This window comes from Marmota flaviventris, chromosome 2, assembly GCF_047511675.1.
Source record: "Marmota flaviventris isolate mMarFla1 chromosome 2, mMarFla1.hap1, whole genome shotgun sequence".
Taxonomy (NCBI): domain Eukaryota; kingdom Metazoa; phylum Chordata; class Mammalia; order Rodentia; family Sciuridae; genus Marmota; species Marmota flaviventris.
In genome coordinates, this window is record NC_092499.1 from 15901103 (window position 1) to 16472788 (window position 571686).

At 37.7% G+C, this 571686-nt stretch overlaps 6 protein-coding genes and 3 pseudogenes across 19 annotated transcripts; 3 read left to right on the forward strand and 6 right to left on the reverse strand.

Annotated features, from left to right (window-relative positions):
• Positions 1-6819: 6819 nt before the first annotated feature.
• Positions 6820-8220, reverse strand: LOC114089611 (sperm motility kinase 2B-like). The gene has a single exon (XM_027931482.2). The coding sequence runs from the start codon at positions 8218-8220 to the stop codon at positions 6820-6822; it is 1401 nt and encodes a 466-aa protein (XP_027787283.2).
• A 48877-nt stretch (positions 8221-57097) lies between these two features.
• Ttc8 (tetratricopeptide repeat domain 8) lies at positions 57098-106112 on the reverse strand. Of its 2 annotated transcripts, XM_071606599.1 has the most exons (15): positions 105922-106112; positions 90813-90933; positions 89585-89648; positions 89317-89476; positions 89017-89106; positions 86796-86840; positions 79611-79696; positions 75923-76010; positions 72830-72940; positions 69329-69412; positions 64313-64452; positions 62653-62827; positions 62232-62354; positions 59699-59782; positions 57098-57729 (listed from the first exon to the last, which is right to left on the reverse strand). In XM_071606599.1, exons 1-15 carry the CDS (start codon positions 106033-106035, stop codon positions 57613-57615), a joined length of 1602 nt encoding a protein of 533 aa, XP_071462700.1. In that variant the 5' UTR covers positions 106036-106112; the 3' UTR covers positions 57098-57612. The 2 variants fall into 2 exon arrangements, with proteins under 2 accessions (XP_071462700.1, XP_027787455.1); XM_027931654.2 differs by lacking the exon at positions 69329-69412 and having other exon boundaries at positions 57100-57729.
• Positions 106113-123424: 17312 nt separating this feature from the next.
• Eml5 (EMAP like 5) lies at positions 123425-306114 on the forward strand. Its single transcript, XM_071607616.1, has 42 exons — positions 123425-123634; positions 149725-149884; positions 158859-158957; positions 161368-161436; positions 164267-164452; positions 167133-167268; positions 169279-169480; positions 178939-179076; positions 193731-193987; positions 195402-195614; positions 198865-199032; positions 199697-199803; positions 200258-200376; positions 201931-202117; positions 208554-208659; positions 210412-210505; positions 211770-211870; positions 219174-219376; positions 219991-220102; positions 221366-221493; positions 226372-226513; positions 251920-252072; positions 253174-253305; positions 254175-254263; positions 264520-264696; positions 269128-269329; positions 270663-270789; positions 278323-278401; positions 279574-279703; positions 282219-282317; positions 286133-286153; positions 293105-293278; positions 294087-294295; positions 296436-296593; positions 298071-298185; positions 298876-299064; positions 299222-299394; positions 300574-300736; positions 301330-301433; positions 302365-302518; positions 303136-303236; positions 303453-306114. Exons 1-42 carry the CDS (start codon positions 123438-123440, stop codon positions 303487-303489), a joined length of 5910 nt encoding a protein of 1969 aa, XP_071463717.1. The 5' UTR covers positions 123425-123437; the 3' UTR covers positions 303490-306114.
• Positions 244382-251394, reverse strand: LOC114089592 (protein C1orf43 homolog pseudogene; annotated as a pseudogene).
• Positions 306115-306186: 72 nt separating the features above from the next.
• Positions 306187-358105, reverse strand: Zc3h14 (zinc finger CCCH-type containing 14). Of its 5 annotated transcripts, none has more exons than XM_027931565.3 (17): positions 357897-358105; positions 357501-357543; positions 349621-349735; positions 346272-346312; positions 345471-345666; positions 344715-345144; positions 344066-344226; positions 343376-343476; positions 339681-339836; positions 319837-319911; positions 315153-315312; positions 314168-314400; positions 310648-310768; positions 309659-309795; positions 309179-309267; positions 308283-308389; positions 306187-307763 (listed from the first exon to the last, which is right to left on the reverse strand). In XM_027931565.3, exons 1-17 carry the CDS (start codon positions 357930-357932, stop codon positions 307757-307759), a joined length of 2208 nt encoding a protein of 735 aa, XP_027787366.1. In that variant the 5' UTR covers positions 357933-358105; the 3' UTR covers positions 306187-307756. The 5 variants fall into 5 exon arrangements, with proteins under 5 accessions (XP_027787366.1, XP_027787365.1, XP_071463716.1 ...); XM_027931564.3 differs by having other exon boundaries at positions 309179-309270; positions 357897-358104; XM_071607615.1 differs by lacking the exon at positions 339681-339836 and having other exon boundaries at positions 309179-309270.
• LOC114089591 (large ribosomal subunit protein eL8 pseudogene) lies at positions 350250-353020 on the forward strand (annotated as a pseudogene).
• Positions 358106-366870: 8765 nt separating the features above from the next.
• On the forward strand, positions 366871-442835 carry Ptpn21 (protein tyrosine phosphatase non-receptor type 21). Of its 3 annotated transcripts, none has more exons than XM_027931703.2 (19): positions 366871-366969; positions 370934-371298; positions 394367-394536; positions 401460-401557; positions 403682-403749; positions 404463-404533; positions 406511-406598; positions 409390-409478; positions 412832-412919; positions 413640-413719; positions 423667-423727; positions 424551-424635; positions 429075-430513; positions 435303-435440; positions 436563-436784; positions 439478-439606; positions 439798-440032; positions 440409-440569; positions 441429-442835. In XM_027931703.2, exons 2-19 carry the CDS (start codon positions 371119-371121, stop codon positions 441555-441557), a joined length of 3531 nt encoding a protein of 1176 aa, XP_027787504.2. In that variant the 5' UTR covers positions 366871-366969; positions 370934-371118; the 3' UTR covers positions 441558-442835. The 3 variants fall into 3 exon arrangements, with proteins under 3 accessions (XP_027787504.2, XP_071463718.1, XP_071463719.1); XM_071607617.1 differs by lacking the exon at positions 366871-366969 and adding an exon at positions 367037-367098; XM_071607618.1 differs by lacking the exon at positions 366871-366969 and adding an exon at positions 369800-369876.
• An 11426-nt stretch (positions 442836-454261) lies between these two features.
• Positions 454262-487848, reverse strand: Spata7 (spermatogenesis associated 7). Of its 7 annotated transcripts, none has more exons than XM_027931625.2 (12): positions 487668-487848; positions 482285-482362; positions 479749-479844; positions 476950-476997; positions 472682-472815; positions 465601-466070; positions 464170-464236; positions 463627-463742; positions 461633-461686; positions 457411-457488; positions 455150-455207; positions 454262-454896 (listed from the first exon to the last, which is right to left on the reverse strand). In XM_027931625.2, exons 1-12 carry the CDS (start codon positions 487684-487686, stop codon positions 454300-454302), a joined length of 1815 nt encoding a protein of 604 aa, XP_027787426.2. In that variant the 5' UTR covers positions 487687-487848; the 3' UTR covers positions 454262-454299. The 7 variants fall into 7 exon arrangements, with proteins under 7 accessions (XP_027787426.2, XP_071463720.1, XP_071463723.1 ...); XM_071607619.1 differs by having other exon boundaries at positions 472682-472833; XM_071607622.1 differs by lacking the exon at positions 479749-479844.
• Positions 487849-545879: 58031 nt separating this feature from the next.
• LOC114089711 (small ribosomal subunit protein uS17-like) lies at positions 545880-546333 on the reverse strand (annotated as a pseudogene).
• Positions 546334-571686: the final 25353 nt, after the last annotated feature.

The window sequence follows — 571686 nt, forward strand, 5'->3', positions numbered from 1 at the left end:
TTCTGATATGCAGATGCTGACTCACAATGGGCATGGGAGGGAGGAGTGGAGGTTCACCAGATTGCACTGGAGGAAGTAGGGGAAAGTGGGGGGAAGGGAGGGGAGATGAGAATAGAAAGGACAGTAGAATGAACATAACTTTCCTATGTTCATGTATGACTACACAACCAGTGTAACTCTGCATCATGTACAACCACAAGAATGGAAAGTTATACTCCATGTATGTACGATATGTCAAAATATATTATACTGTCATGTATGACTTTTAAAAAGTACAAATTTAAAGAGTGAGGGGAGAGAGAGAGAGAAAAGAGTTACCAGAAGGACATTCAGTAATAGGCTGAGGGAGTTGGGGGGGGGGGGACAGGAGGAAGTAGTGATGTGTGATTTGAAGGAGCCCCATTGACAAATCTGGTCCTATTTCCTGGCACCCATAAGGTCCATTGCTATAATAAAATGATGGTTGTATTAATTCATGGTGTGGGAGGGAGGCCGTTACATAAAATAGACATTGAGAACAGAACATCACCAGTCAGTGGAGGCTGAGCTGGATGGGGGTGGCAGAGAGGGAACCTTCCCTTGAGAGGAGGGACCTCAGCATCATTTTACTCTTCCTTGAAATAGTCACAAAACCAAGCGACTGTAAGAAAGGTGTAATTAGAGACTTCTCCACCTCCCACCCTCACATCCTGCAATGCAGAGGAATTTGGAAAGGAGGAAGCCCAACTGCAGGTGTCCTTGCCATGAGCAGTGTCAGCATGGGGGTTGCTTGAACTTCCCTCGTCATTTTGAAAAGGCCTTCTTCTTAGTGCCAAGAAAGCAACTGGATGGAGCACTGGCCCGGAGCTTCTGCTGTGCTGTGAGTTGGGCAGGAGTAGGAGCCTGATTGTCCCATCTGTTGCTTTGGAGGTATACCCCGCCCCCCAGGCCTCTGCAATCTGTAGCAGGGATGCTGAGGTTTGGCGAAAGAAGGTTCAGGTTGGGCCAGAATAAGCTTGGCAGACACAGGAAGAGAAATCCTCTGCCCTGAGAAGGTGTGGGTTTAACATAGAAACTTCTTTGGAATTCTGAGCAAAAAAAAAAAAAAAAAAGGAAAAGGTATATTCTTTATTCTTTCTGTAAGGCTAAGGGTATGCACTGATAGCTTCCACAAATATACACCAAGCCACAGAGGTGACTTCATAGCCCTTATGATAGTATGCATTTTTAAAGGAGTTTTTAATACCTATACAAACACATTCTGAAAGAAAGTTGGGTAAAATGATAGGATACCTGGAATTTGCTTCAAAATAATACTGGACTGAAGGACTATAGATACTGGAAGATTGGCCGTGACTTAACCAGCTATTGTAGCTAGGAGATGGGTAGGTTCACGGCCCTTCAGTAACCATTCTCTCTGCCTTTGTAGATACTTAGAATTTCCCATATTAAAATTAACTTCAAAGCTTAGAGTAAGATGTACATGATTGATATGTACTTGGAAGGACCAGTACGGTTAAATGGTGATGATTTAAGATTTTAAGTGGTGGCCCAAGTGGCTTCCAGAGGGCACATCTGATTGTATCCCTACTCTTCTCCTGGCAGGGCCGAGGCCATGGAACCCTAACTTCTCATGTTCCTCCTTCCACACACACGCTCTGCCCTCTGGGCTCCCACACACCAACCTTCTTAGTTTTCACCCCATCATCCTCCCTCCTACCTCAGAGCCCTGGTTTGTGCTGTGTCCTCTTCTGGAATGTTCTTCCACCCACCTCCACTCACACTCCAGCAATTCCCTCTTCCTCCATTTGTACTTTGTAATGACTTCTCCAACATGCTAGGCAGAAGAATGGCCCCCAAAGATGTCTGCATCCTAATCCCCTAAACCTATGAATACGTTGTCTAGCATATCAAAAGGAGGCTTTGCAGGTGGGATAATATCTTGAGACAAGGAGACATCCTGGGTCACCTGGATGGGCCCAGTGTTCTCACAGAGTCCTTAACAAGAACCAGGTGGGAGAGTCAGGGTCAGGGATGTAACAATGGAAGCAGAAGTCCCATCAGCAGGATTTCCAGCTTTGGAGATGGAAGGAGACCACAAGCTCATTGGGTTATTGTGCAAATCAAGTGAAAGAATCAAGGTGATGAACTTCCAGACAGAGGAGCCGCTTGGACTACACATTTCTTCCACCATCCACTCTCTGCTGGGGATACTTGTTTCTGGAAGAAGAGGGAAAGACTGAAAGAGTTTGTGGCCGCCACGCTAAGCTGCAGCCCAGGAGGGGTCTCCAGGCTCATTAATGTCCCTTCTCTGAATTAAAACCTGTCTCTCCAAGGCCTCTGTTATCTGAGTGTATTGTCTAGTTTTATAATAATTAATTTATTAAAGTGTTTAAAGAATATGCCCAAAACCCATTCCCAGAATATGTGATACAGAAAGAGAAAACCTTCCCTTTGTGAATTTTTGTATTTTAGACTCTGAGAACATTTTAAAATGCTTTCTTACTTTAGTCAGTGACTCTGTGGTAGCAATTTATCTTATGGAAATTCTGTTTAAACTGATAAATAGTTGAGTTTATTTTTATAGGGTTCCCCCTACTTACATACATACTAATGTTTGTATTTTGCATCTAATTAAATTATGGTTGTTTTTAAAACTACCACTACAATTTTGCAACTTTGTTTTCTACTTAAACGGTACATTATGGACACACTCACAGACAGTGGTACATACAGATATTAACTTATCTATTTTGAGAATTGTACCCATTTATATTTGTGCCATAAATTAGCTAACTTATTCCCCTATTGATGGACATTTACATTGTTCTTCAGTCTTTAGAGTTATGAATTAATTATGCTCCAATAACCTTGATCTGAAAATATATTTATATTTTCATATTTATGTGTTTGTACCCATAGAATAAATTTCTAGACACAGAGTTGCTGAGTAGAGAGAATAAACATTAAAAGTGTTAGTGAAGTCTAAAAGTTTCCTTTTAAATACAAAAAATTGTAGTGCTTCTTGGAGCATAAGAAAATCAAACACAAAAACATGGTATAATTCTAGTGAGTTGCTCTGGTCTTTTGGAGAAAACCTGGAACCTCTCAGGTTTGTTTTTAAAAAAGCTCATAAACAAGTGAGAGAAAAGAGGTAAAGAGAGATGTGCAGCCAGGCATGGTGATGCACATTTATAATCCCAGGAATTCAGGAGGCGGAGGTAAGAGGATCGCAAGTTTGAGTTGCCCTAAGCAACTCAAGGAGACCCTGTCTCAAAATCTTAAAAAAAAAAAAAAATGGGGGTGGAGAGTGGAAGGGTGGGGTGTAGGTCAGTGGTACAGTTTCCCTGGTTCAAGTCCCAGTACCATTAAGAGAGAGAGAAAAAGAAAGAAGTACAGCAAGCTGAGACTTCCTTAGCATGACCACAGCCCCAGATGCTTGATCAGGCAGAATTTCCCCACGGTGCAATTCAGTGCTCTCCAGGCCAGGACCAGAGGGAACATCCCAGCCCACAGAGTGGAGACACATCCCTGCTCGTGGTCCCCTCTCAGCCTTACCATAAACCTGGGAGAGGTGCCAAGGGGAGATTGGCCTGGGTGAGGAAGCTGAGGCTCAGAGCCATGCGGAGGCTCGCTCAGGGTCAACACAGGCCTTGCCACTGTCTCCCTCAGGCAGTGTCTCCATCCAGTTCCTGCATATGTGTTTGGGGGGGGGGTCTCAGGGTCTGGAGTGACCTAGGTGGAGGCAGCAGGCTGAGCCAGGGATCAGGGTCCTGCCACCTGCTCTAGGTTTGGCTCCTCCTCAGATGGGGCTGCGTGTGCAGGGCCTGGCCTGGGCTGTGGAGAGTGCCTATGGCTCAGAACAACATTGGCCTCAGCTACCTCAGGGCCAGGTGAGGGAACCCTGGGAGGGGACAGGGCCTCAGGGACATCACAGAAGCTGGATTGTCTCCCTGTGACTCCCCACACGCCCTGCATCATGGTGTCCCTGCTGCACACCACCCCCTGCAGCTCCCTACACCCTACCTCAGGGCTCTTCCTGCCCTTGGCAGACCTCTGAGCATTCTGCCCCTTGCTAGCTCCCCTGACTTGACTTTGCCATTCAACAATCTCTTCCTGGCTTTAGGTCTTGTGGGTAATCTCTGCAAGGAACTAGAAATGTAGTGGCCCGCCTTCTCCATAGAAAATTTCTTCAGAACTCTTTACCATGGCTGATTTTAGGACTGTCAGCAAAACAAGTCTCTACAAAAGAGTTCAATGTAGTTAAACTTCCTATTTTCCTGTTGCCCTGTTTTACTTGGCCACTGGCCTGGAAGAAATCAGCACTCCAAGTGCTAGACACCCCTTTACTAGTTTTTCCACAAACATTTACCCAGTATAGTAGTTTGTAGAAGTATGTTTGCAAATGCAAAGTGTGATTAAAAAAAAAAAACAAGACAAATCCTTTAACAAGGCCTCTGGCCTGGAGCAGGGCTTCACAGAGATGTCTACATTTCTAAGATAAGAGAAGTTGGCAGGGGGAGGAAAGAAAGGAGAGAAGAAGTTCTCCCCTTCTCAGGTGTTGTCCTTGAAGGGTTAACTTGCCAAGAACAGTGAAAGAAAAAGTTGCCTTTATGTGAACTTCTGCAGACTGGGAACTTGTGAGCCCCTCCCCTTACATGCTGGGTATAAAGTTCTGAAACTACCTGAACTCGGGGTTCAGGGGATTAATGGGTTACAGCGAAAGCCGTGCCTTCTGAGCCAAATAAAACTGTTTCCTGCTATCTTCGGTGCCCTGCCTCGTCTGTCCTCTACAATAGATACATCACAAATGTGGGCAAGTAGCAAAATTTCTGGAAAGTCACAGAATTCTCTGAGTCTGGTTTCCTCTCTAAAGGGACAAGGTGAAGTTTCCACGTCTGAGCTTCTCTTCTTGATTAGTGATCTGCCTGAAGCATGATGATGATCTTGGCTCTCCCTTGCTCAGTCACCTTCAATGGCTCCCCATGGTCCAACAAAGTCCTCCTGTGGTCTTCAAGGCCCTTCCTGACCTGGGTCTAGCCTCTCCTGCAGCCTCACCCCATCTGCCCTCCAAGACCCACAAACTCTCTGACCTCTGCCCCTCTGGTTCTGTCCTCTACCCTAGAATGACAACCCGCTGCAACCTAAGGTCAGAGGACTGCTCAAGCTTTTAGTCCTTTGTGCTCTTGTGGTCTTCATGTTGTTCAGCACCCTGAGCCTCTGATGCACTGTGGACTCTCTTCTTACCAGATCTCTACCATGCTGTTTCTCCTTCTGGAACATTCCCTACTCCTGGTGCCCCAACTCCTCAGCTCATATAGAACCTTCCTTGACTCCCCTTTCAGTGCTCCCAGGACCTACTGCAATACCCCAGATGGTTCCTTTTCTGGTTCCACCAATAGTTTGAGCATCAGAAGGGAAGGCTATGTCTGTACTATTCACCCCCCTGTGTCCCCAGGGTTGGCACAGAGTAACTGCTTTGAATATGCTGAATGTTCTTAACCTGCATTATTGTCTCCCTGGATCCAAGTAAACAATTCCTCTCCCACTCAGATGAGGAAATGAGGCCCAAAGAGGCTAGAGATTGTCTGTGCTCACACAGCTAGGAGCAAGGAATGCAGACCCTTATCTGCCTCCTAATGCCAGGTTGTTCCCCTCTACCCTCTTGTCCCTGAGAGCCCAGCAACTGATGGTCAGTGGTTGAACCTGCTGGTCCTGAAAGCAGATCCCTGGATTCAAAACTCAACTCTGCCATTTGTCAGCTGTATGATTCTTTTTTCATCTTTAAGTGGGACAATTATACCCCTAGGGTAGCTATGAGCATCAATGAGATGACTTGTGCTAAGAGCTCAGTCTAGAGACTAGCACAAAGAGCATGTCCATTGGGCAGGGTCACTCAGGCTGTAACCCAACATAATTTCAAGAAGTTCAATTCAAGAAAAATCAATGAGACACAAGGGTTAGGAGAAAAAGACTATTGTGTGGCCAAAGAATGGAGAAGAGGGAGCTTTGCTAACAAATCACCCTCTAAAGTTTAGGAGATTGTAGGATGATTATTCTATGATAGAAATGAGACAGAGAGATAGCTAAAGGAGAAAGAATCTTTGTTATCTTTCTGGGGAATAGGTGGAGATCTTCCAGAAACTAAGACATCACCTCTGATGATGGTATTAGAAATTTTAAATTTTATTTTTAAATTTTATTTTGATTGTTCCACATTCTTTACTTGTTCTAATTAGTTACACATGACTGGTGCATTTTGACACATCATACATACATACAGAAGTGGTATAACTTCTCATTCTTCTGGTTGTATGTGATGGAGAGTTACACTGGTGGTGTAATATATATGCACATAGTTGGACTTCATTACCCTATCATTCCAACTCCCAGACCCCTCTCCCCTCCCCCTTCACTCCCTTCTGTCTGGTAATCCAAAGTACCTCTATTCTTCCCTAGCCACACCCCACCATTGTGAGTTAACATAAGGATTTCTTACATAATCATTTAATTAAACAATTTGAAACAAATTTTAACATCTCAAAAAAATGGGAGAAAGGACAAAGGAGCAGGGTAGGCGAAGCATCCCAGGGAGACAGTCTGATGTCTTCTGCAGATGGGGACAGAGAAGGGTCCTGATGTCCTGGTGGAGGCAGAAGTGCTCTCAGCTGAAACCCAGGCACAGGAACCTGAGGCAGTCGGCACATCTTGCTCCTGCAGGTCTTCAGAGTCCACATAGCCAAGGGCCACACGAGGAGTGAGGCTCCACAGGGCCCAGGTCCTCGGGCTGTGCCCTCCCCTTCATTGGAGGCCCTCGGTGTATCTGGCAGGTCTCTGGACTTACATTGGAGCCACCTTATTGCTGACACGTGGAATGCAACAGCACAGTTGTAGCCCAGAGGAAGCAATCCTCCCCACCACCCGCTTCCAGAACTTTCTGCTGGCACAGCATTGCCCAGAGTCGGTCTGGGAGGCTGAATCAGATGCGGGGGTCCTTGCAGGCGGAAAGTGGAAATGGATGGCAGGCTGGCTGGCAATTCTGATGTGCCTCTGCCCTGACACTTGGGCCTCCTCCTGCAACGGAGGCTCACAGGGCAAGGGGCGAAGGGGAGGCTCACTGGGACACCTCTTGGGGAGGAGCAGGGAGCTGGAAGGATCCACGGGGCGGGGGCGGGGGCGAGGGCGAGGCTTCACCCTGGGGGGCGCAGCGGTCCCCTGGAACACGCCCGCCCCCTGGCTTTTCTGGTGCTCCAGGATGAGGTAGGTGGCCATGGCTGCGTTGAACTTCCTCTTGGCCAGAGACACGCAGGTCTTGTGCAGATCGTATCCCATATCGAACATGACGGTCAGTATTTCGGGGTCCGGGTGTCTGGGGAGGGCTTCCCCATAAACCCGGGGTACAGGCTGCTCCCCCTGCGCCAGCCAGGGGTGCTGAAGGATCTGCCTGGCCGTGGGCCGCTTGCGGGGGTCCCGGGTCAGGATCTGGCGGATGAGGATTTGCGCTGCCACAGAAACGCGGTGGGGGAGGCAGTAGGCGCCCCGCACCATCTGCCTCAGCATCTTCTTAGCCGTGGGCCCCGTGAAGGGGCACCGCCCTGTCAACATGAAGTACAGAATGACCCCCAGGCTCCAGACGTCCACTGGGGAGCCCTCGTACGCTTGCCTCAGGATAATCGCGGGGGCAAAGGGGGAGAGGGTGCCCCAGAACTCGTGCAGTTTCTTCCCAGGCTGGACAGTGGTGCTGAAGCCGAAGTCGATCAGCTTGACCTGGCCTCTGGCGTCCAGCACGATGTTCTCTGGCTTCAGGTCCCGGTGCACGATGCCCCTGTCGTGGCAGTAGCCCACGGCGCTCACTATCTGCCGGAAGAGCCTGCGCGCCTCCTTCTCCTGCAGGCCTCCCTCGGGGACGTGGTCCAGGAGCTGGCCCCCACCTCCGTGCTCCATCACCATGTAGATATTTTGGGGCGTCTCCACCACCTCAAACAACTGAATCACGTGGGGGTGCTTCAGGCTCCTCATCGTATCGGGCTCGGACAGGAACGGGAGGTTCTGCACTGTCTTGGGCAGGACCTTCACTGCCACCTCTGCTCCTGTGGGGCAATGGCGGGCTAGTTGGACCTGGCCGAACCCGCCACACCCGATGTCCCTCAGGACCTCGTACTGGTGGTCCCTCAGGACTGCCTCGTGGCAGGAGCTGGGCTTCTGCGACACTACACTAGTCTCACTACTCTGGCTATCCATCCTAAGCAGGAACACCACCAAGGATGCTAGCTTAAAAAAAATAACAGACTAAAACAACAAATCCAAATCAAAAACACAAACAAGACAAAACAACAAAACCAAACCAAAGAACCAATATCCAAAGACCACCACCAACAACCGCCAACCACCAACCACCAACCACCAAACACACTAACTAGCTGGGAGTCCGACAGGTCACCACCAAGAGCTTCCTGTACTTGTGGACAAAAACCCAGCCGTGGCCACTCTCTTACATACCTGCCCTTTGAAACTTGTTCACAATGGCTCCTTGTGACATCAGAGCAAGTCATCACCCAGTCATGCCTGGCCATAACTCCCAGGGGTCATCTCCCTTTGGGGCCTCCAGAACTGCTTCCATTTGCAGACTGGGAACAAGGAAGGACTCCAGGCCTTTCTTGCTCTAGTGGGTTCTGGAGACTGATAGTTACTTGTTTAGCAATTAATATTTGGGTGGAACTTCAATGTAGTTTTCATTTCAGCCTACAAATCTATAACTTTTTGCTTTGAAACATTACAACACATTTACCCTGAAGGTATTCGATTCCTTTTTCTTTGAACTTGGAATAACTGGTGTGAAAAGGATGGTAGCACCTCACTCACATGGTGATACTATAACAGAGTGTTCTGTTCCCTAAGACACCTTAGAGCACAGTAGGAACACATGTGGTGCTGAGAGAGGGAGGCTTAAATGTTCATCATGATTTCTCCATACAGTCCTATACACGATGCATATGTGTTACTGCTGTAACTGAGGGGGACGCGTAGAGATATGCAAGAAGAGCATTTTCTGGTCCTGAAGCTATGGTGCTAGAGCTTCACACCAGAGTTGTCTCTCTGGCTCATGTTAAAGGCAATGCCAGGGGGAACTGCACAGAAATACCTGTAGGACACCAAAAATGACAGGGATGGAAATTAAATATTTCATGTGAGAGGTCAAACAGATATGAGAGGAGATAATAATTAATGGATACAAGGCCCTGTGAATCAACAAGCTCTCCTTATAAGGGCACAAGGCCCACCAAATGAGCAGCCCCTCTCCTGTCCTTATAAGGGCAAAGGTGCTACTGAACCAGCAGCCGGCCCTCCTCTCCTTATAAGGTCACAAGTCCCACTGGGCCAGTAGCCCACGCTCCTCTCCTTATAAGGACGCCACTCACACTGGAACAACAGCTTGCCCTATTCCATTATGTCCCCATCTTAGATAATTACATCAAAATATTGCCATTTCTGAAAAAAGGGCTTATTCTAGGTGTGTGGCTAGAACCTATACAAATGCTCTACAAGACATAATTTAACATATAACATGCTTATTCCTATTTTTCTAAGAGTTTTTATTCATAGGTGTTGAACTTTGTCATTTGATGTTTCTCCATCAATCCATACGTTCACGCAACTTCTTGGGTTTATCAGTGAAGTGCATATTCTTAGTGGGCATGCTCTTGCAAATTCTTGATGCCAAATGGGGATCCAATAACCTTTCACTTAGTTCACCTCTTAAAGATTCTACTGGCCTGCATCACCAAACTGAGACCAAGCTGTCAATACTGAGCCATTGGGGGCAGAACAGGTACCCAACAACAGCAACACTATTTCTTTATTATGCTGTTTATGTCTTCAGGGTCTGTCATAACTAATATTCCATTTAATACTTGATATTGAAAATTAACCTATTCTTTCCTTCATCAATATTATTACTAATTTGTGAATGTTATTTATCATTTCAAGCAAGAAGCTCATTGTCTCTGTTTTCAATATAGTTAATCTCTGCTCTGATATTCATTCATTCTGTCTTCTGCTTGATTTTGGTTTATTTGCTTCTAAAACTCCAACCCTCCCAACACCCAAGACCCAGTTGGTAGAAATTATTTTTGATTTGTGCCTTTTCCTAATTTCTAATGTGTTTTTAATGCCATCAATTTCCTTAATGCTATCAATTTCCAAGTACTAATTTAGATGTATTCTACAAACTTTTTTTTTTTTTTGGTACTGGGGATTAAACTCAGGGGACAGGGGCACTGAACCACAGAGCCACATCCCCAGCCCTACTTTGTGTTTTATTTAGAGACAAGGTCTCACTGAGTTGCTTAGCACCTTGCTTTTGCTGAGGTTGACTTTGAACTCTCCATCCTCCTGCCTCAGCCTCTGAAGCTACTGGGATTACACGTATGTGCCACCATGCCTGGTATCTCTTCAAACTTTTAAATGTTATTTTTCACTAAGTTCAGTATCTATTTTCCTTCCCTTTAAATACTTGACCCTTAGATTATTTAGAAATGTGTTATTTTCCTAGGTTTCGGAGATTTTCTTTTATCTTTCTATTTTCTAGTTTGAGTCCTTTGTGGTATACACTGAGTTTAATTTCAATTTTTTTTTTTAAATTTGGTAATTTAGCTTCATGGCATGGGATATGGTCTATATTGCCATATTTTTTTGCTTCAGGTGGTTATGAAGACTGATATTTACTTTTAAAAATGAAAATTTGTACAGTAATTCAGTAGACTTGCCATTTAAATTCTAAATTATTTTTTAATAATGTTGGGTTTTGGAAGACCTCATCATAGCTACACTCAAGCCATTCAATTCCTTTTTTTTTCCAAATAATTGATGTCAAAGGATGGGAGCCCCTTTCTCACACAGTGATACTATTGTGGGAATGAGACATGTATCAGCAAATGGCACCCAAAGAGCAGCAGAACTCAAACTTTATTTTATGCTGGCATAACTGTACAGAACTTCTATGTACTTTCATTTTCAGCCTACAAATGTAATAACTCTTTGCTTTGAAAGGCAAATTGCCATCCTTGCAGACCATGAATGAAGGGCTGGGGAAGGAGCTCCCCTAAATTTTGCCATACATGGAGGCTCACTATACAAAGCAATGGATATGTGTGCTTTTCATACATAATCTCATTCCAGGCTTACAACAATCTATTTTACCTATGACAGAGCTGAGGCTGAGAGAAATTAAGGACACAATAGGTCATGTGCTTGGCCTAAAAGGGATCAGATCTAATCCCAAATTCTAACCTTTTAACAAACACACTGTGTAAATGCCTCTCTGGACATTGGGACTCCTGTGGAAGGAACTTAAGACACTAATGCATATGTAACTGCTTAGATTCTCTCTGTTTAATGTCCTGAGGAATATCTGATTTAAACACCTGGCTCTTTCCTTCCTGCCTTCTGCACTCATAATAAGCTTTCCCTTTTATTCTCTAAGTGACTGGTTTACAGATGATCCCTGTATACAGCCAGGCTGCACCATATACTGGACATTTTATACCAATCTTTCAAAGAATGACATTTTTAGAACAGATTACTTCTAAAATTACACTGAAGGGAACTGGACCTTTTTTAGTCATTCAAAAGCTCTAAATCTTATTCCTTCAATAAACTTTTACTGATCATCTGCATTAGGCACAGTGTTTGACACTGGCTTTGAAGATGAAAATGGTGACTCTTGTGGTGAAGGCAAACACACAAGCCAAGCAATCATGGCTTGCAAGATCAGTACATGTAAGACACAGTGCTCATCAAGGCCTTAGACCAAGAGCAGTGTGAGTGGCATGCTGAAGGCCAGGAATCTTGAAAGATGAGACCTACTCCAAAAGTAGGAAGGGGCATAGGCAGGGCCTATGCAGACATCTGAGTTACATGAAAAGCCCTAAGGCAATTCAGTAGAGAAGGGGTGGTCTTTTCCATGATGGTTGCTAGGTCATGGGACATCCATATGAGGGGCAGGGATTGACCCTTGATCTCTACCTCTCACCATGCACAAAAATTAATTCATTGTAGATCATAGAACGATGAAAATATAAACAACTAAGTACATGGAAAAAAAGATAAGAATCTGTCTTTGGTGACCTTGGAGTAAGCAAAGACACCTTAAATAAGACAGAAATGTTAACTTTTATAAAACAATGATAAAATTAATATTAAATACAGACAAAAACAAATAAACAAAAAAAATTGAGAGAGTGAGGAAGACAAGACACTGACTGGAAAAGATACATACAGCCAACAAAGGGTTTGTGTCCAGACTATAAATCAATAAGAAATAGGGAAAAGGGGGGGGGGCAAAAGAATTGAATAGGCACTTTGCAAAAAAGAATATCAAAATGACCAGTAAATATGGGAAAGTTACTTAACATCATTTGTCATTGTAGAAATGTAAAATAAAATCTCAGGGAAATACCACCAACACAAAGAGACACCTTCATAGTTTTAGATGCATAACATTCAAGACTGGCAACATCAAAGTGGATGATAATACAGAACAATGGGAATTTTTTGTCACTGGTGGAATTATAAATTGGAGAAAACAATTCAGAAAAATTGGGGCAATACCTACTGGATCTGAATGTTTATGTTGTGACCTAGCAGTTCTACACTGAACAGAAATGAGTGCTGTGTCCACGTAAAGATTTGTACATTAGTATTCACAGCAGCCTTATTCACAATAAACAATAACTACAAGCAACTCAAATGTCAATCAATGGGAAAACAAATAAACAAATGTGATGCAGTCACATTTGTTTGGAATACTACTCATCAGTAAAAAAGAGTAAGCTTTTAGTGCTTACATACAATGTTGAAAGAAAGAAGACACAAAAGGATACATGTTATATGGCTGCATTTATGTATAAGTCAAGTAGCAAAATTCACCTGTGGTGATAGAAATCAACAGAGTGGTTATCCTTAGGGAGTACTTCAGCAATGGAGAGTCTTCAGCAATGCTAGAACAGTGCTATATCTTGATGTAAGTACTTGTGCAAGTTATTTCTCACATTTTTTAGCACCATTTGTTGAAGAGGCTATCCTTTCTCCAATATGTTTTTGGTGACTTTGTCTAATATGAGATAACTGTATTTATGTGGGTTTGTCTCTGTGTCCTCAATTCTGTACCATTGGTCTACATGTCTATTTTGGTGCCAATACCATGCTGTTTTTATTACTATTGCTCTGTTTAAGGTCTGGTACAATGATGCCACCTGCTTCACTCTTCTTGCTAAGGATTGCTTTAGCTATTCTGGGTCTCTTATTTTTCCAGATGAATCTCTCTTTTGCAAAGTGCTTGCTCAATGACTGTTTTTTATATTTTCTGTGAGGAATGTCATTGGGATTTTGATGAGAATTACATTAAAATGGTATAGTGCTTTTGGTAGTACGGACATTTTGACAATATCAATTCTGCCTATCCAAGAACAAGGGAGATCTTTCCATCTTCTAAGGTCTTCTTTAATTTCTTCCTTTAGTGTTCTGTTATTTTCATTGTAGAAATCTTTCACCTCTTTTGTTAACTTGATTCCCAAGTTTTTTGTTTGGTTAGTTGGTTTTTTTGAGGCTATTGTAAATGGGGTAGTTTTCCTAGTTTCTCTTTCAAAGAATTTGTCACGGATGTATAGAAATGCCTTTGATTCATGGGTGTTGATTTTATATCCTGCTGCTTTGCCAAATTCATTTATTACTTCTAGAAGTTTTCTGGTGGAATTTTTTGGATCTGTTAGGGATAGAATCATATCCTTGGCAAACAGTGCTAATTTGAGTTCTTTTCCTATCCATATCCCTTTAATTTCTTTTATCTGTCTAATTGCTCTGGCTAGAGTGTCAAGAACTATGTTAAATATTAGTGGTGAAAGAGGGCATCCCTATCTTGTTCTAGTTTAAGAACTCAGAAATCTTAACACCAAAAAAAAAAACCCAAATAACCCAATCAATAAATGGTCCAAGGACCTGAACAGACACTTCTCAGAAGATGATATACAACCAATCGACAAATATATGAAAAATGTTCAACATCTCTATTAGAGATGTTGAAATGCAAATCAAAACTACTCTAATATTTCATCTCATTCCAGTCAGAATGGCAGCTATTATGCATACAAACAACAATAAGTGTCAGCGAGGATATGGGGAAAAAGGTTCACTCATTCACTGCTGGTGAGATTGCAAATTGGTGCAGGCAATATGGAAAGCAGTATAGAGATTTCTTGGAAAACTGGGAATGGAACCACCATTTGACCCAGCTATCCCTCTCCTCGGTCTATACCCAAAGGACTCAAAAACAGCATACTACAGGACACAGCCACATCAATGTATATAGCAGCACAATTCACATTAACTAAATTGTGGAACCAACCTAGATGCCCTTCAGTAGATGAATGAATAAGAAACTTTGGTATATATACACAATGGGATATTACTCAGTATTAAAAGAGAATAAAATAGCATTTGCAAGTAAATGGAGGGAGTTGGAGAATATTATGTAAGTGAAGTAAGCCAATCCCCAAAAAACAAATGCCAAATGTTTTTTTCTGATATGAGGATGCTGATCCATAATGGGGATGGTGGGGGAGCATGGGAGGAACTTTAGATAGGGAAAAGGGGAGGGGAGGGGCAGGGAGGGGGCAGGGGGGAAGGAAAGACAGTGAGATGAGATGGCCATCATCACCTCAAGTACAAGTATGAAGACACGAATGGTGTGACTCTACTCTATCAGAGACATAAAAAATTGTGCTCTATATATGTACTATGAACCAAAATTCATTCTGCTGTCATATATAGCAAACTAGAATAAATAAATAATTTCTTTTAGAAAATCATTTTTTTATGTTTAGTGGTGTGAAACTGCCTGACAAGCTTGGAGATTATAAGTACTCCGGACTTCCTAGAGTGCTTATCGCAAGTTGAGGGTGGAATGGGAGGACATTGGTATGTTTTAAAAGCACCAGGTGTGCACCTGCTATGGGATACACAGAAGGCTCCAGTTAAGGCACACTGCCCTCGTAGTGAGTGTGTTTTCATGCAGGAGAAAGCAATAAAGAAAATAAGCAATAAATATCTAATTTCAGATGTGATAGGGAAAAAATAACACTAAAACAAGACACAAGGAAAATAATGACAAGAATTGTTATTCTCATATGAAAGGATCCAGAAAGTCCACTTGGACATTTGGTCCATAATCTGAAGGGGCTGAAGGAGTGGACCATGTGAGTACAGAAGGGAAGGGAGCTCAAGGTTGAGAGACCAGGAAGCACAAAGCTCCTGAGACAGGGCAGAAGCCAGGCTGGCTGGAGTTGGGAGAGGGGCTGGGGGTGCTGTGGGGAATGGGACTAGAGAGAGAGCCAGGGGCCCATTGCAAGGGACCAGTATAGGCACCCAGGGCTTCATTTTCTACACAGCGGCACAGCATGACAGGTGGAGAGGAAGACTGATATCAAGTGACATGCTCTGGCTCAGCTTCTCCACCGCACAAGGAAGCAGGAACAGTGTTGGGATGAGCCTGAAAACGTCAGATGGGCTGTCATGTAAAGCTGTAGAGCCGAATCATTGAAGCCAGGTATGTCTTGTTTAGATTCAGATTCTAGAAAGATCATTTTAGCAGCATACGCAGTGACCTTGAGGTCTAGAGTGGGTATAGAGGGACACTGTTGGCCAGAGAGCTAGGTAAGCGACCACTGGATTCCTTCATAATTTTCCCCAGAACCAACATACTAAGCATCCGCTAATAGTTCATTCTAGATCGGCAGGAACGCCAGCTAGTTGGGAATTGTGGTTCACAGAATGCCCAATGCTGGAGAGCTTTCTCCATAGAAACCTCACAACAAAATGACAACAGTCTTCCCCCAAAACTGGCAGAACAGGCTGGTTTGGCTGCTACTTGGAGTTTAGCTCAGTTTCCCAGTTTCTCATCCTCCTATGCTGGGAAGGGGAGGGAATTTATGGGCACATAAATGAAACCCAGCTGTGAGAAAGGCTAACACAAGAGAGGGACAAGGAAAATTGGCCATGATCATTGCATCTCATTTGAATCTCATTCCAGCACATCAGAACAACGAAGTAAAATTGAGAGATTAAATTCATTGGGAGCCAACTGGAACTTGCTTATTTGCAAAGCCCATCTATGTGCTGCTAGAACTGCTGGCTGAAAAATCACAAAAGGACTGGGGACATGCAACCATTTTCAAATAGTATCATTACAGAGTAGACTCCTTTAGGGCCTCTTTTAGCTTATGAATGCAACGCTATCATTCAAAAGAATTAGTTCAAAGTCTTTTTTTTAATGCTTTTCTTGGGGCTTAAGGGATAGGTAAGTGAATGAGTATGTTGATTATCATACTCAAACGCTGTAGAAATGAAATAAAGGCAATCCTTTTCATTTGAGAAATAATGAGCAGTGGGGTGGTCAGAAAAAGCACAGAGAATTTGGAGTCAGTCCAATTTGGGTTCAAATCCCAGTCCACCACTTAACAATGGAATGAAAAGTTAGTATGCTTCTCTGAGCAAATTTTTCTTCCTGTAAAATGGAGATAAAATTCTTACTTTTCAGGGTGGTTGGTGACTATTAAAAACTATACATAAAAGTTGAACATACAGTAGGTACTCAATAAAGGAGAGAGCAATGAATAATGTTACCCTCTCTCTATATTTTTCTATGTGGAATTATGTAGACTCAATAATACATGTTGGAAATAAAACAAAATGTCCATTTTGAATGTTTCTGGAGAAGAACTGAAACATGGCCCCTCTAAGGACCCACCCATATCACTGAGCCTTCCTCTCACCCCTCTGTGTTAGACCAGACACCAGCCCAAGAGGTATTCCCAGCATCTTTAGATCACCAGAGGCCTTGAGATGAAATAATGGATGTCAGAGAACCATCATCCGTATCTCAAAAAAAGACCAACAAAGAGTTCTCCTGTAAACCTGCGCAGATTATCTCAATGATCAAGTGCTGCTGCTTTTGGCTAGAACTCCACAGTCCAGGGGTTACCTCATATTGGAGAGAGATTTAGAAACTCTTTGCCATCCACCGCTTTGAGGCTAAAGTAGGCAAAGTGAATTATACATTTTATACAGACAGAACACCTCTCATGGAACCCAGGTGTCAGCTGAGACACCCCTGCTCCGCGGAGATCTGAGGAAAGCTGATGTGTGTCTCTTACTTTCATAGTTTCAGAAAGTCTGAGGCCTTTGCAAAAGCATCTTGGATCCTGGTGCCCTCACCCCTGACTTGTGTGCTGTACAAACAGTACCTCTGTTCCCTTCTCTGGAAGACAGTTTGCACCATCTTTATCTTCTTCAGTCTGGGGCTTCGTCACCATTTACATGCATACACATAATCCACTCACACCATATGTATTTGGGAGCCACAGGACAAGGATACCACCTCCTCCCACTAACTTTACTCTGTAAATCCCTCTTCCTTCCTTTCCCTTCTCATTTCTTGTCTGTCTCTCTGCAAGGCAGCCTCGCTGACATCATTTTAGCTAGAGCATAGTGATTCTTTTTCCTCCAAAATATGGCCATCTTCCTCCAAAGGAAACAAATAAAGGAAATAATATACAAATAAATAAAAATGTTTCCCACTATGTTAAACTTAATATATAATCTCTCTGAGGCACATCATCCAAAAAGAAGTATTTGCTAACTAAAGTCCAGGCACCACGAACCTAGGACAGTTTGTCTCAAAGTGTGGCTCCCCAGACCAGGACCATGGGCATTTCCTGGGAATTTTTAGAAATGCAAATTCTAAGCAGAAACTCTGGAGATGGTCCAGCAATCTGGGTTTTAACAAGCCTTCCAGGTAATTCTGGTGTGTCCTAAAGTTTGAGAAGCACTGATCTAGAAGACAGATTTCAGCTGTAACTAGTTGCAGATGCCAGACCCAAATTGCCCATAGAGAACAGGCAATCGTCTACAACGTATTAGGCGAATGGGAAATTGTTGGGATGCAACTAGCTGACTTTTGCCACATGAAAAGGAAGGTGCGGGATGGTCGGATTTTCTAAATTTCCAAAAGAACACAGAAATTTGAATATTCGTGGACACTCTCCAGATGTTAGCAACCAGTTTATTGGATCCTTCTAGGTAAATTCAAATGCTTTCGGAGGTTGCTTCCAGCAATCTCCCCACCTTTTTGACTGAGAATTGTGGGCTTCCAAGCCACGCTCCTGGGTCTGCTGTTCTTGGTTCAATTTGGAAAGCACAATTAGGATTGGTGAAGAAAAACGGAATGAAACTCTCATTTAGTAGGGATTTTGTGCCAAACATTAAAATGGGTTTTTTAAGTGAATACAGGGCTAGGGAGTAAATAGCCTATAAAATGGCAGTGAAATGGCAGTTGGACTAATGTGAGATATTATTCCTGGGCAGCCTTTTTATTTCCCTCTGTATTTTCTCAGAAAGTCACCAGGGAATCCACTTCATTCCCTGCGTCACTGTTAAAGCAGGGCCTATAGAATATATGCAGCGCTCCGTTGCCACAGCAACCATTATCTTCTCCTAATTCCTTTTCCCTTCTAAAAATAAAGTGCCCTTTCTCAAAGTATCCTTTTTTTCCCCCACTTTTAATTTAAATCTCACTTTTTGTAGAAGCCTCCTCTTTCCCTGGCCTGAACGGTTACTTTTGTTTTGCTTGAGCAGAGCCGTTGGTGACACACATTCTGAAACTGCCCGTCAGCCATCTCTGTTAAATTAGAAGACTAATGAGAGCCACAGTCACCAGGCCGTGAAACAACCCCAGTGATTTCATGGAAGGGGGTTATGGTCCTGTTGCTGCTGCACAGATGACACTTGGAACCGGGTACCTTCAGCACGGTATTTCATCTTCTGCTTCCAAAGAACTGTATTTCCATGACAAAAAAAGAACAGTAGGAGAGACGAAGAGATGGGGCGGAGGGCCCAACTCCCAGCTCCTCTGATGAGGGAGGAAGCATCGGACCCTGGCTCCTTTGATCCAGAACTAGACAATGCCCCTGGCCTTGGTTCCTTGGCATTGTCGTAGGCTTTCCTTTGCCTGCAGAGGAGTCCTGATGATCCACTTCTGAGACATGAAAAAAGCTGGAGGGAAAGGAGATGTGGAGCCCCAGCCTAAATTTGGCAGTCTTTGTACATCAAAGACCAGGCCTTGATCAATACATCCACTCAAGTGGTTGCTTTGGACTTCTGAACCAAAAGCGACATGCTCTCTAGACGGTGTCCTTTCCAAGGCCACCTGCATGCTGAGATCATATAAAGATGGATCTTGTCATGAGACAAAATAATTGATTTGCCCAGGATGAAATAAAGTGTGATCCCTGTCCCCTAGGAGTCTACATTCAAACTAGGCCACACTCACGTGTCCATGCAGACAGGCAGAGGACCCTGGTGAGTCACAGAGGCATTCCTGGCTCTCAGCAGGATGTGCACATAAGTTTTCTCCACCTAGGGACCCAGCCATCCATGCTCCTCCCTCTCCATCCCGACTGTGCCAGCCTGCGCCTTGACAGCCAGGCTTCTCTGTTAAGTCTCTGATGTTGAAAAGACATGTTGTTCCCTGCCAAGCTACGACGCCAAGGCGAGATCAAGAAGTGTGACTTTGTCTCCTAAACAGCTGTGTTGGGGCACAGTGTGTCTAATGGGAGTCTTCAGAGTTTGCCCATGATAAATAATATGAGTCAGGCAAAATCAATGCATTCTTTCTCTTCCTCTTACAATTTCAAGTTTGGTCCAACATTCTTTCCTGTGATGATATTGCTCACTTGGATGGTGGCCCTTTGGCACTGCTAATATGTACCCTGAGCTCTTTGGATCTTTACTGAGGGAATGTCACTTGCTGTGACCCCAACTGTGTTCTGTGGCCAGAGGTATGACTGGGCTGAAAACAGACTGTTAAGAATTGGTCCTCTAGACAAGGCTGCAGCCAAGAAGTCCTGGGCAGCACTTGGAATCTTGGACCATCTCTTCAGATAGACAGGTTAAAGAAAAAAAAAAAGGACATTGAACTAGGTTTTATAGGCACTGCTCAGTTCTACTATGAAGAGCAGAAAGTCCAAGGGTGAGAACTGCACTTTAGGGGGGGTGGGCGGATAGCCAGTGCAGAAGGGGAAGGTGAATCTCATGGTCTCATCTCTAGAGGCTCAATTTCATCACAATCACACGGATCTTACTTTCACAATGCTTTCTCTAAGGTTTTTCTCATTGTGGGCTTGCCAAGTGTCATATTAAAACTTTGTTTTAAAGGAACTTTTTGACCCAAAAGAATTGAAAGCACGATCTCAAAAAGACATTGGTTCGCCTACGTTCCTAGCAGCAATATTCACAACTGCCAAAAGAAGAAGCAGCCCAAGTGTCTATTGACAAATGAATAGATAAACAAAATGTGGGGTGCACCAACAGTGGTATATCATTCAACCTGAAAAGGGAAGGAAGTCCTGACCCATGCTGTCACGTGGCTCTACCTTGAGGATACTACGCTAAATGAAATAAGCCAGTCACAAAAAAGACATATTACATAACAAGAGTGGTCAAATTCATAAAGATGGGAAGTAGGTTGGTGTTTGCCAGGGACTCAAGGGAGAGGAGATGCGAAGCTGTTTAATGAGGGTAGGGTTCAGTTTTGCCAGACATCGAGTTCTGGAGTTTGGTTGTACATAATGTGAATGTACTTAACACAACGGAGCCATACACTTAAAAAGTGGTTAAGATGGGGAATTTCACGTTGTGTGTATTATATGACAATTTTTGCTGTTCTTGTTTGGGTTTTGGAGGGGCAGAGGTTTGTTGTTGCTGTTTGCTTTTGTCTTTGGAAATGGGTTCTGGCTATAGTGTGCAGTCTGGCCTGAGACTCGAGCAGTGGGCTCAAGCAATCGTCCTGCCTCAGCCTCCCTCGTAGCTGGGACTACAGGTGCTCCTCACCATGCCCAGCCTATGATAGTTTAAAAAAGATCACTTGCTTGTTCAATAATTCCCTTTTCTTCTGCTACTCCACTGAGATTGATTGAAGGCTCACAGGCTGTGTGACCCTGGACAATCCACGAGGCTTCTGAGTCTCTCCCTTTCTTCTTGGGTCACTGGGAGTAATGATAATGACCCTGGAGGATCATATGAGAAAAGATTCTGAGTTAAAATGAGTAAGATACAAGGGCTAATGAAGATTATAATACCTCGTCCCCTAGAACAATCTCTTACATGATCAACAACTCCAACATCGGGAATGAATGGAGGGAGGATGTTTCCCTGGCTGGCAACTGACCCACGTTTTGATACACAACAGAGAAGTCAGTGAACTTGACCTTCAGGTACCACCTATGAGTAGGATCTCTTCCTCCCCTCAAGGCCCTCTGTGCTCTCAGTCTTTCCTTCCCAGAAAACTAGGTGAAGTTTTACCCTCAGATGTTGATCCCCAGACCTGCTATAGGGGTATCTGCACTTTTTAAAGGAACTCTGGTGTTTAAAGGAGAGTGCTCAAAACCCCCTTCCAAAAGATCCCCCCCAAAGCAAAAACGAAACATTAATGGTAGAAGCTCAGGCATTAACAACAGTGCAATATGGACAATGTTTGGGGGGCAGGGACAGAGGGAGAAGGAAGAGTCCTCTTAGCACTCTTTCCATCACAGAAGGCAGTGAGTAAAGCCAAGGTCCCCATCTTTAGAGTCTGGCTGTCATTTGGTGATAAGCAACAAGCTTAGTGTTAACAAGGATCCAGGAATCAATCTGGATTTAGATTCTGGTTCTGCCACTTGGCAGCTGTGTGGCCTTTCATGTGTCATTTAACCTCTCTGTGCTTCATTTCCTCCACTTCAGAATGAGGATGACAATAATAGCGCCTGCCATCAATCATTATTCATAGAGTGAGTCGTTAGAAAGCTTAGCACATAAAAATCACCTTATAAATATTTGTTCAATGAAACCCAGAAGACTTTTCAATGTCCAGATTTATTCTCTGACTTCTCCATTTAAGAATAAATCTTCTCCATCCAGATTCCCTGCATGGAAAAATGTACTCCCCACACATGCCCTGGCCACAGACAGATAAGTCTTTCAGGTCAGAATCCTGGCTGCTACTAAATCTGGCTTTCAGACCTCATTTTCTAGTTAGTTGCCTAATTTAGAGACCTTGTCAATTTGCATTACATAGAAATAATGCAATAAGACTTCAAAGCTGCTTAGAACCGTGCCCCGCAGCCCATCGCTCTGAACCTTCCGAAGTGGATTGGAGCAATTGTAAATTATTTGACAGCATGAAACTTTTCCTGTGATCACTGGGGCTAGAATGCTTTTTGGAGTAACTTCATGGAAACTAAATGGTCCCCAAAATGTGCTGTTTTCCTATCCACGAGTGGAAGAAGAATGAAATTAAATTTCTTCATTATGGTGGCTTGGATTATTTTGTTATCATTCCTGCTCTTTTTATATTTGTAACCCAATAAATTCCTATACAAGTTTAGGTAAAATGGAATGCACAAATGTAGCCACCTGCACAAATTATACAGTCCCTTTTGGTTGCTGCTCTTCCCATCCTAAGCCTATTCTTATTTTAAGGGTGTAGGAGAGTTCTGACTATCTTGATACTTCACATAGATAAAATCTTACAGAACACTTGGCCTTGTGTCTGCTTTCACTCAATATCATGTTCTTGAGGTTTCACCGTGGGATTATACCATGATTGATCTATCCACCCTAATTAGATGAACATTCGTATAGTTTCCAGTTTGGGAGTACATTGGATAGTGCTGCTAGGAACTTTGTGGTACATGTCTTTTGGTGAACCTTGAAATCGACTTTGTTTTGTACAACTGTTTTACCTCCTTTCTTTCTAACAAGCCTCCCTCCCCATGTCACAGTGGGGCTGGGTAACCCTTCCCAAGTGGGTGACTGTCCCCTTCCTTCTTGCCCTTACCAGCTTCCTTTACCTCCTTTCTCAGGGACAGGGGTGCTGCCTACCCTAGCCAGGGCTGTCTTCCTGCTGCCTATTAATGTGTCCCTGTGATGCCGGCTACCCCCTAAGGGGTTCCAGCTCCCATGCCTGGGTGTGGACACATCCTCTTTCACTCACCTGCAGGTCAGAGTGGTTGACCTCAAGTGAGTCCTCTGAATGAAGATGCCAACCTTCCCTGACAGCTCTGGCCTGGCCTGTCTTTGTTGGATGCTCTGCAGACTCCTATGGCCCTACAGCTCCTAGGGTTTCTAATGACAGGTGCATATTACCCACTCACTGGAGGGTGAGCATCCTGCCCTTTGTGGGCCACACAGCATTTTCCCTGTGGCCCCTCAGTCGGGGAACCCAGAGGGAAGCCACACATGGCCATAGGGGCTTTGGGTCCACTGTCTGTTCAAAAAACCCTTCTTCCTCCAGGCCCAGCAAACTTGTCAAAGCCCCTCTTATAGGGATAGTGAGGGTGGGATTTTAGGTCAGGAAATCTACATTTGAACTTCAGTTCTCAGATCTGAATCTCAGTTGATGGTAACAGTAATAATAACCAGACTTGTAATATGTTGTAGAGTTACATGAGTCACTTACTCTTAATTAGTCATTATTATTTTCTTAATCCCGCATCCTATATGCTTCTTTCTGCGTTCTAAAGATAAATCATTGTTGACTTCAAAGTCAACACTTTTTAACCATAAAATTACTTTCAGGATGCATTCGAGAAATAACCACAATCAGCCTAATTTCTTTGTCCTTCTTTGAATACACTGAAGAGATAGAGGGGCTGGGAAATAGTCACAATATAAATTTTCAAAAAAAAAAGACACAAGATACTAATTTTTTAAATGTCTATATGGAGTTTTTAATTTTAAAGTAATCAAAGAAATATGTAGGGAAAGAAACTACAAAGAATTGTGAAAAGATTAAAAGGGCTGGTGTAGAGCATTTGTCTAGCAAGCACGAAACCTTTCGTTCCATCCCAAGCACTGAAAAAAAAAAAAAAAAAGATTAACAACATTTCTCTCTGGATGGGATTCTGGGTGCTTTTTATGGTCTTCCTGTTTTCCTAGAGCTTCAGATATATTATATATTTTTTTCACATGTTTCTATACACATACGCTCATAAGCCAGAATTTTAAAACAAGCTTAGTTTAAACAATGGAAAGGAAATAAAAGTAATGGGCTGGCTATCTGAGGGTAGAGTCACAAAACTGATTCAATACTCGCCTCCCTGTTTTCACTTGCATCTTTCTGTGCAGAACTGACTGGGGTTGCTGCCATGAGATGGAATGAAGGAGGAATATATCTGTCACTCAGATGATTCATGTCTGCCTCTAGGTACTTGCCCCATTTTGACAGTAAGTGTACAAATATAGCAAGTTCAGTCTCAGAAGGGATGGTAACCAGGCACAGAGCCGTTGGGGATGAAGCTCTGGGTGGCTCCATCAGGCAGGCTATCCAGATCAGCAGGGGCACTGGCAAAGGGTGAAAAGAATCTTCAGTGGGTAGTAGAGAAGAGAGATGGTGAATACCAGTTGTGACTCTTGACCAGCTGCAGCATCAGAGGCTCTAGTTTGTCTCAAATTTCTCTTGTAGTTCCCCTCAGAGGTGGGAGGAGCTGCTTGCAGAATGAATATGAAGCATGAATCCAAGTGCACAAAGGTAGTCTGGTGTCCACTGTGACATCCCAACCAGATCCCCTTTCAGAAAGGTTTGTGACCCCCAGTTTCCGGGAGTGCTGATCATGGCTGCCTTCAGCTGTCAGCCCTTCAGGTCAAAGAAGTGACATGACAAAATTAATGACTTAGAAAGATTTCTCTAACCATACTTAAATGAAATGAACTAGATCTGCTACATCCACGTGGTGATTTATCCAAAATAAATCTTGAGTGCAAAAATTAGGATGTTGGAAAATATATACACAATGCAACCATTTTGTATATAACATGGAACACACATTGAATAGAACTGCAAATTACTTATGATCATACACACACACACACACACACCACAGATGTATATATATAATATGCAAAATAAATACAATAGGTACATTTCTATTCACTTTTTAAAACTTCACAGGCATAAATATTTCTAAGTAGCCAGCTTTTGCTGTGTAACAAATAATCCCAGTATTTTAGTGGGTTACAGTAACGAACATTTGTTTTTCATACATTACTTGAGGGCTGCAGTTTAGCTAAGTCTCCGTGCAACTCTGTCAGGATCGCTATGGTGGATTTAGCTGGGCTCAAAGTCACCTGACTTCTCATTCTGCTATTGGGGCTGGAAGAGCAGCCTCAATCTGGAATTAAACCATGACAGCACATTTAAAACCTGGTCATACCCAGTATGCTTTCCATTTGCTCAGATTCCTTCAACCCGAGAACAGTCACACAACCCATCCCAAAGTCAGTGTGTCCTGCTTCCAGGGAAACACAACAGGGTAAGAAGGCGACATATGCATTCGATTCATGATGGTGATGGCCTCTGCAGGAGCAGGAAAGGCAATAGGAGTCAGTAAATAAACAGGACCTAGAACTGAAATTAACTTTATAAATGATGATGCCAACATGACGATTCTGGATGATGAAAGTATAAATATTTGCTTAGTTATCTTTAGTACTTCTGGTAGCTTTCTCTTTTGCAGAAATAATAGACTGATGGGAAGCAAGATTAAAGATGGTGTTGGAAGGGGGATAGTTAGGAGGCAATCATAGAATTCCAACTAAAATTATAAAAGCCTGAACTATGACCCTAAGAATAGAAATAAGGCAAAGGAGTTATTGAAAAGCTGGAATTGACCAGACTTTATGATCAATTAAATACGAAGAAAGGAATGAACCAAAAATACCTACACCACCCCTCTCTCGGCCCCCTTCTTATTTACTGGCCACTCCTCAGTACCCTTTGCTGCATCCTCTTGTTTTCGCCAATGTCCTAAATTTGGAAGACACCACCATTGGACAATTTAGCAGTTATTTCCTAGGTAGCCTCATGCAACCTAATGGCTTTACATACCATCTGTTCACTGACGATTCCCGACTGTTCCTCTCCTACACCCAGTGGTGTAGCTCCCTCATCCTTCCCTGCTCCTGGCCCAGACCTCAGGCCTTTGTCCTTGGACTGGGAGTCATGCCACTGGGTCTCCTGGTTCCCAGGCCTTTGGATATAAAATTCAGCCTAAGAATTATACTACCAGCTCTCTCCAGTTCTCTAGTTTGTAGATGTCCGATTACAAGACTTCCCAGTCTCCTCAATTGTGTGAGCCAATTCCCATAATAATTCTCTTCTCATGTGTCTATACCTAGATATAGATGTCTCTGTATATGTATGTGCATATACTTATACGTGTTCAGAAACGATCGCATTCCTGTCTAGATGTATTCCTTTTCTCTGAAGAGCACCGATTAACACGGGGCTTCAACCCAAGGCTTTAAGGGGGACATAGTTCAGCACATAACACCTCCCCACTGCTTTCTACTCACACTGGCCTCCCTCTTGACCTCCAGTGTCAAGCTTTTTCCTCCCAGGGTCTTTGCACTTGCCTTTCTCTTTATCTGGAACTTCTTTACCTGAACATTCCCATGGTTTTCTCTCCCTTTACCTTCCTGCCATATGCCTTAAAGTCTTAGGCTTTGGAGCCAGATCGCCTGATATATTCCAGCAGTATATGACCTTGAGCAATGAGCCCTCTCTCTCTCTTCCTTTTCTTATCATGAAATGGAAATAGTAACACTTCCCTCATAGACTCCGTGTAAGAATTAAATCATATCACATGTGCAAAGCACAGGGCCTGGTATATAAGAGACGCTCAAGGGTGTGGGGTCATGATGTTGTGGTGTTGGAATGAATATTCTATTTAGCCAGTGGGATATTGTGCCCAGCAGCACCCCCTGAAGATTGGCTGCTGAAGGGTCACTGAGAAGATTGGATGTGGACAGTTACAACAACCAATGGATAGAAAGCACAGCTTGAATGGCACCTTATCAGGGAGGTCTTCCCTCCCCACATCCCACCCCACACACCCCTCTATCTTCCTATTCTGAAATGTAACATTAATTGCCCTACAATGTATTATTGCTCATGATACAAGATTATCTGTTATTTTTTTATGATTTGCCTTTAATGTTGATATTCTACCTGACAATAACCTCCACAAGGGCCAGAGTTTTGCATGTTTTGTTTGCTACTTTCCAGAGCTTTGAATAGGGGCTGGCAATTCTAGGCCTCCATAAATATTCATTGATCAAAGATTGAATTAAGGAGTGTACTGTTCTGAGTCCAGCTTCCCAAGATCCTATCCCTGCAGACAAGCAGTGAACTTAAAAAGAAAAGAAAAGTCATGCATAAGGGTAAGTTTGGGGGAAAGTAAACACAGACTTCTCCAGAACAGTTCCGTGGAGGGTGATATGGGGACTACAGGTCTGGTAATGGAACCCAGGAGGGTGGCTGGGTGGTGACTTGGTGCTGTAGAGAAGGCACTGCCTCATGGGGGAACTTGGTGGCTCAGACAGCTTTGGTAGCTGCCGCTGCCATCTCTGCTGCACATAATGTGGACCCCAGCTGTTACGGATGAGGACAGCAGTAGCCTGGTGGCCGGATAATCATGTTATGGCAGCATCCAGAGCTTTTAGTGGGTGCCAGACCCTTTAGCAGCAGGGCTGATAGAAAAGCCGACTCTTGGCACTCCAGGCAGGCACCAGCCCCAAACTCCACAAGCAGCAGATACCACCAGACAGGGACTGAGAGAAGAGGCCAACAGCAGACACACAGTGTCTTTACCAACTGCTATAGACAGGCTATAGGAACAATGGCAGGGTATCTTAGATCTCGTAACTGTGGAGGAGGCAAGAGCCAGAGAAATATTATTTGCTTTTGATAATAGGGCACCAGTGTGGACTGAGAAAACTTACACTGAATGTTGTGCTGGATTTCATCTGTGGTCCTGAGCCATACTGCCATCTTGGTATGCTCTTTCCAGAAGACCCGAGGCAGAGCCTGAAAACTCCATTGGTTCTGCTGATGAGAAACACTCCCTAAGGCATCAGGTAGGAGAAAGTGGAAGGTCTTCTTCCACCTCCATCGGTGGCTAGCCATCAGAGAATACAGGGGCTCTTCTGCATTTTCTGGGCTCTTAATAGCATCCTTCCTTCCTGAGTGTTGTTCCCCCTCCCTTTCCAGTAATTTTGTTACCTAGTTCCTATGAGGAATTCTCCGCTGCCTAGATACCTACAAGTATCTGTCTCCTCACTGATAACTTTGGCCTATACAAAATGTATCTTCCGTTTTTATGGTAGTTTATGGTTTTATAAAAGCCTTTGAATTATCTTATTTAAATTCCATAACATTTATATATGGCAGGAAAGGCAGGGACCATTTTTATGTTGGAACAGAAAAATAGACTAGTGGGAACCTCATTGCTGATCTTATCTTAACTTCTAAATAGCTGAGTAATTTAGGCCAATTAATCTTTGTGTCCCTCAGTTTCCTTACCTGTAACATGAAGGGATTGAACCAATATCATCAGCTTCCAAACAGCTTTCCACACAACTCACAATAAAAAAAAATATTTTAAAATGAGCATAATGGTATATGCCTGTAATCCCAGCTATTCAGAAGGCTGAGGCAAGAGGATAGCAAATTTGAGACCAGACTGGGAAACCTAGTGAGACTCTGTCTCAAAACAAAATTTCTTAAAGAGCTGGGGTGTGGATCAGTGGTAGAGCCCTTGCCTAGCATGTGTGAGTTCCTGGGTTCAATCCCCAGTACCACACACAACCACAAAAACCATCACTACCAAATTCTTACATCTGCATGTATGAAAAAAAAAAAAAAAAACACTAAAACTACAGTTTCATGAAACACTCCTAAGAAAGACAACATGCTCTGACTTTAAAAAAAAGAAAGTCTATGTTTTTAATTGCTTTTGGTGATCCACTACATTGATTTCTCAGCTCAAGTACTTGGGCAAATGACATCACTTTCCCACTAAGTTTCTTCATGTATAAAACAGAACCAATAAGATCTCATTTATAGTACTCCCCCTTTCACCCTGAGGAATACATCCCAAGACACCAGTGATGTGTGAAACCACAGATGGTCCTGAATCCTTTAAGCACTTACCACTCATGTGGCTGCAATCTTTGCAGTCTGAGGAGAAACAGCAATACTAGCATAAATGTCATTTTCTTTTCTCTCAGTTTCATGGATCAAAGATTTATTGTTACTGTAGATCTTGGCAACCTCAGCACATTATTTTTTTTTTCTTTTCTTATTGAGAACTTTCACCTTTTAACTTAAAGAAAGCACTTTGTGACTTCTTCTTAGTGTATCTGAATCACCATTATCACTACTCTTGCTCTTTGGGGTCATTATTAAGTAAAATAAGGATGACTTGAACACAACCACTGTGATATCCTAGCAGTTGACCTGATAATCTAGATGGCTACTAAGTATCTTACAGGAGGGTAGTGTATACAGTGTGGTCATATCAAACAAAGTGTATCCTAGTTGGAATGAGCTGGAAAGTGCAAGCTTTTATCATACTACTCAAAACAACATGCAATTTTAAATGGATACACTTTTTATTCTGGAATTTTTTATTTACTGTTTTCAGATAGCAGTTGTCAGCTGGTAACTGCAACTGTAGAAAGTGAAACCAAAAAGGGGAGATCACTATTAAAAGTTATTGATAAAACTAAGGGAGGATTAATTCTAGTTCCAGATTTAACCCAGAGTTGATGTTAACTGGAATCCATCCACTGGTAGAACTAGATCATGCCTAGTACTATCATCACATTAAAAATGAAGAACAGAGTATAAAAGTATAAAATGGTCCCGAGAGAAAAACTGAATTGTTCACAGAGGACTACCATCTTGACAGTGTAGTTCAAAACCTCTCTTCAGGTCCCAGGGATTCAATTTTGAGAAATTCACTCATGTTTTGGAGATCAGAGGTTGATAGAAAATAGCTCATATTGGAAAAGGATTTAATATCACCAAGCAGTGTGCCAGTATAAGTGTAAGAGAGTAGCCTTGTTTTAAATGCTATATAACATCCCACTGGGTACTTTACAGTCAAAGTGTCTTGACAGGTTTCTAATTGCCAAATGTCCACCTTCCATTTTAAAGCAACACTATTTCAATAGTTTTGCTTTCCATGAGATGGTAAGTAAATTGGATTTTTATAAACAAGCTGACATGGCCCCCCCTGGCTTAGATTATAACTTGTAGAGGTTTTGGGTTTTGTTACTGATTTGTTTTCAACCCTAATACTAAGTAGCCCTGCTTCCTCTACGCAGCTTGCATTAGTTAGAGTTCTTAGTTGAGAAAAACAGAAGGCATTCTAGCAGCTGTTAAAGGATTTGAGGTCATGTACAGAACTTCAGGAGAGCTCAAGTTAGTTTGAGAGTCCACGCCACAGGGCAGCACCAGGAAAGACCTCCTCACTAAAGGCAGACACTGTGGGTCCCACTGCTGACTCCAGATCTGCCTTGGAATGCACCCTCTTCTGTTCTTCTTCTTTTTTTAATTATTATTTATTTTTTAAAAATACTTAAATTTTTTGTAGTTGTACACAATAACTTTACTTTATTTATTTATTTTTATGTGGTGCTGAGGATCGAACCCAGGGCCTTGCACATGCGAGGCGAGTTCACTACCACTGAGCCACAACCTCAGCCCCCCCACTTCTGTTCTTGAAAGCTGATGCCACATTGCCTCTGTCATATAAAACATGGATTCTAGGAGCCAACTGTTTACTTCTATCACTTTCTCCAAATTAAAATGTCCCATGGGTGTGTCTGATAGGAGAAGTCAAGATGAGCTAAGATGTCAACAACCTAGCTGCAAGGGAGGCTGAAAAGGGAAGACTAATCTCTGTCTTGGCCGGGTGGGTATTATATGTTAGGAAATTTCCCCCAAAATACTGGGTGGTCATAAAACCCCATGGTGATCATGTTTACACAATTCTTCTGCCAGTGTAAGCAAAGGTCTTCAAAATTGAATTAATTAATTAAAGACTTAAGAAGCCCACATCGGGGCTGGGGTTATAGCTCAGCGGCAGAGCACTTGCCTCACACATATGAGGCACTAGATTCAATCCTCAGCACCACACACAAATCAAGAAAATAAATATACATTGTGTCCATAAAAAAAAAAGAAGCCCACATTACTAAACTAAGAATGCATTTGCTATTTTGTGGCATTTTTCAGGCATAGACAAAGTTTATACACAAAACGATAAGCTTCAAGAAATTTATAATTTACTTGAAAAAACTAGGCAACCAAATGTTAACTAGGTGCTATGGTTTGAATATGCCCCCCACAATTCAAGCTGAAACTTAACCCCCATTGTGATGGTTGGAAAGAGATTTTGAGAGCTCTACTCTTGTGAATGAATTAGTGCCTTATTACAGGGCAATAGGGAACTTTCTTAGGCCAATGTTGCTCTTCTGCCATGGGAGGACACAAAAGCCATCCTCTCTGAAGAGTGCAGCAACAAGCTGCCATCATGGGAGCAGAGAGTAACCCTCACCAGACATCAGACCCACTGACACCTTGCTCTTGGGCTTCAAGACTTCAGAAATGTGGAAACAAATTTCTGTTCTTTATAAATTACCCCGCCTCAGGGATTTTGTTATAGCAGCAGGAATAGACTAAGCCACTGGGATGGCAATTCACAGTAGAACAGACTTTGGACTCTTCAGAGGGAAACATCTGGAGGCCTTTTGGGTCCCCAAAATTTCAAATATGAACAACATGTTATAGTCTGGATTATGAGGTATTCCCCCCAAAGCTTAGGAGACTATGCAGGAATGTTCAGAGGTAAAATAATTAGGTTATGAGAGCTGCAACCTAACCAGTGGATTAATCCACCTGGTGGATTCATAATTTCCAAGGACCGCTGTACTGGGTGGTAACTATAGGCAGTTGGGGCATGGTGGGAGGAAGTGGGTTACTAGGGATGTGCTCGGGGATTATGTATTTTGACTCTGGCTCTTCCTCTCTCTCTCTGCTTCTTTCCCCAAGGAGCTGAGCAGCTTCTCTTCACCACACCCTTCTGCCATGATGTTCTGCCTAACTCAGGCCCAGAGCAACGGAGCGAGCTGACCATGGACTAAAACTGTGCACTCATAAACTTTTCCTCCTCCAAGTTGCTCTTGTCGGGTGTTACAGTCACAATGACGGGAAGCTGAGTGACATAACAGAGAATCCTGTGATTTTTGTGCATATCCTTGTTGTCTTTTCAATTTTCACTTATGCCTTCTCTTTAATTAACAAAGAAATAGAATTTCTAATACATGAAACAATGACCAGAGACTCACAAGGGCAAGTTGATGTGAGGGTGATGGGAGGCCAGCTGGGCTTATTCTATGGCGGATTTACTCAGGATCAAACAATTCTGCTTCCCTGTACCCCACAAATGTGTGTCATTACCATATGTCAACTAAAAAATAAGAATATACTTTAAGTTATAAAATAATAAAAATAATAATTTCACTTCAAAGATTAACAAAAGGTGTTCAGGGAAGGTTCGGTAGAGGATCTGACCTCATGTATATTATTTTCCCTTTTATTTGCTGTATTTCAGCCACCATGGCTTTTCTTCTGTGGTAAACCAAATTCTTCTGCCTCAGGACCTTAGCCCTTGCTGTTCTCTCTACCTGCAATGATCTTCTCCCCTTTTGCATGGCCAGTTCCTTCTCTTATTCAGCTCTCAGATCAAATAGCACCTATTCCAAGACTCCTGGGTGAAAAACAACCCTCCCCATCCCTCTGCTCTCTAGCACAACATCTTGTTCTACTTCTTTACTGATATTATTATCTGTAGTTACCTACCTCTTGTATTTGTTTCCCACCAATTGTTACTTTTCACCTTTGGGAATGGAAGATCCATGAGCAAGAACCCTGTCTGGCCTGTTCTCTGCATCCAGGAGTGTGTGGCATAATTAGCCCCTCAATGGTTACAGAATAAATGAATGAATAAACTCAATCTTAAAGAATATGGTAGAATTCAATGAAGAAGGAAGATGGGCACTTGAGGCTGAGAAAATGGAATGGCATGTGTGATTGGCACTGAGGAAGAAAAGAGTTTGACACTCTGGGAAAGAGGCCACCTCTACTCAGGCATAGGTCAGGAAAGTCTTGCATGCCGTGCCATGCTAAAAATCAGAACTTATTCCAGCACAGAATGAGCAGCTCTTGAAAGGTTTTAATCAAAGGAAAAAGAAAGCAGACTGAGATGGGAGCATGATGTTCATAGATGGACCTGCAGAGGTAAAGCGAGAGAGCTGATGGAAGGAAGGAGGGGGTCCTTGACATCTGGGGTCCTTGTTTCGGATCTGCCTGAGCCAGGTCATTACATGGATTTGGTAAACACTGTAAGGTAAATTGGGGAAGGAAGAAAATAGGATTAGGGAGACCAATTAGGCGTTTTACATATTCCAGACAGTATGTGACTAGGGTCTAAACGAAGAAGATGCCATAATTAAGAAAGACAAACGAGGAGTCAAGAGACATCATTAAGAATCAGCAGGATTTCATAACAGATTGGTCACTGAGGTTAAAGAAAGATGAAGGTCCCAAGATGACTTCCAATTTCAAGGCTTCGGAAACCAGGGGAAGGACTAGGATTGCTGAGACGTCAGGAGCTCCTTGTGGGGAAGATGGCCATTTGGGTTTCACTTGTCACCTGCTCAAGGTGAGAAACCCGAGTGGTTGAGTCTCAAAGTGGTGTGGTATTCAGGAAGCACAGCTGGACAACACAGGCCAGCCCCAGGAGACCTGTTCCACACTCGGTCTCTCCAAGGGCATCAAAAGGGATCCAAAGCTCAGGGGACCTCAGTGATCCACTTACATCCCAATCCTCTGGCTCTCCCTTCCCTCAGTGCCCACAACTCCCCCAAACCCTCTCCTCTCTCCTTCCTCAGATCAACTTAGCCTCTCTCTCCCCACAGGAAAGGATCCTCCCTCTCCAGAAGGAAGGATTGTATTCTAATTGTCAGGAGAGGAATGAGAGGAACTGTGAACCTTCTTTTTTCTTTCTTTCTTTTTCTTTTTCTTTCTTTCTTTTCTTTTTCTTTTTTCTTTTTTTTTTTTTTTTTTTTTTTTTTTGTGTGTGTGTGTATGTGTGGTACTGGGAATTAAAACCAGGGGCTGTTAACCACTGAGCCACATCTTCAGCCCCGTTTATTTATTTATTTTAATTTTGAGACAGGATCTGGCTAAGGGCCTGGCTAAGTTGCTGAGGCTGGCTTTAAACTTGCAATCCTCCTGCCTCAGCCTCCGGACCTACTGGGATTACAGGTATAAGGTGTACGCCACCACACCTGGCTGAAACTCCTTTTTCATTCATTCATTCATTCATTTGTTTATTTAACACCTATTATGTGTGAGGCATACAGAAGTATGCTTGGGATATAGAGGTGACCCAAAGGTAGAAACACTGATACTTTTTCATGCTGTCACAAATCTGAGGCAGCAGATAGACATCCCATAGAACTATAATGCAGACCATTGATAATTTTTAAAAGAAGTTTGAGAATTCAGTGATTTGTGGTAAAAGGTAGCTATGGACCCAAGACAGCTTGACTCTTGCTTCAGTCACTCACCCATTCATTCATTTAAATCAATTCTCACCATACATTCACATCTACTGTATGCCCAACACTGTACTAGGCACTGGGAATACAGCATGGTACCTGCCCTGTGGAGCCCCCCTGTGGCTGGGGAGAAGACAACACTACATATGTATTTGATTATACTTGTGACAGGTCTGCAGAAACTACAGGCCATTATGAGACCTGGATAGTAAGAGTCGGCCTTACAGGAGGTACAACCCAGGGCTTTTTTTTTTTTTTTGCTTTTTTTTAAGTACTGAGGATCAAACCCAGAGCCTTTGCACATGTAGGCAAACACTCTACCTCTGAGTTAAGTCCCCAGCCAACTCAGGCTTTTCTGAGACAGTCTTAGAGCAAATGGGATGGTGGAGAAGAAGTAGAGCATATGGAAAAGCCCAAGGAAAGAATCAATGGGATTTAATGACACATGTTAGGGCCCAAGTTGTTCTAGACTTGAACTAAAGACAGTTCAAGTTTGCCTTGGACTTTTAGAGTCATATATTCGACATACGGGCAGTGGTGCCTACCTTACTGAAGGCAAATGAGCCATTTATAAGGTGTGACTATCTATACCATAGCTGCCCATCATCCAAACACCTCTTCTACCTGGGGGATCCCAAACCAGGTGGACAATAGCAGCCCACCTATCACAGCAGAAGCCAGAGGAAGATGAAGGATCCCTCCCAGCTCCCTGGCAGCTACCACCCAGGCATGTGACCCAGGTTGGGCCCACCAGGTACAATTGTCCAATCTTTGAATCTGGAGGTAAAGAAGTGAAAGTGAAGTAATATAGAGATTATTTGTGGTGGTGTCAGAGTTGGCTTGAGTGCAGCTGCACAACAAGGCCCAAGGGGGCAAAAAAAAAAAACAACCACAGTAGGAAGCAGGACAGTGGTGCAGAGTGGAACATCGTCCCTCCACCCTTCCCCTGGCTTCTGCCTGTCCCTTGAGCCTGGTTCTCCAGTCACTTCTGCATTCTATCTCGCATCTGTTCCTACAATCACTTTCGACTCCAATTAGCCAGACTGGGTTTCAATTATTTGCAACCCTGATCTAAACACCTAGTAAACAAAAGACATATGAAAAAACAAAGTCCAAAACAAAAAAATCCAAGATATTTCATTATTACTGGAAGAATCTGAAATCCTAGAAATAAAGAGGTAATATTCTTCCAAGCACATAGCAGTTGTAACTATATTTTAGACAGCTCCCAGGCAGAGATGTCAGTGTTCAGGATGAATGTTAATAAGAAGTAGCTGGAAAAGTGATAAGACAGCAACCCAGCCCCACCCCCACCTCAATACCCCCTTTATTCCCATAGTTGAGACTCGAGCACAAGAGCCACATGGTTGTGTAGGGTGGATTCTGATACATGCTCAGGACATAACCAAGTTTTAATTCAAGTCCCAGGAGGTCCCCAGAGAGAAAGGCTGAGCTGACATGGAGCAGCTATGAGACAGATGGTTGTGGAAGGCAGAAGGAACATTCTTTAGGAAGGAGGTGAGCAGCATGTGATGGGCCATGTCCTCCAGGATTTCATAATGTTCAGATTATCCGAATCTAATTGTAAGGCCATTTGCAAAATTGAGTTACTAGATAGCATTTTAAAAAATGACTCATGTTACCAGGAAGCGCCGTAGCGCAAATGATTATCCGCATTATCCCTGAAGGGTATTCTGCTTGTCATATAACAAAGCTCCTGCAGAACCTATTGCATGTTATAAAACCCGGGTTCATGACAACTGCCTCTAGCAGCAGAGAAAAGAAGAAACTTAGCAAATAGAATAACAGAGCAGGTGAGGCAGGGCTGTCACCCTTCATCCCAGAGTCTGACCTCTTCTCATAATGTCCAGGCGCATCTCATGCCTGGTTGCTGCAATGATTTTCTGGTAAGGAAAGATGAAAATAGGCCATAGTTTAGATATACCCCACGGCCAGCCAGCCACAGCCATGTAACCCAAATGCAAGTCATCCTGATGTCCCTGAAACATTCTCTCTAATCATAACGCAAAATGTCAGCCTTACATCCTTGTCAGCATGATTCAGTGAAATTAAACCAATCAGCTATTGACATATCAGTGCAAACCGCTGCTCATCCTAAAAACGATGATGACGTTTAACAGCCAATGATGAAAAAGGTCAAAATACCTCCTCTCATATGCTTTATAGACTGCACTGTCACTGCTGTTAAGACAAGCTTTACCACCTCGTTTGAAACCTCCTGGGTTGCAATCTGTACGTTCTTTCATTGTGTAACAATGAACTTTTAAAAAACTTTTAATTTGATCTGATTTTATTTTTGACGTCTCTTTATTTCCATTTTACTTCTTCGTGGTCTATTTGCATTACTGCAGCCAGAGTGGTCCTTTGAAAACCTGAGTCAGTTTATGTTACTAATGGAAACTCCCCAGTGGTCCTAGCTCAACTCAGAAATGGCGTGTAAGAGACCCTAACGACCTGTCAACCCCTTATACACACACACACACACACACACACACACACACACAGCTCTCCACATTACTTTTCTTTCCCTCATTCAATTCCAGCTGTCCTGATCTGCTGGTCCATTGGACAAATATCAAGCAGCCTCCTATCTTAGGACCCGGAACACTCTTCCTCCTCCTCATATACTCACTTAACTCACTCCCAACCTGCTTGAAGTCTGGGCTCAATGTCACCCTCACCATGAGGTTTGTCTGATCCTTTCTATTTAAAATTGCAACTCACTTCCCCCCTTGAGCTATTTTTCCCCTAGTGTGTACGCTAGCCTGTACCCACTTCTAATACACATGTGCATATGATCACGTGTAATGCTACAGTCTGGCTGGGCACAAAATCACGAGCCACTCAAGCGGGAACAAACTTTATTTCTAAAACTCCCGCGAATATGCCACGCACGGGGCCTTCTCCCGGGACACACTACACCAACAGGAAATCCCTCCTCTGGAAATCCCTCCTACCGCACTTCCCCAACCAATGGGAACTCTCCGGGAGTCCCATGAGAGCTCCAAAGTAGCAGGCCTAGGCAGACAGCAGGGGTCTAATCTCCAATTGAATGCACATCTTAACATAATCATTATCATCTCAATGGCTTGCTGGTGTCACCTTTCAACCAAAAATGCCATGTGTCATTCCTACTTGGCTATGGCTCTCAGCATCTCCCCCCTTCTGTTTAATTAAACAACAAGCAGTGTGGCTTAGGGACCGTGCCTGTTAGGTTGTCCAATACAACATATGGTCCTTACCCGTCAGGGGATGAGCTGTATCAGTGGTTTTTTTTCTGCCTCTTCTGCTAGAACATAAGCCACACCATCACAAGGATTTTGCATAGTTTGTCCACTACTACATCCTCCTAGCCTAGATGAGCACTTTGCATTTAATAGATGCTCAAGAAATCTTTGTTGGATAAATGAATGAACATCTCAGAGGAGAAATAAAGCAGGGCAGGAGGTAGAGAAAGATCTCCCTGAGTTTCTGCAACTCTAGGCCTCTAGGCAACTGAAAGGATGGGGCATAGACAAAACATTTGGGAAAAGCTTGAAAGGGAAATGATGTCCCATCTCCCCACCTACTAGAGAAGAGTTTGAGGGGACTAAAGGAAATGATGAAGGTGAAAAGTTCGGTGGATTCTGGAGTGAAATTCATCCTCCATGGACAGAGCCTCAACACTCCTGAGGAGGGATGCCTGGGCACCGCCCCTGTGCACAGAGGCCCAGAGCCAGCATTTAGACAGGGACATACCCCAAGAGGGGGCGAAACAGCAGAGAGGTACAGGACCAAAGGTGGCTCCCTGGACAGAAAGGAGGGAGGCCTCAGGGGCAATCTGGGGGTCCAGGTTGTCTCCTCCGGAAAGCTTGTCACATAACCTAGCCTCTGTGCCCACTGTTCACACATTCCTGAGATGGTGGGGCGATCTCTAAGGACTGAGTCCACATCCCTAATCCTGTCAGAATAAAGATAGAAATCATAACTGGGTTACGTAAACATAAAATCATGTCTCCTGCCCGCCAGAGTTCATTTTATGTTAAAATAATCACTAATATTTTCAGGAATGGAATGAATGTTAAAGAAACACCAGTCACACGCCAGGCAGAGTCCAACTCTGTCCCCAGGAGTCTAGAATAAGCATTTCGTGTCCTCTGCTGACCCTGTGCATGCTTCTGTGGGGAAATCAGAGCCGCATTAGGCAGCTGAGCACAGCTGAGTAATCGCCATGGCAACCGAAGGCCCATCACCTGAGCTTTCTTCCAAACTGGTTTACCAAGAGCTAATCTAAGAAAATGGAAGATGGAAAATTCATATTCTCTCTTTTTTCTTCCTTTCTCACATTTTGATACTGGGTTCTAAAAGTGACCCATCTCTCCTCTTCCTAAAATTATTCTGAACACGTTTCTCCCTGCCTCCCCCAACCCTTGGATTTGCTGTCTGACTTGTGGATCCTTTTGCTTGATGAGGTGAGGGACTGGGATTCATTTAGCACACAGCAGTTCCCTTGAGCGGTCACCCCACATAGCTCACATTGGCAAGGCTGGCAGGATGACGGCATGACCTTGACAAGGCCACTCAAGGAGGAACACGTCTCTTGTCTGTTGAAGGGGATCCATGACCTCATCACTCTCCTGTCTGTAAAGGACCATAAGCAAGACAGAAAAGTTGTCATGTCAGGCTGCTTCTGGACTTGGAGTTGTGCTAATGAATAAATGATGGCTTCCTGACCAGATCTTTCTGGGGTTTCTCTTTGTCATTTATCATTTGAAGTAGAAGAGAATAAACATGAAAAGATTTGGAATATAGGTTCAGGTAATGGGTTCTTTGTGTTCATCAGCTTTTCATCTCAGTGACCAAAATAACTGACAGGAACAACTTAGAGGGAGAAAAGTTGGCTCACAGTTTCACGTTCAGTCCATGGCCAGCCAGTTGATTCTGGGTCCAGGGAAGCATCATGGCTGAAGGGTGTGGTGGAGAAAAGCTATAAGCTGACTCCAGCAGAGAAATAGAGAGTGAGGGAAAGAGTCCTCAGGGAAGACACACCCTTCCAGGGCACTCCCCCAGTGACCCACCCATGCCAGCCATGCCCTATCCACCTATAGTTACCACCCAGTCAGTCCATTCAAACTAGGATGGACCGATTAGGTCATGGCTCCTACAATCCAATCATTTACCTCCGAATATTTCTGTAGAAACATAGAAGCTTTGGTGTGTGGGGGGGCAGATATTCCATATGCAATTCATAACATTACCATGATGGCGACTCAGATATGAGCCAATGTCCCCTCTTTAGCCAGTTCCAACACCTGAATAAGCACAAAAAAGTCAACTACAGGGCTGGGGTTGTAGCCACCACATATAAATAAATAAAATAAAAGTCCATTGACAACTAAAAATATATATATATTTAAAATTTTAAAAAGTCAACTACAGAGTGTGTCAAAAATAGGTATTCCAAGGTCTGATTATATAGAGTTGGGTTTAGGGTCCAGAGTTTGAATTTTTAATAAACTCCCCCTCTTCAAGAAGGTGCTCATTCTGGTACTTTCACATCACACCATGAGAAACACAGTACACACAAAAGCTTTCCTCTTGAGTAAGGTTTGCGAAATGTCACTAGTTTGTGACTAGCAAAGTTATGGGTTTGATGAAATGTCAATAATTCACAGCTAACTGTGGGATAGGAGGACTTAATGCCATTAGGGTGTTCTGCTTAAGCTGCACGCCCTAGGCCTAATTATGGAACTTTCTCATCTGGGTCTCTTTTATCATACAGAACACCTGGAATGCTTGTGAATGAATAGCTGATACAAAATTACCAACCCCTGAATATTAAGAAAATATACAGGCACGAAAGAGTACATTCCCAACTGCTTCGTATGAAAATAATCAGTAATTTTCAAGAAAACTTGAAATCGTGATTTTTAGGGAGATGACTTCCATTCTTCTATAAAAAGAAAATGCAATCTCCTAGCTAGGTTTTAAAATTGTATAAGAAATGGATTTTGTATCTCCTACTCTTCTATAGCTGTCATGATATGAAGCAATATAGGTGTTATGAAAAGTTTTGCTACTTTGCCTGAAGGGTATATGCATGCACATTTTGGTGTGGAAGGTTTTAAGTTATTACATCTGTAGTTATATTGAGCTGCACAGAAGTGGGTGGAATTGAATCAACTGTTGGAATTAAATTAAATCTATTTCCAATTATTCCTTGAAAAAGAGCAACCCTATATGTCAGTTATATCTTTTAGAAAAAATTATAGTTTTTAAAAGGTAAGAATATTGAATCGTGGAATTTCAGGTTGGAAAGACCTAAGAGATCCTCTTTTCCTATTACTTACAGATTCTGATGGTCTCACCAGGCAGAATTCTCAGAACGACCCAAATTGTTTTGCTGTCCTAGAGTTTTAACTTGAAATAAGGTCACTGAAATTCAAATGTTGTTGTCCAACAGCTTTGTTTTATTGGGTTTTTGTTTGATTTTTAGTATTTGGATTTGGCTTCTTAGATCTTAAACTCCATTTTGGTATTTTGGGTTTTTGTTTATGTTTTAAGTGGTAGATTAGAGGAAGAGAGCTTTTTGAAATAATAACAAAGCAAGTTGATACCAAACTTTAACAAAAAGACTTTTAAAAAAAACTAGGTGTAGTTGGACACAATGCCTTTATTTTATTTATTTATTATTATGTGGTTCTGAGGATCAAACCCAGGGCCTCGCACATGCTAGGCGAGCGCTCTACCACTGAGCTAAAACCCCAGCCCCCAAAAAGACATTTTTTAAAGGACTTATCACACATGATTATTGTAGTATACATTAAACACATTTCTATATTGACTGCTCGTTATGATTATTCCTGTTGGTACAATGACCATCCCGAGGCCCTAAGAGATGCACTACTCAGTAATGCAAAAAAGTGAACGAACTCATAAATGTGTATTAGAAATGTCAGTTTGGAAGGTTAATAGACAACAATTTTCTTATTTATCTTTACTTAACTAGAAAATCCAATTCTCCATTATCATGAATTCTGTTAAGAAGGTTTAACAAGAATTCTGTTACTTGAGGTTTAATTTACTGTGTTTTTAGAAGTAAACAGCTAGAACTCTCATTTTGGTTGTTAACACCACCTGTAAGAGGCTGGTCTAATGAAGCACACTCAGTCACCGCCTTCAAATTCTGTGAAATGCCCTGCCTGTTTTATGGTGAATTCTTGCTTCCTCTCATTGTCCCACTTGCTTCTTGATTCTTGCTCATATTCCAGCACAATGCCAAACTAAAAGGCAAAGGCTTTGCAAAAGTTATGAGCGGTCCAGGTTGTTCCATCCCAGAACGTACCCAGCGCGTAAGGCAGGATGGCCATTCACGAAGGGCATCTGATGTGGCCCAGAGACCTGGTTCCCCGGGCCAGGGGTGGTCTTAAAATTTAGGACAAATTTTTTCATCTGAAATTTACAGGATGAAATGCTCTGCAAACTCTTCTTCCTCCAAACCATGATGACTGGTCAGCTGCTGCTTGGAGCCTGTGTTCCCCGCCCCCCCCCAAATAGAGTCAAAAGAATGGATTCTACCAAGTGCTTAGGGAAAGAAAGAAACCCTTTGCCTCTGTGAGCATCCCTGAACTTTTACCAAAGAATATACTTTTGAGATAAAGGAATCATCCATGCTGGCAAGTGACTAGTTGAGAAGCACAATTATTAAGGTTTATGTGTAGAGTTGTTTAAGTGGAAGATATTTCAACTTTTGTCCTTTGATCAATAGTTTCTTACATAAATCCCCAAAGCAATGCCTTTTCCTGGATATCTAACAAAGCCTACTGTTTCTTTTCTCCTGCTCTTTCCACAACACCTGATGTGACCCTGGCTAAGGAATCACCCCAGATGAGTAGATTTAAGTAACATCTTTCATGCTGATTTTGTCTGATTCTCTGAGCCTCATACAAAGTTTGACGTGGCCTCTTTAACTTGAGGTATAATGCCTAATTATTTTACATCAGTACCTCATGCTTTAGCTAGCCCACTGCTTGAAGCCACGCTGTCATCTTCATATGAGCTTACGCACATCTTTTTGAGTAAACAACCAAAGATCTGATGTCTATATTTAAGCTTTACTTTAGGAGAGCTACACAAGCTAATCCAGTGCCTGGCACATATACTGAATAATAAATGACACTTAGGATATTTTCCCCAGACGATGCCTTCCAACTACCAGCCAATATCCCTTTTCTTTTCAATCATTCCTGCCCCCAGAACTTTGAGCTTATGCAGTCACCACAGACAAAGATTCAGGCCCCAATTCTATGATACTCTGCTGTATAGGTAATGGCCCTGATTTCTCCCCACAGGTTTTTGTTACCACTACATGGACTGACATAAACATGGTCCCTGAGGTGGTGTAGTCTTCCTTTGAGCCAGAGCTGTTTATCAAGGACATTAAGAAAAGTCGAGGAGATTAATTTCTTCTGGGTCTTTCGTGATGTGCAGCCAGTGCCTCTTCAATTTTCAAAAATAATCTTCAATTTCCTTTATTGAAAGACACTTCTTACTAAGGCCCACTAGGCCCAGAGTAGCATTCTACCTTACACCATCTGCAAAGACTTTATGCTCCCATTACCTTTTAACATCCTCTTCCAGAGATTGCTGATCCCAGTAAAGAAGATGAGAGTGACTGACTTCATTCAGACAATTAGACCACCACACCCCAGTAGTGAATGAAGAGTGTCCTCCAAATATTCACATCCACCTGGGACCTAAGCATATGGCTTATTTGGTTATGGGAACTTTGCAGGTAAAATTAGTTCAGATGTAGTGATACTAGAGTAGGGTGGACCCTGTATTAGTTCATTTTCTGTTACTGTCATTAAATACCTGAAATCAGATATTTAAATTAAAAAAAAAAGTTTCATTCAGCTCACAATTTTGGAGGCTGCAAGTCCATGATTGGGTAGTCCCATCTGTTGAGCCTCTGGTGAGAGACATGTAGCTGCATCATATCATGGCAACTGGCATCATGGGATTGTGTGTAAGAAGGGAAAATCATGTGATAATACAGGAAGCCCAGCGGGATTCAGGGGCCAGCCTTGCTCTTTTTATATCAACAAAAGAGAACTTGTTACAGGAGAACAGCATGAACCCCTGTTGAGGGTGATGGCCCCAATGATGTAATTACTTTGCAAACAGCCTCACTCTTAGAGACTCTCCCACCTCAACACTGCCACATGGAGGCCAAGCCTGTATTCAGCACATGAACTTTTAGGGAAGACACTCAAACCACGGCAGGCCTTGACACCAATGATTGGCATTCTCATGAGAAAAGGAGAGGCAAAGGCAGGGGGGAGTGGGGAATGTCCAGGATTGTCTACCATTCAGGGAGAGTGAGGAAATCTCTTCCTCAGAGCCTGGGGAGCGGGGCAGAGGGCTGCTGATACCTGGGCTTCAGGCTTCTAGCTTCAAGCACTGTGAAAGGCCCAAATAAAATTATACTAAGAAAAGAAACTATTATCCTGGATTCTGTCCCATGACATTATAGAATGGAAGGTCACTGAAGGCTTCGACCATCGTGAGGGGAAGGAAAAGGGAAGGGAAGAGAAGCCTAGCACACTCGGCCCTAATGGGAAGCACAGAGCTAAATGTTTTATGTGTACATATAGGGACTTTTATTTAATACTCAGATCAAAACCCTGTGAGCAATTTCAGAGGAGGGAAATTTGTCAGAACCTGACAAATTTACTAGGCAAAAGGCAGTAACTATACAGATGTATCGAACCACAAACAAAATTAAGTGATTTTTTTCACATTAGAGAAAGAAAAGCATCTGATATCCCTCATACAGAGAATATCCACTTTTATTTGTCCATGGATCATACTCCAAATGAAAGTTAAATCTCCTTGAGAATTCATGACCAGATGTCATTCATCTCGAGAAGAAAGATGAACAAGGAAATTGCTAATCATATAGGTAAATCTAAACAAGTATTAGCAACAATAGTATCTAATTAATGTTTTTTTTTGAGTTGTTGATGGACATTTATTCATTTATTTGTTTGTTTGTTTATATGTGATGCTATGAATTGAACCAGTGTCTCATACATGCCAGTGAAGTGCTCTACCACTGAGCCACATCCCCAGCTCTAAATACTGTTTTGAAAGGAAAAAACAAAGTGAAATTAAAGTACTGGGCATAGAATATGTTAACATGTGACACTGGAGGATTTTGAATAATTTAGGAAATGGGCGAAAACATTAAGTTAAATATAGACTTAAATTAGGTATACTTCCTAAATATTAAGAAAGCTATAGAAAAGACACCGAAAGGGATTGTAAAATTTCAGTGTTCGTAAGCTTTCCGTTGCTGTGACAAAATACCTGAGGAAGTCAACTCAAAGAAGGAAAGATTGATTTTGGCTCATGGTTTCAGAAGTTTTTATTCATGTTACTTGGCTCTGTTTTTTATGGGCCTGTGGTGAGACAGAATGTCATGGCAGGGAGCCTAGAGTAGAGTAAAACCACTGACCTCATGGTAGACAGGAAGCAGAGAGAGGGAAGGGGCTGGATCCCAATTTACTCTTCAGGGAAGCACTTCCAGTGACCCATTTCCTTCAACTCCTAGTTTCCACCACCTCCCAGCACCAATGTATGAGCCTTTGGGGGTCAATTAAGCCCCAAACCACAACTTCCAAAACAGTAGAGAAACTAAACAAAGTATTCCCCAACTCTTCTCCAGAGCTCGTTGGACTCATCTATACCTTTTGGTTGTGCAACTACTATTTGACAAAACCAAATTAGTGCCGCCCAGCCAAAGAATTTGCTATCCCTGGTCCCATTAGCTGTGGCGGAAGGGAGGGGTAGGGACAGGTCAAAACAGTGTCTTTGGATAGAGAGCTGATCCCTCCAAAAGCATGTCTGTTCCACGTGGCACATCGATGCAGCTAATATGAAACCCCAAGACTGTGAAGTTCGCCTCTACATTGAAGGCAAAGAGAAGGCTGATTTCTCAAGCGGTATTGAAAGAGCAACTTTGAGGATCTGCATATTCACTTGCAATTTAGAACTCAAAAAGAATGATTCCCTCCACCATACGTTCACCTACACGTGGGTGCAGGCATGTACACACGGTTACACAAAGAAAATTCCCCACGTGGCCCCGAAGGTGTAATCTACGCGGTACCATGTGGGCAGCAGAGGATGTGTGACAAAAACCGGTGCAGAAAGTGTCTCCAAACACTTATTCATGCTCCCACTGCCTTCCAAAAACATTGGGTGGAGTTTACAGCTTTGAAAATGTAATTAACACTTTTACTCCTGGGAGACTGGATCCTGAGAGCTTCAACAGGACGTACCAGGAACAGATTTAAACTCAATGAGCAATGGCTTACTCAAAGGGTAAACCAAGTATAGCCACAATTTTCTGGTCTCCTAGGAACCTGGAGACTAATATAGGCTTAGGTCAATCTTTCTTTGACTCACACTTTCATTGTTGTTAGATTCCCCTGTTTTAGTCAGCTTTTGCATTGGCTGAGACTCAAAGACCCGACCTGAGCAATTTCAGAGGAGGGACATTTTATGTGGAGGCTCCCAGTTTCAGAGGTCTCAGCCCATAGACAGCTGGCTCCATTCCTCAGGGCTGGAGGTCAGGCTTAACATCATGTGGAAGAGTGTGACGGAGAGAAGCAGCTCACATGGTGGTCTGGAAGCAGAGAGAGATTCCACTCGCCAGACACAAAACATTTCCCCAAAGATACACCCCCAAACCCACCTCCTCACACCTTCCATTACCACTCAGTTAATCCCCATCAGGGAGGTCATTCACTGATTGGGTTAAGGTTCTCATAATCCAATCCTTTTTCCTCTAAACCTTCTTGCATTGTCTCACACATGAGCTTTTGGGGGACATCTCACATTCAAACCATAAATTAAAATTGAAAATTAAACTCCACCAAGTACAACCTCCAAGCAACCTTAAATAGTGAGAGTCTGGAAAAGTTATTTGAAAAAAATGGTATCTAAAACCTTGTATTTCTGCTGTGGTAACTTTGCCAGCTGCTCTCTTTTCTGTGGGATTTGCAAGGAGAGTATCTCTGGGAGGCAGTTGTTTTCACAGTTTGAGTCAAGGGATGACATGAGGCAAAATATCTAGCCCCAAATACCTCTCCCAGAAGTCTGCCATGATGCATGATATCCCCTGTGAAAATGTAAAATCTTTCACCTAGAGAGAGGAACGTAAAACCATCCTGAAAAGATGGTAATTTGTCATGGTCACCCAGGACAGAGACACTGAAAGGGAAAATCTTGATGAGCGGAAACAAGGATTCAGCATAGGAGATACTTCTGGGCAGGGAGTGGGGATCCTGAGCCCCCTTGTTCCAGAACAACCTGGTTCCAGTGTGTGAGAGTCGGCTGTCAGGCGACCGGAGGAAGAGGCAGGCAGACCCAGAACAGCCGAGTGCAATTTATCACATAATGAAACATAATTTGGGTGGCAGCAAGAGAGGCGATTTGGTTTATGTAATGACCAGGACAAAAATGACTTCCTCTGAGCCAGGATATACCTAGTTGATGGCAAGTAAGAATCAACGAGTCAGGTACATTCCTGATGCAGTTGGCACCAGGGTCCAGGTGGTAAGGCTTTGTCTATTTATGGTGAGCTGGGAAACTGTGTGGGGAAACCAGGTCAGGGTTATTCAGGGGCATTCATGGCCGTTATGACTCGGATTGGCTTCAGTCAAGTCAAGCTGAGTTCCTGCGCCTGCACAGGAGGAAAGAAAGCTAGAGAAGCCAAAGGGGTAGGCATGAGAGGAAGATGCAAAACTTAACCAATTTCACCTACTCCATTCCTCTACGTAGAACTGAGAAGCATGGCATGCAGGACTGCTAGGAAAACCTAAGAGCTAAAATATTGACCCTTGTCCTAAAGTAGCTGCTACATACGAACATGTGAGCAATATGTTGTTTTTATTAAAACAAATACAGATTTGCTTGGGGATCATGGCAAGATTTACATGACCATTTTAAGTAGACAAAAACAAGAGACTCTACACGTGTGAGGCCCTGGGTTCGGATCCTCAGCACCACATAAAAATAAATAAATAAAATAAAGGTATTGTGTCCAACTACAACTAAAAAATATTTTTTAAAAAAGAAAAAAACCAGGAGACTCTAAATTCAAATTTCATGCTTACAGTGATCTCTTGGATGGTGATTGGGATACCTCCGATTTCCTTCCCCAGTTCTGTTTCCTTACCTGCTCCTGCTAATAAGTGTCACTGTATAGCTAGAAGGACTGGTAATTAATGAGATTGGGGGATATAAAACTCAAGAAGCCTCACTGTGAGAAATCAGTATCAAGAACATAGTGTGGTACTGACAACATGTATTTCTTTTGATCAGATTCTTTGAGAAACTTTTTTCTAGTGGAAAAAAAAAAGAACAAAAAACAAAATAATCCCACTGTAAGAATGCAGAATACAACTATGCCACTTATTGTCTGTGCAACCATGAACAAGTTATACAACCTTTCTGAAGTTAGCGCCAGCAGAATGGGAAGAAAAATAAATAACTTGTAGAGTTGTGAAGATCATATACAATAGACATTTGAGACCCAGTAATTACCTACTATTATGATATTCCCTTTCTATACTTTTGTTGCAAATATTTTATGAAGGTCCCATAGGGGAGGCCTACATCCTTCCCTCTCTCCCATTACAATGCCTCCATTGGAAATGTATTGACAGATATTCTCTTTAGGCATTAGAGACCATTTAGTAAAGTGGTTCTCAACTTGAGCGTGGACCAGGGCGACCACATCCCCAAACGCTAATTTGAATGTCATAACAAGTTTTGCAATGGAGAAAACTATAGCATAGGGTAAATATTAACATTTTTTTCTTTCTTGACAATTTCTGTTTGATGAAATATAAAAACATCACATAACTACTAGTCCTGCATTTGTTAAAAAAAGATAACAATCTTATTGTGAAAACTATTTGTTGCAAACTGTAATTAGTGAGGCACCATCTGTGAGAGTCTGTTCTTTGCATGAGCTGTGACTACCTAGGCAAATTTTCATGCTTTTCAGCACAGATGGGAAAGAGAAAAGGGTGTAACCAAGCAGAAGTGTGGCATGAATTATCTGATCAGTTACATATGCTCTGTGGTTTAGGAATTTTGTTTATCATCTACTGCAAATATATTCATTGTCACATTCTTCCTAGAAAGCTTGATCGAGAATCTCCATCCAACTTTTATTCTCAACCTGATTTTAAGTATCATCTCCAGATCAATGCTGAAAAAAATACCTTTCCCCTCAAACTTTAGGTAAATCTTAAACTTCTTAGCTTGGGTTCCAAACTTTCCATCCCAGTCCCTCCCTACTCCACCACAGCTGGTTCTCATAACAAACCTCCTCCTACTGCTATTGCTCAGCTAAATTCACATTCTAATAATGTCTCCTGAACCTATTCAGCTTTGTCTCAAATGCCTCTGCATAGCCTCTCTCTTCTTTCTTGTCAAAACCCTACTGATTCTTCAAGGCAAGGCACTTCATCCAAAAATTTTCCTCATATATTCTCAGTGCTTGTTCATGTAAAAAAAAATTATAGAGCTCTTAAATTTTTATAGCACCTAAAATATCTGTAAAAATAGCATGGTACTTTCGGTTAACTGGAATATCTGAATTTTTTAATAATCAGGTGTACTAAGAAATAAACTACACATAGTAAAATGGAACATCATGTCCGTGAATGCCCCTTTCTTTTCCCAAAAACCTCACCAACTTAAGGAAACAGTGAGAGCTAGCCTGGCTGGAAAGTCCAGACACAATTCCTTGAAGGGCACTGACTCTCTCCCATACACGCTGTGAACTAGCACAGTTAGTGTCATCTGTAGAAAGCTCTTTTGCATGCATGACGGGACAGTTACTCCTTGGGACGCTGGGCATTCAAGCGAAATAAGCAAGCTAATGTAGATGGTGTTACTGCTTCTTCAGCTGAACATAGGAAACCCTTCTCTCAGTGGGGGTGGGGGCAGAACAGAGGGCACTGTGGAGAGGATATGTGTCACTTGTGTCACGGGACACAACACTGTGAGGGAGAGAAGGCACTGCTTAGCAAAGTTCCATGAGGGACAGAGGTGTTACCTGGCCACCTGTCACTGCCAAACTCTTTTTGGAGCAGTTACTGGTCCCTTGTAAACTTTTCCCAATAAACCATATGTCTCCCAAGTTGTCTCCAGGCACTTTATTTGGCCTCTCCACAACCTACCCCACTGACCTGGCAAAACTGGTCTGTGGACAAGATACTGACTTTTGGTAAGGGTGTAGAGTTCTGTGAGTTTTTTGTTTTTCTAAGAACCAATGTTATTAAGGTATAATCAACATGCAGTACACTGCATATATTTACATGCAGTAAAATGTGATAAGATTGACATGTCTACAGTGGTAAAACCATCATCATAATTAAGATAATAAACATATCCATAACCCTCAAAAGTTTCCTCCTACCGCATTCTGATTTTTCCCTCCTGGTATTTCCTACAGTCAGGAGACCAATGATCCTTCTTGTCAATATGGATCAGTTTGTGTTTTCTAGAATTTTAGGTAAATGGGGCGATGGAATATGTACTGCTTTTTGTTTCACTTCTTTTACTCAGCCTGATTTTTCAATATTCTATTGATCCATCTTGTGTATTATTAATTCCTTTTTATTGCTCAGTTAATTCCTTTTTATAGCATTCCAGTGTGTGGATTTACCACGATTTATTTGTCCACTCACCTATTGATGGACATTTGGATTTGGGCTATTACAAATAAAGTTGCTATGAACATTCAAGTCCAAGTCTTTTCTTGAATGCATGCTCTCTAGTTGTTCCACATGCTAACCAGCACCTGCCATGGTCCATTTTTTAAATTTCAGCAATTCTAGTTTGGTTTTTATTTGCACTTTCTTGATGATTAATTACATTGAGCATCTTTTCATGTGCTTATTTGCCATCCATATAGCCTCTTTGCTGATGTATCCATTTATTTTGACCATATTTATTGGCATTGGTTTTTAAATTGAGTTTAAAGCTACTTACATATTCTCCATGCAAATCACTTATCAGATATAACGTTGTATTTGCAAATATTTTCTCCCAGGTAGCGGCTTGTCTTTCCATTCTCTTAACAATGTCTTTTTTAAAAATATATTTTTAGTTGTTAATGGACCTTTATTTTTTTCATTTATATGTGGTGCTGAGAATTGAACCCAGTGCCTCACACATGCTAGGCAAGCACTCTACCACTGAGCTTCAACCTCAGCCCTTAACAATGTCTTTTGATGCACAGAAGTTTTTAATTTTCATGAAGTCAAATTTATGATTTTTTTTTCTTTTTTGGATTGTGCTTTGGTGTTGTAGTTAAGAAAACACATGCCGCCTGTTTTAGTCAGTTTTTCAGTGCTGCAACCAAAAGACCTGACAAGAACAATTAGAAGAGGGATAGTTTATTTGGGGGCTCATGTTTTCAGAGGTCTCAATCCACAGATGGCCAACTCCATTCCTCAGGGCCCAAGATGAAGCAGAGTATCATGGCAGAAGTGTGGTAGAGGAAAGCAACTCAGGACATGTCCACCAAGAAGCAGAGAAAGCACCACTCAACAAGGACAAAATATATACCTCAAGGAATACCCTCCAGTGACCCACCTCCTCTAGCCATCCCCTATCTACATAGTTACCACCCAGTTAATCCTCATCAGTGGATTAATGCACTGATTAGGTTAAGGCTTTCATAACCCAATCATTTCATCTCTAAACTTTCTTGCATTGTCTCACACACCAGCTTCTGGGGGCCACCTCACCTACAAACCATAACATAACCCCAACTTAACAAATATTTATTTTATGCTTTCTTCTAAAAAGTTTTCTACTTACAGGTTATACATTTATTATCCATTTGGAGTTAGTTTTTTTTAATATGGTGCAAGATATGAACTAAAGTTCTTTTTTTTTTTTTTTTGCAGGTGATAGCTAATTTTCAGGACATTGAAAAGATTATCCTTTCTCAAATGAACTATCTTGGCACCTTTGTCAAAAATCAGTTTCCCACATATATTTGGTTCTATTTCTAACTCTTTATTCTGTTCCATTGACTTATTTATTTATATTGACACCAACACCACACTGTACTGATTTTATGGTAGCATTAAAATCCACTTTGCAATCAGATGATGTTAGTATAAATTATGTTCTTTTTTTTCAACTCCGTTTTGATTTGTTGATTCTTTGCATTTCTATGTGAATTTTAGAAACAGCCTATCAATTTGCTATGCAAAAAAGTTTCACACTCTGACTGAAACATTGATGAATCTATGGATTAATTTGAGTAATAACATTTTAACAGCCTTGACTCTCCCAACCCATGAACATGGTATATCTCTCCATTTATTTAGATCTTTAATTTTTCTCAGCAATAATTTGCAGATGTCTTGCATATATTTTGTTAAATTTATCCTTAAATGTCTATATTCTTGATGTCATTGTTAATAGTATTATTTCTATAATTTCAATATCCACTGTCCATTGTGAATATATGAAAATATGATTGATTTATTTTGATAATTGTATCCTACAAATTTGTTAAACTCATGTTTTATCTTTGTAGCTTTTTGTAGATTCCACAGGATTTTCCTACATAAATCATCATGTCTTCTGTGAAAAAAAAAAAAGTCATTTTATTTTTTCTTGTCCAAACTGAACAGTGTATATTTATTTACTTTCTGCCTTATTTCAATGGTAGTGCGCCAGTATATTGTGAATAGAAGAAGGAAGAGCCAGCAACCTAACCTTGCTCTTGATCATAGAGAAAAGCACCTACAAACCATAACCCAAACTTAACATATTTTCATTTTTATTCTTTGCAAAATAGTTTCTAATTCCCCTCTTTATTTATTTATTAATTCATGCATTCTTTAGAAGTGTTGTTTGATTTCCAAGCACTTGGGGATTTTAAAGATATTTTTCTATTAATGATTTCTAATTTGATTCTACTGTAGTCATGGAGCATATTTTGTATGACTTAAGTAGCTTCAAATTTGTTGAGGCAGGCCTTATCACCCAAAATGTGGTCTAATTTGGTAAATGCTCCATACACACTTGAAAATTGTTGTTGGATATAGTATTCTTTATAGTTCTTGATAGAATGTTCTAAATATATTTGTATGTCAATCAAATCAACTTTGTTGCTAGTGTTAGTTAAGCCTCTGTACCCTTACTGGTTTTCTGCCTACTCTATCACTTACTGAAAGAGGCCAATTTAAATTTCCTGCCATGTTGGTGGATTCATCTATTTCTCTTTGTTTTTTGTTTTGATTTGTTTTGCTTCAAGTATTTTGTAGCTCGTTATTAGGTGCACTAACATTTACACTTTTCATGTCCTTTGGATAAATTGAACCCTTTTATCATCAAATGTTCTTTCATCCCTGATAACATTCTTTGTTCTGACATCTGTTTGGCCTGATATTAATACATCATTCCAGATTTCCTTTCATTCAATATATCTTTTCTAATACTTTTAACATATTCATGTTTTTATATTTAACATGCATTTTTTTCCAGTATTTAGGTCTGGCTTTTCTATCCAATGTGAAAATCTCTACCTTTTGTATGTGTGGGTTCAGCATAATTAATTCTTATTCTTCTTTTTTCTTTTTTTGGGTATATTATACATAACAGCAGTTGATCTTTACATATTCATACACCCACAATAAAACAGTATACCGGTCAACTTCAACTTTGTTCCCCATCAGAGATGATTGCACTTAATTTACATTATTTACATTTAATATAATTATTGATATAGTGAGGTTTAAATTCACCATTATTCTGTTTTCAATTTGTATTATTGCTTCTTTGACTTTTCTCCTCTTTTCTACCAACATTTAATCAAATATTATATAATTTTATGTTGTTTCCCTTATTAGTACAGCTCTTTCTTTCGTTATTTTAATAATTTCTTTGAGGTTTATTATACATCTTTGTATCCGTCAGTTTTGTTGTACTACAATAAAATAGCTGAGGCATGTGAACTTTATAAAGAAAAAGAGGAAAGCATGTGAGGGAATAGTTACTGACATGAGGAACAGTGCTGTTTTGGACTAGAGCAGGGGTGGTGAGTGAAGTCCACTGAAAGCACTGAAACAGAAACCTGGAGAAGAGAAGATGGGAGCCCTGCAGCTATGTGTAGTAAGAGCATTTCCATCAGGGAGAACTTTCCTGCAAAGGTCCTGGGAGGAGCTTGCTTGGATTGCTTAAGGCAGAGCAAGAAGGCAGTGTGCCTGGAGCGAGGCCTGAAAGGAAAAAGTGCTGCAGATGATGAGTGCTGAAACTGTAGGTCATAGGCCATGGTGATGGTGTGGTCATTAGTAAAGCCATCCTGAGATGTCTCCAAAAGAACCAAAACATACTAAAACAAGAATGTAAGATTTATTCCTTGTACTACTGCAACACAGCCTTCAGGAGATTGCATGAATATTGCTGGCAGCTCTTAGCCAAGATCACTGTGATATCAGCAGAAAGCAGAGCAGAAGAATATGAAAATCTTCTAGTTTGGTCAGAAAAGTGCAACTAAAACTGGGGCAAAGGAAGGTGTGGCTGTTAAGGAGAGTACATCCACTAAAGATATGCTAAGTACTTTACCTAGACACAATAGGAAAGATGGCTTGAGGGCACCTCAGGAATTAGCAAGCTCACACCCATCTCAGTCTCAAGGGTATAAAAGCAAAAATTCCTTTGATAAGAGACAAGGGGGCACCCTGGTTGCACAGGGGTGCCTAGGATGTTGTTTCATTGTACTCAGCCACCCAGTCACTCAGGCTATTACAGCCATGGTCCCAGGAGGCTTGACTACTGCTCAAGATGGTGGCAGATCTAGGTGTCGACCACATGGTACTGGTTCATCAGGAATGAAGATGTTGGAGTCAGGGGGTCATGGAAGCTTCCACCAAGATTTCAAAGGAATACCTGTGAGGCCAGACAAAGTGTAGCAACATCAGAGTCACTACAAGCTGTCCTTGAAAGAGTGATGAGTGAAGCTCTAAAGGTGAAGCCAAAGCTGGAACCAAGACCCCAGAGTTAAGATTCCAGTAATGTAGACTGCAGAAGAAAGGTGCAGGAATCAGAGACAAACCAAGAGAGAGGCCATGTAGGCTGCAACCAGTAAGACTAGAGGGGGCAGAGCTACTCAAGTCCTTTGGAAAGACTTCAAAATGCCATATACCCCAGATGCTGGCTATTGAGCTATAGGACTTGCTTGCCCAGCTGGATTTTGATCTTGCTTTGATCTCATCCCTTCATTCTATGCCTCTCTCTTTTGAAATGAAAATATTTATTCTGTGTCATTATACATTGGATGTATGTAGCTTGCTTTTGATCTTTACTCTCACAGCTAGTCTGTGCTTTGAGTCTCAGATGAGATTTTAGACTTGGACTTTTGGGCAATACTAAATTGTTTAAACTAGGGGATTCTTGGAAATGGATTAAATGAACTTTGCGTTGTGAGATAGACACAAGATTTGGGGGGCCAGGGGCAGAATGTTATAGTTTAGACATGAAGTGTCTCCAAAAGTTCATGTGTGAGACAACAAAAGAATGTTCAAAGGTGAAATGATTAGATTGTGAGTACTATAACCGAACAATATGTTAATGTGATATGGATTAATTGGGTGGCAACTTGTGACTAGAGGAGGTAGGTCACTGGGGTTGTGCCTTTCAGGTATAGATTTTGTCCCTGGTTAACAGAGCACTCTCTCTGCTTCCTGACTGCCATGTGCTGAACTGCTTTTCTCCACTACACCATTTTGCTATAATGTTCTGCCTCACTTCAGACCCATAGTTATGCAGTCCATGGATTGAACTGAAACTGTGAGTCAAAATAAACTAAGTTTTCTTTTTAGGGTTTTTGGTCATAGCAATGCAAAGACAGGTAGTAAATTGAGGCAAAACAGGGAGTAAACTCAATGATGTGAATTCTGGTTGAACAATTCATATCTATAAATTGAACACCTAAATCTTTAGCCATGGTGGAATGCAATTGCTAATAGTCCTTCTACAGAAATATTAAAAAAGAAGCCAAGAATTAAACAAAAAGTAATTTTGTTTTATAGCACCCACAGCTCCTGGTGCAGTGAAATTATGTCATTCTGCCATCATTCTGCCCTTAGCCATCCTGACTCATTCGTTGCATCAGTGATCGCACTGAATTAACATAAATTCAAGACAAAAATCTCTCCATATCATCTAAGGAATATGGAATCATTTATTTTTGTTATGTAACTATTCCCTTATTATTCACTTTTACTAAAGTACACAATGCTCATTTAAAATGATAGTGGTTCTACTTATAGGAGAAACACCGAGACTCGATTCAACACAATGCTTCACAGCTCATACTAAGGAGGCCGTGCTGCCTACATTTGATCATCAGCTCTTACATTTATTAGTTTTATAATTTTTTGTTTGTGCCTCAGTTTCCTATTAGTAAAATGGGATAATAACAGCACTGCATAGGACCACAGAAGGAATTTAATTAATTAATTCACATAGGGCTGGAGATGTGGCTCAAGCAGTAGCACGCTCGCCTGGCGTGCATGCGGCCCGGGTTCGATCCTCAGCACCACATACAAACAAAGATGCTGTGTCTGCCGAAAACTGAAAAATAAATATTAAAAAAAAAAAAAATTCTCTCTCTCTCTCTTTAAAAAAAAAAATTAATTCACATAAAGTGTCCAGGGTATTCAACATCCTCAATAAATGTTAGCCATTGTTATTAGCTCTTATTTTAAATTAAATAAGAATTGACTTGCATGTAATTTGAATTTAAATATTGAATATCATATCAGATGACTTGATAGTGGTTGAGGAAATTTTTAGAGAGCTAAATAAGCATGTTACATATCATTGAGATCCAAGAAAATTTCAAGTCTGAAGTAGAGAAACAAGTTGTTGGTTCTGGTTGTAACTGTGCCACCAACCAGCTGTGTGACTCGCTCAGGTCCCCCCTGCCTTTATGTGTTCTACTAGGGACTTTGCTCACATTCCCTGAAGCCCTTTCTGGTCTTTTATCCATCTGCAGGTCCTTGTATTCAATTTATTTGTTATTGCTTCTGTCAGCTAAGGAGTACTATTTACACAAATCTGAACATACTGCAAATATAAGTGATTTAACACATTTCCTCATGTGAACACTTTAATGAGATTTCCACTAAATAAGGCTGAGAAAAGTTCCAGCACTTTCCTAGGACTTCATAATACTGTGGTAGTGGGATATAGCCTTTCCTGGGATTGAATACAGGTGGGACTCCTAGTATTATGACTCTTATTTCTAATCCTGATAGTCTTATCTTAATATGGTATCCCATATATATATAGCCTTTTAGGAAAAAACAAAATTAGTGGCACATCATTTAAATACGACTTTAAATACTGACTTTCTATATAAGATTATCTGAACTTTTGAAAAATTTGTTTCATCTGAGATGAATAAAATGAAAACTCATGGAAAATGACAAAATTTTGGTGTTTTATATACTGATTTATTTTAAAGCATAATATATATGTACAATATATATCACAAAGTACCTGATAAAAAATAGTTTGAAATACAATTTTAAGCTCCAAATAAAGTCTCTACTTAGGATAAATACACATCTTATTAACCATAAAAGTATAGTTTTAAAGGCAGATTTCAGACCACTTAAGCCATACAATGGCTAATCCTTAAGGACTTTAAAAATGTATATTTATAAAAATTTGAGGAAATGCATCAAATTGTTTGGAAATATATAATCATTTACCATATAATGCATTATAACTAGAAATGCTTAAATCTGATAATTTATAATATTACCTTACAAAATTATTATTATAAAGTATTCATTATACATTCTGGAATAAACTCTGGTCAAAGTCTGCGACTCTTATTTCAAATACAGCCTTCACTAGGCCTGTATAATTTATATTATATTACAGATACATACATACATAGTACTTTTTCCCCGTGTGTAATGTCTCTTCATAAAAATATATTTGGGCTAAGAACAATCAGAGCATAGCAAAATGCTGCTTTAATTGTTTAATTAAATGTTGTGTATCCACATGATCAGGAAATGCTGCTTCAGACTTCTGAGCAGCAATATAACTTCTCTGTAGATCTCCAATCTGTAAAAAAATGCCATAAGAAGAGCAGTATGAGACCAGAAAAATAAAATAAATAAATATAGAAGGGAAAAAAAAAAAGACATCCTGTCTGCATGCTGTAGAAACTCAAAGGGTCCTTAATAGCAAATTACTCACATATGCCACTTAAATTTTAGAACTCTCTCACCTGGATTATAATTCCATTTTGAGGAATTTGAGAAAGATAAAATAACCAATTATATAAATAATTTATGCTCCATTACAGCTATCTAGTTATGAATTCAGAAACCCTTGTTCCTTTCCCTGTCATTGATAGTACTATAAACATAAAATGACATTCGTATGCCCAAACAAACAGTTTTATACAGCTAAGGAAAACTATAATGTACCACAAATACATATTTTCATTAGGGTATTATCTTTTAAATAGGAAATTCAAGTAAAAATTATTATATTTAAGACTTAATAATATGCCTCTGAGAGGTTTTAAATAGTGCTAACAATAATATTGGCAAGATGTATGGTTTTAAAAGTTTACAAAAAAGAAAAAAGTTCATTTTCAATAAACTCTGTTAAAGTCCAGCCCAAAGAAAAACACAAAAATATGCTACTGGAATTTGTCTCAATGTATCGTGATTCATGTATTCACCTCTAAAAGGACAACTTTTGGATATATGCACATGAAAAATCTAGATAGTTCAACTCTGGAAGTTTTGGGGGTAACATATATATGTATTAAAAAGGAATTGTTTCCTTTTAAAAATCATAACATTTCTTTCTAATATACCATTTTCTCTTACAGAAATATGGTCTTCTGTTTAAAGAAACACCTTGAGATGTGAATTATTATAATGCGCTGATATTCCCGAAAGCGAATAATCAAGTGTTCTCTGTGGCTTAATTAAGCAGCAGCACAGTGCAGTGAAATACCTGGGCACCACTGGAGCTGGGTGTGAATCTGAAACCTGCCACCTCATGTGACTGGGGGTAGGAGGCTCTTAACCTCCATGAGGCTTGGGCTGCATTAGAACATAAGCTTCATAGGATAAATTTACTTGCTACATCCTCTACTTCAATGACAGGGCCTGATACATAGCAGAGGCTTTAATAAGTGAAACATCGGTTGCATGAGAAAATGAGTAAGTAAGGATACTGCACATAGGGGATGGGAGAATTTGAGAATTGTATGTAAAGCACCTTGAACAGTGGCTGGTAAACTTATCAATCACTCAAAACATTTCAACACATCAACAATAGCTTATTCTATTTTCAAAACAGAAATGAGTGTGCATGGCTTCATATTTATATTATTAAAAAAACAACATATTTTTACATCTTTGGTCAATAAAGACTTTTATTTACATCACAAACATTTTTATCCATTTCCTCATTCTCAAGACTGATTTACCTTCCATGTTAAAGGAGAGTTTTCAAGTAATAGGTAAGATATGCCTTTTGTTGGTTTTCATTTTATTAAAAATGGTGCATAATTTCTTTTAGCTTTTGGAATTCACTGCAACACAGCTGCATTCCCCATATTGTCTATAATTAATATCTCTAATTTCACTAATATTCCTAATTTTATAGCAATCATATCAGGACTTGGTGGCAATATGATTTACAAATAATAAAAAGGAATTCCTTGCTGTAAAAGCCTTCTACAAATACCTCCCAAACTAAGAATTATTATGGTATTTCTTCAATGATTAAATATTAAATTTTAAAGCATAAAAGATTTTATGCTTTAAAAAGCAATGCTTTAAAAAGCAATTTATAATGGTGTTTAGTCAATATCCAAAGAAAAATTAAAGCTTATTAAGTGAAGATGTTTGTGTATATAAATAAGAACTTAAAAAATTCATTTCTTCCAAACTGAAAAATCAACCTTCTGTTCAGGAACATAAGGTTATAATTTTCTTGTTTATTGTAATTTTTTTAAACCTAAAGACAAGAAATATTGTATAATATAATAAATTAATAAAGAGACTACCTTATCAGATATTGTTGCAAAATTAAAATGGGGTTCATACATATGAGGTGCTAAAGTTGACGCAGTTTGCAAAAGTGCCCTTGCCTGTGAAAAAAAAGAAAGAAAAAAAGGCATATAAGCATACAGCAGTTCTGTATCTGTGATTTCTATTGGTAAAAGAAGCCTTTACTGGGATAGGACCTTAATAAACATGGTGCTGGAGAAACACAGATGTCATTCCTCATGAAATACAGAGACTTATATTGAAATATAATTAACTACTGATGTCATACCAAAATTATGTTAACAGTAAACATTTTAAGAGAGAAAATAAGAGAACTGAAAATTTAGAGCAGATTTAAACCTATTTGAGAACCACTGTCTCATACCATTTCCATTTCAGTTTGACATACAACTTAAAATGTAATCTCAAGGCTTTAAAAAGTCTTCTCAATCCAGGTTTTGTTGGTGGTAACTGATTTAACAGGCTCCAAGTATCTGTACCCTAAGGCAATAACAACAACAAAAAGACCAAGAATCATAATGAATTTCAAAGCCCACAGCCTTGTGCTGGATGACAGTGAGTGAGCCTTTATGGTGCTGCTAACAAGTTTTCTAGCAATGAAAAATGATAAGCTTTCTGTTCTCTAAAGTATGCAAAACACAAGATTCACATTTTTTGTCCCTTACAGAATCACATATTGCAGAGAGCACGGAGTGGCACATGATGCTCATACATGCATCGTTAAGACTATAACCCACTCAGTGACACTCCAACTTGTAGCTAAATCCAAAACCCATATCCATGACCTGCCAACAAATTCATGTATTTTTTTAAATGGAAAATAAGAGGATATCAGTTCACATAGGGTGCTGGATAGTAATTTTCTAAATAATGAAGTGGGGTTAGTATAAAATCTTTTACCAGAACATTTCAAATTAATTGTATCCTTGAGAAACTACAGTAAGTAGGAGGGAAAGACAATGACCAAGATGGGGGCAGAGACAATCACAGGAAGTACTTGCCTAACATGAACATGGGCCAAGTTCCAATAGAAAGCGTACCACTTGAGAATAATGCTTATAAAATACAAATCCAACTTGTTTATTTTGGGAGCATTTATGAAATAATGCTTCAGTCCTTGGTATTTTTGTCATTGTGCTCCGAAGAGTAGGTTTGTGTCCCATGTTTACAGCTCATCATGTCTGTGACCTGAGTAAAGTTACTTACACTCAAATCTCTATGTCCTCCTCTCTAAAGTGGCAGAGTAAGATTTACCCTTAATAACCATGAATATTGTAGGAGTATATTTTGCATTGTAAACTTTTTTATATATGTAAATAATAGTTCAACTGATTAAGCACAGATCACGTGCTCAAATCCACCCACCACTGTGCCAAGTGCTTTACATGCATGATCTAATCATCACAGAAACACCTTTGGGTAGGCATTGTTATTACTCTACTTTTAAAGATCATCCATTTGTTTCACAAATACTGACTAAGCACACGACAGGTGCTGGGCATTTCCTAATGCTGAGAACACACCAGTGACTCGTCAGATAGGGTTCCTCTTTCATGCAGCTGACCGTCTACATTCTACATGTAAAGTAGGACAGTATCTGGTGCAATGAGAAGCACTGTGAAGTAAAAAATGAAAAGTAGGAAATATTCTAGCCCCCGAGGGTTCCTTTCGATGGTGTTTGAGATGGTCTTTCTAAGGAGGTGGCATTTAAGACCTGAGTGACAAAAAGAAATGTCACTGTAAGACCTAAGGGAAGAACATTCCAGAGGCCCTAAAAGAAGACAGAGCATTGCAAATCTGCAGAACATCGAGGCAGCCAACATGCCTGGAAGTTAGTGGAAAAGGAGAGGCCAAGGACATGGTCTGAGAGAAGGCAGAGGCCAGTTTATGTGGAGTCTCACAGGTTCAGATTAGCAAGCCAGATTTTTTCTTTCCAAATTCAGGAGAAATAACTGGAGAATCTTATGCAAAAAAAGTAGTAATAAAATAATATTGTTTAATAAAAAATCATGTGGGCTGTTCTGACGAGGATGAATCATAGGGTACATTTACTTGCTGATGTAAGTGGGGGAAAAGACCAGCCGGGAGGCTCTTGTAGTTGTCCTGGCAAGAGATGGTAGTAGGGTGGGGAACAGAAGCCAGGTTCAGGATGGGACTTTTAGGCAGGACTGACAGGACCTGCTGAATATGATGTGGGTGTGAGGGGGCACAAGGAAGAAAAGAGGTGTCAAGGTTGGCTCCCAGGATTCGGGCAGGAACAGCTAGATGGTGGGTCAGGGTGGTGAATTGTGGAACAGTTCACTAACACAGGGAAGACCATGAAGGAACATGTTGTCCTAATAAAATGAAATGTTCTATTTTGGACTCAGAAAGGAAGTAACTTGCCCAGGGTCACACAGCTAATACATGAGAGAGCTGAAATTCAAATCCAGGCCTACCAGACTCTAGAGTTCATTTTAAAATTACATAACAATAGCTACAAATGATGGCTGTTCTGTGAAGAAAGCAGACTGACTGCCTCTCCCTGACCTGTTCAACATGGCCCTTCCGCATCTCCAGCACAGCCAGGTTGTTGTAGGCCTCAGCATGGTTGTTGTTGTTGACCAGAGCCAGCCTGAAGCACTGATGGGCCAAATTCGTATCACCTATTCCCTGGAAAGAGAAGCACACGTTCACAAGTCTGAGTACACATGCTTCCTCTTGCCACCTTCTCCCTTCCTTCCTCTATAAATCTTCCCCAAGACACAGAAAAAGCAACACACACTGATCATAGGGGTCATATGTGAATTCTGTGTAAGTGGAAAATGAGCTACAGTGACTCCCAGAAATCTCTCAGATTCTACATGAGACCATCATCACACTTAGATTTATAATAAACACCTGAAAATTTCTTCAAACTAATTCATGCCTACACTTTTTATTACAGAAATTGTATCAAAAGACAACCTACCACAGCTATATGTCCCAAGTTGTACCAGACGTCAGCTGTCTCTTCTTCATTTTCAGCCAAAGAAAGGGCACGTTCAAATGAGGTCAGAGTCATATCATACTGCTGGGCATAGAAGCAGCACAGCCCCAGATTGTTAAAAAGCTGGCAATTGTAAACGCCCATCTGCAGGAGTCGCCTTTTCAAACAGTACAAAGAAAAGTTGTGTCACACCAAATTTATCAATGCTAAGACTTCTTTTACAAAGTTAGAAATGAATTAACCTTATAACTAGTAATACCCCCGCAAAGATTAGAAATGAAAGGTATTATTGTAAGTGAAAAATAATGTTTAAAACAAATATAAAAGCATAGCTTTCATAATAGTTAAAACGACTTCTCTCTCTATATTTTTCCCCAAAAGCTTTGTTAGAGAACAAAAATAAGAAATAAATAGCCACATAAAGTAAAACCCACACAGCTTTATAGAGCCTTGTTGCCCACCAGCATTCACAAGACCTTCTAATCTAATTTGGAGACTATATTTTACCTCTAAGTTTTCAGTGTTGCATCCTATTTTTGGCCATCTGTATTTCATGGTTAAACTGGGCTCACTGACTTCCACTGAGGAAGCCATGACCATCAACAGACCACTACATTATCCACTTAGCTTTTCCACCGCAATTCAAGAACCCCATTTTGACTCTAGGCATTAAAAATCCTAAGTGAGAAAGGACAAGAAAATTCAAAGAAGCAAATGAACATCCAGTCCAGCTGCCCTGAGAAACCCATGACCCATTTTGAGGGTAGGGAGTAGGGTGAGCTGCACATGCACCGTGCAGCATGCGTATATTTTATGTTCTCAACATGTATTTGGAAAGAATCTTTGGCAGCTGCCAGTCATCTCTCCTTCATATTACCCAAGGGCTGAAGTCATAATTTAAAAATGAATTGTAGGCTGTGCACAGTGGCACATGCCCATAATCCCAGTGGCTCGGGAGACTGAGGCAGGAGGAAATCATGAATTCAAAGCCAGCCTCAGCAACTTAGTGAGGCCCTAAGCAACTCATCAAGACTCTGTCTCTAAATAAAAAATATAAAAATGGACTGGGGGTGTGGCTCAGTGGTTAAGTGCCCCTGAGTTCAATCCCTGGCACACATACACAAAAAAATTTTAGATGTCACATGTAGGATAAAATAAGTATTAACTCAAAAGAGAACCAGTAGCATATTTTACTTAGACTTTGAAAAAAAAAATACTTGAAAAACAAATTGATAACATTTCACAAGCAGATGATTCTGTTTCAGGTCCTCATCAAGGTTCAGAACACAGAATCCACTGTTCCTTGCAAATTTCTTCACTGTTTAACTCTCCGTATCTTTGTGATTCAGTGGTATTCACGGATGCAGTGATGATGAGAAGCATTTTAAGTAACTTAAATGCTATTGTTTGTTGATGAAATGGCTAACTTATACAGAGAGTCAAAAACACAATCATCTGGGTACGTTTCTTCAAAGTGCCAACATCTGAGCATTTTCAAATTATCGATTGTCCCTTTAATGCTCATAAAGCATCTGAGTAATGGAATTTTTAGATTCATATACACATTATAGTTCATTTATCTTCATTACTGTTTTGCCAATATTTCATGAAAGTAGTTCTACAGATTGAATGTAAAGCATACCTGTAAAACCGAAGAGCTATTTCTGGTTGATCAGAATAAAAGTGGTTGCTTCCAATGCATGCAATGGCTTCCATGTGAGTATTATCTTGTTTTAAAACCTCTTTGTAGTATTCAGCTGCTGATGAACCATTGTTCATTTCCTGCTCAAGACAGAAGAGCAATAATGTATTAATATTGGACAAGAAATTTTTTGTCTCACCAATTTAAGTTTATTCATTCGGCAAACGTTTACTGAGAGTGTGTCATGTGCTAGACTCTATTCTAGGCCCTAGGGACATGACAGGAATAAAAAGATCAAGTCGGGCTGAGGTTGTGGCTCAGTAGTAGAGTGCTCGCCTAGCATGTGAGAGGCCCTGGATTCAATCCTCAGCACCACATAAACATAAATAAATAAAATAAAGGTATTGTTTCAAGCTACAACTAAAAAATAAAATATAAAAAAAACAGATGAAGTCACTGTCCTTAAGGAGTTTACAGCTGGTGGAGAAGACAAACAAATGGATATATAATGTCAGGTGAGGATGAATGATTTGAGGAAAAACAAAACAGGGCAGGACTGAGGGAGGAAGGAGGGAGGGTCGCGCTTCAGAAGGGTGATCATCTTGAAGGAGGGGCTATTTGAACAGAGACCTAATGAAGTGAGGGTTCGGACCTGAGCACACCTGGGCGAAGCTCACTCAGGCAGAGAAACTAGCAAATATATGCTGCAGAGAGGGAAGCACTTAGAAAAACCACACAAATGTAGTGAGGCTGGAAAGAGGGAGAGTAGCACAGGAGACTGAAGAGGCTGTCAGGGCCTTTGTCAGGCATGGGAGGAGCTTCAGATGTTTTTCCTTCTAAATTGAGAGAAAGTTATTAGAGAATTAAAAGCAGAGGAGTGACATAATCATACTGTATTCACATTTTAAAGAATAATTTGCTTGGTAAGCACAGGACAAACCCAAATAGGGAAGAGCAGCAGTAAAGAGACCAAGAATTCAGGAAAGAAACAATGGCAACCCAAAGTTCAGAAATACATACACAATTAAAGCTGAAGCCACCTTCTACAGTTTTTATATATGCTTTCTAAATACTGATAATCATAAATGCATTTATTATTATTATTATTAGAATCATCATCATCATCATCATCATTTGTGAGATGGGGCCCAGGCTGGGCTGAGCTAATCTAGCATTATCAATGAATGCTACATATCTCAAATCCACTCTCAAGGTCTAGTTCAGGTTCCACACCCTTCATTAAGATTCATTACGCTGTGCCCTCACTGCACAGGGCTCTCTTCTGCCTCTCAACTTACACGACATTTATCATGACTTATGCACTTAAATTCTTATTAGGATTCAATTTTTTTGTGAGAATTTAATCATATTTTATTAAATCTAAGTGACTCCACCAATTCTAAGCAGCACTATACAATGCTTCTTTAAACATAAGAATTTTTATTTGATACCCATTTTGACATTTTATTTGATACTCAGATCTAAACTGTATCCCCATATCATTCTTTTGCCTTCTTTATATGAAGTAGATATGCAAAGTAAGTTGGACATAGTATTTCCTCATGTTCAGAGTCAGTCTTCTGACTCCCTTTCTGATCTGGTCATCCAGGCCCAGGATTTTCCACACAGTGTCTCACATTGGCAATACAGCTTTTCTTTCTTTTTTAAATTTTATTTTTACTGATGATTAATAATTGTGTGTTTATATGGGGTACAATGTGATCCTTTGATACGTGTATACATTATGGAATGTACAAATCAGGCTAATTAACATATATGCATCATCTCATATACTCCTCATTTCTTTGGGCAGAGAACATTTAAAAGCTACTCGCAACATTTCTTAAAAGTGTGCTCCACTATGTTCCCAAGATTTTCTTCCAGGCTATGGACCCTCATTTTGCTGTGCTGATGCCTGTGCTTTCTTGATCTTACCAGCAGGTGTCAACAAGAGCTTTCAGGCAACAAGTAGAAACAATTACCACGTTCACCAATTACCACGTTCACTATCTAAAGCACGATGCTGCCAAGAATAACTACCAAGTTTCCATATAAGACTGTGACAACTACATGACAACTGCCACTTGGCCACAAACCATTAGAAGATGCTACCTACTCTAAGAGGCACCCCAATCTCAGAGATGTCAAAATGTGGAAAACATACGTTTTTTAGAATCTATAAAATTTGATAATTTCTTTGCAACCAAGACCACGTGGTGTACCTTTCCTTAGTGCTAAATTTAGTGCTTCTAGATACTGGAAAATTAATAAATCATAATTAAACAACTTCTAAAATTGTCTGAATTTCTCACGTTTCCACAATAACAGAGGTTCTCAAACTTTTTGATCTTAAGATCCCTTCAAAGTCTTAAAAGTTGCTAAGAATCCCAAAGTTTTGTTTATGAAGGTTATATTTGAAAATATTTATTAATTCATTCCATATAATATGTAATAAAACTATTAATATTCTTACAAAAATAATGGACTCTCCTGAATGGAGAAGGTTTGTAGGTTGTCCAATCACGTCTCCATACATGATAGATTTGTCCAACTGAGAGAGACTATTAAGTCCTTTGGTCAGAGATCTAATGCCACTCTGCCAATTCTGTTTTTATCAATAATAAAGTCAATGAATAAAGTTAACACCAAGAGTGAAAAAACAAGCTGCATATTAGAATGTATCAAATGATTCTGTTTATGGCTAAAACCTGTATAAACTGTATGTGTGCCTTTATATAAAGAAATAATTTTTCACTCTCAATGAAGTTAATGGTTTGTCTTCTATTTGTTTAAATCTCGTGGCTATCCCTCAGTTGGTTCTCAATTTGGAGGACTGATGGGCACAGAAATTAATTTATGTAATTTCAAGGAATTTTAGATTTGAAATTAGCAACTTCACATGTAGTTTTTCAATTAAGTTTTATAAACATAAAATAATTTGCCTATGCTAAATAAATTTAAACACTACAAAAGGGTACAAAATTAAAAGAAGTCCAAATACTAGTTGACAGAAGCTGTTAATCGTTTCTTGAGTATCCTTCAAGAAATTTTGTTCATATAAAGACACATACAAAATCATTCTGTAGATTCCAATACACAGTTTAAATTAGTGTCATGGCACTCTTTCTATATCAAAACATAGAAATTCACTTTATTACATTTTATATGAAGTAGATATTCTGTACAGTACTCCATCAATACATACACCATAATTTATTTAACCAGTCCCCTTTTGATGAACCTTAGTTTATTTCCATTTCCCTTTAGAATACTTACATACTTGACTGATGGACAAAAATTAGTTTATGCAATTAATATTCTATAAAATCATTTGTATATATCTTTGTGTGCCTGTATGAAAAGACTCTTAAACAAAATTCCTGGAAGTAAAATTGCCCATGCACATTTTAAAGTGTCATGGCAATTGCAAACAGCCTCCTAATGGGCTGTATCAAAGTACACTCCCACCAGCAATGCTCATGTGTAGAGCCTTTTCTCCACACCCTTGATACCACAGAAGTTCCTCATCTCTGCCAACCCAATTAAGCGAAATACAGCATATCACTGTTGTTTTAGTCTTTATTTCTTTAATTACGACAGAGGTTAGAAATTGAACACATCAGATATTTCTTTTTCTATGAGTTTCCAATTTACTTCCTTTGCCCATTTTCTATGCTATCCTATCTTTTATCTTTTTATCAGTGGCATTTTATGCAGATATAACAGAATACCACTGACTGGTAATTTTAATGAACAGAAATTTATTTGGCTCTTGATTCTGCAAGCTGAGAAGTCCCAAATCAAGGCTCCACATCTGGTGAGGGCTTTCTTGCTGCATTATAACATGGCAGAAGGCATCACATGGGGCAGCATGGAGTGGTGGGGACCAGGCAGTCAGACAAAGGCCAAACTCATTCTTTTATCAGGAACCCACTTACAATAATAGCAATTAATCCATTCTTGAGGACATCCCTCTTTGCCTAGTCACCTCTTAAAAGCCCCACCTCTCCACTGTTGCATGGGATTGTTTCTAACAAATAAACTTTGGGGGGACACATTCAAACCTACAGTAGTACATGAGGGGGTTGGGTAAGAAACTGCCTGGATCTGGAGGCAGACATATGGCTCAAGGATCCCTGGGCACCAACTTTGCTTTCTCATTCCAGGTGACACGAACCCGTGCTGATATTGTCTTTAGTTCAAAAACCAGAAAAGCCCTGTCTTCATAAACACACATGGATCATACATGGATCAATTAAGTTCCTCCAGATGGATATCATCAAGCTCTAAGTATAAAAAGCTATCGGTGTAGTCAAAATGCAGCTAGAAGGGCTGGGGGCATAGTTTAGTGGTACTGTACTTGCCTAGCATGTGTGAAGTCCTGAGTTTGATCCCCAGCACCACAGGGGTGGGGGTGTGCAGGGTACATTGGGGGAGCTGGAGCTTGGCTGTTGTCTCATCTCTGGGAGGTGATTTCTTATCTCTAGGAAGGCTGACAAGAAAACAAAAGCCTATGGAAAAGCCACAAGATACATTGATCCAAAACTTCTCTGAGGAAGCATCTACTTTCCATAGTGTTTACATTCTTGATTAAATAAGCATATATGAGGGCATGTGTATGGACATTTGTTTATATGCGTGTGAGATTTGTAAAAAGGTAAAATAAAACCAAAGTTTGGCTTTATTTAAATTTTTGTTTTTGCTATTTAGTAAACTTAACTTTTATTTTCTCAAACTTATCAGTCTCTCCTATTAAGTCTTTCTGATTGTCATGTTTAAAAAAACTCCCTCATTCCAACTTATACAAATAATGCATCTGTTTTTTCTTTTGGAACTTTCACAGTTTCACTTTTTGAAATTTTAACTTTTTCTTTCTGTTGTTTGTTTTGTTTCGTTTTGTTGTTGTTGTTGTTTGTTGGTTGGTTGGTTGGTACTGGGGATTGAATCCAGGAGTACCCTATCACTGAATTACATTCCTAATCCTTTTTCAAATTTATTTAAAATTTTTTAACTCACTAAGTTGCCCAGGATGGGCAGGAGCTTAAGATTTCTTGCATCAGCCTCCCAAATTGCTGGGATTACACCCACACACCACAGCACCTAGAAGTAGTAATGGATTTTTTTAGTAAAAGAAATCATTACTCATCCACAGTAATTTTAAACTATTTAATAATCCAATAATCCACCTGGCTTCATAGGCAATATTTATCACATCTTTAATTTTCACATGTATGAATAAATACAGACTATTTTGGTCCATTAACTTATTCCTGTATCAGAATTGTTTAAATTACACTAGATTTCATTAATGTAGATTTAAAAATAACATTTTTAAGTATGTAAATGTTACTTCAAGTAAATGAGAAACTTAATACAATCTCAGTGGTTTTCTAGCAGTTATTTTTGAACCAATTCACAAAACACTATCTATCTATACTTAGGTCTTAATTATTTAAAGTGAAACTGCAAATAAGGAAATAAGTGTTGCTCTGCTTCTCAAACTCTGTTATGCCTCAGAATCCCCCTAATGAGCCTGTTAAAAATACAAATAAACACCTGAGTCTCACTTTCCAGGACTTCTGATTAGTAGGAAGAGGATGGGTTGTACTTCTTACACATTCCCAGGGTAATTTTCACCACAGTGAAGTTCAGAAAGCCACCAGAATAACCTTTTAAGAATTAGGTTTCTAATCTCAAACCCCTTTCAATAAAGAACAACTAAAATAAGGGCTAGTCTCTCAAACAAAATGCCTCAAGAAAAATTAAAACCACCAAAAAACAATTTAGCAAAGAGAAATCAATTTTTAACAGTATCTGTACAAAACAAGCAGTGAACCGAAGGCAGTACAACATGTTCATTTTAAAACAGGCAACATTTAAAAGATATAATACCAACATGAAAGTGGTAAATAAAAAAGAAGTGAACATAACGGAAGAGAATTCCCTCCAGAGAATAGCAAGATGCACATAATAAAAGTCCCTAAAGGCACATGCAGTGTAGGTCACAAGACTACGGAACAAACTCCACTAATTAACTCTAAATCCATCCTCATGTAAGAGAAAAGAATCTGCTGGAAATCTGCCTTTGGTGTAGTCAGCTTCAGCAGAAAGGAAATGAACTGTGCACATCCAAGGGAAAATACTGCACCCAACTATTTCACATCTGTGCTTAGCCCTTGATCACCCTACCTACAGGACAACATATTGTCCCTGCAGTTAGGATGCTTCCCTTTCTAATTCCTTTTTCCTGAAGTTTAAACTCAACTCAGAACAGCAAAAGAAAGAGGCAGCTGATAAAGACTGCCCCAGAGCCACTCCCTATCCCAGCCATAGCAACAGTCACTATGTCAGGCTTGGGAGAAATTCTTCTGAACAGCAACCACATGTTAAAGATGCAATTGTCCTGAAGCCCTTTCTGCTAGCACTCACTTTCTAAAAAGCAAGGTGTGAAAAAGGACTGAGAAGTACAAAAGGCAAAGCCAAAAGGTCCAAGGGTGCCAATGGCATTGGGAAATCACCAATGAAAGCAGCATGAATTTCACTGATTTCGAAAACTGATTCCATTTTATATCTTTTCTAAGCTTCTTGGCCAAAGCTTTGTTCATATTCAATTTAGGGTCACAATAAGTAAACAAAAATATTGATACAAGTATTTATATTGACTGATCCAAATCTTCTATGTATCTATCAAAATTATATCTATCAAAATTATACTTCAAAAGGAAAATACATTTTATAGGTAATTAAAAACAATATTTTTCATTTAAAAAGTAAAATACACAATCATGGAAAATTTGGAAAGTATAAAAAAGAAATAAATGTCAATCCTACACTATGACCCAGATATACCAACTATTACAACCTACAACTCTTTTTCAGCAAAATTTTAAAATCTCATACCTAGCATTTTCAAGAAATGTAAAGAGAACTGAGGTGCATCTGTTCAGTATTGTACTGGAAGTTCTAAGCATAATGATATATTTTTAAAAGCAATAAGAATAACTGAAGAAACAAAACTATATTTGCACACAATGATTAGTTTATTTACTTAGAATATCAAAGAGAATCTATGGACAAGGTCATAAAATTTAAATAGTAGAATCAAATCAACTTTTACATTCCTACTCACCAGAAATAATCAAATAGAAACTATAAGAGAAAAAAATAGGGACTCCATTCACAGTTATACCTGGGAATACACCTGTACAGAAAAGCCCTGAATCTGCTCTGCTATCCTTGGAAAGGATCATGCCTGGGAACTCACTTGGTTCCCTACATCAGTATAAACTTTCTCCAAATAACATGAGCAGTTTGCTACACCTAAACTCTTGTATAAGCAGTGTGGTTTTCGCTGAATACCTGTTTACTTGTGGGAGTCTGGAACTCTGGTACTTGGTAGGCAGAAGTGTCTAAAAGATCAGCACCCAACAGTGACATCGTATACTGAGTCTCTTGTGTGCTTCCCTGCCATACAACACTTATCGAGTTATCACAGCTTACTAGAAGAGGTGTGACCTGTGTGACTCCACTAGGAGACTCTTAGAAGCTGGTAACCAGTCATCCTCTGAACTTTGCCCCATCAATCTTCCCTTTTACTGATTTTGCTTTTGTATTCTTTTGTTCTAGTAAATCATAGCTGTGAATATAATTGTTTGCTGAGTCCTGGGAACCCTAGTAAATCATTGAATCTCAGTGTGGTTTGGGGGACCCTCGCAACAGCCTCTTTCAAGGGATAATTACAAAAACTTCCTGAAAAAAAAAAATACCAATGCTTGAGAAAGGAAGAAAGGCAATGCATCTGCTCGGCCTCCACATATTCAAAGTAATTCTAGTCAACATGCCTATAAGGTATTTTTATTGTTCTTGTAAGTCAACCTTAAAACCAGTATTGTCTAGCAAAGAGTCAAAAATAACCAACTGTGAAGAAGAAAAACAAGGTGGTAGAATTTACCAATCTGATTTCAAGAATTAGGATAAAGCTGTAATAATTAGGTAGCAGGGAAGATAACTAAGTGAAACTTACCATAGAATAAGACAAATGACTCTAAAATTTATAACAATAAGGAAAAGTACAAAGACACTTCTGATAAAGATGAACCCTACCAGATGGTCAGTATCATACAGATATAAAAATTAAGCTGATATCATATTGGTACAAAGATGGACAAACAGGCTAAAGGAAAAGAGTAGAAAGACCCAATGTACCCCATCATAAATGGGAAAACATTATATTTGAGGTTACAGATTTTGGGGAAAGATTGATAAATGAGGTGTGGCAACAGGTCCACAAGGAAAATAATTTAAATCAGTATCATGTACCATTCTCTATACTCTTCTGTGAATCTGAAATGCCTCATAATAAAAACAGCTTGACTAAATGCATACACTAAAATCTCTTATTCTACCAGTGAATCACAGGCCAACAATCAAAATTTTATAAACTGTTCTTCTTAACCCCTATTTAGTTAGTACATAACCTCAATTTTATATCAACTTTTAAAATACTACGAACCTTACCTCATAGATCCTGGCAATTCCACAAAGCAGGCTTACTTCTCCTGGAAACTTATCTAAGCCTTGTTTGAAAAGATTTAAAGCAGTCACAGGTTGATCCAATGAGATGTAAACCTAAAATCCAGATACATTTCAATAAAAGAATCAGCTCTTAAAATAAGAGTATTTGTATAGCAAGTTTATAATTATTCATTAGTGACAACTTATTTTCTAGATATTAAGTAAAAAAATTTTCATAAATATGTAGAATTTCCAATAATGACAGCTTTATCTCCACATGTTGTACATAAAACATTCATTCATTCATTTCTCCACCAAATACTAATTATAGGCTTACTGTTGTCACAGGGACTGAGCAGTAACTAGACAGGAAAGGATCCAGGGGAGATCCTTCTAATAGAACAGACACGGGCATGGTCATAAGCTGGCATTAGGAACTAATTAGGAGGCTGAAGTTAAAGATGCGAGAGAAGGAGCGGATGACCCATGAAGCAAGGCCTGAGGAGTCAACAGTAGAGAGGGTGGTTTTTGAGAAGACCCTTCCAAAGTAGAAGGAGACAGGTTTGTGAGGCATGGGGTGAGGGGGTTGAGTAAGTTAGCACTTGAGGGTGTCCACTTATTAGCAATTAGACTTAATAGGAATTTCTAAAATAGAAAATTATGTTTTTTATGTATAGAAACATAATATTTTAATACTTGTCTTCATGATTTTAAATCCAGTTTTTCTGAATGGTTAGGCTGTGCTTTGAACAAGGCCTAAAACTATTCATAATGTTTATTACTAAAGTATGAGTAGAGGGATGGATATGAATGAAAACTGTAAAATTTTTATCTTATAAACTTCTGAATGGATTTTTAAAATATGATAAACAATACAATTAATATACTAATATAAAATATTTGATAAGCTCTATTTTGAGGCAGGGTTTTGCTAAATTGCCCAGGCTAGCCTCAAATTTGTAATCCTCCCACCTTAATCTCCCAAATAACTGGGATTACAGGCAAATGCCACCATACCCAGCTTTAACTGACAAAAACTTTTAAAAACAATGTTGTTCCTAAAATCTGGTTGACTTCTATTGTATAGCAAGCATTTTTTCATATAGTGAAAAAAACAGGTTTACTCCTTGATAGTCATACAGACAATAATGAACTTAAATAAACATGTAAAAAAAATAAATAAAACCATGTACTTAACTATAATTTTAAAAAGTTTTTTTCAATTATGTGGCCAACAATTGTCAGTTAAGAAGTTAAGAAGATGACAGTCAAATAGTATAATCTGAGCCTTAATTTCAAGCTCTCCTCCAGAAAAGTTTACTATGATGCTTAGAAAGTTAAGAATTTAATATATAAGATATAGAAGATAAATTTAGATACCAAAGAGCTCCAAACATTTTTGAAAACCATTGTAAACATACTAAAATCAGAACAGCAAATTCATATAGTGGAACTTTCATTTTCTCTTTAGTGTGCTTTTATTATCATATTTAGGAACCAGTAGCACTCCCTTTTACTTCTTGGTTTAATAAATTTTATTTTTCAAATACACAGTTGGCAGTTGGTTGCCCTTTTTCAAGCGTCTTCACCAGCTGGAGAACTCCACCTTGGTATTTCTGGCATAAATTAACTCGGGCTCTGCGCTTTGAGACCAGTTGGATGAGTCCTTTTACTGAGGCACTCCTGGCCAGGGAACCATGAATATTCAGTCTCTCAGAGACCACAGCTGGGCTTATAAGCTTATAACTGGGAACTTTCTTACAGAATCTGAAGTTGTGTCAAACAAGACTAGGTTATTGAGCTTGTCCCAAACTTTGCCTTTGGACCACTTCTTTTTGGCCTCACCCTCAGATTAGTTCACTGGGTCTTTTTCTTGGCCAACTTTCTTCTTGTAGTCCTTGGGTGGCATCCGAACCACTGTAGGCTAACTAAGATGTCATACAAAAAGCTAGTGCTTCCTTTTGTAGCTTTTGAATCCTCTTTACTATACTTTTAATTTGAAAAATTCTTAAAGATAAAGCAAGATGTCATGACCACTACTAAATCAAATGTTTTTCTTTCAAAGTAACCTTGATGAAGGTCAAGAAACAATATCCTAGTATAATGTGAGTATACCTTAATTTGAAATGCTTGGGACCAGAAGTGTTTCAGATTTCAGATTTTTTTTTAAATTTTAGAATATATGCATAACGTGATGAGCTGTCTTCGAGACAGAACCCAAGTCTAAATGTGAAATTAATTATATTTCATCTATACCCTGTACACATAGCCTGAGGATAATTTTACACAGTATTTTTAGTGTACTTGGATTTTGACTACAATACATCACAGGATGATAGGTATGCAGTTTTCTGCTTGTGGCATTCAAAAAGTGTCAGATTTTGAAGCACTTCAGATTTCAGATTTTCAGATTAGGAATGCTCAATCTGTATTGAAAATTCTAGGTGGTCCTTCACTTCTGCTGTGACTATGAGGGGCACAGTGTAGTAGTGGGTAGCCTCTGGAGTTCAAAAGACCTGTGTTTGAATACTGGCTGTTAATAGTCCAGCAACTCTGAAAAACTTACCCTCTTGAAGTCTCTTTTTCCTTAGGAGTACAAAGGAAATTATGAAACCTATTTTGCAAGATTATTGTAAGAATTAAATTAAATTGCATGTACAATGAATCTAATCCATTGACTTGCACTGAGTAGGTAGGTGCTCAATAAAGGGGAAGTAAGATTTTTATTTTTACAGTAGAGCTGAGTAATTAAGCACCTACATAAAAGCAGTCCCTATGCTCTACAATCTGCTCAAGCATGAGACAAATGTGTTATAGAAAAGAGCCCTCTCTGGGGCCTGTTACACACGGGTGGTGAGCTTATGATATTTTCTTCCATTCTAATGAGCAATATTCCAAGGGGGTTATCTTATTTTTCATGGCAATCAGTTTCTCTTGAGGTAGTTACCCTCCATATGTTATTTTTCCCTTGCTATAAAGAAAAACAAGTTAAATCTGAACATATTAACTTGCCAACTACTCCTGAAGGAACTGGCAACTCTTTCCATGCAATGGCCAGAATTTTGAAAAGAAAGATTTCACTCAATATTTACTTACTTTTGCCAAATAGAGAAATGTATCTACCATTTCCTGCTGCTTCAGAGAGGATTTAAACTGTTTTTCTGCTTCACGATACATTCCTAACCTAAAAACAGTCATTAAAAAAAAAAAATCAGACATTCAACTTAAAAATAAATACTATATCATTTTTCAAACACTGAGGATATAAATAGAGACAAATTCCATCTATAAGAGTAAACATATGCCAAAGAAAATAGTGTTGCACAAACACACATATGTTAATATGAATGTTAACAGAGTTTAGCAAAAAGTTGCCTGTTTCCCATACTCACTGGCTATCTAATTGCCAAATGGTGTGTAAAGAGTCTGTCTGCAGCCTAGTCGCAGCAGGACTAAGAGATGCCAGTAAGCCAGGTCATATCAGTTCACTGCCCAAAGAGCTTATGATCAGATGAACATATGGCAAGTGACCTGAATAAATGCTTAGAGTCTCCATTTTCCTGGAAGAACTGAAAGATGATATTCCTTTGAAAACATCTTCTACTCTAAGATCAGAGCCCATTTTTCAGTTATCCTGAAACTATTTTAATGCAAGCAATAATTTCTACTTGAGAAATACAACTATACAATTTTATTATTCTAGTAATCTTTTTTCCCCTTTATTAAGTATTTGACACTGATTGTCCCAGTCTATGAATCTGATATTTGCACCTTGTCTAAATGAGACTGTCCTGACACCAGTGGCCACTCCTTTGCCTGGGAAACATGTTATTACCACTAAATCAGCCACTAACACTCACTTAGCTTTCACTCAACCTGTTATTAACAGAACTATTAAACTTTCTCATAACTACTCATTCTTAGCCACCTAAGAACTTAGAGATGATAATGTTTTATTTTGTGAAATAAAATCAAAATGATGCACAATATATTCCAATGTGCTACTTTCATTCAAAGGCTTGAAAGAAGAGCTTTGATCATTTTTCATAACCTAAACCGCAGGCATTGGTATGGCTGATACCCAAATAGCTGTTGGAAGATGGGATTAAAGAGATTAAAGGTGACCCCAAAAGGCTAGCCTAAAGTCAGAAGACACGCAATGTGGCAAAAAGCCTCTACCTCTTAAAGGTTCCACAAATTTCACAAAGAATATGTATAAAATGCTATCAAAATGCTCTGAATTCTGAAAAACAATGTAATTTAGAATATAACATCAACTGAGCATGCAAGTTCTAATCATGTGACTCAGTACAGTCATTAAATTCTGTAAGCACCAGTTATCCATGAGAGTCCACATATTTTTATGAAGATTTTATGATTTTTAAAGGATTACAATAAATGATTTTAAAGGATTACAATAAAAAGATACCTGTAAAACAATAGGAAAACATAGATTATTTTTAATCAATAGAGATAGAAGGATAATCAAATTGAAAAACAAATAAATAGGGAACTAGAAATACTGAACTACATGGAAGCCAAAGAAAGAAAAAATATGGATCATTTTTTTCATTACTGCATCCTTAAGAGATAATTTCTACTAGAACTATCAGGAAGGAGTTTATTACATGGATTCTTGTGCAAAAAAAAAAGTGGAGTAGGCCATGCTCAAAGAAAGTCTAGGACTAACGAAAATACCAAATTCATAAATCAGGCCAATATAAGAAAGTTACAGTCCAAAGAGATAGTTCCTTCCAGGGACCAACCTCTTCTCTGATTTCATTCAACAAAATTGTCAAGCAACATCTGCATGCACATTTCATGATGGTGAAGAGATGGAAAAATGAAGGAAATAAAATCAGGTTCTTAAAAGTAATGATAATCAAAGAGTAGTGGTGGGGAAGTGTTTTTCTAGAAGTTAGTAAACTATGATGTAAGCACACAGGTGGGGAAGCATACAGCATGCTAAGGGAATATTGAGCAGTTTGGTTTAATTGAGAAGGACACAATAATGGGAATAATGAAAAACAGGGGCACACATGTAGACTGGGACAAGATCGTGATGCCACACTTCAAATTCAGAATTCACTCTAGAAGTAACGGGCAGTCATTCAACGAATCCAACAAGAGCTGTTTTTTCACAAGAGTTACTCTCACTGGATTTAGGAAGGACAGATGGGGCAAGAGACTGGAGGTAGACAACCCAGGTAAGAAGCTACAATCAAGCAAATGACACTAAAGGCCAGAATTCAAGCACTGGCATGGGAATGAGTAGTAAGGGGGACTTTGAGAGCTACTGCAAAGGTAGAATCAGTATAGAGCTTGATCAGGACAAGGGAGAGAAATCAATTTCAGGCTACATACTCATAATCTATCCTTGGCCTCTCGGGCTGAAGTCAGAGGTCTGACTGGGCTCTCAGTGCATTCTGCATTTGCTTCTCTCGTAATAAGAACTATACTTATAACTATTAACTGTCTAAATCATTTGAAAGAAGAAACAATCTAATAAATCTTTGTGACCCCACTTAATGAGAGCAGTTTCTTATTAAATATTTTACCAAGTGAATGAATACCAAATACATAATAAAGATGAGCAAGTACAATAATTTAATATGACAAGGTATGCTCATTTAAATGCCAAACATGAATGGGTGGCAGAAGAAATCAGAGTTGTGCTTTCCTTTAATTATTAAAGATTTCTGAAGGTTCTGCTTAGAAGCTCAAGATTTCAAGATTGTCTTTAAGAATTGTATTCATAAGAGTTAAGTGTTTGGAAAGTCTAAATCACCTTTTGGCAGAAAGCACTTCCTCAACTAATAGTAGGAAAAAACACTTTAGAGTTCTGTGTGAGTTGCCTAAATGGAAAGTAGTCTTAATTTCAACAGCAGAACAATAAATCCTTTTTATTCCCTTTATATTCTTCTTTTCCCCATAGTGTTTTAATGACAACTAAAGATTATAAATATTGCAGGGTATTCACAGTAACTGAACTCCACCTTGTTTTTGAACAATAAAAGACATACTTACCTTTATGAAATACAATTGTTCATCTGTCTCTATTTTCCCAAATGCTAACTGAATTTCAAAATCAGCAACAAGTGATTTTATTTATGAATCGCTATGCAAATATTTCATAAAATTAACTGTGGCTTTTCTGATCTCTCAGTTTGCTTTGAAACATTTGCACATTAAGAGAACGTAAAAATATCCAGGTTATACAGAAACAATATGGAATTGTGGAAATAGAAAATAGTCATCAAAAAATAGACCAGAAATTTTTGCTCTACCACTTATTAGCTATATGAATTTAAACAAATTTCTCTCTTTGTGAGGCTCAATTTTTCTCATCTGAGAAAATTACTAATTACATCAACTACTCAGAGTGCTTGAAATTTAAGTGAGATGATAACATACAAACAAACTCTTAACCACAAAGTGCCTTACAGATGGGAAGCATTAGTATAAATGAAAAGACTTAAGAGCCAAGAGATTAGGAGCTGATTCAACAGACTCAGTTCTAGCCCCAAACTAGTCCCTGATGAAAATCACAGCCACTCTCTGGCCTCAGCTTCCTCATTCAGAAAGGGAAGTTGGACCTGATGATCTCAAAGTCTGCCTCTCTCTGCTGTAGTTCTTATTGCTACCATGTGATTGTTAAGTAACTGCTTTCTCAAGTCAAGTTCTTATTTCTTCATGAGGAAATCTATCCAGAAAGGGGGTGTCAGATTTGACATTCTAAAACATATTGCCACTTCTAACCCTTCACAGATAATCGAAGTTTTACCTGCAGTAACATTTCCCAATCTGCACCTTCCACCACCAGTCCTTGTACTGAGAATGCTCTGTGGAAAGGGCAGCCAGATCCAAAGCCTTTGAAAACAATTCATTTTACATTAGAATTTTCTTCTCTGACAATAAACAGAAAGATAAATAATGAAATAAACCATATAATTATAAGCAATCTAAACACGCATTAGAAGTCAGACAGTTGCTCATGTTTCCAGATGGCTCCACCAATTTTCCCTAAATAATCAGTTCCAGATCAGAAGGCTAACAGCAGATGAGTTAGAAACACTGATCAAAGAGAAGCAGATGTACAATATATTGGAATACAGTTTGAACATACAAGCCACAAAATTGATACTAAAAACTCCATAAGTTTTTACCCTTTCCCCACTATTTTCTGTCTAATAATTCAAAATGCCTCCAAACATAGTGGCAGTCAACACTTTGGTATATCAGACTTGTGTAATCACTGTCTGCAATTTAAAGACAGATGTAGAGAAATAGAGAAAGACCAAGTAAGCAGCTAGAAAGTTTGGAGAATGGAATTATGAAGAAGAGTAAAAGGAGTTAATGGGGGTAATCACTACCTTCAATAACCATTATTCCATTATTCTGATATCACCTTAGCTTCTAGCAATTCTAAAGATCAAACTTCTCTTTGCTGCAAACTGAGGAAGATCTCCTCCTTAACTACCTTCACCGGTCAGACAAGAGATGACCAAATAAGAATTAGGTTTTTATTCAGATAAAGTGGAAACCATTTTGACCAAGAGGAAACAAATTAGTCTTTATACATATTTATAACTCAGAAGTTTGAAGCCAATGGGCTGGACATGTAGCTCAGTGGTAGAGCACTTGTCTTGCACATGTAAGCACAGGGTTCAATCCTCAGCACCACATAAAAATAAATAAATAAAATAAAGACACTGTGTCCATGTACAACTAACAAAAAAAATTAAAGAGAAAAATTTGAAGACCATACAAAGATTTTGTGACTAGAAGATGGAGTTATGAAATGAAAATTCTGATTTTTTTAATCTTATTCTCTCAAGGTTGAATTTTTTTTTATTCTGTAGCTAGTGTTAATATAACAATAATATCCAACAACTCAGTTAAACTTACTCTTAGATTTTCAGTTGTTATCTCAAAATGCCTGCCTTATTACCAAACACTTCTTAATATTAACTCTTTTCTAAAATGAATGCCAGAAGAGTGCCCTCAATCTCCTACTGCAAAATTAATTACTTTTCCATGTGTTCTTTATCTTCTCTTGCTCCAGGGGAGATCTCTAAATATACAAACCACTTACAAAGAAATGTTGTTGACATGCTGAGCCCCTAATGGACTTGAAAAAAATCAACACATTCACTTGAAAGCTATGGAAATTAAAAATAAACTACATACTACTTTCATATGCTTATTTTTCTGCCCCTCCCCTAAATAAAAATGAAGGGATAAGTACAACTTCAATTAGCATTATCCTTGGAACTACTAGGAAAATATATTTTAAATCAGTTCAATTCAGTCATGCATTGAATTTTAACTCAATCTTTATAAAGACCTTTTCCATCAAATAGTCATGTTCACTATCATATTTAATATAAACAGAACTTCTATTTTTAGCAAAAGATGTTATTCAAAAAATGTTAACATATCCCAAGGCTGGATTTAGTGTTTGTAACAACAATTTGCATTCAAATATGGTCCTGAAACAAGTCATCTCATGGAAAACCAATGTGTTTGTGCTGATTCAATTAAGCAAAAACATAAATTATTGATTCAGAATAAAAATGAGTTTAAAATTAATTTTAATCATCATACTTCACATGAAAAATCAGGCTGCATTAGAGAAAACATTTGTGGCAATTTCAGATGGACCCTAAGCTCCCTATGGAGAGATACCTTTCTTTTACATCTCTGCTATGTTTTGGAATGTCACTGTGTTCACAATAGGCACTTAAGAATTATTTGTTGAAAACAGCTTAAGAACCAAACAAAATTGTCATAGTAAAAGATTCATAATTAAAAGCTACTAGCATTAAACTTTTAAAGTGGCAACAGAAGACCTATATTTTTAGAGCCTTTCCCAATTTCTACAAATGATTAACTACATTTACATTTTAAAATATTTGAATAATTTAATAAAACTAATATCTATATGTTAACAAAGGACTAGCCTGTTATTTTTAAGTCATAGGTTTACAAATCTCTAACTATACAAGGAACCTTGGTAGAGCTAGATGAAGTTTGTGAGTATGTCCAACCTGGAAAGTTTTAAAAGTCATCCTTTTACTATCGTTATGCTTCTGACAACTTCAGGATGATGAAATTAAAGAGCATATGGAAATAAAGAGTTCAGAATCATCAACCCATATGCCATTTTAGATTTGTCAATACGGCCAATATTGGCCAAAAAGAGAGTAGGGGAAAGAGAGTAATTAAAAACTCAAAGGCAGAAATACATTTTTTGTATTTTACTTTTTATTAATATTTAAATACCACTTTGAAGATTCTCTATAGGTATATATAGCATTCTCCCCGTATGTGTTTAGATAAATATAGAATCACCAAAACACATGTCACTTTAGTTTTGTCCATAGTGCCCCTGCCAAATAAGAAAGTACCAAGAACTCAAGACAAATTTAGGTTTGATTAAAGATCAAAGATTTTATTAATAAAGGTTATTATTTATTATATTTCAATATCACTTCACAGTATTATTTATATTTATCTATAATGATGAATGTGAAATACTTTATTTAAAAAAATTGGAGGCTATCCAAAGTAACAAACATAAAAGCACTCCTGATTTCTTAAGCACATTAAGAAAAAAAATTTCTTTTTTCTTTTTCCAGTTCATGTTGCAAAATACATGGGGGGGGGGGGGGGAAGCATGCTTTGTGCTCATTATCTAAATCCTTCTTCCATTCAGAAAATAACATTTGTGGTAAAATCTAAAAATGACATTTTAATGGAACAAGCTGATCCACAAGAGCACTATAATGTAGCAAGCCAGTGAGAGAGTAAGAGAACAGCCACGGGCATCGGTCCTGCTCAGAACTCCCAGCACCAGTAAAAGGATCAACTGGTAGGCACTCAGTAATTATTTGTTTAAAGAATAAGTCAATTAGTTAATAACTCAGTAAATGAATTGTGAATAAAAACGAAAACAGAGGAATCAACAGTTTGCGCTTTTCACTAAGAAAAAGCAAAACAAATTGTTTCATTAGATGTGCCATGATATAGTTACTAGAGGAAAGAAGATGAAAACAATTATTTTAATTTATTCTTGTCCATAATTTATAGTTTAATTTATGTATAAAAAGTTATAACATTGTTAAATTTGGGAGGGGGAAAAAAGGTAAAATTAGATTCACTCTCCCTTAGTGTCATAAGGAGCAGCTATTTCCTTCACTATTGTCATCAAGGTGCTGATGCAATGCGGGAATGTGACAAATATTTGAGGCATGAATACATCTTAATCTAACAGTACCACTATTTTCATTTTAAACTATATATATATATATATATATATATATATATATATATATATATATATGTGTGTGTGTGTGTGTACACATATATGTATATATACACACACATATTGGTAAGTTTATATAATTCATATCAGTATGTATTTATATATACACGTGTGTGTGTGTGTGTGTGTGTGTGTGTGTGTATATATATATATATATATATATATATATATCAGTTTTTACTTTGCAATTGTTTCACAAATCCAGCTTAGTCGATGAAATATTCTATTGTTTGGTAGTTTAAAATTTTTCACTTCCTTAGTAATATCAAATGTCTAAAAGGAAGTCTCTATACAAATTTTCTTAATATTATCATTTAATGAATTATAGAAAGCTATCACAAAAAAAAAGTCAAAAATTGTGTTTGGCACTGCTTGTTTCTAATATACTGAGTCCTTTATTATTTCTAAAAATAAAAATAAAAAATTATAAATGGGAATTTCCAGTTCACAGTAGTATTTTGTACCATTTCTTTGTTACTTAGATATACTTGAGGGCATTATTGTTGCTTCTTTTCTATTAATTCGCTGATTTCTTTCATTGGGCTGGACACGCCTCCTTTTGTTATGTGGAACTTTGTTTGGCCTTCAAGGTCTGCTAAGCCTCCTTGTTGTAGGACCCCCACTACATCCTCAGCTCCATTTTCCTACATTAGAAGAAATACTTTCTAATGTTTCTATAGTTTTTAAATTGTACTCTATAGCAAGTAGTTCCTAATCTTGGCTGAAAGTTATTACTGCCAATGGAGTTCTTAATAACAACAGATTCACCAGATGTCCCCATGGGGATTCTGATTCAGGAAGTCTAACATAGAGACAGAAACCCATTTTTTTAAAATTCTCCAGTTACTTCAGACAATGAGCCTTATTTAGTATAACAGGCCTAAGGTTTGAAGGGCTCTTGGGATAGATGGAGCAAGAGGAATCCAGTAAGTAAGTTCTAGTTGCCACACTTGAAGCACCACTTGTGTCTGCTTTAAATATTGGGATGTGGTTAAAACTTCATTTGAATAAAAACAATTTGCTGCTTACATAAAAAGTTTGAAAGTCACTGCTCTCTTTGTTTAAGGTCAAATTTTTAAAAATTAATATTTATGAAGTTCTATAAATACATTCTATGATACTATCACATAACACATAAAGGTTAAAATTTTCTAGTCCTTAGATTGTTTAGAATATAAATTCAGATGGAGCTCAATGATAGAGCACTTAGCTAACAAGCACAAGGCTCTGGGTTAGATCCCCAGCACTGCAAAAATAGTATACACACACACACATATATATGTATGTGCATATATATGCATACATACACACACACACACACACACACACACACACACACAAATTCGGTCCTGCAGGGCATAAATGCTATTTTTGTTTTGATTGAGGTTTTTTTGTTTTTCTGGTGCCAGGGATTGAGCCCAGGGCCTCATACATGTTAAGCACATGCTCAACCACTGAACTATACTCCAGTCCTGTTTTTCTGAATGTGACTCCTATTCCTCCACAAGAGGTAGGAAACATCCTCAGGATGACTTTACTAATGTCCACACCATCACCATGGCCTATGACCTACAGTTTCAGCACTCATCACCTACAGCAATTTCTCCTTTCAGGCCTCGCTTCAGGCACACTGCCTCCTTGCTCTGCCTTAAGCAATCTAAACAAGCTCCTCCCAAGACCTTTGCAGGGAAAGTTCTCCCTGACTGAAATGCTCTTACTACACATAGATGCATGGCTCCCATCTTCCCTTCTCCAGGTTTGGTTTCAGTGCTTTCAGTGGACTTCACTGACCACCTCTGCTCCATCCAAAACAGCACCATTCCTCACGTCAGTAACTATTCCCTCCCATGCTTTCCTGCTTTTTTGTTGTTGTTATTGTATTTATTACCACAAGTCACATTACATATTTTTGAATTTGCTTTTTCTATTCCTTGCCCAACCAGCATATAATATCCAAAAGAATCAATATTTTGCCTTCCTGCCCCTCTGTGTGATCTTAGATCTGGAATAGAGGCTAGCACACTCTTGTTGCTCCATTACAATAAATAATGAATTAATTTTCAAAAAAAATAGTGTATATAGCTTTATAAAAATCTAGTAATTAGAGATTTACTCATTTATGAAATGCAATCATATTAGAACGTTTTTTGAAGACAGTACCTCTTATATGATGCATGATTTCATACATCATCACACTGAAATCCTCTAACAGCTGACTTTTATTAAGAGCAATGTGCATGGTTTCTCAGTTGCCCCTACCTTACTTTTCCCTTTTCCCTGTGACTACATCTATGAACATTTCATCCTAGTAACTCCCATACTAAACCTGGCCCAGGTTCTCACCTACATTTTAGTACCACATCTCTCGACCCACGCAATGGTGTCACCACTGGTATCAAAATATCTTTAAGTGAATTACTAAATTTCTTCACAAACTGACCATGTCCCCTAATTATCCCACTTCAATTAGTAAAACCATCATTCTTATAACATCTTTAGGTAGCAGACTTGAACTGTATCTCTACTTTGTCCCCAATATTAAACCTATCATCAAGTGCTCTCTCTTCTTTCTTTGAAATGTCTGTTTGGTGCTCTCATTTTTTAGGATAAGGCCTATTTATTTCTCATTCCAGTTTCTTCTCGTTTTTGCCATTTCTTTACATTTCTTTTCCCCTCTTTCCATAAAATTCCACTTAGTTTGTGGATCTTCCCTAATATCACCCCTTCTGAATTTTTCCCTTTGATACTTGGTAAAAATTTCAGTTTGGAAATTGCTTCTTTAATTGTTTCATTTTTGTCAATTTTACTTCCTCAGCTAGATTGCCTGTCTTACAGAGGAAAGATAAAGTATCATATTTTAATTAGTTCTCCTATTGTAGTATGGCATCATGGTTGACACACAGAAAATGCAATTAAGGAAAACATTTTTATTTTCCTTAATATTTAACATATGGATATAAAAACTTTTTTCCCTGAACTAAAAGGAAAATGCAGAAAAATACTACCAGATAGTGAAGAATTAACTTCATCTAACTTCACGAAATTCATAAGGTTTCTATCATTTACATAATTTCATATAAAAATTTAAATAAATTTGAAAAGTTGCATGCATATAACCTCAAAATTCTTTGTTGAGAAGCTACCAGGATGATTAACTATTGCTGAAGTTGGATGATGGGTGATAAGGGACTTTTATACTATTCTTTCTACTTTGGAATGTTTAAAATCTTCAATCATAAAACGTTAAAGGTGAGAGAGAGGGGCACACTATAAAGAAATCAAAAATATACATATTAGTAAACCAATAATACACTATACAGAATAACAAGAAATGGATCAACAGTGCTGACTATTTGTGTAAAGAATAAACTTTAACACAAGCATGCTATGCTGTATTCGCAATTATCTATATCTGCCCCTTTAGAGAAGAGCTACATTATCTATGAACCAGGCACAGTTCTTACCACTTTTATATTTATACAAATGTTCCCACTGAAACTTAGAGTGGATTTGAAAGTATTAGTTACTCTCCAATATTTAATAATCCCATTTTTTTCAAGAAAAGAAATGAACATTTCAGAATCTAAACCCCCAAAGTCAGAAAACTACAATAAAAGAAAATAGCATGAATTCACGACTTACAGTCTTAACATCATTTTCATGATGAAAGATATATTCAAACAAATCCTATAGAGAAAAAAATGACAAAAACACATTAGATTGTATTTAAATAAAAGCACTCTTTGGTTATAACAAAACTCAAATATAGATTGAACCAAAAATCCAGAACACTCTAAAGTGCCTGGGATTTATAAGTAAAGGATCTAGCCATCATTTGTTAGAATCTCCCATTTTACAAGTTTTCTATTTGCAAGTGATTCCTGTTCCTACAGACTACAAACTAGAAAAAGCTCAAAGAATTGATCTTTTTTTCTTGCATATTTCATAACTATTTTATTAGAAAGATACAAATGAAAAGTTCATTTTATTTCTTAGACTAAAGTTAGGATTGCAATAAAACAGTTTTTAATACTCTCTATATATCTTATGTAGTGATTGTGACTAGATAATGGCAATTTACAGAAGGAAAATCTGGAAGTTCCTTCTGAAACAAAGTAGAAATGAGTGCAAAGTAAGGGCTTTTTCAAATTAATTTTTAAAACTACACTTACATGGCATTTATAGTAATTGTGTGACTCAAAACACACAGTTTCTTTAACAGAGGGCTACTCAGCCTAACTGCACACTGGAATTACATGGGGGTCCCAGAGCAGACCAATTCACTCAAACTCTGGGAGGTCCATATAGCCACTATTTTATACTTGCAAGGAGACTAGTGCCCCTGAGAAATATCAAGGTTATTAACAGAGAAGACCTAGAGGCCAATAAAAAGAAAGAAAGAAATCAGGACAAGATCCTCTTAAAAAAAAAAAAAAATCATAACAATCCTTTCATTTGTTCTGTTACAAATACAAACAAAAATTAAGAGTGTAGTTGATACTACCACTGTCATGAAAAGAAGGTTACAACTCTCAAGACTGTCAAAGCATCTCTGTAGATATCCCAAGAAATACACTAATATTAGAAAGGAGTCCTGATGAGCCAAGGCAAGTTGGGGACCAAAAACAGAAAAATGTGGCATTATTTCTGTGACATACCAAAAAAAAAGCACAAACTCTAGTTCAGGTTGAATTTAGCACTTAGGCCAGGTCTATCCCGCATGCATCTTAATTTAATGTGGGAAATGCCTCCACTGACTGCACTAGCCAGCCAGTCACCTCAAACAAATGGATGAACAAGATAGGGAAACAGATATTCTATATGATATGTTTTTAACACTCCACCCTCATTAAGGAGAGGAAAATAAGTAAAGCTTTACCATTCTGCCAAATGCAGTTGACTAGACTGCCATCCAACAAAGAATTGAAGAAAAAAAATCATGAGACTTTATATTATAGGTTGATTACCTGTCTACCAAAGGCATTTCTTTTTAGAATGGAAACCTCAAATCTATACAATTAGTGTCCATTTTTATTTACCCCAGGACATTTGATACTTGGGAAATATGTTCAACACCCTCAGAACTGGGATCAGGAATGAGTGCATCACTGCACACAGAGTTCACAGAGACTTCAAGCTAAAAACTGGGCCAGGCATCAAGCACTCCTGTCTCCAAATTATTCCAAGCCCAACCCCAAATGTTTTACACTGGAAAGTCACACACATTTTCCCTTTCTTTCTCTTTTTCATTTTTTTTCTTTTTTCTCTTTCTCTCTCCTTTACACTCCTCTCCCTCCCACTCTTACTTTCTATCCCTCTTCTTCTAATTTTCTTTTTAAAGGAATATTTTATCTCTGAGTAATTAGAATTACCAACACAGTTGACTTGCCCACTGTCTGGATTGAGTAATCTTTATTGATATGCCTGATTCATTGCTAATTAAAAGTACATATTTGTATTATCCTTTTGAAAGCTTTATAATCCTACAAAGAGAGAAAATTATTTTTCTGAGAATGGTCCAAGATGTAACACACACACACACACACACACACACACACATACCAAAAAAAAAAAAAAAATTCTAAGCTTCATCCTATGATGAAATACTGCATATCTGCTTTCTTTGTTAAAAATTACTGTTCTTTATTATTTGGAAAAAAGAATTTTCTATAATAATGGTATATTTTTTTCTGGTTGACTTTCCTTAAGACTGAGAGAATTTTTACATATTATAGTAATTGAACGTTTCTATTTCAATTAAATTGTGGCCTCTCCTTCACAAATTTTTATCTATTTCCTACATTGTCATTATCATCATACTTCTAACATTATCTTATAATTTACAATCATTTTAAGTACATACCTTTGCCAATTTAGGTTTCTGGGAATATTTTGTTAAATTCAGTCTAGATAAATTTATAAAAGGTCCATCAGGACTTGTAAGCATGGAAGCCTATGAGGGAGAAAAAAAAATGATAGAAGAAGAAATCTGAAATCTTTTCTTGAAATACAAATTGACTTTAATGTGCATAAAAATTATAAAGGCAACATAAGCACAAAGAATCCCTTCAAAATTTCCATACAATTTTTCTTTGTAAGAATAGTAGAAAATAATATAATAAAGTTACTTGGGTAATACTATGGGAAAGCTGACAGAACTTACTGTCCCCAGCCTGATGTATCTTCCAGATGAGCTGGTGATGGGACGTGCTGTATAGGCAGTTCTGGGTGTTCTGATGGCCTGTTCCATGGTACCAGGCCTTCCACTCTGTGTGTTGGGCCTAAGGAAACCTGTAATGGGTCTTCCAGCTTGAGTGATTGGCCTGTAAAAATTGTAAATTATTAAAATACAAAGATGATTGATTAAGGAAAGACTCTCAAACAGTATAGTCAATCATTAGTGGCAGAGGGTATGACACAGAAGTACATACCTGACAGCTTGACTAGGCCCTCCTGTCTGATTAGTTCTAGGGAGTTTCAAAGATGTTCCAGGGCCTAGGGGATGAGATGGCAAATTCAATTTATATATTATCTATTAATCTATAAAAACTGTCAGCTAATCTAATTTTCAGAATTGTGCTGTCCTGGTGAAAAAACACATTATTGGCAGAAAACGTATTTTAGAGAAATGAGTTTGAGATTAATATCCAAGGAGTATCTTTCATATTACTTATGCTATCACATTAACTCTTCTCATTAAGTCTGTAAGGTAGGTAGTACGAATCCATCCATTCAATAAAGGTTGACAGAATTAAGTAAACAGGTCAACCCATTAGTAGAGCCTGGATTCAAATTCAAGACTAGCAGGCTCCAAAGTTCAAAATGATGGTCCTATACTCACAGGTTAATTATCTTTCATACAAACATCTCTCAGTAAAAGATCGTTTACCAACCACATCTAGAATTTAGGTATTTTAAGTCTAAAATATTAAAGTAATGGGGAAGAAAGACATTTTAACATGAAACGTGTTTTTTTTTCCCCAGCTTCCTTTTGGAGCTTTAAAATAGTTCTTATCTTCTAAATTATAACTGTGAACTGTAACTACTAGTAAATTACCAGCAAGACCACCATAGTCATGGTAATTATCTAATACCATTTGCACTACTTACATCTGCAAGCTGGGGACTGGGCCCTGTGACAATTCCAACAGACATTCACTGCCCAACAAACATATCATCTCATCAACTCACATCATGTATCAGAGCAAATCATCTTTCATTATAACAAAGAAGTGATGCTTTTAAGTGATTGTTTTCAAAAAAATTATTTTAGAACACTTCTGTTATTTGGAAGCTTAGGTTCCCAGATAAACAATCTTCTAATATGTTGATAAACATTTTAAGGAGGACATATTTTATAACATCTTAAATGCATAAAATAGCTTTTACTGGAAAATTATTATACATCAATCTTACACCTTAAGATATAATATAACTGAATACTGGAAGGAAAACCTTTGCTTTTTAAGATAGAACAGAAACCCTGTACTTAATTTTTTCATACACACACACACACACACATATATGCTTCATGTATACAATGTTTATATACAGACAGGTTGACATAAAGCATAGAAATATGTATGCATGTCATCCTGTATATATGTAATATTCCTCCTAATAGCGTTCCATTAATTTGACCAGAGAACCAATACTTACGGGGAACTCGGGCAATAGCATTTTCATCCAGAAGCATTTCTGCAATTCCTTCCCGATCTATATCAATTTCATCTATGTATACCATTTCAGTTAAGGCTCGTGCTTTTAAAATCCAAGCTGCCTAAAAACCACGGAAAAATAAAATATGGATTAAAATAGCATTAGAAATACTAGATAGCTTACAGAAGCTAGCCATGATTTGTACTGTTTTACTTTTTATTGAACATGTTTACCATTTAACACATTATGCTAATTTAAAAGGCTATATCAAAAAACTAATGAAAGAAGGCAAGGTCATTATTAACCAAGAAACCACTAGTATGTCAATTACCTCACAAATATTCTCCTAACATTTCTTTTTATAAGTAAAGAAAGATCCTTAAAAAAAGTTTTATAGAATAATAACTTGAGTGCAAATTAATAAAGCTACAACCACTGTGCTCTTTCTGCCTTCCTCTTTCAGGGCCAAGACTTTCCTGAAGCCTTCCCTAATTCTACAACTTAAACCCATAGTCCTCTTGTCTTTCTCAAAATCTTCTCTGAACACCTCTAGTCTGGTGATACTATATTTGACTACAATTATCTGGGCATATGCTTATCCTTTTTTATATTTTCAGAATGCAAGTTTTTTTTTAAATGAATTTTAATATTTATTAATTTTTAAGTTTTCGGCGGACACAATCTTTGTATGTGGTGCTGAGGATCGAACCCGGGCCGCACACATGCCAGGCTAGCGCGCTACCGCTTGAGCCACATCCCCAGCCCCAGAATGCAAGTTTTTTTACCTTTTCACTTCTGAGTTTTCAATAGTACCTATCCCATGGTTTCTGTATACAATAGACATTCGAGAAATATTGGTTTGAATTAAGCCAAGATCAATTTCTCTTGATTCCTAATAACTAATCAACACTGGTAATTTTGTAATCTAGTCAGCAGAAAACCTGCTAGTATGGGGGTGAATACATGGAAAAGGTAATTAAGGAATCTGACCTAGAAAATATCTTATCTGCTCTGCGTTAGTTTGAGAAATTCAGTTCCCATTAAACATACAAAACTGCTTTACCAGAAACCATACCTTCTTGCTTCACTAGAGAAGTAGTGAAAGATAAGGTAGGTGTCCCATGGAGAACTCTCAAAGGAAGAAGGCAACTCTTGAAGCCGCAGCACAGACCTGACTCTAAAATCTAGCGAGAGCAGCAGCAAGGGACATTTGGGAAGGGATGAGGACTAAATATTCTTTAGGGATCTGGCTGTGAAGGAGGGTGAATGAAGGCAAAGGAGCCAAGATAGGAACCGTTGAGAGCTACAGAAGGTCCAAAAATTCCTTGCATAAAAAACCCAACATGGATCCTAATTTTCCTGAACGTATCATCTAGTGGATTGAACGGCAGAGCAAAGCAGTGCTTGACAGTGACAAATGTGTGTTAGAGGAAACAGATTTTACAGAAATTGGAGAGTGGAGACCCTTGTGAACTAAAGTTATGTGAATACACATATGAACATTTTTTAAAAGAAAATTAAAATGTTATGCTTTCATTTTAATGGGAATAAAAAAGGCTGTCTTCACAATATATTTCAGTTCCTAAAATTTGGGGGTTGTGCTTTTCTGGATGTGATTTGCTAATTATCAAATAACTTTTAACAAAATGTGGCAAATGTTTTGTGTGAATTTTATACAATTGAATAAATAGAACATGGACTCAAAGAACCAATTTGTTCTTTTAAAAAATCAATTCCAATTGAACTGCCTCTAGCTGTGTGAGCCACCAAAGATAAAAATGATCTGAGGTTTTCACTCATAAAAGATCAGGAAAGATGCCAGATCTTATATAGTTATTCCCAGGGGCCAGGGAAGTCATCACTGGCTTGAACTAATGGTTTAATTTTACTTCAAAGATGGAAATAAGCCATTCTGATTTATCTTAAAACTCCACAGCAGCTGCCCTGAAAGTATCTGATAGCTTTAAATTTTCAAAAGGATGTCCTTTGCTCGGGACTCTGGTGGACAGGAAGAAGGACTGCAATACTTTCTGTTGAAACAATAAAGCAGGACATGGGTTCTGCTGGTTTTCATGAATACCTACTTTAGGGCCACGTCTGGGAATACAAAGAAGAAGTCATAGTTCTAGTTTTAGCTCCAAAGAATTCCAGTGTAATGGGAAGATGCAATAATAAAAATAAAAACTAAAAAGAAATATACCATGGAAGGAGAGAGGAAAGACCCCTAGCGGCCTGGAGGCAGACAGAAGTGTATAAGAGGAAGAGTGTGGAGCTATGGCCAGGAAAAGGGGCCACGAGGTCAAAGGCAGGCTAGTTCGGGAGCTCACGTGTGTTTGCAAACTCTTCAAGAATAGAGTATGGTTGAAGAATCAGGCTGCACAAAAGGAGCAGTCAGGGAACAAGGATGGAGCAAAAAGCAGAGGCCAGATGATGACTTATGGCACATCAAGTTATAGGGTTTTCTATCCTGATGAGGAGCTAAAGAAGCTCTCAAACTATGATTTAGAGTCCTAGTTAATTCAGCTCTTTAAAAGCCAAGTTTTTATAATTAGGTATCATTTATACAGTCAGTTATTAGTCACCCAAGCACATACTTTATTTTGAACTATTTTAATGTTTGCACTGTTATCTCATAGTCTATTCTACCATACTTCTTACATCCACGCCCCTGCTAATCTCTTAATATTCAAGAGATGCACATTTTTATATTAAGCAAAAAGTGAATAATAGAAAAGCAAATCCACTATTCCCTCCCCATCAAATGAATAAATACTTTAGAATTCAAACAGAAACATCTTGTTCTATTCTCAGAGTTCTATTCACTTTTTCAAAAACATAATAGATCTATATTTGTTTCAATTTTTAAAATCTAATTCTTAAGAAATGGATCTAGATAGTAGAGGATAGGAAAGGTAGCAGAATACAACAGTTACTAATATGGCATTATGTAAAAATGTGGATGTGTAACCGATGTGATTCTGCAATCTGTATTTGGGGTAAAAATGGGAGTTCATAACCCACTTGAATCTAATGTATGAAATATGATATGTCAAGAGCTTTGTAATGTTTTGAACAACCAATAAAAAATAAATAAAAATAAATTTAAAAATTTAAAAAAAGAAATGGATCTAATAATGTGAATATTTTAAATTTAAAGATCTGTAATAAATCTTTAAAAATTTTATCAGTTTGAGAAAAACTAATCTTCCTGATTATTCTTCTGTCCTACCAAAAAAATGACCTCGAAAATCACATATCACTGCTTGATTAAATATCAAGACTGCATTCAAAGAACTACTCCTGGCAATATGAACTATTCTTGAGGTTTTAATAAAAACAGCAGATGGGGCTTTAGCTTTAAAAAATAATAATTTTTTTTTATGTTGGAAATAAGCCAAGTATGTTTTACAGCCCCAAATCCTCTGCCTGTTTTTTTTAAGAATAATAAAGCACACACAGTAATCTCAAATTGCCCCTTGAATCTGAATAAAACTATAAATTTCTTTTATTAGCTATGCTTAAAACACTAATAAATGGTAGCATCGTGCAACTAAAAATAGTCATTTATGTAAATATAGTTGCATATTTATGTACTAGAAATATTAACAAATCAAAACTTTCTCCCAAACTACATGAATAATCATCATATCAATTATTTCCCTTATGTCTGTAAAAAACAATCCCATTTCCTTCACCTACTGAGTTAAGTCTCTAGGACATTACTTTTTTTTTTTAGAGAGAGAGAGAGAGAGGATTTTTTAATATTTATTTTTTAGTTTTTGGTGGACACAACATCTTTATTTTATTTTTATGTGGTGCTGAGGATCAAACCCAGCACCCCGCACATGCCAGGCAAGCGCGTTACCGCTTGAGCCACGTCCCCAGCCCCAAGGACATTACTCTTGAGACATATACCTGCCAGCTAACATCAGGAAATATATTAACTTACTGGTTCTATGTATTGTGAGGGTAATCATATTTTTAAAAAAATATTTTTTAGTTGTTGGTGGACCTTTATTTTATTTATTTATATGTGGTGCTGAGAACCAAACCCAGTGCCTCACACATGCTAGGCAAGCACTCTTCCATGGAGCTATAACTCCAGCCCCCAGTAATCAGATTTTAGTTATGAAAATAAACATGAAGAGGTCAAAACTACTGGCTGAGCAAAATGCTTTATTCTGTTTCTTTTTATACAGCATACAAGACAGGGAGTTTTAAGGTATGTAAGAGATAATTTTGATAGATTATTATTAAATAAGTATATGAAACGAATATTATCTCTGATCTATTCAGATATCATATAAATCAGTAGTAATATTTTACACTCTGCTTACTCTATGCAAACAAAAAATTAGGCACAAGATTTTGAAGTGATATTGTAAAGCCTCATTTCTTTTCAAGTTGTAAACATGTGCAAAAAAGAAAAAACATTTTAAGTGTGAATAGTAAGGTCAAAAGAATCCAGCCAGCCTTGTTCCCTTTTAGATCATTATCCAGTGGATAATTAAGTCTACAGGAACAGACCAGGAAGAGAAATTTAGGTGCTACATGAAGCCTATGTGCCACTTAGAAACTTTTAAATGCCATTTACAGTGTTCCAGTCATACCTACAATGCATATTGTTGGTGTTTCAATTTAATTTTAATCAAAATCTTACAAAATTACTGAAGACAAAAACTTTGTCTTTTCATAATTTAGATCCTTCTTGAATAACTTGTATCATGGAAAAAAAAAAACAAAACAAGTTTCCCCAAGCATCAGTTTGTAAACCAAGATTATGAACATACAAAAGACAAATGTCATCCTTTCAAAGAACAGAGTGCTATATTTTAACCTACTTAACCTACTTACAGTGTTTAGTACTATACAAACCTCCATGAGAATACTTTGTATATTTGCTGTTCTAAAAGGCTTGGTCATTACACATGTGAACTTCAGATGAGGCTCAAATCCCTTATTTACCTCTAACACACTGGGAGCATTCTCTCTCACTTGGCAGGGCAAACACCTGGCCACATTTAAGCTCTCTGATTCGAAGCTCTTCTTTTTCCCAGACTCACTGGGAACCCACGTGGATAAAAGCATGGACTGGCAGGAGGCCCCACACCAGACTTCTTCTCCCAGAGTTTCCTCCTGATTCCCTGTCTTGTCCAGTTAGCAGGTCTCTCTGGCTAAATCTAACCACATTGGTTTGGTCAACATGGCTGTCTGGCCATTGTCCCTTCCTTCCTTTCTCACTGTGGCAGCTTCCTCCCTCCTAGAGCCATCAGGTCAGTTAAGACTCAGACCTTCCAGGCAGAGCTGGCCCACTCTCTTTAAGACCTACTGTCCTAACCATAATGTCTTTCCTGACACTTGTGGTCGTGCTGACTCCAGGTCCCTTCCTACGCCCATGCCTCCCTTTGCCTCAGTCTTTATTGTTTTCATCCTCTGTTCAATCTTGACACTTCTATTAAAGCCCTAAGTCTTAATGAATAGAGCACATTGGTTCTACAAGGCTATTCACATATACAAAAGTTGGAAATGTAAACATTTATTTACATAAGAAAGTACAGAATGCCTGCTTAGGCTTATTTTCTAATCTACAAGCCAAGTAGCTATACAGCAAATTTTCTACTCTACAGCAACAACTAAGCAATCATTAACTAAAATATTCTCTAAACTAAAAGCTATAGCTAAACCTTTACCTGAGACACCGGAAATTCAGGAGCGGGTTCCTGGAAAGCATTAAGAAGGCAGTAAACATTTTTAAGAAATGTAACTCCTAAAATAAAAAGTCGGAATGACTACCCAGGCATCTGTAGAGGAACTCTATTTCATTCAATAAAAATCCAAATATTAACTTTAATCTTTCTTCCCAAGTGGTCTCAAGAGTTCTATAAAACCAATGCAGATCAGAGAGTTCTAATGAATGTAACCTCATTCAGAGCACAAAGAGAAGGTATCTCAACATCTTATTTAATGAAGACAATAGCTCAGAAAGTAATGATAATTTTATAAATATATTAAGAAAACATTTCCTTATATTCAAAAATATTAAAATATTCAGGCTCTAGTCAGGGAGGAAAAGGAAAACTAAAGAATATAAACCTTTCTATGACTATTAATAAGAAACTAATTCAAAATGTAAAATTCTTTGTGAAATTTTTATAAATAGACTGTGAATACACATTAGTACTAGAAGCTAACGAACTCACCATCTTAAGTTACTATCCAAATTAAATAGAAAATCATTGGTTAAAAAGAGCAAACAGAAACTAAGAACAGAGTAGGGTCGAAGAGCATGAGAAGAAGATTAACATTAAACAGGGATGAGTGGTGGGAGGGAAAGGGAGAGAGAAGGGAAAATGCATGGAAACGGAAGGAGACCCTCAGAGTTATACAAAAGTACATACAAGAGGAAGTGAGGGGAAGGGGAAAAATAATACAAGGGGGACAAACGAATGTCAGTAGAGGGGGCAGAGAGAGAAGAGGGGAGGGGAGGGGAGGGGAGGGGTGATAGTAGAGGATAGGAAAGGCAGCAGAATACAACAGACACTAGTATGGCAATATGTAAATCAATGGATGTGTAACTGATGTGATTCTGCAATCTGTATATGGGGTAAAAATGGGAGCTCATAACCCACTTGAATCAAATTGTGAAATATGATATATCAAGAACTATGTAATGTTTTGAACAGCCAACAATAAAAAATTTAAAAAAAAAAAAAAAAAGAGCAAACAGAACAAATTCACTTATAATATATCTACATTTGCATGTCTAGGAAGCAGCATCTGTTAAGCACTTCATCTGTATCATGTTTTCTTTGGAAAACTACTAAGAAATAGAAAGAGGGCGGGCTGGGCTTGTGGCTCAGTAGTAGAGCACTGCCCTAGCACATTTGAGGCACTGGGTTCGAGCTTCAGAACCACATAAAAATAAATAAACAAAATCAAGGTATTGTGTCCATCTACAACTAAAAATAAAAAATTTAAAAAAAGAAATAGAAAGGGAGAACCATGCTTTCCTATGGTTCTAAACCCCCAAAAGAACACCCCAGATACATTTTAAGAATATTCTCTGAGGAGCTAGGACTGTGGCTCAGTGGTAGAGTGCTTGCCTCACATATGTGACGTACTAGATTCGATCCTCAGCACCACATGGAAATAAATGAATAAAATAAAGGTATTGTGTACAACTGCAACTAAAAAAACTAATTAAAAAAAAGAACATATTATCTGAGGGCTGGGGTTGTGGCTCAATGGTAGAGCACTTACCTGGCATGTGTGAGGCACTGGTTTAGATCCTCAGCACCACATAAAAATAAATAAATAAATAAAAATAAAGGTATTGTGTTCATTTGCAATTAAAAATTAAATATAATATATAATATTTATATATTATCTGAGTAAGCAATGTGTGAGCTATATAAATCATTTATATAGCAAGGAATATGGCAGGAACATCAGAGGAAAAGGTTAAATAAGGAAGGTTGGAAACAGTGAAGGCAGTGAAGAATGGGAGTTAGAGAATATTTGGCAATTGACCGAAACAAACACAAGATGGCAACTAGTGAACTCACAGCAACTGGAGGTTTGCAACTCCAGTGCGCCTAAGGATATGGAAAAAGTGCAGATTTCCTAAATACAGTCCATCCTTAAGGAAATAGGCATATGAGAGTGACACTTTGTATTTTCTTTCTTCTGTTCATCTCCAAGTTTGTATAGCCCATTATCTTATTTGAGCATAAAAACCTCTCTGAAGGAAACAAGTAGGTATTTTTATCCATTTTACGGGGTAAGGATCAAACTCACAGGTATTAAGTAATTTGCACAAGGGCATGCAAACGGTTGAAAGAAGCAAGAGCTCTTTCTTGTCAGTGCCTCTTGGAGATTAAAAAATATATATTTGTTAAAGAGCTGCAAGTAACAAGGCAGGACTAGAGGGTAAAGTTTAGGTGGGGGCTGAAGGTGTAGCTCAGTGGTAGATGTGTGCTTAGCACGAGTGAGGCCCTGGATTCCAGCTCCAACACCACAAAAAAGTAAAACACTAAAAAGTAAATAACTTTTAAAAAGTACCTTTAGGAGAGATACAAAACAAGCCCAATATGGATAGAGGGGCATTTATCAGAAGTGATTGTAGATAATGCTCAGAAAGGAAAAGAATATAACTAAAGGAGACAAAAGCCACTAGTAGTAAGTAAAATCTGAAGGATGCTTGTTATTCTGCTCAGGACTGGTAGATTCTTCCAGTGGCCTAAACTGAAACCACCAGTTCAGCCTCACAGGAATCTGTGCACTGATGAAGGGCTTGGCCAACACTCCCATGTTCTTCTGCCCCTTGGGAATATTTCTGTGTGCAGGTGAATAACAGGCAGGGGAATGATGTGAAATAAGAAGGTCAGAAAAGAAAATGAGGGACCTAGAGTAGGGAGGTGTAGAGACAGCTGAGGGGCTCTGTGGATGGAAAATGGAGTCGGGCCTGAACAGGTGTGAGGCAGAAGGCATGCAATTCCCACAGCATGATCCCAGCGTCCCTCGCACCCATGAGGCACTGGAAACCTTCTCTGGGGAAGACACATAAAGTATAAGACAGTGTGTTACATGTAAAACTTATAGTTCCAAACAAATTATACATGAATTAAGAAGAGGGAGAAAAGCAGAAGGCATGGCAAATAAGAAGGGAATCAGAGACAAAGGAGATTATCCTAGAAATTATCAAATGCCTGTGATTTATGATCTATATCAACATTATTTCACCATCAATTTCACTGAATATTTTCCTTATAGATGCTTTCTAAATCACCAGCAATCCTTTCAGAAAAATGTAAACATGACAAATCCTACATGCAAATATCTACAGGGTAGGGGCTGGGGTTGTGGCTCAGTGGTAGAGAGCTCACCTAGCGTGTGTAAGGCACTGGGTTCAATCCTCAGCACCACATAAAAATAAAAGGTATTGTGTCCAACTACAACTAAAAAATTAATATTTAAAAAAAAAAAAACTCCAGGATAAAAGCAATCAGAATCAAGATGGGTCAACTTATACCAAGGCCTAACAAAAATAAATAAATAATAAATAAAGCTGGAAGGTTATAACAACTGGGATCTCATGCACACATGCCTGATAACAAGAACTATGACAAAAGAGTCTGCCAGAACCACAGCCTTGAACAATGACCACTGATACCTGAGACAGGAAATATTTCTACAAAGGACCTCTGTCCAGTAACTGTCCATTCAACCTTGAATCGACACCACTTTTGTTATGGATCCCTGAACACCCTTATTATTAATCCTGTGGCCAAAGATTATTGTTTCAAAATAACTTACATAATCCTCCTCATTTTGCCTTTACCCCATCCCCTTTGAATCTGCCCAGGGTCTCCAACACATGCGTGTTCTATACTGTAATGCTCCCTACTTATTACCAAATAAACATCAATTTGACATTAGCCACATAGAGACAATAGCAGCTAACAATTATGGTTATTTACCATGTATTAAAGAAAACCCTCACACAACCCTTTCTGGTAGAGGTACATGACCATCTCCATTACAGCTGAGAAAATGCTAAAGCCAAGGTGCAGAATTAGTATCTGAACCTCCATATCCTGGGTCAAGAGCATGCGCTTTGCTGATTATGTGAGACGATAGGAAGGTCATCCACTGGTCTTCATTCCTATTTCTATGGCTATCAATACAGTTAAATAGAAAGCACCAGAGCTGGGGTTGTAGCTCAGTGGTAGAGCACTTGCCTAGTATGTATGAGGCACTGGGTTCAATTCTCAGCACCATATATAAATAAATAAAATAAAGGTCCATCAACAACTAAAAAAATATTTAAAAAAAATATGAAGCACCAGGCCTTGTCCTTGACAACATGTTGCTGTAGGATGTGGGGAGACCAAAGATAGGTCATGGCTTGGCTGGAGAATTAATCTGGAGCAGGACTATGAAGAAGAAAAGTCAGGATGTTTCAGTTTGGAGATAGGGGGAAATTTTTTTAAAAAAAACTACCAGACCTTCATCTTTGAGTCTCAATTATAGTTTTGTGATTTAATACAGTCCACCCATATAGGAAACCATAGCTTAAGTTCACTTAGCCTAGTGAATATTTCTATGGGTATCAATACAGTTAAATAGAAAGCACCAGGCCTTATCCTGGACTCAAAGGATTTGGGCTTGATCCTCAGGAAGCCACTTAGTCATATAACCTTGAACAAGTCATATAACCTTCATTACCCTCTCAAATTGGAGCAATAATATCTTCTTTCTGGGATAGTTTTAAGGCCGAATAAAATCTTACATTTTAAAAAATATTTCATTATTTTTAGAGTTCTTTCACATATACTAGCATACTTAAGTATAAGGTTAAAAGACAAGCACTTAACCATTTTTTTCATCTTTCTCAGAACTCAGAACTCATTCCCCGTAATGGCAGATCAAATTAAAACTTTGAATCTCCTTCAAAGTGGCTAAGGACAGGGGAAGCAGAGGCCACTGCCTAGAACCAGCAAGTCCCCATTACCATCCACTTCTGCTCACAGCAGTTTGCGTCCTTCCTTCCTCCCCAGAGTACAGCTTTCTCTTAGTTTGTTGTTATTACTTTGGAGAATTAACCCTCCAGATATTTCTGAATGAAACTTCCTAATTGCCAACAACACTTACTCTGGTTAATGAGTCTGCAGAGTTGTTCAGAATCCAGTAGATGTTGAGGTAAGACACAACAATATGTTGAGATAATGACACAAAGTAAAACTACCTCATGGAGTCCTTTAAACCAGAATAACTGCCTCCTGGAGTCTTTTAAACCATGAGTGAGCCAAGCTTTACTCAGGTCTGGCCTCTCATCCTTTTTTTATACCAACAAGTGGGAACTCAAGCAGATCTGTTTTCATCAGCACAATGTTATTATTCTGTAGCTAACAAAACTTCTTTCCGGGACAGTGTTCTAACTTTCTGGGATATTCTATTTACTGTGTGTAGCAGCTTCCTTAATTGGGGAGATAAATACTTGCTGTTTGCAGCATAGTTGCATGTGCTGCTTATTACAGAATGTTCCCATAAGATGGAGTCACTCATGGCAAGTGACTTGCCTCATTGTGACTCCAAGTAGTAACAGAAAGGAGATACCTGTAAGAGAACAGAGAAATTGATGGATTTCAGAAGGCTAGAGAGATCAAGTGACCAAGTAGCCAAATGGAAATGTAATCTGTACAATTCAGCAGTAACAAAAATCCTTAAAATGAACTGCCTGAAAGTGTATGGAATCAAAGTATTAAGTCTGGCTAAGTCTCCATGGCCCCAAAGAGGAAACAAATTAAGAAACTGTACAGAAAGATATGTTTGGTGTAGAACATCTAATTGCTGTCTCAGCTAACTAACATGGAGCTCACTGGGGAGAACTGGTTTCTTTTTCATCTAAGCCAGTGGCTCTCAGCCTTTTCTCCACCTTCAAATCATTTATATAAGAACCTCCTCCCCTCCATAATGTCTCTCATTTTAAGTAGAGATGGACAGCAGGAGACGAAGAGGTGCACTAGAAAAAGCTTTTATCCCTATTCCGATACCTAATTAATGCTCCCACCCTCAGAATCACCGATTTTAACAATCTGAAAATCTACCAGAAATCTATCTCATTAATGAAATGAGTGTCTTTTAAAAACACCACTGTCTGAAAACCCTCCATGTTTTCATGAACTGTCTGATTGCAATGGAGCTAAAAAAAAAAAAAAAAATCAGGACTGGTTTTACAGTCATGAATCTGACATATGGAACACAGAGAACAGTAATCAGATTAAGCAACTAATCAGGGTGAGCGACATGAGCTGAGAAAGCGAGCATTCCCTCTAGGTCATATCACTGTACAGAGGGCTGTCTGCATTTTCCCCTTTTATATCTAATAAATTTTTGCCATTTTTTAGTCATGATTTAAATAATACTTGGGGGGGGGCAGGCAATGCTGCTCTCTGAATTGGTTATTCTTATCATTTTTATCAAAAAGAGAAAAGTATGATGAATTAACCTGGTAACCTCGTCTTTATTCTTAGCAGATTTGAGCTTTAACATTCTTCATGCTTAGGGATACAGCCTTCCCTCTGCCCTCACAATTTTGTGACCGGGAAAAAAGTCCAGGACCTATGTTCTTCAAGAACCCATCCCCATGATCAAACACAATATTATTATGTTCAACCTACCCATCAGTCCTTTTACAGCCAAATAAAAATGGATTACTCTAAGAAAACATAGTATTCATCAAGTATCACATCTTTCTAACTAGCTAGGCTGATGTAAAGCAGGTCTACACACTCTCTCTTTGAAGCTCACTGGCTCAGCATACAAGAAGATTCAAACATAACAGATCAATTTAGAGAGGTTCTCCTCATCTGGGAGAAAAATAAGCAAAACCAAAGTGAAAAAAATAACACTATTGAAAATAAAAGCTAGCATATGTTTTGGGAAGAGAAAAAACAAAAGCAAAAATGAATCCATGTGACAATCAAAAGAAATATTTTCATTTCCTTGCTCCTCTATGTGCACGGGCACAGCTTCAAAATAACTTATTCATACTAAAATCAGTTTGGTGGCACAGGAATGGTAATTCAAATCATTATAAAGGAAAAGTACTCTGAAATGTGGAAATTCAATAAATGCCCATGAGGCTAAAAGAGCATAGAAGGTAAAGAGCCAACTGGGGGGTCTGAGGATTAGCTACTCCTGCTCTGGTCACATTTCTGTTAAAACTCTTCATAGATGGGAATATCCCCACCATTTGACACCCTCTACTGAAACAACAAAAGCACCATAAGAAACACCAGTGATAACAATTACTACTAGAAAAACCTGAAAGAATCCAGGCAGAATTTTCTACATTAATTTTTTTTAAAACTGACACTCAAAACAAGAAATTCCAATGACATTCTTCATAGGAAAAGAAAAAGCAGTTATGAAATTCATTTGGAAAACTAAGAGGCCCAGAATAGCCAAAGCAATCCTTAGCAAGAAAAGTGAAGCAGAAGATATCACAATACCAGACCTTAAATTACACTGAAGAGTTATAGTAACAAAAACAGCATGGTATTGACACCAAAACAGGAATGAAGACCAGTGGAAAAGAACAGAGACAAAACCACATGCAAATGCAGTAGGCTTACTAGCTTTGTAATTTTGGACAATTTACTTCACTTTGTGCTTTAGTGTTCACTAAAGTGGAGAAAACAGCACCAACTCCCAAAAACAGTTGAGGATTAAATGAGATGATATAATAAAACTCTCTGCACCACATCGTTAAGCTACTACTCTTATTTTATCTACTTTGCAAGATTAATCTAAGCATTAGAAATACATGTAATTTACAGAATCTATGTCTGAAAATACTAAACATTTGATATAATTGAAATGAACACATAAAAAATCCTGATCACAATGCCTGTTTCAAGTGAAATCTCAATTCCTGGGTGCAGTGCTGAATGTCTCTACGGACTCAAGATTATAGGGTCTTAGACATCAATAAACATTGCTGTTTTACTCATAACAATATTTCCCAATGTGACAGCATCTCCTCAGGATAATAAGAAAGACATTTGACCCTTGCCCTGGTCAAAAAAAGGAATCACTCATCAAATAAATTTTAAAACTTAGGCAAAATTAGGTTTATTTTCTTCAGAACAACTCAGAGCCTTTAGTATGCATCTTGAATCCCTAAGAAGGGAATATACATTTCCCAAATGCATGTAATGAAGAAACTTTTTTCACTGAACAGCTCTTGGGACTAGTGTTCAGTGGAACACTGAATGGAAACTACCCTAATTTAATGGAACAATGGAAAGAGCAAGTAAAGTTCTTGCAAACCATTGTGCTTAAAACAATGCATGGAACATCAAAAGTTTTTGACAACCCTCTGTCTTAACAAAAGTAAGTGTCAACGTTTTCTCACAACTCCCAAACACATTTGATTATGGAATCTTTTTTCCCCCCAGGATTTGTGGAAATACTGTGCCAAGAAACACCCTTGGAAAAATGCTTGTCTGCAGAAACTTGTTCCTATTTACCAAAGTCAATTACCAGGAACAGAACCTAGCTTAGCATTGCCACTAATATGGGTTGTTCGGGAGGAGATATACTCTTGGAGGAGATATACTCTCAACAGTGTTCATCCTTAGCTGGAAGCTAAGGCACACTTACACCTCCCCTCCACTTTCCTTTTTTTTAAAAAACACCAAGACAACACAACTAGAGGAAAAGCTGGGGAACCAGAACTGTCTAGGTACATTCCACATTTACTAGAAGCACTCACTAACAAGCTGCCATAAATCTACTTTTTCTTTCATTCTTTCTTTTTTCTTTTCCAGGAGTGACCTGCCCATCAGTTGTACCTCACACACTTGGTTTATTACCGTTTTCATTCATTATTTATTCAAGTTCCCTTTTAACCAATACCATCATTCCGTCTTCTAGGGAGACTTTCTGTCCTATCCCTCCCTCCTACAATTACAGTTTTCTTTGCCCAGGTAATTTCTTTAATAATAAATGTATCTTTCCCCTTCATACATTCTCCTTTATCTTGCGTATTTGCCTCAAGTTGAACTCATGGTCCAGAATCAAAAGTTCCTCCACTTTTGGACAACTGTCTAAAGATGAGGTGATAAGGTCACTTTTGATTCAAACGAAAAGGCAACTGGGTTAAAAGGGGGTGGAGAGTCACAGATATTTGTTTGCACGGGGTTTGCTGTTTGTTGTTTTTTTTTGTTGTTGTTGTTGTTGTTGTTGTTGAGACCATACTGGAAGAGAGCTTAAGAGTTTGTCCAGAAGCAACTAAATGGAAAATCTAAGTTACTTAACAAGAGAAAATTCAGGGCACTCATTCTGGGTAACTTAAAGAAAAGGGATGCTGAAGTTTGCAGAGGGAGCAGTCAAGGCACAAAACTAGGGATCCCGGGGGACGCCGAGAGCAGGAACTTGTCAGCCATGGATCCAAGGGGTCTGGCTCCAAGTGCCTCTGCGGCCCGCATGGTCGGCCTAACCTGGGGCCTTCCTCCCCGGCCTCCCTTCCCCGGGGCCGTGGAATGCCCAGAGCCCTCAGCCTCTGCGCGAGGCTGCTCTGGCTGACGGGGCCGGTCGGTACCTGGTCATAAGGGGACTTCTCCAGCATCTGCGTGCACAGATCCGCGCAGAGCTGGAACTTCCTGCGCCTAAAATAGCTCCAGGCCAGGAGCAGCGGCTCCATCTCCGAGCCCATGGCGGCCCAGACCTGCCCGCAGAGCACCCAAGGGCCAGCCCAAGGAAAGGCCCGGAGCGCAGAGCGCCTAGCGTCGGGCTCTACCCGGCAACGCGCAGCGGCTGGGCCTTCCTGGAGAGGTGCCCGCCGCGCGCCTGAAAACGGGAAATAGAAAACGGCGAGCAGAACTCAGCATCAGAATTTGCCCCAACGTGGCTGCAAGAAAATGTGTACTATTAAAAGCTGTAGATTTCATTAATTTCGAAAAGTAAGACCCATAGCGGTTGTGACTTAGACACCTCGCCTGGGGTCCTCCACCCTCCTAGGAGGCGCAGTTGCCTAGCAACCCACGCTCAGTTTTCCCGGCTGTCCCCAAAAGTTCCGGGAGACGACCCTGGGTGGCATTTCCATCCTCCTCCTCCCTAAATCCTAAAACTCTGCCGTTTCTCCAGGTCCTTGTCGCGGAATCTTAATGTTGAGCTACCCGGGGCTTTAAAGATTGCTTGATCCGATCCACTCCTTTTACAGATGAGAAACTGAGATAGGCTTGGAGAAGAGAAATTATTTACCTAAAGTCTCGTGGAGTCAGGGAGCTCTGACTGTAATATGGGTGCTACAGGCTGTTAATATTTGTTAATTCGAAGATGCATAAAGATTATCAATTATGGGCTGGGGTTGTAGCTCAGCGGTAGAGCGCTCGCTTCGCACGTGCGAGACCCTGGGTTCGATCCTCAGCACCACATACAAAAATTAACAAGTGAAATAAAGGTGTTGTGTCCAACTACAACTAAAAAATGAATATTTTAAAAAAAGATTATCAATTATAAATTTGTGATCCCCCCCAAGTAGATAATGAATGCCAAAAATAATTAAAAGGAGCTATTGAAACATCATTTCCAGGAACAAGCAATTTGTCAATTGTTTGTTTGTACATAGTGATTTATTTTCTGGTGCTAATATTCCAGCTCAGGGCCTTGTGCATGCTAGGCAGGCACTTCGTCACTGATTTCTTCCGAAAGATAGATATATAATGGCAGTGCTTAGAAAGACAAAAGTGCAGCCAGGCTAAATCAAGTTAGGCCTCATGGAAGAATAGGGGATCTTTTTCCTTTGCTTCCATCCTACCACAGTGGAAGGGGGAAAGAAAAAATTAATACTGCAGAACTTTCTGAGCTATCTAAATCTCCTTTATCACTGTAGATAACAGATTGGCAAGGCTCCTAGCAAAGATAAATCACTTGCAATTGTCTAAAATCTCTAGGAAACCATAATGCAGCTATTATATTTAATCAAGATAATTTTTTGTAGATATCAAAATGAAACTTGAATTTATAAACTAAGAAGTGGATTTTCTCCTAGTTACTAAACAATCCTTGTAAAAATTTTTGTATCTTGGAAGTAACTATCAGGATAATGATTATTACAGCTGTATTTATTATAGCTAGCCCATTTGTGTTTTCCTGGAAGTGATTCTCGAACTGTAATCTGTCTTAAGGGTCTTAATGCAGCATTCCATTGTGAAGATCAGGTTTTGAGAAGGCTTACTGGTAACTGAGGGGGCCTTCTGTTATCTGAAACCATGTAAGCAGATTCCTATGTGATTCTCCATCCTGGATCCATATCAGACCGATTTTTAAAACAAACTATTTTATAATAATTGATACATACAGAAAAGTTACAGAGATAATATCAAGTTTCCATGTACTCTCACACAGTTCTTCCTATTGTTAGTATTTTACATTGCTATAGAATGATTTCACAACTAAGGAAATAACACTGGCACTTCACTATTAAGCAAATGCTATAGCTTAGGGGACTTTCAGTAGTTTTCCCCTGACATCATTTTTTTCTATTCCAGGATCCCGTTTAGGTTATCACATTATATTTAGTCATCACATCTCCTACACCTCCTTTAGTCCAAGACAATTTTTCACACTTTCCTTGTTAATAATGATCTTGACTGTTTGTTTGTTTGTTTGCTTTTTTGGTACCAGGGATTGAACCCAGGGGTGTTAACCACTGAGCCATATCCCCAGTCCTTTTTATTTTTTATTTTGAAATAGGATCTCACTAAGATGCTTAGGGCCCCACTAAATTGCAGAGCCTGAATTTGAACCTGCAGTCCTCCTGCCTCAGCCTCCCAAGCCACTGACATTACAGGCACTGGGATTACAGGTGTGTGCCACTGTGCCAGCAACCTTGACAGTTTTGAAAAATGCTGGTCAGGTATTTTGTAGAATGCTTGGGGAGTTCTCAAAAGTACAGATGCTTAAATTCCATCTCTAGAGATGGGTGACCTAGGGATTTGGGGGAAGGGTTTGTTTGGGTTTTTTGTTTTCAGTTCAAATGGGCAGCTATGAATGAACCATCATGATGACTTGTAATTGATTTGTATATACTGAGATTATTGTCAGTTTCCAAGAGAGAAAAAAAGACTTTCATAAATAAGAAAATAAATATATCAACATGAAAAAAAGAGGCATTGAAATATTTTAGTAGTAATTCATGTTAACTTCTTTCAGAATGCTGATAATCTTTTTTCCTTTTACAAAAAATATTTTTTTTCACAAAATCAAACAGATGAAGAAAATCGTGGAATATTTAGCAAACTACAGGATGTTAAGCATGTCCAAATGGAGCATAAGAGGTGCCTTTACAAGGTTATAAACATTTGTTATTTTTGTATCATGTAAATGTGTTTACAGTTAATTTTATTAATTTATAGATAGACTGTTGCATTTTTATCATTTCTAACTAATAAAACAGAAACCAGTTTTTAAAAAGATATGCTAGTAGGAAAAACATTAGATGTAACAATTCCTAGTGAAGGAATGACAATTACCAGGACCATTTTACTACTAGAGAAAAGGAAGCAGAGAAACAACTTAATCCCTTTGAAAGGGTCAGTTTCTCAATCAATGCTATATCTCTGCTCACAGATCCTTATCTTTTGCTCTCAAGCAACCAGATATCTCTTTAGGTTAATTCGGTTTAAAATCAAATACCTAAGATAATGTACCTTTAAATGCAAAGATTAAATTTTCCTAAATGTTAAATTTGAATTATTCTAGCCATTTAATTTAACCCAAAAGAAAAACAAAAAGTATAGAAAGAGATGTTCTTTTGCTCAACAAGTTTTTGTCCAGACCCCATGCTTGGTAGTAAAAAATGCAGAAATGAACAAGACAGATCTCCTGCCCCCAAGGTGTTTATACATAAAGAGTTGTTAGTGAAAGAGCACTGGAAGTGAGGTCACACTGTTTCCACTCTATGGTCAGTAGAGGATATTGATTATAATTCCCATGTTCCTAGAAAGTTTTTTTCTTTATTTCTTGTCAAATAAACTGTTTTTACATAATTTCTTTGACAACTTACATGTCCTATTGGTAACAGCCTTCTAGATGATTCATTATTCATTCAAACAACATTTATTGAGTGCCTATGTATGTCATGCATTTTACAGGATCTATAGGGGATACATTAATGAGTATAACAAAGTCTCTCTCTTCTCATGAGTGGGAGGGGAAATTACATCTCTTGGTAAAGTAGGACAAGAATATCTCTTCCTATCTTAAACCATACCAACAATATACTGAACAGTGCATTCTTAGTAAAATCCAGAACACCCAGTAAAATCTAGAACAAGATTATGGTAACACTATTCTTATTTAATATTGTTCAGTACATTCTGGAATAAGAGGTTTGGTACTGAAAAGGCAGAGCCAAAATTAATGTTCCACAATTTCAGATAACTGTGGTTTCTAGAAAACTTCATGACATGGGAAATTTGGGATTTTGAAATATTTATTTTGCATTCTGTAATTAAGTGGACACTTTGATTCAATAACTCAGAAAACTATCAAAGTTTCATGTTCATTCTAATATATGTAACAAATATTGTCTCTGCCTCATCCCTTTTGTGCCATTGATGTGAAGGTCAGTATTTATGACTTGTAGGGTACAGATTAAATTTTCTATAGCTCTATTCACAAATTTTCACCTTTTTTCTCAAACCTTCAAATTTATGTGAAAATCTATTCATAGAAAAAATGTTTTATGCCATACAATGGTCACAATTTAGTATTACTGGCATTTCAAATCCTTGAACAATCACTTTTATTTATCTGATGAAAGATATTCTCTTAATACTCTGCTACCAGCATAGCAAATTCCAAATCAAAAACTTACAAAACTAGTGACTTTCTTGAAAATAAAAAGGCCTCTCAATTTCTGTGTATGAGCTGCATTGCATTAACCTCAAATTACTGACCATCTGCCAAGATCCATTTTCCTCTTGAAGCTCCCCAATGAAGTTACCACCTGTTATTTTGGCAAAGATCTAAAGAAAGTGAAGGTACAATTATTAAACATCCCCTTTGATTCTGAATTTGCTTGTTTAAGACTGTGTTTCGTAGGCAATTACACATTCACTAAGGTGATCCATCTAGGTGTTCATAAGAATATTTATCAAGTCCTTCTCATTCATATCACATACAACAGCCTAAACAGTTTTAAACTAAGCACATAAAGAGAGCTGATTATGCTCAATTGCTTTTTCTGTCAAGCTTCTTGTACTCTGAAAATCAGATTCTGAAGTCTGAAAACGAATTAATTTTCAACAATTGAAGTAAGCTTAGAATTTTGTTGGTACAAATTCTATTTATGCAACCACTACCTCTGGATCCATCCTGATGTAACTGAATGTGATATGAAAGAGTTCCTGTTATCTATTTAGTGGCAAGGAATCATAGCAGATTTTTTTTAAAAATTATTTTCAAAAAAGAAAAAGAATAGGCCTAGTCTTTTTAGCTAAAACAATGATATCTCCCTATCATACAGCATTTGTATAGAGGGAATCCTGGTATAAATATTTAAAATGCAAAATAGAAGTTCTGATTTTTAAAATGCAGTGTACAATACATTCTTAATCCCTGCCTTTTACACTGATCTATAACAAAGACACTTTCATGTATGAGAGGAGGGCAATGAATAAGAAGGTGTCTTTAATCTGACTAGAGTACTATTCTTTAAAAAAATAAATAATAGGTTCCAGGGGCTGGGGATGTGGCTCAAGCAGTAACACACTCGCCTGGCATGCGCAGGGCGCTGGGTTGGAGCCTCAGCACCACATAAAATAAAATAAAGATGTTGTGTCCACCAAAAACTGAAAAATAAATATTAAAAAATTCTCTCTCTCTCTCTCTCTCTCTCTCTCTCTCTCTCTCTCTCTCTTCTCCCTCTCTCTTTAAAATAAATAAATAAATAATAGGTTCTGGAATGCTGTACCATCACAATACAAATCTCCTACATAAACCTACAAGTGCTCCAGGTTGCTGACTACTTTTCTGACTATATTCCACTCCCTCCCACTTATTCACCCCATCCTTGAGCAAAACTGGGCTTTTTGCTGGTCCTTGACTTGGCATGGCATTATATACATTTGCTGTTGGCTGACAGCCACACTCTTCCCCAAATATCCATCTGCTTCAATCTGTCACTTCATAAAGGTCCCCACTGGATGTGACTTCATTGATGAGGTCTTCCCTCTGAACCATTCCTGTCTCATTTCTCTGCCACATTTTTCTTCAGAGCACCTACGATTCCTAACAAAGAGTCTTCTTGATCAGACTTTAATCAGGTTCCTTTGAGCCCTTTTCTCAAAGTTAGCCTTGATCTTGGGCTTCCATTCCATCCTTGCAGAGTCCAGTTATAGCAAGAATTCTGCTAAGTGAGCTTTGAAAGAATCCCTTACCTTCCATATTTGATCAATTCCTTATTTCCCACCATCCCCTAGGTAATATCTGATTATTCTGGCCTGCCTTCATCAAGAATCCTGTTAAGTCAGTTTAGTAAGAATTTCTCTACCTCTTTATGTCCCATCCTTGTGATTTTTCTACCCACTATCCTCAACCCCAACCCTAGCAACCTACTCCTTGGCTATAAATCCCCTGTTTATTCTTACTGTTTTTGGAGTTGAGACAACATCTCTTTTCCCCTATTGCAAATGGTTCCTGAATAAAAATCTGTCGTGTTCCCTTACTGTGAGGTTCTGATATCCTTTAACACTGTCTGTGTGTGTTTGTGTGAGTGTGGGTGTGTGTGTGTGTGCTGGAGATTGAACCCAGGGCGTCACAACACGTTCTAGGCAAACACTGTACCACTGAGTTACCTTTCCAGCCCCCACCTAGTATATTTAATAAGTATACTTGTACATATTATCAGATGTTTCTCCCATCTCCTCTCCCCCCTGATGTAGGCTCCAAGAGTAGAGACTTTGCTATATCTCCAGTGCCTAGAATATGTTCTACACATATTATGTGCTCAAAAAATATTCATTTAATAAATGACTTTCTTCTCAGTAATATTCTAAATACAAGTTATGGATCACTTTAAGTTTAAAGATCCAAGTATCCATTAGCACTTGATAAAAATTAACACTACATAGTATAGATTATTTAATTGAATACTATACCTAAAGTTGCTCATAAAACCAAACAAAAAACTTCCATCCCAAGAAATTTTACATAAATTTAAATACATCTCTCTTTTTCCTATAATTCCTAGTCTTGATCCTCTCTTTGCTGTTGGAGTCAATAGCATGTGCTAGCTTTATGGTCATCATTGCTAGATGAGTTTATCTGTAGTGAATTATCAATGTGCAAAATGTTTCATTGTGACCTTTCAAAAAATAATTTCAACATATAACCAAAAAGTTGATTGTCTGTTGAATGGTCATTTACTCTAGGAGTGAGAGTTTTTGTTCTCAGCATTCATAGAAATTCTCTTTGGAGTTTAATGACCATGGTGAGTAGGCTAAAAATATTTTCACATATATTTTCATCACTCAATCAGAGATCAAAAGAACAATATTCTAAATTGGTAATTTATAGTCTTTTTACTATACCCCCCAAACTCCTTATGAACATCTTTCCAAGTATTAATTATCAATTTCTTTCCCTATGCTAATGAATAAAAATTATATATTAAAAATTCTGATGAATTCCTCACAAGATACTAATTAACTGTAACTTTATAGTGAAGAAACCTGGCAAGCACCCTTTAACCAAATTATCAGATTTAATATGGCCAATAATAGAGCAAATAAATCTCATTAGCCTCTTGCTATGATGTGCTGCTTCATGTCCAAAATGAACAACCTGAATCTAGTAATGAGGCAACATCAAACAGGACCCAAAGGTGGAATAATCTGCAAAGTAAATTATCTACATTCTTTTAAACATAATGATATTCATCCTTTAAAAGTCATGACAATAGAAGATAAAGATTTGGAAAATTTTCCAGATTAAAAGAGACATGGAAACTAAATGCAATATGAGACTAAGATACTTGATTAAATTAAATTTTAATTTAATTTTTTCCTGTAAAGAATATTAGTTTATAGATCAAATAATGGTATGATATCAATGTTAATTTCATTATTTTGGACTTGGAAGTTTTTTCTACTGTAATGTCAAAGGGAATATATTTTTAAACAAAAATGCACACTAATGGGGCTGGGATTGTGGCTCAGCGGTAGGCCTAGTACTTGGGAGGCCCTGGGTTCGATCTTCAGCACCACATAAAAATAAATAAATAAAATAAAGATATTGTGTCCTATAATCCCAGGGACTCATGAAGCTTAAGCAGGAGGATCACAAGTTGGAGGACAGCCTGGGCAACTTAGGGAGACCCTGTCTCAAAATAATAAATAGAATCAGCTGGGGGTGTGGCTCAGTGATAGAGTGGTCCTAGCTTCAATCCCAATACAGCAAAAGAAAAAAAGAAAAGAAAGACTGAAGGAAGAATGCAAAAAAAACCTTATCAAAATCCATTCCAAAACAAGTTGATATTTTTAGCTTGTGCTGAGAAACATAAAAATTGCTTTTTTAATATTCAAAAATTAATATCACAGATTTCTCATGATCTGAAAGACTCAGAATGAGAAATACTTCCCCAACTCATATGTGATTTTCATCCAAATTAGACTGACTAAAGCTTTTAGATCTTCAGAGGAATTTTACTTAGGCAGAGTTGATTATTTGTTTGTAAATTATTTTTAATGCTATTGCTAATCAAAGACTTTTAACAAACTGATTTGAATTAAAATAACCATTAGGAAATTTCATTTGTTTCTTATATGTTGACCTTGTATGTGACCTTCTTAAATTCACTTATTAGTTCTGGTTTTTTGTTTTGTTTTGGTACTGGGGATGGAACTCAGGAGCATTTGGCCACTGAGCCATATCCCCAGTCCTATTTTTTGTATTTTATTTGGAGACAAGGTCTCATTGAGTTGCTTAGCACCTTGCCATTGCTGAGGCTGGCTTTGAATTGTCAATCCTCCTGCCTCAGCTTCCTGTGACTGGGATTACAGGCATGCACCACCATCCCTGGCTTCTGGTTGCTTTTTTTTTTAAGGGGGGGGGGGAGAGAGAGAGAGAGAGAGAGAGAGAGAGAGAGAGAGAGAGAGAGAGAGAGAGAGAGAGAATTTTTTTAATATTTATTTTTCAGTTTTCGGTGGATACAACATCTTTTATTTTATTTTATGTGGTGCTGAGGATCAAACCCAGTGCCCTGCGCATGACAGGCCAGCGCATTACCACTTGAGCTACATCCCCAGCCTGCAGGTTGCTTTTTAATAGAATCTTTCAGATCTTTCTTCCTCTGTCTATGTTGTTTTTTCCCCAAAATATTCAGTGGTTTGACCATGATGTCTATGATTGTGCATTTGTTATGCTTTATGGATATGCTATTCAAGATTTTCTGAGCTTCTTGAATCTATGTTTGTTACCTTTGATTAATTTTAGAAAATTTTTAGCTCTTATCTCCTCAATCATGTCTTTGTTTCTCTTCACTATCTTTTCTCCTTCTGTAGAAAATTATGTGTGTGACTATATGATATTTCACAACTCTTGAATACTGTTATACATATAGAGCACAATTTTCATATCTCTGGTTGTATATAAAGTATGTCCACGCCAATTTGTGTCTTCATACATATACTTTGGATAATGATGGCCATCTTGAGTAGTGTCTCTTTTATGTAATTAGATGCACCCATATTTAGGCCATAAATATTTATTATTGTTATATCATCTTGTTGGAGTGTTCCCTTTATCAGTATGAAGTGATCTTCTTTGTCTTTTCTGATTAATTTTGTTTTGAAGACTGCTTTGGCAGATATGAGAGTTGCTACTCCTGCTTGTTTGGGGGCTCCATTCTCATGGTATATCTATTTCCATCCTTTCACTTTCAGCTTGTGGCTGTCTTTGCCTGTAAAGTGTGTCTCTTGCAAACAACATGTAGTTGGGTTTTGTTTTCTACTCCATTCTGACAGCCAATATCTTAATTGGAGAGTTGAGACAAATTACATTTAATATTATTAGAGACAGATGTTTATTAATTCCTGCCATTTTGATTTATTGATAATGTTTAATTTGGTCCTGTTTCTCATCTGCTTAGAAACTTTTCCAATGAGATTTGTTCATTTGTGAGCTCTTGGGTTTGTTTTTTGTTTCTTCTGTGTGGAGTATTTCTTTAAGTAAGTTCTATAGTGCCAGTTCTGTAGTTATGAATTCTTTTATGACTTATCTTTCTGTTTATCTTGGAATTTTTTTTATTCCTCTTCAATTTGGAAGGGTACCTTTGCTGGATATACCAATCCTGTTTGACAGTTATTTTCTTTCAGGACTTGAACACATCGTTCCCAGCCCTCCTGCCTCTTAGAGTTTGGATCAGAAATTGGAAGTTATTCTGATTGGTTTGCCCCTAAATGTGACCTATATTTTTGTGAGGCCTTTAAAATTCTGTTAGGCACTTTAATTATATGTGTTATGGAGAGGTTCTTTTTCGATCTTGTCTGTTTCTCAATACATCCTATATCTGGATGTCTGGATGTTCATCTCATTCTCAAGTTTTAGAAAATTTTCTATTATTATTTCCCAAAATCAGCCTAAGACTGATGCTGGTTGTAATAAATCTCAGCCTCTCTTCTCACCTGTATAAGGTAGGATGGGATAGGAAGTACTGTCCTTTAGAATTCTGTCTACACAGACCAGATTAATGCACTCTCAGGGTGGGGCTGCTGCAAGATTCTATGGTGGGAGTTCTGTTGCTGGGGCTTAGGTCTAATCAAGCCTTAGGAACTTGGTTGGGTGGTGTTTTTTTCCAGAGAGATTAGGTCAACATTGCCCCAGGGCCTGGCATTTGCTTATCTCTGATGGAAGTCTGAATCTCAGGAGCCTCCAAGAACTCTATTCATGGGAGAGGGGAGCTAATCCTCCACACACTTTGCTGGCCATGAGCACAGCTTCCCAGGCTTAGTCTCTGAGAGTATTCACAGCCACCTGTTCAGATTCCCAGCCCACTTCAGCTGGTCATGTGTGCTGCCAGACTCAAAGGAAGTGAGTTGGGCTCTCCTTCACTTTTCTAGCTTGAATTCTCCTGGGTACAATCTTCTCTGTGTCTGTTTTACTCATGTTCTGCTAAGAACATCCTAGGCTGCACAGTAGGTGTTTGCTGGGACAGTATGGCAGTATTTGCTATGATCTTCTAGCTCCACAGCAAAGCTGCTTCCAAATGGGTCCACCTCAGCTCTCCACCACCAGTTGAGAAACATGGGGCCCTTTTCAAACACCGGTTCACAGTGCAGCCTCTGGACCAACTAAATTCAGGCTGCTTTTCTGATCTAGGTTTTTCCATTCCAAATCTGTCCATTGTGTTATCCCTCCCCTCTGTGGCAAACCAGCACTGCTGATGCTGGTACTGCAACTGGCTTGGTACAGATGTACTCTTTCTTCTTTGTTTAATGTACCCAAATTTCTGAGTCTCTGTGACTCTATGACTGTCCAATATTGAATTTTAGTGAAATCCCTCTTTTACTGAGAAGCAGTACTCCCACTGCTTGAATCCTGACCCACAAAACAACTAGGAATGCAGCCTTTCTCTAATCCACCATCTTGAATCTGTACTATTGCTATACTATGCTCCATTACTTGACTAACTCAATATTCTCAGTGTGGTGCTGAGGGTGTAGCTCAGTGGAAGATTGCATGTGTGCTTAGCATGTGTGAAGTCCTGAGTTCAAAACCCAGTGCAAAAACAAAAATCTCAGTTGCTGCAAAAAATAAATTTTACATTTGATCAGGTGCATTTCTAGTCAGGAAATTAACACTGCTGCAGTGTGTTGGGTCTGTGTTAGGAGACAATATTTCATGGGTCTCTCATGTTTCTGCCTGTCTTGTGAGCAGAGGCACCAGCTGCTTTTATTCCAGACTGTCTTGCAAGTATGTTTTTGTAGTGAATAATCACGGATGATAAAGACAGTGTCCTTCTGGAGCAGGGGACAGTTTTACTTGTTGTACATATGATAAAGATGACATCTCCCTTCAGGACAAAGTTTAGATAGGTTCATTGCTCATTCTAAAATATTTAGGTTCCCTAGGCTTAGTTGGAATTCATCTGTAATGCATCTCACTGAGTCTGTAGGTATCACCTGGTCCTCCTGGTATATTATCCTGTGGGAATTGAAGTTTAGGCACTGATGATTGAGAGACCATAGAAGAAACTGGTTGATGTAATGCAAAAGTATGGGCACTAACTTAACCTATCCATCAGGTGAAGTTCAGCCAGTTGGGAAAATAGTACTGGGAGCAGGACAAATAAATCCCCCCCTCTTTCTCTTTTTTTAGGACTGGGGATGGAACCCAGGGGGCACTCTACCACTGAGCCACACCCCCAATCCTTTGTATTTTTTATTTTGAGACAGGGTCTCACTAAATTGCTGAGGCTAGCCTCAAACTTGTGATCCTCCTGCCTCAGCCTTCTGAGTCACTGCGATTACAGGCGTGCCCCACTATGCTGGGCTCCTCCTTTCTCTTTCCTATGGATTACTCTAAGACACAGATTGTCCTATCATCCCATGAAGGAAATCCTACATGCCACATGGCTACACCTGTTCTGTTTCTTCTCAGTAGTGGCCAGGCAGTAATGTCACTTCAATTGCTTCGGATCTTTCCTCTCTTCATTTCCTTTTCTTCAACTTTACTGTTCTGGGTTTACTCTTTCCCATTATAACATCAGTGCCTTAATCATTGTTGCATGCTGTTTTCTTGAGAAACCAGGTTAAGATTTTTTTTAATATTTATTTTTTAGTTGGACACAATATCTTTGTTTATTTGTTTTTATGTGGCACTGCGGATCGAACCCAGGACCTCGCACATGCCAGGTGAGCGCTCTACTGCTGAGCCACAACCCCAGCCCCCCAGGTTAAGATTTTGATTAAGTAAAGAAAGAGGATTAGAGACTCTAAAAGCATAAACAGCATACATATTCTAGAAGTGTAAATACATAGTTTCCTAAATCCAATATGATCATTGCTGCTGTAAGGTATGTATGATTTTATAAAATGTACTAGAACCCAAATGAAACCTAACTAGTTCTGGAGAGTGCGGATGAGGATGTCACAGCAAGCTACAGAGAAGAGGTGTGGAGTAGTTTGCCAGGGCTGCCACTGAGTGGTTCAAACAACAAAATTTTATTGTTGCTGCTCTGGAAGGTGAGAAACCTGAGATCAAGGTATCAGCATGACAAATTCCTTCTGAGAGCTATGTCCCAGCTTCCCTCAGTCATCTCAGACTGGCAACAGAAACTGAATGGAAACTGCCCTCCAAACCCTGGCCCTAGAAGGATACAAGCAGGACCCTGCAGAACCACACTTGCTGCCAAACCACAGCTTGTGTGTGTGTGTGTGTGTGTGTGTGTGTGTGTGTCTGTCTTAGCTTCCACTGTTGTCCTTCCCATATGTATGGGAGAGAATTTTTCTAGACAAGCATCTCTTGGTCTGGTTGAACCAAGATAAACTCCTTTCCTGTTTCACTACCAACTCTGTCTCTGTTAACTGGACTCTTCAGACAGCAGTAGCTGGACCTGGTCCAGCCCCAGCCTCTGACCCAGGACACGAGTAACAGTTGGACGTTTTTTTGTGTCACTATGGGTAGCTGATCCTTTATTCTGTGGTCAACTAGAAGTTGCCTAATGTTTGTTTAAAGCTACTTTCATTATTTTTTTCCTAATTACGGAAGCACTGGGTGTGTGTGATTGAAATATCAGTTGGACTACTCTACCACTTGAAAATCTAGTATGGCTTGAACTCCAAGTTCACCTCCTGTCAGAATCCAGGGCTTCCCCTCTTCCTCCTCCATAATGTTACGATTCTTTTCCTGTGGCTTTGCTTCCTACTACATCAGCTCAGATGAGAAGCCCCATTTCTCCAGTTTCCATTTTTAAAAATCCACCTACCAATTCATGAATTGAAAAAAAAAAAAAAACTTCAAGATTTGAGAGGCTTTGGAGAGACTCGTAATTTTGTCATCTCTCTGACTTTATTCCTCCCTCATCTTCCTGGAGCTAGGAATTCATCCTCATTCCTTATGCAGAACAGCTCTGCCCACCTTCAGCTCATTTAGGCTCTCATTTTTTGTGCCAAGCACTCGTTCAGGTATTTTTCCTAACAGAATTCTCTTCTCGTGACAAATTCTGAGAAAAAAAAGATTCTTTCCTCTTATGTATTTTTAAAAGAACCTAGAAAATACACCCAGAAAAGTTTTTAAATTACCCATAATATTACAAAACTTTTAATGTGTGTCTTTTGCTACAGTCTTCATTGTATTATACAACTGAGCTCATTCTGTATTTTTTTTTGTATTCTGCTTTTATACATTTTTTAAAATTCTACTATGAGAAATTTTCAGTGTTCCCCAAATTTGTCTGAAACCTAATTGTCAATGATTTTATAATATTTTGTCATATTGGCAAATCAATTTGCTTAGACCTTTTTTTGTGATCTGGGGAGTTAAACCCAAAACCTTCTGTATGGTAGGCAAGAATTATAAAAAATATTTTGATACATGAATCTTGATCTGCATTGGGATAGGTATCCAGATGAGAAATTAGTGAGTCAAAGGATAAGAACATCTTGAGGTTTAAGATGCTTATTACTAAATTGCTTCTAGAAAAGGTTCTTAAAAAAGAGTGAGTACCATGATCAGATATGTGATTTTTTTAACAGATAATTCAAATTTAGGGAAAAGAGAATTTGAACTGAACAGTAGCAGTAGGTTTTGGGAGGATATAAACAGGAGTAAGGGTTAGTGATATTTCTAAGTAGAGTCAGAAGAATCTCATAAGGAAGACATGGGGAGTTAGAAGTAGTGATAAACCAAAGATAATGTCTTCCCTTCTAATTTGCCTAACGAGGTAATACTGATGTTTTTAATACAAAAGAGAGGATGGTAAGATGTGCAGATTTGTAGGAGAAGATGCTTGGATACTTGGACTTGGATTACATACCAGTTGTTGAAGGTTTTAGGTGGAATCTAATAGGCATGTGGAAATATGGTTAATGGTAGAGAACATCTGCTGTTTTTTCTGCCTGACATCTGGTGCGAGCTTCAGGATTTTTTTCAGAGGAGGCTCTTTGGATGGCAATCTGGCTAGGAGTCTTGTCTTAAAGGTGCATTTATTTACCAACACCTGTTTTTTATTTTTAATTAAACTGCAGGTATTTTTGATTTGGTAAATGAAGATGGGATAATGAAGCATTCAAATAAGTGCTGACATCTATTCCTCCGTATTCTGATGATACCACTTTAATTTTCCTTGTTTGGATCACTCCCCCTCTCTCCCCTCCCATGACTTTGGTGCACCTGTCACTACTCTGTGGCTCTGGATCCAAGGATGGTACATAACTCAAGTCACCCAATCAGAGCCAAGGGGGCTGAAGTCTGAAGTCTCCAGGGGAACTGTTGGGAGTTGCCCAACAGTTCTTTCAGGAACCACGGAGAAAAAGCTCTTTTCATGGGGATTGCTGAGGGGTAGAATGTATAACTGGAGTTGGTGGCAGCTATTTTGCTTGTCTGGCAATGGAGTTAATCCAAAGCAGACATGAATGAATTCTGGTTATTTGGTTCTGATGGCATCACTTGAGTTCTAGGGCCTAGGCTCACTGATGCCAATTCTAGGGCTTTTCAATCTTATGAGATATTAAGATTTATTTTTATCTTAATTCATCTTTAGTGGTTTTGTCATGTACAAACAGAGTCCTGACCAGTACAGTACTGGATATCAGAAAAGGCTCATGTTATGAAAGGTCCAAGTATTCATGAATAAAATAAGAGGAATCATATTATGACAACATGACATTTTGTTTTATATATATATAACTAGTATATATATATATATATATATATATATATATATATAATTTAAATATTTAGTTTTTGGTTGTAACTGGACACAATATCTTTATTTTATTTATTTTTATGTGGTGCTGAGGATTGAACCCAGGGCCTTCCTCGTGCTAGGCGAGTACTCTACAGCTGAGCCACAATCCCAGCCCCTTGTTTTATATTTAATGGCTGGTGAATATGTATGGAACATCCACTATAGTGTCAGGCACAGTGCTTGGCTTTGTACATAAAACAGACTGATCAAAGGTATGGTTATAGAGTTATTTTATTGACATTATTAAAATATTATAATTCATAAATTTTCTGTATTACCTAACTAGAATTAATAGCATTAATTTTGGCTTTTACATCTTACATAGTTTGTTCTGTTTCTTCTTATAGACCTAAGAATGCCTAGCACAGTGCCAGTACATAATAGTAGCCAGCAAATAATTTGTTATTTGCTTGAATTTTAGAAACTATTTAAAATATATAGAATATAGAACTCCATATTAGGAATTCACAGTTCAAGAAATAGATGACCAGAAGGGATATTGTATCTTTTATTTTAAATGTCTAACAGATGTCCACTTGTAGATCTGAGGAACATTTTGGTTCTTTACCCCACATCTTTATTTTATTTTCTAAGGTTCTGGATGTTGGTATCTCATCTAGCCTGATAGAACTTTCTGATATGACCTTAGTAATAATAGATTATATAAAGCTGTGAGGGTAAGAACTGTTTTTTTTTTTCCTTGAATATTCATTACTGGCTCATTTTCTAGCTACCTTTGTGCCTCAGCCATCTCTTTTGGTCTTCAGTTGTCATCTGAGGATGGTTTAATTAAGAATGTTTTTACTTCACACTCTACCCTTGGGTCATTAAAAATTGTAATGGAAAATATGATAATAGGAAATAAATTATTTAAATCTGTTATTAATCTGAGTCTTAAATATGTATCATGGGATCTACACACATTGTGCTGAAAAATCTGAAAATATTTTAAACCCCATCTCATAAAAATTACATGTAACCAGTAATTAATGTATCATGAACTTATAGCAACAAAATATTTAATCTTTTCTAATTATACTGCTTAAATTTAAATAGCCAACATCTTTTCTCCGACATTCTACTTGATCACAAGATTTAAACCATCTGACTTGCGATTATTAGGACATATGATATGCCCCACAAGATATCATTTAATCAAGAGGCTATGGGCGATATCCAAAACAGCAATTTTTTTTAAAAGTCCAGGCATCTTTGCTATTTATTAGGAAATTGGACCTGACGTGTCAAATGTACGCTTAGGAAGTCCGATTTTATTCCCATTTAATCAAATATCACTACCTGGCAGCAAGAAAAACACAAGGTGCCAGAGAAAAGCAAAAAGAATGAAGTTAGCATCTTGGTGTTAACTCCCAGGCACAGACCGCCCAGGTCGGGTGCAGGCGCCAGGAGGGACCCGCAGGCGTTTCCTGGGCAAGGGCGCCGGGCAACAGGAACCCGGGGTTCCCGAGGGTTCGCCCAGGGCCTGAGAGGCGGGTGGGAACCGGCCACTGGGGCTCGGGATGCTGGCTAGCTAGGAAAGCGACCGCGCGGGACCTCCACCCTGGCTGCGGCCCTGGCAACTCCCGGCCTCTCCCGGCTCCGGGCGGGGCGGGGCGAGCGCGACAGGGGCGGGGCGAGCGCGGGGCCGCGCGCCCGCCGCTCAGCTCCTCGCAGCTCGGCTCGGGAGCGCGCGGCACGGGCCCGCCGGGCTGTGGCGACGAGGCCGCGGCTGAGCGCGAGCGCCGCAGGTGACCCGGGCCGCAAGCTGGTGCGCGGGCGGCGGCTGAGAGAGACGCGGCGCTGCGGGCTGGAGGCGGGCCCCTCGCTCTGCTCCTCTCACGGCCTCGGCGCTGCGGGCTGAGCAGACGCGGCGAGCCGAGGCGGGCGGAGGGCTCGAGGCACCCACTTGACGGCCGGCGGCGCCCGCGGCCCTCAGCATGTTCCGCGAGGCGAGGGTTGTCCTCCCGCCCGTGGGCTGAGGCGGCGGCGGCCACACCGGCGAGATGCACCTGCGGGGCGCAGCTTAGAGGACGCGGCGGGCGGGAAGTGCCGGCCGCCCGCGGGAGGGCGTTCTTCGCGGGGCCGCTGCCTCCCGCGGCCGCCGCGGGCCCGAACCGGAGCGGCGGGGTGGGCGCCGCGACATGGCGGCCCGGAGCGCCCCGAGTTGCCACCTGCGGCTCGAGTGGGTGTACGGCTACCGGGGCCACCAGTGCCGCAACAACCTCTACTACACGGCGGCCAAGGAGATCGTGTACTTCGTGGCGGGGGTCGGCGTGGTGTACAGCCCGCGGGAGCACCGGCAGAAGTTCTACCGGGGCCACAGCGACGACATCATCAGGTACGGGCGGGGGGCTCTGCAGCGCGCGCTCGAGTTTGCACCTGTCGGTGCTGCTGCGGGCGACGTCCCTGCGAGTGGGACCTGCAGCTGTCGGGTCCCGAGCCCACCCAATAGGTGCTCTGCTTTCCCCCTCTTCCTATCTAGGGACCTTCTCGACCCTGTAAGGTCAGGTCCGCAGGTTCTCCCGGGAGTTCGGTTTGATGGCTTTGCAACATACACCCATCAAAATTATGAAAACTGCGAAAAGGTTATTTTGTTAGCACTTTTCTGTTTTTTAAAAAGTCCCCGAGAGATTTTTTATTAAACGAATTCTTCAAGAGCCGGGGGAAACATCCTTAATAGAGAACTCAGCAGAGCACCGCTAGCTGTCCGCTGGTCCTGGGGTGTGCCCGGGGGTGTGCCCCGGGGTGGCACGCTGGAAGGCATTCACCTCTTGGCCATAATTATTAGTTCAGGTTTCACTGCCTGCAATTATGAGCAGATAGGAAAGAAACCCAGCCAACCTCAGGCAATTCATTGGAGGTTAAAATTTGCGTACCCAAAGGCGGCTTTGGGTAGGTCTCATAAGCAAATAATTCCACTGGTTTCCAGTTCTCTTGGTTCATCTTTATTAAGGTACTTCTCAATAAACTTACTTTCCTTTTTAGTTTATTTAAGTCACAGGTGTTGGATGTGTATATATAGTTTTATTCTTTCTTAAACAGTATCTTAAAGTTGGCCCCAGTGCTTGTTTACATTTCTTTAGTAAGCAGTATATTTTAAACGGAATTTTCAGTTAATATCTCAGTAGAACTTTTGTGGTAAAGTTAGGAGTTTCAGCAATTACTCTGGGCTATTGATTATTGCCTCAAGCACAATTCTTGTCCTTTATGGAGAATTATATATTAAAAAAGATTTTGAGAATGTGTATGTGTTGGTTCTCGGTTTTTTCTTTATTGTTTTTTGTTTGTTTGTTTGTTTTGGGGGTATAGTGGGGATTGAACTCAGGGCCACTGGACCACTGAGCCACATCCCCATCCCTATTTTGTATTTTATTTAGAGACAGGATCTCACTGAGTTGCTTAGTGCCTTGCTTTTGCTGAGGCTTGCTTTGAACTCATGATCCTCCTGCCTCAGCCTCCCCAGCCATGCTTCTGGGTTTTTAACAGAGATTTTGTGTTTGAGTTTGGTAGCTTAATTTTATTCCTTTATGTATGTTTCACAGGATTTACATCCACTATCTTGGTTTGATGTCTTGTAGGCAATAAGTTGTGGTATTTAAATTGCTTAAGTTGTTCTGTTTTGTATCTCTGTATATCTGTAATGTCTAGGAGGGAAAAGGAGTACTAGAACAAACCAAAGGTAGGACAAGATGGAGTAAAACTAAAAACAAAAATTGAAATTGTAGAATAGGGACTAAAGAGTGTTTTTTAAAAATATTTTTTAAAAAGACATCAAAGTGAAAATTTTCCAGATTGTACCTAATGTATTGCTATGGAAAGGATCTTGACAAGACATTTCATTTTCCTCAAGTTAGTATTTTTTTCTTTTCTTTTTTTTTTTTTTTGTAGTAGTAGTGATTAGGGTTACAAAACTAGTATAACAATCCAAATTACTAATAAAACAGAACTCATAGTAATTATTTATGTAGTTATTCACCCCCAGAGGAGAGTTTACTCCAGCCCCCCCCGCCATCTTTTCAAGTCTCTCCTCCCCTTTTCCATGTATTCTGCCACCTAGAGCACCAGGCATCCTAGCTTTACCTAGATCAAGCAGTCTAGACTAAATTCCTCCTCCAGATATCGTCAGTTAGGTTGAATTCAGTAAGTGGTGCTGGTGTGAAGGATATTGAGGTCTTTGTAGTGCACATGAATTTTTACTCCTTGTTGATTATGAGAGAAGTATGATACTAAAGCCTTCCAAAACTAGATATGATTTATTTGTTGGGGTAAATTATGTCTCATTTATTCTTCCAGCAGTAATTAGAGGCTTTACTATATATCACACTACTTGAATTTTTAGAACTGGTCAATAAACTGTAAGGAAGGTAATGCCTTTGCCATCTTCTGGAATAGTTGCACAGTATTTATATCTCAAAATATTTCAAAATGACAAACATACTATAATTTTGCATAATTAAATACATGCCTGATTTATGCAAATGATACATAACTAAATAATTTATAGCAATTAAGTTTTCTGAAAAGTTACAATGAAGTAGGAAAATCTGAGTCATATAGCATATTGAAATTGGTGGCACAAATTTAATATAGTACTGGGAATATAATTTAGAAATCAGTCAAAGGGCTCAGAAAATTTCATAGTAATTATGGAGATCGTTTTTGTTTGTGAAATAGAATAAACCTATTAAAGGTGTCTTGTGAAATAGATCAGGCAAATCTTAAAACTTGAATTTTTTTCAATTCAGTGTTTGACTTATAAGAAACTATTCCAGTAATTTTCAATTATATAACAGCAGAAGATGTAGCATTCACAAATGTGATGCTTTGTGGAAAAACAATGTTACTGTAATATAAGGATTAGTGAAATACTATTTTCATTATTAGCTTTGTTTCCATGTTTGCTTAAAACTTACTTAAAACTTATTAGTCCAATATGACTTAATTTGAGTCTAAGTTTATTCCAAAATGAGCAGGTCATTGTCCTTAGGGTTTGAAAATGTTAAGTGCTGTATTGGTTGTAAAGATTGAATCATGACACTATTTCATTTGTTTAGTGATTCTCCTATAATCTTCCTGTCATCTAGGATTGCCAGTGATGGTGCCATCTGACTTCTCATCATTTTTTCTGCATTACTTGTAATTGTCTTCTGTTTGCCATATCTCTGTATATACTATACTTCTGCAGTCACTTATCCTTTACTAGTATTTATTCCAGTAACTGGTTTATATATGGAAATGGACATCAGCATATCAGAAATAATACAGGACTTTCTGAGTTATTTTTCTATATATTCAAATTATATTGGTATAATTCTCTAGTTATGGTGTGTTCACAACGTGTTTAAGACTGTTATAAAATATACTAGACTAGTACTAGTTTTATCATAAAGATACACATCAGTAGCCTGGACTGTATACTTTTGTCAGTTGTCTTCCCAGAGGATGTGATAGCTTTTAAAATTTATTTTCCTAGTTACTGCCTAATCACCATTTTTTGTAAGTTTGTTCTTATTGTAGCAGGTATTATCAAAAGCTTTTAGATAATTTATATCAGTGAAGACCATTGATGTTAACTTGCCTCTGGTTTCCTTATAGGGATGACCAGGACTCATTATTTACATATTTTGTAGAAATAGATTTTGGAGTGCATTTTTTGTTATTGTTAAAACATGGTGAACGTATTTCACAGAATGATCGGGAGTATAAATGACAGTGCATCTGAAATACTTTGAAAAGTATATCATACTATATGGTTGCAGGTTAGAATAATAATTATAATTCACTGTTTTTAGGTATAGCTCTTTTTAGACAAAATGGTTGGTGTTGTAACTCTTTAATTGTGGTACATGGTATTCTTAAGAATTAAAACTGATCAAACCTCTCTGTAATCTATTAAAAATATTTTGTGACAGCTCAGTATTTATGACATAGGGAACTTCATTCATTCAACAAAAGTCTACTTGAAAACGTAATTCAGAATAGATATTAATGTGATCAATATTTTTTGTGTTTATGTGGGTCCATTAGCAATTTTTTAAGATCTGGCAGGAATCACTGCAAACTTTCTTGTAGTCTATGTTTGTTATTTCTCAAACCTGGCTGATCATTAGAATAATTGGAAGAGAGCCGGGCTTGGTGGAACACACCTGTAATCCCAGTGGCTCGGGAGTCAGACAGGAAGATCTTGAGTTCAAAGCCAGCCTCAGCAAAACTAAGGCTGAGCAACTCAGTGAGACCCTGTCTCTAAATAAAATACAAAATAGGACTGGGGATGTGGCTCAGTGGTCGAGTGCCCCTGGGTTCAATCCTCAGTACCCACCCCTGAAAAAAAAAAAAAAAAAAGGATAATTGGAAGAGCTTTTCACAAATTTCCAGCTTTTCTTTCAGATGCACTCTCAGAACTCTCTAGGGTGGAAGCTGGGAATCTGCTCTTTAAAAAGTGCCTCAGATGCTTTTGGTAAGGAAACACACTGCCATCCTGTATTCTTAACATAAGCAGTTTGAGAAATGAGCATAAATTCTCCCCTCAAATCTGATACCAACATTTTATTAAGCATTGAATAATCTATAGTAGTAATTCAGAAAGTATTAAACTGTATACAGATTTAATAAAATGCCCCATGTTTAAGTAAATAGAATTAGGTGAATTAGCTTTACAGCTTTGTAATGATTCTGTTTAGTAAGACTTCCTTTTATGTGTCTGGATATCAAAATATTTATGCTTATTTACTTTTAAAATGCTGCATAATTTAAGGCATAAAATTGAGGCAAAAAGTAGAAAATATCTAGCTGAGTGCAGTGGCACACACCTATAATCCTGGTGGCTTGGGAGGCTGAGGGAGGAGGATTCCAATTTCAAAGTCAGTCTCAGCAATTTAGTGAATCTTTAAGCAACTTAGTGAGAGCTTGTCTTACAATAAAAAATAAAAGGGCTGGTGATGTAGTTCAATGGTTGAGTGCCCCTGGGTTCAATCCCTGGTACCAAAAAAAAAAAAAAAAAAAAAAAAGAATAATCTAGAATAAGAATCAAGATTGTCATAAATATGTATTGACTATATTTTTATTGTTTAATTAGGAAGAAGGCCAATTTTTTAGATTTGCATTTTAACTATTTTATTGCTTAGTAATTCTTACATGAAATATGCCAATAATTAATAAGATGGAAGATCTTGGATATGTATTATGGAAAACATATGGAATGAGCTTTTAGAAGCTATTAAAAACTTACTGTTATTTCAAGGTTTCTCACTCATCAAAGAAATATTTTTGCACATCTTCTTTGTGCAAAGTTCCCTGACATAATCTCAGAGTTTAAAAATTCAATGAAGTACATTATCAATTAGAATAATATATGTGCTAGGGATATCACTGGCATACTTATGTTATGGTATGTACATGGGGACATAACAGTTCTCATTTTTTTTTTTTAGAGAATGAAGAATTTATATAAGGAAATGGATAGAAATAGTCATCAGAAGAAATGTATGAAGGTATAGAATTCTGGGAAAAAGTAACATTGTATGTAGTGGTCTTTGAATCCAGAATCTTTGAAAGAGTTGTTTGTACTGTCTTTTAGTTACTTTTATCCTTGGCTGTATTCTGTTTCACTGTCATAGTTCTTGTCAAGATCACAAATGACCTCTATATTGCCATATCCAGTGCCCAGTTATCAGTTCTCATCTTTGATTTTTTTATTAATTTGACACAGTTGGTCACTCGCTTCTTAAAATGCTTTCTTTTTAATTTAAAGTTTTAACTGATACATAAAAACACAAAAATTGTACATATTTAAGTGGTACCATGCAATGTTTTCATACATATATACATTATTTAATATTTAAATAAGGTTAAACATGTAAACATTCATCATTTCTTTATGGTAAAAACATTCAAAATCCTTTCTTCTAGATTTATGAAACATACAGTACATTGTCATTATGTATAATCACCCCACTGTGCAATCTATACAAGAACTTCTTGCTCTCGTCTAGCTATCACTTAATACCCACTGATAAACCTTTTTCCGTCCTCCCTCCCCTCTATTTTCTCTATCCTCTGGTAACCACTATTCTACTCTCAAATTCTATGAATTCAACTTTTTTTTATATTCCATAGATGAGATCACATGATATTTGCATTTTCTGTGCCCAGCTTATTTTGCTTAATAATAAAATAGTTAAAATGCAATTATCATCTCCAGTTCTATTCATGCTGTACTTTTGTGTTTTAAATGTTGTCGGATTTTGTGGGGTTTTTTTTTTTTGGCTAAATAGTATTCCATTTTGTATATGTACCACATTTTTAAAATTCATCTTTAAGTTTTTCATGAAAGACATTTATATCATTTCCATGTCTTGGCTATTATGAATAGTACTGCAATAAACCCAAGAGTCTCTTGGACACGTTGATTTCATTTCCTTCGGATATGAAATCAATCAGTAGTAGGGTTACTGAATATATGGCACTAAAACACTCATAAGTGGCATCTGTAACATTTCTATTTTTTTTTTTACTTTCTTATTCTTACAGCAAGTAGTTATTGAGTATTACTCTCTAGGGTTTGTACTTAGCACTAGAGCAAACTTCTACACCTTCAGAGAGTTTATATCTACTTGGAGGACATATATGGAATTAACCAGGTAAATTTTATACATGTGTGTATGTATATATTTATTTACCTATGTAAAGTTTTTCCTAAGAGCCAAGGAGAGAAAAAGCAGGAAAGTGAGATAAAAGGCTATTGAGAAGAGTTCAAACAGTCTTGCAAGAGAGGTCTCCCTGTACAGCTGAGACTTCGAGGTGAGGAAGTACCTAGTTACTGTGTGTAACTAGGAGGGAATGACACATTAGGCAAAAGGACTATCAAGTGCAAAAGCTCTGACGTAAAAGGCCTAGTATATTTGAGGATCAGTAAGTATGCCTGGAGTAGAGTGAACTTGGGGGTCAATAGTAAAGAATGAGGTTTGATGAGGTTATGGTGGTGGGGGCCGATTGTGTAGACTGTTTAGAGGATTTTGGCCTTCCCACCTGAGACTGGAAATTATTTGAAAAATTAATTGAAATTGATGATACAATTTGACTTATAATTTATAACAAAGTTATTCTGGTTCCTATATCGAAACCAGACTGATGGGTGGAGAGGCAGGATGGAAGCAGGGAAACATCTAAATCCAGCCAAGAGATTTGGTGGTAACAGTGAAAGTAATGAGAAAGGACAAATTCTGGATATATTTTGAAGACAGAGGCAGTATGGTTTACTAATGGATCAGATGCAAATTGTGAGAGAAAAGAAAGGTCAATGGTGATCCCAGAATTTTTGGTAAGAATGACTAGAAGAATGGAGTTACCAGTTACTGAAGTAGGAATAATTGGCAAGAGTAAATTTTCTGTTTTGGGAGGAGGGGAAATCAGAAGCTCTATTTAAGAAGTGTTCAGTTTGTGGTACCTAATAGACAATGAAGTAGGGCTGAAAATTAGGCAGATGAACATACATGTCTATAATTGAAGAAAGCAATCTGGGCTGGCTTAGTGTCAGTTTTGGTGTTATCAGCATGTATATATCATTTAAAGGTCACTAAAGGAGCAAGTATTATGAGAAAGGATCTAAAAAAAAATTGATTCCTTTGTTACTCCAACATTTAAATGTAGAGTTGAAGAACTTAAAAAAAAATGTGTCCTGAGAAAAAACAGAGGGTGGCGGGGATCGGGACATGGAAGGCAAGTGAAATGTATTTCAAAGGAGTGATCAACTGCATAAGGTAAGATGTGGACCACTTCATCTTAGTGGAAGTATAGCTGTTTTGCGATTATAATCACAAGACTCCCCAGGAGTCTGTTATTTCCTGACAGGAAAATGGGGGAGAAAAAAGAACTCAAAATGAGTCATTATTAATACATAGAACTAGCATTTTTAAGATTTATTTCTGCAACTCCAACTTCAGTTGGTTATTAAGAAAAAAAATGGCATATGACTGGCAGCCCTAGATTCTTGCTACTCAAAAGTGTCATCTTCAGACTAACAGTATTAGCATCACCTGGAAACTCATCAGACGTACAGATTCTCAGGTTTTACCCATACATACCAAATCAGAAACTCTAGGTGTGGATCAAGCAATTGGTTTTAATCACCTCCAGGTGATGTTGCTATAGTCTGAAGTTTGAGAACCTTTGCTCTAAATTCTTGATCCCCAAACCGGGCTACATACTAGAATCACTTGGACAGTTAAAAACAAACAAAATAAAACCACCTTTCATTCCTAGAAATTCTGATTTAATTTGTTTATGATGGGGCCCAGTTGTAGTTTCTTTGTTGTTGTTTCCTTCAGTTTTTAAATTTTAAGCTTCCCAGATGATTCAAATATGTAGCTAAGGCTGCAAACTACATAGTAGTAATCCATGTTTAAGAAATTAATCTGAAAAACGGGGCCTACCCAATTCATTTACTTTGTCTTATGCAATGTGGCTAATTTACCAATTACCGGGACTCTCTTCAGTACCTTAGACTTCTTGTCTAAGCCCCTCTATCCCATGCTGACATCTGTTTAGAGATTTATTACTAAAAAAGAAATTCTTAGTACAGTTTTCTGTTGATGGTTCTACTCAGTATCATCAGGGCTGAAAACATCAAAAGACATCTAGATACACTACCTCACGAGTCCAGACAAAAGCTCATTTGCTGGGGACCTGGAAGATCAAAATATGTATATGATTGTTTGTATCTGGAATGGTATCAGATGAGGTCTTTTGTAACCCAGTGCCTCAGGTGTGATGGTTTCAACAGCCTCATGAAGTAGATGCAGTTGGTTTGGCTAAATGGTTTGGGTTATAAAAATCCTGAGGTTTTACATTAATAAATTTTTCTCTTGGAGCCAGAATCTCTAATCATAAATAGACCAAACATCTGATATATTAACATTTGATGGGACACATAAATACCCATGAGAAGGACAGATCATCCCCACTCTATGAAATTCTCAAGTGGAGTTTATGCCTGGAGAGTTGAAATAGCACCTTGGGGTTGGGGGCTGAAGAATATGTACTTAGCATATGTTTTGAGGCCCTGATTTCAATCCCTGGCATAAAAAATGAGAGAAAAAGATAAAATAACAATCTAGGGTTATGTGCATTCAGGGAAAGATGCTGGAATATTTTATTTTGTAGGGCTGTGACTACATGTTGCCATTAACCAAGCATGAAGCAACTGACTGCTCGCCTTTAAGTCTAGCAAGTATTCTCCACTGTGTCTTCAATAGGAATTAATATTCTGACAAAGGGTTATTCCTAGCCAGTGTAAACAAGTTGCCTTGGCTACGCTGGACTCTATTCTGATTATAGGATGGCATATGGCATTGTCATATTGGCTAAAGACAGCAAGAGCTGGAATAAATGTCTTAATTATGGATCCTATCTACAGTATCATACTCTATTGGCCAATATAAATTAAAGGTGGATTATGTTATTAAAAGACCGAGTAAAATATAGTGCCCACTCTACAACAGTTGACATGCACATACACCTGAAGTAGTAAGCATTGGTAGAAAACGCTAAATATTTGTTTTGTGTTGGTTGACTGCTACAATGAGAGGATAGGTATAGGACTGAAAGTGGACATTGTACACTAATATATAGATATTTGGAGAGTTATCAGCAGGTGTTTCATGATAAAATGAAATTCTTAATTTTTTTCCCTTGGGGCAGGCAACACATATTATGTTGGATTACTAAGTAAGAGATGGTGATTATAGAAGATGTTAACTGAGATTTCACTCCAAAGGTTACCTTGTTCTTTGCAACCATGGGGAGAATACCTGATTTTAGTTTAATCCAATGTGTGCGTAATCTAGGGATAAAACAGAGATAGTTTGGATGTGAGGAGAGAATTCTGGGTTGTTTCATGCCAAAGTATGGATGATGTGAACCTCTGGATGAGGCCTGAGAAGGATGCTGTCATAGCCATGTGTATTGCAAATATGGAATGTATGGAAGAACAGTGAATGTCTGACATGAAAGACCCAGAAATAAACTGGTGGTAAGAGAAGTGTACAACTTAGTCTTGTTTCTCACACCAGTTAGAAAAACCATTTCACAATTGCTATCAGTTTCCATGTCAAGGAAATCCTTCTGCTTTCCCTGTTCCTGGGAATCATATATCTACTTAACTTCTCACCCAAAGAAGACATCATTCCCTACCCCAAATCCATTAGAATCTCTATCACTTGAAGAGGATATACTTTCTTGGTCAGAATATATAATACTATAAGAAGCAACTAACAGCCTCTATTGTGGAAGGTTGTATTACATAATTCATTTCAATATGTGGGTGACTGGTGAGGCCGTTTGCCATAGGCAGTTCATTTTTTGCTGTTTTTACTCAGTATAAATAATGATGTAACCAGGTTTGACTGTTTTAGTGCCCATGTCTTTATAAGAAGTAGGGTTCATTAGGGAGCAGGCATATTCCCAACCAAAAGTGGAAAGTGAAAAGCCATTCTAAGTCTTGCAGCATAGTTGATAACTAACTACAAAGGTGAAAGATTGGTTATCATTACTTGGTTGCAGTATGATTTTACTAATTGTTAGTTAACTATGGATAGTGTACTTAACATATAGAAACCACATATGGTGGCAGAAATTTTTTGTGGAACCTGGCATGCATTGAAAAAAGCAGTTTTTAGAGCCATATAAAGAGACTAGAAATTTGAGATCTACATAATAGGGATTATGAGAGGCTTGCTAGGTTCTTTACTAGAGGGTTGTTATTATTTAAATTATTAATATGTAATTTATTATAGAAAATTGAAAGTCATTAAAAATAAGAAAGAAGTTTACCAAAAATCATGAAATCTAGGGAGATTTCTGTTGTGTTTTAGATTATTCCCTTTTAAGCATTTTTTTTGTTACGTGTATTCATAAATAGTTGAGGTCACAATATGTATAAAATTTTGAATTCTGTGTTTTTTACTTAACATTATAACAGAAGCTTTCCTCAGTATTGTGAAAATCCCCATACATGTTTTGTTTTTTAAATTCTCTCAGCAGTACTGAGAGTTGAACTGAAGGCCCTCCATGTGTGAGGCAACCCATACTTATTTTTAATGACTATATGAGAGTCTGTCCTGTGGGTGTACCATACTTATGGAACCATTTCTTAGATGTTTGGCATTAAGGTAGTTTTCAAATTTTTGATGCTATAAAAGATGATACCATGAAAATAGTTGCACATAAGGATAATTTTGATTAAATACATACCATATGCCAGTAATTGTTGTAGGTCCTCAGGTTTTAATATCAACAAAAAATAGCAACGTCTCTTTCCTTTTGGAGTATAAATTCTAGTGGCAAAGTAAGACAGTAAATTTATAATAATAGTATTAGGTAGCTGATAAATAGGGTAATGAATAGAATATGTTTAGATGACTAGGGGGAGTTAGGGAAGGCTTCTCTGAGCTAGATATATTTGACCTACAGCATTAATGAGGCAGAGATTTGGGAGATCATTCTAGGCAAAGAGTGTAATAAGCTTGGCCTTTTTAAGGGACAGAAAGGCCAGTGTGACTAGAGTGTAGTGAACCAAGAGAAAAATGATAGAAGTCTTTTATAGAGCCTTGTAAATGTCTTCCTCGACACTTTGGATCATATCCTAGATCAATAGAAAGCTATAGGAGAGTTTTTAACCAGGTAAATTAGAAGGTCAAATTTATATTGCTCTCAAATATTACTCTGGCTATGTTGAGAAAACTCTAAAGGAGAGCAATAATGGAAGAAAGATGGGTGATCAAAGGTTACCAAAGGAGTCCTGATGTAAAACGAATGCTGGTTCAGATTAGGATTGTGGCAGAGATGAGGGTGTTGGACTGCATGTAATGAGCGGGTGGGGGGGGGCGGGGAAGAAGTGGCAAGGACTTCTAGATTCTTTATCTGAGCAATTGAGTAGATGGTGATACCATTTACTAAGGTGAGTAGGAGCAAATTGGGAGTGTAAAGAGAAATTTGAGTGCTACATTCATTGCTCTGGGTTAGAGATTAGATTTGGAGGTTATCACTGTGTGTATGCATTGAAAACCATGGTATTTGATGAACTCACTTGGGAAAGAAAGGGAAGATAGCCAAAACACTGATAGTCAAAGGTTGGGTATAAGATGCAAGACCTATGAAAGGAGACAGGAGGGGCTGATAGATTAGAATCAGGAAAGCCTAGACAGGAAAGTATTCCAAAAAAGAAAGAGTAGTGGTCAGTTGTGTGAATACTTCTGAAAAAGTGGAGGAAAATAAAGATATACAACTTAACCATTAGATTTGGCAAGATTGTATGTGACCTTGAAAGAACCCAGTGAAAGAGAAGGAACAAGTCTATTTGGAATATGTTGAGGCAATAAAGGGAGTGAAAAAAAAAATGGACAACTTTTTTTTCAGATGTTTTGCTACAAATGCAAAGCAGAGAAATGGGGTGTTATAGGTGAATTGTGAAGGGAGTTATTTTTAAAAGTAGGTATATCTGAATGCTACTAGGAATGACTCAGTAATGAAGAAGCAATAATTCCAGAAGAGTTAATTATAAGACTAAAGTACTTGAAAGTAAGAATAATGGGACAAGTTCAAGGAATTTCTTTTCATTTTACAAGAGGGAAGCCAGAATTAGCCAGTACAGTTGTAGTTAGGTTAGTGGTAAGTATGAAGTATCTCCTTTGATAAGTACAAGGCAGGCTTATCAGCTGCAAGGCAGAGGTCCATTTTAGAGCTGTAGTCAAGAAGGGACTTGAAGGTTGACAGAAGAATGCTAAGTGTTTAATAGAATTGTCTAATGCGGTAAAATGCTCATTTGAGATGTATGAGATAAATTTAGAGAGACATTGATTAACATAATTGTATATAAGAAGGAAAATCTATGAAGATGACTACAGCCCCTTTTGTGTTTCATATATTATTTATAGTTATGATAGATTTAGAAATTAAATGCTTGAAATAACAATATATATTGCAGCATTTGATGACATTGCTGACACCTAATCAAGTTTCCATAACTCAGCCATATTAATAGAAAAAAAGCTTTAAAAAGAATCTAAGCTGGGTGTAGTGGCCCATGCCTATAATCTAAGCAACTCAGGAGGCTGATATAAGAGGATCACAAACTCAAGGCCAGCCTTGGCAATTTAGTTAGGCTCTAAGCAATGTAGTGAGATCCTATCTCAAAATAAAAAGGACTGGGGATGTAGCTCAGTGGTAAAGTACCCTCATTTCAATCCCCAGCATCCCTTCCCACATACAAAAAAAATCTGTTTATTTTTCTGTATATTTCATATGATGGTTATATTTCACAATATGGATGGCTAATCTTAAATGTTTTAAAATAGGAATATGCTTTCAAATAGTTATTTCTATCATCCCTTTCCCAAATTAATTCATATGTGTTGTTGCATTACTCTATATGTTCAGCAGTATACCAATATAACGTAACTATAAGTTGACTTTAAAGATATGTGAAAATATGAGAATATAACGTAACTATAAGTTGACTTTAAAGATATGTGAAAAGCACTCATGCTTTCATTCTCTTAAAGAAAATTGGAGCTATTAGAAGAGAACTTTCAGGTTCCACCTATTCATCAATCATACATCTTCTATTTCAGTCCCTTTACTTGTGCATTAGATCCCACATGTTTTTGCCTATTTCAGAAATTCTTGCCCTCACCTACCTCAATATTTTTGCTTAGTGCTGGATGAGTCTTGTGAATATATAAAGTATGCTCAAAAGATGGTCTTTTCAAAAAATACAGTTAGCTGGGCATGATAGACCATGCCTTGAGAGGCTGAGGTAGAGGATCCAAACTTTGAGGCCAGCATCAGCAATTTAGTGAGATCTGCAGCAATTTAGCAAGACCTGGGGATGCAGCTCAGTGGTAAAGCCCCTTAAATTCAATCCCCAGAACAAAAAAAAAAAAAAAAGAAAGAAAAGAAAAGCCAAAAACCACTAAGTATTCATTATGGAGAAAAAATAAGCCCCAACTTATGTTTCACCAATATAAAATATAATTGAGGCAGCTGGGGTATGGTTCAGTAGTATAGCACTTTCCTCCCCCATGTGAGGTACTGGGTTGGATCCTCAGCACCACATAAAAGTAAATAAACAAAATAAAGATACTGTGGCCATGTGGACTCCCCAAAAAATATTTTTTTAAAAAATGTAATTGATATTGAGTCATATATCTTAAATGTGAGAGCTAAAATTAAAATTTCTAGGAAAAAAATGTATGGGAAATAGGACACACAAAATCATGAATTATAAAATTTAAATTATACATTGAACTTAATTAAAGTAATTTTCAGACTTCAGTAACTGAAGATAGTATCAGATATGTATAGTTAGTCTCTTAAATCTTCCCCTTAAACTACAAAACTGCTTCATGATTATGAACTTTCTATACAAACCAAAGCCTAAGCAATACTTAGAGAACACCAAACTAAAAAAAAGAAAAACTGAAAGAGGAAAAGAAACAAATTCCATCTGAAGTTTTATAAGCTCTCTTCTGTCTCCTCTGCTCAGTTCATAAAGAGTAACCTAAATAATTGAAAAGTTGACTGGATACTATAAGAATAAAGATGAAAAATAACTGTACAGAATGCTATAATCTAGTTAGTAAAATTATTTCTTGTTAGAGTTAGCCATTCTGAAATATCTGGACATACTAAAATAAGTACATAGGTTATATACTATGAGAACTTAGTTTCTTACTATTAGAGGCAAAAGTTATAAATAAGATAGAAGTTTTAGATGAACTCTGTAGTTTTGGATTAGAATCTAAAGGCATTTATATGAATTATTTTTAAATGTACAGAGAAAATAAGTACTTTGATTAGTATGCATATATGTGTTTCCTTGCTTTGGTTGCTAAGGCAGCCTAGAAGTACTAACATTCCAATAACAATGATCATATCTCATTGCCAGATCTTGTTCAATAAACCCAGTTCTCTAACAAAAGGAATCAGGTCTTCCTTGAGAATTAGTTTATTATGGGCTATCTAAAAAATACTGGAATGTTTTATGTGCAAGAAAGTGAGTGCTCAAAAAAAATAAGGTGGTGGCTAATTGAAAGAATATGAAAATCAATCTCAGGGATTTCCTGAGAGCCAAAAATGGAATACTTTGAGCTACAAAGTAAATAATGGATAGTATAAAATTTTAGCCCATAGAATAAAACCAGAGTCCACAAACAAAAGACTGGGGTAAACCTGGCTTTCTACATGTATTTGTAAATGAAGTTTTATTGGGAATCATGAGTTTTTGTTTCATTAGTACTTTGCAACCTCATTTTCTTTATTGCTTCCCTAAGGAGAAATAAAGTACTTAGGTATTTTTTCCTATATGCCTTCACTCACGATGAAATTTTAATACCACACATATACAGTCTATTAATTAACATACTGCATGAATATCTGTGCTTTATAAAATAAAAGAGTAAGACCACCATGCATATAAGAACCAGTTTTCACCCCTTTGGAGAAGATGTTGTTCCTAATGAAAATGTATGGTTTACATATTTTTTATAGCCAATTTGACTATAACAACCCAGTTGAATAGTTGTAACAGAAATTATGTAGTCCTCAAAGCATAAAATATTTACTATCCACTCTACCCAGAAAAAGTTGGTGATTTTAAAAATCAATAAGTTGAAGCTGATAGATCTATAAACACACATTGGATTTAATAAATATATAAATAAATAAATGGGAGAGAAAAATCAGTTCTTCCATATAGTAGAATTCCAACTAATTACTCTAGAAGAAATGACGGAAATAAGAGGATCACGTTATATGAATGCTGTAGTAGTAAGTGTTTAGGCCAAGATTTATCAATAGATGCTAAAGTTAGTTTGTAAAAATTTGAGGGAAAGCAGAATTTGCCATCTCAATGTACCTTCTCTAAGATACTACGAAGAGAACTTTGTAGAAATTTTACAGTAGCAGCCACAAGTTTAACTAAGGGATCAGGTATTAAACAACATCAGTAATATTACAGATTAACATATGGAACCACATATTAAGCACTAGGAAGGACAAACATAATTTTTGTGGGATCTTTCCAAAATTGTATAACCTTGTTCTAATCAGAGAAAATAGATAATGAGTCCATAGTTAGAGATTTTATAAAATAACTCTTCAGAAATGTCAAGGTCATGGAAGACAAGAATAGTCTAAGGAACTGTTACAGACTGGAAGATGTTAAGAAGAAATATCAGCTAAATGTAGCATGGGATCCTGGATAGGATCTTGGAACAGAAAAAAGACATTAGTAGAAAAATTAGTTAATTTTGGATAATAGTTTAGTGAATATTATTATACTAATGTTAATTTTTCTCTTCCTGATAATTGCATTGTGATTATGTGAAATGTTGATATTAGGAAAGTGAGATGGAGACATAAGAAAACAGTAACTGGATTTGGTGGCCTGTGCTTGTAGTTCCAGTTGCTTGGAAGGCTGAGGCGGGAGGATCCTTGAGCCTGCAAGTTGGAAGTCAGCATAGGCAAGAGAGAGACCCTCCCTCAAAATTAACAAACAAACAAACACACAACTAAATAATGAAAGAAAGGAGAACTTTGTACAATTTGTAACCTTTTTATAAAATTAGTTCAAAATAAAACACCTCTTTGAGAAATTAAATTATTTTATTCCATCAAAGTTACCATTAAGAAAATGAAAAGATAATCCACAAACTGGGAGACACAGATGTGAAACATATATTTGAGAAAATAATTATATTAAGGACAGTTCAAGAATTCTTTTTTTAAAACTTTTTTTGTAGTTGTAGATGGATAGAATGCGTTTATTTTATTTATTTGTTTTCATGCGGTGCTAAAGATCAAACCCAGTGCCTCACAATGCTAGGCAAGCAGTCTGCCTCTGAGCTACAGTCCCAGTCCTCAAGAATTCTTGTGGTGACAAAAAACCAATTTAAAAATAGGCAAAATGCTTTTTGCCTAGTCGTAGACCCAGTTATGGGAAATGCCCAATAGTGTTTAGAGGCTAACATATTGCATGTTTAGCCACAGTACAATGAAAAGGGGCTCTTAGGAGCTGGGGAGGATGAGTAAAAATGAGAGAGGTCATAGAATTCAAGAAGAGGATCTCACAGGCAATATTTGATGTCCCTGACTCACTCTTAATGCTGCATGGGCATGGAAATAATTGATCAAAGGCTTTGAGAATGGAACTAAAACATCCAGGTTTCAGATTTGCCCCTGTGGTATACATGTAGTAGTACATGTAGTAGTACAGCAAAGTATTTAAACACCGAACTAAACATGGGAGCTATGGAAGGAATGTTGGAACATATGCCCTGAACAGGATTACTTTCCTGCCAAAATAAATAAAAATATCAACATTCTCTAGAAGATTTTAATAGGACCCAAGTTCATAAAATATTATTCAGAATTCCCAGGATGTAATTCAAAGAATTAGGAAAATATTAACTTAGGAAAGATGATAGTCATCCTTCCCAAGATGACCTAAATGTTGAGTTATCAAAAGAATTTAAAGCAGTAGTTACTGTATGCCACAAATAAAGGGGAATGCTTTTAAAACAAATGGAACACCAGAAGTCTTCATTCAGCAAGGAAATAGAAGCTTTATAAAAATGAATTTTTTAGTACTGAAAAATACAATATTGAAAATAAACATTCTCTAGTGGACTCAGTGTGGGAGACAAGTGTGGGAGACAGTGGTAGTAGCCACATTGGGCCCAAAGATACCCACTAATCCCTGGAACTAATCCCTTTCCCTGTTGCATTAAGCAGGGCAAGAGTGGCTTTGCAATATAATTAATTATGGACCTTAAGATAGCAAGAATATCTTGAATTATCCACATGGGCCCAGCATTTGTTTAGCTGGAGAAGACATGCTGCAGGGGTCAGATTTGGAGCTTGACACTCACTCAATGTGCCATTGCTGGTTTAAAGATGGAAGTGGAAATGTGAGGAGGAATACACATGCCCTCAAGGAAGTAAGAGGTTCTCAATTGTTAGCCAGTAGAGGAAGGAAGTCTTTTGTCCTTCAACCACAAGGAACTAAATTCAGTTAACATTCTGAATTAACTTGGAAGCTGATTCATCTGCAGACACTTCAGAAAGGAATGCAGCTATGTTGACTACTTGATTTCGGCCTTGTGAGGCTATAAGCAGAGGAGCCCACTGAGCCACACTATAACCAGACTTCTGCTTTACAGAACTGTGAGATAATATATTTGTGTTGTTTTAAGATACAAAATTTGAGGTAATTTTTCACATCAAGCATAGCAAACCAATACAGTTGGGAGAATGTTTTTATCCTCCCTACATATTAATAAATTAGATTTATTGTTTCTTGGATACTGGCAAACATGAAACTTCAGGATCAGAGATAAGGACTTTATTATTCATGACACAGCAAACAGCATGAGCCAATAACTCTAGAATGCACATTGTTTTTAAGTGCCATTGGAACATTTACAACGTGTCATATACTGTAAAACAAACTTCAACAAATTTAAAAGAATGAAAATCATAGAGTGTGTACTCTGTCCATAATGGAATTGCAGTGAAAATCTTTTTGTCAGGGAAAAGTGCTAGAGATTGAACCCAGGGCTTTATGCATGCGAGGCAGTCATTGCTGTACCACTGAACTACATCCCCAGCCCCCAAAAGAAAGTCAATAACACAAGACAGAAGGGAAGTCAGAAAATGTTTTTAAATGGAAGAAAAATGAAAGCACAACATTTCAAAATTCGTGAAATTCAGCTAAAGAAGTGTTTCAAAGGATTTTTATATTGTTAAATGTATATATTTGAAGAAAAGAAAGATCTCAGGTCAATAATTTAAGATTTTACTCTAAGAAATCAGAAAATTAAGAGCAAATAACCTGAGAGGAAACAAAAAAGGAGGTAATAAAAGTGAATGGAAATTAAGGCAAACAGCAAAGCAATAGAGAAAAATCAAACCAAAAGCTAATTCTTTGAAAAGATTGATTAAATTAATCAATTTGTAGTTACACTGACCAAAGAAGACAAAAATTACAAATATTTAAAATATCACTGTTGATCCAAAGATATTTAAAGAGTATTAAATACCATAAACAACTCTATACACATACATTTCATAACATAGATGAAATAGAATATTCCCTTGAAAGATATAAACTATCAAACTCAACAAAAAGATAACACAAGGGAGTTCTGTATCTGTTAGTTCCTGGTATAAATTGTTTCACTAGTGATTCTTTCAAACATTAAAATAATAATAATACCAATTTCAGTCCTGAATTACTCTAATATAAAATCTGAGCAAAGACATTAAAAGAAAAGGAAACTTATATAACATTGTTCCTTATTAATATAGATATGAAAATTCTCAATAAGTTAATAAGCTCTAGAAGTCTTCTGGAATGATATTTACCAAATTATATATGTATTTTTGTCTAGTTTTGGTAACAGGATAATACTGGTTTCATAAAAATAATTTGTCAGTGTTCCCTCCCTTTTTATTTCATGGAATAATTTGAGGAAGATTGGCATTTGTTGTTGTTGTTGTTCTTCTTCTTCTTTTTTTTTTTTTTTTGGTATTGAGAATTGGTGAGGTACATCCCCATTTTATTTAGAAACAAGGTCTTGCTGAATTGTTAAGTGCCTTGCTAATCTGCTGAGGCTGGCTTTGTACTCAGGATCCTCCTGCCTCAGCCTCCCAAGTTGGCATTAGTTCTTTAAAGGTCTGGTAGAATTCAGCAGAGGATATGTCTGGTCTTGAGCTTTTTTTTTTTTTTGGAAACTTTTTAAAAAATATTTATTTTTTAGCTTTAGGTGGACACAATATCTTTATTTTATTTTTATGTGGTGCTGAGGATCAAACTCAGTGCCTCATGCATGCCAGGCGAGTGCACTACTACTTGAGCCATATCCCCAGCCCTGTTGGAAACTTTTAATAGCTGCTTTAATCTCATTGCTTGATATTAGTTTGTTTAGGTTTTCTGTATCCTCATGGTTCAATTTGGGTAGGTTACATTTATACAGGAATTTGTTCGATATCTTCCAGATATTCCAGTTTACTGGAGTATAAATTTTAAAAATAGTTTATAATGATTCTCTAGATTTCATAAGTGTCTGTGGTAGTATCCCCTTTTTATCTTAATTTTGTTGATTTGGGTCTTCTCTCTCTTTTGGTTACTTTCTCTAAGGTTTTATCAATCTTGCTTATTTCTTCAAAGAACCAATTCTTTGTTATGTTGATTCTTTGTATTGTTTTTTCTCAATTTCATTAATTTTTGGCTCCTATCTTAATTATTTCCTGTCTTCTATTGATTATGGAATTAGTTTGTTGTTCTTTTTTGGACTGTTGATGTGTAACATTAGATTATTCATTGGTAACTTTCTATTTTTTAATGTAGGAACTCAATGCTATAAACTCTTAGAACTACCTCAACACTGTCCCAGAGATTTTGCTATGTTGTATTTCTATTCTCATTTATTTCTAAGAATTTTTTTAAAATTTACCTCCTGATTTCTTCTACAATCCATTTTTCATTTAAGAGTGTATTAATCTCCAGGTGTTAGAATGATCTATTTATCTTGTTGATTTCTAATTTCTTTCTATTATGATCTGATAGAATGCAAGGAATTATTTCTCTTTTTTGTGTGTAATTGCTAAGGCTAGCTTTGTGTCCTAAAACATGATCTATTTTAGAGTAGAGTCCACTGAAAAAAGAAAGTGAATTTGTTTGTTGATTGCCAGAATATTCTGTAGATATCTGTTAGGTCCATTTGATTGCTAGCATTTTTTAGATCTGGTGAGTCTTTACTTAGCTTATGTCTGAATGACCTATCTAATGATGAGAATGGTGTGTTGAAATCATCCAGTATTATTGTCTTTGGTCTTTTTGATTCTTTTTACTGGAAAGTGCTGGTTTTATGTATGTAGATGCACCATTGTTTGGGGCATAAATATTTACAATCCTTATTACTTCTTGTTGGGTGATCCTCTTAACCAATATGAAGTGACCTTTGTGTCTTCTGATTAATTTTGGCTTGAAGTCTACTTTGTCTGATATGAGAGTAGCTACCCCTCCTTGCTTTTGGTCTTCATTTGCATGTTATATCTTTTTCCATCCTTTCACCTTTAGCCTGTGCATGTCTTTGCCAATAAAGTGAGCTTCTCATAAACAACATATGATTGGGTCTTGTTTTTTAATCCATTCTGTCAATCTGTGTCTTTCGATTGGATTATTTAGACCATTTTTATTCAGTGTTATTATAGAGAGATGTTATTTCCTGACATTTTGATTTATTTCTAATGCTAATTCAGACTCAAATCTCCTTTAGTTGACTATGCTTCCAGTGAGATTCATCCCTATGGTGATTCTGTTTTTTATTTTTTATTTCTTCTGCATGCAATATTTCATTGACTATGTTTTATTAATACTTATAGTTTCTGCCTATCATGGAAGACAGAATCTTCAATTCTGAAGGACAGTTTTTCTGGATATAGAAATCTTGGTTGTCACCCATTTTCTTTCAGAGCTTGGTATATATCATTCTACAAGCTCTCTTGGCTTTGAGGGTCTGGGTTGAGAAATCAGTTGAAATCCTAATTGGCTTACCTCTAAATGTGACCTGCCATTTTTTCTTTACAGCTTTTAAAATTCTTTCCTTATTTTGTAAATTAGGCATTTTCATTACAATGTGTTTTGGACAGGATCTTATTTAATCTTGCCTATTTGGGGTTCTAAATGCCTTTGTATTTGCATTTTTATCTTTTCCTAAGGTTTGGAATTTTTGTGTTATTATTTCATTGAAAAGGTTGTGCATTATTTTAGTTTGCATTCTAATCATGGTCTTTTAATATTTTTTCTTTATTTTTGATTTTATTTTCAAGATTGTGTATTTTGTTTTCAAGGCCTTCTGTATGGTCTAATTTATTGGTGATGCTTTCAACTGAATTTCAGTTTGATATATTGAGTCTTTCATTTCCAGGGTTTTCATTTGGTTCTTATCAGAGTCTTTATCGCTTGTTGAAACAATCTTTTACTTCCTGTATTTTGAAAGTTCATTTCTTTTTTTTTTTTTTGAGAGAGAGAGAGAGAGAATTTTTTTTTTTTGTAGATGGACACAACACAATATCTTTACTATGTGGTCCCACCCTTGCTAGGCATGCGCTCTACTGCTGAGCCACAATCCCAGCCCCAAAAGTTCATTTCTTACATCTTCTTTTAGCTCATAGATTGTTTTAACTATGAAATTTCTAAATTCTTCCTTTAACATTTTCTCCATTGTTGTTTCAATAGGATCAGTTGTTGAAGTGCTGTGGGTTGCTTGGGGTAATTTGTTATCTTGCTTTTCATTCTGTTTGTATGTCTTCCTGTCTATTGGGATTATTATCACCCTTCTTTTATACAAGGGACTATTTAGTTTGCTTCTTTCTTTTAAGAGCCCCAGGTGGGTGAATATCTGATTATTGATAGTTGCACTCAATGTGAGTCTTATGCTGTTCCCAGTATCAGCATCACTTTGAGAGAAGAAACACTAAACCATATTTACTACTATCACTTCAGAGTAAAGTCATGTATTAACCATAGGAAAAACAAAAACTTTTTATAGTGTTCTCCACAGCTCCTGTAATTTAGGTATAAACTTGTAGTAATGTTCTTTGAGGTTCTCTAGAGATAGCCCTTCTCATGCAAATTCAGGGTTGTGCTTTCTAAGTGAGTCTGTGTTCTACCATCTTAAGAACTTTCCATTATTTTGGATGAGGATGTGGCTCAGTAATAGAGCCACATACTTGCCCAGTATTCTCCAGGCTTAGGGTTGGATGCCTAGCACACAAGAAAAATAAAGAAAAAAAAGGAAAAGAATATTACATTCTTTCAAGCCTGGGAGGAGGGGATAAACATTACATTCTTTCAATCCTAGTGGGAGATGTCTTCCCATTTAAGTATTTTTAAATGTCTTTTGATGGGGTTTTGTAGATTTAAAAGTAGAAATGTTATGCTTCATTAAATTTATTCCTAGGTATTTCATTTGGTTCTTCTTGATATTGTTGTTGTTGTTATTATTATTATTAGTGAGGGGAAACTAGGGATTGAACTCAGGGGTGCTTTACAACTGAGCTACGTTCTGAGCCCTTTTAATTTTTTGTTCTGAGAAAGGATCTTGCTAAGGTGCTTAGGACCCTGCTACATTGTTTTCATTTTCAGTTGTTCTTTATTAGTGTGTAAAGGTAATTGATTTTTATACTGATCTTATATCCTACAACCTTGTTTAACTTGTTTATTAGCTCTCTCTTTTTTGTTTGTGGATTTCTTAGGATTTTATATACAAAGTCATGTTATCTGCAAGTAAAGATGGTTCTACTTTTCCTTTTTGTTTCTTTCGGGACTAATTGTTCTAGTTAGAATATCCAGTACCATGTAGCAGAAGCTGACATCTTTGTCTTGTTCCTATACTCAATAAAGTAGCTTCCAGGCTTTCATTATTAAATATGTTTCTAGCTGTAGAGTTTTATACTCTTTATCAAGTTGAAGAAGTCCCCTTCAATTCTTAGTTTGTTGTGTTTTTATCATGAAGGAAGCAGGATTTTGTCAAGCCATTTTTCTGTGTCTGTTGAACATATATGAATATTTTTTTTGACATTTATTTTGTCAATATATTTCGTTGAATTTTCATGTTGAACCAACCCTGAATTCTCATCATCTTTTACACTGATGACTCATTTAGTATTCTCTGACTTGATAAATTCTACTCCAAACCATACAGATGTGCAAACCAGATACCCAAGAGTCTTTTTCCACTTCTTTATTTCCCTAATAATGATTTCATTTTAATACCCACCTCACTTTTCTCCTGCAGTTCCTCTACACTGATATTGGGAGTAATTTTTTTCATCTAAAGGTGAATCTGATATTCTGTTTTCTACTTATAGAAAAGTATATCAAGTAGGAATTTATTTTGTTTCCTGCCTTCTGCTATTGTCATAAATCCTACCGATTGTTAGATCTTTGTCTTTTCTTTTCCTTTTTTCTTTTTTTTTTTTTTGTAGTACTGGGAATTGAACCCAGGGGCACTCTACCACTAAGCTATATCTCCAGCCTATTTTATTTTATTATTTTTCTATTTTTGTGGTTTTGTTATTGCATTATGTTTTTGTTATACATGATAGTGGAGTTCATTTTGACATAATCATAAATATATTTAATAGTTTGCTCATTCTCAGTCTTCAGTACTTCCCCTTTCCCTCCTCTCTTCCCCCTTCCTGATCCTTTTCCCCTATTCTACTGCTCTTCCATTTATTTTAAAATTGGTACATTATCATTATACATAAATGTGGAATTTATTGTGATGCATTCATACATGCATAATTTGGCCAAATTCATTATGATATCTCTTCACCTACTTCTCCCTTCCCCTTGATCCCTTTTCTCTATTCCACTGGTCTCCTTTTTATTTTCATGATTTCTACCCCCAACCCCCACTTTATTACTCATTTCTCTCTAGTTCCTCAAATGAGAAAAAACACTTGGTACTTTACTTCCTGAGTCTGGTGTATTTCACTTAGGTTGGTGTTCTCAAATTCCATCCATTTATCAGTAAATGATATAATCTCCTTCTTGTGGCTGAGTAAAACTCCATTGCATACACATGTATTCATCTGTTGATGGTCAATAGAACTAGTTCCATAATTTGGCTATTGTGAATTTTGCATATGTAAAGATTGGTATGCATACATCACTATGCTATGCTAATTTTAGTTATTTTGAGTAAATACCAAGGAGTGGTCTATCAGGGTCATTTGGTGGTTCCATTCCTAGCCTTTTAAAGTATCTCCACACTGCTTTCCAAAGTGGTTGTGCTAATTTGCAGTCCCACCAAAAATACATAAGTGTACCCTCCCACCCCCACATCCTTGCCAGCAGTTATTGTTATTTGTATTTTTAAAAAATATTTTTTTAGTTGTAGTTGGACACAATATCTTTATTTTATTTATTTACTTTTTTATGTGGTACTGAGGATTGAACTCAGGGGGCACATGCGGGGCGAGCGCTTTTGTTAAACCACAATGCAAAGAAAAGTCCACCGACTCCAATTTTAAATCACATTCTTAAAGCAAGCTTGTAATTCTGGCCAGGACTGTCTCTCTCGAAAACCCTGGGCTAGAGAATAGTACCCCAACTCTCTAGGATCATAGTTTTCTGGCACAAAAAGTTGCAAAGGGTGGTGTCTTGAGAACTCACAGATAACAGGATTTTGACAAGCATAATACAAAGGCAGATAGTAGGTTAATGACCTCCATGGCTTAACGTTTTAAGGTAGGGAATAAATTTAAATCCCAACATCATAATGTATGAGGCGCCACTGAGGTTTCAGAGAGGGCTGTTTTCTGGTCAGGGGGAGTCAGGATTTATGAGGCGCCACTGAGGTTTCAGAGAGGGTTGTTATCTGGTCAGGGAAAGTCAGGCATGGGTGAGTTCAAGGCATGGGCAGGAATTCCAAACAAGTTTAGAAATTGCAGTAATTTATAGTAAAACAGAAATTCACTTTTCATGACTTTGTGATGAGATGGCTCCCAATCTTAAGGTGGAATTAGGCTGGGTTCATCATTCTAAGCTGAGCCATAACCCCAGCCCCTGTTCTTTGGATTTTTGATCATTGCCATTCTTACTAGAATGAGATGAAATCTCAGTGTAGTTTTTGATTTGCATTTCCCTGATTGCCAAGGATGGTGAACATTTTTTCATATTGGCCATTTGTATTTCTTCTTTTGAGAAGTGTCTGTTCAGTTCATTTGTTCATTTATTGATTGGGTTATAGGGTCTTGCTGAAGCTGGCCTTGAATTTATTCTCCTGTATCAGCCTCCAAAGTAGCTGGGATCACAGGCATGTGCCACTATGCCTGGCAGATCTTCTTATTATTTTTAAAGACTCATAGATTACTTTCTGTGAATTATGGGTGAATTATCTATTTCTTACAGTGGGATTTGTAATTTATGAAGAGTGCTACTGAATGCAGTTTTTGGACCTTAAGATTTGCTCCAATATTATCCAACAAAAGGAATGGCAAAATGAAGTGAGGTTTAAGAACAGATGAATACCAAGTAGCTAAATGGCAAATGGTAGTGTTGCTACTAATTTGTTGCCATTGTTTAGTTCCTCCCTTGGGAGAGTGCTTTTCTTGAAGTTTATACATGCCATATTATATTACAAGAATGAAAAATATAGTTTATCATTAACTGTCAAATATGTATTTTTGAAGTAATAATGGCATAATTTTTACAGAAGTTATTTATTTTAAATCCAAATTATTTAAAATGAATACTATCTAATGTTCACATTGATATATATGAATATTATATATACCAAATACTACAAAAGCTCTTTTAAGCTTTTTTATTGACTTATATATTAATTCTTTATTTTGCAGTCTTGCATTGCATCCTGAACGAGTATTGGTAGCAACAGGACAAGTTGGGAAAGAGCCTTATATCTGTGTTTGGGATTCATACACTGTGCAGACCATATCAGTTCTAAAGGATGTTCATACACATGGTATAGCTTGCTTAGCATTTGACTTAGATGGACAGGTATGTGATAATTTTTTCCCTTTTTCTAAATTACGTTTAAAAATGTATACTACAAATGTGATATATACTGTTTATGAATTGTGAATATTACAATAAATATTAAATGGAAAAGCAATTGATGAGAAGTATTTGTTTATCTTGGTGGAGATGTAAATGGAGTGGATAGACTTATGTAAGAAAAATAAAGACAAAAACAAACATCATATGAAGAGCTTTCTCAGTCAAATTAATTATTACCTTGAAAGCCAAAGAGATTCTAATTCAGTGGAATAACAATTGTTATAGAAAATTTTAAACATAACTCTTTTTCGAGCTGGGTATTTTGATAGGGTAAATGGAAGATGTTTTGGGAAAATTAAGTTTCTCTAAGTAGTGATATACGTATTTTAATTTTCAGTTACTTTAAGGTTATCTTTATAATTGCATTTTGATTGAAAATAATGAGACAATTGTTTTTATATAAAATCGGAGTTCAAAAGAAAGGATGCAGTTACCACTATACTGCCTAGTTTTTTTTTTTTTTCCAAATTGTTCTCTACTTCCAGTCAGTGATTTTTTAAAGTTAAACAAGTCAAGGGCTTTTTTGTGTGTGTGATGCTGTGTAGAAGTTATTACACCTAAAACATTTGAAACATGGTAGGAAGCAGATTTTTCAGATGTGGTTAATTTATAATCTTTGAAAGTTTTAGGTTAAAATTGGACTTTAAAATCATTTTAACTTTTAGAAAAATTTTAGTTACACATTTTTTTATTCATAAAATTAGTTTTTATGAATCATTTAGGATTACTTTAAGTCTAGATTTTACAAAAACAGATTGTAGTGTGTTCTTTCCCCTTAGAAACAATATCCAGTAGATATTTCATATATTACTCAGAGGAATAGCTTGATTTGCATAGATTAATATGACTTTCTGATAACAGGTAAGTTTCTGGTAAGGGATCTATAAAGACTTACCTGAAACCTGTATTGGGGAAGAGTATATTTCTAGGTTTAATGTTGCTGTATAGTAGTGTTTAGCAATTCCAGAAACTTAATTATGTCCCATTTTGCTGTTGTCTTTCAAGTCCCTTAATCTCCTCATCAGAGTTTCATTTTTTAAAAGAAAAGAGAATAATACTTATTTCTTTCCTACTTCACTGGAGTATAAAATATTATGAAGCAAATCTACAAAGTGATTTTTAAAAATTATTTATCATTTAAGGTATTATGAAATTCAAGATATTTTAACTATAAGCATCTGTGTACTTTAAGTGTAAAGGTTTTCTTCTTAATTTAAAATTGCCCTTTTAAAATGTAATATATTGCATTGCTGAGGAAATCCAACGAGAAATCACTTCCACAACTTTTACTAGTTGAAGGCCTTTAATTTTGCTTATTTGAGCAACTTACAAGAAAATCTTGGATGTATGTATTTTATCATCGTAGATATTCATAAGAACATGTTACTAAAATTTTAAGCTTATAAAAACAAAAAGATGTGGAGCACATATTAAGTGCCAGGCATTTTGCTAGGCCTGCATTATCTCATTTAATCTTCATAACAACCCCATGAAATAGATACTGTTATTATCTCTATTTTACAGATAAAGAAACTGAGACTTAGAGAGGTTAAATAACTTGTCCCAGGTTACACAGCTAGTAAATGGAGCCAGAGCGGGAACCCAGGTCAGTCATATTCCAAAGCTCATGTTTTTAACAGGAATGCTCTACTGCCTCCCAAACATGGAACGTAGGAGGTGGTTACTTATATTTCAAATGGAATTCATCCATTTTAAGTATAGTCAAAGCTAAAATGTAAGGAAATGCTGCCAAATAAAGATTAAGAAATTATGTTAATACTTTAACTTGAAAAATATATTTGAGCAAACATATCTGTTTATATCTATAAACTGTTTATGGGATACCAAGTAGGGAATGTTGTCTAATTTTTGCATTTTCTGCTAGATTGAAACCGTAAGTGATCATTTAGGATTTATCCAATCAGTAAGTTTCCTAGTTGGTGGTAATGCTGAGTGTTCTTTTCCTAGGGGCTTTCTTCTAAATAAATTGAATATCCACATTAATACTGGCTGTCTGCCTCATTGAGGATAATTAGGGCCTGAAAAGGCTTTTTATATGTATCTCATTCAGAGACTAAAGTTTCATAATACATGGGAGAAGAAGTAGGAGGATGAGAAATTGAACTGATTTTTTTATCTTGAATGTATCACCATAATTCATAAGAACACATTTCTCATATTTAGCCACATATACGTTATAGTTACAACTCTGCTAATTTATAGAATTAACTGAGAATAAAGTTAACCAAAATTGTGTTAATTATAGTCTGGTACAAAATAAAATGCTTCAGCTTATCTTTGACTTTTAGTACATAATTTTTGCAAAATTAATGTATACATGGGAAAGGGATCATGACTTTTTCCCCAAGGGCCTTTTGTTAATCTCTTGTTATGTAGACATATCTCAAGTGCATAGTCTATTATTCTTGAATTTTTTCTTCTATTGTCCTGCCAGGTCCTAACTTCTAATGGCCTTAAATATGATTTGGCCAGTATTTGCTACAATAAACTTTGTATTATCTGTAAAATTTATAATTTCATTCTGTAACACTATAATGTTTAATTCTTATAAACACAGATAGGAAGGCCTTCCATAGAACTTCCATAGAAGTTCAGTTGTCTATTATTTGAATTTATTTCAAGGTTGTATTGTAGGATGCTTCTTCTTACTTGAGTGTTTGGCATACTGCTTCAAATTCAATTAAAGGGCACAAATAAGATTTTGTTTGGGATAGGATCATGAAGGAATTTGGGAAATGGGGTAGATTACTTCTTAGTTATTTTTTAAAGAGCCTTTCCTTCTGTCTCAGAAGAACATGAAAATACATGTCAGTGTTCTTCAGAAATCTGTAGCCTGCCCATACTATCATTTATTTTCCCTTAATGATTATATGAACCCATGACTTTAATTTTCATACCAGTTAACAGTGGCTCTTGCTTCTCTCAACTCTGAATAGTCCCCTTGAATATATTCCCCTATAGAATTTATAGTATTCTATAGAATTTATAGCCCCGTGAAAATATTTCATATTATACATTTAAACTTGTCTCTTCATTTTAACTCTAAAAAAATTGACAATAAAGCCTAGCTACCAATATACCTCTCTAGACTTGTCTCTTGCCACTTCCCTATTGATATTCCTTTCCTCAGTTACATTGAATTACTGGCCTTTTTTAAAAAATTGGTTCTCTTTAGTTATACATGACAGTAAAATTCATTTTTACATAATTATACCAGAACAGAACATATCTTATTCTAATTAGGACCCTTCTGTGGATGTACATGATGGTGGGGTTCACTGTAGTGTTTTCATATATGTACACAGGAAAATTATGTCAGATTCATTTCACTGTCTTTCCTTTTCCTATTCCCCTTCCCTTCTCTCTTTTGAAAGCACTAGGATCTTGAGGTCTCGGTTCCTTGGTCTTTTCTACCTGTCTTTTACTTTATATTTGAAGATGTGGGTTGTGTTACTTTTTCTGGAAAACTTTCTTCAACCTCTTTGTTACCTACCTAAACTAGATTAAATGTGAGAAAAGATGATAAGGTAAAAATGTATAGAAAGCTAGAAGAGGAGGTGGTGTTTGCTTTGTTGTTTCTACCCCTTCTTGTTTGTTGTTGCTTGACTTATGCTTAGGGAGTTTGATTTTGGCTGTGATGTTTGTCAAAGCCACAGAAGAAGAGCTCCCAGGCTTAGTTTGTTATTGCCTGTACAGAGTTAGATGTTTGGATGTGGGTGTGCAAATGCACCTGCTGAGGATCATACCCATGCTAGGCAAATGCTTTATCACTGAGCCACATCCTTATCCCTAAAGCTCTATTTGGATACATGAAGTTTTCAGAGTTTTTGGTTTCCATGTGTGTATGATGAGCTGAGCCAGAGAGAAGAGGCATGAATAAAAAGGACTATTTCTCACTTTATGTTTGTCTGGTGAAAGTTTATTCTTTACACACTGTGCTATAGCAATAAGTAGATACCTTTGTTTTAGCTAGATATTTTCTGATACTCTTTGGTTCTAAATATTAGAGTCCTCTGATGAGCAACATATTCTCTCATTCTCTGTAATTTCTCCTAGCTTGATATGATGGAGAGTCATGATAAACTGTATTCTATATTCCTTTTGTGTGATTTATTTTTTCTGCCCATTTGATTTAAACAGTAATTCTACTTTGCAGAAGCTGTTTCTAACTGGATACTAGATGGCATTTCTCATTTGGACAGGTAGAGTTGATGGGTTCTTAAACTTATTATGATTATGGTAAATTACTGGTGATAATGATTGTGAACACTTACTTAACATTAACCATAAGTCAGGCATTTTTCTAAGTTCTTTATGTATAATATGTTAATTTTTCATATTTTCCCTATGAGGTACTTTTATTATCCACATTTAATGGGTAAGAAAAGTAAAGTAGAGAAAGGCTAGATAACTGCCCAAAGTCACCCAAGTAGTAAGGCATGATGCTCAAACCTAGATAGTCTGCTACTAGAATCTACATTTTAAACCACAGTTTGGTAAATTTTTTATAACAATCCAGATAGGAAATATTTTAAGCTTTGTGAGCCATATGGTCTTTGTTGTAGCTATTCAACTCTGTATTGTAGTGTGAAAGCAATCATAGACAATCTGTGCAAGAATGAATGTGGCTGTATTTCAGTAAAATATGACTTACAAAAATAGGGTATAGGCAGGATTTGGCCTGAGGATATATTGTTAACCCCTGCTCTAAACCTCTAATTTTCAAAATATATGTTTTGTGTTATTCTTTAGATTTTTTCTGTGATTTATTCTTTGGTCCTTCAGTAACTTAGAAGTATATCGTGTAGTTTTCAAATATTTGGGGAATTTTCTAAATAACTTTCTGTTGTTGTTACTTAATTCTGTTATTGTCAGGAAATATACTCTATATTTTAATTTTATCTAATTTGTGAATACTTTGTTATCCAAAATTTTGTAATCTTCATGAAATTTTATGGGTACTTAAAAGGACATAGAAAAGCATATTCTGCTTTTTCTTTATTTACTCCTGTTAATTGTGCTGTTGTTGTCTTTAATTTTACTTTTTGCATATTTTGCAAAACACATAGTAACTATTGTCATTTTTGCCTTAACCCATTTCAAAAGAAATTTTGAAATGAGAAAAGTATTATTTGCATATTTACCTTTGGAGGACTCTTATATGTGTAAATCAAATTTCTATTTGGTATCATTTTTCTTCTGCCTGAAAAAAACTTCCTTTATCATTTTCTCAAGTTCTGATTTGCTAATGATGAATTTCCTCAGGTTTTTCTTTTTTTTTTCTTTTTAGAGACTGAGTCTTGCTATACTGATCAGACTTGCATAAAACTTCTTAAGAGATCCTCCTTAGCTCCTGAGTAGATGGGATTGTAGGCCCACATGCCAGCTTCTCAGCTTTGTTTACTTAAAGAATATTTTGACTCAGTTTCCAAAAGATAATTTTGCTAATTTTCTGTTGATTTGTTTTTAACCCTCAGAATTTTATCTATTTATTTATTTGTTTGTTTGTGGTGCTGGAGATTGAACCCAGGGCCTGTGCATGTGAGGCAAGCACTCTACCAACTGAGCTATATCCCCAGCCCTACCCCTCAGCATTTTAAAGAATTTGTCTATTGTCTTCTGACTTGCATCATTTCAGATGAGAAGACTAGGATATTTTTTTAATCTTTGTTCTTCAAATCAAACTCTCTTATTTTCTAACTGCTTTTAAGATTTTTTCTTTAGTTCTGATCTCAGAATATGCTTACCATGTGTTAATACATATATTTTCCCTGTGTTAATAATTAAGCTGGTTGGGATTTGTTCAGCATCTTTTATTTGTAGATTTAGGGTTCTCATCAAATTCAGAGCTTTTGGCTATTATTTTTTCAGTTTTTTTTTTCTTTTTTCCACTCTCTTCCCTCTCCTTTTGGAACCATAGTTACGTGTATGTGAGACATTTGATATTTTCCTAAAGGTAATTGAGGCTCTATAAATTATTTTTTCCTTTTTCTTTCTTGGCTTTATTTTAGATGATTTCTGTTACTATGTATTTTAAGTTCATTTTTCTTTTCACCATTGTCTAAGCTGCTATTAATTCTTCAGAGTGAATTTTCATTTCAGATAATGCAGCACTTAGTTTTTATAATTCCTGGTTCTGGTTCTGTTGGCTGATTTCTTTCCTCCTGGTGATTGGTCATATTTCCTTATTTCTTCACATGCCAGTAATTTTTTTTATTATATTCTGGTCATTGTGTATGTTACATCTTAAATGCTGTGCTTTATTTATTTTTTTTAAAGCTGTTGAAATGGACCTTTATTTTATTCATTTTTCTTTTTTTTACATGGAGTGCTGAGAATTAAATCCACTGCCTCACACATGCTAGGCAAGCACTGTACCAATGAACCACAACCCCAGCCCCCAAAATTGTGTTTTATTGTATCCCTTTAAGACATATGAGCATGGTTCTGGTAGGAAATTAAATTTCTTCTGGATCAGTTTAATTCTTGTGAAAAGCTTGCTTTTGGAGGAAGCAGGCAGAGCGAGAATAGCTTTTCTTCTAGGACTAAACTTCACTTGAAGTGTCACCCTCCTGGAGTCTCTGATGAATACTCATGAATTCAGAGATATATCTTCATTCTAGCTGTTGGGAATTTGAGTGATTTCTGATCCTTTGGGATTTCAGAATTGTTTTGGTTTTAATTCCCCATTGATCTTTTTCTAGAATTTCTTCTGTATGTGGTCTTGTGGAATGTATCCTATGCATGCAGAGAATGGTGTTTTCAGATCTCACTTACAGAGTTTCTGGAGCTCTTTCTCTGCACTGCAAATTTTAGTTATCTTGGCTTCTCTGAACTCCAGGCTGTGCCTTTAAATCAGCAAATATACTGAGTTCTGTTGGATTCTACCTTTATGTGCTCTGAAAATTGCCTCCCAAGTGAAAGCTGAGGCAACTGTAGGACTCTCCTTGTTTTCCCCCTTTCCAACCATGCACAGTGCTTTACTTCCAATTACAAATGTCTGAAAAGATCTCATTTTATATACTTTGAACGGTTTCTAGATGTTTATGGAGGGGAGCAAGTTCAGACCCTGATACTCCTGCTTGGCTAGATGTCTTTCATATTTCACATTCTCTCTCATTTTTTTATATTCTCATATGCCTTTTTTAGCTTTTTAAAATTATTTTTTAGATATACATGACAGTAGAATGTATTTTGACATATTATACATACATGAAGTATAGCTTAGTATAATTAGGATCCCACTCCTGTGGTTGAACATGATGTGAAGTTTCACTGGTTGTGTATCATATGAACATAGGAAAGATATCTGATTCATTCTACTGTCTTTTCTATTTCCATGCCCTCCTCTCTTCCCTTCGTTCTCCTTTGTCTAATCCAGTGAACTTCTATTCTTCCCTCCTTGTCTTATTGTGTGTTAGCAACCACATATCAGAGAGACCATTAGGCCTTTGGTGTTTCGGGACTGGCTTATTTCACTTAGCATGATAGTCTTCAGTTCTATCTATTTACCGGTAAATGCCATAATTTCATTCTTCTTTATGGATGAGTAATATTTCATTGTGTATACATATCACATTTTCTTTATTCATTCATCTGTTGAAGGGCACCTAGGTTGGTTCCACAGCTTAGCTATTGTGAATTAGATTGCTATAAGTATTGATATGGCTGTGTCACTGTGGTATGCTGATTTTAAGTCCTTTGGGCATATACTGAGGAGTGAGATAACGGTCAAATATGGTTCTCTCTTTTTCTTTCCATCTTACTTCTACTCTTATCAACTATATTTTCATGTCCTTCTAATCTGCTATTCCATTGAGTTTTTAATTTTATTTTTTCATTCCTTGAAGTTCACTTGTTTGATCACATCTCCTTGGATGCTTTTCATAGTTTCCTAATCTTTGCTCATATGCAGACATTTTGAAGCCTTAATTTAATTTCTCTATTTACATTAAGCTTATTTGATATTGTTTGTTTGATAATTCCAATATCTGAAGTATATTGAAAGGTTGATCTTGCTGATTGTTTCAGCTCATGATCTCTTATTTCCTTGTGTTTGTGGGGTTGTTTAGTTTATTTTAATTGAATTTCTATTCAATTTAATTGAATTTCCAGTAGGAATTTTTTGAGGGATAGATTGAAAGTTACATTTCCTAATACAGAATTTATATTTGCCTATTTCATGTATTGAAGTTGCTCAAAGACACAACCAACCCTTAGGACCACTCTGCATGAAATTTCTCACTTAAGTGATCCATGATTAATGTGAATATAAGTCATACAACAATGTGAAGGCAGCTTTTGGTTACGAATGTTCAGGGAGATTTTTCTTCCCCTTCTTTCATCACTACCCCTTCTTTAAAAAGGGATAATTTCTCATTGTATGTTCACTGCTTTAGTCAGAGGTCAGTTCAAATTCCCATATTAGGTAGGCTCTAGACTTTATCTCCTGTTCTTCCTTGATATGCAGCACAAAAATCGGGTACAAGGGTTCATCTGATACCTGTAGAATGGAATAATATAGGTGCTGTATTACCTTTCAGGATTCCCGGGGATCCCTTTGTTTTGTTTCCAGTTTTCCTAATTCTTTAACTTCTCAGCAGTATATCTAAAATGATTTTATTACATTTTTTTACTATTTTTAGTTTTTGGCATGAGTTATCTTTAGGATACTTTGTCAAACTGTCTCTTTGTTTCTTGGTATAAAAAAGTATATGTATGTGCAAATATTGAAATGTATTTCCTTTTCTCTATGGGCTCTATGAAATATAGATGTGTAAGGTTTGATGTTTATTAAACCCCTGAGTAGAATTTATTTACCATTTATAATTTGGTGGTTCTTTGATTTGTTTGCCTTTTTTATTCCTTCCTTGACTTCTTGGACATAATCCAGCGCCTGGTTTCAGTTGGACTGGATTCAAAGAATGCAGTTTGTGTTTGGGACTGGAAAAGGGGAAAAATGTTGTCTATGGCTCCTGGTCACACAGATAGAGTAAGTATTCTCCTTTGGAATTTCTAATGAGTACTAGACAGGAAAAAGCCAAGAGAGAGTTTAGGGAATTTTATTCTTCTGTTTTGTTATTGCCAGATAGGTCATAGTTCATCGAAAATTTCCAACTCTTAAAAATTATACAGTTGTGGGGGAGGGGAGAAGATGGAAAGAAAAATGGGAATCATCGTATAATTATGGAGGTTCTTTGTTAGGTGATGAAATGTTCTAAAACTGATTGTAGTAAAATTCTGCAAGCATACTGAGAAACATTGGATTATACACTTTTAATGAGTAAATTTTATAATATGTGAATTAGATCCCAGTAAAGCTGTTTAAAAATAAAAAATTTAAATTTAAAAATTTAAAGATTGTACAATTATAAATACCCATAAAATCTTAGAATGCAAATGTATTATAGGACTCGAGTCAATATGTGTGGCATTAAGCACAAAACTTTTAACCCAGTGTTTGCTTCAGTAAAAGCTGTGCATTTTTCTGTTAAAAACCCAGCTTTATTGAGTATAATTGATTTATAAAGGACTTCATATATTTAATGTGCACAGTCTGATGAGTCTATACATATGCAAACAACCATTATTGAAGTATCAATTTTAAAATTAAATGAGTTTGTGTCTAGGGTCTCTTTAGTTTCATTTACTAGTAATATATTTCATATGGATTATAGTTAAGGTGAAAAATATGTTGTTTGTGTAATTATGTGTTAAAATTATGTATGTGTATGGGCTAGGGATGTAGCTCTGTGGTAAAGAGCTTGCCTAGAATATGCAAGACTCTGGGTTCAATCCTCAGCACTGCAAAAATGATAAAGTGATAAAGTAAGAAAAATTAAAATATTATTATAAATTTTTAAAACCCTAACCATTTTTTACTTTGGAAACTAGTTAAAATGTAGATTCCCTATCCCAAGTTATGTAAGGTTAATATAAGGAATATTTTGTCAGCTTCATAATTAAATATTACACTGATTCTATAGACATGTCAAAAATTCTATAAATTTTAAAAAATCTCTAATTTTATGAGTGTATGTGTGGTTAAATCCTTGCCTGAAGCAGCAACAAGGCATAATCAGTGATTCTGTTTTGTAGAAATCTGAATCTGTAAAAGTTGTGCAGAAAAATTTAAGTACATTTGCATTTTGAATAATATACTTGGTTTTCAGCAAATCTCAAAGGAGCATGTTATATGGTGTCTCTCATTCATACACACACAATTTAGATAATTATTAACATGTTAGATATATTTTATTAGACAACTATGTTTTCTGAGTGACTTAGATCAAAGAATTTCACATAATAGCAGTTTGGATTTAGTAAATAGACCAATTTTTAAAGATTATATTGTCAATGGGATTTTAAAAAGCATTTTGTAGTCCTTTGCATTAATATATTTTTCATGTAATCTATATCATGATGAGTTGTTAAACATTAACTTATGGTCTCTTTCTAAATTATCATTGAAAAGTATTTCTAAAATGTTTTGAGATAGCAAACATTTTAAGTTAGATGATAACAGGAGTCAAAAAAACATGGTGAAAACCCTCAGATTGCAGGATAACTGAATTATTTTTCAAATGATTTTCTTTCATCTATTTCTTAATTATGTGTTTCTAGTATATGTTTTATTTCATCTGAGTTTTTGCTTTGTATGTATTTAAACTTTGTGGGATCTTAGATATGAACAAGCCTGGAGACCTGCAAAATTTAAGTATATGTAAATTAATTGTATTTGACCCATAAACAGTAAGAAAACTAAAAAATAAAAGTAAACTGCTGTGAAATAAATTTTTAGATCCTTTATGAAAGTAATTCTATGTGATAAAAAGCTATAAAAATATTCCTTATTTCTTATTGTGTAAGTATTAAGTGTATGTTCCATTCAGAATCTCACCCCTTTAAAAAAATTATGCAGGCACCTACATAATTTAAGCCATTCTTGTTATTTGTGGAAAAATTCTTTTTTTTCCCCTCGTACTGTGAATTGAACCTAGGGCTTCACACATGACAGGCAAGCATTCTACCACTGAGCTATATCCCCAGCTCTTTTGTATTTTGTGTTTTGAGATGGTCTCACTAAGTTGCCCAGCTGGCCTCAAACTTTTGATCCTTCTACCTCAGCCTACCCCCAAATTCTTTAAAAATTTTTTTTAAAAAGTAGTTTTGAATTTTGCTCCAATAGTTGCTTTATAAAATTCATTGAAGCTAATAGTTTTATTTCTTATCATTTTCATATTTAATTTAGTTCTTACAAGATTTTGAAATGTGGGATTTTGATCATGATTTATTGAGGCTGCTGTGGTTTCTGATAGGTTTGGGTAGTGTGATCTTTTGGACAGTATTCTTAAATGATTCTGGAAATAAATATTTTAACCATGAATCTGGTTTATTTACAGATATTTGATATTTCTTGGGATTTGTACCAGCCAAATAAACTTGTCAGCTGTGGTGTAAAACATATCAAGGTACTAGAAGGGTCTTATTTTATAATAGTCATGTTTAGTTTTCTACTATTAAGTATGAATCACATTATTAACAATTTAGGATTAGTTTTAGAATTTTGACAGTACTTTTTTTGAAAATGTCAACTTTTTAATGTTCTTATATTCAATTAATTATTTATTTTTTAATTACTTCTAGTATTCTGAGGGATGTAGGCATGAATAGGTAATTAATGAACCACTCTCCATAAGGAGTTTATAATCTTATGAGGTAAATTTACAGTATTCTTGTTTCTTCAGATTTCCCTCACAAAGTAAAATGTGAGACTAGGAAACCAAGTGAGCTAAGTTTTTCATTTGTAGGACTAGAGTGGTATGGTAGAAACAACATGGATAGAATTGACTGTCATGTATTAGATGTTTAACCTGGGTGAGTCATTTAACCTCTTTGAGCTCTTTTCCCATCTTGAAACTGTAACTGTTTTTACCATCCTCAAAGATTTGATGATTTAAAAGGAAGCATATGTTCAAGTGCTTATAATAGTGCCCAATGAGGGTCTGCTTTCTGAAAGTGTTCTTTTTCATTTTCTATGTTTGCTTTCTGATTTGACTTTAGCCTTGATAGCCACTATTTATTTTGCTTATGCAAGCTCTGGGTTTGTTTTGTAATTATAGTTCAGGTTTTGAAGTCCATAGTCAGTGATGATATTCATTCCTATGTCTATAGCAACTTTTAAATCACCAGTGCAAACTGCAAGTACTTGCTTTTTTTCCACTGTCTTATGTAACAGTTCTTAAAATCAGATAATTTGAAATAAGTAAGAATCTGTGTTCCAACCTTCTTTATGATATGTTCACCTCCATCCACATTTTCTCCAATAAGTCTTTTTTTTAATATTTTATTTTTTAGTTGTAAATGGACACAATATCTTTATTTTATTTTTATGTGGTGCTGAGGATCGAACCCAGGGCCTTGCACGTGCTAGGCGAGTGCTCTACAGCCCTCCAATGAGTCTTTATTGCTCCTATAATTCTGGTTTTGATAATCTGGTAATAACTTGATAGATGGGTAGTATTAAATCTTTATATATTATCAACAAATATTTAACAGCAAAGGCTCTATTAGGCTTTAAGGCACATGATGTAAGCACTGTGAGACAAACACATTTATTTTTGATGAACAAAATAATGTTTAACAAAGTACTTGATATATTTTAACTGCTTAGTAAATGGAAAATTAATTATGAAGAAAAATCTTGCTGCTGTTTTATATTATAAATAAAACTAAAAGATCCATTTTTCAGTTTTTTTTTTTTTTTCTTTTGCAATTCTGGGGATGGAATCCAGGGCTTCATGCATGCTAACAAATGCTCTACAACTGAGCTACATCCCCAGCCCCGCTTTTAGATTTCTTTTTAAAAAGCTCATCTTCTCAAACTAAAACAAACAAACAAACAAAAACTATATTATGAGGTACATTTCCTTTTCTTTCTTAGGGGCAATGAATAGTTTGTTCTTTTTGTAGATAATATGTATGAGGAAACTACCTGAGATGATCTAAAACTGAACTGTCTAATAGCCACTAGCCACTTGCAGCTATTTAAATAAAATTAAGGCTAAATAAAATTTCAAATTCATCAGTCACACTAGTGGCCACTTTCCAAATGTTCAAGAGTCATGTGTATCTAGTGGTTATTATAATGGAAAGCATGTGTACGTTACAGAGAGTACTTCCACCATCACTGCAAGTTGTGTTGGATAGTACTGGTCTAGATTCAAGAACAATGGTTCCTAACTCCTGCTGAGCATCAAAAGCATTTGAAAACCTGGATTTTATTCCTCAAAAATTCTGTCTCAATTTGTTGGGGGCCAGGGAAATTATGGGAAAATGTATAATTTCCTCAGTGGATTATAATGTGAAACCGTGGTTAGCAATAACTGATCTTGAAGAAAATAATACATTCAAAGTGGGACTTGCTAAAAGGAAGAGACCAGCTTTTCTTATGAACAGAAATTATGGCGCTTTTAAATTTAAAAGTCATTAAATTTCAACTCATTAAGGCATCTGTTAGTTGTTTGAATGGAAAAGTATCATAATTTTTAGTTCTTTGAAGTGTCAGGTTTAAAGTAGATGTATATAAAATACTAGAAATTATATTATTTGAAATAGTAATTTACTTTTTTTAAAACTTAATTTATTCTCTGGGCCTCGTTTCTCTATATAGAACTATTTAATATATACATCCCTGCCTGAACTCATTAAAATTTTTTCTCTTTGCATACTGTGAAAATTTATTAAAATCTACATAATAGAGAAAAAAAATCTTTTTATGAAGATTCATGTTTGACTTCTCTGTCTTCTCCCAAGGATGACTAAATCTTTCCAAATGAGTATCTATCTTATTTTTAAGCTTTTTGAGGAAGAAATTTGCTCAGCTTTGAAAATACCAATGAGAGCAATGTACAATCCCCCCATCTTTGCTGTTTCTATCAGAAATTGAACATTAGATTTGGTCCTTTTTACCATTTGTGTATGTTGTTTTATCTTCATTGCTAACTCATTCCCAAAACTTTTAATTCTAAATTTCATGTTTTTTTTTCAATATCAAAGGAAAGCAATAGTATATTTTTAAAATAATCTAGTTCAACCCTCTTTCTCTTACAAAGATTGAAACCAGTGACTTACTATTATAACATAGCTTTTGACTCACTAGGATGAGGATGTGAACATTGAATACTATTGAATCATAAGGCAATTTCTTAAGTAATTTCTAATCTGCCATTCTAATATAACATTGAAGTATTGGAAGTGTTTTACTTTATATGTAATTTGATTTTATTGTGTGCCTTTTAGTTCTGGAGTTTATGTGGAAATGCTCTGACCCCAAAACGAGGTGTGTTTGGTAAAACGGGTGACCTTCAGACAATATTGTGCCTAGCCTGTGCTCGGGATGAATTAACATATTCTGGTGCACTCAATGGGGATATATATGTGTGGAAAGGAATCAATCTTATACGAACAATACAAGGAGCCCATACTGTAAGTATAAATATTTTAAACACTTTGAGATGTTAACTACTTTATTGTTTTAAAACCACAGACTGCATAATGTAGCACATTGTTTCTTATCAGTTTCTTGAAAATGCTATTTTAACTGAATTAATTTGTCCCCAAGATTTCAAGGAAGAAATATTATGCAGTTTGATTCATGGATATTTATTAAATTAGTATAATTAGTATCCTGTTCAAAGTTATTGCTTTAGCAGTGTCTTTCTCAGAGTAGTGTTAAAGAAAAGCTTGTTGACTTTAACCTTAGGGTATTCTAGATTAACTATAAGCACTTATAGTAAAATAAGGCTAGTGCTCTTAAAGATAACTTACCAGGAGCAGTCCAGGTGTAGAAAAAAAATAACATTGAGGCCTGGGGTTGTGACTCAGAGGTAGAATGCTCTCGCCAAGCATGCGTGAGGCACTGGGTTCGATCCTCAGCACCACATAAAAATTAAAAATAAAGTTATTGTGTCCACCTATAAGTAAAAAATAAATATTTAAAAAATAATGTTGATTCCTTAAATAAATGTCAAAGGGATTTCATTTTTGTAGCTCTTGAGCTTTTAACTTAAATAAAGTACCAAATAAGAAAAATCCATTCTTAAAACTGAGTGGTTTTTAAAAAAATGTTTTTAGTTGTTGATGGACTTTTATTCATTTATTTATATATGGTACTGAGAATAGAACCCAGTGCCTCATACATGCTATGCAAGCACTCTACCACTGAGCTACAACCCCAGCCCAAAACTTGAGTGTTTTTTGATTTGAGCTTTTCAGCAGTTGGGTTCCTCCTCACAAAGTGAAGGGAGCTAGATATAGATAGCACAGAGCTGCCACATTGTTATCAGTCAGATCTTCAAATAGAAAAGCCCCAAATAAGCTGGATGTGGTAGGACACACTACTCAGAAGAATATGGCAGGAGAACCATGGGTCCTAGTCCAGGCTGAGGTACTTAGTGAGACCCTGTCTCCAAATAAAATGTTTAAAAGGCTGGAGATGTAGCTGAGTGTGTGAGGCCCTAGGTTCAATCCTTAGTACTGAAAAATAAATAAAAAAGCATCCTGAACATAATAAAGGACTACTTGAAAAGATGTGTGTATTAGCCTGTTTCTGTTTGTGATAAAATACCTTAGAAATTCAACTTAAAGAAGGCAAGGTTTATTTTGGAACATGGTTTCAGAGGTTTTTATCCATGATCACTTGGCTCCATTGATTATGGACCTATGGGGAAGTAGAACATCATGATGTGGAGCACATGGTAGAAAAAAGCTGCTCACCTCATGGAGACTGGGAAAGAGAGAAAGAGAGAGAGAGACACACACACACACACACACACATACACACCGTTTGGTGACCTATTTTCTCCAACTACACTCCACCTTTCACTGTTTCCTCTACCTCCTGCAGCACCATCAGCTGAGAACCAAGCCTTTAGCACATGGCCTTTGGGGGAACATTTAAGTTAGGTCCAAAGCATGATAATTTGCTCTAAGTAAAATTCTCAAAACCCAAAAATAGTAGTCTTTTTTCCACAAAAGGCATGGCAACTCACATTCTTACCATCTTACTACCAAATACTAGTTTCCTTCTTGTATTCAACGGCACAGAATGTGACTAGTATTGTAAAATATTATTTATTTTCTAGGTAAAAAATGGTAGATTCTTGTTTGAATTTTGTTGCTGTTTCTGAAATTTCAAATATTTACTGACCACTTTTTTTCCTTTTTTGTTAATTGACTTTTCTCTTTTCATTGTTTGGTTGGTTGTGTTTTTGAATTGCTTTTATTCCTTTATCCATCTGTACATTAGGATTATTTACCTTTTCAGTCAAACACGTTGCAGATATTTTCTTAATCTATCTTTATGATATCTTTCTTCATATGAAAAATTCAAATTTTTTTAAATAAATGCTTTTTTAAATATTTTTCAGTTGTTGATAGACTTTATTTTATTTATTTATATGTAGTGCTGAGAATCAAACCCAGTGCCTCACACATGCCAGGCAAGTGTGCTACCGCTGAGCCATAACCCCAGCCCCGCAAAATTTAAATTTTTTTATTAATGGCTTGTGGGTGAACTGCCATGCCTAAAAACTATAAATAAAAATGTCTCATAACCCAAAATCATACAAGTGTTGTTGTGACTTTGTGTTTGTGTGTGTGTATGTGTGTGTGTGCGCGCGCACATATACCGGGAATTGAACCCAGGGACACTTAAACACTGAGCCATATCCCCAGTTCTTTTTTATTTTTATTTTGAGATAGGGCCTTGCTAAGTTGCTTACAGCATCAATAAGTTGCTAACGCTGGTTTTAAACTTCAGATCCTCCTGCCTCAGCCTACCAAGTTGCTGAGATTACAGGCGAGTGTACTGCGCCTGCTATTCTAACTTTTTCTAAACGTATTTTTTTTGTTTTTTACATTTAGAATTTTCTCCTCTATAATTCATTGTAAATACAGTATGAGGTTTAAGTATTTTTTTCATTATGTCTGCAAATACCATCTTAATTATATATTCGGTTTCTAAGGATATATTTCTAGACTTTCTTTTCTATTTTCTGATATTGTTTATTCCTATATGATACTAAAATATGGCTAGATGGGTTTCTATCTTTATATGATAGATGTTCTTAGGAAGCTTAATTTGTTAAATTATTTTTTCTTCCAGGCAGGAATTTTTAGCATGAATGCTTGTGAAGAAGGGTTTGCTACTGGTGGTAGAGATGGCTGTATTCGTCTTTGGGATTTAACTTTTAAACCAATTACTGTGATTGATCTCAGGGAAACAGACCAGGGATACAAAGGTAATAAAACAAATAAATGTCTCATTATTAGACAAATTTTAAATGTGCCAAGGATTGTCTCTTTCTTTCAATTATCATAAATGTATGTTTTATAAATATGAATAAGACTTTAATTTCCTCTTCACACTGTATACATTTAATTGAAATCCATTGAGGAGGACTTTTGGATTCAATGTTACAACAAAGATTCTTTTGTATATCTCGTATCTATTTTAATAGAACCTGTTAGCACAAAAAGACTGGGACTAACATACACTTCACAAATCAGCTCAGTGCTTTATTCAGGAATGAAGTTTCACACAGGAGCAGGGGATGCAGGAACAAAATGATGCCATGGTGGGACCCACTTTTCTGGTGGATGAGCCCCTGAAAAAAGAAAGGGCCTGGGCTTCTATAGGTTATTCTGAGAGATGGTCTAATGAGCATATCAATTTTCTTTGGGCACCCAGGAATTTGGAGTTTGTTCAATCAATCAGTGAAGGGGTCAGTTTTAGTGCTTAGGAATTTGGGATCTGTTTTATGAGGCAAATGGGAGGAAGTCTAGGGTCAGTGGTCAGTTTCTGGGATTTATTGTATTGGACCTGATGAAGGGCCTGGGGTCAGTGGTTGGTATCTGGAAAGGATTTGTTTACAGAAGGATTAATGCTTTGGCCTCTTCCAAGAGACTGCCTTTCCAGGTATGATGGACACCTCTTCCTCAGGGTTTGTTTTATCACCAGGAAAGATATTGGGAAAGGATCAATGTTCTCAATGTATGGCTTTCCTTCTCACTCCCCTTTTCCCAGGTCTCCCTACTTTGGGGGTTTGTCATTTTCTATATCTAATAAAACCTACAGAGAGATGTGACAGTCATTTACTTTGATAACATTGGATTTTGAAAATATTTTATTATTAAAATGCTATAATAACTATTTAGCAAATAAACTATTGTAAATAAAATATATTCGGGATTAGGGGAACTTTTATTAAGGATGATTTAAATGTACATAAATGTGTTTTTTCTTTATCCAGATTTACTTGTCAGCAACTGGGAAACTTTTTTATTGCGGGACTTTAAAAAGTTGATGTAATAAGATAGGATTTTTCATTATAAAATTTAACATATTATTTGCTAATGTGGCATTCTACTATAAGACTAAGATTGGAAGTTACACTGATTGGTGTTTAAAAAATACTCCAGTCATTTGGGAGATATGTAACCCTGGGCTAATTATTTAGCATTATCTATAAATTGATGATAATAAGAATAGCTATCTCATAGTATAAATGAGTTAATATATGAAAATGAAGAATATCTGGTACATGGTAAACGTGTGAATGTTGACTATTACTCTATTTTCATTAGTTTTACTGAACATTATTGTATTTTGAAGCTTAAAAAAATTTGATGCTTTTAAAAATTCTATTCTTGAGTATTGTTAAGTACAGAGTGTCTTTATGTTGGCCATATTAAACAGATGAGAAAACTAAGAAAAACTGTTTTCCTAAGGTTAAAAAAGGAATTGTGGAAGATGCAAAAAAACAAAAAACAAAAAAAACCAAAGGTAAAATTCTATCTTCTTAATGAATCCGTTTCTGAGCAGATTGAAGAAATGCAATATAAACAAGAAGTGTTAGATTATTTTTTTTGAGATGCAATACAATTCTATTAAAATAGTTCCTGAGTAATTACTTATCGAATGGTGCAGATTGTTAGTGCTATAAAACTTTGGCTGAGGAAATAGTCAGACTACCTGGAATTGTCTGACAAGGAAAAAGGAAGCCAAGTGTGTGTCTTGAAGGATGGGTAGAAATTAGGTATATAAAAAAGAGAAATGTCATTTCATATAGAAAACAATATGGACAAGTGAAGAAAGTAAGAGTGTGGATCAAGGGACTCCCATATTTATTTTATCTTACATCCATGGCATAACAGATACAAAAATTAATTTTCAATTAGGAATACTGGCATTATATTGTTATAGCTTTGGTATAACATACAATATTGATATTAAATATACGTTTCATTAGGTTTGTCTGTGAGGAGTGTTTGTTGGCGAGGTGACCACATTTTAGTTGGAACACAAGACAGTGAAATTTTTGAAATTGTGGTGCATGAAAGAAACAAACCTTTCCTAATTATGCAAGGGCATTGTGAAGGTGAACTTTGGGCACTTGCTGTTCATCCTACTAAACCTTTGGCTGTGACTGGAAGTGATGATCGTTCAGTCAGGTAAGCAAATTATAAAGTAATTGTATAGACTGGAATCTGTCCTTAAATAAACTTAAAAAAACACTCAAAGCTTAGAATTAAGTTTTATGGCTTACAGTATATCAAATGAACATAATTAATAAGTATTTCAAATTATAGAATTTATAACCATTAGAAAGATTTTGATTTTTTTTTCTCTTGAAAATATCTAGCATTTGCAGCTGGAGGTGTGGCTCAGTGATAGAGAACTTGTCTAGCGTATGTGAGGCACTTGGTTCAATTTTCAGCACCACATATAAATAAAAATAATGGTCCATCAGCAACTAAAAAAAATATATCTAGCATTTTTTCCATATTAGGATATATAGAGCTACATGTATCATTTTAACAGCCATATGATATTCTACTGTATGAATATACTGTAATTTATTCAACGAATCCATTATTGTTAGCAGTTTACTTTCTTCTAGTTTTGTGTACTTAATAAATGCAGTGTTTGCAACAAATATCATACATTTGTCATTTTGTACATATATAAATGTCTCTATGATAAATTCTTAATGTTCAAAGGATATGTGCAATTTAAATTTGATAAATGCCTTACATAGAGGCAGCAAAAATTTACACACTTACCAATATATAACAGTGCCTGTTTTCCCACACCCTTGCCAGCACTAATTATTACTGAAAAGGTGGAAAATTAGATTTGAAAATACATATTTCTTTCATATTGAGAAATGTTAAGTATGTTTATGTTTAAAGGCCATTTGTATTCCCTTTTCTGTGACCTGTTTAAGCTCTTTGCCTATTTTAATTAGTTCACTAGTTTTTTTCTTTAATTGACTTAAGATAGAATCTAAAAATTTCTGTCTATATATTGAAGAAATAGCCCTTTGTCTATGACAGTAGTTTTCAAAGTATGATTTAAAAAAAAAAAATTAGTTGTCAATGGACCTTTATTTATTTATATGTGGTGCTGAGAATTGAACTCAGTGCCTCACACATGCTAGGCAAGCAGTCTACCACTGAGTCCTGACCCCAGCTCAAAAAGTATGATTCTTATACTAGCAACATCAGCATTATCTAGGAACTTGTAAGAAATGCAAATTATCAGGCCTTTTCCAAGACCTGATATCAGAAATTCAGCAGTTTAGTAAGCCTTTTGTTTTAGTCAGCTTTGTTGTTGCTACAACCAAAAGGCCTGACAAAACAATTAGAGGAAGAAAAAAGTATATTTTGGAGATCATGGTTTCAGAAGTCTCAGTCCATAGATGGCCACTCCATTCCTTGGGGGCTCAGGTAAGACAGAACATCATAGCAGGAGTGTGGCAGGGGAAAGCAGCTGGGATCATGGCAACAGGAAGCAGAGAGAGAGAGACTAAGCTCTCAGCTCACAAAATATAAACATCAAAAGCACAGCTTCTTATGCTTCCTACACCACCTCTGACAGCATACCCTTCCTGCCTTTAGTTACCACTCTGTTAATCCCTGTCAGGATTAATTCACTGATTGGGTTAACCCAATCATTTCACTTCTAAATCTTTTTGCTTTGTCTCACACATGAGCTTTGGAGGATATCTTACATCTAAACCATAACACTTTCCAAAATGTAAACAGAAAGGAAAGACTTTACTGCTCATAAAATTTCACTGAAACTTAGGAAATGGACTGGCAAGGGAAAATAGGTTTTATTCAAAGCTGGCTTTTCTTTCTTAGATTTCCATCTCCTGAGACTTGGGCACAGAAAGCTTTTATAAGAGGAAAGAGGGTACAGTAGGATAAAAGGGAGGAAATACACGTGTGGTTTAGCTAGGTATATTGATCAGAAGCAGTCACAATCTTGGGTTCTCAAGAGCCCAGTTAGGCCACAAGACTGCATTCCCAGGATGAAGAAGTTCTGAAATTAAAACAGTTTAGAGCTTTTAATTTAAAAGGGGGTCTTTTTCAAAATGACTACATTGTACACTAATGTTTGAGAACTAGGTCATTGGTATAAGTTGAGATATCTTTTCTCATTTGTCATTTGTCTTTCTTCCCCCCATTTCATCTGTAAATATTTCAATTTGTATCTTAAGAACATAACTCTAGGGGCTGGGGCTGGGGCTGGGGCTCAGCGATAGAGCACTTGCCTGGCATGTGTGAGGCACTGGGTTTGATTCTCAGCACCGCATATAAATAAATAAAATAAAGGTCTATCAACAACTAAAAAAAAGAACATAACTCTAAACATCATTATAATTTTTTCACACAGCATTCCTTGAACATAATAAAATATTTAATGTAGGAATTCTGATTGTCTCATGTAAATTTTATTTTTTCTTAGAATTAGGATCCAAATAAAGTCTATATCTTGCAATTATTGATATGTCTGTTAAGTCTCTTATTCAATAGCTTTTTTTTCTTTCATTTCCCCCCTTTCTTACAGTTCATTTGTTGAGGAAAGACTTTACTCTGTAGAGTTTTCCATGTTCTAGGTTTGGCTAATTGCAGACCCAGAGAATACTTTAACACATTCTCTGTTCCCTGTGTCCTATAAACTGATAGGTAGATCTAGAGGTCTAATGAAATGCAGTTATGAATTTTTACCAAGAATATTTCCTAGGTAGCGAAAACTAGCTCTCCTCTGATGGTATGTAATATATAGTCTTTTTTTCTTTTTCTCCTCCTCCTCCTCCTCCTCCTCTTCTTCCTCATCCTCCTCCATTTTTGGTATTAGCAAGGATTGATGGGCATTGTTGAGATCAATATTTCTCAACCTTTTTTTTCCACTGTTACTTTCCCAGTGAAACTTTAGACTTTTTTTAAAAAAAATTTCAACCTTTCTTTGTGAAATTTCAATACCAAAACTAACTATGTATCTGTTTTTATATTGTGGCCGTTTATAGGAGTATAAAACATTGTAATTAGATTTTTCACATCTAATAACTCATTTTTACTTTTTGGAGGTAATAGTTCCTCTATTGAGAATTTTTGGAATATTTGCATATACATAATGAGATACCTTGAGAATGGAACCCATGTCTAAATATTACCAAAAGCTTCATCCTTATCCCTGATGCCAATACAAATAACAAGGACAAGGTTTTGAGAAAAAGGAAAGAGTTTTATTAATTTGCTTGAAAATAAGGAGAGTTGCAACCTAAAAAGCTACTGTCCCCCTTGTAAAAGGGAACAAAGAGCTTTTTAAATGGAAATTCTGGATGTACCTATAAAAGGGTACACACAATTCATTTTTACATGGTAGCCTGGAGTTAGCCATTGCTCAGACCTACTGGCACCAGTTTCCAAGTCTGCAAATCTTGCTGGCACACATTCCTTCATTCTTGTGTTCAGTAAGCTGGAGGACACTGTAACAGCCTAAGATGGGAAGAATATTCATCTTGCTTCCTCGTGTTTAGGGCAGGTGAGAAGAAGAGGAAGAAAAAGAAGTGGGAAAATAACAAAAACACAGTTTTTATTAAAATAAGTCTCCAATGAAGGAGCAGCAAGGTTCACACACAAAGTGTGAAGTAGACCCTGTTACATCAAAATTAATTGTTTCGTGTACACCTATACATATAGGCTGATGGTAATTTTTTTTTTTTTTTTTTGGTGGTTCTGGGGCTTGAACCCAGGGCCTTGTGCATGTGAGGCAAGCACTCTACCAGCTGAGCTGTATCCCCAACTCCTGATGGTAATTTAAAAATATATATATTTTTTTAGTTGTAGATGGACACATTATTTTTATTTTTATGTAGTGCTGAGGATCGAACACAGTGCCTCACATGTGTGAGGCAAGCACTCTACCACTGAGCTACAACCCCAGCCCTAGTAATTTTATATAGTATTTTTTACTACACTTGCATTGTGAGCATCACTTGAGGTCATATATGGAAGTTTTCAGTGTCATTTCAGATTTTGGAATTGTGGATTAGGGTTGTTCATCCTATGTATTCTTCCTGCACATTAGTGGTGTTTTTGTTGTTGTTTCTTTGTTTTTTGAGATGAGATCTTGCTATATTACTCAGGTTGGTCTCAAACTCCTGAGCTCAAGTGATCCTCTAGCCTCAGCTTCTGGAGTAGTTGGGGCTACAGGCATGTGCTACCATATCTAGTTTACATTAATGCCTTTGTTTTTTAGGTCTAACCATTCATGTGTGTAAAGTTTTCTTTGGTTTAAATGGTGGAGTGGGCATCCAGACTAATTATTGATAACTACTAATTTGTCTTTACAATATACTACTCAGCCATGCCATTTACTCTCATTATGCTAGTCTATTTTATGGGGATGGAAGGTGCCATAGCTCTCTTGAAACTTGCTATATGGGCTGCCCTTTATCCATGTGCTTTGCTAGGAACTATTTCTTTTTAAATATTTATTTTTTAAGTATAGTTGGACACAATACCTTTATTTCACTTATTTATTTTTATGTGGTACTGAGGATCGAACCCAGGGTCTCGCATGTACGAGGCGAGCCCTCTCCCACTGAGCCACAACCCCAGTCCCTAGGAACTGTTTTAATAGTTTCTTTCCTTATGGAATTGCTATTACCAGCTGCTGTATAGTTGCTGAAAAAAGGGCAATTGGTCCTTTAGAAAGTAATTGTTCATATTTCTGTTTCTATTATTGGTGACAATTTGTTTGGAAAGGATTCTTCTAATGAAAACCACCAGAGATGCTCATTAAAGTGTAAATTGCCTTGGAAGGCTTTAAAAAACTGACAAGATAGTAAGGAACTGTTCAAACATTTTATAAAACAAAATGAAAATTTAGGAGCATCAAAGAGCCAAAGTCACTTTTGCCCTGAGGGCATTTTTTTCGCTTGCATAAACTTGAACTTTGTTTATGGCTTTCTCTTGTGGTACTTTCTCTTGAGATCTTGAGTACAGTAAAATTTTATGGTAATTTTTTTTTTCTTTTTACCCAGGGACCCCAGCCAGAGGCTTGACTCTGGGAGTCCCAACAGACCGGTTTCAGCCACTGGCCACATCTAATTAACAAAGAGAAAAATGATGATGAAACAAGAAATGAAATGTATATAGGAGGGTAGTCCTATATACATTGCCAGAACTATAGATTAAGCATATTTAACCTGTCTGTCTGTCTGTCTGTCTGTTTATAGCAGATGCAGATTTGTGTGGGAATGGAGATATCACTTCTTAACTTTTGATGCTAATTATTATTTACATAGCATTATTTGTTATCCAAATTACTTTAGCACAGAGGTTTCACATATAAGTACTGCTCTTGTGTTATAATTGTGTTGAATTTATTAAAAAACAATATCAAGTCTACATCAAAAGCTAATTTTTAAAGCTGTTCAGTGTTTTATAATTGTGCTTGAGAACAGTTCTTTTGAGAGCAGTTCTTTGGTTCAGAAAAATTTTAGTTTTGGGTCTGAGACATAACAATAAAATTTTATTGTAATTTTTTTTTTTTTTTTTTACCCAGGGACCCCAGCCAGAGGCTTGACTCTGGGAGTCCCAACAGACCAGTTTCAACCACTGGCCACATCTAATTAACAAACACAAAAATGATGATGAAACAAGAAATGAATTTATTTTTGGTTTGTCTAAAAACCAGCAAGACAACTGCTCTAGAAATCTGTATTCCCTGTACTGACAACAGTTTTAGGATCATATAGAGAGAGAGAATGAAAGGGGAGAGGCAAAAGGTATGCATATGCATAGGAAGTCTGGTTCTGCCCATCCCTTGGCTCTGGATTTTGGGGGCTTGATATGAACTGGGAAGGAAAAAATAACATATTAGGACAAAATGTCAGGACAGTGTCTGGGTACTTCTTCAGATTCCCAATTTTAAAGGTGCCCATTACAGATGTCACAAGAAGGCAGCCAGGTTGTAGGCCCTCACCTGACAATGAACCTGCTAGCACCTTGACTGTGCACTTCCCAGGCCACAGAACTTCTGGGTGGTTGTTTAAGCCACCCAGACTATAGTATAGTCTGTTACAGAGGCCCAAACTAAGACACAGGTAAAGGAGGAAAAACACTCCTCTTGTTCTCGATACAGAACATTATCAAAGTTTACAATTAAATCCCTGGTTCTCTACACAGATGTAATTGATTTTGTTTTACTGCTGTGTTACTTAAGCTATCAAAAAGTAAAAAGGATAAATAAAAATAAAAATAAAGAGACTCACCTGTGGAGCTGAAGCAGCCATGGGGGTTCATGGCACCAGTTCTTGGGATCCTCAGAAATAATCTCATGAGAATCACACAGGAACAAGCAGGAGTTTATTAGAAAGGGTGAGAGTACAGATGTTCCCAGGCACTAAAGGGACCACCTCCAGGGAGGACAAGAGTTGAGATTTTTAAGTACTTTGTGTCCCTTTGTTCTGATTTTATTCTCTTATACCCTCTTAAGTGGTATATTACCCCTTTGTTTAGCCCTCAGAAAGTTTATTTTGTGAGGGTTATGATGACCTAGTCACAGGGGTGGGTGTGACATGATTTTAGTGATAACCTTTGACAAGGAGTGGGGGGGGTCATGAAGATCTGGTCACGATGAATAGGCATGCATGATATATATTGAAACAGTTTGCTTAATGGTTATAATAAACTATGGCTGGAGGAGGTTTGGCATACCACCTCCCATTTTCCAGATGCTTGTCTGCTTTGAGAAGGTTCCCTGTGATACCCAGTCCTATAATTCATGGACTCTCTGGTGCACATGTCTGATTTCCTCCCTGTAAGTTACAACCCTTCATTGTCCTTCCTCCTATTACCTGCTCATGGCTAAACTATCTATCTAGCATTATCACGCTAAGCCATCAAACAGCTATGAGGTAGTGTAAGTGAGGATTTTTCAGCTTCTATTTTTGAGAAAAATTCATAGCACTAAAAATATATCTACAAGAGCAAGTGAAGTTTACCATTAACACTTTTGGTACAAAAACACATGGAAGAGTTTTTTAAAACTTTTTTTTTTTTTCTTGCAATGTATCTGCTGAAGAATAATATAGTAAATAACCACAAACTTTAAATACTTTATATTTTCAGAATCTTCATGAATTTATTTAAGCCATTTTTTTCCATATTTTTACCACCATCAACTACAATTCCTTTTAGTAGAGTCCAGTTTAGGTTGTATTGAATTAATGTTTTCTCAGTGTTTTTGAAAATATTCTTGCCTATAGTTCTATGCAGACTATTCATAGTAGCTAATTCTTTAGTCATATTAAACTTGGCATTGACTTCTCAAATAAACAAGTGGGCAAAATTGGTTAACATCTGTTAACTTATCCAGATTCAAGGAAAAACTATTCAGTTTTTAAATTAATTACTGACACATTCCTTGTATTCTTAACCCTTTGAGCTACAGTTCTTGTGAAAAAAGGCTAAATTTTCACTTACTGTATTTTCTCTGGACACAATTCTTCTGCTGCTGCATCCTAAAATTATTTACTTCACTCATCACTAATGAACAGCTTTCCTTGCTTGACTAACAAATAAGCCATTATTTGAAACTTAACTTTTGTGGGGACCTCATTTCAAATTTTAGATTTGCAAAGAAATTCTTCTCTGATGAGAGATTTTGTTCTAAATTTTATACTATTTTGACTATTGTTTTCCCATTAGTTGAAAGTATTATGATGAGTGTTCAATCTGGTAATATTAATTTGTGTGCTTCTAACAGCTATAGTATTACATAATAAACACTATTACTTGTAAAATTACATAATAAACACAGTGCTTTGCTATCTAATCAACAGTATCATTTGTAATCCATTGTTCCTTAAAAATGCAACATTCAGGGGCTGGAGATGTAGCTCAGTGGTGGGGCACTTGCCTGGCACGTGTGGGGGACTGGGTTCCATTCTAAGCACCACATAAAAATCAATCATTGTCAATCAATCAAATAAAGGTGTCCATCTACAACTAAATTTTTTTTAAAAAAATGCAACATTCAAAATTACTTTCTTTACACTTGTCTCAACATGATAGATGTGCACTATGGTAATAAAAATAATAAAATGTTGCCATGTAGTAGACATTGCACTTGAAATTCTTTCAAGTTATGATTGTACCTGCAATTTGTAGTGCACCAAGTAGTACAAAGTGAATGTCTTTCTTTTTTTGCAACATCTACATTCTACCTCTGTAGTGATATGTAAGTCATAGACAATATCTAAATAACTGATCATGACTGTTTCCATAAGACTTTATTTATAGGCACGTTTTATATATTTTCTTGTGTTTCAAAATTTTATCTTTTTAAATTTTTTTTTTAACCATTAAAAATGTAAAATCCATTCTTAGCTCTCAGACTATACAAAAATTGGTAAAGGCGGCCTGGTTTGTTCCACAGGCTGTGGTTTGCTGACATCTGTGGTAAGAGAGTAGGAATTGTGCAGCAAATACAGTACTTAATGATAAAACATTGAAACTTTAACTTTGAAGTCAGAAAAAAGACAATGGTGCCCACTTTCACTACTCCATTCAGCTGTGGACTAGATGTCTGCATCAGCACAGTAAGTTCAAATAGAGAGGGAAGATGGCAGGTCCAGGGAAATGGAGAGATAGGAGGGAGGAAGGCAGAGGAATTAGAAAGGAAGAAACAAACGTCATTATGAGCAATATGATTATATATGTGCAGACCAATTATTGGAATTGGTTATTAAAATAATGTAGAAAAATAATTTTTTCTTTAAACAACACATTTTTAAAAAGAATACTGCTATAAAAACATTTTTAAAACTATTTAGTTTTAGTGATATTTTTCAGACCTTTTGGGGTAGATGCCTATTCATTAAGTTGTAGCCTTTGTTTCATAATATATGCAGTTAAAACTCCTAAACATTCTCCTCATTACTATTCTAGCTGTATTCCACAAATTGTGATGTGAAAAATTTTATTATGACTTATTTAAAAAATTAACTAATTTTCATTAGTATTTTGGATTAGTATTTTGTCTTTTGAAAGTATAGTCCTCATTTTTCAAACAATACCTTTTTCATTGTTGATTTCTACCATGTAGTCTGAAACAGATTTTGAATTGAATATTTTTAAGTGTTGCACTTAAATTTAAAAGGCTATATATGCAATTTAAGGTTATGTATAAATATCTTTATATACAGAGAGAGAGAGATGGTTATTTTTGGTCATTTACAATTCATCTACCTAAAATGAATGATTAGGACAAATTAATATCATTTTTAAGAACAAAAAATTCTATCAACCTCTGTCATTTTAAGCATGAACAATATTCCTGTTTTCACAGTAAGAATTCCTTGCACAAAGCAAAGATAATTGAAATATCTAGAGAGCTGGGGGATGTGACTCAATGGTTGAGTGCTTGCTTAGCATGCACAAGGCTTGGGTTAGCCATCACCAGCCCCCCACACACACACAAAGAAAAGTCTAGATTCATATTACTTAAAGTGAGATGATTATTTTAACCAATTTTTTTCATAGTCTATCATTATTTTAAAGTACACATTAATTAACTACTATTTTTAATTTTAAATCAAATGTTACAGGATTTGGAGCCTAGTAGATCATGCATTAATAGCAAGATGTAATATGGAGGAACCAATTCGTTGTGCAGCTGTAAACGTAGATGGAATCCATCTTGCCCTTGGAATGAAGGATGGTTCATTTACTGTTCTTAGAGTAAGGTATGGTATTAGAGCAGAAATGGAAACAGTAATTTTGTGTTCGTTGAGAGAGAATATTTTACATTGATTTTATTTATCCTTTCTTTCACACTTCTTGTTAACATATGTTTCAGATATTAGTTTCATTAAATATAAAATATATTTATAAAAAAGAAATTTGTCAGAAAACTAAATAAATTGAAAATCTTTGGGAAGTTAAGAATGCTTAACAGATTTTTGGCTGAAATTTTGAGCAATAAAGTTTGGGTCTTGACTTCTTTCTTTCTTTGGTAGTATTGATTTTCAATAATAATTCCCTACCATTAAACAACCCCAAGGCTCTGAAAATGGGTGAATGGTTTTTGTTGTTGTTGTTACTTACAGCTTTATGGTCCCCCCCCCAAAAAAAAAATGCTCTTCGTTGGATAATTAGAAATTTTAAATAATTTGTTAAAGCATTTTACATGTTGTATTGAATTATAGGTAGATACATACAATTTGAATTCTATGTAGACATAAGAAAAATTCCCCTAGATACACATATGTTGGCAAGGGTAAGTATTTATGAAATCTTTCTTTGCTGGCTCAATGATTTTCTACCCAGCTATACAATTCAGAAACCATTAGTTCACTTTTCTCTGCCTTTCTTATTCTAGAGAGTCTGTTTCTGAATAGTCCTCATATTAATCTTCTTTCCATTCTCACCATTGTGCCCTTTTGTCATCTCTGAACTGAGCTGGTAGAATAGCCTCTTGGCTGGTCTCTTCACCTCTTGTTTTTCTTCCCTCTAGACCTTTATTCCCTCTACAGTGATAGTGATTCCTTTTAAAACACATTTGTTTACATTCTTCCTCTTTCCAAAGTATGTGAAAGATTTTGTGCTGTCCTTAGAATGAAGTTTCTAGTCCTTAACATGATTTTGCCTCTGTCTTCAGCCTGTTTCTCTACATCTCGGGCTCTTTCCTTCATCTGTACAAAACTTCTTTCATTTCTTCAGATATATCGTGTTCTTTTATACATCTGAGCTTCTATGCATGCTGATTCCTCTTTCTGCAATAGATTTTACAATGAGACATGCTACAGTTTTTCTTTTAAATTATTTTTTATTGTGGTAAAATATACTAATTTAAATTTAACTTTCAGACGTTTTTAAAATGTGTGATTCAGTGGCATTAAGAACATCACATTATGCTACTATTGCCATCATCCATCTCTAAAATGTTTCTTCTTTCTGTCGGATTCATCGTGACATAACTGCAGTCACCCCCAGTTATACTTGTCATGATTGCCTCCAGGGTAACCCCAGCTGATTTTTCCTGCATAATTTATCAGCATACTATAAATAGACAAAACCTATAGAATGTTATGTGTGGAGCTTTAAATCATACCCTGGCACCAGAAGTGTGCCTTGCTCTTTGGTATTAGCTTAGGATAACCAGGTACATTCTGGCTTGGATGAAGTAATTTTTGTTCTAAACAATGTATGTGCCTCTCTTTCTGGCCCAAATTGCAGGATCTATTTTGTTTTGCTGCTGCCTAGGACCATGCTTCTGTGACTAAGTCCCCCAATAAATCACACTCTGTGCAATCCTAGATCTGTCTGCCTCTCTTTCTTCAGCTTCACTGCACCTTGGTGCCTGTTCTCATACACATACTGGGTTGTCCTGGAACATTTCCAAACAGAAACTCATAAATAACAACTCTTCATCTCCTCCTCCCCCGAGTCTCTTAACAACCACCACTCAGTTTTCTTTCTCTAAGAAAGATAGAACATGACTATTCTAGGTACCTTTGATAAGTGGAATTTTTAAACTAGGTTTTTAAACTGCAATTTAAGTATATAAAATTTAAATGTTAATTAGTACTTTTCCCCATATCCCTATAAATATCTCATGTTGCCTTTTTTTTTTTTTTTTTGGTACCAGGGATTGAACCCAGGGGCTCTTAACCACCGAGCCACACCCCCAGACCTTTTTTATGTTTTATTAGAGACAGGGTCTCATTGAGTTGCTTAAGGCCTCGCTAAGTTGCCAACACTGTCTTTGAACTCATAGTCCTCCTGCCTCAGCATCCTGAGTCACTGGGATTACAGGAATGCACGACGCAACTGGTGTGTTGCCTTATTTTATCATGTCAAAATAGCTTCTTAAACTGAGATAAAAGACTATGAGGCCAGGCACGTAGCACAGGCCTGTAATCCATGCAGCATAGGAGACTAAGGCAGGAGGATCTCAAGTTCAGAGCCAGTCTCAGCAAAAGTGAAGCTCTAAGCAACTCATTGAGACCTTGTCTCTAAATAAAATACAAAATAGGGTTGGGAATGTGGCTCAGTGGTTGAGTGCCCCTGAGTTTAATCTCCTGTACCCCTCTCCCCCCCAAAAAAGACTATGAAACTTTCCTGTTAGGTTCTCAGTTCTAAGTTTGAAATTTATTTGATCATTAATTCTAGAATCTTTCTGACTATAATCATCTAAGATTGGACACTTATTCTTCTTCTCATTGGTTAATTTATTTGGAGGCTGGTATTTAGTCTTTCAAGTTAGAAATCATAAATAGAAATACTGGACACTATGAGTAATATCTGTGATCAACTTTATTTTTCTTTATTTTGAAATAATTTAAAGTATTAGAAGTATTGGAATTGGAGTTGAATGCTAAATTATAGAAGCTTTACAAGAATTTAAAATGTATATAAAAAATTAGAATTCCTATCATATAGCTGATATGCTATGGTATGCATTAAAAAGTAGTGATTTTTAATAATTTATACATTAATTGCCCTTTCAGTTACACATTTACTTGTCCTTTCAGTTATTGTATGCAGCAAACTGGGTGAATAAGTTCTTATCTCTAATTAAGGTTGTAGTTTCACAACTGAATCCAATATTGCTATCAAGATCCTTGGGATGCTTATTTTAACTGTTAAATGCCTTAACCACAGAATTGTAACTCACAAAATCCTAAATTTACCAAGTCATTATGCTTGGTTTGCTTTTTATTCTCCATTTGATAAAGCAGGATTCATGAATACAGCTGTACTCACAGGAATATTTACGTTATGGTTGGAGAAATATAGAATAGATTAGAATCTGACATACTGATTTTACCCCTTTGTAGTGCTGGAAAGAGAATGCATGCTAGTTAAGAGCTCTGTCAGGGCTGTGGTTGTGGCTCAGTGGTAGAGCGCTTACTTAGAATGTGTGAGGCACTGGGTTCAATCGCTGGTACCACATAAAAATAAAAACAAATAAAATAAATGTATCATGTCCATCTACAACTAAAAAAATATATATGTGTTTTTAAAAGAGCTCTATCATTGAGTTGAGTTTTGTGCAAGGTTAGACCAGAGACCCTACACCTAATGGAAGAAGAAGTAGGCCCAAATCTTCATCATGTCAGCTTAGGACCTGACTTCTTTAACAGGACTCTTAAATTGCAAGAAATAAAATCAAGAATCAATAAGTAGGTGGGAACCATTCACTGTGCAGCAGCTCTTTGTCCCAGACTGGGCGGGTCTCCAATCCTGAGTGCCTAGGATTCTTCCCTTCCCTTCTAATGTATTTCCTCCCAAGCATCAAATAAATTTATAAGAGTAAACAGTAACTCAGCAGTCAAACAGAACAAGAAGTAACATGAGCAGCATAAAAAAGCAAGGAAGAAAAGGAGTACAAACAATGAAGGACAGCCTAAATATTCAGGAGGATCTAGAGTCATTAGAAAAATGGTCATATAAAGAACTCAAGGAATGCCTTAGACAGATGGAATGGAACCTTAAAGAGGATTTGAGACAGCAAATCCAAACAGTGAAAGAACACATTGAAAGTGAATTACATAAATAGATAAAAGAAGAAGTTAAGCATCTTTATCAGGAGATAGAGATTATAAAAAAAATCAAACAATAATTCTAGAAATGAAGGAAATGATAAACCAAATTAAAAACTCAATTGAGAGTATCACTAACAGAGTGGAGCAAGTAGAAGCCAGAACGTCAGATAATGAAGACAAAATATATCATCTTGAAAAGAGTCTAGCCAACTCAGAAAGGCTGGTAAAAAATCACGAGAAAAACATCCAAGAGATATGGGATAATATAAAAAAACCAAACTTACGAGTCATCGGGATAGAGGAAGGTACAGAGATTCAAACCAAGGAAATGAGTAACCTGCTGAATGAAATAATTACAGAAAACTTTCCAGAAATAAAAAAGGAAACGGATATACCAATTGTAGATGCATACAGGACACCGAGCACACAAAATCACAGTAGACCAACGCCAAGACACATTGTTATGAAGATATCCAATATACAGAACAAAGAGAAAATATTAAAAGCTACAAGAGAAAGGAGGCAGATTACATTCAGGGGTAAACCAATAAGGTTAACAACGGATTTTTCATCACAGACGCTGAAAGCGAGAAGATCCTGGAACAACGTATTTCAAACACTGAAAGACAATGGATGCCAACCAAGAATTCTGTATCCAGCAAAATTAAGCTTCAGGTACGACAACGAAATAAAAATCTTTCATGATAAACAAAAGCTAAAAGAATTTGCAGCCAGAAAACCAGCATTGCAAAGCATCTTGAGCAAAACACTACACGAGGAAGAAATGAAAAACAATAACCAAAACCATCAGTGGGAAGTGCCTCTGTAAAGACAGAGGGCGGGGGGAAAGCTAATCATGGAGAAACAAACTAATTAAAAAAAAAAGAAGAAGATAAATAATCAAACATGGCTGGAAGTACAAACCATATATCAATAGTAACTTTAAACGTTAATGGCTTAAACTCTCCAATAAAGCGACATAGGCTGGTAACATGGATTAAAAAAACAAATCCAACAATATGCTGCCTCCAGGAGACACATCTGATTGGAAAAGACATACACAGGCTGAAGGTGAAAGGTTGGGAAAAAATATACCACACACACGGTCCTCGTAAGCAAGCAGGGGTGGCCATCCTCATATCGAATAAAATTGACTTCAAGACTAAGTTAATCAAAAGGGATAAGGAAGGACATTATATACTGTTAAAAGGAACCATTCACCAACAAGACATAACAATTATCAATATTTATGCACCAAATAATGGTGCTGCGACGTTCATAAAACAAATTCTCCTCAAGTTCAAGAATCAAATAGACCACAACACAATAATTATGGGTGACTTCAACACACCTCTCTCACCATTGGACAGGTCCTCCAAACAAAAGTTGAATAAAGAAACTATAGAACTCAATATCACAATCAACAACCTAGACTTAACTGACATATGTAGAATATATCAACCATCATCAAGTGGATATACTTTTTTCTCAGCAGCACATGGATCCTTCTCAAAAATAGACCATATATTATGCCATAGGGCAACCCTCAGTAAATATACAGGGGTGGAGATAATCCCATGCATTTTATCTGATCATAATGGAATGAAACTGGAAATCAATGATAAAAGAAGGAAGGAAAAATCCTACATCACATGGAAAATGAGCAATATGTTACTGAATGATCAATGGGTTACAGAAGACATAAAGGAGGAAATCAAAAAATTCTTAGAGATAAATGAAAATACAGACACAACATATCGGAATCTATGGGACACAATGAAAGCAGTTTTAAGAGGGAAATTCATCGCCTGGAGGTCATTCCTCAAAAAAAGGAAAAACCAACAAATAAATGAGCTCACACTTCATCTCAAAGCCCTAGAAAAGGAAGAGCAAAACAACAGCAAATGTAGCAGAAGGCAAGAAATAATTAAAATCAGAGCGGAAATCAACGAAATTGAAACAAAAGAAACTATTGAAAAAATTAACAAAACTAAAAGTTGGTTCTTTGAAAAAATAAATAAGATCGACAGACCCTTAGCCATGCTAACGAAGAGAAGAAGAGAGAGAACTCAAATTACTAACATACGGGATGAAAAAGGCAATATCACAACAGACGCTACAGAAATACAGAAGACAATTAGAAATTATTTTGAAAACGTATATTCCAATAAAATAGAAGATAGTGAAGACATCGATAAATTCCTTAAGTCATATGATTTGCCCAGACTGAGTCAGGAGTATACTCACAACTTAAACAGACCAATATCAATAGATGAAATAGAAGAAGCAATCAAAAGACTTTCAACCAAGAAAAGCCCAGGACTGGATTATACAGCGGAGTTTTACAAAACCTTTAAGGAAGAATTAATACCAATACTTTTCAAGTTATTTCAGGAAATAGAAAAAGAGGGAGCTCTGCCAAATTCATTCTATGAGGCCAACATCACCCTGATTCCTAAACCAGACAAAGACACCTCAAAGAAAGAAAACTACAGACCAATATCTCTGATGAACCTAGATGCAAAAATCCTCAATAAAATTCTGGCGAATCGGATACAAAGGCACATCAAAAAAATTGTGCACCATGATCAAGTAGGATTCATCCCTGGGATGCAAGGATGGTTCAATATACGGAAATCAATAAATGTTATTCACCACATCAATAGATAAGAACCATATGATCATCTCAATAGACGCAGAAAAAGCATTCGACAAAGTACAGTATCCCTTTATGTTCAAAACATTAGAAAAATTAGGGATATAACAGGAACTTACCTCGATATTGTAAAAGCTATCTATGCTAAGCCTCAGGCTAGCATCATTCTCAATGGTGAAAAATTGAAGGCATTCCCCCTAAAATCTGGAACAAGACAGGAATGCCCTCTATCACCACTTCTATTCAATATAGTTCTCGAAACACTGGCCAGAGCAATTAGACAGACGAAAGAAATTAAAGGCATAAAAATAGGAAAGGAAGAACTTAAATTATCACTATTTGCAGAAGACATGATTCTATACCTAGAAGACCCAAAAGGGTCTACAAAAAAACTACTAGAACTAATAAATGAATTCAGCAAAGTGTCAGGATATAAAATCAACACGCATGAATCAAAGGCATTTCTGTATATCAGCGACAAAACTTCTGAAACGGAAATGAGGAAAAACACTCCATTCACAATATCCTCAAAAAAAATAAAATACTTGGGAATCAACCTAACAAAAGAGGTGAAAGATTTATACAATGAAAACTACAAAACCCTAAAAAGAGAAGTAGAAGAAGATCTTAGAAGATGGAAAACTTTACCCTGTTCATGGATAGGCAGAACTAACATCATCAAAATGGCGATATTACCAAAAGTTCTCTATAGGTTTAATGCAATGCCAATCAAAATCCCAACAGCATTTCTTGTAGAAATAGATAAAGCAATCATGAAATTCATATGGAAAAATAAAAGACGCAGAATAGCAAAAGCAATTCTAAGCAGGAAGTCTGAATCAGGTGGTATAGCGATACTGGATTTAAAACTATATTACAGAGCAATAGTAACAAAAACAGCATGGTACTGGTACCAAAACAGGCGGGTAGACCAGTGGTACAGAATAGAGGACACAGAGACTAATCCACTAAGCTACAACTATCTTATATTTGATAAAGGAGCTAAAAGCATGCAATGGAGGGAGGATAGTATCTTCAACAAATGGTGTTGGGAAAACTGGAAATCCTTATGCAACAAAATGAAACTGAGTCCCCTCCTTTCGCCATGCACAAAAGTTAACTCAAAGTGGATCAAGGAGCTAGATATCAAATCAGAGACTCTGCGTCTGATAGAAGAAAAAGTTGGCTCCGATCTACATATTGTGGGGTCGGGCTCCAAATTCCTTAATAGGACACCCATAGCACAAAAGTTAATAACAAGAATCAACAAATGGGACTTACTTAAACTGAAAAGTTTTCTCTCAGCAAGAGAAACAATAAGAGAGGTAAATAGGGAGCCTACATCCTGGGAACAAATTTTTACTCCTCACACTTCAGATAGAGCCCTAATATCCAGAGTATACAAAGAACTCAAAAAATTAAACAATAAGAAAACAAATAACCCAATCAACTAATGGGCCAAAGACCTGAACAGACACTTCTCAGAGGAGGACATACAATCAATCAACAAGTACATGAAAAAATGCTCACCATCTCTAGCAGTCAGAGAAATGCAAATCAAAACCAACCTAAGATACCATCTCACTCCAGTAAGATTGGCAGCCATTATGAAGTCAAACAACAACAAGTGCTAGAGAGGATGTGGGGAAAAGGGTACTCTTGTACATTGCTGGTGGGACTGCAAACTGGTGCAGCCAATTTGGAAAGCAGTATGGAGATTCCTGGGAAAGCTGGGAATGGAACCACCATTTGACCCAGCTATTGCCCTTCTCGGACTATTCCCTGAAGACCTTAAAAGAGATACAGGGATACTGCTACATCGATGTTCATAGCAGCACAATTCACAATTGCTAGTCTGTGGAACCAACTCAGATGCCCTTCAATATATGAATGGATAAAAAAAAAATGTGGCATTTATACACAATGGAGTATTATACAGCACTAAAAAATGACAAAATCATGGAATTTGCAGGGAAATGGATGGCACTAGAGCAGATTATGCTTAGTGAAGCCAGCCAATCCCTAAAAAACAAATACCAAATGTCTTCTTTGATATAATGAGAGCAACTAAGAACAGAGCAGGGAGGAAGAGCAGGAAGAAAAGATTAACATTAAACAGATACATGAGGTGGGAGGGAAAGGGAGAGAAAAGGGAAATTGCATGGTAATGGAGGGAGACCCTCATTGTTATACAAAATTACATGTAAGAGGGGAATGGGAAAATAAACAAGGAGAGAAATGAATTACAGTAGATGGGGTAGAGAGAGAAGATGGGAGGGGAGGGGAGGGGGGATAGTAGAGGATAGGAAAGGTAGCAGAATACAACAGATACTAGTATGGCAATATGTAAATCAGTGGATGTATAACCGATGTGATTCTGCAATCTGTATTTGGGGTAAAATTGGGAGTTCATAACCAACTTGAATCTAATGTATGAAATATGATATGTCAAGAGCTTTGTAATGTTTTGAACAACCAATAAAAATAAATAAATAAATAAATAAATAAGTAGGATGGGTTCAAACTAAAAAGCTTCTTCTCAGCAAAGGAAACAATAATGTGAAGAGAGAGCCTACAGAATAAGAGAAAATCTTTACCACATAGACATCAGATAAAGCATTAATCTCCAGGATATATAAAGAACTCAAAAAATTTAACATCAGAAAACAAATAATGCAGTCACTAAAGGGGCTGAGAAACTGAACAGACACTTCTCACAAGACATATAATCGATTAACAAATATATGAAAAAAATGTTCAACTTCTCTAACAGAGAGATGCAAATCAAAACTACAGTAAGATTTTCATCTCACTCCAGTCAGAATGGCAATTATCAAGAAGACAAGCAACAATAAATATCGGCGAGGATTGGGGAGAAAAGGTACACTCATACATTGCAAATTGGTACAACCACTCTGGAAAGCAGTTTGGAGATTCCTCAGAAAACTTGGAATGATACCACCATTTGACCCAACTATCCCACTCCTCAGTTTATACCCAAAGGACTTAAAATAAGCATACTGCAGTTATGCAGCCACATGAATGTTTATAGCAGCTCAACTCACAATAGCCAAACTATGGAACCAACCTAGGTGCCCTTCAACAGATAAATGGATAAAGAAACTGTAGTATCAATAAATGGGCCACGGACATGAGCAGACACTTCTCAGAAGAGGATGTTCAATCAGTAAACAAATATATGAAAAAATGTTCATCATCTCTAGCAATTAGAGAAATGCAAATCAAAACTACTCTAAGATACCATCTCACTCCAGTCAGAATGGCAACTATTATGAAGACAAACAACAATAAGTGTTGGCGAGGATGTAGGGGAAAAGGCACACTCATATATTACTGGTGGGACTGCAAATTGGTGCAGCCAATATGGAACGCAGTATGGAGAGTCCTTGGAAAACTTGGAATAGAACCACCATTTGACCCAGCTATCCCTCTCCTCGGTCAATACCCAAAGGACTTAAAAACAGCATACTACAGGGACACATTCACATCAATGTTTATAGCAGCACAATTCACAATAACTAAACTGTGGAACCAACCTAGATGCCCTTCAGTAGATGAATGGATTTAAAAAATGTGGCATATATACACAATGGAATATTGCTTAGCAATAAAAGAGAATAAAATCATAGCATTTGCAGGTAAATGGATGGCATTGGAGAAGATAATGCTAAGTGAAGTTAGCCAATCCCCCCCCCAAAAAAAAAAAAAAAACAAATGCTGAATGTTTTCTCTGATATAAGGTGACTGACTCATAGTGGGGTAGGGAGAGGGAGCATTGAAGGAATAGACGAATTCTAGATAGGGCAGTGGGGGGAAGGGAAGGGGCAGGGGATTAGCAATGATGGAATGTGGAATGTGATGGACTTCATTATCCAAAGTACATGTAGGAAGACATGAGTTGGTGTGAACATACTTTATATACAAACACATATATGAAACATTTGTTCTATATGTGTAATAAGAATTGTGATGCATTCTGCTGTCATGTATTTAAAAAAATAAAAGCAATTAAAATTTTTAAAAACTCAAGAATCTATAAATCTATAGCCTAAAATGATTGGCCACCAATGACTTACACATACCAGTCACTGTTCACAGTTGATGCTGTATTTATTTTCATCTTAGACCTAGCTATATGTTTTTTGGAAGTTCTGTGTTACATATGTATTTTAACAAGGAAAAATAATTAAATTATGCTTTAATTTGAATAATTTCTTGACATGAACTGTTGTTTTGTCTCACTGAGAATTTTCAACTGGAAATATTACACAAACTGCATATATTACATAAACTTGTGAATAACTAGGAAATAATCCTTCTGTGCTATGACATTCTTAAATGTATAGGCAAATATTAAAATTCTTTTGATGCCTAACAAAAGGAGTTAAAAGGGAAAAAAAAGAAACTGTGGTGTGTATATATATATATATATATATATATATATATACATATATATATATATATACACACATACACACACACACACACACAATGGAATATTACTCAGTCTTAAAGAAGAATGAAATTATGGCATTTGCAGGTAAATGGACTGAGCTGGAGAATATCATGCTAAGTGAAATAAGCCAATCCCCAAAAACCAAAGGCCAAATGTTTCCTCTGATTTGAGGATGTTGATACATATTGGGGGTGTGTGGCTAGGTAGGGAAGAATGGAGGAACTTGGAATTGAACAGAGGAGAGTGAGGAGAGGGGAGGGGAGGGGGTATGAGGGTGGAAAGAATGGTGGAATGAGATGAAGATGATTACCCTGTGTACATGTACAAGTGCATGAATGGTGTATCTCTGCATCATGTACAGTCATAAATGAGAACTTGTGCTCCATTTGTGTACAGTGAGTTGAAATGCTTTCTACTAACATGTATAACTAATTAGAACAATAAAAAAATTTAAAAAGAGCTCTATCATTAAGCTATATACCTATTCATAACATACTGTTCTTAAATTAGGGTATAAGGTGATATACCAAGGCAAAGCCATATCTCCGTAAAGCATCTAACCTAGTTTAAACTCACAAATTAAGGCCACAAATCTTAACAGGACCCACAAGGCCTTTCATGATTTTTCCTCTACTTTCCTCACCAGACTCAGCTCATGCTACAGCTCCCTTGTGTTAGTACAATTACAATGGCTTTCTCAAACTGAACTTGAATACTTTATTTTGTTAATCAGCTCTTTCATACAGTGTTACCTCTGCTGGACCATGGATCCATTACCTCCCAGTTTCTATCTTTTGCTGAGCTAAGTCCCAGAATAAAGTTTAGACATCATGGATCTCTACCCCACTTCATTTGGTAATGTCACTGTAGACTCCCTCTTCTAGGAATGATTATTTTGTTATATTCCCTTATCAACACTGTGTATCTTGATGATGTATTATGTTAATTCATAAGTATTCCCAGACTTTTACCTCCATCTTTTTTTAAAAACAAACCACAGCATTCACCTATTATTTCCCCAAAAGTCTTCATCCAAATTACAGTTTTTGTTTTGTTTTGTTTTGCAGTGCTAAGAATCAAACCCAGCTTTGTGCACACTGGACAAGTGCTCTATCCCTGACATATGCCCCCGGCTCCCAGAATTCTTTTAATTAACAAGCTTTTATCTAATAACATTTTGTTCTTTAAATTAGAGAAACTTCTTTATAAGGGACAGTAGTCATATAATTCACAATTACATAAACTCTGTATTCATAGCAACATAATACATACTGTAAAATCAATCCGTCAACCAGAATCTCTCTCTCCATCACTGCTGTTTTATATTGTGTGTGTACGTTCATGCTTTAGTAGATAAGGGAAAGGATATAGTAACAAAAGTCTCTAGAACAAAAATATGGTTGAAAAGTACTGAAATCATTATGAAGAATTTTCAGAAACATTTTAATTAAGGTTTGTGAAAATTATGACATTTTTAATAAGGGAAGCATAAAAAGTAAAAACTATCAAATAGTACCTTGGACATTCTTCTTAAAAGAAATCATGCTCTACCATAAATTGTTCTCTATATAGCTACAGAGTGGATGGATAGATGTAAGCAAAGAGAAATAAGGTGCATGGATTTAATTATAACTTGAAGGAGTGTCTAGGAAAGATAGAGACAGTTATGTGAGTCTATGCTTAGGAAGAGGACCTGGCAAGTTATAAGGTCTAGGCAAAAGTGATTTTTAACCAGGAAATTTTTTTTAAAGTATAGAATCTTTAAACATTACAATATCTGGTCTATCTTAGGGCTCTTTTTCTGTTTCTCTTTTTAATATTTATTGGTTAGGGCAATCACTAACTGCTATAATTTACATGTCCCAGCTGTATAATGGCAGAGGTTTAACTGAAGATTAATTCTTGCACTTTTAACAGCCTGAAGTCAATGAGTGACTTTCTTTTCCTAGGCAACTCAAAGACCTAGGCTCCTTTCATTGTGTTATGCTTTATCAGTCCCTAGGATTCATTGTCATATCTATATTTTGCCAGCAGGACAGGCAAAAGTGTTTAAAGAGGGTATGTCTGCTTTCTAAAAAAGCATGGCTTTAAAATGGTTCACCTGATTTCCTTTCACATCTCATGGTGGCTAGACTAACTGCAAAGGAACCTGAGAAATTCAGTCTAGGAAGATGGAGAAATGAATTTTTGGTAAATTGCTGGCATTCTGTGTCACATACACTGGTTTTTCTTTGTTTTGTTTTGGTTCCCTTTTTGCACTTAAGGGGCTGATTTTTATCTCTTTCTTTATATGGTTAACACCATGTTAAAATCCAAACTCCTTTGCAACATATCAGATCTGTAACAGGTTTCCCTCAATTTATCTCTTTAATCCCATCATTTTCTACTTTGCCAGTTTATATTTATATCCACATTACATTACCCACTATTCTTCAAATGTGCCACACACTTGAATACTTTCAAACTTCAGCTCATGCTGTATCTTCTTCCTAGAAAACTTCTCTCAGACTTTGCCAGTTCCTCAGGTTTTATGCTCATATTAGGTTTCACCCTTCCTTGGCTCCTTCCTGCCTTATTCTTTATTCTTTATAACCCTTCTTTCAATTTCTTCACAAATTCCCTTTGAACAGTTATCACCTTTTATCATAATAACTTCATATCTATCTTTCATAGAAGCTAAGTTTGAATCCTTAATGCTAAAACAAAGTAAGTACTCAGCATTAGTAAAGAAATTTGAGTTTGATTGTTTTAAATTGTCCATTTAGAAACTTTAAAAACTGAGAAACAGTTCTATTTCTAAAATTGTCTAGATGGAGCATATCAGATATGTGATGCAAAATTTATAAGAAGAAAAGTTCCTGGCACCAATTAGAACTATCATTTACCCTTTTTCTCTCTCTGCCTCCCATCCTCTTCACCAGTTCTAAAAACTTTGGAAATTAGAAGGGATAAACTATTTGTTTTTAAGGCTGTTACCAATACCTGGGTTATTTTTGAAACTTGTTTATAAGGCATCATTGAAGAAAAAGTTAAACTTCACTGGTTGATATGATCCCTAAGGGAGGAATTTGTGTTCTATTAAAAAAGTGAGAGCTTGAAGTAAAAATAACTAATTATGGCCATATAAAGATATATATTCAAAAATATTGCTGAAGTAACATATTCTTTTCATATTTTTTATTTATTTCCTGAATGTAATTTTACATATTTGGCTCATTATAAAAATGTATTTGAAAATTATAGTGTTTATAGCTAAGTTTTTTTATGAACTCAGTATTTACAAAGAACTTTTATCATAAAAATCCTGTTTCCTTTATTGTATGGCTCCAGATTTAGTAGGAATCTCTAAACAATGTACAGATAATTTATGAACTGAAATTCAGTCCCTCTTCCTTTCTCTCTCTCTCTCTCTCTTTTCCTCTCTCCCTGTCTTCTTCTCCCTCCCTCTTCCTCTTCCCCACCCTCCCTTCTAAAGATTAAACCCAGGGCTTCATGTTTGCTATGCAAGTGCTCTATCACTGAACCACAACCCAGCCCCATTTTTCTCTACTTCTGACATATAGTTATTGTCCCCAAAATAATTATTCCTGAACTAATAGTATTTATTTACATTTATTTTATAGTTTATAAACATTTGGTACAGCCTTATGGTCATTTTTGAAAACAGAATTTTGCTGTGACATTGTTCACATGGTCTCATTTTTTTCTTTTTAACAGAGATATGACGGAAGTTGTACATATTAAAGATAGGAAGGAAGCAATTCATGAGTTAAAATATTCACCAGATGGAACTTACCTTGCTGTTGGCTGCAATGACAGCTCAGTTGATATTTATGGAGTTGCTCAGCGTTATAAAAAAGTTGGTGAATGTGTTGGATCACTTAGTTTCATCACTCATCTGGACTGGTCCTCAGATAGTAGATATTTACAGACAAATGATGGAAATGGGAAAAGACTTTTTTATAGGATGCCAGGTAAATTTTTCTAGTAAAACATATATAGTTTGTAGATTTTTAGTGTCTATAAAATATTTTAGAATTTCACAAGAAGTAGCAAATAAGTTTCATTTGAGCATAGGAAATCAAGGATGAACTGAGCTAACATTTCAAGCATTTCTTTTCTATGGGGCTACCACATTATGTTGAAATTCTCTAGGATTCCCCCCTGAGGATTATTGAGATACAATTGACATATAAAAGTTGTATATATTTACAATGTACAGTGTGATGTCCTTATGTACATATGCTGTACATTGTGAAATGTTTTCCACAATAAAGATAATTAATATATTCATCACTTCACAGAGTTACCATTTTTTGTTTGTGGTAAGAGCATTTAATACCATATCTGTTGGCAGATTTAAAGTATACTATACAATAATATATTATTAATTGTAATCAACATGCTATACATTAAATCTGCAGAATTTATTCATCCTGTATAACTGAAACTTTGTACTCTTTGCCAAGATCTCCCCATCCCCACCACTTCTCCCAGTCCCTAGAAACCACCATTCTGTATTCTTTTGTTTCTTAATTAAACCTCCTTTACTTGAAGAATTGAAGACAGACTTATATTAAATTTCACACCATGTGACCAGTATATGGTAAAATTCCACTGTGTATTAGAGTCAAATGTCATCTTTTGGGTGAAACTAAGTAAATATAATTGCTACAAATGTGTAACCATAAATTATTTATCTGTTTGTGGTTGCCTCAAATAAATTTTGCAAATACTAATAATCTAGCTAACAAACTAAATCAAAGATTTAAAAATAGAAGAATAAAAACAATCATTAAAATATTAACCTTGTAGTACTTTAGTTAATATGATGTTTAATTAGTCCCTATCTTCCAAGAACTTATTAAATAAGATGAGCCACATAAATTACTGTTTTTCTGCAAAAGTTTTTCATTAGTGATCTATATGTAATGAAAATTTACTGAGTCCTAAAATTCTTTTACCAGATGTAAATGTATTACTCTCCACCAATCCTACCTTTTTTGGTATTTTTTAGTTCTCTTTGTAAGTTATGTGTCTTAGGTTTCTCATAGCCACTTTCTCATAGCTTTTACTTCTCTTATAACTCACCCTGTTGTGGTTAATCTGTGTCATTATTTTAATAGGATTCACATAGTGAACCTGCTAAGCCATAAATCATGTTAAATCTATGTATGTCTCTGAATTAGTATAATTCCATTGGTGGCTTCTTTAAAAAGCTTCTTGCATTTTGTTTTCTCCTTAACCACACTTACTTTTTCCCGTAGTCTCCTCTAATTGGGGTGGGAAATATTTAAAATTTGAGATCACCATGTTATCAGTAAAATTTAAGCTTGAGTAAAAAAATAAGTGAAATAACTTCTTAAATTCAGACTGATTTATTTTTAGGGGGAAAAGAAGTGACAAGTAAAGAAGAACTCAAAGGTGTTCATTGGGCTTCATGGACATGTGTTTCAGGCCTTGAAGTAAATGGAATTTGGCCCAAATATTCAGATATCAATGATATAAATTCAGTAGATGGAAATTATATTGGCCAAGTTTTAGTTACAGCTGATGACTATGGAATTATAAAATTATTCCGATATCCATGTTTAAGAAAAGGTATCTCTTCTTTTAAATATTTTAAGTAAGCTCTTATAAAAGACTTATGTTCTTGCAGAAAATCAATCTTGAAATAGGTAACAGGATTTCATATTTTTAAAAATGTATACTGCTTGGTAAAGGCCTTTATTTTGCAAGTTCTGTATTATTGTCATATGTTACATTTATTTTTGGTCATGAAGTTTTTATTATGAAATTATTTTGAATTTATACATTATAACAAATGGACTAGACCTGTTTCTTCTTTTTTTTTAGTAACTTTATTTATTTATTTACTTTTTAATGTGGTGCTAAGGATCAAACCCAGTGCCTCACATATGCTAGGCAAGTACTCTACCACTGAGCCACAACCTCATCCCCAAGACCTGTTTTTTTTTTTTTTTTTAATTTTTTTCTCCCACTTCCTGAATTGTTTCATGTAGTTAAATTGCAATGATGGTTATACTTTTCTTATCACTTATTATCTTTAATAATTTAGCTTATCGTATACATATATTTTGGGAGAAATTTTATTTTATTTTCTCAAGAATCTAAGGAAGTAGTCCAGTGTATAAACTCAGAACTTACTAACTTGTTGGTTTTGATGAATGAGCATGTTTTGCTTCAGTCTTTAGCATTTTTTGTTTTGACATTGATTTTCAATAATGTAAAAAATGATTTTTTATTTGTTGTTTCCTCTATACTTTATGTATCCTTTTTTATTGGATGTCTTCTAAAATGATGATATCAATCATTCTATTCACAGATCTGGGGATCATTGAATGAAATGCTATATTAGTAATCTTTCATCTGTTCCATGCATTGTTTCATAAAGTTTTTCAATCAATTTATAACAAGTCTATTAATACTGAAATAATTAAAGAATCAGTACCAGAGGAAATATAAATAGAAGTACACATTAAAACAAGATAAAGAAAATGAATTTGATTTGATTTGAATCAAATCAAATTTGATTCTGAGCTTCCTGTAAACAAAAATAAAATGAATCAGGGCACAAAATAGTTTTCATTGTGGATTTTTTAAAAATTCATTCTTATTCCTTAGGAAAATCCAAGTTTCTTCTGAGCTTTAATTGTCAAAGAATTCTTTTCTATGCATGGATCTTTATATTAGGTGCAGTTAATGTTCTAGAACATCCATACTTATAGTAGATGCTATAATGAGATTTACTTGGCTTGTTGATAAAAGCTATTGGACAAACATTAGAATGCAGATTATTGGAACAGCTAATATAGTTTGATCAGATATGTAGTCCACTGATATCAAACTTAAAGGCTCAAATTTCTCAGAAGCCGAGGCTGGTATTTCTACTGGGGGCCTCTGTAGTGAAGTAATGAGTTCAAGATCCTGTCTCCTTTGCCATGTTATTGATTCTGCCTGTGTGATGTCAGCTTCTCAGATGCATACAAATTCTTCCATATGTAACTCTAAGTATATTAATAAAGACTAGCTAAATATCTAGCAATTAAAGTACCCTGTTTCAGGCTGGGGTTGTAGCACAGTGGTAAATTGCTTGCTTGCCTAGTAAGAGTGAGGCACTGGGTTCGATCCTCAGCACCACATAAAAATAAATAAAATAAAGGTCCAACAATAGCTAAAATAAATAAATAAATAAATAAAGTACCCTGTTTCTAGATCTCACCACATAGCCAGGACATGAAAGTCACCATGCCTGACAACTCTTAAGATGATACTTGTCTGCTTGTCGAGCTTCAGTAATAATTATGATTTTAACATTAGACATTGCTCCCATTAATTGCTTCACATACACTGACCTCCATGTAAAAACAAAATACTATAATTTTCTGAGTTTTTTAAGTCAATTGAATGGGCTTCATTGACAATTTATCTTTTGCAAATGTGAAGACAGTATTATTTTTGCTTAATAATTTTACTTCATTTATATAATGAAATTAAATATGTAGTAGTCTTCTGAATTACTATGTGAATATTTAACCAAAGTCTAATAAAATTAGTTTTGTGTAAGAGATTTCTCCTTGCTTCAAGAACATATATTGTTTTTCTTTGTTTCCTTTTTTAAAAAAATGTTTTATCTATATGGGGTTCTGAGAATCAAACCCAGTGCCTCTCACATGTAGGCAAGCACTCTGCCACTGAGCCACAACCCCAGCTCTCTTGTTTCCTTTTTGTTAGTAATTTATTTTATGGTAAGGATGATTTTTATTTCTAGGCACTTGTGAGTCAGCTTGAGACTATAGCTAGGTAAGTGAAAGAAAAGATAGGATATTACTATTGCATATTTAAATAATTAGTAGAGGTATTTTAAGATTCTATGTTTATTGAATTCACATACTTGAATACTTTAGCATTATTACTAGAAAAAAATCTCTTTTATATTGTTATATTGTCCAATTTAAGATTAGGAAAAGGTTGTATCTGATTTGATAATACATTTTATTTCAATTCAGTAATGAGGAGTGAACCCAGGGGTGCTTTACCACTGAGCCACGTCTCCAGTACTTTTTAGTTTTTGTTTTGAAACAAGATTTTTTATTTAAATATTTATTTTTTAGTTGTAGTCGGACTCAATATCTTTATTTTTATGTGGTGCTGAGATTTTGCTAAGTTGCTGATGGTCTTGCTGTATTACTGAGACTGTCCTCAAACTTGCAATCTTCCTGCCTCAGCTTCCTAAATCACTGGGATTGCAAGCATGTGCCACTGTGCCCAATTTAGTAGTAATATCTTTTGGACTGAGAAAGAAAAAGGGTAGATATGAATCAGATTGGTCCTTCACTTAAGACCGAAGGCCTCAGGACAAAATAGTCAGCTGTCCTAATATTAAAACAATTGATCCTGGGCTGAGGTTATAGCTCAGCTTTTGTAGAGCGTTTGCCTTGCACTTGGGAGGTACTGAGTACGATTCTCAGCACCACATAAAAAATAAATAAATAGATAGATAGATGAAGAAATAAATATATTGTGTCCATTTAAAGCAAAAACAATTGATCCCCAGCTTTTCTAAAAGCAGTAAGATAATGCCTCACAGCTTTTGTAGTTTCTACCAAATTATACTGTGAAGTAGTAGAGGAAATAATGTTTACATCTCTCGATATCAATACATTTATTTGTTCATTCTACCCATTTTTGAATTAGCATTTTTTCCATTTAATCATAATTAAGACAATGGAAGGATGATGCAATGATTTATGTATAGAAATTTGCTATTTGCAGTAGTGTTTTGTATGTTGAAATTTGTGCATAATTTAAAGATATATTTTCATTATAGGGGCCAAGTTTAAAAAATACATTGGCCATTCAGCTCATGTAACTAATGTCAGATGGTCACATGATTATCAGTGGGTTATTTCTATTGGTGGAGCAGATCACTCTGTCTTTCAGTGGAAATTTATTCCTGAAAGAAAACTAAAAGATGCTCTTCACATAGCACCCCAAGGTGAGTAGTATGAATCACCTAAACAATTTCCCCATGAAATAACTCTTCAAAAACTTGAAGATGACAATTTTACCATTGAAGTATAATCTAGTTTCATAAATTCATAGTATAGTTTGTTATTAGCAGAAATTTTGAATTAAACCTTAGATCTATATTAAGTCAGATATCAAAGAATGGGATATAAAGTACTTTTGTTTGCAGTTTGTCAAATGATGAGTAAAGAAATGGTTATGTTAATAAAATCAGAGATGGGTGTTTAGATTTTATGTATGCTTTTTAACAAAGAGTATATATATATATATATATATATATATATATATATATATATAATGTCAATTCTTTTGCTATGTGCAGTATTTTTTAGCTATTTTCATGGAAACTATAGGTTATATGCACTTATATAAGTATATTATATATACTTATAGTCATTGGGGGAGCCAGTGAAGGGATTTAAAGGAGCTATTGAGTTTGCAATGAGTGGAGAGGAAGATAATCTGTAGTACAGTTTACTCACATCTGTGTCACTTGAATAGGTAATTTCATTTGATTGCTCTATGGCTTGTCTCCATGTCAATTGACCTAGCTCTCAATCATTAATCTTACATTGCTATTTTGAAAATAAATCTTCTTTGAACAAATGACATTTCATTTTCAAAAATTACAGAAAGTCTGGCTGACTCTAACAGTGATGAATCAGATTCAGACCTGTCTGATGTTCCAGAACTGGATTCCGAAATTGAACAAGAGACACAGCTCACCTATCGTCGGCAGGTAATTTTCTATTCAAGCAATTTTTTTCCCCTGGAAACTTCAGTTCCGTCTTTATCATGCTCCATGCTGTGTATCTGTTATCTTTTGTGGCTTAAATTCTCTAGTAGTGTATGACTCTTTCAGTTTTCTCACTTTAAACATTAAAGCACACTTGTATAAACTGTTCTTTTATGTTAAATGCTTGATATACTAAGTATGCCTGTATTCTCTTAGCCTAAGATTTTTGAAACAGTACACCCCCAGTTATTCCTTTTGAAATATTCTCTTAAGTATAAAAATTTCCTGGAACACTAAATATGTGAGTTTGTTCTTTCTAAAGAAGTACATTTTGTAAAAGTACCTTCCTATTGAAGACAATTGCTAAAGTTGATTAAGAGTAACCATATGTCTAAAAGTTATGTTAGGGGTATGAGCACCTTTATGAATGTCTTCCTACTTATATACATTTTTAAAGGTTTACAAAGAAGAGCTACCTCAGCTTAAAGAACAATGCAAAGAAAAACAAAAAAGTGCTACTTCTAAAAGAAGAGAACAGGCTCCAGGAAATAGTATCCGATTACACTTTGTTCATGGGTATGAAACAATTGTTTTTCATTTCTGTGTTTGAATTTTAGTTCACACTTATTGTGTAACTTGCTCCAAGTCACACAATTGACTAGCTCTACTAACTGTGTGCCTTTAAACAAGTTACTTAACCTCTCTGTAAAATGGAGATAACAATACCTCCTAAAGTTCTGATTAGGAGCAAATAAAGCTGTGATATTGTTGACTTAGAATAGTGCCTGAAACATAATAAGCACTGAATAAGTGTTAAAAATAAATATTTAAAAGTTATTAAAAATAAATTTGTCTTATGGAAGTTCAGTATTATTAAATTGGACATCTTGTCTTTAAAAATATGAGATAATCATCTTCCTTAAATGTGACTAATTTAAAATAATATTGTCTTTCTTTTTGACTGAGCATTTTGGCTTTTGTGTATTAATTTCAATAAAATATTAGAATTTCTGGATTCTAAGAGAATCCAGAACTTGGCAATACAAGTTTCATATGTCAGCTTGTCAGCAACAGGTTTTCCAATCTGATTCTATTTACCCCTATCCCAGCCCTCATTTTCTTATCAGACTGATAATACTTTCCAAGAATTTGAGAAAGGATTTATTTATTAAGATTATTTTCTCTCCACTGGTAAAACAGGCAATATTTCTATTCAGTTGTGCTTTATAAATTGGGTTTCTTTGAAGCACAAAGCAAGGTTGCTACAGACAGAATTATATTGACATTTTAAGATTTGGTTATTGGTTGGGGACATGGCTTAAGTGGTAGCACGGTCGCCTGGCATGCGTGAGGCACTGGGTTCGGTCCTCAGCACCACATAAAAGTAAAGACAGTATCTTTTTATATATTTACTTATTGGTGGACACAGTTGTCCACCTAAAAAATAAATAAATAAATAAATAATATTTTTAAAAAGATTTGGTTACTTTTTCCTGAGCATAATATTTTAAAATTGCTTTTTTTAAAAAAAATTTTTTAGTTGTTGATAGTTCCTTATTTATTTACATGTGCTGCTGAGAATCAAACCCAGTGCCTCACTCACCAGGTAAGTGTGCTACTGCTGAGCCACAGCCACTTAAAATTGTTTTTTAAATTTCTTTTTGAAATATATGTTTTCACAGTTCAACATTATGCATAAAAGGGGTTTAAAACCTTCCTCTCACTTCTGCCTTCCCAACCATCATTTCCCTTCAGGCAATCACTGTTACTTAGTTTGATAAATAAAAATGCATTTATAAACAGATATGTATTATTTTCTATACCCTTTTATTTATTAAAAAAGTAATTGTTTTTGTCTTTATAAATTTAATATTATACACATGCAATTAATAGTATACTAGATATATTTTTCAGCACCTTGCTGTTTTTTGCTCAGTATTATGGTTTGGATTAGCTATTTGTAATCAGAGCAGTTCATAAATGCTTATAGCTCTAAGAAGGTGGTGTTTTCTTTTAATTGTTCAGCATTCTTTAAAACTGGAAATTAAATGACCCTAAAATTACCTATTTCCAAAATTACCTATTAGATCAAAGACCAAAACTAATTGTATGATTTGTTTTCTATATTAGTTACAGAGGTTACGACTGTCGAAGTAATCTGTTTTATACTCAAATTGGTGAAATTGTGTACCATGTGGCAGCAGTGGGTGTCATTTACAATAGACAACAGAACACACAGCGTTTTTACTTGGGTCATGATGATGATATTCTTTGTCTGGCTATTCATCCTTTGAAAGACTATGTGGCTACAGGCCAGGTAAGGTCCTTTGAAAGATTATGTGACCAAAAGCCTGATAGGTTAGACCTTTTCTGAGTTAGGTTAGTCTACTTCATTCATGTGTGTATATACACACACACACACACACACACACACGAGAGAGAGAGAGAGAGAGAGAGAGAGTTTTTTTTCTAGGAAATGGAGAGTAAAGAATTGTTTTGAATGGGATTTTATTTTCATATTATGAAGTTTACCTCAACTTTTTCCCTACAGTTGTCCTTATAGTATAGTTGTTTTAATTATTATTATCTTAAGGGATGAGGAAGTAGGTAGAGTGATGATCTAGCACTTGTGATGCCCTGAGTTCAATCGCCAGTCCTGAAAAAAAATTTTTTTGATTATTATTTCTTGAATTTTAATTTGGAACTAAGAATACTGCCTGATTTTCTTTCTGTCAGGATATGTATATTTTTAAATTTGTGAGTAATTATAGAAAAGATGGAAGACTAGAAATTGGTTTCTTTAGATTGAGTTACTTAAAATAATAAAATACTTAACAAACATTCTGTTACAACACAGAATGACAGTGCTTTATATTTTGCAATCATGATAGCAAGCTATTCAAGTTTACCAAGACAGAAAGCACATAATCAATCCTGTTGTACATAGAAATAGTGATCTTTGTGGACTTCTTAACGAAAGGAAGGCGAGAATGGAATATTTCAATTTGCCAGTATGAAAAAGAACTGACACTTGGGGAACAGTAAACTTTTTAGAAATGTTATAAATGAAATAAATGACTGGCAATTTCACTGACAGTAAAAGGGGAAATATAAAAAGCGTTCATATTAACCAGCAGAAAAGAAACATGAGCTATTTAAAGAACTAAGAGAACTAGAAAGGCAAAGAAAACTATAGTGTTGTTTTTCTTTAGGTTTTGGTAGATAATTTTGGAAATGTAAATGATTAATTCAGAAGTTCCATGTAAATTTCCTGGACTAATTCAATCTCTCTTCCAGATCTGTCAATCACAAGTTCCTGGAAAATCTGTAAATCTTCCTGTGTACTGTTAGTTAACCTCCCAGTAAATTCATTGAGAGATACTATTTCTTTGAATCCATCCCATTATTTGATTCTTGGTTTTAATTCTTGCACCACAGGAGTCTTATTAAGGAAGTTGGGGCCTAATCCCATATGATGAAGATTAGGGCCTACTTTTTCTTCTGTTAGACACAGGGTCTCTGGTTTAATTCCTAGGTCCTTGATCCACTTTGAGTTGAGTTTTGTGCATGGTGAGAGATAAGGATTTAATTTCATTTTGTTGCATATGTATTTCCAGTTTTCCCAGAACCATTTGTTAAAGAGGCTCTCTTTTCTCCAATGCATGTTTTTGGCACCTTTGTCTAATATAATTGTAATTTTGTAGGTAAGTCTCTGTGTCCTCTATTCTGTACCATTGGTCTACCAGTCTGTTTTGGTGCCAATACCATGCTGTTTTTGTTACTGTTGCTCTGTAATATAGTTTAAGGTCTGGTATAGTGATGCTACCTGCTTCACTTTTCCTGCTAAGAATTACTTTAGCTATTCTGGATCTCTTATTTTTCCAGATGAATTTCATGATTGCTTTTTCTATTTCTATGAGGAATGACATTGAGATTTTGATCAGAATTGCATTAAATCTGAATAGTGCTTTTAGAAGTATGGTCATTTTGATAATACTAATTCTGCCTATTTCTTGAAGAACCTATAATTTAGGGGATTTTCCAGCACTGTCACCTGATAAGATGAGGACCATGGCAGTCTGGGGATCTTGAGACTGACCAGATCACCAGAAACCATCTTGAGATCACCTGATTGACACCATTCCTATATTTCTTCCTATACCTTCCCCTCACCAAGTTTCCTTTAAAAGAAGAGCTGGAAACCCCTAGAATGTATCTCTTACTCTTTGAGATGGTCCATATTCTCCCTTAAATGTATATCTGCTGTCTTAAATAAAGGTGTCTATGCCTTGTGGGGGAGGGATAGAAAGCACAAATATTGAAGTAGAAATCAGTGAGAAAAGTCTTAGTTGATACATGTCTACACAGATATCTTAGAGAAGCAAGGGAAAGAATAATGTCTGTAGATTTTTAAAAATTTTTTAGATGTTGATGGACCTTCATTTTATTAATTTATTTATATGTGGTGCTGAGAATTGAACCCAGTGCCTCGAACATGCTAGGCAAGCGCTCTACCACCAAGCCACAACCTCAGCCCTGTAGATTCTTACTCTGTAAATACTTTACTAGTTTCTGACTGTAAGTTCATTGTATTCCCTCCTCAACTCCATGAGAGTAAAATCATTTTCTTCCTTTTACAAATGAGAAAGTTCTGTTTTAGAGAAATTAAATAATTTTCTTAAGATCACTCAGCTGTTAAGTAGTAAAGTCTAAAGCCTTTAGTCTATCAGACTTTATACACTGTATAAATATACCTTTAAAAAAACCTTTTTGTTATTTTTGTTGTTCCTGGGGATATAACTCAAGGGGACTTAACCACCAGTCTCAGTAAGTTTCTTGGGACCTCGCTAAATTGCTGAGGCTGGCTTTGAGCTTGTGATCCTCCTGCCTCTTGAGTCACTGGGATTACAAGCATGTGCCAACATGCCTGGCTCCCCTTTTACATTCTCAGTTTTGTAGGGGTCAGGGAGGCAACATGCATCATCCTATATAGCTTCCCTGAGAGGAAAGAAAACTCAACCCTTTTTTCTTTCTTTTCCTTCCTCCTGCCCTTTGTGCCTTGATGAGCTCTTTTGCTTCTCCATTACTTTCCTCCCCTACCATTTTTCCTTTTGTTTTCTCCTTTGTTTCTTCCATTATTCAAAAACATTTATCAAGCACATTCTATATTGCCAGGAAATGTGCTGGAAATATATAGATAAATAAGAAGACATACATGCAAGAAAAATTGTAATACCATGTCAGAATTACAGACCAGAATTTTTCAACCTCAGCACTATTGATGACTTATGCCAGATAAAAAATTTTTTTGTTGTGGGAAGCTAACCTCTGCATTGCAGAATGTTGAGCAGCATCCCTGACATCTACTCACTAAATGCCAGTAACCCATCTGCCTGAGTTATGCTAACCAAAAATGTCTCTAGACAATGCTAGCTGTCCCCTAGGAGGCAAAATCACCTCATTTTTAAATGTAGAATCTGGTGAGAGTGTAGTGAAGAAGGACTAATGAATTGTGCCCAGTAGAATCAGGGAAAACCTGGAAGTATAACATTTATGCTGCATAGTTTACTAGCAGAGGGAAAGCATTCTAAGTCTGTCATATGATCTGTAAAATTAGGGGGTGAGGTAAAGCGCAGCTTATTTAAAGAACTGTGAATAGCCCACAGTATTCAAATCTTAGAGTGCATGATGGACATTAGTAAAAGAACTAATCAAAAAGATAGGTGGGGGCATGAGGGGCATCACCTGCCTTTAGGCTATATAAAGGGTTCCTCTTGAAGCATAGTTATATACCCAGGTGCTTTGGCAAAGAAGTTGAACCATTATTCTGATATTGCTGGAATGAAGACAGTGTAGAGAGTGGCCACTTACTACCATGATTCTGGGATTTAATGGAATTCAGGTCAGATTAAATAAAATGTCAGTATGACACTGGACATCCCTTCATACCCATCAAGCCATAGCTCCTTTGCTTACACAACAGCATTTCTGCCTTAGGCACTACAGACTCAAGGTCTATCTCCTAGAACACAGGTTTACACAGCCTTTTCAACTTCTCCCACCATTTTCCATTTCTTACCTCTGTTATATTACAGTCAACCAGTCACATCTCTATAAATTTATAAAAAGTGTTAAAACTGATTGAAATTGAACCCTTTATTAAAAAGAAAAGTGATTCTGGAGGATTCCATGTGGATGTTTTGGAATTTAACAAATCTAAAGAGTGTTTTGATTTGTTTTGTTTTGTTTGGAGACTAGAATATAAAGAATGACCTCTTGGCAGGTGAGACCTCATGGAAGAAGTTAGTTCATGGGGGTGTGCCCTTGAAAGGGATATTGGCTTTTCCTGTCTTTCTTGTTCACCTTGTGGCCACTATCAAGTATGCAGCCTCCTCTGTTTTGCACTCCCTCACATGTTCTGCCTTGCCATGGGCCCAGAGGCAAGGGGGCCAAGCAACCATGGATTGGGAAACATGAAACAAAAGAAACCTTTCCTCCTTTTAAGTTTGTTATCTCAGGTATTTTGCCATAGTGGTGAAAACCTGACTGATAAATCTCCCTGTATCCCTAAATAAAATATCACAGGTATACTCCAAAAATATTGTCTGTTCTTCAGCCAAACTGATTTTGATGTTCAAGACCATGCTTCTCCATTTATTATCTGTTGGAAAATTAACTAACATCTCTGTGCCTGTTTTCTAATTTTTTTTAAAATTTCACTTTTAATTAATTTTATTTTGGGGATGTGTGTGTATGTATGAGAGAGAGAGAGAGAGAGAGAGAGAGAGAGAGATACTGGAGATTGAACCAGGGGCACTCTACCTCTGAGGTACATCCTCAGCTCTTTTTACTTATTTTGAGACAAAGTCTTACTAAGTTACAAACTTTTGATCCTCCTGCCTCAACCTCCCAAGTAGCTCCTCGTCTTTTAAAATAAGGATACTACCAATACCTATCTTATAGGGTTCTTGTGATTGTGAAATGAGTTAACCTTTGTAAGGTATATAGAACAGTTTCTGGCACATAAGTCAGTTCTCAGTGAATGCAAGTATATTACTATTAATCATTATCATTATCATCATCATCATCATCATCATCATCATCTGTAGATGATATGTCCAGTAGGTAGTTGAAAATGTAAGTCTTAAATTCAGGAAAAAATAATGATTAGAGAGTAAGACTTAGGAGACACTTGTTGATTTAACCACTGAAACTGTGAAAGAGATACCTCAGGCAAAATTTAGAATAAGAAGCCTGTAGAATTAAAGATGAACTCTTGAGGGAGATTTGCATTTAAGAAACAGGTGATGAAAAAACATAGCAAGAGTCGAGAAGACCAGAGAACCAGGTAAGAGTAGTACTGTAAAATCACCAGAAGTATCAAAACCTGCAAAATTTAAAAGCCACTAGTAATGTTTAACTGAATAATTTAGTGAAATATTGTCTGCTTTTAGTGTTGTTTTATGTTATGTCTTCATATAAAACAAAATGTACTATAATTAAATTAACAGTCCTGTTATTTCAGGAGTTGTCATGATATACAAATATATCATGATTCTTAAAGCTAGAGGAACAATTACTTGAATTTGAGGAATAATTAAAAAATGATAGATTACCTGTATATAAGTGAATACCATAAACTAAGTATGTTAATTTGATTTTTATCAATGTGACAGAATACCTGAGATTTAAAAAAAAAAAACTTAAGGGAGGAAAGATTTATTTTGGTTCACAGATTCAGAATGTTCAGTATACAGTTGCTTAACCTCATTACCTTGGGTCTGTGGTAAGGCAGAGCATCATGGTGGAGCAAAGCTGCTTACCTCAAAGTTGCCAAGAAACAAAACAAAATCAAACACAAAAAAGAGGAAGGGTCTGGGACCCCAGTAACTCTTTTAAGGGCATCTCCCAGTGACCTAACTTCCTTCCACTAGACCCCATCTTCTAAAGGTTCTACAATAGTACCACCAATTGACAACCAAAATTTTAACACATGGACCTTGGGAGAGACACTCCAGATCCAAGCTATAGCACCAAGTTAAAAGATAAATGACAGGGCTGGGGTTGTGGCTCAGCGGTAGAGCGCTCACCTAGCACGTGCGAGGCACTGGGTTCAATCCTCAGCACCACATAAAAATAAATAAAGTAAATATATTGTGCCCAACTATAACTAAAAAAAAAATTTTTTTTAAAGATAAATGACAGAGTGATATTATCTATTTAGAGTCCCATTTATATGCTTATTGCTTTAATCCCATCTGAATCTTTGCTTACACCTAGTTTAAAATGTGCTTGCTTGCTTCTCTTTGTGTCCAAGTCCTGCTTTTTCTGAAGGCCCAATTTCTAGTACCATCTTATTCATGAAGTTTTCTTTTTCAGGACCTTTTAAATCTCATTAATTGAAAGTTTTCTGTTTTCCCAATGAAAAGATATCTGAATGTCTTAGTACTTGTTGTATCTGGCATAGAAATCCTGCCAATAATAGTGCTTAACAAGCATTTATTATCATTTTTTAAGAAGTATAGGAGTCATATAGTTCTAGAATATTCCTAGAAACACAGAGCCTAGCCTCATTGGCTTTTGAATGAATATTAAGAAAAAATCCAGTCATGTATCCAGTCTGCTTTATATTTTTGATAAATTTCTATAGTAAATAAAACAAAGGCTGTGAAATATCTTGTTTTATTTACTTTTAGCAGATGTAAAAATGATTAACTTTATTGCATATATTGATTTTTATAATTCTATTTTAGGTGGGTAGGGATCCCTCAATTCACATATGGGATACAGAGACTATTAAACCATTGTCAATATTAAAGGGCTACCACCAATATGGTGTCTGTGCTGTTGATTTCTCAGGTAAGCCTATTTTCTATTTCAATAAGAATGATCCAAATGCAGAGGCAATATGTAGAATTTTAATCTGAATCAGTGTTACCTAAGCTTGTGATTTAGCTATGTCCTTCACAATTTTTTTTCAAATGTGCATACTGTTGTTCTAATTAAACACAGCAGTGAAAGTATAGATTCATTGACTAGTGTCTAATTATAGTTCAATTAGTATGATTTTAATACCCTTTAAACTTTGTTAAAAACTTACCCTTTAAACTCTATTAAAATCAACACTTAAAATCAACTCAGTTACACTAAATGGTATGTATCTCTCCTTTTGGGCAAACTTCTGATTTCATCTTAATGTTTTATAGTTACAGAATAAACTTTGAAAATGCTAATGGTGAAAGGTTAAGAATGAAAGAAATTAGAACTGAAATATTTGTTTAAGACATTTCTATTAAGTGACAATTTCAGGCCACCTTATAATTTCAGAACATGCTTACACTTTTCAGTATGTTTAAACATTAGCAACTAAAGATAGGTCTATACTGAAAGCCAGGGTGTGGAGTAGGAAGAGGGAAGAAAATATCCTTAACAGAGAATTCTATATTAAATTAGTGCTTTTTTGCTATTCTGACTGAAGTGACAAGTTAACCATAAGTGAGATTTAGGAGAAAATATATATATACTTTCAAGGAGACTAATAGTCAAGAAACAAGAAAATGAATAACAGATTAAGTGGATCAACAATAAAAATGCCACTGGAAGTATTGAGGAACTAATTGAGGTTTACAAACGTGTGGCAAAATAGAAAACATTTTCTTATAGTCTAAGCCTTATAACCTGTGTATAAACACAGCCTGTCAGCCTGTCTCATTATTCATTTGTCTCAATGATTCATCTAATATACTCATTACTTGTTGCTTAATAACAAATAATTGACTTTCATTAAAAGCAGTAATACTAATGTTGACAGTATATTGTAACCTGTGTATTTTTCATTTAGCTTTTCATGATTACTGAGTTCTTATTATCACAACAGAATTCTTATGGTGAATTTAATGGAATCAAATCTTTTATTCCCCTCCTTTCTTAATTTATCTTTCCTTTTCATTTTTTCCCTGCAGATTTTGTTTTGTTTTTAATTGACCTGTAACAATTGTACATGATCATGGGTATAGTGTGATGTTTTGATATGTGTAAACACTGTAACAATTATCTCAGAGTCTTTAGCCTATTCATCAATTCATACATTTATCACTTTCTCTTTCCCTTTCCCATCCCAATTAGTTGGACAGATAAAGCATAAGGTCAGGTGAGATAAAAAAGAAATTAATTTAGGTCACAGGTAGACCCATTGGTTCTGCCTCTGGTGAGAGCCCCCTTGGCTGTGTCACAACATGATAGATGGCATCATGGTGGGAATGAAAGCAAGAAGGAGAGATCACGTGGTGAGATGGGAAGCCAGAGAGATTCAGGGGTCAAGTTTGCTGTTTTATAACAACCCATTATCATGGAACTCACTCACTCTGAAAGACCAGCATTATTCCTTACTGAGGGCAGAGCCCCCTATAACGTTTTTACCTCAAGGTAGGCCCCAACTGTGAAAGGTTCTATCAACTCAGTACCACCACACTGAGGACCAAGCCTCTAGCACCTGAAACTTGTAGGGAAACTACATTCAAATGACAACATTTAGCTTTAGAATACGTACAAAATGTTTGTCTTCTGAATGTAAATGGTCCGTAAGTATATCACTCTGATTAATTGTCACAGCGGATGGGAAACGTTTGGCTTCAGTTGGAATAGATGATAGCCACACCATTGTACTGTGGGACTGGAAGAAAGGAGAGAAACTTTCAATGGCAAGGTAAGGAAGTAACTTGATATGACAAAATACTAGAATTATTTTGGAATTAAAAACTTTAAAATAATTTTGAAATCAAGCAAATATGCTACCATCTTTTTTATCTTTGAATAAATAATATTAGGTAAAAGATAATTGATTTTATAATTTCTTTGTAAGCTGAGTCTTTATGAGAATTTTTAAAATATATTTTTAGTTATCAATGTATCTTTATTTTATTTATTTATATGTGGTGCTGAGGATCAAACCCAGTGCCTCACACACGCTGAGCAAGTGCTCTGCCACTGAGCCACAACCCCAGCCCTGGACCCCTTTCCTTACTGTAACTATAATAAGGCTCTGAAAATAATAGTTACTTTAATTATCCATTTACAGGTAGAGTGAATTCTATATAATAGCCTATTAGACAGCAGTGTTATAACATAAACAGTGAACATCCAAAATGTTTATATTATATATTTAAGTGAAAAAAGATATACCTATCATAAAGAAGTTATTGCAGTTTTTAATCTATTTTTCTTCACTCTAAATTTTCTATAGTGAATATCTTGGTTTTTATTTTTAATTTTTTTATTATGATGAATCAGAAATATTCCTATGAAGAAACCTAAATTCCTAAGATGAAAATTAGAATTGTTTTACTAAAATTATATAATTTACAATTGAAAAGTTAATTATCTAAAATGATTAAAGATTGTTGGAAAAACTATGTTAAATTTTAATGAAATATTACTTAAATTCTTTAATTCATTTATGTCATAAGCTGTGTTCCTCATGCACAGTTGTAGGTATCATAGGTGCTACTCAAAAGAAGTTTTCACTGTTTCTATCTTTTGACAACCTGTTGAACAGAGTTGACATATTAAAATAATGACAAAGCCAGGTGCAGTGGCACATGCCTGTAATTCCAGCCACTCAGGAGGCTAAGGCAGGAGGATGCAAGTTGGAGACCAGCCAGATCAACTTAGTGAGCTCCTGTTTCAAAAAATAAAAAGGGCTGGGGATGTAGCTCTGTGGTATAACAGCCCCAGGTTAAGTTCATAGTACTGCCGAGAGAGAGAGAAAGAGAAACACACACACACAGACACACACACGCACACACACATAAAGTGAATATACAAATGCATGTCTTCACAGCCCAAACCCAAAGGACAAGTGGGAAATAGACATTCAGTAAAGTGAGAAGTAAAGATAGAGTATGGATCAGGGAAAAGGTTGTTACAGGATAGCTTTGTCTTCAGAGCTAAAATTTTTTTATTTATTTCAGAGGAAGTAAAGATAAGATTTTTGTTGTTAAGATGAACCCCTACATGCCTGATAAACTGATTACAGCTGGAATTAAACACATGAAATTTTGGCGTAGAGCAGGTAAGGAAGTGTTTCATTTTACTTCTTTGAAAATTAAGAAATTGTTATTTTTTTAATATTTATTTTTTAGTTGTAGTTGGACATAACACCTTTATTTCACTTGTTTATTTTTATATGTGGTGCTGAGGATCGAACCCAGGGTCTCGCACTTGCGAGGTGAGCGCTCTACCGCTGAGCCACAACCTCAGCCCAAGAAATTGTTATTTTAAAAAGTAATTTAGCTAAGTGCAGTGTGGTATCCCAGACTGGATTCTGGAACAGAAAAGGGACATTGGTGGAAAAACTGGTGAAATCTGAATGAAACCTAGGGTTCAGTTAATAGTAATATATCAAAAATGATGGTTTCTTAGTTTTGACAATGGAATTGGAATAATAGAAGATGTTAACATTAGAGGAAACTGGATGGAGGCATATATGGGAACACTATGTTATCTCTGCATCTTTTTTGGAAATCTAAAATTTTCCAAGATAGATTTATTTTTAAGTGACTTACTGTTGTGTTGGTGCATTTTAAACAAAGATGCATTTATGTAATATTCATATTTGCAAAAGGAATTAACATATGAGATTAATCAGTTGGTTGTCTAGACTCCTTTCTTCTATTAAAAGACATGATTTATAGTTTAAACTAAAAATGAAAAATTATGTAAAAATTCTTTATATGATATAGAAACAAAATGTTCCTTTAATTTAGTCATTTGTAACTGTAAATTACAAATATAGAAGTTCACATCTTAAAATAAAAAATATTTTTTCTTTTCCAGATAGAATGAGTACATTTATAAAGTCCCAACAATGTCACATTGATGTCTCAATGAATTTAAATCTTTCACAGAAAATATGTAAATGTAGGAGGAAGAATAGGCTTAGTGAAGACATTTCCCAAGTTCAAGTACCTTTCAAGTTGTATTCTACATAGGAAATAAATTGATTCTTCTGATTTGGAGTTAATATTTTATCACAGATTTATCATAGTGTATGCATTTACAAAGGAAAAAGTATTTTCATGTTTATAATTTCATTTCCATATGATTGAACAAAATTTTCATTTGGACCTCTTAGTCACTTGAAATTGCAAATAGCCAGCAAATATTATTTAGCATTTCTCTTAAAAACAAAAACTATGAATTTGTTATTTTAAAGAAAGTAAATAGCCTTAAAATGAAAAGATATATAACTGAGTTACTTTCTTCCTTAAATTTGATTACACATATATTTGACCTGAACTTGAACCTGAACCGTATAAGGATAAATGTTAGGGTTTTAGTGCACATTTCAACCTTCATCACTTTTAGAGTTCTGATCCATGGAGTTCACTAGCCAAGTGGGAAATTAGTACCTATTTTCTTATTCTAAGTATTGTCTAACACTCTAAATGCATACTTTTAGGTAAATTAAGTTGAAGAAGGTGAATCAGACCTGAGGTTAAAATGGAGTCTCTCTTGCCACTTATCCCAAATCTAGACTGGGCATTCCAAGTTATGAATTATTGGTTTCTCCCTAAAGTATTTTAACTCTATTCCAAAGACAGGGAACCACTGAAAGTTTTTAAGTGTTAATGACATGGTCTTGTGCAATAGGAACATGTTATATTATATGTATCAGAAAACCTAACTATCAGTTATCTAAACCAGGAGTGAAAACTTTCTGCAAATGATCAGATAGGAAATATTTTAGGTTCTCCAGGTGAAAAGGACAAAAATGAAGAATATTCGTAGGTACTTAGAGAACAAGGGAAAAAATTGTCCTGTTTTGATTACCCTGTTTGTTCCCAATTGCTATGAATTGGAAATATACTCTTCAAAACTATACTATTGTAGGGAATGGGCCTAGTAGGTTGGGGTATGGTGTTAGTCAGCTTTTTTTTTTTTTTTTTTTTTTTGACAGTGACCAAAATAACTGAAAAACAGCAACAACAACAACAACAAAAAAAAAACTTAGAGGAGGAAAAGTTTAGTTTAGCTCACAGTTTCAGAGGCCTTACTTAGTCCATGGTGGCCGACTTTATTAATCTGGAATATCATAGTGGAAGGTAAGGCAGGGAAATCTGCTCAAGCCATGACAGCCAGGGAGCAGAGAGAAGGGGCTGAGGAGGAGATGAACCCTTGCAGGGTATGCTCCTGGTGACCTACTTCCTCCAACTATCTCCTAGTAGTTTATTCAGCTATCAATGGGTTTATCCATTTAATGAGGTCAGAGTCCTTATAATCTAATCATTGCTTGAAAGCCTCACTTATGAACCCTGCATCCCTAAAGACTATGCTTCTAACATATGAACTTTTAAGGACATTCCAGATCCAAATCATAACAGGTGGAGAAGTAGCCATGGGCAGCTTCACTCTGAAGCTATGTGTCCCAATGAAGCATAGATACCAATGTGTCTTCTTTCTGAGAGCCTGACCCTCTGAACTTAGGCAACTGGCCAAAGATGGGGGAAACTACTGGACTTATTCCACTGCTAGGTGCTTAGCAGTTGCCATTAGCAGAGTCTTCAGCGTATAGTTGGTGACCAGATCAGGCTCTAGACAGCTGTTAGCTGCAGCTGCAAATCAAACAGGCTTTCTGTGGCTCTAGTGCTAACCTCCTCCAGTGGAATTTAAATAAAATAGATGGCCACAGAATTTGGCCCATAACCAGTTGTTTGCTGACCCCATTCTAGACAGATAGTCTGTGCTGTAATGAAGCGCAGTTGCCCTACCTGTGCACTAGATTCCTTCTCTCGTCTACTCAAGGACACCACTCCAGTTCTTTCCTTTCTGACTTTCCCTTCAGCATGTAAGTCTGGTATTATTTCCTTATCTTTTTTTTTTTTTTTTTTTTGGTACTTGTGATTGAACCCAGGGATGCTTAACCACTGAACAACATCCCCAGCCCTTTTATTTTTTATTTTAAGACACAGTTTTGTAAGTTGCTGAGGCAGGCCTCAAACTTGTAATCCTCCTGCTTCAGCCTCCTGAGTCACTAGGATTACAGGTGTGTGCTACTATGCCCGGCCATTTCTTCATCTTGAATAAATGAAACAAACCTTTCAATTCTGTTCTCTAGTTGCTAATCAGTCTCTCTTGTTTCCTATATACTGAAGCACCTCCAAACAGTTATGTGCTTTCACTTTATAGTTACTCCTCTTTCTCTTAAGAGAAATCTAACCTTCACCACGTCATCTGACTGCTCTTGAAGTGTTATTAATGACTCTGCTTGTTGGTTTTCTGAATACTTTCAGAATCTGACCACTTTTCATCTTCTAGGCTACCACCCTGGTCCTTGCCTCCTTAATCATTTAGTCAGATGATTGAAATAGACATATAACTTTTTATCCCCCTCATCCTTCAATCTGTTCTCAACCCAGAAGTCAAAATTAATTTTAATAAGTCATATGCCAGATCTTATCATTCTACTACTCAAATATTTTCCATCTCATGCAAAGTAAAAGCTATATCCTTATAGTGGCCTGCAAAACACCCTCTGACCCATCTCCTAGTATTGTTTCTCTTTCTTTTTTAAAAAAATTAATTAATTAATTAATTTTACAGTAGAATGCATTTTGACACATAATACACAAGTGGAACACAATATCTCATTCCTCTGGCTGTACATGGTTCACAGTCACTCCACTAATGTAATCATACATATATATATAGGGTAATAATGTCTGTCTCTTTCTACCATCCTTCCCACCCCCACAAGCCCACCCCTCCCCTGACTCCCCTCTATACAAACCAAAGTTCCTTCATTCTTTCCTATCCCCCTGCCCCACTGTGGATCAGCATTCGCTTATCAGCTTTTGGTTTTTTGGGATTGGCTTATTTCACTTAATGATATTCTCTAGTTCCATCTATTTACCTGCAAATGCCATAATTTCATTCTTCTTTAAAGGCTGAGTAATATTCCATTGTGTATACGTACTATATTTTCTTTATCCATCCATTCTTTATCCAGGTTGAAGGGCACCTAGGTTGGTTCCCTAGTTCAGCTATTGTCAATTGAGCTGCTATAAACATTGATGTGGCTGTGTCACTGTAGAATGCTGATTTTTAAGTTTTCTGGGTATAAGACTGGGATATCTGCGTCAAATGGTGGATCCATTCCAAGTTTTCTGAGGTATCTCCATACTGCTTTCCATAGTGGTTGCACCAGTTGCAGTCCCACCAACAATATATGAGTGTACCTTTTCCCCCACATCCTTGCCAATACTTTTTATTGCTTGTAAACTTGATGATTGCTGTTCTGACTAGAGTGAGATGAAATCTTAAGAGTAGTTTTTACTTGCATTTCTCTAATTACTAGAGATAATGAACATTTTTTCATATGTTTGTTGATTGGTTGTATTTCTTCTTCTATAAAATGTCTATTCAGTTCCTTAGCCCATTTATTGACTGAGTTATTTATCTTTTTTTGGTGTTACGCTTTTTGAGTTCTTTATATATCCTGGAGATTAGTGCTGTGTCTGAGGTACCTGTAGTAAAGACTTTTTCCCATTCTGTGGGCTCTCTCACCACATTATAGATTGTTTCCTTTGCTGATAAGCAGCTTTTTAGTTAGAATCTAGCCCACATACTGATTCTTGATTTTACTTCTTGTGCTTTAGGAGTCTTGTTCAGGAAGTCAGATCTTAAGCCAACATGATGAAGATTTGGGCCTACTTTTTCTTCTGTTAGGTGCAGGGTCTCTGTTCTAGTGTCTAAGACTTTGGTCCACTTTGAGTTGATTTTTGTGCAAGGTGAGAGATAGATGTTCAATTTCATTCTGCTACATTTGGATTTCCAGTTTTCCCAGCACCATCTGTTGAATGGGCTCTCTGTTCTCTAATGTATGTTTTTGATGCCTTTGTCTAGTATGAGATAGTCATATTTATGTGGGTTGGTCTCTGTGTCTTTTATTTTGTACCACTGGTCTACATGTCTGTTTTGGTACCAAAACCATGCCATTTTTGTTACTGTTGCTCTGTGATATAGTTTAAGGTCTGTGATGCCTCCTGCTTCACTCTTCTTGCTAAAGATTGCCTTGGCTATTCTCGTTCTCTTATTTTTCCAAATGAATTTCATGATTGATTTTTCTAGTTCTATAAAGAATGTCATTGGGATTTTTATAGTAACTGCATTAAATCTATATAACAGTTTTGATAGTATGGCCATTTTGACTATATTAATTCTGCCTATCCAAGAGCATGGGAGATCTTTCCATCTTCTGAGGTCTTCAATTTCTTTCTTTAGTGTTCTGTAGTTTTCATTGTAGGGGTATTTCACCTCTTTTGTTTGGTTGATTCTGAAGGTGGTTTTTTTTTAGGCTATTGTGAATGGGGTGGTTTTTCTAATTTCTCTTGCAGTGGATTCATGTATAGAAATGATTTATGGGTATTGATTTTATATCCTGCTACTTTGCTGAATTCATTTATGAGTTCTAGAAGTTTTCTGGTGGAATTTTTTGGATCTTCTAAATATAGAATCATTTCATCAGCAAATAGTGGTAGACTGAGTTCTTCTTTTCCTATGCATATTCCTTTAATTTCTTTCTTATTGCTCTAGCTAGCAATAAGGACTATGTTGAATAAAAGTGGTGAAAGAGGACGTCCCTGTCTTGTTCCAGTTTTTAGGGGGAATACTTTCAGTTTTTAGGGGGAATACTTTCAGTTTTTCTCCATTTAGAATGATGTTGGCCTGGGGCTTAGCATAGATAGCTTTTACAATGTTGAAGTATGTCTCTAGTTTTTCTAGTGTTTTGAACATGAAGAGGTGTTGTATTTTGTCAACTGCTTTCTCAGTATCTATTGAATGATCATATAATTCTTGTCTTTAATCTCTTACTTTCTTTGCTACTCTTCATTTCTCTCCTGATTGATCCTTAAAGATTCTAGTCACATTCTTGCTTTGGGGCCTTTGCACTTGCTGTTCCTTCTGCCTGAAACACTATTCTAACTCAGCTTGCTCTTGCTACCTCCTTCAATTCTACATTCAGATACCACCATCATGATAAGGCTTTCCCTTCACACCCTTACAATGGACTCCTCAAACTTCTTATATCCTTTTTAGGCTTACATTTTTTCCAAAGCACCCATCATTACCTAATTTATTGTACATTTTACTTAATTGTCATATTCATTAACTGTCCATATAAAGTTCACAAAACCAGAGAATTTTGTTGTCTGTTTTGTTCTTAGCTCTACTTCCAGTGCCTTGAACAGTGTATGGCATGTGTATGTCTTAAATAAATGAATGAATGAGTTCAATTGGAAAAAATGGACAAAAGATATCAATAGGTGATGAATAACAAATAAAAATATGAAAATATGATCAAATTCATTTATGCTAACAGAAATGTAAATTAAGACCACAATAAAATTCACTTGATATTTCACATTCCATTTTTTGACAATACCTAGTGTTCCTAAATGTGGGAAACAACAGGAACTCTTTTCACAGTTACTAGAAGTGGAAGTTGGTATATTGAACTGGGAGAAAAATTTACAAAGAAGAGCTGGGGCTACTCTTATTTAAATTGCTCCTTTTGCACATTATTCTATGACTACTCCTACTCATTCCTCGAGCTACTCTTACAATTGTGTAGAAGAGATCCTTATAAGAATGTTTAAGGCAGATTTGTTTTCAATAGCAAAAATGAGAAGCAACTTAAATACTTGTTAATAAAAAATGAATAAACGAATGTTTGTGTAATGAAATAAATCCATAGTTATGAAAATGTTTTCTAGAAGTAAAAATCAACTTGTATAAAACTGACAAATCCTTGGTGAATAAAGCATGTTGCAAAAGAAAACATACAAGATGATATTTATAGAAAATTTTGAAATGTGAAAAATCATATGACACATGACTCAAGAATTAATAAATACATAATAAGATGTATAAAGGAATACAGGAGAATGATCAACTTTACATTCAGAATAGTAGTATGTGAAGAAGGGATATAGGATTGGCATGACATGTCACTTGGTTTGGTATATTTTTGTATTTTGATAGAGGATATACAGGTGTTTGTTGTGTTGGTACAAAAAATATCTTTTGTATTCTTAAATATGTCATACTAAAAATTTTGTAAAATATTATCAAAAATGCTGAAGACTTATTAATACTGACTTAGGCCATGTCTTATTTATCAAAAAAACTATGGCCTAAAATACACCATGCAAGGTGGTATCTGAATTGCTGATTAAGAGATCCATATTTCTCTTTTTAATTCTTCTTACTGTTACATGTCTTTCTACTCAAACAACAATAGTAGAAAAGAAACTGTACTTTATAATTGTGTATATTTTGAAAGTGGTACTTTTGTAATATTTTTTATGAACCAGGGGGAGGATTGATTGGAAGAAAAGGCTACATAGGCACATTGGGGAAAAATGACACAATGATGTGTGCAGTGTATGGATGGACTGAAGAGATGGCTTTTTCTGGAACATCCACAGGAGATGTGTGTATCTGGAGAGATGTCTTCCTTGTAAAAACAGTTAAAGCACATGATGGGCCTGTGTTCAGTATGCATGCACTAGAAAAAGTAAGTAATTTAAAGAGATTTCAAATTAAACACAATCTGATCATGGCATATAGAGCATTTTCAGAAGTATAGGAACCCTGCTGTTCTTCTTGGCTGGACTACCCAATTATAGTCTGTGGGACAGGGTCTTTTGACCTTGGTTTGTTCCTTTCTTCAACTTCATAAACACAGATTGAAATAGGTCAACATTTTGAAAAAATGTTTAACTTAATATTTATTAATCCCTTACTAGTTGTCAAAAATTGTTTTACATATAATCATTATATCCTATCAGGTGGATACCAGTATTATTCCTTCTTTGTAAAGACTGAAGTTAAAAAGACTCCAGGAGAATATATGTGACTTTCTGAAATTGGTGATCTAACTCATAATTCCAAATTAGTATTAGTATTATTAGTATCCTATACTAATAGTAGAATGTTTATTATTTTAAGTATTTTTACAGATTTAATGTCAATTCTTTAAAAGCTGTTATGGATTCTTATCTAATTCCTGTTATTTGCAAGCTGTAACTTTTGTCTGTAGTCTTTCCTCTAGAGTTTTCCAATATGAAGGAGGTTATTATTTTTTAAAATATTTAAATCTTTAATAATTTGAATATTTTATTTTCATAGGGATTTGTAACTGGAGGAAAAGATGGTATAGTAGCTCTTTGGGATGACTCTTTTGAAAGATGTCTCAAGACCTATGCTATAAAAAGAGCTGCTTTGGCCCCAGGATCCAAAGGTGATTTGAGATTTAATTTATTTGTAAAAAAAGAGATCAATTGTTCATTAGTTAACTTGATTATTGAGGTGGACCACATGGAATATATTTTTCCTTCTTTATTCAATGGGCATCAGATTTAATTGGGACTTACTTGATACCAGAATCATTGCTATTCTTTCAAAAATATGTTTTCTGAGATACATGTAATAAAATATTAGCCAAGTACAATTTTATCAATATTAACTTTTAATATTTTTAATTTTTCAAAGGAAATTTCCATGTGAGCATCATATTTATCATCAGCCAGGAACTTGTTTTCTGACTTGGCTTTTTTTTTCATCATGGCTTTTTGTTGACCCTGCTACTTTACCTCACAGGCCCTTCTTCCCTTTGCCTTTACTTTCAATGCACTTCTTCCGTTAAGGCACTATGCCACGCTCTGTCTGGCCTCCAGACTTTTGGCATATTAGTTTTGCCTAGAATTTATTCTTCCCTCTTCCTCCATTTCCTAATTACATTCTCATTTTTCAAATCTCAAACACTAGTTCTTCTAGGATGACTTCCCTATCCTCACCTCCCCACAAAAAGGTGAAAATTCCTTGCTATATGCTCCTTTTTGAATATGTTCCTAACACAGGGTCTGTTTTCCTCACTGTATGCTATAAAGGGGAGGAGTTAGGTTTGTCATATTTACTAATATATCACTGAAGCCTGTGTAGGACACAGTAGACATGAAAGAATATATTTTACATTGAATTAAAATTGCTAATCAGAATAGTGTAAGTGTTCTAAGAGGGGCAGGAGATTGATGAGGAAGGGCTAACACAGAAGTAAAGAAAGAGTTGTCAGGGGTTAGGGTATAATTCAGTGATAGAACACTGACATAGCATATGTGGAATACTGAGTTCAATCTCCAGTACCTTAAAACAACAACAACAAAAACAATAAAATTCTACTATATTTGTGTACTTCTTTTGAAATTAATAAATCGATTGAAGGAACTACAGTGCATTATTAGAATTCTTGAAATACAGGAGAAATCAACCTTGTATGGGTTCATTGTCAAAATAACTGTCACGAGCTGGGGTTGTGGCTCAGTGGTAGAGTGCTTACCTGCCATGCCTAAGGCACTGGATTCCATCCTCAGCACTACATAAAAATAAAAGATATTGTGTCCACCTATAACTAAAAAAATAAATATTTTAAAAAATAGTAGTGTCACAATACGTCCTTTTATTAATAACTTCATACATATAATAACATCTCATTTTAACATTTCAGGTCTTCTCTTGGAAGATAACCCATCTATACGTGCCATATCATTAGGCCATGGTCATATTTTAGTTGGCACAAAGAATGGTGAAATATTAGAAGTGGATAAAAGTGGCCCAGTAACACTTCTGGTCCAGGTACTTTGAAATACTAATATGCTTTTTTTCTCTTTACATAGAATTTATTCTTTCATTACATAAGAAAAGTTGACAGTGGTGAAAAATAATGTTAATTAGGGAAATATTTGTTAATATGTAAAGAAAAATTTTAATTTGGTTATCACTAATATCAGTAAATAAATATTCATATTCTCATATGGAATAATTGCCAATATTTTGAGTTAATTCTTATCACAAAATAAACCAATAGAAAAACTGGCTGTTAAGAATTTAGCCCAGCACATTTATTTCAGATTTAATTTTATCTATTTGAGATATGTTTGTTTAACATAAGGCAGTTATTTTTCTGTGAAGCTCTGTAGATGAGTCATTGTTAGTTTCTAACTTAAAAAAAATGAGGGCTGGGGTTGCGGCTCAGTGGTAGAGCACTCGCCTCGAACATGGGAGGCTCTGGGTTCTATCCTCAGCACCACATACACATATCAACTATAGCTAAAAATAAATAAATAAAAATATTTTTAAAAATGAGTGTATAACTGTATGATAAAATTTTATTGCTGAAAACATTTATTAGTCAAAGTATGTCAATAATAAAACAGAAAATCAGAAATATAAAAATCTGTGTAGTAGAAATATAAACATACCAGCAATAGCTGTTGGTCATATGGCCCTTAACATTTCCATAGAGTGGCATGTAAGGTTTTTACATGTACATTTCTTTAGTGTATTATATTTTTCTGAAAAGTAAGGAGGGAAATAGATCAACACTGTAAAACATAGTGAGGTTGGCTCTATCCTGATGAAAAACTGTCCTTATGCAATTCTATATAGTAATCAAACTTTGGTTTGCCTTTTACTCTGAAAAAGAATTATTTTCTTTCTTAATACTCACTTATCTCTCTTCTAACCTCCACTTCACTCTTGTTAAGACAGCAAAAAGTACACATAGATGAGAACACTGCACATTCTTTAATGCTTTATTATATTATTAATATGACATTAAAGAATAAATATGCAAATGATAAAACATTAAATTAATGCTATCTTACTCAATTTCAGTTTATAAATGCCTTTGAAATTAAAAATGGAGTTATAATAAATGTTTTTAGCAATAAAATTTTATCATATGGTTATACACTCATTTTTCTGTGTTTAATATGTTTATGATATCTTAGGAAATATTAGCACAAGTACCCTCTGATGGATGAATTCAGAGATGGAATTTTAAAAAACCACAGTTTCATAATTATAAAAAAAATTAAGTACTAAATGATATTTATTAAGAGAAATACTTTAGGCAAAATAAAATTAGCAGAGTGTATTTGAACATTAAAATATTCGTGAATTGGACAGCATCTGAAACCAGAAGAGGTTCAGCAGAATCTGCTGCAGGAGCACAGGCAGCGAGCTTTTACAGACAATGTGGACAACAAAGATCTAGTTGATTGGTTAGAGTGGGAAAACCTTAATTAGAGATTAGTTGGCTGTTTCTGATTGGTAAAGTATCTAGTTTCACTTTATTTTGTACATGGGGCTTTGGTTATCTTACATAGGCACCTAAAGCACTGAAGCTATCCCAGCCTAAATGACCTCCCAATTAAAATTTTTTTGTTTTTGTTTTTGTTTGGTACTGGGGATTGATCTCAGCGGCACTCAACCACTGAACCACATCCCCAGCCCTATTTCGTATTTTATTTAGAGACAGGGTGTTGCTGAATTGCTTAGTGCCTCGCCATTGCTGAGGCAAGCTTTGAACTCAAGATCCTCCTGTCTTGACCTCTCAAGCCACTGGGATTTAAAATTGTTTTTAATACATTGTGGGGGGGCGGGGGAGGCTGGGAATTAAACTCAGGGCCTGACACATGCTGAGCATGTGCTCTAACCACTAAGCTATACACCCACCCAATTTCATTATTTGGGGTATTTATTATAAATTTAAGATTTCATTGTCTTTTTATTTTGAAATCAGGAACAAGGGAAGATGCCACATTACCATTTTTGTCCAATATGGGTAAAACCTTAGCCAATTCAGTAAAACAAATCAATAAAAGTGTAAGTGCTAGAAATAAATGGACAACGGTGGTATTTTTAGATACAACAAATTTGTATATCAAGAATAAACTGAAAAATTGTTGGAAATAATGTTTAGATACAAAATCAGCATATAAAAATCAATAGTATTTATGTAGCAGCAATAACAAGTTTGAAAATATGACATAAAACATGCTGTTCAGGGCTGGGGTTGTGGCTTAATAGTAGAGTGTTTGCCTAGCATGCATAGGGCACTGGATTCAATCCTTAGCACCACATAAAAATAGAATAAAGATATTGTGTCCACCTAAAAACTAAAAAATAAATATTTAAAAAAAACATGCTGTTCATATAAAACAACTACATAGTAACCCAGAATTTTGTAGTTAAACTATCCAAGAAAAAATAAATGATAGATTCAATATGATTCAATATGATTACAATTCAAACTTTAATGAGATTTTTCACAAATTCTAGAAAGATTTTTTAAGATCATCTAGAGGAGAAAAGAAGATCAAGAAATCTTTGAGAAATTCTCCAGGAAAAATAAAAAAGATAATATAAAACTATAGTAATTAAAAATGTGGGAATGTTTATACCTAATGTAAATGTTAAATAGTTAAAAAAAAATATGACGATTGTAGCAGCACTGTCTGTAGATCAGTTTAGGGATTCATCCTAACAGGATTAAGTCTTCCTACCTATGAATATGGGATAGCTCTCTATTAATTTAGACCTTTTCTTTTTTCAGAAGGGTTTTGTGATTTGCAGTATACAAGTCTTATACCTATTTTGTTCAATTTATTTCTAAGTATTTTATTATTTGTAATACCATTATACAGTTCTTTTTAATTTTGTTTTCAGATTGTTCATTACTAGTGTAGAGAAATACAGTTGATTTCGTACATAGCCTATAATATAGCCTATAATAGGACCTTATATCCAATAAATTTGTTGACTTCATTTATTATAATAGTTTAATAAGTAGATTATTTAGGATTTTCTATATATAAGATCATGTCATCTGTAAGTAGAGATAGTTTTATTTCCTTGTATTCAATCTGATTGGCTTTTATTTCTTTTTCTTGCCCTATTGTCCTGGCTAAAGCTTTCAGTATAATGTTTAAGTGGTTAGAAAAGACACCTTTGTCTCGTTCCTAATCTTAGAGAAAAAGAATTCAGCTTTCCACCATTAAGTATAAGGTAACCACGGCTTTTTCATAGATTCTCTTTACTCGGTTGAGAAACCTTCTTATTCCTAGTTTTTTCTAAACATTGGTAGGGAGGGATTTATCTTACACTTTTTCCATGTATACTCAGATGATCATATGGTTTTTGTCCTTGGTTCTATTAATGTGACATATTATCTTAACTGATTTTTGAATTTGGCAATCTTGCATTCTTAGTTGTATAAAAATCTTTCCATATGTTTAATTCAGTTTGCTAGGATTTTGTAGAGGGTTTTAGAATCCACCTTTTTAAGGGATATTAGTCTGTAGATTTCTTGTGATGTCTTGGTAGATTTCTTGTGATGTTTGGTTTTGGTATCAGAGTGAAATGGCTTTATAAAATCATGTAGGAAGTATTACCTGTACTTTGTCTCTTGCCTTGACCACACTTAACTGTTAAACTCCTTTAATTACTGACTGACTGCTCTATTCTTTTCAATACTTTCTTGAAGTATAAATTGTTCCACAGACTAAACCAATCAAATTTGACTCCTTTAAAGGAGCATTTCCCTAGGTTTGTAGTGACTTCAACAAAGATCCTCCTAGCTACTTCTGAGAGTTCTCTGGTTCCTTTGGACAAACTAGGTGGTCTCTAGTTTAGATTCATATGTCATATGATTCTATAAATCTCCTTCTGTTTACTTTTCATCACAACCTCCACAGTTTTTTTGTGGGTTTTTTTGTTGGTGGTGGTTTGTTGTTGTTTTACTAGAAATTGAACCCAGGGCCTAACATGCTAGTCAATTGCTCTACTATTTTGCTACATCCCCATTCCTTTTTATTTTGAGACAGGTTTACAGTAAGTTACCCAAGCTTGAACTTGCAATTCCTCCTGACTTAGCTTCCTGCGTAGCTGGGATCACAGGCATACACTGACACTTCCATCCCTCCACTGTTTTTGAGAGAATTCCTAGTCATTAACTTTTCTCTGCTTTGCTATAAATAAAGTCAATTCTTTTGAGATTAGGAGGTTTTTTTTTTTTTAATTCGTTTGTTTTACTTTGTTTTGTTTTGTTTTTGTTTGTTTGTTTGTTTTGACTTGCTTCTCCCTTCAGGGAAAATATCTGAGTCAGGGCTCTTGAATTGAGAATAAGACAGGCTTTAAGGCTGAGTGTTTGGTAAAGAGAGAAAGGGCAATAGTCTAAGGTCTTCTTAGGTTTTCTTGGGTTTCCACTAGGACACCAGTGGTGGAGTTTCCATATGGAGTAGGGGCTGGGGAGAAGGGAACTTCTGCCTGTCAGTCTGCTCACCAGGAATTCAGCCTCCACAACTGACAGCTTAGACAAGATAAGGAATGCCTGACTTGGTACCCTCACTGGGTAGACAGCTCTTCTGCTGGGAACGGTGGAGACAGCCAGGTGTTCTTGTTTGTATCAGTCCAGCATGAAGTTTTGGGAGGAGGGACAAAGCACTGGATCTCAGTTTAAATACCATAGATTCTCACTGTTCTTACCAAATTTTAGCAGATTTTTTATGAATAAATGTTTCTTCATTTGTTGTATCTCCTCAAAACCATTTCCAAACTTTAAATGGTTGGGTTTTTAATTTTTTAATATCAGTTTTACTGGTAACCAGGTGTGTAGAGCTCCTGTCATGCATATATTTTTAGGTTAAATTGATACTGTTTTCTTTATAGGGACACATGGAAGGAGAGGTATGGGGTTTGGCTACACATCCTTATCTGCCGATCTGTGCTACTGTAAGTGATGATAAAACCTTAAGAATATGGGATCTCTCTCCTAGTCATTGTATGTTGGCTGTCCGGAAACTGAAAAAGGGTAAGAGGCTCTCAGACTTGAACATAGATTAAGTTATAGCCATTTTCTAACCTTTATAAATATAAAAAAGCGATAGTTAGGTACATGAAAATTTTTAAAATATTTATTCAGTGTCTACTTACTCATGGTGCGCATAAAGAAAATTAATTATGCCCATTCTTTGCATTATGGAACCTTCTATGATCATACCTAAACCCAGCTAATTTTTCAATGACATGTTAGAAGACAGAATATAGGAAGTAAATGGAAATTAAGTTTTTCTCCCCCTTGCAATTATGGATTATATGTAATTTAGAACTGGAAACTAAGAAAGAAGGCCTTCACTTTAAAAGAGGTAGCAGAGGTAAGGGAAGGCTGTTTGAGGATAAAACAAAACTGAGTATATTTGTAAGAGGCAGATGAAACTGGTAGTATATAGAGAGAAATGGTTCAGTTGTTGGTAAAAAAGTTGTTATTAACCTAGGGCAGATGGAGATTTACAGAGAGCTCTGAAATTCTTTTGAGTGGTAGAGAATGTTATCTTCTAGAATGGAGATAACCATAGGAGGACTTTCCCTGGAAATGTTGGGAACAAGTTACTGTAAGAAATGTGATAGAGCCAATAGATGAAGGAAAGGATTGTCTAGCCATAGTAAAGGCCAGATTGGAGTTAGGTAGCATGAATTTATAATTCATTCTGTTAATTTCTTTTTACTTCCTTCTATTGACTTGAAACTTAGTGTTTATTCTCTTCTTTTAGAGTTATTATTAAATATTTAACAAGTACACTCAGTTCAAAAACTGAATATCACAATCTATAGAATAGTCTAGTTCTGGTCACTTTACTCCCCCATTTTTTAATTACTGATGTCCAGCAGTTTCATTCTCTGTTGGTTTTTTTCCTCCTACAACTACCTTCAGTTGGCATTATTATTCTTTTATGCAGTCGTTATTTATTTAGATTTATTTATACCTATACTTTCTTTGTTCATCTTTTCTTCTTGCATCTCAGACTTGTTACTTTATAGTTTTCTTCCTCCTAAAATATATCCTTAGAGTTTCTCTAATGAAGGTTTGTTAAAAATTCCCTCAGTTTCCTTGATCTGAACCAGAGACATACTAAGGGCAGGCTGCTGGGAATGGTCCAAAACACAGTGATGGTTATTCACATTTATTATTGTTGTGTTTAACTTCTCAATTGGCTATGTATTGCACATGGAGTGAATTTTTATCCTCATCCTGCCCATGGTATACCACTAGTCTGAACATATCTTGATATTTTACTCTCATTCTTAAATACTAATAGAACTTCTTCTGACTTTTTTGGTTGAAAGCATTCTGCTTTCTGCCACTTTCTTTAATTGTTATATAGGTATAGTTAAATAGCATTGTGCATGTATATGGGTTTACTTTTATTTATTCAGCTTAAGATTTGTTGTGTTTTCTGAATCTGGATTTATGTATTATATCAATGCTAAAATAAAATTGTCTGCTAGTATTAGTGGCTTCTTCTATGACTAGATCTCTGAATTAAGTTGAAGGCAAAATTCATGATTCTGTATTCTTTCTGAAAGAATCAGTAAGCAAATACTCTTTTCTTTAGCAAATGTATATACAAGTATCATAGTTGTGAGCGTTAACATTTTATAAAAATAAGTCATTATGGTTAAAATAGACTGTTCTTAGGAAAATTTCTGGCAAACAAGTTTATGGAAGCCAGTTAAAATAAGCAAAAGTGTAAATATGCATGATTTAATGTTTATAATGCCTGTGAAGAAAAATATTTGCCAGACTTTTGTAACTTTAGTGTATAATTACACATTGGATAGTTCCCATTAAAAACTTGTATCCTAGCTGTGTGCAGTGGTGCATGCCTATAATCCCAGCATCTCAGGAGACTGAGGCAGGAGGATTGAAAGTTCAAAACCAGCCTCAACAAAAGTGAGGCACTAAGTCTGGGGTTGTGGCTCAGTGGTAGAGTGCTTGCCTAGCATGTGCAAGGCCCTGGAATCGATCCTCAGCACCACATAAAAATAAGTAATAAAACAAAGGTATTGTGTCCAAGTACAACTAAAAAAATATATATATTTAAGAAAAAAGTCAAGGAGATCCACCCACACTGGCCCATGCGGGATCCAGGCTCTCAGTAGGCCTGGTTCACCCATCCCCTGGCGGGGCAGATACCACCAGAGCCTAGCCTTTGGCCCCTTGCCCCTTCCAACCAGCAGACTACCAGGGGAGGTCAAGCCCAGCAGCCAAGATCCACCCATTCCAACTTACACAGGACCCAGACACAGGATGTAGTAGCATTCATTGAGGGACACAAGCAGGGTCTGGAAGCCCAACATCAAGGTGAGATACAGACAATCTGCACAGGTACTACAAGAATATAGGGAAGAGACTGTAATATTTCATATCCACACTACAAGAAAGGAAGACACATAGACAACATGAAAAAACAAGGGAGGAAAGTGCCCCAAACAAATTAGGACACTATAATAACAGAACCTATGGACAGCAGCGAAGTTGATGAAATGTCAGAGAAGGAGTTCAGAAGGTTCATAATTAAAATGATCTGTGAATTAAAGAATGACCTAAACGAGCAAATATAGGCAAAAATTGATCACTCCAACAATGAGATAAGAGAGCAAATACAGGTAGCAAAAGATTACTTCAAGAGAGAGATAGAGACCCTGGGGAAAAAGTCAGAAATCCTTGAAATGAAGGATACAATAAATCAAATTTTAAAAACTCAATAGAAAGCATAACCAACAGACTAGATCACTTGGAAGAAAGAACATCAGATAATGAACACAAAGGGGCATATATATGTATAATTGTTAAAGTCTTGTTGGTGCATGGTTCCCTTGAGCAGTATGTAGTGTCCTTCTTTATCCTTTTTGATTGACTTTACTTTGAAGTCAACCTGGAAAATAAGTTGATCACACAGTGAAGAAAGTTAGAAACCATGAACAGAACATCCAAGAATTATGGGACAGTATCAAAAGACCAAATCTAAGAGTCACTGGGACAGAGGAAGGCACAGAGTTTCAAACCAAAGGAATGCACAATCTCTTCAATGAGATAATATCAGAAAATTTCCCAAGCATGAAGAACGAATTGGAAAACCAAATACAAGAGGCTTATAGCACACCAAATGTATAAAATTACAATAGATCTACACCAAGGCACATTATAATGAAAATGTCTAGCATACAGAATAAGGATAGAATCTTAAAAACCACAAGAGAGAAGAATCAGATCACATATAGGAGGAGAACAATTTGTGTCTCAGCAGATTTTTCAACCCAGACTCTCAAAGCCAGGAAATCTTGGAACAACATATACTAAGCTCTGAAAGAAAATGGATGCTAACCAAGAATCTTATAACCAGCAAAACTAAGCTTTAGATTTGATGATGAAATAAAAAACCTTCCATAATAAATAAAAGTTAAAAGAATTTACAGCAAGAAAGCCTGCACTACAGAACATCCTCAGCAAAATATTTCAAGAAGAGGAAATGAAAAACAATGATGAAAATCAGCAGAAGGAGAGATTATTCTAAAGGAATATCTAATCAGAGGAGAAACCAAGTCATGTTAAATACCAAAAATAAACAAAAATGGCTGGGAATACAAATCATGTCTCAATAATAACCCTGAATGTTAATGGCCTAAACTCACCAATCAAGACATAGACTAGCAGATTGAACAACAACAACAAAAAAAGACCCAACAATATGTTACCTCCAAGAGACTCATCTCATAGAAACAGACATTCACAGACTGAAGGTGAAGGGTTGGGAAAAACCATACCATTTATATGGACTGTGGAAGCAAGCAGGGATGTCCACCCTCAAATCAAATAAAGTAGACTTCAAAGTAAAGTCAATCAAAAAGGATAAAGAAGGACATTACACACTGCTCAAGGAAACCATACATCAACAGGCTTAACAATTATAAATATATATGCCCCAAACAATGGAGCAACTATGTTCATCAAACAAACTCTTTTCAAGTTCAAGAGTCAAATAGACCACAACCCAATAATTTTGAGTGACTTTAACATACCTCTTTCATTACTAGATAGATCTTCCAAACAAAAGCTGAACAAAGAAACTATAGAACTCAATAATACAATCAGTAATTTAGACTTAACTGACATATATAGAATATTTCCATTCTTCAATGAGAGAATATACTTTCTTCTTAGCAGCACATGGATCCTTGTCTAAAATAGACCAAATACCTGCCACAAAGCATCTCTTAGCAAATATAAAAAAGTAGAAATACTACCCTGCATTCTATCAGATCATAATGGAATGAAATTAGAAATCAATGATAAAATAAAAAATAAAATCTACTCCAACACCTGGAGACTAAATAATATGCTGCTGAATGAACAATAGATTACAGAAAACATCAAGGAGGAGATTAAAAAATATTAGAGGTGAATGAGAACACAGATACAACATATCAAAATCTCTGGGACATTATGAAAGCAGTTCTAAGAGGAGAGTTCATTGCATGGAGTTCATGCCTTAAAAGAAGAAAAAGTCAACAAATAAATGACTTAACACTACATCTCAAAGCCCTAGAAGAAGAAGAACAAATCAAAAACAAAAGCAGAAGACAGGAAATAATAAGGATGGTGGAATGTGATAGACATCATTATCCAAAGTACATGTATGAAGACATGAATTGGTATCAATATACTTTATATATAACCATAGATATGAAAAAATGTGCTGTATATGTGTAATAAGATTTGTAATGCATTCCACTGTCATTAATTTTTTTAATATTTATTTTTTAGTTTTAGGTGGACACAGTATTTTGTCTTTATGCGGTTCTGAGAATCAAACCCAGTGCCCCACGCATGCTAGGCAAGCGCACTACCACTTGAGCCACATTCCCAGCCCTGTCATTTATTTATTTTTTTTAAATCAGAGCTGAAATCAATGAAATTGAAACAATTGAAAAAACTGACAGAACAAAAAGTTGGTTCTTTGAAAAAATAAATAAAATTGACAGACCCTTAGCCATGCTAATGAAAAGAAGGAGAGAGAAAACTCAAATCACTAACATATGTGATAAAAAAGGAAATATCACAACAGACACTACAGAAATACAGAAGATAATTAGAAATTATTTTAAAAACTTGTACTCCAATAAAATAGAAAATATCAAAGGCATCAACAAATATCTAGAGTCATATAATTTGCCCAGATTGAATCAGGATGATATACACAATTTAAACAGATCAATTTCAAGTGATGGAATAGCAGACACCAACAAAAGTCTACCAACCATGGAAAGCCCAGGACTGGACAGATACATGGCCGAGTTCTACAAGACCTTTAAAGAACTAATACCGATATTCTCAAATTTGTTTCAGGAAATAGAAAAAGAGGCAGCACTTCCAAACTCATTCTGTGAGGCCAGTATCACTCTGATTCCAAAACCAGGCAAAGACACATCAAAAAAAAAGAAAACTTCAGACCAATATCTCTAATGAACATAGATGCAAAAATTCTCAATAAAATTCTGGCAAATTGAATACAAAAACATATCAAAAAGATAGTGTACCACGATCAAGTGGGATTCATCCCAGGGATGCAAGGTGGTTCAACATGCAGAAATCAATAAATGTAATCCATCATATCAATAGACTTAAAGATAAGAATCATATGATCATCTCAATAGACTCAGAAAAAGCATTTGACAAAATACAGTACCCCTTTAAGTTCAAAACACTGGAAAAACTAGGGATAACAGGAACATATCTCAACATCATAAAGGCTATCTATGCTAAACCCCAGGCCAGCATCACTCTAAATGGAGAAAAACTGAAGGCATTCCCTCTAAAACTGGAACAAGACAGAGATGCCCTCTTTCACCACTTCTATTTAACATAATTCTTGAAACACTGGCCAAAGCAATTAGACACATGAAAGAAATTAAAGGGCTACACATAGGAAAAGAAGAACTCAAATTGGCACTATTTGCTGATGATATGATTCTATACCTAGAAGACCCTAAAAGTTCCACCAGAAAACTTCTAGAACTAGTAAATGAATTCAGCAAAGTAGCAGAATATAAAATCAACCCCATAAATCAAAGGCATTTTTGTATATCAGTGACAAATCTACAGAAAGGGAAAGGAGGAAAACCACCCCATTTTCAATAGCCTCAAAAAAAAATAAAATACTTGGGAATCAACTTAATGAAAAAAGTGAAAGATCTATATAATGAAAATTACAGAACCCTAAAGAAAGAAATCAAAGAAGACCCTAGAAGATGGAAAGATCTACTTTTCTCTTGGATAGGAAGAATTAATATTATCAAAATGACTATACTTCCAAAAGCACTATTCAGATTTAATGCAATTCCGGTCAAAATCCCAATGACATTCCTCATAGAAATAAAGAAAGCAATCATGAAATTCATCAGGAAAAATAAGAGACCCAGCTAAAGCAATCCTTAGCAGGAAGAATGAAGCAGGTGGCATCACTATACCAGACCTCAAACTATACTGCAGAGCAATAGTAACAAAAATGGCATGGTATTGGCACCAAAACAGACTGGTAGACCAATGGTATGGAATATAGGACACAGAGACTAACCCACAAAACTACAATTATCTTATACTAGACAAAGGTGCCAAGAACATGCATTGGAGAAAAGAGCCTCTTCAACAAATGATGCTGGGAAAACTGGAAATCCATATGCAACAAAATGAAATTAAACCCCTATCTCTCACCATGCGTAAAACTCAACTCAAAATGGATCAAGGACTTAGGAATAAAACCAGGGACCCTGCATCTAATAGAAGAAAAAGTAGGCCCTAATCTCCATCATGTGGGATTAGGCCCCAACTTCCTAAATAAGACTCAGATAGCACAAGAATTAAAATGAAGAATCAATAAATGGGACTCAAACTAAAAAGTTTCTTCTCAGCAAAAGTAATGATCTGTGAGGTGAATAGAGAGCCTACATCTTGGGAGCAAATCTTTTTTTTTTAAATTTTTTTTCTAATATTTATTTATTTATTTATTTATTTTAGTTTTTGGCGGACACAACATCTTTATTTGTATGTGGTGCTGAGGATCGAACCCGGGCCGCACGCATGCCAGGCGAGCGCGTTACCGCTTGAGCCACATCCCTAGCCCTTGGGAGCAAATCTTTACCCCTCACACATCAGATAGAGCACTGATCTCTAGGGTATATAAAGAACTCAAAAAGTTAAACACCAAAAAAACAAATAACCCAATCAGTAAATGGGCCAAGGACCTGAAGAGACACTTCTCAGAAGATGATGTACAATCAATCAACAAATACATGAAAAAATGTTTATCATCGCTAGCAATTAGAGAAATGCAAATCAAAACCACTCTAAGATTTCATCTCACTCCAGTCAGAATGGCAGCTATTATGAAGACAAACAACAATAAGTGGTGGCAAGAATGTAGGGTAGAAGGTACATTCATACACTGCTGGTGGGACTGAAAAATGGTGCGGCCAATATGGGAAGCAGTATGGAGATTTCTTGGAATATTTGGAATGGAACTACCATTTGACCCAGCTATCCCTTTCCTCATCTATACCCAAAGGACTTAAAAACAACATTCTTCAGGGACACAGCCACATAAATGTTTATAGCAGCACAATTCACAATAGCTAAACTGTGCAGCCAACCTAGATGCCATTCAGTGGATGAATGGATAAAAAAAAATGTGGCATATATACACAATGGAATTTTACTCAGCAATAGAATGAAAGCATTGCATTTGCAGGTAAATGGATGGTGTTGGAGAAGATAATGCTAAGTGAAGTTAGCCAATCCCAAAAAAAAAAAAATGCTGAATGTTTTCTTTGACAAAAGGAGGCTGATTCATAGTGGGATAGGGAGCAGGAGCATGGGAGGAATAGATGAACTCTAGATAGGGCAGAGGGGTTAGAGGGGAAGAGAGGGGGCATGGGGTTATTAATGATGGTGGAATGTGATGATCATTATTATCCAAAGTATAGGTATGAAGACACAGTACATATACTGTGTTTATAACCAGAGATATTAAAAATTATTCTCTATATGTGTAATAAGAATTGTAATGCATTCCGCTGTCATATATAAATAAAAATTTAACAAAACACATTAAATACATGAAAAATAAATAAAAGAAAAAGAAAAAAAATCAAGTGCTAGGCAACTCAATGAGACTGTATATAAATAAAATACAAAGCAGGGTGGGGGATGTGACTCAGTGGTTGAGTGCCTCTAAGTTCGATCCCCAGTACAAAAAAAAAAAAAAAAAGATTGATAAATCCTTAACTAAACAAAAGCGAGAGAAAACCCAAATCAATAAAATTAAGAGTTGAAAAAGGAGATACTACCACAGAAAAAAAAAATCCAGAGAATCATTAGAAACTAATTTGAAAATTTATACTTCAATAAACTAGAGAATTTGGAAGATATTTGTTAATGACATTGTCATAGAGTTGCAAAAGTAATTAATTTTGTGTAAATTTCCTCAGATATCTAAAAGGTGCTTGCTGAGTACATTATATATTTGTTTGAGTACAGTATAATGATAAATATATTCCATTCTAAATTTCCCCTGGCTTTTTCTTTCTTTTTTAAAGAAACCCCTGTTTTTGAGATGAAATTTTGCTATGTTGCCCAGTCTTGCCTCTCCTCCTATCTCAGCCTCTGGGGTAAGTGGGACCACAAGAGTGTACCACAGCACTGCATCCTCTGACTTTTTTTGTCATCAAATAATACCATCTCTTATTTGATAGCTTTGAGAATATCTTTTTAAATAACTTTTTTATGTGGGGACTATAGCCCTTTTCTTGATAGCAAAGCAATGTTTATTTAAAAGAATGCAGTTTGATTTTTCATCGTATTTAGATTTATGATTTATAGAAGGAAATTATAGCTCTTTGCTGTTGCATTTGTTGTGAGTTGAATTATGTCCCTGAATAAGTTAGGTTGAAGTCCTAACTCCCAATAGTTGCCCTTATTTGTAAATAGGGTTTCCTTAGATATAATCAAGTTAAGATGAGGTCACATAAGATTAGAATGGCCATTACAGTTAATGACTGTGAAGACATAGTCATATAGATACATATGAGAAACACAGTATGGTGATAGACTCACAGACTGGAATAATGTGTCTGTAAGCCAAGGCATACCAAGTATTGTTGGGAACCACCAGAAGCTATAGAGAGTCAAGGAAGGATTCTTCCCTAGAACTTGCAAGAGGATTGTAGTACTGATCTACATCCCTAGCCCTTTTTCTTTTAGTTTGGGATAGGGTCTCACTAAGCTGCCCAAGCTGACCTCAGACTTGTAATCCTCTGGTCTCAGCCTCCCAAGTAGCTGGGATTATAGGCATGTACCACCATTCCTGATGCCCTTCTATTTTTCATCCCTGGGGAGTTTTCCTTATTTTTTAATGAGCTCAGCTATAAAAGAATACCTGCTATGCTAATCTTGCTTTAACTCAACTTTCTACCTGTTCTTTATCCGCACCCAACCAGCAGAATAAGAATTGAATAAAACATGCAACTGTGATGATTGATCTCAGTATTATTCTGTTTCTCTGCTTCTCCTTTGAAGCAGAACTCTTCAAAATAGTTGTTCCACAAGCCACTCCACTTAGGCTTTTATCTCTATTTGTCTATTGAACTTCCTGCCAGTCTCTTGGTTGGTCTTCACCTTACTTAACCTCATAGCAGTTTCTGATATAAGCGATCATTTCTTCTTTCATTTTTCTCTGGAACTCATGCATACCTTTGTTTCCCCGTCTATTTCACTGGCTCCTAACTTATTCCCTTTGCTGGCTCTGCTTCTTCTTTTTGCTCTCTTGGTGAATTTTCCGGTCTTCCCCTAGCCTTTTTTCCCCTCCATATGTACAATCACACTTTAGAGATTAGAAAAGTTTCTGCCTAGTTAGAAGACAGAAACTACATTACTCATTTCAAAGGGTAAATTTATTTTTAAAAAAGTATTATTAACTAATAAAAGGTGGTAACTACTGTAAAAAGGCTGTAGAGGTAGCTCTCATAGAAAGCAACTTCTACCTTTAGGCTGAGGAAGAGCAAACAAAGAATTTAAAGAATATTCAGACCTTTTTGGAAAGGGTGTGGCCGTCACCAGAAGGCTCAGTCTGTATATGGTGAAGAAGCCTGCTGGGGGTACAGACCAGAGCTGAATGGGCAGGACCACTTGGTTGGTGAAGAGTTTAACATAGGGCAAAGGCCACTGAACTGTGAGGACTCTGCTGTGTTGGTGGAGAATCTTGCTGGAGGCTGCAAATTGTAACTGAGTCATTAGGACCATTACTGTCATGGTGGAGAAACTTTCTGGAGAACTCAAATGAAGATTCCACTGTGAATATTGCTAGCAGGCTTCCTACACACCAGTATCCTGGCAATGTATGTAAAGCAGCACAGAAATAAGAGGGAGTCACCTTCTCCAGTTTGGACTTTATAGTGTCTCTCTAGCACCCTCTACTGGCCAAATTTAGTATCAGTCAGCAGGCAAAAGCAAAACAGTCTATGAGGTCCAAATAGTAAAATTGGAACTGAGCATCAATAAATTAGTTACTGGCACAGTCTGCCCTTTTGGCTAATCAGCATCCACATGCTCCTTTCTACACACATTTGATCTTCAGTACATTCACAGAACCAACGTTATGTTTTTAGCCAGAGATGCAGTTACCCTTGGTTCAAGTGAAGAAGTTCTCACATGTTCCTCAAATAGAGAAGACATATAGTCCCAGCAGTCTTTATATCCATTGATTACTGCAGTAATTACTGTCAAATTTAGTCAGAATCTTACTGAATATTCTATTGCATTGAGAATAATTGTAGGTTGGGGTTGTGGCTCAGTGGTAGAGTGCTTGCCTAGCATGTGTGAGGCACTGGGTTCAATTCTCAGTGCCACATAAATAAATGAATGAAATAAATGTCTATCAACATCTTTAAAAAATTAAAAAAAAGAATAATTATAAAACTGGGTGCAGTGGTGCATACTTATAATCCCAGTGACCCTCAGGAGACTGAGGTGGAAGGATCACAAGTTAGAAGCCATCCTCCACAATTTAGTGAGATCTTGTCTCAAAATAAAAAATAAAAAGGGCTGAGGATATAGCTCAGAGTATCACTGGGTTCAATCCTTAGTACTACAAGAAAAAAGAATAAATTGTGAAGCTAACTTCTAACGAATGTTATGAAATATTAAGGAAAAAACTAAATAGTGCATGTGTGTGTGTATATATATACACACACATACACACTAAGTATGTGTATATATATATATATACCATATACATATATACACACACACATACATATATGTGTGTATATGTGTGTGTGTGTATATATATATAAACATTTATACAACGTTGCTCTGCTCCTTGTTTCTGTAGTTGGTCATAAAGCTGTAGTTGATATCAATAACCTCTTTCTTACAGTACCTATTCTGTAGTTTCTTTGTCCATAGCCAGAACTTCACGTTCTTGACATTATTTAGCTGGTGGGGAGACCCAAACCTTTATTACTGAAGCATCTGAAATCTTAATAACTCTACCTTTTATTCATGGTTGCTATCATTTTCCATCTTTACCATTGATCATGGAAGGACTAACAGGCATCCCAAAAGATCCCCTAAGTTTCAGACATAGTACTCTTTGCCTTCTTTGTATAGCAATTACTCAGTTTCCCCTGATACATCACTGTAGCCAGAACTGTAATAACCCCTTTCTCTTCCTGTTGGTTTAGTGGCATAAGGAGCTCACCATGGCCAGATGGCAGTCTCATCTTTCAATTCAGTGGAACCATTCTTATGTCGTCTGGTAGAAGCATTCCTCTGGCGCTTGGGAACTTAGGCTATAAATCATCACCACTCAGAGTTTCTACAATGTGAAACAAAATTATACAAGTTGGTTACTAGATATAATAGAAGAACCACTGAATGTCCAGATGCATGTATTCTGGCAGTGAGGTACATAGCACCATATAGTAGCTTATCATTCAAAGCTTATACTGAAGCCTATAAAGACAGAACCCCAGTCTTTTGGGGTATTATTTCCCAAGTGGTGGTAAATTAGTCTTCAGTAAGCCATTTGACTTTCTGTTAGCATCTTTATCTGTGATAAAAACAGATAAATACATGGACATAAGACTAATCCTATACATCCTTCACTGTGCAATGAGTTCCTTGATCAAAGTATGGAATACTGTGATGATGATTTAAGGACTTTCACGGATGGTGGAGCAAGCAGAAGCATTACAGGCAGAAGGCAAATCCAGAATTCATGTCTACTCCTGTGAGTATAAATCCTTGCCCCTTCCATAATGGAAGTGATCCAATATAATCAACATGTTACCAAGTAACTGATTTGTATCCCTATTATGAGTTCCATTGGTCTTTGCTATTAACAGATTATACACTGCACAGTAAGATCAGCTTTGGTAAGGAGAAGCCCATATTTTTTAGCTCAAGCTCTATCTTTGCCAACATCAGCCCACTGAGCAAGTGCTAAGTGACTAGGAAAAGAGGCTGACTGATATCCTTAGAGCATATCACTTTGTGTGTTTTACTATTAACAGCATTCTCTGTAGTGGATTCCTTTGGTAAGTATTTCTTTGGATACAAAAAATTTCACTGCCTATGCCCTCTCTGAGATCTTTATCCTTCTATTTTCCAGATTTCCTTGTGTCGAATCTTAACACTCCTGTTTCTTCCAAGTCCCTAACTGTTAATCCAATCTGTTAGCAAATACAAATGAATCAATACAAATCTGCACATCTTGTTATCTCTGACTGCAAAGTGAAAAACTAGATGTAGTGCTTGAAGTGCTGCTCACTGGGAGGTTTTACCTTCACTTCTATCCTTCAGGGTCATCTCCAAGCAAGGTTGTAGTGCTTTCTTATGGGTGCCAATATATAGAGAAATATAAGTGTGGCTCAAATTTTTTCTTCCACAGTGAATTGATCATAAGGAACATCCATGAGACCATAGGTATAGATTGAGAGAAGGATACGGCATTGTAGCAGAAATTGTCAAAGGGTTTTGAGCCACCTGTTTACATACATTACTTACAACTTCCAGATCTTTCCAAGACTAATCTTTGACTATAAAGGCAGTGCTAAGAGGAAAGTTCATTTCACTAAGCTCATTCATTAAAAAAGAAAAAGTCAACATTTAAATGACTTGACATTACAGCTCAAGGCACCAGAAAAAGAAGATCAAATCAACACTAAAAGCAGTAGAAGACAGGAAATAATTAAAATCAGGGCTGAAATCAATGAAATTGAAACAATTGAAAAAAATGACAAAATAAAAAGCTTTTTTCTTTGAAAAAATGAATAAAATTGACAACCCCTTAGTCATTCTAACGAAAAGAAAGAGAGAGAAAATTCAAATTACTAAAATTTGTGAGGAAAATGGAAATATCACAACAGATACTGTTGAAATACAGAAGATAAGTAGATACTATTCTGAAAATTTATACTCCAATAAAATAGAAAATATTGAAGACACTAACAAATTTCTTGAAAATATGATCTGGCCATCCTGAATAGGGAGAACATACACAACTTAAATAGATCAGTTTCAAGCAATGAAATAGAAGACAGTATCAAAAGCCTACCAACTGGGCTGGGGTTGTGGCTCAGTGGTAGAGTGCTTGCCTCACATGTTCAATTCTCAGTACTGCATATAAATAAATGAATAAAATAAAGATCCGTAAACACTAAAAAATATTTTTTTTAAAAAAAGCCTAACAACTAAGAAAAGTCTGGGACCAGTCAGAATCTCAGCTGAGTTCTACAAGACCTTCAAAGAAGAATTAATACCAATACTCCTCAAATTATCCCATGAAACAGAAAAGGAGGGAACCCTTCCAAACTCATTCTATGAGGCTAGCATCAACCTGATACCAAAATCAGACAAAGACACATCAAGGAAAGAAAACTTCCAACCAATATCCTTGATGAACATAGTTGCAAAAATTCTCAATAAAATTCAGGAAAATCTCATGTTCCAATGGGGTTCATCCCAGGATGCAAGGTTGGTTCAACATACATAAATCAATAAACATAATTCATCACATCTTAGACTTAAAGATAAAAATCATATGATTTCAATAGATGCAGAAAAATCATTTGATATAAAATACAATACCCTTTCATGTTCAAAACACTAGAAAAACTAGGGATAGTAGGAATATACCTCAACATTGTAAAAGATGTCTATGCTAAGCCCAAGGCCAACATCATTCTAAATTGGGAGCATTCTCCAAGAACTAGAACAAGACAGGGATGCCCTGTCTCACCACTCCTATTCAACATACTCCTTGAAAAACTATCCAGAGCAATTAGACAAATAAAAGAAACTAAAGGGATATGCATAGGAAAAGAAGAACTCAAATATCACTATTTGCCGACAATATGATTCTATACTTTGAGGATCCAAAAAAACTCCACCAGAAAACTTCTAGAATTAATAAATGAATTCAGCAAAGTAGCAGGATATAAAATCAATACCCATAAATCAAATGCATTGTTATACATCAGTGCTGAACCCTTAGAAAGAGAAATTAGGAAAACTACCCCACTCACAACAGCCTCAAAAAAAAAAAAACTTGGGAATCAATCTAACAAAAGAGGTGAAATACCTGTACAATGAAGAACACTAAAGAAAGAAATTGAAGAAGACCTTAGAAGATGGAAAGATTTCCCATGTCTTGGATAGGAAGAATTAATATTGTCAAACTGGCCATACTACCAAAAGCATTATACAGATTTAATGCAATTCCAATTAAAATACCAGCAACATTCTTCATAGAAATAGAAAAAACAATCATGAAAATCATTTGGAAAAATAAGAGACCCAGAATAGACAAAGAAATCCTTAGCAAGAAGAGTGAAGCAGGAGGCATCATAATACCATACCTTAAACTATATTACAGAGCTATAGTAACAAATGGCATCATATTGGCCCCAAAAAAGACATGTAGTCCAATGGTAAAGAATAAAAGACCAGAAACAAACCCACATAAATACAGTTATCTCATACTAGACAAAGGTGCCCAAAACATACAGTGGTGAAAAGATAGCATCTTCAACAAATGGTGCTGGGAAAATTGGAAATCCACATGCAGCAAAGTGAAATTAAATTACTATCTCTCACCGTGCACAAAACTCAATGTGGATCAAGGACCTAGGAATTATACCAGAGAACCTGTGCCTAATAGAAGAAAAAGTAGGCCCAGTTCTTTACCATGTCAGTTAGATCCTGATTTCCTTAACCAGATCCTAAAGTGCAAGAAATAAAACCAAGAATTAATAAATGAGATGGGTTCAAACTAAAGAGCTTCTTTTTGGAAAAGGAATTAATCAAGAATGTGAAGAGAGAGTCCACAGAGCAGGAGAACATCTTTACTATGTGCACATCAGATAGAGCACTAATTTCCAGGATATATAAAGAACTCAAAAAATGTAACACCAAAAAAAAAATAATAATTACCCAGTCAATAAGTGGGCTAAGGAACTGAACAGACACTTCTCAGAATAATATATACAATTGATCAACAAACATATGAAAAAAATATTCATTCAGTCAGAATGGCACCTCTCAAGAATACGAACAACAGTGTGTGTCGGTGAGGATGTGGGGGAAAAGGCACACTCATACATTGCTGGTGGGACTGCAAATTAGTGCAGCCAATATGAAAAGCAGTATGGAGATTCCTTGGAAAACTTGGAATGGAACTACCATTTGATCTGGCTATCCCACTCCTCAACTTATACCTAAACAACATTAAAACAGTATACTATAGGGGCACAGCCATATCAATGTTTATAGCAGCACAATTCATAATAGCTAAATTGTGGAACCAACCCAGATACCTTTCAGTAGATGAATGGATAGGGAAACTTTGGTATATATACACAATGGAACATTACTCAGCATTAAAAAAGAATAAAATCATGGCATTTGCAGGTAAATGGATGGAGTTGGAGAATATAATAATAAGTGAAGTAAACCAATCCCCGAAAACCAAAGGTTGAATGTTTTCTTGATATGAGGGTGCTGACTCATAATGGCAATTGAAGGGGAGCATGGGAGGAATGGAGGAACTTTAGATAGGGCAAAGGGGAGGGAGAAGTGGGGTAGGGGCAAGAGGGTAGGAATGATGGTGGAATGAGTTAGACATCCTAAGCACATGTATGAAGACACAAAAGGTGTGAAAATACTTTGTGTATTGACTTGAAAAATTGTGCTCTATATGTGTAATATGAAATGAATTGCATTTTGCCATCATATATAACAAATTAGAATAAATAATTTAATAAAAAAAGAGAAATAGAAATCAAAACTAAGATTTCATCTCACTCCATTCAGAATGGCAGTTATCAAGCATACAAGCAATAATTGTTGGCAAGGGTGTGGGGAAAAAGGTACACTCATACATAGCTGGTGGCACTGCAAATTGATGCAACCACTCTGGAAGGCAATATGGAGATTCCTTTAAAAACTTGAAATGGAACCACCATTAGACCCAGCTATCCCATTCCTCAGTCTATACCCAAAGGACTTAAAATCAGCATACTATAGTGATGCAGCCACATCAATGTTTATAGCAGCTCAATTCACAATAGCTAAACTATGGAACCAACCTAGATGTCCTTCAATAGATGAATGTATGAAAAAAAACTGTGGTACATATACACAGTGAAATATTATTCTGCATCAAAAGAGAATAAAATTATGGCATTTGCGGGTAAATGGATGGAGTTGGAGAATATCATTCTAAATGAAGTAAGCCCAATCCCAAAAAAACCAAAGGCCCAGTGTTCTCTGTGATAAGTGGTTGCTGATCTATAATGGGGGGTAGGAGAAGAATGGAGGAACTTTAATTAAGCAAAGGGGAGAATAGGGAGAGGAGGGCACATGGGGTAGGAAACATGGTGGAATGATATGGACATCATTACCCTATGTACATGTATGACTGCAAATATGGTGCAACTCAACATCGTGTACAACCAGATAAAAGTTGTGCTCCATATGTGTACAATGAATCTAAATGCATTCTGCTGTCATGTATAACTAATTAGAACAACAGCAAAAAAGGGCTGGGGATATAGCTTAGTTGGTAGAGTGCTTGCCTCACATGCACAGGGCCCTTGGTTCTATCCCCAGCACTGACACACACACACACACACACACAAACAAACAATTAGGACAAATAAGAAAAAAGACTAGTTGTATATCATTTTCACTTGATATATTGCCACTGTGCACACTCAAACCATGGCTTGATTGCTCATGTACTTCCAATTCATGATTGGAAGTATAGGATACATAGTGACATAGGCATTTACTCTCTGACAAGGTCTAGTAGCAATCTAGAAGCTACTTCTCAAAAGGAAAATAATTATCTGTAAAGGAGAGCATGGAATTTGCTCTCGGATCCTGTGGTTCTTCAATATGATTTTCCTTGGGTAGCTTTCTAGTGGCTCCATATAGCATCCTTATGTACCACATATACTTTGAGTGTCATTGGATCTGCTGGCTCATTCTTCCCAAGTGAAAAATCAGCTTTCCTTCTTTTGCTCTGGTGCTCACTGCAAGCTGGAAGCCTTTCAGTGACTTGCAAAATTATTTGTTAGGTGGGTAGAAGCAGCTTCTCTGAAATGTAGTATATGTTGCTTCCATGAGGCTAACAGAGTGTTTTGCTCCTTTTGTTCATGTGATAGGTGATGGGAGGTACAGCAACTTGTCTTTTACCTTGGAGGGAATATCTTGACATACTCCAGACCAATAGACATCAGACACATCACTGATGTGGCTGGTGCCTAGGTGGCTGAGTTATTATCAGCCACTTTCTTGATTCACATGTCTTACTAAGGCATCTAAAGTACTTGTTGCTTCCTGCTTCCCAGATCCATTCAGCATAATGTCATCAATGTAGTGGACCATTGAGATGTTTTGTGAAATGTCAAGACCCTCAGGATCTCTGTGGACTATATTATGGCAGAGAACAGGAGAGTTGAAATAACCCTGAGGCAAGGCTTTGAAGGTATACTCAGGTACAAGCCAGGTAAAAGCAAACTGCTTTTGGTGGTCCTTTCAAATTGGTAAGGAGAAAAAAAGCATTAACCAAGGCAATGAGTCTAGTAGCAATGACTGCACACCAAATGTTAGGAGCTGCATTAATTTGTTCCAGTAAAGATGGTACATCTGGAGGATCAGTTTCAATTGGAGTCACTACCTGATTAAATTTATTATTCAGTTATTATCTAAAATTCATCTAATTTTAATATAGACCCAACAGGCAATTTTACATGATATGATAGATATCCCTACTCCTGCATATTTCAAGTATTTGATAGTGTTACTGATTTTTATAATTCTTGGGCTCAATATTTTGCTTCTGGTTTATCGTCTTGGTAGAGAAGGGAATCTCCAGAGGCTTCCACCCAGTTCTTTGTATCATAGTGACCTTTAGCCCATGGATTATAACAGTAGCATGGAAGAGTCTACCAGTTGCCAAGTATTGTAATTTAGGAATTGGGTGGGTCCTACTGTGATTCAAACTTGACCTAAGATTTCATCTATTATATATGATCCCCATAATCTTTCACAATGGTAGAAAATAACATCATTTTGTGTCCTAAAAATTAGAATCAATTCAGATTTTATGTGTAGTAATCCTTGAAACTTTGGATATTTTCTTTTTCCAATTTGCGGCCATTCTCTTAAGTGGCCACAGTTCCCTTGGGAGAAGATATGTGTCATATATTTATGATAGTTCTACTGGATTCTAGCCTCCCCCTCAGTAAGGGGCTCCTTGTATAAACATTGGCTTAGGTCTGAAAACTGGTTAAGAATCTATGGTTCTCCATTGTGGGAATTTAAGTCAGGTTTTTAGCCACCACATCTGAAGTTTCTTCTGTTAAATAAATTGTTAATCTGGTAGCCTACCTATTTCATTCATACAGAAATGTGCTTAATTAGCCATCAACAGAAATCCCTACAGACTAAAGTATTCTGATTATCAGTACATTCCTCCCATCCTTTTCTGTAAAAGAATCTATTTTGGCTTTAGTGATTAAGAGCTGCCACTTGGCCTCTGCTTCTTCAAGGTTCCTGTTGAATCAGGGAGCCCATATCAATGGCAACCTCTCCTATGATCATTCCTGACCTACATAGAAGAACAGTTACAGGGCTTGCTAAGATGCAGGTGCTGCCCTTAATATGTCATTGCCTTAGTGAAGGAACTATTTCTAGACTTTAGGGGAAGGGGTAGATATAGTTGGTGGGTGGGTGGGTATGAGGTTGCTAATGAAAAATCTGCTTTAACATTCATACCTCCCTGTGCTGTTGATGTAGCTTAGTGGTAGAGCACTTGCCTGGCATGCATGAGGCCTTGGGTTTGATCCCCAACACTGAAAAAAAAAAAAAAAGAAGCAGCAACTTTCTTCCTTCCTAAGCTTTTAGATTCATTCCTTTACAACAAGCATCAACTTATGGATCAAGTTTGACCCACCCTCTCATTTTTATAGTTTTTTTTTTTATCACAACCATGCCCATTTACTTATGTGTTGTCTGGAGCTGGTTTTGCACTACAGTACAGTAACAGAGTTGAGTAGCTATGACCGATATTATATGGCCTGCAAAACTGAAAACATGTACTGTCTATTCCTTTAATAAAAATTTACTCATCTCTGCCCTACAGCATGCTGAGATTTGACCCAAATTATGAGTCTAGTGGCAACGGGTAGTTATGCTAGTTCTTCAGAAAGATGAGCATTCCTTTGCAAGGCAATTGCCCCAAAAGGTCAGACTTCTTAAACACAGGGAAAGAAAGCAGGTGAGACTCAGAAAAACAGAAGTTTGAGATCTCACCTTTGTTTAAGTCCAACGAGATGTGCCCTTTTGGTGCCCTAATTTTATTTCTTTTTTAAAATTTTGTTCTAATTAGTTATACATGACAGTAGAATGCATTTTGACACATCATACATAAAATGGAGTATACTTCTCATTCCTCTGGTTGTACATGATGTAGAATCATGCTGTTTGTGTAATCATATGTACATTTGGTAGTAATGTTCAATTCATTCCACTATCCTTCTTACCCCCATGTCTCCTCCCCTCCCTTCACTCCTCTCTGCCTAATCCAAAGTACCTCTATTTTTCCCAACCCTCCCCCATTATGGATTGGCATCTGTTTATCAGAGAAAACATCCATTCTTTGCTTTTGGGGATTGGCTTATTTTTCTTAGCATAATATTCTCCAGTTCAATTCATTTACCTAAGAATGCCATAATTTCATTATTCTTTAGGGCTGAGTAATATTCCATTGTGTCTATATACCACATTTTCTTTATCCATTCATCTGTTGAAGGGCACCTAGGTTAGCTCCATAGTTTAACTATTGTAAGTTGAGTTGCTATAAACATTGATGTGGCTGCATCACTGTAGTGTGCTGATTTTTAAGTTGTTTTGGTATAAACTGAGGAGTGGAATAGCTGGGTCAAATGGTGGTTCCATTCCAAGTTTTTTGAGGCCCTGGGTTTGATCCCCAACACTGAAAAAAAAGGAGCAGCAACTTCCTACCTTCCTAAGCTTTTAGATTTATTCCTTTACAACAAGCATCAACTTATGGATCAAGTTTGGCCCACCCTCTCATTTTTTATAGGTTTTTTTAATCACAACCAAACTGCTTTCCATAAGGGTTGCACTGGCTCCCTAATTTTCATACAAGAAATTTAGTGAAGCTGTATAATTCAGTTGACATTCTATATCTGCAGACAGTGAAATTTGTGTTTAGATTTTAGTGACTATAATGTCAGGTATTCTTTTATACTCGCTGTGGAAGCTTTCTCAGACTGCAATTCATGCTAGGAATTTAAGGACCTGAGCTCGTTACGTCTTTCTGTAGATTCTTCATGCAGTCAGAGGAATCTGTTTCACAACACTGTCTTTTTACTTGTCTTTGTAGTCATCATTATTATAGTGGTCAAGGGCAGCAGCCTCTTGGGCTTCCAAGGCATTAACTTTAATAGGTAGTTTATTACAGTCAACGGCAGGATTAGTAACTTGATTAATTGTGACACCAGTGCATGCCTTGGATTATCAGCATCCCGTTTCCTACTGGTAAGGACTCAGCACTGTGCTCAAGCCCAAAGACTATGATGTGTTAACTAATATAAGGTGGTTAACTAGTAGAAGGCTTAAAAATATTTTAAGAGATGTATAAGGAGCAACTGCAGAAAGCAGCTACTATATTTAAGGCTAATGAACTTGAAGATCAAACTCCTATACCACTCTCTGTGGAGAGTGCATGCATGCCACAGGACCCTGAACCACCTACCAGTGGTAAAGAAATTTGCCAGAGGACATGTGTCACAACTGGTCTAGGAAATCCTTTGTTATAATGGTAGGAAAAAAAAAAAAACATTAATCTGCTAATGTCTAGACACCAGAAGGAAGCAAAGTTCCTTCCTTCTGCTTTGGCCTTGCACTGTCCCTCTAGTACCTTTACTAGCACAAATCAAATCAGTTGGCAAGGGAAAAATGTTTATAGGATTCAGTTTCAGTAAAAAATAATGGGATTAAAATAGTGAATTTGGAGCTAAGCAGCAATAAAATTAAGAAAAAGTTCTTATTCTATTTCATGGATGTAACTGCCATCTATATGCTGTTGCCTCATATTTTTATATCTCTTGCCTGTACCCCCTGATCTCCAGAGAAGAATTAATATGTCAAACTGGCTCTTTGCTGTCTTCAATTGAACTTCTTAGGCATCCTTACCCAAAGTGGTACAGAAATGAATACTTGTACCTTGTCTAGTTTCTCTCATACCAGTAAATGGCATCACCATTGAAGCAGAAACCACCACTTACTCTACACTCAGTTGGTTAAAGTTCTTTCATATGTATTTTCAAACATGTCCAAATCCTACCACTTCTCATCATTTCCACTGCTGTCATCCTGCTCCAGGTCATCTCTCGACTCTCAGATCTCAAATTACATCCTACATTTCTTCATTGCCAGTTTATGCTTGTTAATTAGATGACTACTTATTCTCATTCTGTAACAGCTGTACCCCATCCCTCTTCCATCTTATTTCATGAAAGGTTCAAAAGCCTTAGGGTTTTTGTATGCTTGCTGCATCTCTTGCTGTCAGAGTAAGCCCATTGTTCTGTATTTATCAGTGTAGTACTAACCTTTTTTAAAAAAATTAATACTAACAATAATATTAATATCATTTGCGTAGTTTTGAAACCTAGATTTTTCTATCTTTAACTAATAATTACCTATTGTCAAATTTCCCTTTTATTTTGTTTTGTTTTGTTTTCAAAATATTCTCATCTGTTAAATTAAGAGTGTCTCCCATAGAAAAGCAGTGGAGGCCCCATAGGGCAAGTACAAAATAGAATTAAAACTCCCAAGGGTTTGTCTTTAAAAAAGAAAAGGCAGAACCTATTTTCAAATTTTAAAAAACATTTTAAAGCATTTTAAAAGATGGCCTCATTTCCTAAATTTCTGATTTCTTGGGTAGAATCTACTAAGATAGCAGTCTTCTCCCCCCACCCCCAAAAGTTTCCACTTATGTTATTGGCATTTGTTAGTTAATAGGTAAAATCTCTTTTTCTTTTTCATCAACTTAATTTCTGTATTGCTGCATTTTTTTAATATTTATTTTTTAGGTATAGATGGACACAACAGAATGCCTTTATTTTTATGTGGTGCTGAGGATAGAACCCGGGTCCCACCTGCTCTAGGCAAGCGCTCTACTGCTGAGCCACAATCCCAGCCCTGTGTTGTTGCTTTTTAATAGTTCATTTTATTCAACAACTAAAGTCAGACCAGTACACTGCCTTATTAGGGAAAACCATTCCTGTATACCATCTTGTATGTTGGAATAGATCATATCAGGTATCAGAACATTCTCTTTTATTCAGTGTATTCACAAGAAGATTGAATGGAGGTAGAAGGGCAGATCCTTGCATATGAGGCAAGTTGTGTTAAAGTTTCAACACATCTTGGTTTAAGTGGAGTGCCAGGGTAAGTTGTTGCACATAACACACACTTCCTCACTGCCTGCAGCCCCAGTTCCTGTCTGCCTTTTCCACCAAACAACTCTGAGACAACCTAAACCCAGAGGTTACCAATGGATTGAGTACAATGGGGAAGACACCTTACTTCTACTCTTTGGGATTAAATGGTCTAGAACCGAGTAGGGGAACTATGGCCAAAAACAAGTTTTTGTTTAAGGAAGCTTTGATAGAAACAAGAATGACATATGAATTCAAATCCAGAAAAAAAAATGCTACTGGGGAGAAATAAAATCGTAGCTGATGTTCTTAAAAAAACCTATAAGAAAGGGTTGGAGAATGACCTTTTATACACAAGCTCTAAGAACCCTGGACACAACAGGAGCTTTGTCTAACACAGTTTGGGTCTACTGAGCCAGATTTCTTGAGAGCTGCCTAGCAGGTAGCCTACCTCGTATATCACATCTGTCTGGCTCAGTCTGCAGTGAGAGTCCTTCAGCTCCATCAAAGTGCTCTCCAATGTGTTATAGGCATCCTTTTTTTGTTGTTGTTTATTTCTTTCTTTTTTTATTATTGGTTGTTCAAAACATTACAAAGCTCTTGACATATTATATTTCATACATTTGATTCAAGTGGGTTATGAACTCCCATTTTTACCCCGTATACAGATTGCAGAATCACATCGGTTACACATCCACGTTTTTACATAGTGCCATACTAGTGTCTGTTGTATTCTGCTGCCTTTCCTATCCTCTACTATCCCCCCCTCCCCTCCCCTCCCCTCCCATCTTCTCTCTCTACCCCATCTACTGTACTTCATTTCTCTCCCTTGTTTTTTTTCCCTTTCCCCTCACTTCCTCTTATATGTAATTTTGTATAACGATGAGGGTCTCCTTTCATTTCCATGCAGTTTCCCTTCTCTCTCCCTTTCCCTCCCACCTCTCGTCCCTATTTAATGTTAATCTTTTTCTCATGCTCTTCCTCCCTGCTCTGTTCTTAGTTGCTCTCCTTATATCAAAGAAGACATTTGGCATTTGTTTTTTAGGGATTGGCTAGCTTCACTTAGCATAATCTGCTCTAATGCCATCCATTTCCCTGCAAATGCCATGATTTTGTCATTTTTTAATGCTGAGTAATACTCCATTGTGTATAAATGCCACATAAAGCTCCTCAATTCCAGGAAATTCTTGACACATTTGCTCTTCTGACCGGAGGGGAGGGACTTATGTCACCTGGGTAGCTGGGGAGATTTCAGGGGAATGAGGTCTCCAGCTGATGGTTGGTGCTGGTAAGTTCCCAATTCTTGCCTTGACCATGGTGGCCAGCTCACTTAGGGTCTCTTGATGGCACAGGTACTCACTCTAACTAAACACCCCTGTCTCACAGCAGGCTAGTGCCTGGCTATTCAGCAGGGTATCCGTGAGGGTCTTCCATACAACTTTGAAAGGAGTAATAGTGTTTCACAGATCTAGCAAGGAGGAGCAGAAATTATTGCCCATTAAGGAACGGTGGTGCCAGCCTTCAGCATGAAATGGGATCTCAGAGGCAAGGATGGCATCCAAAAGTTTCATCCTGTACAAATAGTTGTAGCAACTTTGATTTACCTGGGTTTCCAGTTGTAGCAGACTTGTGTCTGCAAGTTGCTGGGATTCATACTTGATGTTCTGAACACTGAAGAGTTGAGTGTCATTCTCCTCTTTTAAGTCTTTGGGAACATTGTGTCCCACAGGGACATGGGGTCCCGTTGTAGGTTCATTTGCAAGTGCATGATTGCTTCTTCACAAAAATAAATAGCAGTACAAATATCAGGCTCCTGTAGGCCATCACATGCACCCAGGCACAACATTCACCCAGGACTGCCTCCCCACACAGAACTGCATGGTTTTCCCACTGCTCTGCCTTGTTAGCCAAGGCTGCAGGGAAGAAGCAACCATGCCTGGATTCCCTGGAGTTTGCTGGCCATTTGCTTATGGGGGGGAGATCAAGCCAGACCTTGTCTGAAAACATAGTGCCTGGGGGACTAGGAAAGGAGGATGACACCTTCCTGTAACCCCTCCCAGCACTTGGCTCAGACAGGCAATCTCAACTTTTTTTTTCAGCTTAATTTCTTTTAAGACAAATATCAGTACTCAGTTTGGTTACATTTAGAAATGAGTTTAATTTTTTTTTTTTTAGAATTTCTTACTGGAATTTTCATAGAAAACTTCATCTGCATCTCTTGACTCCTTTTTTATGTTGATTTGAAGCCATAATAAATATAGGCATCTTCTTTGAAATTAAAGGTCCTTCAAGCATGTATTTTTTAAAAAAGAAAATTTCCTAATACATACTCTTTTCTTCCTTTACCAGGTGGAAGATGTTGCTGTTTTTCTCCTGATGGAAAAGCTTTAGCTGTAGGTCTCAATGATGGAAGTTTCTTAATGGCAAATGCAGATACTCTAGAGGATCTTGTGTCTTTTCACCACAGAAAAGATATTATTTCAGATATTAGATTTTCACCTGGTAAGATTGCATTTATTTGATTATTAACTTTGGTCTGAATATGAGTAAATGTATCAATGTGTGGTTTATATTAGCTTGTTTTATTTTGGAATTTTACTTTTTTGACTAGAAGGAGCAGTAAGAAATAAAAGCCCTGTATTTGATTATGCAAATATCTTGCTTAGTGCTAATTCTTATTACTAAATTTTCCATATGACTTGGGCCAGGACACTACTCTGAACTTCACCTTTCTCATTTGTAACATAAAAAGAGCTTGACTGTTTTCATGACATTCTTGATATTCTTAGTGCTTTTAAAATTGTATTACTTTGTGCTGGGGATGTAGCGTAGCATGTGAGAGACCCTGGGTTTAATCCCCAGCACCACAAGGAAGAAAATGCATTAATTTTACTCATACATACCAGTTTTCTTGCAGTCATTATTTATTACAAACCTATTATAGGGCTGGGGCTATAGCTCTATGGTAGGGCTCCTGCCTCACACTATTAGACACTGGGTTCGATCCTCAGCATCACATAAAAATAAATAAAGATATTGTGTCCATCTATAACTAACAACATTTTTTAAAAAAACCTACTATAATACAGTTTTTTAAAAAACCTACTATAATATATTATAATACAATACAATATTAAGCAAAATTTACTTATGTTGGTCTAGATCTTTTTTTTCTAAATTTAAAGAGTTTTTTTGGTCATGAAAACATACCAAAATTACATCATATATAATTTTGACAGTTTGCTCTCCACTGAACTAATTTGTTTCACTAAAATTTACTTTATTATGTTATTTTTTTAAAATTGTAGATGGACACAATACCTTTATTTTATTTATTTATTTTTATGTCTTGCTGAGGATCAACCCCAGTGCTTCACACATGCAAGGCAGGCACTCCACCAGTGACCTACAGCCCCAGCCCCTTGTTAGTTATTAATGTACTTGAAAATGTAATCATTTATCATTTAATACATCTGTTCAATACTAGGTAACTTATGAAGCACCTAAGATTTCTCCAAAAAGATATTAAGAAAATTAACTCTAGTTGCAGAGTGTAAAAACATTTCCACAAGTAGAAAATGCCAAAATATGTTTCTGTTGTAGGATCTGGGAAATATCTGGCTGTGGCATCCCATGACAGCTTTATAGATATATATAATGTAATGAGTAGTAAACGAGTGGGAATATGCAAAGGAGCTACAAGTTGCATAACCCATATTGATTGGGATATTAGAGGTAAGACTTCAAACAGTTTAATATTTAATAAAAGTTTGATTTATAAATAAATTTTATTACACTAAAATTTGATTTAGTGTAGCTAAACATGATTTGTTTGGATCTTGTTAGAATCAAAAACCTTGTGAAAAATAAACTGTATTCTCAAAATTATTTTCCACTACTTTATTTTATATCTAAAAGGGAATGCTGTAACTTTCTTAGTACTTTACCTTATGTCATTCAAATGACAGTACAGTAATAAGTTGTTTAGTTTGTGGAATAATATAAATATATTGTACATAAAGATTTTTAGTTAGGTAATGTACTAGTTATTATCTGATAAGTTTGACAAACTTCAAATTTGGAAATATAAATGTTAATGAGTATTTTAACCTCCTTTTCCTATTAGTTAATATGCATTTCCTAAAAATAACCATAATTATATAGCATAATTTAATGAGTATCTTTGTATTTTATGACAGTGTTTGATAAGTTAAAATAAATGTTAAATATTTTAAATGCTACCTTTAAGGGTTATATTTTTATATTTTCAACTTTAATATTTTAAATTAAGGATTCTCTTAGGTATTGCTAAACAAAATACTTGCATGCATTTAAAAAAATTTCAACATTTGTTTCTAAGATTTTTTCAATATGCCTAAAAACAAATAGCTTCTATGTATTTGCATAAATAAAAAATTAAGCTGTTTATAAATTTAATTATATGGAGATTAAGAAAATACAATATCTTAAAATATTTTGATTTGGAGAGGAAAATGATTTTTTATACTTAAGCTTATTTTTTCCCATAAAATTGAAACATTATACTAATGATGTAAGTATTTATATGATATAAGTATGTTCTATATATTTTTTATTTTTTTAAGGAAAGCTTTTACAGGTCAACACTGGTGCTAAAGAACAGTTATTCTTTGAAGCTCCCAGAGGGAAAAAACAAACCATCCCCAATGTGGAGGTAGGAGGACACTGGTGCTTGTAGTGGTGTTCATATGAGTAAAAGTGGTTGGAAAACTTATGCCTACTTTTCATCATTTAGTTACTGTGAAGTTCATTCTCACATTATTTGAATGATATTCTTGGGGTGTGTTTATTTTATTTGGCTAGAATGCGTATAACTATGAAACACCTAAGATAGGTAAAGGAACAGATACTGTTTTAAGTAGAAGAATAAAGCTGGTATTCTAGCTATGCTAGAATCACTTTCCTCAAAGGAAAAGAGGTACCCACTAGTCACTAGTAAGGGACATACCATCTGATTTGAAGTACTGTACATCTGCCACATCTTTGGAACCCATATGCCTATGATGCTTATTAGTAGATTTCTCTTTTTTTAAAAAAAAATTAAGTGTCTTTACTTTTTTGCCTGACAATATTGGATTTTTTGTTTGTTTTGTTTTGGGTGTTTTAGACATGGCCTAGGAAAACATGCTCAGTAAATTTAATATAAAAGTGGCTTTAAAAAAGAAAAATGTATGGGCTTGGGAAATAGCTCAGTTGGTAGAGTTCTTACCTCACATGCACATGGCACCACACACACACAAAAAAAAAAAAAGGAAAAAAATTTTAAAAGATTGTACCAGACAGATTGGGCGCGTTCAGGGTGGTATGGCCGTAGACTTTTTTTTTCTTTCTTTCTTTTCTTTTCTCGCTCTTCTCATCCATTCTCCTCTACCCTTCCCCCTCTGGTCCTCACAACCTCAACATATGTGAAACCTAGAACTTTGCATGAAATTGGACTTTAAGAACTGAATCACCAGAATAGTATAATATAGAGGAATTGCATAGGCCCCACCTCACCCCCCCCTTTATTTTCTCTCTCTCTCTTTCTTTCTTTCCTTGTTATTTTTTTCTTCCTCCCTCTATCCCACTTACAACCTCCTAACTTTTACTATTTATACGTAGGATAATTTTCTAAATACAGATAAGGAGTTTGAATTTATACATTCTTCCATAAATTACCCCTGTCTATTCATTAGAGTTCTACTCCAAAGTTGCTAAATTAGATTAATCCCATACCTTCACTCCTTTCCCCCTTAACATAGCATCCTATCCCTGACCCTGAGTTCTCTATACACCACCAGAAATAGTATGCCTTTTATGAAACTAATGACTATATTCTAAATAATAATTGAAGTCAACATCTGTAGACATAGAGTCTAACTATAAATGTATTAATAATGAAAACTTGCTCATAGATGATGTATTATTGGGAACTGTTAACATTGTTTTTCTCCACAAAATAGAGATTTTAGAACTATACAAGAGCAATATAGATTTATAGGGGGAAAATATTAACACAACAGTCACACAGAGCTGGAAAGAAACGTGAGCAGCACAATTCACAATAGCTAGACTGTGGAGCCAACCTAGATGCCCTTCAGTGGATGAATGGATAAAAAAAATGTGGCATATATACACAATGGAATATTACTCAGCACTAAAAAATAATAAGATCATGGCATTTGCAGGGAAATGGATGGCATTAGAGCAGATTATGCTAAGTGAAGTTAGCCAATCCCAAAAAAACAAATGCTGAATGTCTTCTCTAATGTAAGGGGGGGTGACTCAAAATGGGGTAAGGAGGAAGAGCAGTGGAAGAAGATTACCTCTACATAGGGAAGAGGGGTGGGAGGGAAAGGAAGGGAGAAGGGGAATTGCATGGAAGGTGGAAGGAGACCCTCATCTTTATACAAAACACATGTATGAAGATGTGAGAAAAAAAGAAAAAAAAAAGAACAGCATTTCCTTAGATTAAATAGAGAGAAGTGATGGGAGGGGAGGGGAGGGGTTGGGGGGATAAGAAGGATAGTAGAATAAAACAGACATTATTATTAATATATGTGACTGCATGACCAATATGATTCTGCAACCTGTACACTCAGAAAAATGAGAAATTATATCCCATCTGATTCAAATGATATGTCAAGGTCATTGTACTGTTGTGTGTAACTAATTAAAACAAAAAATTAAAATTAAAAAAAAAAGATTGTACCAGTTGAAAAACATAATGCATAATAGAAATTTAGACATGAACTGTTATGTTTCTTGATTATTCCTTTTTTTTTTTTTTTTTTGCCAGTAAGGATAAATACAGGAGCATCCTACCACTGAGTTAAATCCCTAGACCTCTATGTGTCTTTATATATTTTACTTTGAGATAGGGTCTCCTTGAGTTGCCCAAGTGGGCCTCAAACTAGTGAACCTCCTGAGTACCTGGAATTACTGCACCACTGTGCCTGGCTGTTCCTCGATTATTCACTATCACTGTATGCTCAGCATCTTGAACACACAGTGAGGGCTGGGGATGTAGCTCAGTTGTAGAGTGTTTACCTAGCATGTGTGAGGCTCTGGGGTTGATACCCAACACAGCAAAAAACAATAAAAAGCCCAATCAAGGAAGATGGCCGCTGCTCACGGGGGTTGCTGAAGTCCTGAGCATGGTGCTCAGAGCAGCGGCTTTAATCGAGATTTCGTACAGCGTGTAAGAGCTCCTTTCACCGTTAATCTGTAGCAGACCACTTTGCCAAGCAGCAGGAAGAACAAAGAGATCGAAAAAGAGACGCTTGGCTCCCGGACGCTTTGCCGCCCAGAGCCGCGGGCGCTTTGCTCCCATCTGCTTCCTCTTTTGCTTCGCTCCGGGCAGAAAAGGTGAATGTGTAATCAGCAGTGGATTGTAAGTACCCTAGGCAAAGAAAGCTCAGTGCGCCCCGCCTTTTTTTTTTTTTTTTTGAATATTTTTTATACAGGGATTGTTTGTGGATTGGGATCGTTGGCTGGGCTGCGGTTTCTGTGCCGAAAATCCACTCCGCGGGAGCTGCCATTTGCTTTCTGCCGGCTGTCTTGATGGCTGTGGCTACATTTTCCGGCAGCCGCACCTAGAGGTTGGAGCTGGGCTGCGTGCCGAGCCCTGTCCTCCAAAGGCTGGACCGCAGCCTTGAGCGCCTGGGTCGCCTGTTCGCCGCTGCACCCTCGGGCAGAGCCTGCTCTGGGGTCGTTCTGCATGCCCCTGCGAGGGGACCCGTGCTTCAGAGGAGGGAGCCGGAGAGCCACGGTGGCAGCCGCTTGGGCCCCGGGGGCTGGGCACCGGTCGGCGGCGCAGCTACGGTCGCGGACGAGCAGGGCGCCCCTGAGCGTGGCCCGGGGGAAGAGGCGACGGCGGCAGGGTTTAATTTCTAGAAATCTGGACTGGAAACAGAAGCAGCAGTTTGTATAATCCCAAGAACCTGCTTATGCCAGGAAGCTGTAAGGGCAACATGAATATCATTGAGGAGATCTAACATGGCAGTGGGCGGGGAGAGATCAAGTCTCTGACCTCTTCAACTGCGCGGGCATAGGGAGCTGTAAACTGTATAAATGCTGTTTGCTCAGGATCACTAGGCAATGCTGAGCTGACGTGGATCTGGGGTGTACAGTCTGGGCCCCTCAGAACTCACACACTGAGCCCAGATCGGCTGCATTCAAGCTCTGGTTCGCCTGCTTCTCGTGACTCAGCACTAACGATCCCGCTGAAATAACTGGTTGGCCCTTAGGAACTTTCAGAGGTAAAAACCAACCGAGCCTTCATAGGCAGTGGCCACAGGACTGAAACGGGGATTGGGAGAGACAGTCAGGACCCACCCGTTGCATTGGTCACCCGGCAAAGGGAACGAACGGTCACCATTTACATGTGATACCACCTTGGCAGAGAACTGACGTCACGGGCGGAGGAGATAACTGCATTGAAACCAGCGCAACAGGGCTCCCAGGAGCAGCAGACATGGCGTGTAGCCAGTATTGTGGTGAGCGTCACAGGTGAGCGCGGCCTGGCTTGAGGAAACACAAGAGAAGGCCCTAGGCACTCAGGATTGGAGACCCGCCCAGTCTGTGAGGAAGAGCTGCTACACAGTGATTGGTTCCCACTTAGTGAGAGGAGAAGCTTGACCCAGTGGGCACAGCTCCACCTACTGGAAGAGAAATTAATCGAACTCTATGACTGCATTTATTATTATTATTATTATCATTTTTTTTCTTTTTCTATTTTTTTCTTTCATTTTCAATTTTTTTTTGTTGTTCTTTAACTTTTTTAAAAGTTTCTAATTTTTTTTAATTTTTTAATTTTTATTATAATTTTTTTAATTTTAATTTTCATTATTTTTATTATCATTATTAGTTTTGTAAAAAAAACTTTTTTTCTTTTCTTTCTTTATTTTCTAACTTTTTTGTGTGTGTTTTGTTTTTGTTTCTTTTGTCTTTTCATTTCTTTTCAATTTTCTTATTCCCCCTTCCTTGAATTCTACCTGCCTACTCTCATTCTCTTTAATAACTTCTTCCCTTCCCTTCTAATATCTTTCCTCCCAAGCATCAAATAAATTTATAAGAGTAAACAGTAACTCAGCAGTCAAACAGAACAAGAAGTAACATGAGCAGCATAAAAAAGCAAGGAAGAAAAGGGGTACAAACAATGAAGGACAGCCTAAATATTCAGGAGGACCTAGAGTCAGCAGAAAAATGGTCATATAAAGAACTCAAGGAATGCCTTAGACAGATGGAATGGAACCTTAAAGAGGATACGAGACAGCAAATCCAAACAGTGAAAGAACACTTTGAAAATGAATTACATAAGCAGATAAAAGAAAAAGTTAAGCATCTTTATCAGGAGATAGAGATTATAAAAAAAAATCAAACAATAATTCTAGAAATGAAGGAAACGATAAACCAAATTAAAAACTCAATTGAGAGTATCACTAACAGAGTGGAGCAAGTAGAAGCCAGAACGTCAGATAATGAAGACAAAATATATCATCTTGAAAAGAGCCTAGCCAACTCAGAAAGGCTGGTTAAAAATCACGAGAGAAACATCCAAGAGATATGGGATAACATAAAAAAACCAAACCTACGAGTCATCGGGATAGAAGAAGGTACAGAGATTCAAACCAAGGGAATGAGTAGCCTGCTGAATGAAATAATTACAGAAAACTTTCCAGAAATAAAAAAGGAAACGGATATACAAATTTTAGATGCATACAGGACACCGAGCACACAAAATCTCAGTAGACCAACGCCAAGACACATTGTTATGAAGATATCCAATATACAGAACAAAGAGAAAATATTAAAAGCTACAAGAGAAAGGAGGCAGATTACATTCAGGGGTAAACCAATAAGGTTAACAACGGATTTTTCATCACAGACGCTGAAAGCGAGAAGATCCTGGAACAACGTATTTCAAACACTGAAAGACAATGGATGCCAACCAAGAATTCTGTATCCAGCAAAATTAAGCTTCAGGTACGACAACGAAATAAAAATCTTTCATGATAAACAAAAGCTAAAAGAATTTGCAGCCAGAAAACCAGCATTGCAAAGCATCTTAAGCAAAACACTACACGAGGAAGAAATGAAAAACAATAACCAAAACCATCAGTGGGAAGTGCCTCTATAAAAACAGAGGGCGGGGGGGGGGGGGGGGGGGAAAGCTAACCATGGAGAAACAAACTAAATTAAATTTTAAAAAAAAAGAAGATAAATAATCAAACATGGCTGGAAGTACAAACCATATATCAATAGTAACTTTAAACGTTAAGGGCTTAAACTCTCCAATAAAGCGACATAGGCTGGTAACATGGATTAAAAAAACAAATCCAACAATATGCTGCCTCCAGGAGACACATCGGATTGGAAAAGACATACACAGGCTGAAGGTGAAAGGTTGGGAAAAAATATACCACACACACGGTCCTCGTAAGCAAGCAGGGGTGGCCATCCTCATATCGAATAAAATCGACTTCAAGACTAAGTTAATCAAAAGGGATAAGGAAGGACATTATATACTGTTAAAAGGAACCATTCACCAACAAGACATAACAATTATCAATATTTATGCACCAAATAATGGTGCTGCGACGTTCATAAAACAAATTCTCCTCAAGTTCAAGAATCAAATAGACCACAACACAATAATTATGGGTGACTTCAACACACCTCTCTCACCATTGGACAGATCCTCCAAACAAAAGTTGAATAAAGAAACTATAGAACTCAATATCACAATCAACAACCTAGACTTAACTGACATATATAGAATATACCAACCATCATCAAGTGGATATACTTTTTTCTCAGCAGCACATGGATCCTTCTCAAAAATAGACCATATATTATGCCATAGGGCAACCCTCAGTAAATATACAGGGGTGGAGATAATCCCATGCATTTTATCTGATCATAATGGAATGAAACTGGAAATCAATGATAAAAGAAGGAAGGAAAAATCCTACATCACATGGAAAATGAACAATATGTTACTGAATGATCAATGGGTTACAGAAGACATAAAGGAGGAAATCAAAAAATTCTTAGAGATAAATGAAAATACAGACACAACATATCGGAATCTATGGGACACAATGAAAGCAGTTTTAAGAGGGAAATTCATCGCCTGGAGGTCATTCCTCAAAAAAAGGAAAAACCAACAAATAAATGAGCTCACACTTCATCTCAAAGCCCTAGAAAAGGAAGAGCAAAACAACAGCAAATGTAGCAGAAGGCAAGAAATAATTAAAATCAGAGCGGAAATCAACAAAATTGAAACAAAAGAAACTATTGAAAAAATTAACAAAACTAAAAGTTGGTTCTTTGAAAAAATAAATAAGATCGACAGACCCTTAGCCATGCTAACGAAGAGAAGAAGAGAGAGAACTCAAATTACTAACATACGGGATGAAAAAGGCAATATCACAACAGACGCTACAGAAATACAGAAGACAATTAGAAATTATTTTGAAAACGTATATTCCAATAAAATAGAAGATAGTGAAGACATCGATAAATTCCTTAAGTCATATGATTTGCCCAGACTGAGTCAGGAGTATACTCACAACTTAAACAGACCAATATCAATAGATGAAATAGAAGAAGCAATCAAAAGACTTCCAACCAAGAAAAGCCCAGGACCCGATGGGTATACAGCGGAGTTTTACAAAACCTTTAAGGAAGAATTAATACCAATACTTTTCAAGCTATTTCAGGAAATAGAAAAAGAGGGAGCTCTGCCAAATTCATTCTATGAGGCCAACATCACCCTGATTCCGAAACCAGACAAAGACACCTCAAAGAAAGAAACTACAGACTAATATCTCTGATGAACCTAGATGCAAAAATCCTCAATAAAATTCTGGCGAATCGGATACAAAGGCACATCAAAAAAATTGTGCACCATGATCAAGTAGGATTCATCCCTGGGATGCAAGGATGGTTCAATATACGGAAATCAATAAATGTTATTCACCACATCAATAGACTTAAAGATAAGAACCATATGATCATCTCGATAGATGCAGAAAAAGCATTCGACAAAGTACAGCATCCCTTTATGTTCAAAACATTAGAAAAACTAGGAATAACAGGAACTTACCTCGACATACTAAAAGCTGTCTATGCTAAGCCTCAGGCTAGCATCATTCTCAATGGTGAAAAATTGAAGGCATTCCCCCTAAAATCTGGAACAAGACAGGAATGCCCTCTATCACCACTTCTATTCAATATAGTTCTCGAAACACTGGCCAGAGCAATTAGACAGACGAAAGAAATTAAAGGCATAAAAATAGGAAAGGAAGAACTTAAATTATCACTATTTGCAGAAGACATGATTCTATACCTAGAAGACCCAAAAGGGTCCACAAAAAAACTACTAGAACTAATAAATGAATTCTGCAAAGTGGCAGGATATAAAATCAACACGCATAAATCAAAGGCATTTCTGTATATCAGCGACAAAACTTCTGAAACGGAAATGAGGAAAAACACTCCATTCACAATATCCTCAAAAAAAATAAAATACTTGGGAATCAACCTAACAAAAGAGGTGAAGGATTTATACAATGAAAACTACAAAACCCTAAAAAGAGAAGTAGAAGAAGATCTTAGAAGATGGAAAACTTTACCCTGTTCATGGATAGGCAGAACTAACATCATCAAAATGGCGATATTACCAAAAGTTCTCTATAGGTTTAATGCAATGCCAATCAAAATCCCAATGGCATTTCTTGTAGAAATAGATAAAGCAATCATGAAATTCATATGAAAAAATAAAAGACGCAGAATAGCAAAAGCAATTCTAAGCAGGAAGTGTGAATCAGGTGGTATAGCGATACTGGATTTAAAACTATATTACAGAGCAATAGTAACAAAAATAGCATGGTACTGGTACCAAAACAGGCGGGTGGACCAATGGTACAGAATAGAGGACACAGAGACTAATCCACAAAGCTACAACTATCTTATATTTGATAAAGGAGCTAAAAGCATGCAATGGAGGAAGGATAGCATCTTCAACAAATGGTGTCGGGAAAACTGGAAATCCATATGCAACAAAATGAAACTGAATCCCCTCCTCTCGCCATGCACAAAAGTTAACTCAAAGTGGATCAAGGAGCTAGATATCAAATCAGAGACTCTATGTCTGATAGAAGAAAAAGTTGGCTCCGATCTACATATTGTGGGGTCGGGCTCCAAATTCCTTAATAGGACACCCATAGCACAAAAGTTAATAACAAGAATCAACAAATGGGACTTACTTAAACTGAAAAGTTTTTTCTCAGCAAGAGAAACAATAAGAGAGGTAAATAGGGAGCCTACATCCTGGGAACAAATTTTTACTCCTCACACTTCAGATAGAGCCCTAATATCCAGAGTATACAAAGAACTCAAAAAATTAAACAATAAGAAAACAAATAACCCAATCAACAAATGGGCCAAAGACCTGAACAGACACTTCTCAGAGGAGGACATACAATCAATCAACAAGTACATGAAAAAATGCTCACCATCACTAGCAGTCAGAGAAATGCAAATCAAAACCACCCTAAGATACCATCTCACTCCAGTAAGATTTGCAGCCATTATGAAGCCAAACAACAAGAAGTGCTGGAGAGGATGTGGGGAAAAGGCTACTCTTGTAAATTGCTGGTGGGACTGCAAACTGGTGCAGCCAATTTGGAAAGCAGTATGGAGATTCCTGGGAAAGCTGGGAATGGAACCACCATTTGACCCAGCTATTGCCCTTCTCGGACTATTCCCTTAAAAGAGCATACTACAGGGATACTGCTACATCGATGTTCATAGCAGCACAATTCACAATCGCTAGACTGTGGAACCAACCCAGATGCCCTTCAATATATGAATGGATAAAAAAAAATGTGGCATTTATACACAATGGAGTATTATACAGCACTAAAAAATGACAAAATCATGGAATTTGCAAGGAAATGGATGGCACTAGAGCAGATTATGCTTAGTGAAGCTAGCCAATCCCTAAAAAACAAATACCAAATGTCTTCTTTGATATAATGAGAGCAACTAAGAACAAAGCAGGGAGGAAGAGCAGGAAGAAAAGATTAACATTAAACAGAGACATGAGGTGGGAGGCAAAGGGAGAGAAAAGGGAAATTGCATGGTAATGGAGGGAGATCCTCATTGTTATACAAAATTACATATAAGAGGTTGTGAGGGGAATGGGAAAATAAACAAGGAGAGAAATGAATTACAGTAGATGGGGTAGAGAGAGAGAAGATGGGAGGGGAGGGGAGGGGAGATAGTAGAGGATAGGAAAGGTAGCAGAATACAACAGTTACTAATAGGGCATTATGTAAAAATGCAGATGTGTAACCGACGTGATTCTGCAATCTGTATTTGGGGTAAAATTGGGAGTTCAAAACCCACTTGAATCAAATGTATGAAATATGATATGTCAAGAGCTTTGTAATGTTTTGAACAACCAATTAAAAAAAAAAAAAAAAGAGTCCGTGGAGTCTTCTGAACAAGGGATAGGGGTGGGGAATAAAAGAGGAGAAAAAAAAAAAAGCCCAATCAAGAACATATATGGGGCTGGAGTTGTGGCTCAGTGGTAGAGTGCTCGCCTACCACTGGGGCACTGGTTTTGAACCTCAGTACCACATAAATGTAAAATACAGATATTGTATCCACCTAAAACTTAAAAATAAATGTTTTTTAAAAAAGAACACATACTAAATATATAATGAGGACTTCCTGAATAATATTATATTAAATTTTTTCTGCAAGAACTAGTAGACTGTGAGAATCTATAAAACCATGCCAACTAATGATTTGTTTTTCTATTAATATTTAATTTCACTTGTGACATGTAATAACAAAGATGAATGTTCAGATTTTGGTTGTCAATTTAGATATTACACAGTAATTTTCTCTTTTTAGGTAGAAAAAATTAGTTGGGCATCATGGACAAGTGTGCTTGGTCTATGCTGTGAGGGAATTTGGCCAGTAATTGGAGAAGTCACAGATGTAACTGCCTCTTGCCTCACCAGTGACAGAATGGTCCTAGCTACAGGCGATGATTTGGGATTCGTGAAGTTATTTAAATATCCTGCTAAAGTATGTATTTTTCTTTAACTTTCCTAATGATCATAATTATGAAAACGATTAAGATAATGTTCCTTCATAGTATTTCATCCTATTGTAATAGGAATAATACATGTGTAAAATGTAATGTTATACCACAAAAGGTTCAGAATTATGTTTCCTATTCTTGGAACCATATTATTTTTATCTAGAATAAGTATTATAATCTATGATTCTGTGCCTAAAGTTATATATTATATTTTACAGATTTTTTTAGTATTGAATAATGTAAATTTCCTTTTTAAAAACTCATTCCTTTTATTCCCAATATTAAATTAAGCTATTTAACTATTTTCATTATTTATAAATAAATAAACAAAAGGTCCATCAATAACTAAAAAAGAAATTTTAAAAAAGAGAATAATATAAACTATATGTATGGCTTTTAAAGAGACAATGTTTTAACCAAATACTAAATACTAAATACCCCCATAAAATTAAAATAAACAACAGTGATTTAATGTGATTAATGATGTTTTATTGAAACCAAACTATACAGATTCTTTGGAGCTCTCTGTGTCTATGTTATGTTATGTGATTGCTCAATTCTTATTTCACTTTCCCATATTCAAACTACTGCAAAATGTTAGGCTTCTGTTTAGCACAAAAGTAAAATTTATGTACCAAAGCCAATAAACGCCTGCCTGCTTACCTTCTCTTTCTCCCTCCCTCTATTGCTTCCTCCCTCCCTTCTTTCTACTGGTCATTGAACCCAGCGCACTCTACCCCACTGAGCTACATCCCCAGCCCTTTTTATTTTTCATTTTGAAATGAGTCTTGTTAAATTGCCCAGGCTGGGCTTTCTACTTCAGCCTCCTGAGGAGCTGGGATTACAAGTATGCACTACCATGCCCACTTCAGATGTATTTATTTCTTAATTCACATAAATTAAGTTATATATTATAATCTAGCACCAACAAGAACATAAACATAAATTTGAAATAATGCATCAAATCATTTTGATATTCAGTTCATTTTTAAAATTTTATTATTATTTTTTATTTATATATAACAGCAGAATGCATTACAATTCTTATCACATAATATATACCACATTTTTTCATATCTATGGTTGTATACAAAGTATATTCACACCAATTCATTTCTTCATACATGTACTTTGGATAATAATGATCATCACATTCCACCATCGTTTCTAACCCCATGCCCCCTCCCTACCCCTCCAACCCTTCTGCCCTATCTAGAGTTCGTCTGTTGCTTCCATGCTCCCTCTCCCTATTCCACTATGAATCAGCCTCCTTATATCAAAGAAAACATTCAGCATTTGGTTATTTGGGATTGGCTAAATTCACTTAGCATTCATTAACTTCCCGACTCCATCCATTTACCTGCAAATGCCATGATCTTATTCTCTTTTATTGCTGAGTAATATTCCATTGTGTATATATGCCACATTTTTTAAATCCATCTATTGAAGGGCACTTAGTTTGGTTCCATAGTTGAGCTGTTGTGAATTGTGCTGCTACAAACATTGATGTGGCTGTGTCCCTGCTGTATGCTGTTTTTAAGACCTTTGAGTATAGACCGAGGAGAGTATGGATAGCTGGGTCAAATGGTGGTTCCATTCCCAATATCCCAAGAAATCTCCATACTGCTTTCCATATTGGCTGCACCAATTTGCAGTCCCAACAGCTATGTATGAGTGTACCCTTTTCTCCATATCCTCGCCAACGCTTATTGTTGTTTGTCTTCATAATAGCTGCTATTCTGACTGGAGTGATCTATGCTAAGCCCCAGGCCAACATCATTCTAAATGGAGAAAAATTGAAGACATTCCCTCTAAAAACTAGAACAAGACAGGAATGCCCTCTTTTATCACTTCTATTTAACATAATTATTTTTGTAAGAGAGAGAGAGAGAATTTTTTATTTTTTTTTTTAGTTTTCGGTGGACACAACATCTTTATTTTTTTATTTTTATGTGGTGCTGAGGATTGAACCCAGCGCCCGCATATGCCAGGCAAGTGCGCTACCGCTTGAGCCACATCCCCAGCCCTTAACATAATTCTTGAAACACTGGCCAGAGCAATTAGACACACGAAAGAAATTAAAGGGCTACACATAGGAAAAGAAGAACTCGAATTAGCACTATTTGCTGATGATATGATTCTATACCTAGAATACCCTAAAAGTTCCACCAGAAAACTTCTAGAACTGGTAAATGAATTCAGCAAAATAGCAGGATATAAAATCAACACCCATAAATCAAAGGCATTTCTGTATACCAGTGATAAATCCACAGAAATGGAAACAAGGAAAACCATCCCATTTTCAATAGCCTCAAAAAAATAAAAATAAAATACTTAGGAATCAACTTAACGAAAGAGGTGAAAGATCTATATAATGAAAATTCCAGAACCCTAAAGAAAGAAGTCAAAGAAGACCTTAGGAGATGGAAAGATCTACCTTGCTCTTGGAGAGGCAGAATTAATATTATTAAAATGACCATACTTCCAAAAGCACTATACAGTTTTAATGCAATTCTGATCAAAATCTCAATGACATTCCTCATAGAAATAGAAAAAGCAATCATGAAATTCATCTGGAAAAATAAGAGACCCAGAATAGCTAAAGCAATCATTAGCAGGAAGAATGAAGCAGGTGGCCTCACTATACCAGACCTTAACCTATACTACAGAGCAATAGTAACAAAAATGACATGGTATTGGCACCAAAACAGACTGGTAGACCAATGGTACAGAATAGAGGACACAGAGAGTAACCCTCAAAATTACATTAATTTATATTAGACAAAGGTGCCAAGAACATGCATTGGAGAAAAGATAGCCTTTTCAACAGATGGTGCTGGGAAAACTGGAAATCCATATGCAACAAAATGAAATTAAACCCCTATCTCTCACCATGCATAAAACTCAACTCAAAATGGATCAAGGACTTAGGAATAAAACCAGGGACCCTGCGTCTAATAGAAGAAAAAGTAGGCCCTAATCTCCATCATGTGGGATTAGGCCCCAACTTCCTTAATAAGACTCCTATAGAGCAAAAATTAAAATGAAGAAGCAATAAATGGGATGGACTCAAACTAAAAAGTTTCTTCTCAGCAAAAGAAACAATCTGTGAGGTGAATAGACAGCTTATATCTTGGGAGCAAATCTTTACCGCTCACACATCAGATAGAGCACTAATCTCTAGGATATATAAAGAATTCAAAAAGTTAAACACCAAAAAAACAAATAACCCAATCAATAAATGGGCCAAGGACATGAACAGACACTTCTCAGAAGATGATGTACAATCAGTCAACAAATACATGAAAAAACATTCATCATCGAGATATTAGAGAAACTCAATTCATTATGATACTCTGTTCATAACACCCATATTATTTTTTGTAGATCAGCACTGAAATGAAGACACAGGCTTAAAACTCATTGGAGGGCTGAGGTTCTGGCTTAATGGTAGAGCCAGCATGCGTGAGGCACCACATAGAAATAAATAAATGAAGATATTGTGTTCATTTACAACTAAAAATATTTTAAAAATAAAAACCTCCAGGGAAACTCAGATATTCAAAAACACTACATAGAGCCTACTTTAGATACATATATGAGCTAGAACCTTAGTAGATTAAGAACATTCTATTAAGACAGTTATCAGTCAGAAACTTCATTCCAGCATTCCAAATGATGTAGATCCTTTAGGAATAAGTTTAGGATACTGGTCTACAGATTCCTTCCTTCTTCACCCCAATGCTAATAAATCTACATAACAATTATTTTTAATACATATATTTCTCCATATAATATACTGTATTAACTATATTGTTACTCCATTGAACAGTTGAGGTATTTAAATTTTACTGCTATAAGTAAATAATATGATAAGTATTTTTCACATACGTAGCATGTTCTTAGCATAGATATCCAAAAGGCAGATTGGTGAGACAAAAGTACATACAGGATCTGTGTATTTATCTTAGTGATAGAGTACTTGGCTAGCATTTGCAAGCCCTGGGTTTGATTCTCAGCAGTGCCAAATATATGTATGTATTTTTTTAATGCTTTTAATGCGGTATACCACATTGGTTTCCAAAAAAGTTAATTGTACTAGCAATGTGTGAAACTACTAGTTTCATCCTGTCCTCACCAGGTTTGGGAATTGTTACTCTTATTTAATTGGTTAAATATTAAAGTATTTAATTGGTTAAAACATTTTCTCTTTAGCACACTTGTTATTTTTTTATTCTAGGGTATTTCAATATTTTCTTGTGTTTTTATTTATGTTGCATTTGGAATGACTGATTTCAAAACATATATTAAGGAAAATTAAATATAACTAAAAATATAATTAGTTCAGAAATATAATTACAATTTTTCAAATAATGAAACTTCTCAGAAAAAGTTTGCATTTTTATTATCTCTAGGGAAAATTTGGAAAATTTAAGAGGTATGTGGCCCATAGCACACATGTCACAAATGTTCGCTGGACTTATGATGACAGCATGTTGGTGACCCTAGGAGGTGCAGATATGTCTTTAATGGTATGGACAAATGAGATGGAAAGTTATCGAGAAAGAAGGCCTTGTGATAGTGAGGAATCTGATGTAGATTCCGAAGAAGGTGGAGGTATGTCATTTAAAACACTTTAACAGAAACATATAAAAAATACAGCACTGATTTAAACTATAGAATTTAAAGTAATAATAATACTTTAATAACTGTGGTATTGGGGCTGGGGATGTGGCTCAAATGGTAGCACGCTCGCCTAGCATGCGTGAGGCACTGGGTTCAATTCTCAGCACCACACAAAAATAAAATAAAGATATTGTGTCCACCTAAAAACTAAAAAATGAATATTTAAAAAATAATTGTGGTATTGGTGTTTTTGGTTAGTTTTATACAAAAATTGGCTTTATAATTCAAGAATAGCAGACTGGCAAGTATTAATACTTAGCTATTCTTCATCTACAAATGTAAGACAACCATACTTTAAATAAATACTATTAAAATGAATTTTATATATTTGAACTTTATATTTTAAAACATTTTCTTAATGTACTAATAATACTAGCTCATTATATAAAATATATTTTGCAATAAAGAATAAACACAGACTTTATAATTCAACCACTCAAAGTTAATCTCTGTAAACATTTGGGGTTTATCCTAAGGTATATGTGCATTTGTATACATAATTTTTTTAACATGAACTTGTAGCTTTTTTTTTTTTTTCCTTTTTGGTACTGGGGATTGAACCCAAGGGCACTTCACTTTAACATTAACCTACATCCCCAACCATTTTTATTGATTATTTTGGTTTTTTTTTTTTTTTATACCAGGGATTGAACTCAGGGGCTCTTAACCACTGAGACATCCCCAGACCTTTTTTTAATTTTATTTAGAAATAGGGTGGAACTAAGTTTCTTAGAACCTCAATAAGTTGCTGAGGCTGGCTTTGAATTTGGAATCCTGCTGCCTCAGCCTCCCCAGCAGCTGGATTTACAGGTGTGTGCCACTGCACCCAGCTTTATTTATTATTTTGAGACAGACTCTGATGAATTACTAAGGATCTTGATAAGTTATAGAGTCTAGCCTCAAATTTGTGATCCTCCTGCCTCAGCCTCCCATGTTGCTGGGATTATAGGTATGCATCATTGCACATGGCCTATAGCTTGCTGTTATCTCTTAGTGATACTTAAAAAACATCATTATGTGGCTGGGGATATGGCTAAGTGGTAGAATGCTATGCCTAGCTTGCATGAGGCCCTGGGTTTGATCCCCAGCACTAAAAAATATATTTATATATAAAATATTTTACTACTTAATTTTTGCTGGATGCATATTCCATAATTTGATTATGGCACAATTTACTTGACATTGGACATCATTATATCTAAATTACAAGATCACAATTGATCTCAGTTATCACTTAAAGAATAACTTTATATTTTGATGGTAGGCTATGATAGTGATGTTACAAGGGAGAATGAAATTACTTATACCGTCAGAGCCTTATCAACAAATATTCGCCCAATGTTTGGAACCAAGCCTCATTTGCAACAGAAAGAACCTTCAGCTGATGAGAGGTAACAATAAAGTTTAAAATTAAATGAAAGAAAAGATACTTGTATTAAAATTAAATTCGTTATTTAACTAAATGTGTTTCCTACAAATATTAAATATCAGTGATATTCTTGCTTTATTTGGTTGCCAGAACTCTTACAAAATGTTTGTCCTTAAATACTTTTTTAAAAATATTTTTTAGTTGTCAATGGACCTTTATTTTATTTATTGATATGTGGTGCTGAGAATCAAACCCATTGTCTCACACATGCTAGGCAAGCACTCTGCCACTGAGCCACAACCCCAGCCCCCTTAAATACTTTATGGTGGTAACAGTGTCTTTTCAAGTAGTTTGGAGAATGTTGCCATATATGTAGAAAGTTTATATGATTAAAGTAACCTTTTACTTGCCAAGTGTGTTAAATATATTTGATGACATTGGGGAAGATAATAAAATTGAATCCAGTGCCCAGAACCTTGTAGGAAGCATGTGTGCAGAGACATGGCCTTTTTTTTAATGGCCCATCTATCAACATGCCCTTAATTGAGGGTTGACAACATTTCAAAAATTTTTCAAAAAATGGCAGGTTGAAGTATAGCTTGTTTTTAAAGGGAATTATTGATCTTGGTTTAGAATCAGTAAATTAAAAATAAGGATATATACACAGAAGTTTTATTGGAAAATAACTTTTAAATAATGTCTCTGAGCTAGATGAGCTAGATGAGAGAAACTGTGAACCTAATGGTTTTTAAATCAAAGATGGAAAGCAGTAAAGAGACATATGAGGGCTGGGAACGTAGCCCACTTGTCTAGCGCATATGAGGCCCTGGGTTCCATCCCCAGGAACGCCCACACACACACACACACACACACACACACAAAAGGCAATATGGCATGGACTTCAAAAGTGGAGAGGTTTTAAGAAATGATAAAGGAATAGATTATCAGAAACAGAAGTGAGAAATGAAGGAGTGAAAGCTGAGAACATCAGTGACTTCTGAAGAAAGCTGTGACAAGGAAAATATTATTATAAGAAACTAGTAAGAGTATTTGAGGGAAAAACTAAAAATGAAACCTATGAATTTAATATTCAGGGAAAGGGATAAAGTAAAAGGCATGTGATGTACCTTAATGATGGGGGAGAGGACAACTAGAGATTTTGATGAGCTGACTAATCCCAGCATCCCAGGAAGTCTAGGTGCAATGTTGAGGCTATAACACCTTCTAAGCTCCTATTCAAGGTACTCAGTTTGCTGTAGGATACCTCAGATAACTGTACGGGGAGGTCAGGAAAAGGTAGAGAGTAATCATTTTGTTATGCATAAAGAGGCAAAGTATAAAAGAATGTGTAGGAATGTTATCATGACAAAATCTAAATACTTGTATAAAATTCTAGATAGAAGCAGCTGGGTAGAAAGAGCATCACACAATGCAAAGGACATGGATTTTGGAGCCAGATAATTGGGCTAACATACTCATTTTTATCATTTACCAGTTGTATAACCTTGAAAAGTCTTCATTCTTTCTGAACCTCAGTTTCCTAAGTGGCAAAATGAGCACTATAATTCCTCATTTATGGATTATTTCAAGGTTGATATGAAATAATATACATCAATAATTAAGATAGTAGGTCTTCACCATTGGCATCCTCACCTTGGAATGAAATACAGAGTAACCTGAGGAGATAGTTAAATACTGAAACACTGTTTTTCTTTGTTTTTTAATTAAATATTCACAAAGTAATGAGCACTATGTATTTCTTTATTAATTAGAGGAATACATATAAATATGTAAATGTGAATGTTCTTAAGTAGAATATTGCAGAATAATGCTTACTACTATTACTTAATGAAAACCAAACATCCCAAGTAATGAGAAGTGAGAAGTGTTTTATAGGGAGGAAGAACTGTAGACATTCTCATAAATCTCTTCCATATGTTCTGTTGATTTTTTTAAAAGAAAAAAATTATTAGAGAAGTTTGGTATGTGACCTAATTTGAATCTGTATGCCATCATTCCTGGTAAAACACTTCAATTTAAATTTCCTTCCTCAGTGCTGAAATGACCACATTCTGACTGGTGGAAATTATTTTCCTGTTCCTGAAGAATGAGTAACACTGTTGTAACTGTAATCAGCAAAGATTTTTGAAGTTAAATTTTTTACAGATTACTTTTTGAAATTGTTTCACATTTTGTTCTCAATTTTTTTTACAAAGTCAGTTCTGCTAAATTCTCATAAAAATGATGAGACAGAGATCATTAATGTAATCACAAGAGAAGTTGTTCTTACAAAATGATAGAATCAAAGGGGATAAAAAGTAAGACATATTTCTTTGGGCCATTTTTTAATATATTACTAAGGAGATAATACAGTCTATGTAAATAATTTTCAGTACTTTAAATAAAATCTATTATTGTCATCAAATGTGAAACAAAACATTTTTAAATGATTAAAACAAACACATATCAAATACCTTATCTTCTTTAATGGAAATTGTTTTGATGACAACTAATAACTTCTCTGGTTGATATTTCTGTAGATTTTTTTTCTCTAAGTAATTTTAATAATTTTGTTTTTTTTTTCTTTTATTAAATGTTTTTGTAGCAAATCTTATCTATCTAAAGTAATTCATTTTGGTCAAATTCCCAATATTTTTAATAAAAACATTCAAAATAATGTGACATAAAATTTAGGCATTTTTGTATTTCCTTATGTTTCTATTGATATGTTACTTTTACTATATTTACTAAACTGCTATAATTATTCCTTATAATTTTCATGTGTTTCCCTTCTTTTTTCCTTTAATTCCTTTCAAAGGCAGGGTATAGTAAGGTAAGTGTTTTATGAAAGAACAGTTTTCACTCAAATATTTACTCTTCATTCTATTTTGATCTTTATAGTTTTTTCCCTATGAACTAATTAACTATATTTGTCAATAAACAATTAAAAAATGAAATAGGACAAATCCAACAAGGGAGTTATATTTTTAGATACAGTAAATGGTTGGTATTATGAAGGTCTTCATTGTGATTATTTAATTTTACAATAATGTTCTATATAACTTTACATTTTCCTTAACTTTCAGAGGCTCATAAAAAAACAGCTATACATATTTATCAGTGAGAGATTATTCAGTTTATAAATCTGTTATCTTCATTTAATAAACATTTACTCTACCCTTTAAAATAGGCTAATATAGTATATTTGTATATTTAATAAAATGGCCTGAATAAGACAGACTCAGGGGGTGCTTTTATAGCTACCTTCAGTGAGATGAAAATGTCCTCAGAGAGCTTCTGAAATGGGACATTATAGAAATTAATAGTCAAATTTTAGAAGTAAAAAAATTAACACTAGAAAAATGTTGGGAGATAAGGATGAAAACAGTAGATTTGAGATCAGATTATACATACTCACAAATAGTAGGCACTCCTGAATATTTGATGGCATGAATTAATTATCTGTGAAATTCTGTGTTTTAAGCAAGGTAATGTGCAAAGATGAGTTCAGAGTATGATACACCCTTTAAGGAGGCCCACATAGTCTTATATTATTTTGACAGCAATGAAGTATACAGATCTAGCCTCATACATACCCTAGCTTCATCAGTATCAATCTCTGCATTGAAGGGGATACTGAGAGTTGACAGTGGTGTAGTAGAAAACACATGATGAAAGAAAGTTGGGAGGCCACTAAATATGAAGAATAATCTGCGGATCACTTATTTCAAAACAAGAAATTAAGTAGAGATATAATTGCTGTCTTACACCCTGTCACAAGCAGGATTCATGCACTTTAGTTGACCATTTGTCATGAGTGCTTATAAAGCCATGTTCTAAATGTGTAAAGAAGACTCCTGATTTCAGAGAGAGGGTGGATGAAATGACTTCCAATTCTGTTACAGTTATTACACTATTAAGGGAAGTTTAAAAAAATATTTACTAGAAAAATCCCAAATCCAGCGTGGTCCTGAGTTATTCATTCTTTTTGTGTGAATTTGCTGACTGGGGAAATCTCTTAGCTCAAAATAAGGGGCTCCTCAGGCAGTTTCTTTCAAAGAAGTTCCAGTGCTACCAGCCCTTTAAGTTGGTTAAGATTTTATTCCCATTTTTTTATATTTATTTTTTAGTAGTAGTTGGATACAATATCTTTATTTTATGTATTTACCCTTTTATGTCGTGCTGAGGACCAAACCCAGGGCCTTGTGCGTGCTTCTAGGCAAGCACTCTACCACTGAGCCACCATCCCAGCCCTTTATTTCCCATTTTAAGAACAAAAATAAGCTTAAATGTTTTGTTTGAAAGTCATATTATACAATCTGAATAAGAAAAAAAAAATAAGAGAGCTGGGGGTTGTGTCTCAGTGGTAAAGCTCTTGCCTCAAACATGTGAGGCACTGGGTTTGATCCTCAGCGCCACATAAAAATAAATAAACAAAATAAGGATATTTTTTAAAAAATAAGAATGGCAAGCTTTAAAGTTTATAATATTAGAACATGTTGCATTCTACTTTTTCACCTTTCTTCTGATTTCCCTGCCATTAATGTCATAACTGAATCTTATTATGCAGTAATAAAATTGAAGCAACAGGCCTTTCATATAATCAGAAGAGTTTATCTTCATTAAATTGATTTTAAAAACTTTACTACTTTAGGTATTTTATGAGTGTTTTAAACTCAAATTTGTGTTGTAATCTTTTTCCTTTTTTTTTAATCTGCTGCTGAAAAGAGGTTCCAGGTAATCTTCTCTTTGTCATGCTCACAAGGCCTGATTTTTTGTTTTTATCATCTTTTATATGTAGCATTAATGAGCTCAAGTTCTTGGTGTTCTTTACCTCTATTCATAGTTTTCCACATTTTTTCCCCTTTGGAACTAATATCCCTGAAATTAATAGAATCTTTTGAGGGGCAGAGCAAGTACAGGGACTGAACTTGGGGGCACTCTACCACTGAGCCATATCCCCAGCCCTATTGTATTTTATTTAGAGACAGGGTCTCACTGAGTTGCTTAGCGCCTCACTTTAATGAGGCTGGCTTTGAACTCTCAATCTTCCTGCCTCGGCCTCCTAAGCTACTGGGATTACAGGCATGCACCACCACACCCAGCTTAGAATCTTAATTATTGGATTTACACTATATCAGTAACTACTAAAACTTGATCCATTCAACTCGTATAATTTTACAAGTGGTTTACAGTATTACATGCTAATGTAATAAGCATTAAAATATGCTTAATTGTTCTGAAGGGTTGCATAGATGAATTATCTGTTTATTGTTTGAATTAACAACTAAAGCTGTCATACTAACATTGAATAAAGTTCACCAACAGAATTGACTTAGAAGAAAAAACCAAAGTTCCTATCTACTAGATCCTAATAGAAGTAGTTTTAAATATTTTATTTTATGAAGGTTTGAAACCAAAATTTCTGTGATAACTTGTAAAGTTGTTTATATATTCCTTATAAGGGCATTTACTTTTTATGATACCAATTAGTTATCTTATATATTCTGCATGCTGTTTCACTTTACATATGAAAATCTCCATTTGTTTTATATTATGTGTAAAATATAACACTTCACTTTCTTTTTTTAATTGTATAACTTGACAATTTTGAAATGCAAATATATTTGAAAATATTTTATTTTAGGAGACTTATTTACAAATTTTGGAATTTTTTTCCATAAGAAAGTTAATTTGTATTATTTTCTGATTTGGTTGTTAACAATTTGATTTTTTTTTTAATTTGATGTACTGGGAATTGAATTTATGTGTGCCAGGCAAGAGCACTCTGAGCTACATCCCAGCCCTTTTTATGTTTTGAGATAGGGTTTTGCTAAGTTGCCCAGGATGGCCTTAAACTTGCTATCCTCCTGCCTCAGCCTTCCAAGTAACTGGGATTTTAGGCATTGGCCATCATGTTCAGCTACAAATTGAATATTAAAATTTGGAGAGGGTTTGATGCATGATTGATTTAGATGCAGTATTCAGCTTTTTAAATTTATTTGAATAATTGAACCAACTTGAAGATGGTTATGCAAATTATTCTGTAGCACTGGATACATGGTAGAAGATGCCTTTAGTAAACCAAGTGGACCAAATGTTAGCTCCCTCTTGTGGCCATGAGGTGTGAATTGGACTCTTCCCCCCCACCCCCACCCCGCCATGCTTTTCAGGAGGGAGCCTCATTGGAAATATCATTATATAAAAATTGAAATTTTAAAATAAAACATTAGTTATCAAAAATAAATATTTGTAAAATGGTCATTTGAGATAACAATAATAGACTAAATAGAAAATTAAAGAGTTGACATGCCTGTTAGTACTAGGATATTATAAATAGATTCTGAGCTTTACAGGGGGATAGATTTGAAAGCTACTATGTAGAGAATGTTGATAAATGTTTGGTGAATAGAGAAGAGGAGTAGTTGGAAGCAGTGGTAATAGTAATTGCCTTTTTTTTTAGTCTTTTGTTTGTTTATTTTAATGTGGTGCTGAGGATCAAACTCAGTGCCTCACATGTGCTAGGCAAGCGCTCTGCCACTGAACCACAACCCTGGTAATTGCCTTTTACATAATGTTATGTGGTTTGCAATGCTTTGTGACTCTAAAAAGTCTTCCTTGAATAAGTGATGACAATGCAATAGCCAAAAGTAAAGACTTTGGGAAGCAGAGAAAGCGAAGGGCGTGGAGGAGGAGTAATGAGTACAAGTTTAGACTCAAATGTGATTTATGTTGCCAACAATATAAAAACATAACATTATAGAAACATAATTAAATTTGCTGGGCACAGTAATCACAGTTCATTGGGAGGCTAAGGCAGGACGATTGCAAATTTGAGGCCATTCCAGGCAATTTAGTGAGTACCTTATCTCAAAAAAATAAATAAAAAGGACTGGGAATGTAGCTCAGTGGTAGAGGATGAGGCCCTGGGTTTAATCCCCAGCACTGGCAAATATATAAATAAATGAATACATATATATATCTAAATATATTTCAAGAGATTGAGGCAGGAGAATTGCAAATTCAAGGCTAGCCTCAGCATGCTAATGATATCCTTCCTCAAGAAGAAAAAAAAAGTGGGCAGTGGGTGCTGGGTCTGTAACTCAGTGGTAAAGCACCTCTGAGTTCAACCCCTAGTACTATAAAAAGAAAAAAAAAAATATATATATATATATATATATTATGCACCTGTCATGTGAAGGTATTAGATGCTTCAGAGCAATACTTTAGACTTTGTTGATAATGCACCCATCAAGAAAGTTTTTTGTATATCAAGCTAACATTTTTACATTTGTTTATAAACGAACTGCTCTTGTGTTAGTATATTATTTACATTATGAAACATATACCAAGAAATTAAAATGAATAAAATTTCTAATTATTTTCTTTCCCCCTTACTGAATTAGAAGGTATCAGGATCTAGAGAGTGCAGTCTAATAGAACACTGACCCACTTCCCTTTTGACAAGTTGTAGTCTCTCTGGAGGGCAGGTGTGGAGACCCAGTGAAAGCCCCAAGTGATCTATGCCTTTCCTCCTTCCATCTCTCTGTTTCAGGCCCCCAGTGAGCAGGGCCCCTCCACAGCCAGAGAAACTTCAGACAAATAATGTTGGCAAGAAGAAAAGACCCATAGAGGTAAGGAAAACCCACTCCTTAATGTTATTAAAATGTATCCAAAGTTTCTTTTTATAAAACACCCAAGTCTTTATCATTAGTTTTCATGAAAATAAGTGTATTGAATAATCATTTTGTTTGATTTTAAGAAGTGATTAACTTGCCAAGTGAAGTGGCACATGCCTAGAATCCCAGCTACTCAGGAGTGTCATAAGTTCAAGGCCAGCCTCAGCAAATTAGAGAGACCCTGTCTCAAAATAAAAAATAAAAAGGCCTGGGGATATGGCTCAGTGGTTGAACATCCCTGCGTTCAATCTCTGCTACCAACAAGCAGAGATTGTTGGTAAATAAATTTCTGTTTCTCTTAATTTTTAAATGAGAACATCCAAACATAAATACATGTGAGTAATCTATTACTTACAGAAGTCGTGTCTTATACTTAGTGTCCTGAATTCATAAGTTGAAGATAAAATATTTACACCACTCCAGGAACCTTTACCCCATGTGATATAGTCACTATACAGGATTCATGAAGTCTGTTCCTCCTTCTGTCCCTCCTTCCATCAAAGAAACCTTCAGCACTAGCTGAGGAAAGAGAAAGGTCCTCCCAGACCTTTCATAATCCCACATCAGCAGCAAATAAGCAAGTTGTGCTAAATGAGCCCTGAGCAAGGTGTAAAGCTATAGGAGAGTGATTGAAATGAAAAACAGGAATGCTTCTCCCTGCAGCCTTCTCTGCCAGAACTTTCAGCATGAGTTGTCAGAGACAACTTTGGATTCTTCAAAGTAGCTGACTTTGATATAATTTGTCCTGAGTTATCTATGCTGAGCAAATAATTAACTAACAATGAATACAAATCAAATTCTTCTTTCTGACTAACCATAAAAATTGAAGTATTCTTTCATATGGAATCTTAAATCTGAAATTCTTAGAATTGGATAACCTTGTGATTCCCTTTTCCTTTTTATAACTTTATATAGAAAAAGTATAGACTGTGAAATGTGTTTCATTTGCCCAAAACAGGCTAGAGAAAATATATCTAGCTTAATTTTGTATTTGAACTCTGTAAAACATCAAAAACACGTCTTCCATTTTGACTGAAGATGCTAATGCTATGTACATCACAGAATATTGGTGAACGTTTAGACATGAGGAAGAGAGTAATTGTATAATGGTTTCATTATTGTTATAGGACCTCGTGTTGGAGCTTGTATTTGGTTATCGAGGCAGAGACTGCAGGAATAATGTACATTATTTAAATGATGGTGATGATATAATTTATCACACTGCATCAGTTGGAATTCTGCACAATGTTGCTACAGGTAGGAAACCTTAGTTCTCTATCTCCTTATATACTCTGCTTTTAATTTAAAATCTTTTAACTAGGAGCTTAAATTTCTTTGTTAAACCTATAAATAATAATTGAAATATATGAAAAATGATCCAGAATAAAAAATATTTCATATTATGGCACTATCTAGTTATATTTTAGTATTAATAGAGTATGATACAGCAGAAAAGTATTTTATAAGGCCAAGTTCTCATAGATCTCTACTAAAAGTAAAGGTTCGCTGTACATTAGAATCCTATTTTACAGTGAAATCATTGTGCCTCTAATTCTATTTTCCCATAACCTCATCATGAGAATGGGTGGTTTGGATGGTTGTCTTTGACAGCGATTGAAAGTAGCACATTGGATAAGTGACCACAGGGGTGATTAGTGAGGCCTTAGAAAGCCAAGCAAGAAAGCTTTTTTGTCTGTGGGTCTACTGATTATTGCTTGTTTGATCCAAGAATGTGAGAAAATATTCCTTGATGTTTATTTAACAGTCTTGTTGAAGAGCAAATAGAGTTATCTTATTAAATATGATCCAATGATGTTTTTTATTTTTAATTCTGTTTTATTACATATGATCGCAAACTTTATGAAATTTGAAAGCAAAAACAGAGTCTACCTGATGAGTCATTTGGGTTTTCCTTTGAGAGTTTCATTCTGAATGGATAAAGAGTAAATTATGTGCATCATTATCCTCCTCCCCTTGTCAGTATTAATCATTAATATGATCTTTCTTTTCTGGTTTGCTAAAGAAAAGGATTCACCAGAACTACATGCAATTTTTCATTTAATAATTTGAGCCATTTAAAAAAAAAAAGGTACTACTTAGAAAATCCTTTTTAATTGAGGTTTCACATATCCTTCAAGAGAATGGGAAAGAATAAAATGAGACAAGCATGAAAGGAATAAATATATATATAAACTTTCATGTTTATACTTTTGGTTTGTTTTTAGCTTTCTGATTTATAATTAATCACCTTTCTAATGGTGAAGTGCTGAGAGAGGATGGAGGGGGAGATGAGGTATCTGCTTCAGTTCTTAGTATTTGGCTTCCAACCAGTTTACATTGCTGTGCTCATAGTCTAGGAAGTATAGATTCATTAGCTGATATTCCACCAACTTAGCCAACAGCTCATAATTAGTTGTTTGTTTCTTTAACTGAACCCACAGCCCTGGAAAGTAAAAATCATATTTCATATCAAGGAAAAATTTGAAATAGTAGGTGTGTTAAAAGTGATCATTGAGTTTTTAGTCTTGTTTTCTCTGTTTGAGATCCTGATATTCAGGGTCCTCTAATGTGGATTCAACCTACTGTTCTGACCTCATGTCCTACCTAATCATTTTACTTGTATAAACCTAGTTTTTTATTGCCTCCTGTGTAGAGTACTTTCATAGTCTTCTGAAATCTCTTCACTGTCAGTACTGCTAGATGAATCACATTACTTCCATTTTTATCATACGAGAATTTCATTTTTATTTTTAATTGGTGCATTATAATTATACACAGTGGTGGTAATTACTATGTTATGTGCATGCACATAACATAATTTGATTAATCTCATTCCCTAGTACCTTCTCTTTTCCTTCCCTCCTCCCTCCCCCATCTACTTGCTCTACTCTACTGACTTCCCTTCTATTATTATTTTAATGAGTGCATTATAATTATATATGCATGGAATTCATTGTGGTATACTTGTACATAGACATAGCGTAATTGGTATATTTTATTCCCTAGGATTTCCCCACACTCTCCCATCCTCCCTCCCTCTTGATCCCTTTCCTCTACTGTATTGGTCTCCCTTCTATTTGGGGGATACATTAATTCTTTGATCAAAAAACTTTAGTGCCTCTCCACTGACTGCAGAATAAATATGAAATATTAATAAATATGGCCCAAACTATTAAAGGGAAAATTATCTCTGATTTTTGTATGACCCTGGTGAATCTTTTTCTTTAGGAAACCAAAACAAAGATCATAAGCCTTGAAAATCTTTCATAATTCTAGTCCCTACTTCCCTTTCCAACTGCATTGCTCACTTTTCTTCCTCATGACCCTACAGCCAAAGGAGTCATTATATATGCATACCACTGCCTTTGCGCCTTTCCTCAGGGTTCCTCTACCTACCTAAAATGCCCTTCCCCACCCTCCTTCACATTTGCAGAATCTGTCTGCATCAGTGCAGAAGTGTCATATTCCCATAATGAGAATAAGTCTTCCTGTGCTAAATTCCCATGGCATTTTGATTCTTAAATCTTTGGTGGTATTTGGCATCTTCAGCCTTGGATCATACAATTGATCCTTCAGATCATATGGTTGATCCCTTTCAGATTTCTATCTTTTTAAAACATCTGATTCTTTATCCTTTGATAATGTGTATAGTAAGTATTCAAAAACTATGTGTTGAATAAGCAGATAAGTTAGTTTATAGTGCTAGATAAATGCATTTGGTTGTTATATCTTAAAAGTTTTCAAACTTAATTCTCAAATTCTTTCTTTATAGGGATTCAAAGTTTTTATCAGGAACATAATGATGATATTCTGTGCCTCACTGTAAATCAGCACCCCAAATTTATCAACATAGTGGCAACTGGCCAAGTAGGTATGTTTCTATATTTTAAAAAGAAACAATGTGAAGCATTTTTGTTCAAATAAATTCAACATCCTAGGAAAAATTAAAGTGTAATATAATTACAGATTCTTCAAAACTCTGTGTACATAAAACACACACAAAATTATACCATATGGTTTGCTTCTAGGTACCTTCTCTTACTAACTTTGGTTATCTGCATTAGTACAGACAATTTTGAATTTAAAATCAACTGTCATATAGGGGCTGGGATTGTGGCTCAGTGGTAGAGCATTCGCCTAGCATGTGCGAGGCCCTGGGTTCGATCCTCAGCACCACATAAAAATAAATAAAATAAAGGTATGGCATCCAACTACAACTAAAAAATAAATATTTTTTTCAAAAAGTCAACTGTCATATAGTGGTTTAAATAGTCAGATTTAATTTTTTGTCAGGAATTTCTGATTAGCAAAAAAAAAATTTAATTCAGTATCATATGAAGCAGAAAGGAAGTACTTTAAGGAGAGAAGAGTTCTGTTTCAGCAAGGGTTAACCTAGAAAGTAGTGAGAACCCAGCTGGGCATGGTGGCACAGCCTGTAATCCCAGCAGCTCAGGAGACTGAGGCAGGAGGATCACGAGTTCAAAGCCAGCCTCAGCAACTTAGTGTGGCCCTAAGTAACTCAGCAAGACCCTGTCTCTAAATAAAATATAAAAAGGGCTGGGGATGTGGCTCAGTAATTAAGCACCTCTGGGTTCAATCTCTGGTACCAAAAGAAAAAAAGTGAGAACCTGGTTGGGCTTGTGGCTCAGTGGTAGAGCACTTGCCTAGCAAGTGTGATCCTCAGCACCACACAAAAATAAATAAATAAAATAAAGATATTGTGTTCATCTACAACTAAAAAAATATTTTTAAAAAAATGATAAAACAAATTTGTTTCATGTTTGTAAATCCCCACTGCCTTTTCCTTTTCTTTGGTATTAATCTGGTTCATCAAGTGTTGTTGTTGTTGTTGTTTGTTTTACAGTACCAGGGATTAAACCCAGGGGCTCTCTACCACTGAGCTACATGCATAGTCTCCCTCTCCCCTTTTTTTCTACAAGATAGGGTCTCAGTAGGTTGCCAAAGCTGGTCTTGAACTTGCAATCCTCGTGCCTCAGCCTCCTGAGTTGCTGGAATCATTGTTTACTTGCTTTTTATTTTTTTTATTTTTTTAACCTTGGTCAAAAATTTAAAGGCCATAGATTTACAAGCAAAATGATTGAAGATAGCAGATCTATTTGGACATATCTACCAATCATTGATCACTATGAATACTACATTATAGATTTGGTCAGTCATATTTTCACAGCTTTCATATAGCTTGTAAAGTTCTTAAAATCGTTGGGTTGGTTGGACCTCAGGGGGTTGTGGTTGCTAAGCTAGCTTTCTAGCTATCTTTTTCTTAAATAATTATGCTTTTAATATTTTATTTTTTCATGCAAGTACTGAATTGATTAGTCAAAAACTTGTTCTCTGCGTTTCCTGGTTCTATTGCTATGCCCCCTGGGACCCTGCTCTTTTTCCTTCTGTACAGTTTTCTGCTTTTAAAGGAAAGTAGACTATTATAGTACCCAGTATTCTAATCTTTGTATAGGAATATATATGTATACTCCCATTTGCACTAAGTTCTTTGAAAGCGATGTCTGTTTTCCTCTGCACAAGGAATAAGGCCTATCTCCTGAAGGAATAGAGACCATACACCTGGCTTCATATCTCTTAGTACATAGTTATTGCTCTGTTAATTGTTATTGAGTAAATTTATTTATTCAACAAACTTATTAAGCACCTACCATGTGCAAGGTATTGTTCTAGCAGCTTATAAAAAGACAAAATCCCAGTTTTAATGTAATTTACATTTTGTGAATAGAATTCTAGAAGGTATGGGTCTTTGTTTGCTCATTCTTCCTTTCTTTCTCCTGCTCTCCTTTTATTAAGCAACTTTTCTCATATTAGTGCCATAGGTTTCTTTTAGTTGAGAATTGTCATAGTCACACATTAATCTTTCAGAATTTTGGCCCCTTTCTCCACTTCTTTCCCTTTATTTTGAAAGGCAACAGTACAGGGAACATGGAATGGCTCATGGTCTTCCCCACTCTTTCCAAGTCAAACTCTGCAGTGCAGAGGTGAATTTCAAATCATGCACGTAGCCCTGTGCCTTGTCTCACTTGTAATTTTTAATAAAAATGGTTAACAAAAAATGCTTCACTGATGACTAAGTATGGAGAGGGATGTTTTAAAGGGAACTGATAGGTAGTCACTTTGCTGCCAAGCTTATTTAATACCCACAAGGCACAAAACACCATTTAAGTTGTTGGGTTTTTTAAAAAAAATTATATGGATCATAAATAAATTTAAATATTTACTTTGTGGTATATTAGCCAGTTACATTCAGACTTTTATTTTCTTGACTAGAATCTTAAATCTCAGGGCCAAATGTATCTTTTTATCCATTATATACTTGAACCGATCACTATTTTATGCCTAATACGGTAGTCTAACCTCTCCCTAGGAAGCTCATTTATAAAATAGTTCTCCACAAAGAATGGAAATATGTCTCTCTAATTGCTACTCATTGGTCCTCATTTTGGGGGTACTTAGAACATGTAATCACTTTTTCCTATAACTTTTTCCTCCAGTTTTGGAAACTATCTTATTCTGACAAAGTCTTCTCTAGTACTTCTTTTAGAATGTCCACTCTGGACATCTTCCAGCTACATTTCATGGGTCAAGGTGTATATGAGAACAGTGAGATTGCTTTCCGTAGGGGAACCTCCCTCTCCATTTGGGGATTTGAAATCACAGAATTAGGGCTGGGGATGTGGTTCAAGCGGTAACGCGCTCGCCTGGCATTCGTGCGGCCCAGGTTCGATCCTCAGCACCACATACAAACAAAGATGTTGTGCCCGCCGAAAACTAAAAAATAAATATTAAAAAAATTTCTCTTTCTCTTTTTCTCTAAAAAAAAAAAAAAAAAAAAACCTTTGAAATCACAGGATTATCTACTAAGTGGTCCTGAATCTGCTTCTGAGCCTGCATGAGCCTGTTCTCAAAGTAGATCCTCTACTTTTTGTAGATCCTCTACTAATTGATGTAAAAAAAAAAAACAATCACCTAGCTTCAAGGAATTCTTAAATTTTTACTCTTTTTTTTCTTTGGTAAAGACTGTTAATTCTTTTATGTGGTGCTGAGGATTGAACCCAGTGCCTCACATGTGCTAGGCAAGCACTCTACCACTGAGCCACAATCCCAGCCCTAAAGACTGTTAATTTTTAAGTTTTTCACCACAAATATAATGAGTATAGATAGGTATTCATATTTTCTTGGCAAACTTTAACTCATAGTGAAAATATTTAGTTTAAAAAAAAAAGAATTTTTTTCTTGAGTTATATTGTAATCTTTGCTATCATGTCCCTCAGAAGATTTAGATTAAATTCTTCCCTGTACGCAGAGATGCATTAAAATTCCAAAAGGCCCATTAAGTGGTGCATTTTATGACCCCAAAATAAGTGTATTATCAATTTAAATCATATAAATATTATTCTTAAAGTTATAATTACAATTTCATGTAAGTCATTAAATATGAAGAAAATTGTTTTTATCAAAGAAAGATTGAAAGGTCATACATAGAATGTTAATATGTGCATATAATTGAAATGGTTGCCTTCTCTCTGTTTACTCAGTGTAATACAACTGATTGCATATATTTTATTAAGTTATTTTAAAAATATTTATGATAATGGGTCTTGCAGATTTTAAGGCATTTGTGTTATTTATTGGTAACAACTTTTCTGTTGCTTTCTTTTATAGGTGATTCAGCAGATATGTCAGGTAAGGAAAAATTTAATATTTTCAGTTTTATTTATATTGTTTGGTAATGGTAACCCAAATTTTTATAAAGTAAATAAGATATCTGAGTGACTATTATTACTTACATCAAACATCTTATTACTCTACAAAAAGTTTGTAAATTATTTGTAATAAAGAATACATTAGTTTAATAACATGATACTGAGCTCAATCTGCAATAATAGTATTTTTTTAAAAAAATGAATGTTTTGACCTTTTTTCCATATGCATGGAATTAATCTAAGTACTTTCCTTATACTACCTCATTTAATCATCACAAGAATTCTTCATAGTAGTTACTAACTTGGTAACATTATAAGGTTAGGAAAAGTGGAGTTGGGAGAGCTTGGAGATATTCCCTAGCACAAAAAAAAGCAGGGAAAGGAAAGGGGAAAAAATGATCAAAACTTAATCTTAAATATAAATAAATTGTATTGACTCTGAATAAAATTACAAAAATAAAATCAGATTTTTACATACTATCTCAGTTGTATATATTAAACCAACAGATCATTTAAAGATTTAGAACTATTATTGATCTTAGCTTTATGAATTAAAGATAATGATTAAATTAACAATGTGTAGCTATTTTCTTTAGATATTACAATAACTAATCCTTTTCAACTATATTTTAAATTTATGTAATATAATATGAATTAGCAATTTGATAAAAGATTTATATCTGTTTCTTTCCCCTCCATCAGGGCAGAGTATGATTTTATGATTTGACAAATCAACTATTAATTTATTCAAATCAACAGGCAAGGTCACTGCTTACTTGGTTTCACCCGGGAGCAGGGGTTGGCAAACCATAGCTCATGGGCTTTATTTGGGCCACCACCTGCTTTTGTACAGCCCAGTTTTATTAATTTAAGTAGTTGGGAAAAATTAAAAGAATGCTATTTTATGACATATGAAAATTATATGAAATTCAGATTTCTGTATTTGTTAACCAAGCTTTGTTAGGCATAGCCATGCTCACTTACAGAGTATCTGTGGTGGTTTGTGTGCTGTTAATGGTAGAGTTGAGTGGCTGCAGAGACTGTGACAATCTCATAAGTTATACACTATAAGTTATGGTGACACAATTATAACTTCACAGGTTTTAAGATAGATACACACACACACATATATATATACACATACATATATATCTGTACTACAACGTTTACTTTCTTTTTTAACCAGTGCATCTCTATAATGTCAAAACAAGGGTGAGGGAAGAAAAGTGGATTTTGAATGTTATACTTTTAAGGTACAGTGAAGTGTGGATTATGTTGTTCTCAAATGAGATGGTAAAGAATTGTGTTTATTATGGAATGACACTATAGTTGTGCTAAAAGAATGTTACATAGCCAGATATGGTGATGCATGCTTGTAATCCCAGCAACTCAGGAGGCTGATGCAGGATAGTTGAAAGTTTGAGTCCAGCCTCAGTAACTTAGTGAGGGTCTGTCTCAAAATAAAAAGTTTAAAAATGGCTGGGATGTGGTGCAGTGGTTAAGTGTCTTTGGGTTAGTTCCCTGGTACCAAAATAATAATAATAATAATAATAATACAGTATGCATCAACACTTTTTTTCTGGTGCTGGGGACCAGACCCAGGGCCTTGTGCATTGTTAAGCATAATCTCTTCCACTGAACTATATCCCCTAACCCTATGTCAGTATTTTACCACCAAATTATTTTGTGTGGTTTCCTTTAGCTCTTGACGGTTTGATAGATGCTATAAGTACTAGCTATAAGTACTTCAGAGTTGGCATCTTATAGTCAAGATGCCAACTCTGAAGAGACAGAAGAGTTAGCCTCTATAAATAGCCTCCATGGAACTACAAAAAAAATTATTTTTGAAAAAGATAAGGAAACATTTTAGTACAACTTTAAGTGGTTCTGAGACATAGCACAACTGATGATAAAAAATATGTGTGGAACAGCAAAAGGGATAGTTGGATAAATTTACCAAGCTTGTATGGAACTTTTTTATTCTCAGCGGGCAGTTTGTGAAAAATATTTCTATCATCTGCTACTGAACGTGAATTTTTGTGATTGTCAACAGTTGTTTTATTTGCCGTCTGACTTAATTATTATCAGTTTCATGAATTTAGGTTATTAATACAAGCTTAATATCCCAGTAGCCATGCCAGGAATGATGTAAAATTGACAGCCAAGACATGAATGAAAGCTCCAGGCTGAGGCTCGTTTTGGGGGTCTCAAGAATTACCATACATTCAGAATTCACTGGAAGGAATTGCAGTGCTCAGAGTTGGTTGTACTTATAGCCAGCAAGAGAAAAGGACAAATAAGGCAGAGTCTGGAGGACCCAGTCACAGACTTTCTGGCTCCCCCAGGGACCATAAGGCCAGCTTTATCCCCACCAGCTAATCTAGCCATACACAGGTGTTTTGCCAGGGAAGCCCACTTAAGACTCAGAGTCCAGGGCTTTTATTTGGGGTTGGGCACATAGACGTGAAGTGCAACCACAAGTACCAAAATACCAGACTCCCAGAAGAAAGCAGGTGTCAGTGCCCCTAACAAGACAGAGCAGTTGTGTAACATAAGGAACACTTCAGAAGCCAAGTTCTTACACACTCCAAGAGCCAGCCCACAGGCAGGGCCTTCTAATGACCAGCCTCCAGCCTGTGTAAAACCTAAGGCTGGGTCAAGAAACTAGAAAGTGAGTGTGCCTGGAGGAAAGCTGCTGAGATAACCACAGTGAGAGGGAGGGAGGGGTCAGCTCCCAGAGGGAGTCTGGATTCATGTCAAGGTTAGTCTGTCATTGGAAAATTTTAAATAACACAATGATCTAATTTGTACTTTGAGAAAGTCACCTCCACTAGCTTGTTGAGAAAGAGGAAATTAGACAATTAGGAGCCTATTATTATAGTCCAAGCCAAAGACAAACAAGGGTGGCAGGAGTGAAAGTAGAAAAAACTAGACAGACGTGGGACATAGTTTAGAGGTAAAGCCAGCAATCCTCTCTGATGAGTTGGATTTGGGGTAAGATAAAGTGAGGCTAAATACTAATTTTTTGCTTGAGCAGTTAGCTAAATGAGATGGGCGAATACTTGGGGGAAAATGCATTGGGCATGGAGAATTGTCTATATACATAAAGAATGAAGGCAGTTTAGGTACAAATATAAAATGGTAGATTTGGGGATGATAAAATAATGAAACTCCTATCTGATTATGTCATCAACTGAGAGAAGGAAGGGGAGAAGCAGGGGTTGGTTTTAAGAGGAGTGAAGTTTTCAAATAGTTACTTTGGAACGTAGGTCAGTAAACACTTATAGTAGAAAAGATATGGTGGAATTACCCTGAAGACATTAGATGTATTTTCAGTGGACACTAAGGGAATACTTTTATCTCTGACAAAGTTATTTCAGTCCTCCATGACTATATGTGGAACTTAAGAATTTGATACCTTTGATCCTTTAGGCAGGAGAGTTTTCCCTCTGCTTTTGCTTAGTATTTGTTGTGGTAGGTGGGTGTCTATCAGATGGCTTTGTGGGTCTCTGGGTGCCCTCTACAACAGAAAAGGATGTTTATTAGCATGAACAGTGAGGAAGGTGGGTAGTCTCCTGAGTCTCCTGCTTCTGGAGCACTTCCAGGACCCAGGATCCAGGCATGTTCCCTCTTTGCCACTCTGCCAGGCATAGCATCGGCTTCACCAATAAGGCCAGTTGCATTCGTGGTCACTCAAGGGCTGCAGCAGCATTTGAAGTCACATGCTTCCTTGCTTTCATCCAGTGGGAAAGAGGAATAAAACTCCTTTCAGAACCATCACCTAAAAATCCTTCCTATTACTCTGACCGAGTCATTAGGACACAAACCAAACCTTGTACTTAAAAAAAAAAACCATGAGGGGCTGGGGATGTGGCTCAAGAGGTAGCACGCTCGCCTGGCATGAGTGCGTCCCGGGTTCGATCCTCAGCACCACATACAAACAAAGATGTTGTGTCCGCCGAAAAACTAAAAAAAATAACAAATATTAAAAAAAAAAAAAAGAAACCATGAGGATACCATGTGCTGATAGGCCCTAACCTGGGTTACTAAAGTAAATCACTGAGGTAGAGAGGTAGGGGTGGGAGGGCTGTTACCACAGTGGGTTCAGAATTATGGGAGGAGCATGCCACTTCCCTGGAGTCACTTGGAGTCAGTACACTTAAAGGGCCCTTGTTTTAAAATACAGTTTTTATTACACTGTATCACAGGCAAACTAGGAGGTAGAGAAAGAATATTCTTTAAAATTTTCATTCGTATGAGATCGAGCTAGTAATTTAAAAGGACCCTTGGGGAGCTGGGGATATATCTCAGTTGCCAGAGTGCTTGCCTTGCATGCATGCATAAGTCCCTAGGTTCAATCCCTGGCACTGCAAAAAAAAAAAAAAAAAAAAAAGATTCTTAGGGTATCTCTGTACAGGAAATTAATAGTCAAAAAATAATTGTAGGGCTGGGGGTGTGGCTCAAGCGGTAGCGCGCTCGCTTGACATGCGCGAGGCGCTGGGTTCGATCCTCAGCACCACATACAAATAAAATAAAGATGTTGTGTCCACTGAAAACTAAAAAATAAATAAATATTTTTAAAAAAATAATAATTGTAAAAAGTAGTTTAGATTACCATAAAGCTCTAATTAAAATATATATATACATATGTGTATATATGTATATATATATATATGTATATATGTGTGTGTGTGTGTGTATGTGTGTATATATATATATATATATATATATATATATATATATATATATATTTGAGATTTATTTTTCCAAGACAGCCAGATGAGGTGAAAGAGCAAGAATGGGACCTGAATACTGATGTTAGCACACCTGTGCTGGCTCTGCCTGTGTGTAACAAAGCAAGTTACTGAATTTCTCTGAGCAGAATTCAGAGGAAAACATACCTGGTTGGAAGGTAGGAGTAGAAAGCATGAGATGAGGGGCTGGAGAGAGCCCCGTGGTAGAGCATGTGCTCAGGTGCACAGCACCCTGGGTTCAGAAAGAGATATGCCGCCTGCCATGGCAGGTGTGCAGTACCTGAGGACCTTTGGGAAGCGAGGAATAAGCTGGATCTGTTACCTAAGATTGTGAATGACCATTTTTAAATGATAAGAGAAAATAAAATATGCCCAATGAACATAATTTCATCTTCAGTAACATGGGCCCTGAAAATTTATAGTAATCTTAATTTTAAATACTGCTGTTGATGTAGGTTTAGCAGTCTAAATGTGCAGCAGTTCCATAACATAGAATACCTGTAGGCTTTTAGATTCCTGGTATCAGTTTTTTGCCATCACCTTTAATTTTTTTATATAAAAGTGTGAGAAGCTCAGTAATTCATCTTAAGATCATTTGCTGTTTAAATTTTAGATATATGGAACTTGGCAAATTTTGGTTTGTTTAGAAACAAAAAAGTTGATATATCTTGAAAATATGTTGCCTATTCTATCACATTTTGGCAGATATAGTATGTGATCTTCCCAGAGGTACTTTTTGTAAGCATATATAAAAATGTTTAATATTTCTCGTTGGCAATATTTATCATTAAATTGTTTAATATTTATCATGTATATAGTGATGTATGATATATATCTATATTTTAGATTTAAGCCATCTAACATGCCTTATTGAGACTCAGTTCAACTATGCCCTAGGTAAACTTTGACTTTTAGTGAATGTGGAACATTTTTAGCCCAGTACTTAAATTATTATAATAAAATTTTCAAACAACCTATTTTATTATTGGCATTTTTATATCTAGTTCTCTATAGTTTTGATATTTTACTGTTACATAAACCTCTCTACTTAATGATACTTAAGTTTAAATATCTGATTTAATAAATTTTAACTGCTTTACTTGAATTATCAGATTTAATGTACCATTGTGTTCTATAAATAGCAAATGGTGAAAAATATTATCAGTTTTTTAGATACCAAAATTTCTTTCTGCATCAAATAATTTAATACAACTTGTCTTAATATTTCTCTCTTTTTGCAGTACACATAACATGTATAATTTGAAGAAAATGCACTTAGTTTTTAATTGTTTTACTCAAAGTACATTCATTCTAAGACCGAATTAGCTATAGAGTGTAGTTCAGGAAAAATAATTATACAAAGCTATGGTATTTTAATTTATAAAATACAGAGAAACAAGCTGGGAATGTAATTTAATGGTAGAGTGCTTACCTAGCATGTGTGAGGCTCAATCCTCCGCACTGTAAAAACCAATCTACAAAAACACAAACAAAACAGAACCTGAAGCAACTTTTTAAATAGTAGCAGCACTGCATAGGATGATTAAAGTTTTTTTGTTTTTTTAAAGATTATGAGTTTTATCCTTCACTAAACTTCTGGGTTTTTAAAAAAATTCTTATAAAGGAATATGTAGCTATCTATATTGTCAAAATTTTCTTTTGAGATTTGTTCAGGTGGTTTTCTAAGTATTGCTTTTCACAACTGTGTCTGCTTTTCATTTCTCTCCCAGGTAACATTGATGCTAAATATATATTTGTATTTAACATATTTATTGTATAAAAATGTAGATAGCTCTCTATATAATTATATAACAATTAAAAATGTGTCTAAAACAGTGCTTTTCCCCCTCTGATGTTGAGAATAAGCCATAAGCTCTAACACTGAACTACATCTCTAGCCCCCAAACATGCCTTATTTTTTGATAAGTTAATATTATGATGGACTGATTTTTGTATAAATGCTATTTTCTCAAAAGTGCAATTGGAAATATAGCCTAAAGAAGTATTCTGGTTTTGTTTTGTTTTCCAAAAATTTAATCTTAGTTTGAGCTATTCTTTGTTAAGTATACTCCTTCTTGGGTACATTTTTCCATGTTTCAGAGATGGGTTTATATATTTTAGAAATGGAAACATTTATAACAAGTCAGTTCCAACTTTTGGATTTCATCTTTGTTTAGCCACAGCCCCTTCTATCCACATCTGGGATGCAGTGAGCAAGCAGACTCTATCTATACTAAGATGCTACCATTCAAAGGGAGTGTGTTCGGTCAGCTTCAGTGCTACTGGCAAACTCTTGCTGTCTGTGGGACTAGACCCAGAACATACTATTACCATTTGGAGATGGCAGGAAGGTAGGATAATGTGTGTGAATATGAATTATATATTTAATATTTGCCTTAAGTTGGTGATTGAATCCATTATTCACAATAGCTCTATCCAGTACATGCACACAGTTCGTGGTCCTATAGGTAGGTTTCACTTTAAAAGTCCAGTGAAATTCTAAGTTCACAAAACATAAAATTAATGAAATTATTATTAAAAATTATTAACTGCTGTTCCTTTCAGTAAGAAACTATATATGTATCTTTGCTAATTATTAGTGATTAATTGGTGTTAGAGGACCTTAATAAAGAATAAAAATGTGTGTGTGTGTGTGCGCCTGTGGGTGAGTGTTTGCAGTGCTGTCAGTGCTAGTTAGACAGGTGCTGCATTCCTGACCCATGAAGTATATTTTAAATGATATTGGAAGACCAATAGGATAGTATTACCAAACATACAGGGAAAAGAAAAGAATGTTTCCCAAAATCATTTTATGACCCTTAAATGGTAATGAAGCTCCCTGTAAATACATAACTCAGTTATGGAGTTATAAAGGACTTTCTACCCAAGTAATTATAGTCATGTGATTGCTTGGTAACAGAGCAAGGGCCACAGCCCTCCCTTTTGTAAGCATTTTGTTTTTTTAAAAATCCATGTATTTTTAACAAATATTTAATTATATAACAATTTAAAATGTATCTAAAACAGTGCCCCCCCCACGTTGAGGATTGATAAGCCATAAGCTCTAACACTGAACTACATCTCTAGCCCCCAAACATGCCTGTTGATTAGCTTGGTTCTTATATTAACTTGGATAATTTCGTTGTATCTTCTTATCAGGTGCCAAGATTGCCAGCAGAGTGGGGCACAACCAACGTATTTTTGTAGCAGAATTCCGACCAGATTCAGATACCCAGTTTGTCTCTGTGGGAGTAAAACACGTGAAATTCTGGACCCTGGCAGGAAGGGCTCTTCTTAGCAAAAAAGGGCTGCTGAACACACTGGAAGATGCCCGGATGCAGACCATGCTCGCTGTCGCATTTGGTGCAGTATGTCTCTTAAAATGTTGTGTAGGGGTGTAATTTTGACTACCAATTTTCTTGCCTGAAATAAGCCACATCAATGTTAATATGGCAGGTAATCTGTTGATGTCCTAGTCAGGCATGTATTTCATTTTTCAAAAGTCTGATAGTTTCAGAAATGAGGGAGTGGGAAAGAAAGCTCTTGAGGGAGGATTATGATGAAAATTTGAGTCCTTAGGCTTTTGCTGTTCTCCAAGGCTTTCACTAGTCTTGTAACTGTCACCATATATATCCTGAAACTTCTGTCTTCCTAACAGTTCTTCACATACCTAAAAATTTGTTAAGAGTAGCCAGGTGCAATGGCACATGCCTGTAATCCCAACTACTCAAAAGGCTGAGGCAGGAGGATCACAAATTCAAGGCCAGCCAGTCTAGGTAACTTAATAAGACAGTCTTAAAATTTTAAAAAATAAAAAGGCGGGCTGGGGATGTGGCTCAAGCGGTAGCACGCTCGCCTGGCATGTGTGGGGCCCAGGTTCAATCCTCAGCACCACATACAAACAAAGATGTTGTGTCCGCCAAAAACTAAAAAAAATAAATAAATAAATAATAAATAAAAAGGCTGCGGATGTAGCTCAGAGGTAAAGCCCTTTGATTCAGTCCCTGGTACTGCAAACAAAAAAAAAATTTTTTTGTTAGAGTAAAAGAAATATGAGGGGTTGGGTTTTGGGTTTTGGCTCAGTGTGCTCGCCTAGCACATGTGAGGCCCTGGGTTCAATCCTTAGCACCACATAAAAATAAATAAATTAAATAAAGGTATTGTGTCCAACTACAACTAAAAATAAGTTTTTTTAAAAAAGGAAAAATTAATCAAGAAGCATGATTTTCAAGTAATTTAAGTTTGGACCTAGGTTTAGGATTTCCTTTGCTTTCTTTCATCTTACATAGTTGCAAGTGTCCTGGGCCAAGAAGGGAGTAGAGAGACAAAAGGAGAAAGCACAGTCTCTGGTTTGACAGAAGAGAGATCAAGAGCCTTCCCTCTTCTCTCCTCACTAGGTCCTACATGGGCCCATGGGTGAATTTATAATCCCCCGTCTTTTCTTTAATACCTTACTCTGGCTAGGCTTCTAAAATCCTTTGGTGAAATAAAAACAACAACAAAGCAGATTTCCTTATTATGTGTTTATATAGGTATGAAATTATTTGAAGGAAGGAAAAAATAAGTTTAGAACAATTAACTACACTTATGTTTGGGGGAAAAGGCCACTGAAAATGTTGGTCATGCTATGTCAAGCTCCAATTGAACATTCTGGGCATTCTTAACATTAGATCAGTAGTTTATTTCCAGAAGAAAACCCACACATTTACATGCTTCTGACATTTCATTTGCCCATGTAGATGAACTTCCTTCACTTTTAAAATTCCTCATAGTCAATAAAAAATAAACAAAGATTAAATATTAAGAATAAATGAGTTTTAATGTATGAAGCAACAGTATAATCAGAATATAACAAAATAAGTTTATGCTCAGTTTAAGCATTTTTAAAATTGTTAAAACATATAAAAACATAAAAGTGGGACATATTTATTTGGCAGAATGTTGAGTCTATGCTAGGAACTATAAAAAGAAAAGGGAAATCATCTCCATGCCCACAGAACTTACATTCTCCTTGCAGACAGGCAGGAATTAGTGCTACTGCTAAAGTGAGTGAAATCATCAGAACTTTAATAAAGAGTTCTCAAAACCCCCTATGACTGGTACAGATAATAGTTTTATTTTTTAGGGGAAAATGCTTTGCTGAACCTAATAAAAAGTCTTCATTTGCTGTTCCTTTTTTTTTTTTTTTTTTAAATCTGAGAACTTTATTTATTGAGCAGTTGGAAGGAAGCAGTCCAACAAAAGAATATAAACTAGAATTACAGCATTTTAGAATTGGAAAGAGAGAACTGTCCAAGGTTACCCCAGCTAAGTGACAGACTGGGAAAGGAAAAGCCATGAGGCAGCTGAGCCTGGAGTTCAGGTTCTGCCTCTTGGGTCCATCTCTCCATCCATACCTTGCACATGCTGAATCACAGATGAAGTAGCATCACACTCACAGATTACATCTGTTTGAACTCTCTTTGCACTTTTGATGAGTTTATCTCCCCCTTCCCCACTCCTTTTCAGAATAACTTGACGTTTACAGGTACCATCAGTGGTGATGTCTGTGTGTGGAAAGATCACATATTGTGTAGAGTTGTGGCCAGAGCTCACAACGGGCCCGTGTTTGCCATGTATACCACCCTGCGAGATGGACTTATTGTGACTGGTGGCAAAGAAAGGCCGTGAGTCCTCTTTCTTTTCACAGCCTCACTGAATACTTGCATTTGTCATCTACCTAGGGTTTTCACAGTTGGGTATTCTTGTTATTTCTAGGCTATGGGTTATCTTCTCTGGCCTTCCTCCTCATACGCTTCAACTATAATGCCTTCTATGTTCCTTCTCTGGATTCTCCTACCTAATCTTAAATCGCTTTTTCCCCCCTTGTAGATAAACCTAAACTCCAATGGTAGATACTTTTTCTTAGGTCTAGATAGGTATTTTTCTTACAGATTAAGAACTTAGTTTGGGCTGGATTTGTAGCTCAGTGGTAGAGCGCTTGCCTGGCATGTGTGAGGCCCTGGGCTCGATCCTCAGCACCGCATACAAATAAATAAAAGATCCACTGACAACTAAAAACAAATTAAAAAAAAAAAAAAAAAAAAAAAGAACCGAGTTTCCTCAGGACTGTGTGCGTGCATGTTATTTGCCTTCCATGTGTGAGGCACTGGGTTTGATCCTCAGCACCACATAAAAATAATTAACATAAAGGTATTGTGTCCATCTACAACTAAAAATTTAAAAATATATATGTAAATGTAAGGAGAAACCTGTTTCTGAATGATTTTCAAATCTCCCAACAGTAACCAGATATATCTACATGTTGGAATGTGACGCACAAGCACATTTCACTACAGGAATGGAAAGAACCCACATTCATCAGTTACAAGAACAGAATTTCCTTTTCACCTGAAGAATGAATGTATTGTGGCATGCAGGCACATGTTCTCCTAAGACAAGCAAATTTATCCAACAGAAAACAAAGAAATACATTGTTCAGTTATTCCAAGAGAAAATCTAAAAGTGGACTGTCTTTTACAAATAACTCTACACACTTGTATTTCTCACATCTCCCCATTTTGCACACCACTTCTCACTAGTAGCCTTTGAACTATAGGATGTCTTGATAGTGGTAGGAAAAAAACATGCTTCTTTTTTGGCCCTTAAAAATAAACTCTATAGCAGGGCATGATGGTGTGCACTTATAATCCTAGCAACTCAGGAGGCTAAAGCAAGAGATTCAAAAATTTGAGGCCAGCCTTGGCAATTTAGTGAGACCATCAGCAATTTTATGAGAACCTGTCTCAAAAGACTGGGGATGCAGCTCAATGGTAAGGCGCCCCCAAGTAAATAAGACTATAGTGTATCATCTGTAATCCTATTATCTTGCTTCACGTTTCAATTCCTATGTTAAAAATGGTTTTTCGCTCATCTTAAGTAACATGAAGAGGAAAATGTATGGTGGAAGCTAAACAAGATAAGCCAGAGAAAAACGAATAGTTCACAAAATAAAATTTGCTGAATCCTAAGGTTGCCATAGAAATTTATAATAAATTATATAGGGCTTTTTTAGTATTCTACTTAAAATTTAGTATTTGTTATAATGAAAATTATCTATAATAGTTACTAAGATACTTTTGGGGTTTGGTTTTATTTACTTAGGTCAAAAGAAGGAGGAGCAGTTAAACTGTGGGATCAGGAACTGAGACGATGCCGGGCCTTCAGGCTTGAGACAGGACAAGCCACAGACTGTGTTCGTTCCGTGTGCAGAGGCAAAGTAAGATGTTCCTTGACCTGATATGGTGTAGCAGAAAACAGCAGTTTTTACTGATTCTCTCAAATTGTGATTTAATGGACAATATTTAATAATACATGAGGATGGGTTCACTTGCTAGTTATCACTCCACTTTGAGTTCCGTAGTTGATGCCAGTGCAGTGCATAAGATGGGAAGCCTTTCTTAAATCTAAACAGGGTTTCCTTTCTTAAATCTGCTAACTGTGGTAGACAGAATTGAAAATCCCTGCTAGTTGACTCATTTTGATTAGACAGCTGTATACACTTTGTAAAAACATACATCCCTATAAAAACTGTGGAGCATGTATGCACTCATTAAGTGTATTTATAAATCATATATGTGCATTAACTCATTCTGCTTATTCAAAAATTAGCTAAGCTTATTTATACTTGCTCTTTAAAAATTCCAGTTCTATCTTCCTATATCTCAATGTACTTATACCCCTTTTTGGACATCCTTAGATTATCACAAAGTCACAACTCAGATTATGTAAGAATCTAGGTGGATTCTCATCACATGGACTCAACTATGCACCCCAGCCCAGGGGTCTTGCTGATGTGTGCCTAACACAGAAAAATTCACATGAGCTAATGATGGGCTTGTGACTAAATTAGCTCAAAGCATGTACCTGTTGTGGTACATTACATACATCATTCCCTTTTATGTTTCAGGGCAAGATACTAGTTGGGACAAGGAATGCTGAAATAATTGAAGTTGGAGAGAAAAATGCAGCATGTAATATTTTGGTTAGCGGACATGTGGATGGACCGATCTGGGGGCTAGCAACACATCCTTCCAGGGATTTTTTCCTTTCTGCTGCAGAGGATGGGACAGTGAGACTCTGGGATATTGCTGATAAAGTAGGTACAACTTTTTAAAAAATGTTAGTTTCTAAGAAGTGGAAACCCTAAATTGCTAGTACTCAGAATTATGTTGAGAATTTTGGGAGGAAATTGGCTAAATTTATTAGTATTTCATTTAACTTGGTCTTCTGTGTCTGTTTTGCTTCTTATACAGAAGATGTTAAACAAAGTGAATTTGGGACATGCTGCTCGTACTGTGTGTTATAGCCCTGAAGGGGACATGGTGGCTATTGGAATGAAAAATGGAGAATTTATTATTTTACTTGTGAGCTCTCTAAAAATATGGGGAAAGAAGAGAGATAGACGATGTGCAATCCATGATATCAGGTTAGTTGACAAATGGAATAGAATTTTTAGTAATTGGGCCCAAATTGCAAAAAACCTTATCTACATCTTCAAAAAAGGCCATATGACTTATAGCATTCTATGTAAATTGTATGCTGAAATGTGGCCACTTATATACATAATTCTCTTTGCAATGTTAAATCCATGGGGCACCAACCAGTGCTTTATAATACGAAGTACTAGGTAATGTTAGTGTCACACTAAACATGTACAGCAAATTCATTATGAACTCTCACTCTTAATAGTCACCTGCCCTTTAGAAGTTTGAGTTATAACCCCAAACATAGCTTCTCTTACTATCAGTTAGGCTTCACAGATTATCCTCTGTGACCTTTCCCTTCATGTTTCTCCTTTGTTGCACTTTGAGCCTTGAGATATGTTCTCTGGATTCCCATTTCTTGTTCATTCAGTCTGTCAGCACTGAACACCTATCAGGTTCCAGAATGGGAATTAAACATTTTTTTTGAAATTTTAATTTTCAGTGCTTAAGCTTATTTAACTGAGCTGCCACTTCACTGGGCACTTCTCTGTGATCAGTAGATGAAATTATTGCATCTGTCAAAGTGTGCTTTCTTCACCAGTAAAATCCTTTCATAAATGAAACCTGCTCAGAACTTTAGTGTGTAAAAACAGTAAAAGTGGCTTTCCTTGCCCCTACATGTCCCTAAGTTATCTCAACAAGACTCATAGAACATTCTCAGACTGTCTCAGGCTGTCTCCCATGTTTACCAGGCAAATTGTATTCACTTTGTCTTTTAACACAAGTTTTTCCAAGCTTCAACTAGTCACTTCATCTCAACAAGCTGAAGCAAGTTGAGCTGGACAATGTTCTTAAAGCAGCTTTAAGACATCATTTTTCCAGCTGAAAGAATCCTATCTTAGTGAATTATATTAATAATTATGGAATGGTAATGGATTTTTTAAAAGATATTTTTAAAGTAATTGGGTGATAACAATAGAATATTCAAATGAAATGTAAAACTTTCTTATTTCATTTAACAAATACAGTCTCCATATACATGATCAGTTGTGTCAGACAAACTTGAAACCGTATCACAAACTTACTTTCAAGAGCTAGAAAGGAAATTTCTTAAATATTTAAATATTTAAACTATTTCTTATGATCTAATGTATTTTTTTTACATTATGTTATATATTCAGGTTTAGTCCAGATTCCCGATATCTGGCAGTTGGTTCTAGTGAGAACTCAGTGGATTTTTATGACCTAACATTGGGCCCCACCCTTAACAGAATCAGCTATTGCAAAGACATCCCAAGCTTTGTCATTCAAATGGACTTCTCTGCAGATAGCAGATATCTCCAGGTATGGCACCTAATACCATATACCCAGTTTACAAGGTTATTTCTGCTTTTACGTTGAATGCATTTAAAGCAGAGTTCCATGGCTTCTCAGCTCTTGCCTTTTGTTACCACTCATCATTTTTGCATTACAAATCTGTAATACCCCATTCTTTTTTAAAAATAAATTTCACTCTATTTAAGGTACACAACATGTTATGGAATACATATTTATAGACAGTGTTGCTATAGTGAAAGTAAAAGTCACTATAGTGAAGAAAATTAACATATTCATCATCTCAGAAACCCATTTCTCTTTTTGTGGCAAGACTGGCTAAATCTACTTATTTAGCATGAGTATCAAATACAATACAATTTTACTACCTGTAGTTCTCATGTTGCACTTTGAGCCTTGAGATATGTTCATCCTACACATCTACTACTCTGGCCTACATTCTCTCCATTTCCTTCCCACTTACCCTTTTCCCCATAGTGACTTTGGCATTCTTCACATTAAAATATGTAAAACAAAGTAGCAATTTGCCAGTGTTCTATAAACCCCTTGTGGATTTTGCCTTCACCTAATGGGATTCTCGTCTCACTTTAATTTGACAAAAGGTCTCTAGTGGTTGCTATAAACGGCTTGTCTATGAAGTGCCTTCAGGAAAACATCTTTTGGATCATGCTGCCATTGACAGAATTACTTGGGCTACATGGACTAGGTAAATACTGCATGAAAGGGCAGCAGCAACTTTTTAGGTAACTTGGAAAATCCTGTTTCTGAATAGTTAAGAGCCATTCCACAAGGGAATAGTAATTGAGTTCCATGTTTCTGTTACCATATCTTGAACTCTTAGGAAAATAATTTTATGTTCATGCTGCATCCCTTTGAATTGAACATATTTACGTGCTTTATCAGTCTCCATGATTTACCAAGTTCTTATAAAGAAATTTTTTTAAAAATCGAAGTTATGATTTTTAAAATGCCCTGATATGTTCCTGAACATTTAAAGACAGGTGCAAAGGTGCATACCTATAATCCCAGTGATTTGGGAGGATCTCAAGTCTAAGCCAGTCTAGGCAACTCAACAAAAACCCTGCCTCAAAAAAAATTTTTTTTGAAGGGTCAAGGGATATATCTAGCTTCAATTCTTGGTACAACAAATACAAAAATCTTCTTTAAAATTAAAACAGGCAATAAAAATACATGTAAGGTGCTATTAAGTAATGTAGTAGTAATATTCTACTCAAAGGAATGTTACACTGGCGTTGTTAGAAATGAAGCTTATCTATTTGATAAATTTGCTGACGGTATGACAGGTCACCAGGAGCATCCATCCTTTTGGTCAATGAAAAAATGACAAATTCCTATAGCATAGATATCACTTTTAATTTGAAAAATAATTCAGTCAGCTTTCCTAAAGTATTAACTGGGTTTTTAGGAAATATAAAATTTTTAGGTTTTATAAAACCCTTATTATATTATAGAACTTCAATTTTTAAAAGGTAGGAGTTAACATCCAGATGAAATCCAGTCCTCCAACCTGCCTTATTTTATTTTAAATGACAGGATAATATACAGACTGATAAGGATTGTTTTCAGGATAGCGAATCCATCTGTGTTTACTCTGTGGATGTTCTTTTTCTCTCTAGTATTCTAGGAGATGAAGTTATGGGAATCTGGTCCAGGCATGCCGAGAAAGCCGATGTCAACTGTGCCTGTGTATCTCATTCAGGAATCAGCCTTGTAACAGGAGATGACTTTGGCATGGTTAAATTATTTGACTTCCCATGTCCGGAAAAATTTGTAAGTTTTTTTTGTTTAGTATTTTTATCATTTTACAAATAGCTTAGATGTGATCATTAGTACTTTTTCGGAAATATTCAAATGTTTGGACTCGACTTTTAAAAGCATATTTCAAATGTTTCATACTTTCAAATTTTTGCACCCTTTTTTCAAGTCTCCTAAATCCATTACCACAAATGAAAGCAAATAAAATAAATGTCAGGCTGGGATAGTGGCTCAGTGGCAGAGCTCTTGCTTGGCGTATGTGAGGCATTGGATTAAATTCTCAGCACCAATATAAATAAATAAAATAAATGTCCATCAACAACTAAAAAGGTCTCCCTCCAATAATACCTCTGATGATCTTTTTAGCAAACCTTTAAAAGTCAGTTATCAAATTTCCAATGCTTTTCTTAAAATCTTTCAGAGACCTGAAGACATCTGACTGCCCAGATAACCTGGTTTGTGTTAAGTATAGATCTGTTACTGTCTCTGAAAGAAAATTTTAATCATTGGGTGTGGTCCTAACTCCCTTCTCTCTCCATAGTTCTTGTGATTAAAAGTTTATGGTTCCTAATAACAACTTTTAATTTTTGTTAAATAAAATGTTCTGAGTTTTGTCTGTCATTGTTCTTTAGGCAAAGCACAAAAGGTTCTTGGGTCACTCACCCCATGTGACAAATATTCGATTTACCAATGGCGATCGACATGTTATCAGCGCTGGAGGTGATGATTGCAGGTCAGTAGCTTTCTTAGTCCAAGAAGAGCAGACTATCTTTTTACTATTTAATATAAAACTTCTGAAAGCTCTGGTTAATAAACTCAACATTTTCTAAAGGTAGTGTATATATATACTTATGCAAATACAGAATAAAGAGTTAATGGGAAATACAAACTTCTGAAAATCTAGAAATGTAATGAACTCCCTTACATTTTTTTTTTTTTCTGATTGCAGTTTATTTGTCTGGAAATGTGTACATATGCCTCACTGAAAGAATGGATGTTGGGAAGACAACACATATTAACAGTCTTTAGAGATCAGAATTACAAAGAAGAAAAACAACCAAAACCAAACTCTGCATGGTCAAGTGGTGCTAACTGCAGACTAAACAGGGAGAGATGCCCAGAATCATCAAGACTAGTAGAAGATTGCTAAGTTCAAAACATTTGCTATACACACTGTCCATAATTCATTCACTGCCAGATAATTACATTGAAGGAAGGATTGAATACTCGTTGATAAAAGCCACCCCATTATTATTGAGGAGTGCAATTTTGGCAAACCTGTTGGGGAGATGTAGGGTACAGCACTCCTCAAAAGACTCCAAAATGTAAAAACCCAACTCGGAAAATTTTCAGCTTCCTTTTAGGAAAACTATTTCCTTTTTTTTTTTCCAATTAAGTATTTTATTCTTGCATTTCCATTTAGAAAGGAAAAGCCACCTCACCCTAACAGAACAGTTTTCAAAAGGCAAACATTTTCCCTTTGGAAACAAACACAAGTTTTCCTGGAGAATGTTTCTCATACATTAATAACTATAAGGACATTTCTCCTTGTAGTTTGAATTGAGGAACAAATCCAAAGTTAGTAGTGTAGTGACTTGCTATATTTTCACTTCTAAGCTGTCAAATCTTTTTGTTTAAAAGCCATCTCTATATTTGAAATTTTAAGATTATAGCCTCATTATTAGGAAGGCAGTATGATGAACAATCATTTCCAGTGGTCTACAGTTTTGGGGTTTTTTTTAAGGTTTTCAGATAACAATAGTATTTAAGTGGAAGAAAGCACTGCATATTAAAGATATACGCTATAAACATTTGATTAACATTAAATTCACACAAACATAATTTAATAATTATTGGTATAAAACTTTTATAGCTTTTTCTATTGGGAAAATTTTAGTTAGACATATTGCCACCCCTCCATCAGCTAATTTCCAAAATATATGAACCTAGGTCCATTTGAAAACTTGTCAGAATCCCTTCTTAGTGGATTGAGGTTGAACTTTTAGATCCACAGTCCTTTTCACTTTAAATGCTGCCAAAGATCAGTAATCACTGTTCAGGAATTTGCTGTTTTAGTCTATCTACTGATTCTTGAAGACTGAAAATTAAATAGAGTGCTGCTTAAAAATATATTTTTCTAAATGTAAAGAAGTTAAAGATGTACTACTGGTCCTATAAATTTTTAATTTACTGTTATTTTCTTTTATAGTATAATAGGTAATAGAAACCCTTAGATTTCTCGGATTCCTAGTTTAGTTTGGTAATACATAATGAAGATTCCCAATATCTATTTTCTGTGGCCAACACTGGGAATACTAAAATGACTAAATTACATCACAGAAAGCCTAATCAGTGATTGAACCTGGTCAGTTTTAAAAGTAAAATAGCTGCCTCTCAAGGGTTGAATGAGGGATTAAAGAAACTTGACACATAGACTATATTCTGTCATTATTCACAATAAAAGATTGTCCTAGCTGGGTGTGGTAGCACATATCTGTAAATCCCAGTGATTTGGGAGGATGAGGCTGGAGGATTGCAAGTTTTGAGGTCAGCTTCAGCAACTTAGACCCTGTCTCAAAGGCTGGGGATGTGGCTCAGTGGTTAAGCATCCCAGGCTGGGTTCAATTCCCAGTACCAAAAAATAAATAAATAAAATTTCCCTAAACCAAGGATAGTGGTATACAACTCCAATGCAAGCTACTGAGGAGACTGAGGCAGGAGGATCACAAGTCCAAGGCCAGCCTGGGAAACTCAAAACCCCATCTCAAAATTAAAAAATAAATAAATAAATAAGGTTGTGGGGGTATTGCTCAGTGGAAGCAGTGCTTACCTAGCGTGCACAAGGCCTTGGGGGTTACATCCCCAGTACCACAAAAGAAAGGGGGGCGGGATTTCCTAAATTAAACAAAACTTTAGATTATATTAATTCTATTCAACATATTTTATGAAGAAATTAAAGGAAAAGGCATCCGGGGCCAACCTCACGTAAAAAGAAAATTACTGCAAATTTGAGCCTGTTGTAGTTTTAAATTTTCATTATTAAGTGTGTCGTTTTGAGGAAGACAAAAATTTCAATTCCATCACAATATAGTCAAACTATATTCTTAAGGAAGTAATCTATATAGCACAAACTGCTTCCATTGCATTTTTGTCCATCAAAGTGACTAACCTGGTAAGTCAGCCTTAATCACTTAATCACTGCTATGGCAGTTTCCTGACTGAAGGTCACCTTGACTTAAGTGGGCATCTTACCACCTTGCTGTATTAGCCATCAACTAAGGGAAGGTGTAACATGACCACATAAAATCTGCCCTATATTTTTTTAGCCTAGAGAATTATTTTTGTGTGCAGCATTTATGCTCCTGAATTTACAACTTGAGACTGGTGGCCACTGTAGTCCCAATTCTTTTATGTCTATACATGCATGCCAAAGCACATCACACACTTTGGTATTATTTACTTCATTATCACCAACCATCTTCATCCCCCTTCTGTTTTTATAGTGGTTCATTTTAGACTCTGTTAGACCAACCAACAAATATTTTAGGGTCAATTTTAAGCTGCCCACAAACTGAAAGATAAATATTAAAACAATCAGATTTTAGCATGTTATTTCCATGTAAAAGATTTACGCTAAACCACTTAAGCCCTTGTTCCAATGGAACTATGAAAACTAGAAACCATTTATAAATGATAGTTTTATTAAATAAATCATTTAAAAACAAATTTCTTCTGCAGAGATGCAAAGCATCAACACTGAAATGAACAAATGCCTTAAATTCAGTGGAGCACTCTGAGAATGAGGGGGACTGTCACCTCACCTAGCCTAGCACAGTGGTTGTACCGCCCTTGTGTGCTTCGTTCTTTCAGTGTTTCAAGTCTTCATTTTGGGATCTCCACAGCCAAGTGCAGCTCACCAAATGGTTTAACAACTAGTTGTTTCTTCTCCCAATGGAAAAACCAATGATCACAACAGTAGAAGCCTGGCTTTATGATCTTAAAATGCTTTTTATAGATGTGGGTTTATTATCCATCCTTCAAGAATATGACTAAGTCAATCTTTTTTTTTTTTAAACAGTTAATTTGGTCCTGAAAACATCTGAATCTTTATTATCCCATCTGCATTAATTCACTCTTTACTAACCACTTTTTAAGATTTAATTTTTAAAAACACTACTATACATCAATAAAATCAATTATCTGTTTGTTATTTAATTCTAAAGCATTGGACACATCTTGCCTTAACAATTTTAAAAACCACACACAAAACTCAATAAATACAGTAGGCCAAAAGTTTCATCCTATCTTGCAGTTTACCCATCTGATCTCTGTAATTATATAGCTCTGTCATTTAAAAATATGACTTAAATCTAATTTTTACATTTCAAAAATGATCTTCAGTAGTAACCAAGTGTATTTTCTGTGGAGTTATTTCTGAGAATGTTATTTTTCAGAATGTGGGAATATATATTTATAATCTGTTTAAAAGTTTGTTTTCTCTGATCCTAATGTATATACTTGTAAAAATTTTTGTATATTTTGTGACAATGTAGTTCCCCAAAAAGTTTATTTAAAAAGTATGTTAATAGTAAATGAAAGTATTTTAAAGGAATTGTTCATATTTTTTGCACTTGTCATTCCAATTGCTTTCTTGTTTATGCCCATCACACTCCTTTCACAGAAGGCAAGGGACGTAGGGACCACTGCACCAAAGTGGCACTCAAACTCAGAGGCCTGTACTACCATGTTTTTCTAACTAAATTCTTTTAAAAATTAAAACAGATTTGAGTGACTATTTTAAGCTGCCTCAATACTTTTGGCCACTCCTGTTTTCATGGTGGACTACAAACATCATATCATCTTTGGGAAGAGTGAAAGCAATTCTGCTTTCAAAATAACAGCACTCCTCAGTACAGCCAGTGGTCCTAAACTGAAAGAACCATCACTAACAATGATGGCATGTGCTGAGACTGAAGCAGCAGTGTACAAACATGCCTCAAATGTTTTAATAGAATTTAGCTTTTCCTTAAACTGTCTTTTCATAATCAAAACAACAACAAAACACCCAATGTTAAAACTACTTAATAAACTTACAAACTTGAAAAATTAGACACTTTAGATAGACAATAAACTTCATGTTATGAAAGCAATATATTCCAAGTTTCAAAGATTCGACAAATTCTGTAGAATTATCTTTCATCAGTAGATGGAACCTTTCAAACTGCATGATCTTCCACCAGATAGGACTGGGCGTCATTCACTAAATAAACAAAAACCAAAAAAACACTTTTAATAAACTGCTTTGTACCCAGATGTATCATTCAGCCAGCTAAGGAGTTTCTTTGGACAAGGAATATTGGTCATGCAGTTACATCAGACTTTGTTTAAAAAAATAAAAAAGTCAATTTTATAAAACAAAATATGTAACTCAAATATAGGCCACAATAAATTATGTTCAAACTTCCTTTTTATAGTTTACAATTGCTAATGTCTAAGAAAATGATTTGAGATTCATAAGTACTACATACACACATAGCATAGTTTATGATCAGAATTCAAAGAAATCTGATGTGTAGGCTAAAAATAAGTAATCACAAGATAAAATAAAATTTGGTCCATTGTAAATCATTTTGCTAAAGGGTCCCTGGTACAGTTAAACAAGAAAAAGAAAAGAGTGATAGTTCAATTTCTCCCAGGTTTCTGGATTTATACATTAAATAAGCTACATACTAGAAAAATATTTGAAAATGACATCAAGAGAATTAATTTTCATCTTTACCTGGTTTGAGGTCGAATCCATTTCAAGGCATGTCTTGGTGGTACAGTAATGGTGGGATGATAGAATGTACAGTCCGGTCTTGTACACTGAGTGTTAAATCTACAGTGCTACATAGAAACAACAGCATGAATAAAACAGCAGCATTCAATAACATGCATAAAATTAAACACAACTTGAGAGTAACCAGCCCACCCCTAACCATTAATGGAGTAAGATACCTGGCAACCTTTGATGAATGAACCTTTCCCTGGGATGCAAAATCCTAATCAAAGAATCACAGCAAGTGGAATTTCAAACTTTAGCATACCATACAGACTTCTAATCAATATAGTATTTATCCCTCCATAAACTGCCTAACATCCCTCATCAAAGCTTTTGTGAGTTTGTGATGAGGCCTTACATATTCTGGTTAAGCATTCTACCACTAAGCTATGTCCCCTGCCCAGAAAGCCTTTCAAATAACAATTTTCAGGCTGGTATTTCAGAGATATTCACTCTGAGCAGCCAGCTACTGATACATCAACAATCTTTAGCACACAAAACCATCAGTTCAAGTAAAGCAATAATTCTGAACTTCATTATCTCAGTCTGTTATGAGGTTAAAAAAACAAAACAAAAAAAATCCCAAATGCTCAGGGGCAGGAAAATATGGCAAGCAAAGCTGACCCCTATCCTCTCAGAGCTCAAAATACTAACATGAAAGAGGTTCAGACCACTTAACATGAAGAGCCACAGAGCTCAGCAACAACCAAGAACCAACTTAAAATAGTTCTTGAAGACAATAAAGTCAACTGACAAAAATGATATAACACTGGGAAGGACAAAGAGAGGAAGAGATGCAATTTCTTAGTGATCTTCCACACTAAAATGATTTTGGGGAAAATACAAGTTCTTACTTTTGGATGGTAGAAGGGACATTCCATTTTCTTACATGCTGGGAAGTAACGGCAGAGCTGACTACTAGAAGATGGTGTTGGTGTTGTAACTGCTGACAAATGTAAGAATAAAGAATATCACATTTGACAAAATAATTTTTATTGCAATCTAATGATTCCTTTTTAGTTGTCAACGGACCTTTATTTATTTATATGCAGTACTGAGAATCAAACCCAGTGCGTCATGTTAGCAAGCACTCTGCCACTGAGCCACAATACCAGCCCTAATGATGATTTTAATGGAGGTACAAACCACTTAAATTAGTATGCTAAGTTTTATGTGTTCACTAGTCAAGATAAAATACTTCAGAATTCTCTAGAATGGGCATACTAGCTCTGTAAGACTAGTATGATTAATTGACCATGTCAAAATTATTTCTAAATTTCTTTTTCTCATGCTTTCTTTTTTTAACCTAAATGCAGTAGTATACAGTCACTAACCTGGTTTTGGAGGCAGTACTGGAATTCTTCTACTCATATGAGTAAAGGGACAATCTGGCTTAGTACACTTTGCATCAAATTTACAATTTGGATGAACAAACAAACATTTTTCAGCAAATTTACAATTGGGGAAGGCTCTACAAAACAAAGCACATTATTCACAGTTAATATTCTCAATGCATTATTATTTTTTTGTAAAGTGGCTTCTTGTACTCCATCACTACTTGTTTTAAGAAATGCAGAAGTCAGAGGAAAAAATTCTCCCATTTTTAAATGAGGCTAAATATTATAATAGGATAAAACTATGTCCTTCAAAGCCCGGAGCAACACAAAAAGGTTTTCAAACAAAAGCCAAACCATCAGAAAAGGTAGATTTGTGTGTGTGTGTGTGTGTGTGTGTGTATGTGTGTGTTAAGAGACATGATACTCTATCAGTAATGTCTATCATTTGTGAAATAAACTCAATACAGCAAGCACATCCTATGGGCCAGGTACTGTGCTACACAGATTCATGGTCTCCTTATGTGTAACCATATTGCTCCCACATCAAAATTTCATTCCAGTAATTAAAATGTGGAAATACTCTATCCACAGGACAAGAGAAAAATTCTAAAAGCTATCTCACGAACCAGCTAGCTGGTCAAAGAAAACTAAATGAAGTTTAAAAATACTTTTCCATTACCATAACTAAATTTCTCCCCAAATCCCCAACAAAATTTTTGCCTGTGAACACAGTAATACTAACAGAGGCAGTTATGTACCTATCTCCTTAAGTACAAACATTTAAGGAACCCAGACATTTCAGTTATCTAATAGGTCCAAAGCAAAAGAAGCACCCCCCCAAAACACACCTGTATGCATGCAGCACAAGTAAGCTACTCTACCGAGGGCCACGGTACATATGACTGTATTTAGTTATGAAAATCAAACTTATCCACCAAAAACAACCCCACAGAACTGAAAACCAGCATCAGTTTTATGTTACTCACTTGCAAGGTGAAATCGGATGATGGTATGCACATTCATCCCCATTTTTACAAGCAGGCCAGTACTTGCAGCGCTCCAAAAGCTTTTCTGGTTTTTGTACCACACTCAGTTCACTCATCTCAGCTACAAAGGGGAAAGAATTAAAAGTATCTCATTAATTATGAGCAATTCAGTACATGGTTCCTTTAATAAACTTCCGTTAAACCCCAGTCTTAAAATCTTAACATGTTAAGTTTACAATCCTATATAATACAGGAGCCCAAATCTGATTAACTATAGTATAAACAAAATTCCATAGGAAAAAAAAAGATTACCAGGAAGGAGACTATAACTATACTCCTCTCATTGTAAAAACGAAAAGTGAACAGTGATTACATACCTAAGGCCCAAATTTTCATCAAAATCTCAGTATCATTTGAATTAAATATAAAAGACATGGGAGGATGTCAAGTTGGGAGCTAATAAAATTAAATGGAAACCAAAAACATAAGGTGATAAGGAAATATAAACAAAATTTCATATTCCAGCAAGATTCTGAGTGCTCAAATGTGTTCCCATTTGATGAAGTATATTCATTAAGTCTGGGTGCTAAAATCACAGCACTGTCTAAAAAGAGAAAACAGCTTTATTTAAAATGTGTCAGAAATGTCATTGTCTATAGGGGCTGGGCAAGTCATCTCTCAGAGAAAATATGGCTGAGTATAGAATGATAATTGGCAGAAAGAGAGAGGGGAAGAACAGCAACCTGGAATGATCTCACTGCCTCTCCACTAATTCATGTCCAATTAGATCAATTCCTATGGCACAGGAGAGGGGACCTGTGTTGCCAGATATTTATCCTCCCATTTCAGTTTTTTTTTTAATGCTTACAACTAATTTACATTTAGAACACTGAATAAAACAATTCAAATTATACCTAAAGGCCACTATCAGCTGCTCGCTTCTGGCCTAACATAACAGCCAAAAAAATAGCATCATGGTGTTACATGTTATGTGTTCATATTTGTGTTTATGAAAGTAAATTATCACTGCAGCTGTATTCCACCAGTCCTCTTGCCTGAGGTCAGGCAGGTCAAATCTAGCTCTGCACCTTAAGAGCTCAGCTAGACATACTGGGTAAGTGTTATCTACCGTCACTGTACTTCAGTTTCCTTATCTATACAAAGAGAAAATGTCTTCCTTAGAATCTGATGGTTATATGGAAAGAAGAATGCAAAAGAGGCAACCACTTATAACCTAATTTACTGATCCTAGGACACAACTTTTGTCCTCCTTACAGAACATGGAACTTGAATCCAATCATAGCCCAGACAGGAGCATCATTAAACAGCTATTATGACCACGCCTAATACATAAACTTTCTATTCTACTTTTAAAATAGTAGGGGCAGGCTTGAGTTGTAGCTCAGTGGTAGAGAGCTTGCCTAGCATGTGTGAGGCACTGGGTTCAATCCTCAGCACCACATAAAAATAAATATAGTATCGTGTCCATCTACAACTAAATATATATATATATATATATATATATATATATATATATATATATATATATATATATAAAGTAGGGACTTGGGATGTAACTCCGTGACAGAGCATTTACCTAGCAAGAGCAAGGCAAGCCCAGCATCACAAAATAAAGAAAATTGGTAAAGTCATTTATTTTAAATTCAGCTTTAGATCTAAGATCTAAAGAATACCTCAGAGCCTGGGAAGAGGAATTTCCTAATTTTTAAACTTCTGTTTTTATTCTTGAGGAGAAAACATGTCCTGCCCTCCTCCTAAACAACACATTTGTGGCATACACATGAGGACCCAGGGCAAATGAAAATTAATTATCAAAAAGCAGCATGGCTGGGAAAAGGACTGAAATAGCAAAATACTTAACAATATTAAGGAAATGAAACACTTTTTACAAGGAAAATTTCTCTGATGAAAACCCTAAGCAACAGACACAAAAGTCATGCCTCTGGTTTTCCTCAACTGACATTTATTTCATAAGTTATTACAACTTTTCATATTTAAGTTTTAAGAGACAAATTTACTTTTTATTGAAAGCTACAAAATCTATGCTGCCAGAAAATGATGGCCAGTAGGGTGGCACTCTGTAATACCACTAAAAAGCAGAACTTCAAAACTCCCTTCTTCGAGGCAGATACTCCTTGTGACAGCTCTTCAGGAATCTCTCATGCCACACTCATGTCCTTGTTACTACAAAGCTTTCCTCAGGCAGGAGCAAATCACTGCAAACCCCAATCACAGCACTGGGAAAGGAAGCTCACCACTCATCCCAGCTGTCTCCACCACGGCCACGGCACCTGTGTAACCTAGGCAAGAATTGTCACTAACATATTATTCATCGTGTCACTGCTACTGTACATACCAACTCAGCCTAACATGAACACCCACATTAGAATGAAATTAGATCCTGACAAAAAATATTAGTCTATCAAATTGAAACAGGGAAAAAAAATTTAAAACCAGATACATAAGAGTAGTTAAAAAAAAAAAAAAAGAACTTCCTCTTAGACAAAACACACAAGTCAAGAAAGCTATACTACCTGACTATTGCAGTTCATCCCTCGTAACTATTTTTAAATTTTCCCTGTTAACAGGGTCATAATTTTCAACTCCTTCCACAAACCAAAATAATGACACCTATATCACTGGCTCACAAAAGGAAAAGCACTCCAAGATAACAGTATTATCTCACTAACTCATCATCTCCCTCAACAGTATACTTTAAGCAATTGGCAAAATATTCAATACATTTTTATATCTCTGGCAATAAGAGGGGTACTTGGGGAAAATTTTTTAAATTACTGTTTTTCTTTGAATCTGTTCATTTTTAAGATTTAAGAATTCTCTCTCCTGCCAATGAAAGATGTTTCTAAAAATTCCCTATCATGAATGAAAAAGGAGCAGTGGTACTATAGTTCCTTCCACTGGTATCCGGGGGGACAAGAAAGTTGGTGATAAAAAAACATCTGCCTGCCTAAATGCACAGCACTACATGAAGCAGTCTCATGTAACTTCTGTTAAATATTATGCTTCAATATTCAATCCCAAGATGTATCCTGATAGATAAGGTGAAAAATTCTTAAGAAATTTTACAGAGGTGGAAAGAGCATCAAAAATCCAAATTCACTTTTCTCTCAAGTTAATTGATAAAAGATTACTGCTGGTATCATGAAAGAGTGACAGCAGTTTCTAAAGGGAGGGGAAAAAAAATAAAGTAGCCAAGGCATCAAGATGATGGTTCATTCTTCAACAAGCATAGTTATGTGGCAATTTAGATTTCATCACCAAACTCCATTTAAGTGTAGATAACTGCCCCGCTGTGAAACACAGGAGAAAACGTCTGAGATATAACAGATGGTTTTGTCTGAAAGAAGAAAAGGCCATTACTGAATATAAATAAAAGCCAGGCCTCCAACCAATATTTATTTAAGGTAAAAGAAAGAAGTCAAGGATTCCCTTTACAAGTCAGCACCCTGAGAAGGGAAAATCTGAGCTCTCAACACACCGTAGGAAAAGCTACCATCTGGGTCACCAAGCTGCCTGCTCATCAACTGCAACTGCTGTGGGTGGAGGAGACCTTTGAGTCCCTTGTTTGAGGCTGCAGTTTGGTTTACGGGTTTCATTCCTTCAAAGCACATGTCCTCCTCTTGATCTGACATGTATCCTGGGGGGCTGGGGACACCATCCAGCGTCACTATAAACTTGGGACTTGCAGGTTTATCTGGTTGTACAAGATCTCTGCCAGACAGATAAAAAATACCATAGAATTAGGGAAACAAACACAAAACGCTGAGCTCCTAAAGTGCTCTTCAGCAGAACTATTACTCCCTTGCTTGGTGTTTGGTTCAGTAAAAAAAGACTTGCTAAGATTCCAAGTACAGCATTAGAGGATTCCTGATAACACAAGGTGGCCATGCCTAGTCACTGCAGCATCACCAGTGACCTAACTTGTGCTTACTAAAGACAATCTCCCCTCAACACTGACTCCACTGTCCACCTGATCCTCCCTAGGTTAACGTGGAAAAAAAAACCAAAAAATTAACACAGATGCCCAGATCACAATGGCCAGCAGTTTTATGTCTATACTAATTTTATTATCTGTACTTTTCTTCCTTTATAGAATACTTGAACCATTTTCTAAGGGAAGAATCTCTCAAACTCAATCTACAAACTGTTTTTAGAAAAATGTCCTGATTCTGGTTACCTGGCTTTTAAAATTTCATTTTGTGCATGTGCATAAAGAAAAAAACTCTTACTGAGCTAAATTATATGCTAAGTTTTATTTGTAGATCAATGGATTTCTGAATAAGAAAGATGAACTGGAATTGTTGAAAACTGCATTCAGGTAACTATTCATGGCCTAGCTACTGAATCAATAAAAGCACCCACTGCTGGAAACTGGGGCAGGGAGGAGGGAAGCTGGGAACTACTGGTAGACCTGCACTATCTAATCACACAAATTAGCTACACAAGAAAAAGAAACCATCTACCGTGTCTGCATAAGGTGTCCTGAAAGTACCCGAAGGGTATCTGCAGTCTTCATCCCCGACTCTTGGTTTGGTGCCACTACTATTTCCTCAGACAGCTTTGGCTTCTTCAGAATAAATGATCTTGTGTCTGCATGGACCATGGATTCCATGTCATAGTAATCTGAGCCAAAAAAATTGGCCATAAATGTTTACTTTTGAATACACCTTTTATTCCCAACATCACACATGTGAGAAGAATGTCAATCTTTTATAAATTACAGTTACTTTCAAAGGAAAATCACAACTGGTTCTTCTCATGAAAAGTGTTGTAATTCTATCCCAAACATCTTTTCAAAGAACTCAAGTAGTCCCTTCCTCATATGGCACATTACACATGACTTGAATGAACACTCCCTGCCTACAGCAGAGAAAGGTTCTCCTGAGATTCATTTAAAAGGATATTATCAACCACTAAAAGCAGAACAGTTTTTTCTAAAGACATGGAGAATTATAGATGCCTAGAATCATGATACACATGTTGAACTACTTTTCTAAAATCTATTTTGCTCATTCTACACAGTAGTCCTTACAGAGAAGAACAAAACCTGCTAAAAATAATTCATGTGGCTTATTTTCTACCTGATTGTAGATAGAGGACTACTTTGAAAGGGAATTATCACAAATGGGCATTACACTGACGTTCAATGCAAATAACCACAAGCTCGTATCATCTACAATATGCTTGAGACTGACTATAATATATGAGACCTACAGCCCAGAATGGATATGGCTGACCTATCAGTATGCCACCAACTAAATTTAATATTTTTTAATAACAGGGACCAAAATTCACAGGATATTCACTCCTGAACAAATAATTACTACACAGCTGAGAGTACTATGCCAGATACACAAAGAAAAGGAGGGGAAAATAGACATATACACAATTCCAGAACAGCACGACCTCAAAGGGATACAAACAAGTGTTGGGAAAATACAAAGCAACCTGCTCAAACTGAAGAATCAAGGAAAAGCTTGCCAAGGATGAAGAGTTGAGTGAGTATTAAAGGAATGAGTGCCAGAGAGCAAAGAAAGCACTTCATGCAAAGAAAAGCACATGTGGCAAAACAAGGGAGTTAACAAGGTCTATGAGAAAAAGGAGAAACGTGGAGTGGCTGCACAGGTTGTGTGCAGAAGGCTGAGCAGATGAGTGGCAAGAATACAATGAAGGACGTTTTATGTCTCAATTCTTTGGATTCTGGTCTGGAAGTAATGACAAATGAACAGATTTCTATGTAGAGAAGTGACATGACCAAGTTGGTTTTTAGAAAAACAGTGTTACAGAAGGACATGAGTTCTGAGATTCTTCAACCCTCTGTCCCTATAACATATCTGAGAGGGGGAGAAGACACACTCCACACCCCATCAGCACCAGGATGTCCCAAGAGCTGCCATTCGAACCACCTTATCAGGAAGGGACACCCCTGCTCTCCCCAGCAAGAGTAGAAAAGATGGCAAAGGGGAACAAGATGGTTAAGAAAAAGATGAGATGGGAAATACAGGAAAAAGAGAAGATTTAAAAGGTAATGTAAATTTCAATTTTAGACATATTTAGCCTCAAGTCTTTGTGGAATTCTTAGATGTTTAGGAAGAAAACAGATTTGACCCTCAAGATGAGGAGAGAGAGATGCAGAGATTAATTCAGTGCTGCCACCTCACTGAATCCTCCTAGGAAGCCTGAAAAACAGTATTTTTTTCCATATTATTGATGACCAATTCATAGCCCCCAGTTCTTTAACTGCGCACCGAGATTTCCTGACTGGCAAAGGCAAAGCCCAGAAGTTGATCTGCTGCAGCATTCCTTCCTCCCCCTGTATTAAGAAAGTAGTTCCACTAGTTCACACCTGGTGAGAAACACAAAACCGAGATTAAAATAACGCTGAGGAGCCAGGTGTAGTGGCACACACTTAATCCCAGCTACTCAGAAGCCTGAGGCAGAAGGATTACAAGTTCAAAGACAGCCTGGGAAATTTAGCAAGACCCTGCCTCAAAATAAAAAGGGCTGGGATAAAGCTTAATGGTAGAGCACCCCGGGGTTATTGCTCCAGTACTGCCCCCCGCCCCCTGCAACACAAAAAAATTTAGCTCAGGGATATGGATAAGAGGTTACCTTCTGAGGAGCAGTGGAGAAGAGAAGCTGTTAGAGAATAGGAATAACAAATAGAGCAGAGTCCTGGAAGCCAAAGGATCAAAACTCGAAGAAAACATGGAAAGCAAGCGTCATGTGCCTCAGAGCTTAGGGAAGTGTGTGTCGAAACCACAGCTTCCCATATATACCAGCCACCAGGTCACCTCTGTAAGCTTCCCATCAGCAGCCTGGGTCACAAGCAGATGAGAGTGGGAGATGTCTTCTGGTAGACAGAGCAAGCTGACCCTGCATTACTTTTGTTCCCTCCTGAAGCCCCATGAAACTGTCAATAAAGATTAGTTTTAAAAATCTGTGGTGCCTCACATATGTGCCACAAGTGCTCTACCACTGAGTACCCATCACCCAGCCCAAGTGGTAAACAACAAAGCATATACCTACAAAGAAAGTAATTATAAAAGGAGACAAAACAACATTTTGAAAGTATAAAACAGATGAGGAGGCATTAATAACAGAATTGCAAAAACTGAATTCTAAGCCAAAACAATGCAATCCTATTTAGATCATGAGATTCTCCAAAAGCCCAGGAAATTTCAGCAAAGGGGAAGGGCATAAGAGGGGTATGCTGCTCAAGGGTCCACTTCAGAAGCAATCAGTCTTTCCTAAACACTAATTCTACTGATTTGATTTGTTTGACCCTCACCACACCTACCCCTACCTCTCCAGTGAAGACCTTCTGAATGATGTGGAGATGTGCTGCAGAGGCCTAGGGATGAAAGAGTATGGTCTTTGACAGCACATTCCACAACAAAACAACCTAAATATTTATTATGAAAATTTGTTTAAAAGGTAGTAGATTTTCAAATAACCTTTAATCATTTCATACATTAAACCAAAAACAGTGGAATTTTAGGCTTGTGAGAAGGTAAATACAGAGAATCCCTGCATCAAGGGATGCCAAGCCATACTGAAAGAAGTCCACACTGAAATGGGGAGGTATGTTAGGTAAACATTGCATAATAATTAATGCTGAGGAACCCACCATGCAGCCCTCTTTGGAAAAGCTAACCACCCTGAGAAGAAAGGCCTAAAGGCACTCCAAAACTAGACAGGAAAGACAAATAACTCCCAATAACAGGACCTACATTCAAATATGAAGTCAAGAGCCCCCACGCCCAAACCCATGAACCAAATATCAATCCACTTTGAATGCCTCACTCAGTAAGAGACAACCAAGGATCCCCACAGGGAAAGCCTCTACCATGAAACAGTCAAAACAAACAACTTGAAAACAAGACCAAGGAAGAAAAAAATCCAAAGAATTGTGAGAAACCTTCAGCATTCTCAGATAAAAAGTATTACAAACATGAAACAAAATTGGTATGTTCAAAAATTTTTTTTAAAAGTAGAATATGCAAAAACTGAAGATTTCTCAGGGATAAAAAGGATAGGAACTTAAGGACTATAGTCATTCATGAGCCACACAATAACTACTTGATACTTCAAACTTTATGTGCACTTGCAGGTTTTAAAAAAAAAAAAAGAATGCACAAAAGCCGATGAAGTGAGTCTAGCGTATACAGACCTTGATTGTCAAACTTCTGGGGGGAAAAATTACTATGTCTAAAGCAGGATGGAATGCTGGAAGATGAGAGGGTAAAATAAAGACTGGAAAGCATCTCAACACTTCATAGGCAAAAGCAAAAAGCTAGAGGAAAGGCAGAGACAAGCTGGAGGAAGATGGTGACATGGTCATGCTCATCAGATGGGTAGGATCTGGCACCTGCATGAAGGTGAATCCGTAGAGAAGGAAAGGGTATCTGTCTGGGATAGAGAGCTGCAGAAGGGTAAGGGAATACAGACACTGTATTTCTGTACTGTAGGGTGAAGAAAATTCAGAAAGGGGTTGAAAGGGAAGGAGTCCAAGGACCAGAACTTCTAACAAAGAGCAGACTTTGGGTAAACAGAAGAAAGGAGGAAAATAGATTTCAGGTATCCCATGGTCCCCTGAATTTATTAGGCACTGAATGTGCCAGGTGGAAGGGGTTGGGCACTGAGGAAACAACTAAAGCACTCACCCCAGTCCTGAATTCCCCCGTGGTATGTATGTCTGGGGTGAGAGAGACAAACAATTATACGACAGTGGTTTTAAAACACGTTCTATATGTGGCCTTGGCAATAAGATTCTCAAGTGAAGTCAAAGTGAGGATAAGACTAGTGGGTAAAGTACAGGATTCTAAAGCTCATCAGGGTAGTGGAAAAGGGGGTTAACAAGGAAGAGCAAGTTAGAGAACCTGAGTTGTCCCTGACAGCAAGAGAATGAACAGCCAGGATTCAAGGAGGAATGGCAGGAAAAAGGTTTTGAATGAGGTAAAAAATAAAAACACCATACAATATGAGGAAAATGCAGATCTTATCTCCAAGCCCTAAAATATTTCCACAGATCTAAGTGTAACATCTTAGGGCAGGATCTAAGAAATACAAGACACAATGAATGAGGGGTAAGGAATGGCAATGGCAACAGAAAACTACTAATTACAGTGAAAATTTATTACCAACCTTGACTGATCTGCAGTGTTTCTGCCATTACTGGGTCAATTTGCAGTCGGGATAATAATTGCCTCTGTTGAGTTCCTAGAATATAAATTTTAAAACTTCACTAAACTTAAAATACAAATACCAGCATTTGTTTCCTAGAAATTAATCTTTCTGAGTTCTTAATTAAAAGTCAACAAACAAAGCTTTGACAATACACTTTGATAATATTTATAGACCACAGGCATATCCCTGTATAAGAAAAAGCTGTACTCAAGATTAAACCAAAAACAGCAAGGACACTCCTGGTTCTCCATCTGAGAAGCCAGTTTTCTTGGGCTGGAAGTAAAACCTGTGAGAGAAGAACTGAGTTAGAGTCAGAGGAAAGTCAGAGGGCCTCAAGAGACTGGCCATGGTCAACTGTATCATAAACACAGCAAACCCAGATTCTCCCTTTGTCACCTGGGGTCTCACCAATACTGCTCACTTCCCCCATACTGATCCTCTGATCTTTGATGATTAAGACAGTGAAATGTGAAAAAGACAGAATTATCTTGTCCAAAAAAGGTGCTTCAACAGAGAACAGATAAAGAAAATGTGGTATATACAATGGAACATTACTGAGCCCTAAAGAAGAACGAAATTATGGCATTTTGTCAGTAAGTGGATGGAACTGGAGACTATTATGCTAAGTGAAATAAGCCAGTCCCAAAAAACCAAAGGCTGAATGTTCTCTCTGATATGTGGTTGCTAACACACAATGGGGAGGAGGGTGGGGTGTAGAGTAGAAGTTCACTGGATTATACAATGGGGAATGAAGGGAAGGTGGAAATAGGAAAAGACAGAACATAACTTTCCCATGTTCATATGTGAATATATGACCAATGAAACTCCACATCATTTACAACCACAAAAATGGGATCCTAATTAGAATAAATTCTACTCCATGTATGTGTATCTACTGTATATCTAAAAAGAACAAATAAAAAATGAAAACAAAATTCTCAAAAGTAAACTATGGGCCTTGATGAATACAGAAAGAGCAACAAACAGGTACAACACTCAGAAGCATCCAGGCCCTTACATGGGCAAACATGAAGGTGGTCAGAACACCGCTAAAGAGGTTTCAGTTGAATCAGATATATGATGTTGGTCCACAGGATTATACTGCCCAGTGACAGTTGCAACTATCTTAGTTTGTAGAAACCTATTTGCATGACAATAAAATCACCTAGTGACACATTTCTGAGACTATTTCCTTTGTTAGGTGTTTGAATCTCCAATTGAAAAGGTGTTCAATTAAAGAGTGCTAATATGACTTCTTTTTTCCCCCAGAACTAGGACTGAACCCAGGGGCACTCTACCACTGAGCTACATCCCCAAGCAGTTTTGAGACAGGGCCTCACTAAGATGCAGAGGCTGGCCTTGAGAACCTGTGATCCTCCTGCCTCCCGAGTAGCTGAACATGCATCACCAAGATGATGGTTCATTATTAAAAGGTTCATATTAGTTCTTCATTTTAGATTTATAATATTAATTCATAATATTACTAATAGTCATACTACATACAAAACAGTCAAGAAATGACTATATCTTCATTAGCTGCATGAGTGGACTGACACTTCTCTGAATCCTCTCGTCCCAATGCTTAACAATATTACATACCTAACTTGCTAATTTCGTACAGAAGTGTTACATTTAAAATAAAAAGTGTTACATACTACAGTGGACCTATTATGTGTTGTTTCCCAAGGACAGGCTTTGCTTTATCACTGCAAATATATAAGTGGACCATCTCTCATCAAGTACCACATTTCATTAGATTAAAAAAAAAATTAAAAACACTCAATTTGATATTTCATTTGTTATTTCCTAATAAAACAAAGTTACATTACACTACTCTTCAGTGGTGTGCCCAAAAAAAAGGGATGAATTCCTTTCAAAATTATCGTGGCAAATACACAAATTCTGAGAAACGGACCTGAAACCCAGAGGTCATTTGGTCAAATTGTATTCCTACGGGACACCTAAAAAACTGACATGTGACAGGTTACAGAAAAAAAATGTTCTTAGAACCCAAATACCAGATTCAAATACCATAACAGGTCTCTTTAACGTAACTGTAGATAATAATTATAAATTTTAAAATAATTTCACACAGATACTTGAAACAGGACCATTCTCTCACTTTTAAAGTTTTGCTTCGTCTCTATGCTCATCTTTATATCATTTGACAGAGCTCCACTAAAAATAGGTGGAATTCTAACAAATTCTAGGTTTCTAAGTTAAATCATGTAGTCAAAAAAATTTGACTTTTCTATATCTTACTGCCTCCAAATCAGAGTTACAGTCAAGATGTATGGGAAGATAAAGATCAAACGATGAGTACCTAGAAGATACCAGAGTTTACCTTTCTCAATATTTCTAAGGAAGCCAATTATTTTTACATCAGTAGCCCTTGACTGTGATTCAAAATCTATTTCCTCTTGAAAATCTTCCAACTGTCTGTTGCATTCAGATGTCGATGCTGAATATTCATTCATTTTAACCTCCAAAGATGATATCTTTGCTTCGTTCTGAGACACTCTAACACTGAGATCAAAAAGATTTGCTTCCACCGTCAAAATTGCTGCTTTCATTCCTTTAATTTCATTGATATCAGTTGATATTTTCCTTAGAAGGTGGGAAATATTGTCTAGCTCATTTTGTGAACAAGAAGAACTTGTTACAGAACCTAAATCTACTGGCTCTGGTGAGAGGAAAATCGGTAGAGATGGTGATGGAAACCTCGAAGACATTCTCATAAAATTATCTCTAAATATCTGTTAATTTTTCCTTCACAGCCCATTAAATTGTCTTATCAAAAGTAAAAGCAGTGATCAATGATGTTACCTCAATAAGTATTAAGAGTGAGTAACATTTTAAGACCTGTAACTGAAAAATCAAGGTTGTACATTTCTAGAGTCAGAACTTAAATCTGAAAAACTAAACACACCAGACCAATTTTCTCTTGGCTACAACTAAGAAGCCCTAATACATAGCCAGCTGTAACTTCTAAGTCCTACTTATAGGTCCTCTCCAAATAAACCCTATTATTACATACAAATCATACTGGTTTCTGATTGGTTGAAGAGAGACATGTGTCGGCAAAAAGAATTTCCTATTATTTACTTCATATTATGGGAACACTGAGGAGCTACGCCTTAAATTAAGCAATATAACAACAGCAGGTGCTTTATATCTGAGTATGTTATGAATTTAATGTACTTTTTCCCTTTTGTCCATTAAACCATAATTTTCAAACTTGTATTACTCTTTCACCTCAGCTTCCCAAGTGAACAGGATTGTAGACATGTGCCACCATGCCTAGCCGTGGCTATTTGTGTATTTTATTTTACCTTAAATTTCATTTCCCCTTGAAAACAGTATAAATAGCACTGCACTGGCATTATCTTTGCAGAATATGAGTAGGGAAGGTGAGTAGACTCATAATCACACACAAAATCTCTGTAAAAATTACATATGGAAAAATGGACTTCAACTGCACTTAAGGTGTGGAATTAAGGATAGGCTTGATTTGACACTCGATCATTATTAGATGTGTGATTTTCAGGTATTTTCTCCCATTCTCTGAGTTGTCTTTTCATTTTTTTGATGGTATTCTTTGAAACACAAGGTTTTAACTTTGATGAAATTCATCTATTTGTTGCTGTGCTTTTAGTATCATATCTAAGAAACTAATTATTTAAAAGATAAAAAAATAAATTAAAAAAAAAACGAATCCTTAATCCAAGATCATACAGATTTACAACTATTTTCTTCTAAGAGTTTTATAGATTTATAGCTCTTCAATGTGGGTTCTTTGATCAATTTTTAGTTAAGTTTTATACATTATATTTGGTAAGGGCTCAACTTCATTCTTTTGTGTGTGGATATCCAGCTGTTCCAGCACTAATCGTTAAAAAAAATACTCTTTTTCCACTACTGAATTGTCTGAGTGCCCTTGCCAAAAACCAATCATAAATGTATGAGCTCATTTCCAGACTCTCAATACTGTTTCATTGGCCTACATGTTTAACATTATGACAGGACAACAGAGTCTGAATTACTACAGCTTTGAGTATCAAGTTTTGAAACTGAGAAACATTAACCCCTCCCAAAATTATTATTTTTCAATAGTTGTGGCTATTCTAGGTACACTTTTCTTCCCATATCAATTTTAGGATCAGTTTGCCAAATTCCACCAAAAGGCCAGCTAGTATTTCAACAGAGATTAAGTTGAACTTGTTGATCAACTTGGGGACTACTGCCATCTTCACAGTATTAAAGTTTTCAGGTCCATTAACATCAAAAATCTTTCCATGGCTTTAGTTTGAGAAAAGTTGTTTTCATTTTGGTTTACTCCCCAATCAAAAAAAATAAGCTGTACAAATTCAAAGCATACCAAGTATGTAGACATTATTACAACCTCTTCATAAGAGGCTTTTTTTGGGGGGGTTGTTTTTTGTTTTGGTATTACGGACTGAACCCAGGGGTACTCAACCTCTGAGCCACATTCCCAACCCTTTTTATTTTTCATTTTAAGATAAGGTCTCTCTATATTGCTGAAGCTAGCCTTGAACTTCTGATCCTTCTGCCTCAGTCTCCTGGGTTGCTGGGATTAAAAGTGTACACCACCGTACCTGGCTCAAAAAAAGACTTCTTAAAGAACTGCAGCCTTGGGGCTGGGGCTGGGGCTCAGCAGTTGACTACTCACCTAGCATATGGGAGGCGCTGAGTTTGATCCTCAGCAAAACATAAAAATAAATAAAGATATTGTGTCCAACTACAACTAAAAAAATATTAAAAAAAAAAAAACTGCAGCCTTTCATTTCCCAAATAGCTATCATTCACAATAACTGAACAAAGAAAAGGCTAACTGCTGAAATTTATACCTTTATTTCTTCATTTTACGAATCATAAATCTCACTCTTCAAAATTTAATTTAGGCAGAAAATAATGTGCAAAATTGACATGGCTCTAGATTCATATAGATTTTTTTTTAAGAGGACCAGCTGTCAGACAATATCTACAGTCAACATTAAGAGCAGCACTTGCTAACTAGTTTGTTCACTAGAGGGCAGCAAACAACGTCAATGAAAAAGGCAGGCAAGCAGTCCAATGGAGATAAATCACAAAGAAACAAAACCTAAATGAGAGCCCAGATGATACTTCCTCTATCACCCAGCCCAATTTTAGAATGCAAAATAAGGCTCTCACAAAGATTCTAATGTAAATAGCAGCAGAAAAAGTTTGTATATTTTAACATTTACTACTCACAATCATGAAGTAGATACAACTGTTAATTCCTATTCACAGGTTAGTAAACTGGGACACTGAAAGTTAAGGAGAGTTAGTAAGTTGCAGGGCCTGGATTAATACCCTAAACAGTCTGGGTCCTGAATTCATACTGATATTTACTATGATGTTACACATCTCTCCATGATACATCAAATGGAATACAATATCAGAGGACTCCATATGGTATAGTTCTGATTTTATATGTACATGTATGTATGCATACATATAACATATAATTCCACTTGATACATCAAGGGTATACACATTCACATATATGAAAAATACCTACTAGATTATACTAACACACAGCAAACTTCTAAGTGTAGTGCTTAACTCAAAGAAAGTCAGTGAGCAGAATGGAGGTTGGAAGGGGAATTTTTCTTGTTTGCTCTAATAAAAAAGCTTTACTAAGAATCTTTCATAGTGCTTCCGGTCCAAGATGAAATAGACAAATTTACACATCACCCAACTTATGATGCTTTAACTTCAGTTTTTCAATTTTACCATGGGATTGAAGCAATACACATCCAGCAGAGACCATACCTTGAATTTTGATCTCTCCTGGGATAGTGATATGTGGTAAGATATTCTCTTTGTGATGCTGGGCAGTGGCAGTAACCAGTACTGTACTCCACAGTCTGTTATATTCAATAAATTACATGAGCTATTCAGACTTCTAGTCTGCACTTGTGACTAAGGATATTTTCAACTTAAGATGGGTTTACGGGTACGTTATCTCATGAAAATCTATGTGTAATACTCATTTAGTCTCTCCTGGAGAGTTCATAAACATCAAGTAAAGAACTTACAAATGCCATAAATACAGCACTGGCTTCAAATTCACTAAAGTATAAAAAATTCTACATTAGAATATCCATTCTGGAAGCCGTGGTGCTCGCCTGTGATCCCAGTAGTTTGGCAGGCTGAGGCAGGAGGATCGCAAGTTCAAAGCCAGCCTCAGCAATGGCAAGGCACTAAGCAATTCTGTGAGACCCTGTCTCTAAATAAAATACAAAATACAGCTGGGGATGTGGCTCAGTGGTTGAGTGTCCCAGAGCTCAATCCCAGTACCCTACAGCCCCAAAAAAGAAATATCTACATCTCTATCCTATCATTCTAAGATTTTTTTTAAACAATTTTTAGCATACAAACAACAGCGTATACATATAAACATTAAGTGTACACATTCTAAAATGACTTTACAAAAAACTGTATGGTAAAAAAAATATGGAGGTCACTGATGTAGATATGGACATTAGGGAGGGGATCGTAGAAGGTAAAATTTAACAAAGTCTGTAAAGTAGACAATCTATGGAGAAAATGCTAGCTACACAAGGCAGAGCACAGAAAGCCAAAAATGAGCACTCTGTAGGCATGAACCCCAAGAGCAGCAAAAAAAAAAAAAAAAAAACACGTACACATACACACAAATATGGTAAAATATGACATTTTTGCCAGAGTGGTAGCACGCACCTATGATCCCTGCAACTCCAGAAGCTAAGGCAAGAGGATCACAATTTCAAGGCCAACCTGGGCAACTTAGACCCTGTCTCAAAATAAAATTTTTTATAAGGATTGGGGGTTTCACTTGGTGGTGGAGGACCCCTATATTAAATCCCAACTACCACAACAAATTAATAAAACAAAATGTCATTTTCATGTTGATATATAAAAAGCTGATTCTGGATAAAAATACATTATTAGAGGGATGGGACTCATTTGATGGTTAGAGTGCTTGGGTAGCATGTATGAGGTACAGTACTATGCCAAACACACAAACCAAACAAACCCTAAAAAACAAAATATCCTAAACTATGAACGGTTTTCATATATTCATTGGTAAAAAGATTGTGCAGAAGAATGAAGTTTTGGAAAAGTTAGGATAAGGACTGTGAAGATGGGGGACCAAGAAAGGCTCAGAGATGATATTTGGTTGAGATATATGGACCTGAAGAAAACATTCCAAGGAGAGGGTGAAAGCATATCAGAAATATTTTTTTCATGTATCCTTAAAGAGGCTTACTAAACATCTGCCCAACAGCAAGAACAGGGAGATGGAGAAGGAGAGGGTAGTAGGTGATGAGACCAGGGAGGATTTGAAATCACTTGGAATATAATAAGGATCTATCAAAGGTACAGGACAGTGATACAATCTAATTAGTTTAAAAGAATTACTCTGTTGCTGTGAGGGTAGACTGAAAGAAGCAGGTTTGAAAGCACACACCTGTAGGAACACTATTCCAATAATCAAGGCAAGTCATTAATGGTGGCATCGACTTGCATAGCAGAGGTGAAGGGGATGAGTAGTGATGAATTAAGCATATTCCGAAGGTAGAGGCCAACAGGTAGGAAAAAGGATGGGGGAAGATAAAGGGAGAACACAGGGAGGGAGGGAGGAAAGAAGGAAGGAAAGAAAGAGGGAGGACAGCTCTCAGCTTGAAAAAAAGTACAAGTTTCTGGGCTGTGTACCTAGAAAGATAAAAGCTGCCATTAATTAAATGAGAAAGTCTGCATGAAAAAAAAAAAAAAAACTGGAGAAGAAAATTAGGTGAGTTTGACTATGTGCAGTGATATATATATATATATATATATCCTTGCATTCCATGAAACAAAGATCAACAGAGAAATTAGAGCAATGAGCCACAACCACAAAGAATGTGAGGCAGAGCACAAGATTGAGCGGGATAGCCACAAATATTTAAAAGACAAACTAAAAATGTATTTAAAGAGAGTTCATTTCTTTAAAAAAAAAAAAGAGTAAATTATCTGAGAAAATCCAGACTAACAGGAGTATTTCACAACAATTTATTCTCCCAGGAAATTCCTCCTTAACTCAAGGCCAATTGTAGCTCTTTTAAAAATAAGCCAGTCTGTAGAACTTAGCCCCATCATGACTACAGGTAGTCTTTGTACTGCCTTTTCTTAAACTGGGACCACTAAGTTCAGTAGAGTGACTGAACATGCAGTTGGCCTTCAAGTTATTTTACAATGGTGCACAAGTGATAAAAATTCAGGAGAACTAGAATGGTGCATTAGATGTATTAATTGCATTCTCAAGTTATGATATTTCTTAATTTACACTGGATTTATAGGGATAGAACCCCATGATAAATCAAGGGGCATCTGCAAAATATAAGTTAGCATTCAAGAGTGTAGAAGAGTATGACCATGTTTGATGATATACATCTGTGATCCTAGAGACTTGAGACTGCAAGTTTGAGGTCAGCCTGGCAAGATCCTGTTTCAAAATAAAAAAGGCCGGGTGCAATGGCACATGCCTGTACTCTCAGAAACTCAGGAGGCTGAGGCAGAAGGATTCCAAATTTGAAGCTGGCCACAGTAATTTAGTGAGGTTCTAAGCAATTTAACAAGATCCTATCATAAAATTTAAAAAGGGGGGTTGGGGGATGAGGATGCGGCTCAGTGGTAAAGTCCCTCTGGGTTCAATCCCTGGTGCCAAAAAAAAAAAAAGGCTGGGACGTAGCTCAGTGGTAGAGCACTCTGAGTTTGATCTCCTGTAGTGTAGTGGGGAAGGGGAGAACAAGATCAAGTGAAAAACAGGAAAAAAATATATATATATAAAACAGAAGATCCAGGTAGAGGCTTATCACCCAACAGAACTTTCAAAAAAAAAACCAATAAAAACAAAAAAAGTAAACGTTTAAAAGAAATAATGCAAGACTTTTCCACCCTGATGAACATGGTAGCACATGCTTATAATCCCAGCTATGAGAGAGGCTAGGGGATCACGATTTCAGAGTTTAAGTATCACAAGTTTGAGGTCAGCCCGGATAATTTAGCAAGACCCTAATCTCAAAACAAAATACAAAGGGCTAGAGATAAAGCTCATGCTTGCCTAGCAAGTTCAAGGCCCTGGTTCAAGCCTCAATACAGAAAAAGACTTTCCCATATAAAAGGTCGTGGACTTTTTCAAAAATTAAAAGGGTGTACAATATCCAGCCCCAAAGTGACTATCTAGCACCTAGGCATATCACAGTGAAACTTCAGACAACAAGAAAACAGAAAATCCTAAAAATTTCCAAAGGAAAAACCCCAAATATTAGTAGTTGGGTGCAGCAGCAGCTCAACTATGTGGGCAGCCGAGGCAGAAGGACTGCTCAAGCCCAAGAGTTAAGAGGCTAGCCTGGGCAACACAGCTAGAACTCATCTTGAAAGAGACACACACAAAAAATACACAAACCCAAATATTATACAATGGATTAAGAATCAGATGAGCAACCAACTCTCAGTATGAAAACTGGAAACCTCACAACAATGAAAGGTTCCAAGCAATTTAGCAAGATCCTATCACAAAATTTTAAAGGGGGGGTTGGGGGATGAGGATGTGGCTCAGTGGTAAAGTCCCTCTGGGTTCAATCCCTGGTGCGAAAAAAAAAAAAAAAAGGCTGGGATGTAGCTCAGTGGTAGAGCACTCTGAGTTTAATCTCCTGTAATGTGATGGGTAAGGGGAGAACAAGATCAAGTGAAAAACAGGAGAGAAAAAAAAAAACATAAAACAGAAGATCCAGGTAGAAGCTTATCACCCAATAGAACTTTCAAAAAAAACAAACAATAAAAACAAAAAAAGTAAACGTTTAAAAGAAATAATGCAAGACTTTTCTTCAGAGATTTTCAGAAGGACAATACATTCAACTTAGAATTCTACCAAATTGGGCATGGGGACACACATACATGTAATCCTAGCAATTGGGGAGGCTGAGGCAGGAGGATCCCAAGTTTAAGGTCAGCCTCAGCCACTTAAGTGAGGCCCTGCCTCAAAATAAAAAAGAAAAGGGCCAGATGCAGTGGTACACGCCTGTAATCCCACAAGTCAAAAGCCAGCTTCAGCAACATAGTAAAGACCTTAAGCAACTTGATGAGACCCTGACTCAACACTGAAAAATTTTTAAATTGTCTGGGGATGTGGCTCAGTGGTTAAGCATCCCTGGGTTCAATCCCCAATATGAAACAACAACAACAACAACTACTACTACTCTGCACCAAGCCAAGGTATAAATCATACAGCAGAACCTTGTGTTTCTAAGCACTTAAAACCTTAAAACTTAACCTCCTGGTTACTAGAGAAGCTGAAGCAGGAGGACAGCAAGTTCAAGGCCAGCATGGGCAACTTAATGAGACTTTATCTCAAAATAAAAAATGGACTAGGGGTATAGCTATGGTAAAGCACTTCTGGGTTCAATTCCTAGTACTACCCAAAAAAAAAAAAAAAAAAGTTTCTTCATGATGAAAGTTTCTTAAGAAGCTTCCACAAAATGAAGGAACACAATGAGAAGACAGAAAGGGATGTAGGATATACAAGGAGTAAATGCTAGCATGATAGCCTTGGAAAAGGAGGAAAGATGCTCTACGAAGAAGGTGCCTAAGAAAAAAGGCAAGACCAAAGATTCAATAGCACAGAGTAATAGTCCAAAGGTGGAAAGGGGAAACCAAAAGCCATGAAAGAGAAGGATAAAGGGGGGGAAGGGGACCCTAGGAAATCTCAAAAGAACAAAAAGAAAAACTTAAAACATAAAATGTAAATTTGCCCTTGTAATAAATATTTATATAGTCTTAACTGGGAATGCAGCTTACTGGTTTTCAACATTTAAAGTGAACCTACAAATCATCATAGCCTTAACTAGGTCAGAACAAAATGTAAATCTGGACAACTTGACATTATGAAAGTAAACAGAATTTAGGTGTGGGGAGGAAGGAGGTGTAAGAATTGAAGGAAATATAAATTCCACCCTCTAGAATTGAAAACACACCCATGCTGGGGACAGACATGGTAGCACATGCCTATAATCCCAGCTACTTGGTAGGCTGAGGCAAAAAATTGCAAGCTCAAAGCCACCTTGGCAAATTAATAAGACTCTCTCAAAAAAAAAAAAGGCGGGGGAATGTGGCTCTGTGGTAGAGCACCATGGATTCAATCTCCAGTACTGCTAAAATGAATAGTAACAACAACAAATTTGGGGAGCCAAAATATACTGAGTTAATTGAACAAGAAATAGGTATTTAAATATATTACTTAAAATTACAATTATATATAACCATTTAGTGAACTAAGAACAGTGGTCTTACTATGAGCATAAATGCAAAAAAGGTATGCGTGTGACCCTGACATATCACAGCAAGAAATCAACACATACCATCTATAGCTGCTAAATAATGCAATAAGCATATTGTTACAGGCACAGAGAAATAACAGGGGGCAGGGGCTGGGGCTGTAGCTCAGTGGTAGAGCACATGCCTTGCACGTGTGAGGTACTGGATTCGATCCTCAACACCATATAAAAATAAATAAAGATATTGTACCAACTACAACTAAAAACAAATATTAAGAATAAATAATAATAATAATAATAATAATAATAGGGACTGGGGTTGGATCACTTTGCATGCATGAGGCACTGGGTTCAAAACTCCACCACATAAATATAAATAAATAAAGATATTGTGTCCATGTACAACTAAAAAATTATTTAAAATAATAATAATAATAATAAACAGAAGCATTTAAAAATGGTGACTTCTGGGGAGTGGGGCTAGTTTTGAGAATAATGAAGAGCAAGGAATATTGCTTTTTTTTTATTTATATATATTTATTTTTCAGTTTTCGGTGGACACAACATCTTTATTTTATTTTTATGTGGTGCTGAGGATCAAACCCAGTACCCCGCGCATGCCAAGCAAGCATGTTACCGCTTGAGCCACATCCCCAGCCCTATTGCTTTTCTTTTAATTCTATGATACTATTTGAATATTTTCTAATCTACTGGAAGGTATATCACACATTAAATTATTTTTGTGTTTTTTTTTTTAATTTTCTATGGTGAACATGTACTTCATACTTATAAAGTTTTATTTTAAATATATGGGTATTTTTCATACAACATACACCAAACAGGAAAAATAAAAGGAAATCCAGGCCTAGACAAATCATAGTAAAACTTCAGAACACCAAAGACAAAGAGATCTTAGAAGCAGCCAGAGAGAAAGGAACAGATCACCTACAAAGAAATGACAGAATATCAGAAGTCCATTCAACAACAATGGAATCCAGAAGACAACAGAATATAAAGTGCTGACAGCAAATAATTTGTTAACATGATTTGGATATACAGCAAAAACTTACTGTACAAGAACAATAAGAAATAAAAATACTCATAGGTAAACAAACTTGGAAAATACCAACAGACCTGTTCTAGAGAAATTTGCAAAGAATATTTCAAAAATACTTAAAATTAGAAAATGATGATCCTCAAATAACACTGAGATGTAAGAATGAATAAAAAATAAACAAATAGATAAAACTCAACAAACAGCTTTGGCAAAACAATAATGGTATCCAATGATGCATTCAGAAGACCAAATTGATAAAATGGAAATAATGTAAATCAGGAGGGTGAAGACTGAAGCTAGGATTTTTTTTCAGTCCATAATATTTTTTAATTGTTTGTATAGCAAGAGCAACTATTCTGGAGACTACAAATTCATATTTCATAGTTCAGGAAAACAGGTCATTAACAAAATTCTATGGAACTCAATCAAAAGAAATTCTTTATATTCTAAGATAATGTGCTCTGAAAAATAACAGCCTTATCTCCTAAAAATTTTTCATGAAATCATAATTTCTGTAGAAATCTGCATATGCTTTCTCTTTCTTGGTTCAGTCACAGTAAACTTACGATGAGCTACAACTGTCAGGGAGACAACAAATTCTCCAACAATATGAAACTGCAGATTCTTGGCCAGAAGACCTCGCATCTAAGTTTTCATCAAAGCACCACTGGAAGCTGTGGTAGTTACTGTCCTCAACACCAATGTCCTTCCTGACTGATGGAGAAATGACTAAAACTAAGATAATCTAATGTCCTTCTACTATCTAGGAATCAGTCAGGATATTAACTTAAAATACATTAGATTTCTGCAGTAAATTTCAGTGGTAACCCTAAAAGAATAACTATTTCAAGGGCTGGGGTTGTGGCTCAGGGATAGAGCACTTGCCTAGCAAGTGTGAAACACTGGGTTCAATTCTCAGCACCACATATAAATAAATAAAATAAAGGTCCATTGACAACTATTAAAAAAAAACTAGTCAAAAAATGTAGAACTAGTGCTATCAATAATGTAATAAAAGAATTCTTTAAAAAGGGCAAGAAGAACAAAACAGAAAAACGGGCAAATACAAATCAAAAGATGATGGCAGAAGCCAGGGGTATTGGCATAAACTGTAATCTCAGTGAGGCTAAGATAGGAGGATCTAAAGTTCAAGGCCAGCTTTAGCAGCTTAGCCAAGACCCTGTCCCAAAATAAAATGTGAAAAGGACTTGGGATATAGCTCCCCTGGGTTTAATCTCCAATACCACAAAAAGTAAAAAGATGACAGAAATTACTCCAACTTTATCAGTAATTCTAGTAAATAGCCTAAATGCTTCAATAAAAAGGCAAACTTTGACTAATTAAAAAACAAAAATCTCGCTGGGTTTAGTGGCACATGCCTGTAATACCAGAAGCTCAGGAGGGTGAGACAGGAGGATCACAAGTTCAAGGCCCTGTCTCAAAATTTAAAAATTTAAAAAGGGCTGGGGATGTGGCTCAGTGGTTACCACCCCTGCATTCAATCCTTGGCATTAAAAAAAAAAAAAAAAAAAAGAATTCTAGCTTTATGATATTTAAGAGACATATGACTAAAGCATAAAAAACTGAAAACAAAGGCATGGAAAACATATGTAAGGCAAATTCTAAATAAATGGCTACATTAGATACAACTAACTTTAAGATAAAAGCATTCTTTGGTATAGAGGTCATATATCAAGATTAAAGATTGAATTTGCAGGAAGATGTAACAGTTTTAAATATGTATGCATCCAGTATCTGACAGACTCAAAATGAAGCAAAAACCGACACAAGTACAGAGAAATTAAGATACTGTGTTATTACAAGGGCAGCTGCAATGCTCTCAATTAAATTAGGCAGATGAAGAACTCAGCAAGGTCAAGATTTGAAGGGCTGGGGTATAGCTCAGTTGGTAGAGTGCTTGCCTCACATGCACAAAGCCCTGGGTTCAATCCCCAGCACCACCAAAAAAAAAAAAACAAAACCTTAGGCTGGGGATGTGGCTCAAGTGGTATCGCACTCGCCTGGCATGTGCAGGGCGCTGGGTTCAATCCTCAGCACCACATAACAATAACAATAAATAAACTGACTTTTACTCTTTCAAAAACAAAGAAATACATCTGGAATTCTACTTTTGTGTTCTCACTTATTAGCTGAAATAAAAAATGCGTCCCAACATTTTCTATTTTAGGCATGCTATATGATCTACTGCAAATTCTTGACTTGGATTGTAATAAAAAGCAGCCATAGACAACCCATTCATAAACTGCCACCGTTAGGTTCTAAGAGAATGCCCTCCCCCACCCCTCCTATCCCTGTATTGAACCCAAAGCCACACCCATGCTAAGCAGGCACTCTACCACCAGGTTATATCCCCAGTCCTTTTTATTTTGAGATAGTTTTGATAAGTTACTGAGGCTGGCCTCAAACTGTGTCAACCTCCTGCCTCAGCCTCCTTAGTAGCTGGGATTATAGGCATGTGTCACCATGCTCAGCTCCAATAAAACGTTATTTACAAAAAATGGGTGCCAATGGGGCTGGGATTGTGGCTCAGTGGTAGTGCACTTGCCTAGCACATGCGAGGCGCTGAGTTCAATCCTCAGCACCACATAAATATTAACTAAAAAAGTAAATAAATAAATGGGAGCTAACATCTGTACTATTTGGTTACCCAGTGGTACCACTGTTGGACAATATAAAAGCTCAAACATTTTATTTACCAGGTTACCAAGACAATGTATTGGTATCTATTATACTCCACAAGGCTTTCTTTCTCTCACCTTTTTCCCCCTCACACTCTTTCTTTCTCCTCTCCCTAGTTCTGGAGATTTCAGAGAGCCCTTCCCACTGCAATTGTTACCTTTATTGAAACTCCAATGGCTCCATCTTTGGCCAATGGGAACCTCTTAAAATTTGGTTTTGGAATCCAATGGACTGACTCTAACACAACAGAAGTTGATCAAGCAAAGTGATTAAAGAAACAAAAGAAATTTTCGGACACAATTAAAGGTTTAAAAACCCAGCAAAGTATCCCAGGCTGTGTGGTGGCAAAGTGTGGCTATTACTTTGCTACCTAAGATATCTACACATTCATTGTAGGATTAGATCTAGAGACGTCTTCCTTCTCAAAAGTCTGTCTTTGTTATAGATGAACTATTCCAAGACTTCAATCTAGGTACTTGGGACACTCAATGCTATGGATATTTAATGTTTCTGTTTCCAGTAGGCACATCCAGAGAAAAATTTATATGCATTTACAGATAAAACACAATGTGAGTTCATAAAAATTTCCAATGCAAATTCAGAACAACAGGGTTTTACTTGACTGAAGGTCATAATCCATTAGATTTCAAATTTCAAAGTCAATTTTTTTTTTTTTTGGGGGGGGGGGGTAATGCTGGGGATTGAACCCAAGGACTTGTGCATGAGAGGGAAACACTCAACCAAATGAGCTATGTCCCCAGCTCTCAAGATCATTTTTAACTGAACATAAAATTCTTGACTCTTTTCTTCCTGGAGTATCTTAAATATACTTGCCCATTGTCTCCTAGCATGAAGTGATGCTATTTGAAAGGTCCAATAATAATATGCTTTTTCTTCTTCTAAGTTGTGTGTTCTTTTAGCCTGAATACTCAAGTTTTTTGTTTTCTTTCTGTTTCAGTTTCTACCGTAGAATACAACAGAATATTTAGCTGTGGGTACATATTCTAAGGTATACAGTGTAATTTTCCAGAAAGTAGTTTCATGTGTATTTTTTTTTTCAGAATGTTTTCTTAAAAGATAGTTAAGGATTGCCTCCGTCCACCCGCCAATGCCTATAATAAATACACTGTTGTATCTCCATTGCTTATACTTTTTTTTTTTTGGGGGGGGGGGTGCGGGTACTGGGAATTGAACCCAAGGATATTTTACCACTGAGTTAAATCCCCAGCCTTTTTGAGACAGGGCCTTGATAAATTGCTGAGATGAGCCTGAAACTTGTGATCCTGCTGCATCAGCCTCCGGAGTTACTAAGATTTCAGGTGTGTGCCACAGCACCCAGCTCTATACTTGTTATCTGACATTTTCTCTTGAACTCTGATTTTTAAAATGTCCTTCTTTTTTATCTTCCATTTATCTGAAGATGATTTATTAATTGAGTTCTTTCTAGAATAGTCTTTGCTTTTTCTTCATTTTGATGCTGGGGATTAACCCAGGGCCTCTAAGTTCTTGCTTCCAAATAAATTTTTATTTCTAATTCTTGTCACCTCATTTCCAAGTTTACCAATTATTTAATGATGGGGCTGGGGATGTAGCTCAAGCAGTAGCGCGCTCGCCTGGCATGCATGCAGCCCAGGTTTGATCCTCAGCACCACATACAAAAAAAAAACACAAAGATGTTGTGCCCACCGAAAACTAAAAAAATAAATAAATATTAAGAATTCTCTCTCTCTTTTAAAAAAAAAATTATAAAAATTATTTAATGTTATTTTTGCATGTAATTATTTTCTTAATGTCTTTCAGCTCACTCTGAAATGGTATAGCTTTTCCCTTTTTCTTTTTGGAGTTCTGGAAATCAACCAGAGTGATTGGAACAACAGAGTGAAGGGAACTCTAGAGCACGAAAATAGAGAGTTTGTAGGAAGAAGACTATGATAGTCCTTTTAGACTTTTAGCTTCACCTAACTGTTATTAAAGCCAAATCTCTTGCAGTTTGTAGATGCTCTTCTCAAACTAGCACCTTTATACTTTCTAGTCAGTACCTAACTGGCTTTTTAGGGGTTTTCTTGTTCCACCCTTTACTAGAATAGTTTATAATGCTCACATGGAAAATTACACAATACAGACAATAACAACAACAAAAATTGTTTTAAATAAGAAAAAATGAACTTATGGCTTGTGCCAGTAAATGAACAGAAATGGAGAACATCATGGTAAGTGAAATAAGCCACTCATAAAATCAAAGATCAAATGCTATCTTTCATATGCAATAGCTAGAGCAAAATGGGGAAGGGGAATCAGGTATCATAAAGATATACGGAAGATCAGTTGAGATGGAGACCAAGAGGGAGGGGGAAGAGAAGGGAAAGAGGAAGAAACACAGAATGAATTTAACAAAATCATACTATATGAATGTATAAATATACCACAGTAAATACCACCTTTATGTGTAATCAATAAAGCATCAATCAAAAATAAATAAACAATGGGCTGGGGTTGTGGCTCAGCAGTAGAGTGCTCGCCTAGTGCGTGCAAGGCCCTGGGTTCGATCCTTGGCACCACATAAAAATAAATAAATAAAACAAAGGTATTGTGTCCAATTACAACTAAAAAATAAAATTTTAAAAAAGTAAATAGATAGATAGATAAATAAATAAGTAAGCAAGTGAACCAAGAACAGTAAAAGCTGGGCACAGTGGTGTACACCTGTAATCCCAGCAACTCTGGGGGCTGAGGCAGGAGGATCAAAAGTTCAAAGCCAGCCTCAGCAACTTAGTGAGACCCTGTCTCAAAATAAATAATAAAAAGGGCTGGGGGGCTGGAGTTATGGCTCAGTGGTAGGACATTTGTCTAGCAAGTGTGAGGAACTGGGTTTGACCCTCAGTACCACACAAAAATAAATAAATCAATAAATAAAATAAAGATATTATGTCCATCTAAAATTAAAAATAAAAATAAAAGGGCTAGGATGTGGCTCAGTGGTTAAGAACCCCTTGGGTTCTATCCCTGGTACCCACAAAAAAAAAAAAAAAAAAAGACCAGTAAAGTAGAAGACAGAATAGGCAAGAGTGGTAGAGAGGAAGAAAAAGGTGGACAATGCAGATTGAAATAAACTATATCAAATTCCATGAATGTAGGATTTTGTCAAAATGAACCCAACTACTAAGTATAATTATAATGTATTAATAAAAGAAAAAGAGCACCCTCAAATTCACCATTTACTGCAACATTTTATAATGCTCACTTGGCAAATTATACAAGACCAAAAAAAAAAAATGATTTTAAAAAGATCATGATGGTGCATGCCTGTAATCCCAACTACTTGGAAGGCTGAGGCAGGAGGATTACAAATTCAAGGCCACCCTGGGCAATTTAGTAAGACTATCACAATATAAAATAAAAAGGGCTACGGATGTGACTCAGTGATACAGCACTTGTTTAGCATCTGCAATGGTGGGTTCAATCCCAAGCACTAGAAAAGAAAAAAAAAGGGAAAGAAAAGAAAAAAAGAGAGCCAGGCACAGTGACATACACCTGTAGTCCCAGCAATTCAGGAGGCTGAGGATCTTGAGTTCAAAGCTAAGCAACTCAGCGAGACCCTGTCTCTAAGAAAAATACAAAATAAGGCTGGGGATGTGGCTCAGTGGCCAAGTGCCCCCAAGTTCAATCGCCAGTACCAAAATAAATAAATAAATAAACCTTTTTTAAAAAAAAGAGAATGAAGAGACAAATAGACGTTAGAACTATAAGGCTTCATGAAACCTGAAACAATTTAAAGAACACAGTTTAGGAGGAACAAAACAAATGCATTCCAAAGTGAGAAAAAGTGTAATTAGAAACAACATGATGAGCATACAGATTGTTTGTTAGTTTTTAAATTCAGATAGCAGTAGAAAAGCAGGAAAAGTGGAGAAGGGATAAGCAGGCCTTAGGGGCCCAATAACAAAGCTACCCAAAGTTCAAACTGACAGCACAAGTCCTGGGCAATAAGGATGAAGGGGAGGCACTCTCACAAAGGAATCACATGATGAGAGTCATACTTCAGAAATTAGCAGACTACATAGAAATTGGGGTGGAGAGAAAAGTGAAAAAAAGGAAGTAGGAAAACCAGATGGATGGTAACAGCTTCTAGTGTGTTACCCATCAGAAGATAAAGTATATGAGGTAGGACACTGAAGAAACTGTCTTGGTTTAAAGAAAACTAATATTTCAAATTGGAGAGTATATAGGCTTTAAAAAAAAAAAAAAAAAAAAGGAAGACTACAGAAATAAGTATATCTTTAAGTAGAAACTTTCTGCAAAATCCTGATAATGATGAAGGCTGGATGATTTGGCTTATGGAGTTGACTACACTAGGTTTTCACTGTGGAGAACATTAAAAAATTGCGTAGTAAACTTTAAAAGAATCTCCAGGGGCTGGGACTTGGCTCAGTGGTAGAGTGCTCGCCTAGCACGTGTGAGTTACTGGGTTTGATCCTCAGCACCACATAAAAATAAATAAAGGTACTGTGTCCAACTAAAACTAAAAAAAAATTTTTAATAAATAAATCTCCAAAAAATGTGTATAAACATTCTTCGTTAACCCTTCTCATTCTTTTTGCATCTAATCACTTTCTTCATACCATAAATAATACCTCATGAAAAATTCAAAATATTTAATGTCTCATGAAAAAAGTTTGAGAACAAAATATCATCTAAATTCTTACCTTGATTTTTTTCTACATTATCTCCTTTTGCTTCCTCTTCTTTAATGGGGGAACTTATTCTGGAGGTCCTGCTTTGCCCCTGGACTACTTCTGCTAACAATTCTTCCTGAGAAGTTCGAGTTCTTGGAGCAACTGGAAGTGTCTGTTTCTGTGGGACTTTTACATAAAATAAACACAGACAACGTATTAAGACTCACTAATAAACATGTCATATTAAACATAAAATTACTGGATTTAGAACACTAAGATAGTTTAAAACAGTCACAAATACTACCTCAGTCTTTCTTACAATATTCCTGACCAAACTTACCAAAGTTACCAAAAATAATAAATGCCAAACTTAATGCTAGACATATGCAAACGATATCTGTATGTTTAAGCAACATGCCATGAATACCATAGAGCTCATATATATTCATTTTTAATCAGATGAAGTTTAGGCTCTGTTTTGTGATCTTACCTCAACTTCAAATTATAATTTAGGTAACCTAGGTTAAAAAAAAAAGTTTCAATGCTATTTCTTAAAATTTGGAGACTGACAATTATTATAAAAGCAGGGGCTGGGGATATAGCTCAAGTAGTAGCGCGCTCGCCTGGCATGCGTGAGGCACTGGGTTCGATCCTCAGCACCACATAAAAATAAAATGAAGGCATGTGTCCACCTAAAGCTAAAAAATAAATATTTTTTTTAAAAAAAAGCAGCATATTTCAAGTCACAGAGAGTATCTAAATTTCTCACTATTCTGCACCATTACTAATAGAACAGAAAAGGGAATGTAAACAAACTTTTAGGTCAAGTGTTGGTCTGTGCTTAGACAATCCTCATTCTATGCTAAACCCTGTTTAATTTTATGTTCCGGATTAAATTACGGATAGAGACAGAGTATAAGGATTAAAAAACTGATGGCTAACAGTTCATTTCAGAAAGGGGTCACAAAAAGAAATGTTAAGAATGATGCTGTTAAAATCAAGAATCAATAAAAAGGATGGATTCAAACTAAAAAGTTTCTTCTCGGCAATAGAAACAATCTGTGAGGTGAACAGAAAGCCTACATCTTGGGAGCAAATCTTTACCCGTCACACATCAGAGCACTAATCTCTAGGGTGTACAAAGAACTCAAAAGGTTAAACACCAAAAAAAAAAAAAAAAAAACAAATAACCCAATCAATAAACGGGCCAAGGACCTGAACAAACGATTCTCAGAAGATGATATACAATCAATCAACAAACATTTGAAAAAGTGTTCATCATTGCTAGCAATTAGAGAAATGCAAATCAAAACCACTCTAAGAGTTCATCTCACTCCAGTCAGAATGGTAGCTATTATGAATAAAAACAAGTGTTGGCGAGGAGGTGAGGAAAAAGGCACACTCACACACTGCTGGTGGGGCTGCAAATTGGTGCAGCCAATATGGAAAGCAGTAGAGATTTCTCGGAAACTTGGGAAGGGAACCACCATTTGAACCAGCTATCCCTCTCCTCAGTCTACACCCAAAGGACTTAAAAACAGCATACTACAGGGATACAGCCATATCAATGTTTATAGCAGCACAATTCACAATAGCTAAACCGTGGAACCAACCTAGATGCCCTTCAATAGATGAATGGATTAAAAAAAAGTGGCATACATACACAATGGAATATTACTCAGCAATAAAAGAGAATAAAACCTTGGCATTTGCAGGTAAATGGATGGAGTTAGAGAAGATAATGCTAAGTGAAATTAGCCAATCCCCAAAAACCAAATGATGAATGTTTTCTCTGATATAAGGAGGCTGATTCATAGTGGGATAGGGAGAGGGAGCATGGGAAGAACAGACGAACTCTAGATAGGGCAGAGGGGTTTGGAGGGGAAGGGAAGGGGCAGGGGTTAGAAATGATGGTGGAATGTGATGGTCATTATTGTCCAAAGTACAGGTATGAGGACATGAATTGGTTTGACTATACTTTGTATACAACCAGAGATATGAAAAATAGTGCTCTAAAATGTGTAATAAGAATCGTAATACATTCTGTTGTCATATATTAAAAAAAAAAAAAAAAATTCACCAGGGCTGGGGATGTAGCTCAATTGGAGAGTATCTGCCTAGCATTCAAAAAGCCCTGGATTCAATCCCCACCCCCACAAATAAATAAATAGATACAACAGTGCTTCCTGCTTTGTGTAGGTACCTGAGTAAATAAGCAAGGGGAAACAAACAACAAAAAAAAAAAGAACATTCATCAAATCTATAGTAAAAATTATAAAATATTTTGAGAGTTGGTAATTACCATCAACCTGTTACCAGTTTTATACACTGGCAGATGATATAGAGTACAGAATTTAATAGGAACACAAAAATTGTACCCCACCATTTGTATTTCAGAATGAGCTTTTTATAAGTAAATTTCCTTTGTTTAAAAAACTTGTACTATTTTAACATTCTGTCATAAAATAGCTTAGTGTTTCCACTCTGATTAGGGTAGAAACATCATAAAGGGAGTCAATTTTCTACCTTATATTCTACTAACGGGTTCCAATGAAAGGCAAATTTATATACATACATATATACATATATATAAAAAAGTTTTAAATTTCTCTGAGGCTAAGGATACAGCTTAGTGCTAGTGTAGCATACCCTGGATTTGATCCCCAGCACTGCACATACACACAGAGTCAACTTCAAGCTGAGCATGGTGGCCCATGCCTATAATTCCAGAAACTTAGGAGGCTGAGGCAGGACCAAAAGGTCCTGTCTCAATATTAAAAAAAAAAAAAAAGAAGAAGAAGAAGAGGGGTGGGGGATGTGGCTCATAGGTAGAACATTTCTGGGTTTAATACCCAGTCCCCCCACTACACACACACACACACACACACACACACACACACACACACACAAACCTCTAACTTTAGCCACTTACTATTATCCAATTTGGCTCCTTTTTTGTTTTGAGACAGGGTCTCCCTAATTTTCTGATGATCTCGCTAAGTTGCTAAAGTGGTGATCCTCCCACTTTAGCCTCCCAAACTGGGGATTATAGACATGTGCCACTGTGCCCTGCAACTCTGCTCCCTTTTATACATAATTAATTCATATCTAATGCTGAATTTAATACTATTAATATGAAAGTCTCATTTCTTGAAATCAAAATTCCCTTTAAGGGCTGGGGTTATAGTTCAGTGGTAGAGCACTTGCCTAGCATGTGTGAAGCACTGGGTTCAATTCTCAGCACCACATAAAAAAATAAATATTGTGCCCATCTATAGCTAAAAATATTAAAAAACAAAAAGAACAGCAACAAAAAACTTCCCTTAGTAGGGTTGTGGTACAGCTCAGTGGTAGAGCGCTTACCTATCATGGTGTGAAGCCCTGCATTCAATCCTTACCACCACATAAAATATAAAATAAAGGTATTGTGTCCATTTACAATTAAAATAATTAAAAAGAAAAAAAAACTCCCTTTAAAAATTTGTATCCATTTGACATACACTGGAAAGAGGGAATAAAAGGTATTACATGGTGATCACAAGAACTAAGCTCCAATGACAGTTTCTCAAACTGGTCATATCTCATTTTAAAAATACTCTTCTGTAGAAGAACTTTATCTTGGCCTTGATATATCAAAATTACCTTTACCACAACTCAGTGAGCAAACACTTTTAGCTAAGTGAAGAAATCTCTTACCCATTGTAAACAAACTTCATTTAAATTACCTGCAGAATAGTTAGTTGTTTTTGTTACTGATTCTTGAGCTTCAGATATAGCCTTCAAAATTAGATTCTTGTTGGCTTGTTTAGAAGGTGGAAGAGAAGGTCTAAAAGAGTTTTTTAAAAAAAAGTATTTTTAAATTTCACATCTTTACATACTAACAATTCATTATGTCTTTACCACAACTTCTTCTAAGTCTTAAACAGATCACGTGTAGTTTTTAGACAATGCCATGAGGGAATTTCACTCAAGAAAGTCCATACTCTCTTTCCCTTCAACTGCATAATCCTTACTTTCCTACTCTGTGTTCCATTTTCTTAAAAGAAAAAAAGGTGTGCGGGGGGGCAGCTAGACTGGAGCCTTTTAGCTGGATTGATGTTTTTTTCTCTCATCCAATTCGCTTTTTATGTTTTCTACAATTCTCTTCAATGTTAAGCAAGTTCTCTCTCATTTACCTAAGTGTTTCTTAAAAGCCAATGGAAAAATCTTACATGTGATTTACATTAAATATTTATTTTCATAATTACTCTCTTCAAGAAATCTAGAAGGCACTGGGGTATAGTTCAATAATAAAGCACTTGGCTAGCATGTAAAAGGCCCTGAGTTTATTCCAGTACAACTTTAAAAAAAAAAAAACAGCCACCAGAAGACTCCACTAGACAGTTAAAGATTAATTTACAGCTATGTTCAGGTACCTCCTTTCAGGCTTTGCTGGCACAGATACACTGCTGGACACGCTTCCTGTTCGGGAGCCATAATCATCATCTTCCTCCTCCTCTTCTCCATCGTGATTGAACTTTTTTACTTTAACAACTGAACTCACCACAGGCAACTTTCTCTTCCGAAAGTTTTCATCCTACAATCAGATATGATTATGCTTACCTAGTCTCAGAAAATAATGAAGTTCTTTCACAAAACATCTTAAGAAAAAGACAATCATATTGAGAATTCACAGGGTACTTCCCAATTTCTTATAAAAATATAAACACTGCCTCAAAATACCCAGCATTCAGCTAAAACAAAACTCAGAGCTCTACATTCATTTATAATAGCTGCACAAAGCACTGCTGAAGAAATAAAAGGGGGTTACTTGGGTTAGCAATTACCAAAAACTGTCTAAAATTGACCCAAAATACCCAAAATTATAAGCTAACTCAAATGAAAGAAATCCAAAGAAGGTATACAGATGTAGTATAAAATCTCCCTAGGAGTCAGCCATGGAGAGGAAAATTTGACTGATGTAACATGTTGAATAGCAGAAAAATCAATTTAAAATAAACTTACAATATGCATTTAGTTGCCAAACTGTGGCCTAACAAGTCAGAATTACAAATACATACAAACCTCAATACTCATTTTTTCTGAGTTGTTTCTGAAGAAGGGACTATAAGTCTCTTCTAAATTGTTAAGCACTTCTGGTTCACACAAATGTCCTGTTTCATACACCCGGTTGTTCTGTACATCAAGTTGCTTGGCAGCATGAATACTGTTTTGCTGCTGCTGAAACTGCAACCTGTTTAAATGAGCACCACTATCTGCATTTCGACTTGCAGGTGGTCGATAAATTTCAATGGAAGGGCGAGAAGAACCATAAGTAAGTGTCACTGTAGGTTTTTTCTGAGATAAGGGATTCTCCTGCACAAAATTGAGGTCTTCATCAATGAGATCATCTGGTTCTGGCTTAATATCAATCACATCTTCAGAGGGTGCTGGCTCCCTCAGAGGTTTCACTGTTGACATTAGTCGGGTTGCAGCTCCTTCATCATAAGTCTGTCTATTAAAAAGCAAGACATATTACAATCAAATTAGAGCCATTATCTCCAAATCTTCAAAAAATATTAAAAATGTTTCACAAGCAAAAATAGATACTCCCTTATTCAAAACTACTTCAAAATGACATTCTTTCTTTAAACTTTGATTTACTATATTTTAAACAAAAGGTAACCATATTTAGGTCTTATCTATTATTTTATCCTAAGAATTGCTAACAATTACTTCATTAATTCAGCAAAAATTGCTGAAAACAGCATCTGAAAAAAATAATGTAAATACCACATACATACACTCATCTCCCATAGCAGGTGTATACACAACTCTTACCTGGTATTAGTGGTTTTCTGCTCCTGTGAACCTGCAGAAACCCTGGAATCTCTTTTTTCAGGTCTACTGCTAGAAATGGCAAGGGGAGATACTGCAGCTTCGTGCCTTCTCTCATCTCCCCGACTGAAACTGCTCTTGTTTGAAGGCACGTTACTATCGAAGATGTTGGTATCAGAAGACTTTAGACTAGTGGGTTCTAGAAAGAAAAATACATAGTCCTTGTAATTGACTTTTATTAAAATCTGTTCCTCTCCCATCACCAGTTCAAAAGCAATACATGTTTATTGTAGAGAACTTTTAAAATATGAATAAAAATCACCAATTACCACAAAGGTGATGTTTTGATAAGGTATACATACCCATTTCAAAAACTAAGATACATATTTTGTTCTCATTTTATTATTTTATTTTTCCCATTTTATTATTCCACATTGTCCTCATTTCATTATTCCACATTGTTTTACAGCTAATATTCCATACACAGTAATATAATAACTTATTACTACTGGGTTTTTAAGTAATTTTCAATTATACAATAGTGAGACATTTTAAGGTTAAATTTTTGCACACATCTGATTATTTCCTTAGGATTAACTGCACTGCTCCCCACCAAACATTTAAATTATTTCTGAGCTACAATAAATTCACTGTTCTTACATTCAGAAAAATGTGTTTCCTTACAAAGTTCAAATGAGCCACTCTTTTCAAAGTTATGGGTTTTTTCCTGAAGCAGTAGTAATTTAGAAGCATATGCGAGTAAGCAGGAATTCGAAAAAAACCTCAATGTTATATAAATCTTACCAGTTGTAACAGAGCGAAGTTTATCTAATACACCATGAAGCCTAAAAAAACAAAAACAAAAACAAAAATAAAGCCTCCCTTAAGAAAAATTTTGTTTCAAATGCCACTTTAAATTTGATATTATATTCAGATATTGATATGACATTTAATGGATAAATGGTACTAAAATCAACTTTCTAGTTTCAACCTTTTAAAAAAGGCTTTTTATAAATACTATAGAAGTCAACTGAAAAAAAAATCATTAATTTTTTTCTTCACAATTTTTAACATCTAGCCTCTGTAAAAATAAAGGCAATGAGATAGGGGGAGAGCTCACTGGCAGAGTTAGAAGTTGTTAGAAGCATGTACAAGGCCCTAGGTTCAATCCCTGTCATCAAAACCAAGGGAAAAAAGGATTCAAGTGGTCTCCAAAAATACCACCTTGCTTCTTAAGAACTAAAGATTCAACAGTGCTTACAGTAAAACAAAATTAAGTATCCCAAACGTCTAATACTGCTTATTGTTACAACTGTTTAATCAGTTTTTGGACTTTTTGGTACTAGGGATGGAACACAGGGGTGCTTTACCACTAAGCTCCATCCCCAATTCTTTTTACTTACTTTATATTTTGAGACAGGGACTTGCTAAGTTGCTTAGGGCCTTGCTAAACTGCTAAGACTGGCCTCAAAATTGTGATCCTCCTACTCAGCCTCTCAAGCTGATGGCATTTGGGGGTGTATGCCACTGCATTCAGTTATTTTTCTTTTTTAATGTTAGGGATTGAACTCATGACCTCACACATGTGAAGCACAAATTCTACCACTGAGCCACAAACCCCGCCCCACTCAGCACAACAGTTTACATTTATTTTAATAACTTACACAATTTCTTGGACAACTTAATTCTAGTTAATAAATGATCCCAAAATATACCATTTCACTGTAACTCTTATTTTCAATATTAATGCTGTAAACAAACATAGGCCACAACCTTGCTTTTAACATAACCTATTTTAGAATATTTAGTAGCAAAACTGCCTTGCAGTCCTTCTAAGAGATAAACCCCAAACACTAAAATCTCATAATATTGCTTCATTAAGAACCCCAGACACATCCAATGTCCCCATATACATAATTATGAGGGCTTCAAAAAAATCAGAATAGTCTATTTGTGGCTGGTATTAATAAACATTTAGGAAAGCAAGAGGCCAAAAAGAAGATGAATTATTGAATGTATAGCAAGACGAAAAAGTTGAATTAATTTGATTTTAAATTCAGTTTCAGATAATGATTATGTTTATTTAAGAAATATGTTTAGTGCTAGGCACAGTGGTGAATATTTGTAATCCCAGCTACTCAGGAGGCTGAGGCAGGAGAATTACAAATTCAAGCCAACCTGGGAAACCTGGTGAGACCCTGCTTCAAAATTAAAAATAACAAGGGCTGGAATGCAGCTCAGAGGTTTCATTCCCCAGTCCCAACAAACCAAGGAAGAAAACTGTCTAGAATATTTCATCAAATAATCTGGAAAAGAATCTACTAGTTCAGTGTCCCACCTTAGATTAGGTGGACTCAAACCCAAAGTGATCCAAAGATCAGGTCATAAAAAACATTTATGAAACAAAACAAATACTTGGATTGCTAAAGACATTTAAAAAAAAAAAAAAAAAAAAATCAGTACTCAAGTATGGTACAATTCCGCCAGGCACAGTGGCGCACACCTATATTCCCAGCAGCTTTGGAGGCTGAGGCAGGAGGATCACGAGTTCAAAGCCAGTCAGTCTCAGCAACTTAGCAAAGCACTTAACAACTCAGCGAGACCCTGTCTCTAATAAAATATTTTTAAAAAGGTCTGGAGATGTGGCTCAGTGGATAGGCACCCCTGGGTTCAATCCCCAGTACCAGAAGAAAAAAAAAAAAGAATGGTATAATTAACCCAGTCAAAAAAGCATCATGATCTTTTTTGGCATAAGCAATAAGACTAATTGCAATAAGTTGGTTAGGTCGCCCAAAATGGGCAATGTGTCTGTGTGTACCATCTGAAGATCACTGTACTCTAACAATGTTCTCCAAAATTGCACAATATATTGAGAATTTCAAGGTGGCTTCACAAAAACTGTAAAAAATACAGGTACCCAGTAGGATAAAAACAATGTGAAGACAATCTGGCTTAAAGGTACTAAGTTATTGGGCATCATCTCCATCCTCAGTGTCTCCTATTTGCCAAGTCTTTTGTTATTCAAATTAAACAAGCCAGGTACTCACACTACTCTGTCCCATTGACTTTCTCTGTAACTAGTGGTTCCTAGTCTAAGAGCCCTCATATGAGTATTTCCTACCTCTGTTCTCAGCTATCTTTACCCTTCCCTATTCTCCAACCTGGCCTTCTTAAATTCAAACTTACGCTTTTAGTCAGTATTTTCAACTAGAAACGTATATTGTTTGAAAAGGACAATCCAGATTAAAAGAGGAATCTGTATTGAAAAACAAAGAGGCTTATTTTACAAATTTCATATTTCAAAGATGAGTGAAATTTTTGTCAAATGAAGGCATACATAAAAAATTTAAAAAGCTGGGGCTAGGGATGTGGCTCAAGCGGTAGTGTGCTTGCCTGGCATGCGTGCGCCCTGGGTTCGATCCTCAGCACCACATACAAACAAAGATGTTGTGTCCGCCGAAAAACTAAAAAATAAATATTAAAAATTCTCTCTCTCTAAAAAAAAAAAAAAAAAAAAAAAAAAAACTGAAGGGAAAAAAAAAAAACAATGACTCAGGAAGCTAAGGTGGGAAGACCACAAGTTCAAGGCCAAACTGGACAACTTATTAAAACCATGACTCAAAATAAAAAATTTTAAAAAGCTGAGGATGTAGTTCAGTAGCAGAAGTAGAGCCCCTGGGTTCAATTCCTAGTACCACAAAAAAATAAATAAACAAAACAAAAAACAAACAAAAAAAACAACTTTGGAAAAAGCAATGCAGGAAGCCAAGCCAGTCCAAACAACATTTGGTATTTTCAACTGGTCTGGATGGGGGGAAAGGAATGCTAGTATGTAAAAGTTTATAAAAGAAACCTAACAACTATAGCTGAGATACATTTTGAACCCTATAGGCCAGGCATACCTATAAGCATTTTACATGTATTAGTTCATTTAACCGTCACAGCATTCTATAAAGCAGGTATTTTGAACTTCCATTAAACAAATGGACAACAAAGCAAGATCAACTTTGGCAGTCTGGGTCCAGACCCAGTGCTTTCATACCTTGCAAACTGTTTTGCCACACTGAATCTTAACTCAACTGTCAAGGGCTCTTTCCACCTACTCTGACTTCTGCCAAGCTTTGTTCTGAGTCATAGATATTCAGAAACATACCATACGGTGAATCGAATTGTGTTGTTCCCTAGAAACAGGGACAGGTCCTCTGTCATTTGGTCCTGACTTTTCTTGTTGGCCACCATCACCATAATGTAATCAGGAAGTTCTTCATCTATTTAAAAGGAAAAGTATATCAAATTTTTTTTGTTTTCCTCATTATTTGTATTTAGAGTTGATGTACTTCAGCATATAGATTTAGCTTTAAGAATTAGTATCTATTGGAATTAGGTTAGATAGAAAAACTGAGCTTTGATTTTTTCCTCTTCATCTCACGAGTTCTACAATTATCAGAAGGATAGGAATTAGGAATAACTGATGAATTCCTAGTTATAAATCTAGACATCCTGGGCTGTGGTTGTAGCTCAATGATAGAGCACTTGCCTATGTGTGAGGCACTGGATTTGGTCCTCAGCACCACATAAAAATAAATAAAATAAAGGTATATAGTGTCCATCTACAACTAAAAAAAAATAAAATAAAATAAAAACAATTAAAATTAAAAAATAAATCTAGACATCCTGAATTATATTATTATTAATCTTGAGAATACATCCATTTTCTTGAAGTTACCTTTTTAATAATAATGTTCATTAACGTTAGAAAAGCTTCTATAAAGAATAACCATTATGTTTAATTTTCTGGTCTTTAATTTTTCAAGGTAATATTCATTTTTCAGGAGAACACCTTTATCTCTGATGAAGGTAAAGGCAGACTTCAATTAGTATAATAAACTTCCAGTAACATGAAATAAAATAAAATCAGCCCAAACTACATAACTTAAAAGTTTCAATCTTAAAATTAGGTAGGGGGTAGGAGTATTGTAGCTTAGCAATAGATCATTTGTTTAGAATGCACAAAGAATGCCCTGAGTTCAATCCCTAGCACCACTAAAAATATATAATAATTAGTTAAATAACATCAACTCACTTTCTTATACTCTTAGTGATAACCTTGACAGTGAGGATGAAATCCTAGATAAAGAAAAACATTTAAAAAGAACATCTCCAAAAATAAAAAATAGGTAAAAACCAATATCAGAAACTCTAATCACTACCAAGCAAACAAAAAGGATATTTCTTTACTAAAATTAATTTCATGCCTAAAAATACTCATATTTCTATGTAGGGAGAAATGTTCATTTCAGAAGTATAATCATACACTTGTTTCAAAGAAAAATATCAAAAGTCCAGTTCAAAAGATATAAAATATATTTAGAAAGCACAACCTACAAAAGGAAAGGGAGGTCAGAATACTTCATGGAAGCATGCAATATACGAAAAGATACAAGGACTAGTCGATTTGTTTTTCTTTAGTACTATCAGAAAGGCTCCCACTGCTTTCTAGCAATTATAGTAAAGAAGCTGGGGAGCTTGTTTATGCATGTACCTACTACAAGCCACTACTGGTAACTCAGAAAGGGTCAACAGACAAGTTGAAAGTCTTGAAAGTTTTTCTTCATGTCAATGATACAAACAGACTATTCTTCTGCTATTGCCATGCATTAGTTTGCATTTCCTAAAATTTTATAAAATTACTGTGGACCTCAGTACAGGGTAGGAGCAGTGAAAGATACAAAGCAGACCCTAAAATTTTGGGGGGGTGATGATTTTTAAAATTTTGATGGTACTGAAGTCCCAGTGCTCTGCACATGATAGGCAAGCATTCTACCAATGAGCTAAACACCCAGACCTATATGTTAATCATCTTGATTTGTGAGGAAAGTTTTGGATATATACATGACAAGAAATACCAAACTACAAATTTTATGTGCAATTTAAGGTATGCCAATTATGTCTCAACAAAACTCTTAGTAATTCATAGGTTGTGCTAGGCACAGTTGCATATTGCTGTAGCCCCAACTCAGGAGGCTCAGGCAAGATGATCACAAGTTTGAGTTCAGGCAATTTAGCAAGACCCTGTCTCAAAAAACAATGATGGGAAATGGCTAGAGTACATGCCTAGTATGCTTGAGGCCCTGGGTTCAATCCTCAATACTGGAGGGGGGGGGGGGGGGGACACACACAAAAACACAGAATCTTGGGTTGTTTTCTGAATAGATACACAATGAAAATTAAGAATCTAACAAAAAAATTAACATGTAGTCATGATGCATCCTACAGAACTCTGACAGATTTCTCAAGTTCATGTGAAATTAGTACAAGGAAAAAACAGTTAAAATCTTGAAGGTTTCTGGAAGCTCACATTCTAAAAGGTAAATGAAAAACTGCATTAATTATAACTACAATCTCAATGAAATGCTCCATTTTAAATACAAATAAGATCTTATTATCTCCTTTAAAAAAAAAAAAAAAAAAAAAAAGCTTGTTCATCTTTGTATCCCACCCAATGCCTTAAAAATAGATAGTCAGGCCTAGTAGCACTCAACTGTAATCCTAGTGATTTGGGAGGCTGAGGAAGAAGGATCTCAGCCTGGTGTATCAACAAAAACAAGCTGGGCATGGTGGCGCATCCCTGTAATCCCAGCGGCTTGGCAAGACCCTGTCTCAAAATTTTAAAAAGAGTGCCCCCACCACCACAACCACCAAATAAAGGAAAGAAACAAAGCAAGAAAGACCCACAATTCTTCCCCCTTTCTCCTCCAGCAGCCCAAGAAACAGAAAGGGAATAAAAGCTGCCCTAGACCCTGCTGTCGTCAAGAAAGAAGCAAAAAAGTCAAGAAGTGGTAACTCCCTTGTTCCAGAAAAGGCCTAAGAACTTCAGCAATGGACAGGACATCCAACCCAAAAGAGACCTTACCCGCATTGTCAAATAACCCCACTGCATCTGGCTACAGCGGCAAAGGGTGATACTCCATAAGCGGCTAAAAAGCCTCCTACAAGGCAGTTCACCTAGGCCTTGAACCAACAAACAACTACCAAACTGATTAAGTTTGCTCACAAGTACAAAACAAAGACTAAGCAGGAGAAAAAGCAGGGGGTATTGGCGTGAGCTGAGAAGCAAGCTGCTAGCAAAGGGGACAACCCCACTAAGAGGCCACAGATACTTCGAACAGGGGTCAATACTGTCATCACTTTGGTGGAGAATAAGGCTCAGCTGGTGGTGACTGCATATTATGTGGATTCTTTCTAGCTGGTTGTCTTCCGGCCAGCCCTGTGTCACAAGATGGGAGTCCCTTACTGCATCAAGGTGACATGTCAGGAAGACATGCACCACTGCTGCCTCCACACAGGTTAACTTGGAAGGCAAAAGAGCTCTGGCTAAGCTGGTTGAAGCTATTAGGACCAACTACAATGACAGATAAGACATCCAACATCACTGCAGAGGCAATGTCCTGGGTACAAAATCTGTGGCTCCCATTGCCAAGCTGGAAAAGGCAAAGGCTAAAGAATTCACCACTATAAATGTACACTGTTGGGTTTTCTGTACATTAAAATAATAAAAACTGTCCTGCAAAAAAATATTCAAATATTTATTGAAGGATTGTTTTCAGGACAATTTCTGGGATAAAGATTAGAAAGTCACCCTTTCCAGGACAATGGTATACACACATACAAATTATAAACATAAATCAGTAGTAAAATCTATTTTATTTCAAATGAAGTTGAAGAATGACCTGTTTATGAACTTAATGAACTCATATCTATGAAATACTGGGTTCTAGGCTACTGGAACACAGCAAACCCAAAATCTTGTCAAGAAACTGTGAAAGTGGGAGTATAGCTTAGCAGTAGAATGCGTGGAAACCCTAGGTTCAAGTCCAAGTACCAAACAACAACAAACTTCTGAGCTGGGCATGATGGCGCATGCCTGTAATCCCAGCGGCTTGGGAGGCTGAGACAACCTCACCAACTGCCAGGCACTAAGCAATTCAGTGAGACCCTGTCTCTAAATAAAATACAAAATTGGGCTGGGGATGTAGCTCAGTGGTTGAGTACCCAAGTTCAATCCCAGGTACCAAAAAAAAACCCCACAAGTTCAAGTCCAGTCTCAGCAATTTAGCAAGGCCCTCAGCAATTTAGAAAGACCCTGAGTTAAAATAAAAATTGGGGGGGGGGGGGGGGGGGTGTTTACCAGGAAACTCAGGGGCACTCAACCACTGAGCCACATCCCCAGCCATATTTTGTATTTTATTTAAAGACAAGATCTCACTGAGTTGTTTAGTGCCTCACATTTGCTGAGGCTGGCTTTGAACTTGCAATCCTTCCGTCTCAGCCTCTGGAGCCATGGGATTACAGGTGTGCACCAACCTAAAATAAAATTTTTAAAAAGTGTTGGTCATGTAGCTCAGCAATAAGGCACCTCAGGGTTAAATTCCCAGTACTCTCCCCCTCCCCACCCTTAAAAAAAAAGAGAAAGAAAAAAAAAAAAAGAAATAGGCAGAGACAGAGAAAGCTGTACTACCACATAAACTGCTTGGACATATTTTGGTGGAGTTCTAGGAGTGCGCACTCCAACCCAATCTTTAGTTCACAAAATAAGTTAATAGCACAGAAACAGTAAGAACTCAGAAGACCTGAGCTCCCTGATCTAAAATCTGCTACTGACAAGTTCTATGTAGTCCTCAAGACTCCATTTTCTAACCTGTAAAAGGAATACTACTACCTATCACCTCAACCCCAGCACTGTGTTCAGGGACAAATGTAACAATATAAAAATATTTCTGAAAAACTACAGAAAACATTATTATTATGTATCATATGAATTAATGTTACAACAAGATTTTTAACAGGCTCAGAATTCTTTAATTACAATCTGATAAATGATCAAAGGTCACTGCATTTTGGCTCAATAAGAATGTGTTTGTGTTTGTGGGCTGGGGATGTGGCTTAAGCAGTAACACGCTAGTGCCTGGCATGCGCGGGGCGTTGGGTTCACTCCTTGGCACCACATAAAATAAAATAAAGATGTTGTGTCCACAGAAAACTGAAAAATAAATATTAAAAAAATTTCTCTCTCTCTTCTCTCTCTTTAAAAAAAAGAAAAAAGAATGCGTTTGTGCTTTCACGTGTTAGAATTAAGAAAGTTTATCACTAGGTTTTCTGTGGATTTCTATTTTTGAGCCAAAACAAGTTCACCCCAGGCATCCATTAAGTGTTGAATGAAAAAGAATAAATAAATCCTGGTTCAGCTTCATCTTCTCATCAGTGAAAGTCTTAACAATCCCAACAACAAATAATTTCTTAAATTTGTAAGCAATTCATAAACTAAGAACTCTCAAACTTTAATTTATCACTAAGCTATATTCCCCGCTCCTTTTAAATTTTATATTGAGACAGAATTTTGCTGTTGCCCAGGCTGGCCTTGAACCTGTGATCATCCTGTCTCAGCTTCCCTAAGTTGTTGGGGTAAGTGGCATGTACCAACACACCCAGAACTATCTATTAATTCATTTATAATAGATCAATTACATATTAACAACAAACCAAATTATACTAACATAAATAACATTTTTATTAAAATAACTAGTTTCTAAAACAAAAATATAATGCAAAGAGTGCTCTTGTTTTATATTTTAAATCTCTTTAACATCTACTTTAAAAGACCAGTAGATTCTAGCATCTAGTTTATTTCATTTAATCTCTTTTAATACTGTTCACTTGGAAGAATATAAAGAAAATCTAGGGTCACATAAATACACACTTGCATTTCTACAACCTTCACAAATAATGTGAATATTATTCTGTTATACTACACTAAAACTCAACAAATGGTAATTTACTAAAAGTTAGCAGCAACATGAAATCTAAAACTACATCAAATACCTTCTTACACTATTACAAGAAAATCCACTGATTGAGCCTGTGCTTTTAAGGACACCCAAATGAATTTATTTAACATTATGTACTGATCACTAGGAAAATACTGGTTCAGTGAGCTAGAGAATCACTAACATGTTGATACATTTCATTATATATATAAAAATTACAACTTGTAGCCAGGTCTTATAGTGCACACCTGGAATCCCAGCTACTCAAAGAGGTTGAGCCAGGAGGATGGTAAGCTCTAGGATATCCTCTGTACATCAGCAAGACCTTGTTTCAAAATTTAAAAAAAGGGCTGGGGATGTAGCTCAGTGGTAGAGTGTCCCTAGGTTCATCCCCATACTGAAAAACACACTCATACACACATATAAATATTTATTAAAATATCTAAAATTTCACGAGAAATTGTTTTAGTACTGGAAATCAGGTTCATGGACGCAAATTTTTTTCAAATTTTTCCAATTTTCATTTGAAAGTTCAAGCTGGCATCAAAGACCAACAGTTCTTTTTTCTTCTGTCTGCCAATACCCAAGTACATGTAACCAGTCATCAGTTCTTTATGTTAACATGAGGGGCTAAAGATGCACCTCAGTGGTAAAGCACATGCAAATATGAGACCATGGGTTTCATCCCCAGCACTAATAACACACACAAAAATTCAAAGATGCCTCATGAAAAAGGTGGCTAAGCCAGGGTTGGTGGTGCATGCCTACAATTTCAGCAACTTGGGAGACTGAGTCAGGAGGATTACAAATATGAAGCCAGCCTCAGCAACTTAGTGGGACCCTGTCTCAAGATAAAAATAAAAAGAACTGGAGATATAGCTCCATGATTGAACACCCTTGGGTTTAATCTCCAGTACCTCAAAAGAAAAAAAAAAAGTGATTAGTTTAATTCTCAACTCAATCATACACATGTCTTTCCTTAAAACAACCACCATTGTTTATTCTACCACAGAAGTGCTTTATGAGCACTGCTATTTCTGCAAAAGCAAAATATTAAAAAGATGGAGTGAAAGGCCTAGAGTTTTAAAAAATATTTTTACTGCTTGATTCAATGGCATACATTTGAAATCCCAGCAAGTAGGGAGTTTAGGCAAAAGAACTGAAAGTTTGAGGCCAGCCTCAGCAACTTAGTGAGACCCTTTCTCAAAATAAAAAATAAAAAGGACTGCAGATGTAGGTCAGCCGTAAAGTACCCTTAAGTTCAATCCTCAGTATGGCAAAAACAAAAAACACTTAAAGAGAAACTAGCTTTTTCTGTTCTGTAAACTGCCAAGTAGGGAAAATAGGGATTTGAATATGATTTCTGATAGAATCTGGCTTGACTATCTTGATTCAGGCTAAAAAAACAAGCAGTTTTACCAACCACTGCTTTTCCACAATCCAAGTGAAAATAGCAAGTATCTTCTTAGTATTAATATGAAAGCAGTTTCAACTTCAGAGATCCTTAGGGTCTCACACTCTTTGAGAATGCTGTCCTAAGTGGTAACAATTATTTATAGGAAGTACCAGCTTTGACGTCAACAGACTAAATCCATAAAATTTTGCCCCTGATTGTACAGGGAGATATTACCACTTACCTTTCCGTGTTCTCCTGGGGATTATCATATTAATGCATATATAAGCACGCGCACACACACGCATAAATAAAATAGGCACAAAGCCAGACCCAGAGTAAACATTCAATATAAAAGAACAGGGAGAAAGAGAACCCTTTATTGTTGCAAGAAAGAAGAAACACTTGGAAGAAGATAAAGAGATCTAAAGATAAAACTCACTGAGCCATTCCAGGGCAAAAGCCAGAAAGCATCAAACATTCATGTCCAAAGTAAAAGTTCTGAAAATAAAGGTCAAGAGGAAAGTAACAAAAGGAAAAATAAAATAAAATCCAGAAAATGGAAATAGGAAAGAACCTTAGTGGAGGAAGCTACACTGTTTCAAACTACTGTATTAGGCTGGGGAAAAAAGGTTGCAAAGAAGAATGTTCAATAAAATGACGGGAAAGTAACCAGGGATTATCAGATTTGAAGAAGAGTAGAAAGCAGAAAACAGAATGTCAGAAGTACGATGGGGGTGAAATGCACTCACTAAAATTCAAGCAGCTGCAAATTAAATTCTAGTCGGCTAACAACAACGACAACAAAATACTTACCAACGTAAGCTCCTAATTCTTGCAATTTCCCCTTAATGGCACTCTAAGGGAAAAAGAGCAAATGTGCACGTGAGAATGGCGGCTCCAGGAAAACGACACCCGGGCAGCGCTGAGGCGACTTCGCCGGTGCCTCGCCTCCCGCCCCTCCGCAGCCGGGTGGGGGCGGGGAGGCGCCTCGACCCCCGGCGGCCCACCCGGGACCGCTCTCCGCGCCGCTGGGGGTAACTCGCCCGCCGCAGCCCGGGCGCGCTCTCCGAGGCCGTGGCCGCGCCAGGACCGAGGCGGCCCGGGCGAGAAGCGCCCCCGGCCAGGCCCGCCGACCTCGTTACTCCTGGCAACCGCCCGCCGAGGCCCCGCTTCCCGCCTTCACCAGGTGCCGGCTGACGCGGGCCTCACCCGGATCTTGCGGCTGATCTCGGTGCCGATCTCCATGGCTCCGCGGAGGGCGGCGGGCGGCGGGGACAGCACTGCGCAGCACTTCGTTTACCTGGGGCCCGCTAAGGCTTCCCACCCCGCAGGCCGGCCACCGCCGCCTCCAGCGCTGCTCCGCCCCCGGCCGCGCGCACTGCGTGTGCCCGCCCCCGCCGGTCCGGCGACCCCTTGCAGGCTGGGGGAGTCACGCATGCGCCCGCGCGTGCGTACACCTCAGTCCGCGAAGCCTTTGCACTAGCGACCTCTACTGGTGCCAGGGAGGACAGCGGCGTGCGGATTGCCTGGCTTCTCTCTAGGCCTTCTGGGGAAACTTCATTCCTCCCTTGACGGGTCTCCCCTATTTATTCATTTTACTCTCCTTTGGATAATAAAGATGAACTAAATGTGTAGCAGGAAGATCCATGGATTTGATGTGATATCTATGTTCAAATTCAGCTTTCACTTGATATGGTGTTGATCTATATTTCAACTGGAAACTTCGGTTTTCTTACCTGTGGAAATAGACTGCCTCCTGGAGGTTGCATTGTAATTACACTTTCAGGAAAATGGAATATCCTGAACAACACACCCCATCGTGAAGTCTTTTTTTTTTTTTTTTTAAACCGGCGATTGATTAAATTTTTTTAAACCCCCCCCAGGGGGGCTTAACCACTGAGGCTGGCTTTGAACTCGCGATCTTCCTGCCTCTGCCTCCCAACCCACTGGGGTTATGGGAGTGCAACACCAAGCCCGGCTGTGAAGTCCTTCCTTTTACTCCTCAAACATCCTGGCTTTCCTATTTCTACATTCTTCTCCCCAGGACATTGGTAGCCTTGCTCAATTCATCCTCCTGCTCCTCTCTGAACCCCTCCTTTGGGCTACTTTAATTTTCAGGCCTTCAATTGTTATTTCTATGCCGATAATGACCAAATTCCCGTTTGCCTTGAACTCACACCTGAACTCCACCTCCAAAATTTAAGTTTCTATGCCCATTTTATTTACTCCAAGTTCATAATTAAAATATGGACTTCATCACTAAAATATGCATTATGAACATCACCTTCTCCCACTCAGATTGATTTCTACTTCTGATTTCCTTTGCGGGGAGGGGTACTTAGTGCTCTACTAATGTGCTACATCCCCAGTCATTTTTATTTTGAGACTAAATTGCAGAGGCTTTCCTCTAACTTTAAATCCCCCTGCCTCAACCTCCAGAGTCACTGGGATAATAGGAATGCACCATTGTGATGAACCTGATTTCTCTATTTTTATCCTTAGACACCTAATTTTGTTACCAACCTATGTTCAGAGGCTCATCTCAGGAAAATTGAGACAAGATGAAAGGGACAGTTTAGGGGAGAAAGAAAGGGTTTTCTTAGTAGCCAAAGAATGTAGAAGTAAAGCCTATGCTTATAAATCATCTTCTCAAGCTGCAAACGGGTTAAGGGGCTACAGATATAGGATAGGAACAACTGAGAGGGAGAGTCTAATAAACAGGTTTTTTTCTAGGAATAGCCAGAGATATTTCAGGAACTCAGGTACCACCTCCTCTTATTGCTTTCATAGTCTGGTATTTCTAGTCATGGTGGCTAGTAGACTTGAAGGGAGGGGAAGAAGCTAAGCAAGTCGAGGTCAAGTTAGTCTTATAGAGTTGGACAAAATATTTATCCAACTAATCGATTTGTGTGCATACACAGCTGAGTAGGCTCTGACCAAAAGGTTAAAGCAACAAAAGAGACACAACATGAAGACAGAGATGCCAAGTCTTTGCATCCCATTCCCTTTGGACATCAGTAGGACAAGTGAAGAGTCAGGACTTCAGGTCCTAAAAAGTTATCCAGGCAACTGTTATCATCATAACCTATGCATCAGCGGTGTTATCTACAGCAAAACTAATGGGAGACTAATGTATTGCCCAGCTGTGTGACCTCCAAAGTTACTGATGTTTAAGTCAGCTAAAAGCAACTAAAAGCTAGAGGATTTATTTAGGTTTTTCTCTTACTAATAATTTTCCTCCCTTCCCTGATCATAAACCTTAGAAGCAGGATAGACATAAAGAGAGTCCTCTCTTCTCCATTTTCACTAGCTCCTGAGAGTGCTTTGTATTAGTTAATCTACTGAGAAAACACAAATGACCACACGTTTAGCAGCTTAAAACACAACTGTTTCTCATCTCTCGGTTTCCATGGATCAGCAATCTAAGCATGGCTTTGCTGGGTCTTTTGCCCAGAGTCTCAGAAGACTGCAATTAGATGTCAGGCAGGCAGTGTTCTCACCTGAAGAATTCCTTTGCAACCTCTTTGAGGTTCTTAGCAGGAATTCATTTTGAGCTGTCATCTGGAGGCTGCCTTGGAGTCTGCCTATGGTTCTATGCCAAGGGCTTCTCCACTTCAGCCAGCAAAGAGAAGCTTCCCTCTCAGCTCAGGGGAGGCCCAGTCTTTCTTTTAAAGGCTTTTGTCTAATTAGGTTTGCCCAGGAGGAAGGGGTGAGCCCTCCCAGGTAGCCCTTGCTCACCAGTCCCCTAATCAACTGATTTAGGAACAAAATGACATCTTCAAAACTCCTTATCTGCATGGGCGTGGTGGGTCATGCCTGGAATCCCAGTGGTTTCAGAGGCTGAAACAAGAGGATCACAAGTTCAAAGCCAGCCTCAGCAACTTAGCAGGACCCTCCCTGTCTCTAAGTAAAATATAAATAGGGCTGGAATGTGGCTCAGTGGTTAAACGCCCTTGGGTTAAATTCCCAGTAGCAAAACAAAAACAAAAAAAAAACTCCTCATATTTACCATATTCATTGACTAGAAGTTATCCACACTCAAGGGGAAGGTTTAAACAACACAGAATGAATAGCAGGAGCAAGAATTGTGGGGTCAATTAGAGTCTGACTGCCATTGGCCCTTTCATAGTCTTATATAATCCTTTCTTCTGAGTTCCTATGGTATCTATATGGGAACTGCTAGTGTGACAGTATGTGTGTATGTGTGTGTTTCCTAACAAAATTATGAATTTTCTGTAAATCTTTAAAGTTCTCCAAAATTTCTTTCAGGATGCTAGACACATGGTACGTGCTTATTAAATATTTGTAGGGTGAGAGTAATTAAATACCTACTTTACAAAAGCATTCCTCATGGATAAATGCAGATTGATCATACACTCATTCAACATTGATGAAAGGCAGAAGAGAAGGGTGACTGACACCAGGGACCTGGAGCCAGACTGTCTAGGTTTGAATCATGGTTCTGCCACTCTGAGACCTTAGACAAGTTGCTTATTCTCATCCTGCCTCAGTTTCCTCATACAGCATAGGTATGATGCTTGTTTCCCCTGCAATATTTAACATTCTCCTGCAGGTTAATATTTGTGAAGCATTTCAAACTGACCTGGCTTATAATAGCACCATGTTTGCTGATTAAAAATTAAATACCTAGACTGAGCTAGATACCATGCTAGGAGCGAGAGCATACAGATGAGCAAGACTCTCTTCTTTCATGACATTCAAAATCCAGAAGACAAGTAAGTTACCTCTATTCCTTTACCTGCCATTTCAGCACTAAGAACAAAAACATGCTTTGCCATTATTGTGCCATTACCAAATTGGCAGTTGATATTTCAATAATATTGATTTTAAAAACCCTTTTGTGGGCTGGGGTTGTAGCTCAGGGGTAGAGCACTTGCCTTGTGTCTGTGAGGCACTGGGTTCAATCCTCACACCACACAAAAATAAAGAAAGAAAGGTATTGTGTCCGTCTACAACTAGAAGAAAAAATATTGTAGAAAGTAGAGAATATTTTCATTAATATGTACACCAAAGAAGGAAACTTACTAAGAAATATTCAGGGCTGGGTGGTGGCTCAGTGGTAGAGCGCTTGCCTAGCATGTGTGAGGCACTAGGTTCAATCCTCAGCACCACATATAAATAAATAAAAATAAAGGTCCATTGACAACTAAAAAACAAAAAAATTAAAAAAAAGAAACATTCAAGAAAGTGTTCATTTTTAGGACAATTAGCTTACAGTTATAAGAAAAGAAATTTTAAGCTATTTGAGAATTTAAGTACTTTCAGATTTCAGAAAACACAGTGTCTGAGTCACAGAAGGGATAGCCTCACTTAGCCAATGGCATTTGGGGTTTTGAGGCTGATGTAGGTGCTGCCCTGGAAGATGCAGCTTCACAAACCACATCTTATTCCCAGGAAGGTGTTCATGATGAAACCCTAAGAGAATCCATTGAAAGGGGTGGAGGTATGAGTTCTGAAGAAGACTTAACTGAGTGGGACATGGTGCTGTATGCCTGTAATCCCAGCGGCTCTGGAGACTGAGGCGACTGAGGCAGGAGGATCTCAAATTCAAAGCCAGTTTCAGTAACTTAGGAAAACCCTGTCTCAAAATAAAATATAAAAAGGCCTGTGGTGTGTCTCAGTGGTTAAGCACCCTGGGTTCAATCCCCAGTACAAAAAAAAAAAAAACGAGACTAAACTGGACCATGACAAATGACATATTTTTCTCTAAGGGATAGTATGAGAACTGGATTTCAACAAACCATAGTGTCAGCTAAGAGGCCTCTGGGCTACCTTCCAAACTGAAAAGATAACTGAAAAGAGCATTGACTATGAGGTCAGGAGGGCCTGAGTACAATTTCCAACTGCACGGGGCCTGTTTTCTCTAACATTGGTTCCCCAGTGTCTCTTGTCTTCTATATGGGCTGATTTCTACTGGATTTATTTATTTATTTACTTACTTACTTACTTACGTACCAGGGATTGAACTCAGGGGCACTTGACCACTGAGCCACATCCCCAGCCCTATTTTTTGTATTTTATTTAGAGACAGGGTCTCACTGAGTTGTTTAGCGTTTCATCATTGTTGAGGCTGGCTTTGAACTTATGATTCTCCTGTCTCAGTCTCCCGAGCCTCTGGGATTACAGGTATGCGTTACCGCCCCTGGCTTCTACTGGATTTTGCACACCCTGTGCAAGTGTGCATGAGTGTGTGTGTGTACATCTATGTGTACAAGATAGGGGAAGGAAGAAGTGGGGATGTGTCACCTCTAGTCTGCAATGCTTTTTTCCCTCTTCTTTGAGTGCTTAATGTCCTTTTATTTGTCTTTTCAGACACAAGCAAAAGCTGATTGCAGTGATTAACCAGGCATTGCATTCATTTAGGTTAATATGCTCATGTGTAAATTTCCACACTTATGAGAATTATGCATTCACCTGTTGTTCAAATGGTGAGTCCTTGAGGATAGGGATAGCATCTTATTCACCTTTCTCCTTGCAGTAGCAGTTGACTTCCAATACATGTGGGATGAAAATATGTATATACTGGGGATTGAACCCAGGGGCGTTACCACTGAGTTACATCCCCAGCTCTTTTATTTTATTTATTTATTTATTAGAGAGAGAGAGAGAATTGTTTTAATATTTATTTTTTAGTTTTTTCGGTGAACACAACATCTTTATTTTTATTTTTATGTGGTTCTGAGGATCGAACCTAGCGCTCTGCGCATGCCAGGCGAGCGCGCTACCGCTTGAGCCACATCCCCAGCCCCCAGCTCTTTTAAAAATGTTTTTATTTTGACACAGGTTCTCCCTAAGTTGCTTAGGACCTCGCTAACTTGCTGAGGCTGCCCTCACACCAGCAATGCCTCTGCATCTCTAGAGCCACTGGGATGACAGGCGTGAACTTCAGCAATTACTTTTGCTATGAGATTGACATGCTTTTCTATTTTCTTGTCCATTTGAACAAAAAATCACCAACATCATCCTTTCCTTGAGGACTAGGGAAATCTACCCACAAAATTTTCACTCTTTTGCAACTGAAAAGGTGATACACCTGCTGCAGTGTTGAGTGTAGTAGGCAAAGCTCAAGATGAGGGTTCCAGAAATCAATGCTGATTTCTCTAATTCCAGTCCCCACCTTCACTTCCCTGCCCCCCCCCAAGACATCATGGTCCTTGTGGAGTGAATAATTGACTCAATTTAGACTTTTGAGGAGGTTGTATTTTATATAGTGGTATGTAGTGGGTATTCATCATGCTACCCAAGCACACTAACTTTTTTTTTTTTTAACTCCCGGGAAAACAACTGGTCAATGTACTACCCAAACCACAATTTCTATCACTTTTTTTTTTAAGATATCTTCTTTAGTTGTAGTTGGACACAATACCTTTATTTTGTTTATTTTTTTATGTGGTGCTGAGGATCGAACCCAGAGCCTCACACATGTGAGACCACTGAGCCACAACTCAGCGCCCCCCTTTAACTTTTTAATCTTTCATTACTTTATATGCAGTTCTTTTTTCAAATTTTAATTTATTTATATATTTTAGTAATATCTTCCAGGGTAGAAGTATGTGTCACTTTCTGAGTAACAAGAGGAGGTAGATCTACAAACTTGGTTGCCTATATGTTAGTAGAATATATGAGGGAAGGAGGTAACCCTAGTTCTCCCCAGAAGAGCTCGTGTTTAGCAGACAGGGTGGGAAGGGGACTTTTCAATTATGTCTTTGTGTACCTTTTGGGGTTGAGTCATATAAATTACCTCATTCTCTTACATAGAAACCATAAGCCAATAATAATTTTATATCTAACCCTTTGAAGGGGTTTTTCATGTGCCTTGCCATGGGGATGTTACTGCCAAAGTAACATGACTGAGGGAAAACAGAGCTTAAGTACTTGGTCAGTAAATAACATCTGTGGGCTGTGAGGGAGGAAGTTCAACTCAGCTGTCCAACATCACTTAGGTTTTATGATCATTTTCTATTTTTAAAATTCTTTTATTTTCTTCCCGATTCAATTAACAAGTTTTTATTTAGTGCCTACTCTCTGCCCAGTACTGTCCTAGGAATTCTAAAAGAGGCCTCTGTGAAACAATTTTTAAGGTTCCTGCCAAGTAGGGAGATCACCATGGAATGGTTGTCTTGGGCCCCTTGAGATGGTGCATGCCTGTAATCCCAGGGACTAGGGAGGCTGAGGCAGGAGGAGCATGAGTTCAAAGCTAGCCTCAGCAATTTAGTGAGGCCCTAAGCAGCAACTGAGCAACTGGGGATGTGGCTCAGTGGTTAAGCGCCCCTGGGTTCAATCCCCAGTACAAAAAAAAAAAAAAAAAAAAGAAAGTGATCTTGAGCTGAGTCTTGAACTGAGACTTGGAGAGAAGCTGAAGGCTTAGACAAATGGAAGAAAGGCTGGAGGGACTGCTGCCTAGAGGAAACCACTTGTTGGGGAACAGAGGGCACACTGGAGAGAAGTAAGAAATAAGGGTGGCCTGAGAATCCAGTTTAGAAAGCCTTTAAAGGTAAGGAGGCAGGAGAGCTTGACCTTGGGAATCCACTGGGAAGAAGTGATAAACCCAGGAGAGGGTAAGACATGGCAAGAAACCAAATAAATGCAAGACAACCACCTTTGCTGCAGTAATTGGGATGTAAAGTTACAAGGGTTGGGTTTAGAAGGTACCAGGGGGGAACAAGAAAGAAAGAACTGAGACATTTCAAAGGAGGAAATATCAAGTCTTGATGACAACTGGAGATGAGAAAGGGAGAAGGGTGAAACATAATTCCAATATTTCTAGCACAGAGAGAAGAAAAATGGCTCATTTTCAGATTTTTTTTTTTCCTTCCACAAAAATTGAGCCCTCTTGGCGTCCAGAACCGATTTTTTTTTTTCCCCATTAGAAACACGGGTGATCTTGCTTGCCTTTGGGTATTCTTGCTGGGCTTTGTTCTCCAGTACCACTCATACCTCTGTGACAGGGCCCCCACACTGGAGCACGCACTGTTTACAGTGCGTTTATCATCCACTAGACCAGAAGTCCTTTGTGTGCAGGGAACTAGTCTCATGCATAGTAAATATTCAAGTGTTTAATTGTTGAACAAAGTGAGATCTAAATGAAATTTAACATTAAAAAGCATTCCAGAAACGTATTAAATCATTGAAATTAAAATTTACAAAAATGAAAAGTTTCTCTGCTCCAACCACATGCCAAGATCACTCTTCCTGTAATGAATGGTGTGTTAGGGTTCACACAATTTTATCCCTCAGTTTATGTTGGAATACCTAGTAATAGCAATAATGGACTGTGTAATAAGCATAATACGGCCTAGATTTAAATGTAGCCTTACATACATTTTACCTGCTTATTAGATAATAATTACATTATTCCCGTTTTATAGGACACAAGTACAGAGAGGTTAAGAAATTTCCACAAGGCCACCCAGCTAGTAAGTGTTGGAACTGGTATTTGAGTCCAAACAACTTGACCCTGGAGTCACCACCTTTATAGCTCTAGTGTATTAGAGGAGCGTGCAGCTCTCTTGTGGGAACCTACAAGTTATTCGAGGTCTATCGCCTTTTCTTTGGGGGTGGTGGTGGTGTTATTCGCCCACCGTACTGACCATGTCCTCTTATAGAATACATGGTTAGAAGTGAGCACTTCAGGTGTTCTGAAATTACCTTTAAAGATCACCACCTAATAACATGGGAATAAAAAACTCTTTACCTGGAACTGAAATCCCCCCTCATTTCATTAACAGGCTTGCTTTATTTGGAAACTCTTAAAATAAGTGGTCACACGATTAAAAAAAGAAGCGGCGCGCCCCCTCCCCGGCGGCCGGGCGCAGCTGTCCGCGCCTCCCCCGCGCCCCGCCGCCCGCATTCCAACTCTCTGAGGTCACGGGCCGCCGCCGCCTCCCCGGATCCGTACGCCCGCCCGCCCGGCCAGGGGGAGGGACGCCTGGCCCCAGCCGCTCCGCCGCTCCGCCCGCGCGTCCCGCGTCCGCTCGTCCGTCTCGTTGCCGCCCCCGGCCCTGCGGGCGCGGGCCTCTGCGTGCGGCGCTCCTCGCCGGCGGGCGTCCCCCGGGCCTTCGCCTCGTTGCCGCGGGACTCTGCCCAGGGGAATGGTCTGCGGGCCGCGTTTTTGGAGACAGGAAGTGAGGCGGGCGATCCCCATGAGCGCGCAGCGGCCCGGGTTGGCGTGCGGGCGCGGCTGCGGCGGCCGCGCGGCGGGGCCCGGGGAGGCGGGCCGCTGAGCGGGCGCGCGGCCCCGAGGATGCGGGCGCGGGTGCAGGTGAGGGCGCGGGCCCCGGCGGGCGGGAGGGGGCGGCGCGCGCCTTGGGGCTCCCGGCGTCCGCGAGGATGGGTCGCGGCTGCCGGACCCCGGCGGGAGCTAACAAAGAGCGGAGTCCTGCCTTCCCAGGTTCGCTCGGGTCTGCCCCAGGGATTTCCAAAACGGGTCTCTAACTTTTCTGAACTCCGCGGCGGGTTGCTGTGGCTTTATTCTGGTTCAGGATCTTGAAAGTCAGGCATGCTTGTGTCTCTTGGAATATGTAAGTGTGAAATTTGCCAGATAACTTTGGAGAGAAGGGGCGTTTGGAAGGACTGTTGGGTAACGCCTTGTTTTGTTTTTGGAGTAAAGCGTGTTTGCTCTGGAAAAAGGAATTCCTGGATTTGCAAATTCCGACTTGTGATTTCTGCAAATCCTGATTAGATTTTCCACTTTTGGTATGCTCGTCCTATTTTCTTTTGCTGAGAAAGCCTTATGATAATAGTGCGTGCTGGAAAGCACATTCAGAATGTTCGCGTGCTTCAAGTGACAATCCGTATATGCCTAAGAGTAGCTGGCAGATTTTTTTTAAAAGTTTGTGAGATAGACAGTAATTTTACCCTGAAAATAGTTGCCTATTTTGTTTCTAGGATATTTTATAGTAGAGTATCTAACACAGATGTTTGCACGTGAGAAGCAGGTTTGATATAATGCAGTAGACATACATATCATTCTAAAGATGACAAATACTCTGTCCTCTTAATGATTATTTATATTAATCAATGTAGTCAAAGTTACATGTGGTGAGGCCCTAAGTAGTGTGTTTGGGTTAGGTGTGAACCTACAGGATTCAGAGTTAAAAATGTATTTGAGAAACTTTTGGAAGGGGATGTGGAGAGGAAAAATTAAAGTGAATTCACTAGCAGCAGGACTACCTTTTGTAAACTGTACTGAAGCAGAATTTAACATGTTTTCTTACTATAAAACAAAAGGTTTGTACAGAAATTATCTCCCAGTTTTTTCTTTTAGAAGCTATGAATTATCTTTCTTTTAATAGTTAAATTATAATTCCAGACCCAACCACCTTTCAAATTATTGCATATTCTTTTACATAATGCAAGTTATTGCATACTTATTATTTTGCCCCCCCCCCCAAAGAATCGTAATTTTCTATTTTATTTTTATTTTAATAGGCTGTTATATTCAAACATTCTTAGCTTTATGGCATCATTTGGTAGCAAATACTGTACACAAATGCAAATTAAGATGTGTAAATCACTGATAAACTTATAAATTACTAAGCAGAACATTATTTAATGCAGTGGGTTTTATATAATAAGGAAAAAGCAAGCTGGACTCTTGGGGAAAAATACATGTAAATACGCACACACCCCTCAACTCTTTCAGCTATAACATTTACCAAAATAAAAAAGAGGAACATTGGCTTTTTCTTATCCCTGATGCTGTAAAACATTTGAAATCTCAGGGATAATTGAAAGTTTTGAGTTTGCTTAATCAAAGCTGAAGTTAATAATTAAGTTATATAGTGTAGTAACTATTGTATTCAAGGCTTAGTTCTTTGTCATGAAGAACTATCATATTTGAACAGCTCCTAAATCAAATGTTTTATCTTTCTTTTACATATATGCAATATCTTGTCTCTTCATTCATACTAATCAGTTGTTTCCAGTTATTATAGTTTGTATATAAAACTGAAATCATCCAACTTATCTCATGGAAGAGAATTTTGTATATATATATTTGTGTGTGTGTATGTGTATACACATATATTGGGGGAATACTGGGGACTGAAACCAAGAGTGCTCTACCACTGAACTACTTCCCAGCCCTTTTTACTTTTTGAGACAGGTGCTGAGGCTGGCCTTAAACTTGCAATGATCCTCCTGCCTTAGCCTCCTGAATCACTGGGTTTACAGGTGTATGCCACCATGCCCATCTTTATATATAACCTTTAAAAATCTACACAAACACTGCTGATTTATCAGAAAATTTTCTAGTTAAAGCTTACTTAAGGTTCTTTAAGGTTCTCATTGTTTGATTTTTTTTCATTTTGCTTTATTTAGTTTATATGTCTGAAACTGGCAAAGAGAATAAAAACTACTGCAGGTGGACACCATATCTTTTTATAATATTTATTTTCCATTTCTATATTATAATGAGTTTACTTACAGAAGGCAGTCAGAAAATATTATTAACACTGCTTTAGGTAGTTCCAGTTTTGGTTTTCCTCTCTGGCCTTCTACCCCTTGTTTTTAATTAAAAACAAAAACAAAAACTTATCAAACAAAAAACAAACAAACAAACCAACCCAACTTTCTGGGGATAACCAAAGCTCAAAAAACAAAACACAAACAGAAAACCATGGTCAGGTCCTCATTAGAGATACAGCTCTGTATGTAATTATAGCATGCTTGTAATCTCCTTAAGGACAGCGATGGCTTAGGATTCGTCTTAGATTTCTCAAGATGCTCATTACGCTGCCTTGTGCTCAGAGACGCAATACACATTTGTGGGATGGAATTTCAAAATGTTAAGCTCGGCAAAGGCTAGGGGAATAACTAAATCCCGTTCTCTAGCTGTGCCATTCCCCATCCCTGAGTGCCTATCACCTTTGGGGCTGAGCCACCGTCTGGAGAGGGACAGCCTGCGGACTGGGAGTGAAGGAGGAGCCTGGGATGGAGTCCCTGCTCAGCCCATAGTAGCGTGAGGTTGTGAAAGCCGCAGCTCCCGAGGCCCGAGTTAGGTGAACAGGGTCGCTGGTGAGAGCGGCCTGAGCACTCTGGAAATAGCTGTGATTTTGTCGATTCCTTTAGGGGCGAAAATATTCCAGGGGATATAAAAGTACCCAGCTGCCGCTCGCCCCCAGTTTCGGCCTAGAAGTTACCATCAACAGGTGTGGTTAACAACGTTGTAAGTAACGCACTTGGGGCGCAGCGGCTCCGCCTCGGCGTCCCCCGCTGGCGCCAACCTCACCTTCTCCTGCGGGGCGCGAGCCGCCCCCTGTAAACGTTCCCTCCGGGAGCGAAGGGCGGGTCCTAGCCAAGCACCTCCGCTCGGAAACGCAGCCGCGAGCGGAGGGTTCCGGGACCTCCGAGGGTACCCGTTCGCCCCGCAACGCCGCCTGCTCTCCACTCGGTGGGGCGGGGAAGCGGGAGTCTGAGTTCTCCACCGCCTAGTTAGCCTCATGGTCTTGCGGAACCCCGACGGCTCCTCGGTAGCCTAGGATGGCGTTCAAGGCCTCGCCCGCCTCTTCAGGTGGATGCCCACAGCCTCCCAGGACGTCCCGACCCAGGAGAGAACTACCAGAACTACCACGGTTTGATCCTGGGCATTTGTAGGGTCTTTTATGATGTGTTTATAAATCAATCAATCCGATAACCTATGTATTTATACGCCAGCAAGGGTTTTTGCAAATGCTTGCTAAGCAATTCGCCTCCTTTGAAACTCGCAGCTGCCATATGTTAGAAGGGATTAGTCCTCCTATAAGGAGTTCAAGGTTAATTTGCCTAAAGCGTCTGGAACTCGAGCCTAGCCCTTCGGGAGGAGTTTTGCACTTATTTTCACTTAGGCAATAAAAAGAATAGAAAAAAAAAAAAAAAAGCTGTGACATAGGAGTATTCCAAAGAATTAATTTACCTGTTAAAAATTAACAGTTCTAAATATTAAAATGACCGCTTTTATACCAATTACCGAATTTGGGATTATAGTCGTGCTATTGTTTAATCCTGACCGTAGCCACAGGATGTCATCACTATTTGTAGGGTAGAGTGAGGGGTGGAGTCTGACCCCGGGCCCAGCCCTTGGCTCTGATGGTGAACTTCCCCAGTGTCTCCCTGATCCTGTTAGTGCCTTCTTTTCCAGCGGAGAGGAGAGCTTGTTCTTTAGGCCCAGTTGCATTGATTTTTATTTTTGAAAGCCAAGTCCAGAGTTACGGTGTTTGGTGTAACTGAGGTTCCTCTTTCCTCAGCGCTGGCGTGGATGCTCCCTTCTCTTGGCCTTTGGAGACTCTGTTGCTTTTTAATGGCGGCGGCAGCTGCTGGGTGAGCGGCGCGAAACTGGACAGAGTTCATCCCTTCAAGAGAGGGCCGCTTTCTCCCGACGTCATCACCGCGGGATTTTCCTTCTTTGCCCCTCCATTCTTGAAGGGAGAAGATGCCACTGCCATTTGGATTGAAATTGAAACGCACCCGGCGCTACACGGTGTCCAGCAAGAGCTGCCTGGTTGCGCGGATCCAGCTGCTCAATAACGAGTTTGTGGAGTTCACATTGTCTGTGGAGAGCACTGGCCAGGAGAGCCTGGAAGCTGTGGCCCAAAGACTGGAGCTGCGGGAGGTAAGCTATGAAAGAGGCTACAGGCTTCTCTGGCCTGGCTTCATGCAGGCTGTGTGTTGGGACACCCAACGCTTGCTCTACCTGTGATGTGTTAGTTCAGCCTGCAAAACCTCCTTGTGACCAAAAAGCTTTCCCCATCGTGGTGCCCCATAAGAGAATTAACAGTGCCTGTGATTTGAACATGTTTCCCAAGATGCACCTGTGAATCAAATATGAGTGCATTTTGGGTTATCCAAGTGTTTCTTTTCTAATGTAGCCCCCAATGGGTCATCCTGATCTCCTGATTGACCATTCATTCATTGGCTACTTTCCATAGGCCAGGCCAAGATTCTAGAGATGTATTGTCTGAGCTTGAATTCTGGTGAGTGGTGTTACCTTGTGGAAATTACCTGATATCGTGGCATCCCAGTTCTGAACCATGGGGATGACCAGCACCAAATTCTCAGAGTGGTTGTGTGATTTAATGTGAATGCGAAGTAATAAGCTCTAATAACTAGTCTGTTACAGTAATCATAGGAAGTTTTGCCAAGGGAAACCCCTAATCTAGTTGCTAGGAATTTGTTGAGTCCTCGTATCCACATAATGCCTTAAATTTAAAATGCTATGTAAGGCCTGTAAAGAAAGGGCTCTAATTAAACTAAGGGCCCTCCCTGTGTTTGGCTGCCTGGCTTGGGGTAAGGGAAAGGAAGAGAAACTGGTTATTCCACTTTAAATGCCCATCCTATATTCCCAACTGGAAATCCCACTATTTTATAGTTTGCAAAAAGTCTGGGATAGACAAAATTTTTCCCCTGGCAAAATCATTTGTTCATTCAGGATTGAAGACCTAACAGTGCCAAGTACATAGGTTCACTCTAGCATTGATACTAATGAGAAGACATGATGATACATGCTGTAATAGGGGAAGTAGAGGGCATAGGGAGGGGAAGCAAAGGGAAAGCTTTCAGGCCAATGGTCTCTGAGCTACAGCCTGAAGAGTGGGGCAAGGGAATCCTGCCAGGGGCTAAAAAGACTGTTCAAACAAAGGGAACTGCTTGAAGCCAAAGATGGAGAGGCAGCAGGTCTCCTTGAAGCCCAAGCAGAAAGAGGAAGGACTGAGGGTAGGGATTCCTTGATGCAGGAATTTTGTTTAGGGTTTTGGACTTACCCAAAATAGTGAAGGATTTTTAAACAAAGGTCTGGTATGATTTTTTTTGTGACAAGAGGAATAGTTCAGGTGTAAATTGTGGTTACCTAGACTTGGATAGCGATGGGGAGAAGTAGGTGGAATCTGGAAATATTTAGGAACTACCTACCTTGCTAGGTGTTGGGGAGGGGTTAGCAAGGGGTCTAGCTCTGTACTCAGGTTTTCAGTAGATAGTGGGGAATATAATTGGGAGAGGAAACAAAAAAGAAAGAATGGAGTACAGTTTCAAAATAAATATCAAGTTGGAGGTGCCACTTGGACAGACAGGTGGATATTCCCATCTGGAGCTCATGAAAGAGAACCGGGCTAGAGAGAAGAGATTTGGGAATCATCAGTATAGGTGAGCTAATTGAAGTTAGGAGAGAGGAGATGAGGCTGTCCAGGGCAGGAAAAGAGGATGTAGCAGACCCCTCAGGGTTGAATAGAGGAAGGGAGAGCCTTGGAAGGAAACCCACAGGTCAGCCCAAAGAGGAGAAGAAAGTAAACCAGGAGGGTGGTTTCAGTGAAGAGTCAGTCCTGTTTACTTGCATTTCTTTTGTTTTTGCTTCCTTTACCTTTTTGTTTTTGCTTCTTTACCCATCCTTTTTTTCCTACATTGTTTTATTATTTTCTGTAAATTTCATCCAAATGTATAAAGGTGTTCCTACCACCCCTAGAAAGTCAGCTTCTCAAGCAACTGGTTTATTTATTTGTGTTTCTAGAGTACCAGGTATGGAATGTGCTCAGTAAATGCAGGTTGAACTGGACCCATGGCATTGCTTTCCTTCTGTTAGTTAAGAGGTCCAGGGAAGTTGCCATTTCCAGCTAGATATTATCTGTCTCAGGAAACAAGCAGCTTCATACAACTTGGTATATTTTGAACTTGATTTTTAACAGAAGAGCAGAGTACTTTCAGAGGGAATAGGCATAGTCCTTAGAAATTGTCTTGCCCTTGGAGAGACCTTCCTATCTTCAACATTTAACTGCCGACATGGTTAGAAAGTTTGTGTAGCAAACTTTTCTTTTTGAAAGCTTCAAAAGCTCTAAACTGTAGCATGTAAACAGATGGCTCAAGCACCAGGTCTAATCTTACCATAGGAGTGTTCAGAAATAATCTGAGTGGGATAACACCTGTTCCTTGCTTGTATACAGCATGTGTGTGTTACATACCAGGAAATAATCAGTATGTTGGTATCTTGCACTATTCTCCCACTTGAGCAAAGAATTATTATGGTGTGTAGATTTGGCTGATAAAACGTTATTACTGCTCAAATATAAATTGGTAGAGGGCCAGGGGAGTCTATACTCTTTTCGCTTACTTGCATACCATTTCACTTTTATGATGGCAGTTGTAGGGGATGCACAGTAATGCTGTGATAACATATTCCTGTTAATGATAACAGTAGCCTTATAGCTGTTGAAATTCTTTGCCTGTCATTCATTCTAAATTTTACAATGTTTTCTTCAGAACCTCTGAAAGTCTATGAATCTAAGGGGAAATTTGAAAACTTTCTTTCCAATTTTGAAAGTATATTATAGAGTTAAAAAAAAATATATATATTTTAGTTGTAGTTGGACATAATACCTTTATTTTGTTTATTTATTTTTATGTGGTGCTTAGGATCGAACCCAGTGCCTCCCATGTGCTAGGCTAGTGCTCTACCACTGAGCCACAACCTCAGCCCCTGTTATAGAGGTTTTGAAAGAGGTGGTGAGATAAGAAGCTGTCAGTTGGGCATGGCCATTCCCATGGGGCAGTGTCACCTTGTGGAATCAGCACACAGTCTGGTGGTCAGGCTTAAAATCCCAATATTGCTGGGAGGACCTGGGATAAACCAGCACAATAAGGATGGTATGTAAAACGAGGATACAAGTTTAGTAATTTATAATGTGCTATGGAACTCCCAAGGGCCCCAAGTTTGCATGCTTTCAGAGCCAGGTCATGATCTCCCTGCAGGTAAGCCATGTGGAAGCTGTGGCCAACCAGTAGTGCTCTGTGAGCATGGAAAAAGTTACATATTTTCATCAGGGGAGGAGTGCTGTCTATAGGACCTGGCAGGTTCCTCTGAATCGGGGAAAGTTCCTTTCCTCTGGACAGTGCTTCCATGATCTTTGCCTCTATTGACCACTTGAGAAGGCTGTTTGACATAGTGCTCAAGGCAGTCTCCAATAGAGTCAGAAACTCCTGGGATTGGATCCCAGTGCTATCACTTATTAAATCATTATTAAACTACTTAATTTCTCAAATCTACTTTTTTTTCTTTTTCAAATCGGGTATAATAATAGTATCTATTTGATGGCGGTTGGAGGGTTTAATGTTAAATGTAAGATATTTAGCAAATAACCTGATATTTAGGAAACTCCTGATGAGTGTTAATCTTAATTACTATTATTACTTGTGACTCTTGTGCCATGTTGTGGTGACTGACTAAATTTTCTTCAGATGAGCTCTTTTCCTTTTTTTTTTTTTTAATATTTATTTTTTAGTTGTAGTTGGACACAATACCTTTTTAAAATTTATTTATATGTGGTGCTAAGGATCGAACCCAGGGCCTCGCATGTGCTAGGCGAGCAGTCTACCGCTGATCCACAACCCCAGCCCAGCTCTTTTCCTTTTTCTCTTTTTAATTTTTGTGGTACTGGGGATCAAACACAGGGCGTTGTGCATTCAGGCAAGTGCTGTAACCACTGAGTTACATCCCCAGCCCTCTTTTCTTACTTTTGTAATATTATTATTTCTTTCATTTATTGACAGAGTCATGCTTGTTTGTAAAATGTTCTTACAGTGGTCACACTTCTTAACCATTACTAAGCTGTTAAAGTGCTAGCATGCCATCATAATTTAGTGGTACTATTTTGAACACCTCTTTCCATGGTAGCTGAATAATTAATTTATCAGTGTCGTTGCCCTAAAAAACAGAGCTTCAGTAGGGTTTTAATTGCTCTTTTTGCCTTTTTCTTCCCTCTTATGCTCAAATCTTAGGATAAAAAAAAAAGTTTTATAAAATTTTGGGTTAGGTTTATATTTTTTTCTCTAAGTTATTACTTTTTCAAAAATTCTTGTTCAACAATAGATATTATAATCACATTTTATCATGCCATTGTGGACTTCAACTAGATTCATTGCAAACTGTTCTGATATACTTTGCCTTCTTTGATATTTAAGGTCATATTCAGCTTAAATTTACATTTGATTGAGGTTTAAGGAATTTTTTTAATCTTCAGGATATAAGAAAGTTCTGAAACCATGGAAATCTTTTCAAGATAATTTTTTCGCCTCTCCAGTTTTGGTTTCAAGCTTTGGATATTTGGTTACCCTGTTGTGATTTATCATCGATCCTCATGAAATGTTTTCTAAGTTGTATTTGCAGTACATTACACACATTTTTTGTTCTTTTGCATGTGGTAAGCTCCATTGGGGTAGGATTGATGTTCATTGGGGTATCCCTGGTATGTGAACAGTGCCTTGCACCTTGCAGTACTTAGTTGCTGAATAAATGTCTACTTAGCTTAAGACTCAGTATTCTTGCTTTGCATTTAGATTGGTGAGTGTGGACAGCAGGTGAGCAGTCAGCCTTTATTTGCCCTATGATTTTATTTCCCAGAGAGAGCTGACCATTTCCAGAGCTTTGTATTCAGAATGAAGCACCTTTTTCTGTAGATTTTTGTTTCTTTTTCACTTTGGGGCTTCTGAAACACTTAGAAAGGGATCTAGTTCTCGCACTCCCCAGGGGAAGAGTGCTGTGTCAAGGCAAGGTCAGCTTTCCCACAGCACTTGGAACAGATTCTTCTCATAGTGCTTTCTGGTCTATGGGAACAATTTTTAGCTAAGGGATTTGTGGAATCAAACATATAATGCAAACCATTGCCTTCAAACACAACTTTAGAAAGTGTTCTTGGCCACAGGAGTGTTTTATTTGAAATAAGCGTCTTAGGTATTCGAAATATCTACTGACCTATCTTGACTGTTATCTGAGTAGACCTCAGGAATTTCATGTGCATTTCCTTGTGTACTGGCTGTTTTCATCTGGGCTCTAAAAATAGCCTAAATATGTGTAAGGGAAAAGTATTATCTGTGAGCTTTTTAAACTTTTCAGTGGAGTAGTTATTAATTCAGGTATGCGTGTTGTAACACAGATAAGATTGAGGTATAGACAAGGATCAGTAAATATTTTCAGTTAGAGTTATTGGACCATTTGAAGCAAATATGTTAGGTTGGCCTCTCCATCTAAATAAAGTTTTCTGGAGTCCAAAACCAATGATAAATGATCAAATGATTTTCTTGAGTTTTAGGTTTTTCTGTTACTTTTCTCATTTGGTCTAGAAAATTAAGAAATAGACAGTAAACACAAACATGGATATGTCTTGCATTTAAAAATATACACTATATAATCATATAAGCTATTACATAATTTGGAAACCTGTTTATTTAAAGAACTACAGTACTATGCAGCTTTAGTTTAATGTCTAATATATTTAAGTGCTAATAATCCAAGATGTTTGTTTTCTAGTAGGAATTTTCACTTAAGAGACTCATCATCAATTTGCCACAGTAGTGTAGTCTCATGACCATTTGGAATTTAGCATGAATTTGCTCACATGTGGAGGTTTGTGGGTTGAATTACAAAGGTTTTGGGGACTCTCTCTGTCTCTTCTTGTTGTATATTTTCAGATTCCATTTATTATAATAACTGAAGTTTTGATGGTATTCTGCTTGTCCTCCATTTTGGTGAAAGAAGTTATTGTGCTGGAAGTTTACCTTGCCTAATCTTTACTCTTTGCAACAGATCAGACATTATCTTTTCAATCATTTTAAAATGAGGAAACTGAAGATATGAAAAGTTCAGATGGTTTGCTCAGAATCACACAACTAATAAGCACAATATCCAGAACTTGAGTTCTTTTTTTTTTTAACATTTTTTTTGGAAAGAATTTTAATATTTATTTTCTTAGTTTTCGGCGGACACAACATCTTTGTTTGTATGTGGTGCTGGGGATCGAACCCGGGCCGCACACATGCCAGGCAAGTGCGCTACCGCTTGAGCCACATCCCCAGCCCCTTGAGTTCTTTTTTTTTTCCTCCCTTGCTCTCCCTCTCAACCCCGTTTTGAGTCACCCTCCTTATATCAGAGAAGACATTTGGCATTTGTTTTTTTGGGATTGGCTAACTTCACTTAGCATAATCTGCTCTAATGCCATCCATTTCCCTGCAAATGCCATGATCTTATTATTTTTAATTGCTGAATAATATTCCATTGTGTATAAATGCCACCTTTTTTCTATCCATTCATCCTCTGAAGAGCATCCAGGTTGGCTCCACAGTTTAGCTATTGTGAATTGTGCTGCTATAAACATTGATGTGACTGGTCCCTGTAATATGCTGTTTTTAGGTCCTTTGGGTATAGCAGAACTTGAGTTCTTATCTGCAGTCTTCTCTTTAAACTTGGACTTTTAAACTTATTGGGGTCCACTGGACCCCTTTGAGAATCTGATGAAAACACAGGGTTTTGCATACAGTTTCAGGTGACTCTTTCTCCCCAGTGCATGGGCCCAGGCTGAACTACTGTCCTTACTCATCAATCTAAATGCAAAGAATGTTGAATTTTAAGGTAAGTGACATTTATTCAGTAACTGTGTTGGTGGATGAGGCAGTTTCCCCTTCTTTCCATATAACAGGGTCTTTTCTCTGGTTGTCTTTCTCCAGAGTTAAGATGTTGAGAGGATGTAATATTTATGAACAAATCAAGATCTTTGCTTTTTAAAAAATGAACACATGATATATGTACATATATGAGTAAAGTACAGTAATCTGATACGTGTATATAATATATAATAATCAAATTGGATAAACTGGGTGCCATGGCGCACACCTGTAATCCTAGTGGCTCGGGAGATTGAGTCAGGAGTATGGTGTTTTCAAAGCCAGTTTGAGCAAAAGCGAGATGCTAAGCAACTCAGTGAAACCCTGTCTCTAAATAAAATACAAAATTGAGCTGGGGATGTGGCTCAGTGGCCGAGTACCCCTGAGTTCAGTCCCCAGTACCCCCCCCAAAAGACTGGGGTTATTAGTATTTCTATCTCCTCAAACATTAATCACTTCACTTCTATGTGTTGGGAACTTCAAACTCTTTTAGGTATTTTGAAGCATTATAGGTGACTATAGATTGTACTTAACCTACTATGCTAACACCAGTACTCCTTCTTCCTAGCTGTTTGGGTGCCCCTTACCTAACCTTTTGTCCATCCCCAGTCCCTCTATCCTACCTAAGGGACCCCCGTATTTTGGGGAGGTTGGGTACTGGGGATTGAACTCAGGGGCACTCAACCACTGAGCCACATCCCCAGCCCTATTGTGTTTTATTTAGAGACAGGGTTTTACTTAGTTGCTTAGCATCTTGCCATTGCTGAGGCTGGCTTTGAATTTGCTATCCTCCTGTCTCAGCATCCCAAGCTGTGAGCCACCGGGATTACAGACATGCGCCACTGCCTCCAGCAGGATCTCAGTATTAAGAAATTAATATGCTTCTAAATATAGTCTCTCTCTTCCTCCACAAATGGCCATTTTTTTCTGTGGCCTCCATCTTTATGTCTCAGGAAGGGCCATTGGGGCATTTCATTTTCTTGATGAGTAAACTTACTATTAAGTTAAAACTCCTTTCAGAGAGGAAAGGGTTGCAGGGTGTACCACTTCATTGTACAAGTGATCCATGTCTGTCTTCCCTACCAGGTTGCACTTTTGTGCCCATCCTGACAGTAGGTGTGTGACAAATCTTCAGTGAATGAATATATGAGTCATACTTCTTACATTAATTAAATTCTCCAGGCATTTGTTGAAACATCTATTTCATTTTTCTTGTCAGATATACACCCTACCTCAACAACATTTTTAAAACAATATTCTAGCAAATATTTTCCTATTCAGTTTTCCAGCAATTTATTTATAAACAAATGTCACATAGATTTCCTTTATCTTTTATGCATTGATTGGATATCCAGAGTCAATTTAAGATTTTACTTATGATGCTAATTTTACTAGGAAAAACTGCATGCCACAAATTCTATATGAGAATTATCATGTAGTAAAGATAACTTATCAGGTTTTTGTGCCACTTTCTAAAATAGTGGATTACCCAAATGAAAGCCTTAAAAGGTATGCAGTGTTTAAATTTACAAATAAGAGTAATTGTGTTATTTTGAATATGATTTAACGAACAGACTAAGAAAATACATGAGTAATTTCATACTAGGAGGCAAAGCCTCATTTTCTTTATGATTCTAAAAGCAAATTGTGTTGACTCATTTATATTAGTTATTTAGAAGGCTTACACTTTGACTTGACAAGTTAATTTCAATGTCAAGTGCATTTTCAGCAGATTGAACTTTGTACCATTAAATTCAGCTGCTGTTGGCAGTGTGGGATTTTGGTGAAAGGTAGACTTTTGGTAGCAGAAGAATTTGGGTTCAAAATTCCAAAAGATAACTGTTTATTGGATACTGACCATTTTGCCAAGCACCTATTTTTGGTGTTTTATATTTTCTTTTTTTTGTACAAGGGATTGAATCCAGAGTTGCTTTACCACTGAGCTACATCCTCAACCTTCTTTTTAAAATTTTAAAAATTTTGGTATAGGGTCTTGCTAAGTTACTTAGAGCCTTGCTAAGTTGCTGAGGCTGGCTTGAACTTGCAATCTTCTTGCCTCAGTCTCCTGAGTTGCTGGGATTATAGGTGTGTGCCACTGTGTCCAGCTCCTTACATATGTTTAATTTAACACTGAGTGTAATTGACATTTTGTTTTTTCTTTTTAAAAAAAAAATCCTTAGTTTTTGGTGGATCTTTATTTTTATTTATATATGGTGCTGAGGATCGAACCTAGGGCCTCACACATGCTAGGCGAGCACTCTACCTCTGAGCCACAACCCCCAGCCCTGACTTCTTGTTTCTTTCTACCATCTTGATGATGGAACGGACCAAAGATGAGCAGAGTCTATAAAACACTTCATTAGGGCTGGGGTTGTGGCTCAGTGGTAGAACACTTACCTCACATGTGTGAGGCACTAAATTCGATTCTCAGCACCACATATGAAAATAAGTGAATAAAATAAAGGTTCATCAACAAATTAAAAAAAAACACTCGTTAACTGGCAACTCTGCCATTTCCATTTCCCTTTTCATTATGTAAATTTGTTAATTGGATTAATACCCAGAGCGGAAAAATGGATCAGACAAAAACAACTGGAGAGGTCGTATCATTACGTCAGTCCATTAAATTTGGAAGTACACTGCTGAGAATTAATACATTCACAATAATATCTTTTCTTTCCAGAAGAAAACCTTAAATCTTGTTCGCCTATAGTTTGTACTCACAGGTGATGATTAGACAAGTACAGTTTGACTTGTCTAGTTTAATGGCTGGCACATATTTTGAAGTTGAACTTACGTTTGGATAATGACTTCGGGAAAGAACACTTGAGAATTATTCATTATAGTGTTATAACAGAAGTATGCAGTGTGATTAATAATGATGAGTGTATCTAAAATTGTGCATTGCTATTTGTATGGTTTTCAGTCACGCACCACCAGAATACAGATTTCATTGTACACTGCTATACAACTAGTGACAGCTCAAGACTAGTATTCGGGTTTTTCAGCTCCTGGTTGAGCACTTTTTCCTCAACAACACACTCTTTTTCTATTGGACTGCCATTTTTCTAAATGAAAAGCAATTCAAATATTGGTATTTTCTGTCAACAAAGACAAATCCATTCATGAAGAACATCCTCTATTAAAACCTAATATGAATTTTTAAAAAAATGTTTATTTTTTAGTTTTTTAGGTGTACACAATATCTTTATTTTACATTTATGTGGTGCTGAGGATTGAACCCAGTGCCTCGTGCATGCTAGGCAAGCGCTCTACCTCTGAGCCACAACCCCAGCCCCCTAATATGAAATTTTATACTGTTTAAGGGGACTTAAAAACAGTGCTAATAAAAATGAGTATTGCTTGAGAACTTAATGCATGAGGTGGTCTTCCAAGTGCTTAAAATGGTTTTGCTTATTTTATTCTTCACAACAAAAGTCATCTCCATTTTACAGATGGATAAACTGAGACACAAAGGTCTTAAGTAACTTGTTGGTGATTATATGGCAGAAACTACAATTAGAGAATAGTTCTGGCTCCTTGATCTGCGTACTCAGAATGTAACCTTTGGCAAGTGACAAGTGGCCTGTTATTGTGTCCTTGCCCTTAATGATAACTCCTACAGTGTGGCCTCCCAAATCTGATGGAAATTTTAAGTACTTTTGAGATATTTGATATCACTTATTATAATTTTATTATTTATAATTTACTATTCTGCTTAAAATATGTTTTTGAAGTCACCTGAGGCAAAGAAAGATAAGCATAAGAAAGAACTTGAGTCCTCATGGCCAGCACCAAACTGATGGGAATCCCTCAGGTGTTCAAGGCAGCAACTGTTGGATGGGAAGCCTTTTGTGAGCTTGTTCCCTGGCACAGTTGGAATTATCAGGCTGATGAAATACATCCCCAGAGAATTCCCTGCTGAGAGATTTTCCAAAGCAATATCTGGTTGCACTACTCTTAGATGAATTTGGGGCCTTCCAGATGCAGAATCTACACTCAAGCAAGGAAAAAAAAAATGGTAGAATCAGGAATTCTTTTGGAATATTTGCTGCCTCTATTGATGAGCTGGATCACTGCAGTTAGCTACAAGCATATAAGTGCATTCACACCTGGTACAGCATCATACCACTGGAGGGTTTCCATGCTCCCCTGTGTGAATTATGGACATGGGGATATGACCACTAGGAATTGTTATTCCATTTCAAATTTTTCTTCTACAGGTCATGATGCTTTTGTTTGTTTTGTTTTTAGTACTGGGTATTGAATTCAGGCAGGGGTACTTTACCTCTGAGCTATATCCCCAGTTCTTTTATTTTTTACTTTTGAAATAGGTCTTGTTCAGTTCCTGAGGCTTGCCTTGAGCTTACAGTCTTCCTCAGTTGCTGAGATATAGGTGTACACCACCATTCCTGGCTCATGATTCTCTTATTTATTTGCCTTTTTTTAAATTGAGACTTTTATCATCCTATTTCTTGAATATAGAGTAGTTGGATATAGAATAATATCTGTTTTGCTAATAGTATATACATGTCCATGGCTAGCTCATCCTCTTCTACTTTTAAATATAATAAAAAAAATTTTTGAGGGGGGGGGTACCAGGAATTGTACTCGGGCACTCGACCTCTGAGTCACATCCCCAGCTATATTTTGTATTTTATTCAGAAACAGGGTCTCACTGAGTTGCTTAGTGCCTTGCTTTGCTGAGGCTGTCTTTGAACTCGTGATCCTCCTGCCTCAGCCTCCTCAGCTAGATTTACAGGTGTACACCACCATGCCCAGCATAAAAGTTATTTTTAAATGTAATAAAAATACAATAAAAATTTAATAAAAGTATCTTAAATATAATAAAACAATACTATATTGTATTTTAATTTTTAACTTTTGGGAGGGTACTATGTACTGAATCCAGGGGTACTCTAACAGTGAGATCTACATCCCTATTTCTTTCTTTATTTTGAGGCAGGGTCTTGCTAAGTTGCTGAGGCTGTCACAAATTGCTGAGGCTGGCTCGAACTTGCCATCTCCCATGTTGCTGGGATTAAAGATATGTGCCACTGTGCCTGGTTGTTGTATTCTCTTTAAGGTAATGGAGAACATTAAGTAATATTCTTTCAGGCAATAGAAATCAACCTTTACTAGGTTCTTTATTAAAATACATTACAACCCATATTCAGTTAGATTTCTAAAATCCTCTAATTCCCTTTATCTCCCTATTATCCTTTTCCCCCAGCATCAAAACTGTTTTTATGTTGTACAAGACAACGATAAATTTAATCTGACAAAAGTGATTCTCGGGGCCAGTGTGGTGATGCACTCCTGTAATCCTAGTGACATGAGAGGTTGAGGCAGGAGGATTGAGAGGGCAGTCTCATCAACTTGGTGAGATCCTTAGCAACTTAATAAGATCCTGTCTCAAAAAAATAAAAAGGGATGGGGGATGTAGCTCAGTGGTAAAGCACCCCTGGGTTCAGTCCCCATAGTGTTAAGTTGCAACATCTAGAAATATTGTTCATGTTACTCACTGTCTTTGGTGAGATAAGATAGAGGGAATAATTAAGATTTGAGTTTGATAAAACTTGGAGATCCAGGGCCGGAGGCTTACGCCTGTAATCCCAGTGGCTCGGGAGGCTGAGACTGAAGCCTCACTAAATTGCTGAAGCTGGCTAGTTCAAAGCCAGCTTCAGCAATTTAGTGAGGCCCTAAGCAATTCAGTGAGACCCTGTGTCTAAATAACATACAAAATAGGGCTGGGGGTATGGCTCAGTGATTGAATGTCCATGAGTTCAATCCCTGGTACCCCCCAAGCCTGCAAAAAAGAAAAAAGAAATTTTTTTCTAGCCAGGTGCAGTGATGCATGCCTGTAACTCCAGTGATTCAGGAGGGTAAGGCAGGAGGGTTGCAAGTCTGAGGATAGTTTTAGCAATTTAAAATAAATAACAGAAAATGCTAGGGATGTAACTCAGTGGTAAAATACCCCTGGGTTCAATCCCCAATACCCCCTCCACCACAAAAAAAAAAAAAAAGATTTTTTTCCCCCTAGGAATTAACTGAGATATAAACAAGGGATGGACTGAATTAGACTAAGGTTATCTCACCTTTTTCTTTTCTTTTTTTTTTTCTTCAGTGTTGAGGTTTAAAACCAGGGCCTTATGTAAGTTAGTGCTTTAGGCACTAACTTAGACACTAACTTACATAACTGCTCTGCCACTGATCTACATTGCTAGTCCTATCTCACATTTAACTGACTTCTGTATCACAGTGGTAGAGCACTTGCCTAGCATGCGTGCCTAGCATGCATGCGGCCCTGGGTTCAATCCTCAGCACCACAATAAAAAAAAAGTAAATAAAATAAAGTTATAAAAAAAGTTTTTTAAAAAAGAGAATAGTTATTGTATATCCAGTGCCCTAAAATTTAGGCATTTGTGAATCAAGCTAACAGGCAAGCCCAGAGAGACCCAAATTTATGAGATTTTTAATTCAGAGAAAATCTCTAATTCATTTGTTGGACTGAGAAGAAATGGCCCTCAGCCAGGCACAATGGCTCATGCTTGTAATCCCAGCATTTCTGGAGGCTGAGGCAGGAGGATCACCAGTTTAAGGCCAACCTGGGCAACTTAGCAAGACCCTGTCCCAAAAAACTGTTTTTTTGAAAGAGCTGGGTTGGGGATGTAGCTCAGTGGTAAAGCACCCCTGGATTTAGTCCACAATGCCCTTCCCCTGCAAAACAGTGACTGAGGAAAAATAAACAGTTTTTACTAAAGATTCTTTTCAGTTCTCACTTTTGCATAGTGTTAAGTTACAACATCTAGAAACATTGCTCAGTAGTATAGAGTGTGTGCCTGGGTTCAATCCCAATCTCTAGTACTACCAAAAAAAAAAAAAAAAGATGAAAGAAAGAAAAGAAAAAGAAATTATCCTGTAATAGAACAAACTGGTTAAGTGAAATGATTGAAGAATGAGAGGGTCTGGTTTATCCTTAGTTTTGTGGGTCATAAACAAAAAAACCTTTTATATGGTAGTACATAGAACACATTTGCCCTCTGCCTGTCTTTGGGAAGTAAAATTTTGTCTATGTATATTAAAATTTCCTACTTATTCCTAGTTTACTCTTTAAAAATATGTTAATATTGCTTTAATCTTATAATCAAATGTCTTTCTCTGTAGCACTTCTCAATATCTTGTGTACCATATATTTTGCTTATTTCTCTTTACCTACAGAAATGGAAGCTTTGTGAGAGCTGGAATTTTGTTGTCTTATTCAGTGCTGCATCTCTAGTACCCAGAATAGTGATTGACATACAGTAGGTGTTGAATCAGTATTTATTGAATGCTCAGATGAATCTAAGACATTAGTCCATTTTTCAGTTACACATACAAACACACTTTTTTTTTTTCTTTTTGCTGTGCTAGGGACAGAACCCAAGGCTTCACACATGCTGGGCATGTGTTCTATCTTCGAGTCACACCCCCCAGCCTGAGAAGAATATAGTTTTTAAAGAACTGTCTTTGTCTTACTGTATTTCAGAGTCATAGCTTCTCATTGTCCACGACTGTAAGTAGAAAAGATATGAGCAGTTCATTTGTATAGGTAGTGATTCCATCTCATGCCTTGGGCCTTTCATTAAGTCTCTGAAACTGACTTCATTTATCTCCTTTCCTGATAACTAAATTCTATAACAAAAATCTGGCCACCCAAGGAATTAATTTCCTTGAACTTTACTTTGATAAAATTCAGTATAAATAGAAGAGCAAGATTACTTTTTTTTTTATATTTATTTTTTAGTTTTTGGTGGACACAACATCTTTATTTTATTATTTTTTTTATTTTTATGTGGTGCTGAGGATCGAACCCAGTGCCCCGCACATGCCAGGCGAGCACGCTACCGCTTGAGCCACATCCCCAGCCCAAGATTACTTTTGATTGTTATTTTTTTGAGTTCTATTTATTTTAGTATTATTTATATGTGATAGAGTGTCATGGTGTTATATATATGTCTTGGCTATAAAATAGATAGTTCATTATTTGATCAAGGATTGAAGAACATGGAGTAAAATTAAACAGAAAAGGAATAAAAGCCACTTGCTTTGTGATCACTGCTATCTGTCAAAAGCAAGAAGTACAGTACTTCATTATTTATGACAGGCTTGGTGTAGAGGTAAGCTCAGGGCTCAAATTAGGTTAATACTCTTTAACAGCCCTTGTTAAATGATCTCTACCCGGGATAGACTTTATCTGGGACTATCTCCTCTCTCTTTCCTGATGAAAAGTCTTCTGATTTCACCCTACTCTAAGAAGGGTATCAGGATAAAATTATATTTGCAATTTTATATGGGATTTTTATCAAACCCAGTGCATCAGTGGCTTAAAAAACCCTCCAGTTAATTTGTGTCTTTCTGCTCTGCTTTAAAAATAGTACAGGACTCTTAAAATAGACAAGAAATAATTTTGGAATTAGGAAAAGGTTTACATTCTGTCAGGATTTGGATCTGCTTATAATAGCTGGTGTCTCCTTAAAGAACTGTGATTTGGAGTACTTGCACCTTTTGGACAAGCTGAAATTTGTGAACTACCTTTTCCTCTGAACCAAAAGCTCAGTTATCAAATAATTTTGTTCTCAAAGTCAATGTCAGTTCATTTATACTTAGTTAACCATATTTTCTGAAAAGGAGCCACATGCTGTTTAGCTTTTGTTTTTATTGTAGTTTAAATGGCAGGCACAATTATCTCTACCACAACTCCACCCTTTTTATTTTTTATTTTGAGACAGGGTCTTGCTAAGTTGTCTTGGGCCTCGATAAGTTCCTGAGGCTGGCCTCAAACTTGAAATCCTCCTGCCTCAGCCTCCTTACTTGCTGGGATTATAGGCATGAGCCACTGTGCCTAGCTAAGCTTTTGAGTCTGGTTTCTTTTGGTTAGCATAATGATTTTTTGAGCTTCATTTATTTTGTAGCATGTACCTGTACTTCATCCTTTTTTTTTTTTTTTAATGGCTGAATATTCCATTTTATGTATATAGCACAGTTAGTTTTTTCATTTGTCTGCTGATGGTCATTTGAGTTGTTTCCTCCTTTGGCTATCGAAAATAGTCCTGCTACAAACATGAGTACATATATATTTGAGGACCTATTTTCAGTATATACCTCTGAGTGAAATTGTTGGATTTTTTGATGATTCAGTGTTTAACTTTTTAAGGATCCACGAAACTTTTCTGCCGCATCCGGCTAACGGAGCCGAGTCCGGCGAGGGACGTCGGGGTTAAAAATACACAGGACACCAAGGTTCTTCATCCAGGAGGGAGCATGTGCGCGCGCGCTTTATTGCCGGATTTGTTCCCCTTATATATATTTTTTTAACAGCTGCGGGAAATTACTCAAAAGTGAGGAGGGAAGAGTAATAACTGCGTCCTTGGGTTACCATCACGTCACCATCCCCTATCAGGAGGCTCGAACAGGTCAAGATGTTCCCGAGACACATATGTGCGAGGCAGATAAACAGGGAACCGCAAGCCTGCGTCATGGCCTTGTGAGCTGGCCACATTGACATGCATAACAAAGAACTGGGGGTTGAGTCCCCAGGGGCCAGGGCGGGCCTACTATCAGCACTTTTCCACAATAGCTGAACCATCTTCCATTAGCAATACTTAAGGTTTTCAATTTCTTCACATCCTCACCAACACTCATGGTCTTTTCTTTTTTTGCAGTATTGGGGTTTCAACCCAGGCCCTTGCACATGCTAGACAAACACTCCTTTCTCATCGGTATTCTAGTGGGTGCAAGGTGGTATATCAGGTTCTGGGTTGCATTTCCCTGTGAACAATGATTTGTATCTTTGCATGTGCTTCTTCACCGTTTGTGTGTCCTCTGTCAAGAATAATTGAAATCCTTATTTTAAAATTGGGTTGTCTGTCTTTTGTTGTTTTTAGAGTTCTGTATATATTTCAGATACTAGACTCTTATTAGATATATGATTTGCAAGTATTTTCTCCTATTCTACAGTTTTTTCTTACTTTTTTTTTTTTATTTCCAGTACTTGGATTAAACCCAGGGGTACTCTACCACTGAGCAACACCCCCAGTCCTTTTTATTTTTAATTTTGAGACATGACCTTGTTAAGTTGCCCAGGCTGGCTTCAAATTTTTAATGCTCCTGCTTCAGCTTCTTGAGTGTTTATTTATTTTTATGTGATGCTGAGGATTGAACCCAGTGCCTCACATGTGCTGGGTGAGCGCTCTGCCACTGAGCCACAACCCTGGCCCTACTTGCTTGATATCGTCTTTCCTGCTCTGGTTTTTTATTTTTGACCCCAGGGGTACTTTACCACTGAGCTACATGTCCATCCCTTTTAATTTTTTATTGATTTCTTAAATTTTGAGACAGGGTCTCATTAAGTTGCTTAGGTCCTCACTAATTTGTCGAGGCTGACCTCGAACTTGCAGTCCTCCTGCCTCAACTTCCTGAATCACTCAGATTACAGGCGCATGCCACCATTGCATGGCAACACTGTTTTGATTTCTGTAGCTTTGTGGTAAGTTTTGAAATAAAGAAATATGAGTCTTCTTTGTTCTTCTTTTTCAGTATTGTTTTGATTATTTGGGATCCTTTGCCATTTCTTATGAACTTGAAGACTGGCTTTTTTTCATTTCTATGAAAAACTCTTCAACTTTGTTGAGTTTATTTTGTTTAGTAGTTTTTTTGGTGGAATTTGGGTGATGTTCTATATAAGACAGAGATTTTCTTTTCAAATATTTATTTTTTGGTTTTTTAGGTGGACACAATATCTTTATCTTTATGTGGTGCTGAGGATCAAACCCAGTGCCTCTCGCATGCCAGGCCAGCGCACTACCACTTGAGCCACATCCCCAGCCCAAGACAGATTTTCTACCTGTGCACTTGTATATGGAGATAATTTTACCTCCTTTTCAGTTTGGGTGCCTTTTATTACTTGCTTAATTGCTTTGGCAACAATTTCCAGTACAGTGTTGAATAATAGTAATGAACATTGGATCCTTGTCTTGTACCTGACCTTGGGGAAAAGCTTTTGGTCTTTCACCATTGAGTATGATGTTAACTCTGGAATTTCATAAATGCCTTTCATAATATTAAGAAATTCTTTTCTGGGCTGGGGTTGTGGCTCAGTGGTAGAGCACTTGCCTAGCATGTTTGAGGCCCTGGTTTCAATCCTCAGCACCACATAAAAATAAACAAAATAAAACTATTGTGTCTAATTAAAAAATAAATATTAAAAAAAGAAACTCCCATTTCTAATTTTCTAGATTTTTATTTTTATCATGAAAGGGTGTTGTGTTTTTTGCTTTTTCTGCATCAGTTGAGATGATCATGTGACAAGGTGGGTTTTCTGTTATGTTAGTAATATGGTATGCAGTATTTCACTGGTTGTTTTTTTATGCCTTCCTTGGATGAATTCCACTTGATTATGGTATAGAATCCTATAAATGTACCTATAAATGAATCAGTTTGCCAATATTTGTTGATGATTTTTGCAATCCATACATATTTATAGTTTTGTTTATTAGTAGGTTTCTGTTGTCTGCTTTTAGTATTAGGGTAATGCTGGCCAATAGTGTGTTAGGAAGTATTCTCTTTTTGACCCTTATCCCCACCACATCCTCCTTTTTAAGTTGGAAAGTTAATTACCCAGATTCTCAAAGATTTTTATCTAAGACAAACAAGAAAGAGTCAGAAAATTATTTGCCTGGTGAGAATTTTTTTTTTTTTTTTTTGTATGCAGATTGAACCCAGGGTTGCTTAACCACTGAGCCACATCCACAACCCTTTTTATGTTTTATTTTGAGGCAGAGTCTCACTGGGTTGCTTGGGGCCTTGCCAAGTTGCTGAGGCTGGCTTTGAACTTGCAATCCTCCTACCTCAGCCTCCCGAGCCATTGGGATTATAGGTGTGTGCCACTATGCCAGGCTGCCTGATGAGAATTTAATCACAGTATTTTACATTCAGACTCTGCCTACTCATCCCAAAAACAAATGATGCCTTAGTCATAAAATCTCATGGAATCAGATATTGCTACTTGATTAAGTATGTATAGAAATCTAAGAAAGTATTGAATTCAAAGACTATAATGTGAGATTTTGTTACCTGTGTATAAACATTTCTAGTAGTGATTTTAAAAATATGGAAGTATTTAACAAGATATGAATTTGATTTTGGCCAACAATGACGTGTGTGTGTGGTGTGAGATGGTAGGGACTGAGCCTAAGGGCCTTGCACGTCCTAGATGAGGAAGCATTCTCCCACTGAGGAACACTTCCAACCCAAATTAACTTCTTTTTTTGGTATCAGGAATTTAACCCAAGGATGCTTTACTGTACCACATCCCGTGCCCTTTTTATTTTGAGACAGGGTCTCAGTAAGTTGCTTAGGGCCTGCTTAAGGCTGGCCTTGAACTTCTGATCTTCTTGCCTCAGCCTCCTCGGTTGTTGAGATTATAGGTGTGTACAACCGTGTCTGGCATTAACTTCTTTTTGAGATAGAACTTGAACAAAAGGGCAAGTGCCTCAGAAAATACTTTACTACAGTATAAAATGGTTGAATGTTCAAATGTCCCAAATCTTAGACTCTCATATTTAAAATCGCTTATCAAGAAATAATTGGCTAACCCCACCATTCTTTTTAATTGCACAATTAAAGTCATTGCTACTTCTTTCTAAAATGTAAAGTTTGTGAAGAATTAATGATGCAATTTCACAAATATATCTGTCTGTGAATTTGATTTTCTATCCATCTGTTGCATGAGTAATTGATGTATTGCTAAAGTAAACTAAGCACATTTTAAGAGTTTTTCTTTTAAAACATACCTTAGTTTAGAATGTTACAGATTATTAAGTAGATATTTTTTGGTCGTTAACACTCTGTTCATGAATGACACAACCACAAATTACACAATAAATGTATAGTTTTATAATCCTCTTAAAATGTTTTTTATTTGAACCAAGTCCAACTGTATTAAAAGGAAAAAGTAATTATACAAAGTATGTTTAAGATCTTTTTTTAAACTATATTTATTTTATTTATTTATTTTTATGTGGTGCTGAGGATCCAACCTAGCATTTCGCACATGCTAGGCAAGTGCTCTACTGCTGAGCCATAAACCCCTGTTGAAGACCTTTTAATTTTGAATAAAAGCGATGACATTCTATTTTGACCAAAGCAGTTTTTTTTTTTTTTTTTCCTAGAGTGAGTACTGGGGATTGAACTCTGGGGCACTTGACCACTGAGCCACATCCCCAGCCCTGTTTAGTGTTTTATTTAGAAACACAGAGTCTCACTAAGTTGCTTAGTGCCTCGCTTTCACTGAAGCTAGCTTTGAACTCACAGTCCTCCTGCCTCAGCCTCCTGAACCACTTTGATTATAGGCACACAGCACCGCGCTGAGCCCAAACAATTTTTGATCCTATGGGATTCTTATCCTGGGCCTATTGTCAAGGCCTTTGTGTTTATGGAAAAAAAATAAATGTTTGTGGAATTAAGTGCATAACAGTGTTATGCATTATTGACCTACCATGGTAAATTCAGTCCAAAACTTAAGTGCTAAGATGGAACACAAAACATATGGTGAAACATGCTGGTGAATACCTATAATCCTAGCTACTTGGAAGGCAATTAGTGAGACCCTAAGCAATTTAGGGAGACCTTGTCTCAGAATAAAACATAAAAAGGCCAGGGAATGTGGCCCAGTTAAGCACCTGTGGGTTCAATCGCTAAAGTACTAAAAAAACCAATCAAATAAAACCCCATACAATACATAAGTACAGTTAGGAAAGTTTGGGAGGGAGGAGTCGATTGATTTTGTAGGTATTTGGCCAAATGAGTGAAACTAAATAATCTCTTAAAAATACATTAGTTTTCTATAGCAAAATGTATTCATGTATTTTTTGCCACCTAGTCTTCCTGATGGAGTTCTGAGAGAGGTATCACCTTGTTTTATGTATGAAAACTGAATTGGACTGATGGACTTTTCCAATTCATAGCTAGCCAGTGCCTACTGGAAATTAAACCCAGAACTTTGAACTTTTGAGCATCAAGCCTTTTCTCATGAGCACATTTTCCTCATAGAAGGAACAGTAGTTGTTCCTATTAATGTGATACATATTCTATCCGTACAAATAACATGTGATCATTTATAATCATAATCACAACCTTGGAAAATAATTAGTAGGACTTGTACTTTTGGTTATGGTAATGTGATTTCCGTGCAGCTTTTCGAGCATAGGGTGTCATTTGCGTGAGTTTCTCCTGCATAATGCTGAAGAGGGTGATGTACACTGCAGTGCTTTTCAAACTAATTGTGCAAGAATTACCTGGGAGGGCTGGGGATGTGGCTCAAGCGGTAGCGCTCGCCTGGCATGTGTACGGCCCGGGTTCGATCCTCAGCAGCACATACAAATAAAGATGTTATGTCTGCCGAAAACTAAAAAATAAATATTAAAATTCTCTCTCTAAAGAAAAAGAAAAAAAGAATTACCTGGGAATTTAGTAGCTTTTTGGTGGTTGAGGGAAAATACTTGGAGATAATACTGGCTTTGGAGTTTAACAGATTGAAGTTTCCACTTGAAAGTTAGTGGCAGTGATTTGATTTACAGTATCTCTACAGTTCATGGAAGAAAACCTGGTGCATTGTAATGTTCAAGATATTCTATTCATATGTGATGCCTGAGGTGGCAACCAAGAAGCAAGAGAATATTCTTTTTTTTATAATTAAACCAAATTTACTATATTCCTGAAGTATTCTAGGAGTGTGTTTGTATAAAGGGACAATGTTCATATTCCTCTTTCTTGTAGAATTTATTTGATTAGACTGATAGAAAAGATAATTCCTTTGTAGGACATTTTAAGAAAAAATAAATATTAAGGGTATGTTTGTATAATCTTTCCCCCAGCAAATTAAAAAAATCTTTTTTTTTTTTTTTGGTACCAGGGATTGCACCCAGAGGCACTTAACCACTGAGCCACATCCTCAGCCCTTTTTATTTTTTATTTTGAGACAGGGTCTCACTAAATTGCTGAGGCTGGCTTTGAACTTGGTATCCTCACAGGCCACTGGGATTACAGGCGTGTGCAAAAGTTCATTTTTTTATTTGAATGAGGATTACAGATCAGAGAAATAACCTGAGTATTATTTCTAGGTTTTCTTGTTGCTCTAGAGCTATACTATCTAGTATGATAGCAGCTATTTAACTCAAGCAAAGTAAAATTAAATGACACTAAAAATATAGTTCCTCAGAGGTCTAACCATGTTTGAAGTACTAAGTAGCCACTTGTGGGTATTGGCTGCTTTATTGGATAGTGTAGGTACGGTACATGTCCACCTTTGCACAAAGTTCTAGTTGACAGTCTTGCTCTGGAGTTTTAAGCAGTGAAGGTGTGATTTTTTTCCCAATGGCTTTGATCTGTAAATTGATTTTGAGGTAAGCACTAGCAGTGGTCTGAGGCTGCCATTCAACTCTTAAGTGTCTTAGTACGCTTTCAGGTTGATCAGGCCCAGGGCTACTATTTACTGATTTAACTGGACAGTTTCATTACACAATCAGTGAAATCTAAATGCTAATACTTGTTATTTTATTGTGTTAGGTACAGCTTTTCCTATGTGTGTGTTTATGTGTGATAGAATTCACTTTCACATTTTGCTCATTAATTCAGAATTTGTTTTCCACATTAAACTTTAATTTAAAGCATTATGGTCCCTTTAAATTCCTATCTAATCTTGGGGCAGTTGCAACTTTTCTATATTGCTAAAATTTTAATTTATATAATTTGTTTACAGAAGCCAAATTTGTGACTAGTGAAAAGTTGGGTTAGCTGTATTTTGTCAGTGTTCTCCTGGGTAGAACCCCAGTTATGCTTCTTTTAAAATATTAATTATGATAAATTTGATAGTTTGGTAATCAAAACACTAAGCATAATGTTTTTTAGTAATTTTTGTTGTCCTTAAAGCCTGTTTGTGACATGACATAGGACCCACTGCATGCTGATGCATAGCCATAAATGTGTTTCCTTTTTTCAGAGTTGAAGAAACAATCTGCAATTGACTCTTGCCACCAATTCCTGAATACAAGTTATCTAGAGATAGGTTTTTGTCCCATTAGGTCTTGCTGTTGTCCCTTTCTGAGGAGAGAGGCAATAGGAGACTGCTGCCACTTGGTCCCAGGTCATAGACTGGTACAGTTGAAGTCATTGGAATCTTTTTGTGCGTTACTGCCTCCTTCAGTGACCTTCTGTCTTTCCAGGTCACTTACTTCAGCCTCTGGTACTACAACAAGCAAAATCAGCGCCGATGGGTAGATTTGGAGAAACCTTTGAAGAAGCAACTGGATAAATATGCATTGGAACCTACTGTCTATTTTGGAGTGGTGTTTTATGTGCCTTCAGTTTTACAGCTACAGCAGGAGATTACCAGGTGAGAAATTATATGCTGCCTGTTTTTGGAAAATAGTCTCATGAGATTAGAAAAGTGAAACTATGATTGAAGGCAGGAGATAAGAGTCTGAAACTTTACCCTCCCACCATATTACAAGGAGGCTCTGGTATGCGAAACGCCAGTGTTTTATTGCATGTGGGGTGAGTTGTGGGTTCACCAGGCACAAAGGGATGATTAAAGGGAGAAATGATGTTTTTACCCTGCCTGTGAACTCTTCTTATAGTGACGTCACCTTCAGTGTTTTTGTTGTTTTTTTCTGATCTCTTGTAACAAGGAAATGAGAGGTTTTTAAAAATGTAGTTATAAAAACTTGTGTTCATTCCCCAAAGAAATCTGTCAAAAGATTCTTGAAGTACTCCAACTCCAGAAGCCAGGTACTGCAGACAAGTGGGAGAAAGAATTGGAGGGTGGGGGCGAGACAGAAAGGGAGAGGGTCAGACAGGTGGCTAATAGGTACCCTTCTGCACCAGAAGAAGCAGAAAGGAAAGATGGTGTTAAGCGTGACAGAGGCACTGAATGTTCTTAAGATTTTATATTCTCCCTGAAGAAAATCAAAACAGTTTGACCTGGGGATATAGCTCAGTGTTAGAGTGCTTGCCTAGCTTGAGTAAGGCCAAGGGTTCAGTCTGGGGAAAAAATTGAATTCTTGAGCTTTCCCGAGTTCTCTGAAATCCACCACTTTTTAAAAATGATTTAATCCTGTTAACATTACTCTGGAGCCACACTGGACTACTGCTCATGCCCTGAACATGCCACACACCCTTTCGTCTTTGTGTCCGAGGTCTGTCTCATATTTATGTACTGGAATCCTGTTTATCTTACAAATTATAGTTCAGAAGCCACCTCCTCCATGAAGCTGGAATGACCTTTGCCTTCTCCAGACTGTCCTAGAGTTTGCTTGTAACTGGGTGAAGATGACAGTTGTCATAGTCTCTCATTGTGGTTATTTGTGTACATATCTTTTTCCTAGGTTTTAAGTCCATATTTTCTTTAGCTTTACCTTTCTTATGAAAGCTAACAGTACCCTGGAGAAAGTAAGAACCTGATTATGGCTTGTGAAGAGAGAAATGGAGCCAGGAGGAAAAACATGAACTGATCATCTTAACTCATTTAAACCTTTTTTGAAGGTACACTATGATCCAAGAGCTAGGTTGGATAATGTGGGAGATGAAGATACACATGAAACACTTCATCCAACTGGCAGTTCATGTAAATAAGCAATCAGAGTAGCCTATGATAAATGCTTCATTAAAGCTCTGGATCCATAGGGGCAGGCATGCAGATCCTGAACAGGGAAGGTAAAGAAGCTGACTTTTGATAGACTTTAGAAGAAATTTTCTGGTTAGCGGGAATAACCTGGTCAAAGCAGAGGAGTTGGGGTTGGGGTTGTGGCTCAGCTGTAGAGCGCTCGCCTAGCACATGCAAGGCACTGGATTTGATCCTCAGCACCACATAAAAATAAAATAAAGGTATTGTGTCCAATTACAACTAAAAAACAAAACAAAACAAAAAAACAACAACGGCTGGTGGTGAAGGTTTCGCATATTACCTGGAGAGGAGAGAGAAGGTTTGAAAAATAGGCATGTAACTAGTCAAAAAAGCATGTTACAATGAGGAAATCTTGTTCAAATTTTAATGGAATGCCAGGACCAAATGTACATTTTTACAAAATTCACCTATAATGTAAAGTAATGTAGAAGTGGCAAGACCTCAACAATTATAGGCAATAGGGGACTAATTAGGAATGTCTGTGCTGTAATCTGGGACTTAGTCTAGAACATAGACCTAAACAAAGGCATTTGCCATAGGAAGGGTAGAAAGGGAATGGGCCTGTTAGATTATCAGTAGGATTGCTCATTGATTTAGATGTAGGAAAACTTAGGGAAGTTCTATCAGTAAGAATTAAATGTTGCCATAAATTGGGGTGCAGAAGCACACACCTATAATTCCAGCTACTTGGGAGGCTGAGGCAGGAGGATCACAAGTTTGAGGCCCACCTCAGCAATATAGTGAGACCTGAAGCAACTTAGTGAGACCCTGTCACAAAAAGGGCTGGGGATGTGGCTGAGTGGTTAAGCACCCCTGGATTTAATCCCCACTTACTCCTCTCAGACCCCCAAAATATGGCTGGGGATGTAACTCAGTGGTAGACTACTTGCCTAGAATGGTCTGAGGCCTGGATTCAATCCCTGGTATCACAAAAAGAAAAAATAGAAAAGAGTTAAGTATGGCCATAGCAAACAAAAGCCAAGATATTCTTGAAAAGAGGTTCCGAGGTCAGCCATGCAGAGCTGTCAGCATCTCCACAAAGTCATGGACCCTTGCTCTTTCTCACTGTTCCACCGTCCTCAGCATCTTCTTTCCCTCTACTTGGTTACATCCTGGAGAAGTTCCAACATCTGTAGAGTTACAAAGTAGAGCAGTGGGGAAGGAGAAGGAGAAAGGGCCAAGAGGCGCAGGTGATTCGTATCTTTTTTTTTTTTTAATTTATTTATTTATTTTTTTTATAAATACACAACAGAAGTGGAATGCATTACAATTCTTATTACATATATAGAGCACAGTTTTTCTTATCTCTCTATATAAGGTATGTTACGCCAATTTATGCCTTTATGCATGTACTTTGTTTTTTTGCATTACAATTCTTAATACACATATATACCACAATTTTTCATATCTCTGTTAGCAAGGATGGTGGAATGTGATGGACATCATTATACAAAGTACATGTATGAAGACTTGAATTGGGTGTCAACATACTTTGTGTACAAACAGAGATGATTCATATCTTATGGTGGTGGTTTCATGAGTATGTTCGTATGTCAGAAAATGTAAAGTTTAAATTTGAGCAGTTTAAGGACCCCTTAGCACTGACATGCTTTGAAACAGTATTGAGCACTCAGTCACCACCAAGGAGAGGTGATGCTCCTCAAGGTATTTCTGTTAGTATTCTGGTAATGTTTGGCCCATCACTGTGTTTAGGGAGTGATAAGAGGCAGAACAGAAAGCCCATTTATCATTCAATTATATTCCCTGGAGGATACCTCAGTATAGTAATATATTTTCTAAGGAAAAAAAAAAAAATTTGAGCAGTTTATTGTATGCTAATTACACCTCAAGATGTTAAACAATTCCATTTAAAGATACTTGAAGAAAAAAAGGGAGGATGAAAATCTTAACATATCTACAGAAAATGAAGGCCGAGTCAGGAAAGTGGGGCCACAAAGGAGCATGAAATTGCCATCTGATATTACAAAATGAACAAAAAAAATTCAGAAGATAACAATGATATGAAAGAACCAGTTAAATCTGAATTGTAATTATTTGAGAAAATGCAACAGATAAACAGGAAAATAGAGCAAGCTATAGTAAGAAAACTTTTTTTTTTTTTTTTTTAGTTTTCGGTGGACTCAACATCTTTATTTTATTTGTATGTGGTGCTGAGGATTGAACCCAGCACGGCGTGCATGCCAAGCGAGCGCGCTACCGCTTGAGCCACATCCCCAGCCCAAGAAAACTTTTTTTTTTGGGGAAAAATAAAAGTACACAGTATGTACCTTGAAACTGTCAACCCAGAATATTCAGTACCAAGACATATTCTGCAAAATCAGTGGAAACTGAATATGCAGAAACTTTTGTTATTTTTAAAATTAATAAGGTAGTATCAGATGTTTAGAAGAATACTTAATGACAATAGATAAAAGTGACATTTAGCTGGGTGTGTTGGTGCATGCCTACAATCCTAGCAACTCTGAAGGTTGAGGCAGGAGAATCACAAGTTCACAGTCAGCCTCAGCAACTTAGCAAAGGCCCTTAGCAACTTGGTGAAAGTAACATTTAACAATACTCAAGGAAAGAAAATATGAGGCAGTGATTATATATCCAGCAAATATGTTTCAGTCCACTCAAGGTGCCATAAAAAAAAACAGACAGCGTGACTTAAACAACAGAAGTGTATTTTCCAGTCTGGAGGTCTGGGTGTAGTTGGGTTCTGATGAGAGCTTGCGTCCCAGCTTGCAGAACTTCACCGAAGGTCCTCACATGGCAGAAGGAGCAAATTCTTGTGTTCTAATTTCATCATGAGAGGGCCTACCCTCACACTTCATCTAAACTTAATTATCTACCAAAGACCTCATCTCCAAATGTCATCACATAGTGGGTTAGTCCTTAAACATATGGTGGTGATTAGGGGGAACTGTCTATAGCAGACAGTTGAGAACAGGCAGGAATTTGGGAGTATTGTTTCTGTGTGCTTTCTCTAAAGAAAGTATTGTAGAACCCAGCTTCAGAAAACTAGTTAATGAATAAACAAGCTCTAATATAAAGACTGGTGCTCTGGGCCATGAAAAGGCTTGGAAGCAATAACAAATATATACCATGAACACCCTGGCACAAGATTTTGGACTTTAATACCATTTTCCATGATAGAAATTGGAATTATAAGGGGAGATGGTGAAATCCCTGTGTAGGTAACCCTGAGACCATGGGAAGTCAAGACCATTGATGTAAAAAGACTCAGGAACTTACTTGAAGGAGCTTTTATTTAGGAAAAATAGGAAATTTTGGGCATCATAATGAATATTGAGTCCATAGATTGAAATACAATTGATACACTTAAAAATTTATGAATTCATAAAAACAACCTCATTGGTCACTGTATTAGTCCTTTTTCTGCTACTTTCCACATCCTGGGTATGTTTTAACAAAGAGATTTATTTTGGCTCATAGTTCGGAGCATACTTGTTTGCAAGAGTGACAGTTTTTCCTGGTATATCATCTAAATTTTCAAGGGAGAGTTTATGTAAAAGGCATTGAACAGCAATGAACAATTTAGAGCATATGTGAAGAATCAGTTCTTATAAATAGCAATTTATGTATAACATTAAGGTTAAGAAAATTTCTGTAGAAGACTAAATCCTAGAATTTTAAAGTGGAATCTGTAGACAATATGTCCAATAGATAGACTTTCCTAAATACAGTCTCACTCATGGGCTTTTGAAATCAGCTGTTTTATACAAAGGTTCAAGTTTTCCTCTTTGAAAGGATCCCAGAGCTACCTATATTATATTTGCTGACTGAGGGAAATCGGTGAGTTCTGCCACTAGCAGGTAGAAGTGGGAAAGTTGGATCTAAAGTCTTCCTATTTGAATTGAAGGTGTTTTGGTTAAGTTCTTTTGTAACAAAGAACAGAAACTTCAGGGACTGGGGCTCAGCGGTAGAGCACTTGCCTAGCATGCGCAGGGCCCTGGGTTCAATCCTCAGCACCACATAAAAATAAATGAATGGAATAAAGGTATTAAAGAAAAAAAAAACATTAGAAACTCTTATAAAAAAAAGAACAAAGAACAGAAACTTTAAACCTTGCTAAAATAAAAAAAGATGATATAAGACTGCACATGAAGCAATTAAAGGGGTGGGCTCTCTGGGGACTTCCAGCAGGAATTGCACCTCGACTGTGCTTCTCAGCCAGCCAACCTGAGGAGATTCTGGATTAGGGTGCTCTAAGGACTGTACTGGTAAAGTTAGTGGATCGTCACTCCACATTGTGTCTCTGGTGTCTTGAACACATAGTAGGCCTAGTAATTACCTGTTCAGTGAACAAATAAAAGTAATACATCTTTAGAGTTTTATTAGAATGGAGAAGTGGTAGAGACTTAAAGTGCACAACTTAAAGTGAGACTCTTGGAGTCTCAGCTATGTTCCTTTTCTTGTGTTCAGACCTTTATATATATTATTTGAATATAGTCATCCAGTGAAGGGGCAAGGGTACCATTTTACCAGTAATAAAATTTAAATCTAAAAGCCAGGCATCGTGGCACATGCCTGTAATTCCAGTGACTCAGGAGACTGAGGCAGGAGAATTGAAAATTTGAGGGCAGCTTCAGCAACTTTGTGAGACACTATCTCAAAAAATAAAAAGGGCTGGGAATGTAACTAAGTGTTAGAGCACCCCTGGGTTCAAGCCCCAGTACCAAAATACATAAGTAAATAAAATTTTAAATCTACAGATTATGACCTGCCCAAATTCTTGCAGAATCCTTAATTAGAGAGCTGGAATTTAACCTAGGTCTGCCTGACTCTAAAGCTTGTGCTGGTAACTGGTGCTCTATATCTTAAAAGTCACACATTACAGAATATTAAAGTATTTCAGTAGATATTCTGGGATTTCATAAAAAAATTAATATCAGAAGTTAGTTTTCTCAGTCTTTACTTTCTAGGCTTGGGGAACTTCTGCCAAACTGACTGAATCCTTATATTTTTGAGTTACTGTGAGTTTTTAAAGACCTGCCATTTTGCTGGGCGTGGTGGTACACATCTATAATTCCAGTGGCTTGGGAGGCCAAGGCAAGAGGATCTCAAGTTCACAACCAGTCTCAGCATTTTAGCAAGGTCCTAAGCAGCTTAGCCAGACCCTGGGGATACGGCTTAGTGGTTAAGTACCCCTGGGTTCAATCCCTGGTACCAAAAAAAGACCTGCAATTGATTAATAAATTGTAGGGGTTGTGGGTCAGTGATGGTGTGCTTGCCTTGCAAGTGTGAGACACTGGGTTCATTCCAAGAGCGCCACATAAAAAATAAATAAATAAAATAAAGGTATTGTGTCCATCTACAAAAACACCAACAATGAAAGAACAAATTGTAGGGACTATCTTACAAGCCATAAGAAAATGACCTGTTATCTTATAAATACTTTAGCTTTGAAATAACTATAGTTAGGGATAAATAACTCATTAAATTAGATTTTATATGAATGTAAATATGGTCAAGGACATTGTTATTCTTTAAAATCATCTGGGGTTAAGGTTTTATTTGACTGATTTATGCTCCTCTACCAAGTTATGGTAAAAAGCATTGATTGGAGAGAAATTGATATTCACTTTATAAAATTGACATTTTCATAGGTATCAGTATTACTTGCAGCTGAAGAAAGATATCTTGGAGGGAAACATTCCTTGTACGTTGGAACAAGCGATTCAGCTAGCAGGTTTAGCCGTTCAAGGTAAATAATGCATATGAAATGATTAAACTAATAATAATGTGGTAGTTCAATCAGATTAAAATGTGTTATAACAAAATAGCAAGGGATTCTTAAAGTAACTTGACTTTCTGTATACGTCTTATTTTATTTTTATTAGTTACACATGACAGTACAATGATCTTGACATATCATACATTTGAATGTATACGTCTTTTATAGTGACATCATACATTTGAATGTATATGTCTTTTATAGTGTTTGTATGTTAACTATAAATGCTATCCTCTAAGGGCCTCTTTATAGAAAGAAATTAATTTGAATTACTTCAATAAAATATGAGACTTCTGGAAAGTTAACCAAGTTATATGTCAAGAAAGCAAAAAGTTTAATAAATTGAGACACATATATATGTCCAGAGCATTTAATATGCTATGTATCAATCTAGCTCTAGCACTTGATTGGCTACTAGCTAGCAGTTTAGGAAGTAAATCTATCATGCAATGGGTGGATGAGATTATAGTCACTTCTACTTTAAGTATATTCATTTGTTTGGTTTCTTAAGTAATTGACAAAATTATGGAGCATCATCAGCCACAATAGAAATGATTTTCACAAGCATTTTTTAATTTTTTCATTTTCCACATGTTTAATATATGTGCATTTACATGTATGTATATACTATGGCAGTATTTCTGAAAGGGTGTTATTTCAAATGATAACTGGCATTTTACCTTGGAGAACTGAAAATTAAAAGCATCAGTAAAATTTCTCCAGATATTACTAGACATGGAGACTTGTCATCTTTAGATAGACACTTGCTAGATACACCTAGAGCCATGTTCCTTTTCAAACTACTTTGAATTTTAAGTATCATCTTGACTTTAAGAATTACTTTTGGAAGCCCGGTGCAGGGGTGCATTCCTGTAATCCCAGCAGCTTGACAGGCTGAGGCAGGGGGATCGCAAGTTCAAAGCCAGTCTCAGCAACTTATTGAGTCTCTAAGCAACTTAGTGAGACCCTGTGTCAAAATTAAAGACAACTCTGCCCCACCCCCACCAAAAAAACCCAATGTGATATATGTGATTATATACATAACAAAACAAAACAAAACAAAACAAAAAACAAAACTAAACACTGGGAATGTGTCTCAGAGGCTAAGTGTCCCTGGGTTCAATCCCTTATACTTAAAAAATTAAAATTATATTTGGGCTGCGGATGTAACTGTTAGAAGAGCTTGCCTAGCATGCATGAGGCCTTGGTTTTTATCTTCAGCACCACAAAAAATAAAAATAAAAATAAATTACTTTTTCATAAAGTTTTTGCTGAACTCTCAGGTTTTTTTTTTGCGTGCGCGGGGACGTGTACCAGGGATTGAAACCCAACCATGCTTTACCACTGAGCCATACCTCCAGCTCTTTTTTTATATTTTATTTAGAGACAGAGTCTTGTTGAGTTGCTTAGGGCCTTGCTGAGTTGCTGAGGCTGGCTTTGAATTCACCATCTTCCTGCCTTAACCTCCTGAGCTGCTGGAGTTATAGGGGGTGTGCCACTGTGCCTGGCTCTCCGTTTTTTATTTATTTATTTTTTATTTTTTAGTTATAGATGGACGCAATATTTTTATTTTGTTTATTTTTATGTGGTGCTGAGGATCAAACTCAGTGTCTCACATGTGCGAGGTAAGCACTTTTCTACTGAGCCACAACTCTGGCCCTGGCTCTCTGTTTTTTTAATGATTTAAAATTTTAAAACAAATACATGTTGCTATAACAGATAGATGATTAGGTGATCTAATTCCATTCTCCAGTTTGGTTTCTTCCTGACACTTTTCTGTGCAGAGGAAAGCATATGCCATTACAGGGAAGGTTTTGTTTGGTTTTTAGTTATGAAAATCAGAGCATATTATATGTAGTTTCTAACTTTTTTCCTTAATGCACAGGCATTTTCCAAGCCGAGACACATGAATCCATCTAATGAATATTTTAAAAAGATACTGTAAAAACACAGTCTTATTATACCTATCAGACAAATATGACTTCTGAATCGTAATTACACCATTTATTTGTATACTGCATGTTGTATTTTCTTGTGTATGTTTTGCTGTACAAATTAAGTTTATCAACGTGAATTTTTTGTCATTTTTTATAGCTGATTTTGGTGATTTTGATCAGTATGAATCCCAGGACTTTCTTCAAAAATTTGCCTTGTTTCCTGTGGTAAGACTTCTTTTGTCCCTGGGCCTTTATATAAACAGTTTATTCTATACCCTTAATAATCCCTGAAATTAAGTCCATTAGGTAGACTTATGAGGCAGGAATAGCATCAAAAATCAGCATCTTTCAAGTTGTCATTCCTTTTCATATTGGAGTCTTCTTGGTCCTTGTAAACTCACAGAAACGGAAAGGGCTGTAGTCAGTGCATTGTGCCCAGAAACATGTGTTTTGTATTTGGATGTGAGTCTAAGGAGTTTTGTTTTCAGTTTCTGAGAACCATGCAGAAGTTTTGCTTCCCACTGAAGACTTGAAACCTTATAAAGTTAATGTTGAAATGTCACTTCTAATGGAAGTGACATGAAGACTATTATTGGAACAGTTAAGGGAGGTGGTGTGTCCTTCTTCTGAGTTTCTGCACAGCCAACCACAGAATGTACAAGAAGTTTTTGCACTAGACTCAGAACTGGCTGCCTGATGTTACCTTGCTGAAATAATTCAGCTAAAACTTTCTCTGGTCTGAACTGAGAAGGCAGGGCAAGTTTTTTGGCTCTTGAGCAGAAGCCATTTAATTCCTTAGAAAGATTGTGATTGTATACATAGCACAGCTCTCAAATATTAATACTAGTCACAGTTTGCCTGAAGTGAAATAGCCAATGATAGTAGCAATGATTTTTCCGAAGAAATTTACATATTTAACAGCTGTGTGTTTTCTTCAGGGATGGTTACAAGATGAAAAAGTATTGGAAGAAGCAACCCAAAAAGTGGCCTTACTACATCAAAAATACAGGTAAAACTAATAAATAAGACAGGAAATTGTATGGAATTAATGCCTGTTTAAATTTAAAAATTTGCATTGATACATTCAATTTGAAACTTTTCCTGCTATTGGTGCTATTATAAGTAACCAACTTTTACATAACACTGTATGTGCCAAGTATGCTTACCCATTTGAATTTATTATTTATTATTCATGTTTTAAACCATTGAGGAAACTGAGGTAGATGAAAGCAGCCAGTCATTTGAAGGAAGCCAATTTGTCAGCCCATACATTAAAAAAGGTTGGTAACCTAAGCCTGTATATGTTAGTGCAAGATTAGGGGGATTTGTTTGCTTTTCCATTCAAGAAGTATGAAGTTATTTGCCTTGGTAGTAGTATTTTGGGAGTAGTATTTCAAGTTTTCTCCTGCAGACTTTCTCCTGCAGTATTTTTGTCCTCTGGGGAGCCCCCATGAGTGCCCTGGGGCTTATACTCTGACTGACTCTTTGTACCTCTGTGCTAGTGGATTCTGAATTCTTGGATGGTGAATCTCTATGTTGCCTATACGGAAAACCCTCTTCTAGAGAATGCTGGCTCTTATTTTAAGGCATATACCACATACTTCCTGGTACTTTATATTCAATAAATTCTTTACTATTTACTATTTGTCTCAAAAATGAGTTAGGACTCTACATATGGTAGAGTTCTGATTATAACATTGTTTATTTCTTTCCAAATAAAATAACATTTTACCTCTACTCTCTCTACTTCAATCTCTCACAAAAGATTAGTCTTCCTATAATAACACTGCCCTCCTATCTCTCCGCACCCCCTCCCATGTGCTCATGGTACTTCCTTGCTCTCATAAGTTGGCTAAATCCTGCACTTTTTCAACTCTACCTTCTGCTGTTCAAACCATTTCTTTCCTTGCATAATTGATCCCTCAGGCACACGTTGCCCTGCCTTTTGTCACTTTAATTCACTCACTTGTGCATTTCCTTAAAAGACAGTGTTTAGGAGCTCATTAGTATTCTTACCCTGTATGATGCACAGTATTGGATGTTGTGGCTGAAAGATAAATAGAATAATTTCCTGTCTCCCAATAGTGCATTCCCAGCCTGATAATTTAAGGGATGGGCAGGAAAACCCATTGTAATGGTAATTATAGTAAAACAGTAATTATAGTCATATAATAAAATAATGGATGCAGTGGGAGGGTTGTGGGCAGAATGTATTGGGACTGCACAGGGCAAGGGTGGGCATTGGGGAGTTCCACAAGGTGACAGACAGAGAGTGATACATGCACTGAGGAGTGAAAGATATTAGGGGTTAGCCACGTTCACTTGTGGGTGACAGATAATACCAGAAAGTGGGTGACAGATATACCAGAAAGGGGGATTAACATGTATAGAAGTCCATAAATGTGACGGAACGTGGTGCATTCAAAGAAATGCAGAGTTGGAATGGCTGCAATGTGGGGTGTATGGGAGAGCAGTAGATGAACCTGGAGAGGAGAGTCTCCATGCATTTGAGCCTCCTCCTTCCCGCACCGCTTGCCATCCTCGTAGTGCCCCAATCATCTGAGCGGAAAGAGATTTCCACCTACTTCCTCATGCCCTTCTACCTTCCATTTATCATTTGGCAGTTAGTATATGATTCTTAGTAATGCCTGGCAATTTGGGGAATTAAGCACTTACTTGTTGGTTTAGGGAAAAAAAAATAGCTTTCACTTGAAAATGTTTTAGGGGCTGTTTCATTTCTTGCCTTCCTACAATATAAGGAATAGGATCTTGTGTAACTTACTCACTCTTAGCGTTTAGTGTAGTGCTTTACAGGCACCAATTTTTGGTAAATATTGAAAAAGAGCTATGTAACCAATTACAGATGCTTAAAAGCTTGAAATACTTATAATGTTTTATACCAAATTGATGTGTAATTTTTAAGAATAGTGTTATTTAAATTTTTTTCATTTTGTGAACAGTCTTACTAACATCTTTTGGGTTGCAGAGGGCTCACGGCTCCTGATGCTGAAATGCTGTACATGCAGGAGGTAGAGAGAATGGATGGCTATGGAGAAGAGAGCTACCCTGCCAAGGTCAGTGTGGCATGACATCTGGGGCTCTCTAAAATTAGGCTTAGCAATATGAGAAAACAGTGAGGAAGCTTGAGGATGCCCTGATGTACCAAAGGTTGGAAAGTTTAAAAGCTAAGGCCTTTGTGAACAAAATTTTGTGAGAAAACAGTCCCATTTTGCAGCTTGTACTTTGAGCTTTTTAAATTTTAAGAAAGCCAGGCAGGGTGGCACACACCTGTAATCCTTGCAGCTCAGGAGGCTGAGGCAGGAGGATCACGAGTTCAGAGCCACCCTCAGAAACGGTGAGGTGCTAAGCAACTCGGTGAGACCCTGTTTTTAAATAAAATACAAAATAGGGCTGGGGATGTGGCTCAGAGGTTGAGTGCCCCTGAGTTCAGTCCTCAGTACACGCCCGCACCCCCCCCCAAAAAAGAAAAAGAAAAAGAGTTTTTTCTTTATTGTTGTGTTGCCTCTTTGCTAAGGAAAAAATGAAAATGTTAAGAAAAATTCAATTAAGAAATTTTGCTTTTAATAATCATAGAAAAAATTGGAAAAATGGAAATGCATATGATATTAGTTACTAATGTATTGCCTTTCGATCCAAATCCACCATTTTCTTCTTGCTCTGCCATAGTGGAGCTGGACTCTAAGCAATTCTGTTTTGATAAGTGGACATGATTTGAAGTTTTGTCAGTAGAGGGTCCTAGGGAAGATGCTGAAGGAGACAGGGCTTTCTCTTCCTAGAATCTAGCATGCTTGTTTTCTTCTTGGTTCAACTGTGTGGCTGACAGTGGCATTTGTGGGTACATCTAGTGGTTCTCATCCCCAACGAGTGTCATGGCCCTCTGTGAACAGCTTCCACATCCCTGAAACAGTTTGCCAGTGAGTTTCACAGCTCACCCCAGGGCAGCTTCCTGGTACATTCTACTGGCACATCCCCAGTTGCTCAATGAATTCTCAGGAATTTTCCTCCTGAAAATTCCACCATCACCTCAAAAAGAGTAGTTCCCTCCTTGCTAGGTTTGGCTTACAGCAGCTCATTGGACCTCTCTGCCATTTCATTGGTCATGGCCATCATGACTTCTCAAATTTTAGATCCCAGCTCCAGAAGGGAGGGGACTCTTCCAGATTTATTTCTTAGATGGGTACTGTACACTAGAGATAGCGGCTGCTCTCTCTATGCTATTCTTGTAATAAGTACTGCTTTCTATCCCTTCCATAGTTAATCTCTTACTCCTAGTTCATATTTCTTTTTATTAAACATCCCTGTTCAAATTACTGTGTGTTTTATTAAACATTTCCTTTTCAAATTACTGTCCTGTCTCTTGGCTGATCCTTGACAGAGTAAATCATTGAAAAAAGATGAAATAAAATGTAGAAGAATACTATGCAGGAATTAAAAAAGAATAAATCAGGCTTTTGTGAAAGACCAACTGCTATAGGAGTTGCCTCTCTCCAAAAATATATGGAAAATTTCACAAAATGTATGAAATAATTATTTTCAGACCTTGTACTTGAAGCAGCACGAGACTGTGATCTCTGAAAGAAAAGATACAAATGAAGCTACCTCTACAATTTCCCCAGTCTGGAGGCAGTTTTCGGACTATAGTACAGAGAGGGATACTCAAACTGAGAGTCTTGCTGAGTTGAAGAGAAATAAAGCAGAATACAAATGAGGCCAGAGTGCCAGAAATTTGCAGGATGGAGTTCTGAAAAGAGGGAGCTCCACAAAGAACTCTGGAGATTTTTACAGGGGCCTTCAAGAGGCTTTGGCTGAGTTCTGTCTGCACATACATGGAATAAAACACAATTAGGCCTGGAAAAGAATCACCAAAAGAACTTCTTAGAATTCCTTAAGTTCTGGGAGTTGTAGAAAATTCCACAGAATGGAAGATCTAATATAAAAGGCATCAGAGAGAAGAACAGTCATATCTCAATAGTGTAGGTAATTAATCCTATAGTAAGACTGCTCTTGGCTTACAACAAGCCTCAGAAGATCTGAGGACAAAATCCAACACTCTTGTAAGAAATACAGCAGAATCCAGTAAAATTCAACATGTTCAACATCCAATCAAAAGTTAACAGGCATTTTAAAAAGCAGGAAATATCCCATCAAGAACCTTTTTTTTTTTCTTTTTGGTTTTTAATTTTTGTATGCTGAACAGCCCATGGACATTTATGCATATATATATTTGTCTCAATCTTCTCATTTCTAGCATTTCTTGAAGGTAGCTATTTTCTTGACTCTTTTTTAAGGACTAGGGTTTTTGATTAGTATACCTTGGTTTTAGTTTTTGTTTTGTTTCATATTATTTTTCTCCTAATTCCCTTGATTATCTTCTTCTCTTTTCTTTCCCTAATAGTCAAATTCTACTGTTCTCTCTTCCACTCTTCCTTTTACTCTTTACTACCATTCTGTCTTATCCTCTCTTAATTATTACATCCTACATCTCTTCATTCTCTTCACCTTTTTGAAATAGCAAACCCTTTTGTAAATATAATATCTCTACTGTTAGCACTTCTATACTATTTCTGTTTATATTGCCAGCTAACGTTGTAGATGCCAAAAAAGGAAATAAATAATTAGTTTAATGCTGAATATTGGGGGGAAAAAAGAGTACAAATTCTTTCAGTTTTCATATGTATTTATAGGATATAATATTTATATTATTTAGATTGTTTTCCTTCTGAAGAATTATTTTGTAGATTTTTGGAACATTTTATATCTGGGCAACAAGTTTAGGGAACTGAGTGTAGTTGTTGCAATCTTACGTATCTGATTCCTGAGTTTTTCTCTGTTCTCCCCTTTTAGGACAGCCAAGGGAGTGACATAGCCATTGGAGCATGTCTTGAAGGTATCTTTGTGAAACACAAGAACGGAAGGCCTCCTGTGATATTTAGGTATTTTTCTTATCTCTGTAAGATAAGAAAATGTGTATTCTGTGGCTCACATTGGTGGGTTTTCTTTTTTTAGTACTTAGAGTTGTTTAAAAGATTACAAGTCTCTCCCATGGTCTTATTAGAAAATGGAAATATTCCCTTCCTAGAGTGAGATACCACCTGAATGTAGTGGTTCATTAATATACCACTCTCTTCCAAACCAATGTGTAGGGGCTGGGGTTGTGGCTCAGTGGTAGAGCGCTTGCCTAGCATGTGTGAGGTCCTGGGTTTGATTCCCAACACTGCATATAGATAAATAAAAATAAAGGTTCATTCACAACTAAAAAAATATATATATTTTTTAAAAATGTGCAGAAAAAAGTGTTTATAATGATGAACTAGTTTTTTTCTCCCCATGATGCTGGGGATGGAACCCAGGCCTCTTACATGCTGGGGGCATCTCAACCACTGAACAACACCCCAGCACCAAGATCACTTAACTTATAAAATGCTTAAAAAATGTGACCCTTTTCTTGCTATATGGGGGCCATTCTTTGTTTTGGTGTGAATTTTTCATTTGAGCTGATTTCTAGGGCTATTTGTTATGGAAAATTTAGACCTTTCTTTTGACTCTAGTTATGTAACAAAATTTCTAAAATACCAACATCTCAGCAAATTTCAATTACTTTTGTGATATTGATTCCCCCTCCCCCACCAGATTATAAAAATGTTATATTTGTGGAAATCTTGGATTATATGTAGTAGGAAGGACAGAATGGATGTCTATAGTAGCTATAATAGTGATGTGTAATTTTTTTTTTTTTTTTTTGGCACTCAAGGGCACTCAACCACTAAGCCACATCCCCAGCCCTTTTTATTTTTTATTTTGAGACAGTATCTTGCTAAGTTGCTTAGGGCCTTAATAAGTTGTTGAGGCTGGCTTTGAACTTGTGATCCTCCTGCCTCAGCCTCCCAAGCAGCTGGGATTATAGGTGTGTGCCACCACACCTAACTGTGGTATGCAATTTCTGAGTAATGAATGAAATTATGGTTAATTCCTGGTATTCTGTGTTCCAATTTATATCTTAAACAAAGTAAAATGTGTTATGTTGTTCAATACCTACATTATAACTCTTTAAAATCTGTAATTTTAAAAAACTCAATGTTATTTCATAGAAGTATTTTACTCTGAGAGTCTATCTTGATGAAAAATTAAGTTAATATTATTTTTATAAAGTAGCTTGAAACAGATTCTGCCACTTCAGATTTTGGTTCCTTTGTGTCTGCCTTTTATCATGTGCAGTTTATCATGAGCCAGGTGCTATGCTGAATATTCACATTAATCTTTGTAACAACTCTGAGCAACAGGTATTATTATCACTTTGCATGTGGGATAATTGAAGCTTAGAAAAGTCAAGTTATTAACTGGCCTAACCAAGACTAGAACTGATACTCTCCACTTTAAGCCTGGCCACTGGATTAAACAGCTCCTTTTTTCGTATCTCCCTTTATTCCTCTTAACCCCGTACTATTCCCTGCCAACACAAGTTATTCAAATTTATTTTGTCTTGAACTAGTTTTTCCTTTTTAGAATTGTTTCCCTAAGCTGATACTCTCCCTTCCGTTCCTTTGCTGTACTGTCTTTGGGCCTTACGTTCTCTGCAGAGAACAGACCTGGCTCGGTGCAGCCACTCCTACGCTGCACTGCTCTAGACGGGGCTGCTCCCCTGGCAGTTCTACCTTTTCCTCAAACCAGTTACATTAAGTCTTCCCAGCATGCTGAGTTGAGGGACAGGGAGAGGAACGTGGACCTAAGTGCAGGACTCTGATGGTGCCCAAGGGGTCTCATGGAAACTTGAGGCATCTACTAGGTTGTCTTCATCTCTGGATAGGAATGTTTTCAACCATCTTATTTAATATGATAATAATTTTTAGGCTTAAAAAAACATTGGATCAGTACTAAATTGATTTTAATTTTAATAGATTTTATGTAAGTAAATCCAGTACAGGTTTGATCATCTGTAATGCAACTACCAAAACTATTTGAGCACATCACGATTTTCAGAAAGTTTCAGGTTTTGGGGATGGGGATGTAGCTCCGTGGTGCTTGCCTTGCATGGACCAGGCTGTGGGTTTCATCTGCAGTGCTGGGGAAAAAAATTCTTTTCCCAGATATTGGAACATTTTATATTTTGAATTTTCAGATTGGGGATTCTCAGCTGTCAGTCTATGCAAATTTTGTTTTTATAAAGTAGCTTAAAACAGAAAAACTCCAGAGTCTGAAACACTTATTTCAAGTAGCTCAGGGGACATATATTCAATCTGTTATAGTGAAGTCAATAAAGTAGGTTAAAACATTTTATTCCAGCAGGTTGTGGTGGTGCACACCTATAATCCCAGTGGCTCGGGAGGCTGAGGCAGGAGGATCCTGAATTCAAAGCCAGCCTCAGCAAAAGTGAGGTGCTAAGCAACTCAGACCCTGTCTGTAAATAAAATACAAAATAGGGCTGGGGATGTGGCTCAGTGGCTGAGTTTCTCTGAGTCAAATCCCCAGTATCCTAACCCCCACCCCCAAACCCATTTTGTTCCAGAGCTATTTATCCCTTTTATAAAAGTACCCAGCTATCTAATAAAATCAAATACTAATATATAAAAGCTAAGTATGATAAAATTTAGAAAGTGCAAGATAGAATTTTGTGTCCTAGTGAATATACCCAGAATAGTTCACTCCTTAGTTCTTTGCACTTCAATGTCAACCTGATGGTTTTCAGAGCGGTCCTCTCGGCTTTTGTGCCTTATTTCATCCTGTTTACCTATAGCTCTTAACAGGACTTATTTGCTTTTATGTTGTATATGTTGACACCCCACCTTCTAAAAGAGCTCTTTGGAAGCAGTGTATCTTACTAATTTAGTATCTAATTTTAGTATCTCTAGAAGCCAATGCAAGTTAATATTTGTAATGGGCACCCTTTAAAATGTTGAGGCACTGGCAGCTAGCTAACATAGGGATCATTGATCATCAAGCTAATCTAGCAAATGAGGATAATATACTCTACCTTTTTTATTTAGTTAATTTTTACAGAATATGAAATTTACCACTTTAGTAATCTTAAGCATATAATTCAGTGGCCTTAAGTACGTTTTTGACGTATATCTTTTAAATACTCTTTTCCTTCACTTAGTGTACAGGTATTTACTTTATAATTGCTGTCACTTCAATTAGAAAATGCATGCTAGCTGATGAAAATAATTATTTTCTTTCAAAAATGATTAACAAATACTAAGTTATGCATCAAGCTTTAAGAAAAAGAAAAAGGTCATATGTTCTTTCTCCTAGTATACACATACTCACATTGCTCTTCTCTGTTCTGCAGGTGGCAGGACATTGCTAACATGTCCCACAACAAGTCCTTTTTTGCATTAGAGCTGGCAAATAAAGAGGAGACCATCCAGTTTCAAACTGTGAGTAAACAGAACACTTCACTCTTCATGGAACACTTCTCCTGAAAGTTAATAAGTTAGCATCTCTGTGGGCTTTTGTGTGTTTGGAGGGGAGGGTAGTATTAAAATTATACTATTTCATAATTTTATAAGCCATTATAAAGTTTTATAACATAATATTTTACAAGGTGACACTTGGCAAAAAGTAGTTGCTCGGTAAATATTTTTGAGTAAATGAGTTTTTGAATAAGTAAATACTGTCTGATCCTCCTGATCTTTGAGACTAAGCAAGTGAGAAAGTAAAGACCAGTATCTGAATCCACGGACAAAAATGAGTGGCTCTTCAGATCTGTTATTTAACAGCTATTTATTTATGCATTCATGACAAAGGCAATGTTTAGTCACTGAAACAAATATTTTTATAAAAAGTCTTTGAATATATTTGTCAAGAATGAAAGTTGATATTTTTATAAGTTTTAAATTTCCAAGTCATTTTGAAGCTGTTTAATACCAGACTTACACTGTTACAAAAGATATTTTTTTTTTGTCTTCGCGTCATTTAAATCCTACTTTAGCATTCATATGATAGGCATAGTGTTAGAAAATGAAAGAACCAGAGTGTGTGGAAAGTGACTTTAACATAGTGTCACCCAAAAGTGTCTTGTCCTCAGACAAACTCTGCATTAAAAGTATCAAGTCATGTGTGCTTTCATGCTACTTTATGTATATTTTGTTTGCCAGGAAGACATGGAAACAGCAAAATATGTATGGAGACTGTGTGTCGCTCGACACAAATTTTACAGATTAAACCAGTGTAACTTGTGAGTATCTTCTGCTCATAGAAATTGTAGAAAATAATAAAATTTAGGAATTTTAATTTTGAACCTTATAGTGTTGCTTAAAAAGGCAAATTTTACCAAATCACAGCTTTTTCTGACACTTTTTAAAAGCTCTTTATTTATGTTGTATATTAAAATGACATCTCCTATATCTAAGTTTGGTTTTGGACCAACTTCTATTAATTAGTTATTCCTCAGAGATTTCTTTCTACAAGTTATTTGAACCATTCTATTCTCAGAAGCTAAAAAATTGAATATTATCCTTTTTTAAAAATCACTGCTCTGGTCAGCATTTTAGGTAAAGATTACTCAGCTTTTCAAACCATTTTAACAATTTATGCCCCTTCTTCCTGGTGTATGTTTTTAGTAGCCCATGTGGGTCTCCCTGTCTGCTGGATGTTCCCATGAGAGAACAAACATGCCGTGGTGTTCTACGTGTCCTTCACTCTTCCCTCCCCTCTAGTCTCAGCAGGTGTCCTTGCTTTTCTTTATAGCGACTTCTTTTAAAGAGTTGTGCATATTTGTTCTCCCCTTCCTTTCACCCTGTCTCCCTGGGCCACCACTCTAGTGACATGCTTGTCATGGTCAGATGACCGTCACCCAGTGGTCATTTCGGAAGTTCTCTCCCACTACATCCTGCAGCCCTGAGCACTGCTCCTGGGTTTCCTCCCTCCAGGCCGTTTCTTCTCAGCCACTTTGCTGGGTGAGTGCTGAGACTCCTGTCCCTCTCTCCTCCTTTAGGCCTTATCACCTGGTCTCAGGCTTACCTACCAGCAGTGCATCAGATTTTACCTCGAGTCCTGCCTTTTCCCTGTGTTTTCTCTCCACATCCCACTGCCTACTTGACATGTCCCTCTGGGTACCCATGAGGCTCATCAGTTTGCTCTGTTTAAAACCAGACCTCTTCATCTCTTGTCCGCTTCCTGCCCCAGACCTGTTTCTTATGTTGACAAGTGACAGCACACTAAACACAGCTACTTGCTCAGACTCCAAACTCAGGAGTCAAACTGGATTCTTAGTTCCTTTCATACCACATCCCATTCATCAATAAGCCCAGCTGCTCTACCTTCAAAACAGATCTGAAATCTGACCGTGTGTACCACCTCCTCTGCTAACAACTTTATATCAGCCACCATTGTTTCTCCTCTGGGGCACTGGAGTAGCTTCTGACTCGCTGTTTCTGTGCCTCCCCTGCCTCTAGCTTATTTTCCATAACTCAACCTGAATGATCTGAGTTTAATGTGTGTCGGATCCCCTCACTCTTCCTAAACCTCTCCATTGGCATTCCATCTAACTTACCATGTGTACCATGCTGGACGTGATGTGGTCCTTGCCTGGCTCTGACCTTGTTTACTGACCCTCCTCCTTGCTCACTCTGTTCTATCCACACTAGTATCCTTGCTGGGCTGTGAGCATGTTTCACCCCTGGGGATGGTGTACTTGCTTCTTTCTGCCTGGAATGTTTGTTTCCCCATCTCTTCTCCTGCCTCCTTCCCCTCATTACAATCACATTCAGATGTGATCATCTTCAGAGGCTGTCTCTGATTACCCTGTGTCACCCTCCTCCAATATTATCTGTCTATATTTATCCCTTACTCCTGTTTTATCCTTTTTCATAACATCCAACACACCTGACTTTGCATATTCATTTGTTTGTTAGTTATCTGCATCCCCCATTGCACGTAAGGTCCACAGTGATGCACAGGGACAGACACTCTTCCTGTCTTAACCACTGTATTCCCAACACCATGCACATGTCCAGCTCATTGTAGGCCTTGATGAATTTGTTGAGTGAATCTACAGAGACGGATGTTAAGAGCTGTTTTGGGGGATGTCTGTGATGCTGTAGGATCCGTTAGGAGAAAGGTGCCTAACCCAGAACTCCCAAGTTAGGAAGTTAGGAAAGTCTTCCCAGCACCCTGACATCTAAACTGAGACTTGAAAGGTTTCACTCAATCGTACAGCTTTTCTATTTTGGGGGGTTAGGGAGTACTGGGGATTTAACCCAGAGGCACTTAACCACTAAGTCATATCCCCTGCCCTTTTAAAATTGTTTTTGTTTTGAGACAGGGTCTTGCTAAGTCACTTAGGGCCTCACTAAATTGATGAGGCTGGTCTCAAACTTGCAACCCTCCTGCCTCAGCCTCTGGAGTCACTGGGATTACAGGCTTACACCACCGCACCTGGCCCCACAACTATTCTTTAAGCTATCCTCTCTCCTCTGGACTAGGTAGCTGCCTCCCATCTGGCCTCCCTGCCTGTGTCACTTGTTTCCATTCAGTCTTCTGGATGGATAAGCAAAAGATGTAGCACGGAGGCTCTTAAAGTTACAGGTCAGGGCCAAATCTGAGCACATTCCTCTTCTCCACATCTCCCTGGCTACAGGATTAAGTGCCGACTCCTGTGGTTCACCATCTCTGTTTTGTATTCCCTGGCCCAGCCTTGATTCTGGCTCCCAGAACCCATGGTTTCTAATCGTGCTTAGGCCTGTCCTAGCCCGGACCTTTTCTGGAATGCCCTTCCTCCCCGTGTCTGGCGCATTCATAGTTTATTCTCTAAGATTTAGTTTTAAATGCAGCATTCTGAACTTTACCAAATGTCTAGTTTTCTTAGTTCTCACTAAGTTCCTTTTTTTTCTTTCTTTTGTAACAATGATTCAAATAATACATAACTAATTCAGTAAATGCTTGTTCTGGGTCAGACATCATGAGGAGGACTTGTATCTTCTTTAATCCTTATGGTCACCCTGTCTGGCACATTTTTATTGCTGCTTCTTTATTGATGAAGACTTGAAATGTCTTAGCCTTGCTATTAATCTAGTATGCGGAGTAGCAAGACTAGAGCCTGTGTTCTCAGCCTCTGATGAGACGGCTAGCGTATTTCATGTCTGCGTTTTCTTGTAGATTTGATTTTTGTCTTTTTTGCCTATGGTGCTCCATGAGAATAGGGGCTCCTTATTCATCATGTCCTGTGCCTGGTAGGTGAGGGCTTAGTGAACCATGGAAACCCGAGCGAGACAATAATGGGAGTCCCAAGGGAGAAGAGCCCTTTTACTCTTTTTCTGTTTCTCTTGTTGCCTATTAGAAATTGGGGCCAGTGGTGAGTCTTTTTAATTTTTTAAAATTTGTTCTTTTTAGTTTTATATATGACAGTAGAATGTATTTTGACATATCCTACACACACGAATATAACTTCTCATTTTTGTGTTTGTACATGATGTGGAGTTACACTGGTCCTGTACTCATATATGAACATAGGAAAGTTATGTCTGATTCATTCTACCGTCTTTCCTATTCCCATGGGTGATTCTTCTTCTTCTTTTTTTTTTTTTTTTTTTTTTGGTACTGGGGATTGAACGCGGGCACTCGACCACTGAGCCACATCCCCAGCTGTATTTTGTATTTTATTTAGAGACAGGGTCTCACCGAGTTGCTTAGCACCTTGCTTTTGCTAAGGCTGGCTTTGAACTTGTGATCCTTCTGCCTCAGCCTCCCCTGCCGCTGGGATTACAGGCATGTGCCACCACATCTGGCCCAGTGGGTGAATCTTAAGAGGTCATTTTGTGAAAAAGAAAGACTGTGGAAGGGCTTTGAGTTTCACATGGTGTGAAAGAACTGGTTAGGAGTGACAGTTCAAAGAGAATTGGCAGGGTCATCCATTGGGATGGAGAACCATCCAGTGATTAGAACATGGGTCCTAGGCCTCCTCTCTTCCATGTTCTCCCCACCTCCATGTTTGCATTTGAGTCCCTACCACTGGTTCAGGGATGGGGTTTTAGTAAGTACTGACAGGGAGGAGGAACCTCAATTTCTTTGTGGGTCTGGACAGTCTTTTCTGCTGACTGGCAGCTTTGGAGTCCTGCGTGCATTTCTGTATGAAAATGCTCCCCTCTGGTGGTTAGATACAGGGGTGCCACTAGTCCAGAATCTGCATTTGGGAAATAGTGGAGAATCAGTCATTTTGAATAAATCATAGGCATCCATGGTAGTTGGTAGTTAATACCTTTTTTAAATTTTTTTTCCTTTGTTATTACTGGGGATTGATCCAGGAGTGCTACCACTGAGCTACATTCCTAGCCCTTTTTAGTTTTTATTTGGAGATAGTATCTCACTAAGATGCCAAAGCTGGCCTTGAACTTGTGATTTTCCTGCTTTAGCTTCTGAGTAGCAGTTAATACCTTTTTTAAAAAATATTTTTTTAGTTGTCAATGGACCTTTAATTTATTTATTTAGATGTGGTGCTGAGTATTGAACCCAGTGTCTCACACATGCTAGGCAAGCGCTCTACCACCGAGCCCAATTCCAGCCCCAGTTGATGGCCTTTTTAAAATTTTTTTTATTTTTTTAGTTGTAGATGGACACAATACCTTTATTTTATTTATTTTATATGTGGTGCTGAGAATCGAACCCAGTGTCTCACACATTATAAGCAAGCACTCTACCACTGAGCCACAACCCCAGCCCCAGTTAATGCCTTTTTTAAAAAGCTTTTTTTTTTTTTTTCAAACTATCACCTAATAATTCAGAGGGAAAAGCAATGTGGTAAATGGTGTAGTCTTAGAAATCTAATATTTTTGGAATGTTGCTGTTCATTGACAAATGTGAATAAAATGACACTGATGTTGTCCTTAGATGCATATATGTGTATATTAATCTGTTTAAGGGAAATCTAGAGTAATTATCATTATTATTATTATTTGCAGTACAGGGATGGAATCCATGGGTGCTCTATCACTGAGCCATATCCCCAGCCCTTTTTATTTTTTTATTTTGAGACAGTGTGTCACTAAGTTCCCTAGGCTGGCCTTGAAATTATGATCCAAGATTACAGGTTTGTGTCACGTCACCTGGCCAAATTTTGTTTTTAATTTCTATATAGCCAGTAGATTATGGACGCCCATTTCTATGAGCTATTCCTGTGCAAGTATTTATGATTCATTCTGGGGGAAATGGATATTTTTCATTGTGCATACTGTTTCCCGTGGAAAATAAATTAAGCTTTTAATATTAGCTTTTGATGTTTTCCTGGGTAAGAAAACTAAAAGTCTCAACAAGGACTATTTAGTCACATTTAATATTATAATGATTCTGAAGTATTGGTAGACTTGTTCTCACGATCAAATTGGTAAACTCTGATGTAATGGACGGTTAACAGAACTGCAGCTAGCCTAGACCTGGACAGTGGATTCTGGACTCAGTTCAGGCTTGGGCTACTGGTGGCTCAGAGATGGTGTCTACATGTGTAGAAAGGATGTCTTCACTAGAGCCTTTCTTCACCTGAGCCCTAAGTTATGATGTAATGGTGTTAGGGCCTTAGATGACTCATCAAACCTTGGCCCAGTTGAGTATTTATACAGTGGTATGGTCCAGCATTACTCTCTACCCCCAACCCCAAACAAGGTGCTTTACATAACAGAATCATCTCTTTATGTGACTCAAGCCTTAAAAATGTTAGATAAACATCCCCCCTTATAAAATGGGGACAATGGGCCTTGACTTAGCATTCTTTTAGGGTTGGATTAGGAATTAAATGAGATAATGATGTTAATCAATTAGGTAGGGGAAAAAAAAAACCTCTCTATTTCACCCTAAGCCTCAGAAGTGGTCATCCTATAATCTATATAGAAAAAGACTGGGAAATAGAAGGATAGGAGGACTCTTTTTTTTTTTTTTTAAAGGTACCAGGGATTGAACTCAAGGGCATTTGACCACTGAGCTAATTTGTATTTGATTTAGAGACAGGATCTCACTGAGTTGCTTAGCACATCGCCATTGCTGAGACTGGCTTTGAACTTGCAATCCTCCTGCCTCAGCCTCCAAACTGCTGGGATTACAGTAATGTGCCACCACGCCCAGTTAGGAGGATTCTTAATGTAGGGACTGTTCCTCTTTTCTCTCAGTGGCTGTATTTTCCAGCCTGTAAAAACCAAGCCACAGATGGCCTCTTTAAGAGATTTTCTCTATAGAAACTTGGATTCCAGCATGTCGCGACCAGCATGCTGCTGAGAGAGTTGGTGAATGTTCCCTGTAATTTAGGGCTGGTTATGGTGAATATAACTGCCAGTGTCCACCTCTGTTCTGGAGATTTTTGTATCAGGTGACAGGCTGGCATAGGCCCTGCCTGGAAGGGAAGAGGGGCTGCCCTGTCATCTTCAAGGCTGACTGTAGGCTTGAAGAGACTAGGAATTCTGGAAGAAGATGGAGCACCCCTCTCCCCTGCTAGTCCTTGACCCTCAGAGGTACGGTAAGGACCCAGTGGCTGTGGGATGGTAGTGGGGGTTAGGAGCAGCAGATGGTGGGATTTCTCTTATCCCTCCTCAGCAAAGCATGGGGACTGGCACCTCAGGTAGAGTCAGAGGCAATTTCCCTTTCTGAGCAGGTCCCTGTGTAGATGAAGGTCACTGGAAAAACACATGTGTCATGGGGGTTAGGATGAGGCTGGTCCCTCCTGCCAGCGGTACTCCAGTTACTTGAGATAATCTTTGCCATCCTTGCCCCTTTCTCTGCCTGCAGTGTCAGGGAGCTGCACCTGGAGATGTAGCAAGTGGGGCATCTCGGAGCCAGACCAGTTGGTTGGGCCCCCACACTTTTTTTTTTTTTTTGGTGCCAGGGATTAAACCAGGGGTGCTTAACCACTGAGCCATATCTCCAGCCCTTTTTATTTATTATTTTGAGACAGGGTCTCACTAAGTTGCTTAGGGCCTTGCTAAGTTGCTGAGGCTGGCTTCACACTTGCAATCCTCCTGCCTCAACCTCCAGAGCCACTGGGATTACAGGAGGGTTCCTGGCTAACCCAGTGCTCTTGAAGCACTTTGGACATGCAGCTCTAACCTGCCCTGGAATAGGGAGGGAGAAGAGCTTTTGTTCTTCCTTACCCTTATTATAGAAAGTTCAGGAAGAAAGTCATTGAGGTAAATGTTCTTTAGATACTTCTACCATCCAACACTGTTTTTGTACATCAAAATCTCTCCTCTTTGCTAGTTATAAACAAATGAATGAATGAGAGAAGCTCACAAAGTGGAGTCAGACAGCGCTTAGAAACATGAGCTTAACTGTAAGTGCTCGGTAATGAACATCAACTTCAGTTCCCATTCACTGGGTCATTAATTTGTTCAGTACACATTTGAGGGTTTCCTTGTGTGCCAGGCAGTGTGCTGGGCACCAGTGGTACCATGGTATGTCCTCTTCCTAAATTAGTTGAAGTTGGGGAAGGGATAAGACAAAAAAATTATTAGAGGCTATCTGAAAAAAATGACACACTGGCCTGTTTGAATTCTGGTTCTGCCACTTGTATGCCATGTGACCAGGAGTGGCTTACTTAATCAAGTATCAGTTTCCCATATGTAAAATCAGGATAATAACTGGGGCTCCCTGATGGCATTGGTGTTCAGATGCCATGAGATAATCACGTACATTCTTAGCACAGTTTCGATTAGCATTATCATTTATTTTACTTTGATGGGCAGCCTTTTCTCTGCCCTCCCTTCTCACCCTGCCCCATATTGCCTGTGTGGGGAATCAAATCCAGAGAGATGCTCTACCACTAAGCTACATCCCTAGCCCTTTTTAGTTTTTATTTTGAGAGAGGGTCTCACTACATTGCCCCACCTGGCCTCAAACTGTGATCCTTCTGCCTCATCTCCCAAGTCACTGGGATTGCAAGCATGCACTACCACACCTGGCCTGGCAGCCATTTTAAATTGTCTTCTCTTGTGTGTACATTCCAGTGATTTCTTCTAAGAATTTTTTTTAGCTGCCTTGTTTTTAGTGCACCCATGAGTATAGAAACCATCCCCCCAAATTTGGAAAGCACTCCAGCAGTTACAGCATTTTTGTTTTATGTGCTAAGTTGAGGATGGCTGTTCTCAGAGTGAACTGTACATGGAAGAACTGTGCCAAGGAGAAAGAGGTTAAACTATTAGAACTGATGATGAGGCGCCTGGCTCAAACAATTTGGCAGGTAAAAAGCTGTACTAGACTGTTTTGTGTTTAGCAGAACTGTGTGCTGCAGTGGTGAGGACAGTGTTCGCCTCCACCCTGGGTACTGCCAGCAAGATGCCAAAATAGCTAGGATGGGTGGAGTTGCTCCTAAGCTCTGTATCCTTGGATTTTTTTTTTTTTTTTTTTTTTTTTAATGTTTAACACAAGTTTTATTTTTGCCCCAGGCTGGACAACTATGTCATGTTGTTGCTGTTTGTCGCTAGTGGATCCTACCAGCAACCCTTTCTCCCCATTTTTGAATTTATATCATTTTAAGAGTTCAGTCCATTCAGACATCGAGTCCTGGATAGATTGAATATGAAGTTCATAGGACCCAACCTGCCCAAACCTAGCCTTGGTCATAAGGATAACAAGAGGCAAAGTAAATTTCAAAGTGACAAAATGCAGTGTTTTAGAAATGCAATTAAAGAGTATTCTAAAAATAGCCCAGAGGCCCTGTGCAGACCTGCCTCACTAAGGAGAGTACTAGAAGGATGGAGCAGGCTTTGGAAAAAGACATCTGTTTTCCATCAACAACCTGAATACTTTCCAGTGATTCAAAAAGGAAATTACAGAAGTCAACCTGTAAAAGCAGTTAAAGTCATCTGATATTAATTCCTACTATCCACTAGTTTTCTTTTGTCTCAAAAGTTTTGTCAAAATAAGCTTAATATTCAGGGTTTCAATGGATACTAATTATTAGAATGATCAGAATAATGTTAATTTAGAAGACAAGAGGCTTAACATTATGATAAATTCTCTGATTAAAATGGGTTGAATTTTCATTTTGTTATGATGGCTTTTCTAGTAATTAGTCCTTAGAGCATTAACTTAAGGTCACAAAATATTTTTGTAGTCAGTAATTGTATGTCACATAAGCCCATGAGCCAGGAACAGATGGTAAAGTTTTTAAGAAAAGTTCCTTGGCACAGTTGCTTAAGTTATCAACAAAGCCAAGAATCCAGTGTATTTAGGTTCCTAGATCTTATTTGCAATAAAACTGAACACACACAGGAAAAATAAAAATCTGCTTCGGTTTAAAAACAATAGTTAGAAATTAGCTTTTCTATTTCTTGTTCCTTTTTTATCTAATTGTTTATTCAAAAATTGGATCTGTGTGAATAGTTTAAAATCTCAAATTATCAGGCAGAATTCCTTAATACACTCAGTTACATTAAAAAAATATATGTATTTAAAATCAATTCACTGGGTGCAACGATGCATTCCTGTAATCCCAACTACTTTGGAGACTGAGTTAGGAGAATTGCAAGTTTGAGGTCAGCCTTAGCAACTTAGACTCTGACCCCGACCCCTGACCAAAAAAAAAAAAGAAATAAAAAGGGCTGGGATGTTGATCAGTGGTATAGTGCCTTTGGGTTCAATCCCAAGTACAAAAAAAAAAAAAGAGAAAAATTAGAACAGTTTCTTGCAAAGAAAGGTAAATGGGCTTAGCACACACCCACTGAACTTTGCTTTCCCTAATTTATTTCCTTAGAAGAAATATAAATTTTTAAGTCACTAAAATTACAAACTTATCTTTTCCTTAATGTTTGGAGTATGTGGTAAACAGAATTAATTAAGGTAATTTCCATTGCTTTGGGCTTCTGGGCTGAAAGTTGATGGTCACCCCTACCAGGACTGTCAGTGGAGGCACTAGTGCAAACCCAGCCCACGGGAGACACCGGTGCTGAATCCTACTTCCCATGGGATGAGTTTGCTAGTGAAGGAGGCCCAGGTGGTGACGCCTCAGAACATGCTCAGAGGGCTTTAGGCAGCAGGAAAGGGCAGAGACCCCCCCAAAATGAGAGTTTTTTTCTTCTCTCTAACCAATCTATGATTGGTCTAGTTTGTCTTTTTGGCTCAGAATATTTTTTATTTTACCTTTCTTAGTTTATTTTGTTAGAATTTAGGAAGTGTTTGCACTCTTCTTAAAATCATCTGTTTTTATAGGCAAACTCAGACTATCACAGTGAACCCAATCAGGAGGAGGTCATCTTCAAGGTTGTCTCTGGTAAGGAGGAAAATATAATTGTTTTTTCCTTTTAGTGGTGTCATTTTCCTTAATAAAATATGCTTTTGTTAGTGTTAATTTTGAGTTTGACCCATAAAAGTATGATTATATTTGATCATTTTTATTCAAATGATGATTTTTCTATAGACTCAACATAAAATTTATTATATTAAACATATTTAAATATTAGGTCCAATCAAATATTATAAATTTTAACTATTAGTCAAGAATAATTGTAAGTTGTAAGATATTTAAATTACCTGAGGATTTTGTCTAATAAGATTGACTATACTATATAATAAGCATCCTGTATTCATCTGTTTATTCAAAGGAATTAATTTCTTACATCTTTTACTTTTTTGTTTTTTTTGGTAGTGGGGATTGAAATGAATGCTTTACCACTGGACTATTTTCTAGTCCTTTTAATTTTGAGACGGGTCTTGCCAAGTTGCTGAGGGTCTCACTAAATTGCTGAAGCTGGCCTTCAACTTGTGGTCCTCTACCTCAGTCTCCTAAGTTGCTGAGTAAGATTACAGGCATGTGCAACCACATTTGGCCCATCTTTAACTTTTTGGATGCAAATTCTCTTGTGCTATCTAATGTCCTTGGTATCGGTGCAAAAGGTTTGGCATTGCCATGTGGGGAACATGGAAATAATAGGTACAGTAAGACCTGTGTCTTCATGTTTATTTTCCATATGTTATATATTTAACCCCTTATGCAGTTTTTTTTTAATGGAGGGGAAGAATTCAGCAGAGAATTATGTTATCTTTATTGCATAGGCAATGTGTTTTAACCCTGTGTCCAACTTTTCATTTCTCAGCCTAAACCCCAGCCCTATGTGATGCCTCCCCCGCCCCAGCTGCATTATAATGGACATTATACAGAGCCATATGCTTCTTCCCAAGGTAAAGTACACAAACTCTGCAAAGCCTCACATTGTTATTACAATGAAAATATCTATGAAGACTTGGAGGTCTTGAAACCTGGATAGTTTTTGGCTGAAGTAACACCCCAAATTGTTATTAATATAGCTTGTATTTATAGAACAAGCCATTATATTCAAGTTCTTGAACGTATGTTGAAAATATGCAATATCAAATTTTATGCTCAGATGGTTCCAAATTTGATCAATGGGAACTTCTTTAAGCTGGTTCCAGTGTCCTTTAACACTCCCCCATTGCTCTCTCACTTTCTGGTAAAAGCTGTCCCAGGCTTACTTTGTTTCCTCCCTGTCTGAGACCTTCCCACCATAAAGGTTTAAACACTTCATTACGGCAGTTTTCATGTGGGAACTATAGGAAGCTATATTTATTTTTAAATATTTATTTGTTAGTTGTAGTTAGACACAATACCTTTATTTTGTTTTTATGTGGTGCCGAGGATCGAGCCCAGGGCCTCGCACGTGTTAGTCAAGCGCTCTACCACTGAGCCTTAACCCCAGTCCGGAAGCTATATTTACAACAGTGCCCCAACACTGAATCTTGAGTACTTATTCAATGTTTATTCCATACTCTGTGTATAAGTCTGTACTAAAAGCCAAGGGAGTTGGTGCAGATGAGTATCTCTCTTAGAATCTAATTGTAGGGAATGAGACAAATGTAGTTACAACTTGAATATAAAGAAAATTTCATCGCTGTGCTGTGAGAGAGCATACAGTTACTGTGCCTTTTGATGGAAGACAGACTCATTGTTTTGGGGGCATTGAGAACAGCTTTCTGGTTCTCAAGAGATGGCTGCATTTCAACAGTAAGGGAGGCAGGTCCTTGACTGACTGCAACTCTGGTTTTGGTGCATAGTGAATGCCTTGGCACAGAATGACAAAGGGGTGTTTGTTTGGCAAGTAGAGTTGTCCAGTTGCCCTATCCCATCAGGAGCCAGGAGGGAATGAAGTGTGAAGGGACGAAGGCAGATTGTGACCGTATTCTTTGTGCCACTTACATATAAGATGAGCATTTCCATGCAGTGAGGCAGGCAGTTGGGGAGACGTGCTCGGGTGTGGATCCTGGGTGTCCACCTCTGGGTGGTTTTGTATTTCTTCACTGTTCTCCTTGCACCTGCCTGTCTGTTCTTATGTGCAAGCCCCTCCCACCAAGACTCTTCTCTGCGTTGTCAGTCTCCTCCACAACCTTGGTCTGCGAATGCCCTGATTTTCTTTTTTTTTTTTTTCTCTTCTCTCTCTCCAGACGATGGTTTTAGGTTATTTTTTTCTTTATTCTCTCTTCAGATGATGGTTTTAGGTTATTTTTTCTTTCCTTTTTCACCCTGTCCTTCTGAGTGATTGCCATGTGCTGCATCTGCTTGTTGGGTAACCTTTCCTTCTGCCTTTGCTGCTGTATTGAAGCTGCCTCTCCAAGGGCCCCATCATCCCCAGGTCCTCCACACCATCAGAGTCAAACATCACTTTTCCCATTGAGCTGCCCTCCTCCTTTCTGTCAGTATGGATTGTTGTTCCCCAAAAGCCTGTCTGTGCCTTCTTCCCTCCCTTTGGGAATGTCTACAACAGTGTCACCCACATTTCAAACCCCTGCAGGGGCGACTGTCAGATCTTCATTTCCCACCCCATCAGCACTCCCGTGCTGCAGCCCCACACTTCCTACCGTCTGACAGGTTGCTGTGGCAGCTACAGGGGTTGCTGCATGTGAAGAGGTTGGCTTAGGTGGAGCACTCCATGAATGGTATTAGCTCCTGTGACTTGCTGAAAATTAAAACATTAAATTTGGATTGTCATTCTACTCTGTAAGCGGCTTCCTTTCCTGTGTTCCTTACTTCATTTTTTTGTGATGAAGTCATTCTCCTGGTTATGGATTCTGAGCTGCAGGAAATTTTTGTTTTCTTTTTTGTTTTTGGTACTCCACATCTAGTCAGTTACAAATCCTATTGCCTGAACTTCATGTGTCTTCCCATCCCCTTCTCCTTGTCTTCCTGTTCCTGAGCTGATGCAGGCTTTTTTGTTATCTTACCTCTCATTAGGTAACTAATGTATCATGTGAACTGGTATCTTCAATTTCCACTCTCCCTGGTTCATCTAACACACAGCTGCCAGCTCATCTCCCTGATATGCAAGAATATTCCTTTGCCTAGTGTTCCATGCTCTCCACAATATTCCCTTAGCCTGCTTTTCCAATCTGGTTTCCCACTGTTAGTTTGCTCTTCTCTAGCATGCTCTTCTAGGAGTGGTCCTCAACTTCAATCATGCTTCTCTGTTGTCACCCAGAATGCCCATTCTACTGTACCCTTCTGTCCACAGCCTGCCATCCAACCAGAATAGTATAGTTTATTCTGTGTTAACAGACCATTCTAAACTCTCTGGCTTTACTTCTTGCTCACATTACCTGTCCATTGTGCCCTGGCAGGACTCTGCTCACTTCAGCCTGACTTAGGGGAGTGGTGGGCTGGGGGAGCTCTTCCATCTGGAATGCTGTGGCTCATTTAGCAGGGGAAGAGACTGTAGAAGCTGGCTCTTAACTCTCCACTTTCCCTTGACTGTTACTAGTCACAGGGCTGTGCCTGGCATCAAGTAGAAGGAGGCATAATCGTGTGTGTTCTCAGAGTTGGAGACCAAGCTCTGGATGGAAATGGGACATGCCTGCCCCTCCCACAAGACCCTTTGATTGCAGTATCTTCTGCAGAGTTGTTTTTGAATATCTCTTCCATGTCTCCATCACTTAGCTCAAGCTGGAAGTGATTCTTCCCTCCTCCAGACTCTTGCCACTTTTATCTTTCCTTACTTTAATTACAGGGATTATTATGCCCACCTTCACCTCTGACTGTCCTAAATTCCAGTCATCTTTTTCCCCCTTCTGCTCTGAGTATAGTCTGTTACAGGCTCACAAATGATTTGATGATTTAAGAGGAACCTAGAAGCAGGGAAACCTGCTGGGCAGGTATACTGTGGAGACAAGGTGGAGACTGAGAAAAGAGGGACCCAGAGACTGCAGGAAACACTCAATGGCTGAGTGTTTTAGGGATAGGGAAAGCATAGCAGTGAGGAAGTTTTCACAGTGACAGCAGGAAGAATAAAGTGGGAATTAGAGTGCTGTTTCTTTGGGGTTAGGTGTGCCACCAGAATAAAATGCACCTACCAGACTGGTGAGTCACTTGGATAATCAATTGGAGCTGTTGGAGTACACAAAGAATGCTTTCCAAAGGAAACTGAAATGCAGTTAGTAAAGTGATTCAGGTGAGCTACAGATTGGCTGCAAAGAACATGGCCTCTTTCAGCTTGGGACACATACACATAGCATTGTGAGATGAGTCTCCTGATTCCGTGATCCCTGGATCCACGTCTTACTGAAAGGTGGGGACCAAGATGGGGCAGCTGCAGCTGTCCTAGTATGGTTCTTCGTGGCTTCTGGACTCTAGTGGGGTGTGCAGCCGCTGGTGACACTGTTGGACTAGAGAAAGGATATCCTGCTACACTATTGTCCTTTTATGGTGGAAATTTTATCTTCATTCTGAAAGAACTTATGCAGGCAATCTGAAATTCCAGTTAAGGAAATATTTACAGACAGTTGGTGCTTGAACTAGCATGGCCACATCCCTTACTGTGGAGACGGCAGAATTAGTGGTTCTGAACCTTGAGCAGTAAGTATCTGTGCCTCGAGTTCTATGGAATTCCAGAAAGAGCGTTTTGGATCTACAGTGAAGTACATGGTTTCAACATTCAGAAAAAAAAAGACCGTTTTGTTATACGGTCATACTCTTTTTAAAAATTATTAATTAATTAATTTTAGTTGTTGGACACAATACCTTTATTTTATTTATTTATTTTTATGTGGTGCTGAGGATAGAACCCAGTGCCTCACATGTGATAGGAAAGTGCTCTACCAGTGAGCTACAACCCCAACCATAATTATACTCGTAACATGGGACTTAGATTAGGCTAATCTTTATTGGGTTTCATATTTTGAACCTTTAAGTAGGTAGAGCCACCCCAATCTCATAGATGAGGAAGCCAAAGCTCCCAGGGCCACTCGTAGTACAAGAGAAGCCCCAGGTCATTACATTTATTTATATATTTGTTTATTTTGCTGTACTGGGGATTGAACCCGGGGCACTCTACCATTAAGCTACATTCCCAGTCCCTTTTTATTTTTTTGAGGTGGGCTAAATTGCTCAGTTGGCCTCAAGTTTGCAATCCTCCTGTCTCAGTCTTCTGAGTAGCTGGGATTACAGGTGTATACCACCATGCCTGGTTGCCCCATATTATTTTATCAAAGATTTTTATAGGCTGCACTGAAAATCCAAATTGAGGGACACTCTCAATATTTGGCTGGTGAAATCAGTTTAATAAATTTAAGAAAATCCTTAAAGTACATTTTAAACTTTTTTTTTTTTTTTCCAGATAACCTCTTTGTGCCCAACCAGAATGGATATTATTGTCACTCCCAGACAAGTTTGGATAGAGCCCAAATTGACCTCAATGGTCGAATCCGTAATGGTAGTGTCTATAGCGCACACAGCACCAGTTCCTTAAATAACCCTCAAGCGTACTTGCAGCCCTCTCCTATGTCCTCCAACCCGAGTATTAGTGGAAGTGATGTCATGAGACCCGACTACATCCCCACTCATCGGCACAGTGCCCTGATACCCCCGTCTTACCGCCCGACCCCAGACTACGAGACTGTGATGAAGCAGCTCAACAGAGGCCTGGTGCATGCCGAAAGGCAGAGCCACTCGCTGAGAAACCTCAACATCGGCAATTCCTATGCATACAGCAGGCCGGATGCCCTGGTCTACAGCCAGCCTGAAATTCGGGAGCACGCGCACTTCGCCTCTCCCCAGTCGGCCCACTACCCATTCAATTTGAACTACAGTTTCCACAGCCAGTCTCCCTACCCCTACCCTGCCGAGAGGCGGCCCGTGGTGGGCGCTGTCAGCGTGCCCGAGCTGACCAACGTGCAGCTCCAGGCGCAGGACTACCCGGCTCCCAACATCATGAAAACCCAGGTGTACCGCCCGCCGCCGCCCTACCCGTACCCAAGGCCGGCCAACAGCACCCCAGACCTGTCGCGCCACCTCTACATAAGCAGTAGCAACCCGGATCTCATCACCAGGCGGGTCCACCACTCGGTGCAGACGTTCCAGGAGGACAGCTTGCCCGTGGCCCATTCCCTGCAGGAGGTCAGCGAGCCCCTGACGGCCGCCCGGCATGCCCAGCTGCAGAAGAGGAACAGCATCGAGATCGCGGGGCTCACGCACGGCCTAGAGGGACTGCGGCTCAAGGAGAGGACCATGTCGGCCTCGGCCGCAGACGTGGCGCCGCGCACCCTTGCCGGGGGCCCCCAGCCCGGCGTCTTCGCTGAGCGGACTAAGCCCGACGAGCCCGAAGAGCAGGAAGGTGGGAGATACGGCCACAAGAAGTCTCTCTCGGATGCCACCATGCTGATACACAGCAGCGAGGAGGAGGAGGAGCTGGAGGAAGATGGGGCGCGGGCCCTCCTGGCACGGCCTGAGCCCCGGCAGCCCGCAGCCTACGCCCACGAGCCGCTGCCCGGCTGCCCCTGTGCGGCGGGCACCCCGCTGCCAGGGCCTCTGCATATTCACGAGCCCAAGCCCCACGGGGCAGAGGCGGAGCAGAGGGCGAGGGAAGGTGGCCACGTCCACGCAACCGTGGAAGCCCGGCGGCCCCGAAGGGACGGGCTGCTGACGCCCTCCATGTCCGAGTCTGACCTGACCACATCTGGGCGGTACCGAGCCAGGAGGGACTCTCTGAAGAAGAGGCCGGTGTCAGATCTGCTCTCGGGGAAGAAGAACACTGTGCAAGGGCTCCCGCCCCTGGGGGTAAGCCGCCTTCGAGCAGAGGGAGAACCGGGCCCTGCACCTGCCCTCCACATCTGCCATGTGGCTCCGGCTTATGATGTTTCTTGGCTGTTTTTATTTTAACATCTACCTCCCACCCCATGTTACTTTATTTTTGTCTTATTTAAAACATAGTTGAGTTTATCTGTGGAATTAGTAGAGACTGATAAGAGTTTTAGTGGTTTTGCTAGAAATAATAAATTGGATGCAGTGAGAAGGCTCTTTGGAATGGAAGAATGAAGGAAATGTTTTAGTAATGTGTGAAGGAAAAGGAGGTTAAGATTTCATGACTTTAGCACACCTTGATTTGCTAACTGCCGGTTGAAAACATGGTGAAGTGCTGCAGCACCCCAGGGCTCTCTCTTTTCCATTGCTCAAGTGATGTCTGGGAGAAGCCTACAAGGCTGTTCTCCTAATTCTTAATCAGAAGGTCAGAGTCTGTGAATACAATTTGAATTTCTTGGCCATGAATGGGGAATGGCAGTTTGTTAAGGCAAAAATCCCCAGAAGTGTCTTTAAAAGAAAGGTTAAGTGAACTGAGAATTCCTATATTCCTTGTAGAGAATGGCAGCTCTTTGCTGTTCAGTATAAGAAATAAAAATGATTAAGCATTTCTTTATTTGTAACAAAATGTAAAGAAGCCTTGTTAAACTTTTCAGCTGTTCTCAAAGAAATGTGCTGAGCACTGCATCTTTGCTGCCTGTAGTTTACAACAAGCCTATTGTGATACTCATTTTATAGATAAAGAAATAGACACTAAGATATTAAGTAGCTTCTCCAAGGTCATACAACTAGTGACCTGGAATTTTTGTTTTTTAATATTTTTTAATTATACATTCACATAATATATTTATTTTGTTTTTATGTGGTGCTGAGGATCGAACCCAGTGCCTCACATGTGCGAGGCAAGTGCTTTGCCACTGAGCCACAACTTCAGCCCTAAAACATGGGAATTTTAAACCCATGTTTATATCTATAGCCTCTCTTCTATACTGTTTGGCATGGAGGTATACTGTATATAATATTTTACTGAGTAATAATACTTGCTTGTTGAAGCTTTCTTATTTGTCCACTGAAACTTTCTGCGTTCTCAACCTTTGACTGAGCATTTGTGACTCAGTCTGTACACTCTAAATCATCTTGTTGCATTACTCTGGCATCCAGCTCCTCATGGCCCACCTTGCTCTCCTCATCCCTGGTATCTGAACCAAGCCAAAGTGATGTGTAAAGTCATTTGCCACCAGGGTCTTGGCAGCAGGGACTCTCCTCCCTCATCTGGGTTAAACTATACACTCAGATCCAGGGTCCATCTCAAGTATGGTTCCAGTCTAGTGTATGAAAGCCTCAAAAATACTACAAACATCTCAGTGGGCAGGAGAAAACTCAAACACTATTATAGTGTTTATGTGAAATAGATCATTATGTATAGACAGAAACTACCTAAAAACTACCACAGGTTTAAATGTGTTTTATTTTTATGTGGTGCTAAGGATCGAACCCTTAAATGTGTTTTCTTTTAATTAGTTTGGATTTGAATTTTAAGATTATTTTTAATTTTTCCTGAGGGTACAATCCTTTTTTTTTTTCTGTAATGTAAAGTCTAGTGTCTCAAGAGGACCGAGGTTGAGGGTATAGGCTGATTATTGATCTCAGAGCAGGGATAAGGGGTTTCTGTGGTAGCTTCACCCGAGCCCCTGAGCCAACAGGATGGACTCTTCTATTACAGTAAGAGATATCACTCTTTTTATGTGTGACCCAAGTACTTTCTCCAAATGATATTTGTTTTTTGAGTATAGCCCAGTAGTCAAGCGTAGATTATCCTTGTTATGTTTTAAATGGAGCCTGGCAGTTTCAGCTAAATCGGAGGTCTTTGGTTCTCTTAAAATACAAATTTTCTCTAATTAACTTTTAAGACCTGTAATACTGATAAAATGGTGCAACTGGATTATGCTTTTAAGCTGTCCCCACCACCCCTCCTGCAACCCTTGCATAAGGATTTCACTTCCTCAAAGAAAGTGGATAGCAGTTGTGGTCAAGAGGAAAGAATACCAATCCTAAGCCTTGGGTCTAAGTCTAGGCTTTGCCATTTGTTAGTTTTCTGTTCGGTTGGCTGGACCCTCAAACTTCAGCTTCTGTATCTATAACCCAGGGACAGTCTTTCTGCTTTGCCTATTTGCTTCATAGAATAATGTCCCACTTGAGGTTAGGCATGCAAAATTGCCTTCTGAATTAAATGATTCATCATAACTAATTTCAGTGAGAGATTTTTAAAAATTGTTTTGACACTGATTCCTCAAAGACACAGTTGTGTGAACTTGGGCAAGCTGTTTGTTCTCTCTGTGACTCAGTTTTCTTATTTGTAGATGCTGACCCCAGATGAAGTCCTGGCACATCAAAAGTGCCCAGTCAGTAATAACTTATTACTGTGAGGTTGCATCATACATTTTAACTTACTACTAATTTCCCAAAAGTAGAAGAGGCCAGCCTCTTGCTAAATCCTCTGACCCCTTCATGGTAACATGGGATTGCCATTATCTTGCATAATTGTTACAAAAAAATATCAAATAGACTGGTTAAAAAGGTTTAGTATTTAAAAGCACTAAAATAAATTGCAGACAAGAAGGACCATTTTAGAATTCTGTATCTGTCTGCCTCCACCTCCCGGGACTTGATTATTATCTCAAAGGCAGACTGGTTTGGGTACTTATACATCTACATAAAGATCTTCTCTTTGATGCACCCTTTAGTCTTGTGCAGTGGTTCTCATGTAAAAAAATCACTGTGCAGATCATGCATTTGAAACCATGTACTTGTCCTCTCAGAGCTAATTAAAGGATATTCAAGGCTAGTTTAGACTTTCTTCAAGTCTTTAGAACTAACCTTATAGCCAATTAACTTTATCCAGCCTAGAAGTACTGGAGCCAGCTTATATACTGGCTAACAGGAGCTGACTATGAAGTTTTCAGGAATCTTGTGAGCTAGTTGATATCACATTGGCAGTTTGAAATTGGCAGTGATAGGAGTAGTTATACTACAGAAATTGGTAAGTTCAGATCAGAACTTTTTCCTCCAGAGCCAGTTGTTAAACATTACCAGCACACCACTGTTTTCTGCACACATTAGAATCATGAGACTTTAGCCAAAGCAGGACTTTTAATCTGTGTGTCTCTCTGTATCCATCTTTCTGTTTGATGAAGCTTAGAGGGGAAAAGTTGACTTCCTGAAGGATGTTAGTCAGAGGCTGGACTTTAACCCAGGACTCTACCTCTTCCTAGTTCAGATGCCATTCTATGGGAAGCTCATGATCAAATACGAATTATAAAATTAAAAATTATTTCAGTTGCCAGGCATAGTGGTACATGCCTGTAATCCCAGTGACTGGGGGTGGGGTAGGGGTGGGGGGGGGCGCGGCTGAGGCAGGAGGATCCCAAGTTTAAGGCCAGCCTCAGCAACTTAGTATGACCCTGTATTAACAAACAAAAAGAGCTGGAGATGTGGCTCAGTGGTTGAGTGCCCCTGGGTTTTATCTCTGGTACCCCAAAATAAACAAACAAATAAATAAACAATTATTCTAGTTAACTTTTCAAGATAACTACCAATCATATTCTCCAATTATAGTAGCAGTCTTTCAGCATTTTTTTCTCCTTACCAAAATGTCCTTTTTCTTTGTTCTTGCTCTGTTATTATGATCCTGGGGTTTTATGGCCTTTTTTAGGCTGATGGAACTGGAGTAAAGTCATTTATAAGACAGAACAGAGAAAACCTTTTCTTTAAAATTGGGACTACTCTCCTTATAATTATTATGGCTTCCAAGGAGGTATAGGATATCCAAGGAGACAGCATTCTTAGATTTATATACTGTCACAAAGAAAATCATTAGTATTAATAATAACTTTAGGGAATACCTGTGTTTTGGAGGTGAAATTTTGTTGATGTTCTCTTTTACCCTATCTTCCTGATAGAGATTTCAGCAGTTTTATTTTCCTTGTTTCACATTGTGGCCTTTCTTAGGAAGTGTGATGACACATCCCAGGTCACACAGTTCTGCAACAGAACGTAGAATAGGATGTGGGAAAAAAGGGAGCTGCCGCAAAAGGCATTCAAGTTTTTCAGGATTATATATATATTTTTTTCTGGATTTTTTTTTTTTTTTTTTTTGGGTACCAGGGGCACTTAACCACTGCGCAACATCCCCAGTCCTTTTTATGTTTTCTTTTGAGATAGGGTCTCACTTAGTTGCTTCTGGTCTAGCTAAATTGCTGAGGCTGGCTTTGAATTTTTAATCCTCCTGCCTCAGTCCCCTGAGCCGCTGGGATTACAGGTGTGCACCACCATACCTGGCCTCTTCAGGATTTTTAAAATTTACATTTAAAAAATATTGTGAAGGTTTACTATAATTAGATGATTGCCTTTTTAAAGTTTTTTTTTTTTTTTGGTGGACTGCTGCTGATATTTTGTGTCTTCTTTTGAAATTTGGGAGTTCTATGAAAGAATGCTGCTTGCCTTGAGCCTCACCTTTCATTGCAACAGAGCCTTGTAACCAACTGAGTTTCAAAATCTTGTATCTGAAAGACTTATCAGGGCCTTGGCCTTGAAAGGAATGTCTTCCTCCTAATGTTTATTAAACAAATGATTTGTGAAGGACTGAAACCTCTCCTCCTTTGGCAGAGGAGGACACTCCCTTTGTCACCAGCCTTCAGCCCATTGAGATTTCTTTTCAAAGGACTGTATTGGTGTATATTTCATATATACATGTAAATATTTTTTATAGGGAATGAAAAAGACTCGAGTAGATACAAAAAAAATTGGTCCCCTTAAATTGGCTGCCCTCAATGGACTCTCCTTGTCTCGATTGCCTCTACCTGATGAAGGAAAGGAAGTATCCACCAGAGCGACAAATGATGAAAGGGTATGTACATGCAGGATGCCCTGGCTTTGTACCTTCTCTGGGGCAATTGGTAAATACTGCAAAAATGCCTTTGTGAGACGTCAATGAAATCTGTAGCATAATTTAATAGTCATTAAATGAGTGTTAAAGAACTTTCTCATCTAGGCCACAAAATTGGGCATATGTACAGCTTATGTCTTAATATCTAGTCTCAGCCTTGAATGTTGGTTTCCTGTTGTTTGTTTCTGTTCTGTACCTTCTGCAAGCCATTTGGGGCAGGTTATTGATTTTTGATGGCCTTATAGTGAGAGGATCTTTACAAATGTGTATGATTATACCTAGGAAAGAAAACAAACATTGACTGCTTTCATCATATTGAAAATCTATCTCAAGAGTAAATAGTTACTAAATTTTTCAAAACTTCCTTTGTGAGACTAGGGTATTTTTTATGAGATTTTTATGGTATAAAAATCAGACAGGCATGAAAATTCCTTACAACCTGATCCTGGAGATCATTGACAACATTTACTACTGTTTTGAGCATTTTTTTTTGGTGGGGGTACTATGGATTGAACTTGGGGGCACTTGACTACTGAGCCACATCCCCAGCCCTATATTTTATACTTTATTTAGAGGCAGGGTCTCACTGAGTTGTTTAGCACCTTGCTTTTTGCTGAGGCTGGCTTTGAACTCAGCCTCCTGAGCTGCTGGGATTACAGGCATGCGCCACGGCACCCGTCCTGCTTGGAGTATTTTTATGTGCCATTTATAAATCTTAGAATAGTTCACAGATGTTGGAACTGATTGTCCTACTCTGGAATTCATTTTCTCCAGGAGAATTCTTTTTCTTAACATGGCACAAAATTGACCATGGATTTCAAAACAAGCTCAACAAATTTCTTTAGGCCATTTTTCAAATTTAAGCAGCATTTTGCATTGTGTATGTTACCAAGAAGAATATGTCTTTCGTTCTTTTAATCCATATTGTTATGGCTTGCTAAAATTTCAAGTTTGGTTTCATGTAGAATTTTCAAAATTAGATAATACTAGATCTGAAGCAGAAAACAGATTTTAAATGTACAGTTAAAATGCAGCTGTGACATGTGAATATATTAATTTTATTCCACATACTCTATTTTGCAGTGTAAAATTCTGGAACAGCGGTTAGAACAGGGAATGGTATTCACAGAATATGAAAGAATTCTTAAAAAACGACTAGTTGATGGAGAGTGCTCAATAGCCCGACTCCCGGAAAATGCAGAAAGAAATCGATTCCAAGATGTCCTTCCCTATGATGATGCAAGAGTGGAGCTTGTCCCAACCAAGGAGAACAACACTGGTTACATCAATGCATCACATATCAAGGTGAGAGGAACATCTAGGGTGATAAACGGCACATTTAACTTGGGGTTAAATATTTAAAAATTATATTCATGTGTTCTAAAAACACCCCAGTTTTGAACCATTGTTACAACTATGTCATTACATTGTTACAGCTGGAGAATCCCATATACCAATGCTAGATAAAAAGTGCTTATCAGAGCCAAAGTGATGCCTAATACTCTTCCTGTAGGAAACCACTCTGCCCTCATGTTGGTAGCAGGGTGTGGGACATGTTATTTGCCTGGCTTTAGAACTTTGTCCTGCTAAATCTGAAGACTTTTTTCTGGCTCATAAATTCGCACAGAATCTGCTGAATTGCTAGTTTTCACCTCGTCATACACCTGCATTAGCTTTTTTGGGGGGCGCAGGGGCAGAGGGATAGGATCTCACTAACTAAGTTGTACAAACTGGCCCTCAGTTGGGATCTCCTGCCTCATAGAGTCCTGAGTCACTGGGATTACAGGCATGTGCCGCCACACCTGGCACTTTGTGTGAGATTTTATGTAACAAATATGTCTGGGCTTTTGATGGTATTAACAAAAAACATTCACTTCTGTATATTGATCAGATCCATGTTGCACAGTCTACATCAACAGAAACAGAAACTGGGCAAGTCCTCGTTATTTGTTCAACATAGCACTCTTTCTTTGTGACAACAGAGAAAAAGCTGCTAATAAATATAATCTCATATTGTATAAGAAAAATCTTTTACTTCTGGAGGTGCCATCTATTCTCTTTGCAGTCTCCCTGTGATCATTTTTTAAATATCACTTTAAAGAAGCCCTCTTTTTCCTGGAAACAGTATAATGCCATTTAACTAGGGTAATGTTATAAGCATTAAAATGGAAAAAATGATTCATAGCAGGTGGCTGAATAAGACAGATGTTCTTTCTCCTCCATTATTGTACCCTTGTTCATGCTGGCTCGAATTCAAATCTTTATTTTGGAAATAGAAATCTCCTTATAGTGAGTGAAATAGTGTCTGTGGTCAAATGTTGATTTTCTTTCCACATTTTCTTGAGTTTGCAAGTCATATTTGAAAAGAGAGCAATCTGGTACCTAAGGATTTCTGGAGATCTGGCTACATGTATGCTTGTTGGTACCCTTAAAAGGTTTTGAGGAATCTATACACATACCATTGTTGTGTTTTGTTTTTTTTTTTTTTTTACAAGGCTATCATGTACTCAGAAACCAAGCATTTCTTTGGAATAGTTCATCCTGTTTCTGACTGGATGGATAAGAATTGAACAATGTTGTGGGTCTGTAGGTTTATTTTAAAGATCTCTAGCAGCAACCTAAAGAATAGTTGAAAGACTAGGGGTTTCAGAATTGGCTAGCTCAGGGTGATTCCTGATCTGCCACTCACCATTGGCAGGACCTCAGTTGATTCATCTCTAAAAAAAGGAGCGTGATGCCTTTACCCCACAGATTTCCCATTTGACCGCTGTTGCAACATGTGCCCAGCTGCACGCCAGCCTCCGAGAGGTGCTCAGTGAAAGGATGTGGAGCCAGGGCTGTGACTGGCAACCTCAGATGAGTGTGTGTGTGCAGCAGAATTTGCCCAGGATTTTATGTTTAATGCATGCTCAGAAAACTGTTACCATTGTCACAAAACATCAGTCACGTTGGAACAGTGATGGAGTGCTTGCTAGCACTATGAAGCACTGGGTTCATCCTCAGCACAGCATAAAAATAAGTAAATAAGATAAAAATAGGCTGGGGTTGTGGCTCAGAGGTAGAGCGCTCGCCTAGCATGCGTGAGGCACTGGGTTCCATCCTCAGCACCGCAGAAATATAAAATAAAGATATTGTGTCCACCTATACTAAAAAATATTTTTAAAAATACATACATATATATCAGTGGAGCTGAGATGTAATCCAGTTTCCCAGACTACAAATCCAGTTATTACTCTGTTATATTAGACTGTACTCAAGGATGTTAGTTTAGAGGTGAGACTACCTTATGTAGGAAGATAGCCTTTTCCCTAGAAATCTCCTGTTTAATTTAGGCTTTTGCTTAATTGTGAATGCTTTTTTCAATGTACTTATTATTATTATTATTTAACCAATACTAGGAATTGAACCCAGAGGCACTACACCACTGAGCTATATCCCTAGACCTTTTTATTTATTCTTTTGAGACGGGTTTCTCTGAGTTGCCGAGGTGGGCCTTGAAATCATGATCCTCCTGTCTCAGCCTCAAGAGTAGCTGAGACTATAGGCATGTATAATGATGCCTGGCAAATTTAGTACTTAATGAGGGAGAATTTTTGCGTACTGTGATGTTGATACTGTTTTTACAAGAGGAACTAAACTATTGCAGCAGTAACAGCTGCTTACTGTTTACTTATTATTTGCCAGGCACTATCTATGTTGACTCAGTCCAAACAGCAACCTTCTGAGGGTAGGCAGTATTTTTATTTTCTAGGTAAGAACAGATTGAGAAATTAGCAAATTGCCCCAGGTCACATAGATGTTACATGAATTCACTGCACATACCTTATAAAGGTGCCAATAATGGAAGTTGTATTGACTAGAAAAAGATTAACATATAAGCCTTTCATTATTCTGCTGGGGGATCCAGTTCACTTTTTTAGTACTACCATGAACACATACACAGATACGTATGTTTTATACACACAGAGTAATTTTTTTTTTAACTTTTTTACTTTCAGGTCTCTGTCAGTGGAATTGAATGGGATTATATTGCCACACAGGGGCCATTACAGAATACCTGTCAGGATTTTTGGCAGATGGTATGGGAACAGGGAATTGCAATTATAGCAATGGTGACAGCAGAAGAGGTAAGTATTCATTTCTCTTAATTGATTTTCTCAGCCTCCAAAGAGCTGTTAATGTGAATTACATGGCTTTCTGACCTTTTTGTGGAAAGGGCAGAGTAGGATTGTAGTTCCGAGTTTTAGTGCTGTCTGGGTGAAGGGCATCTGTGTAGCTATATTTTGTGTCACTCTTTATCTGTGCGTGTCTTTAACAGGAAGGTGGAAGGGAGAAGAGCTTTAGATATTGGCCACGACTTGGTTCCAGGCACAACACTGTCACCTATGGAAGATTTAAGATCACAACCCGGTTCCGCACAGACTCTGGCTGCTATGCCACCACAGGCTTGAAGATGAAGCACCTTCTCACGGGGCAAGAGAGGACAGTGTGGCATCTCCAGTACACAGACTGGCCTGAGCATGGCTGTCCTGAGGACCTCAAGGGATTTTTGTGTAAGTGTCTTGTTCTCAGGACAGCGTTCTCTGGCCAGAAATGAAGATGTGTTTCTGAAATGTTTACTTTGTATTGCCTCGCATAAGCTTTGGACTTCTTTTGGTAGGGAGGTTACCAGGGCTGTTTTTAAAGTATAGTTCGGTGCTGAGTGGAATGCCACACCTGTCTCTTAGTGAGTGTCCTCTATATGTCAGTTGGGGATGAGGAAATTGGAGGTACAAACATTTCTATAGTCCCAGCCAAGGCTTGAGATTGATTCATGGTACTTTATGCTGTATTTATCTGCAGGCTTAGGGAAATTGAATTGGCAGTCTGATAAGCCATAATCCCCAAGTATTTTTCTATTTCATTGATTTTTTTTTTTCCCCTCTACAGCATACCTTGAGGAGATCCAATCTGTTCGACGTCATACAAATAGTACAAGTGAACCAAAAAGCCCCAACCCTCCTCTGCTGGTCCACTGCAGTGCTGGGGTAGGAAGAACCGGTGTGGTCATTTTGTCAGAGATCATGATTGCTTGTCTGGAACACAATGAGGTGATGACTTTGTGTTAAGCCCGACCTCTTTTGGTGGGGAGAATAATGAATGGGTTGGGAATAAGGCTGGGAAGGAGAAGGGCGTAGTGACCTAATAGCTCCCCGCACCCCCTCACCCCCTTTATAGCATTAGGGATTGAACACAGGGCCTCCCACATGCTAAGCAACCAGTCTACCACTGATTTACCTCCCCAACCTTTTTACAATTTTATTTTGAGGCAGGGTCTTGTTAAGTTCCCAGGCTGGCCCCAAACTTGTGATCATCCTGCCTGAGCTGAGATTATAGGTGTTTGTCCTGGTGCCTAGCTAATAGTTCTGTTTGAACATATTTCTTGGGACTTTGGTAACCACAAGATGTTATTCAGTGTTCTCTGCAAAAGGCTTTTTCTTCTTAAAAATTCTCAGTACCTTTTAGTATACTAAAGACTGAAACATCATAGAAATAAGTATGGCTGTTTAACTTTGTTTTACACATTTTTTTTCCCCTAAATATGAGCTCAGAACTCTGTTTTTCTGCAATACCTGTTAATGTTTCAAGGATACTTAATAGTGGTCATTGATCCCTGAGGGAAATGCTGAGCTAGATACTGATAGCACTTAACACTGTGTTTTTGTTGAATCTTGGTATCTGGTGAAATATAGTGACTTAGGTGTAACCAAAATCAGTGAGGAACACCTAGGGAATGTCTGAGACATAATCTGCATGAATGTTTTATTTGTAGTTGAAACTGATTGAAGACACTAAGCTAGACGAGAGATTGCCCATCTCCTAACCAGGTTTACGTTATGGCAACAGCTTCCCCTGTGCTTTGTTTCCCCTGGGGAGTACGTTCCCTTCCTCACTGCTGCTCTCCCGCAGGTCCTGGACATCCCGAGAGTGCTGGACATGCTGAGGCAACAGAGAATGATGCTGGTGCAGACCCTCTGCCAGTACACGTTTGTGTACAGAGTTCTCATTCAGTTCCTGAAAAGCTCCAGGCTCATCTAAGCTCCCAGACCTTCTCACGGGGACCCATCATGGGAAGCGTTTACAGCTAAAACAAAGTGCTTGCCTAACTCATACTTTCTCCTGGACACCTGATCGGCACCGAGATCCATCACGACTGGCGGTGCAGTATGAATAGTGGCGCGCATGAGGCTGCAGAGGGGCTGGGACCTGGGAGAGGTGCAGAAGAACAAGGACTCGGTGCTGAGGGTGTTGCCTGGTCTGTCCAGTTTGCAGTACTTGCACACATTTTGGAGATTGTATTTTTTAAACAATTCTCTATTTTACGGAAGCTATGCTGGGCAATTCTGGCAATCATTAAGGCGCATAGATTTCTATCTTGTAGATTTGTATCTTAAACTAGTTTTTGATAATGGAATTTTATGTAATGACTAAAATATTTAGGGGTTTTCTTAGCAAGAAACTGAACTTTCTGTGGGGAAGATCCACAGACTTGAGTGGTTCTTGTATGATTTTGTATTTAAAACCATATTACTACCTTTGTTATTTAAAACAATAACAACAAAACCTTGGGTACTTAATGGGTTGGACACTAAGCCCAAAACTCTAAAGAAAATCTATAAGTGTTATTTTGAAACATAGAAAGCATTTTTATATTCAAAAATTTTTTATCGTAAAAGTTCTATATATTTGTACCTTCTATATTTTCCAAATGAGCTCAACTCATGAAGATACTACAGTGAGTCAGTTAATGTAAAGGAAAGTTGGAATGAAGGCATATTATTTTAAATGTAAGTGAATCAGATTAACTAATTTTTCAGTATTATTCATAAACCTAAATGAGTTTGATTTTATGGGTAAAAAAATGAAGTGAAAAACAGTTGCATAGGATGGTTTTAAGCACTTTTATGTTAAAGATAAAATCTGAGTTTTAATATATGTGTTGGTTGATATTTGAAACAGTAACAATGGACATTGTTTCAAAAAGTGTTCCTAAGGGAAGGATTAAGAGTATGTAGGGTGACTAGGACAAGAGTAAGTGGCATGTGATGGTACAAAAATGCAGTATTATCTATACTCAGACTGAAATGCCAGGGTTTAGAGTAGGAACTGGTGAGGGTGGGCACCCATCCCATACTGTCCCTAGTGAAGTCAAGTCCTGTCACTCTCAATGGCTTACTATTTCCTTGGAGTTGTCCTACCTAAATCTGTATTTTTTTTTCCCCACAAATAATTCAGATTTATATTATCATTAAAAGAAGACCTTAAGAGGCTTTCTGTTGGTTTAAAGTAGGGAATTATTATTAATAATTTTACCTCTTCTCCCAAAACCATAGTCCAAACTTGTGGGGCCACCAGAAATTGCTGCAGTGTTCAGAAGGTACTTGAATTGTAGCTCCTTAATCTCCTCACTTCAGTCCTTCGGTCAGTGTTAGGTACTTAGTGCCCCCGCCCTTCCCATTTCAACACCTCCCACTGGACAGCCAGGCTGAGCTGAAGGGGAGAGTACTGTCCTGGGTTCTGGCTGAAGTGGCCTTATTCAGCTGCTGTTGAGTAGGTGAGGGCAAATCTGTACATTTAGAGTCCTCTCCTTTTCCCTGAGGCTAATTCCTCATAATGGAGAGATCTAAAATGTTAAATCTAGGGTTATTTCCCCTAATTACAATATTTTGGGCATTGTTCTGAATCCCATCTCCCTCCTGAAGTGTTTTACTGTTGTGAACACTGTGTGTCATCAGCCATGAGACAGGACTTCCTACATGAGTGTGCACCAGTCTAACTGATTTATCCAGAAACAGCTACCTACGGGGGGCATTCAGAGGGTACTAATGACAGTGGATATTGAAAGTGGACACACTTCTTTCTTAGGAACAAGAGATCAGTTTTAAATCTCAAATTGTTTTAAAAGTTGTGGTTAAAGAATAATAGACTGAAAAGAAAATATTCAGAAAGAGCTTCCCAGATGATTACGTTCCATCTCCCATCTCCATATTGTATAAAAGACGACAATTTTTTTTCCTTCCAATGGTACGTTTTTAAAAAATGCTTCCTGTCAGGCTTACATTTTTGAAGTATCCCATTGACAAGAACAACATATTGTAAAACAAAGATCTAATTAAAGAGTAATATATGATACATTTGTGTTTCTGTCATAATAATTTGATAAATAAATTTCTTAAGAGGGCAAAATTTTATTGTTTAAATCTGTCACTCTTACATCATGTTTGACATTACTTCTAAGAGCCATGTAATTTTAAACTTTTAATTGCAGGTAGCAAATATGAATTTCTGAATAAAAATAAATCTACATTATTGGAGTTTGAAATAATGTGTTTTGAAGAACAAACTCTAGAACCTTGAAATTTCATAGATTTAACAATGTCTAAATGAGGCTTATTACTGTCTGCTGGACCTAACACAAAACTTCAATCTTAGTGTCTTTTAGTTCCTTGATAGTATTAGTTTCATATCAGAATAACCAAAATGTACATTTCCACAAAAGTATGTTTTAAATCACTGTTTCCACTGATAAACTTTAGTATCTCTGGCAGTGGCTTTCCTGATTATTAGGGTTTTTTTGTTGAAATTTTCTAGTTGATAGTTTTGAGCACAGAAAGTGGTCATTTCAGAATATAATTTGGAATATTAATTATAGTCATTATTAATTATTTTCTTCTGGAACATCTACTGTGAAACATTCAGAAAGTCCTAGAATTTAGTGTTCAAAACCCCATGGCAGGATTAAAACAGAAGGTGAACCTGTGCTTCCTTAGAAACTTGCAGAAAGAGAAATGTCTAGCCAGAAACACAGGAGGAGGAGCGCAGTGCAGGACTGAGTGAAGCATGGCCAGCTTCGTTTGAAATGGGTTGATGTTAATGTTCACAATAGTAATAATTGAAATAAATGTAAAATATACCACTATGTTAAACTGGAGGTAGGCTGCAACTTATTAAGAGCAGGTTTATTATTTGAGATTTGCATGAACAGATGGAAACTGGAATTGATTTTATTATAATTTTTCCCCAGTTCTGGGGATTGAACCAAGGGCCCAACACATGCTAGGCCAGTACTCTACCTCTGAGCTATATCCCCATTCCTTTTTTATCTGAAGACAGGGTCTAAGTTGCCCAGACTGGCCTTGAACTTGCAGACTTCCTGCTTTGGCCTCCCAAGTAGCCAGGATCATAGGCATGTGTCACTGTGCCTAGCTAATTACAAAATCCTTTCTGCAGTGCTGGGGATTGAAGTAAATCTTTTATTTTTTAGTTGTAGTTGGACACAATATCTTTATTTTATTTATTTATTTTTATGTAGTGCTGAGGATGGAACCCCCGGCCTCGCACATGCTAGGCAAGCACTCTACTGCTGAGCCACAACTCTAGCCCTGAAGTAAATCTTTTTAAAATGAGACTTTTGTTGTTGTTGTTCTACACAATATTTTATTTATTTTTATGCGGTGTTGCAGATCGAACCCAGTGTCCTGTACGTGCTAGGCTAGCGCTCTACCACTGAGCCACAACCTCAGCCCTTTAAAATGAGACTTATTTTAAAGGAACTTTCTTTGGTAGAAATTTAAGAGAATTTGCTTTCCAGAAAGAAATTTTTTTCTGAAACAAGCTAAAATAATCTCTTTCCAGTTTGAAGTTTATTAATAACAGGGATAGACATCTTTAAAAGTAGAGGAAATGCTGCATTAAGAATTTGCCTGAGGTCGAGCATAGCAGCACATGTCTGTAACCCCAGCAACTCAGGATGTTGAGACAGGAAGATCGCAAGTTTGAAGCCAGACTCTACAACTTAGACCCAAAGCAACAGAGTCTCAAACAATAAAAAGCTGAGGATATGGCTCAGTGTTTAAGCCTTGTGGGTTCAATTCCTGGTATTAAAAAAAAAAAAAAAAACTGCTTGAGAAACCATTTCTGAAGCCTTTCAAATTGTTGTAGACAACAGCTAAATTTACCCAACTATTTACAGTTTCTCTTAGAAAATTTGATTTAAATTTTGTGGGTTTTAGGATGGGTGAAATTTAGAAAACATTTGAAGGAATCCACGGGTCATTAAAGTGGCATCATTTTCTGTATATTTCAGGCAGTTTCCAAATAAAAAATTGGCTTTAAAATTTCACTTGTATGTTAAATTGAGAAGTATTACTACTCACCTTTATAAAAATGATACTTTAAGTGGGTATTGACTTTTTTTTTTTTTTTTTCCCTAAAGCTTATTTAATGCACAGGAAGCCTGACAGGTAAACAGTGGTAACTAAATTGCTTTATTCTGTACTGGAAGAATGTGTGGGCAACTTTTCTCCATACCGCACCCTGGTGGCTAGGTCAGAGAATGAATTCTCCCCGTGTCTGCCAGACAGTGATGATGGTGGCTCAGAAAGCTGGCTCAGAAAGTCAGATTGGTAAACGTTTTGTTACGCTGTTTACCCATGATGTGATGAGTCCTTGCTTCCCTGAATGCTGGAGTCTAACACCAGAGAAGCACGCAGAGGCAAGTGGAGAGTGGAAAGTGGAAGCTTTATTAAAGGACAGCAGGAAAGACTTTTCCCCCGAGGAAGAAGGGGACCCAAAAGGCGGAATCTGTGGAAGGGGGAGGTCTTCCCTTTTTTATATCTAAGGTCTTCTTTTAGTCCTCCCACATTCCTGTCCTTTGTTTCCCTCCATTCTGCAGTGATAGAATGCAGGTGGGAGTTAGGTGGACTGGAGGAGTAATCTGAGCAGGAAGGGCCTGGGGTGGTTTGATTAGCACCTCTCTGTTTACTGGGAGCTACTTTATTAACAGTTCCTTAGGATGGGTTCCGGGCCATTTCAATTTCCCCAGATGCTGTTCTGGCTTCCTGGACTCCACTCTCGATAATGGTCTCCATTTTCTTTATCTTACTCAATATTAGACCCGATTTACCTAACTACACTAACTACCTATCTTTAAATCTGGCTTCAGTTTCATGGAGAAACTTCACAGAGATGAAGACTTCAGTGTTTTTTTGTAGAAACCTGAGTGATGTGTGGATTGGAACAGAATGGCACTTTGAAGCTAGCAAGAATGCTGCCTATGACTCAGTGGTAGAGTGCTTGCCTGGCATGTGTGAGGCCCTGGGTTCAATCTTCAGCACTTCATATAAATAAATAAAAGATCCATTGACAACTAAAAAATATTAAAAAATAGAAAATGACTGAAATGGGGAAGGGTAAAGAATTGGCAGAATATTCCTCTACCTTTCCTGTTGCAACTTATATATCAGATCCTCCTGCGTTATCACTGCCTTTAAATAGGAAGAGAAAGGGATCCAAGAAGTAAATTTAAGGTCTGAAGCACCTGGCTGAGGGAGTGGTAGTTTCAAGTCAAATACTAGGTCACATACATGTAAAATGATCCACTTGCACATTGTGTTTCCAAAAATGTTAAAATTAGCTATATATATTTGAAAAATTCGTTTCCAAAAATCTGGAGTAAACATTTTCCAATTTTTGATGGGATAAGAAAACAATGGTATCTATATATGTTCAAGCTTGTACTTATTAATATTAAGTACAACAAAGGAATAATTGTGTTTGAACTTCTAACTGTGGACCTTCTCACATTTTGGCTAATGTTCCAAATTTCTGAAAATTACTTAAATATTTTCATCATTTTTTTTGGAGGGTGGGTACTGGGGATTGAATCCAGAGGCACTTTGCCACTAAGCTACATAATTCAGCCCTTTAAATTTTTTAAACTCTAAAACAGAGTCTTTACTAAGTTGCTTAGTGCCTCACTCAGTTGCTGCGACTGACCTCGAACTTGCTATCCTCCTGCCTCAGTTTCCTGAGCTGCTGGGATTTCAGGCTTCATCATCATTCTTAAACTTCCATTAAATGACTTTGTGGCCTGTCAGATAAAAGGACCATTTAATATCTACAAAATCCCTTGGTTTTGAGTCCACAGTATGGTGTCCTGTACTGTCTTAGCAGAGCAAAAGTAGCATGATACCTCATAAAAACCCTGAACTAGGTAGTTTTTTAAACAATTAAAAAGTGTCTGTAGTACTTAATTTCGGTTGTCATACCTGAGTACTACTGACATGTAAGAGTACATGCATATTTTAAATTTATACTGTAAAAACTTGTTGAAACAAAAACCTGCAGAATTCACTCATAGGAGCAAAATACATATACTGCCAACGAAATTCAGAAGGTTGGATTATTGACTAGGTTAACCAGAAGAATAATCTGTTAGGCTTTAATTTTTGGGGGTAGGTGGACAAGGCTAGTATGGAGTTAATGGCAGCATATTTTCCATTTCCATCTGTTCATTCATCAGTTGAGAAAAACAAATGAATTGGAACTATAAACTAATCACTCATTTTTTTTAATAAGATGCAAATATCATAGATCAGATTGCTTCCATATGCTGAGAATATGCAAAATTTTTTATCCTGAAAATCAAAGACACCTGAAATTAATGGATCATTGAATGAAACTTTTTGCTATAGTATTTTTTATTAAAATCTCAACCTTAGAATTAAGAGTTCTGGAAGAATTTTGGTATGGTTTTGTATTTTACTGGAACAATACCAGTGCAACACTGATTCAGTCCAACAAACAGGCTGAAAAAAAGTAGATACTCTCTAGTAGCTACAAATTTATTTCTAGAACAGATTTAATAAAAATAAGATTAAAAATAATACAAACTCTTCAAGCCCATGAGAGTCAAACAAAAAAAAGATAATGATTTGCAACTGTTGGTGGTCAGGCTCTGGTGGTTTTATTTGTATAGTTTGGTCTTTGGGGCACAACAGAAATTGAAAACCCATGTAATTGTGTAGAGATGGTTCTTGAAGGCTTTTTTTTTTTTTTTTTTTTTGTAGTTGTAGATGGACAGAATGCCTTTATTTTATTTTATATGGTGCTAAGTGCCTCTCACATGCTAGGCAAGCGCTCTGCCACTGAGCTACAGCCCCAGCCCAGCTCTTGATGTTTTTGAAAAAACCTTCTGTTAATACAATCAGATTAGATCCTTTCATATTAGATTCTTAAACAATTTTATACTAAAGGGAAACAGCTTTAATTTCTAGTAGAATTATTAAAATTTTTTTTTTATCATTGTACTGGGGATTAAACCCAGGGTCTCACACGTGCTAGGCAAAGTACTCTACTTCTGAGCTCCATCCACAGTCCTTTTAATTTTTTTTTATTTTGAGACAGGGTCTAAGTTGCCCAGGCTGGCCTTGAACGTACGATCCTCTTGCCTCAGCTTCCCAAATATCTAGGGTCGCAGGTTTGTAACACTGTGCACTTGAGTTATTACTTTACTAATCAGGATACTCAATCTCTAACACATTAAAAATGGGGAAAAATAAAAATATTTGTCAATATCTCAAGCCTTTAAACTCATATATACTAGTCAAACCTTCCTCACTCAAAGAATGATTGGAATGGAGCTGCTGTTTTGCTTTTTACTGTATTCTCAAGTAATTTTTTACATTCAAATATAGATTTTTAAAAATTTGTAAATGTTAAATTATTGCAAGTTAAAAGTATTAGTTTGTTTTGTGTTCTATAGCAGAATACCTGGGCTGTACAATTTATATTTACTTTTTAGGTTTGTGGAGTCTGGGAAGTCCTGGGTTGAGGGTCTCACATCTGGTGAAGGCCTTCTCGCTGCATGGTCCCATGGCAGAAGGTGGACGGCAAGAGAGATTAAGGCCGAGTGCGAGAGAGGATTGAACACACTTCTATGGATTGAACCCACTCTTCTAAAAAAAAAAATACTTGTCTACTTCATGTACAACCAGAGAAGTGAAAAATTCTCCATTCGTGTAATGAATCGAAGAGCTTTCTACTGTCATGTATAACTGATTCAAACTTATTAAAAAAAACACACATTTGTGTAAGATAATGACATTGATACATTCATAAGGACAGAGCCTTCATGATCCTTTAAGCCCCTCTTAAAGTTCCTCCTCCCTACACTGCCACATAGGGCACTGTTTTCAGCATATGAACTTTGGGAACATATTCAAACTACACCATTAAGTAAATGTTTTCTATGAAGTTACCTCCATGTTTTAATTGATTGTACTTTATAGAGGAAAATATTTACATAACAGTTTCTTTCAGTTCAAATGAAGAAAGAATTATTATCTAAATAGCAAATATATTTTAAAAAATATAACAGATTAATATGACGATATGCCTAACAAAAACAAAATTTGGAAGAAAATTTTTATGAAACATTTTAGAAAGTTGCTCTATAACTTAAGCAATACACTGGGAGTTCTACTTTTTCAAAATGGTAGTATAGTTGCCTAGTTTACATTGCAATTTTATTTGCTCTTTGTTAATGTAATATTGTATAATCGAGAGCTTAATTCTTATAAACTGTTATTGGTTTATAAAAGTATGTTTAATGAGCAAAAGCTTTAATGGCTGAATGTCATATATGTGAAATGAATATATTATATCTATTTTTGTCATGAAAATAAATATGTGAAGCAAGATGATTTGTGTGTGAACAGTGAATGCAATTAAAGTTACTTTGTTTCCTTTTTTCATTGTAGGTCTCATTGCAATTAGAATTACATTACTTCCATTTCCTCACTGGATTATTTTAAATAATGCAGTAGACAAGAGATGTTTCTTTTAATAATTGCCAATTCCTTATCACATGTCTTCACAATAATCAATGGAGAGAATACCTTGCCAAAAAAGCCAGCTTTACTAATCAGCATATTTATAGTCCAACTAATATACTTGAGGAATAAGTATTTGTCAACAATATCAACTTGCAGCAGGTCAGTGGAGTTCCTCATTTGGCTCTCCCTGTAGTGGAACTTGTGGATATTTGTTGATGGCCGCTTCATTCATCTTTTGGTTGGGTTGTTGCTGGACAACCAGCAATAACATCTGGAATCTTGTTAGAAATGCAAATTCTTGAACTTCACCCCAGATCTTAAGATTTGAATAAGAAGCAATGGGGATGGATCCCAGAACTCCGCCTTAAGTAGTTCTCCAGGGGATTCAGATGCACATTAAATTTGAGAACCACAGCATTAGTAATTTCAAAAGTGAACATTTTCAATATCGATACCAATTTGAGATTCATTACATAGTTAAGATACAAGAAGTTTATTTAGGGAGCATATTAGGTTAATGACATTGATAGTTGTGATAGGATGAAGAATGGCACCCCCAAAATGTTCACATCATAATCCCCTGAATTTGAGAATGTTATCCCACATGGCGAAAGGGACTTTGCAGATGTGATTAAGGATCTTGGGATGGGGAGATGATCCTGCATAATCCAGGTGGGTTTAGAGTAACAGCAGGTGTCTTTTATTTATTTACGTCCCAGGGATTGGAACCAGGAGTGCTTAATCACTGAGCCACATCCCCAACCCCTTTTATTTTTTGAGAGGGCTTTGCGAAGTTGCTGAGGCTGACTTTGAACTTGTGATCTTCCTGCCTGTTATGGTTTGAATGTGGGGTGTCCCCCAAAGCTCACATGTGAGACAATGCAAGGAGGTTTGGAGGAGAAATGATTGGGTTATAGCCTTAACCTAATCAGTGAATTAATCCCTGATGTGGCTGGAAGAAGTGCTCATTGGGGGCGTGGCTATGGGGTATATATTTGTATCGGCCAGTGGAGTCATTGCTTCTAGATGACCATGTGAGCTGCTTCCCTCTGCCACACTCTTGTGCCATGATGTTCTGCCTTACCTGGAGCCCCAAGGAATGGAGCCTGTTGTCTATGGATTGAGACCTCTGAAACAGTGAGCCCCCAAATAAACCTTTTCCTCCTTTATAGTTGTTCTGGTTGGGTCCTGAAACAATGCCTCACTGCACCTGGCTGACAAGGGTCTTTTGTGAGGTCTGAAAATACTACACAGCTGGACTGGAAGGTGGAGGAAGAAGCTGGAAAAGGTGAGGAAACAATCTTCTCTAGACCCTCCAGGACCTTGACTTTAGGACTTCTGATGTCCAGACACTTTTGTTTTAAAAAGTTGCCATAACCTTTTATAGCAAGCAGCTATAGGGAACTGATAACAACTGTATATTCTTCTCAAGAAAAACCTGAAACTTAATTTAAGGATCCTGAAAGGACTAGGTTGAATTACGGAAGTTTCATGTCCAGACTGCTAGGTGTTTTGCATCAAAACCAGAATTCCCAAAACAACAAGATTGGCCTTGAAGCTAAATTTTCCTTACCCCAATCTGAAAGTAACTTTTTCCTGGCCTTTGAATTAAACCTATGGATTTGCTACTTCAGGATATGCCATTGGTTACTGCTTCCATAGACTGCTTTTAAAAGGTCTGAGGAAAGTGGCTTGTTAGGGTGGCATCTTCTATCACCGAACCATGAATCAGTTTAGCAGATTGCTTTCCAGCACTACCCCTGCACATGAAGGTTGACTAGGTACTTCTACTTCCAGACATACATTGATTTTAATTTCTATAGACCTTAAGAATTTAAGTTTAAACTTTGGCGTGTTAAGCTGAAACCTTTGGCTCTAGTCCAGACTCTTTTAGAACCAAGGCCCAGGATAAAGTAATTCATTTGCAACCATGTAGCTAAAATTTATTCACTTTTGACAAATTATCCTCTTACCCTATAAATGGTGCTCAATGATTTTAAAAATATCTGGCTTTTAAAAGTAAGCCTTCTGGGCATGCATGGGGTGCGGGGTTCGATCCTCAGCACCACATAAAAATAAAAAAAAAAAAGATGTGTCCACGGAAAACTAAAAAAAAAAAATTAAAAAATTCTCTTAAAAAAAAGTAAACCTTCTGAAGAAAAATGCTAATTTCAATTTTATACCATTTAAAATGTAAGCACATGAGGAAACTTTCATATAACTTAGAAGTTTGCTGCATTCTCCTTTCTACACTAGGAGTTCGTACCTTGAGTGCAAAGAGAACAAGAAATGGCCGTTCTGTTTCCCTATGATCTTGTCTGGACATAACCTCCCCTTAAGCTCAAGCTACCTTCCCCTCCATGAAAGAATGCAAGGTTAAGGCATGGAATTCCAGAGGTGAGAACTGAGAAGGGCTGCAGCAGGGTGAGTGGGGTACCAGACACTGAGGTGGAAATGGGTTGTGCGCTCAGTTAATAACCTGAGTCTGAATCCTGAACACAGTGGTGGCAGTTGCCTTCCCAGGAGTGAGGTGGCCCTGATGTCCCTATACCATTGAACATAGACTTTCATATCTCCAGGGTATTGAGACAGGAATTCAGGATAGAGAGATATACTGAGTCTTAAAGGAAACATCCATGAGCCACTGCGATGCAGAAAGCACAGCTGTAAATCTTGGCCCATGCTCTTGTAAAAACGAGGGAAATATACAATTGCAGAAAAAAATTGTGCATCCATCTCCTCTCTTCCCCTAATGCAGCCCTTCTATAAATATTGGACCCCCAGCCCAAGGCAGGGCTTCTCACTCTTGAGATAGACTGCATTCTCTCTTGAATGGTATCTACTTCCTAAATAAACCTGTCTATGGCTTTGGCTTGTGCTGAAATTTTTTTCTGTCCAGTATGCCAAGAACCCTGCTTGGTCCTGAGCTGAATCCTCCCCTCCTCTGGGAACTCCTTGGACCCTTCTCCAGAGAAATCTCTTATTCCATGACAGTATGTGCTATCGCTTGGGAAATAATGCCATGGCCAAAGGATGATGAAAGAATAGGATACTAGTTAAAACACAGGCTACTTAGCGGGTCTATTACTACGTTTCTAGAATACTTGGGTTATGAATATTGTTTTACCTTTTTAACCTTCCAGTGCCTAGGTGCCTAGGCCCCAAACTTTGTACATGACATTCAATGTGCAAGTATATTATTTTATTATTTTTTAAAAATGTTTTAGTTGTTAGTGGAACTTTATTTTTATTTATTTATATGAGGTGCTGAGAATCGAACCCAGTGCTTAACACATGCTAGGCAAGTGCCTTACAACTGAGCCACCATCCCAGCCCTAAGTAAATTATTTTAAATAGTTGAAAAGACATAATTAGAGGTGAATCTCCTGAGAAATGTCTTAATAGAATGGATCCATTTATGAAGTAGAGGTAAGGGGAGGGTGTCAGACAGGTCTGATAGAATGTTGGCACTCATAAGAAAACACTGTTCAGGAGCTGGCAGATACTCTAGCTCACTGACAATCAGAAAGGTTCTTTGAGGGCTGGGGTTGTGGCTCAGCGGTAGAGTGATAGCCTTGCATGTGTGAAACCTGGGTTAGATCCTCAGCACCACATAAAAATAAATAAGTGAAATAAAGTATTGTGTCCAACTACAACTAAAAAATGAATATTAAAAAAAAAGAAAGGTCCTTTGAGGTGTCTGATATGACAGAAAAGCAAGAAAAAAGAAATCAAAGATACTATAGACAGGGAAAAATATTTTGAAACCCACACCAAATTATAAACCATTTCCCACTGCTTGACAAGACATCTTATGTCTGGGGAAAATATGTTTCTCTTTAAAGCAATTTTAGGAATTGTGGCTGACAAATCCTCAGGTGACCCCAGTCACTCCCAACTTCTGGGGTGTACACCCTTGTATAACTCCCGTACACCTGCTTTAGTTGCTAAATTATGGTAATTCATTATGCAGAATAGAAAGCTAATACAGAAATCTTTTAATGTATTTTTTAATTGGTTGTTCAAAACCTTACAAAGCTCATGACATATCATCTTTCATACATTTGACTCAAGTGGGTTATGAACTCCCATTTTTTACCCCAAAAAGAGAAAAAAGAACAAATATTGGGTTACTGGCATTGAGGAACATTTATTAATGAAGGTCAAACATTCGAAGGGCAGTCTTCAATGCTCATTTCCATGATTTTAAGCACTGATAACTCCTTGTCATGATTACGGTTATCTCTGACACTAGAGAACTGCACAGGCTGGGAGCGTGATGTGCTAAGACAACATAATTCATCTGAAGCATCAACCTTTTCAGTGTCACTATCAACCTTTTCAGTGTCACTATCACCTTCAATGATACACACAGAAGTTTCCTGGTTTATTAAATCGTCTGAAATACTTGGATTGTGTTCATCACAACTTGAAGGTTTAAGATTTGTTTCATCATTCACCTGCTGAATTATAACCCCTTCTGAATACTTTGATTTATAGACGGGTAAGAAAAATTCACCCGATAGAGAGAACATCTCTTTTTCATCCTTTGGTGCAGATGATAACATATCTAAAGCTTTTCGGTATTGTTGGTTTTCCTGTTGAATTACTGAAACATTTTCATTTTTTAATTCATTTTGTTCTGAATTCACAGTCCTAAGGAAATTCAACATATTGCCATTTTTTAGCTGTACTGAATTGTCCTCAGATGTGCAGCCCAAATCTATCTTCAGGCTATGCAGCAGATGTCGCATTTTCCCCTAGTATTAAGAAAATAATAACGTAATTATGAGAGTAATCACATCAGTTAAACGAATCAAATTGAATAACTTTTGTCTGTGAGGCTGCTCATCTCAGCAGGGTTAATGCATTCCTTTCTACTGCCCCTGCTTCACCCACCGCTACCCCCACAAAAAGTGCAAGGGAAAAAATGCTTGGTTTTAATGCATTCTTTGACAGTATAAAAATTTCTGTATTAGAATTATTCTAATGAAGTTCTAAGGAAAGACAAACCTCGTCCAGATGCTGTTTATTTTGTTCTATATGTCGCTCAAACAGTCGTTCTAAAAACCTAAAAATGATAAATAAAAATGTTAATGTCTTAAAATGAGAAAACATAAAATAGCCACATAATACCCAAACTACTGAAAGATAGAAAATATATTTTGGAAAATATTGCAGCTAAAGACTAATCCCTCTCTGTTAACACTGTCAAGTTCTCCAGCTTGGAAGCCAGGAAACCACTCACTCCCAAAGGCTCTCTCCACCACACATGCAGCATTAGAAGTTTTTCCTTCCCTTTCTTTCACATACACACAAAATCCTAAAGAAAATCCCCTCACAGAGCTATTTTACAATGCTTCCTAAATTATACATGAAAAATTCTACTGATCGTCAGTCCACATAAAAACTTAAGTTACCACCTACAAGTTCCACAAAGAGCTAGATATTTGTGCTAGACACATAATAATCATGTTTCCTTTAATTCTGACCAATTATAGGAAAAGAACAGCATTGTCAAAATGGTTTTTAAAGATGAGAAAACAATATCACTAAGATGATAGTTTAGGACTCAAGCCATTAGGATGATTTAACCAAGATGTGACAGGCTCCACAGAATTTATTCTTTTGACTACATCATGCTCGTTAATGATAAATTAATGGTTGTTAATGGTTCCTCAAAAAACAACTGATTTATGTTAACATGAAAGTTATGAGCCAACCTTAGAGCTGGTAGTTCTAAATCATCTAATAATGTTTTAAAAGTCCAAGAAACCTATATTTTACTTTTTATAATTACTGTTAACATTTTGGAATATTCATGCTTAGGCATTTTTCTATGCTTGCATATTTCTTTACCAAAACTGGAATAAAACAATAAATACTGTTTAGATACCTACTTTTTTCTGCTCAACTATATATATTTTGAAGATCTTTCTGTACCAATAAATCTACTTTTGCAATTCTGTGCATGTGTATGGTGCTGGGGATGGAACCCTGGGCCTTGCATACACTAGACAAGTGTCCACCACTAAGCCACACTTCCAGGCCTACCACTTTGTTTTTAATTGCTGAACAGAATTCACTCTAATAAATATTCTGCAATTCATTCAACCAAACCTTTACTATTCAACATTTAGGTAGATTCATTTTTGGGGCAATTATTTTAAAATGCTATAATAGTCTTGTCATCTTTAAGAAAAATGTAATTTTTTTTTTTTTTTTTTTTTTGTGGTGTTGAGGATTGATCCCAGGGCTTTGTGCATGTGAGGCAAGTATTCTACCAACTGAGCTATATCCCCAGCCAGAAAATGTAAAATTTTAAGCATAAATACACATGCTTTTATATGCAAACTTTTGTTTGACATCTTACCCATTTTTAAAATGTACATTTCAGTAGTGTTAAATATATTCACATTGTTTGAAAACAGAGCTCTACAACATTTTCATCTTGCAAATCTAAAACTCTATATCCATTATGCAATATTTTTTTAACCAACTTCTTAAAATGAGAAGTAATTACTGCCAGAAAACTTGGGTCCTTTTGATATAGCTTTTTATTCCAATAATTAAAATGTTGGCTTTGATTTAAAAATATTTGATGTACGGACAGAAGTCACTCACTAGAAATGTCTGCACTTGGCAAATTACAATTATAACTGAGAAAGCATGGAGAATGTGTATTAGGGTCCTCCCCTATGCTACACAATCAAGAAGACCCTAGTGCCAATAAATTTTATATATATATATATATATATATATATATATATATATATATATATATTCAAGCTAGATTCAGGACACTCAATTTCCTTAAGATATGCAAAACCTCATCTGGTTTTGCAAACTTTCCATTTCACTTACAGTATGCAAATCTAGCTTTTAATTTGTTCTTATTTTATCAGATCTAAAAGTAGTAACGGTTGTAATAAGAATGCTTGCTTTTGATTCTCATGACAATTTCAGATTAGTAAAATGGGATTATACAGTTTTGTAAATAAGAAGCAAAAATTTTACCAGTTTGCTATAACCAAGAGATATAATAATACTTAAATGAATAAAATCTTCATTCTTTTTCTATAATTCACCCAAACTGTAGATTTGCCCCAGAGTATGAATTAAACATTCTCTATAACTCGCTATCAATTATAATATCTTGAGAAGCAATATATTTTTTCATTTCTTAATGTATGAAAATAACTAAGAAATTAACACCGTATGAAAAACATTTAATATGCAACTCAGCTGGCATAACACAATTTTAAAAATCTAACCTGTTTGAAAATAAACCAAGTTTCAAAATTTCATCTGTTACATCTTCAATGAAACTCAGATATGACAGTTCTTCATCACTGGGAAGGCAATGCAGAACAGAAAAATCATTGCTTATTTTTTCTGAAAACTACAGGAAACATGGCTATCTAGTCAGAAACAGCTCTTTAATTATAAATGTACTTCCATTAATTATCACTGGAGAGGATATCACTTGAGAGGAATATCATAAAACATATTTTTACTTTCTCAAATTATGAAAGATAAGTGTTTACTAAAAGTGAGAAGATACAGAGGAAATATAATAGAGGAAAATATAACAATAGGAAAAATAAGCAGAATTAAAAAAAAAAAAAAAGAGAGCAACCGAGGGCAAGAGGGCAACGAGATGTGATCTCCACTGGGAGCAAGTTTATCTGAGCAGTATTTGCATTTCCTCTGGCTCCTGACCATGTCCAGCAGCAGAGATGCATCCCTCAAAGCCCTTGTGGGAGGGAAAGGGAAGCTGTCCAGAGAAGAAGGAGCTTTAACTATGAAGTCCTTTTCTGCTCAGAGGAAGCAACTTGTATTAAGGTTGGGAAATTTACTAAGAAGAAAAATTTGCTATGTTCTCAAAATGCTTGAGGAGAAAAGAATCTAATAGGCAAATTTGTGAACATCAATGCAACAGTGATTTATAAATACTTAGACACATTTCTTTTTTTTTTCTTTTTTAAACCTTTATTTTATTTATTTATTTTTATGTGGTGCTGAGGAGAGAACCCAGGGCCTTGCACGTGTGAGGCAAGCACTCTACTGCTGAGCCATAACCCCAGCCCCTTAGACATATTTCTTTATTATACTATCTTTTGAGATTAACTATATTTTAGAAGCTATTATAAGGAAGTGATAATACTAATTAGCTGAAATTAGTGAATTAATAGAAACAAATAACAAGTATAAAAATACTCAATAAATAATTACCGAATAAGTATATATAAGGTAAATAATTAATAAGAAAATCAGATAATAGATTAAAATACTGTACCAAAAAGTAACTTTTTAAAGTTGTTTTTAGATATCCACGACAGTAGGGTATATTTTGATATATCATACATACATGGAATGCAACCATTCCAATTTGTATCCATTCTTGTAGATGTACATGATATGGACTGGCCATGTATTCATATATGAGCAAAAGAGAGTTATGTCTGATTCATTCTACTGTCTTTCCTATTCCCATCCTCCCTCCCTTCCCTTGATCCCCCTTTGTCTAATCCAATAAACTTCTTTACTTCTCCCTTGTTGTAGGTTAGCATCAACATATCAGAGAGAACTTTTGGCCTTTGGTTTTCAGGGATTGGCTTATTTCACTTAGCATAATATCTTCCAGTTCCACTTATTTACCAGCAAATGCCATAATTTCATTCTTATTTATGGCTGAGTAATATTTTCTTTATCCATTCATTTGATGAAGGGAACCTAGGTTGGTTCTATAGCTTGGTTATTGTCAATTGAGCTGCTATAAACAGTGAGGTGTCTGCATCACTGTAGTAAGCTGATTTTAAGTCTTTTGCATATAAACCAAGGAGTGGGACAACTAGGTCAAATGGTGGTTCCACTCCAAGTTTTCTGAGAAATCTCCATACTGCTTTCCAGAGTAGTTGAACCAATTTGCAGTCCCACTAGCAATATATGAGTGAACCTTTCCCCCCACATCCTCACCAATATTTATTGTTGCTTGTATTCTTGATAATTGTCATTCTGACTGGAGTGAGAAGAAATCTCAGTGTAGTTTTGGTTCGCTTCTCTCTAATTGCTAGAAATGTTGAACATTTTTCATATATTTTTTGACCATTTGTAGTTCTTCTTCTGTGAGGGGTGCCTGTTCAGTTCCTTTACCCATTTACTAATTGGGTTATTTGGTTTTTTTGGTGTTAAGTTTTCTTGGTTCTTTGTATATTCTGAAGATTAATGCTCTGAGGTGCAGGTGGTAAAGATTTTCTTCCATTCTGTAGGTCTCTATTCATGTTCTTGATTGTTTCCTTTGCTGTGAAGAAGCTTTTTAGTTTCATGCCTTCCCATTTATTGATTCTTGATTTTACTTCTTGTGCTTTGGTAGTCTTATTGAGGAAGAGTTAGACCTACCTTTCTTTTAGTAGGCACAGGGTCTCTGGTCTAATACCTATGTCCTTGATCCGCTTTGTGTTGAGTTTTGTGTGGGTGAGATAGGGGTTTAATTTCATTTTGCTACATATGGATTCCCAGTTTTCCCAGCACCATTTGTTGAAGAAGCTATCTTTTTTTCCAATGTAGGTTTTTGGCACCTTTGTCTAGTATGAGATAACTGTATTTATGTGGGTTTGTCTCTGTCTTCTATTCTGTACCACTGGTCTGAATATTCGTTTTGGTGCCAATACCATGCTGTTTTTGTTACTATGGCTCTGTAGTATAATTTTTTCTTTTTAGTTGTAGGTGGACACAATACCTTTATTTTATTTATTTATCTTCTTATGTGGTGCTGAAGATTGAACCCAGTGCTTCACACATGCTAGGCAAGTCCTTTACCACTGAGCCACAACCCTAGCCCTCTGTAGTATAATACACAGTCTATTATACTATTGTGATATGTTCTGCTTCGTTTTTCTTGCTAAGGATTTCTTTGGCTATTCAGGGTCTCCTTATTGTTCCAAATGAATTTCATGATTGCATTTTCTATTTCTATGAAGAATGCCATTGGAATTTTAATAGGAATTGCATTAAATCTGTATAACAGTTTTGGTAGTATAGCCATTTTGACAATGTTAATTCTGTCTATCCAAGAGCATGGGAAATCTTTCCATCCTCTAAGATCTTATTCAATTTCTTTCTTTAGTGTTCTGTAGTTTTCATTGTAGAGGTCTTTCACTTCTTTTGTTAGATAGATTATTTTGGGTTTCTTAGCAACTAAGTGACATCAATGTTTATATTTTTTGAGGAATATTTTTCAGGTGACTTATCATTGGTGTATAGAAAAACAATTGATCCCAATTGTATGGGTGTTAATTTTATATACTGCTACTGTTCTGAATTCATTCATGAGTTTAAGAAGCTCTCTGGGAGAACTTTTTTTTTTTTTTTTTTTTTTGATGAGGTCTATGTTGTCCGGGCTGGCCTCAAAGTCCTAGGCTCAAGAGATTCTCCTGCCTCAGCCTCCTTAATTTGGGATTACTAGCACATTCCACAGTACCAGGCTCATTTTAAAACTGAATCACAGGGTTTTGCTTGCTTAAAAGCAGCCAAGTTTTGGAATAAATAGATTATTTTCCTTTAAAAATGTAACTTAACAACATTAAAAACTACAATTATAATATCTGCAAAGAACTGATGTAGTTAGAAATCTCTATGAATAGCATCCTGAAGGGCTGGGGATGTGGCTCAAGCGGTAGTGCGCTCGTCTGGCATGTGTGCGGCCCGGGTTCGATCCTCAGCACCACATACAAAGATGTTGTGTACGCCGAAAACTAAAAAATAAATATTAAAATTCTCTCTCTCTCTCTCTTAAAAGAAAATAGCATCCTGAACTACTAAAAATATGTATTTCTTGAAAACTCTTATTATTTTAATTTACAAAATAAACAATAATTATAAGTACCACTTATTTAAAAAAATATGGTAGCTATTATTAACTTAAGGAAAAATTTCTTTTTTTAAAAAAATATTTTATTAGTTGGACACAAAACCTTCATTTTATTTCTTTATTTTTATGTGGTGTTGAGGATCGAACACAGGGCCCCGCATGTGCAAGGTGAGTGCTCCACCACTGAGCCACAACCCCAGCCCCAAGGAAAACTTTCTACTGGAGATAATTAAATGAAAGTTATTTCAGAAATTCTAGTGATTTTCTTAAATTTAGCTGGTATTATAAGAATGGTGATCTAAAACAGGTGGTAAGAGAGATTAGTGTTCAATCCTGATTTATTTTATAATGGCTTCTGTGATTCTTAATTTCTTTTTTGGAACCAGAGACAGAACCCAAGAGCATTCTTCTATTGAGTTACATTCCCAAAACCCTTTGAAAAATTTTGAGACAGGATCTTGCTAAATTACCCAGGTGGCCTCAAAACTTTTAATCCTCCTGCCTCAGCTTCCATAGTAGCTTAGATTACAGGCATGCACCATAGGATGGGGAGGAGCGGGCAGTTTGTGATTCTTAATTCTTGATTCCAACTAAGCAAAATGAAGAGGTTAAAAATATCTTACTTGGAGTAGGTTTTATTTTCTGAAGGAAGTTTCATGGTATACTGACACGCTGTCCTAGAAAGAAAAAGTTAAAATATTTTAGCAAAACATTTTGGTGGGCATACAATAAGTATTCCTATGTTTTGGAATTTTTAAAGCATTTTCATATCCATGATTTAATTTAATCTTTCCTAAAAAAAAAACCTAGTTGTTTAGGGATTATTTTCCCCATGTACTAACAAATTCACCAAGGACCAAAAAGGCTAAGTAACTTGCCAAAGTTAATGTTAGCTAGTAGTATACACAGATTTTTAAACTGACAATCTCGTTATAAATTCAATATCCTTTTAAAAACTACACTATGGCAATTCCCTTATACAATGACAATTTGATTAAGGTTAACGATAAGTAATGCTGAAAACATTTTCCTATGGAAATTTTTATTAAGCTAGTCATAATAAACTGTCATTATTCAGTTATATTACCATTAATTAATTTCAAGGTCCTAAAATTCAGGCATACTCAATTATAATACTTTACTTCTTTTATATATAAACTATATTACTTCTTTTATATAAAAACTATTAGAAAAGATACATATTTCTTTGTTTCAATCATTCTTTATATTCAATTCAGACTAGCTCAAGAGCACCTTATAAATATTAAGTTATGTGTGCTGAAGCACTAGGAATTTCAAGGACAGAGAGGTTAACAGTGAACCCCCCCCCCCCCCCCCAGTGGCCTCAGCAGGTGAGATCTTCCTAGCAAACACCTGAGTTTGAGAAGTGGGGCCCTGAGGGGATGGCATGTACTTTCTTTCTGCTCTGGTACATATCACTCATTTTTTTAAGAAAAATATTTATTTATTTAGTTGTAGCTGGACACAATACCTCTATTCTATCTATTTTATTTATTTATTTTTTAATTTATTTTTTTTTTTAATTTTTTATTGTGGGTTGTTCAAAACATTACAAATTTCTTGACATATCATATTCCACACTTTGATTCAAGTGGGTTATGAACTCCCACCTTCACCCCATACACAGATTGCAGAATCACATCAGTTACACATCCATTGATTTACAAATTGCCATACTAGTGTCTGTTGTGCTCCACTGCCTTTCCCATCCTCCACCCTCCCCCCTCCCCACCTCTCCCCTCCCCTCCCCTCCTCTCTCTCTACCTCCTCCACTGTATAACCCTGAGGGTCTCCTTCCATTACCATGCAATTTTCCTTCTCTCTCCCTTTCACTCCCACCTCTCATCCCTGTTAAATGTTAATCTTCTTCTCCTATTCTATCTTCTCCTATTCTATCTATTTTTATGTGGTACTGAGGATCAAACCCAGGGCCTTGCATGTGCTAGGCAAGTGCTCCAATGCAGAGCCACAACCCCAACCCCATATCACTCATTCTTGCCTTTTAAAATCTTCACTCTTTCCTTTATTCTACCCACTTCATTTCATATCCAATCTTGGACACTGGAAATGCAGTTGATAACTGAAACTGGTTACCAAAGGTTCCCTACACCTGCTTCCTATAATTTTTGTTTAGGTTTAGTTTTCCGCAATTACTAAACATGATCAGTATTTCCTTAAGAGTGCCTCCACATAGCAGGGACAGATGAAGCAGTAGCATATAGGGCTATTCAAAATCATCAATTATGACTCCTCAAATGGTCAGGTTCTTCAGTCTTACTGATGCCATGTAAATTGGTTAACACCAGTTGTCAGGAAACTGTCTTGGGGAAAATCCTTTTTTATATGAATACAGATAACAAACAATATACTAGTGTCCTTTATTCCTTTATTAATACACAAACAAAATCAGTTCATTAAAACCTTTATTTAGCACCTAACTTTGTAAAACTTCTTTAGTGAAACTACTTCTGCTACTTAATCTTATAAGAGATTAAAGCATATAACTATAGTACTTATGTTGTAAATACTATATGTCTGTTATACAGAAAAATAATTAGATGAAGACAGCAAAAATAATTTTCCTGTAAATGGTTACCTTTGTGAAGAAGGCTGCAGAGTACCATCTTTAACAGTGTGCCACCTTAAGTCATTCCCTTGTAAAAGTAAAGGGGTCGTTTCTTCTTTGGTGCTATACGTCATGTAATTAGATGCCTGGGAATGTAATAAAAAGAATAAATAATTTGCTCCAAAGGTGCATTATGAAAGTAGAAATAAAATACAGCAAATTTCAAGGAAAATGAACTGAAATATCCAGTAAAAGTAAAAGCACTATAACTTTTGTAGTCCAAGTCTGCATTTTTTAAAACAATACTTCAGTGATTTTATTCATCCATCTGTCTATGCAGTCAGACAACCAACCATCTATATGCTAATAACAAATGTTTTCCTTGATTCGGCAGGACCAATCTGGCCATTCAGAGGGGACTGTAAATAGGCACACCTTTTACTTTTTGGCTATATTTTATACAACAAGTGCCACCAAGAGACTATTCGTCATATTCCAAATAGTTATATATTGAGAGATTAAAGCATCTGCAATTCAAATGTGGCAACGCAAAAAAGATCTTATATTTATTACCTGCTTTGTGTTGACTTTTGAATCTGTCAAGTTCTTAGTCTCAATTATATCAAAATCAGAATTAAAGCTGTAATATTTAAAAAGAAATGATTATTATTCTTTTAAAGTATAAGTACTATAAAAGGCTTTTCTGTCTATAAAAAAATAAACATAAGAGAACGAGATCCATTTACCTACTCTTATAAAATGTGTAATTTCTAATTATATAATCAGAAAATAGATATGGGGCTTGGAGTACATGTGCACCCCCAAACTCCACTACTTTTTTGAATAGTAGCTAGATTTCAGCCAAATATACAGAACAATCACAAGGGGACTATTATCTATATAACATTCATAAACATAATCATAAAAGGACACAATACACTTGTTTTCCTCAGTTCTCCCCTGCTTGGCAAGTTCTATCAGAGATTCAATTTCTTAATTTTTATTTAATATATATAGATCATCTGATATTACTGCACCTCCTATCTATATGATAAATAGATAACTGAATAAATATCTATATGAAAGAGTACTAGTCAGCTTTTTATTTTCTAAAATAACTAAATACTAGCATCAAACTGTTTATGTAATATTATAAAATTTGTTTCTTTAATCATTTGGCAAATTTTTAATGAATATTTATCAGGCATTACTGTATGTAAAACCATTACTGAGGCAAATCATACTTAATTTCCAGACATTATACCAATTGCCTAAATTATCCTGGGCTGTTGTTGCTGCATAAGATTGAGTATCTGCACAGGGATAGCTGCATGAAGGGTTGCTTTTACATCCTCTCCTAGCCATTGTTTTGCCTCTTTTAACAGGAATCAATATGCATATTTACACAAATGCTGTCTGATGACATGGATTTTCTGAAAGTATAATTAAAAGCATACAAAAGTTCTAGAACTGTTTGAATAATAAATTAAATTTTGTAACATTCATATTTATAAAGAACTCGACAAGATTAACAGCTTTCTTTCTTTCTTTTTTTTAAAAACAATTCCTCTGATAGATCTAATGAGATATAGAAGAGTCAGGGCTGGGGTTGTAGCTCAGTGGTAGAGCACCTGCCTGGCACATGTGAGGCCCTGGGTTTGATCCTCAGCACCACATAAAAATAAATAAATGCGGGCTGGGGATATACCTCAATTGGTAGAGTACTTGCCTCTCATGCTCAAAGCTCTGGGTTCAATCCCCATTACCACCAAAAATAAATAAAGAAAGAAACAAACAAACAAAAATAATAAATAAATAAATAAATAAATGTGTTCTGTCCATCTACAATTAAAAAAATATTAAAAAAAAAGAAAAAATAGGGAAGAGTCACATTAATTTCATTACAATCAAAATGGTCTCACCAGACCTTCAGTCTGGCACATAAGGTACACAATGGATAGAAAAGAATATGGCTTAATTAATTTATTTTCAGACGTGCCATACCTGCTTAATTCAGTCTGGGTTTCAGCTTCCATTCGCTGTTCTGTAAAATTCTTTTTTCTTTTGGCAGGTGTATAATATCGATACTGTGACAGGAAAGATTTTGCTTCTGTTTTTAAAGTGCGTGGAGTGAATGGCAATTGTTTGTTAGAAAAGAGTTCAGAATGTTTATCTAAAAGATCCCTACTGGGTGCCTTTGAAATAACTAACTGAAAGCGATGGGAATTTGGGAATGTGCTCCTGGGCCTTCTGCCATACATGTTTCGAGAGCATGGCTTCCTGGGACTGGAAGCTACATAATCTATGCAGGACGGGGAGGACCTGGAGTTCTCAACACCATTCATGAGGCTTTTATCAGACTTAGGTAGACTTAGGTGTAGTCCCTCTGAAGAAGGTACGAGTGACTGCTCAAAGGATGGAGATCCATTCATTTCTTCTATTAACACATTCTGGTCTTGTGGTTCCCCTGAGGGCTAAGAACATTTGATTGAGTCGTCAATTGCATTAGAAATTCACATAGTTGGGGATTCCTGATTAATTTACATGTATAACTCATTTATTCTGCACATCAACTTTTTAACAGTGGTAAATTTATAACCCCCCCCCGCCTCTTTTTTTTTTTTTTTTGGATTAAACCCAGAGCCTTGTACACATGAGGCAAGAACTCTACCCCTGAGCTAAATCCCTATCCCCTCTTTATTTATAAATGAAGAAACTGAGGTTCAGGGTCTCACAGATTCAAACCAAGGCCAAACCTAAGCTCTTTACCATGTATCATCTGTTTCTAAAATTTATTTGAAAATTATATAATTTTAGATTTTTTTTTACAGCACAAGGAATCTTAACCTGATTTAAATTTCTTTTCTAGTAATGAACAGGTCAGCTAACAGTTTCTAAGTAAAGAAACTGCAGATAACTGGATATTATGACTACTTTCTAAAATAGGTCATGTCACCTTTTTTCCTTTCCAAAATAAGTAAGTATTGTGGCATTCAAGTTTGAATCACCAGAGCATTAAAAAGTTTTAAAAAGTGTTCCCAAACTAGGATCACATTACAGCATATATACTCAAAGAGTTTGGCTCTTGGAAAGAAAATTCTAAGTACAATCTGAAAAAAATGCTACAGGGCTATTAATTAAATATCATAGGAATTATTTATATAGAATAAGGTAAGGTCAGAGCAAACAGAAATGAATAAGGCATTAATTATTGTAAGAAATTCTTATCAGTAGTGGATTTTTACTAAAAATGAACTACCAAAGAGAGTCTTTTCAAGATAGAAATACAGGATTGGGGACATGGTTCAGTGATAGAGTATCTGCCTACCAAATGCAAGGCCTTGGGTTTATTTTCCACACTGAAAAGAAAAAGAAATAGAAATATACTTTTTCTGTTTGATATGGGCTGGAAAAAATTGCTTCAGAAGTGACTGAAAGCACAAAACTTTTCTGAATTTTCATATCTCACAATCTCTACCTTGTTTCCTACTTTTTCTTTCCTTGGAAACAAGAACACAGCATGAAATCAACTGTATTAATCTGCTTTTTGAGGTTATAACTGTTTCTTTTAGTTATAATAATCAGAAGCTTACATAGATATTCGCACAGCAATATGTAATATACTAGTAAATTCACCACATATTGAATAGCAGATCATCGTAAAGTTCTGAAAACATAGAAGAATTCACCAATTATATGTCAATAGACCCAAAAGTCTGGTGGTAATCTAATCACTCACTGTTATGTCACCCTTATAGTCTGATGTAATCTGCTGTAAACTGTTCTTGTGACTCAGAATTTATGTAAACTAATAATCATTAAACAGTTTATGTACTCATCACATTTGCATATCAAGAACACCTACCCGCTTTTATAATTATAGAACAACAGAGTACTAAATCTTTTTCAGTGATAAGTGTCAGAAGAAATAATATAGAAAGGTTTTCCAACTGTCAGATTTTTAAACAGTTGAATAAATTCAAGTTCAGAATAGGATGGATACAAATTATCTGAAAATCTAAGGCTGCTTTGCAAAAAGTTTAAATTATGTTTTTATAAAAGAAATGAATTCCTCTTGCTTCCCACTGTTACATACTTCATTTAGGAAAAAATATATAACTTTTTTCTCAAATTATACTGAAAGCATTTTTATACTGCTTTAAAAATGTCTCATATATTTATCAGAAATAGAGAACATACCCACATGACGTTCAATTAGTCTTACTAGCACAAAGTACGTGCCACACTAGTGTGAGTAGAATTGGATCCCTGGCTAAGTAGTGCATGAGTCTGTGTGGAAGTCTGGAAGGGCTTAGAATGGTCCTGAAAGTGACTGCATGTGGGTCAGTGTGAGAAGAAAAGTAGCCCAGGAGTATGGCAATTAGAAGAAAAGATCTCATGTGTGTAAACAGCCCTGACATCCAGAGGCCAAAGCTAGTGTTTCCTTCCTTCCTCTCACTTCCTTTCTCCCTTTTTCCTCCTCTTTCATTTTTCTTTTTGTGGTAGTGGGGATAGAATACAGGGGCACTCTACCACTGAGCTACATCCTAGCCCTTTTTTAAATTCTGAGACAGGGTCTCACTATACTGCTGTGGTTAGCCTCAAACTTGCCATGCTATTTGCCTCAGCCTCCTGAGTCGCAGGGATTAGAGAGGCGTGAGCCACAAAGCCCAGTGAGTATTTTCTTTTTAATTATAACAGTTTTTTCAGAGAATATAGGTTGTGTCTGTTAATAAAAAATCCATCAAATTGTCAAAATATATGGCTCAAACTAATAATTTAAAATGATCCGAATGTGTCTAGAATATTTATCTTCAAGGCTTATCAAAAATGTAAGCAAATTACTGTGAGTTCTAAATGAAGTCAATAAAACATATAAAGAACAAATAAACTTTTATGGAGGCAAACAAGGTATAGGTTTATAGGAGCTAAAGAAAAAAACAAATAGAAAACATTTACAGACAATAAAAATGTAATATATAAGTAATATATTTTCTTTACATTTTATAAACACAATAGATACATAAAAATACATAGACATATTGAAATATATAATTTTTGTTTTCAATAAACCCCATTCTTATCTTGAAATATAATTACTAATTTATATTCAAAATGTTGGAGCATAGAAATATCTTAATTTTCAGTTAAAAAATACATCCACTAAAAATGAAAAGCTACTTGGTGAGTCAAACATTGATGGACAGATTCCCAGATGGCAAATTATATTACAGAACATAGAGCAGATTTATTCTCAAGGAAGTGCTCTATTTCTGGTCCTTTATCTAGAAAATATTCTTGGTGGGGGGTTATCATCATATTCACTGCTCCCCTGATGACTCCCAAATCTATTTTCAGCCCCCATCTCTTTCCTAACACAGATGCATCTATTCAGCTATCTACTGAATATATTAGGATGCTCCAAAGGCACCTCAAGTCAGACATGTCCCAAGAAGTGAACTGGTACCTTATGGTATCCCCACCCCTGAAGAAGCCTGCACGCACTTCATCCTGCTGTCACCACTGCAATAATGACATACTGCCATTCCCCTAGGTGCCCAAGTCAACAACCTGGGAATCTCTTTAACTCTTGCCTCCTGCCCTTCACAGCACTGAATCAGTCACCAAGGTCAGGGGATTCTCCTTTCTGATATCTCTTAAATGTATTCCTTGTGCTGTCTAACTGCTTTAAGATTAGGTCTTAACTTTCCTTCTCAGCTTACTACAACTGTCTCATAATTAGCCCACCCTTCACTGTAGCCAGTGTTATCTTTATGAAGTGTACAATGTGTATGATGAGGATGTAGCCTCACAACTGCTCTATAGCTTTCCCATATTAATCAAGGGGCAAAAATCCAGACTCATTAGTATGTCACACATACCCTTAATCTTTCTCTCTGCTTACTGATAAATCACATCTGCATCTGCAATGAAAAGAGCTGGAAAATAAATATAGTAGTTGGTACATGCTTACCAAGTACTCTCTCTCTATATATATTATTATTATTATTATTATTTTTTTTTTTTTGCCAGACAGGCAATATTTTACCACATCATGGGTGCTAGCAGTAGAAAACAATGCCCAGGGACCCAGCCCATGTGTGCATGTCTGGGATACTCTCAGTGGCTGTGCCCCAGTGAGGTGACTAACAAGGAAACTGACCTATCTTGAATCCTGGCAGTAAGTGGAAAGGAACCACTGACATTTGAGAACTTGAAGTCATATGCTATCCCCACACAAGACCACAACCTAAATTTGCCTTATCTAATGGTCCACAAAAAAATCATAAGCCAAGACAAATAACCCAGTTTCCTCCCTAATATATAAATTATACAAGGATAAAATATAGTGGGGAGAGAAAGCTATGAATTTAAAAAAACTTGTCAATTAATTGAAATTTTACACTACTTCTAACAAAAATGTTTATGAGCCCATGGGGGAAATCGCAATACTTAATATTTGATATTAAACGATTCTTATTAATTTTAAAATATAAGGATGGTATTATAGTTATGGTTTTAAAAAGTCTACCTTTTAGATATATACTGAAATGTTTATGGGTAGAATTATATAGTATCTGGAATTGACATCAAAATAACCTGAGAAGGAGGCAGTAAGCAGGAACACAGATAATGGAAGACTGGCCACAAGCTGGTTGTTGTAGCATGTGGGTGACGGAACATGTGGGTTCATTACCTATTCTATTTTTGTAGATGCTGAAATTTTTAAAATTAAAAATGTAAATTTTGAGTTCTACCAAATTCAAAGAATGAGTAATTTCAAATTTATATAAGCTAGTCTAGCATACAGAGAAAGACGGAAGAGTGCTCAGTTTATTTTATAGGATAGCATAGACCAGACAGAGGAACAACAACAACAACAAAAAAAAGAAAAATGAAAGGCCCATGTCAATAACAGATGCCAAAATCGTAAACAAAATATTAGCAACTGAATCCAGCAATGTACAAAAAGGTCATGATCATGAACAAGTTCTGTTTATACTTGGGATACAAAGTTAGTTTAACATGAGAAAGTGTTGTAATTCACTACATTAGCAGATTAAGAGAAAAATCATTTCAAGAGATGCAAAAAAAACATTAGAAAAAATTAACATCCATTCATGAGAAGGGGGGGGCGGGGGGGCGGGGGGGGGAGGGACCTCTTAGTAAACTAGGAATAAGAGAGGACTTTTTAAATTAGAGTTTAAAGGGAATCACAAAAAACTTTATAGCCAAGGTCAGCAAACTATAGCTGGCACTCTAACTCTGACCTACCATCTTTTTTTTTTTTTTTTTTTTTGCATTTCAACAATTCCTTTATTCTCTTACACTCTGAAAACAAAACCTGCAGAAATTAAAATATTTGGGTACATTTATAAATTCATGAACTAGTAGTTTTTGACAGTTTATACAGAAAAGCCATCAACTAATAATATAAATTGCAATTATAGTTCTGATATAAGGTATAACAAGATTATGAATGCCTATGGTCTCTTTGGAAACTTCTGCTCAATGAATCACATACATCTCTAAATTTCACAATTGATCAATTAAAAAAAAAAATCAAACACCCAATGAGACGATACACCTGTTTTAAGCATACACACACACACACACACACACCCCTCTAAGGATAATTTTTTTAAAAAACATTGTCTCCAAAATCTAATTATTGAGCAATACTTTTCTAGTAAAAAAACCTTATTTAAAAAAGAAAGAGGAGGGGCTGGGGTTGTGGCTCAGTGGTATTGTGCTCACCTAGCATGCATGAGGCACTGAGTTTGATCCTCAGCACCACATAAATGTAAAAAATAAAAGATTTTGTGTCCACCTAAAACTAAAAAAGAAAGAAAGAAAGAAAGAATCTCTCTGTAGCACAGGTTGCCTCTTAACTCCTGCGCTCAAGTGATCCTCTTGTTACAGTCTTCTGAGTAGTTGGGCAATGTTTATAAATTTAAATGAAACAAGTACATTCCTTTTCTCTCTCTCTCTGTCTCTCTCTCTCTCACACACACACACACACACACACACACACACACACATCCAAAGAAATAAAATAGTTCTTCATCTATGATATACATTAAATCTGAAACTAACAACCATCCCTCAAGGACAACTCTAGGACTAGATAGCTTCACTTTTTCAAACAGGCAAGAAATAGTATCCATCTTACATAAACTCTTATGGAGAGCCCAGTGGGAAAAACAGTATATACCAATCTCATCAACACAGATATAATTCTTAAAATATACTAGCTAATTGGTGGTAAGGTTGTCCCAAACTTATTCTAGGAACACAGGGTTGGTTTAATTAAGTGAGTTAATCAATGGGGGTTGGGGTTGTGGCTCACCTACCATCTTTTTTGTTAGTAAAATTTTAGTGAAACACCATTAAGCCAATTCATTTATGTATTGTCTATGGACTCTTCCCAGTGGCAGAGTAGTTGTAACAGAGACTGTGTGGCCCAAGACACGGAAAATATGAAACATCTAGTTCTCGATAGTGAAAGTTTGCTGATCCTACCTACAGCAGAATGTTATCACAAAGTCAGGTTTCACCTTAAAAAGTAAAATTATGTGAAAATGTGGTATATATACTCAATGGAATATTACTCAGCTTTAAAGAAGAGTGAAATTATGGCATTTGCCAGTAAATGGTTGGAGTTGGAGAATACCATGCTACACAAAATAAGCCAATCCCACAAAACCAAAGCCTGAATGTTTTCTCTAAAATGCAGATGCTAATTAACAACAAGGTGGGGGGCACTAGGGAAGAATAGCATTCCTTAGATTAGGTAGAGGGAAGTGATGGGAGTGGAGGGGAGGAGAGGTGGGGATAGGAAAGACAGAAGAATGAAACAGACATTGTTATTGTATGTATATATGTGACTACATGACCAATATGATTGAATTGAAAATGAAAAATAATTTCTCATTTTTCTGAGTGCAACATGTACATTCAGAAAACTGAGAAATTATATCCCATCTATGAATAATATATCAAAGTGCATAAATGCATTCTACTGTCATGTATAACTAATTAAAACAAATAAAAAAATTTTTAAAAAGTAAAAATATAATCTTACCTTTGATATGGTGTTAAAAAATGACTTGGAATTATTTTTAGAATTGGTCTGCAATGCAGCTTTAGTTAATTTAAACTCTTTTTCATATCGTGCTAATTCTTTTTTGAGTTTCTCTCTTCGTTGTTGGTCTGCATCTAAGGTGAAAAACAAACCTTTAAAAATATGCAACAAGATAGAAAATTTAATTTTTGGACTTGTTACACTAAATAAAAAAAATGATACATTTTTCTTGCGAAAAATATTTACACTATGCTATATAAATAAAATCCATATAGTTTTTTGAATGAAGAGAAATATTGACAAATATGTAAATTTATGGAAATTCTAAAAGGATTAACTAATGAGCATAAACTTGATGTGAGCAAGCCTAAGGGTATAAGAAAGTAATTCCTTAGTAGATATTCATAGAGATATGAAGATTCCACATGTTGTTTGTGACTATGTAACTGCCAGATACAGAGTTTCAATTAGTCCAGACTTCTTCCCAAATGATATATTGTCAATAGCATCATATGCTATTAAAATGTTAAATTATTTATGATGTTATAGCCAGGTGTGGTAGCACATGCCTACAGTCCCAGGTACTCTGGAGGCTGAGGCAGAAGATCTGCTTGAGCCCAGATCAAGGCCAGCCTGGGCAACACAGGGAGACCTGACCTCAAAACAAACAAGTTCAAAAAGCCATTACATTTTAAAAACATTTTCAATCAGAAGGCAACTGACTTCTATTTCTCTTAACTGCTATTCATTTAAAAAAGCAAAGAGAAAACGGATTTACACTTTCTGGTGTGCTTTAAGTCAGGCATTGAATTGCTATATCACTGTATAAAGAAAAACTGGTGTAATGATTAAGCTAGTCAAATTTCCAAATTAAATAGAAGGTTGACTATTGGTAAGATAATGCATTTTCATATAAAATTAAAAATCTAACATTCTTTTTATGGATTTAGAAATCCAAATTAGTAAACAAAATAATTTCAAGTTGAAAATCATTCTGAATCAGAATTTCTTTACAAAAATTTCTATAAGCTTAAAAAACAAACTAAGGTAATTTATATGTATAGTTAAGATTTCAACTATACATATTCTTTCAGGTTTTTTATTACACAACTTAAAAAAGATAATCTTTTTTTATAAAACTATTACTCAGTAAATTAATACCAGAATGAAAATTGAGCAAAGCTTTCCAATTAGATTTGACACATAGTTAAAGACTTCTCTGCTCCACTGAAAACTGGGTAAAACTATTTTAATTCAAATGATTTAGATTTTCAAAGCTTGTAAATATTAAATCAGGTTTTTTTTTTGTGTGTGTGTGTCTGTGTGCTATAAAAAAGTTACTAATATGATGCAGAAGAAAAACTAGAAAATTAAAAATCTGGAAGAATATAAGGGGGGTGACTTAAAATGGGATAGGGAGGAAGAGAATGAGAAGAAGATTACCACTAAATAGGGAAGAGAGGTGGGAGGGAAAAGGAGGGAGAAGGGGAGTTGCATGGAAGATGGAAGAAGACCCTCATCGTTATACAGAATACATGTATGATGTTGTGAGGAGAAAAAAAAAGTGTGTCACATTAGATTGGGTAGAGAGAAGGGATGGGAGGGGAGGGGAAGGGGGGACAGGAAGGGCAGCAGAATAAAATAGACATTATGATTGCTGTATGTATATAGGTGACAATATGACCAATGTGATTCTGCAACCTGTACAATCAGAAAAATGAAAATTATACCCCATTTGATTCAAATGTATGAATTGTCAAGATCATTGTACTGTCATGTGTAGCTAATAAAAAAAGAAAAAATACAATAAAGTATTATGTCACACTACAACTAAAAGAATTAAAAGAAAATCATCAAAAAAAAAAATCTGGAAGAGTCCTTAAAGATGATCTCATTACCTTTTATTTTATTAAAAAAGTAAGGTTCAAGGCAAAATGACTTGCCCATAACTTGTGTGCTGTGGCCAAATTGATCTTTAAAAATATATATTTAAGGACTGGGACTGTGGCTCAGTGGTAGCATGCTTGCCTTGCATGCATGGGGCACTAGGTTCGATCCTCAGCACCACATAAATAAATAAAATAAAGGTATTGTGTCCATCTACAACTAAAAAAAATTTTTTTAAATGTGTACATAAAGGTCTCTATTCTTGTCTAAAATGACTTTTTCCCTCCTATAAAAACTATTTGACTTCCAAGATTCCTTCCGATATGAGTGTCTACACCACTAGGGTCTGTTGCAAACACAAAAGGAACGGAAGGGATGAAAACAAACTTCGGGGTTGGGGAAGTGGCTCAGTGGCAGAGCACTTGCCTAGCAAGAGTAAAGCCCTGGGTTTCATTCCCAGCACCACACCAAGGTGAAATAAATAAATAAATAAATAAATAAAGTGCCAAGCATAAATCCTGACAAGAAACTGTGTTCAATGAATGACAGCTGGTGTCTAGTAGCTCACCTTAAGTCCTACCTATTCCTAAGAAGATACACAAGAAAAGATGGATCTAACCAGTTCTACTGTTTGTAATCTTTGCTAAATTGCACTCAAAGGGCATTTTCTAATCTTAGTTCTCATTCTTATCTATGCCTTATTCATTCATTTACCATTGAGAACGGGCCACTTTGGGCTAGTATTTTTTAACATAGAAATCCTCTCTCAAACTATACAAAAATTAAATAATTAACTTAGGAAAATACTAAGCTTAAAATTTATAATGCTTTAGTTTTTCTGTGATTACTAGTAAGATAATCACAGGCTGTGATGTATCTATGATCTACTTTTCTGGGGATCAAACTTACAAAAGAACATAGATATAAGCCTAGCACATACTAGGCAAGCACTCCACCACTGAGCTACGCCCTAGCCTCTGTTTATTTTTAGTACACATTTTCCAACTTGACTTCAAACAAAGGCCTCAAATGTCAACCTTCAGATCTTTAAATATGAATTTCATTTTTTTGTTTGATTATTTCCTTAGTAAAGATTTCTATAGGGCTGGGGTTGTGGCTCAACGGTAGAACGCTCACCTACCATGCACTAGGCCCTGGGTTCAATCCTCAGCACCACATAAAAATCAATGACTTCTAAAGTATATATCACTATCATGTTTATCACTTAGGCTATTAGGATATAAATCATAGCCAAAATTTATCTGGAGAAAAGTGTCACAAAGTTATAGTATTTATAACAAATCATCTAGTAATCTTAACAAGCCACGGGCAATGAGAATAATATAATTCTAGAACTTTGGCAAACCTTTCAGTACCATCCAAATGTATATGTAGGAAAAATAAAATCCAAAGAAGTTAAATAATTCATCCAAAGTCATATAGTAATTTAGTGGCAAAATATGGGCTTAATTCCCAATTCCTAAACTTAGAAATACAATATAGATTTCTTTTATTTACGGGTAAATTTTTAAAAGTTAGAAAGGCTTTCTCAAAGGCAATATGTCAACACCCTCTAAAATGGCTACTATCAAACAACAGAAAAACTAATGTTGGGGAGGATATGGAGAGATTGCAACTCCTGTGCAAAATTGGTGGACTGTAAAATGATGCAGCAGTTATAGAAAACAGGAGGTTAGTTCTTCAAAAAAATCACAAATGGAATTACCACGTGATCTAACAATTCTACTTCTTGTCGGGGAGGGGATATTCCCTCAAATATTTGAAAGCAGGATCTCAAAGAGATGTTTGTTTCTCTTGTTCATAGAAGCACTATTCATAATGTTCATAGCCTGTTCACAACAGCATTATTCACAACAGCTGAAAGGTGGAAGCAACTAGAGTGTTCATCAACCGATGAAGACATAAATAAAATGTAGTACCTGCTAACAATGGAATTTTATGCAGCCTTTAAAAAAAAAAAAGGAGATTCTGACACACTGCAACATGAATGAATCTTGGGAATATTATGCTAAGTGAAATTGCAAAAAAAAAATTAATGCTGCAGGATAATACTTATTTGAGAAAATTAGAATAGTGCAATTCATAGAGTTACAAAGTAGACAGTAAAGAACAATTCATAGTGACAGAAAAGGGAATGGTGGTTTCCAGGGCCTTACGAGGTCGAGTTATTATTTAATGGGTATAAGAATTTCAGTTTTGCAAGATGAAGAGTTCTGGAGATAAATGATGGTATTAGTTCTATCAAAATATAAATATACTAACTGACCTGAACACTTAAAAATGGTTATGATGTCAAATTTTAAGCTGCGTATATTTTATCACAATCTTTTTAAGAGGCAATATGTCAAAAAATTACTTACATTTGATGCTGGTAGTCACACTTATTGGAATTGAGCAGTCTACTGCAGCTGTAAAACAAAAATTCATTGCTTAATGATATTCTTAATATTGATAAATGGCAACAAATATCAACTGTGGAAATCACAAAAAAATCCCCACACTTGCAGTTCCTTGTTTTGATTTTTATTCTATTTCTAGAGATGAAAAATAAAATGTCTTTTATTAAAAATATACCAGTTGGGATTAACAGATAATTAGATACTGCCAAAGAAATATTAGTCAACTTAAAAACATAGCAATATAAACTATTCAAAACAAAGTCTGAAAAAGAAATGTTCAGAGCATTGCTGACCTAATAACATACCTGTATCATTGTATATGTACCACAACATACTTAAAATGGCAGTCCTAAAATAAGCTTAAAAGAAAATGTAAAAATAGAGGATTTATACTACCTGATTCCAAGATTTACTGTAATTCAATGGTAAAAAAGGCAGTGTTGTACAACCATAAAGTTGGTCATATAGATTAAAAGATCCAAAGATGAAGTCCAGAAATAGACCCACATATATGGTTAAGTGACTTTCAAAAAGTATTTAGGATTCAATATAGAAAGGATAACCTTTTCAACAAATGGATATGAAGAGGCAAAAGAATGACCTTTATATCCCCATATAAAAAAACTAACTCAAAATGGACTATGAATTTAAGTGGAAGAGCTAAACATAAAACTTCTAGAAGAAAACAAATTTAGGAAACCTTAGTAATCTAAGCTTAGGCAGATGTGTCTAAGCAAGATATTAAAAACAAACTATTAAAAAAAATCTGAAAACTGAATTTAATCACACATGACTTTAATGCCACAAAACATTATTTGTTTGATTTTTTAACCATTTAAAAGTATAATCATAAAATAACAATAAATATTTTAAAACTTTTGTTCTTATTTATTTATTTATTTATTTTTTGTGGTGCTGGGGCTTTGTGCATGCAAGGCAGGAACTCTACCAACTGAGCTATATCCCCAGCCCAAAACTTCAGTCCTTTAAATAGGAAAATTAAAAAGCTTACACAGTAAAATACAAAAACAAAAACAAAAACAAAACTGGGAAATTTAAAAAGGTCTGCAGTTAATAGTATATTATCAATATTAATTTCCTGATTTTTAAGATTTTAACATTGGGGGAAGCTGGGGGAAGAGCATATGGCAATTGGCTATATTATTTTTGAATTTTCCTGTAACTCTAAAATTATTCCAGAATAAAAAAAAAAAAAAAGAGGACTAGTGCCTGCCTAGCATGTGTGAGGCCCTGAGTTTGATCCTCAGGCTTGGAAAGAAAACAAGAAAGAAAATTAAAAGACAAGTCACAGACTAGGAAAAAAACATTGTTAAACATGTATTTGATTTAGAACCTACGTTTAACAAATTAAATCTCAGACAAAAAACTTATTTTTTAAAATGGGCAAAAGTTTAAACATATCATTTCACCAAAGAAGATAAAAAGATGGCAAATAAGAATAAGAAAAGTTGTCAAAATCATTAGGTATCAGGGAAATTTTGCAAACTAAAACTATGAAGAGATACTACCACATATCCACCAGAATTGCTCAGAAAGGACTGTCAAGACCAAATGTTGGTGATAATGTACAAGTAATGGAAATGAAAAATGGTATAATTACTCTGGAAAAAGAATCTGGCAGTTTCTTAAAAATGTTAAATATACACTTATCATACGACATCACAGTTTTTCTCCTCATAAATTTACCCAAGTGAAATAGAAACATGTTCACACTCTATGTGAATGATTGTAACAGCTTCATTCTTTTCATTCTTTTTTTTTTAAATATTTTTTTTAGTTGTAATTGGACACAATACCTTTATTTATTTTTATATGGTGCTGAGAATCGAACCCAGTGTCTCACATATGCTAGGCAAGTGTGCTACTGCTAAGCCACAGCCACAGCCCCTTGGGGAACTTTTTGGGGTGATGGAAATGTTCCCCATTAGAAATCAGCAAACCTTTTCTGCAAAGGGCAAAGAGTTAATGCTTTACATCTTGCAGGGAGATACAGTCTGTTATAACCAGTCAACTCTGCCTTTTAGTACGAAAGTTGCCATAGACAATATGCATAAGAATTAACACAACTATATTTATGGACAATTAAATCTGAATTTCATATTATTTTCACATACCACAAAATACTGTTATTATTTTGTGCAACCATTAAAAAATAAAAACATCATTTTTAGTTCATGAGCCATATAAAAATAGGTAGCAGAAGGATATGGCCTGCAAGCTATATTGAATTATTCCCATTTTATACTGTAATTGTGGAAATGGTAATTCAAATTATATATTTTTCAAAATATTTAAATGTATCCTTATAATTAATGAATTTTATTAGATACAATTTATCTCTTATGAAAGCTGGCAACAAAAAAAGTCCAAAAGAAAAACAGTCATTAGCATCTTCTTTGTACAACCTTCCTTAGTAGATTAAAACAAAGAAACAAACAAAAAAAAAACCAGATTATAAACTTCTATTAACAGCAACATCTAATAACAAAATAATATTAATATAATAATATTATGGATAAAAGATAAAATGAAATAACCTAGGCATTAGATAGATTTCAAATATAATTACCAAAACTGACATTCTGAATTTGCCACCTATATAGTGAATACTATATCTCAGTATATAACACCAATTGTATTATAAATAATGTATTAATTTCTACTACAGATATATAATGATGAGAAATGAAGTTGGGGGTTAAAATTGGGCAAAGAAAGTTCACATTTGTACATTTTTACCTTTGGCTGAAAGGATTTTATTATAGTGAACAGCCATGTGATTCTTGACCAGCTGGAGAGTACTTAATCTGAGAGAAGAGGAGTCAGTGCAAAAGGCTAAAAATTAAAACATATTTAATCATTATATATTTAAAATCAATATAATAATCATCACAAGATAAACAAATTACTGATTATTAAGCTCATTCTTATAAAACATTCTGAAATTCAATTGACCTCAGACCTTTATCTCATTCTGGTAACATTTTTTAAAAATTGCTTTAGACATTGATGGACCTTTATTTTATTCATTTATTTATACGTGGTGCTGAGGATTGAACCCAGGGCCTCACACGTGCTAGGCAAACGCTCTACCACTGGGCCACAACCCCAGCCCATTATAGTATCAGTAACACTTATTGGTTATGGACCACTTGGGTCCAAACGTTTCCAAGAGTAAGTTTTTCAGGTATGAGAGTTGGGGGAAGAGATTCTAGAATATAATCTATAACTATATTTACAAAATTATTTCTTTTTGATATTGCTTAATCTTTCTTTTTGTTCTTTATAGTTGAACACAATATCTTTATTTTATTTATTTATTTTTATGTGGTGCTGAGGATTGAACCCAGGGCCTCACATGTGCTAGTCAAGTGCTCTACAACCCCAACCCCGATATCTTTCAATCTTTTAACTAAAAATCCTTAGCCACTTGCTTGACTATGTACCATGTTAATAACTGAGCAATCTTCAGGGTGTGGTGGCACATGCCTATAATCCTAGTGGCTGGGGAAGCTGAGGCAGGAGGATCACAAGTTCAAAGCCAGCCTCAGCAAGTTGGTGAGGCCATAAGCAACTGGGTGAGACCCTGTCTCAAATAAAATACAAAAAAGGGCTGAGGATGTGGTTCAGTGGGGTTCAGCACCCCTGATTCAATGCCCAGTACCAAACAAACAAACAAAAAAGAACAATCCAAACACCAAACCTAAAGATTCCATTCTGAGAGTCAAAGTCTATTTACACCTGAAAATATGATTTACGAATCTCTTTACTGCAGTCTTTTTAAAATATCAGGTCTAACTTAAGAGAGTACGATCACATTAAAAACTCCATGACATTAAATTGCTTTACCCTCATCTAAACTGTTTAAAGGAAAATTCAGAACGTGTTAAAAGAGTTTACATACAAAAATATAGTATAAATATAGGCATAACCTTTTTAAATATTAAAAAGTTTTTGAGAATACATGCATATGGTTGAAAAACATTCAACAGCTAAAACACCATGTAAAGATGGAAACATAAATGACTTTTGTACACTGAACCCAGTCTCCTCCCCCAACCAGACATATGCTGCTAACCTTTGAAATCAATTCTTCAGGGAAATGCTATGTGTTGTACAAGCATGTACAATGACTGTGAGGTTATATGGCAAACATTTCTTGGTTGTGCACCATTGCCATGCATCGATCTAAGCTTTTTACAAACACTTATCTAATCATTATTATCACTATTTAATAGAAGTCGAAACAGGCACAAGTATGTGAGTTAGATCTTAGGTCAACTGTTGACTAAAAAATGCAATGTGTGGATGTGAGCCAAGGCACATCACACTTAAATGACTATACCTATACCAGGTCTACATTCTTAAAAAAAAGTTAACAAACTTTACATATTACCCTTTGTTCTGCTTTTCTATGTATATATATTTTAAATCTAGTGTCAAATTTTTATTTAAAACTTATTTTTCAAAGCTTATAATTCTAGTGTGCAGTCTCTCCATGTCTTTATATATATACTCTAATACAAAGAAATATTCGGGAGGCTGAAGCAGGAGGATTGAAAATTTGAGTCCAGCTTCATCAACTTTGCAAGATTCTGCTAAAACATTAAAAGGGTTAGGGATGTAGCTCAGTGTTAGCAGTGTCCTGGGTTCAATCCCCAGTACTTAAATAAATAAAGAAATAAGTGAAGTAATTGAAAATGTGATCTTTCCTTCACATTTAGATATAACAGTATCAAAGATTTTTCATGTAATAATGAAATAAAAAAGGGCTTCAATTATTTTGCCTAAAATCCCAAGCTTACAACTTTTCAAATACAATTATAAAAATATATTTTTAAGTTGATATTAAAAATTTACTTTGAAGGCTTTAAAATATACAAACATCACAGGACCTAGAAATCCAGTTGGAAAAAGAGCCACAAACATTTGCTAAGGACAAATGCTCCTTTTCTCTGCACAGCTTTTCCTTTTCAGAGCTTATGTCTTGACTGTGATACTCATCCTGTTTAACCAGGATAGTCTGCAGGCAGAAGCAGACAGGGCTAGCTGTGGCAGGAAGTGGGAGGCAGCCAAGTCCGCATATAGGGCACGTTAATAGTCTGAAGTCAGAAACCCTAAATTCTCTGAAGAATTCCTATAGCATTTAATTATAATTAGTAGTATTGAAGTCCAAATACCCACTAAATGTAGTAATTGTCTCACCAAGTCATATACTTTGTAAATACAGGAAACAGTCATTTAGCAAAGCTACCCATTTGAGGACCTCACTTACCGTTACTTTTGGTGCTCAAGTGACCTTTAAATAGGTATGGTGGTGGACCATATCTGGGAAGGACAGAGGTTGCTCTGACTTTTAACAGAAAAACATGAATTAGGATCAGTGAAATGCAACTTTCATAAAAACAATACTGAATATTTTTAAAATAATAAATGTATCTTTAAAGTCATTTAAAATTTTATTCAATTATATTACTAACCATCAATAATACATCACAGAGGAAAATTTCTACAGTCATAGATTAAAAATTTTCTCTTTTAAGAGAATAAGCTATTTTCAAAGTTTGAGATTTTGGTTTCTTTTGGGAAAATGATAAAAAACATCAATTGTTACTTGATCTATACTGATTTTATTTTGTACACCACTGACCTCATTAGCTTTTTAATTGTTTTCAAACAATACAGCTAAGATTTTGAGTTTATACATCTGTATTAACTATTTTTTAAATTAATTAATTAATTATAGTTAGGTATATATGACAGAAGTGTATTAACTATTTTAATTAATCACAGCTATCTGTACTTAAAAATAATTTTAAGAGTAATCCTCTTAACAAAGCATCTGAGTAAATTAGAAATAAAATAATACATTAATATGTCTAAAATAAGTATACATAAAAATCAGAATCAGAACTTGATAACTAAAAGATATTTTAAGGTTCATCTATGTCCAACCCACTTACTTGCTTGAATTCTATATAAACACACTTTAATTATCAGGGTTTTTTGTTGTTGTTCCAAATGGGTATTTATTGTGTTGCCCAGGCTAGTCTAGAACAACTCAAGCAATCTGCTCTGCCTTAGCCTCCTGAGGAGCTGGGACTACAGGCACGTGCCACTGTACCATCCTATATTTAAAAGCAATTCTAGGGCTGGGGATGTGGCTCAAGCGGTAGCATGCTCACCTGACATGCACGGGGCACTGGGTTTGATCCTCAACACCACATAAAAATAAAATAAAGATGTTGTGTCCACCGAAAACTAAAAAATAAATATTAAAAAATTCTCTCTCTCAAAAAAAAAAAAAAAAGCAATTCTAGCAATGGAAAACCTGGTATCTCCTTTAAAGGCAGAGTCTGATCTTTAGGTATACGTGGGACATTGAAAAATTATATATAGGCTTTATCACAAAGTAATTTCTTTCTCCAAAAAGTGATTACACTTTTAACAGTAATGTTCAAAATAAAAAAAGCTGAGTTACAGGGTCAAATGTAATTAACATGCAAAATATAACTACAGACTTCCCAACACAGAGACGTTTTAGGAAGGTAACATGGTTAGCTTGCTATCATATGGGCATTAAAACCTATAAAGAAATGGGGAGGACACATACAAATTCTAGAAGAAATAAGGATGATGAAAGAATTACTGAGGCAGAAGAACTGAAATCCAGATCCAGAGAGGAACACTTACTAGGACAGACAAACAGAAAAACAATAGAACATTCCAAAAAGTTCCTTCTACATCACAGGCCAAAAGACAAAAAGAAAAAAAATTAACTTATTTAGAACAGTAGCAGTTGAGGTGATACCATCTGAATTGGTAATAAAGACAGTCATGAAATTAACATAATATCTACCAGGAAAGAAGGAGGCCTGAAAGCTAAACCTTTTTTCTCCAGAGGAAAAAGAATGCTCCACTTTCTGCCTGACCAGAATTCAACACCTCTTTACCTGAGAATCACCTCCACTTCCCTTTGGGGAACCTGTTTTCCTCTAATCTTAGCCCAGCTGGTTCAAACAAAGCTGATTCTATTGGTCAGGGTTGAATATGGAACCCCAAACTGATTAGCTGTGTTGACGAATCAGCAATGAATATGTGACCCATGTCCAGGGACTTTTACTAGAACTATTAGAAAAGACGCTTTTTTTTCACTGGGCTTGCTATGTCTAGTGTAGGATGTAATCCAATTCCGGTACTGTGGGTGGGCATCTTGCACCATATGATTAGGGTCTTGTTAAATTGCTGAGGCTGGCTTTGAATTTGTGATCTTCCCGCCTCAGCCTCCCAAACTGCTGGGATTACAGGCATGAACTACCACAACAGGCTACACTATAACAATATAAATTGCTCACTACTTGAGCCATTCTCTAAAATACTGTATCGCATCTGAAACAGACTGAGAGGATACTTCAGCTCTATGTAATTTATTATCTCCAAATTCCATTCAAATATATGCACGTTTTACTCTAAGTCACAGAAAAGGGGAAAAAGTTATATTCAGAGAGGTTGGAACAAAAGGAAAGCTGGTACCTAGAGATACTGCCTGGGATGGAATAAATGCCCTCTCCACCCACTTTTACCTATGGATGGTAGCTGTGAACAAGGTAGTTACAATTCGTTCCCGGGTACCAATTTGGCATCTCTTTAGCACAAAATGCTGATAAGAATGGAACTTAGATGTACTTTGAGGACATGTTATCCATTTACCTTCCAACGAACACCAAGGCATACACTCATTGGTTTCTAATATTTTTACAGGTAAATGTCATTTTAAAATTGTCAGAATTGAAAGGAAAAATTTGACAATTCATCTGGGACCTCTCACAAGCTTTGCTGCCTGTACATGTGTCATATTATCCTGTTTCTTTATGTGAGTAGTGGTTTGTTTTTTTTTTTTTAATTGTTAAGTGAACATTTTAGGTAACACTGTAGCAACTCTAGATATGGGATCCTCTCCTGAGCTTGTTTTCCTTGTTGTCTTCCTGTTTGTTTAGTGACTTGGTTAAACAAGTCAACAAAGTCTGTTTCCCAAAGAGTGAGACCTCTGAAGGAACTCCTCAGCATCAGAGCGCTGGGCATGTGCAAAGATTCAACTTCTCCAATGAAACGGAACCCCCAGTCTTTGGAAGGAAGTACCCTTGCAAATCTGACCTTCCTTGAGTACTGTCCCTCAGCCTACATAGTTTTCTTACATCTTAGAGTTACACCTTTTTGATAGTTTAACAATTCTTTAAACTTTCTTTCTTTCATTCATTATGTGGTATCTATACCTTAAATGGACCCAGAATGATTCAAAGGGCATGGAAAAGTACTTTCAAACCAAATGCAGGAAAAAAGAACACCATCTTCTAAATATATTAGGACTAAAAACCTGTCCATGAAATTGAACTTATTGTCAGGATAACGAAATTCTTCTGCCTGGGACAGCAGTTTGATTTCCTATACAATTAAATTTTATCAGATAGCTGGAAGGAACTCCACTGAAAAGATGGTGTTTCATGTAGCAGGGTTTCCCAGGAATACTGGAGGTTTGGGAATCTGTCAATCATTGGTAAGTATCTCTGTAGGACCAACATATTAAAAAAAAAACATATATATATATATCTCCTTTTCCCTTGCCCCCACCTCTTAAAAAAAAAAAAAAGCTTTCTTTTATTTTTTTAAAGCCACTTTGTTATCTATACTATTAGCTTGTCTCTTCTTCCTTCCCCAAAGGTCACTGATGACAGAGTAGGTAGCAGTTTGATATTCTCAATCTTTTCTTCCCTTTTTCTCAAAGAAGTGGGAAACAACACTTTCAGATTATCTAGTCCACCCCACCACCACCTGCCACATTTTACAAATAACTAAACTTTCAAATAAAGTGAATGGCTGAAGATTATTTACTTAGTTAATAGCAAAGATCATAAATTAGAGCTACTGTTTTTCAGTCATCTATACCACCATTCAGAAGGTTTACCCTACAAAAGGATGTCTGTAGTGTGATTTACTGTATGAAAATGTCAAAAGATAATTTTTCTTTAGGAGTATTAATTTATTATGCTTTGAAATAACTAAAAGTAATCTAACGAAATCTAAGAAATTTATTTTCAACTAAAATTAAGCATTAAAGCTTTGGTTAAATTTACGATTGCTTATAAGTAATAATCTATGGTGTACAAGAATTACAATATTTGTTGAATATTATATCTTTTTTAAAAATGCAAAATCAATTACAAATGTTTGATAGTATTTCATATTATGTAACATCCTAAGAATGAAGCTAATTAAGTCATAAATCTCTTTACATGTTTGAAATGAACCTAGTTTTAAAATAATTAAATAGTAAATATTAAAAGCTTACTGTCTGTTATATGGAAAATATATGGATATATAAACATACTTTTCCCTTGCCCCCACCTCTATCATGCTATTGTTAAGTAAAAGCACTGGTTCTAAGGTTTTATATTCCTGACTCGGATTCAAAGCTTGTTCTGCTTTTTAATTGTGACCTTATCAAGTCATTTGTTTTATTTTAGTCACTGTGAAATAAGGTAATACCTACCTAACAAGTTTTTTTTTTTTCGTGCATTGAATGAGAAGTAGGGAATGAGATAGTTCTTGCTACACAGCAAAGGTTTAACTTTATGTTGTAAAATTTCTGAAGACCATAAAAGGATTTTGGTTTGCCTTTTCTAAAACTTGGGTTATTATTATAGTGCCAGAATATCCAATTTGCGAATCAACACCTTCTACATTCAGCATAGTTCTTATTTTGATCAAGGATTACATAATAAAGATATATTCACATTCAAAGTCAGGAATTAGCCAGCAGCATAATTGAAAGGTATTCCTTTAAATAGATAAGAACACTGAACTGAGAAGGAGAGAGTATATGAAAGTTGCCTCATTAGCTTGAGGAAAGAATGCGACTTGCTTAGAAAGTGAGAAGATGCAAATTGAATTGGGCGGATTTGTAAAGACTTAGGGTTATGGTTGGGCTCCAACCATTCCGCCATGATGTCTGCTTAACTCGGAATATCCAGTCAAGGTCAGGTGTGTGTTGTGATTATGGATTAGTCTTTTGCTACTAAAACTGTATTCCCGGACCAGCAACATCTGCATCTCCTGGTAGCTTTTTAGAAATACAACATCACAGCTTCCCCTCCTCCGTCCCCCTCCACCCATGGGACTTGATGAACTATAATCTACATTTTAACATGACTCCTAGGAGATTCCTATTCATATTAGAGGAGCTCTGAGTTAGTCAGTAGTTTGGGGGGACACAAGTCAGTGACTGAATGGGAGATTTCATAGGTACTGTGTACTCAGAATGTCCCAGAACATTATGTACTGTACATTAATGCATATGTCATTATGCATTAATGGTCAGGAGCTCTAAGGCATAGGTATTTAACCTCTACTTCCAAGAACGAACAGAGCAGAGGGGAAGCTTGATTTGGGGGCCCATGAGGATTTCTGTCTCAGAGCTCCTGGGGCTGCACCACCTTCAGCTCAGGAATGGCAGGCCCTGGTGTCAAAGGCGACAAAAGCACATCCAGGAAGCGGAGCTGTGAGCCTCTGGGCTCGGGACAATACGCGCCTAAGTGGGGGGACCCAGAGCGCCCGGGGTGCGGCCTGGACCTGCGCAGTCCCGACCCGAGGCTGCCCTTTACCTCTCTGGCTGCCATCCATGCTTAGTCCTCTTGCAGCCGTCGTGGGGACACCCAGGTTCCCCTTGGCCCTTCCCCCCGGCCGCACCCGCCCAGGGCAGGGCACGAGTGAAAACCACCAGCCCGTGGGGGTGCAGCCGCCGGGTGACCGTAAGCAGGCGGGTTGCTAGGGGCTGGTTCCACAGCGTCGGGATTGTGACGTCACCGCGTAGAGGCCGTGCGCCCCAGCAGCCCCGCCCCCGCGGGGGGGGGTCCCTGGGCAAGGGCGGGGCTTTTGCCGAAAGAGGGATGAAGGGAGGGCGGGAGCGCGGGAAAAGCGCCGCATGCCAGTCTGTTACTTTGGGATCCTGCCAGTCATCCACAGTGAGAACTCCTCTGAGGAGCCAAGTCACCAGCACCTGGCAGGCTTTGTCACTGCGGGAAGAGCTGGGAGAGGAGGTGCTCTCATCTGGCCTCCACATCCCCTGGGTCCCAGAAAAAAGTCAAACACAAATGTTACTTGAGGTCAGGGTAACATTTAACCAGTTCCAAATAATTGAATTTCAAAGCAGTCCATGAATTTTTGGATTAGTGAAAGGCTTGGGAGTGAAAAACATCTACATATTTGCATCTTAATTCTTAACTTTAATCATCAGTTCGAATTTTGCTTATTGAGCTTCTTGTTTCCAGTCCCTACCTTCCTTTAAGGTCTCAATCCATTTTCCAGAATAATGGAAGAGAATTGAAATGTGAATAAGGTGTTGATTTATTCTGAGTGTTCTAAAATCTGTCTGTTTAATTTTGAAGTAGTTACCTGTGAACCTTTGGAAATGAGAATTGGGCGGAGAGCCTTCTGTCATGTAGGTTCTCAACAGCTGTGTCTACGGAAATTTTGGGCTGATGTATAATTCTTTGCAGGAGTGGGGGCGGATGGGGCCAACAGTCCTTGTGCAGTGTAAGATGTTTAGCAGTGTCCCTTGGCCTCTACTCACTAGAGGTCAATGGTCAATCCTCTCCAGGACATTCAAAATGTCTCTAGAGTCTTCTGTATTCTCAGTGGCTCTGGATGCTGAGGCAGAAGGATTGCAAGTTCAAAGCAACTTGTGAGGCCCTGAGCAACTTAGAGAAACACAGTTTAAAAAAAAAACCAAAAAAACAGGCTGGGGTTTCTAAGCACCCCTGGTTGGATCCCTGGGGGTACAACAAAAAAAAGTCTATAGACATTGCCAAGTGTGGCCTGGGGAGCAACATTGAAAAACATTGCCATCATGGATAGAGTACTGACTTTGGAGTCATATCTGTAGAATTCATGTTTTCTGCCCTTGCAAGTTTGATCTTGAATTAGATTATAAATCTCTCTGTGTCCCAGTTTCCTCTTTTCTAAAATGTAAATGCTGCTACTAACTTTGTGGTTATAAGTATCGATGTGTATAGTGGCTGACATATAAAAGGAGGTATTCAACAAATGTTAACTTTCTCTAAGACACCTATCTCAGAAGAGCTGAGTTATCAGGGAAGTCAGATGTAAAGCATTAAGTCAGGAACCCTAAAATAAGAAAAGAGAAATAAACCAGAAACCAAGTTATAGCCACATCTGAACCCATGGTTCCCTAAGATGTGAAGTAGGGAGAAAAATAGATTCAAAATTTGAGGAATGTGGAAGTATTGATATGGCTCTGTGGTCACAACATTTGGAAAGATATAGGGGTGGAGAATCATATGTTTCCCAGAAAAGCCTAAACTTTCCTTTCTGCTCATGATTATGTGAAATAATCCTTCCTAAAATCATGAAGGCTTTTATTCCACTATTAGTGGCTAAAAAATGTCTTGCATTTAATAGGTCTCCAGTAAGTATCTATTAAATTGAATTAGAGCCAAAGCTTAAAGGGCAAATACCCTTGGGAAAGGCAAGACAATGACTCGATTCACGTGAAAGTGATGCCAGCTCCTCTTATAAAAGTAGATTTGGGGATAAAAATAGATTTTGCTTTGAAGCTGGAGTGGGGCTGTGATTGGGAGAGGACTGCAGCCTGGAGAGGGTTCTGAAGACACCATTGCCTGGTATTCAGTTCTGCCTAAAGCCATCCTCATTTCATTACTTCTCTTTTGAGTAGTATTTGTTTTGATTCTCTCAAGAATGTATCCACAATAGAGTCCATTTCTCTCCACTTTGAGCAGTCAACATATTGTCCTAAGTGCCATTTAATTTGTTCTTTGCTTTTACTTAAATAAGAGAGAAGATCCTTTCTGGTTCCTTCTCCCAGGAGATAATCTATTGTCTTGAACAGATGCATACAGCTGGTATTAGTTTATTGCAGAATAAGCTCTCAAGAAATCCTTCCACTGGGGAGTCACTACCCATTGCAATGGCCTTGGAAAGGAGGCACTCTGAAGACTTTTTATTGAATATGTAAACATTAATTTCGTGTTCAGAAATTATTTCAATATTTAGAAATTGGCATATCTGTATTTTATTTTTTTAAACTTATGTACTCTTTTTAAAATTATTTTTTTAGTTTTAGGTGGACATAATATCTTTATTTCACATTTATGTGGTACTGAGGATCGAACCCAGTGCCTTGTGCATGCTAGGGGAGCACTCTACCACTGAGCCACATTCCCAGCCCAATATCTGTATTTTAGAAAGAAAAATATTATCTTCCCTAATGAACTGGCATGTGTAAGCCAATTATTTGGTTTCTCTCTTTTTTTTTTAATTTACTTTTTTAGTTGTAGTTGGACACAATACCTTTATTCCATTCATTTATATTTATGTGGTGCTGAGGATCGAATCTATGGCCCTGGGCATGCTAGGCTCTACTGCTAAACCACAATCCCAGCCCCTTGGTTTCTCTTTTTGAATTAGGTGGAAAGAAGCACAAAACTAAGATTACGTTCAGTCATAATGTTATTTGTAGCCTTATTATTATTATTTTTTTGTACTGGGGATTGAACCCAGGGGTTCTTATCCACTGAGCCACAACCCCAGGCCCCCCACAGTTTTTAAATTTAGAGACAAGATTTCCCTAAGTTGCTTAGGACCTCATTAAGTTTCTGAGGCTGGCTTCAAATTTGTGATCCTCCTGCTTCTGCCTCCTAAACTGCTGGGATTACAGGTGGGCACCACTGTGCCCAGCCTTATGTTTTATTTATCTCTTTGATTCCCTTTACTGGGAATTTAACTTTTATTCTTGTACTCTTATTTTAATGGTTCAGTTAGACCTCTTTTATTGGATAAGCTCTAAGCCCTTTGGAAATGGGGATATAAATAAATTATATCTTAAACATACCATAACATGTAGTCTATCTAATACAAATATAATATAGTTTGTATTTATCATATTTTATTATATAGCTAGTATTATTTTAAATACTACATTATTATTATGTGTTTAATTTATATTTCATAGGTGACCCTTAGTTTCACAAGTCAGAGGATTCCTGAAATTCATGTTTGTCCCTTTGCCTAACATCATCAGTGAAAATTACCAACAAATGCAACAAAAAGGAAAAGGTCAAGACAATTTTTTTCCTATACATTGGGTTATTATGAACACATTTTAATTCTTAAAAGTCCCAGATGGACAAAAATGGTAATTTAGGGAATTTTTAAAAGTGTACACGGTAGGACAAAGTAAAATAAATAGAATTGAATGGTGTATGCATGCATTTTGCATTAACCTGTCTCAACACAAAATCCTTTAGGTTTTGATGACTGAAGAATGATTGAGAATTTGAACCATTGACTATTTCCCAGTCATTCCCCAATCAAAAGACTGTAGCTATTGATTCACCTAACATTTAAATGAGAAAATGGAAGTTTAGAGCTAGTTGGTATTATGTTATAAAGTAATGGATTAATTTGCTATTTGTCACTAGAGGGGGCTTTAGGAAAGTTTTAAGCTCCATATCTGAAAAATAGCCATGTGGAAACAATATTAACCTACAAAGCTTATTTGAGGATTGTCTAGTGGAACTGACAAACATTTTAAAAAATTACTCCAAAGTAAAGCTCTTCTAATTATAGTTAATGACATGTATACAGAGTTATTTTTTCAAGTGCAGGGAAAAAATGACTCTATTGCCTAAAATTCCTTAATGGATTGAAAACAGTCTTCATCATTGTCAACCTATAATTTGATTTTTCTTAATTTTATTATTAAAAGCATGAGAGAGCAGGAAAGACCATAATTCTCCATAAACCAATATGTGCCTAATAGAAGTACTGGTGGATGAAAGAGAGTAATAGTAGGATATACATGAACATTTCTTAAGGAATATAAGTCTGACATCTGAATATAAATGTAACCTTGTCCTTAGACAATGATGATTCACAGAAATTTTGTTGTACTTTTTTTTTTTTAAAGAGAGAATTTTAATGTTTATTTTTTAATTATCGGCAGACACAACATCTTTCTTTGTACGTGGTGCTGAGGATCGAACCCGGGCCGCACGCATGCCAGGCGAGCGCGCTACCGCTTGAGCCACATCCCCAGCCCTTTGTTGTACTTTTTAATGATTAATTCCACAGTTTATTTTCATTTTTCCTATATTTGAAGAGTAAAAATCTGTAACTCTAGGTAGCTTAGCTGATGTCTTGTTACCACTAAAAGTTTCACTCCTATATTGTGACCCTTTGGCAAAGGCTGCTAAGATTGCAGATATAGACCTGCTAGTAATTGCCACCATACTTCAGCTCTCCATTTCTCCCAGCTGTGTTCTTTAAATCTTTTCATCCAATTAAGAGGACAAGTCTCTTTGAACAGGACTTAATCATTCTATGGTTCCTAGGTAACCTGTCTCCATAGCTTGAGAAGAGCATCTTATCTGTTCTACTGCCAGTCAGTTGCTACAATACATTAGGGAGGATGCTTGGCCTACAGGATTGATAAAAAATTGAGAAAAAAATCTCCACTCAGTGTTTTCTCAGTGCAACTGCTTACCAGTGGCTTCACCATTCAAAAAAAGCCAAACAAAAGAAAACCATAACTAAGTTGTTCTTCCATCCTGATAATTCCACTTAAAAAAATAGAATTTGGAGTTTTAACAATTTCTTTGGAATAATTTCTTTAAATATTTGAGCAAGTAAAGCTTAGAAAATGGAGGTGAGGATTTGTGACTCTTGATTCCCCTCAGACATGTTCAATATCTGACTTGACTTGACTCAAATATATGGTTTTTCTTACCCACCTGACACCTTCCATATGCTTGTCTGCAAACAATTAGTTTCATATTTTTAAGCAAAATTAAGTTGCCCAACAGTAAGAAAATGTGTTATGAAAACAGCTTCTTGTTATGTAACATTAAATGTCTGCTGAGGTTTTTACCCATAGGCAGCCTTAGGTTAAAGAAAAACATTGAGGTCAAAAGTAAGTACAGGAGTCTCCCAGTGGGCATAATCTAGATAGAAACTGGTGATGGGCCTGGCACAGAAAGACTTCCTCTGTGTCATTTAAAATATGCAGAGTGGATGTTTATGTAAGATAAATACAAAGGTAGAATAAGAGATGTTCCAACTTTCCTAATTTACTTTTTTTAAAAAATATTTTTTAGTTGTAGATGAACACAGTATCTTTATTTATTTTATGTGGTGCTGAGGATTGAACCCTGTGCCTCACATGTGCAGGGCAAGTGCTCTGCCACTGAGCCACAGCCCCAGCTCCTAATTCACTTTTTTAAAAAAAACTTTTTAGTTGTATATGGACACAACACCTTTATTTTATTTATTTATTTTTTATGTGGTGCTGAGGATTGAACTCAGTGCCTCACGTGTGCTAGGCAAACGTTCGACCACTAAGCCACAACCCCTAATTTACTTTTTAAACAAGCCTGGTAGTGAATTAGGGAACTGGGAGGATGTTAGTGATCTCTAAACCAAAACCCTTATGTTACGAAAGACTACTGGAAAAGATAACTAGCTGTAAACTCGGCTTTCTGACTCCTGATTTAGTGTTTAACTACTAAATCAGGAAATGGGCAGCAAGACAATGATTTCAGTGACTTTGTAATTCATGTTGACTCTTTTACTTAAGATAATGGAACAGTGATTTGAATGTGCACACACATTCATATAAAATAGAGAAGAGTTTGCTTAACAATTCCGAGCATCACAACACCCAATCTCAAATTATGCTACAGAGCTGTGGTACACGGAATAGCATGGTATTGGCATAAAAATCAATGAAGACCAATGGAATAGAATAGAACACACACACAAATCCACATAGATACAGTCATCTGTTTTTTGACAAAGGTGCCAAAAACATATATTGGCAAAAATACCATTTTGAAAATAGTACTGGGAAAACTGGATATCCATATGTAGAACTGTTACAGGGCTAGGGCCTTCTGGGAAACTGAGGCAGCACAAAGACCCCCCCTTCCCCTTCAAGCCTCAATTCTTGAGATCAAATCGGAAAGATTTCAGACATGTTGCTCAGAGTAACAGGCATACATTTATTGAAGGAATCGGAAAGGGTAAAGGGGATATTCTCAAGGCAGAGAGTGGGCCCTTTTATAGAGGAGAGGGACAAAGTTCCTGTCCTGCACTTCAGCTTTATTGGGAATTCCAGAGAAGTTTCTAGAGTGTCCCGCCCAGGTCCACTTCTTGACTTTTGACTGACAGCAGGATGACATCAAACTTTCAAGTTCCCACTGCCATGACAACTCTAGGTCACTTTGGCCCATGCTGACAAGTTCTAATTAGATTCTTAACCATAAATTCTTACAGACTTTATGGTCAGGAGGAATTATCCTTTTCTCCCTGAGTTTCAGGATCTGGCCTGTGAAAAGGTTCACAAAAATCTCCTCCTTCAGGGTAACTCGAGTTCCTCTTAATGATATTATTATAGACCGACCTTTCTCCTGCAGATAACAGGTAGTTTGCTGAGGAATGTGACATATCCTGACCATGTAAGCCAAACAGCGCTGCAGGTAAATTGCTTCTTGGAAAAGAAAGCAGTGGGAGTCAGCGTGGTAGGCCCATTTTATAGAATTATTCCCTTAATCACTCACACCTGTCTGCCCCCATCAAAAATGAAACAAGATCCCTATCTCAAAGTGAATCAAAGACCTAGGAATTAGATCAGAAATGCTGCAACTGCTAGAAGAAACACAGGGTCAGCACTGCAACATAGAAATGCAGGCATTGATTCCTTAATAAGACTCCTAAATTTCAAGAAATAAAACCAAGAATCCATAAATGGGATGGCAGCAAATTTAAAAAGCTTCTGCTCAGAGAAGGAAACAATTAGAAGTATGAAGGGAAAGCTTATGGAATGGGAGAAAAATCTTTGTCAGCTACTCTTATGACCAAGAATTAATATCTAGAATATATAGCAAATAAAAAAAAATATCTTAAGCCAGGCATGGTGGTATATACCTATAATCCCAGTGACTCTGGAGGCTAAGGCAGGAGGATTGCAAAATTCAAAGCTAGCTTCAGCAAAAGTGAGGTGCTAAGCAACTCAGTGAGACTCTGTCTCTAAATAAAATACAAAATAGGGCTGGGGATGTGGCTCAGTGGTAGAGTATCCCTGAGTTCAATCCCTGCTGTCAGCCCCCCCCCCCCGCCCCCCAAATAAAAACCAACCAAACTTAACATTTAAAACAAAAATGACTTAATCAATATATGGGCAAATGAACTAAACAGACATTTCTCAAAAGAAGAAACACAAATGGCCAAATAAATATATGAAAAAAATGTTTGACATCCTTAGCAATCAGGGGAAATGCAAATCAAAACTATCCTGAGATTTCATCTTATTCTAGTCAGAATGGCAACCATCAAGAATAAAAAAAACAAGCAGGGCACAGTGGTGCATGCCTCTAATCCCAGTGACTTGGAAGGTTGAGGCAGAAGGATTGCAAGTTCCAGTCCAGCCTCAGCAATTTAGTGAGGCCCTAAGCAACTTAGTAAGACCCTGCCTCAAAATAAAAATAAAAAGGGCTGGGGTTGTGGCTCAGCGGTTGAGCACTTGCCTAGCACATGTGAGGCCTGGGTTCTATCCTCAGCACCACATAAAAATACATAAAAAAATAAAGGTACAATATTTTAAAAATAAATAAATAAAAAGGTCTGTAGATGTGGCTCAATGGTAAAGGACCTCTGGTACAGTCCTTAGAAACAAAAACAAAATAAAACAAACAACAAAAACAATAAAGACCAGTGAGGATGTGGAGGGAAAAGGTACATGTATCCATTGTTGGCAAGACTGAAAATTAGTAGGACTATTTTGGAAAGCAGCATGGAGATTCCTCAAAAGACTAGGAATGGGGCCACCATGTGACACAGCTATCCTGTTCTTTGATATTTATCCAAAAGAAAAAATCAGCATACTATAGTGGTACATGCACACCAGTGTTTATAGCAGCAAAATTTACAATTATGAAACCAGCTCAGGTATCTGTTAATAGATGACTAGATAAATAAAATGTGGTATATACACACTGTGGAGTTTTACTCAGCCATGAAGAGAATATCATTTGTTGAATGTCATTTGCTGGTAAATGGAGGAACTGGAGAACATCATGCTAAGTGAAATAAGCCAGACTCAGAAATTCAAAGATTGAATGTATTCTTTCATATGTGGAAGATAAAGAGAGGGGGAAAAAGATGAAAAAGACATCTCAGAAAGATAGAAGAGAGATCAATAGAAAATTGAGAGGAAAGGGAGGAGAGGGCATGGGGAAACAATAGGGAATGAAATCAACCTAATTATGCTCTTTCCATTTGCAAATAAACCATAATGAATCCCACTTTTTTATATAATCATAATGCATTAATTTAAAATGATAAAAATAGGAAAGAGACCAACAAAGTAGAGCAAGGGAATCAGGGAGAGGGAGGAAGAGCAGGAAAAGGGAATGAGATTGATCAAATTATGTTATGTGCATGTATAAATATGTCACAATACCACTATTATGTATAATTATACTGTATCAAATTTAAAAAAAAAGGAAAAAAAGAGTTTGCTTAAGTCCAAGGACCAGTAATAATGATTTTAGACTTCTTACCTCCAGAATTATAAAAGAATAAACTTTTGTTGTTTTAAATGATCTAGTTTGTGGTAATATATTACAGCATCCCTAGGGAAACTAATATAGTGGGATATTGTGGGGAGCAGTGACATGGATCATGATCTCTGACTGTCTCACAGCAGGAGGTTGAGCCTGCTCTGGGAACTTCCTGTTTAAAGATGCAGGTCAAGATTGCCCAGTTGCTATGGTGACTCCCTGTTTAAGGAAGTTCTGTGCAAGGCATAGGACTATCAGTCTTGACCCCGAGTTCAGACATTAGCTGCCAGGGGTAGAGAATTATGAGCGCAAGAAGATAATTATAATTGGCTGCCAGTACTTTGACTTTCAGCCTGCCTGCTTTGAAGCAATTTTCTCATAGAAAACCCTTTTGATGATAAAACTTATATAATAAACATCCTGAGCTAGCTCTAGGTCATTGTTCCTCCATCAGAGGATGATGTCCCACCTGGTCCCAGCTTTTTCTCTCTATGTATGTTTGTCTTTTCTAATTCCCCATCACCCTTGTCACTTTCTGAATTAATGGCCATGCAGGTTGAGGCACGGGTTAGATTCTTTTTCCTTTTTCCTCTCCTTCATCCTGCTGGCTGGAATTTGGTGGCAATGGCAGGACCTGGAGCAACAATCTTATCTCATGGAGTGGCCCTGACAATGGAGGCAATGCTCAGCACAAATAACAAGCTAGGAAGAGCTCAAGTCCCTTACACAATGGAGTTTCACACCAATCTAGAGGCTCTACTCTCTTCAAAGTTTCATAAGAAAAAAAGTAAATGTTTGGATTTTTCATTATTCACAGTTATACATAATCCTAGCTGATCATATGCAGGATTTTGTGGTGTTCAATCTAGACTTTGTAAGTGAATTTCCCTAGAAATTATATTAACCACTTAGAATTAGCCAATCAATGCAGAACACTTACTTGGATTGGATTGAAAATGTAACAATATTTTTACTCCTACTTGGTACAGTCATAGTTTCTGATAAGAGCCATTTGATAGATGATGTGCAACACCAAACCAATATTCAAATTTTTTTTAGAGGTTGCCTTTTCCCCACCATATTCTCTGCTCTTGGAATTATTCAGAATAATTATTCTAACAATGCTAAAGATTTGGGAATGTTATGGAAATGTTACAGAATGAAGAATTGTGATGTTAGACACCTGGGGTTGTGGTGGTCTTAATTAGTTGTGTGAACTTAATTAAGACACATCTTAGAACCCCAGCTTTCTAACCTTTAACATAAAAGAGTTAAGTTTCAATGAACATTGCTTCCAACTTTTAAAAAAATTTTTAGTTGTAGATGAACATAATACCTTTATTTTATTATTTATTTTTTTACGTGGTGCCAGGGATCGAACCCAATGTCTCATACATGCTAGGCAAGCGCTCTACCACTGAGCCATAACCCCAGTCCCCAGCTTTTTAATTCGTTCTACGGAAAACTTGAAGTTTTTAAGGGCCAACTTTTCCTAGGGTCTCACAAAGGCCCAAATCTAAAACTTAAATTATTTTAGAACTGATGCTATCAAGTCACACTGTGAAATATGGCAGATTTGGTGTTGGTGATTTCACTGATATTTTGTTCTTAGAAAATTATTCAGGGTCTGAAGAGGGCTGTGACACACCACTTGTTTTTTCTACCCTTGAAGCTTTAGTGTAACAATGACTCCATACCCCCACATTGTGAACACTATCGTCTATTAAAAATGAAGAGTTTCAGAGTGATGAAGTAAATTATTCTTTTTGGTAGCTCCTTGGCCAGGAGTGGGGTATTTTATACCTATAAGAAGTTGGTTTCTTTTAAGTTGGTTATAGTCTAAAGCAGAATCACAACAGCCTGAAGGAATGGCAGTTGATGTGAACAGACGAGGACAGCAGGTGCTAAGTCACAGTTATTGTTACCGGTTGTATTTGCTGCCCAGGTACTTTGGCTTTCAAAGACAGACATACTCCAGGACATCCCCAGTTGCACTTTGCACATAAGCACTGATTGGAAACTCATGATCTGAATGGTTTGGTGGCCAAATTGGCGCTTATTAAGAATCTCCTGGAGAACTTCTGGAAGATATTGACTCCTGGCATCTCCCTCCCCAAAATTCAGAGAACTGTTTGGCACTTGCCCACATTAGCAGAAGTCAAAGTAAAGAATCCTCCCAGATCCGCATATGACAAAGGACAGCACCTCACCATTTCTGCCCAGCAGTTCCAAGTTTCCTCAGCATAACAATAACATATTGACTATGAATTCTTCTTTAATTTTTTTGTTTTTGTTTTCTGCAGCTCTTAAGCCAAAATGTTACTTGTAGTACACTGAGAGGGAAGGGCACCTCCAGGCTGTGGTCTCCATCCATTACACCATACAGGGCCACTTGGTTGTCACAGAAGTTATTCTCAGAAAGGGCTATGACACACCACTTGTTTTTTCTACCCTTGAAGCTTTAGTGTAACAATGACTCCATACAACTGGGGCTCCAGAAGCATCTTCTGCTGGAAGCTGATCAATTTCTTTCTTTCTTTCCTTCTTTCTTTCTTTCCTTCCTTCCTTCCTTCCTTCTTTCTTTCTTTCTCTCTTTCTTCCTCTCTCTCTCTCTCTCTCTCTTTCGTTCTGATGATTGAATCCAGGGTCGCTTAGCCACTAAGCCACATTCCCAGCGTTTTTAATATTTTATTCTGAGTCAGGGTCTCCATAAGTTGTTTAGGGCCTTGCTAAGTTGCTGAAGCTGGCTGTGAACTCGTAATCTTTCTGCCTCTGTCTCCCGAGCCACTGAGATTACAGGTGTGTGCTACCACGCCTGGCAACAGCTGATCAATCTCGAAGCAGTGAATATTTTTCAGTAGTTCCAGGGTTTTGTGATCAAGAGCAAGGCAGAGGTTTTCAGTTAGGTCTAGGTTTGCAATTAGGGTGACAGGTTTTCTGGTAAAGTGACTTTACTGAGCTCATTACAGCTCTGGCCGACACACTTGATTTCTGGGAGCTGCATAACTTCAAGGACCAGAACTTCAGACTGAATTTATTTTGAGCCTGGCTTAGGCACTAGTATTTCTTTGATTTGATTCTTATATTTGCATATAAGAATCCTCTCGTGATTCTTATATGCAACAGGGTTGAAAAGCACTGGGGATATATTGTTATAATTTTTTTACATTGACAGTATATTTGTCTGATTAAAAATGTATTACAAACCTAGGGCAACTTTTAAGTATTTAAAAAAACTTGCCTAAATAATAGGTCTATAGAGATGATCAAATGGAATCCTAAGAAATACTCAGTGAATCTGGGGAGTAGGCAGAAAAGAAGAGAGGGGGATGAGGGAATAGGAGTGGGGAGAGAGAGAGGTGTTGAAATTTTTGGGAAACAGCTAGTAAGAAAGTAGATTTTAATGCATCTTATATGTGAATGTTTTAAACACTAATTACAAGACAGATTATCATACTGCATAAAAAATAAGACCCAATTATATGCTTATTTGATGATATCAATAAGTTGGATTTGGAATGGATATATAAAAGAAAAGGAATGACAGCAGTTAAAACAATTCTGTAAATTAAGAATAAAATTGGAAGACTCATTCTACCTGATTTCACAACTTACTCTGAAGCTGCAGTAGTCAAGACAGGGTGGTATTGGTGAAAGGACAGAAACATCATGCAATGGAAGACAGAGTTCATAAGTAGACTCATACAAATGTAATCAATGACTTTTTGGTTAAGTTGCAAAGTTGATAGAAAGTATCATATTCAACAAACAACGCTGGAATGTGTCACCAGCTGGCCCGGCTGACAACTAAAAAACCATACAAACACAGAAATACCTTTTTCTGGGTTCAGGGATGGCTCTGTCTGCTCCCATGCTGGAAAGCAAGGGGAGCAAAAGAGGCAAGAGGCAAGAGAATGAGCACATCCTGAACCCCTGTTTTTATTTAGGGAAAAGACATTCGAGAAATTTCCACCCAAATAAAGCAAGGGATTGGGTTTCGAAGGGTGGAGTCTTGCTTGATGTCTTGTGGTCAGCAGATTGACTGACATCTTGGAAAGCCACATCCATCTCATGTGCTATGTGGGATCACAGGCAGAGCAAGAGGAAAGGCACACATACATCATACAGCCCCATCAGGCCAGTCCCCTCATGTGCTCAAATGTGCATAGCTCATACACACAGCCCAGGGACAGGAATGATGGATGTTCATAGGCAAAAAATTTAACCTAGACACATAATTCAGACAGATCCAAATTTAAAACTGAAAACTACAATACTTTCAGAAGAAAACAGGAAAAATTTTCCTGATATTGGGTTTGATAAAGCATGACATCAAAAGTATGCTTCATTGCTGGGCACCATGGGGCATGCCTATAATCCTAGCTGCTCAAGAGGCTGAGGCAGACACACACTTCAGACAGAGCACTAATCTCCAGGATAGATAAAGAACTCAAAAAATTTAACACCAAAACAAACAAACAAGCACCCCAATCAATAAATGGGCTAAGGAGCTGAACAAATACTTCTCAGCAGAAGACATACAATCTATCAACAAACATATGAAAGAATGTTAAACATCTCTAGTAATTTAATTAGAGAAATGCAAATCAAAACTACTCTAAGATTGTATCTCACTCCAGTCAGAATGGCAGTTATCAAGAATATAAGCAGCCAGGCACAATGGCACATGCCTGTAATCCCAGCAGTTCTGGAGGCTGAGGCAGGAGGATAGTGAGTTCAAAGCCAGTCTCAGCAACTGTGAGGCACTAAGCAGCTCATTGAGACCCTGTCTCTAAATAAAATACAAAATAGGGCTGGAGATGTGGCTCAGTGTTCAAGTTCCCTTCCATCCCTGGTACCCCTCCCTCCCCCCAAAAAAAGAATACAAGCAACAGTAAGTGTAGGTGAGGATGTGGGGGAAAAGGCACATTCATACATTGCTGGAGGGACTGCAAATTGGTGCAGCCAATCTGGAAAGCAGTATGGAGATTCCTTAGAAAACTTGGAATGGAACCACCATTTGACCTAGCTATCCCACTCCTTGGTCTATACCCAAAGGACTTAAAAACAGCATACTATAGTGACACAGTCACATCAATGTTTATAGCAGCACAATTCACAATAGCCAAACTGTGGAACCAACCTAGATGCCCTTGAATAGATGAATGGGTAAATAAACTGTGGTATTTATATGCAATTGAATATTACTTAACATTAAAAAAGAATAAAATTATATAATTTGCAGGTAAATGGATAAAGTGGGGAATAACATGCTAAGTGAAGTAAGCCTATCCCAAAAAACCAAAGGCCAAATGTTTTCTCTGATAAGTGGATGCTAATCCATAATGTGGGGGAGAAACTTTGAATGGGCCAAAGGGGAGGGAGGGAAGGGGAGGGGGAATGGGGATAGGAAAGATGGTGGAATGAGATGGACATCATTACCCTAGGTGCATGTATGATTGCACAAATGGTGTGACCCTACTATGTGTACAAACAGAGAAGTGAAAAATTGTGCTCCATTTGTGTACAATGAATCAAAGAGCATTTTTATGTCATGTATAACTGATTAGAACAAATAAATAAATTTTAAAAGAGAGTTAAAAAAAAAAGAGGCCCAGGCAGGAGGATTGCAAGTTAGAGGCCAGCTTCAAATTTAAAAATAAAAGGGCTTGAGATGTAGCTTGGTGGCAAAGTGTCCTTGGGTTCAATCACCTGTACCTCCCAATCCTTCCCCTACCCCCCCCAAAAGAGGAAAGATAAAAGAAAAAAAGTATGTTCCATTAAAGAAAAAGATTGATAACTTGGAATTTATCAAAGTTAAAAAGACATGCTGTACAAAAGACACTCTCAATAGAATGAAAAGATAAGCCATCAGCTTGGAAAAAATTGAAATCATTTATCTGATAATGCCCTTGTATGTAGAATCTAAAAAGAACTTTACATAACAAGAAAAAAAGCAATCTGATTTTCAAAAATGGGCAAAGTTTTGAATATATTATCTCACAAAGGAATACATAAGACAACTTGCTTCTATTGGCTAGAGTAGTGAATGGAAGAGAAAGTGACTTTGCAGTAGAGAAACCTTACGGACACACTTAGCCAAGAGATCAAGGCTGGCACCGCCCGTCGCAAGGCATGTCGACAACGTGCACCTTCTGACGTAATGTGGTGTAATAATTCTCCTCTGCAGTATTCTTCTCCCAAGTCTATAACCTCCACCTAGCCAGGAGAAAGCACAAGACAAATCAAAATGCAATGATAGTGTATAAACCAGCAATCTTCAAAAAAGTAGCAAGGGCACAAAATACAAGACAGACAAGGAAATTGTCAAAGAATTGAACGAGACCAAGGAAACATGGCAATTAAATGAAAGGGATTGGATTCTGGGATGAAAAAAGTCCATTATCTTTTAAATCCTGCCCGTTTACCACCAAATAGTTTGTAAGTTTGTTGAGAGAGAGAAGTGTATACTTTTGTTTGTTTTCGTTTAACTTCAAGGTACAGAGATGAAGCTTCACCTTTGTCCCCTCCACACCTTGCAGAATGGCTGCTTTGGGAACATGACCAATAAACACTTGTTGGTTGGGGCAGCGCTTCTCTTCCTAGGCAGGCATGTTCCACCACCTTCATGTTCCCATTTCCAGAGTCACATCAACATGCTAGTGTATAACAACCCAACCTGTTTCTTCCCGTCATTTCCCAGCTCAAGAGTCAGCTATTAGAAGGAAGCAGAGAGAAAGGTAAGACAAAGCCATCAGAAAGGTTGCCAGAGTGGTGACATTCAGAAGGTGCCTCATCCCCCCTTCTCCTGAATGCTGCAGGAACCAGTGCAGACTACCTGCTGTAACACACTACCCACCTCCCTGCCACATGGCAGAGGGCTGATGTCATCAAAGTTTGTTTTCTTCTTGTGAATCTCAAACAAAAGGGGTAGTCTTGTGGACCAGCTGAACTCCACACAGTCATTCAAGGATCTGGCTTATGGAGGCTCCACACTTCTTCAAACACTTGTTCATGGCTTCCTGGGCATGGACAGCTAGTTGATGGATGGAAGAAGCGAGAACCAGGAGGATCAGCCATGGTGGTTTATATGGGCCAGGCTTGGAGGAGTCCCATATCAATTCTGCTCACATGCCATTAGCTATAAAACTTCAATGGTGGTTGGGAAATAGTTTAGCTATGTGCACAGAAGGAAGAGGCTATGGGTTTGATTATATACACACACAATGATCATTAAACCTGAAGTCATTTGTAGGAACGGCCTTGGCATGCACTCCAGAAAACATCTCAGCTCAACCACTAAAAATGAAACTTTTGGCCCAGAGAGAGTCACACCTCTTTCCTGATGCTCTGTGGTGTCATCTGCTTTTCCCTTTGCATGAGCAATTACTAGTGACAAACACATAGGGATAAGTGGGCATAAAAGAGAACAAAGATGCACTTGTTCCAATAAACCCCAGCTGTCAGGACACTTCTCCAATACCACAAGTACTGATCCTAAGTGTTTCTTGGAAGTGATCTTCTTCAACCAAATCAAGTCAGAACACACTTAACATTCATCATTTCCTGCTTTTATAACGCTCTATAGTAGAACTGCTGTGGAATCTTGTTAGACCCTTTGTTGTTGAGTAATAACACATTTGCTTGGAGAAAAAAAGCAATGGCAAATTAGAAAGGAAGGCATGAGTCTATGGGCTATTATTGTAGCTCCAGAATTCTCATGATAGCAATTCTCTTTCATATAAAAGCTAACCTTGCAGCGGGGTAAGCCACATTCTAGGGCCTGTTATATTGAAGAATCTGGAAAACCCAAAGGCATTCACCCAAGCCAATATTTTTTTTTTAGCTTAAAGCACATGGAACATGTAGTCATTGCGTGGAAATGAGGCTTTATTTACCAAGTGAGGTTTACATATGAAGTAAAAGTGTGTATCTTCCTAGCTGTTGTTTGAGGGTATTTTATCTGCAGAAAACTTTGTTGAACTGCAGCTTGTTATGTTTATAAAACCAAAGTAAAAAAGCGATTTTAAACCACATGAAATATTAAACATGTATTAAATGACGTACTTGCAAGAGTGGTCATGTAGAATCTGGGTCCTAGGCCATTGTGAATGCGTATTAGCCACGGACATTTGGATCTACTGGACCACATGTGAACATAAGCAGTCAGAGTTCAGTAACTTCTTGGTCCTAAGCTCTTTCTCATATTGTATGTTAACTTTCAGAACTAATAACTAAACTAGAACAGTAGTAGTTGAGAATGCCATCTTAAAGCAACACAAATCACATAAAATGTAACCAACTCTAAATGTTTTTGTCCTCTCACAATTCTTATATTAAATCTCAATTGCCAGTGTGATGGAGTTAGGAAGTGGGACCTTCAGGACGTGATATGGTCATGAGGAAAGGGCCCTCATAAATGGGAGTAGTAGCTATTTAAAAGAGGCCTCAGAGAGATCCCTCACAGTGTGAAAACCCAAGGAAAGGTGGCTGTCAATCAACTAGGGAGTGAGCCCTCACCAGCCACAGAATTTGCCAACACCTTATTCATGGACATCTCAGCCTCCAGAACTATGAAAAATAATTTTTCTGTTATTTACAAGCCATCCAATCTATGGTAGTTTGTTAAAACAGCCTGAGTAGATTAAGATACCCATGGTTAATGATGATAACTGTTATGGTTTAGCTGTTAGGTGTCGTCCGAAAGCTCTTGATGGAGAAACGATTGGATCATGAGAGCCTTAACCCAATCAGTGCATGAACCCCCCCCCCCCCATGAGATTAAGTGAGTGGTGACTGAAGGTGTGGCTGGAGGAGGTGGGCATAGGGAGGCATGCCATTGGAGTATATATCTTGTATTTGTCAAGTGAAGTCTCTCTCTCTGCTTTCTGATCATCATGTGAGCTGCTTCCCTCTGCCATACTCTTCCACCATGATGTTCTGCCTCACCTCAAGCTCCAAGGAATGGAGCTGGCTGTCCATGGACTGAGACCTCTGAAACCGAGAGCCCCCAAACATACTTTTCCTCCTCGAAAATTGTTCTTGTCAGATCTTTGGTCACAGCAGTGAAAAAGCTAACTGAAACAGTCACAATGATGATAACGAAGGCAAATAATCTTGATGAAATCTAAAGGTGCTCCATCAAAGGGCTAGAGGAAAAAAAAAAAAAGCCAAAGGCAAAAGATGATAATCGAATCAGAAGAGTAAAAGCAGAACTTTGAATGTACCGTTTGCCTCACTTGTGTGAGTGCTGGAGCTGAGTGTACTGCTGCAGTCTGGCTGGGCACAAAATCACGAGCCACTCAAGCAGGAACAAGCTTTATTTTTTGAAACTGCCGCCAATGCCCCGTAAGCTCCCGGGAAAATTGCCAATCGCCGATCGCAAGTGCGAGGCGTTCTCCCAGATCCCAAGAGAGAGTTCCTCCTCCGGAATTCCCTCCTACCGCACTTCCCCAACCAATGGGAACTCTCCAGGAGTCCTGTAGCAGGCCGAGGTGGACAGCAGGGGTCTAATATCCATTTGAATGCAAATCTTAACATAATCATATCATCTCAATGGCTTGCTGGCATCACCTTTTAACCAAAAATGCCATGCATCATATTACTTGGCTGTGGCTCTTAGCAGTGTACCTTGCTGTCTCTGGAGCTCAGTCTGTCTCCACCTGGTCAGTCCTGGTAGGGGAGATTCGTATCAGTGGGTGTGTCCTATCCTGAGGCCAAGAGCTTTCCAAATATTTACACCGAGGAGGGACAGCTTTGTCCACAATAAGGAATTCTACCCCTCCCCACCAGTCAGGTAGATAGGAGGAACATGTACGATATTGACCATCTATTAAATGCAAAGCAGCCTATCGGATACAGAAGTAGTGACTCAAGATGGCCATGGTGGTGGGATGGGGGAGGAAGAAGAAGGCTCCAACATAGAATCAAAAGGTGTGCTTGGCTTTTCTTAACGAGGTACTTCCTTAAACTCCTACCCCTGCTTCAGTGTAGACCTTATGTTCTGAAAAACCGGGACTCCCACGAGATCCACTATGGCATGGGGGAAATGCCACTTTCTAGTCAGATCCAACTGCTCTGAGTCTGTGCTTATTTAACCCCTTCTGAATGCCTACAAAGGAGCTTACAAACAGCTATCTCAGAGGGTTATTCTCATGTACAATCAAGGCTCAAGGCTAGCTTCTCCTCCCCTGAGACCTAGCTAATAATAGATGCATAATAGAGAAATGGATTAGGTATATTTTATAAAATTGTAGAATGTTAAAATTGGAAGAATCTTTTTAAATCCTCTAGGTCCAACTATTGAATTTAATTATATTTTTCCTTTTCTCACAGTTATAAATTGATGGGGAAGAGCTGGTGCTATCAAAATATAATGACATCTTGTCTGTTAGATGGGAAAAGATAAAAAGACAGAGATAACCCATGTTGGTGAGGATGTGGAGAAACTTTATGCTCATGTCCTGTTGGTGGTTGTAGAGATTGGTTCAGTTTTTCTAGGATTAAATCTGTATGATATGGACTCCCAATTTAAATACATATACCCTTTGACTCAGCAGTCTCATATCTAGGAATTATTTTTTATTTTTTGAAATATATTTATTTATTTTTAATGGATTAAAAAAAATAAATGACAGTGGAATGCATTACAATTCATATTACACATATAGAGCACATTTTTTCATATCTCTTTATATAAAGTATATTCACACCAATTCATGTCTTCATACATGTACTTTGGATAATGATGTCCATCACATTCCACCATCATTGCTACCCGCTGTTCCCTGTCTTCCCCTCCAACCCCTCTGCCTTATCTAGAGTTCGTCTATTCCTCCCATGCTCCCCCTCTCTACCCCAATATGAATCAGTCATCTTATATCAGAGAAAACATTTGGCATTTTTTTTTTGAGATTGGCTAACTTCACTTAGCATTATCTTCTCCAACTCCATCCATTTACCTGCAAATGTCATGATCTTATTCTCTTTTATTGATGAGTAATATTCCATTTTGTATATATGCCACATTTTTTTATCCATTCATCTACTGAAGGGCATCTAGGTTGGTTCCACAGTTTAACTATTGTGACTTGTGTTGCTATAAACATTGATGAGGCTGTGTCCCTGTAGTATGCTGTTTTTAAGTCCTTTGGGTATAGACTGAGGAGAGGGATAGCTGGGTCAAATGGTGGTTCCATTCCCAGCTTTCCACCCACATCTAGGAATTTAATCTGGAGAGGCAATTAACAAATTGTACCACAGTATGCATGGAAACTAATCTTTGTAGTGTTACTCTTAACAGCCAAATACTAGAAACATCCAAAATAAACAAATTGCCATTTATGGCAATATATGATAAATCTATATTGATTGGAATGGAAAGATCTTCATAGTGAGTAGTGAGTTGAATGGGAAAATCATGTCACAAAACATCTTGCAGAATACAGTCTCCTAAAATGGAATATTAGGAGGGCATGCATATGCTATGTATCCAGAGGGACGTTGGGATGATGGTCACCACGATTTTTACAGTTGCTTTTGTATAATTTAGGCTTAGTTTTACTTTCTTATTTATATGATTTAAAAATGCATGGATTATTAATTTGAGCATATATTGACTTTCTAATCTGAAAATAACCCATTAAGCTATTTTCAATTTGAAAGAAAATAAATAAATAAAAATTTCTTCATGTTTCCCAACTTAATAATGCTACTTGGGGGCTGGGATGTATCTCAGTGGTCAAGTGCCTGACTAGGATGTGCCACGTCCTGGGCTCAATCCCCAATACTGCAAAAGAAAAAAAAAGTTACTTAGGCAGTATCACTGTGGAGAATCTAATTTTATTTTTTTTAATTAATCTGACTAACACAACAACAGTTTAGTCAGTCATAACTGTAGAAAACCCACTCCTGAATACTTCTCATTTTCTGCATCCCTCTTCTCTGGGGTTCTAAGACTTACCACAGATATTTTTATGACATGATGCAGTGAATAAGTAAATAACAAAATTGCTCTTCTCTCTCTCTCTCTAATTATAAAGCTTATACATCATAAATTCATTTTTCCTAAATCAAAATAGATGGTTGACCTTTGTGTAATGTAAATCCGCCCTTCAGTAACATCCAACCAAAACAGATTTCCTATCTTGTGATTAAAGAATTTTAAGGACTACAGGGCAAGATGCAGGATGTGTATTGTGTACTGGTTGCCATGGTTTTGACTGAGGATGGGCTATTTAAGCTTATCCTTAATTAGGAAAGGCAGGGTTTTTGCTTTGCAGGGTTAAAAATGGTGCAAAAGGCAATGCTGTTTTTAGATTGGATGTGAGCCTGGCTATAGTAACTGCTAAGAATAGAGGTTTCTATCTTTAATTAACCCTTTGGCTACTATATTGGATAAAAAATTAATTACAGTAGATTCTCTTTAGAAAATAAACTGTCATTAAATAAAAGCTGGTATCTAATTATATAAGCATTTTGAACCAACATCCTGATATTTTAAAATATTCTGAAGTATATTTTTAAAAGGCTCATTTTAGTTTTAAAATCAGCTAGTCAGTTCCATGGCAGCTCTACTCTGTTGAAGGATTCCAGATTGTAACCAATTTAATGTTTTTAGCTGGTAATTTCCTTTTCCATTTGCAAATAGCACTTTGGAATAAACAGGAGGCAGACTATTAATAACCTTTTCTTGATTCTATTATCTATATTATTTCATGGGGCATGCTTTGCATTATTAAAATGTAGACAATCTCTGTATCAAGAGATCTTCTACCCTGAAGGTAAGGGTATTTATAAAAGCTGAATTTAAAAAGCAGGTAATAGTTTCAGATTCAAGGTTTCTAATCTCTGTTTTTTGAAATTACAGAGGTTTCTTTGATGGACATGTGGTAGTTTGGCAACTCTATTCAAATCTGAATCTGAAAACAAAATTTCCAGTTTTAGTCCTGTCCCTAGTTATCTCTGGGATTGGGGGAAAATCAGTTTCCTTGATTGGAAACTTTTTGTTTTTATCTTTAAGCATAGTTAAACCAGTTAAGTTATCTACTTTAAAATTTTTATAATTTTTTTGTTTCAAAACAGTTAAATTCTTTCTTCAAATAAAACCCATGCAAAAATCCGTTAATGAAAACAGGAAAGTGGATTTCTACTTGGTAGGTGGTATTGGAGTTGAGAGTATTGTCTTTTTTCCAACCACCTTAAAACAGGTAAGGAGCTCAAAAGAGTCTTCAGAACACAATTGGAAAATGATTGGTTTTGGACAAACTTTAATGTCTCATTCAATTTTAAAAGTCTACTTATGGTTCTGCCAAATCTCAGAAAATGATATTATATAAATAATTTTAGAAGTTAGATATCTCCATAGTATACCGACAAAGGTAAAATACAGCAATTTCCAAAGGATAGTAATGATTAATTTCAAAATAGTGGGTTAGAAAACTGTCACTTTTGTTTTCTTGACACCCAAGGACACAAAGTTGAGTCTGTTCCCCACTATTTGCTAGGAGATCTTAGACTAAAACAATTGAAGGCTTAATGTATGTCCTCTGCTGTTTTGCCTTTTTACAAATCTCTATTCATTAACTCATCATTTCATAATTTTTGAAAATTTCTTTTAGATTTTTTTATGGCTTTGCATGCCCATGAACTCCATTATTCTGAATCAGAGAGTGGTGCATAGAGGGATACATTGTTCACTGTCAATGTTAGTCCAGTCTCTCTCTGTACAACACTTATAAGAGAAGAACAATTCTGGTTGGGTCAAAGATTTGTGGTCTCACATGCAGGAAACTGGAGTTTGGGCCCCCCAACAACCATTAGTTTTCCTACATCTGCAAGACATAGGCTACTAATGGGAAGTAACACTCATATGAGAAAAATAAAAGAATTGCAAATTTCAAAACTTCTCCATTATTTTAAACAAAGGGGTCAACAATGGAGGCTTTATCTGATTCTTTAATTAATGTAGGGTCTGTAATAATTATCATCTTCATGGGAATCAGTTGTGGTATAATCTGTAGCTGGAATCTGTGAACGTTTCAGGGTGCTCTGCTAGGCAGAAAAATTAAGCTGAATAAAAGTTCCCTGGTGTAATACTGGGATCTTATGGGAAAAATATATCATGCACAGCCCTAAATGCTTAACATTGACTTTAATATTGTGCTTCTCAAACTACTATTATAGAGAAATCATACCAACCACCCACTTGTTAAAACAGAGCAAGTATTTTAACACTGAAAGGCAACTTAATAAAATAGCAAGAGAATTGGAAATGGAAGGAAACAACAATCTGAAGCCTTCACTGCTTTCTTCCTTTTATACTTGAAACCTTGAAAATGGAATATGTATTTCTCTAGAAATGTTTGCAAGTTCCAGTGACCTGAATTTACGCCAACTCAATACACTTGTGCAACTAGCACCCTCATCAAGAAACAGCCTGTTACCAAGTCCTGCTCTGCTTCTTCCAGTCACCATCCTTCTCTCCATGTCACTTGGTATGATGCCTTCTAATAGCTTAGATTCATTTAGCCTGTTCTTTAGCTTTCATATAAATGGAACAATCAATGTGCACCTTTGTGGGTCTGGCTTCTTTCATTTTACTTTGTGTTTGTGAGACTCATTCATGTTGATAGTTCATTCTGTCTCCATTTATTGACCCATTCTACTGTTGTGTGATGGGCATTCTGGCAGGTTTTGGTTTCTGATTGCTACAAATTCTGCTTCCAATGTCCTGGTGAACATTCTTTGTCATATCTTTTGGGTGTATATCAAGGAGTGAAATTTCTGTGTCAGAGGATAAACCCAAGTTCACATTAATAGGTACTGCCAAATAGTTTTCCAAAAGATTGCATCAATTTACACTTTTAACAGTAACTGTGCAAGGATCCTGGTTGCTGCAGACACTTTTCAATGCCTGTTATTTTCTTGTGAGTGGAGGTATCGTGTTGTAGTTGCAACTTTCATTGTGACTAATGAAATCATGCATGTTTTCACACACACACACACACACACACACACATATATACACACATATACAGATAGATGGTTTAAATAGCCTTTTTCTCATGAAGTGGCTAATAAGGTTTTTGCCCCATTTTTTGTTGAATGCCTTTTTTTCTTATTTATTTGCAGGAGTTCTTTGTATTTGCAGGATATTTTTTTCACTTGCTTATGATAAAATGATTTTTTTAAGTCCTCAGATTTATGCTAGGTACATTCTCAGGTAATATATTCACTATGAACTCCAGCCACTGTACATTGAAGTATGGAACACTTCTGATGGAACTTAGGGAGAAATCAAACTTATTCAAGAATTGAAAGAACTGTACCCAACCATCCTTCATGAAATCTTTTGTAATTATTTAATCACATTTGAAATTCACTATTTTTTAGCCTTTTCATATTGTTTGATTCATATTTCAAAATTAAATATTAAAATAAACACAAAGAGGAGGGGATAATGGTCTTGTTTTGCTTGATTTTCTTAGGAGAGACCATAATGTCTCTCATTTTGAGACGTATCTATGGCAAAGTTCATAAAAAGATGAAAAGTCCCAGTTTGGATTTTAGTTTTGCAACTTACTGGTGTTTCTAGGTCAAAATAAACCTTGAGATCACAGTGCATTGGGCAGAACATTTGCCATTTTTGACTGTTCAGTATCCTCCTTTTGGCCGCAGTACCCAGTGTCTTTTTGGAGAGCCACCTTACGTCTACAGTTGTCTGTGTGCGTTGACTCCACTACCAGCTCCAACAGAGTACGCACTACTGATTCACACCTGCCAATCAAGCATCACCATCTTTAGGTTACCATCACTGGTTCAGAATTGGATATGTGACCCTCTCAGAACCACTGACATGTAATGAGACCTGTGCTAAGATGAGAGAGAGAGAGAGAGAGAGAGAGAGAGAGAGAGAGAAAGGAAGCCTCTTCCCTGACTTCAGGGGGATGTGATATAGAACTGCTGCAGATGCCCCACAACCCTGAGAGCAGATCCCATGGAAAGTAGACCCAGCTCAGGAAGTGAAGCAGAGACAGGGAGATTTAAAATATTTTTAGCCCTTTGTTAGAGGATCAAGCCATGGCTGAAGTCAGTAACACTTGGTCTTTTTAGTAAAGTGAACCTATAAATTTGTCTGCTTAAAATGGGTTGTGTGGGTTTTCTGACACTTGAAACCTAAAGAGCCTGAGCTGATGCAAATATCTGGCCCAGATGGTGTTTCCAGGATTACATGTGATATTCAAAGTGAGGTAATGGTATGGTTTTAAGCAGAGCCTTTGCCCTGAAATGTAAATACTGTTTCAGATAGCAGTTTTATAATTTAGACACCAGGTTTTTAAGTTTCTTAAGAGCTGGTATATGGAATTTAAAGTTTACTATAGTAAAAATATTTGGTTAGGATTAATCTTATGGGGGGAGTTGGGAAAAGAGAAATGTGTACCTCTGTCTGCGAACATGAAAAAACACTGTGCTTCCTGAGAGTGATCCCCAGACACCTGTCCTTGGGCTTGTTCCATTGCTCCATTGCTTGGAGATGCAAATTTTTGGGCTCCACCCCTGGAGCTCTGGGTCGATAAATGTGGGCCATCACTTAGAAACTGCATTTTAGAATAAAAGCCAGGATTTGGGAATCAACACTTTGTTACAGGACTCCCCTCCACCCTGATTGTTGGACACTGATGAATCCTGTTTTTCTTCTTCCAGGAACTCTCATCACACAAGAGCAGAAACTAGAAAAATTAGAGAAGGGAATCAGAAATGCATGAGTCATTAGGAAACATAGCTGCTAAAATAGTGAAGATTGCTAGGGTGGGGTGGGGAGGAAAGAGAGACTTTATGTTTGATATTATTTTTAAGGAATCACATTTTTCCAGAAATAAATATAAATTCATTTGGGAACATGAACATAGTTCAAATTACATAGTGCATATATATATTCCTCTTCCCTCCTGGATGCTTCACTTATGGAGAAGAGAACAAGGAGGAGAGGGTCCCAGCCCTACTTTTCTGTGGCAGTGCTGAGTCAAAACATATGTCATTGTGTTTTGCACACATTGAACTTTGTATGGAGCCACAGAGAAGACAGTCATTCCCTGTTCTACTTAGCAGTTGACATCATACATGAAAAATAACTGTTAGTGGTCATTTCCAAGCAAACAGTTTCTAGTTCTTTAAACTCTAATAGCATATAAACCATTTTTACTAAAACATGCAAGGTAAATTGAGGGAAAATACAATTTTATACATGGAAAGATTGTAAGCTTAATTATTATTATTTTTTTGTATTGGATATTTAACCCAGGGGCATTCTACCACTGAGCTACATATCAGCCACTTTTATTTTTTATTTTGAGACATGGTCTAAGTTTCCCATGCTGGCCTCAAACTTGCGATCCTCCTGCCTCAGTTTCCCAAGTTGCTGGGTTTATAGGAGAGAATAACTATTCCTAGTTTAGACTTAATTCATATGATATAACAGAGGATCAATGAATGATTAAAAGTGCTTACTGTATAAATCTGATTCTAGGACAAACAACTAAGCTTTCTCTTTTAGTTCCTGGGGTATCATATTATACTTCACTAGCATCAGTTATATTTTAGAGAAACAGGCATGTAATTTGAACTATGTTCATCTGAATCCCTGTAATAAAGAGCTTTCAGTCTGGAACTTCAGATTTGCATGTTATATTACATTTACTATTAAAAAATACTCCTAAGATTTAATGTAAAATTAATGTTCATTTTAAAATTCACTTAAATTTAATTTTAATTAAAACTTAAAATTATTTTAAAGTCAATGTTTATTTAATTTTAAATATGGTTAAATATGAATAAAAGCTGGGTAGAACAAGATGTACAAATTGTCCTTTTAGTCTTGCTGTTTCATGTTATGCTCTGAAATACCAGCAAAACAGATTCTTCTCAGAGTCAAAGTGCAAAAGTGTTTTTCTCCTAACCAAACTCAAGTCCTTCAATTTAGCAATTTGTTCACATTATTTTTTCAGTGAAAAGTTGTCTTTTACTATTTTCTTGGCCAAACCACAACAAAAGTCTTTATATTAAATTTTTCTTTCTAACCCTCTGCTGCAGTTTGATCTGGAGTGTCCTGCAAAGGCCTAGGTGTTAGAGGCTTGGTCACCAGCCTATGGCAGTTTTGGGAGTTGATAGAACGTTGAAGAAAGTGGCACCAAGTAAAGGAACTTAGGTCATTTGGGGGTGCCTCTGAAGGAGAGATTTGACTGTGACCCCTCTTCTCTCTCCACCTCCCAGTTGCCATGCATAGAACAGCTTTGTTCTGCCCTGTGCCCCTCGCCATGATGTTCTGCTATACCATAGGCTCCAAATGATGTAGCCAACTGACCATGGACTGAAACTTCTGAAATCATGAGGGAAAATAAGCCTTTCCTTCTTTAAGTTGGTTATCTCAGATATTTTGTCACAGTAATGAATAACTGACTAACACACCCTACAAATGAATGTATTTCCTATTATGATTGCTGTGGTTGTTCTGCATTTGGAGACATATTTAGCAAGATGACAGCTTAACCATCTCAGTTATCATATAATGGAAAAAATGTGAACTTGAGGTCTTATCTGGATCCTACCACTAACTAGTTGAGTGATTTTGGCCAATCACCAGGCCATTTCAATCCTCTGTTATGAGAAGGGTAAAGGCCAATGATGCATGTACTAAATAAGAGCACATGACTCTTTAGACATTGGCTAAGATACAGATTTCTAAGAGACACAGTCAAGGACATAGTACACTTTATCTACTGGCCAGAATCCTCCAAATAAGAAATAAAATACTAACTAAAGTAAAATCCACAATTTCCTAATTACATAAAGCAAAGCAAAAAAGCCCCATTGATCATCTTTGGAGGATGTTTCAGAACCAACTCCTCTTTCTGAAAACTGATAAGAGAAAATTGAATATTTATTTTATTTCTCCTGTATGGACTGTTCCTCAAGGTAACCAAGTAGTTTGTGAAGGAATGTTCTTTATACAAAGAACTAATAAATGCCGAAAGAGTGGCAGAATTAGAATATCATCATTTTGGAACCTCTAGTAATGGCTCAGGGCAATGGTCAGGAATGGACGCACAACAATTAGGGGAAAAACTAATAGGGAATTTTATAATGGGTGGATGAGGTTTACAACACTGGACACCATTGATCAATCTTAGGGTGACACAAGAAGACATCCAGGAATGTCTATCATAAGATGTAAAGTATAAAACCCCACCTGTGAAGAATTCTTGCCAATTCTAGCTTGAACCTGAAGTTACTTTAGACCCAACTTTCAGTTTATAGGAAATACAGGGGAAACAGGAACTCTTAAAGACACTCAGGGTAAATTAAGAGCTGGAAAATTCTACAATGTCAACAACGTCACCTGGTTTCTTTGACAAATAAATTTCAAGGAAAAAGAAAAGAAGGAGAGGAACTCATAGACTATGACTTAGAGACATATCAACTGAATTCAGTGTACTGACTTTGTTTGGATCTTGTTGCAGTGAACTAACTAAATAAAGAAACCATATGTGTATCAGACAATGGGGACATCTGCTATTATTAAAGGTATTTTGTTAGCTTTTAACTGATATGTGGTATTTCCATGATGTTAAAAAAAGAAGTCATTGCTTTTTAGAGCTATATTCTAAAGTATTTATAGATGGAACAATATGGTGTCTACAATTTGCTTAAAATAATGCAGCAGCAGGGTGCATGGGGAGTATAGATGGAACTAGACTGGGGGCCTGTTTAGGCACATGGAAGTTCATTACATTCTCTGATTTTTGGTGTATTTGAAAATTCCCATAATTAAAAAGTTCTTTTCTTTTTTAAGGGGAAAAGGTAATGAGCACTTTGATATAATTCATTAACCCATATACTGATGATTTGTGCAGGTTTGTATATCTATGACTGTTTTAGTTTTTTGGAACAACCATAACAAAGCACTACAAATTGATGGCTTAAAATAATAGACGTTTATTCTCTCACAGCTCTGGAGACCAGAAGTCTGAAATCCAGCAGAGCCCAAGTGGGATTTAGGGGAGAATTCATTACTTGCCTCTTCCCAGATCTGGTGGCTGTCAGCATGGCTTGACCTGTGGCTGTATCACTCCAGTTCCTGCCTTTGTGGTCACATTGCCTTCTCCCTCTAACTCTTATGAGGATGCTTGCCATTGGATTTAGGGCCCACCAGATAATCTATGATGTTCTTCCTCATAGCAAGATGTCTAACTTAATTACATCTGCAAACACCCTTTTTCCAAATAAAAAAGTATTCACAGGTTCCTGGGATTAGGACGTGGACATGTCTTTCAGGAGGCAATATTTAACCCACTACAATGATACACTTCAGTAAAAAGATCTGAAAACTAATAAGAAGTGGTTTTATCTTTATAAATTTGATATTAAGGAATAACTGAGTTATCCCTGATACTAAATGGGTGAATATTTTTAATTTTTTCTTTTCTACCTAGCCATACAAGCAAATCCTGCTATTTTTATTTCCAAAATTTAGATACAATCTCTCCACTTCTTTCCATCTAAACTCTCCATACCTTAATCTCATCTCCCATATCCTTAGATGGTCTTACTGATCTTTCTCGCTTCTCATCTTGTCTCTCTCCATTCTATGTTACACATGAATGCCAGATGAAGTAATTAAAAACAACAAAACAAACTTGCAAATATAACTACTGACTCTTCCTTACTCTGTCTCTGAAATTGAGGTCCACTGCTTCCAGAATAAAATACAAACTTTACCATGGCCTTGAAGTTGGGAGCAATTCATTCCCCAATTCTTTGTCTACACTCATCTGAGCCCGTTTCCCTTCTTGCCTACAACTGTCCAGCCGACCAGTCTCCTGCACTATCTTAAATGGGCTGAAGCCATCTCCCCCCAAAACAGGCCCTGAAAGACAGAAACCAGGCATTCTTTACCTCTACAATCTATTAATAATTGGGTAGATTATTGTTTTTAAAATGGAAGTAGTAATTCAGGTCCACACACATATTAGAAGACATGTAAATTCTCACTCCCCATCTCACCTTCTGAGATAATGATATTTTTGTATATATCTTTTCAGAATATATGCTTAGGTTTCATAAATATATGTTTGTATAATTCGGTAACTTGTTTTTTTCCCACTTAACGATGAGGATACATTTTCATATTATTACATATACAGCTTCACCATTTCTTTTTAGTTTTTTTAATCCATATTTCCAAACTGCCCTCCTCAGGACTTGTGCCAATCTGCATTTCCTCCAGCAGTGCATGAAAGCACCCATTTACCCACATCCCAGGAATTTTTAAAAAATCTTTACCAATCTGAGAGATGACAAACAGAACCCTATTGTTGTTTTAACTGGCATTTATTGGATGATAGTGAGGTTGAGCATTTTCTTCTTCTGATACTGCTCACCTGTAGTTCTCCATAATTGTGTAATTAAAAGTGTTTGCTTACACTTTCAAAAGCAATAGGAAATGAATTAAAGAGGCTACTCTGAGTTGCACTACAGCAAGCCCACCCCTGGGCCTCGGCGCAGTTCTGTGAAGGTCTGTCTTTAGGCTGTTTGCTCAGGGAGGTCTTTACTTTCTTTTTCTTTTTTTAAAATTTATATATGACAGCAGACTGCATTATAATTCTTATTACACATATAGAGCACAATTTTTCATATCTCTGGTTATATATAAAGAATATTCACACTGATTCGTGCCTATACTCTGAATAATAATGATCATCACATTCCACCATCATTAATTACTCCATGCCCCCTCCCTTCCCCTCCAACCCCTCTGCCCTATCTAGAGTTCATCTATTGCTTCCATGCTCCCTCTCCCTATCCCACTATGAATCAGCCTCCTTATATCAGAGAAAACATTCAGCATTTGGGTTTTTGGGGATTGGCTAACTTCACTTAACATTATCTTCTCTAACTCCATCCATTTACCTACAAATGCCATTTTACTTTCTTCTTATAAAATGTAAGCCACAGAAAATCCTCCATGATCAGTTTTAAAAGTTTGTTGCTTGTGTTTGGGAAACAAGATTAGATTTAGAATCTGTGTTTCAGAATGTGGCCCAACAATTTGCATTTGTCACTATCAGGGGTTTTGATCATCGTGGAGTTTCAGCTTGGAGTTCAAATAACTTGATGTATCACAGTATTCAGTAATAAATTTTCCTATTCATTTATTTTACAAAGAAATTCAGAGAAAAGAACAGGGAAACCTTCATTCTCTACATTACTTAAGAAGAGTCGATTTTATTTTGCTTTTTCTGAAAAAGCAACAGCAGAATATTTCAAGGCACTGTGTCTGATATAATACTGCAGATTTAAAATGTACCACAAACTTGCTTGGGAGGTGGTACAAGGAATCTTAGCCAGCACTTTTAACTGTCCAAGGTCCTGAAATATCACATATTTATGTTCTGCAATATTACATATTATTTTGAATTTTAGAGTGATTTATGTGTTGAACAGACTCTTTCACTCCATGCATCTTATATCCTCTTTCATTTGTGTTTGTCTAAGACTAATATGTTTGAATGTGGAAAAACTGATTGAATAGAGCAATTTTATATGTGATACAGTGCTGTATGTTTTTTAATTAATTTTTTTATTTATATATGACAGCAGAATGCATTACAATTCTTATTACACATGTAGAGCACCATTTTCATATCTCTGGTTGTATACAAAGTATATCCACGCCAATTCATGTCTTCATACATGTACTTTGGATAATAGTGTCCATCACATTCCATCATCACTTCTAACCCCATGTCCCCTCCCTTCCCTTCCCATCCCTCTGCCCTATCTAGAGTTCGTCTATTCCTTCCCTGCTCCCCCTCCCTACCCCACTATGAATCAGTGCTGTATGTCTTAAGAACTGCTTTTCTAAAAGAAAATTAACCAGAAAAAATAAATGTGATTATGGTTGTGACTGTGAGACCAAGTATCTTCTAAACAGCCTCAAAACAATACATAAACATGACTCAAACCATAGCTGAATAGAGACCTACCTGCAAATAGAAATTCTGAAGAAAGAGATGGTTAAACCAGGTCATTAGGAATAAAAATTAATAGTATGACTTGAAAAAAAGCAAAAATCAGGAGTACTACCCTTAAAGTTAAAAAGAACATGAAAAACAAATGGGACACATGAAAATAATTTTTATTTATTTATTTATTTTTTTGGTTCCAGGGATTTTACCCAGGGGTACTTAACTACTGAGCTGTATCCCCAGCTATATTTTGTATTTTATTTAGAAACTGGGTCTCATTGAGTTGCTTAGCATCTTGCTTTTCCTGAGACTGGCTTTGAACTTGGAATCCTCCTGCCTCAGTCTCCCAAGCCACTGGGATTTTAGGTGTGCACCACTGAGCCTGGCTAGATAATTGATATTTCTGATGGTGTAAATTTGCCTTCTTTACAATCCCTAGCCCCCACTATGTTTGAGAAATGTCTCTCCAATAGGTTTGTCTATTTTATGAAGACTCTAGCCCAGTCAGAATATTTCTGTCTCCAGTCCCAGCTCTACCATGGACCAGCTATTTAGACTAAGGAAAGTTACCTTCCGTCTCAGGACCTCACCATATCCGTGAAGCAAAGGGCTCCAGTGCACAGGAGCTTTCCAGACTGTGCATCACAGGGATCTCGGGAAAGGAATAAGTTCCCAGGATCCACCTTAGACCCACTGAAGCAGAATATCTGGAGGAGACTCTTGAACTTTGGAATCGGCTTCTAGTCACCAGGTGCTATGATCTGAATATCTCTGCAAATTTCATGTGTTGTAAACTCAATCCACATAGTCATATGTTGATGATATTTGGGAGATGTGGCCTTCTGCAGGTGGACACTGCCTTTATCAATGGACTAATCCATTCATAGATTAATGAGTTATCTTGGGAGTGTCTTTGTTATAAAAGTGAGTACTCTCTGGCTAGCTTGCATTATCTTGCCCTGTGATACCCTCTATCATATTATAGTGCAGCAGAAAAGGTTCACCAGATGCCAAGCAGACACTAGCATCATGCTGTAGGACTTCCCAGCCTCTAGAACTGTGAGCTAAATAAACACCTATTCTTTATCAATTACTTGGTTTGAAGAATTTTGTTATAGCAACAAAGTCAAACTAAGAAACAAAAAAAGTCTGGAAAACTCTCACTATTTATCTCTGCAGTCCCTTCCAATGATTACATTCCTTGTTTCAGCCTTCTTACCAGAGAAACTCAGAATTTCTAAAGCAACTGCTTTAGATATAGATTCACAGTGAATATTATAAACATTATAATGTTCTCTAGCTTTTCATGAAAAAAAAAACAGGAGAACGAATATATATACTAGCTTGAGATGACTCCTGTTTGAATATAAAATTTAACAGACAAGGTATCTGGTGTCAGCTTTAAAAACATTTTTTTTTGCCAGAAAAAATACCCTATATCCACCCAAACCAGAAAATAATACACTATAGTCTCTCCTAAGTGCAAATCATAACAAAGCAAAGAAACATATCACTACAAATGTATGAACTTCACATCCTCTCACTCATTTTCTTAATTAAATAACAAGTTGCTTAACTGGTCAGAGGCAGAGAGTGGATCCGTCTCCTACCCCTGACAATATTTTATAATTAGATTTATTATTTCTGTCACTCATGGCTCAAAAGCAATGGAAACATCATTATAATGTTACTTAATGTTATGATTTCCAAAAAGAACATGGTTATGATGTTACAGAGTTATGATATTTTAACCTTTTTCCAACTGAGAAAAATAGAACTTGGGAAAATGAGATGCTGAAAATGTCTAGAAGTGACAAACATAATAATCTATTTCCTCTCCTGAAACTAATCTAAAATTAATTGGAATTCATCTATAACACAAAGTACTTAAATTTTCCCCCCAAATTGATCTTTTTTTTTTTAAAGAGAGAGAGAGAGAGAGAGAGAGAGAGAGAGAGAGAGAGAGAGAGAGAATTTTAATATTTATTTTTTAGTTTTCTGGGGACACAACATCTTTGTTTGTATGTGGTGCTGAGTGTTGAGAGCCACAGCCGAAGGGGCCCCAGCAAACTTCCAGCTGCCGGCTGATGATTGGCTCACAGCGGCCCAGCAACATCTAGCTGATTGGCTCCTCTGCGGTGATGCTCATTGGGCTGTTTCCCTGCCCTTTCAGACCACGGAGCTGCTCATTGGGGGATTTTTTTGGCTCCGCCCACGTGACCCAGCCAATCGGCCTCAAGAGCAGGAGGATTGTGGGAGGTGGAGAGAGGTGTGTTGGAGAGAGAGGCTTGTGGAAAGCCGGTGGTGGCAGTTGGGCTCTGAGGGTGTTTCCTGAGAGGCTGTTTTGTTTGGCGTGTGTGGTTCTAAAAATAAAGTTAGTTTCTTTTGACAAGTGGCTCCTGATTGTGCCCAGCCAGACTGCGGCAGCTGAGGGTCAAACCCCGGCCCCACACATGCCAGGCGAGCGTGCTACCACTTGAGCCACATCCCCAGCCCCCCCCCAAATTGATCTTGAGTGATAACTAAAATTCATCAAATACCCCTGCTCATTGTATCCATCCATATATCTTGTATAAAGGGCAGGTTCAGTTTGTACACTACATATAGGAACCAGGCTGAGGGGGTTTGTGAGAACTGAAATCCAATCCAAAGTCTAGACACATTGCTGTGCTCCTGGTATCCACAGGTCCTTCCTGTCCCTCCCCTCCTCTCTAATCCCAGGGGATGTCCTCTGTCATGATCCAAAAACAAAGGTCCTTTTTCCAATCAAGATGTGCAATGGTTGAGGTTGGGGACGTGGCTCAGTGGTAGAGCAATTGCCTGGCATGTGTGAGGCACAGGGTTCGATTCTCAGCACCACATATAAATAAATAAAGATCCATTGACAACTAAAAAAAAAAAATTAAAAAAAAAAAAAGATGTGTGATGGTACTCTTTCTACCTGAGGGGATGCCTTTCTTTAACTGCCACACAGGCTGATTAGTGACCTTGCCTACACAGGCTAGTTACCACAGGCTAGCAGTGGCCATTTTGGCTTATAGTGACCTTGTTTATATACTAGCAAATATAGTGTTTGGCTCTTCTATGACATTGCTGCTGGCATATTTAATTGAGTGATTTCTGATCAGCTGAGATTTTACTATGGTGCTTTGGATGGTGGGGCAGTCATTGATAGAGGTTTTCAGAAAGTGCTGGGTTCCTTCTAGCCAAAGATTATGGCCGCTTACAACTTTCTGGAATCTAATGACATGGCTCTTCTGAAACCCTTCTTGAAAAATAATGATCTGAATTTGGAAAAAAAATTAAAAAGAATAATCTTTTATAAGAGAGTCCATAAGATTTCTAAAAATTATAGTTGTCTGTTTAGCTTTGATTCTGATGAGAATAGTGCAGATTGCTGATACTGTGTGGGTCCAAGCAGATCAATATTTCAATATGTATCAGTAACATTAGATGGCCATTAAAATATCAGGTTCTAAATTAGGAATATCATATAAACTGGAAAGAAAGCCTCCTTCTGTAATCAGAATTTTTAATCAACCTTTGAAAGAGTAGCAGGCTGGGTAGTGCTATGTGGTCACAGAGCACTGGATGAAAGTCAAAGGAAGTCCAAGAGTAGATATCTAGGTAAATGCTTCAAGTCAGCCACACATTTGGAGTGAGTTCAGGACTCTAGCAAAGGTTTTCTCACCTCCCTCTCTGATCACCTCTTTTCCAGTACTTACATTTGTTTGATGATAACTAATGTTCTGAGATTTATTAGTCACTATTTTGTCTTAAAGATTCATCTACTCTTAAAATGCAGATACCTCATGGATGGGAAGAGTGCTATTTTTGGTTATCAGTTCTCTGAGAGAGAGGTGAGGGAGTGGCAATGATCTGGGAAAGAGTTGAGACAGTTTCAACTGCGATTTCAAGCAGAATGGACTCTACTCCAGAGATCAAAACAACTTTATGTGGTCAGCTCTGCCTAGGAAATGATCATTTGACTCAGAGAGTCCTGGACTTCAGTCTATAACTAACCATGTGTACGTGGACAAACACTGCTTCTCAAGCTATGATTTCCTCCTCAACAAATATTTATGTGCCTTATACCTGTCAGGCATTGTTTTAAATGAACTCATGAGAGTAATAGTATCCATCTTCTAGGATTGTTATGAGAAATACATGAGATAATCTTGATAAGTGGTGCTATGTTCCAGATGGAGTAAGAAGACGCTCATGGATCAAGTAAACATAAGGACAATTTCTTTCATCTGTACAACTCTGCACAGTTTACAAAGCACGTTCACATTGGTTGTCTCCTTATGGCAACACTGTAGGTAGAACTAGCCAGAACACTGGGTGTTCCATTTTACAGTTGAGGGAGTTAAGTTTGGCATGATTAGTTGTAATCCCTACTGAGAAAGATGATTTGCTAAAATAAGCAAATCTTGGCCTGGTATTTTGTATTTATTACTGATGGAGAAATGCAGTATGGCTTGGAGAGATTTTGACTTTCTATTCTGAAACATATAATGAAAGATACTTTTAGGAAAAGTATGAATTGACTAAAGGCTTGTACATGTTGTTAAAGTAGTAAAAAGTTACTGGACACAAAGAAGAGGGTGCTGAACAATTTAATCTGTAATGGAGAAAAGCTATGGGCAGAGTCCCTACTGTTCTTCATTGTCACTTAAATATTGAAAAACTAAGGAAGGGAGAGATTTAGGTTGGAAATAAGAAAAGATTTTTATCTCACCCAAAGCTTCCTAAATTTTGGAAAAGTCTTTCAATAAAGAGTCTGGAATCTCTTTCATGAAACATATTTAGAAATCTTGGATGTTTATATAAATTGGAATCTTATTCAGAGATGAAAAATGTAACCCAAAAGCATTTTACAATGACCTCTTAGAAATCTATTCCCATGGCTCGGCAACGTGTAGATGACTTAGTGGTAGGAGAGGAAAAATTCTATCATTATACTTGTTCCAATCCTTTTCAGCTAAGTAAACATTAGTTTTAAAAGCAGCAAAAATGAAATGAATAGATTTCAAACATTTCAGTTGGATGCTCAGACTATGTCTCACCCACAGCGGAGCAAAACCTTTTCTATTGATCAGACTCTACCCTTCATTGTCTGTCTGGGAGAAGCATCCACCAATGTGTGGATGAAGTAGGTCCCTCTAAGGGATTTTTAACTCCATCAAGCTAAAGACTGTGAATAATACTTCCCCATAAATAAACAGGTTATAGAAATATGCCTGCTTCCTCTGTTCCTTCTAGTTTTGTTACAAATTAAAACCTTAGACTGACATGAGAATCAGAAGTTGTTTTTTAAGGCATGTGACCTTGCTAAGGTTCTTATTTTTAAATTCTGTAAAATGCCATATGTGCCTGTCGACTTGGTGTGTGTGTGTGTGAAAACACTCCTCTATCTCTGAAACACGGCCTTTTTGGGGATAAGAAACAAAGATACCTTCTTTGACTAAGGAGGAGAGAAATTTGCTAAGCGGGGATACAACTGCTTTCTGGTCTATGAATATATGGCATGAGTTCATAGAAGGTGCTATCTTCATGACCTGCTGTGGTCAGGAAATATTTTTCCCCTTGCACTCAACTTATCTTTAGATACATCATGTCATTAAACATTATTAAAAAGCAAATGAATTTGGCTTCTTTTTTTTTTTTTTTAAATCAATGTCATTAAAAATAGATGAAGGGAATACAGTTGGCTCTCCATGTCTGTGGACTTTACTATCATGGATTCAATCAACCTCCGGTTGAAAATATTTGAAAAATTTCCATGATACTAAACAGGTAGAGATTTTTCCTTGTCATTGTTTCCTGAACAATATAGCACAACAACTATTCACACAGCTTTTCCATCATATTAGGTATTATAAATAATCCAGAGATGACTTCATGGATAAAGGAGGATAAGAATAGTTCCTATGCAAGTGTTCTGCCATTTTATGTAAGAGGCTGGAACATCCTTGGATTTTGGTATCCATCCATTGGGGGGAATCCTGGAACCAATTCCCAGAGGATGACTGTATACTAAACAGACATAACTACCCAATGCAATCCTTGATTAGATCTTGGCTGTCTTAGTTCATTTGTGTTGCTATAACAAAATACTTTAGATTGGGTAATTTATAAATAGAAATCCATTTCTCAAGTTTTGGAGGCTGGGAAGTGCAAGATCAAGGTGCCAGCAAATTTTGCATCTGGTAAGGGCTCTCTGCTTCCAGTGGGGCAATCTTGTAGCATTTTCAGGAGACTGAGGGCAAAAAGACACTAATCCAGTAATGTGGGTGAAGCCCTCATGTCCTAATGGCATCCCAAAGGCCCCACCTCTTACTACTATTACATTGAGGATTAAGATTTAACATGAATTTTGCAGGGACACAAACATTCAAATCACAGCCTTAGTTTTTATTAAACAATCATGTTTCTTCCCGTCTGAAAATTTTCAAAATAAAAAGTTGAGGGGGAAGAAAAAGATGTAGCAGTCAACCTCTTCAAACCATAACTCGGGGTTATGGTTTGGTGGTAACCCAGAGGCCAGAGGGAATCACTTCAAAACTCGTGAGAGGCCAGGATTATAGCTCTGTGCATTCTTGATAAGACGTTTGGCATGTTGCCTTTTAGAGCTTAAGTCATACTTTCTTAAGAGCTACGATTTTAAACAGAGGAACTTGCGAGTGAAGAGGATGCAGTTCCTGGGTTATGAAACATGTTCTATAGCTGGAAGCTTTAATTACAACTTCTTTGGAGTTCATAGTATATCGTCCTCTTTAATCCCCAATCAGAGGTTTGAGTCATCAAAATAAATCTGCAGGATTTACTCACAGAGTCTATTATGGAGCAGCTCAGCTTCAGTTTCCAGGGATATGATATATGACACCTTCTGCCCTTTGACTGCTGATGTGTCTCCTGATCTCCAAAGCCAAAGCAGAGTCCAAGATTAGGGCAACATCTATTTAAGGGTGTGTTTTTGCAGGTGCTGATTGGCACATGACGGCTGAAGGTAGGGATGATTCAATGCTGAGAACAATGTGGAAACTTCACTGGGGAAAGAAAACACTTCTGGTAGGAGAAGTTCAAGTTGACATGCATGTATAATAACTCCATCAATTTCCCCCATGAGGGGGTATACACTAGGTCGTGTGTGAGCGCGTGCGGAGCGGGGGATATCTCTGAAAGATGACTTGGAAACCCGACTGCGGTTCTTTGGAGAAGAGGGTTTAAAGGTTTCTGGCCTGCCCGGAAGAGACGCAAGACTGGGATTTCTTCTGGATTTTAGGAAGGATGAGACCAAAGACCGATTAATGCATTCATTCTGATATTGGTGAATTCAAAGTAGCTTCTGGTCAGATCCGCCCCTCCCCGTGATGTTTGCGGCACCAGCACGAAGCAGGATTCCCCAAGCTTCATCACTCGCGGCGATTCGCTGTCCCAGGAAATTCTCCTTTCTCAACTCGGTTTCGGTGTTCCTTACCCGCCACCCCGAGACCTCCCTGGCTGCAGGCATCACCCGCTTCCGGTCTCACTGTCAGCTCGGGCTGCAGCGAGGGGAGAGGGCTTAAGAGCTCGTCAACTCCGGGAAAACTTCGTCGCCAGACAGGACTGGGGTTTTCGGGCTTCCCCAGCCCTCCCACGCCGGGTCACACAGCTAGCATTAAAGTGGCGCGGCAACTATCGCTGCTGTCCGCCAGGCAGGTTCTGAGCTGCAGAGACCCGGGCGACCGGCAGCGCCGCTTCAGCACCGAATGCACCCGGGACGTGGCCGCCGCCATCCAGGGGCTCCTGGCGGGGGACAGCGGGTGCAAGGAGACTTTGCGCCACGATGCTTTGTTTTCCTGCCGCAGGAACGCGAGGCGGTCGCTTTCCACCAGACTTAACCCGCCCGCAGCAATAGCCATGGAAGTTGCAGCGGCGGCGCAGAGCGAGAGGGGACCCCGTGGCGCGGCATCTTTTTTGGATGTTTCTCCTCCTCACGGGTCACTTCTTTCCTCCTTTGGGTAAGTGGACTCCGTTTCTAAATGGCCAAAGAGTAGAACTGAAGGTGATGGAAGCGAATTAGAGCAGCACAAAGCGTTCATGTGCTCATTGCTGGGTTGTCTTGGGAAGGGGTCTAACATCACCCCCACCCCAGGGCGGTCCATCCCAAATATCGCAGTTCAAGGAAGAGCTGCGTTTGATTTCAGGCATGTTGCAGTAGAGGGTGCTGGGGTTTATGTACTTATTTATTTTTGGTGCATTCCCACAAACTTGTCTTTGAAAACATTCCAAGAAGGGAGATTGAAAGTGGAGGATAAGAGGAGGCCCTAGAAGTCAATGGCTGGGACAAGGTAAGAGCGGAGGTACCAGTGATTTAGCAGAAAGATGATCTTAAGGGTCAGGGACTAGTCTTTATCCCAGATCAGCAGCTGTAGACACTCATCCTGCTCCCCACCCCAAGAATGTCAATCCCAGTCTTCCCCAATCCTTCAGTGACTGCCCTACTGATGCCATTCAGGAAGGTCTTTCATTACCCAAGGGGCCAAACATAACTTCTAGTGAGGACCTGCAACCAAGATGTTAAGTAAATAAATGTTTGTTGATTGATACTAAATCTGCATTTTGTGCCACAGAATTTTGCCTTGGACAGTGAACTAATTCCCTGATGTTGACCCAAGTATAGCCCAATTTATTTTGCTAAGAGGAGGGACTGGAGTCTTGGATAACACAACCTTTAGATCTTCATTACCCCCAAATAATCCAGCTGACAGCTTCATAGTCAGATTCCTGGGTCCAGGGACCAGATGAGCTCACAAGGTTCTGGCATAAAAAGTGTGGGCCTTTGGCTCAGGCAAACTTGGGTTTGAATCTCTATGTTGTGACCTTGGAAGGATTTCTTTATCCTCCTGAGTCTTGGTCTTCTCATCTGTTAAAGCAGGAGCTTTCTCAAAGAAATGTAGGGAAGATGAATGGAGAGGAAATAAGAGAAGGCGAAGGAGCATCCAATAATATCAGTCTTGCTTGCCCATCCTTGGAGAATTCAGAAGGGAAGGAATCTTTCTCTGCTGACCTCTCTCTGACTTGGATGGAGGTAAAAACATTGCATTGCAGTCCCTGGGCCTGTAAAGTTATGGAGGAGAGGGCAAAGTGATGCTCCAAGGCCCTTCTTCGAATCAACTTTCTTAGGGCTTAGGAACAGAATTTCCACACATCCTGATGGGATGAATGGGAAAGGCAGAAATTCTGAATATCTCATTTCCTTTTCTCATCCATGCTCTCTGCCTTCTACTACAGGAGGTAAAGTGTGGAGAAGGTAGCTCCGAGGCACCTGGGTACCTGCCCAAAGGGCTGAGGAGTCAGAGTAGCACCATTGGTATGGTACCATTTTCCCTGTATGTGGTCCGCAGAGAACTCAGGGCTCCAGCTTGGGCTGCCTGTACGGTCAGTGACAAAGCATTTAGCAACTTTCCCATAGACCACGGTGGCCCTTTATGGATCTTGCCCTTGGACTTGGAGACCTGGATGTGTTGGGGAAAGTGGGGGGTGGATGATGGAAAAGGTACTGCTGACACATGGCTCCACAGGGTCTCAAGATGTCCTGTAGTGGCATGCAATTCAGAGAGCAAGTTCTAGTGCAGGGTTTCAGGACCACAGCTGGGTGGTTGGGGGTGGCAGTCACTTTCTCATTTATAAGTAAAGGCAACAACAATATAACCTGACCTTCTGGCACCAGATATTCTTTTCCATAAGGCCAGCACCTAGCACTCTGGAGGCTGAAGAGGTGTTCAGTTTATGCATATGTTAAATGAACAATGAATTTTAGTAACCTTAGCTATACCCGGCAGTAATGATGACTTTAACGATTTCTATCAATTTATGCCTTCATTTAGCAAGCATTTCTTGAGCATCTACGATGTGCAGGGCCCCATTACTAAGCATCCTAGGGAATTTTATATTGATACTTCAGAGTGGCCTCTTTGAGAACCTCAGTACTGGCTTTTCTGGAGACTTCAACACAAACCCCTGTGGTTTCTCGCAGGGCTAGAGACTAGGGGTGGGGATAGTGTTCCCGGTTTAGCCACTTTCTGGGAACATGGTTGGGGGTCTCTTTGCACTTCCCAGTCCTGGGTCCCTGAGCTCTCCAGGGCTACTGCTCCCTGGAGCCGCCCGGCCTTGGCAACTCCTCTTTCCTCTAGGGCCACGGCACCTCTCTCCAGCCCTCTCCCCAGCCTCCGAGCGGGAGTCCAAGTAAGTCGTACCGCAGGTAGCTGGGGAATGGACCGGGCTGCGCCTGGGGAACGAGCTTCCCCGGATGGGGAGATCGCAGCCGACGCCGAGCAGTCCCAGAACAAAAGGCTCATGACTGGCACTGTCCTCCGTGGAGTGCAGTGGGGACGTGGGTTCGGGGCTCAGGCGGGAGAACCAGGAGCGGGAGGGGACTGGAGTGAAAAAATGAAGTGACAAAAGAAGGGGAGGAGGCGCCCAGGGTGGGAGCGGTGAGAAGAGGTGATTCCCGAGGCAGAGGTCTGCGGAGGGGCCGCAGCAGCCCTTCCTCCGCCTCCTGCGGAGCCTTCCAGGCAGCCAAGCGTGTCTCCGGCTGCAACTCCACGGAGCGCGCCGCGGCCGCCTCCCTGCCCGCTGCCGGTCGGCCTTGCCAGTAAGTAGCAGCGCGCCGGCCGCCCGCTCTCGCCCCGCCTGGCTTCCTCGCCCTGCTCCTGCTACCTCCCGCCGCCGAGCGGGCAGGTCCGCCACCGCCCACCGCCTGGGGCCTGGCACCCGGGCTCAGCGCACCTCCCGGCCGGGAGCCTCTGTGCGCCGCGCGCCCTGCGCTCTCCCGCCGCCGCTAGGCATCTGCGGCGCGCCACGGGGAGGGTCGGCTTCGCGGCGCGCTCCCCCGGCGCCGCGCCACCCCTCTGTCCAATGGCTTTCGGGGGGTGGGGAGTGGGGGGCGTCGCCCGGGGGCGAGGAGCGCGGCTGGGGTGGGGCGAGTGCGCTCTGCGCCGCGGAGCTAGGCTGACGTGCCCGCCCGAGCGCGCGTCCGGGAGTGTGTGTGCGAGAGTGTGTGCGAGAGTGTGTACGTACACGCCTTCGGGGGCCGAGTGACACTGCAGTGGGCTTCTCCCTAGCCTCGGCCTTCCGGCTGCTCAGCCCCCAACCTGCCGCACCGCTTTTGGAAAGCAGCTTGGTGGCTCTTCGTCTTCCCGAGCCTTCCTCTCCATCCTTTCATCCACCCCTGGCCAACCTTACTTTTTCTTTTACCCACCCGGCCGCAGCAGACCGCCCCTCAACCGGTGCAGACACCCAAGCCGTCTCCAATTCTTCCCTAAGCCAGTATTTCCCCACCTCTCTCTGGAGCCCCATCCACGAGCCAGTCCAAGGCTCGCTCATCCTTGGAAATTGTTTTGTTGGGCTGCTGTTCCGAGGCGTGTAAAGCTCGAGGGCTTTATTATTATTTTGATTCTTTTCATTTCTTCCCCTTCTGGGCAACGGAGCAATGAAATTTCCAATCGAGACGCCAAGAAAGCAGGTGAACTGGGATCCTAAAGGTTGGTATTTGCTACTTTTGGCCGCCCTTGCCCGGCGTGTGCGCGCTTCCATGAGTGAAAGCACTCTTGCCCCGGCAGCGTGTGTCCCGAGGCTGGGAAATGCTCCTGGGGACTGCAGCACGGGTGGGAGGAGGGCGGAGGCAGCGTGGGTTCGGAACCCAGATAGCGCCTGTCATTACCACATAATCATTGTCCTTCCTGGATTTTTAAAAAAATCTATTTAAAGATACACCAAACTGACTTCTTGGTTTGAAATTTCACCAAGTGTCGATATTTGCTTTTGACTTTGGGTGTGCAAGTGTGTGTGTGTGTGTGTGTGTGTGTGTGTGTGTGTCCTTTGTTTCTGGTGATCTTTGTCTCTCTGGCAGATGGGTGGGGTGCTTCTCCTGGACCTGGAGCTGTACAGCAAGCCCTGGGTGTCCTCAGTGGGAAAGGTTTCCTGGCAGCAAGTGAGGCTCTGATCTGTAGCCACTGTCCCTGGGGATGGCCTTTCGCACAGGGCAAGCATAATAATGGAGCCCCTAAGGCCTCTGGAGTCTTCGTTCAATCTTATTACCAAACTAGGCTGCTGGTTTGGCTCAGGTTGGAGTAGAAGCGGGCGGGGGAGTGGTTTTCGAGATGGGTGGGGCTGGCAAGGGCTCTGGGAGGGGTCTCACAGTGTGCCCACTGCAGGCAATGGTGTGGTTCACGTGCTTTTTACAAATGTTTGTCTATGTGCCTTCCCTGCAAAATAGGTAGATTTGTGTGTGCCTAGTGTTGGTCACCGTGACTGAAATTAGCATCCAGATGTTAAGGTTTCTCCTGAGTGATTAATAAGGGAGCGGAACACATTGACAGCACGTGTCCAGTTGTGACCAGAATGCTCTTCAGCGTGTTCTTAGCTCATCTGAAGGCAGAACTGGGCTAGGAGTGGCCTCTGGGTGTGTTTTGGGGATGGAATTTATTTGGTGGGTGGGTGTCGTGTTTAATGTTCTTTATGAGGAGCATTTCTTCTCCAGAATGGAAACAGGAAACCCACTCAATTTGTTAAGTAAATGACTTATGAATTGACAGGTAGTTTAAGACTGAATGGAGAGGTGTTGCCCTTTAAAAACACTGAGTTTTTTAAAAACACCTTAAATACAATCCAGACTTACCTTGTTTTTAAAACTCTAGAAATAGGAAAGTGTTTTTTTTTTTTTTTTTTTTTAAATTCCTCCAGAGCATATTTATTGAATACCAAGCACAGTCTTAGGCACTGGAGATATAGTCAGAACAGGGCAGACAAAAGACTCTAGCTTCTTGCAGTTTACAGTAAAGGAGACAGATCTAAAGCAATCATTGCTTGGAGAAGTCCATAATTAAAAGTCTGTGTATGCACCATGAGCATCAGGATTTTAAGGAAGTGTTTGATAGAAGAGATTGACAAGGACCAACGGAGGCATGTGGCCAGGGAATCCTTCCCTGAGGCAATTACACCTGTGCTGAAACCTGAAGTAGCAGTTAATTGACCAGTGAGAAGGGGAATTTTTTTCAGAAGAGGGAATGGCAAGTGCAAAAGTCCTGGGGCACATGTATTTGAGACCCTCTGAAAAGAGGTTCATGATTGGAGCAGAGAGCAAGGGAGCTTGTATTTTAAGATGTGACAGGGGATGGGGTGGGTGGGTGGTGGTGGATCAAATTCCAAAGCCCTGGTGGTGTTAGAGGTGGAGTAGAATTATGGGGGGGGGGAGGAGGAGTGCAGTCTTTAAGTACTGAAGAGTGTCAAGCTGAAGAGTGACATGATTTGAACTGAGTTTTAAAATAAAGGTCGTGCAGCTCTCGTGGATCTAGGAGATGAAATGCAATGGTGCATGGAGCTGGGTGGTGGCCATGGGAAAGGAGAAGTGCATGGAGGAGGGAGCTGGAGAACGTGACGTCATCAGGTGTGGAGGTGGAACCCCTGGAGAGACTGGAAGGCAGCCATAGTGGGACCACGGTGGAGAAGGCTCCTGACTTCAGTCTAGGTCTGGTCCAGTGGGAGATGCCCTGGAACCACCAAGGGTGGGCAGTTGTCAGAGTGGAGGTCTCCTCTGGTAGGGAAGGAGCACTGTGGAACTGATTTTGTGAAGCTGGACTTGAATTTTTAAGTTTATTCTAATTAGTTGGCCTTGACTTTTCAAATACATTTCTGTGGGATCATCATTCTACAGATTCATGTCCTGGTGGTAAGTGACATGCGGAGGACCTTTCCACATGTTACAGTGAAGGAAAGAATGGAAGTAGCATCCACAGTTACTAGCGTTGCTGCTAAAAATAAAAAGGCTTCAATAAACAAGCACAGCCTACCAGGTGTTTTATGTACGTTATTTCATAGTTTCAAAATACGGATCTGATATATGTTATGGTCCCATTTGACACTCGATGACCAGCAGGATGACATGAAGCTGCCTTCCACTAAGTGAGGTGCTCGACTTATTTAAGGTTGTTCCTGATGGTAGAGGTGACCATGGTCTTTCCTAGCTAGGGACAGAGGCAGGAGGAGAGTGAGGCTTAAGGACAGCGAATCTTAACTTCCTATGGAATTATGGACTGGACTACTGATTTACATACATTAATTAACTTAATCTTTGCAAAAATCTTAGGGGGAAGATATCATCCTAATTTCATAGACGAGAGAACTGAGGAACACAGAGGTGAAGTAACTTGCCCAAGATTGCAAGGTATTGGGACTGGACTGGAATCCAGGCTCTGAAACACACTTCAGACTGTGTCTTTTAAGTTATTGGGACCTCTGGCTCTTGCCTGGTCCAGGAAAGGAGAAGCTCATTGGGAGAAGGAGGAGGAGGGAGGAGGAGAAGAGGCAGGAGGAAGGGAGGAACGAGTCTTCCAATGAACTAGCTGTCCCTGTAAATTCTTTTCTCCACCAACTTCTCTAGGTAACAGCACCTTCAGTTCTCCATCTTGTGGACCAGTCACTGGCCACCGCGCAGACTTTGGTTAAGTTCTGCAGAGGTTCAGTTTGATATACCAAGTGTGTTTATCAGAGCAATAAAGGGGGATCTAACATACAATAGAAAAGTGAGGCACAGTTCACATTACAGGGTGTTTCGGTCAGATTTTTCACCACTGGGATTAACAGACCCAACCAGAACAATTATAGAGGAGGAAAAATTTATTTTAGGGCTCTCGGTTTCAGAGGTCTTTGTCCATAGATGGCTGGCTCCCTTCCTCTGGCCTCAAGATGAGGCTCAACATCATGGAGGAAGAGTGTGGCAGAGGGAAGCAGCTCACATGTTGATCAGAAAGCAAAGAGAGACACCACTCTTCAGATACAAATATATACCCCGTAGCCACACCCCCAATGAATGGCTTCCTCCAGCCACACCCACCTGCCTCCAGTTAATCCCATCAGGGATGAAATCTCTGATTAGGTTAAGGCTTTAACTCAATTATTTCTCCTCCAAACCTTCTTGCATTGTCTCACAATGTGAGCTTTCACAGGGACAATGCATCTAAACCGTAACACAGGGACTGTAGGATTGATTGTGGAACCCTCAGGTGGAGATGCTCAGGAGTTATGGAAAGAAGTTGTAATTATGATGCTTTGCTCACAGCCCCATTACCTGACAATTTAATAGCACCAAATGAAGGTGGTTTGAGAACAGATTGATTTTGATTGCTCTTAGATGAATTAAGCAAAGCACTGTCAAGAGGTGTATGCACGAAAATGAAGCTGAAGTATGAAATGATTAGTCTTTGGTGGGCTGTGTCCTTCCTCCATAGTCACAGAACTGAGCCTTCAACTAAGAGGGGTGCTGTTTGGGGAGAATCCACACAAAGGTAGATTGGCACTAAAGTCTCAGCTTTCAAAGCAGAATTCATATGCATTTTTTGATCACCAGGATCACTTAGTGGTGATTTTCTGTTCAAAATTAGAATTTGTTTGCTGCTTCTCTGTGTTAAGAACTTTTAAAAGCCAAATGAAACCAGTTGCTGTGGGCCACGGCTGTAATCCCAGCTACTCAGGAGGCTGCGGCAGGTGGATTGCAAGTTTGAGGCCAGCCTTGGCAGTTATTGAGTCCCTGTCTCAAAAAGAAAAGAAAAAAAGCCAGGGGATCAGCAAATGGCATTCACCTGGATTGAGGCAGACTGATCAGTATAATATAAAAAAACCTGTGGACTGGGGAGCAAAAGAATTAGGTTCCAGAACCAGCTGGAGTGACAGTTAGCTGTGTGACTTTGGATTTCTCCTTTAGCCTCTCTGGACTTCACTATCTTCCCATGTAGAAAGGGGCCATTGACCTGGCCTTTGTATACCTCTCTGGCTTTATCTGATCTTTGGACCACTCCACTTCCCTTTGTTTCTCAAGTCACATTCATTTCTGTCTCAGGGCCTTTGCGCTTGCACTTTTTGCTGTCCATAATGAATGTTCACTTGAATGGATGAGGGGTGGATCAGAGAGGATGGAAGGCTCTAAGCATCTGGGAAATTCCAGGTCCCCCTCTCTCTACACGTGACAACGTATAAATAAGGAGAAAGGAAGAATGTCCTCAAATAGTGGGGCATCAGAAAGGCGAAACCACGACACTGGAGCTGGATTTTTAAAAAACACCCTCACTTTTTGTGCCTACTTTTTTTTTTTTTCCCCATGCATACTTTAAAGCAGAATTCCAGACAGGCCCGTGGTGTATGTGAGCAGCACGTTTCAGTTTACAGAACACTCTTCACAAATGATCTCATTTGTTCTTTAAACAACCCTATTTTTGTAGGTATTAGAGTCTCAGATTTACTGATGGGTAGACTAAGATGTAGAAAGGATAAAGGTGCAAACAGGCAGAACCGGGGCTCATCCAGGACTTCTGATGCTCCCATCCAGAGCAGTTTCCCTCCAGTTCCCCCTCCCCAGGCTCTGTCCCTCCCACAGTCTCCCACTCCTCCTTACCCCAACGTGTATTCAGAGGTTCCTCAGAGGGATGGAGAGGAACTGGCTCTCTGTTGATCAGGGAGTCCTTGGTTGATGGCTGTGTTTACCAGGCTCCCACAGGCTGACAAGGTCATTACCCCATGAGTCACAGGGAAGACCCTGGTACCCATTCTGCTTTGCTGGCTAAGAGGAGGAGATCTCAGCTCCGTACGAATGGGAGCCAGGCTCAACTTTCTAGGTCCCTGAAGTGCTGTCTTTATTCATGTGTTTGCAAACACACATTTGCATAGCTTAGATTTTCTGGAAGGAAAATAATCTATTTTTGATTATGATATCCAACTTTCAGGAGAACAGCATTCCAAACGAGATTAATAATGTTCCCAAATCATCACAATTATCTTAGAAAGTACAGAGGAAGGATGTTCCAAAGACGTTCTGCGCCAAGATTTGGCTCAGGGCTCTTTTCCAGTAGTGTCTAAGGGAACTCATCTTATCTTCACCCATCCTAATCATTAAGAGTGGATGGGTGCCGGGCATGGTGGCTTGGGAGGCTGAGGCAGGAGGATCATGAGCTCAAAGCCAGCCTCAGTGACTTAGCAAGGCCCTGTTCCCCCACCAAAAAAGATATATAGATATAGATGGATAGATAGATAAAAGGGCTGGGTGTGGCTCAGTGGTTAAGCACCCCTGGGTCAATCCCCAGCACCATAAAAACAACAACAACAAAAACCCCCAAAGCCTGCTGCTGGATGGGTTGCTTTTGCTCTTCATCCTGTTTCCAAAACATCCGTGCTTTGGCTTTTTCTTAAAGCAGGTGTGTTTAAAACAAATACAATATATTCTTGCCCCAAATTGGGAAACTCCCCCCACCACTGAGATACGGTGCAAGGTATATTTAATATAGGGACAGCGAGTTAGTGGATTCCTTTTTACTTAACCTATAGGGAATTATACACAGAAAGTATAATGATGAAGCAGAAAGAAGAATCCACTAGACCCGTGGTCCATTAGGAGGTTTCAGTTTGGACAGCTCCCTTGGCTGAAGTAGAAAAGTGAATAAAAGTGAGTTATTCCCCCTTCCCCCCGTACTCAGATACTATTATAAAGGGCATTTACTAGTGAACCGGTGAGGGTTAGAGTAAGTTAGGGGCTCAGCTCTGCATGGCTTGCTTGGGGAATGTACCTAAATGGGACATAAGGAGTGAGGTTACCATGTTGGCCACACCCACTGGCTGATGGCTATCCTTGAGAATCGCGAAGTCAAAGGGCCCATCTGCTCACAGGCTCTGATCCTCTGGAGTCTCTCAGTAGAAGCTCATGGTTGGTCTGGGTTGGGCCCACCGCCATCACTCATAATGGTGGGAATGAACACCTCATATTTACTTTCTAGAACATTTATTTGTGTTTCGTGGACTCAGTTTGACAGTTTGAGGTTTTCTTTCTTTCGCATTTGTGAGTCCCATGGGTGGAAAATGAAACCTGACTCCCAGTCCATCACTTCAGCCTGGAGAAGCCGGTGGGTATGTGTGTATGTGTCGGGGGGCAGCGTGAGGGCCACAGCCATTGGCCAAGGAGGGTGTGGACATGAAGGCACTTGTTCTCCTCCTTTGCCACACCCAAGTTCAGGCATTAGAGGTTGTGGGGGTGGTAGGATTTCAGGGGAATCCAGTTTTTATACTTCCAGTAGCTTTCGATCCCATCCCTTCCCTTTTCTGTGCAAGGAAGTTTGAAGCAGAGTGGGATGGTGGGAAAATAAGATTGGAGAAGAAAACCAGCAGGTCACAGGTAGCTTCTCCTTCTCTCCTTCCTTCCTTCATCCCCACCCCATTCCTACAGAATTCTGAACTCAATTTCTACTTCTTCTGCAAAATTTCCTAATTTTTTTCCCCATCCAATTACCCAACACTGAGGTGTAATGGTGAGGTTTTCAGTTAAAAAAAACAAAAAACCCAAAAACGACCCTTGAAGAGGCAATGAGATTTGCTTGGATGATAGAGAACTTGGAAGTCACAGTGACCTTTGTAGCAGGTCAAAAATGTCAATATTTTAAATTCTGATATACAAGCTAGCAGCCATCTCACCATTACCGGGAAATGAGTTTCTTATGTGCAAGCAGGCCTGGAGGTGCTCAGAGTAACAACACATCAAATATTTTAGCAGCATAAAGATAAATAGTATAACTTAGTGACTTTCATGTGATGAGAGTCTGACAGGCTGAACAGGAAGCTGTGTGCCAGGTGAGATATTTGACGGTTGAACATCACCCACTTTGTCAAGTGAGACAAGGAGTCAGGCAACAAGTGTTTAAGAAAAAGGGTACAGGGAAAAGCTTAGAGAGGAGATTATATCCACTAACATATATATATATATATATATATATATATATATATATATATATTTTTTTTTTTTTTTTTTCTTTACAAATTGGGGACAGTCTGTTGCTAACTATTTTGACTATGGACCAATTTGGGTCAGCTCCTGGAATCTACTGGAGAATGTTGCTTTAGGCTGATGACATTCATTTTTTTTTTTTTTTGTGGTGGAATTTGAGGCGATATGGGAAACCATTCTGGTAAATCTGGTTCAGTGTATACTTTACAATACCCTGGTAGGAGACTAAGTGAATGTGGTAGTCATTTAACCTGAGTCTAGCAAGATGTCACCTTCTGTACTGTGTGAGAGGCTAGGGTGGGAGGCCCTGGGTTCTAAGGCTGGCTCTGACATTTACACAGAAGAGGAGGAAGTTGAATCATGATCACTAAGGTCTCTTTGTTTCCTAATTGTCCTAATTTAAGCTGCATCATTTACTAGTGGCTGATTCGGGCAAGTAATTTCATTTCTCTGTGACTTGGTCTCCTCTGTAAGACAGAGATGATTAGAGCCAGTGCTTCCTTGATCTGTTATGCAGATTAAATGAGGTGGTGCCTGCAAAGCTCTGGGAAGAGTGCCTGAGCCAGGTCAGGGACCCACGAGTGACACCTGTGTCCTGCTGTTGTGAAGGTCTGTGGATGCGGAGCAGGCTCCAGCTTAACCTCTTGGGAAGCATTTGGGTCACTGTCTGGATCATCTGGGGGCGGGGGTGGGCCATAGCAGACCCACCACTCCTGAGACCAATAGGCTCCCAGTGTTGTTGGTCCAGGTTTAAAAAACCCTATGCTGTTCTGGATAAACCAGAGAAAAGACCAGTGAAAGAATATGATTTGGAATCACAATGCTTCAGGCTGAGTTATTGTCTGCTTTTAAAAAAAAATTTTTTTAATTGTAGTTGTACACAATACATTTATTATATTTATTTTATTTTTATGTGGTCCTGAGGATAGAACCCAGCGCCTTGCACGTGCTAGGCGAGCACTCTACCCCTGAGCCACAACCCCAGCCCCTCGTCTGACTAATTTTATTGGCTGTGTGTCTTAGTCTATTTGAGCCTCTATAACAAAATACCATAAATGGGGCAGCTTATCACAGCAGAAAATTATTTCTCACTGTTCTGGAGGCTGGGAAGTCCAAGATTAAGGTGTCAGTAGATGTTAGTGTGATGTTTAGTGGGGGCTCATTTTTCTAGCTCATAGATGGTGACTTTTTGCTGGGTTCTCCCATGGCAGAAGGAGTGAGGGGTCTCTCTTGGGTTTCTTTTAGAAGGACACTAATCCTAATACCATCACTGAAGGGGTTAGGATTTCAGCATATGAATTTTGGGAAGGTCACAAGCATTTAGAGCATCCCACTTCATGAACTTGCTCAAGTCACTTAACTTCCTGATCCTTAATTTTCTTCTGAGTAAAATACAGATCACAATAACACTTTATAGTTGCTAACATGATCAATTGAGATAAAGATTTATAAATGGTTAAATTGTAGACCAGCATTTCCCCAAGTGTGTTCTATGATATAGAACACGAGTCTCAATAACTACTCTGAGGAAACAAACAAACAAAAATAATTAAGGTCAAGACACTTTCTGTGTGTGTTGGGGGGATGCTGAGTCCTGCATAGAGGGTCTCCCAGTACCTTAGTGTGTTACCATATTGCTGGGTAACAAATAACCCCAGCATCCAATGGCTTAAGTCAACAATAAATACTTATTCCCTCATGGGTTAGGAACTGGAGAACAGATCCACTGGGTGGTCTGGCTAGGAGTCTGTCACCACATCGTGGTCAGTGTCCACATTGACCTGTCGTCTGATGGCCTGTCATCTGATGGTTTGCCTGGGGCTGAAGGGTCTCTTTCCAAGATGGCTCATTCATGGGACTTGCAATCTGCTGCAGGTTGTAGGGAGAGGCCTCATTTCCCACCAGGATGGGCTTCTCAATGGGCTGCTTGTGTCGCGCAGTACACAGTGGCTGGCTTTCTCCAGAGCAAGCGATTCAAGAAAGAACAAGGCAGAACTGGCAATGTCTTTTCTAACCTAATCTTAGAAATCACATATTGTCACTATGACTGTGTTCTGTTCATTAGATGCCAGTCTAAGTTCAGTTCACATTTGGGGAGGGGAAGGGGAGAAGGAGGTCACTTTGGAAAGGAGGAGTGTCAGAGAATTTGAGAACATATTTTAATATCCCCGTGGGCAATTTCTTCGTATATTTATTGCTTATGTATTAAGTTCTAGGCATGGTGCTAAGTGCTTTCGAGTCATTATCTCACATAATCTTCTTTATAATCCCAAGAAGCAGGTGAAATTATTCTCCCTGCTTTTCAAGTGAGTAGGCTTAAATAAGTCACCCATCATTATGGGCAGTGCTGTGACTTGAATCTGGGTCTGTCTCACTCCACCTTGTCCCTTTTTTTTCTGATGATCCTGCAGGACAGAAATCTGCTTAATTTTGTTTGGCCCTGCATTTTCAACTGAATTACAGAACACTTATTGATTTAACTCCATTTCCTCTTCCTTGTACTCACTACATTATCCTAGAAAGACAGTGAGCCTGATGATGGTTTATATAAAACACAAATATATGGTCTTTTGCTAGCTCCCAGGATACCCAGCCGTCCAAACTTTTTGTATTATTATAATACAAAAAGCATTCATGGAGCCTGTCTCCTGTGGGACCCGTGCAGTCTAAGTCTGTTAAAACATTAACAAAAAATGACCACACAATATGCCCTATTTTTCCCTCCCTGTAAAACCAGAGGTTGAGCGTGGAAGCTCATGGCCTGCCTTCTCTTACTTTGCAAGCTCCCTTCTTTTATAGACCATGAAAGCATCTGGGCTGAGCAGTGGGAATGCCTGGGGATGGCTATCTGTGCATCTTGTGTCTGGGGTGTCCCTGATGTGGTGGCAGGCCAGGGTCTGAATCCTGTGACTAAAGCACACGTCAGAATCTCACCCCACGACCGGTGGAGAGAGGACTGTTAGCACTCCTTGTCGTGTTTCGAGAAAACATTTTTTTTTTTTAAATGTCCTTATTGCTTTTTCTGTACATTCCTGAAAAAAAAAAATTACTGGCAGCAGGGTACATTTAATGCCTAGGGTTCCCACGTTTCCCAATGTTACACGCTTGGCTTATTCCTGGGGCGATTTTGCATTCTGAAGGAAGTTTTGGAGCCTCTGTGTTTGGGCAGAGAAGAGTGAATAGGGTTTCCTTTGAGTGCCTCTGTGGACTTGAGAATGACCGGGAGCTGGACATTGTTGGATATGTCACTTTCTGCACAAAATTACAAAGACAGAGTCTAGGGCACGATGGGAGAGGGTCAAATGAGACTGCCTGGGGCCCCTTCACGTTCCAGAGCCAGCTGTCATGGTGTCTGTAGCCATAGCAACCAAGGGCAGATGAAGTCTCAGGATGCCAATGTGCCATTGTATCAAACCTCTAGTTCTGTCATTTCCTCTTCTATTCCTTCATCCTGGTATCCCCCTCCCCACAGTGACCGACTTTGAGGGTAGCTTCTACACAGCTCCTTTTAGTTTCAAAGTAACTCTACACTTCCTGAGACTCCATGTTCAATTCCTGGATCCACACTGGTATTCATTGTGACCCAGAGCAAGCCACATGCACATAATTTCCTTCGCATTTTCATTTTTACTATGAAAAATGGCTTGTAAGGCCTGATGTGTACAGACTTCAGCTGTAACTTAAGTTGTGCTTAAAGATGGTGGCTCCTGGCACTCCATGCTTTGGGCAGCTCTTTGGTTTAGATCTTGAATTTTTGAATGTGTTCTTAAAGAACAGAGAGAGCCAGTGAGGCATGGTAACCAGAGCTCTGGTCTTTGGTCAGAAGATTTGGATCTTTTACTGGCTAGAGAGTGAGATGTGGCATGGTGTCATGAGGTTGGGAGGTGGGAGGTGGTCAGATTATGCAAGGTATAGCAAGTTGTATTAAGGAGTTTGTCTCCCCCCCGCCCCCCGAGCCTAATGGGAAGACTTGGAATGGTGTAAAATAGAAAGATGACACAATTAAGTTTTTATTTTAAAGATTATTTAAGCCACTCATAAGTCCACCAATGGAGTCAACAAATGTTTGTGGAGAATGAAGGCACAGTACTGGAGTCGCCTGGGGTGTCTGTGTCTTCTTCTAGGAATTGGCGATAAGCATCTGGGCAGAGAGAAGCTTTTCTTGACATCTTTGGTTTATGATAACCAATTCCAAACCTCCAGTTACACGTGGGAGGTGTATCTTAAAGCAATGGTGATTGCGTTTCAATTTCTGTTTGCTAAAATGATCTTTTCCCTGGCTTTGTTACACAGTCCTTGATTCTGTGATAATCTGCATATCTGGTGGGAACAGATCAATAAACCAGAAACTGGCGTGTCCACATTCTTGGGTACTTCAGACGCCTCTTGGAAACATACGGCTGTGAGTCCAGCATAATGGGCTTATTACAATTGCCATAGACCTCTCCACGCCTGCTGTCACTTTGTTCCTGGTGTGTCGGGGGTATTGTAACATTGAGGTATTTCTCCTTCAACTATAATGGGACCCCTGCTAGTCCTGTCCTTGTGGCCTCAGCTCAGAAGGCCTCCCCAGAGCCTGCATTAATGAGAGACTGTCTGCCCTGATCCTTTCTCTGCCAGGGTGAGAACACAGCTTCTGTAGGAGCATGAATGCCTGCTTGTCAGGAGATAATCTCTGCATTCAGCCTCAGCTCTAAAGACAGACACAGCACACAGCCACAGGGGGTGGGATTTGAGGAGCCTTCTAAGTTCCCGTCTCCATGACCCACACTGCTCCTTCCCATGGCCACCAGGATGCCTAGGATCCATTGGTTACTCCATTCACCAGCTGTTGCCATTCATCCATCTGGTTATTCTATAAACACTTATTGAGTAAGTGCCCATAGAAATGGGGTTTGGCCCTGAGCACAGAAAGATGAACCCCCCTCCCCCACCGCCGGGGCTGTGCACTCCGAGAAGTCACAGCCTGGCCACTGAGCCAGGTGCACAAAGAATCATGATGTGCCACGGTAAATGCACTGAAGGAGATAGGGATTAAAACTTCATCGGCAGAACTTGTCTTGACAAAGTACAAATAGAGTTTCTCAGGTAACACACTCTCTCTCAAGGCCCCTGGGCACAGCCGAGTTAGGTGTATAAGCTGGGCCAGGAGGAACAGAACCTGGAACAGAGGTGTCACAAGTTGATGAACTGCTGTCAAGTGAGAAGGGGAAAAGTCAGAGGTCTCTGCAGGGGGCAGACGGCGGGCTCTGGAGGGCAGGAGGTGTCAGGGAAGAGCAGGAAAGGGTCCTGAAAGCACACTTCCCTAGTGCAGATGTCCAGGACTCGTCCAGCTCACATTCAACTCTCTTCAGAAACTGGGAGGGACTTTCAAGATCTCTAAGCCCAGCAAAGCTTCTCAGAAGGCACACTGAAGTCTAGATTTGCTGCCCTTGCCTGGACAGCGAAGAAGGGACAAAGTGAGTGTTTGAACCCTGTGTGGTCACCTCCATTATCCAGAGGTGCCTCTTCTGGCAATGCCAACATGTGCTGAGCTCATTTTTCTCCTCTTCTTTTGGGTCGGGTGCAGTGGCACACGCCTGTAATCCCAGCAGCTTGGAGGATTGTGAGTTCAAAACCATCCTCAGCAACAGCAAAGTGCTAAGCAACTCAGTGAGACTCTGTCTCTAAATAAAATACAGAGTAGGGCTGGGGTTGTGACTCAGTGGTTGAGTGCCCCTGACTTCGATCCTGAGTACCAAGAAAAAAAAAAATTAATGACGAGTGCTAGGCATAGTGGCTCATGCCTGTAATCCCAGTGACTCAGGAGGCTGAGGCAGGAGGATTGCAAGTTCAAAGCCAGCCTCAGCAATGCAGTCAGGCCCTAAGTAACTTAGCGAGACCCTGTCTCAAAATAAAAAATAAAAAGGGCTGGGCATGTGGCTCAATGGTTAAGTACCCCTGGACAGGAGGAGGAAAAAAAAAAAAGAATTAATGAAGTAGGCTCAGCTAAGAGTTGGAGTGTATTGATGTTGAGATTTCTGTTGGTCGACAGCAAGTGCTGATGTGTGTGTCCCCTCAGCCTCTTGGAGAAGACATCCATCCATCTAACAGCAGATGTTTGCTGCATGCCTTCTTTGTGCCAGGCACTGTTCTGCGCCTTCCAGGTACAGTGATGAATAAGACGAAGTCTCCATCCCCATGTTGCCAAAGCTCAGTGTCCCTTTTGGACACTCAAGTTGAAGTCCTCTACACTCTAGAAATCAATTTCAGGCACACATTGGATAAGTAAAGGGGCTCAAAAAATATTACACACAGAATGAAAATGAAGGTATTCTGATGTCACATTGCTCTGCAAAAAAAATCTTTCCATTGACAAGTTAGTATAAAATGAGTATCCATCCTGCTGAAGTCAGCAACAGAAAATTCAGTGATTTCAAAGAAGGCTTCTGAACTGGCTAGTTTGTATTTAAATTTTGTGAAAAACTCCTGTTCATTAGGACTGTGTGTGCTGTGCATGTACACTGAGAGGTCAGGAGAGTTTGGGTCTCCCCCATGATAGTGGCACATAAATCGATCTCTAAGGAATTGCAGTGTGAGGTACTTAAATACACACATGTGCCCACACACAGGCACACACTCTAGCAGATGGGAACATTTTGCTATACAGGATTTCCAGAGTGTCTATGTCTTCTAAATAGGGGTTGGGATGGGCTTCTGTTTGGGATGAGGCTGGCCATCTCCAAGCTGCTAGAGCAGACAGGCAAATAGGGCAGCCTGAGTCACAAGAGCCTAAGGAGGCATCAGCTGGTTGAACTGGCTGTGGTGTCCACTAACAATCCAGGGGTCCTGAGCATCGTACCTGGAGCTTGAGGCAGGTCAGTGAGGCCACACGGATGCTGCCAGGGCTCTTAGCTGAGTGACTGGGAGAGGCCATCCTGCCAGAAGCTCCCAGAGCTTTCTGTTGTATTTGAAACCAGTCCTGTCGGTCAGTGGTACTGATGACACGTTTTCTGACTGGCTGCTGCTAGAGATGAGATGTGTGATGAGAAGGTGTAGGTGGCCCCTGCTCTGCTTCTGACCTTAGGTGCTAACTTACCTCTCTGACTGCAGGTTACCCTACCTGAGATCCAGAAATGGTAGCAATACCCACCCCTGGGGGATGGGTACTGTTGTGAGACTGAAGTGAGACTGTGCATGCAAAGAGCAGGGCTCAGTGCTAGGCATGGGAGGCACCTATTAGATGATGGCAATGATGTAACTGGTAGCAAATCTTTACTGAGGGTCTTCAATGCATTAAGCAAAATACTCAGTGCATAACACATAAAATATAACTTATCGTTCTTTTTTTTTTTTGGAAGGGAAAACATCTTTATTTTATTTCAGGAAGTGCACAGGCATCCAGTCTGATTACTTTTGGAATTGCTTCTTGGTGCTAGTGGCCTTGGTGACCTTGAGCAGGTTGAAGCACACCATCTTGCTCAGGGGCTGGTCCTCCCCAACTGTGACAATGTCACTGATTTGGATGACCTGAAAGCAGGGGATAGATGCATGAATATGTTTTTGTAGCACTTCTCAAAGCGCTTGTACTTGTGGATGTAGCTGAGATAGTCCCAGTGGATTATAATGATCCTCTGCATCTTTATCTTGATCACCATGCCTAATAGGGTCTGCCACCAGGGAAGGGCTGTTTCTTGTCAGTGATGGCACCCTCAATGGCTTCTTTGGGCATCTTGAAGCCCAATCCAATGTTCTTGTTTTGCACGAGCTTCTCCTTGTTCATTTCTCCCAGTAAGACCCTCTTCTTGTTTTGAGAGATGGTTGGCTACTTTTGGTGGTCATGCTCAGTTGGAACGTCCCTCATCTTCCTGGCCACATGGAAAAAAAAAGCTATAATTTATGCTTTCCAGCGGATTGTGTCACTTTCTTGTTCTTCTGGTTAATATCCTGATAGTTAGCCAACCAACCTAGATATTTACTCATGGCTTTCAAAGAACCTGCATGTAGTGAGGGATCTATATCTATATATAAAAAAAGCCCTAGCTTCTATAAGATGTAATTTACATACCATAAATTTATCTATTTAAAAATGTATAATTCAGTGGTTTTTAGTCTATTCACAGTGTTGTGTGACCATCATCACTATCAGATGTTAGAAAATATTCACAAATCCAAAAAGAAATCCATACCTGTTGGTAGTCACTCTCCATTTCCCGCAGCCTCTCCCAGCCTCAGGCACCCACAGATCTTTCTATTCTATGGATTTGATGAATACCACTGACCAACAGGACCGGTTTCAAATATAGCAGAAATCTCTGGGAGCTTCTGGCAGGATGGCCTCTCCCAGCCACTCAGCTAATATAAATGGAACTTTATATAGATGGAACACCATGTAGCATTTTTCACTTAGGTAATATTGTTAGGGTTCAATCATGTTGTGGCACCCATATCTATTCTGAATGAAGAAATGGACAATCATCCGAGACAGCAGTAGTAGCTCTGTTTTGAAAACGAGGCAATCAGGGACTGAGTGTGTGTTCATACTTGGACATGGTCATCCCCCTGGAAATACTTGAGCTGGGATTTGGCTTCAAGGCAAGACCTTGGCTCTTCTTGCCCACTCTGGTCTCTGGCTGGGCTTCTGTACCAGCTGAGCTTCATCTCTATGTAGGCAAGTGAGTCCCACTTGGGAGGTTGCCAGGCCTGCCTAGTCCTCATTGCTGGGGTCATGGGAGTCCCTGATATTCTCCATCTACAGAGGACATGGCTCTGTGGCTGTACAACCACATGGTGGCTTCTCAGACATGCAATGGTCAGTTATTCTTTTGTCCATTTCCCAAATGGATTATGCTGTGACCTTGTGTTTTAGGCAGTTTTTTTACTGTTATGATCAAAAGACCTGAAAAGAACAATTTTCAAGGAGGAAAAGTTGATTTGGGTCTCACGGTTTCAGAGGTCTCAGTTCATAGATGGCCAGCTCCATTCCTCGGGGCCTAATGTGAGGCAGAATATCATAGTGGAAGTGTGTGGTGGAGGAAAGCAGCTGGGCACATGGTACCAGGAAGCTGAGAGGGAGAAAGAGAGAGAGAAAGGGGGAGGGGGTGGGGGCAAGTGTGAGTGCCCTGCTCTGCAAGGACAAAATATATACCCCCAAGGCGCACCCCCTGGGACCTACTTCCTCCAGCTATACCCTACCTGCCTGCAGTTATCCCCCTGTTAGGGGATTAACGCACTGATTAGGTCAAAACACTCATAACCCAATCATTTCACCTCTAAACCTTCTTGCACTGTCTCACACATGAGTTTTTGGGGGACACCTCACATCTAAACCGTATCACCTGGGAAAGTGACAGAAATGCAAATGATGGGAGAAATATACTCTCAGGGTTTGCGGCCCAGCCATCTAGTCACCAGTGTGATGGAGGAAAGGTCATCGTTCTTTGCTGTCTAGTAGTTGATTGTGGTGAAACACGGGAGTGTAAGACAGCTCCCTTCCTCCCCTGCTACCTGTACCCCCGCCACACCCCAGGGCTTCTCTGGAGACACGAGATGGAGTGTCCATTCCTTAGTGGCTGAGACAGTAGCGGGGGTGGTGGGAGTAGGGAAAGGCTGAGTACCAGTGCTCCCTTGTCAAGGATACTCGTCTTTGTTAATCATGAGGGAACTAAGTGGTCTGTGAAGGTGAGAGAGCAGCACATCCACCAAATACTAGTCCTCCCTCCTTCCAGGTTCCTTTAGAAGCACGACACCTTGCTTTGATGTAAAACTGATGGGAATTGGCCCTTGAATTAGCTAAGTATCTGGAAGCACGTGACGGCTGGTAAGTACTTGACATAGGGGAACGTGGTCTACTGTAGGCATCTCATGCAGTGGTTCCAGCCCTGGTCTCAGTTGATGTGGGACTTTCAGTGTCAGCTCTGTATGATGTAGTGGATGTCCAGTACCTGTCCTTGTCCTCATTGTTACCACTCCTATACACAGTGACTAACTTCTGACTGCCAATTCTTGCATCCCCCCCTTTTTAAACTGAAACAACTTTGCTGCCCCATGGAAGGCAGAAAGGGTGGGGAGCTAGTGCACCCTCAAACACTGACTGACGGGAGATAGTGCATGACCACCCCAGCTCCCTGAGTCTTGGGTCGGAGAACTCAGGAATATGTTTTTCCAGGTAGGAAAAATTCCGTTTGCCCACAGTGTGGCTAGCTCGATGCTAGACCTTTTCTCAGTGTTCCTGGCTGCCTTGCCATCCCTAGCTCCTCTTCTCCAGTCCCCTCCTGGTACTTTCTTTGCCTTCCAAGCTACGTGTGTTCAAATCCTTATTGCAGGTTCAGTTTCTGGGGAAACCAAATGAAGACATATGGGAAAGCTTAGCCTCCCTGCTTCTCTGCCTCTTGGGAGTGAGGGGACAGGCTTCAGTGCCCCAAGCTGCTTGACTTCTCCGGCGGGCTAAATGGACCTCAGGGGACGTAATCTTAGCTACTCAGCAGCTCTCTCCCCAAGACATCTTCAGTACGAATCCTGGTGCTGTAGGTGATCCATGCAGCAGGCAAAGAGAGGTTAAGACTTGTTGGGGCTCCTCCCAGTTTTGTTTCCATAATTCTGCTTCTCAAAAGAGGGCAAAGTGAAGTCCAGTTGATTCTCATTATTTATGATAATTACTATGTTCTACACACTTGCTGCAAATACTGAATGAGCAAATGCAAACCATTTCTTCCAGGGTAACACCAGGCAAGCTTTCTGCAAACCTCTGGTTCAGCAGGCTCATCCAGTGATCCAGACATAACCGTGTTCCTGTTTGAAGTCACCTTATCACGTAGTGTTGATTCACTGAGCACTGAACTTGTGGAAACAGCATGGTAACTCATGCCTGAAGGAAGCTTATCTAACATATGTAATGTTTCTAAGACACCTCACGTCTTCTTGCATATAGGGACACTAGACACCGCTTCATTTTAAATCACCCACAAAAAGTTAAAAATGTGAAAAAGATGGCACTCACTACATCACAAAAGGACACTTGCTTGTAGTATAGAGCAGGAACAAGAATTCAGAATGTAACCTTGTTCAACCTTAGCTCTGGATGTATGTATCAGGTGATTTAAAACATTTTCACTATGCTGCCCAGGCTTGTGAATGGCCACAAAAATACCATGAGTATTGATTCAGGGGTTATAAGTAAACTTTATCAAGTGTTAGATAATGTAGGTCAAGTGTCTTTTTTTTGGGGGGGGTACCAGCGATTGAACTCGGGGGCACTCAACCACTGAGCTACATCCCCAGCCCTATTTTGTATTTTTGAGACAGGGTCTCATTGAGTCACTTATTGCCTTGCTGTTGCTGAGGCTGGCTTTGAACTCACGATCTTCCTGCCTCAGCCTCCTGACCTGCTGGGATTACAGGTGTGCGCCACTGTGCCAAATTTCGAGTTTCTTTCTTATCTCACCACAGTCAGACTGTTTTGATTCAGTATATTTGTAAACACATGGACCAGGTTCTGTGACAGATACTGAGATGTTCATGGGATGGTCCCTGCCCTTAAGGGGCATCCATTCTGGTGGCCCAAGGGATGCCAACTTCAACCCAAGACACAATACATATTGGAGAAGAGAGAAAGAGTTCTGTGGGGCCTTGAAGAAGGGAATTGAGAGTAAGAGTGAGGAAGGACTGGAGGATCTGACATTTTGAACACTCATACTTGACTTAAAAAAAGATGCGATCTGTCAGAACAACCTCATTTTCTGCGATCACATTGCCAGGCTACCTGTGGCGTCCCTACCCTCTGGTTCTACTTCATTCCTCCATGGATGAAGAGGGTCTTCTCTCCCTAAGGCCAAGCCCTCTACTTACCCTGGGGACACCTTTGCTCTTTGGGACATGAGTCTTCTGCTGAACCATCAGTCTCTCCCTCTCTTCGTGCATATTTCTTTCAGCATGTAAATGGATCTCCCATTACTCCCCTGGACCCCTTCCCTTCAGCCAGCATCTCATTCAACATCGTCAGACAGAGGGGTCTGAGAACACTGTCTCACTTCCTCACCTCACCTTCTTCCTGAGCCAGCCCACTTCCTGGGGACTGCTCCTATCCAGGTCAGCAGTAGACACTGCATCGTCTTTCTTGTCTTTCTCTTAAGTGTCCATTAGGATGCTTGCTGCCATATGTTGCAGAATGTCCTGCTAAAGTGGCTCACCAACACCGGCATTGACAGCTAAGAGAGTGGTGTCCTCACTGAGCACGGTTCCAGGCTGGCTCAGCGGTTTTGTAATGCCATCAAGGGCCCAGATTTGTTCAGCTTCCTGCCCTGTCTGCCTTCATCACATCAGGAAAGGCTCCCAGGAGGCTCCAGCAGCCGTTATGTCCTCAAATCAGGCAAGGAACTGAAGTGGCCTTTTCTTCCTTTCTTTTTCTCTCTGATTCTTCCTTTCTCTCCCTTCCTTCCCTTTTCTCCTTCCTTCCTTCCTTCTCTCCTTCCTTCCTTCTTTCAACACTGAGCCACCCCCCAACCCTTTTTATTTTTTATTTTGAGACAGGGTCTTGCAGAGTTGGTTAGGGCCTTACTAAGTTGCTGAGGATGACCTTGAACTTGGGATCCTCCTGCCTCAGCCTCCCCGGCTGGGATTCCAGGTATGTGCCCCTGCACTCTGCCTTGCCTTGTTTTGTCTTGTCTTCTCTTCTCTCCTCTCTCTCTTTTCCTTCCTTTCTTCCTTTTTTATCATGGAGAATTATTTCCCCCCTGGGAACCCCTGCACACACTTCTTATTTCAGCCCTTAAACCAATCACGAGCAAGAGGGAATGATATTATCCTTATTATATTGGACCAATTAAGATTCATTTCAAGTCTGTGAGTAGGGCCAGTGTTCTTTGAAATGTTGTCATTTCACTAATATTTAAGTAAAATTGGGTCTGTTAGTAGGACGGGAGGAGGGTGAGTGTGACGGTGACAGGCAGGGTTTGCACATCTTCACCCACAAATGGCCAACGACTTTGCCCTTCTTGAGATACTTCCTTCTGTCACTTCACTTGCATTTTTAAAGTGTTCTATACTTTTTATGGGTGCATTATAATTGCATATAATAGTGGGATTCATTGTTACATATTCTCATATGCACATGATATAACAATATAATTTGGCCACTATCATTCCCCAGGATTTCCCCTTTCTGCCACTTTCTTTATATATATAAGTTGTTAATAGACATTTATCTCATTTATTTATATGCGGTGCTGAGAACTGAACCCAGTGCCTCACATATACCAGGCAAGTGCGCTACCACTGAGCTATAGCACCAGCTCCATCTTTCACTTTCTTTGTGACACCATATTCTCTGGGTTTTCTGTCCACCTTCCTGGCCTCTCAGTTTCCTGTCAGTTCCTGTCATGTTGCCCATTTCTACGTGGCTGAAGGTCCACATGCTTAGATGGAGGCCCTTCTGGTCTTGGACCGTACATTACCCTAGGTGATCTCTGTGGCTCCTTAGCGCCACAAAAATGGCACCACTTCTAAGAGTGTATCTCCAGCTGCCTCCTTGGTGTGTCCACTCGTGTGTCCGGGCTCCTTCCCACTACCAGGACTAACACAGAACTGTGGACTCTGCATCCCAAATCTGCCTGAGGAACCCCAGACTCCCTCCTCTCTATCTGCCTCTGCTGCCACCACCCTGGTCCCATGCGTATTCCTAGTTGGATGGCTGACATATATCTTTATTGGTTTCCTTACTTCTGCTTCCAGTAATGGTTTCTCTGTGGGTTAGCCATGGAGAAATCAAGTCAGAATTCTGTACCCGTGAGATAACGATTCTGCACTGGGCCTCTTCCCCTTGGCTCACCAGCTGAGGTTCTGTTGCTGGCCTGCCACGCCCTGTGTGGTGGCTGCTCCTAACTCCTTTCCCGACTTTGTCTTGAGGCTCCTCGTCCAGCTCTGTCTGGACTTCTTTCTGTCCCATGAACAGATCAGCTCTTCTCTACTGGAGGGCCTTTGCAGGGCCCGTTGTTCCCCTCCTTTTCTCTTCTACTCAGTCTTCATGTGACCAGCTCCTCCTCACCTCTGAAATCTCATCCCAAATGCCATGTCCTCAGTCAGAGAAGCTTTCTGTAACCACCCACTCCTGCCAAGCACCTTCTGTCACAGCACCCTGTTACAATTCTCTGCATTATGCCCTGGGAAAAAAATGTCTGTTTTGTTAATTTTATAAACTAAAACTAAAAAAAAATAATAAACTAAAACTCCTAAAATGATATCACCATGAAATCAAGGGAGGAGAGAGTCTTAGGAAGCTGAACTTAATTGGCAGTGTTAAATGCTCTTGCGAAGACTGAAGATAATGGTAATGGTAATGATCACGAGGACAGCAAAGCTGCTGAGGATGGTGATGTGATGATGACAGGGACAACCATCATGTGTGGTTACATGAACTTGAAACAGTGCCAGATGCTTTGCATACATTTTCTTTCTTAGCCCCGACAATGTCTCTATTGTCAGAGAATGTTATCGTTTCCATTTTATGGAGGGGAACACTGAGACTTAGGGAGAACAGTCACGCTGTCTGTTGTATAGTAGTTTCCAATTAATGTTTTCTATGTGAATAAGTGGATTTTCACAAGATCCTGGAGCTGGTACAGTTCAGCTGAGAGACCAACTTAGGTCTGAGTAATTCCAAAGTCCATGTTTATCATCACTGTTCTTATATTTGCTCAGACGATGTCTGAAACCACACTGAAGGGAAATACAATATAGCATAGATGTTTTCTTATTTTAAAGTTATGAGGGGTAAAATGAATTTTCAGGCCAAAACTTTCTGAATTTTGGGCTCCACCCACTTTATTTGAAGGCATAGTTGAGTTTGGGGAAAGTATTAGGAATGAGTCCACATTGAATGATTTTCTTATTAAAATACCCTGACGATGTGCTCTTTATGTGATGAATGAGGGAAGAACCCATGTGTATGATGCTAGGGTGGGTGCCTCCTAAACCAAGTTCAGAGTTTGGGAATCAGGCAGAGCATCTGGCATTAGATGTTTTTTGGACACGCTGGTTTTTGGTTTATTCTAATATGAAGCATATGTGCACTGCTTGTGGTATGCTCAGCACTGTTAGAGACTGCTCAAGACCTTATACAACATCTGAGGCATCTGTTTGAGAAAGAGCAAGTCTCCAGTTGATGGGGAAGTGAAGGTGAGAAGGAAGGAGTTGGCTTCTTGTAGGCACCTGAGCTACTAGGTTGAGTATTGATTTATTTCCCTAGGCAATCAGGAGCCTTGGAAAACTGTAGGATACAAGTTGCATTCCAGGTAACAGTGAGGTGGGTGTACAACATTAAAGACACAGTCGTGCCCTTGCTGAGTTCATAGTCTAATTGGGGGGTGAAACATAAATGCGGTTAAATGCAAAGTCACAAGTGAAGACCACTAATGTCATTGATGAAGAGTGGTGTGGGCCAAGAATGAAGTGGAAGAAGCTGGTGATTTTGAATTTCCATTGCTCAGGGGAAGGAATGTGCATGGTCTGGTGAAGAAAGAGGGGAAGATCTGGCTAAGCACAGGCAAGTTCATGCACATTTGTAAGATTTGCCCAAGGGACATAAAGGGCCGAAATGTGTTGGGAAGGAATCAGGAGAAGTTTGGAAAAGAGGGTTAGGGAAACTGTCAATAGAGGAGGTGAGATTAGGTTGGTAGTAATAGCTGCTTGGGGTTTCTGAGAAGGAACATTTGTGAGGAATAATCTTGCAGTAGGTGCATTTGGTAGCAAAACCAGCTTCAAACTTGAAATACTGGTCAGGACAGGCTTTCTTAACCTCCTATATCACCTTTACTTTTTAATTTTGGGGAAGCTATATTTTAAATATCACCCATACCAGTATATACTTAGTAGTTGAGTTCACTTTTAAAAACTTAAACAAATTTAGCTTTGCTATAAAACTATGATATCTACTATACTTAATACTTTTCCTTAAACTTCTATCTCCATTTTTAAAATATTCATTTTTAGTTATAGGTGGACACAATACTTTTATTCTATTTTTTTATGTGGTGCTGAGGATTGAACCCAGTGCCTCATGCATGCTAGGTGAGTGCTGTACTGCTGAGCCACAACCCCAGCTCTATCCCCACTTAAAAACTTAAATAATCATAGTTTTAACACAAGCACTAGTAGCTCTGAAAACATGGGTAATTTATGCTTATTCTATTTTTCCTAGTGTGTGTTAAAATAAACCCATAACCATTGCAAAAAGGTTGCACCTGTGTGTCACCTAAGGTTATCTCATGGACTGCCAACCGCATCATTTTGGGAACCCAGGGTGCTGTTAGAACTCTGTTGTTGTGACACGATGAAACTGAATGAATGGGGTTCAGCCTGCATTTATTGAATACTTAGCATGTTCAGCCCCTTGTGCTATAAAAAATGAAAACATGAATTAGATGTCATCTTTTTTGCTCCCAATAGTTTGGCAGCAAAACAGGCTGAGAGAAGCACACCAGTGAGAAGGTGAGATGTAGGCTTGCTGAACCCAGCGCCCGCCCCTTGGAGCAGCTTTTACATATGCCGTGTGACATCCGCTTTGTCGGTTGAGTGGCTGAGTGAGCTTCAGTCTAGAACCAGGGTTAGAGAAGCTTTTTTCACATTCAGTTCACTCTGGAGAGTTTTTGCCAGGTGGTACTTTTGGGAATATGAAGGAGATGACTGTGTTTTAGGAAGTGATAAATCAGAAACCAAGAGATGGAGTGGGAGGCAAAGTGGGACAAGGACCCCAGGAGAGATGCAATGGGTGTATGCCGAGTGATTATGGGAGGAATAGCCAGCTCTGGGGTCCAGCAAGGCCGCCTGGAAGATGTGGCATTTCAGATGGATTTGGAAGGTTGAGATGCAAAACGTAGTCATGCATGGGTTTCCAGGCAGAGGGAAGGCTATTAACCAGGCACCAAGGAAGAAAACTGAGGCATCTGTTTGAGAAAGAGCAAGTCTCCAGTTGATGGGGAGGTGAAGGTGGGAAGGAAGGGGTTGGCTTCTTGTAGGCACCTAAGCTATTCGGTTGAGTATTGATTTATTTCCCTAGGCAATCAGGAGCCTTGGAAAACTGTAGGATACAAGTTGCATTTCAGGTAACAGCCAGGTGGGTGTACATAATCTAAGTCAGGGGGAGAGATAAGTGCCAGCTGGAGACTGTTATGAAGAAACTGCAGCAATATAGGTGAGGAATAGCAAGGTTGTGAAGGGTCACTGTGACACAGGTCTGGGTCAGAGGGACTATTGGGGGAGGGGAGAAGAATGGACTAAACCGTCAGTGCTGAAGGCTGGGACCCACTGGCCTCTCGCACAGTGGAATCAATCATTTCTCTCTGATTACAAGGAGGAGAGCAAAGTCATCTGTAGGCTTGGAATAATGGGGGATGTTGATTGATAGAGGAAAAAGATAATGATCGTGGTTCCAGTACATGATGGGTGAGGAGGGGGGTCGTTATTCTTTGCTGTGAAAGAACAGAGGCAGCTGTGGTATAATTAATTCCTTTTAGCTCATCCTTAAGCATACTCAAGGATAAATAGCTGTATGATTTCTTTGTGGTCCTGCATGCTCAAGAGGCACGGAGGTTGTACTGAAAATGGACATTTTTGACTCTTGACTTGCACAAGGGTAATGTGTCCTGGGAGAAAGACCCACTGTATTCTGCAAAAAGTCAGCTGAATGAATCATTTTTACCCATAAAGTAGGTATTTCCTCTTCAATTTCCCTATCTGTAGGAACATTTGCATGATATGATTCATCTATTTTGATCCCGGGTCTTTCACCTGAAAGGGATCTGACAGTCAGTGGCTGTGGATGAAATTCTGCTTTCACACAAAAGGGCTCTAATGAGAATCTGTTTAAGCAAAGAGCCGATGCAGGCTGGGATTTGATGTTCCCACTGCAGGGCAGAGAGAAGTGGGGGCCTCTGAAAGTTCCCCAGAGAACCTTCTAAATGTGTGGATCTCCAAAATCCATGCCCTTGTCATCTCATCTTTGCTTCTAGAGTTCTTTATCTGTTTTATATAATAGCTGCCTCTGTATACCTGGGATGAAATGCACCAATGTTAATTGCAATGAATAGAGCCAAGCTACTCTTGGGAGCTGCCCTGGGCGGGAAGGGGAGGCTGAATTCTCCTAATGGAAACTTCTTTTGAGGTCGTGATTCACGAGACTTCATTCCCATTCCCATGCAGGGATTGGTTCAGTTCCAGAAATATCTGGAAGTCTGTAGCCAATTTAGTGCTAGCAAAGAAAAGAGAAGTTGCCGTTGAACGAATCTGTATCCCCTGTTATCAAAAAGGCCAATGCTATCCTAGTTAATAGGAACCCAAAGTGTGCCCTGAGGATGTTGCCAGATGTTTCTGAATAACCACCTTACATTTTATGGTCTCAGATGCTGCAAACCTTAAAATAGCATCTACTTTGAAATTGGCTATTAAGAAGATACTAAATTTTTGGAATCTATTACTGGATCCAGGTCTCTAACATTGCAGCAACACACTATTTGGACAGAAGTTTCTTTCTTTCTTTTTTTTTTTTTTTTAATGGGTTTTAGATGGATGGTTGTTGAAATGGTAAATATTTAATTTTTATCATGATTTTCCTAAAGCATTACAGTTTTCTTTTTAAATGATAAAACCCCAGAGTAATGTGGCTGTTATGCAATTCGTTTATTTATACATGTATTTATTCATTAAACAGATATTTGTTTACTGGTGGCCAGGCTCTGTGTGGAACTCAAAGAAATAAAAATAAGATCCATGGATTTTACTCTTCTGTTTCATCAAGATAAATATTATGGGGCTGGGACAATAGCTCAGCGGTAGAGCACTTGTCTAGCACGGGTGAGGCGCTGGGTTCGATCCTCACTATAACTTTTATAAATAAAATTATAAAAATATATATTTAAAAAAAGATAAATATTATAGTGCCGTACATTAATTATAAAACAGTTTTTAAAGATTCTTTAACATTTCTGAAATCAGAATGTGTCTTACTACTGATGACATGCCATATGGCACTTCTAATTTTTGAGAGGTACATGAAGAACAATGCATTTTATAATTGATGGTGCATTGGATTTGCTAGGAATATTTTCAGAAAACCAAATCCACACCATACTTTGACCAATATAATGGCCTCATTTGGAATCAGTATACATGTTAAGCCTCTAATTTTAGGCATTAAGCTTAATTCAGGACACTAGGACTCCGATGCCTGGATGTCTGGTTTAGGGGAGAAAAGTCAGAAGGTGGTTGAAGAACCAGTGTGTTCAAGCTGTGTAGGCAGGAGCAACAGGATGGAGAGGAATTCTCCTGTGCTTCATGTGTCTGCATCTTCTCTCCTTTTCTGACCTGCTTCATAAATTCATTGCAGTGTGACTCTACCGGACAGCAGAACAGAGCAGAAGGAATGAGAAACAAACAGCTGGAAGGCTGCTGTGTAGGAGATGGGGACTCACACCAAGAGAGAGTAGGATTAATGTGTGCACCTAATGATGATAAAGCCAGCAACAGATCTACCCTGTTGCAGCAGCATCCATTTATCAAGTGAACTACCATTTCAAATACACCATTTAAAAAATAACAGTGCTGCAAATTAGGTTTTTCTTGAGCACTGTTTTTATCCTTATTTCCTGTGTGAATGTGAAGTTCAGAGAGGATGAGTGACTTGCCTAACATCACACAGTAAGTAAGTGAGAGTACCAGGCTTTGGTCTACAGGGTATCAAAGTCTTCTCCACTTCCAACATGCTACAAGATATCCAAAATTTCAGAACATGACTTGATTTTATGTCCAGTGATGTGAGGTCTCAGAAGCCAAGCAGGATTAGATTATGAAGAGCTACATAAAGTACTTTAGAATCTAAAATTTGGACCACTGAGCAAGATTCTACAGATGTCTTGGATAACTTCCCTGTATTGTGGGTCAAGTGCACAATTGGACCAGATTGGGAGGGACTGATGCTCAGTGGGCCCAGGGAAGTACTTAACTCACTTCATGGTGAGATAAGTGCTAAGTTTAAATTTTTTACTTTTACTCTAATCAGACCCCCCAAAGAACAGAAGTGCTGTTATAGCTAGGATTGCAGGACTCAGCAATTGGGTATTTTAATAAAGTCCACAATCCCGAGAGGAGCTTGCTGTAGGGATGAGCAAGTCCATAGTTGAACAATTATAATTAAGTTTCTAATATTTAAGATGTTCTCCTGTCAGTGAATTCCTTTTAGGTTTTGGTCCCACGTGGACATCAAGGACATTTAAAATGTTTTGTTCATTATTTAAAATCACTAGGTAATTTGCTATGAGATATTGTACCAAGAAGAATTTTACAAATGATAAGAAAGATTCCAAGCTTTCAAATGCCATTGAGTAATCATTCAAATCTGGGAACTAGAACAAATTCTAAGTTATCCACTTCAGCCTATTGTAATTTTTCCCTACAAAGGCGACAGAACCAAGTAGATTTTTAAATATATATATATATATATTTTTTAGACTTTGATGGACCTTTATTTAATTTATTTATTTATATGCAATGCAGAGAATTGAACCCAGTGCCTCACACATGCTAAGCAAATGCTCCACCACTAAGCCACAACCCCAGCTCCATGATTTTTATTAATTTAGAGGAAATGTCTCCAATTAATGGTCAGAACAATCATCTTATGTTGAAGAGAACTAGAGTATTCTAAATTAGCATATTAATAAATGCACAGTGAGAAATTTATATGAAGGCTATAGGTGGCTGTATTTAAATGTTTCCCAAGAGTGGGAAAAGCAACATTATCAATGCCTGAGAGAAGGCTGGGCAGTATCCTTGAAGTTGCATGTTAAATGTAGGAGGGGAGGAGAAAGATGGTGATGTTTTGGGTCAGAAATTGATCTTAGAGGCAACGTTTCGCTGCTGGAATTGGTCCTCTGAAGACGGATCTGACTATCTTGTGGACTTCACCCATGTAGCCCCATGAGGACATTTGTATGCTTCAGTTGATTGAGACTTGAGCCTCTCAGGCAAGAACACTGCCACCACCCCTGGATCAAGGAACCTGTTCCAAGTGCTTGAGACTCCTACCCACCTGCCATTGCAGGCCAAGCTCTGAGAACCCAGGCCTGATTTTCCCCAGGGCTGTCACATTGCACACCCCCAGAGAGCACCATTCACAATGTTCTCCTGGAGTCGTGCAATTCATGTGATGGCCCCGAGTTAGCACAAAACTCTCATGCTCCTACCCAGAACAGTGCAAGCTAGCCCTGTGACACAGGCAGCTTGGCAAGCACCCAGCTGGGGTCCCAGAGGCTGGTGACCCTTTCTGCCAACTACTCTGGTCTCTCTGAGCAAGCCTCTTGCTGTCCCTTTGTTTGCCATCATGCTTTCTAGCACTGTGTTTCTTTCTTCTAGAAGGTACCTTTTCTCCAGTGAGTTCTCTTGTAAGGGCTGGAGGCAGCAGGTGGTTTCTGAGTTCGTTTGACCTCCTCTTAGCAAGTTCTGCATAGATGAAATCTCAGGCTTCAGCATCAGGGCCTCAGTATGAAACCCAAGTCAACAGAAGAAGCCCCATTTAACTTTGCATTGTGACCCAGAAACTTCCTTCAGATGAAGTATATGATGCAGGCAGATATGGTGCTCTGTGGGGTACAGCAGGGAGAGAGGGGTGGGTGCCCAAGGCTGGCTCCTATGCACAGTCTACAAACCACTGTGCTTGGGAAAGCCAAGCAGGGCCGCCATGTCAGGGAGAGTTTCCCACTATTGCCACTTCTGCTCTGTTTGGATTGTTCATAATTTTCTGGTGAAAACAACAGTTTGTACAGTTCATGTGGGAATGAAAATAACCCAGGTGCCGCCCATTTCCACTGAAAGGACCGCCTGTTGGGCCACGGTGGTGGGCCTCTTCACAGTGCACAGTTCTGCCAGGTGGAAACCTGCTTCCCTGCCTCTGGACACTGACCAAGGTGTTTTTCTTGGAGACTGCTGTGCTTCTGTGCAGACTTGCTGAGTCCTCCTTTTTTTTTTTTGTGAATGAAAAGATCTGTCTCTGGCTCTGCGTGTAGCAATTGTACCATGTGCAGATTTTTTTGTTTTTAACCATTTTCTTATGGCTATATTGGCTTAGGGCTTTGTGCCTTGTAGAAAAATCAGCAAGAATTCTCTACAAAGCTTTTTCTGTAAAGGCTTTCATTTTCGCAGATAGTGGAGTGCTCAGGAGGTCCGTCTCACTCCATCAGTTACAAGTTCTAGGATATTTACTAAATTACCTAACTTTTCTGGACCTTAGTTTCTCCATCTGTTAAACTGGGGCAAGAGTGGACCTGGGTCCTGGACCTTCCAGGCTTAATGAAAACATTCAGTTGAAGCACCAGGCTCCTATTGCTGCTGAGACAGGTTATCTCCAACTGGATGGATTAAAGCAAATTTATCCTTACATTATTTTGCAGGTGGTATGATCTAAATGATTGCTATGGGGCTAAAGTCTAGGTGTCCACAGGGCTGTGCTCCTGCTCGAGGCTCCAGAGAAGAACCTTCCCTTGCCTTTTCCAGCTTCCAAAGGCTGTCCACACTCCTTGGCTCCCCACTGCATTGCCCTGACCTTTATTTATTTATTTTTAAATTTTTAAACATTTTTGTTTGTGCATTATAATTATACATAATAGTGAGGTCATTTTGACATAATCATAAGTGCATAGAATACAGTTTCTTCCATTTTCAGTCCCCAGTACTTAACTTCCAATCACTTCCTTCTTTCCCCCTTTTATCTTCCTCTACTCTACTGGTTTTTCTTCTGTTGATGCTTTTGATTTTACCTTTTTACATAAAGGTAAAATTCTCTGAGGTTTACTCACACATATACATGGCATAATTTGGTCAGTTTCATTCGCAGTTCCTCCCTTCTGTTTTCATGAGATCCCCCCACCTGCTTTTTCCCTCCCCCCACCCTTATTTTGCTTTAACTTCTGCATATGCATTAAACCCTTGACTTTCTGAGTTTGGCTTATTTCCTAGCGTGATGTTCTCTATTTCCATCAGTTTACCAGCAAATGACATAACTTCAGTCTTCCTTATGGCTGAGTAAGATTCTATTGTGTAGACATACCAGATCTCCTTTATCCATTCATCTGTGGATGGGCACCAGAGCTGGTTCCATTACTTGGCTCTTGTGACTTGTGCTGCTATAAACATGGGCTTGTTGAAGCCGCATCCCAACACTAAAGGAAAGGTATTCCCATTTTAAGGTTAAGAACACTGAGGCTTAGAAAGCTGAAGCATTTTTTTCTAAAGTTGTGTAGCTACTGACACAAGCTTAGCTCTGAGTCCAAGCTCACATACTAATCATGATGATACACACGGCTTCTTAAAGGACAGGCGGCTATACCTTGGGCTCTCTTCTTATCAGGGTCTGTAAATAAAGAATGACCAGCTTGAGTAGAGCAGATCCAACAAGTGGCCCTGATGGAGGGCCAATGAGAAGAGGTTCCAGGACAGGCAAGTGCTACATTTCTCCCAGCCCTTCCAGGGAGGGTCCAAGGGAGCAAGTTCAATGTTTTCTTCAAGTGAAGAGAACAGAATGTGTTATTCATTCCCCAATTGATTCCTCCCCAAGATGGTTTGTCACCAGGCTGATGGGCTCTGCTTCCACCCAAGGGAGTGTGACGATAGAGAGAAAGATACAGTGCCATTCTGTTTTCAAGATTAAGATAAAACCACCTGTTGATTTTCAGAAGAACCAAAGAAGGCACATTCAGGTGAGTGAGAAGGGAACGGCAGCATTTAAATCCTAAGGGCCACATCATTTTCCATTTCCTGTAGTGGACATGGAGATTCTACATGGAGGGCAAGCCTGGGTCCCACCTGATGGAGTGGTTATGAGACTGGCCTGGCTGCTGGGTGCCGTAGGATGGCTGGTACCTATCCACCTGCATGTTAGACCTGGTGGGGCAAGGAGAGGAGGGGACGGTTACCCAGAGGGTCTGTCCAGAATGTGTCATGGGCTGGCAGAGGAAAGCAGAGGTGCTGATGTCACCTCCTAACCTTGATAGTGTCACACATGGGCTGCGGTGCCTTAGGGACTGTATTTGTACCTTCTCAGTTTCTCTTGAGACAGCTGCTTTCTCTCAGACCCTTTTGTGACACCTCCGACCTTAGGAAGCAGCACTGAGAAGAGGCTGCCCTGCTTGGATCTGGGCAAGAAAGTTCCAGGTGGAGAGAGCAATAAGTACAAAAATCCCGGAAGCCAGGTTGGACAAACTAGAAGACCCGGGTGGCTGAAGGGTGTAGACGGACAAATGGTAGCAGGTGAAGTTGGAGAGGTGGGTAGTAGCCAGAATGTGGAGACTAAGGGCAGGAGTTTGGATGTTCCTGGAGTGTAGAGGGAATCCCTGGAGGGTTTTCAGCAGAGCATTGGAGGGACTCGACCGACCTGTCAGCTGATTGGGGCAGCTGAGGTGGGAGTGAAAAAGGGGATATTTGAAAGGTAGAGTTGGCTGGCTGGTTGTGGGCATCAGGGCAGAGTGGAATCAGAGATGACTCTGAACTTTCAGCTGAGGTCCTGGATGAATGGCGGTCTCATAACAGAAGCTCAGGAGTCTAGGGGGAAGAGGCTGATTTGGGGTGTGTCATGTGAGTGCAACCAAGACTTCTTATAACTCATGTTCAGGGTGAGCCCTTAAGTGGACATTGAAGGGGAGTTATCGGGTGGACGACAGTGGAAGTGCGTGAAATTCCACATCAGGGGTGTGCACTTTGCTTTAGGCGGGGCAAATCTCTTGTTTCAGCCATTGTGGCAATCTAGGTCACGATGTCAGTGCCGAGGAAGGAAGAAAACAATTTCATGGAGTGTTGACTTGTGACTGTGACCTTGAACTTGAAGTGAGAATAATGGCACAGGTAGTGCTTCAGGACCCGAATTTTGAACTGAAACTATCCAAAGGTGGCGTGGGGTAGATTGTGCAAGATTCCTTGCTAATTGCTGGCCCGGGAAGTCAACAAGCTAAAAGGTGAAGATGAATGAACACAGTTGGCTTCCAGTGACCTGGCCTCTGGAGAGACGGAGGCTACTGAGAATCCATAATGGCAGTTAAAAGAAAACTAGTCAAAACAAGACTCAAAAGGGGTCTAATGCAAACTTATTCAGTTAGCACTGCACTCATTGCTCAGGAGTACATTTCCCACTCTATAGCTGAATCAATCTTTATTACAAGTAGAAATTACTAAGTATTTGTGGTAGCCATTCGATATACTAAGTACCCTAGCAATACCATATATTGAATTTGCAGCATGATCCAGTGAGGCAGAGTTATGGCTTGGACCTGGAATGTCCCCCAAAGGCTCTTATGCTGAAAACTTAGTCCCCAAGTGTCAATGTTCAGAGGCGGGGATTTTGGGAAGTGTTTGGATCTTGAGTGTGTTAATCCATGAGGTGGATCCATTGAGGATTCCTAGTAGGACGGCATTATTGGAAGTTGGTGTAAACTCTTGGAGGTGGGTGGTAGTTCACTGGGGGCATGCCCTGGGAGTGTACTTCTTGTCCCCAGCTCCTTCTTCATTAACTCTCTTTGCTTCCTGCATGTCACAGGCCGAACAGCTTTGTTTCTCCCTGCCCTTCTGACTCGATGGTCGCCCTCACCTCAGGCTCAGAGCAAAGAAACCAGCCCGCCATTGACTGAAATCTCTGAAACCACGAGCCAAAGTGAACTTTTCCTCCTTTAAGTTGTTTGTGTTAGGTATTTTGGTCACAGCAGTGAAACCCTGACTACCACAGGCAGCTACTTTATGGTATCCACTCTGTAGATGAGGGAGGGAGTAATACTTTAAGTCACAGAGGGTGACATTTATACCCAGGTCTTGTGGTCCCACAGGGCAGGCTCAAGGGGACAGGGCTAACTGATACAGAGCTGGGACTGGAATCCAAGGCCAGGATTTTCTCTCTGGTGTTATTTCCTCCATACTGGAGTTTCAGACTGTGTCCTATGAATCTTCTGGGCCTAGGAGGTCTTAGGGCCTGGGATGGGGTTGAGAAGGAAGTAAGGCTCACATGAGCTGGATTCCTCCTCTCAATTTCAACCACCTAGCTTGTTTTTAGAGAGATTAGATTAGATTTGATATGTAACATAATGCAATAGGCAACAAATGCGAACATCTACTTAATATATTTGTATATCCAGGAGAAACATGAAACACCAAAAGACATTCAGACTTTAAGAAGAACAATACTCTGTCTTCAAATGGAAATTTTTGTCTGTGTCTAAAATTGCTAAAGTTTGAATTTTGTTCAATTGAATTTCCACTGAGAATTCAAACTTTTAGAGCATTTCAAGGAAGGGTTTTGTTCTAAAAGTTCGAACACCTTTGATCTATTCCACACTGCTCTTGGGTATTTTTAGTTCAAAGGTTTTTGTCTGTAAGCAGTGTCTGTGTCATTACTCAAACTTCAGGCTCAAGGTCTCAGTCACTAGCTGAAGTGTTTTCTCCTGGCAAAATCTGCATTGCCATCCACTGCAACCTTCAAAGTGCCAACGCAAGCACAAATCCATAAAATTAAGTGTCATAGAAAAGGGAGAAAGAGTTTACTCTATTTTTAAGACTTTGGTTTGATTTAGATCATATGCCTGTGAGGACTACCTGACTGATTTTGTACACAAATACGTCCCAGGGTGAGTGATCATATTGTGATTGTTGTTTTCAGTTTTCCTTTTCTGATCAAGTTTGTTTGATGGAAAGTGATAGAAGATAATCTTAAAGTGTGATCATCACTGTTTTCTTTAGCAGATAGCAAAATTTGATAGGCCCTTGCCATAGTTCTTCACTTGGGATAAAAGATAAATCTGAATTTTCTGATGCAAGGATGTTTCTCACTCAGGCCCAAAGAAGCTTGACCTAGAGATGAAGCCAGCTTTAAAAAGTAGGGGTTGCCACATACGGCTGTGCAGGTTGTGTACTGAGCAACGGCGAAGAGTACTTTTTGGAATTGTGCAATGTGGCAGCACTGTCAGGAGGCCATGGATTCCAACTTTTGACGATTCCTTAGCATGGGAGGGCTGGATATCAAGGTATTACAGCTGTCATTTCCAAGGTAGTGCCTTTCTGTGCCTCTAGTACTTATACTTTAGAGTATTTCTACTGGAATCTTTGGTAGATTCCCAGGAATAAAAAGTACTTGGTTTGAGATAGAGTGCAATTGTGCTGACATGGAGGGGCTTGGGGACAGATGTGGGCACCCTTCGCGTCTGGCATTAACTGGCTTAGCTCACTGATTTGTTTGAGATATTCCCCCATATGGAAGTGTTTGAACTGTTAGGTACGGATGGTGGCCTGATTTTTGCTCCCATGGAGATAAATACAGTCCTGAATGCCAAAGATTGAAAATTGGGATTTTTAAAGAACTTAGTAACAAATTAATGAGCACAAGCTAAATTTGCAAAATTAATATGAAATCATGGCTTGAACTGCTTTTTCAGAGAATGTCATGTAACAGAGCTCAAAGGTGGCAGGAAGTCAGACTGCAGAGTTGGACAGATGCTGGTTGAGGGAATTGGACTGGTTGATATCCAAAACCCCCTTTAAGTGAATAATTATGTCATTAATTTTTAATAATAATATTTATCTTTTAGGTGTAGTTAGACACATGCCTTTATTTTATTTATTTATTTTTATGTGGTGCTGAGGATTGAACCCAGGGCCTCACACGTGCTAGGTGAGTGCTCTACTGCTGAGCTACAACCCAGCCCCTATATCATTAATTTTTGATATAATTATTTAACAGCAAACTTCTTTTTGCATTTGATTCATTCATTCACAGTATTTGTTGAATGACTGACATATGCCTGGTGCCACTGAGTGTGTAAGAGGAAACCAAGTGAGCAAGGTACCTGCCCTCAGGGAGCTGATAGTCTACTAGGGAAGCTGCTGAGATGATGGCTACTCAGAGCAAATAGAAATAATATACTTACACTCAGGATGCCTGGGGTAGAGGATGATGGGGAAGACCTATGTATTGGTCAAGGTTCTCCAGAGAAAGGAACAAATAGGATATGTATTTATCATATATATTGTGTGTGTATGTGTGTGTGTGTGTGATACATATATATTTGATATATACACACACATATACAGATATCAAATAAGATATATATATATATACATATCATATATATGTATTTATATATATATCAAACAAATAGGATATATATATATTTATCTCATATATCACATCATATATGAATCTTATATATATATGTATATAGAGAGAGACAGAAGGAAGGATGGGGAGAAAGAGGGAGAAAGAGAGAAAGAAAGAGATGTCTTCTAAGAAGTTGTCCCTCCTCACCACATCATCATGGAGGTGAGTAGCTCCCAAGATCTGCAGAGTGAGTCAGCAAGCTGGAGACCCAGGAGAGCTGGTGATTTGGTTCCTGTTGGGAGGCCACCAGGCTTCAGATCCGTGAACAGCCAACATTTCAGTTGCAGTTGGAAGGCAGGAAGAAGTCTCTCTTACTCGGGAGAGGGTCAGCTTCTTGTTCTGTTCAGGCCTCTAACTGCTTGGATGTAGCCACTCCCATGAGAGAGGGCAGTCTGCTTTAGTCATTCTGCTGATTCAAGTCTAAATCTCATCCACAAGCAAAGACCATCACGAGAACACCCAGGATGACATTTGATCAAATATCTGGGCATCCTGTGGCCCAGTCAAGTTAATGTAAAATTACCTAGGCTATTTAGATGGGCCAGAAGAGATCTCTCTGATATGGTCATATTTGAACTGAGAACTAAAAGTAGGAAGAAGCTGGCTTTGGGAGGTTTGGGAAGGACTTCCAGAAAGAGAGGAGCTAAGTGGGAACTGAATGAAGGCTGGGAGGCAGAGGGCAGGGGCAGGCAGAGGCCCTGTGGTCAGACCTTGGAAGACATGGTAAGGGGCATGCATTCTATTCTAGATGCAGTTGTGGGAGGCCCTGAAGCAGGGAGGGCTGTGAGACGAGTGGTGTTTTAAAAAGACTTTTCTGACCGCTGTGTGGAGAATGGATGAGGAGGGGGTCCCAAGGATGCGAGGACAGCTGTGAGGGACCTGTGGCTAAGCCTCCAGAGAGATGGTAGCCTGGACTGAGGGTAGTGGTAGTGAGATAGAGGGCAGTGGGCTGTTTCTAGATGACAGAACTATGTGGAGGGGGACAGAGGGAAGGGGACAGACAGTAAGGTTGGCTCTTAGGATCTTGCCTTTTTGGCTCGAGCACTTTGGTGGCTGTTAGGCTCTAGAGAGACATGCATACCCATGTTTATAGCGCAATTCACAACAGCCAAGTTATGGAGCCAGCCCAGGCGTCCGCCAACAGATGGATGCATAAAGAAACTGCGGTACATGTACACAATGGATTTTCATTCAGCCATAAAGGGAGTGAAATGATGCCATTTGCAGGAAAATGGATGGAACTGGGAGAGCATGGAAGTGTTGAGCAAAATAAGCCAGACTCAGGAAGACGGACATCATCTATTTTCTCTGTATGTGGAAGCTAGAGAGGAAAAAAAAAGCAAAAATATTTTCTTATGAAAATAGAAAGGAGACCATTAGGGTAGAAGAAGGGGATTGGGGGGAGGAAGGTTGGAAGGAGGTAAGTGGGAGTGAAATTGATCATGGTATGTTATGAGCATACGCCAGTAGGGCACAAGGAACCCCCTATTCTGTATAATGCATATGTACCAATAAAACACATAAAACATTGGTTGGCTGTTAATATCATTCTGGAAGATAAGCCTTCTCTTTGGTGGGGTTGGCCTGATCATCAAGTACAACTTAGACTTTATAATTTGAGATACCATTGAGGTATCTCAATGTGAGGCTGGAGGTCCAGGGACCTTTTAGTTCTGGGCATAAAAATCTGGTGTGAAGAATTCACCAAGACAAGGAGAAGCAGATAGAGAGCTTATTGGAGGAAGATATGCTGCAAATAAGCAGCAGAGACCCAAAGAAGACGTCTGCCGTGAACTTAGAGAGGGTCTGGGCTTCTGTGCCCTTCTGAGTTCTTTGTGTGCCTTTAGTGGGCTTTCTGCTAGGAGTGGTTTATGATAAATGAGGGGCTGTGGACAGATTCCTGTGTATTGCCCATAATGCTTATTGTGCAGGTGCCAAATGCTCCTTCCCAAGTTTTAAATTGGATGCACAACATGCAAGTAATAAGTATGAGGTCTTAAGTAGGGTAGTCTTTCTTCTTGGTCAGATTTGGGGGTCTCTGCAGTGCTCCTCAGTATGGTCAAGCTGTCTTCTTGAAAAACAGGATCTTGCTGTTTACATTTGGGGGACGTTAACAGAAACAGGATGGGATGAAAGGGAGGTTCTTAGGCTCACATCAGCTCTGCTGATTGAGGTGAGGCGAGGCATGGGACGGGTCCCTAATCTATCCCTCCTCAGGTGGTATACATTTTATAATCATGGCCCTCAAAGAAATTACCCAGGGAGAGAGAGTGTAGAGCCAAAGGAGTCCAGGAATCAATTAATGGAAACCCAGTGTTTGGGAGGGAGGAGAATCATTTGCAGAGTGGATCCAAAAAGGCCAAACCAGAGAGGATGGAGGGAAATCTAGAGCGTGAAGACACAGAGGCTGAGAGTGGGGAGCATTTTGAGATGGTGTGAGGAATGCTGTAGACAAACAATTCACATGCGGCCACAATGGTGGTGGCCCTTTGGCTTGGCAATGTGAAGGTCATGGAGATCCAGAGGAGAGCAGTTTGGTGGAGTGACAGGAGTGGAAGCCTTGTTATTTTATATATGTTTGGGATTAGTATCACCCAGGGTCTTAGTCTATTTTCTGATGCTGTAACAGAATACCACAGACTGGATAATTTATAAAGAAAAGAATTTATTTTCCAAAGTTTTTGGGGCTGGCAAATCCAAGATCAAGTTGCTGGCATCTGGTGAGAGAGAGGAAGGGAGAAAGAGAGAGAGAGAATGAGTCAGTCAGAGACCAAGTATATATAGCTTATCTTGGGACTGATAAGAGATTGTCGGTACATTTTAGCCAACTCATGCGTATACACAAAATAGACATAAGGGTGAATAAGAGAATTAGCATGTGCAGCAGTGTATCATTTACTAATAAAATTAAACTGGTTTATGTTGCTGCTTCATTAATTAGTGGAAGGGACACATTCACTCTGGAGGAATTTATTTACTTAATAATGGTACCTTGTACTTATCAATTACAACAGTTGTCTGATAATATTTCTTTAATTAAAATGTGTGAGTTAGACCAAACTGACTTTTATAATAAACCCACTCTTGCAAGAAGCCAACTCCTATGATAGTGACGTTAATCTACCCTCCAGGGCAGAGCTCTTGTGGCCCATGTACCTTTTGTTTCTTGGTGCTGGGGTGGAACCCAGGGCTTCATTCATGCCAAGCACATCCTCTACCATTGAACTAAACCCTTGACCTCAGATCACCTCTTATGGACCCCACTTCTCAACATTGTTGGGTTGGGAATTAGGTTTCCAACACATAAACCTTGGGGGACACATTCAAACCTCGTCACCCAGTTTAGTACTTCACTTTTTGGCTGTTTGACGGTTGTGTTTTTTTTTTTTCCTCTCCCTAACTTAGGTCTGGTAGATAAAATACTAGATCCTCAATAAATTTGATTTTCATTAAAAAAAGGTTTTTAAGGATTAAGTATGCCCCATGTAATGTTGGGGAAATGCTTATACTTTAAAAGATGCTGTTGTTTTTCTGAAGTTCAAATTTAACTGGGGCTCCTATATCTTTGCTGGCCATATCTGACGGCATACGTCGAATTGTTCACTTTAAACAGGTTAGAGCAGTGAATTTTATGTTCTGTGCATTTTAACACACACATACAGATCGGGAAACTCTACCTTAACTAAACTCTTTCATCTAGAAGCTATCACGTGGTCTACTTCTAGGATTAGCCACCAGGGCGATTGAGGGAAGCCAGTCTTTTGGGAAGGTGTTTCTGGTGATGTAGTTAATGTTTCCATTGAATTCTTAGTGCACCTCACAGCACTGAGCACATAGTCGATCTGTGTCAAATACTAATTTGATAGAAACTGCTTGTGTACTGGGTAAAAAAAAAAAAAAAAAACCCAGGGAATATTGATCTCTGATTGGAAAGAAGAAATGAACTACCCTCGTAGCTGTGGCCCAACTTAGAGAAGTGTGGAGTGGGCCTCATGTGGATGTTCTCAATGAGTTGGGAGGCGAGGCACTTCCGCATGTGTGGAATCAAGTATTTACTCCACGTGCCCGTGGTGCAAATGGCTTTGCTAAGTTCAGTGCCTCTCATTTATGGCAGCTTAAGCACAACTGGCTTCCTGGGGGCCATTAATCATCTTTAAATAGTAGGGAACTCTTGGAAATGACCACAAAGTCCACCACAGCCAGGCTGAGTAGCTCGTTTGCTGTTTTAATTGTTCATACCAATTTCCATGCCTTTCTCTCTCCTCCTTTCTATGAGATGGAGGAATTGGAACCACAAGACGATTTCAAATGACCTCTTCAGAGGCAACCTCAAGGAGATTAAGTATGGGTTGAATTGAAAGCGTACGATGAATTAAATATCAGCTAGGATTTTCTGGGAAGACTCTGCTCCTTGGCTGAAACCTGAGAACCCAAAGTTTAGATTTTACTATCTATGAAAATGTTTTTGTTTTTTTTTTCCCTCTTGTGGTTTCCCCCAGCCTTTGCTATTTACAAGGATTATCCATCGACAGTTAACTGCATTTACATGGCAAGCCGGAGATGGTTCTTCCATTGCCCACTGATATATGGAACTCTGCGATGGGCCAGTATTCAAAATCTAATTTGTCTTAGATTTTCAAACACGGTCCTGTGGTCCTTATAACTGGGGAGTGCTTGGAAGAGAAATATGTTTACAGCAGCTGCTTGTGACTTACCTGTTACATAAAGATTTTGCCTGGGTAGGAGATTTGGGTCTCAGGGTCTATGAGCAGGAACCCTCATTCATAGAGAAGAAGAATTGAGCCCTTGACAATGTCACTGGAGCAAACTCCTGCCCTTGCTTGCTTTATGAACTGCTACTTGAGGAGCAGCTTAAGGCCCAGCATAGGAGCTTGGCAAACCTCCCTGTGGTCCACATGGGGATGTGTTTGCCCTCTGAAGTTGCTGGATGACTTTTCTAGATCAAGTGTACAGAGCCTTTTCTGCATACCTTGGAAGGCAGGGGACAGTCTGGTCCCTTGTCCCCCACACCCAATTCTTCCATTT

What these genes read in the sequence shown, in the direction of transcription:
- LOC114089611 (XM_027931482.2), bottom strand. Translation starts at nt 8,220, where the DNA reads ATGGATAGCCAGAGTAGTGAGACTAGTGTAGTGTCGCAGAAGCCCAGC.
- Ttc8 (XM_071606599.1), bottom strand. Translation starts at nt 106,035, where the DNA reads ATGGGCTCGGAGATGGAGCCGCTGCTCCTGGCCTGGAGCTATTTTAGG. An exon ending in TGCCCATCCTGGGCAACTTA is followed by an intron (nt 64,453 to 69,328) that starts GTGAGTTAAAAA and finishes TGTCTTGAGCAG; the next exon opens with GAAATGAACAATGGTTCATC. An exon ending in ATAGCTCTTCGGTTTTACAG is followed by an intron (nt 62,828 to 64,312) that starts GTATGCTTTACA and finishes CTGTTTGAAAAG; the next exon opens with GCGACTCCTGCAGATGGGCG.
- Eml5 (XM_071607616.1), top strand. Translation starts at nt 123,438, where the DNA reads ATGGCGGCCCGGAGCGCCCCGAGTTGCCACCTGCGGCTCGAGTGGGTG. An exon ending in GAAATTTTGGCGTAGAGCAG is followed by an intron (nt 211,871 to 219,173) that starts GTAAGGAAGTGT and finishes TTTATGAACCAG; the next exon opens with GGGGAGGATTGATTGGAAGA. An exon ending in AGAAGAAAAGACCCATAGAG is followed by an intron (nt 278,402 to 279,573) that starts GTAAGGAAAACC and finishes TTATTGTTATAG; the next exon opens with GACCTCGTGTTGGAGCTTGT.
- Zc3h14 (XM_027931564.3), bottom strand. Translation starts at nt 357,932, where the DNA reads ATGGAGATCGGCACCGAGATCAGCCGCAAGATCCGG. An exon ending in TAATGTAGAAAAAAATCAAG is followed by an intron (nt 319,912 to 339,680) that starts GTAAGAATTTAG and finishes TTTATATTCTAG; the next exon opens with GAACTCAACAGAGGCAATTA. An exon ending in AGTACTGCCTCCAAAACCAG is followed by an intron (nt 309,271 to 309,658) that starts GTTAGTGACTGT and finishes TACATTTGTCAG; the next exon opens with CAGTTACAACACCAACACCA.
- Ptpn21 (XM_027931703.2), top strand. Translation starts at nt 371,119, where the DNA reads ATGCCACTGCCATTTGGATTGAAATTGAAACGCACCCGGCGCTACACG. An exon ending in AAAGACTGGAGCTGCGGGAG is followed by an intron (nt 371,299 to 394,366) that starts GTAAGCTATGAA and finishes CTGTCTTTCCAG; the next exon opens with GTCACTTACTTCAGCCTCTG. An exon ending in AATTTGCCTTGTTTCCTGTG is followed by an intron (nt 403,750 to 404,462) that starts GTAAGACTTCTT and finishes TGTTTTCTTCAG; the next exon opens with GGATGGTTACAAGATGAAAA.
- Spata7 (XM_071607619.1), bottom strand. An exon ending in CTTGAGCACCAAAAGTAACG is followed by an intron (nt 479,845 to 482,284) that starts GTAAGTGAGGTC and finishes TTTAATTTTTAG; the next exon opens with CCTTTTGCACTGACTCCTCT. An exon ending in TGTGACTACCAGCATCAAAT is followed by an intron (nt 472,834 to 476,949) that starts GTAAGTAATTTT and finishes ATATTTTTAAAG; the next exon opens with GTTTGTTTTTCACCTTAGAT.